The following is a 576,716-nucleotide window of genomic DNA, read 5'->3' as shown; positions in this document are numbered from 1 at the left end:
TGGGTCTGGCTTGTGAATCTTAAAACTTACTTGAAATCATGAAAAAAAATTATCTGTTTACTCTGAAGTTTGGACAGTGTGTGGTCTTTTTGCAATTCAACTCAAAGCACATACCAAATTTATTTTAAAAATCTTGCTGAGGCCTCCTTTGTATGGAGTCTGCATTTAAATCATTGTAAATCACTTCTGTAAGCATGACCTCAACTGCTTCACGCACTTCCCCTTCTTATCTGTTTTTTAACATTTTTTCTCTATGTCCCAAAGAGCTGTAAGTGCTGCAAACTCAAGCCAAACACTAAGGAGGGCCCATCTGAATTGTTCTTCCTCTGTGTTTCAGCCAGCTTTTCATTCTCGCTATCTAAAGTGTTTGCCTCCAAGTAAGCAGTTCATATTCCTCGGCTCATCAAAGTGAGCTGAAGCTACTGGACTGCTCAGAGGCAGCCTTGCCTTATTTATTTTATGCTTCCTTTACGTACACTATTTACCCAAGCCAGTTTTCATTCTAATTGGCCCCCTTGCTTTTTGTGTCTTTCAAATTACAGATATTTTTATTCCCCTTGTTTAAAGAGTACACATTGTGAGGCATTACGCATATGAAAGCATTTGGGGTCAGGATTGTGATTCCGCAGTTCTCAGTAGGATTCAGCGGTGTCTGGAGACAATGGCGTATTTCCCAGCGCAGTACAGAGAGACTTAGCTTAAGAGTAGAGGACCCAGAAGACTCATGACCCCAGACCCGTTCCCTCTGTCGCTCTGTTTAGCAAGGGCAGACTCAGTCCAAGTGTTCCCAAGTGGAATACTGGTCATCCACTGCAATAACTACTCAGACTCCTCCATCTGCCCATCAGCTCCTCACCTGTGGCCAGTCAAATTTCCCTGTGCTGCCTGAACTACCTGGCATGGTGCGTGTTGGCCTGTCAGGTTTGGGGTGCTTTGCATACATCATACATTGCTTGGAACATCAATTCCCCCATCAGATAAATCTTTAAATATTTTCTCCATAGAAGTAAAAGCCTCAGTTTCATTTCTTTGAATGGACTTGCTCTTGCCACATTGTCCACCATGGTGTACGTGAGGCTGCACAGACCCTCCTTTGGGTAGAAGGACTTGTACCTCCAGATGTTGCTCAGCCTAGAAAGCCGAGCCATTTGTGTGGAGGGAGCAAATGCAATTATAGTTTCTTCCTCTGAACATGCTCCTTGGCCATCTCTGTGCTAAGCAGGCAAATATTTCCAGGCTCCTTCTGAGCCCTGTAGGCTGTGGGCTTGTGTGTGGTGGTTTCTCCTCTCCTTCCTGGCTGACCAACACCAGCAGCAAGGGGCCTCCCCAGCTGCCACTTCCTCTCTCCGCTCCACTGTCCTATCTTTCTTGGTTTATTTGAAGCCTTGAGGAGGTTTTCTGGCAACTGCCTTAGTGCTTAGCCCAAGATCTTAGCCTCCTGGGCCCCTGAGAGGAAAGCCATGCCAGGGTCAAGGCTAAGGGTCTGCTCCACAGCAGAAGTGTGGGGAGAATGATGGGCAAGCGTGTTGGCCCAGGAGGAGCATGCCAGAGGCTGAGCTTGGGCTGCTCACTGTAGCTCCATGTCCACCCCCATGTCCTCACCTGTAATGCAAAAGGATTGGACACAGGGACCCTGGCGTGCCTGATAATCAGCTGCAAGCTGCCACTTCCATGCTCCAAAGTGTCAGCTCTCTGATCGATGAAAGTCACCAGGCTGTTTAGGGAACAACATTCCATTACTAATTAGTTGCACCAAATGAACAGATGTAAGGATAATATTCAGCCTAACTAAAAAGACAGAAGACCTGGGCTGATGCTAGGGGAACATTAATACCATACCTTCCTTGTCTACCAGTTAGGTGGTCTGGGAAGGCCTCAACCCTTTTTTAAAGTTTGAAAACAACCTCAAAAATCCATAGAAGAGAGAGAGAACCAAGATGGCGGCATGAGAAGAGCAGCAGAAATCTCCTCCCAAAACCATATATATTTTTGAAAATACAACAATACAACTAATCCTAAAAGAGAGACCAGAAGACACAGGATAACAGCCGGACTACATCCACACCTGCGAGAACCCAGCGCCTCACAAAGGGGGTAAGATACAAGCCGTGGCCCAGTGGGACCCGTTCACCCCTCATCCCAGCTCCCGGAGAGAGGAGAGGAGTCGGAGCGGGGAGGGAGAGGGAGCCCAGGACTGCTAAATAGCCAGCCCCAGCCATTTGCACCAGAGCGCAGACACACAGTGCGTGCATGGGGTGCTGGAAACTAGGGAAACAGGACAGTAAGACCTGTGATCAGGTCCTTGCAGCCGGCGCCCCCAGCACAAAGAAAAGCAAGTGCTTTTTGAAAGTCTTAAAGGGACAGGGACCCCACAGCTAGACAGAAGTGCCCCAGAACACACAGCCCAGCAGCTGGGAATCACGGGGAACTCTGGGCACCCGACCCCCGCAGCACAGTGCAGAGGCCCCTCACCGCGATAAACAGCCTCCTGCCTGTTCCCCCTCCAATGTGGCTCCACTATATTGGAGAAGCAGCCTGAGGCAGGCCACGCCCACAGCAACTGCAGCACTAAACTCCATTAGCAGCCGGGCAAGATCAGCCCAGTCTGCACAAAGCTGCGCAGCACAAGCCGCTAGAGGCCACTGTTCTCCCAGGAGAGGAAGGCCACAAACTGGCAAGAAGGGACTTTCTCTTACCCAACATACACTCCAGCTCCCCACAAATATATCTATCGCCATGAGAAGGCAGAAGAAATTGATACAGACCAAGATCACAGAGGCAAACCCTGAGAAGGAGATAGACCTAACCAGTCTTCCTGAAAAAGAATTCAAAATAAAGCTCATAACCATGATGATGGAGCTGCAGAGAAATATGCAAGAGCTAAGGGATGATGTCCGGAAGGAGATTACAGAAATGAAACAATCTCTGGAAGGATTTATAAACAGAATGGATAAGATGCAAGAGGCCATTCATGGAATAGAAACCAGAGAACAGGAATGCATAGAAGCTGACACAGAGAGAGATAAAAGGATCTCCAGGAATGAAACAATATTAAGAGAACTGTGTGACCAATTCAAAAGGAACAATATCCGTATTATAGGGGTACCAGAAGAAGAAGAAGAGAGAGAAAGGGATAGAATGTGTATTTGAAGAAATAATTGCTGAAAACTTCCCCAAACTGGGGGAGGAAATAATCGATCAGACCATGGAAGTGTACAGAACTCCCAACAGAAAGGACCCAGGGAGGACAACACCAAGACACATAATAATCAAAATGGCAAAGATCAAGGACAAGGACAGAGTTTTAAAGGCAGCTAGAGAGAGGAAAAAGGTCACCTACAAAGGAAAACCCATCAGGCTATCATCAGACTTCTCAACAGAAACCTTAAAGGCCAGAAGAGAATGGCATGATATATTTAATGCAATGAAAGAGAAGGGCCTTAAACCAAGGATACTGTATCCAGCACGACTATCATTTAAATGTGAAGGAGGGATTAAACAATTCCCAGACAAGCAAAAGTTGAGGGAATTTGCCTCCCACAAACCACCTCTACAGGGTATTTTAGAGGGACTGCTCTAGATGGTAGCACTCCTAAGACTAAATAGATGTCACCAGAGAAAATAAAATCACAACAAAGAAAGCAGAACAACCAAATACTAATTAAAGGCAAAAAATAAAATCAACTAGCCACAAAAGCAGTTAAAGGAAGCACAAAAGAGCACAGAATTAAACTACCAACATATAAAGAATGGAGGAGGAATAAGAAGGGGGAAAAATAAAGAATGACCAGACAGTGTTTAAAATAGCTCAATAAGTGAGTTAAGTTATATATTAAGATACTAAAGAAGCTAACCTTGAACCTTTGACAACCACAAATCTAAAGCTTGCAATGGCAATAAGTACATATCTTTCAATAATCACCCTAAATGTAAAAGGACTGAATGCACCAATCAAAAGACACAGAATAATAGAATGGATAAAAAAGCAAGACCCATCTCTATGCTGCTTACAAGAGACTCACCTGAAACTCAAAGACTATAGGAACAAAGAAAGACTGAAGGAACAAAATAGCAGCAGACTTATAGAACCTAAGAATGGACTAACAGTTACCAAAGGGAAAGGGACTGGGGAGAAAGGGAGGGAAGGGAGGGATAAGGGTGGGGAAAAAGAAAGGGGGCATTATGATTAGCATGTATAATGTGGGGGGGGGGGCATGGGGAGGGCTGTGCAACACAGAGAAGACAAGTAGTGATTCTATAACATCTTACTATGCTGATGGACAGTACTGTAATGGGGTTTATGGGGGGATTTGGTGAGGGGGGGACCCTAGTAAACATAATATTCTTCATGTAATTGTAGATTAATGACAACAAAATAAATAAATTTAAAAAAATCCATAGAAGATGCAAGTACAAAATTCAGACTTTTCCTTTCCAAAACACCTGAGAGTGGCTTGCAGACCTGACACCTTACCCACCCCTTCCCTCCCATAGGCACAATCTAGCCAGCATGGTCGGGAAATTGGCCTTGGTGTGTCACCCCCTAACCCTCTGGCCCCATGCAAATGTCCCCAGCTGTCCCTGCAATGTCCATCAAAGCAAAACAGTTCAGATTAGAATTTGCATGACATCAGATTTAGTCACCAGGTAATATTAACTACCTGCAACAACTCCTTGATCTTCTTTGACTAGCATATCTTGACACATCTGAAGAAGTCAGGCCAGTCACACTGCTGAACATACCTCAGTTTGGGTTTGTTTGATGTTTCTTTGGGGTTAGATGAAGACAGGGGCAGTAACATCCCAGAAGGGTGCTGGTTCTTGCTGCATGCTTTAGTGGTGGGTGGTGTTCACTTACCCCAGTGCTGATGGTGTCAGGTTTTGAGGGCCTGGGCTATCCATCCACCCATCCCTCCATCCCAAGCTCCAGGCAGTAATTGCCACTGCCTGTCTGTCACATGTGTGGTGGGACTGTGTGCTTCCTCACTGGGACATATAGGAGGGAATGTAGGAGAAGATTATGTGGTGCTTGGACACTTTCTGTACTTATCTAGCCCAACGACTTTGGGCTTATGAACCACAGCATAAACTCTGTCCACAATTCCCATGATTATAAATAAGCAGGCTTGTATGTTTCATGTTCTGTGAGGGCTAAGTTGCTTCAGTAAGGACAGAATAATTTTAACGCAGAACACACTGCCTGTCAACACTTGGTTCATTCCTCTTGATTCTCATGTGTAGCAAAAATGCAGGTAATCATTGGTTTTTTTGTTAAAAAAGAAATTGTGCCTTGGTTTTAAAATTTAGAGAGTTCTTCCCAGGAGTGAAAAGACTGAATCTAACATGACTCCTGGACTCTGAAGAGGAGGGAAACCAGTGGGAGACTAAACCCAAGAAATGACTTTCAAAGAAAAACATTTCCAACAGATCCAATGAAATATTCATTTATTGTCAAATGATAGTCCCTCAGAAAAATCTGCCATCCAAAGTCTCCTGAAATAAGATTTCTAGGGCCCCTCAGTTTCTGGCATTCAATTATCAAACCAGCAATTTTTTCAGGTATTTGGCTAAGCTGTTGGAAAATTAGACTATTGTACAATTTGAAGTGAGATAATATGATTGATCTGAGGGCCAGAATGAAAAAAACAGAATGAATTGTCCTTTAAAGGTTTGGACCAAAGCAAGTTGTTCTATTACTCGTACTGAAGTGACAAATATTTGTTGAATTCCTTAGGAGAATAGAGATAAAAGCTGCCTTCAGGAGTCATATCAAATGGGTCAGAAATGAATTTGTCTTCTTAAAGTAACCCCTTCGAGCCTACGGCTCAGTCTGTGTACCAAGGAAACAGGGTTCTGGCCTAGACAGTGCCCAGCGCCTAGCAGGCATGCAGTACGACCCTTGATCATCTTCAATTCTGGGGACTCCAAACATCAGGGCAGTAAACCACCAAAGGGTGGGGCTGTTTTTGTACACTCAGAGCGTTTACCTTCCTGTCCCTGTTTGCATGTGGCAGTGATTCAGCCAAGCACACACAGACTCATGTGCTGGCCACGCGTTCGTGGCACAGCTATAGGGGATAATCAGACAAGGTCCTGTGTGTGGGGAGCGTGCAGCAGATGAACACATGACACAGATTACAAGCATTGGTATAAGTGTCTGAGGTGAAGGAAAAATAGTTCCAGGGTGGGGGGTAAGAAGACCGCCAGCAGTGGATTCAGGGATGCACCACATGGAGGAAGTGACATGGAATGTCAACACTGAAACTTTGGGGCCATTTGTCCATGTTCTGCCCTTGTTTCTTGACCATGACCCCCTCCTACCCTGGGAGGGGGGCCCTAGGCCTCCACGATCATTATGTGGACCAGGCAGGGGCTGAAGGAAATGTTACAGTGAAGCCTGGCAGCCTCTCTGTTCAGGCCCAGAGCTGCCCCTCCTGAAGTTGGTTTTCCACGCTGGACTCCATGAGACACCCCAGGACCCTGCCTATAAATCATCCCTGCTGCTGTGCTTAGAGTTGGATTCTGCCTGCTGCAAGCAGGAACCAAACCTTGACTTTATTTATTTACAGCCATGTGACAGGCACTGAAATTTCCATGATTTTATTTACTGCTCTGTGAAGTTGCCATTACTTCCATTTTAAAAATGCAAAAAAACAAAGCTCTGTGTCATTAGAACAATTATAGGTCCTGCCAGGATGAGGGTGCAGTGGCTCTGAGCCAATTGTTGTCATTCCATCACTGTGTCTTCTGGGTGGAAGGTGGGGGAGTGCAGGGACTAAAGTCGTTTACCAAATGCCATTAACTCAAGAAACCCAGATGTGATCCTGGTTTTTTGTACATTTGCCTTAATTTTCCTTTCCACTTCCTTCCTTCTTTTTTCACTATACTAATACCTTTCAGGAGTTCACCCTGTATCAGGCAGTGTGCTGGGCTCTGGGGTTGCATAGTGACCAATATTGTGACCTCAAAGACCTCCCAGTGTCTGGGATGAGACAGTGCGTTAGTAAGATCACTAGGCAGGACAAGCACTCTGAGGAAGGCTGAGTGGGAGCAGGAGACCAGAGCAGGGAGTGGGGGAGGACTGGGGATATGGAGCAGCTGGACACAGGCAAGAGCCTTGTCCCAGCTTCGGCTCTTGGAGTTCCATAGGCACTGGATCTGCAGGCAGACTCATGATTGGACCCAAATGCCCAGCCCTGTCCCTTGGCTATGGGACCCTGTGACCCCCCAGTCCTGCTGCCTGGTACCCCCCAAGCCATGCCCCTTGGCTATGTGGCCCTGTGTATCCCAGTCCTGCTGCCTGGTTCCTCCCAACCCCCAAGCTCTGCCCCTTGGCTGAGCGGCCCTGTGCACTCTGTGGCCAGTGGGAAACAATAAGGCCCAAGTTTACAGATGTGTCAAGGCTGGTGGTGGTCCATGCCATGCTGGGCCCTACAGTATCCCCTGACTCATGCCCACCTTTTGGCTCCCCGGGATTTACCCAGACTACTTCTGGGGCTTCTACTGGCAACCCCAGATTCCTGCTGGGATTCTGGCCTTTGCACTTGGGACTCTGCCTGATTTGTTACTCCTCACAGACTTTTGAACAACAAAATAAATGGAACAAAGTCTCTTGTTTCTTCACCCAGCTTGGCCCAGCGTCCACCTGGGGACCTGCTTCAGTGCAGACAGACACAGCCTGCCCACCTGCCCCTTCCTGAACCAGGTGACCTGGAAGCACTGGCCCTGACAAATGGTCCCTGCTGACTCTGAAGCCACCAGCCCTAGCAACTGACCCCAAGCCTATTTGGAGTGCCCACCAGCAGTCCATCCCCTCTGCTCTGGTGTGGCTCTTTAGGCTTGGAGCCCTCTCACCTCAGCCTGCAGGAGTCCCAACATGTCTTACAACTATGAACACCAGGTCATGCCTCAACTCTGAGCCCACTTCAGAGATGGAGTTGGAATGGGAAATGGGTATAACAGGAAAGGGGTGAGTGGGAGCCTAGGCCTGTGTGGCTGAATCAGTATAGGGCCACCTAAGGAACATCGCCTGCTCCCACACCATCATGTGGTATAGTTCAGCTCTCGCCTTACCAGCCTGTTGGGACCACCTGTCCCAGCCTCACGGTATTCATTAAAGGAATGGGGAATCTGATTCATACTTAAAGCCATTCCTTATTGCTGCTGCATTGAATGACAAGGGTCCACGCTATGCGGTGGCTCTCCTCAGGCAACCACAGTCAATGGGAGAAAGGCTCTGGGTCAGTCATGTTTTGCAGCATAAACCAAGAACCTCAATATCTCAGTGCCCAGAAGGTGCTTGTCCTTTTCTCTCCCTCACAGGCCTGCAGGCTGGCTGGGGTCTGGCCCTCCTTGGCCGGCCTTGGCTGGTCCAGCTGAGCTCACCTGCAGGCTGGATGTGCTCTGCAGGCCAAGCCCAGCATCCCGGGACAGGGAAGAGTATTCCACCCACTCTGCATGACCCCACAGCAGAGGACGCAGGGTGGCATTCCCACACTGCACACACAGACACACTTGCATTGCAAGACCTGAGACTATGATGGGGTGGACAAGAGGCTGTTCCATGTGGCCACTGTTATGCTCTGGACAGTGAGATTGATATGAGCCCACTGCACCTGCCACAGGTGAGTCTGCACAGGAGACCTTCTCCACTGAGTTGTCACATCAGTGACGTCTGAAGGACCCACTAGCTAGTCATTTTGATGGCCAGAGGGAAGGAAGGCTGACTGTAGCTAAGGAAGAATTTTAAAAATCAACAGTGAAGGCTTTTATCACCTTTATTCAATTTTAACTACATCTGATCTGTCAGATTTTCTTTCCATTGAGGAAGAAAAAAGTCTAGCTGAAAGAGGAGCCTCCCAGCCTTTTATGGCCACTTTTCTCAAACATGATGATGCTCCATATCCTGCTCTGAGATCACCTGTAGGCACTGAAAGCTGGCTTCTCCTCCAGTTGGCCACCCCGTAGGCTCTGAGTGAAGAGGGATCCCCTGGGCATCCAGGTGGCTTTGTCAGAATAAATCCAGTTATCAAAAAACAAGTGTGACCACAAAGGGAGTTTCATTGACCCTTCATTTTTATTCCCTCCTTTCAGCCACTCCTTGACCTTTCAGGGATATTGCTGAGTGATTAGGAGTGAGTTAGGAACTCTTTGAAAAGCATGGCTTCTCCCATATAGCTTAGAGCTCCCAGGAGACTCAGCCAATGATGAGATCAATAATAGCAGTAATGTTCTGAGATGTCTGAACAGATCCCATGTTCCTGGTCCCTGCCACATAGTGCTCATGATAAGACTAGTGGGGAGGTACTTTTATTATTTCCATTTTATAGATGAGGAAACTGAGGGCTGGAAGGCCAGGATCATTGTCCCATATTACCATGCTGAGAAGTGGTGAAGACGGCTTTACCTTTATTTCAGCAAACATTCACCCAGGGTTTGACTTGTTCCAGAAATTAGGGGTCAGATGTGAGTAAGCATAACTCCTGTGTATCCACACTCCGGGGTGTAGTGGAGGTCTGGGAAGGGAGGCAGAGCCTGGGTGGTGGGGTTGGGACTATATGGAAGGAGCTTAAACCGAGCCTCTTTGACACTCCCGTGGTGAGTAGAATCATTACTGGTGTTCACATCAGAAATCTAGGTGTGAAACCTAATTTTGCCACCCAGGGCCTATGTGACTCAGGAGAAGCCATTTAATTCCACATAGGCTCAGCTATTTCATTTGTCAAATAAGGATGATGACACTTACCTTACTCACAGGGCTTAATGTTATGAAACAAGAGAATGAGCCCACGTGGGCCTAACACAGGAAGACACTAGAAAATATTAGGGTTTGAATGTGCAAACCCACAAAGTGTGGCTGAGGCCTTACTGTATGTGATGGGAAAGAAGAAACATTTTCACACTCCAGTGCCACTGAACTGGAAAACCTACCATCAGCAATTTATTTCTTCATGTTCCTTTATGCAATCCCAAGTTCTAGGAGATTTTACACTTTCTTTATTTAGCATCTAAGGGTGACAATTTATCAGTCTCTCCCATCAACCAGCACACAATCACTGGGCACTTCAAATGAGCCAGGCACCTGGAGATGGAGAAACGGTTGAAGGGCAGGGCCAGAGCAGGGCAGTGTCACTGGGCACTGTCGTAGAGGCCAGATGGAGTCTCTGGAATCTAATCTCTTCTTGAGATATCCAGCTTTCCTGTCACTCGGTGGTGGGGGGTTGGGAGTGGGCTGAGGAAATCAACTGTGTTTGAACGTCCTGGGCTAAGACTCAAGGTGATGGAAAGAAAGTAAAGTGAGGATCCTGGCCCAAGCTGGAAGTATCCCCATCTGGACAAACCAGGGCAACTGGCAAGGGAAGGGGAACAAGAGTGTGTGTTATACTTGTAAATGCTTTTGGAGGTGAAGAGGACACGGGTGTCTCCAAGCTGAGGATAGCAGAATTCCCCAGCAGCAGACTGCTCTGGGCATGCTTGTGTCACATTTCAGCTGCACAGAAGTCCTCCTGCAATGCATGCCTGAGCCAAGGCACAGAAAAATACTTTCACATGCAGCCTGCATCCAGCCTGCCTGTTCATGGTGGCACTTATGCAGGGTCCTGGAGGTCATAGAAAGCCTTATACACGGGGACAGGAAATTGTTTATGTGGACTGGAATCTGTAAAAGATGACATTTTTGTATGATCCATATGTGACTATGATCTCTAGCTTTAGAGTAATAGAAAGCACAGTCTTCCAGAATCATAGGCCAGGTATCTACATTTGAGGTCTGGAGTTAGAGACGGTGTCATGGTTATTCAGGTCCAGGCAGCAGCAAATGGACATTCACTAGGAGAAGCAGGATCAGGGCTCCAGCTAAAAGTTCACCTCTTGGGAACATCCCCTGACTCCAGGGAGGCATGCCATAGGAGGGCAGGACTGGGTTTTGGAGAGAAGAAGCCGATGGCAAGAATCATGAGCACGCACAAGAATAACCCTGTGTAATCCAGAGACACGCGAAAACTGGCTGAGATGCAGAAGGCCATCTGGTGGGCCAGGCCCACATCAGCAAAGGCAAACATGTTGCAAACGTCCATCCTCTGCCCCCCACCCACTGCCCACCGACCCCATACAGGCATCACTGATGAAGCACAGCACCCTTTCTAGTGCCAGCCGGCCATATCCTCAGAATCCTGCTTAACACGGTGGAGCCTGGGGGAGCTATCCGTGGTGCTGCAGCAGCCCCTGACCTAGATTCTGCCTCATCTCCCTGCTCACTGGAGTCACTTGTGGAGCGGTAACAGTTCTTGCAGCTGGAATCTGCCTTGACCAGGCCTGTCTGTGTGATCTCAGTGACCCTGTGTGGGATTAATGGGCTTAATACATAAATCAAGTAATATAGAAATCAAATGTATGAAGATATGTGACTTGATTGTCTCTCCTACGACCTCTGATGTTTGGTCAAGGACAGAATGATTAAAGCCATAAAAAGTTCCTACAGCTCGTGACTGCCCTCACATGGTTTCAGTGTCCTTGAGGAGTGTCCCGCCCTTGGGCTGGACTCAAGGATAGATAATGGTCATGTGCTGAACCCCCTACTCAGATTTCTTCAGATGTTCATTTACTCAATAAATATGAGGAGTGCCTTCTTGGCATCACTCTTGAGCTGTTACGCCTTGAGTCCCCTGGCTGGTCCGTTCAGGTCTTCAATATCTCATCACATTGCCTCCTTTACCTGCAGGTCGGAAACAGGGAGGAGGCTGACACCCTGTCTTGACACCACCTGGTTGTGAGCATTCCACCTGAGTTGTGCATTCCCATCTAAGCCTGCTCATCATGCCCCTCATCCTAATTCTGCATCTGCCCCACTGTTTTCAGCTGCCTGCTGCATCAGGCCTATGCGAGCGAGTGGCAGTGGCCCTCACCCACAAAAGGCCAGACATCACAAAGCTCTGATGCGAAGTGGTAACCACAGCTCCCTCCAGGACCTCACTGACTGGCTCACCGACTCACCCCAAACCACCCAAAACAGTCAAAGCTGACATCACCAGGCTCTGTCCTATATTCCATAGCCCCTATCCCATTCGAAGCAGCACTTGATGAGGTTGCATGTAGATATCCTCCCTACATGGAGCTGAGTAGCAAACTTTTGGTTTTCTCTCTCTGTCTTAACTTCAACAGACAAGTCTGAATACTTCTTTTCACTGCTAGTCTCTATCGTGGGTCACACTTTGCTCCAAGCACCATATGGGCAAGCAGGAAATTGCCATGAGTCTGTTCAGCTCAGAAAGGAAAGTCTTTTATCCATTCCTATGGGAGCAGTTACAGCTCTACTTAGCTTTACCATTTTTCCCTGCTTCTGAAACTTTCCTCATACTGCCAAAAACTTTCACATTCTAGGGAAACTGGAAGCTTTGACAAGATTCTGGACTCAGACCCCAGAGTCTACAATTATTTGGGGTGAACTTCCATAAAATCAAGCTAACATAGAAGTAGAACATATACAACATGGAAAGAAAACACACTTATTCTAAGAAATAAGCTTAAAAGTAAAGGTATTCTAAGCAGCCCCTGAGTTCAGATTCCATTGTAGAAATCCAGCACTGATATTCATAATGATTCTGATAGTAACATAAATAAAGGCTAAGACAGACACAGCTCCAAGAAATTTATGTGTCCAACTCATTTGAAACCCACGGCTCCGCTGTGAGGCAGGTGCAATAGTGCACCCGTCTGCAGGTGAGAATGATGAACACAGGTGGGTGGGGGCACTCACAGTGCCAGTCAGTCACACAGGAGTGGGAATTGGCAGGCGCAGGGCTGGCCCTGCAGTGACACCTGGGGCCACCATGCTACTCCAGGTAGGAACTGTGGGAAGTTCTGGAACTGAGGAGCCTTGACTACCTTGCCAAGGGGACCAAACATGATGATTTCTGTCCAAGGGCAGATTAAGGATTATTCCTGACTGTTGAGATCACAGGCCCACGTCGAGGGTGACCTGCCCAGATAAAATCCCTCCCAGACATCAAATTAGACCATGAGGCACACTGCTTTCCCATCTCGGGGCCCTGCCTTGACATCAGGGCTGTCAGTGGCCACTTGATTCTTCCCTCCTAACAGATTTGAACATTTGCAGAAATCCTGTTTCTCATGGTCCAGTTTATGATGTCACATAAGGGAGGTTTGTGGGATACATCAGGCTGAACCCCTGATGAGGCTGAACTCCCTTTCCACTGGGAGAGTGCCGTGGTTTTGCTCTGTTTGTATTTAAATCCCACCTGGAGACTGTTCAGTGATGCTGTAGGATTCATAACATAGTCACTCCACACTTCACAAGCCATCTGAACTCCCTTTATCGCAACTCCCATACTCTCACATGAACCAGCTCTGCAATCCCCATGTGATAGGTTTGGCATTGAGGAGGGGCAAGGCCATGGCCTTGTCATAAGGGAAGATCATTCACCAGTTCCTCTGCTCTTTCTCTACTCTCTGAACCACGTCCCTCCTTTCACTTCCCACATACGTGTCTCCTATCTCAAAGCCTTGACCTTCAAATTCACTCACCATCCATGTCCTCAGCCATGTCAAAGATAATGGAACCTTCTGATCTGAAAAATGGGAGGAAGAAATGAACATGTGTGGTTTTCAATGGCTTACAGGTGGTAGGCCCTCTAGTAATGTGGGTGCCTTCTGATCAGCTGAGGAGGGTGAGAAGCATGGTCTCTTTTTCCAGCTTGACCATTTCTCAGTGTTGCCCAAACCAGGGTTTGTATGGAGCACATCAGACTGGCTTTCATCCCAAGCCCCTCTGCCATCTGACACCCTGCAGGCCCCTCCCTCCCTAGTCAGCTGGTGTAGGTTCCAGAGAAACCCAAACAATTCCAAGACTGGGACAAAGGAAGCCACTGAAAACATGAATTACTGGGCTGTAGTGAAATTCAAATCAGAGCAAATACTGAATCGCCAGTGTGCTCTGAGCAGCTGTCAAATTCCTCAGTCCCCATTGAGAGAGCCAGCCAGTCTGCAAAGTCCTTCTGAGGCCAGGATGCTGCTGTGTTCTCCCCTTCCTCTTCCTGTCTCTCTGCTCTTCCTCTTCCTCCTTTTCTCCTCTGCCCTGCCTCCTTATCCTCCCCATTCAGCCCCTGTTTTCCTCCTTGTCTCTCCTGCTCCTCTCTTGAGCCCAGCTCCATGAAGTGAGGAGATTAGGCTGGTCACAGTGCAGCCTCCCGGGGAGCCCACACGTCCTGCTGTCCCTATTAGGAAGCACCTCGTGGCTGGTAGGCCCCGTGAAGTGCGCAAAGGCACTCTCAGGTCTGCATGCTTCTCTCCTGTGGCTGTCAGCCCCATTCCCAGCCACTGCCTTTCCTTCCACACACTGACTTCTTAACTGCTTTCTCAGTTTCCAGTAGGGTCTGTACTAGTCATTCTATTTACAAGCAGGAGTCAACTTGACTTAATGCAGACTGGATCCCTTCCTCCCTTTGCTGAAGTGCTAAAATAAACCCAAACTCCTTTCTGTTTGCAACCTGGTGCCTGCCCCCTTTCAATTTCATAATTGAAGAAACTCAGGGACAAGGAGGCAGTATTAGTTGCACGTTTAATTTATCAATATGAAAACCAATAAACCATTTGATGATGGTTTTAGGCCGTACAAATAAGGAAGAACAGATTTTAAAATAAGGATGAATACAGAGAAATATTCAAAACCCACTGAAATGTCAGAACCCTTGGAAATAAGGCTTATAAATGATGTGAATAAGAAGTTACCTTCCTGGGACAGAAAAAATATTAGAACATTCTCATTAAATGGCACAGATGAAATTGACAATGTTAGTAAAATTGGCTTTAAGGGGGAGAAATGCAAAAGCTGAGAAGAGAATGAATCCTTACTAGTCAGAGGGTATTTTTTAAATCCTGCTTATGAGTTACAGGCAACGTTCATGTGAAGTGTCCCTAAGTACCTCTCCCCACTCATGAGGCAGTCCTTTCCCTTCTTTGAAAATCTGGTGCCAAGGTCTGCAGATCTCAAGCCCAGCTTCTATCAATCTGTGTTTTCCCGGAGGCTGGGTATTCAGAGAGGACAGCTGGAAATCATTAGGCTCTCCAAAGAGAGCTGACTGTGAAATCACAGGCCACCCCCATTGTTGTGAGATTGTTCTAACACTGACTTAGTTGCATGTGAAAGGATATCATTCTTTGCATGTGTTCTTAGGCTCAAATCCTGTTCAGATGAGACAGAATTTCCAAGCAGGCAGAAAATGGACTCTTGGACATGGCAGAAGCCAGTCCCGTGATATGATCCAGAACCGAGTCCCAACACGGTCTCACACTAGCCCTGAGACCTGGCACTCCCTCCTCTCTGGGGAATGAGTGTCCTCATCAATAAGCAGGAGGAGGGGCTCCTTTTATCTTACTGTAAACAAAATAAAAATAAATTAGAAAATGGGTGAGATAGAAAGGATGGAGGGGGAAATAAGCAGCATCTGAAAATGAGACAGCAATGGAATACATTCAACACTTTGTTAGAAGTGAGCCACCAAATTTGGATTTGAGTTCCCCAGCAGCCCATGCAAAGAGAAAAGCAATAAAGGTGAATGGTACCCCAGAGCCCCCTCACTGTGGTCCCTTATCAACAACCACTCTAGAGCTGCTTCTCTCTCCCCTGTGTCATTTCCACACCACCCACCTGCTTAGCTTTAGACAGGACTGTGACCAAGAGCCATGCAGAGAAAATAGAAGTTCCCTGGCCAGGATTCTCACCTGACTCTGGTCTGCTTGCCCACAGCCCACACGAGATGCTCGTGGGTACAGGCTCACACATATGTGGGCAACGGGTGCTCTGTCCAGGGCTCTGGGGCTACAACGAGGTGGGACAGAGGCCCAGAGGCAGAGACAGGCTTGCTGCATGCAGACTTGCCCTGAGGCAGATGGGATTCCAGATCTTGACCTGCCACCATGAGAATAAAGCCTGGTGTAAGACCTTTTATCCCAAGAACTTTCCGTTGTCATTTTCTAGTCTCACCGAATCCTGAGTGAACTTGCCTGGGGCTGAAACCCTTAGGCAAGGCGAGCCAGTTCACTACATTCCCGCTGTAGGCTTGCTTGTGCATTCTATCCTTTAGATCTGGTATTTTAACTCAAAGTGCTGTGGGAAATGGTAACATGTTAATGCCAGAGCTCTTAATAAATCAGGGTACTGGTGGGTCTACTGCACAGCCCCACAGGCTAAGTCAGCATGGCACAAGCATATTGAGCCTGACTCGGCCTTCAGGACCTTGAAAATCCATTTGTGGAGTCAGAACAAGGGATACCAGATTTTGTAATGTCAATACATTGTTTTACTAGAAGTGTGAGCTGTTTGTTTGAGAGATCCCTGGAGGAGGGGAGACTGTCAGGGGAGGAAGCCAAGTAACTGTGAAGTCCAGGATGAGACGGGGGAGGTCATCACAAAGAGTCATAGGCGAAAAGAGCGGAGTACATCCCCTGCACACAGTCTTGTCTGTTACACAGTCAGCCATCCAGTCCTATTATTATTCACATAACCCAAGGTAGAGAGGAGAAAAATCAAAGATAGTATGGTGCCGTGGAGACCACTGAGCAAAATATATGAAGACAAATGAGTTGGTTGTGAATGCTGAATGTGGTAGGATGGTTGAAGAGAACAGATTGTGTGAGTGTCCGCTGGCTGGGGTCCCTAGCTCTCGGCAGCACTTGTGGTAAGTGCCAGGACCCTACTCCCCAGACCTGACTCTCTCAGGCCCTGGACAAGTCAATATTTAAGTAAATTCTTTGTGATTTGTATGCTGAAAGAAATCCTTGTTTTAATTATGCAGGCTAATTTCTTTTTTATCATATCATCAGGAAAGAAAATGGATTTTTATCTCTAAATACTTGGCAAATTTCTTGACAGGATTTTGTAAGTTGCTTTCACTCACTTGTGTCTGTAAGCACACTGTTCTTTGTTCTGATTCCTTGCACGCCAACATCCTTTTTGACTCTGTGCATACATCTCAGATGCTGTGATTTTGAGATGGAGATACCCAGTGGGGAAGGGGCACTATGTTCCCTTAGAGGGAGCATGCAGGACACTTAGAGGGAGCATGCAGACTAATGTTGCAGGCTTGGGTAGGAGCAGTTTGGCTTCAGACTTGGCCATGTTTGCCAGTTTTAGAGCTGGGCGCTCAGTGGCTCAACCTTCCAAAACCTTAGTTTCTCTAACTGAGAAGTGGGAATAAACATCCTCATCCTCAGCCACAGGTTATTTTGGCATTTAAGCCAAGAAACACTTCATTTTGTTATCTGGTACATTATAAGGGCTTGATACATTGGAGTGGCATTCTCATATATACATGAGAATTTTAAAAACATGATTAGTATTAAGTCATCACCTTTGACTATGAATAATCTTGGCTTTTTAATTTAGAGCTAATACAAGAGATACAAAGCATCAGTCAACTGTTATAGTAGAGAAAGGAAAAAAACAAAACCCCAGAACAAGAAAGCTTTGGATGGGTTTTTCACAACAAGCAAAGCTATTTAGCAGCCACTGTTGTGGTCCACCATTGCCTCAGAGCATGCTGTTTCCCTGCACTCAGACCCAGCAGCTTCTTAGTGCAAACTGCTTTCAGTGTTCCCCTGGGAGCTTTTGTCTGCTCCCCAAGCTTGCTTGGTTTCTGAACGGGGGAGGAGAAAAGTTCAGTGCAGTTCTGTCCCAGGAGCATACTTCAGCCAACAGAGTCAGTAGATAAATGTCTCTGCTTCCTCTTCCTTCAGGGTAGGAGAACTCTGAGGTGTGTTCTATTCTTCTCCCCAGGGACTCCCACAGGACTGAACCATTATGACCTCACCCTGTACTGGCTTCCTTCCCTGCCCTATCCCAGATTCCCACACCCCCAACAGGGTAGGGTCCACTGGGACCACCTCCTAAATTAACAGCTTGCACCCAAATCCTTGTCTCAAGGTCTGTTTCTAGGAGAACCCAAACTAAGGCAGAGCTTGTTCAGCAAAAATATTCATGTGACTGCTGGACATCTGGTTGAAAGTAAAGAAATATTTTTTTTTCCGTTCCGGTAGGAAAAAGACTTCCTAGGTCATGGTCTTATATAGGATTAAGATGGTTATTCGTCCATAGCAGAGCCACTCTGTTCAAATGCATGCTATAACATACTATTCTGGGATATTAATGTAATCAACATAAGATACTGGGCAGAGTGCTTGATATAGAGATGATTCATATGGATTTTAAATATCCCCTTTGTTAATATATAATTTGCATACAGTAAAATCATATGTTTTAAGTACACAGTTTGATAAATTTCAGCTAATTAAAGTGTGTAAACATGGCCCCATGGTAAAACATAGTAAAACTGATGTTTCCATAACTTCCAAAAACTCTTTTGCCATTTGTAGTCAACCTTTACCCCATCCCTGGCCCAGATGATCACTGATCTTCTCTCTATCACATAGTTCAATGAACTTGATTTAGAGGCATGATTAAAGGTTGAATTCAGCCAAATTGGTAACAGCACTGTTTTGTAAAAAACGTTTTATTATGCTGTGTCATTTTTCATAAAAAAATGATTTGTATTCATCACTTCTATGAGTGATGAACAGGAAGAAAAAGCCAGTTTCAGAACTGATGGGTTTTCTCCTCACTCTCAGATATGATGGAGTGAGAGGTAGGGTGGGTAGGCAAATAAAAGGTGGAATCAAATTGAAGTGTGGAAGGACTTCTGCTGTGAAATACTGAAACACAAATCTGAGACTCATTCACTACTTTAGAGAAACATTTTCAAGTGCAATTTGATCTTTATTCCAACTTCTTGGAATTTTAATAGTCATATTGAAATAAGTGCAATCTTCAACACTGTATTGGACAAGCCCCAGGAAGCAGAGTCTGTGAGGGATATTGATGAGTTGTACATTGAGTCAATCAATTGTTGAGCAAGTATTTCTAGAGCTATGTACTAATGGCTGTCCTACACCCTGTAACAGACAAGACACATTTTCATGGAGAGCACATCCCCATGCAGACAGATAATAGCAAGTCAGTGCATAACTGAGCAAGGGGGAAGTCAGTGCTGGACAGAGACTGAAGCAGTGGGACATGATGGAGGAGGCCACTTTAGAAGGCCTTTCTGAGAAGGTCATCTTAAAACCAACTCTGAATGGCACAGAATGAGCTAGAGCAGCACAGACTGGGAGGACATGTGACAAGCAGTGGGAGCTATTCATGCAAAGACCTTGCAGCTGAAGGAAGCCTGGCACATTCCAGGCTTGACAGCAGAGCATTGCCAAACCATAGAACCAGAGGTGGGGAGAGTGGTGTGAGATTAGGTGGGGGTCACATACAGGTGCACATCCTCAGAAACATGGGGTTAGGATTTATCTTATGTTCTACAAGAAGCCACTGGTGCATTTTAGGATGATTTCTATTTTCCAAAGTTTACTCTGAGTGTTTCAGAGGAAATTATATTGTGGAAGGTCTAGAAGCAGAAGATGGAATATACCTAGACACCTAAGTGAGAGATGATGATGTATTGGGGGTAAGGATGAGTGGCCAGCTTCACATCTACTTGAAGGTAAAGTCAAGAGGATTTGCTGACATCAAGGACAGCATGGTCCACATTTTGGTATATAAAGTATATGAAGGCCAGGAAGAGCCTATGTCAGTGAGAGATGTTGTAGATTCATCACGGTTTACATGGCATTTAAGCCAATGGATTGGGTGATGTCAACCAGAAAGGATGTTTGGAAGGAAAAGAGAAAGGGACATTCTACATTCAGAAGACAAAGAGAGACAAAGGCCAGTAGAGGACACGGGAGAGAGTGACCAGTGTGGTTGGAGCAACATGAGGAGATAGATCATCATGGAAGGTAAAAAAATAAACCATTTCAAGAAATATTTATTTGGAAAAGTAAAATCCATGAAAAGTGTTTTTGCTTTACTAATGGCTACCATGAACTTGACAAGGGGTGTGGATCAGGCTGGCATAGCATCAGGCAGCCGTAACGGGGGCTTATACTTTGGCGGGTGCTCTTGGTGCTGTCTTGTTCTCAGCCTCATAGATCCTTCAGTTCTGTGCCCACCTAGTAACAGTCTCGTTTCCTGCTTTGCACCACAGAACAAGTGGTTCTACTTCACCTTCGGCTTATTTTCCCCTTTCACTCCACCCTTGTATCTCCAGAGAAATCAGGAGATTTGGCATTATCATCATACAACAAATTTTCAACCGGCTTGTGACCTCACAGTGGAGCACTTGGGTTTGGTTGAAGAAATCGAAGTCTCAGCACATGCACTTGTTGGCAGAAAAATTCCTGGGTTGGCCAATAGTCACTCCTATTTCATTTTACATGTTGGTTCTTAAGAAAACATTTCCATGTGCAGCCCAGAAACAGAAATCCAGGAGTCACAGGAGGGTATTTCTTTGGAGATATCAGTCCGGGCATGGTGTGCAGTGTCATTCCAACCCTGTGTTGTTTTCCCCCTACATTGGCATTTCACTTCTCTAGAGCTGATGCCTTTCAGCATTTTCTTAAAACCCACTTAAGTTACATGGTAAATGCTAGGTAACAACAGAAGTTTTATTTGTTTCTATCCTTTTTTGTTTTTAAGATGTGTCCTGTGTAGCCACAAACTAGATTGTCAAGTTTGCCAAAGAGTCTCCAGATTAGAACCAATTTTGTTTCCCCATACTTCATTATTTTTGAGATGTAAATTTTTCAAAATACATATAGTTAGCATCTTGCTTTATTGATGATCCCTTAACTGGTGACACAAGCCATGTGATGTCAGCACAGAAAAATGTTAACCTCAAGCAAAACTCTCCGCTTCTCTATCTATGTTTTAACAACTTGGAAACAATTTTGCCAATGTGACTCAACTACAAAAAAATTCACAACAAAAACATTCCCAGGGTAGCCTTTGCCCTTGCCTGGGAGTGGGGGAACTGCCGGGTGCCTCCAGGAAGTCAGAGGCAACACAGCTCTTTAAGCCAGACCAAGGCATGAGAGACAGAGTGTTCTCTCACCTCACTCCCTGAATGGTGGTGCACTAGAGGGCTGAGTTTGTTTCTGTAACAGATGCCTGCTTGCTGTTCCCAGGCCTGGATCAGAGGGCAGATCTGAGGACAGACTCTGTTGCTGTGCGCTAATCCTTTTCACAAAGGTCATCACCACTGAAACCAATGGCTCCTCTCAGGTTTGCTGTCACAGTCCTGCCTGCAGCACTGGGATTCTCTGACTCCCCATTCTCCTCCATGGCTCCTGGCTGCCCCCTCACTCTCCTTCTAGTTCTATTCCTCTGCCAGCTCCCTCTGCCCAGGATCTCCTTTCCTTTCTAAACACAGAGCCCCACAGTGAAGCCCTCCCCAGCTTCCCCCATCTGTCATGCCTGCCTGCTCTACATCCATGTTGCATAGAAGTGTCAGCTGATTTATTCACCTGGATGCATCCATTCATTTACTCACTTACTTGCTCATTCATGGGATTAACAGCTGTGAATGCCTGCTTGTTTGGGCACACTTTGTGGCAGAGAAGTGAGCATAGTATCATTACTAACCCCCTGACCTGCTGCACCACAGGCATTCACACACAGACTCATCATCTCAGAACCCAACATCTGGGGCCTAAAGCTGCCCCCTTCCTAAGAATGGCCCCCAATATTCAAGGAAAGGCATGAATCTGACCAATTCATCTCCAAACCCTGGCAATTCTATGCTCAAGCTTTTAAATTGGTCACTTTTCCCCATCCTCATTTCTGCTGATGCCACCCCTAGATTGTTACTCTTAGCTCTTGTCTGAATTATGGTTTATTCCTTTCTCTGATTTTCTGTTTACTCAAGATAAAGTCCCAGGATCTGTCCCTAATCACCTCCCAGCCTCCTGTGCTCACACACCCCCAGTCAGACCCCTAAGTGGGTCTGATGGCTCTGTGCCAGTGTAGGCATGTACCTGGCTCTCCCTAATCCTGGCACATTTGCATATAGTGTCCCCACTTCATCCCTTCCCAGTCCTTATTCGCTTGTGAATTCCTTTCTGTCCTTCAGGGCTCCAGCTCAATATTGCTGTCACTAGGAAGTCCTCAACTGCCCAAGGCTGAATTTGGGGCATCCTCCAATTTGCCCCACCCCTAAAATTTACTTAAATGTGGCACATTGTGATGTCATTACCTGTGGCCCTGACCATGTGATATGCTCTCTTAGTCCCCATTCCAGCACAGTGCCTAGAACAAAGAATGTTGTCAGTAAATACTTGCTGAATCAGAGAAAGATAATTTTTTAAGCCAAGCTTCCTAGCTGGAAACCAAGGGGAAAAAAGGCTGTACACTTCAAGGACAGGGGGAAATTTAGAAGGATGATAATGTTCCCATTGACATGTCTAAGAAGTGGGATAGAGATGATGCAGAATAAGCCCTCCTGATTCTTCATCCCATCCCACCTAGAAAAGGTCAAATTACCCTAAAGTCATTTGGGATATTCCGTATATTAAGTAAAGTAATCTTTAAAAGAGAACTCAAAGAAATTTCAGAAATTTATCCTCCCTGTTAATTCATACATATTCACACAGTGGGCATCTAAAAATTATTTGCTATTATTCCATCAAGTTCTTAAATAATTTGCTGTTAGAAATGCTCAGGTTTTCTAGAAATTTGGTGTCAGAGTAGATTGAACTAAAATTGAATTTAAACTGGAGTAATCTCTGGAACAAACTTAATTTACAAATAATGAAAAGTTGGGAAGAATTAGTATATTTTAAATAAATGTTTGCAAAGTAGTTGTAAAATGCCTTTAAAATACGTGTAACTAAAGGGGCGGAGCGAGGATGGCGGCATGAGTAGAGCAGCAGAACGCTCCTCCCAAAACCACATAGAATTATGAAAATATAACAAAGACAACTCTTCCTAAAATAGAGACCAGAGGACACAGGACAACATCCAGACCACATCCACACCTGCAAGAATCCAGCGCCTTGCGAAGGGGGAGAGAAAGACCACAAACCAACCAGAAGGAAAGCTCTTCCAGCTGTCACTCGTACCAGCTCTGCAAACAATCTCTATCACCATGAAAAAGCAAAACTACAGGCAGACAAAGATCACAGAGAGAACACCTGAGAGGGAGACAGACCTAACAAGTCCTCCTGAAAAAGAATTCAAAATAAAAATCATGAACATGCTGACAGAGATGCAGAGAAAAATGCAAGAGCAATGGGATAAGATGCAGAGGAAAATGCAAGAGCAATGGGATGAAGTCCGGAGGGAGATCACAGATGTCAGGAAGGAGATCACAGAAGTGAAACAATCCCTGGAAGGATTTATAAGCAGAATGGATAAGATGCAAGAGGCCATTGAAGGAATAGAAACCAGAGAACAGGAATGCATAAAAGCTGTCACAGAGAGAGATAAAATGATCTCCAGGAACGTAACAACACTAAGAGAATTATGTGACCAATCCAAAAGGAATAATATTTGTATTACAGGGGTACCAGAAGAAGAAGAAAGAGGAAAAGGGATAGAAAGTCTCTTTGAAGAAATAATTACTGAAAACTTCCCCAAACTGGGGGAGGAAATAATCGAACAGACCACGGAAATACACAGAACCCCCAACAGAAAGGATCCAAGGAGGACAACACCAAGACACATAATCATTAAAATGGCAAGGATCAAGGACAAGGAAAGAGTTTTAAAGGCAGCTAGAGAGAAAAAGGTCACCTATAAAGGAAAACCCATCAGGCTAACATCAGACTTCTCAACAGAAACCCTACAGGCCAGAAGAGAATGGCATGATATACTTAATGCAATGAAACAGAAGGGCCTTGAACCAAGGATACTGTATCCAGCACGACTATCATTTAAACATGATGGTGGGATTAAACAATTCCCAGACATGCAAAAGCTGAGGGAGTTTGCTTCTCACAAACCACGTCTACAGGGAATCTTACAGGGACTGCTCTAGATGGGAGCACTCCTAAAAGAGCACAGAACAAAACATACAACATATGAAGAATGGAGGAGGAGGAATAAGAAGGCAGAGAAGAAAAGAATCTCCAGACAGTGTATATAACAGCTCAATAAGCGAGCTAAGTTAGGCAGTAAGATACTAAAGAAGCTAACCTTGAACATTTGGTAACCACAAATCTAAAGCCTGCAATGGCAATAAGTACATATTTCTCAATAGCCACCCTAAATGTAAATGGAATTAATGCACCAATCAAAAGACACAGAGTAATAGAATGGATAAAAAAGCAAGACCCATCTATATGCTGCTTACAAGAAACCCAAAGACAAGCACAGACTAAAAGTCAAAGGATGGAAAACATATTTCAGGCAAACAACAGTGAGAAGAAAGCAGGGGTTGCAGTACTAATATGAGACAAAATAGACTTCAAAACAAAGAAAGTAACAAGATATAAAGAAGGACACTACATAATGATAAAGGGCTCAGACCAACAAGAGGATATAACCATTCTAAATATATATGCACCCAATACAGGAGCACCAGCATTTGTGAAACAAATACTAACAGAACTAAAGAGGGAAATAGACTGCAATGCATTCATCTTAGGAGACTTCAACACACCACTCACCCCAAAGGATAGATCCACCAGGCAGAAAATAAGTAAGGACACACAGGCACTGAACAACACACTAGAACAGATGGACCTAATAGACATCTATAGAACTCTACATACAAAAGCAACAGGATATACATTCTTCTCAAGTGCACATGGAACATTCTCCAGAATAGACCACATACTAGCTCACAAAAAGACCCTCAGTAAATTCCAAAATATTGAAATTCTACCAACCAATTTTTCAGACCACAAAGGTATAAAAGTAGAAATAAATTCTACAAAGAAAACAAAGAGACTCACAAACACATGGAAACTTAACAACATGCTTCTAAATAATCAATGGATCAATGAACAAATCAAAATGGAGATCAAGGAATACATAGAAACAAATGACAACAACAACACAAGGCCCCAACTTCAGTGGGATGCAGTGAAAGCAGTCTTAAGAGGAAAGTATATAGCGATCCAGGCACACTTGAAGAAGGAAGACCAATCCCAAATGAATAGTCTAACATCATAACTATCGAAACTGGAAAAAGAAGAACAAATGAGGCCTAAAGTCAACAGAAGGAGGGACATAACAAAGATCAGAGAAGAAATAAACAAAATTGAGAAGAATAAAACCATAGCAAAAATCAACGAAACCAAGAGCTGGTTCTTTGAGAAAATAAACAAAATAGATAAGCCTCTAGCCAAACTTATTAAGAGAAAAAGAGAATCAACACAAATCAACATAATCAGAACTGAGAATGTAAAAATCACGACAGACCCCACAGAAATACAAGAATTATTAAAGATTACTATGAAAACCTATATGGCAACAAGCTGGAAAACCTAGAAGAAATGGACAACTTCCTAGAAAAATACAACCTCCCAAGACTGACCAAGGAAGAAACACAAAAGTTAAACAAACCAATTATGAGCAAAGAAATTGAAACGGTAATCAAAAAACTACCCAAGAACAAAACCCCGGGGCCAGATGGATTTACCTGGGAATTTAATCAGACACACAGAGAAGACATAATACCGATTCTCCTTAAAGTGTTCCACAAAATAGAAGAGGAGGGAATGCTCCCAAACTCATTCTATGAAGCCAACCTCACCCTCATACCAAAACCAGGCAAAGACCCCACCAAAAAAGAAAATTACAGACCAATATTCCTGATGAATGTAGATGCAAAAATACTCAATAAAATATTAGCAAACAGAATTCAACAGTATATCAAAAGGATCATACACCATGACCAAGTGGGATTCATCCCAGGGATGCAAGGATGGTACAACATTCGAAAATCCATCAACATCATCCACCACATCAACAAAAAGAAAGAGAAAAAAACCACATGATCAACTCCATAGATGCTGAAAAAGCATTTGACAAAATTTAACATCCATTCATGATAAAAACTCTCAGCAAAATGGAAATAGAGGGCAAGTACCTCAACATAATAAAGGCCATATATGATAAACCCACAGTCAGCATTATACTGAACAGCAAGAAGCTGAAAGCATTTCCTCTGAGATCGGGAACCAGAAAGGGATGTCCACTCTCCCCACTGTTATTTAACTTAGTACTGGAGGTCTTAGCCACAGCAATCAGACAAAACAAAGAAATACAAGGAATCCAGATTGGTAAAGAAGAAGTTAAACTGTCACTATTTGCAGATGATATGATACTGTACATAAAAAACCCTAAACACTCCACTCCAAAACTACTAGAACTGATATCGGAATACAGCAAAGTTGCAGGATACAAAATTAACACACAGAAATCTGTAGCTTTCCTATACACTCACAATGAACCAATAGAAAGAGAAATCAGGAAAACAATTCCATTCACAATTGCATCAAAAAGAATAAAATACCTAGGAATAAACCTAACCAAAGAAGTGAAAGACTTATACTCTGAAAACTACACGTCACTCTTAAGGGAAATTAAAGGGAACACTAACAAATGGGAACTCATCCCCTGCTCATGGCTAGGAAGAATTAATATCGTCAAAATGGCCATCCTCCCTAAAGGAATATACAGATTTGATGCAATCCCTATCAAATTACCAGCAACATTCTTCAATGAATTGGAATAAATAATTCAAAAATTCATATGGAAACACCAAAGACCGCAAATAGCCAAAGCAATCCTGAGAAAGAAGAAAAAAGTAGGGGGGATCTCACTCCCCAACTTCAAGCTCTACTACAAAGCCATAGTAATCAAGACAATTTGGTATTGGCACAGGAACAGAGCTACAGATCAGTGGAACAGATTAGAGACCCCAGAAATTAACCCAAAAATATATGGTCAATTAATATTTGATAAAGGAGCCATGGACATACAATGGCAAAATGACAGTCTCTTCAACAGATGGTGCTGGCAAAACTGGACAGCTATATGAAGGAGAATGAAACTGGACCATTGTCTAACCCCATATACAAAGGTAAACTCAAAATGGATCAAAGACCTGAATGTAAGTCATGAAACCATTAAACTTTTGGAAGAAAATATAGGCAAAAACCTCTTAGACATAAACATGAGTGACCTCTTCTTGAACATATCTACCCGGGCAAGGAAAACAACAGCAAAAATGAGCAAGTGGGACTACATTAAGCTGAAAAGCTTCTGTACAGTGAAAGACACCATCAATAGAACAAAAAGGAACCCTACAGTATGGGAGAATATATTTGAAAATGACAGATCCGATAAAGGCTTGACGTCCAGAATATATAAAGAGCTCACACGCCTCAACAAACAAAAAACAAATAACCCAATTAAAAAATGGGCAGAGGAACTGAACAGACAGTTCTCTAAAACAGAAACACAGATGGCCAACAGACACATGAAAAGATGCTCCACATCGCTAATTATCAGAGAAATGCAAATTAAAACTACAATGAGGTATCACCTCACACAAGTAAGGATAGCTGCCATCCAAAAGACAAGCAACAACAAATGTTGGTGAGGCTGTGGAGAAAGGGAACCCTCCTACACTGCTGGTGGGAATGTAAATTAGTTCAACCATTGTGGAAAGCAGTATGGAGGTTCATCAAAATGCTCAAAACAGACCTACCATTTGACCCAGGAATTCCACTCTTAGGAATTTACCCTAAGAACGCAGCAATCAAGTTTGAGAAAGACAGATGCACCCCATGTTTATCGCAGCACTATTTACAATAGCCAAGAATTGGAAGCAACCTAAATGTCCATCGGTAGATGAATGGATAAAGAAGATGTGGTACATATACACTATGGAATACTACTCAGCCATAAGAAGAGGAAAAATCCTACCATTTGCAGCAACATGGATGGAGCTGGAGAGTATTATGCTCAGTGAAATAAGCCAAGCAGAGAAAGAGAAATTCTGAAAGATTTCACTCATCTGAGGAGTATAAGAGCAAAGAAAAACTGAAGGAACAAAACAGCAGCGGAATTACAGAACCCAAAAATGGACTAACAGGTACCAAAGGGAAAGGAACTGGGGAGAATGGGTGGGCAGGGGGGCATGAAGGGGGAGGAAGAAGAAGGGGTATATTAAGATTAACATGCATAGTGGGGGGAGGGAGAAAGGGGAGGGAGGGGTGTACAACACAAAGAGGACAAGTAGTGATTCTACATTTTGCTATGCTGATGGACAGTGACTGTAATGTGGTTTTTAGGGGGGATCTGATATAGGGGAGAGCATAGTAAACATAGTATTCTTCATGTAAGTGTAGAGTAAAGATTAAAAAAGAAAGAAACAAAAGGGGTATTACTCCTTGATAGGATAAAACAATTGGTAAATCAAAGATTAACTCATACTTTAAATATCCTTAATCTTGATCACTTAAAGCGTGTCAGATGATCAGCTATGGAGGTACTCTTTTCTGATAATATTTCTTTCTCTTAATAAAAATAAATAAATAAATAAATAAATAAATAAATAAATAAATAAATAAATAAAAAGCAGTTCCTGTGTGCTGACCTCCAATGAGTTCTACACAGTGGTATAGAGGGCATGTCAAAGTGTGGGCAAAGGGTCTGTTTGTTTCTATGCAGAAGATCAAGGCCTGGCTTGGCTACCCAGAAAATGAACTAAGATAGGATATGAGGAGGAGCTTCTGGCATTAGCACTCTCTGGAGGACTCGTGCCAGAGGATGATCATCAAAAAGCCTCCACAGGGATCTGGGCGATGCTGCGGTTGTGGCTGCATCCACCCCACTGTTTCCTGGACTTGCCATTGGAATGAGGAGGGAGATGTCTAGGCTGGCATGTGCATACAGTGAGACAACGAATTTGACTGGATCTGTACTGTTGGAACTCAATCAGGAGCTGGGAGGGGTGCAAGTTGCAGCACTCCAAAATCTTACGACTAGAGACTATCTACGGTTAAAAGAACATATGGGATGTGAACAGATCCCAGAAATGGGTTGCTTTAATTTGTCTGATTTCTCTCAGACTGTTCAAGTACAGTTGGACAATATCCATCATATCATAGACTAATTTTCACAAATGCCTAGGGTGCCTAAATGGTTGTCTTGGCTTCACTGGAGATGGCTGGTAATTATAGATTTGCTTTGTTTATGTCACCGTATTCCTATTATGTTAATATGTGTGTGCAAGTTAGTTAGTAGTTTAAAACCTATACATATTTAAGGTACTCAGGTACTCTACAAGAAGATATGTCAAAGAAATAATCAATCCTCCCATGTTTTCTTCCATATGCTACCTCTATAGCTTTTCTTCTTCCTTCCTAATTACAACCCTTAAATAGAATTCGTGCCTCATATCGAGTTTACCGAGTCTCATAATTCCTTCAGGTGGTAAAGATACCTCGAGACAAGTGCTGGGCATAGAAGCCACAGGGCATAAATCTGCAAAGAAGTAAAAAGCTAACCTTTTCAAACAATATGGCTTCTCTCTCACTTACCAACTTTACATTTCCCTGTATGGCCCCGGAAGATGACTGGTTAGCCAGAGACGGGTAAGATTCCTCAAGGGAGGAACAACCTAAGACAGGCACAGTCTCATGGCGGCCATCAGGTGAGAAATTGGGGAACAACAGTGGTGAAGCTTAGAACCTCACCCCCGCCCCCTGTGTTGAGAGAAAGCTTCTGCATCCATGATGTTTTATTGCCCTTGTCTAGCATGGATTAGCACATAGTCTACAGGCACACACCTGATCATCTACAATTGCTCTCTTACAACACTAAACTATGTTTTCTACCTTTATCTTGCATCTACCTACCACTTCAGCAGTTTATTAAAAATAATAATAATAATAATAAAGGGAGAAATGTGGGATCCACATATAAATCAAGTATAAAAATCAAACGAATATTCATATTTGACCTGATTGTTTATTGTTCACAATGCGTGATCAGAACCGAAAATTTCTGTGATGAATGCCCTTGTACTGTTCACCATGTAAGAACTTATTCACTATGTAAGAATTCGTTCACTATGTAAGAACTTGTTCATTATGCTTCAGAAGATTGGAGACTGATGAGAACTAGGCTTGAGATGGATTAATGATTGTGCATTGAGCATTGACCCCCTCTATACAGAATTTTATTGTTGTTAACAACCATTTGATCAATAAATATGAGAGATGCCCTCTCAAAAAAAAAAAAATAAAATAAAATAAAAAAATAGTAAAAAAAATATGTGTAACTATTTTTTTTGGCTGATTTTTGAAACTTGAACTTTTGTGCTATAAGCTCTGCACAAAAACGTTCCCGGGATAGAGAAGTATCAGTTATGCCATCAGAAAAGCTGTTCGTTTTTTTTTTATTTGACCCAAAATCTAGGATAAAAGTGCCAGGGAGGTAGGTCAAAAAGCAGGATTAAGGGAATCCTTGCAGAAAATGTTTACCTCCTCAAATGGCAATTTTGGGAGGGTAATTTAGGATTCTCTAGGATGTGTTTGGCAATTGGTCAGTCAACAAGGAGGGGAGCCCCCCCCCAGTAATTCTGAGCCTGATGCCCAGAGAAGCATGGCTTGCTCCATCCCAGAAAGATGATGTCCTTCGCAGAGCTGTCCAATAGTCATGCCCTGTTGATGGACCCTCCACTTGTGACTGGAATTGCCTACTACATTCAGCTTGCATGCAGAGCTTCCATTTGGTTACTTTTGTGCCTGATTCTGAACTATAGTTATGCTTATTTCAAAGCTTCCAGTTTACATTAATAAAATACTTATGTAGAAAAATCAATGTTCACCAAAAGATGGAACAGTTCTACAGCCCCTGAACTTTACAAAGTGGTTTTTATATAAATCATCAAATTCTAATCTCTAAAATCCTATTAAGTATTCATGTTATGCCCATTTCAAAGATGACAGAAGTGATTCTAAAAGACATTAGACTTGTTCAAGATCATGCAACCGTAAATAAAGCAGTACAGCAAAACAATTAGTTAACAGCATATGGAGCGCTAAATAACAAAAGACAAGGTGTAATAGGAGTAATTCTTTTTCATGGTGCTCCATTCAACATAGAAGATAATGATCCTCTTAGACTCCCCCTCTCCTTCCCCATAATTTCATCTTTCCCAGCTCATATTAGAGTACATATCAACCACAAACACATTTTGCGGAAAGTCCCAATAAGTCCAAGTCCATTAAAATCTTACACTTACCTTCATTCAGCAGTTGGACTTTCATTTGAACCCACCCAGTTCTGAATTCTTTTTTGGGTTCAAAAGTTGATGGTTTTCATATTATGTTGATCCTAGATCTCTATGAAAACATCCTCAAGATGTTGGGTAAGATGCCACTGCTTCCAAGGATTTATATCTTAAATAAGTACAGAATGCCTTGAACTCTTGCTCTGCCAAATATCTGCACTGTAATCATGAAGTTAGAGGATGAATATGGACTTGTATTACTTGGATTTTGAATTGCACTGTGATAGAGAGGCGTTCTATTGGGGAACCCTTCGGTGAGTTACTGAGGGATGGGAGGGTCTGATTTTATCCCTTCATTGTATAATTAAAGAAATGGAGACACAGAGAGGCTAAGCGACCTATTCAGGGTCCACAGTATGTAGGTGGTGAGGCCAGGGTCAGAATTCAGGAGACAGCACATCCCACTTAGTGCTGCTGACAGGCTCTGACTATCATGATTTGGCCTTTTGAGCCTGCATTTTTGTCCTGTGCTTATCAAGGTGTCTTTGTCTTATCAATCTGTCAGATTAGCATTTGTTATGGTTATTAGTAGAATAGTTTTTAATTTTCCCTCTCTGCTGGATCATTCCCACCATCATGTAAACACCCTGCCATTTCTCCATCTGATAAATCTCTGTCTTATCCCTGTATTCCCTGCCCAAGTACCACCTCAATTCTTTTAATCTCCTTTTCTCTTGGGCATGCTCAAATCAGGGGTACATGAGTTCAGGTTAATATTCCCCTGCCATTCATTACAAAGGAGAACCAGGTGCTGGTGAACAAAGAGTCTTGATCTTCTGGGCACCATAGGACTCCTTCTTCATAGTCACTACTTTCTAGACTAGGAGCCATAGCAGATCCATCTAATACAAAGGAAGATACACAGAAACCCTGACAAAATGAGGAGGCAAAGGAATATGTTCCAAACAAAACTACAGGATAAGACACCAGAAAGAGAGCTACAAGAAACAGAGATCACCAATCTCCTTGATAAAAATTTCAAACTAACTAACAGTCATAAATATACTCACTGATCTTCAGAAAAGTATTGATGACCTCAGGGAAGACTTCAACAAAAAGATAAAAGAGGTGAGAAAAAGCCACTTAGAACTGAAGAATATAGCATCTGAAATGAAAAATACAATGCAGGGAATAAATAATGGATTGGTGCAAGTATGGGAGAAAATCACTGAGATGGAAATTGGAGAACAGGAACACAATGAAGCAGAAGAATAGGGAGAAAAACATTTCTTGGAATGAAAGAATGCTAAGAGTTCTGTGAGACAACCCCAAATGAAGCAATATTCACATAATAGGGGTACCAGAGGAGAAGAGAGAAACAAAGGAATAGAGAGTCTCCTTGAAGAAATAATTGTTGAAAACTTCCCCAATTTGGGGAAGAAAACAGACACTCAGTTCCTGGAAGCACAGAGAGCCCTTAACAAAAGGAATCCAGGAAGCAACTACAAGCATAAAATAATTAAAATGGTAAACATTAAGGATAAAAAGAGGGTATTGAAAGCAGCCAGAGAGGGAAAAAATTTCTTATAAGGGAAACTCCATCCAGCTATCAGCAGACTTCTCAGCAGAAACTTTACAGGTAAAAAGGGAGTGGCATGAAATACTTAATGTATTGAAACAGAAAGACCATCAACCAAGAACCCTCTACCCAGCAAGACTACCATTCAAAATTGAAGAAGAGATTTAAAATTTCCCAGATGAATGAAAGCTGAAGGAACTCACCAACACTAAACCAACCTTACAAGATATGGTAGCGGGACTTCTGTAGATGGAAGTGGGTTTTTTTTTTGTATCATTAATCTACAATTACATGAGCAACATTATGGTTACTAGACTCCCCCATCATCAAGTCCCCACCGCATACCCTATTAGAGTTATTGTCCATCAGCATAGTAAGATGCTGTAGAATAACTACTTGTCTCCTTTGTATTGCACAGCCCTCCCTGTGACCCCCACACCCAACATAATGTCTGCTAATCATAATGCCCCTTTCCCCCTTGTCCTTCCCTTCCCACCCATCCTCCGGAGTCCCTTTCCCTATGGTAACTGTTAGTCTATTCTTGGGTTCTGTGAGTCTGCTGCTGCTTTGTTCTCTCAGTTTTTTTCTTTGTTCTTATACTCTACATATGAGTGAAATCATTTGGTACTTGTCTTTTTCCACCTGGCTTATTTCACCGAGCATAATACCCTCTAGTTACATCCATGTTGTTGCAAATGGTAGGATTTGTTTTCTTCTTATGGCTGAAAAATATTCCTTTGTGTATATGTACCACATCTTTAGCCATTCATCTACTGATGGACAGACACTAAGGTTACTTCCATTTCTTGGCTATTATAAATAGTGCTGCAATAAACATAGGGGTGCGTATGTCTTTTTCAAACTGGGCTGCTGCATTCTTAGGGTAAATTCCTAGGAGTGAAATTCCAGGGTCAAATGTTATTTCTATTTTTACATTTTGAGGAACCTCCATACTGCATTCCACAATGGTTGAACTAATTTACATTCCCACCAGCAGTGTAGGAGGGTTCCCCTTTCTCCACATCCTTGCCAATATTTGTTGTTGTTTGCCTTTTGGATGGTGGCCATCCTTACTGGTGCGAGGTGATATCTCACTGTGGTTTTAATTTGATTTTCTTTGATGATTAGTGATGTGGAGCATCTTTTCATATGCCTGTTGGCCATCTGAATTCCTTCTTTGGAGAACTGTCTGTTCAGATTCTGTGCCCATTTTTTAACTGGATTATTTGCTTTCTATTTGTTGAGATGTGTGAGCTCTTCATATATTTTGGATGTCAATCCTTTATCGGATCTGTCATTTATGAATATATTCTCCCATACTATAGGATGTCTTTTTGTTCTATTGACGATGTTCTTTGCTGTACAGAAGGTTTTAAGCTTGATATAGTCCCACTTGTTCATCTTTGCTTTTGTTTCCCTTGCCTGAGGAGATATGTTCATGAAGAAGTTGCTCATAATTATGGCCAAGAGATTTTTGCCTATGTTTTTTTCTAAGAGTGTTATGGTTTCATGACTTACATGCAGGTCTTTGATCCATTTTGAATTTACTTTTGTGTATGGGGTTAGACAATGATCCAGTTTCATTCTCTTACATGTAGCTGTCACGTTTTGCCAACACCAGCTGTTGAAGAGGCTGTCATTTCCCCATTGTATATCCATGGCTCCTTTATCATATATTAATTGACCGTGTATGTTTGGATTAATATCTGGACTCTCTATTCTGTTCTACTGGTCTGTGGGTCTGTTCTTGTGCCAGTACCTAATTGTCTTGATTACTGTGGCTTTATAGTAGAGCTTGAAGTTGGGAAGCAAGATCCCCCCTGATTTATTCTTCCTTCTCAGTATTGCTTTGGCTGCTCAGGGTCTTTTGTGGTTTCATATGAATTTTAGAACTATTTGTTCCAGTTTGTTGAAGAATGCTGTTGGTATTTTCATCGGAATTGCATTGAATCTGTATATTGCTTTATGCAGGATGGCCACTTTGACAATATTAATTCTTCCTAGCCATGAGCATGGGATGAATTTCCATTTGTTAGTGTCTTCTTTAATTTCTCTTAAGAGTGTCTTGTAGTTTTCAGGGTATAGGTCTTTCACTTCCTTGGTTAGGTTTATTCCTAGGTATTTTATTTTTTTTGATGCAATTGTGAATGGAATTGTTTTTTTATTTCTCTTTCTGCTAGCTCATCATTAGTGTATAGGAAAGCAACAGATTTCTGTGTATTAATTTTGTATCCTGCAACTTTGCCAAGTTCTAGTAGTTTTAGTTCTACTAGATATTAGTTCTAGTAGTTTTGGAGTGGAGTCTTTAGGGCTTTTTATGTACAATATCATGTCATCTGCAAATAGTGACAGTTTGACTTCTTTACCAATCTGGATGCCTTGTATTTTTTTGTGTTGTCTGATTGCTGTGGCTAAGACCTCCAGTGTTATATTGAAATACAGTGGGGAGAGTGAGCAACTGCATTTTGTTCCTGATCTTAGGTGAAAAGCTTTCAGTTTCTCACTGTGGGTTTGTCATATATGGCTTTATTGTTGAGGTACTTGCCCTCTATACCCATTTTGTTAAGAGTTTTTATCATGAATGAATGAATGTTGAATTTTGTTGAATGCTTTTTCAACATCTATGGAGATTATCATGTGGCTTTTGTCCTTATTTTTGGTTGATGTGGAGGATGATGTTGATGGATTTTCAAATGTTGTACCATCCTTGCATCCTTGAGATGAATCCCACTTAATCATTGCGTATGATCCTCTTGATGTATTTTCGAATTTGGTTTGCTAATTTTTTGCTGAGTATTTTTGCATATATGTGCATCAGAGATATTGGTCTGTAATTTTCTTTTTTGCTGGGGTCTTTGCATGGTTTTGGTATTAGAGTGATGCTGGCTTCATAGAATGAGATTGGAAGTATTCCCTCCTGTTCTATTTTTGGAAAACTTTAAGGAGAATGGGTATTATGTCTTCTCTATATGTCTGGTAAAATTCAGCAGTGAATACATCTGGCCCAGGAGTTTTGTTCTTTGGTATTTTTTTTGATTACCAATTCAATTTCATTGCTGGTAATTGATCTGTTTAGATTTTCTGTTTCTTCCTTGGTCAGTCTTGGAAGGTTGCATTTTTCTAGGAAGTTGTCCATTTCTTCTAGGTTTTCCAGCTTGTTAGCATATACTTTTTTGTAGTATTCTCTAATATTTCTTTGTATTTCTGTGGGGTCTGTCATAATTTTACTTTCTCATTTCTGATTCCATTTATGTACGTAGATACTCTTTTTTTCTTAATAAGTCTGGCTAGGCATTTATCTATTTTGTTTATTTTCTCAATGAATCAGCTCTTGGTTTCATTGATTTTTTCTACTGTTTTATTTTTCTCAATTTTATTTATTTCTTTTCTGATCTTTATTATGTCCCTCCTTCTGATGTTGGGCCCCATTTGTTCTTCTTTTTCCAATTTCAATAATTGTGAATTTAGACTATTCACTTGGGATTCTTCTTCCTTCTTTAAATAGGCCTGGATTGCAATATATTTTCCTTTTAGAACTGCCTTCACTGCATCCTGCAGAAGTTGGGGCTTTGTGCTGTTGTTATCATTTGTCTCCATATATTGCTTGATCTCTGTTTCAATTTGGTCATTGATCCATTGATTATTTAGAAGTACGTTCTTAAGCCTCCATGTGTTTGTGAGCCTTTTTGTTTTCTTTTTACAATTTATTTCTAGTTTTATACCTTCGTGATTGGAGAAGTTGGTTGGTAGAATTTCAATCTTTTTGAATTTACTGTGGTTCTTTTTGTGGCCTAGTATGTGGTCTATTCTGGAAAATGTTCCATGTGCACTTGAGAAGAATGTGTATTCTACTGTTTTGGGGTGTAGTGTTCTACAGATGTCTATTAGGTCCATCTGTTCTAGTGTGTTGTTCAGTGCCTCTGTGTCCTTACTTATTTTCTGTCTGGTGGATCTGTCCTTTGGAGTGAATTGTGTGTTGAAGTCTCCTAAAATGAATGCATTGCATTCTATTTATTTCCTCCTTTAATTGTGTTAGTATTTGTTTCACATATGTTGATGCTCCTGTGTTGGGTGCATATATATTTATAATGGTTATTTCCTCTTGTTGGACTGATCCCTTTATCATTGTGTAATGTCCTTATTTATCTCTTGTGACTTCCTTTGTTTTGAAGTCTATTTTGTCTGATATAAGTACTGCAACACCTGCTTTTTTCTCCCTGTTGTTTGCATGAAATATGTTTTTCCATCCCTTCACTTTTAGTCTGTGTATATCTTTGGGTTTGTGGTGAGTCTCTTGTAAGCAGCATATAGATGGATCTTGCTTTTTTTTTTATCCATTCTGTTACTCTGTATCTTTTGATTGGTGCATTCAGTCCATTTACATTTAGGGTGATTGTCAATAGACATGTACTTTTTACCATTGCAGGCTTTGGATTCATGGTTATCAAAAGTTCAAGGGTCTTTTCTTTACTATCTAACCATCTAATTTAACTCTCCTATTAAGCTATTATTAACACAGTCTGATGACTTTTTATTTCCCTCCCTTCTTATTCTTCCTCCTCCATTCTTTATATGTTAGGTGTTTTATTCTGTACTCTTTTGTGTTTCCTTTGTTTTTGTGGATAGTTGATTTTATTTTTTGCCTTTAGTTTGTATTTGGTTGGTCTGCTTTCTTCACTGTAATTTTATTTTCTCTGGTGATATCTATTTAGTCTTAGGTGTGCTTCCATCTAGAGCAGTCCCTTTAAAACACCCTGTAGAGGTGGTGTGTAGGAGGCAAATTCTCTCAACTTTTGCGTGTTCGGGAATTGTTTAATCCCTCCTTCAAATTGAAATGATAATCGTGCTGGATACAGTATTCTTGGTTCAAGGCCTTTCTGTTTCATTGCATTAAATATATCATGCCATTCTCTTCTGGCCTGTAAGGTTTCTGTTGAGAAGTCTGATGATAGCCTGATGGATTTTCCTTTGTAGGTAATCTTTTTTCTCTCTCTGGCTGCTTTTAATACTCTGTCCTTGTCTTTAATCTTTGCCATTTTAATTATTATATGTCTTGGTGTTGACTTCCTTGGGTCCTGTGTGTTGGGAGATCTGTGGGCTTCCATGGTCTGAGAGACTGTTTCCCTTCCTTGCTTGAGGAAATTTTCAACAATTATTTCTTCAGAGACACTTTCTATCCCCTTTTCTCTTCTTCTTCTGGTACCCCTATAATGCAAATATTGTTCCGGTTGAATTGGTCATACAGTTCTCTTAATATTCTTTCATTCCTAGAGATCCTTTTATCTCTCTCTGCCTCAGCTTCTCTGTATTCCTGTTCTCTGAATTCTAGTCCATTAATAGTCTCTTACACCTCATCCAGTCTGCTCTTATGTCCTTCCAGAGATTGTTTCATTTCTGTTATCTCCCTCCTGACTTCATCCCTTAGCTCTTGCATATTTCTCTTCAGGTCCATCAGCATGGTTATGACTTTTATTTTGAATTCTTTTTCAGGAAGATTGGTTATATCTATCTCACCAGACCCTCTCTCTGGAGTTAGCTGAGTGATTTTTGACTAGACCAGATTCTTCTGCCTTTTCATGGTGATAGAAGTGGTCACAGGCAGGTGGCACATGTGTCAGCTGGGAGATCAAAGTCCCTTCCTGCTAGTTGGTTGCCTTGCCCTTCTTCACTGCCTGTGCTGGTTATCCACACACTGGGAGCAGACTCTGAGACAATCTCCTGAGTTGCCATGGGCAGTGTCGCCAGGGCTAGCCTAGAGCTAGAACTGTGGGGAGTTGCAGCCATGCCATGTGTGTTCTCCTGTGAGAAAGGCACACCCCTTCATGCCTTCCAGACCTTGCTCCAGCTTCCACTGCCTGTTCTGGTTAGCTGCATGCTGGGAGGAGACAGTGTGGTTACTGTGTGTGGGGTCGCTTTCTGGTCGCTCTGCAGCTGTGGTGGGTCAGCCCATCCGCTTGCAGCACTGGCCAGGGAGAATGAATGGCAGGCTGCTTATTGCCATGAGGGGCTTTGGTGCTGCTTTACCCCCTACAGGATTAGGGGGCCTGAAGTTTCTCAAGATTCCCAGCCTGCTGGGCTGAGTGTGCTGGGATTATTTTGTTCAGCTGTTGAGCCCTTGTCCCTTTAAGACTTTTAAAAAGTGCCCACTTTTATTTTGTTCCAGGGGAGCTGGCTGTGGGGACCCACTCACAGTCTCCATCTCGGACCCTACCCTTCTATTTCGCTAATATCCAGTGCAACATGCAATGTGTTGTCTGTGCTCCCAGTGCAGATTACTGGGACTGGTTATTTAGCAGTCCTGTGCTTCCACTCTCTCCCAACTCTGACTCCTTTCCTCCTGCTGTTGAGCTGGCATTGGGGGAGTGCTCTGGTTCTGCCGGGTCATGGCTTCGTATCTTACCCCCTTCATGAGATGCTGAGTTCTTGCAGATGTAGATGTAGCCTGGCTGTTGTACTGTATCCACTGGTCTCTCTTTTAGGAATAGCTGTATTTGTTGTATTTTGAAACATATGTATGGTTTTGGGAGGAGATTTCTGCCACCCTAGTCATGCTGCCATCTTGAGCTGGAAGTTGCTGATTGAAGTGTTCTTAAGCCTAAATATTTTTCACCAGTGAAAATAAACCCACAGTAAAAGTAGTAGACCAATTACTTACCAAGCAAGTATGATATTAAAAAGAAAAACAAAACAAAAGTGGTAAAGCCAACTATATACAAAATCAGTCAAGGAATACACAATAAATTCAGATTATGACATCTAATACATAAGGTGCAGAGGAGGAAGAAGAATAAAAAGTAAATACCTTCAGACAGCGTTTGAAATAGTGACCATCAACTTAATACTGACTGCTATATAATTAGGAGGCTATCCATGAACCTATGGTAACCACAAACCTGAAGCCTATAATAGATACGCAGAAAGTTTAAAAAAGGAAATACAATCACAGCACTAAAGACAACAATCAAATAATAAGAGAAGAGTATAAGAACAGAAGAAAGGATCAGAGAGGAACTACAAAAACAACCAGAAAACAATTAATAAAATGGCAATAGGTACATACATGTCAATAATTACCTTAAATGTAAATGAACTGAATGTACCAATCAAAGGACATAGGGTGGCAGATTAAAAATTATGAGACCCATCTATATGTTGCCTACAAGAGACTCATTTCAGACCTAAAGACATATCTACACAGAAAGTGAAGGGATATGCAAATAATATTTCATGCAAATAAAAGGGAGAAAATAGCAGGAATAGCAGTACTTATATCAGACAAAATAGGCTTCAAAAAGAAAGTAAAAAGAGACAAGGACATTACACAATGATAAAGGGTTCAGTCCAAGAAGAGGATATCTATGCACCCAATGTAGGATCACCTAAGTATGTAAAACAAATACTGACAGAACTAAAGGGAGAAATAGACTGCAATTCAATAATATTAGGGGATTTAACACACCATTTACATCAATGAACAGATGGGTCAGACAGAAAATAAATAGGGAAACAGAGGCACTGAACAACACATTAGAACAGATGGATGTAATGGACATATACAGAACACTCCACCCAAAAGCAGCAGGATACATATTTTTCTCAAGTACACATGGAACATTCTCCAGAATAAATCACATACTAGGCCACAAAAGATCCTCAGTAAATTCAAAAAAGATTGAAATTGTATTAAGCAACTTCTCAGACCACAATGGTATGAAACTAGAAATAAATTACATGAAGAAAACAAAAAGGCTCACAAACACATGAAGGCTAAACAACATACTTTTAAATAATCAATGGATCAGTGAACAAATCAAAGTAGAAATCAAGCAATACATGGAGACAAATGAGAACAAAAATGCAACAGTTCAAAATTTGTAGGTGGTCACAAAAGCAGTTCTGAAAAGGAAGTACATAGCAATACAGGCCTACCTCAAAAAACAAGAATAATTCCAAATAAATAGTCTAAACTCACAATTAAAGAGACTAAAAAAAATAAAAAATGAAACCCAAAGTTAGTAGAAAGAGGGACATACTAAAGAGCAGAGCAAAAATAGATAAAATACACAATAATCAAACAATAGAAAAAATAATTGAAACCAGTGGTTGGTTCCTTGAGAAGATAAACAGAATAGACAAACTCCTCACCAGACTTATCAAGGAAAAAAGAGAGAGTACACAGATAAACACAATCAGAAACAAAAAAGGAATTGTCACAAATGACATCACAGAAATACAAAGAAATATTAGAGAATTCTATGAAAAATTATATGCCAATGAATTGGACAACCTAGGAGAAATGGAAAAATTCTAGGAAAAGTGTGACCTTCCAAGACTGACCTAGGAAGAAACAGAAAATCTGAACACACCAGTTACCAGTAACAAAATTGAATTGGTAATCAAAAACTCCCAACAAACAAGAGTCCAGGCCCAAATGTCTTCCTTCACAGCTGACTCCTATGAGACATTTAAAGAAGAGCTAATACCCATAATTTTTAAAGTAAAAGTAGAAGAGGTAATACTTCCAAACTCATTCTAGGAGGCCAGCATCATTATAATACCAAACAAGACAAAAGTACTACAAGAAAAGAAAATTAAAGATCAATGTCCCTGGTGAATGTAGATGCAAAGTCCTCAACAAAGTATAAGCAAACTGAATTATAAAATACATAAAAAGAATCATTCATCAAAACCAAGTGGGATTTATTTCAGGGATGCAAGGATGGTACAATACTGTGAATCAATCAACATGATACTCCACATTAACAAAAGAAAAGGATAAAAACTATATGATCATCTCAATACATGCTGAAAAACATTTGACAAAATTCAACATCCATTCATAATAAAAACTCAACAGAATGGTTATAGAGTGAACATACCTCCATAATAAAGGCCATTTATAACAAACCAATAACTAATATCATACTCAATGGCAAAAGCTAAAGCTATTCCTCTAAAATCATAAACACAACAAGGTTGTCCACTCTCACTACTTTTATTCAAGATAGTACTGGAGGTCCTAGCCACAGCAGTCAGACATATAAGAGATAAAAGGCATCCAAATTGGTAAAAAAGAATTTAAACTTTCACTATTTTCAGATGACATGATATTATACATAGAAAACCCTAAGAACTCCACCAAAAAACTATTTAAACTAATAGCTGTATTCAGCAAAGTTGCAGGATACAAAATTAATACACAGAAATCTTTTGTTTTCCTATATACTAACAATGAACTAACAGAAAGAGAAATCAGGAAAACAACTCCATTTACAACTGCATCAAAAAGAATAAAATACCTAGGAATAAGCCTAACCAAGGAGATAGAAGACCTGTACTCTAAAAACTATAGGATACAGGATACTCATGATAGAAATTTTAAAAATACACAATTAAATGGAAATCTATCCCATGTTCATAGATAGGAAGAATTAATACTGTCAAAATGGCCATCCTGCCCAAAGGATTTACAGATTCACTGCAATTACTATCTTTAGGTAAATTCCTACAAGTGGAATTACTGAGTCAATTACTGGGAATTACAAGTGGAACTAGAGCAAATAATCCTAAAATTTCTATAGAACCACAAAACACCGCTAATAGCCAAAGTAATCCTGAAAAAGAAGAATAAAGCTGGGGGGATTACACTCACTAACTTCAAGCTCTACTACAAAGCTACAGTAGTCAAAACAGTATGGTACTGGTACAAGAACACACCCATATATCAATGAAACAGAATAGAGAGCCCAGATATAAGCCCATACATATATGGACAATTAATATATGACAAAGGAACCATGAAAATATAGTGGAGAAATGACAGCCTCTTCAACAATGGTGTTGGCAAAACTGGACAGCTACATGTAAGAGAATGAAGCTGGATTACTGTCTAACTCCATACACAAAGTAAACTTGAAATGGGTCAAAGATCTGAATGTAAGTCATGAAACCATAAAACTCTTAGAAGAAAACATAGGCAAAAATCTCTTGAATATAAATATGAACAACTTTTTCCTGAACACATCACCTTAGGCAAGGGAAACAAAATTTAAAAAATGAACAAGAGCAGAGAGGGCGGAGCCAGGATGGCGGCGTGAGTAGAGCAGTGGAAATCTCATCCCCAAAACACATAGAGCTATGAAAATATAACAAAGAAAAATCTTCCTAAAATAGAGACCACAGGACACAGGACAACATCCAGACCACATCCACACCTGCAAGAACCCAGCGCCTTGCAAAGGGGGTAAGATACAAGCCCTGGCCCGGCAGGACCTGAGCGCCCCTTCCCCCGGCTCCCGGCGGGTGGAAAGAAACCAGAGCGGTTTTTTTTTTTGGCGAGTGCTTTTTGGAAGCCTTAAAGGGACAGGGACCCTGTTGCTAGGGAGGCAGGGTGGCGGGACCGGTGAGCAGGTGCCTGGGACCGGCGCCTGAGGACAAAGAATATCCCGCATTTTTCCCTGCAGGACCGGTGAGCGGGTGCCTGAGACCAGCGCCTGAGGAAGTAGGAAATCACGCGTTTTTCCCCTTTGTTTCTTTTTTCTCTTTTTGGCGAGTGCTTTTTGGAAGCCTTAAAGGGACAGGGACCCCAGTGCTAGGGAGGCAGGGTGGCAGGACTGGTGAGCGGGTGCCTGGGACCGACGCCTGAGGACAAAGATTATCCCGCGTTTTTCCCTGCGGGACCGGTGGGCGGTTGCCTGAGACTGGCACTTGAGGATGGAGGAAATTGCGCGTTTTTCCCCTTTTTTTTTCTCTTTTTGGCGAGCGCTTTTTGGAAGCCTTAAAGGGACAGGGACCCTGGTGCTAGGAAGGCAGAGCAGCAGGACCGGTGAGCGGGTGCCTGGGACCAGTGCCTGAGGACAAAGAATATCACGCGTTTTTCCCTGTGGGACCGGTGGGCGGGTGCCTGAGACCGGCACCTGAGAACGGAGGAAATTGCGTGTTTTTCCCTTTTTTTTTCTCTTTTTGGCGAGTGCTTTTTGGAAGCCTTAAAGGGACAGGGACCCCAGTGCTAGGAAGGCAGGGCGGCGGGACTGGTGAGAGGGTGCCTGGGACCGGCACCTGAGGACAAAGAATATCGCGAGTTTTTCCCTACGGGACCGGTGGGCGGGTGCTTTTTGGAAGCGTTGAAGGGACAGGGACCCTGGTGCTAGGGAGACAGGGCAGCAGGACCAGTGAGCGGGTGCCTGGGACCGACGCCTGAGGACAAAAATAAAAATTGCGTGTTTTTTCCTTTTTTTTTCTTTCTTTTTTTCTGTTCCCTCTCTCATTGTTGCTGTTGTTGTTTTGGTTTGGAGAATGCTTTTTGGAAGTCTTAAAGGGGCAGGACAGGTCACTTAGACCAGAGGCAGGGAATCTGGGGATCTCTGGGCACTCTAACCCCCTGGGCAGCAGGGAGCAAAGAGGCCCCTTACGGAGATAAATAGCCTCCCGGCCACTCCCCCTCCAACAGGGCTCCACCATTTTGGAGGAGCAGCCCCAGCCAGGCCATGCCCACAGCAACAGTGGAGATAAACCCTATAGCAACCAGGCAGGAAGCAGAAGCCCTGTCTGCACACAGCTGCCCAGCACAAGCCACTAGAGGTCGCTATTCTCCCAGGAGAGGAAGGCCACAAACCAACAAGAAGGGAAGCTCTTCCAGCGGTCACTTGTACCAGCTCTGCAACCTATCCCTATCACCATGCAAAGGCAAAACTACAGGCAGACAAAGATCACAGAGACAACACCTGAGAAGGAGACAGACCTAACCAGTCCTCCTGAAAAAGAATTCAAAATAAAAATCATAAACATGCTGACAGAGATGCAGAGAAAAATGCAAGAGCAATGGGATGAGATACAGAGAAAAATGCAAGAGCAGTGGGATGAAGTCCGGAAGGAGATCACAGATGTCAGGAAGGAGATCACAGAAGTGAAACAATCCTTGGAAGGATTTATAAGCAGAATGGATAAGATGCAAGAGGCCACTGAAGGAATAGAAGCCAGAGAACAGGAACGTATAGAAGCTGACATAGAGAGAGACAAAAGGATCTCCAGGAATGAAACAACACTAAGAGAACTATGTGACCAAACCAAAAGGAATAATATTCGTATTATAGGGATGCCAGAAGAAGAAGAAAGAGGAAAAAGGATAGAAAGTCTCTTTGAAGAAATAATTGCTGAAAACTTCACCAAACTGGGGGAGGAAATAATCGAACAGACCATGGAATTACACAGAACCCCCAACAGAAAGGATCCAAGGAGGACAACACCACAACACCAAGAGACATAGTAATTAAAATGGCAAGGATCAAGGACAAGGAAAGAGTTTTAAAGGCAGCTAGAGAGAAAAAGGTCACCTATAAAGGAAAGCCCATCAGGCTAACATCAGACTTCTCGACAGAAACCCTACAGGCCAGAAGAGAATGGCATGATATACTTAATGCAATGAAACAGAAGGGCCTTGAACCAAGGATACTGTATCCAGCACGACTATCATTTAAATATGATGGCAGGATTAAACAATTCCCAGAGAAGCAAAAGCTGAGGGAATTTGCTTCCCACAAACAACCTCTATAGGGCATCTTACAGGGACTGCTCTAGATGGGAGCACCCCTAAAAAGAGCACAGAACAAAACACACAACATATGAAGAATGGAGGAGGAGGAATAAGAAGGGAGAGAAGAAAAGAATCTCCAGACAGTGTATATAACAGCTCAATAAGTGAGCTAAGTTAGGCAGTAAGATACTAAAGAAGCTAACCTTCAACCTTTGGTAACCACAAATCTAAAGCCTGCAATGGCAATAAGTACATATCTCTCAATAGCCACCCTAAATGTAAATGGAATTAATGCACCAATCAAAAGACACAGAGTAATAGAATGGATAAAAAAGCAAGACCCATCTATATGCCGATTACAAGAAACTCACCTTAAACCCAAAGATAAGCATAGACTAAAACTCAAGGGATGGCAAAACATATTTCAGGCAAACAACAGTGAGAAGAAAGCAGGGGTTGCAGTACTAATATCAGACAAAATAGACTTCCAAGCAAAGAAAGTAACAAGAGATAAAGATGGATACTACATAATGATAAAGGGCTCAGTCCAACAGAGGATATAACCATTCTAAATATATATGCACCCAATACAGGAGCACCAGCATATGTGAAGCAAATACTAACAGAACTAAAGAGGAAAATAGACTGCAATGCATTCATTGTAGGAGACTTCAACACACCACTCACCCCAAAGGATAGATCCACCGGGCAGAAAATAAGTAAGGACATACAGGCACTGAACAACACACTAGAACAGATGGACCTAATAGACATCTATAGAACTCTACATACAAAAGCAACAGGATATACATTCTTCTCAAGTGCACATGGAACATTCTCCAGAATAGACCACATACTAGCCCACAAAAAGAGCCTTAGTAAATTCCAAAATATTGAAATTCTACCAACCAATTTTTCAGACCACAAAGGTATAAAAGTAGAAATAAATTCTACAAAGAAAACAAAAAGGGTCACAAACACATGGAGGCTTAACAACATGCTACTAAATAATCAATGGATCAATGAACAAATCAAAATAGAGATCAAGGAATATATAGAAACAAATGACAACAACACTAAGCCCCAACTTCTGTGGGACTCAGCAAAAGCAGTCTTAAAAGGAAAGTATATAGCAATCCAGGCACATTTGAAGAAGGAAGAACAATCCCAAATGAAGAGTCTAACATCACAATTATCAAAACTGGAAAAAGAAGAACAAATGAGGCCTAAAGTCAGCAGAAGGAGGGACATAATAAAGATCAAAGAAATAAACAAAATTGAGAAGAATAAAACAATAGCAAAAATCAACAAAACCAAGAGCTGTTTCTTCGAGAAAATAAACAAAATAGATAAGCCTCTAGCCCAACTTATTAAGAGAAAAAGAGAATCAACACAAATCAACATAATCAGAAATGAGAATGGGAAAACCATGACAGACTCCACAGAAATACAAAGAATTATTAAAGATTACTATGAAAACCTATATGCCAACAAGCTGGAAAACCTAGAAGAAATGGACAACTTCCTAGAAAAATACAACCTGCCAAGACTGACCAACGAAGAAACACAAAAGTTAAACAAACCAATTACAAGCAAAGAAATTGAAACGGTAATCAAAAAATTATCCAAGAACAAAACCCCGAGGCTGGACGGATTTACCTCAGAATTTTATCAGACACACAGAGAAGACATAATACCCATTCTCCTTAAAGTGTTCCACAAAATAGAAGAAGAGGGAATACTCCCAAACTCATTCTATGAAGTCAACATCACCCTAATACCAAAACCAGGCAAAGACCCCACCAAAAAATAAAATTACAGACCAATATCCCTGATGAATGTAGATGCAAAAATACTCAATAAAATATTAGCAAACAGAATTCAACAGTATATCAAAAGGATCATACACCATGACCAAGTGGGGTTCATCCCAGGGATGCAAGGATGGTACAACATTCGAAAATCCATCAACATCATCCACCACATCAACAAAAAGAAAGACAAAAACCACATGATCATCTCCATAGATGCGGAAAAAGCATTTGACAAAATTCAACATCCATTCATGATAAAAACTCTCAGCAAAATGGGAATAGAGGGCAAGTACCTCAACATAATAAAGGCCATATATGATAAACCCACAGCCAGCATTATACTGAACAGTGAGAAGCTGAAAGCATTTCCTCTCAGATCAGGAACCAGACAGGGATGCCTACTCTCCCCACTGTTATTTAACATAGTACTGGAGGTCCTAGCCATGGCAATCAGACAAAACAAAGAAATACAAGGAATCCAGATTGGTAAAGAAGAAGTTAAACTGTCACTATTCGCAGATGATATGATACTGTACATAAAAAACCCTAAACACTCCACTCCAAAACTACTAGAACTGATATCGGAATACAGCAAAGTTGCAGGATACAAAATTAACACACAGAAATCTGTAGCTTTCCTATACACTAACAATGAATCAATAGAAAGAGAAATCAGGAAAACAATTCCATTCACAATTGCATCAAAAAGAATAAAATACCTAGGAATAAACCTAACCAAAGAAGTGAAAGACTTATACTCTGAAAACTACAAGTCACTCTTAAGAGAAATTAAAGGGGACACTAATAAATGGAAACTCATCCCCTGCTCATGGCTAGGAAGAATTAATATCGTCAAAATGGCCATCCTGCCCAAAGCAATATACAGATTTGATGCTATCCCTCTCAAATTACCAGCAACATTCTTCAATGAATTGGAACAAATAATTCAAAAATTCATATGGAAACACCAAAGACCGCGAATAGCCAAAGCAATCCTGAAAAAGAAGAATAAAGTAGGGGGGATCTCACTCCCCAACTTCAAGCTCTACTACAAAGCCATAGTAATCAAGACAATTTGGTACTGGCACAAGAACAGAGCCACAGACCAGTGGAACAGATTAAAGATTCCAGAAATTAACCCAAACAAATATGGTCAATTAATATTTGATAAAAGAGCCATGGACATACAATGGCAAAATGACAGTCTCTTCAACAGATGGTGCTGGCAAAACTGGACTGCTACATGTAGGAGAATGAAACTGGACCATTGTCTAACCCCATATACAAAGGTAAACTCAAAATGGATCAAAGACCTGAATGTAAGTCATGAAACCATTAAACTGTTGGAAAAAAACATAGGCAAAAACCTCTTAGACATAAACATGAGTGACCTCTTCTTGAACATATCTCCCTGGGCAAGGAAAACAACAGCAAAAATGAGCAAGTGGGACTACATTAAGCTGAAAAGCTTCTGTACAGTGAAAGACACCATCAATAGAACAAAAAGGAACCCTACAGTATGGGAGAATATATTTGAAAATGACAGATCTGATAAAGGCTTGACGTCCAGAATATATAAAGAGCTCACACGCCTCAACAAACAAAAAACAAATAACCCAATTAAAAAATGGGCAGAGGAACTGAACAGACAGTTCTCTAAAACAGAAATACAGATGGCCAACAGACACATGAAAAGATGCTCCACATCGCTAATTATCAGAGAAATGCAAATTAAAACTGCAATGAGGTATCACCTCACACCAGTAAGGAGAGCTGCCATCCAAAAGACAAACAACAACAAATGTTGGCGAGGCTGTGGAGAAAGGGGAACCCTCCTACACTGCTGGTGGGAATGTAAATTAGTTCAACCATTGTGGAAAGCAGTATAGAGGTGCATCAAAATGCTCAAAACAGACCTACCATTTGACCCAGGAATTCCACTCCTAGGAATTTTCCCTAAGAACGCAGCAATCAAGTTTGAGAAAGACAGATGCACCTCTATGTTTATTGCAGCACTATTTACAATAGCCAAGAATTGGAAGCAACCTAAATGTCCATCGGTAGATGAATGGATAAAGAAGATGTGGTACATATACACAATGGAATACTACTCAGCCATACCATTTGCAGCAACATGGATGGAGGTGGAGAGTATTATGCTCAGTGAAATAAGCCAAGCGGAGAAAAAGAAATACCAAATGACTTCACTCATCTGAGGAGTATAGGAACAAAGGAAAAACTGAAGGAACAAAACAGCAGTGGAATTACAGAACCCAAAAATGGACTAACAGGTACCAAAGGGAACGGAACTGGGGAGGATGGGTGGGCAGGGAGGGATAAGGGGGGGAATAAGAAAGGGGGCGTTAAGAATAGCATGCATGGGGGGAGGGAGAAAGGGGAGGGTGGGCTGCACAACACAGAGAGGACAAGTAGTGACTCTACAACATTTTGCTAAGCTGATGGACAGTAACCGTAATGTAGTTGTTAGGGGGGACCTGATATAGGGGAGAGCATAGTAAACATAGTATTCTTCATGTAAGTGTAGATTAAAAATTAAAAAAAAAAAAAGAAAGAAAGAAGGAAAGAAAAGGGGGATTACTCCTTGATAGGATAAAACTATTGGTAAATCAAAGATCAACACATGCTTTAAATATCCTTAATGTTAATCACTTAAAGGGTGTCAGATGATCAGCTATGGAGGTACTCTTTTCTGATAATATTCCTTTCTCTTAATAAAAAAAAAAAAAGCAGTTACTTTGTGCTGACCTCCAATGAGTTCTGCACAGTGGTATAGAGGGCATGTCAAAGTGTGGGCAAAGGGTCTGTTTGTTTCTATGCAGAAGATCAAGGCCTAGCTTGGATACCCAGGAAATGAACTAAGATACGATATGAGGAGGAGCTTCCGGCATCAGCACTCTCTGGAGGACTCGTGCCTGGGGATGATCATCAAAAAGCCTCCACAGGGATCCGGACGATGCTGCGGTTGTGGCTGCATCCAGCCCACCGTCTCCTGGACTTGCCATAGGAATGAGGAGGGAGATGTCTAGGCTGGCATGTGCATACAGTGAGACAACGAATTTGACCGGATCTATAATGTTGGAACTCAACCAGGAGTTGGGAGGGGTGCAAGTTGTAGCACTCCAAAATCTCATGGCTATAGACTATCTATGGTTAAAAGAACATATGGGATGTGAACAGATCCCAGAAATGGGCTGCTTTAATTTGTCTGATTTTTCTCAGACTGTTCAAGTACAATTGGACAATATCCATCATATCATAGATAAATTTTCACAAATGCCTAAGGTGCCTAAATGGTTGTCTTGGCTTCACTGGAGATGGATGGTAATTATAGAATTGCTTTGTTTATGTCACCGTATTCCTATTATGTTAATATGTGTGGGCAAATTAGTTAGTAGTTTAAAACCTATACATACTTAAGGTACTATACAAGAAGATATGTCAAAGAAATAATCAATCCTCCCATGTTTCCTTCATATGCTACATCTATAGCTTTTCTTCTTCCTTCCTAATTACAATCCTTAAATAGAATTCATGCCTCATCGAATTTACCGAGTATCATAATTCCTCCAGGTGGTAAAGATACCTGGAGACAAGTGCTGGACATAGAAGCCACAGGGCATAAATCTGCAAAGAAGTAAAAAGCTAACCTTTTCAAACAATATGGCTTCTCTCTCACTTACCAACTTTACATTTCCCTGTATGGCCGAGGAAGATGACTGGTTAGCCAGAGACGGGTAAGATTCCTCAAGGGAGGAACAACCTAAGACAGGCACAGTCGCAGGGGGGCCATCAGGTGAGAATTTGGGGATCAACAGAGGTGAGGCTCAGAACCTCACCCCCCCTGTTTTGAGAGAAATCTTCTGCATCCGTGGATGTCTTGCTGCCCTTGTCTAGCCTGGATTAATACTTAGTCCATAGGCACACGCCTGATCATCTGATCATCTACATTTGCCCTCTTACAGCACTAAACTATGTTTTCTACCTTTATCTTGCATCTACCTACCACTTCAGCATTTTATTAAAAATAAAAATAATAATAATAATAGGAGAAATGTGGGATCAACATATAAATCAAGTACAAAAATCAAACGAATATTCATATTTGACCTGATTGTTTATAGGTCATAATGCATGATCAAAACCGAAAGTTTCTGTGATGAATGCCCTTGTACTGTTCACCATGTAAGAATTTATTCACTATGTAAGAATTCGTTCACCATGTAAGAACTTGTTCATTATGCTTCAGAAGATTGGAGACTGACGAGAATTAGGCTTGAGATGGATTAATGATTGTGCATTGAGCATTGACCCCCCTATACTGAATTTTATTGTTGTTAACAACCATTTGATCAATAAATATGAGAGATGCCCTCTCAAAAAAATTTAAAAAAAAATGAACAAGTGGAACTACATCAAACTAAAAAGCTTCTGTACAGCAAAGGCTACCATCAACAGAAGAAAAAGGCAGCCTACAGTATGGAATAATAAATTTGTAAATGATTTATCTGATAAGGAGTTAACATTCCAAATATATAAAGAACTCATGTGCCTCAACACCCAAAAACAAATAAACCAATTAAAAAATAGGAAGAGGACCTGAACAGACATTTTTCCAAATAAGAAATACAGATGGCTAGCAGGCACATGAAAAGATGCTCCACATCACTAAACATCAGGGAAATGGAAATCAAAACCACAATGAGATATCACCTCATACCAGTTAGGATGGCCATCATCCAAAAGACAAGAGATAACAAGTGTTTGTGAGGATATGGAGAAAAGGGAGGCCTCCTACACTGTTGGTGGGAATGAAATTGTGGAAAGCAGTAGGGAGGTGCCTCAAAAAACTAAAAATAGAAATACCATATGACCTAGTAATTGCACTTGTAGGAATTTACCTGAAGAAAGCAAAACCCCCGATTCAAAAAGACATATGCAACCCTATGTTTTTAGTTACAATAGTCAAGATATGGAAGCATTCAAAGCACCCATCAGTAGATAAATGGATACAGCATATGTGGTACATATACAATGAAATATTACTCAGCCATAAAAAAGAAAAAATCCTGCCATTTGCAACAACATGGATGGACCTAGAGGGCACTATGCTAAGTAGAATAAGCCAGGTGGAGAAAGACAAATACCATGTGATTTCACTTATTTGTGGAATCTAAAAACAAAATAAACAAAATAGCACTAGACTCATAGACACTGAGAAGTGACTGGTGATTAACAAGGGTGAGGGGTTGGGGTGACTGAATAGGAAGGGTGAGGTGGATAAATGGGGCACAAAAATTCTCAATCATAATATAAGTTGGTCACAGGAATTGTAGTGCAGCATGGAGAAAATAGCCAGAAATTCTGTAACATCTCCCTATGTTGACAGATAGTAACCGCACTAATTGGGGTGAGGATTTAATAATATGGGGAACTGTTAAACCACTGTGTTGTATATTTGAAACCAATATAAAATTGTATATCAGATACTCTTTGATAAAAAGAAGATACCCTGCATTCAATCAGTCATGCACACCTCTAGCATTCCAGGTGCCACATTAGGTACTGGAATCCTGAAGCAGCTGAAGACATCCACACAACTGCCGCCATGTCAGAGCCGTATCCTCATGTTTTTGACCAGAAAGTGTCACCAGGTGCAGCTGGTCACACCTTACTCTTTAAGTATTTACTGCATATCTTCCAGCCTCTTGGTTCCCCTCTGGTGTCTTGGTTTTTCCCTTTTCTCACATTATCAGCTTTTCTTTTCTAGCCACACTTACTTTCCAGGTGATCTCATCCAGCCTCATGACTTTGAAAACCACCTATACCCTAACAACTCTCCCCTATTTTCATCTTCAGCCTGTATTTCTCTCTTGAGCTCAAGACACATGTATCTAACTGACTACCCAGACCCCCACTAGAATGTCCACTGGGCATCGACACTTCATCTCTAAAACAGAACTGCTTATCTTTATTTCCCTGTCCATCTCATTCTTTCAGTGGTTCACTTAAAAAAATCTGAGTCCCCTTAACTCTCCTTCTCCTCATACCCCACATCCAATCCAGCAACAAAATCGGTTGAGTTGGTCTTCAAAATGTACCAGATTCAAATCCCTGTGCCTCTGCCCAGGCCTGTCACTCCTGCCTGGTCTCTCTGTCTCCCCATACTTTGGCCATCCTCCACACAGAAACCAGGCATGGACACATTACTGTCAGTGTCTCCTCTGATACCATTTCCCCGCGACATCTGAGGATTCACACCAGAGTTTCCTGTCCTCTTTGCTCATCTCCTCCTCTACTTCCCACTCACTGTGCTCCTGCCTCATCATACATGCTCCCACCTTAGAGCTATGTTTCACTGCCCCTATGTCAAGGATGCTCTTCCCGCAGCTGTCCATAGAGGTCATGCCCTGTCTTCCTCGTGTTCTGGGGAAACCATAATCTTCTTATTGAGACTCTTTGTCATCACTTTATTTTAAATGGTGACTTCTTCTTCCACCCCCATCAGTCCTCCAGATCACTATGCTTTGCTTAATTTTCCTCCATAGCACTTGTCTCTACCTAACAATACAATATATACTAGTTACTTAGTGATGTGTTGGCTATGTCCCAGCCCCTCAACTAGAATGTGAACTCCATGGATTCAGATCTCTGCTTTAAGCCCGGCTGTGTTCCCAGCACCTGGGAGGATGCCTACAATAGATGAGTGTTCAGTAAGCACACATTTAAGGATTAGAAGATATAGGAAAATGAGAAAGAGAACATTAAGGTTACCCTCTATCCCATCTTTAAAGATACTTTAGTAAGTTACTTTGCTTACTATTATTTTGCTAATTGTCTCTCAGGCTGTTTCTAAGCATATATAGATAAACACATTTTATACAATTTTACCATGTTTTATGGCATTAACTTTCTAACTTTGTGTTATATTGTTTGTAGTGGCATGATAATCCAAATGATTTAAAATAATTAAATTTGATATTTTTGTTGCTGTTAGAAACAATGCAGACAACTTTCTACATAAATCTCCCACACTTTTATATTTATGTTCTTAGATGTTTCCAGAAGCAGAATTACTATTACTAGATTGAAAGGTATCAACATTTATTTTCTCAGAAAGAGGAAAAGCCCAATCTACACTATGTGTTGGAAATTTAATTCCAGCTCAAGTCCTCAAAACGGTGTAGATTCACTCTATCTCCATCACCGGCTGTAGCTATGATATGATACCAAGGGAATCCATGTATAATGCAGTCCTGCTTGGATTCAATAAAGTCAAAACAGATTCCATTTTCTTCACTCTGGGTCAAGGCAAGAAAATGAATTCATCCACTTAGAAATCATTACTACCTCACAAGTGAGAACAAATAGGATTTTCTGATATTCCTTGCTAAGGAAACACAAAGTCAGAAGAATGGAATCCAGATCCTTGCTTTGCTATTTACTGGACCCTACAGCCAAGGGAGAGGGTCATGTGACCTCTGTAATCTCAGTTGTCTTTTTCTTAAATGATGAAGTTGGGTGAAATGACCAAGGGATCAAGGTTCCCTTTCACCTCCGAGAGGCCATGAGTCTACCAGAAAGTTCAGTTTTCAAAATTCCATTTCTTAAGCATACATCAACCCAGTAATTCCACTGTTAGACACTTATGCAAGAAAATGAAAGCATAGAGCCACAAGAAGTCATGCACAAGAATGTTCATGTAACATTATTCCCACTAGCCCCAAAGTACGAGTCACACAAACATCCATCAACAGATACATTCATGAACTTCTACGTAACAGTTAAAAGGAAAGTCTACTGATTACTGCAGCAGCATGGATGAATTAACAGACACTCTGAGTGGAACAACCTTAACACATATTGTATGATTGCATTTATATGAAACTTTATATAGAACTGGCAAAATTAATTCACTTGTGCACAATTCAGACTGTGGCTGCCCTGGTCTGTGGGAGAGTGTACTTGACTGGGTGAAGCACAAGAAACCATCAGGAGTGATGTGAATCTACATGCTGTGCCATGTGGTGATTGTACACAGCATATACAACTATTGAAACTCATCCAATCAACACTGAAGAACCATGCAATTTATTGCATGTAAATTATACTCCTCCAGTGTCATATTTTTGGAACCCTACCCATTCCTAAGCAAGGAGTCCAAATGCAGGATTGAAATGTGTGTTGGACATTTCTGGGCATAATGCCTTCATTTGGAAGCTCACACTTGGGACTGTAGGGTGCGCCCTGGCATAGAAGCAGAGCTGCCTGGCCCAGAGGTTGGGCCTGCTTCTGAAGCAGGGCTCAGGCTGTCCCTGTGCTTCAGGCAAGCCTGTTTCCAGCCACCAGGCCTTCTGGCCTCCCTGAATGTGTGGGTGGAAGTAGTCATCACCACAAGGCTGCAAACAGACTGATGGCGTGAGATGCTTTACAAATCCCAGGTGAGCAGTGTGAAGCCTTTTTAGAGGAAATACCAAATCCAACTCCAGAATGGATGTAGCAGGCTAGCCTTGCCAAGGTCCAGTCTGAGCTGTTGGCTCTCAGAAGTCCCAGAACTGCCAGTGCGCTTTATCTGATTTTACCAGTGCTACGTACTGGAATGTAAAGCCAAGAACAATCCTTTCTGAGGAAGAAAAACACGTGTTTCCTGATGGTGGACCTAAAGCTCATGGCCTCTGGGGAGAAGCCTGCACAGCTGCATGATTATGCGGGTAATTCCCTACTGGGAAGGAGATGTGGAGACCAGAGGTACAAGTCCTAAACAAGTAAATACCAATCCGGGTAATTCAAGGAGCACCGAAAATCCATGGTTTGAATTCTTTCGCCAGGGAAACAAGAAGTCCACCTGGAACTAGTGCAGCTGTTCCCCAGTACTGTCCATTGGCTCTCGATCAGAGAAGATGAGAAGTGCCTCAGCTCCCCCTGCAATTACTGAGAGGAGAGATGCTGCCCTTATTACTGCGTAGTGTGCAGTGTGAGAGGGCAGGGCAGGTCCTGGGCGGGAGGCATCTCCCGCGTTGGGGACAGAGCACACCTGCATGGGGCTGCTTCCAGCACCTTCCTCCAGTGGAGGTGGCCAGTGTGGAGGTTTGAAACTCTCTTCTTGAGCTATGTTATGTGGCTTGTGTTTGTTTTACACATGAAATTTCTTACAGTTCTAAGACTAACTCGGTACATTAAACTTGAGTAATAGAATAGTTCAAATTTTTAGAAAAAATAACAAAAATCCCTCAAAAATCTCACTGCTCAGAATGACCTGGGTTCATATTTTGATGCCTGGCTTTCGTATACATGTAAATGCATAACATTACAAAAATGTTGCCATATTATTATACTCCCCTGCAGCTTACTTTTTCTCCACAAATATATAATGAACATTTTTCCCATGTCAATCAATATTCTCTTATAAGATGATTTTTTATGAGTAGCACAGTATTCCATAATTATGTATCACAAGTTACCTAATTAATCACTTACTATTAAATCATAGACCAAGATAAACTCAAAGAGGAGCCTGGACTCAATATTTTGAAATAAATAGTTTTTTTAAAATCACTGATTAAAACCACCTTAGAGAAATACCCCTAACAGTTTACCAGTTAAAAACAAACTTCTGAGTAAAGATGGAGCGTAAGACCAGATTTTAGAATCTTCCTTCCTCTAAAACTTAAATGTCACCATCATCATTAAATGGGTGAAAACCATCACAAAGAACCAGCAGCCTTCAAAATAAGAGAAAAAAGAAAGAAAAGGATCTTTGCTTAGAGCTGTATTATTTGCAAAATATAAGCCAGTGAAAAAGTGCAAAATTTCAAGAGAGTGCATGCTGACGATGGGGTCTGCCCACAGTTAGCACAGCTTCTTACATTCCTCTTTGGGGAAGCCTTCTGGTAGGGAAGAGATTATGGACACAATATTCTAGACAATGAAAAGGGAGAAAATGCTTGGGAACCACCCCTAAAACAGGAGCTCCACCCATCAGACGTGTTGAAAATCTGCCTAAGAACACATTCTTGCTTCTTGCACATTGGGAGGAATGGGGAGAAGGAAACGACAAATAGTCAGAGATAAGAATCTCCAGTCAGCAAACAGCATCAGACAATATCCTCCAAGGGAGCCAGAGCACCCAGGAAGTAAGAACTTACTGGTAACCATCCCATGCCCTGAGCTTTGAGGTGCTTGCTAAAGAGGGGGGTATGGTCCAGGAGGAGCAATCTGAAGCACAAGGGAACCTCCCATGAAATCAAAACATGCATTCCAGAAAGTTGAGAGAACCCTGTTTCAGAGCTTCTAATAAAATGCAGAGAGAAAGCAGAGTCCAGGGCTCCCAAGGAAAGCTGAGCACTCCAGGGGAAGGTTTAACACTTGCAGGGCCCTGGCCACATGGCAGACCACAGGCTATATGCCCACCTGTTGGTAAGATATAAACCAAGGTAGCTAATCATTAACTCGTTAAATATGTTTCATCATCTACCTGGATTAACATGCCTTCATAAGCAAAATCAAAGAAAGGTATCAGTATCCCCTTGACTTTTGCATGACTGGACGTTGGCAGACTCCCAAAGATGTGTGAATGACTGAAGCATGTGAGTTGTCTGCCAGTGAAGTTTAGGTGAGTAGAAAAATTTAGATACATATACTTCATAAATCATTATGGAAGGAGATGCTATTGGCATCTGATGGGTAGGGGCCAGGGATGCCGCCAAGTGTCCCACAGTGTGGAGGGCAGCCCCCAGCAACAACTGTCTGGCCCCAAAGATCTACATACCAAAGTTGAGAAACCCTGATTTAACAGATCACCGATTAAAAAGCCTTGATGGGCCATGTTTTCAATGCTCACGCTGGACAGTTTCAAGCTGCCAATGTGATGTTAAACTGGCTCCCAGTTCCCTTGCTTGTGTGGAAAAAATTCACGTTCACTGCATCAGCATATAGTTTGGGGCCGTACAGGTAACACAGCCTCCCTTATGATGTCTCCTCTGGCCACCCTTGTCCTCAGAAACCATTCTTAACTGGGGTGTTCTCATTCCTCACTTCTACCTTGGGAAGTTGTGTAAGTTCTCTGAGCTTCGTGGCTTTGCTTCTGAACCTGGGGTGAAATCACAGCTACTATGAAATCTTGTGAAAGCACCTGAGAGATGCTCAATATATGATAGTGCTTTTTTTACTCTTGGGGCCTCATATTGTTGGACTGTATTTTAACTTTCTATGTGAATGGCTTGTTTCCCCATGAGAGTCTGAGCTACTTGAAGCCTGGAAGAGTGTGTGATCCTTCTTTTTCTTCTACAAAGGGTTTTGGTGGCTTCTTAATAAACACTTAGCTGCAGATTGAATGAACAAGATACTTTGATCTTCCCTATATCCCTACCTAAAGAAATTTCTGCTCTGCTGGATGAGAGCAATTTCTGTTGTCTGGTGATCTAATACACATCAGAGACCCCTAGAGCCATGTACTCTTGCCACCAGAAGGGCTGCACTTTGGTGTGATAAGACTGTTAAGATGGTCTACGAAGTATCATGCCAGCTGCTACTTACCCCACTCTGGGCTTGGCCCTGTGACTTCCTCCGGCCAGGAGCTACCAGTAGACAGGACACAAGCAAAGGCATGTTAAGTCTGTGCTTGGAGCCTGAGAGTTTGGAAGCGTGGCTACCATCAGCTGGCCTGCCCGACACCTGGCTGAACACAGCCTCTTGAGGGAGTTGACTGAAGTCCACAGATCACCCTGAAGCCACAACAGAACTGAGTCAAGAAGAGAATGCAGATGCTTCAAGCCACTAATTATTGGGGTGACTTGCTCCGTAGCCATGGCTAACTAACCACCTGGCTGCATTTCTCACTGGTGGGCCAAGTGAGTCTAGGTTCCAGAGCTGAATTTTCACTCTTGCAGCTCTGAGGATTGGTAGTTCTTCTCTGTAAACTACCAATAGAAAGATCCTGGGCAAGATCTGGGGTCACTCTTGCTCAGATCTCAAGTGCATTGTCTCTTCTCTGAGGTCAGGGCTGCAGGGTGCTGTGTTTGACTCACCTGGTACTCATTCCTCTCCCTGGGAGTGAAGCTCTCCAGGGAAAGATAAAAAGTGAATTGGAGAGAAACTTGTCAGAGAAAGCCAACATCATCTCCTGGTCTCCATGCCTCTGACTCACCAGTGAATAGTTTCTGTGGAATTCATTAGTTGCACTTCCACTCTGCACAAGATGGACATGTGCACAAACTATTTTATCAGATATTTACATAAATAGCCATTCCTCTTGGAAGAACTCACATCACTGCATGCCCTTCAGGACTTCTAATCCATTTTTCATTTCCCTTTACTCCCAAAGTCTTCATGACCAGTGTTTCTTGGATGTTCATAAGGAAACCTCCCTCTTTGAAGTATCACCTCTGCTTCATCCTGCAAGCTGACCCTGCTGACCAGATCAGAGGCTTAAAGAAGCTTAAACATGCTCACCACTCACCCAAACCTATGAATTATCCCTTTAGTTTCAGTTTGAGAAACTTCCAGCCCATTCCTTCCTCCTTTCCTCCTGGCTTCTGTGTTGAACTGAACACACACACGAGCGAAAACACAGACACTCCCACGCAACTCGGAAGAAGGCGCCCGCTGCCCTCACCCCAGCACTGTGGGTGTTACCGGGACTGCTCGCAGCTGCTGTCAGCTTCCAGTTTGCCTCACTGGCTTTGAGAACCGACATTTCTCCTGCTGACCGACAAGTACATGCTCTTTTTCCAGTAGGTATTGTATCTTATGCTTTCATCGTACTTCACCGCTTCTGAAAAGCTGACACAAATTAGCTCCTCAAATCCAAAATGGCCCTGTAAGGGAGGTCAAAATTCCTCTATTTTTGTGTGAAGAAAACCAGTTTCAGGGCACCAAAGTCTGATATCAGAATGCAGTCAATCTGCCAGTCTTCTGAGCACTTCAAACCCAACACATGCCAAGCTGAGGTGTCTGTGCTGCCCTGACCCGGTGCCCTGCTTCCTGTCCATCCAAGTGCACCCAGCTGCTCCAGCCACAGACTTGGCTGGCAAGTTCCCCTCTGCCCTCAGCCTCCATACCCAATCCAGCCGCAAGCCCCAGGGCCTCCCTTCCCCACCCTTCTCCCACTTGTCCACTATCTTCATCCTGCACCTCCACCCTAGGGCAACCCAAAATCATGTCTTGCTACTGAAGCTGCTTCCTAATTGGCCTCCCCACACTCCTTCCCTCTCCATCATTCTATATACAGCAAACCAAAATGATCTTTTCAAACAAAGCATAAGCTCAGTTTATGAGCCATCTTCCATGACAGCTTCTATGGGACAATAGCACATTGTTTCTGCTCTCCCAAAAGGGCTCATGCTTCCTTATATTCTGTGAGCCCTTTATTGTTGCTGGTGAAGCATTCTATATTATTTCATTCTCCTCTTTGCTTTTATCTTTCAGATTTCTCCATTTTCATTAGAACATTACTGAACAGTTGCCAGGAAATCCTGCTCTGAGTATGACAGCCTCCCAGCCTCAGATAAATGTGGTCAAGTTTATTCCTCAGTTCTCCAAGTCTTCCTGCAATCTTCCTTGGGAAATGAGATCAGACTATATTGCCTTTGTGCCAGCCTTGATTTGTCCCAATCCTCATAAGAGGACATAAAGTTTGGAACATTTTTGCAAATATTTATCAAAGGTTGACTTTGCCTCTGCTTGATGAAAAGACCCCAGCCTTTCTTGAGGCATTTGTGTCTCTCTTCTTAGAGAAAGGTTCTAGCTTCAAGCAGGAGTATAAGGAAACATTTTTTTCTCTTCCATGTTAATTGTGTAAGCTTATCTTAAGCTAAGTATTGTTGAAGTAGAATTTAATATATTATGCTAGAAAATGTAATGCTGTAATAATTGCAGCTTCCCTTCTCATCTGTGGTGGGACACAGCTTCTCACGTGGCTGCCAGGTTATGTGGCGTGACCAGGAAAGGGAGAGGGAATGACAGAAGTGAGCCCTGAGCTCTGTGACCTTCAGCACTGCTGTTAGAGTGACTGAACATGGAGGTCCTTATGCTGGGGTGGCTCTCAGTGCCTCCAGCCTCCAGCTGTAACTAGCCCAAACCTAACCTAGTCAATGTCCTTGAATTTGGGAAAATGAAGCCTAAGAACAATGAATCACAAAAAGCCAACTAGGCTTTCCCAGTTAGAGGTAAATGCCTAAGTTAGAGCCAGATAATTCCGGAGCTTTGGTCCCATGCCTTCTCTGTAAAACCCTTTCCTATAGCTTTCAAATAAACTCTTGGAAATTTTAATGTGCCTCAGCTTATCTTCTAACAGTGCACATACCCTCTAAGCCTGTTTCGTCTAGTAAGTAAAATGCAGCTTAACATAGCCCAGGGCATGGGCTTACCAGATCAAGACAGTGCATGAGAAAGCATAGATGTGATGGAGACCCAACCATGTAGGCAGCTGGTACTGACCACTACATATGTGAGACCCTCCACCAAACAACCAAATGGTGTCTGTGCTTTTCATGTATGTCTTTAGTAAATGCCAGTAAATTATATATTCTTTCTGATAATGACAGAAAACATATTTTATCTCCATAGGTGGTCTGAAAGGTGTAGCATTCTGAAACTCCTTAGAGGACCACATCTACCAAAAAGCAAGACTTGTCGTGGATAAGAGACTGGCCACTCTTTCCAGCTTTCCTCTGTAGCTGCATGTTCCACTAACAATTGTTGGAGGCAAAGTTCTTACTCCCTAGGATCCCCACGACCATGGCTATAGAGGGCATGCTTTTCTGGGAACTTGCCATTTCCCCATCTTTAAGAAGTACCTCTGGAGATGTTTGACCTTCCCACTTGTTATTTTCATTTGCTTTTGTTTGATTTCTGTCCCACCTGTAATTTGGTGTTTGCTGTTTTTCTTGCCCCTTGTTCAGATTCAAGATGAAGGTCTCCCAGTATCTCTTGGTAGCAAAGTCTTCTCCTCCTCCACGCAAGGGTCCAAAGACTTCTTGCCCTTCCAGGGGTGGGGGAAGTGGGGCATTGGGTCACACACCATGGATTTGGCTTTTCTCCTTGGACTCACTTGCTGGAAAGAAATTTCAGTGTCTGACATCCTTATCTTTGGTCATTGCTCATCTTGTCCTGCCTTACCTTAACCACAAGTCACGTCTGCCCCTTGCAGTCACAGCCTGTCATGGTGATGGCTTACTGTAGAATAGCTAGTGTCTGCACACCTGGAGGTGAACTGACCCCACACCTATGTATGTATCCAGCACAGGTGACATCTCCTAGCCCCCGCCCCCAAGTAGAAACTGCCAGTATGATTGTTTGCTCTGTCTGGGCCAGCTGCTTCCTTTCCTGTCTACCCAAATCCCTGGCTCTCAAGTGGAAGTTGCACATCGCCCAGTTGGCTGACGAGGGATCCTGGTCCTATGACTTAGTCCTTAGTACCTGCATCTGTCTCTGCTCCGTGCTGACCCTGGCTGGGGCTCTGTGTATCCTACCTCAAATGTTCTCTTTGGTTTATGAAAAAGACACCCACCAAGTCTGATATCTCTATTTCTGAACCCCTTTTACTCCATACTCTCCAGGCCATTGACTTATCCTGAGGGAAAAAACAAATCTGTAGGACTTGGCTTTGAACTGCTAGGCCCACTGCTGCCCTGACCACCCCCCTCCTTTTTTTTTATTTGAACTGTCCTGATTTGTTCGTCTCCCTAAGATGTGCTAGACTGAATTTTATTCTCAATTTTTCAGTCCCTCTGCATAATAGATTTATACACCCCAGCTCTTTATCTTGTCACTTTGCATATCCTCTGCCAATGTCAGTCTGAGTAACCTGACATGCTTTTATGAATAGAATGTGGACATGAGTGACATTGTGCCAATCCTGAGCTGAGACTTTAAGAGGTATAGGGTGTTTCTACAAGCCATTCTTGTACTTCTCTGGGCTACCATAAGAAGAACATAATGCAGGGAGCCGCTCCCCTCCAGCCTGGGCCCCATCATGAGGACAGAGGCAAATCTGAACTGCATAGAACCCTGAGGGCCAGCCTCCAGCAGTTGACCCTGAGGCCTGTGAGCACAGAAGTGAGTGTTTCTTGTAGAATCATGGAGATTTTCAGGTGGGGTGTTACATGGCTAAGCTGGCCGCTGCAGGAGGGCACCCACATTGCCAGGCGGTAGGTCATGATGGCACCTTTCTAGGGGCAGACGGCACAAGACTGACCCTTGGCACTCCTGGCTCTCATGGTTTCTGAAGAGAGAAACTAATTATGGTCACCTTTTACTGCCTTTTTATTGATTGAATTACCTTCAGTCATCTCCCTTTGCTCCTTCATCCTTACTCTTTCACATTTCTGCTCAGTGGATTGAGAAAATTTCCCCGAAGAGTCTCTCCTCTTCTCTAAACAGTAACATGTGCAGTTTTCAAAGGAACTGGGCCACTTTGATATAGTCCAGCAGTCCCCAGATCTGGCTGCTCACCATAACTAACAGTCTAGGGAGCTTTTATTTTTTTAATTGCGGCAAAATGCAAGTAACTTAGTTTACCATCTTAATCATCTTTCAGTTCAATAGAAGAAACTACATTCTATTGTTGGCAACCGTCTCCAGAATTTTTTTCATTTTGCAAAACTGAAACTTGCACCCATTAAATAACTTTCCACTCCTCCCTGACCCCACCCTCAGCCCCCACATTCTACCTTCTGACTCCATGAAACTGACAACTCTAGGTGCCTCATAAGGGTGGAATCATACAGCACTTGCCCTTTTGTGACTGGCTTATTTCACTTAGCTTAATGTCCTCAGGGCCCATAAATGTTGAAACAGGTGTCAGTTTCCTTCCTTTTTAAGGTAAAATTATGTTCCATATATATGTATATATATATTCCACATTTTGTTAATTTATTCTCTGTCTATGGACACGAGTTGCTGCCGCCTCTTGCCTATTGTGAATAATGCTGCTATGAATGTTGTGTGCAAATATTTCTTAGAGACCATACTTTGAGTTGTTCTTGGCATTACCCAAAGTGGAAGCACTCTACTGTTTTCTATGGCAGCTATACTATTTTACATTTCCCCTAATCATGCACAAGGGTCCCAATTTCTTTACATCTTCACCAAACACTTGCTTTTTTTGTTGTTGCTGTTTAATAGTAGCCAATATGGGTGTGAGGTGGTATCTCATTGTGCCATTGATTTTTATTTCCCTAAAGATTAGTGATGTTGAACATCTTTACATATATTTATTGGCTATTTGTATATCTTATTTTGAGAAATATTTATTCAAGTCTTTTACCCATTTATTAATTGGGTTGTTTGTCTATTCTGGATTTTAATCCTTAATTGTATATGTGACTTGAAAGCATTTTCTCCCATTCAATGGGTTACCTTCCACATTGTTGAATTGTGTCTGTCAATGCAGAGTTTTAAATTTTGATGTAGTCCAACTTACCTATTTTCATTGTGATCTATGCTCTTGGTGTTATGTCCAAGAAATCATTGCCAAATCCAAGGTTATGAAGCTTTTCTGCTATGTTTTCTTCTAAGAGTTTTTATAGTTTCAGTTCTTATGTTTAGGTCTTTGATCCAGTTTAATTTTTTTATATGGTTTAAAGTAAGGATCCAGCTTCATTCTTTTGCATGTAGTTATCCTGTTGTCCCAATACCATTTGTTGAAAAGTAGGGAACATTTTACATTTATGGATTCCTCAGCCCCACCTAAAGCCAAGATTGATATTCAGTAAGTAACCAGGTCATATCTTCTTGTCTGTACCTCTGGTGCCACAGATGACTTCTCTTACTCTGAATACCTGTAACCCTCTGCGTGAGGGCTTCTCTGCCTCGGGAACATACCTGGCTTACATTCAGAGGAACCCAAATGTGCCTACAAAGCAATAATCTAGCTGTAGAACATTCACCAATTACATCTAATTGAAAAGTTGAAAACACATAATGGCCTTTCCTCTTCCTTTGCTTGTCTAGATAAATAGTCTCTGGTACCCAAACAAAATTTAACTTTAAACTTTAACTTGACTTAATTTAAGAAAGCTAGCCTCTGTCCCCATTCCTGATTCCTTGGTTGTTGTTTTTGGTGTGTATTCCTTAGTTTTAGATAATGAGTAAGAAAATAAGATACTATCATCACTTCTTTATTAAATTAGCCTAGTTATTATTCTTATATTTTAAAATGCAGGATGAAGCAAAGGAAAACAAGGAACAGAGTAGAGCATTTTACTGCCAATCTAAAGTGTGTCAGAGCTGGCATGTGTTGGGTCCCCAGAAACACACCAGAGACAGGCAGCCTGTTTGGAGGCAATCCCAGGGAGTGCTGGTAGAGGAGTGGGGAGTGAGATGGGAGGGAACAGCAGGCAACAAAGGATGCGCCAATGGACAGCCGACTACTGTGAGCAATGGGGCACATTCTTCTGGGGACTTCTTGGCAACAGGGCAACACACATACAACCTCAAAGTTGTCCCACCCATAGGGCAAGGAGGTAGAGGATGTATTTGCTAATGCCCATTTGTCCCTGATTAAGGGGAGATCGTGGGAGTATCTTTAATTGCCCTAAGAACACAGCATGCTCCTGTACCCCAAAGAAACCCTCAGGCAGGGAATCTCACTAATGTGCAGTAAAAATGCCTGCAGTGTGTGTACTGAGGAGCACAGGAGGATGCTGGCAGCCTGAGCTCCAGGAATCCTGATTCACTCCTGCTCTCTGTATTCCTATGATGTAGCTTTTTGCTTTCTTTGTCTTTCTTTATTTAATTGTCTCTATGTATGTGTGTATGCATGCCTGCATGTGTTCATGTCTATGTCTGTCTATGCATGTGTGTCTGTCTATATGCATGTGTACGTACATGTGTCTGTCTGTATACATGTGTGTATTCACATTTTTCACCATAGTAGCAATCATGCAAAGCCCAACTGAACAAAATGTTTGGACAATGACAAGGTAAGTGGTGCCAAGATTACTGTGTTTGTGCCTTTCTGTAACAACGATTATTAAATGTTTTGTGTAAGGTGCCAGATAGAGAATATTTTCAGGCTTCCTGGGCCACAGGGTCCTGCTGTAACCTCTTCCCTCTGCCTTTGTAAGAGGAAAGCAGCCAAAGGCAATGTATAAACCAGTGAATGTGGCCAGTTTCAGCCCATGATTTGCCGACTGTGGTCAAGATTGTGAGCTATATATTCAGTTTGTTCCTGATTTCCTTCCCAACACAGTGCCTCTCCATCAGAGCTTTCCCCTGAATGTAACTGTCTCAGGATCTGAACACCAAAATACCAGTTTCTGAAAAGAAAGCCCCATCCATGTCCCACCAGCATCCAATAATAGCCTAGTTCTGTTTACACTTTCTGTGCTTTGCATACAGATGGACTTTATAGTCTTAAAATATTATTTCAAATACGACCAGTTTCTCGCCCTCAACATACAAAATCAATTTTCTCCTTTCCTTTATTTAGTTTTTATTTACAAATGTCACAATTCTCTATCTTTGATATTGTCAAGCCATTTTCTTCTCTGTACAAATGTAAAACAAACCATTCAACTAGCTGAAAAGCCAGGACTGAGTCAAGCTGTCTGACCAGCTCTAACAAGCTCAGTCCAAGCCTGACGAAATCCAGAAACCTAAAAGCCCCTGTTCCCCCTGCAAGGATTTGTCCCTCCTCTTCCTTCCCCCAGCTTCTTGCAGGCCAAGGAAAGGTGTGCCTGCACCCAGGAGAGCATTCCCACACAGAGCAGTAAGGCTGGCTTTCTCGCTCCTCCAGCCAAGGCCTGACTGCCTGACTTTGTTTTTAAAGTCTGGATTCTGACAGAACTTGGATCCAAAAGACAAAATTCTATGCAGGGGGCACCTCCACAGTAAGACACTACTGACCTTTCAGCTGCTGGAAGGCAGGCGAGTTGTACTTCAAGACATTAAGATAAAATTTGAGCAATTATAAGGTTTGGGAAATTTTTGTGTGCGATTTTCAAAACATAAATTGTGCTGAGTTTTAAATCAGATTTATGCTAAACCATGTTTGGGGACAAGCCATGACATATTGAAGTGCATACCCCAATCTATGGACTCTGTTAGTGGTTGGGTAGCTCAGTAAATTGTGAGATTATTTTCAAAAGAGAGAGACCCATTTCTTCCCTTCAGGGACAATGACTAACACGAACCCTGTCCCAGGGGAGCTCAAATCCTGAAACAAGCTGGCGGGCGAAATGAGAAGCGGAGTCCACAATAACAGCAAAATGTCATCCTGCCATTCATGCTTGCACGCATGTATTTGCTTTTCTGCCCTCTATTTTCTCCTCCTGTTGTCCCTGGGTCTTGCATGTTTCAGAAATCCATGTGGACAGCTTCTGAACTCATCTCTGCTCCCGGATCCTGCTATACTTCTTTGTTCTCTCTGAGGTAAGCTTGCCGTTCATCAATTAAAAGTTTGCTTCCAGACTCTCTCCTTGGAAGTTTACTGGTTATGAGTTTGAAACTATTCACCAGGGCACATTTTTGGGAGAAATCCTTGGTCTCTCAGATCAGAACAGGCACGTCTGGCCACCCCTGATGCTTCCTCATCACAGGACACTCCCATGACCTATATGCAGCTCACCTGGACCCAGGTGTTCATAGAAACATCCCTGTGGTTATCTATTGCTATGCAATCAATTTCTCCCAAAGCAGCAATTTGCAACAGTCTTTTTATTTTGTGAACAATTTGAGGGGCAGGCTTCAGGATGGGCTTACCTGGGAAGTCCTGTCTTGGAATCTTTCAAGCAGTTATTATCAGATACCTGCTGGGGTTTGCACCCCTCTCCATGACATTGCTAAGCAAGCACTCCTTCAGGACTGGCCACAGAGCACCAGGGCACCAAGAACATCGGATGCAAAATGTGAGACCAGCCAATCAACGTTTTCGAATCACAAGGACCACTCACATTTGCATCCTCCCAGGCACACACGAGATCCAGTTTCCACTTTAAAACTGATCTGCAGCTGACGTTGAGGAGATCAGTTCTGTTTCCCATGCCTTGTTGTCTTCATCCAGCCCTGACGGCAGGCATCTGTCACCAGCTCTCCTACAACTGGAGGCTTTTCCTTCATCCTGTCAGATCCTGTTGGGAAACTAGCCTTACTTTTCTTTCCCTCTCTTTCCTTTCCTTTTCTTTTTACTTGTGTTAATTCATTGCTGTCCTCACTGAACTGAGCCCCTCTCTACTATCTACTCTGTCCATCACCAGCCCTTTGCTGGCACACCCCCATCTCTGTGCACATGGTGGAGTCCTGGGCGCGGGAGTCAGCCTTGACCAGGAGGGGCCTCCCTGGCCCCTCTCCAGCCAGTGCTGGGCCAGCTGTGCAGACCTCTGGAGGTATGAACAGAGTGCCTATCAAAGAGGAAGGGAGGCCACCAGGGCTCACCTCTGTGCAGCACCCCCCAGAAATTTACGTAATCATGCCTACTTCAAAGATGAGGACATTAAAGCTTAGGGGGCTAAATGGCTTCTCCAAGGACATGTAACTAAGTGGCTACAGGCAGATCCATACCTGTGCCCCACATCTCACTGCCTGGCTGCCAGGCATCCTTGAAGACACCAGGCCTGGCCCCGGGAGTCCTCAGAGCTCCTGTGAGATTGCCCTGGCATCTCTCCCTCACCACCCTCATGGGGGTGGGGGGCGGGCTGTGCTTTTCTAGAGTCTCATGCCATGTGCTTCTCTGGGTCAAGATGCCCCATCCAGCTTGAAGCAGAGCTCTGAGAAGCTCCCTTCAGTCGCTACAACACTGGGGGACTTCAGTGTCTTACAGAAGCCTGGGTACCCATGGTCTTATGGGAAGCCTGGAACCTGGCTAGCATCAGGGACATCAGCCCTGAATGCGTCCTCCTGGGGCCTCCTGCCCCTGCCCATGGCCTGTCATCCGCATACAGGAGACGTGGGGCTGCAGGCAGGAGCTATGAGTAGTGCTGGATCCTGGTCACACCTGTTAGCAGGGTGACCTCATTTACAACTGAGGAAAGAGCTGCTAGGGAGGATGAGTGATCCAGAGTGACACCAGGCCTCACACTATGCAGGTCTGCAAACAGGCAGGGTGGCCTGCCCCCGAGATCAGAGCAATATCCTGGGCATGGCAGGGAAGTGAGCACAGGTACAGAGATGGTGACTGGGACAGGGCCGTGGCTAATGGGGGACCAGGGTCTCAAACAGACCCAGAGGAACAGAGCCTCCTCTCTCCATTGAGTTGCTCTTGCAGGAGCCAGGGACCTAGCCCAGGATCTGGGGGTCCGTGGGCTGCTGGACAGTTGTCAGGACATCACAGTCACAGCCCTGCCCTGCTGACTGCCCTAAATGAGCAGATGGCTTGAGCCTGCTTGGAAACTTCTCTAAAACAATTGTCTAGCTTTTGTTGAGCTGTTTCCCCTCTACACAGCCCTTAAAATAGCAGTGTGGCTTCTCTGAAAGGCCAGTTAGGTTAGCCAGCCTGGAATTTCCTGGAACTTCCTGGTGGGCACTTGCACTCAGGCCCTCTCCCACTGGCCTTCTGGACCCCTGGCCGCCCTTTCCCTGCTATGCATGCGCCACCACCCTTTCATGCTGAATGTGTCCAGGGCAAGGGCATCAGCCCATTCCCTTCCCTGCCCCTAGGGTGTAACAGGGTGGAGAGGTCTCACAGGTCCTCTGACAGGCATGGGGGGCACAGGCGCGGGGCCAGAGCTGGGCCTGGGCATCAGCACGGCAGTCTCTGAGTCAGTGGTTCAGCAGCACACTGTCCATTTCTGGATGTTTTTCTTACATTGCACTTTTTAGTTACAGGATATGATTCAGGAATTCTCTCGAAGTTATGCTTTTCCAGGGAAGTTGCTGCCTTTGGAAGACAAGCATGAAGAGAGCTCCTGGCATTTCCAGAGAACAGAGCCACCCAAGTGAACTCACCTGGGGGAGGCCTCAGCTGGCCAGCCTAAAAAATTCAGTTCTCTTGCTCTCTGCTTTGCTTCTCTTCCAGGCAGGTCTTTCCCACTGGGGAGGATCCTGTTTCGATTAGAAAGGGTCGAGGACAAGACTCTGGTCCTGAGAAAGGTGCTGTCCGAGGGAGAAAGCCATTGGGGACCTCACTGCGAGTAGAGCTGTGGACTAAGAGGTATGTGGGAAAGTCAGCGGTGGCAGCTTAGGTGGTGTGGCAAAGGAAAAACTCTGTCCTCTGAATGGAGCCAGTAATTCTGATGGTTTCATGGTATCTGTTGCCTGCCTTTGGTCCCATTGGAAGGAGCCAGTATTTATTGAGCTTCTTACATAGCATCACCTCATTTAATCCTTACACAAGAATTAGGTGATAGAGCTAAATTGCTGGACTGCATCCCCTTGTCCCATCCCCATCCCCTGTATTTTTTTTATATATAGCCATTGAAGGTGGCTGTCATTGCAGAAATTGTTTGAGGTTCTTCCTAACTAATCCTCCGTGGATGGTCTACCACCTCTCCTTACAGCATGGGAGACACTGGTCAGCTGTCCCAACTTGGACTCTCATGGGCCGCCACTCAGTGTCCTACCATGAGAAGAAAGGACACTAGGGGAGCCCAGCCCCCTACATGATGAGGGACTGCTCGGGGCTCTAGGTCCCAGTCTGTGGTCTGAACTTCATTAGCCATGTGGCCTTAGGAGAGTCACTTACCCTTGCTGACCTTGAATTTCCTCATTTGCAAAAGAGTTGCTAGGACCCATAGTTGAAATAATAAAACTATTTAGCAGTTTATGAACTGCTAAAGGAAAATCTCGCTGAACACTCCCTCCTCATTTTCAGCCAACTCAAAGAGCCAGGATAAGTCACACCCTTTTCCTTTAACTTGGCTTGAATTTTTCTAACACTTCAGGCTCAATTTGTCAAGTGCTTAAATCAGTGGGTCAAACAGAGCCCAGGAAATGAAAATCTCCTGAATCACGTGTTGCAGCCACACCAAGAACTGTGGGTTCCAGTTTCCCCACCTGTCCATAGGGATTTGAGGGCTTCCATGCCCATGGGATTTGACGAAATGAGAGGAATCTGTGTTGTTCTGCTGCATATCACAACCTAGCCACAAGAGGCAGGCACTAGAGCATGCCCAAACCATGAAACTAGTTACATAAGTTACAGACACCAAGCAAAAAATGAGATCTAACACAAAACTTGGGAAAGCAAGGTTATTGTTCCCTTCAACAGAAAGTTGAGTTGAGGAAGCAGGAAAAGTGCATGAGTGTCATCAGAACTGTATGCCGGAGGTGGGGGTACAGGTGGGAGTGTGAGCAGTGAGCCCAGTATTCAGCCACGTGGGGAGCAGGTGGAGCTCTCAATCCCTGGCATGGCCACCTCTGTCCATCCTAACAAAGGAGCAGAGTGGTGGAGGGAGAGAAGAGGTAGGAGCAGCCAGCCACCTGCTCTGGAGCTCAATTTGCAGTCGTGTTGACCTGGTTCTGGAGCCTGGGTTGGCTCAGCTTCTGGGTTCAGTCATCTAAGGTTACTCCTGAGAATTATGGGTGGCTGGGATTTCTTTATTTTCCAGGGCTTCCTGTCTCATTTTGCACCTAGGACTGAGCCACTTTATTGTTTGTTTAGGTTTGGTTTTGATGGCTTTAAAAAGACTTGGAAACTTTTCCACAGAATTTTTCGAACTAAGAATAAGAACGCAATTTCTATTCTTTAATAGAGGATTTTCTAGATCCCAAGACATCTGCCAAGGCCTTCATTATGCATGAGTGAGCTGTAGTAGCTGCAGGCTCAAGGCTCAGCTCTGGCTGCATATGGTATCTGAGAGTCTGGCTCATCCCCTCAAACTGCATCAAAGTGAAAACCAGGGCAGAGAGCAAGCAGGTCTGCTGCCTGCCTGCTGGAAATCCCAGCTCTCCAGAGTCACCTTCATTGTATTTGTGGACTTTCAAGTTGTCTCTATTGGAAGAAAGATGTAGGAAGAAATGAGAATAAAATATTTGGTCCTGGATAGCAGATTTTAATAGCTAGACATAAATGTTGTTGATTTTCTTCTGGACACAGAATGGAGCAGAGCTTGAGCACCCTCTTTGGCACTGGACAAAGGCCATGTGATTTTCTCTGGCCAGTAAACTGTGAGTAGAACATCACCTGTCACTCCCACTCAGCAGCCTTAACAGTGCTACATGTGACACTGAGGCCCTTTCCCAGGCTCTGTGATGTGAAGGTACCAGTTGGGATCCAGCCTCAGTCATCCTGGGAGAGAAGACCTCTGCCATGATGAGCCTGTGATGAGCAGAAAATGCCACCTCATGTGACCCACTGTGGGCACATGATGTGAGCAAGAAAAAAGTCTCCCTGATTTGAATGTCTTAGAGGCTGCCTCACAGCATGACCTTTCCTGCTCTCACCAAAACAAAGAGCACTCACACACATACAGACACATACATAGTGTGTGTGCCCTGGGCTCCCTTGTGGTGGCCTGTCTCTCCTCGCTGAGGTAAGAGGAGGCAACACCATCTGAATCAGCTGTGAACTTGTCTCCAGTCCCTTTGCTGACAATTTTCTGTGGTCTAGAAATGGGAAAGAGAATATTAACCTCCCCAGTTCTAGGCGCTTTTCCCTCCCTGTCTGTGGGTTTTCCATCTCACAAGACTTAGTTACCCTGGTAACAGTGTCCTCAACAAGTGATTTCCAGTTGGTTTTGCTCTCCTCCAATAAACTTAGAAACTGTTTCCAAGTCCATCTCCCACCTCTTGATGCTGATGTCCTTTTCCAGGCGTTTTAGCCAGTATCATCTAGCTTTATCTTTCTGCAGGCTTTGCTTCTTCTGGTTCACAGCCTCTGTGCTCTGCCTCACGTTGTTTACATGCCTTACTCAGTAGTTCACGTGACTGCCTTCCAATGAGGAAGGCAACCTCTGGTTTATTAGCTAGCTGAGTATGCACTTCCTGGTAGCTTTTGGGTCCCTGTCTCTCCCCTAGGCTGTCATAGCTCACTACCTTCCACCTTCTAGCACCGTGTTCCATACATCTTTCAGTGCAGTGAAGAATAGAGAGATCCAGAACTGCTCAGAAGACTAGCTTCAAGATTTATTCCACTCAGCAAAATCAATACACAAAAATCAGTTGCTTTCCTGTAAATTTGCAATGAGCAATCCAAAAATGAAATTGTAAAAAATCCCATTTATACTAATATAAAAAATAAAATATTTAGGGATAAATTTCACAAAAGACATACAAAATTTATATTCTGAAAACTATGAAATATTGTTAAAGGTATTGAAAGTAGATCTAAATAAATGGTAAAACAGCCCATTTATAGATGCAAAGACTTAATATTGCTCCGTTTGCAAAACTCTCCAAACACATCCACAAAATCAAAGCAAATCTAGCTGGTTTCTTTGCAGAAACTGACAAGCTGATCCCAAAACTCATATAGAAGTGCAAGGTGTAGAGGTCCCAGCCGCGGCAGAGGTCGGACCCTAGCCCTTCTAAGATGGTGCTCACATCCGGTAATGGCACATCCCACGCATCCGCTCTGCCAGTAGGAGAATCCCCCTCCCAGACCTTATAAGTAGTTCCGTGCTCGTGCACACTGCATGATTTCCGCCCTGTCGCCAATAGAGTTAAAGGTCACACATGCTCTCCCCTTTGATTGGTCTAGGAAACATATATATAGTGGTAGTTAGTAGTAGGGAGAAGCCAGCAGAACCAGGAGGTAGTGAGCCAGCCTGCAGAGATGAGAGGAATAAGCTAGAGAGAAACTAAAAGAGCTCTGACTCATACTTGCCTGCGTGCAAGCTGCAATCTTTCTGTAACACCGCCTGTGAGAAGAAATTAAAGCTGATTGAAACTGAACCAGGTCTCCTGTGATCTCGTTGACTCGACCCACGGGAAGTGGGTGCGATAGCTGGTGCCAAAACCCGGGAACCTCTCCGAGCTCTGTGCATAAGTCAGAGCTTTCTTTGCGAGACACAACCACCCGGCAGAACTGGCGACTGCAAATGACATAGAGCTTCTTGCCCTGCAACGGTTCCAGTGGACTCCATTCAGAAAGATCGCCAGAGAAGCCACCGGAGAGGAGGAGGGTGAGTGGACCAACGAGCAAAACGAAAGTAGGGTTAGAAAAGGTGAGAGTGAGCAACTGTGGTGGGTGTTCCTGTCTTGTCTGATTGTCATAGTGTTCTTTGTTGTACTGTTTTGTATAGTCATGTATGGAATGAAAGGACGCTGGTGAAAGTTTGTGAGGTAGCGACGAAGCAATAAAAGTTCGCAGGATAGCGACGGATGCAATAAAAGTTTGCGGGATAGCGACAAGAATACCCTTTATCCACTTAAAATTTACCAATCTCCCTGTAAAAAATGGGCTCTGAAGTGTCTAGACTCAGAGGAGGAGCCTTTAAGGGTGCTCGTGAGAGCAAATGGAACCCCATTGAAAACGAAAACAGCAAGAGCCTTCCTACACACAGTAGAGAAGCATGCGCAGTGGTTCTTAGATGAAGGGAAAATCACTGAAAATTTTTAAAATTTGTCACATTGAAAAGACTACTGTTTTGTGCCCTTCTGTGTTTTGTCTTTTCAGGTTGAATATTGTATATGTCACCATGTTATTTAATCATTCAGTAGGCAGATTCCCCATTAGAAAACTTTTAAAATGTAAAGTTAAACATTGAATACAGAGTCACAATTTTGTGTATAAAAGGTAGTATAATCAATTGTTTTGTTTTTTCCCTAACTTGGATTTGTATATATAGCCTTAAAACTAATGTAAAGTTAGGGGAGTAGTGGGAAAAGTAATGTAAATAAAAAAGGAAGTTAAAATATTCCTCTTAAAATTAATGCTGAAATTAGGCTTGGAAGTGAGAGAGTATTAAGTGTGATCTAAGAAGACTAAATCTTTTCCATATGAGTTAGTGTTGCCATACTAGGTACAATTTTTCATTATAAATATACAGGAAGTATACATAATATCAGTGGATTGTGTGTTCTTAATTCCTGGGGGTAATGGTGGGGAACCAACCACATGTTAAAAGGCGCTTTTGTACCTCTATTATGCACTTCATTTTGTACAATCCCCTACAACCCTCAAGGACAGGGTATGGTGGAATACATACACCTCACCCTCAAGAATGCATTATATAAACAAAAAGGGGGAATAGGGGAAGACTTCAGATCTGCAAAACACCAACTAAATCTTATTTTATTCATAAAAAATTTAATATTGGACAAAAACGGCCGCAATGCCGCCGAACGCCATACACAGCAGAATCAGCTAAAAGATTTACCAAAAATCCTATGGAAAGATGTATTAGAAGGGAAATGGAAAGGCCCGGATCCAGTACTAATCTGGACCCGAGGCTCTGTTTGTGTTTTTCCACAGGACCAGAAAAACCCCATCTGGGTACCTGAATGGCTGACACGCAAGCTCGAGAGCCATGAAGTCAGAGAACGGAGCCATGCTGATCCTGATCCTGGCGGGAATCACATCACAAACCATGGCGGAGACGAGGGAATTATGGGGAATGGTGAAAACATGGCCAGTACCACTCCCTCTCATTACCAACGAGAGCGCCATCTTAGAAGGGCTGGGGTCCGACCTCGGCCGCGGCTCAGACCTCTATATCTCCCCCTGCTATCACACCCGCTTCCCATGGGTCGAGTCAACGCGATCACAGGAGACCTGGTTCGGTTTCAATCAGCTTTAATTTCTTCTCACAGGCGTTGTTACAGAAAGATTGCAGCTTGCACGCAGGCAAGTATGAGTTAGAGCTCTTAGTTTCTCTCTAGCTTATTCCTCTCGTCTCTGCAGGCTGGCTCGCTAGCTTCTGGTTCTGCTGGCTTCTCCTTACTACTGACTACCACTAGTATATGTTTCCTAGACCAATCAAAGGGGAGAGCATGCGTGACCTTTAACTCTATTGGCGACAGGGCGGAAATCATGCAGTGTGCACGAGCACGGAACAACTTATTAGGTCTGGGAGGGGGATTCTCCTACTGGGCAGAGCAGATGCATGGGATGTGCCATTACTGGATGTGAGCGCCATCTTAGAAGGGCTGGGGTCCGACCTCGGCCGCGGCTCGGACCTCTACACAAGGGACTGAAAATAACCAAAATAATCTTTAAAAAGAATGAATTTGGATAGCTCACACTTTCTGTTTGGAAACTTATGATAAAGATACAGAAGTTAAGGCAGTGTGGTACAGATACACATCAATGGAATAGAATTGAGAGTTCAAAATAAACCTTCACATTTGGGGGAAAAGACTATTTTCAATAAATGGTACTGGGACAACTGGATATTGACAATGCAAAGGAATGAAGACAGACCCTACTTCATACCATATAGACAAATATAAGTACAAAACTTTTAGAAGCCTAGGGGTCCATCTTTATGACATTGAATTAGGCAATGATTTCTTAGGGCAACAAAAGCACAAGCGACATACAGAATTTGGCCTTTATCAAACTAAAACTTCTGTATTTCAAAGGATACTCTCAAGAAAGTGAAACAGAATGGGAGAAAAAATATTTGCTAATTATATATCTGACAAGGGACATGCGTCTAAAGAACTCTTACAATTCAATCCTAAAAAACAAATAAACCAATTAAAATTGGGCAAAGGATTTGAATAGATATTTCTCCAGAGAAGAAATAGAGTAACCAAGAAGCTCATGAAAAGATGTTCAACATGAGCCAACAGGGAAATGCAAATCAAAACCATGAGGTGTTACCTCACACCCACTAAGATGGCTAAGAGCAAAGCACACTAATATTGGTGAGGATGTGGAGACACTAGAACTTTCACACACTGGTGAAAATGTAAAATGGAACAGCTACTTTTAAGACAGTACAGTATTTTCTCAACAAATCAGAGTTACAATACCCTGCAAAGCTACTCATAGGTTATGTACCTAAGAGAAATTACAGTAAATACCCACACAAAAACATGCATGAGAATGTTTGTAGCAGCATTATAATAGCCAAAAAGTGGAACTGGCCAAAATGACCACCAACCCATAAAAGGATAAATAAAATATGACACATCAATGTGGTGGAATTTAATTAAGAGCAATGAGGCACTACTACTTATTACCACATGGATGGACCTTGAAAGCATTATGTGTAGGATATCTGCATATCCTGTGTGAGCCTAGATCTGAGGGAGAAATCCAAGTTGGAGGGCATGTCTCAATATATCCAGAGGAGCTTGGTGGAGCACCCCCAGACCTGATTCTTACCTCTGAGTTAAGGGCAGGTGTCTGGGCCTGGTAGACTCTTCTGAAATTAGGCCAGTGGTATTGCCCCTATTAAGAGAGAACATTTTTTGAGCCCTATCCAGAATGGTCAGTTTGGTGTTAGTGGTGCTGTAAATCCTATGACATCAAGAAATAATGTCTGAGGTCCTTTAGCACACAGACTTCTCTTATCTGCCTTACGCGGACTCCTGATGGCCAGGCGGTCTGGCATCAGACATGTGTCCTGGTCTTATGGGCATCCTCTGCTCCCTCCTGGCCCATTCACAGCACTCCCTGAGGTCATTGTTGAGGTGCTAGGACTCCCTCTGTTCCCTCAGACACCCAGCTCTTCCTTGCCTCTGTGCTTTCACCGTTTTTGTTTCCTCTCCTGGAACCCACCCCTTTTCTACCACTTGCATTTCTCTCCTTCCCATAGATCTGGGTGAGGTGGAGTTATGCCCAGATTTGCTTTATTCTGCTCTTAGGAATAGTGTTGCCCATCCATTGCTCACCTAGGCACAGCTCAGCGGTTCTTGCATGACCAATGGCTGCCTGGCTGCTGCTTCTCTGCTCCTCTGCCTATGTTCATTTCTCTTTCTTCACTCCTGTTGCCCTGGGATTGCACCTCCTATGAAGCCTGGTTTGTAAGCTTAGCTTAGGTTTCTGAGTGACCAGAGTCCAAGGTGAAGACACTGTGTTTAGTTAATCTGAATGCATCCTGACCACAGAGTGTCCTAGTCAAGGAGCCTGAGAAGTATCCAGTCTCCTATTTCTGCTCCTGAAGCCCATCAGCCACCAAACAGCCTTCTGTCTCAACTCCTAAACGTCTCCAAAGCCCCTTGTCTCCTTTATTGCATCCTCCTTAGATTGGCCCCTTGTGGTTATTAGACTGCCACCAGACTCTCACTGGTCTGACTGCTCTTCACACACATTCACAAGCAGCAGAGAAAGAGTGAGGCAGAGGTCAGATGGCCACTGTAGAGCAGATCAGGCGCCTGGTTGCAACTTCTCATCCAGCCAGGCAGAGGCCTGCGAGGGCAGGAAGGGAGAGGATTCATTTTGTGGGTCCCTTCCATCCCCCTTCTCTCACAAGTTGATTCCTGCTCCACAGGCATCAGCTCTGCCACTCTTTTGGGTTGTCACCTGATTCTTCCAGGCCGCCTCTAGGAAGCTAAGTCCCCAAGCCTGTTAAGCTCAGATATGGTTCAGGAAGAGCCTCAGGGGTCTCAATGACAGAGTAATTACCGTTCTGTGGGAGGGTGTGGAAGTTCAGCCCAGGGGGATAGTTTTAGGAGAGAGGACGAGGGCAGGTGCGGGGGTTCTCCACTCAGCATGCAGGCGAGGACTGGAGGGTGGGGGGAAATCAATACATTCCAGCCCAAAGCCAGCTGGGGCAGCCAGTTTGATGACAGGGACAATTATCTCTGCTCTGAGAGATCTGGGGGACCCCACAGGTCTGTCCTATAAGCCTGGAGCACGGGCAGTCAGGTGGTTTTGGGGGATGTGCTCCTGCGGGTCCTCAGCATACAGGGCCAGGAATGCAGGTGAGCATGACAGCCACCCACGTGGAAGGAAGATAGAGGAATGAAGCAAGAATGCAGCTTCTGCAGGGCAAGAGGCCCTGACATTTAGCACAGGCAAGATTCCATGCACAAAATGGAGAAGGATGCTCAACAAGACACTCCACACCCCCCAGAACAAGAGAAAATAAGGCTCTCACCTCGGAGCTGGAGGAGCAGGTGGTCCACAGGGTGAAGGCTTCAGAAAGGTCAAGGAGGCTGAAGAGGTGGAGAAATTTCTTTGGGGCCTGACACCTAGGAGATGGCTCAGAGACTTTTGTCAGCACTATCAGTTCAAAGAGTAAATGTGATATATTCAAATTAAGGTTTTCCATCAGTAAGTAGAATATGAAATACAGGTGACAGCTCAAATCTGAAGCTATGAAATATGTATTGCCATAGCTACCAAAGTTTGAGAAAGCATATGCTCTGCCCCATCTCAGACATTTTGCCAGTTTGACAAAGAAGCAGCCACAATCTTGAGACAGAAAAATCTTAGAGCCTATGATAAAACAAAGAATGCAGCTGTATCCTTTGGACTTAGTGTCTCTGACAGGGTCAGGGGATTTAAAGAAAGGCCATAGTTTTCAGGAGCAGAACCAAGAAAAACGAAGGAAGACAAGTTTCTGTGGTCTTTGAAAAGCCTGTGAAGCATGATCTAAAACCCATCCCCTGTTCAGAGCTGTCTCCACACCCAAGTTAATGAGTTCCTGGGACTTTGTTTTTAGCAACCTCACAGGCATCTAGAAAATGAAGACTTGCTAGGATTGGCACAAAATTCTTTACCCTTTCATCCATTTGTGCATTTCTAAACAGAGCACTATTTTCCACATGCTTCAAGAGATGGAGGATTCTGGAGGAAAGAGAAAGAAGTGCAGTTGGAGAGAAACTCAGGGAGACAGACAATGGCCCCAATCTGTGGAAGGGGGTGTGCTCAGCAGCACCGTGGGCTGCCTGACTGTTCCTGGAGGGGTTTTGCATTCTAGCATATGATTGCCACTTCTCAGTATCATGTCTTAAATGTGCATCCTGCTTGGGAACCCAGGCTGACATCTGATTCTTCATATTTTAGTCTCAAGGATCAATTTAAAATATTTACAGAGCAATGATTCACACAGATCACAAGTTATAGCCAAGTTCAGTCTTTCACTTCAGCCAATTTCTGTTTATGTAGCAAAGGTCCAGATGGACCCAAACTCTGTTCACACTGGGGTTCAGGAAAGTATAAGCATCTCTGTGCTCTAAGGCACCACCAGTGGCTGTTCACAGAAGGTTAAGAAGCCTCCTTGGGAAAACAACTTTGCTTCAAGGTTGTTTTCATTGTCCACCCCTCAGCTCTTCTCCAGCCCACCTGGTGACTTATTTCTGAGTCTCGGAGTGAGGGAGGCTGAATCAAAGCCAAGCAGTGACACGGAGAGGGGGAGGCCTCCGTGATGAGGACAAGGACCCTGATGACCAGGGGCCTGATCTGACTTGAAGCACAGTGACCCCGCAGCACTGAAGAGTGTTTTCAGTGGGACAGGCACAGCTGCACGTGGGGTATCGGCAGCACTGCGAGCCTGCAGACTTTCCATGGAGTTGCACCAGAGAGAAACACGGCACAAAGTAGTGACTGAAGGGAGTTGAACATATGCACTGCTGGCAAGTGGGAGGACAGAGGGCAGCAAAACCACAAGCCCAACCATGGAGCTAGTTGTTGCCACAGAAAATCTGGTTTCCTTCTCACGCAAATGTCAATCTTATTGTCTGACTGGAAAGCCTGCCGCAGGTATCCAGACTGGGTGAGAAGCAGTGATGATGGTCAGTTCCTGGGTGATAAGCCATTTCTATCTAGAAGAAAATAATGATCATCCTCCTAAATTTCTCAGCAGATTATGTTGGCATTTTGTACTGGTTTTGGTAAACAAGTGGGATTACTGTTTTCTTTCTCCATTCCTCACTCTCCTGTAAGTGTGCACTCTCCCTCTCTCCAGGAAATCTGACTGGCTCACCAGGAACTCCTTCAAGGCCCCACTCCTGCACTTAGCTGGCAGGGTACTTTCTGATTTTGTCCCTGACTTCATGTCTGATGGGTGTTCCCTTGCCAAAGTCATTTACTCTGGGAAAGAAAAATCTGCCAGTGGAGCATCTACAGTGTGGGAAGAGCCTGGCAGTTGCCCAGGAGAAAAGGAATGAATAATGAGTGCACTCCTTTTCCCACATGGTGTTGAAGGTCAAGAGGAAAGAGAGGAGTTCTTTTGGAAAGAGTCTGTAAGATTCTGTGATGGATTGCACACGAGGGGTAAGAGTTTAAAAGCAACTCCTAGAATGTAGTGCTGAAAGTGCCTAATCAAAGGACTGGAGCCCAGCCGAGCAGCAATTCCCATCTCCAGTACATGCTAGGGCAGTTACTGCTGCCTTTGTTCACTCCTGCTGCCTGTCTCTCACCTGCACATCTTACCTGAGTGCTTGTTGAGTTAGGAGTCTGGGCAGCCTAAGAAAAATGAAGTGAATCAAGAAGGAAGCAAACACATCAAAGTCCTCAGCTGAAACGGCATTCCTTAATATTTTATTCTTTACTTTCTATGATTTATCTGACATTAACTAATAGGAATATACCAACATATCAAGATATATATACCTGGCATGTTTAAACCTTAAAAGGAAAAAATTAAAGTTTAATCAAGGAGCTCCAGATTGTATTTCTGGGACAGAGGTGACTGGCTGAACATTGGGTTTTGACAAAATTTTATCCTCTTCTTCTTGGTATGATTTATCTGTGGCTCTGTCTCTACACACACACGCATGGATACACACATGCACAGACACACAGACACACACAGAGCCCAGTGTCTTTCTTTTCTCATCTTCTTTCAGCCTCTTTTCAGGAAGAAACCCAGTGAATAACTTTACACTACAATGTAGACAACAGATAAAGCTACATGCATGACTTCTCCCCAGAATATTTTCAATATAAAAAATGGTCAAAGACAGCTCTAACTAGGAAATCAAGTCAGCAAACAATTGGGTAAGATTGTAGGGAGAGCCACCAAGGATCTTGGCCCTGTGTAGTTTTCCCACATGAATTGGCCAGATTTATCAATGAGATGTGAGGGTCCATCCAGGCCCCTTAGATGCAGGTTGAACTATTAAAACCATGATAGAAAGCACATCCAACTGGAAGCCAGAGAATCTGAAAGTGAGTCCCATCTGTACATTCCTGTGCTATCAGCCATGTGAAATCATGTTCTTATCCTTATTTTCCTCATTGGTAAGGTAGAATAATATACACACATTGAAAATAAAAAGGCATGAAGCTGATGCAGTACATTCTCATTGTCATTACTTCTAAAGTCCTCAAAATTCAGGAAATTTCAGGAAAAAAAAGGGAAATTATCCTTAACTTCATCACTCAAAAACTACTGAAGTCTTCCCACATATACTCTCAAGAAAGAAAGCCTGCTGAGTAAGTATCAGGTCCTGCTTAGGATCAGAGGCGTGTACTCACTGCTGTTCAGAAAGGCTGAAGCATAGTGGGTATTAGAATGTGGGGGAAGGTTCACAGAACATTTTCTTTTGTTTTTACTCTCACTATTATTCAGTGAGATAAAACAATGACAAATCCATCAGCTAAGCATCACCTGATAAGAGGCACTGAACAATTTATGAGAAAAAAAAAAAACATTAACAAACATGTCTAAGGTAACCTAAGCTGACTTCAGCTGTCTGCAGGTTTCCGTGTACACAGTCGCCATTACAGATGGTTGCTGATGCCATGGACACTGACCCCAGAGCTGCGATCAGCACTCCACCGCTGGCATGACTATAGGCTGTTTGGCACCTGTGAGATGTAAGTGGGGCTTTCAGCACTCATGAGCTATGAACACTGTTAAAGTTTCATCTGTGTGCCATAAAGTCCAATGTAATGCACAGAATGAGTCACCTATGGCATCCAGCCAGGGCATGAATTCTTGCCTCAGATGAAGGAAAAACAACGAGCAGGCTATGCTTACCACATGCCTTTCCAAAATCCCAGGTGCCTTTCTAGGGAGGAGAAGAGGGTAGACCTCCAGTTGAGAAGTGCTCAGCATGCTAAGTGGGGGCAGCTCCGGCTCCCAAGTTCACAGCCCGAGAGCTGTGAGCATCTCTCCAATCTGCTTCTTAGACAATGTTGAGAAATTAGTTACTGAAAAAAAAAAACCCGACCATTTGTTCTGCTTAATTGTGGACAAAAGGCACTGAAAGTGTGTAAAAACTAACATTTTTCTGTGGATAAACAGGCTAATAATCAAGGTACAGTGGATTTCTGAAGTGTAGGACCACCTGAACTCTTGATCATTTGCTTGTGGTGGGGTCCTGCTATGTGTAACATCAGCCTGCACCTCCCTTTAACACCCAAATCCACATCTCTGCTTGGACCTGGGCTTGTCGCTGGGTCTGAGGGGCCACGGCGTTCCCATTCTTCCTCTCCTAGGGATAGTGCCGTGGGCTAGGGTCCGAAGTTCTCTTTGTGTTCTGTGACTTCTCTGGGTCATTCATTTACTCATTCAGAAACATTTATTAAGCATTCCCTGTCTAAAGAAGAGAGTGTAGAGAAAAAGCATTCAAGGAGGTAGCAGACAGTATTCTCAGCACCAAAGATAAGAGCAGGGAACAAGACAGACAACCACAATGGAAAAAATGTGTGTGTGTGAGAGAGAGAAGAGAGAATGAAAGACCATCCAGAAACTTTAAATAGAGCAAGGGTAGTGATTTTAAACAGATTGCCTCTCTGATGACTTTACCTTTAAGCTAAGATCTGAACCACATGAAGGCACCTACTTTGCAAAAGTTGGGGGGAAGGCAGCCCTTGGCAAGGAAATAATTGTGTCAAGCTTGAAAGTATGCATAATCTTGTGTCAGAGGCCGAAACATGGGCAACAGGAGACAAGGTCAGAGGGGTGGGAGGGGATGAATTGATTAGGGTGGGTGAGCCTCTGTGAGGTGCTCAGACTGCATTCTAAGGAGTAGAGTTTGCTGTTGGAATGTCTGAAGTGGGAAAGTCACGTCTCCATGCTTTTAAGAAATCACCTTGACTCTATGTAGAGAATAAAATGTTCAGGATAAGGGACCAAAAGCAGAAGACCAGTTAGGCGGCTACAGACAGACTTCCCTACGCAGAACATTTTGAAATCTTGGACAAGGGTGGTGAGAACTCACAGCAGTGGAAGATCCAGGATATTTATGTTTACAGAGTAAGGAAGCCCACTGGTATAAGAGGAGAGAATTCAAAAAGACTGCCTAGAATTTTTTTCTTGAGCCAAGAGGAATAAGGTTGAGCTATTGTTCGCAGAGATGAAAAAGACACTGGGTAGGTTTAGGGAATACATCTGGAGCTCTGTTTGGGCCACTGGACATTCTCCCTGCAGACATACATGGAGAGTTGGGTACATGATTATAGTCAGAGGAATGGGTGTAGATTTTGGAGTCTTTGTATGTAGATCATTTGAAGCATCGACCAAAATATCACTTAGAAAGAATGTGTAGATAAAGGAAAATGAGGTGCCCAGTAGAAGAGCACTAAAATATATAATGCATGAGTAGAAGAGAGTGTAAAGTAAAAGCATTCAAGGAGTTAGGAAGAAACCAAGAGAAGTGTTTCAGGAAGAAAGTAATAGTTGCTGAGACTGTGTGGAATGATGGAGACACATCTATTGAGTTTGGACACTCGATGCTCTTGGTGTCCATGAAAAGTAAAACACATGATGAAGTGGTGGAGTAGGCTGAGACGATAATGTGAGGTGAGTAAGTAACCAGAGAGAACCCTTGAGAATGTATGATGTGGACAGTGAAGGGCCAAGGCTGACTGGGAGGGATAAGGCACCAGAGGAGAGTTTTGGATGAGAGATGCTAGAACATGTTCATCTATTAACCTGAATGATCAATAGGAGAAAAAAAGTCAATGATTCTGGAGAAAATGGACAACTACAGGAAGGAAGTCCTTGGGGACATGAGAATAGATGTGTGGGACCTCCCTCCAACCCCAGGTAACAGCAGGGAAGGCAAAAAAGAAGAGACCCAGATGCCAGTAACTTGGTAGACAGCAGGGCAGGACCTGGAGGATGATCAGCTGATTACCTTGCTCCATAGGCGGTTGTCAGCTAGCACTTACCTTATGCATAAAATGAGGGCTGAGCCACCAATTTTCTTTTCAATAGACTTTATTTAGAGTAATTGACATTAAAACTGAATAGAAAAGTAGAGTTCCTACATGTAATTATCACCTGTACCTACACATGCACAACCTTCCCCAGTGTCAACAATTGATGGACCTACATGGACACATCGTCACCGAAAGTCCATTGTTCATATTGTTCACATCTTGGTGATGCACCATCTCAGGGTTTTGACAAATGTTTAATGATAAGTATCCACCATAGCCCTGAAATCCATCTGTGCTCAACCTATTCATCCCTTCCCCCCTGTAACCCCAGACAACCACTAATTTTCAGTGTCGCCATAGTTTCACCTTTTCTAAAGTGTAATATAGCTGGAAATGTACAGTATGTAGCCTTTTCAGGTTGGCTTCTTTCTCTTAGTAATATATATTTGGTTTTTCTATGTCTTTTCATGGCTTGATAGCTCATTTCCTTTTATCATTGAGTATTATTCTAATGTACCAAAGTTTATCTATAAGGACATTTTGGTTGCTTCCAAGTTTTTGCAATTATGAATAAAACCTGCTATAAATATGCATGTGCAGGTTTTTGTATATACGTAAGTCTTCAGTTCATTCAGGCAAATACAAAGGAATGCAACTGCTGTATCATATGTTAAGAATATGTTTAGTTCTGCCTTCCAAAGGTGGCTGTTTTGGCATTTTCAATTCCCATCAGCAATGGATGAAAGTTCCTGTTTTCCCACAACATCTTCAGCATTTGGTGTTGTCAGTATTTTGGATTTTAGCCATTCTAATATGTGTGTAGTGGTATCTCATTGCACATTTCCCTAATGACACATGGTGTTAAACATCTTTTCATGCTTATTACTCATCTATATATCTTCTCTGATGAGGTATCTGTTCAGATATTTTGCCCACTTTTTAATCAGGCTGTTCATTTTCTTATTGTTTATTTTTAAAAGTTCTTTGTATATTTTGGATAACCATTCTTTATCAGATAGATATGTCTTTTGCAAACATGTTCTCCCAATCTGTAGCCCACCTTCTCATTTTCTTAACCATGTTTTCACAGAGAAGAGTCTTTGATTTTAATGAAGTCCAGTTTACTAATGATTTCTTCTCTGGATCATGTCCTTAGTGCTGTATCTATGAAGTCATTGCCATATTCAAGGTCATCTAGATTTTTCTCTTGTTATCTTCTAGGAGTTTTCTGAGCTTTACATTTAGGTCTATGACTTTGAGTTACTTTTTTAAAGGGTGTAAATTCTGTGTCTATCTAGATTCTTTTTCCTTTGTGTGTGTGTGTGTGTATGTGTGTGTGTGATTGTCCCATTGTTCCAGCACCATTTGTTGAAAAGACTACCTTTGCTTCATCATATTGTCTTTGATCCTTTGTCAAAGGTCACTTGAATATATTTCTGTATGTCTATTTCTGGGCTCTCTATTCTTTTCCATTGGTCTATTTGTTTATTATCACCAATATCACACTGTTTTGATTACTGTAGCTTTAGAGTAAGTTTTAAAGTCAGGTAGTGTCAGTCCTCCAACTTTGTTCTTCTCCTTGAATATTGAGTTGGATATTTTGGGTCTTTTGCCTCTCCACATAAACTTTAGAATCAGTTTGTTGATATCCCTAAAAAAAACTTACTGAAATTTTGATTGGGATTGCACTGAATCTATAGATCAATTTGGAAAGAACTGAAATCTTGACAATATTGAATCTCTTTATACATGAACATGGAATACCTCCATTTATTTAGTTGTTCTTGAATTTCTTTCAACAGTTGTATAGTTTTCTTCAGAGAATCTTGTCCTAAGTATTTCATTTTTTGCATACTAATGTAAATGGTAATGTGTTCTTAACTTCAAGTTCTGCTTCTTTATTTCTGATATATGGGAAAACAGTTGATTTTGTATATTGTATATTGTGATTGTATACTGACCTTGAATCCTGAAACCTTGTTATAATCATGTATTAGTTCCTGGAGGTTTTTTGTCATTCTGATTCCCCTGGATATACTTACATAGGCAATCTTGTTACCTGTGAACAAAGAGTTTATTTCTTCCTTCCCAATCCATATATCTTTTATTTCTGAGCCACTAATTTCTGAGGTTCATTTCAGTGCCAATAAATATGAATATATACAAATAAAGGATTATCTGTTATTCACCCAAAGCACTGACCATGCATTATGTAGAACCCCTGGTGTGCTGCAGGGAGTGCCTCTCAGTTTCTAACCAGTGTGGTGGCCATCCTCCTCACTGCAATGCTGCCTCTCCATCATCACCCCGCTCCTGAAGGCCCCTATGCCTTTGCCACTGTGCAAGCCTGCAAAACACAGTGCCTCCAGTAGAGCTCAGAGATATCACATTGATGGATACTTAGCGAACAATCTTTCCACATGAAGTCCATTCGCAGGAGCCCTGAATCCCTGCCCATGTATTGCATGTTAGGCAAATGTACTTAGTACCATGAGTTGCATTATAGATCAGGGTGAATTTTCCATTGGATCACCCAGCACTAACTAAGTGATGGCTAAGTTACTTCCTGTCTCAGGCTGGGTTACTGCTCTGAGACAGGACTAAATATGGTTTCTTTGAGAGGAGATTCCCAGAACCTCAATTGTTGTGTGGGGAAGTAATGCAGGGGAGGATAGAAAGATAACAGGGTATATTTATTGAGTGGGTTACCACTGAGAGCAGCCAGTTCCACAGAGGAACACTGGTAAGTATGGAGAGTGATCCTTTTCCCAGTGGCAAGGAGTTGGGGTATTTCTCTATCCACCGCAATCTGTTGAGGCTACTTCCCAGGGCATTGGGTTTCCAGCACTTCTGGCCTAACCTGTACCCAGGCCCTGCAGCATCCCAAGGCCAGAAAAAAAGGAAAGCCATTAGGCAGATGTGGGTGAGTGCAGGGAAGTCTACCCTGGAGGAGCAGCACCCATTCTGTAGGCAGCTTTCAGCACAGGTCATGTAGGTCTGAGACTGGAAGGGACACAGGCATGCCATTGACAGTGTCCATTACAGTCACCCTCCTTGGGCCTCTGGGCTCTATCCTCCGCATCTTCCTTTGCAGAATGTGTGTGTGTGTGTGTGTGTGTGTGTGTGTGTGTGTGTGTGTGTGCATAAGGCATTATCACTTTATTGGGGCTGTTGTATGAACTCAATTGGCTAATGGATATAGCTGTATGAACAGCGTATCTGTCAGGATTCTCAGTGGTAGACAGCAGAGATCCACTCCAGTCAGTGTTAACCGATGGGGATTTACTAAAGGCAGAGCTTAAGGGACAAAGTAACAGAAGTGAATGTTATGCAACGAGAAAGAGTCTCCAGGTGCCCTGCTCAGAGCCATGGGTTATTAGCGCCTGCCTCCCCTGCATTCCCCGCATGGCATTTAACAGCCCAACACCCATCCCAGACCCTGGTCCTTCCCTTCCAGGGTGGACTTCCCTGCACCCACCCACAACCCTTTAACAACCTTTTACTTGATTTCTTCAGCCTCCACTTCCAGCCCAGAGCTTGGCTATCATAGGGTCATACCAGGTCATGCTCTTCCATTCTGACCTACTCAGAGGCCGAGTCTCTTAGGGAGAGAGATGGAAGGGCTGCAGGACAAGTTAAATTTGGGTGGGGGGCAACAAGAGAAGAGCTTGGAATGGCCTTCTGGCCAGCTTGGAACCAAGGAGGCCTCCCTGGCTCGGAGTTGAGGAGAGGGGCCTCCTCAGGCAGGGAAGTCCTGAGATGAGCAGGGACTGACTGCAGGAGGTCCCCACTGGCCATGTGTCCTGGCGTAGCATTTCATGACCGAGGTTGCTAGGGCTTCAGAAGAGGAGAGGCTGGGGAGCCTTGGTATCCTTGTGGTGCCTCCCTGTCATTTCACAGGTAATTGATTTTGAAGGTAGGTTGCATGCATCTCCTCTGTGAAAATGACACAGTGAGAGTCACATATTCTGTAAGCCTAGCACATGCCACATGCCACATTACTCAATAAAGAGCAAGTCCATCACACTATCTTTATGCAGGCGAATTCTGGCACACACCTGCTCTGCTAAGAACTGATTGCGATGCTGGCAGCTGCAGTGTGGGTGAACTGCACCCTTGAGGTAGCCCTTGAAGCATGGGGACCAGGGGGACAGGAGCTGGTGAAGGATATCCTTGTCCTCTGTGTCTCTGGCAGAAGGTCTGACCTGGTTCTTGGTGGGGTCCCAGTGGATCTGAACCCATTCCCCCCTTTCCTCTTTTCCTCTTCCCAGTCCTCCTCTGCTCCCAGATCATAGCACCCTTTCCAGAACAGTCTCAGGGTGCACCTTAGGGAGACCTGAGTTCACACAGTGCCCATTACAAGGGTGCTGACTTTAATTCAGAGGCTCTGAAGTTGTCTGGAGGAAATCAATGACACATCACTGTCACAGGGCCACTCACGGCGCCACTCTGGGGATAGATGTTGACTTTCTCATCTGCTGAGCACAGTCAAGAGTCAGACAGGGTGACGGCCACCCACAACACCTAGCTCGCCTCAGGGTGGCCAGTCTTCAGTGTGGTCTCAGGACATGGATGAAGGAAAGTAAATCTGTGGAGAGTGCATTTCACCCTGGGCTTGCGGGAGCACCCAGGGCCTTGTTCATGGCAGGAGGTCAGGAGCTTACTCATGGCTGGTGCTGCAGTTACATGAAGTCTTTCTACTACAAATGAAAATATTCATCCTGGTTTCTGCATCACAGAGTCCAGGACACTAAGGTAAGATAAAGATGTCACACCCTGACTTTCAACCTTAGGCCAGCCCCATCCCACACTGACTAGCAGGTCAGAAGTGACATTCTGGTGCAGATGCTCTATGTTCTCATGAGAGCAATTTGGGGAATGCATTTCTCATCAGGATTGGAGGATGGATAAGAGTCACAGGAAGTGAAGTCCTGCTTACCATGAAGGTGGGAATCAGAAAGTTGATTTGGATCAACCCCTTGCCTTCAAAGATGGGGCTGAGATTTATCCCCACGGCTACAGTTCTGGCTTTGTGTTGTTGCAGGACTGGAATGTTCTAGATTTTCACATTAGCTCAGCTAGCTGGCCTGTCCAGAGCCTCCTTGAAGTGTCACATGCTGGGGGCACAGGATGCCTGACACCCTCCTTGCCTCCCCCAAGAAGGGCTACCACTGAACGTATCACATGCCTCCATGCCTGATGCACATACCCTCAACCTCCCCCTGCAAGACTGCACAGCCCTCACTTCCTGCTTACAGTGTGCCAATGACCAGGCCTGAACACGCTCAGCCTGTGCACAGGCAGGCCCAGGAGAGTGAGGCCTTAGCACCACCAGATAGCAGTGGCCAGGAGTTGATGGATTCATGCTCCTGCCTCCTGTCCTTCCAGCCAACCGTTCTGGTGGCTTTGGTATTCCTCTTGGAAGGTCTTGGCAGAATCGAGCCTGTGGCTCATGGCCCTGTCCTGCTCCCTGGAATAATGAACCACATAAATCCCTGTATACAGCAACTTGCCCAGCTTGCTATTGGAGGACTTCAGTGTAAGACCCTGAGTTAGTGCCACTGGATACCAGACTCAGTGGTTTTCAGTAGAATCAGTACCTCCCTCCAGGGGTCTTTGGAAATTTCTAGATGTGTTTTTGGTTGTAACAGTGGACACAGTACTGGCTTTAGTGAAAGGACCCCATGAACACCAAATGCTTTTCAGTGCACAAGAATGTTTCACATCAGTAAACATCTATGTCAGGTCCCACATAACTTGGAGATGTCCCCCCTGGACATTTCTGTAGGTAAGAAAGTGGTTTGTAATGATTTTATCCAAGGACCTAAATCTGACTTACAAAGAAAAACAAGGTACTTGTCACAGTTTGGTATGCATTGAATTTTCCTGATATCCACTTTTGTGTAAAAGGAGAGATGATGTTTCTTTCAGAGCTCCATCAAGAGTTTCTCAGCATTTTGGAAAAAGCTTACATGAACAGCATGGCCAGTCATGGTGCTTATGAAGCCAAAACAACCTGCCACTGCTGTGTCTGGTGGGGCATATGCTGCTGTGCAGGCTGATTGGGTCTGCCTTCTCATGTGTTTAAGTTGCTGCATGTATGCACTGAACTCATCTTACACATCAAGGTCTTTTTGCTTCTCCCTAATGTTACACTTGGAGCATTATGAAGACCAACAGGTTATATTATCTATTTGTTTCATTTCCTGATAGTAGATGGTACTATAAAATATTTTTTATGAACAGAAGATACTGCATTTTATGGGATGGAAAACTTCCACCCTAAATGAAATTTCCATTTCAATATTAATGAGTCTTAATCATAGAAAGATATTGCCCATTTTTCTACCTATGTGGTTGATATTGGAATCCTTTAGATGAACTCCTTGAATTCAGCACTTGGAAAAAAGTTACTCTTCAGATGAAATCATGTGTGTTGTTTGTGGTAATACTAGTAGAAAAGAAAATTGTCTTTTAACTACCAGGAAACTCAAACTCAGGACTGAGTCAGTGTCTATGACATTTGCTATGTATTTGTGGCAGATAGAGATAACATATACATGCTTATGGGCCTTTATGTAGAGAATTTTGTCAGCAACTTCAAATAATTTGTGGAGATACATGAGGTCGATACCCTGAATAAATGAATGAAGAGGAAATTACACACCAACTGAGAAATCACATAGTCTTCAAAATCTGTATAATTCTCTTATTTGGTTTGTAACATGCACTTCTCAAAACAGATTATCTCTTTAATTCTGCATTTTGTTTTCCCAGAAGGAAATAGCAATTAAAATTGATTATTGGTTATACAAATAATACATGCATACATCCTCCCTGTAAATATTTAAATATTTGACAAAGCTGAATTCCTCTTTGAAATAAACCTAATCTCTCCTCTCCTAACCCAGAGTGAGTATTCTTTTCCATACTTTTCCATGTTTTTACCTGTACTCATACCTGTATCTCCATCTGCATAAAAACAAAGGTTCTGAACAATACAAATTGTATGATTAATTGTTTTCACAAGATGTCTAGACACATAGAATACATATATAGTCGGAGTGCAGAGCACATTACACCATGTGTCTCCACGGTCTTTCTCTGCCTCTGCATCTAAGTTCTCCCCACTCACCTTAACTGCTTTCTAGTGGTGTGCGATATGACACAATTAATTCAGCTTTTCTCCTACTGCTGAGCATCTAGGGTTTCCAGTTTTTCCCCATGAATGTTGCAGGAAAACCCCCTGAGCATAGCTCATCCTAACGGGATGATGTGTCGGTGATGTTCCTACTCAGACCACAGGCTCCTTACCCTCAGAGGAGCACAACACCTGGCCTGCAGGGGTCCTCAATAAGGGTTTGTGAGATAAAACAAGAATGAGCCATGGGCCATGAACTAAGGGACAGTCACTGAGCAATAGAAGGGTCTCAACAGTCTCAACATTGTTTCCTTACTTATATACTCCTTGGAGCAGGGAAAGAATAAGGTGATATTGAATTGAGGAGTATAGCACTTCAGAAACAACATTTAGGAAGAATTACAAAATCAGCCAGGCCAGTTGCACCACTTCATGAATTAAGTGACCAGATATTTTTAAAAGCCAACTTATAAAAACATAAAGGGACTCACTGGTTTCAGCCACAGTTGTTTACCCATTTGCCTTTGTTGACATGAAGACCCTGACAGGGTTCATTTCACTCCAGGGCTTTCCACAGGCTGGCACCCAGCTCCAGGTTGGCAGCTCTGGCCTCATGCCCTGATACCCCTGGCCTGCCAAAGGGGGTGTAAGTGAGTGCATCCTGGGCAAGGTCTGACCTGTGAGTGCGGTTTCCCTAAGAGAGAAAATCCACCATAAGCAAGGTACTGGTGTCATTCTCCAGCTGGTGCTCTAGGGAATGAGCAATCAGCAGTGTCTCCTAGTTATTGAGTGCCTTTTCTAAGTCGCCCATCTGTGTGTGGGCTGCTGAGATTCGTCCTGCAATGATCCTGCATAGCAGCACACCGCACATGGAAGCCGACCTGCACAGATGGTCACTATCATGCTCAGCATCAGGTGGCTCAGCATCAAGAGTCCATCTGACCCTTGAGTCCAACCCTGCCCTGCACCTCCAGGTTCTGTTCCAGCAAATCTCATCAAGGCAGGCATGGACCCAGCATGCCACCACTCACCTCCCAGGCAAGGCAGGTTCCCCCTTGGTCCGAGGACTGGTGCTTATAACACAGCCCTGCCAGTTCTCTCCTCTTCTGGAGACTTTCCTGTCCTGTCCTAAGCCTGTTCTCCTTCCTTTCACCACTTCTCTTCCCTCCACCCTCCAAGCCACTTCCCAGCCCCCAGCACAGGCAGTGAGATGGCTAGAGCAAGTCTGCCAGGCACAACGCCTTCTTCAGGCTCCAAGTCCAAGTGCCTGGGCAGCCCTGAGGTGCCCCTGGTCCCCACTCAGCCATGACCGAATGCGGCTGCGAAGTGGGCCATGCTATGGCTGGCACTGCCTGGGTGCATGTGCACTGACCCACAGGAAGCCTTCCAGGAGCCTCCCCGGCTGGGTGCTCTTTGCAGAAGATGTCCCTGGGCGACGGTAACTCCGGGAGCTCTGAGCACCTCTTGCTTCCCCTTGGGGCGCCTAACTTTTCCTCAGGAAAGGCAAGTCCCCCAAGGCAGGAAGTTCCACACCCAATAGCACCAGCCTTCGGCTGTGTTGCCAGCAGCCAGTCACAGGGCAGGATGGAAGCAGCCGGGTCAGACTGGTAAGACAGTGACCTCAAGGAAGTGGTCACTTACAGCTTATACACAAACAGGCCATCATTGAAGAGAATCATGAGGCCTTCTCTAAATATTTTTTACAAACCTGAATAAGTTAGAATTATTTTATGTCATGTATTTCTGTAAGCCCTATCACAGCATAGAAAGAACAGAACACGTGGTGGTTTTCAAGGAATCAGTTTACATAGAAGCCACAACGTTCCTCTCCAAATTTTAACTCTTCCCACTTACTATCCATTACTATCCATTGGTATAATATTTTTCCAATAATCAACTTTTCCATCTTGCATACAAGTCACTGAATCATTTTGTCTTATTATTTTTACATTCATTTTGTTCCTGAGGAACAGATTTCCTTTGGAAAGCAAGAAATTCCATCTTCCCAAGTCCACTAAAGGAACCGTCACTTTTAGGATTTTGACAGTGTTTAATCTCTATTTTTTCTTAAACTCTCCATTCCTAACCTGCTTCCTTCTTGTCCACTGTGAATTATTTGTTCTACTCATGACATTTTGGGAGAAAAAACTGTTACACATATAGAAATACTTCAGAAACAAACAACCCAACTTTTAAAAATTGGACAAAAGTACCCGAATACTTACTTCACAAAGTAACATATCCAAGTGGCTCATATGATGCTCAGCGTCACTAGTGCCCCAAATCATTAGACACTATGAAAATGTAAATTAAAGCTACAATGAGATAGATACTGATATACATCAAAATTGGATAAAAATAAGTAAAGAACGGTTTATAAGGATGTGGGCCAACTGGAATTTATACACTTTGGAAAATTATTTGGGAATATTATCAAAAGTGAAACCACACCCACCCTATCATCCAGACACTTCATGGAAGTGTGCTTATGTTTCCAAAACCACAGGCAAGGACACTTATAGCAGCATGATTAGTAATAGCCGAAGCAAAGAAACAAACCTGATGAATAAGCCACAGAGTAAACTTCAGCATTCACCAGTGGGTAGCACATGATCACAAACCCAGACCAGCAGTGTCCATGAATCCCACATGCACAACAACAAGCTGAAGGAGCCAGTCACAGAAGAGCACATACTGTGTACTGTTTATGCAAGGTTCAAGAACACATGGATGAACCTGTACTGAGAGAAGCCAGATGAGTGGTTCCTTCCGGGCTAATGGGGAGCTGGGAAGAGTGGGGAGCTGGGAATGCGTACACCTTGCTGGATATAGACATGCAGATAAGACATTCATTAAATTTGGGTAATTATAATCAATTAAAATCAGGGTACTTGATTATATGTGTGTTAAGCATACTTAACATGAAAGAGAAGGACTTAGACATATCAATTGAATATAACATACAGAACTTGTTTGGACCCTGTTTTGAACAAAGTATCTGTAAAAAGGCATTCGTGAAACAATCTGGAATGGCAACTCTGACTTGATATTATTTAATGTTAAGTAATGACATGTTTTATTTACATGGGCTAATGGTATGTCAGGGTGTACTGTTTATGTTAGGGTGTACTTATCTGTTAGAATTCATGCTGAAGGCTGAAATATGATATTTGGACTTTGGTTCAAAATAACCCAGTAGGGTCTGGGAGGAGGGGCATGCGTGGTATGGAAGGTGCAAGTCAGGACCACATGGATGATGGTTACAGGCTTCATTAGACAATTTTCTTTACTTTTGTGTTTGTTAGAAAAATTCTCTTTTCATTAAAAAAATTTTTTTTTCTTAAAATCTGACTCTGGGAAAGGTCCACAAGACGGAAAAAATTAAAATGAAATTTGGTTTTAAAACCAAGTTTAGTTTTGCTTCATGGTGCTGTGAGGTATGCCACGGGTATGTGAAATGATATTTCTGGGTACGTGAAATCACATACTTATGCCGCCACACTCCTTCCAGCACATCTGATCACCTGCAGAGCCAGAAGCAAGTGAGAGCTGCCACCCCTTGCCATAGTTTGCTCTCCGAGGCTGGCAGGAATCATCCTCTCCCTTGGGCCCCAGAAGCTGTCATCCTCCTGGGATTGTTGTATATTCACTTTAACTTATGACAGTCTCCACCTTGGCTTCCCTTGTCCTTGAACAGCAGGTGGCAGGGTATTACTAGCTCACTATCCCTAGATCTCCCCACCCCCTGGGCATCTCTGCTCTATGCTTTTTCCATATGAAGATGGTTGCTTGGCTTCTGTTACGAGCCAGGTAGCTGCAGGTCCTTGTGGGAGGTGAGGCCATGAGCCACACTGCCCCAGCTGGAAGAAAAGTGTTTGGGACACCAGTGCATGATATTAAAGAGAAGATTACCTGGGAATATTAATGTGTGAGAGGCTCTGAAAAGACCTAGTAGTAAAACAACAGGTGAGCACAGAGCAGCTAATGGAGGAGCATCCCTCACCTTCTTCTGAGAAGCCCATTTGGGAGACACTGCCCAGAAGTGTGCCACTTGAAGCAGATGTTCTGAACCAGGATCTATACTTGGGTCTGGGGAAATGGAGAGGAGCCTGAAGTTATGTTTCAGATATGTAGATGTGCCTTCAACAAAGTAGTCCAGAGCCCTGAAAAGAATACGAACCACAGCAGCCTTCATGGGATTTTCCAAGCCATGGTTTAATGTCTTCCTGGTGATTTAAATCAGAATGTGTAATATCGCTGCTGAATACAAGCATCCTTCAGAGTTGTCTGTCACTTTGATGATCTTGACTTACGGATTATGGGACAGGACAGGCTCCCATTTTAAAATCAGAAACAAAGGATTCTTGAGAAGCAAGTGACCAAATTGAGAACACCAGGGGACAGGAGAGGGCGGTCCATCCTCCAGGCCCACGTGCTGACCTGGGGGAACTCCAGAGCGCTGGGAGTCACATTAGCCAAACTTCCCACCTGGCTCTTTTGTCTGCTCAGGATTCTGACGAAGGCTAAACAAACTGTCTGTCTCACTGTGTAGCTCTGTCAAAGGTCTGCTGAGGGCTATAGGCTGCAGTGTCCTGGTATCTGCACAGCCCAAATGAGTGTGTGACCTTTGAAAAGAAGAGCTGAATCTTAGACATCACTGCTTGTGTGTGAGAGCACAGACAGGCTTCCCTTTTGGCTCTGCTCTGAGGTCAAAGTGATGTGCTTGGTGTTTTATAAAAAGAAACTTAGGTTTTCATAGTTTGCCTTTCATTGGTTCTCAGCTTGTTCTAAAATTTTTATTTGATTTTTATTACTGACAATTCATTTTATCAGAACTTTTCTGTGCTGTTTAGCCCACTTTCTAGTTGCCAAATGGGCACACATAGTAATGAAACATGTATTTTTTTCTTATTAAATAGATAATTAATAATTTGTGCCATGATGGAAAATTGGAAACTAAGAATGACCCATAATTCAAACATCTCAGAGGTGACGTTGGTAAACAGAGGTTTGTAAATGCAGCCCTTTATCCTCCCTGGAATCTTAAGGTTTATGTCTCTTCCTTCCCATATTACAGAGACACATACATTCTATATATAGTTCAACAATCCTGCAGCTCCATTGAATTTAATGTACAGCTGTGAAGCTCAAGCAGTCAGATCCTCGGGCCTCGGAAAAATGTAGCAGGAAATGGCCCTTTAACAATACGTTACCAGGAAGCATCCCTGTAATAACTGCGGAAGGGTGGGTAGCCTGGCTATTTTGCACTGCTGTTCTGCACCCACCCACCTTCTGAGTCACTCAGCTCCCTTCTTATCAGCCTCCCCACCCTCCACAGACCCTGCCTCTGACCTTGCCCACAACCACCCCTCCTTCTCTAACTCTGATCTCTTCCTATCCCTTAAATTCACCAACTGCTGACCAACTTGCATCGTCAGAGAAGCAAAAAAGTCAGAGACAGTCTGAGTTAAAGATGGATTTAGGGTACCTCCTTAGCTGGATGGCTCAAGAAAAAGGCAGCTCTAATTTTCAACATCAGGAAGGAAGGGGAGCAATGCTATGGATCCTGCAGACACCAAACGAGAATCATCAGACAAGAATATGGTCAAGATGAGGCCAATAAATTTCACAAGTTGGGGCATATAGACAGATTCCTTGAAAAATATGACTTCAGAAATGTATAAAAAAGGAAAATTTTCTGGGGAGATGAATCATCCCAGTAAAGATTACAGAACTTTAGAAATGAGTCCAACAGCTTTAGGGGAAAATACAAAGAGACTAACACATGACCTGAGATAGAGAGGAAACTTCTCACGGCTTAAAACCATGTCTGGTGGCATTGACAGAATCAAAAAAGCTTATGCTGTGGACCATGTTAAATATTTTAGATTTGGGGAGGGCCTGTTTTCCATTATATCAAATTGAGGAATATTGCATCTGACCTTCATTCATGATGACTAGAAATGGTCTATTTGGATACATGAGAGTTGGTAGGAAGGGGGAGAGTTGGGGAGGTAAAAGCAGAGCAGGAGGCCTGGCGACGGACAGCTGGAGCAGGGGACAGCACCAGCCACCCTCTCTGAGGTCCTGTAATGGCTTGTGGTCACAAACCCAAAAGATTCCCACTCCAAAAAATATTACAAAAGCTATTTACATCTTTTATGTTCTTTATAATTATTTTCCCAAACCTGTCAATTTATTTAAGAATTGGATAATTTTTACATTGATTTTATGGAAATGCAAACTTTTATTTATTCCTTTGTATTCCTCCCATTCTTCAGTGTGTTTCCATGTATGTGGGTTCCAGTATTTCTACTGCTCTAGAGACTTTATTTCAGGGTCCAGGATTCTTTAGATCCCTTCCTTAAGCTTTGCACAAGGTCCCATGAATCCTCAGTGACTGTATGACCCTACTTTTGTCCCCATAATCTTGACAATCTATGCCAGTAAGAGGTTTTAGCTGTGAGAGCAAAGAGTTTGCTTGAAGATACAAATGTTTTTCTATTTTATAGATTAAATATACAAACATAACGAGGGCAATTTAATTTGTAAGGTCCCACAAGGGATCAGGGTCCCACTTTTACACTGAACTGACCTTTGGAGGATCTGCTGAGAAATGCAATCTATTTCACCTTCTCTTTGATATATGCTCAATTTCCAAAACTGGGATTTCTTTTTTGATCCCCAAATTCCTTTACTTAGAAGAGTTTAATTGGAATGGGTATTTCTAAGCTTGGGTGCAGGACTGTGTCCTCTTTGTTGCTTTAGAGAAGGTTTTTTCCAAGGGGAAGATACGACTCTGAGGGTGAATGCATGTTTATGGCAGAAACAGGCACAAAGAGTGAGGTTTTAGAGGAGCTCCTTTATCCATAAGTGGGATAGTCATGTTATTTTCATCCTGTGGGGCATTTACACATTAAAATTTGAAGAAATTTCAAACTTACAGAAAAGTTGTAAGTACAAAAAGTTCTTTTTTCTCCCTGAAACCATTTAAGAGTAAGTTGCTGACATGATGTCCCTTCACTCCTAAATATGTAATGTGTCTTTTCTATAAACAAGGACATTCTCCTAACTAACCACAATAAAGCCATCAAAATCAGGAAGTTAACACTGATACCTTAGCCCATCTAGTCCTTGGCCTCCACTCAGGTTTCACCAATTGTCCCAAAATGTCTGTAATAGAAGCAGGACCCAGTTCAGGATTCCATGCCATGTTTAGTAATAATGGATTTTTAGTTGCCTTAATCTGGAAGATCTCCTTTGTCTCTCCCTCACTTTCATGACTCTGACATTTTGAAGAATACAGGCCCTAGAATATCTCTTACTTTGCATTCATCTAGCACTCTCTCATGATGAAACGCAGGGACACATCTTTGGCAGGAACATCGCATAGTGATGCTGTGCTCTTCTCCTTACATCTTATGGATTGGCCCATGGCTTCAACTTGTCCCATTGTTGGTGATATTAACTTTACTCACCTATTGAGGTGGTGTCCACCAGCCTTCTCCATTGTAAAGTTTGTTATGTTTCCCCTTTGTAATACATATGTATAATAAGCAGAGTATTTTTGACTATGTAAATATAGTGTACCTCATCAAGTTTGAATCAGATTTGCTTGGCCCCAACTGCTGGCTTCTGGGTTGTGTGGCACAAACACTAGAGGGAATGGAGGGGAAGCAAAAGAAGAAAGAAAGAGCTGAGCCAGGACAAATCCACCAGGACACTGATGGGGACTGTCTTGTTGCCTGTGGTCGGCAGACACTAGGATAGCTTCACTCGCGGTCTCATCCCTGTGCAGTAGCCTTCTCTCAGTGTGACTGGACCTAGTGGCTCACTTCTGATGAAGAGAACATGGTTATTTTCAAGAGTAGGTTGTAAAAAGACTGTGACTTCCACCTTCAGTGTCTTGGGCTGCCCACCGTCAGAAGCCAGCTGCCTATGTGGAGGCAGCCCTGCATGGAGGTCCACGGAGCGAGTGGTCACCTGCCAACAGCCAGCAAGTGAGCTTCATCAACACCCACCTCACTACACCTTCAGGGAACACAGCCCTGGCTCATGATCTGACTGCAGCTTCATGAGAGACCCTGAGTCAGAGGCACCCAGTTTAAGTCACACCTCAATTCCTGACTCACAGAGTTAGTAAATGTTTGTTGTTTTAATCAGTTGAGCATTAGAGTAATTTGTATGCAACAATAGATACCTAATAGAGTCATTATATTCAGAAGTTACTTCCCAGTATCATTCAAAGCTGTGCTTAGTTTCGGTGGGCTCTATTCCATACTGACTACATCTCTCCACACTTAAGGTCTCTGGAGGGTCAGAGATCTAAAGAATCCATTTATGAGTTGTGTAACCCCAGGCACTGCATTTAACCTCTAAACTTACTTCTTATTTTTAAAGTGGGGGAAAATAGCTCATCAACTCCAAGGAAAGGTTAAAGGAAAGAAAGTTTCCAGCACAGCCTCTGGCACACGGTGATACTCAGTAAACGCCATCCACCATCCCACATCACACTCATTAAACAAGCCCCAAAGAGCAAATGTGCTTTCAGACAATGAATGACCACAGTCCAAAGTGAAATCACATCCATGCTGCAGATGCAGCTATCTATTCCTGTGGTACCTCTAAGGACTGGCCAGAAAAGGCACGCTGCCCGTGTGTGCCATCAAGTCCAAGATCTGCTTAGGGAGGCACCTCTACCTCTCACCATTGGCCTCGCTGCCATGCTTTCTCAGTTCAGTTAGGTGCTGACTTCCGGCATCCAGTCCAACATGTAAGGAGCTTGGACATTGTGCCTCTGTTTTAACAAGTAAAAATTGGAAGACACTGAAAAATCAACAGCTCTTCTTAGATCCTTCAGAGAGGTAAGGTCACAGGGCAAACTGATGCAGGTGGATACAATAACAGCTTGGAGCAAAAATGTCTACAGGAAGCAGTGTCAGGACAGGGATGTAACTGATGGATTACTGGAGGCTCAGGGCAGACAAACCTGAGAGTCAAACCTCCATGATGGGGGCAGGCGTCGGGGCCCTGCACTGCGGGTTTCACCTCCCAGTGATGATCTCACAGTGAATATTCTAAAAAAGTCCTCTGTGCTTTCAGCAGGGAAGGTGAAAGAATCATCCAAACACACTGGGAAACTCTCTGCTTCTTAAGAAAGTCTGTTCTTGAGAGAAACTATTTTTTCCAGAGCATAAACTATTGAAGTTTTATCAGAGACCAGCAACCCTGGGGGAAGGGAAGCACCCAATCCTATAATGACCTCTAGAGGTCATCCTGAGCAACCTAAGACAGGGAAAGAAAACTGAGAAGCACTGGAGAAGCTCCCAGCCAGGAGGCACAGACTCAGTGAGACTGAGACCCATCGGGCTTTAGAATGGTTCCCCTCCCAGACACCTCACTGCATTAAGAACTGTGGCTTATTTGCCACAAGTCCTTGACCCAGTACAGCGCATGCACCTCTCAACAAAAAAACTAAAAGGTGTACTTGAAGGCAAAATAGGCAGCTTGAAGAAAGTGAACAAGTATGAAAATTGGAATCAGATGTGGTAGGAATGCTGGAATTATAAAACCAACAGTATTAAAAACTGATTAATATGCTAAGTCCTCTTGCATTGAAACTAGAGAACATGGCAAGAACAGATGGGTAATTGTAACTCCAAGAATACACACAAAGCCAGCTTCCAGGCCTTTTCTCCAAGGTACCAGAAGAACCAGTCATCACTGGTCCATATGTTGAAATGTCCAGGGCCAGATCCATTCAACAGTGTCTCCAGGGCTTAACGCAGTAGGGGCTGGCAGCAGGATGTTGTTCTGCTGGCCATATTCTGGCTTCAATAGCTCTTCTTTGGTTTGGATTTAGAATTGCATAGGAGAAGCAGCAAGGTGTGTGAGCATATCCACAGGGCTCAAAGCTCCTTTTATGTGGCTTCTCATTCAAATGTTATGGCACCATCCATAGGTGAACTGACCAACCCCATAGACTTATTGGTGTCTGACTTCAGGCCAGATTTTAACAAACCATTGAACCTCTCTATCATGCCTGCCCCAGTAGGATTATATGGTGCATGAAATTTCCACTTTATTCCTAATTGATGCACCCATTCTTGTAAAACATGTCCAGTAAAGTGGGTGCCTTCATTGCTCTCAGTCACCTGTGGCCAGCCATAGGCTGCACAGAGATGCTCCAGGTCCCTCTTGGTGGTTTGCTGATCTGCACAACATGCAGGAAAAGCAACCAATAGTCCAATAGCTGTGTCCACACAAATCATGGCATACTGATATCCTTCTGATATAGGCAGAGGCCCAGTATTTGCCACCTGACAAGGGGTATTAGCCCCCTTTACTATTGTCCCATGTTGCTGTGGAACTCAATGTAGGTCCCTCTTCGTGCACACAAGGCACTCCTTCCAGGCTCTGCTGACTTCTTCAAAGGTCAATGGCAAGCCCCACCAATGGATTACAGCCACATTATCTTTTGCCTCACGTGCAAAAAACATTGATGTAACCATTGGGCCACATCACAGGCAGGCTTTCCTTCTAGCCAATGCACCTGGACCAATGTGTCTGCTTCATTATTCCCTGGGGATGCCAAAGGCAAATGGCCAGTCACATGATGTATGGTAACTGTTTTAGTGTGACTAGAGGTCCATAGATCTTGCCACAACTCTTGCCCCCAAAGGGGCCAGTGACCAGCCATCCAGTTACATGATACCATGTCAGTAGCCACAGAGTCAAGCCCTGATAGACAGCTGTCAGTGCAGACAACTATAGGGGAGGGCTCCTGAGTGATCACGAACCATACTGCCCTCAACTCAGCCCATTGGCTGCTCTTCCCCTCACTATCTTCCATCCATATTGTCTCAGGGTTAGGATGGAAAGCCACAGCCCTCCACTTTGGGAGCTGCCCATGACTGGAGCCATTTGTGTACCAAGCATCTTCAGCTATAGGGGCTTTTCCCTCCTGATAAGGACTCTCAGCTACCAATGGCTCAAAAGCAAGTTGTTCTTGCTTTGTACTGGTATATGTCACTGGCCCCAATAATCATTGGAGTTCTCCACTTATGGGGCTAGTAGAGAGGTCACTACGCTGCTAAATATGCAACCCATTTAGCCTTTGGGTCCAGTATTACACCCACCCTGTGATGGGTAAGTGGTTATTACCTTGGTCAGAACTGTTTTGGCAATGGCACAGCTGCCAGTTGCTTCTCCATCAAGGTGTACCAGACTTCTGCTACTTTCCATAGTTGTGAACAGAATCCAGTAGGTTGGTGTGTCCATTCAAGTCACTGCCAAAGACTCCATCCATAACCACCTTTAGTTACATGAACATCTAGCTCACAGGGCCCTGATGAGTCCATTACACTTAAGGCCTGTATGGCCTTGACTGCTTGCTTAGCAGCAGTAAAAGCAGCTGCACATGTCTCATCCCAATCTCACCTGATGCCCTTTCATACCAACTGGTATAAGTGCTTCAGAATTTGTGCCAAGTGCAGGATAAGCACTCTCCACTGCCCAAAAGAACCAAAACCTCTTGTAATACTGCCACAGTGGAAGGGTAGGGAAAACTTAGACCTCGTCTATGACTGCTTCAGGAATGACTTTAGTTTTACCCTACCAGACAACCGATAACCCCCAAGAACTTTACAAACAAACCAGGTCCCTGAACCTTGGTGCTGTTCACAGCCCATCCTTTCTCCTGTAGATGTTGCAACAGTCTAAGAACTGCCCCTTCTAAATGTGCAAGAGAATCAGACATGAGCATGATATCATAAATGTAGTGATACAGCCACACTGTTTGCAGTTTCTTCCATGTGGCCAAATCCTGGGCTACAAGTCGGGACAAATGGTGGGACTGTGGAGGTATCCCTGTGGAAGGACAGTAAATGTCCTCTCCCAGCCTTCCCATGTGAAGGCAAATTGTTCCTGACTCTCCTGTACTGTGTCAATAGAGAAGAAAGCATTAGCAAGATCCACAATATAACGATACATTCCTAGTTTATGAATGAGGGTCCTCATAGGGCTTCTATAGAGGGGATAGCAGCATGCAAAGGGGTTGTGACTTATTCAATTCCCTGTAATCCATGGTCATGATCCAGGAGTTATCCAGCTTTTTCACTGGCCGCAATGGGTAATTGAAGGGATTATGAGTGGACTTTATGATGCCCACCTTCTCCAACTCCTTAGAGTTTCTCCAATTTTCTTGTTCCCCCCAGACAATTTATACTGCTTAGTATTTGTCATCCACTGAGGTACAGGCAGAGCTACATGTGGGTGCTTAGCATTTCCCTCAAAACTGTCTTTACCACATGTACCCTCAGTCTGAACTCACCTGCAGTGGTCTGTAACCACAGGCCTGTAGGATATCTACCCTCAAAATACATTCAGGGATGGGAGAAATATACACGGTATACTCCTTTGGGGGTAGATGCCCTATCTCCAGTGGGATGTGGGCTTTCTTCACTCTAATTACCATAATTATCCCCATAGCCATCTATCACAATGGGGGTCTCACGAAAATGCTCAGGGTTGCCATAAATTAGGGAACATTCAGCTCCTGTGTCCACCAGTACCAGGAGATGTTGTACATTTATGTACAATGAATTGTTAATTCTATATGTGGCATTCAGTCCTCACCACATCCCCCAAGGTGGGGGCCTTGACCTCCTCAGTCAAACCATGATGCCAAACCATCCTCCTGTGGGGGTGAGGTCCCAGGCAGATCCTGAGTACTGTCCTCCAGGAAGTCTTACAGATACACAGGCCAGACATGGGGCTTTTCCTCCAGCTTTCGTGTCCTGAACCTCAGCAGCTGGAACTGCTGCTCTGGCTTTAATTGGTGCCACAATTCTAACAAGATCCTATTGGACTTGCCATCAATTTTTTCATTCACTATCCCGACCTTTATAAAATCGACCCACATCTGAGTCCTCAAGACTTCCATGGGCCCTTTGTATGCTCTTATTGTTTCAACCTCCTCCAGATCTACTAAGTATGAGTAGCCTTACTTATGGGTTGCCCTATGTGGGGGGCAAAACTAGTCACTAGGGACCCAAAGAGAGATGGGGGAGCCATATGGAGCACCAGATTTCTCATTCCTACAGTGAACAACTCTTCATCGGGGTCCTTGGGGTCCACATTATAGATGATACTTTTCATACCCAGCTCCCATAAGACCTTCTGGAGCTCTGCATACATTTTCCAGCTGGTGGGTAAGTATGGTAAATCACCCCGATTAGGCCAAACTTCCCTGATGACTGCTTTCAGCCAGAAGCACCTGATTCCCTAAGGTGTGATGGGCACTTTGCAACTGCTGCCAGAGGGAAGGGTGAGTTGTGAGGGAAGCCAGTCTACCCATTTTATAACCCAACATAACAATGTTTTCCACCTCCATATCCCAGAGACACGAAAGCCATGTAGCCAGAGGTTCCGATGGCTTCTGCTGAAACCGGTTGCTCATGTCCTCCATCTCATCCTGGTTATAGGGGATGGGCAACCTGGGGAGGGGCAGCTCCTTCCCCTGAGGAACCCATGGTTGTTGAGTTTTTATTTTTTTATTTACAACCAGGCAGACATTTAATACGGGAGGGGCTGGTTCCTCAGCAGTGGCCTCAGCAACAGTTCTGCCCTTGGCCTGACCCCCTCGTCCTCTCCTGACATCTCCTCTACGATCTCCAGGGCTGAAGGCACTGCTCCTTCCTCCCCCTCCCCAACAGCCTCCTGCAACATGGTTTCTCCTGCTGCCTCCCCGCTCACTGCTGCTTAAGAATCATCCAGGATCATGCCCCATCTTTTCAATAGCTGTCTCTTTTCTTTAAGGACATTCCTTAGGTCATTACCCAGCTCCTCTAAGCAATGTTTAAGGGTGTCCCTCTCCTGCCAAAGTTTCTCTTTCTCCTCAGTAACACTTTATAGTATCCTGAGAAGCATACATTCCACAATCCTGACTGATACATGGCCACTCAGGGCCTCTAAGCAGCTTTCTATCTCACAGAGGGCTAATTTCACAGCTTCCAGTGTCTCCACCCTTCCCCAATTCTGGGGCAGGGTCCACTCCTCTAGGAGGTGCTTTATCCTAGACCAATTCCCCAATAGGGGCTCCCCAAGTGGAAACCCCAGGGATAGGGGGTTCCCAGGTGAAGCTGCCCCCTCCACCACTGCCAGAGGTAAGGGTGAGTCATCACTTCCCACTGCAGCAGCCTCTGGGGCCTCCCTACCATCCACCGGGGAGGTTCCAGGTATCTACTCACCATCTCTAGGGGCAGCCTGCCCAAGTGTCACACCCACAAAGATAAATGTTGGGTTCAGAGGTCCTGACAACTACCTGCAGGTGCAACTCCACAGGGAAAATGAGTTCCCAGCCCAGGGCAAATTACCTTTCAAGCCAAAATCAGTCAAAAGGAAAAATAAAGTGAGAGAAACCCATTTATTGCTAACAAGCAGTCATCTACTTCTGCTCACCCATGTCTTTTATGACTCAGCTGCAGAAAGGAACCCAACCCAACCTCTCTGGTCCAGAAATGCCTTTGTTCCCCCTTATAAATTACCTATTGATATGGAGATGGACGACTTTGAAATACCTATTGATATGGAAATGCACTAAGGCTGGGCAATAGATTCTGGAAATACTGCAATTTTACCCATAGTAATGTAGAGAGAAACTCTAAGGAAGAATCAAAAACAAACACTAAAATCACACTGTAACAGCCTTTGATAGGGTCATTAGATCACAAACACTGTAACACCCTTTGATGGGGTCATTAGTAGACTGGTCTTAGCTGAAGAAAAAGCAATCTCTGAGATTGAGGATGTATTGATAGAAACCTTGAAAACTGAAAATTAGATAAAAAGACCTAAAAAAAAAAGAACAGGATATCAAAAAAAAACCCCACAGTATCCAAACTGGGTACAGCTACAGAAGGTGTAAGTAATGTACACATAATGGGAACACCAGACAGATAGAAGGAGAGACAGCAATAAAGGAAATACTTGAGGCAATAATGACTGAGAATTTTCCCCAATTAACATCAGAAACAAAGCACAGATCCAAGAAGCGAAGAGAACATCAAGCAGGATAAATGCAGAAAACACACATAAAGAAGCCAAGGAAAACTATACCTATACCCATCATATTGAAGCTGCAGAAGAGCAAATATAAAGGAAAATCCTGAAAGAAGCTGGGGGGAGGGATCTTAACTACAGAGGAGCAAAGACAAGATTATATCAATTTCCCCTCAGAAAGCAAGCAAGCAGGAAGAGAATAGAGTGAACTATTTAAAGGACTAGAAAAAAGCACACCAACTGAGAATTCTGTACCCTTTGAGGGTGGCCTTCAAAAGTGAATGAGAAATGAGGACTTTCTCAGACAACAAAAACTGAAGGAATTTGTTGCCAGTAGAACTTCTTTGCAAGAAATGTTAGATGTTCCTCAGAGAAAAGGGAAATGGGGCAATTCAGAAATCCAGATAAACATAAAGAAGGGCACTGGAATATAGATAATTGAAGGAAAAATGAAAACATTTATTTTTCTTATTGTTAATTCATCTAACAAATAAAAGTTTGTTCAAAATAATAATGACAATAGGAGATGGGAAAAAGATGGTGTCATGAGAAGTGAGGCATAAATCTCCTCCCCAAACAACACATATCAGGAAGATACAGAAAATACAACTAATCCTAAAAGAACATCCCAAAGACTGCAGAACAGTCTGCCTACACCTGGGGAAAAGAGAAGACCACACACAGAAAATGATGAAGTAGCAAAGCTGTAATCCACCAGGACCCAAGCCCTACCCCTACTCCAGCTCACAGGCAGGAGGAAGAGAAATAGCAGGGATGGAGTAGAAGCTCAGGACTGCTGAACACCCAGCCCCAGAGATTTGCTCTTGGAGCATGAATGCACATTACATGGTGCTCTGGAGATTAGTGGAGTTGGAAAGCAAAGATGGGCAGAATGCTCAGAGAGACTGAGGTTCCACCTGCTTGTGGAGAACAGGTATGCACAACTAGCCCCTCTGGGAGAAAAGAAAGGCAGGCACTTTGAAAGACTTCCCAACAGTGAAAGGGGTGCTAAAGGGGCAAAGATTGTACACAGCTTGCTGCTCAGGAGAAAGGCAGGTAGACAAAATAATCCCAGCATACTCATCCCAGCAGGATGGGAACTTTCAAGAGCTTTAGAAGCTCCATCCCTGTGGCTGGCAATGCAGCCACAAGGCCCTCCGCGATAATACACAGCCTGCAACTCCATCCTCCTGGCAGACACTGGTCCTTCACACCTGCTGCCCTTGCCATAATGCCAGGACAACCAGAGGGCAGCCCCACCTATGTCAGCCACAGGGGCATAATACAGAGGCTCCTCCCTGCACACTAGGCCCACTGGACCTGGAAGTAGAGGCAGGCACTCCATATGGAAAGCTGGAAAGAGCTCTTTCCTCCCAGCAGGTGCTGGTTCAATTTGTCTGCAACCCCCCACCATTGCTCTAGGTGCTGGGCAGTTCCAGAGAGTAGAGCTTCTGGGCATTAGAGGGTGCTGCCTACATAAAGTTAATATTCTATAGGATATTATTACTACAAAAATGAAATGGCAAAAAAACATTTGTACAAATAAAAATACAGCAGAACTTGCCAGAAAGAGGGATAAGTGAAACTAAAATCACCAATCTTCTTGATAAAGATTTGAACATAAAAATCATAAACATGCTCATGGAACTCCAGAAAAAAATTCAAGATCTCAGGGAGGACCTCAAGAAAGAAATAGAAATTTTGAAAAATACAGTATCTGAAAAAAAGCATACAATGGAGGTATTTAAAAGCATATTAGATGAGGTAGAGGAGATGGTAAATTAAATAGAAATTAGAGGACAGGAAAACAAAGAAACTAAGGCACAGAGAGAAAAAAGGATCCCTAGGAATGAAAAAATAATAAGAGAACCATGTGACCAATTCAAACAGAATAATATTCACATTACAGAGGTACCAGAAGAAGAAGAAAAGAGAAAAAGAAATAGAAAGTCTGTTTGAGGAAATAACTGCTGAACACTTCCCCAACTGGGGGAAGCAAATAGTCTCTCAGGTCATGGAACTGCAGAGATTTCCAAACCCAAGGGACCCTAGGAAGACAACACCAGGATATATAATAATTAAAATGGCAAAGATCCAGGACAAGGAGAGAGTATTGAAAACAGCCAAAGAGAGAAAAAGTCACTTATAAAGTAAACCCCATCAGGCCATCATCAGACTTCTCAGCAGAAACCTTACAGGCCAGAAGGGAGTGGCATGATATACTTAATGCAATGAAACACAAGAGCCTCCAACCAAGAATATTCTACCCAGCAATCGGATCATATAAATTTGAAGCAGGGATTAAACAACTTCCAGATAAGCAAAAGTTGAGGGAATTTACCTCCCATAAACCATCTCTAAGGTGTACTGGGGACTGCTCTAGATGGAAGTGCTCCTAAGGCAAATAGCTGTCACCAGAAAAAATAAAACCACAGTAAAGGAAGTAGACCAATTTCTTACTAAGCAAATGCAAAACTAAATCAACTACCCACAAAGTCAATGAAGGAATACACAAAGAGTACAGAATATGACACCTAATATAGAAAGACTGGAGAAGGAGGAGGAAGAAGGGAAAAAGAAAACTTTTATATTATGTTTGAAATAGTGTAATAAGTGAGTTAAGATAGACTATTAGACAGCAATGAAGCTTCCCTAAGGTAACCAGGAATCTAAAGCCTGTAATGTTACTAAGTACATATCTATCAATAATCACCCTAAATGTAAATGGACTGAATGCACCAATCAAAAGACATAGAATTAGAGAATAGATAAAAAATAAGAACCATCTATAAACTGCCTTCAGGAGACTCACTTCAAACCCAAAGACATACACAGACTAAAAGTTAAGGGATGGAAAATTTTATTTCATGAAAATAATAGGGAGAAAAAAGCAGGAGTTGTAGTACTTGTATCAAAGAGAATAAATTTCAAAACAAAGAAAATAACATGAGACGAAGAAAGACATTACATAATGATGAAGGGGTCCATCCAACAAGAGGATATAAACATTAAAAATACCTGTACACCCAATATAGGAACACCTAAATATGTGAAACAAATAGCAGCAGAATTAAAGGGGGAAATTGAATGCAATGTATTCATTTTAGGAGAGTTCAGCACACTACTCACTCCAAAAGATGGATCAAGGAAGAAAATATGTAAGGAGACAGAGGCACTGAACCACTCATTAGAACAGATGGACCTAACAGACATCTATAAAAAAACTCTACCCAAAAGCAGCAGGATGCACATTCTTCTCAAGTGTACATGGAACATTTTCCAGAATAGATCACATACTAGGCCCAAAAAAGACCCTTAGAAAATTCAAAAAGATTGAAATTGTGCCAACCAGCTTCTCAGAACACAAAGATATGAAATTTGAAATAAATTATGTAAAGAAAACAAAGAAGCCCACAAACACATGGAGGCTTAACAACATGCTCCTAAATAATCAATGGATCAGTGACCAAATAAAAACAGAGATCAAGCAATATATGGAGACAAATGAAAACAACAACTCAACACCCAAAACCTGTGGGTTGCATCAAAGACAGTTGTAAGAGGAAAGTACATTGCAATACAAGCTTACCTCAAGAAAGAAGAACAATCCCAAATGAACAGTCTAAACTCACAATTAATGGAACTAGAAAAAGAAGAACAAATGAGGCCCAAAGTTCACAGAAGGAGGGACATAATAAAAACCAGAGCAGAAATAAATTAAACTGAGAAGAATAAGACAATAGAAAGAATCATGAAATCAGGAGCTAGTTCTTTCAGAAAATAAACAAAATTGATAAACTCCTAGCCAGACTTATCAAGAAAAAAAGAGAATGTACACACATAAACAGAATTAGAAACAGAAAGGAACAATCACTATGGAAACCATGGAAGCACAAAGAATTATTAGAGAATACTATGAAAAATTATATGCCAACAAACTGGATAACCTAGCAGAAAGGGACAACTTTCTAGAAAAATATAACCTTCCAAGACTGACCCAGGAAGAAAGAGAATATCTGAACAGACCAATTACCAGCAACAAAACTGAATTGGTAATCAAAAAATTACTAAGAACAAAATTCCTGGACAAGATGGCTTCACCACTGAGTTTTATCAAACATTTTGAGAACATCTAATACCCATCCTCCTTAAAGTTTTCCAAAAAGTAAAAGAGGAGGGATTACTTCCAAACTGATTCTATAAGGCCAGCATCACTCTTATACCAAAACCAGACAAAGACACCACAAAAAAAAGAAAATTACAGACCAATATCCCTGATGAAAGTAGATGCAAAAATACTCAAACAAAATATTAGCAAACTGAATTCAAAAATACATCAGAAAGATCATCCATCATGATCAAGTGGGATTTATTCCAGGGATGGAAGAATGATACAATATTTGGAAATCCATCAACATCATCTACCATATCAACAAAAACGACAAAAACACAAGATCATCTCCATAGATGCTGAAAAAGCATTCAACAAAATTCAACATCCATTCATGTTAAAAACTCAACAAAATAGGTACAGAGAGGGTGATCACAGGAAGATGGCGGCATGAGTAGTTCAGAGGAAATCTCCTCCCCAAAACATATATATTTATGAAAATACAATAAATACAACTATTCCTAAAAGAGACACCCGTGGATGCAGTACAACAACCAGGATACATTCTACATCTGTGAGAACTCAGCATCACAAGAAGGGGGTAAGATACAAGCTGTGGCCAGGCAGGACCCGAATGCTCCCCCACCCCAAAACCCAGCAGGAAGGAAGGAGTCAGAACAGGGAGGAAGTGAAAGCCCAGGACTCCTAAACAACCAGCTCTAGAAATCAGCACCCAGAACGCAGACACAAGGTGCACAGGGTGCTGGATATTAGAGAAACGGAAAAGCAAAACCTGTGGGTAGGTCCCCACATCTGGCACCTGTGAGACAAAAGAAAAGTGAGTGCTATCTGCAAGTCTTAAAGAGAAAGGGACCCCATAGCTGGACGAAGTTGTCCTGGCAGCTGGGAATACTGAGGAAACTTAGGGGCCCTAAATGGAGGCAGTGCAGCTATGAAGCCCCTCACAGGAATAGGCAGTCTGCCAGTCGTTCCTCCAACTGGCATGGACCCCGACACACGGGCCCATTAGCAGGAGACTGGGAGCACGTGCTGGGGGCAGAAGTGCTAGAAGGAACTGAGAGCAGATCTGTGCGCTGCAGGGCTAGCCCGCAGCGGCACAACCAAACAGGTCGGGAATGGCTCGCACACACTGGCGGCATTGAAGCCAGAGCCCGGTAGAAGCCTGAGCGGAAAAGCCCCGCAGCGGAGCCAGAGGGAGCAAGTGCGCTACCAGGAGCCCACCAGAATCCCAGCCCAATGCACAGCCGCCTGGGCCAGACCCAAAGGCCGCTGCTGCCAAACAGCTGCCTGGCAGGGTCACTGCTAGCATGGAGGGGTGCACCTGGCATGCCTGTCACTCCCTGCAGGGCTCTGCGCTGCTCTGACGGACACCCTGCCTACAGCAGCTTAGGAGATTAACCTGGTGGCTGCTCCAGGAGTGCAGGTAGCCATCACAGCCAGTGGAGAAGGACAAGGCATCCAGCAAGCAGTAATGGACTTTCTTCTCCCAGTTGACACACCCGCAACCTGCCAATATCTACTGCAATCACCATGAAAAGGCAAAAAAATCTGGTTCAGTCCAAGACAGTTACACCTGAGAAAGGATCTCTAGAGGCAGACCTAACCAGTCTCCCTGAAAAAGAATTCAAAATTAAAATCATAAACATGCTGACAGAGCTGCAGAGAAATATGCAAGAGCTAAGGGATGAAGTCCGGAGGTAGATTACAGACGTCTGGAGGGAGATCACAGATGTCCAGAGGGAAATTACAGAAGTGAAACAAACTCTGGAAGGATTTATAAGCAGAATGGATAAGATGTAAGAGGACATTGATGGAATAGAAACCAGAGAAGAGGAACGCATAGAAGCTGATGCAGAGAGAGATTAAAGGATCTCCAGGAATGAAACAATATAAAGAGAACTGTGTGACCAATCCAAAAGGAACAATATCTGCATTATAGGGGTACCAGAGGAAGAAGAGAGAGAAAAAGGGATAGAAAGTATCTTTGAAGTAATAATTGCTGAGAACTTCCACAAACTGGGGGAGGAAATAGTTGCTAAGACTATGGAGGCACACAGAACTCCCAAGAGACGGGATCCAAAGAGGTCAACACCAAGACACATAATAATTAACATGGCAAAGATCAAGAACAGGGACAGAGTATTAAAGGCAGCCAGAGAGAGTAAAAAGGTCACCTACAAAGGAAAACCCATCAGGCTATCATCAGACTTCTCAACAGAAACTGGACAGGCCAAAAGAGAAGGGCATGATATATTTAATGCAATGAAACAGAAGGGCCTTGAACCAAGGATACTGTATCCAGCATGATTAGCATTTAAATATGAAGTGGGTATTAAAAAATTCCCAGACAAGCAAAAGTTGAGGGAAATTGCCTACCACAAATCACCTCTATAGGGTATCTTAGAGGGACTGCTCTAGATGGCAGCACTCCTAAAAAGAGCACAGAACAAAACACCCAGCATATGAAGAATGGAGGAGGAGGAAAAAGAAGGGAAAGAAATAATCATCAGACTGTGTTTATAACAGCTCAATAAGAGAATGAGGTCAGACAGTAAGGTAGTAAAGAAGCGTACCTCGAACCTTTGGTAACCACAAATCTAAAGCCTGCAAAGGCAATAAGTACATACCTTTCAATAATCACCCTAAATGTAAATTGACTGAATGCACCAATCAAAAGACACAGAGTAATAGAATGGATAAAAAAGCAAGACCCATCTATATGCTGGTAACAAGAGACTCACCTCAAACCTAAAGACATGCACAGATTAAAAGTCAAGGGTTGGAGAAAGATATTCATGCAAACAACAGAGAGAAAAAAAGCAGGTGTTGCAATACTAGTATCAGACAAAATAGACTTCAAAATAAAGAAAGCAACAAGAGATAAAGAAAGACAATGATAAAGGGCTCAGTCCAACAAGACGATACAACCATTATAAACATATATGCACCCAATGCAAGAGCATTGATATATGTGAAACAAATACTAACATAATTACAGGAGGAAATGGAATGCAATGCACTCAATTTGGGAGACTTTAACACACCACTCACCCCAAAGGACACATCCACCTGACAGAAAATAAGTAGGGACACAGAGGCACTGAACAACACGCTAGAACAGATGGACCTAATAGACATCTATAGAACTCTACATCCAAAAGCAACAGGTTACACATTCTTCTCAAGTGCACATGGAACATTCTCCAGAATAGACCACATACTAGGCCACAAAAAGAAACTCAGTAAATTCCAAAAGATTGAAATCCTACCAACCAACTTCTCAGACCACAAAGGTATAAAACTAGAAATAAATTGTACAAAGAAAGCAAAAAGGCTCACAACACATGGAGGCTTAACAACATGCTCCAAAATAATCAATGGATCAAAGACCAAATTAAAATGGAGATCCAGCAATATATGGAAACAAATGACAACAATAACAAAAAGCCCCAACTTCTGTAGGATGCATCAAAAGCAGTCTTAAAAGAAAAGTATATAGCAATCCTGGCCTATTTAAAGAAGGAAGAACAATCCCAAATGAATAGTCTCATGTCACAATTATCAAAATTGGTAAAACAAGAACAAATGAGGCCTAAGGTCAGCAGACGGAGGGACATAATAAAGATCAGAGAAGAAACAAATAAAATTGAGAAGAATAAAACAATAGAAAAAATCAATGAAACCAAGAGCTTGTTCTTTGATAGAATAAACACAATAGATAAGCCTCTGGCCAGACTTATTAAGAGAAAAAGAGAGTCAACACACATCAACAGAATTAGAAACGAGAACGGAAAAAGCACAACGGACCCCAGAGAAATACAAGGAATTATTAGAGAATACATGAAAACCTATATGCTAACAAGCTGGAAAACCTAGATGAAATGGAGAAATTCTTAGAAAAATACAACCTTCCAAGACTGACCAAGGAAGAAAAACAAAAGTTAAACAAACCAAATATGAGCAAAGAAATTGAAGCAGTAATCAAAAAACTACCCAGGAACAAAATCCCCGGACCAGGTGGATTTACCTCGGAATTTTATCAGACATACAGAGAAGACATAATACCCATTCTCCTTAAAGTTTTCCAAAAAAAAGAACAGGAGGGAATACTTCCAAACTCATTCCATGAAGCCAACATCACCCTAATACCAAAACCAGAGGCAAAGACCCCACCAAAAAAGAAAATTACAGACCAATATCCCTGATGAATGTAGATGCAAAAATACTCAACAAAATATTAGCAAACCAAATTCAAAAATATATCAAAAGGATCATACACCATGACCAAGTGGGATTCATCAATGGGATGCAAGGATGGTACAACATTCAAAAATCCATCAACATCATCCACCACATCAACAAAAAGAAGGACAAAAACCACATGATCATCTCCACAGATGCTGAAAAAGCATTTGAAAAAATGCAACATCCATTCATGCTAAAAACCCTCAGCAAAATGGGCATGGAGGGCAAGCACCTCAACATAACAAAGGCCATATATGATAAACCCACAGCCAACATCATACTGATCAGTGAGAAGCGGAAGGCTTTTCCTCTGAGATCGGGAACAAGACAGGGATGCCCACACTCCCCACTGTTATTCAACATGTTACTGGAGGTCCTAGCCACGGCAATCAGACTAAACAAAGAAATGCAAGGAATCCAGATTGGTAAAGAAGAAGTCAAACTGTCACTATTTGCACGTGGCATGATATTGTACATAAAACGCCCTAAAGTCTGTACTGCAAAACTACTAGAACTAATATCGGAATTCAGCAAAATTGCAGGATACAAAATTAACACACAGAAATCTTAAGCTTTCCTATATACTAACAATGAACTAATAGAAAGAGAAATCAGGAAAACAATTCCATTCACAATAGCATCAAAAAGAATTAAATACCTAGGAATAAACCTAACCAAGGAAGTGAAAGACCTATACCCTGAAAACTACAAGACACTCTTAAGAGAAATTAAAGAGGTCACTAACAAATGGAAACTCATCCCATGCTCCTGGCTAGAAAGAATTAATATCGTCAAAACAGCCATCCTGCCAAAAGCAATATACAGATACGGTCCAATCCCCATCAAATTACCAACAGCATTCTTCAATGAACTGGAATAAATAGTTCAAAAATTCATATGGAACCATCAAAGACCCCAAATAGCCAAAGAAATCCTGAGAAAGAAAAATAAAGTAGGGGGATCCCACTCCCCAACTTCAAGCTCTACTACAAAGCCACAGTAATCAAGACAATTTGGTACTGGCACAAGAACAGAGCCACAGACCAGTGGAACAGATTAGAGACCCCAGAAATTAACCCAAACATATATGGTCAATTAATATTTGATAAAGGAGCCATGGACATACAATGGCAAAATGACAGTCTCTTCAACAGATGGTGCTGGCAAAACTGGACAGCTACATGTAGGAGAATGAAACTGGACCATTGTCTAACCCCATATACAAAGGTAAACTCAAAATGGATCAAAGACCTGAATGTAAGTTATAAAACCATTAAACTCTTGGAAAAAAACATAGGCAAAAACCTCTTAGACATAAACATGAGTGACTTCTTCATGAACATATCTCCCCAGGAAAGGGAAACAAAGGCAAAAATGAACAAGTGGGACTATATCAAGCTAAAAAGCTTCTGTATAGCAAAGAACACCATCAGTAGAACAAAAAGGTGTCCTACTGTATGGGAGAACACATTCATAAGTGACAGACTGATAAAGGATTGACATCCAAAATATATAAAGAGCTCACGTGCCTCAACAAACAAAAAGCAAATAAGCCAAATAAAAAATGGGCAGAGGAGCTGAATAGACAGTTCTCAAAAGAAGAAATCCAGATGGCCAACAGGTACATGAAAAGATGCTCCACATCACTAATCATCAGAGAAATGCAAATTAAAACCACAATGAGATATCACCTCACACCAGTAAAGATTGCCATCATCAAAAAGACAAACAACAGGGGCGGAGCCAGGATGGCGGCGTGAGTAGAGCAGTGGAAATCTCCTCCCAAAAACACATAGAGCTATGAAAATATAACAAAGAAAAATCTTCCTAAAATACAGACCACAGGACACAGGACAACATCCAGACCACATCCACACCTGCAAGAACCCAGCGCCTTGCGAAAGGGGTAAGATACAAGCCCCGGCCCAGCGGGACCCGAGCGCCCCTCCCGCCGGCTCCCGGCGGGTGGAAAGAAACTGGAGCGGTTTTTTTTTTTTGGTGAGTGCTTTTTGGAAGCCTTAAAGGGACAGGGACCCCGGTGCTAGGGAGGCAGGGTGGCGGGACCGGTGAGCAGGTGCCTGGGACCGGCGCCAGAGGACAAAGAATATCCCGCATTTCTCCCTGCTGGACCGGCGGGCGGGTGCCTGAGACCAGCACCGGAGGACGGAGGAAATCGCGCGTTTTTTCCCCTTTTTTTCTCTTTTTGGCGAGTGCTTTTTGGAAGCCTTAAAGGGACAGGGACCCCGGTGCTAGGGAGGCAGGGGGGCGGGACTGGTGAGCGGGTGCCTGGGACCAGAGCCTGAGGACAAAGAACATCGAGCATTCCTTCCCTGCGGGACCGGTGCGTGGGTGCTTTTTGGAAGCCTTGAAAGGACAGGGACCCTGGTGCTAGGGAGACAGGGCAGCAGGACCAGTGAGCGGGTGCCTGGGACCGGCACCTGAGGACAAAAAAAAAAAAAAAAAAAATCGCGTGTTTTTTCCTCTTTTTTTCTTTCTGTTCCCTCTCTCATTGTTGCTGTTGTTGTTTTGGTTTGGAGAGTGCTTTTTGGAAATCTTAAAGGGGCAGGACAGGTCACTTAGACCAGAGGCAGGGAATCTGGGGATCTCTGGGCACTCTAACACCCTGGGCAGCAGGGAGCACAGAGGCCCCTTACAGAGATAAATAGCCCCCCGGCCGCTCCCCCTCCAACAGGGCTCCACCATTTTGGAGGAACAGCCCCAGCCAGGCCAAGCCCACAGCAACAGCGGAGATAAACCCCAAAGTAACTGGGCAGGAAGCAGAAGCCCTGTCTGCGCACAGCTGCCCAGCACAAGCCACTAGAGGTCGCTATTCTCCCAGGAAAAGGCCACAAACCAACAAGAAGGGAAGCTCTTCCAGCGGTCACTTGTACCAGCTCTGCAAACTATCTCTATCACCATGAAAAGGCAAAACTACAGGCAGACAAAGATCACAGAGACAACACCTGAGAGGGAGACAGACCTAACCAGTCCTCCTGAAAAAGAATTCAAAATAAAAATCATGAACATGCTGACAGAGATGCAGAGAAACATGCAAGAGCAATGGGATGAGATACAGAGAAAAATGCAAGAGCAGTGGGATGAGATGCAGAGAAAAATGCAAGAGCAGTGGGATGAAGTCCAGAAGGAGTTCACAGAGGTCAGGAAGGAGATTACAGAAGTGAAACAATCCCTGGAAGGATTTATAAGCAGAATGGATAAGATGCAAGAGGCCATTGAAGGAATAGAAGCCAGAGAACAGGAACGTATAGAAGCTGACATAGAGAGAGATAAAAGGATCTCCAGGAATGAAACAACACTAAGAGAAATATGTGACCAATACAAAAGGAATAATATTCGTATTATAGGCATACCAGAAGAAGAAGAAAGAGGAAAAGGGATAGAAAGTCTCTTTGAAGAAATAATTGCTGAAAACTTCACCAAACTGGGGGAGGAAATAATCGAACAGACCATGGAATTACACAGAACTCCCAACAGAAAGGATCCAAGGAGGATAACACCAAGACACATAGTAATTAAAATGGCAAGGATCAAGGACAAGGAAAGAGTTTTAAACGCAGCTAGAGAGAAAAAGGTCACCTATAAAGGAAAATCCATCAGGCTAACATCAGACTTCTCGACAGAAACCCTACAGGCCAGAAGAGAATGGCATGATATACTTAATGCAATGAAACAGAAGGGCCTTGAACCAAGGATACTGTATCCAGCACGACTATCATTTAAATATGATGGAGGGATTAAACAATTCCCAGAGAAGCAAAAGCTGAGGGAATTTGCTTCCCACAAACCACCTCTACAGGGCATCCTACAGGGACTGCTCTAGATGGGAGCGCCCCTAAAAAGAGCACAGAACAAAACACACAACATATGAAGAATGGAGGAGGAGGAATAAGAAGGGAGAGAAGAAAAGAATCTCCAGACAGTGTATATAACAGCTCAATAAGTGAGCTAAGTTAGGCAGTAAGATACTAAAGAGGCTAACCTTGAACCTTTGGTAACCACGAATCTAAAGCCTGCAATGGCAATAAGTACATATCTCTCAATAGTCACCCTAAATGTAAATTCTACAAAGAAAACAAAAAGGCTCACAAACACATGGAGGCTTAACAACATGATACTAAATAATCAATGGGTCAATGAACAAATCAAAATAGAGATCAAGGAATATATAGAAACAAATGACAACAACAACACTAAGTCCCAAATTCTGTGGGATGCAGCGAAAGCAGTCTTAAGAGGAAAGTATATAGCAATCCAGGCACACTTGAAGAAGGAAGAACAATCCCAAATGAATAGTCTAACATCACAATTATTAAAACCGGAAAAAGAAGAACAAATGAGGCCTAAAGTCAGCAGAAGGAGGGACATAATAAAGATCAGAGAAGAAATAAACAAAATTGAGAAGAATAAAACAATAGCAAAAATCAACGAAACCAAGAGCTGGTTCTTTGAGAAAATAAACAAAATAGATAAGCCTCTAGCCCAACTTATTAAGAGAAAAAGAGAGTCAACACAAATCAACATAATCAGAAATGAGAATGGAAAAATCACGACAGACTCCACAGAAATACAAAGAATTATTAAAGATTACTATGAAAACCTATATGCCAACAAGCTGGAAAACCTAGAAGAAATGGACAACTTCCTAGAAAAACACAACCTCCCAAGACTGACCTAGGAAGAAACACAAAAGTTAAACAAACCAATTACAAGCAAAGAAATTGAAACAGTAATCAAAAAACTACCCAAGAACAAAACCCCGGGGCCGGACAGATTTACCTCGGAATTTTATCAGACACACAGAGAAGACATAATACCCATTTTCCTTAAAGTGTTCCACAAAATAGAAGAAGAGGGAATACTCCCAAACTCATTCTATGAGGCCAACATCACCCTAATACCAAAACCAGGCAAAGACCCCACCAAAAAAGAAAATTACAGACCAATATCCCTGATGAATGTAGATGCAAAAATACTCAATAAAATATTAGCAAACAGAATTCAACAGTATATTAAAAGGATCATACACCATGACCAAGTGGGGTTCATCCCAGGGATGCAAGGATGGTACAACATTCGAAAACCCATCAACATCATCCACCACATCAACAAAAAGAAAGACAAAAACCACATGATCATCTCCATAGATGCTGAAAAAGCATTTGACAAAATTCAACATCCATTCATGATAAAAACTCTCAGCAAAATGGGAATAGAGGGCAAGTACCTCAACATAATAAAGGCCATATATGATAAACCCACAGCCAGCATTATACTGAACAGCGAGAAGCTGAAAGCATTTCCTCTGAGATCGGGAACCAGACAGGGATGCCCACTCTCCCCACTGTTATTTAACATAGTACTGGAGGTCCTAGCCACGGCAATCAGACAAAACAAAGAAATACAAGGAATCCAGATTGGTAAAGAAGAGGTTAAATTGTCCCTATTTGCAGATGATATGATACTGTAGATAAAAAACCCTAAAGACTCCACTCCAAAACTACTAGAACTGATATCGGAATACAGCAAAGTTGCAGGATACAATATTAACACACAGAAATCTGTAGCTTTCCTATACACTAACAACGAATCAATAGAAAGAGAAATCAGGAAAACAATTCCATTCACCATTGCATCAAAAAGAATAAAATACCTAGGAATAAACCTAACCAAAGAAGTGAAAGACTTATACTCTGAAAACTACAAGTCACTCTTAAGAGAAATTAAAGGGGACACTAATAAATGGAAACTCATCCCATGCTCATGGCTAGGAAGAAATAATATCGTCAAAATGGCCATCCTGCCCAAAGCAATATACAGATTTGATGCAATCCCTCTCAAATTACCAGCAACATTCTTCTATGAATTGGAACAAATAATTCAAAAATTCATATGGAAACACCAAAGACCCCGAATAGCCAAAGCAATCCTGAAAAAGAAGAATAAAGTAGGGGGGATCTCACTCCCCAACTTCAAGCTCTACTACAAAGCCATAATAATCAAGACAATTTGGTACTGGCACAAGAACAGAGCCACAGACCAGTGGAACAGATTAGCGACCCCAGAAATTAACCCAAACATATATGGTCAATTAATATTTGATAAAGGAGCCATGGACATACAATGGCAAAATGACAGTCTCTTCAACAGATGGTGCTGGCAAAACTGGACAGCTACATGTAGGAGAATGAAACTGGACCATTGTCTAACCCCATATACAAAGGTAAACTCAAAATGGATCAAAGACCTGAATGTAAGTCATGAAACCATTAAACTCTTGGAAAAAAACATAGGCAAAAACCTCTTAGACATAAACATGTGTGACCTCTTCTTGAACATATCTCCCCGGGCAAGGAAAACAACAGCAAAAATGAGCAAGTGGGACTACATTAAGCTGAAAAGCTTCTGTACAGTGAAAGACACCATCAATAGAACAAAAAGGAACCCTACAGTATGGGAGAATATATTTGAAAATGACACATCCGATAAAGGCTTGACGTCCAGAATATATAAAGAGCTCACACGCGTCAACAAACAAAAAACAAATAACCCAATTAAAAAATGGGCAGAGGAACTGAACAGACAGTTCTCCAAAAAAGAAATACAGATGGCCAAGAGACACATGAAAAGATGCTCCACATCGCTAATTATCAGAGAAATGCAAATTAAAACTACAATGAGGTATCACCTCACACCAGTAAGGATAGCTGCCATCCAAAAGACAAACAACAACAAATGTTGGCGAGGCTGTGGAGAAAGGGGAACCCTCCTACACTGCTGGTGGGAATGTAAATTAGTTCAACCATTGTGGAAAGCAGTATGGAGGTGCATCAAAATGCTCAAAACAGACCTACCATTTGACCCAGGAATTCCAGTCCTAGGAATTTACCCTAAGAATGCAGAAATCAAGTTTGAGAAAGACAGATGCACTCCTATGTTTATCGCAGCACTATTTACAATAGCCAAGAATTGGAAGCAACCTAAATGTCCATCGGTAGATGAATGGATAAAGAAGATGTGGTACATATACACAATGGAATACTACTCAGCCATAAGAAGTGGAAAAATCCAACCATTTGCAGCAAAATGGATGGAGCTGGAGAGTATTATGCTCAGTGAAATAAGCCAAGCGGAGAAAGAGAAATACCAAATGATTTCACTCATCTGAGGAGTATAGGAACAAAGGAAAAACTGAAGGAACAAAACAGCAGTGGAATTACAGAACCCAAAAATGGACTAACAGGTACCAAAGGGAAAGGAACTGGGGAGGATGGGTGGGCAGGGAGGGATAAGGGGGGGGAATAAGAAGGGGGGTATTAAGATTAGCATGCATGGGGGGGAGGGAGAAAGGGGAGGGTGGGCTGTACAACACAGAGAGGACAAGTAGTGACTCTACAACATTTTGCTAAGCTGATGGACAGTAACCGTAATGTGGTTGTTAGGGGGGACCTGATATAGGGGAGAGCGTAGTAAACATAGTATTCTTCATGTAAGTGTAGATTAAAAAAAAAAAAAGAAAGAAAGAAAGAAAGAAAGATAGAAAAGGGGGATTACTCCTTAACAGGATAAAACTATTGGTAAATCAAAGATCAACGCATGCTTTAAATATCCTTAATGTTAATCACTTAAAGGGTGTCAGATGATCAGCTATGGAGGTACTCTTTTCTGATAATATTCCTTTCTCTTAATTAAAAAAAAAAAAAAAAGCAGTTACTGTGTGCTGACCTCCAATGAGTTCTGCACAGTGGTATAGAGGGCATGTCAAAGTGTGGGCAAAGGGTCTGTTTGTTTCTATGCAGAAGATCAAGGCCTAGCTTGGATACCCAGAAAATGAACTAAGATATGATATGAGGAGGAGCTTCCGGCATCAGCACTCTCTGGAGGACTTGTGCCGGGGGATGATCATCAAAAAGCCTCCACAGGGATCCGGACGATGCTGCGGTTGTGGCTGCATCCAGCCCACCGTCTCCTGGACTTGCCATAGGAATGAGGAGGGAGATGTCTAGGCTGGCATGTGCATACAGTGAGACAACAAATTTGACCGGATCTGTACTGTTGGAACTCAACCAGGAGTTGGGAGGGGTGCAAGTTGTAGCACTCCAAAATCACATGACTCTAGATTATCTATGGTTAAAAGAACATATGGGATGTGAACATATCCCAGAAATGGGCTGCTTTAATTTGTCTGATGGTTCAAGTACAGTTGGACAATATCCATCATATCATAGATAAATTTTCACAAATGCCTAGGGTGCCTAAATGGTTTTCTTGGCTTCACTGGAGATGGATGGTAATTATAGATTTGCTTTGTTTATGTCACCGTATTCCTATTATGTTAATATGTGTGTGAAAATTAGTTAGTAGTTTAAAACCTATACATACTTAAGGTACTATACAAGAAGATATGTCAAAGAAATAATCAATCCTCCCATGTTTCCTTCATATGCTACATCTATAGCTTTTCTTCTTCCTTCCTAATTACAACCCTTAAATAGAATTCGTGCCTCATATCGAATTTACCGAGTATCATAATTCCTCCAGGTGGTAAAGATACCTCGAGACAAGTGCTGGGCATAAAAGCCACAAGGCATAAATCTGCAAAGAAGTAAAAAGCTAACCTTTGCAAACAATATGGCTTCTCTCTCACTTACCAACTTTACATTTCCCTGTATGGCCCCGGAAGATGACTGGTTAGCCAGAGACGGGTAAGATTCCTCAAGGGAGGAACAACCTATGACAGGCACAGTTGCAGGGGGGCCATCAGGTGAGAATTTGGGGATCAACAGAGGTGAGGCTCAGAACCTCACCCCCCCCTGCTTTGAGAGAAATCTTCTGCATCCATGGATGTCTTGCTGCCCTTGTCTAGCCTGGATTAATACTTAGTCCATAGGCACACACCTGATCATCTGATCATCTACATTTGCCTTCTTACAGCACTAAACTATGTTTTCTACCTTTATCTTGCATCTACCTACCACTTCAGCATTTTATTAAAAATAAAAATAATAATAATAATAGGAGAAATGTGGGAGCAACATATAAATCAAGTACAAAAATCAAACGAATATTCATATTTGACCTGATTGTTTATAGGTCATAATGCATGATCAAAACTGAAAGTTTCTGTGATGAATGCCCTTGTACTGTTCACCATGTAAGAATTTATTCACTTTGTAAGAATTCGTTCACCATGTAAGAACTTGTTCGTTATGCTTCAGAAGATTGGAGACTGACGAGAATTAGGCTTGAGATGGATTAATGATTGTACATTGAGCGTTGACCCCCCTATACTGAATTTTATTGTTGTTAACAACCATTTGATCAATAAATATGAGAGATGCCTCTCAAAAAAAAAAAAAAGACAAACAACAACAAATGTTGGCGAGGTTGTGTAGAAAAAGGAAACCTTCTACACTGCTGGTGGGAATGTAAACTAGTTCAACCATTGTGGAAAGCAGTATGGAGGTTCCTCAGAATGCTCAAAATAGAAATGCCATTTGACCCAGGAATTCCACTTCTAGGAATTTACCCTAAAAATGCAGCACTCCAGTTTGAAAAAGACAGATGCACCCCTATGTTTATCGCTGTACTGTTTACAATAGCCAAGATATGGAAGCAACCTAAATGTCCATCAGTAGATGAATGGATAAAGAAGATGTGGTACATATACACAATGGAATATTACGCAGCCTTAAGAAAAAACAGATCCTACCATTCACAACAAAATGGATGGAGCTAGAGGGTATTATGCTCAGTGAAATAAGCCAAGCGGAGAAGGACAAGTACCAAATGATTTCACTCATATGTGGAGTATAAGAACAAAGGAAAACTGAAGGAACAAAACAGCAGCAGAATCACAGAACCCAAGAATGGACTAATAGTTACCAAAGGGAAAAGGACTGGGGATGATGGGTGGGAAGGGAGTGATAAGGGCAGGGAAAAGAAAGAGGGCATTACGATTAACATGTATAGTGCATGGGGGTATGGGGAGGACTTCACAACACAGAGAAGACAAGTAGTGATTTTACAGCATCTTCCTATGCAGATGGACAGTGACTGTGAAGGGGTATGTGGGGGGGGACTTGGTGAAGGGGGTAACCTAGTAAACATAATGTTTTTTCTGTAATTGTAGATTAATGATACCAAAATAAAAAAAATAAAAAAAGAAGTGATGACAAAAAAAAGCAAAATCTCTGTAAAAAAAAAAATAGGTACAAAGGGAGGGCAAGTACCTCAGCATAATAAATGACATATATAACAAACCCACAGCCCACATCATACTTAACAGCAAAAAGCTGAAAACTTTTCCTCTAATGTCACGAACAAGACAAGGATGCCCATTCTCACTACTTTTATTCAACATAGCACTGGAGGTCCTTGCCATGGCAGTCAGGCAACACAAAGAAACAAAATGCATCCAAATCTGTAAGGAAGAAGTTAAATTCTCACTATTTGCAGATGACATGATATTGTACATAAAAAATCCTAGAGAATCTATCCCCAAACTACTAGAACTAAGAACTTAATTCAGCAAAGTTATAGGATACAAAATTAATACACAGTAATCTGTTGCATTCCTATATAGTAATGATGAACTGGCAGAAAGAGAAATCAGGAAAACAACATTTACAATTTCATCAAAAAGAATAAAATGCCTAGGAATAAACCTAACCAAGGAGGTGAAATATATATACCTATACCCTTAAAACTACAAGATACTCATGAGAGATATTAAAGAAGACATCAATAAATGGAAATACACCCTGCGCTCATGGATAGGAAAAATTAATATTGCCAAAATGGCCATCCTGCCTAAAGCAATCTATAGATTCAGTGCAATTCCTATCAAAATACCAACAGCATTCTTCAATGAACTAGAACAAATAGTTCTAAAATTCCATATGGAACCACAAAAGACCTCAAATAGCCAAAGCAATCCTGAGAAAGAAGAATAAAGCTAAGGAGATTACACTTCCTAACTTCAATCTGTACTACAAAGCCACAGTAATCAAAACAATTTGGTATTGGCATGAGAACAGACCCATAGATCAATGGAACAAAATAGAGAGCCCAGATATAAACCTACACATATGACCAATTAATATATGATAAAGGAGCCATTGATATACAGTGGGTAAATGACAGCCTCTTCAACACCTGGTGTTGGCAAAACTGGACAACTACAAGTAAGAGACTGAAACTGGATCACTGTCTAACCCCATACACAAAAGTAAACTGAAAATGGGTCAAAGACCTAAATATAAGTCACAAAACCACAAAATTCTTAGAGTAAAACATAGGCAAAATCTCTTGAATATAAACATGAGCAATTTTTTCCTCAACACATCTCCTCAGACAAGGGAAACAAAAGCAAAAATGAAGAAATGGGACTACATTAAGCTTAAAAGCTTCTGTACAGCAAAATATACCATCACACAAAAAAAACATCCCACAGTATGGGAGAATATATTCTTAAATGTCTCATCTGATAAGGAATTAACATCAAAAATATATAAAGAGCTCACATGCCTCAACACCCAAAAAACAATAATGTAATTAAAAATTGGATGGAGGATCTGAACAGATACTTCTCCAAAGGAGAAATTTGAATAGCCAGTAAGCACATGAAAAGATGCTCCACATTACTAATCATCAAGAAAATGCAAATCAAAACCATATTTATGCAACAATATTAAATGCAATAGGTTATGAATAAGTAAATTAATGACAGAAGTGATGGAAGGGTGGGAAGGTTGAGTTAGTAGTACTTTGTTAGTATGAGATGTTTGTACTACTGGCAAAGTAGCATAGTGTTATTTAAAAATGGATTTGGAATAGTTGTAAATGAAATTGCACACTCTAGGGCAATGACCAAGAAAAGTAAAAGAAAATGAAATATAATTGATATACAAAGGAAGGAGAGAAAATGGAATCATCAAATGTTGGATTAAAACCACAAAAAGAAGGAAAAGAGTGGAAGATGAAAGTCAGAACAAAGAATAGGACAATAAATGGAAAATAGTAACAAACGTGGTCTTTAAACATTAATCTTCTAAATACACCAATTAAAAAACAGATTGTGAGTAGGAGGAGCCAAGATGGTGGCGTGAGTGGTTCAGTGGAAATCTCCTCCCCAAAACATATATATTTTTGAAAATACAACAAATACAACTATTCCTAAAAGAGACACCAGTAGATACAGTACAACAGCCAGGCTACATCTACATCTGTGAGAACTTAGCATCACATGAAGGGGGTAAGATATAAGCCATGGGCCAGCGGGACCCAAATGCCCCCCTACTCCAGACCCCAGCAGGAAGAAAGGAGTTGGAGTGGGGAGGGAGTGAAAGCCCAGGACTGCTAAACAACCAGCTCTAGCAATCCGTACCAGCAGCGCAGACACACGGTGCATGGAGTACTGGATTTTAGAGAAACTGAAAAGCAAAACCTGCGAGCAGGTCCCCGAACCAGCGCCCCTGAGACAAAAGAAAAGCAAGTGCTTTTTGCATGTCTTAAAGGGACAGGGACCTTACCGCTGGATGAAGTCATCCCGACACATGCACCCTAGCTTCTGGGAATCTGGGGAACTCTAGGCGACCTAAACCCCTTTGAGACAGCGCAGCTCTGAAGCCCCTCATGGTGATAAGCAGACTGCCAGTCATTCCCCCAACTGACGCAGACCCAGACACACCAGCCAAGTAGTGGGAGAGCGGCAGCACATGCTGGGGGAGGCAGTGCCAGAGGGGCCCGGGAGTGGCCTGCGTGAGCCCGTGGCAGTGACAGAACGGCCCACATGAGCCGGAGACAGCGGCACCTGAGCAGCCCAGGACCGGCCTGCATGGGCCAGCAGCAGTGGTGATGGATCAGCATGCATGAGCCTGTGGCAGTGACACCAGAGGGGTCCGAGAGCAGCCAGCATGAGCCCACGGCAGTGGTGACTGAGCAGCCTGAGAGTGGCCTGCATGCGCTGGTGGTGGTGGTGCCAGAGGGGCCCAAGAGCAACCCGCGGGACATGGCAGTGGCAGCAGAGGAGCAGCCACACCCTCAGCAGCCACTCAGCCCTGCCCACAGCTGCCTGGGCCAGACACAAAGGCCACTGTTGGCACACAGCTGCCTGGCAGGGGGCTGTTTTTGCAGGAGAGCACATCTGTGTGCCTGCTACTCCCTGCAAGGCTCTGCGCAACTCTGATGGAGAACCCACCCACAGAAGCTTAGGGGATTAACCTGGAAGCTGCTCCAGGAGTGTGGGTAACTGATACAGGCAGTGGAGAAGGGCAAGGCAACCAGCAAGCAGGAAAGGACTTTGTTCTCCCAGCTGACACATGCGCTACCAGCCTACAGCTACCTCTATCACCATGAAAAGGCAGAAGAATTTAGTCCAGTCCAAAATAGTCCAGACAAGCCCTGAGAGAGGGCCGGGGGAGATAGACCTAACAAATCTCCCTGAAAAAGAATTCAAAATAAAGGTTATAACCATGCTTATGGAGCTGCAGAGAAATATGCAAGAGCTAAGGGATGAAGTCCAGAGGGAGATCACAGAAATGAAACATTCTCTGGAAGGACTTAAGAGCAGACTGGATGAGGTGCAAGAGGCCTCTAATGGAATACAAATCAGAAAATAGGAATGCAGAGAAGCTGATGTAGAGAGATAAAAAGATCTTCAGGAATGAAAGAATATTAAGAGAACTGTGTGACCAATTGAAAAGGAATGATATTCACATTATAGAGGTACCAGAAGAAGAAAAGAGAGAGAAAGGGATAGCAAGTGTCTTTGAAGAAATAATTGCTGAAAACTTCCCCAAACTGGGGGAGGAAATAGTTGCTCATACCACATAAGTACAGAGAACTCCCAAAAGAAGGGACCCAAAGAGGACAACACCAAGACACATAATAATTAAACTGGCAAAGATCAAGGACAAGGACAGAGTATTAAAGGCAGCTAGAGAGAGGAAAAAGGTAACCTACAAAGAAAACCTATCAGGATATCATCAGACTTCTCAACAGAAACCTTAAAGGCCAGAGAGAATGGCATGACATATTTAATGCAATGAAACAGAAGGGCCTTGAACCAAGAATACTGTATCCAGCATGATTATCATTTAAATATGAAGGTGGGATTAAACAATTCCCAGACAAGCAAAAGTTGAGGGAATTTGCCTCCCACAAACCAACTCTACAGGGTATTTTAGAGGGACTGCTCTAGATGGGAACACTCCTAATGCTAAAAAGATGTCACCAGAGAAAATAAAATCACAGCAAAGAAAACAGACCAACCAAATACAAACTAAAGACAAAAAATAAAATAAAATAACCACTAAAGCAGTCAAAGGAAACAAAAAAGAGCACAGAACAGAATACACAACATATGAAGAAATAAATAAAATTGAGAAGAATAAAACAATAGAAAAAAATCAATGAAACCAAGAGCTGGTTCTTTGAGAAAATAAACAAAATAGATGAGCCCCTAGCCAGAATTATTAAGAGAAAAAGAGAATCAACGCACATCAACAGAATCAGAAATGAGAAAAGAAAAATCATGACAGACCCAACAGAAATAAAAGGAATTATTAGACAATACTCTGAAAACCTATATTCTAACAAACTGGAAAACCTAGAAGAAATGGACAACTTCCTAGAAAAATGCAACTTTCCAAGACTGACCAAGGAAGAAACAGAAAATCTAAACAAACCAATTACCAGCAACTAAATTGAAGCAGTAATCAAAAAACTACCCAAGAACAAAACCCCCGGGCCAGATGGATTTATCTCAGAATTTTACACAGTAATCAAGACAATTTGGTACTGGGACACACAGAAAAGACATAATACCCATTCTCCTTGAGGTTTTCTAAAAAATAGAAGAGGAGGGAATACTCCCAAACTCAGTCTATGAAGCCAACATCACCCTAATACTAAAACCAGGCAAAGAACCCACCAGAAAAGAAAACTACAGACCAATATCCCTGATGAACATAGATGCAAAAATACTCAACAAAATATTAGCAAACCGAATTCAAAAATACATGAGAAGGATCATACACCATGACCAAGTGGGATTCATCCCAGGGATGCAAGGATGGTACAACATTTGAAAATCCATCAACATCATCCACCATATAAACAAAAAGAAGGACAAAAACTACGTGATCATCTCCATAGATGACGAAAAACCATTTGACAAAATTCAACAACCATTCATGATAAAAACTCTCAACAAAATGGGTATAGACAGCAAGAACCTCAACATAATAAGGGCCATATATGATAAACCCACAGCCAACATAATACTGAACAGTGAGAAGCTGAAAGCTTTTCCTCTGAGATTGGGAACAAGACAGGGATGCCCACTCTCCCCACTGTTAATCAACATAGTACTGGAGGTCCTTGCCAAAGCAATTAGGCAAAACAAATACAAGGAATCCAGACTGGTAAAGAAGAAGTTCAACTATCACTATTTGCAGATGACATGATATTGTACATAAAAAACCCTAAGGACTCCATACCAAAACTATTAGAACAAAAATTGGAATTCAGAAAAGCTGCAGGATACAAAATTAACACACAGAAATCTGTGGCTTTCCTATACACTAACAATGAACGATCAGAAAGAGAAATCAGGAAAACAATTCCATTCACAACAGCATCAAAAAGAATAAAATACCTAGGAATAAACCTAACCAAAGAGTGAAAGACTTATACCCTGAAAACTACAAGTCACTCTTAAAAGAAATTAAAGGGAACACTAAAAAATGGAAACTCATCCCATGCTCCTGACTAGGAAGAATTAATATAATCAAAATGGCCATCCTGCCCAAAGCAATATACAGATACGATCCAATCCCCATCAAATTAGCAACAGCATTCTTCAATGAACTGGAACAAATAGTTCAAAAATTCATATGGAACCGTCAAAGACCCTGAATAGCCAAAGCAATCCTGAGAAGGAAGAATAAAGTGGGGGATGATCTTGCTCCCAAACTTCAAGCTCTACTACAAAGCCACACTAATCAACACAATTTGGTACTGGCACAAGAACAGAGCCACAGACCAGTGGAAGAGAATAGAGACTCCAGACATTAACCCAAACATATATGGTCAATTAATATTCAATAAAGGAGCCACGGACATACAATGGGGAAATGACAGTCTTTTCAACAGATGGTGCTGGCAAAACTGGACAGCTACATATAAGAGAATGAAACTGGATTACTGTCTAACCCCATACACAAAAGTAAACTCCAAATGGATCAAAGACCTGAATGTAAGTCATGAAATCATAAAACTCTTAAAGAAAATATAGACAAAAATCTCTTGGACATAAACATGAGTGACTTCTTCATGAACGTATCCCCCCGGGATAGGGAAACACAGCAAAAATGTACAAGTGGGACTATATCAAGCTGAAAAGCTTCTGTACAGCAAAGGACACCATCAAAATAACAAAAAGGTATCCTACAGTATGGGAGAATATATTCATAAATGACAGATATGATAAAGGGCTGACATGGAAAATATATAAAGAGCTCACACACCTCAACAAAAAAAGCAAATAATCCAATTAAAAACTGGGCAGAGGAGCTGAATAGACAGTTCTCTAAAGAAGAGAAATTCATATGGGCAACAAACACATGGAAAGATGCACCACATTCTTGTCATCAGAGAAATGTAAATTAAAACTACAATGAGATATCAGCTAACACCAATAAGGATTGCCACCATCCAAAAGACAAACAACAACAAATGTTGGCAAGGCTGTGGAGAAAGGAGAACCCTCCTACACTGCTGGTGGGAATGTAAATTAGTTCAACCATTGTGGAAAGCAGTATGGAGATTCCTCAAAATGCTCAAAATAGAAATACCATTTCACCCAGGAATTCCACTCCTAGGAATTTACCCTAAGAATGAAGCAGCCCAGTTTGAAAAAGACAGATGCACCCCTATATTTATCGCAGCACTATTTACAATAGCTGAGAAATGGAAGCAACCTAAGTGTCCATCAGTAGATGAATGGAATATTACTCAGCCATAAGAAGAAGACAAATCCTACCATTTGCAACAACATGGATGGAGTTAGAGGGTATTATGCTCAGTGAAATAAGCCAGGTGGAGAGGGACAAGTACCAAATGATTTCACTCATATGTGGAGTATAAGAACAAAGAAAAACTGAAGGAACAAAACAGCAGCACAATCACAGAACCCAAGAAGGGACTAACTGTTACCAAAGGAAAAGGGACTGAGGAGGATGGGTGGGAAGGGAGGGATAAGAGCGGGGAAAAGGAAAGGGGACATTACAATTACCATGTGTAGTGGGGAGGGGCATGGGGAGGGCTGTACAATGCATAGAAGATGAGTAGTAATTCTCAAGCATCTTACTGCGCTGACGGACAGTGACTGTAATGGTGTCTGTGGGGGGGGGCTGGGTGAAGAGGGGAGCCTAGTAAACATAATGTTCTTCATGTAATTGTAGATTAATGATACAAAGAAACAAAAAACATAGATTGTCAAAGTGAGTCAAAAAATAAGACCCAACTAGACATTGTCTAGAAGAAAGCCACTTTAAATACAAAGACAATTGTATGGTGCACTTGAAAGTTACACAGTGTTATATTTCAATTATACCTCAATAAAACTGAAAAAATAAGTATTATGGCACATATAGATTACAAGTAAAGATATAAAGAAAAATAAATATGTGTATATATTGTGTATGTTAACATATCAAATCCGAAAATGTTAAAAAGAATCAGAAACTGCAATCAAGTTAAATCATCTATGGTATGCAAGGACAGTTCAACATTTGAAAATTGATGTATTCCATCGTATCAACAAGCTAAAAAAGAAAACTGACATGAACAGCATAGAGGATAAAGTCGGTGTCTTTGTAACAGCTCTCTATGTTGGGAGTAACTGCACTAGCTGGAGTGAGGATTTAATGTAGGCAACTATTGAATCACTGTGTTGTACACCTGAAACTAATATAATATTGTACATCAGCTATACCTCAGTAAGAAAAAACATCAATGAAAAAAAAAAGAAATGACATGATCATATCAATAGACACCCAAAAAGCATTTGACAAAATCCCTTCATACATGATAAAAACTCAGAAAATTAGGAACAGAAGGGAAGCCTGATAAAGGACAACTACAAACTAAAGCTAACATACTGCATGATCAGAAACTATTCCCTTCCATGTCAAGGTCAGGAATAAGTCAAAGATCCTGAGTATGGTGATAGCTTGCTTTATCTATCTATCTATCTGTCTGTCTATCTATCTATCTATCTATCTATCTATCTATCTATCTATCTATCTATCTATCTATTTATATTATCTATCTATTTTTACTGTTCTGATTTCAACTTTATTCTCCCAGACTTCAATCTTATCAAAGCTTGTTTTAAAAATAATACTTGCCCCCTTTCCTAAATTTTCTGGTACACAATAATATTCCATCTGTAAGTTTTGGGGATTTGTTCTTGAAAAATGTTGAAGCACAGAATGTAAACACACCTTTTTTTTCTGAGAGGGCATCTCTCATATTTACTGATCAAATGGTTGCTAACAACAATAAAATTCTGTATAGGGGACTCAATGCACAATCATTAATCAACCCCAAACCTAATTCTCAACAGTCTCCAATCTTCTGAAGCATAACGAACAAGTTTTTACATGGTGAACAAGTTCTTACCTAGTGAATAAGTTCTTACATGGTGAACAGTGCAAGGGCAGTCATCACAGAAACTTTCGGTTTTGATCACACATCATGAACTATGAACAATCAGGTCGATTATGATTATTTGTTTGATTTTTATACTTAATTTATATATGAATCTCACATTTCTCCATTATTATTATTATTTTTTTAATAAAATGCTGAAGTGATAGGTAGATGCAAGATTAAGGTAGAAAACATAGTTTAGTGCGATAAGAGGGCAAATGTAGATGATCACGTGTGTGCCTACAGACTAAGTATTAATCCAAGCTAGACAAGGGCAACAAAACATCCACGGATGCAGAAGATTCCTCCCAAAATAGGAGATAGGAGGTTCTAGGCCTCACCTCTGTTGATCCCCAATTTCTCACCTGATGGCCCCTCTGCGACTGTGCCTGTCTTAGGTTGTTCCTCCCTTGAGGAACATTACCCGTCTCTGGCTAACCAGTCATCTTCTGGGGCCATACAGGGAAATGTAAACTTGGTAAGTGAGAGAGAAGCAATATTCTTTGAAAAGGGTAGCTTTTAACTTTTTTGCAGATTTATGCTCTGTGGCTTCTATGCCCAGCATTTGTCTTGAGGTATCTTTACCACTTGAAAGAATTATGATACTCAGTAATTTCGATAAGAGGCACGAATTCTACTTAGGGGTTGTAATTATGAAGGAAGAAGAGAAGCTATAGAACTAGCAGATGGAAGAAAACATGGGAAGATTGATTATTTCTTTGACATACATTCTTGTAGTGTAACATAAGCATGTATAGGTTTTAAATTACTAATTAAATTGCATCTACAGATTAACATAATAGGATACATAACCAAACATAACATAACATAACATAATAGCTACATAACCAAAGCCTACAATTACCTACAATTACCAGTCATATCCAGTGAAACCAAGAAAACCAGTTAGGCACCCTAGGCATTTGTGAAAACTTATCAATGATATGATGGATATTGTCTAACTGAATTTGAATAGTTTGAGAAAGATCAGACAAATTAAAACAACACATTCCTGGGAACTGTTCACATCCCATATGTTCTTTTAACAGTAGATAGTCTACAGTTGCAAGATTTTGGAGCGCTGCAACTTGCACTTCTCCTAATTCTTGGTTGAGTTCCGACAGTATAGATCCAGTCAAATTTGTTGTTTTACTGTATGCACAGGCCAGCTTAGATATCTCCTTCTTCATTCCAATGGCAAGTCCAGGAACCGGTGGGATGAATGCAGCTACAACTGCAATAGCACCAGGATCTTTGCTGAAGTTTTTTGATGATCATCTTCTGGAATGACTCTTCCAGAGAACGTTGATGTTGGAAGTTCTTCTTCATATCGTATCTTAATTTGTTTTCTGGGTAGCCAAATTAGGCTTTGATCCTCTGTATAAACACAAACAAACCCTTTGCCCACACTTTGATATGCCCTTTATACCATTGAGAAGAACTTATTGGAGATCACCACACAGGAACTGCTTTTCTTTTTTTTAAGAGAAAGGAATATTATCAGAAAAATGTACTTCCATAGCTGATCATCTAACACCCTTTAAATGATCAAAATTAAGGATATTTAAAGCATGCATTAATCGGTGATTTGCAGTTAGTTTCTTCCTGTCAGGGAGTAATCCCCCTTTTCGTTCTCCTTTTTTTTTGTTATCATTAATCTACAATTACATGAATAACATTATGTTTACTAGGCTCTCCCCTATACCAGGTCCCCCCCACAAACCCCCTTACAGTCACTGTCCATCAGCATAGCAAAATGTTGTATAATCACTACTTGTCTTCTCTGTGTTGTACAGCCCTCCCCTTTCCCCACCACCCCATTATGCATCCTAATCATAATACCCCCTTTCTTCTTGCCCACCTTATCCCTCCCTACCAACCCATCCCCGCCAGTCCCTTTCCCTTTGGTACCTGTTAGTCCATTCTTGGGTTCTGTGATACTGCTGCTGTTTTGTTCCTTCAGTTTTTCCTTTGTTCTTATACTCCACAGATGAGTGAAATCATTTGGTATTTCTCTTTCTCCACTTGGCTTATTTCACTGAGCATAATACCCTCTAACTCCATCCATGTTGTTGTAAATGGTAGGATTTGTTTTCTTCTTATGGCTGAATAATATTCCATTCTGTATATGTACCAGATCTTCTTTATCCATTCATCTACTGATGGACACTTAGGTTGCTTCCAATTCTTGGCTATTGTAAATAATGCTGCGATAAACATAGGGTGCATCTGTCTTTTTCAAACTGGAGTGCTGCATTCTTAGGGTAAATTCCTAGGAGTGGAATTCCTGGGTCAAATGGTAAGTCTATTTTGAGCGTTTTGAGGAACCTCCATACTGCTTTCCACAATGGTTGAACTAATTTACATTCCCACCAGCAGTGTAGGAGGGTTCCCTTTCTCCACAACCTCGCAAACATTTGTTGTTGTTTGTCTTTTGGATGGTAGCCATCCTTACTGGTGTGAGGTGATATCTCATTGTGGTTTTAATTTGCATTTCTCTGATAATTAGCGATGTGGAGCATCTTTTCATTTGTCTGTTAGCCATCTGTATTTCTTCTTTGGAGAACTGTCTGTTCAGTTCCTCTGCCCAGTTATTAATTGGATGATTTGTTTTTTGTTTGTGGAGGTGGGTGAGCTCTTCATATATTTTGCATGTCAATCCTTTATTGGATCTGTCATTTACAAATATATTCACCCATAGTGTAGGATACCTTTTTGTTCTATTGATGGTGTCTTTTGCTGTACAGAAGCTTTTCAGCTTAATATAGTCCCACTTGTTCATTTTGGCTGTTGTTTCCCTTGCCTGGGGAGATATATTCAAGAAGAGGTCTCTCATGTTTATGTCTAAGAGGTTTTTGCCTATGTTTTTTTCTAAGAGTTTTATGGTTTCATGACTTAGATTCAGGTCTTTGACCCATTTTGAATTTACTTTTTTGTATGGGGTTAGACAATGGTCCAGTTTCATTCTCCTACATGTAGCTATCCAGTTTTGCCAACACCATCTGTTGAAGAGACTGTCATTTCACCATTGTATGTCCATGGCTCCTTTATCAAATATTAATTGACCATATATGTTTGGGTTAATGTCTGGAGTCTCTAATCTGTTCCACTGGTCTGTAGCTCTGTTCTTGTTCCAGTACCAAATTGTCTTGATTACTATGGCTTTGCAGTAGAGCTTGAAGTTGGGCAGCAAGATCCCCCCCCGAATTTATTTTTCTTTCTCAGGATTTCTTTGGCTATTTGGGGTCTTTGGTGTTTCCACATGAATTTTTGAACTAATTGTTCCAGTTCGTTGAAGAATATTGCTGGTAATTTGATAGGGATGGCATCAAATCTGTATATTGCTTTGGGCAGGATGGCCATTTTGATGATATTAATTCTTCCCAGCCACGAGCATGGGATGAGTTTCCATTTGTTAGTGTTCCCTTTAATTTCTCTTAAGAGTGACTTGTAGTTTTCAGGGTATAAGTCTTTCATTTCTTTGGTTAGGTTTATTCCTAGGTATTTTATTCTTTATGATGCAGTTGTGAATGGAGTTGTTTTCCTGATTTCTCTTTTTATTGGTTCATTGTTAGTGTATAGGGAAGCCACAGATTTCTGTGTGTTAATTTTGTATCCTGCAACTTTGCTGTATTCCAATATCAGTTCTAGTAGTTTTGGAGTGGGGTCTTTAGGGTTTTTTGTGTACAATATCATGTCACCTGCAAATAGTGACAGTTTAACTTTTCCTTTACCAATCTGGATTCCTTGTATTTCTTTGTTTTGTCTGAATGCCATGGCTGGGACCTCCAGTACTATGTTAAATAACAGTGGGGAGAGTGGGTATCCCTGTCTTGTTCCCTATCCCAGTGGAAAAGCTTTCAGCTTCTCGCTGTTCAGTGTAATGTTGGTGGTGGGTTTAGCATATATGGCCTTTATTATGCTGGTGAACCTGCCCTCTATACCCATTTTGTTGAGAGTTTTTATCATGAATGGATGTTGAATTTTGTCAAATGCTTTTTCAGCATCTATGGAGGTGATCATGTGGTTTTTTGTCCTTTTTGTTGATGTGGTGGATGATGTTGATGGGTTTTCGAATGTTGTACCATCCTTGCACCCTTGGGATGAATCCCACTTGGTCATGGTGTATGATCCTTTTGGTATATTTTTTAATTCGGTGTGCTAATATTTTGTTGAGTATTTTTGCCTCTACATTCATCAGGGATATTGGTTTGTAATTTTCTTTTTTGGTGAGGTCTTTGCCTGGTTTTGGTATTAGGGTGATGTTGGCTTCATGGAATGAGTTTGGAAGTATTCCCTACTGTTCTATTTTTTGGAAAACTTTAAGGAGAATGGGTATTATGTCTTCTCTGTGTGTCTGATAAAATTCCAAGGGAAATCCGTCCAGCCTGGGGCTTTTGTTCTTGGGTAGTTTTTTGATTATCGTTTCAGTTTCTTTGCTCATAATTGGTTTGTTTAACTTTGTGTTTCTTCCTTGGTCAGTCTTGGGAGCTTGTGTTTTTCTAGGAAGTTGTCCATTTCTTCTAGGTTTTCCAGCTTTTTGGCATATAGGTTTTCATAGTAGTCTTTAATAATTCTTTGTATTTCTGTTGAGTCTGCCTTGATTTTTCCATTCTCATTTCTGATTCTGTTGATGTGTGTTGATTCTCTTTTTCTCTTAATAAGTCTGGCTATAGGCTTATCTATTTTGTTTATTTTCTCAAAGAACCAGCTCCTGGTTTTATTGACTTTTGCTATTGTTTTATTCTTCTCAATTTTATTTATTTCTTCTCTGATCTTTATTATATCCTCGTTCTGCTGACTTTAGGCCTCATTTGTTCTTCTTTTTTCAGTTTTGATAATTGTGATGTTAGACTATTCATTTGGGATTGTTTTCCCTTCTTCAAGTGTGCCTGGATCGCTATATACTTTCCTCTTAAGACTGCTTTCACTGCATCCCACAGAAGTTGGGGCTTTGTGCTCTTGTTTTCATTTATTCTCATATATTGCTGGATCTCCATTTTAATTTGGGCATTGATCCATTGACTATTTAGGAGAGTGTTGTTAAGCCTCCATGTGTTTGTGAGCCTTTTTGCTTTCTTTGTACAATTTATTTTTGTAACTTTGTGGTCTGAAAAGCTGATTGGTAGAATTTCAATCTTTTTGAATTTGCTGAGGCTTTTTTTGTTTCCTAGTATGTGGTCTATTCTGGAGAACATTCCATGTGCACTCAAGAAGAATGTGTATCTTGTTGCTTTTGGGTGTACAGTTCTAAAGATGTCTATTAGGTCCATCTGTTCTAGTGTGTTGTTCAGTCCCTCTGTGTCCTTACTTATTTTCTGTCTGGTGGATCTGTCCTTTGGAGTGATTGGTGTGTTAAAGTCTCCTAAAATGAATGCATTGCATTCTATTTCCTCCTTTAGTTCTGTTAGTATTTATTTCACATATTCTGGTGCTCCTTTGTTGGGTGCATATATATTTATAATGGTTATATCCTCTTGTTGGACCTACCCCTTTACCATTATGAAATGTCCTTCTGTATCTCTTGTGACTTTCTTTGTTTTGAAGTCTATTTTGTCTGTTACTAGTGCTGCAACACCTGCTTTTTTCTCCCTATTGTTTGTGTGAAATATATTTTCCATCCCTTGACTTTTAGTCTGTGCATGTCTTTGGGTATAAGGTGAGTCTCTTGTAAGCAGCATATAGATGGGTCTTGTTTTTTTATCCATTCAGTGACTCTATGTCTTTTGATTGGTGCATTCAGTCCATTTACATTTAGGGTCATTATCGATAGTTATGCACTTCTTACCATTTCAGGCTTTAGATTTGTGGTTACTAAAGGTTCCAGGTCACTTTCCTTACTGTCTAAGAGTCTAACTTAACTCACTTAGTACACTGTTACAAACACAATCTAAAGGTTCTTTTCTATTTCTCCTCCTTTTTCTTCTTCCTTCATTCTTTATATATTAAGTATCAAATTCTGTACTTTATGTCTACACCTTGATTGACTTTGCGGATAGTCTATTTAATTTTGCATTTGCCTCTTAATCAGCTGCTCCAGCCTCCCTACTGTGATTTTACTACCTCTGGTGACAGCTATCCAACCCTAGGAACACTTCCATTTATAGCAGTCCCTCCAAAATAGACTGCAGAGATGGTTTGTGGGAGGTAAACTCTCTCAGCTTTTGCTTATCTGGAAATTGTTTAATCCCTCATTCAAATTTAAATGATAATCTTTCTGGATAAAGTAATCTTGGTTCCAGGCCCTTCTGCTTCATGGCATTAAATACATCATGCCACTCCCTTCTGGCCTGTAAGGTTTCTGCTGAAAAGTCTGATATTAGCCTGATGGGATTTCCTTTGTATATGATCTCATTTTTGTCTCTGGCTCCTTTTAACAGTCTGTCCTTATCCTTCATCTTTCCCATTTTAATTACTATGTGTCTTGGTGTTGTTTTCCTTGGGTTGCTTGTGTTGGGAGATCTGTGGATCTCCATGGCCTGAGAGACTATGTCCTTCCCCAGATTGGGGAAGTTTTCAGCAACTAACTCCTCAAAGACTTTCTACCCCTTTCTCTCTCTCTTCTTCTTCTGTTATTGCTATAACGCGAATATTGTTCCTCTTGGATTGGTCACACAGTTCTCTCAATATTCTTTCATTCTTTGAGATCCTTTTTTCTCTCTGTGCCTCAGCTTCTTTGTATTCCTCTTCTCTAGTTTCTATTTCATTTATTCTCTCCTCCACCGTATCCAACCTGCTTTTAATACCCTCCATCGTGTTCTTCAACTATTGGATCTCTGACCTGAATTCATTCTTGAGGTCTTGGATGTCTTTCTGTACCTCCATTAGAATGTTGAAGATTTTTATTTTGAACTACCTTTCAGAAAGAGTCACGAGGTCCATATCATTTAAATCTTTCTCGGGAGTTGTATTAATAATTTTACTCTTGACAAGGTTCCTTTGGCATTTCATGTTCGTATATGGTGCCCTCTAGTGTCCAGAAGCTCTATTCTGGTGCTGCTCAGCCCCTGAAGCAATGTCAGGGGTTGCTGGGGAGCAGTACTGGTGCTTGGAGGGAGGAAAGAGCTGTTCCCCACTTCCCAGCTGCTGTCCCTGTCTCCACTGCCTGAATCAGTTGGCCTAGCACACAGGTATAAGTTTTTGTCCCAGAGCAGCTGGATATGGATCCCTGCTTTCCACAAGCGGCCAGAATCCCTGTCTCCCCAGGAACTCTGCCTGCATTAACTCTCCAGCCCGATTGTCATGAGAGTCTCATGAAAGTACCATGAAATGTAGGTTTGTACTCTCAGCGCAGAACTCCGGAGCTAAGTATTCAGCAATCCCAAGCTTTCCACTCCCTCCCTGCTCAGTTTCTTTTCCTCCCGCTGGTGAGCTGGGGTGGGGGAGGGTCTCAGGTCCCGCGGAGCTGCTCTGGTACGTTACCCCGTTCACTGAGGTCTGCTCTTTTCTCCAGGTGTGTGCAGTCTGGTGTGGTCCTCTTTTCCTGTTGCTCTCTAAGGATTAGTTTCGCCAATTAAATTTTTTAATTGTATCCAGTTTTTGGAGGAAGCCTCTGTCTCTCCTCTCACACTACCATCTTTAATCCCATCTGTCCGGTGATAGCTTTTTATATGCAACACCAAAGTCATCACACATGATAGAAATCATTGATAAGCTGGACTTCTCTAAGATTAAAAACTTCAGCTCTGCAAAAGAGAATGCTAAGAAAATGAGAAGTCAAGCTACAGGCTGAGAGAAAATATTTGCTTAAGACATATCTGATAAATGACTGCCATCCAAAATATACAAAAAAACCAGTAAGAAAACAAACAACCTGATTTAAAAGAAGGCCAAGACCTGAATAAAGACCTCACCAAAGAAGATAATCACATGAAAAGATGTTCGACTTCCTATGTCACCAGGGAAATGCACATTAAATGAGACACCAATGCGCACTTATTAGAAGGTCCTAAATATAGAACATTGATAACACAGAATGTTTGTAAGGATATGGAGCAACAGGGACTCTCATTCACTGCTTGTGAGAAAACAAAATGGTACAGCCACTTTGGAAACAATGTAGCTGCTTCTTTAAAACTCAGTATACTCAAAATATATCCACACAAAAACTGCATGTGCATGTCTAAAACTTTATCGTAACTAGCAAAACTTGTAAGCGATCAAGATGTCCTTCAGTAGGTGAATGTATAACTAAATTGACAGTGGAATATCATTCAGTGCTAAAAAAGAAATGAACTATCAAGACATGACAAGACTTAGAGGAACTTAAATGCATATCAGTAAGTGAACGAAGCCAGTGTGAAAGGCCATGGCTATATGACATTCTGGGGAAGGGGCACTGGGGAGACAGGTAAGTGTTCAGGGGCTACCAGGGCTTAAGGGAAGGAAGGAAAAAACAGAGCAGAGGACTTTTAGGGCAGGGAAAACATTCTACATGGTAGTCTAATAGTGCATCCCTGTCTGCACGTTGGTCAGACCCATAGACTGCACATTGTAAGCAGCCTTTGTGTAGGTTATGGACTTGGGGTGATGGCGGTGTGTTCATGAGGGCTCATTGACTATAAAAAATGGTCCACATTGGTGGGGAGATTAATAGTGGGTGTCTTAGTCCATCAGGTGGCTATAACAAAAATACCATGGACTGGGTGGCTTACAAACAGCATAAATTTAGTTCTTACAGTTCTGGAGGCTGGGAGTCTGAGATCAGGGTGTCAGAGGGATTGACTGCTGGTGAGGACCCTTTCCTGGGTGGTAGAATCCTAACTTATTGATATCCTCACATGCTGGAGAGTGGAGAGGGAAGCAAGCTCTCCAGTGACTCCAATAAAGGCACCTGCATGAGGCCTCCATTCTTATGACCTCATCTATTCCTAATTGCCTCCTAATACTATCACACTAGGGCATAGGGGGCACAAACCATTTAGCTCATAACAGTGGGATAGGCTGTACATTTGTGGGGGCAAAGGGTGTATGAGAACTCTCTGTACTTTCACTTCAATTTTCCAGTGAAACCTGAAACTGTTCTAAAAAATAGTCTGATTTTTAAAGTTTTTCTGAAAATTAAGCAGTGCTCAGTTGGTGAGGTCATCTTTAGAGTCCTGCCATCCCTGAGAGCTCCTGATGGTTCTATCCTAGCTAGCCTTCTGAAATGCCATAATTTGGGGGAATAGGGGAGAGGAGCACATAAGTTTTATGCCCATGCAGGGGGACTGGGAGTAGCCACTGAGAACAGGTCCTGGACTGGGAGCTGGGATTGGAAGGAATTCAACTCACTCCCACCAACCACTTCCTCCATGGAGAGAGTGAGACATTTTCTGTTACAGGTGCAGGGTTTGGGATGATAAGCAAAGGGTCCAAATAAAAATGATAAGCAACCAGGTTTCAACACAGAGCTGATACTCAGCTGACAGAGACTTGAGGAAGCAGCTCAGAGGAGCCTGAGTGTGAAACGGCATTACCCTGTGGGGATGTTCAAGGGCATCAACTGCGGCACACGATGCAGGGAGTGAGGACAATGAAGCAGGAGACTTGGCAACAAGGACTACAGCATCCTAGGAGACAGAAAGTTAATCTAATGTTGCTTGTGCCAGAATGCCCAGCTCTCCAGCCCTCCTTGCTTCATCCATTCACTTACTTGAAGGTTATTTATTAAGAAACATAAGAACAAGCAAGCAGGATTCTGGCCTCTAGGACATGAATGGGGCAGCAGAGGAGGACACAAGTGTACTTGTGAATAAATAGGACATTAGAGCGCAGTCTGGAAAGTGCAGTAATAAGGGAACTGTCTGAAGGGAAATGTGGCGAAGCCCCTATGCAAGCAGCAGGTGTTCTAGGTTTGAGGGGAGGAGGTTAAGAAGGGCTTCCTGGACAAAGTTATTCTCACCTGGGTTTGAATTAGAGCAGTACTACCAGCTGTCATAACAAACAAGCTACAAATTTTTGAGATTATAATGACTTGAATTGTGTCACCCAGAAAGATAGGCTCTAGTCTTAATTCCTGGTATCTGTGAATGTGATCTTATTTGGGAATAGGTCTTTGCAGATATAATTAAGTTGAGATGAAGTCACACTGGATTAAGGTGGGTTCTAATCCAGGACTGGCATCTTTGTGAAAAGATGGAAATTTGTGTACATAGATAGACACGCAAGGTGAGTACCAAGTGATGACAGGGACAGAGATCAGAGTGCTTCAGTCATAGCCACAGACTGCAACAGACTGCTACAGACTCCCAGCAACCACCAGGAGCTAGAGAGAGGCAAGGAAGGATCCTCTGCCAGAGCCTTCACAGACAATGTGACCTAGAGCAGCTTCCAGCAACATGAGACAGTAAACTTCTGTTCTTTTCAGCAAACCCAGTTTGGTACCTTGTTATGTCTGCCTTAGGAAACTAAAATGAGGCTTAGCACACTAGGAAGAGTTTTCGTTCGCCATCAAATTAGAGAGTTTGGCAGCGGGGGGAGGGGAGGCTCTGCTCCACAAATGTAGGGATCCAGTTACTTTCATCGTGCAGCCCCCTGACTCCAGGACCTCCCAAGCCACCTGCCGTGGCTGAACCATAAGGAGAGAAGGCACAGCGGGCTCACAGGAGACTTGGTGATCAAATGTCAGCACTTGCACCCACATCCCATTGGCCATGTGCCTCAACCACAGGCAGGTAGACATACCATCTCTCTGCACACCTAGGGGGAAAAGGAAGCATTTTTTGGTGAAAATTGCATAGCATTGTCTCTGCCCCCAGACTCAAACACTCTTTTGAACTGAAAGTAAAGAGCTCTTTTGAAACCTCCTGGGATAATTCCCAGTTCTATTATTTCAAGATGTGATGAGAATAACTATTTCCATTATCCATATTATGTACAATTTAGTGCAATTCAACACTCAGCTGTGCAGACCAAAGCGTTCAGACCATTTCAGTTTGCCCTGGGTCCCTGTCCATTCTCCGGGCTGTGGGCAAGCTCCTCCCTGAGTTGACTCAGCTACCTTCCTTCTGGGTAGAGCTGACTCGCTTCTATCCCAGGTCTCCACTTGCTTTGTTTGAAGGTGGGAAACTATTAGCTTTGGTCTCTGTGTTCTTCTAGCTGGAGCCCACAGGGCTGCCCTGCTTTGCTGCAAACGGCTGACACCTTTGGAGAGCTTTCTTTGGGAAAGAAGCTGGACTTCAGCACCCGTGGAGACTGAATGCCAGCAGAATAGAGCTGGCTCTGGGCCCAGCTGGGCCCAGAAGGAGCAAATCAAACAGCCCTATGTGCGTTTCTCCTCCATTATCATTCTATTGTACCTGGAGCCCAGGAGAATATGTAGGTTCCAGCACTTAATCTGGGGCTGAATGACTAAGCCAATCCCATTCCTCTCTCTGTGCTGTGGGGCTATTTCTATTTCCTTTTTATTTTGACAAAAATATTAATCAGCAGAGATGAGTGGTGTTCTTAAAAGCAGCTGCCACCCCTACCCACCCCCCCTCAGTCTCAGTGGCAGTCTCTCCCGGAAAGTGGGGGACTCCTGCCCAGGAACTCAGGTGTAATTACCCTCTTGCTCTTTTCAAATAGCTGAACACACACACACATGCATTCACACACCTACACACATGCCTGCACACAGGCACCCACATGTATATTTGGGTGCACATGTATACAAGCATGAATGTGCCTGTCGGGGCTGCCTGTGTGGACCAGGGTCCCCCTTCCCACTGAGCCTAGCACAGAGGCAGAGCTTCACTCCTGCAGTTGCTCCTTCTCTGTCCTTGTTCAGACACCTTGGACTCCAGCCTTCACCACAGAAAGAAAAAAATTTAAATTCACACTGACCTTCCAGCCTGCCACAGACAACCTCTCCATGCATTAACTACATGGGTATTTAAGTTTGAAGCACTCTAAGCTCCTTCCGGCAAGTGGGGATAAATGAACCCCTAACTCATACAATGGAAAGAGAAACCAGCAAGGAGAACAAGCAGAGAGTCTTTATGGTATAGACATTAGCACAACTGTGGGACATTGTTTTTGGAAGTGTGCATACTTTATATCAAAGCACTGATAGGCCAGAGCTGTCAAATTGTCCACCAGAAGGTCATGAGGTATCTCTCACGTGTGCTGGACCAGCTATGTGCTGGGTCTAGTTGCTACAAGCTTGCCTAAAGAATCTTGTCCCAAGGTGGCTTGCAGCCCCTTGGGGGAAGTATGTGTGCATCCATGGTACTGGGGTGACAGAGACATGATGCCTTTGGACATGCAGGTCTCGCCTGTGAGACACACAGTCATAACATTTGGTGTTCTGCCTGCAGTAATTGAACAAAGATGGGAAATGCTCAGAACATAATGTGTAGCCCAGATCAGGACCCACAACCATATCCTCATTTCCATTAACCACCAAGTGGAAGCTGAACAGAGAGGTAGGAGAATAGGCCTATGCAGGCAAAGCCTAGAGGTAACTGGGTTGGGGCTAATCGACATGACTGCCTCAGAGTCGTAACTAGTGGAGAGGCTGCCCAACTCCATTCCATGGTCCAAAGGGGGGACAACAGGGTGGCCCATCAAGGTGCACCCATCACCTCTTTAGGAACAGCATCCTTGCCATCCTAATGGGAGGCGACATTGGTGATATCTTGGTTCAGAGAAGATGGGACATTGTCATCACTGGTCTTAAACCCAGCCTCTTTAGCATGATGATTTTTAAGGTGCAATGGGGTTCATAGTCCAAAGCCTTTGAAATTTCCTTCTCTTTCTCCTCACCCTGGTACTTTTGTACAGGTCAAATCAGATTAGAATGAATAGCAGAAGACACTATGAAAGATGAAAAAACACAAAACTTGGAGAAGGGAATTAGGAAATTCAATAAACATGTATTTAACAAATATTTAATGAGTATGTACATGTGCTGAGACTGTTTTGCATACTTGGAGACTTCAGTGAACCAAACCAGGTTCTGGCCCCCAGTGAACTTACATTTGAACAAACAAAATAGATGTGGTGGGCAAGTGAGTCCTCTGAAAATGGTAAGGAGCAGAGCAGAGCTGGGGCAGAAAGTTAGATAGAGGGGTCAGGTCACCTCACTGAGCAGGTGGTGTTTGAACGAAGACTTGGAGGAGGTGAAGGAGTGGGCCAGGTGACACAAGGAGCAACAGAGACAGCTCTGCATGGGCCTCAAGTGGAAAGCAGGCCAGGGGTTCAGAGAGCACAGGTACTGGAGCAGCCACACGAGTGGAGGACAGCTAAAGGAGCTGATATCAAGAAGTAACAGGACCCCAGTCAGTGACCCTGGCAGGGTCTGCATCTTTATTCTCAGTAAATGGAGGCTGAAGGCTCTTTGGAAAGGAGTGATGCTGGTGATGTAAATTTTAAAAAGGACTATTTACTCTGGGCAGGGAACCAAGTTCAGAAGACACCAGATGCTGGTGTCTGTACAGGGCTCCAAAGGAGGAGATGGTGAGAACCAGTCCACCTCCAGATGGATTCTGAAGACAGAGCCTATAGGGTTTGTGACAGACTGGATGCGGGATGTGAGAGGAAATGTGGAGTTGAGGATGTCACTAAGGTCTGGCCTGAGTGACTAGGATGGGAGAGGGTCTCTATTACCTAGGATGGGGAAGGCAGCAGGCAGAACAGATCTGAGCTGGAAAGGAGGGGTTCCACTTCAGCATGATGAGCTGGAGATGCTCTTTAGACTTCCAAGTAGAAACATTGAGTAGACATTTGGTATAAGTCTGGAGTTTGGGAGAAAATTCTGGGTTAAAGATATAAACCTGGGGGAGGGGAGGCTACAAAATATGGGTGGTGTTTAAAGCCACAAGAAAGGATGGGGTCATCGAAGGAGAGGGTATTGATAAAGGAAAGGCTGAAGGACTGAGTCTGAGGTCCTCCACATGACAGGATCATGGACAAGAAGAGAAACCAGCCAGTGACTGAGAAGAAAAGGCAAGTCCTGGAAGCCAAGTGCAGAAAATGCTTCAAGGAGAAGGAGGCACTCAATTAAGTCAGATTAAAATTAGGGTCCATCAGGGTGAGAACTGAGAACTGACTTTTGCCTTTAACAACACAGAGGTCACAGCAACCTTGACATGAGTAGTTCCAAGTGTGTGTTGGTGGCTAAAGCCTGATCAAAATGGGATCAGGAGGAAGTGGAACATGAATTGGACAGTGAGTGAAATCTTTCAAAAAGTTTTCTTCAAATGGGGTGTAAATAAATGATGCAGAAGCTGAGGGTGGGGATCAACAGGGTCCTGAGTTATTTTAAGGTGAGAGAAACAATAGCACACTTGTGGAGTAGTGAGAATGATCCACTGGAAAGCAAACATTTGCTGATGTAGGAGAGAGCAGGCAGCATCCCTAAGGCAAAATCTAAATGAGAAGCCTGCGACGTTGTGACGGATGGATACGTGGTGTTAGACCTGAGTGTAGTGTGTCTGGAAGAGGTAGAAGGTAGAGCTGAAGCCCAGGGAGAGCAGGTCAGTACAGATGGCAGGGACTGTCTTGGGGACCTCTCTGCTTCTTTTCAAGTGGTGTTGGAAGCAAGAGAGGGTGGGGAGTGAAGATATAAGGGAGTTACAGAGACAGGAGAAGACATGACATGGCCATTTAGAAGAGTCTGAGAGAGACTGGACCAGAAACATATACTATGATTGTCAGGCAGCATGAGCAGCCCATGGGGTTCATGGCCATGAACTTAAAGACAGACCTGTCACCATAGTGGGTGTTTCTCTGCAGGCTGTCTGCACAGACATAGGCAAGGGAAAGGCCAAGAGGTTAATTTAACCACGTTTATTTGTGATTGTGGTCTGTCAAGCTAAAAGAGCAAGGTAATATTTTTAGTGACTGGCCTTGAATTGCAACTGAGCAAGGAGGGGTGTGAGTAAGAGTGAAAATTAGGATTTCCACTCCTGGCCAAGATAAAGGGATCAGATATAGGTAGACAGACATAGGATGGATAGATGGGTAGGTAGGTAGGTAGATAGACAGACAGACAGATGATAGATAGATAGATGATGATAGGTAGATAGATGATAGATAGATAGATAGATAGATAGATAGATAGATAGATAGATAGATAGATAGATAGATAGATAGATAGATAGATAAATAGATACAGATGACAGATGCAGAGATACAGATATATTTGGGAGGAGGCCCAGTTTTTTAGTTGTCTAAGGTGGGAGGGTAGATTCAGAGCACAGTCCCAGAGAAGAGGCTGCTCAGAGGGAGCTCTAGAGAGTGGCAGTGGGTCCCCTAGACTGGAAAGCCTCATAATGCACAGAGCATCAGTCAGAGACTTAGAAGGGTGTTGCTTCAATTGTGGGGCAAAATTAGGCTTCTCTGATCTCAACTAACAAAGCTGAATAGAAAGACCCTAAAGGATCAGGCTGTCCTTAACTTATTGTATCCCAGAACGAAGCTTCAAGAAGAATGAAAAAGCACAAGGATGTTCAGCACCAATATGGTAAACAGGGGTAGGATCAGTGGAATTCATGTCCCTGTGGGCTGGGAGGATTGCTGTGCTTGGAATTCTTGACAGTATAAGCTAGAGATGCAGGATGTGATGTTAGGAAGTGGGGTATTTGAAAATAAGATGAGAGCAGAGCTATAGTTACTGCTAATCTCAATGACATCCCAAGTGAAACTATGAAAGTTAGTGGAGGGCAAAACCAGTGGAGGGTGGTGGAAAGGATCATGTATGAGCACATGGGAACCATCCAGAATTAAAGCATATGTAATAGCAGAGGAAATTACAGTGAGCTGGGCAGTGACATCCATTGTGGCAGTCATTAGCCATGCATAGCTTTTCCACTGTGATATCTAAACTTAACTACCCATAAATAAAGTTTAAAAATCACTTTCTCAACGACTACATCTCAACTGCTCAAGAGCTTCACATGGCAGATGACAACCATACTATACCCTGAGGATATGGAATTTTTGCACCATGGCAGAAAGTTCTGTAAACAACACTGCCCTAAAGTAAAGGGAAGCACCTGGAGCAGGAGAGTAAAGCACAGTTGAGGGGTATTGCTTTGGGACCAATGTGGGCAAAGACTTGGGTTTAAATGCCAAGAGAGCCTCCCCTTCCTCCTGCTGCCTGCCTGGTCCTGCAGCAGCAAGACATGGAGCTGGAGGTCAGGCGTGGTTGATCCAGAAATAGCTCTTTTTAGTATGTTGTGGATTATCCCAGCCTGAACTTTTCATTTATCCTGCTTGAGACATCTTAGAATGTACCATTTTTTTTGAGAGGGCATCTCTCATATTTATTGATCAAATGGTTGTTAACAACAATAAAATTCTGTATAGGGGACTCAATGCACAATAATTTATCAACCCCAAGCTGAATTCTCAACAGTCTCCAATCTTCTGAAGCATAACGAATGAGTTCTTACATGATGAACGAGTTTCTACATGGTGAATAAGTTCTTACATGGTGAACAGTGCAAGGGCAGTCATATCACAGAAACTTTTGGTTTTGATCATGCATCATGAACTATAAACAATCAAGTGAGATATGATTATTCATTTGATTTTTATACTTGATTTATATGTGAATCCCACATTTCTCCCTTATTACTATTATTATTTTTTTAAATAAAATGCTGAAGTGGTAGGTAGATGCAAGATAAAGGTAGAAGACATAATTTAGTGCTGTAAGGGGGCAAATGTAGATTAACAGGTCTGTGCCTATAGACTAAGTATTAATCCAAGCTAGACAAGGGCAACAAAACATCCACGGATGCAAAAGATTTCTCTCAAAACACGGGGGGTGAGGTTCTAAGCCTCATCTCTGTTGATCCCCAATTTCTCATCTGATGGACCCCCTGCGACTGTGCCTGTCTTAGATTGTTCCTCCCTTGAGGAATCTTACCCATCTTCTAGGGCCATACAGGGAAATGTAAAGTTGGTAAGTGAGAGAAAAGCAATATTCTTTGAAAAGGTTAGCTTTTTACTTCTTTGCAGATTTATGACCTGTGGCTTCTATGCCCAGAATTTGTCTTGAGGTATCTTTACCATTTAGAAGAATTATGATATTCAGTAATTTTTGATATGAGGCATGAATTCTACTAAAGAGTTGTAATTAGGAAGGAAGAAGAAAAGCTATAGAAGTAGCAGATGGAAGAAAACAGGAAGATTGATTATCTCTTTGACATATCTTCTTGTAGAGTAACATAAGCATGTATAGGTTTTAAACTACTAATTCAATTGCGTACACACATTAACATAATAGGAATACAACTACATAACAAAAGCAGACCTACAATTAAAAGCCATATCCAGTGAAACCAAGAAAACCAGTTAGGCACCCTAGGCATTTGTGAAAACTTATCAATGATATGATGGATATTGTCTAACTGAATTTGAATAGTTTGAGAAAAATCAGACAAATTAAAACAACACATTTCTGGGAACTGTTCACATCTCATATGTTCTTTTAACAGTAGATAGTCTATAGTCACACGATTTTGGAGCACTGCAACTTGCACTTCTCCTAATTCTTGGTTGAGTTCCGACAGTATAGATCCAGTCAAATTTGTTGTTTTACTGTATGCACAGGCCAGCTTAGATATCTCCTTCTTCATTCCAATGGCAAGTCCAGGAACCGGTGGGATGAATGCAGCTACAACTGCAACAGCGCCAGGATCTTTGTTGAAGTTTTTTAATGATCATGTTCTGGAATGACTCTTCCAGAGAATGTTGATGTTGGAAGTTCTTCTTCATATCACATCTTAATTCTTTTTCTGGGTAGCCAAATTAGGCTTTGATCCTCTGTATAAACACAAACAAACCCTTTGCCCACACTTTGATGTGACCTTTATACTACTGTGAAGAACCGTTTGGAGATCACCACACAGGAACTGCTTTTTTTTTTAAGAGAAAGGAATATTATCAGAAAAATGTGCTGCCATAGCTGATCATTCGACACCCTTTAAAAGATGAAAATTAAGGATATGCAAAGCATGCATTAATCATTGATTTGCAGTTAGTTTTATCCTATCAGGGAGTAATCCCCCTTTTCTTTCTCCTTTTTTTTGTTATCATTAATCTACAATTACATGAGGAATATTATGTTTACTAGGCTCTCCCCTATACAAAGTTCCCCTCACAAACCCCATTACAGTCAGTGTCCATTAGCATTGCAAAACGTTGTAGAATCTCTACTTGTCTTCTCTGTGCTGTACAGCCCTCCACTTACTCCCACCCCCCACATTATGCATGCTAATCATAATACAACCTTTTTTCTTCCCCCCCGCTTATCCCTCCCTACCCACCCATCCTGCCCAGTCCCTTTCCCTTTGTTACCCGTTAGTCCATTCTTGGGTCCTGTGATTCTGCTGCTGTTTCGTTCCTTCAGTTTTTCCTTTGTTCTTATACTCCACAGATGAGTGAAATCATTTGGTATTTTTCTTTCTCTGCTTGGCTTATTTCACTGAGCATAATACCCTCTAGCTCCATCCATGTTGTTACAAATGGTAGGATTTGTTTTCTTCTTATGGCTGAATAATATCCCATTGTGTATATGTACCACATCTTCTTTATTCATTCATCTACTGATGGACACTTAGGTTGCTTCCAATTCTTGGCTATTGTAAATAATGCTGCGATAAACATAGGGTGCATCTGTCCTTTTCAAACTGGAATTCTGCATTCTTAGGGTAAATTCCTAGGAGTGGAATTCCTGGGTCAAATGGTAAGTCAATTTTGAGCATTTTGAGGAACCTCCATACTGCTTTCCACAATGGTTGAACTAATTTACATTCCCACCAGCAGTGTAGGAGGGTTCCCCTTTCTCCACAACCTCGCAAACATTTGTTGTTGTTTGTCTTTTGGATGGTAGCCATCCTTACTGGTGTGAGGTGATATCTCATTGTGGTTTTAATTTGCATTTCTCTGATAATTAGCGATGTGGAGCATCTTTTCATTTGTCTGTTAGCCATCTGTATTTCTTCTTTGGAGAACTGTCTGTTCAGTTCCTCTGCCCAGTTATTAATTGGATGATTTGTTTTTTGTTTGTGGAGGTGGGTGAGCTCTTCATATATTTTGCATGTCAATCCTTTATTGGATCTGTCATTTACAAATATATTCACCCATAGTGTAGGATACCTTTTTGTTCTATTGATGGTGTCTTTTGCTGTACAGAAGCTTTTCAGCTTAATATAGTCCCACTTGTTCATTTTGGCTGTTGTTTTCCTTGCCTGGGGAGATATATTCAAGAAGAGGTCTCTCATGTTTATGTCTAAGAGGATTTTGCCTATGTTTTTTTCTAAGAGTTTTATGGTTTCATGACTTAGATTCAGGTCTTTGATCCATTTTGAATTTACTTTTTTGTATGGGGTTAGACAATGGTCCAGTTTCATTCTCCTACATGTAGCTATCCAGTTTTGCCAACACCATCTGTTGAAGAGACTGTCATTTCACCATTGTATGTCCATGGCTCCTTTATCAAATATTAATTGACCATATATGTTTGGGTTAATGTCTGGAGTCTCTAATCTGTTCCACTGGTCTGTGGCTCTGTTCTTGTGCCAGTACCAAATTGTCTTGATTACTATGGCTTTGTAGTAGAGCTTGAAGTTGGGGAGTGAGATCCCCCCTACTTTATTCTTCTTTTTCAGGATTGCTTTGGCTATTCGGGGTCTTTGGTGTTTCCATATGAATTTTTGAATTATTTGTTCCAATTCATTGAAGAATGTTGCTGGTAATTTGAGAGGGATTGCATCAAATCTGTATATTGCTTTGGGCAGGATGGCCATTTTGACGATATTAATTCTTCCTAGCCATGAGCATGGGATGAGTTTCCATTTATTAGTGTCCCCTTTAATTTCTCTTAAGAGTGACTTGTAGTTTTCAGAGTATAAGTCTTTCACTTCCTTGGTTAGGTTTATTCCTAGGTATTTTATTCTTTATGATGCAGTTGTGAATGGAGTTGTTTTCCTGATTTCTCTTTTTATTGGTTCATTGTTAGTGGATAGGAAAGCCACAGATTTCTGTGTGTTAATTTTGTATCCTGCAACTTTGCTGTATTCCGATATCAGTTCTAGTAGTTTTGGAGTGGGGTCTTTAGGGTTTTTTGTGTACAATATCATGTCACCTGCAAATAGTGACAGTTTAACTTTTTCTTTACCAATCTGGATTCCTTGTATTTCTTTGTTTTGTCTGAATGCCATGGCTGGGACCTCCAGTACTATGTTAAATAACAGTGGGGAGAGTGGGTATCCCTGTCTTGTTCCCGATCCCAGTGGAAAAGCTTTCAGCTTCTCACTGTTCGGTGTAATGTTGGCGGTGGGTTTATCATATATGGCCTTTATTATGCTGACAAATCTGCCCTCTATATCCATTTTGTTGAGAGTTTTTATCATGAATGGATGTTGAATTTTGTCAAATGCTTTTTCAGCATCTATGGAGATGATCATGTGGTTTTTTGTCCTTTTTATTGATGTGGTGGATGATGTTGATGGATTTTCGAATGTTGTACCATCCTTGCATCCTTGGGATGAATCCCACTTGGTCATGGTGTATGATCTTTTGGTATATTTTTGAATTCGGTGTGCTAATATTTTGTTGAGTATTTTTGCTTCTACATTCATCAGGGATATTGGTTTGTAATTTTCTTTTTTGGTGGGGTCTTTGCCTGGTTTTGGTATTAGGGTGATGTTGGCTTCATGGAATGAGTTTGGAAGTATTCCTTCCTGTTCTATTTTTTGGAAAACTTTAAGGAGAATGGGTATTATGTCTTCTCTGTGTGTCTGATAAAATTCCAAGGGAAATCCGTCCAGCCTGGGGCTTTTGTTCTTGGGTAGTTTTTGATTACCGTTTCAGTTTCTTTGCTCATAATTGGTTTGTTTAACTTTGTGTTTCTTCCTTGGTCAGTCTTGGGAGGTTGTATTTTTCTAGGAAGTTGTCCATTTCTTCTAGGTTTTCCAGCTTTTTGGCATATAGGTTTTCATAGTAGTCTTTAATAATTCTTTGTATTTCTGTTGAGTCTGCCTTGATTTTTCCATTCTCATTTCTGATTCTGTTGATGTGTGTTGATTCTCTTTTTCTCTTAATAAGTTTGGCTAAAGGCTTATCTATTTTTTTAAATTTTCTCGAAGAACCAGCTCTTGTTTTCATTGATTTTTTCTATTGTTTTATTCTTCTCAATTTTGTTTATTTCTCTCTGGTCTTTATTATGTCCCTTCTTCTGCTGACTTTAGGCCTCATTTGTTCTCCTTTTTCCAGTCTCGATAATTGTGATGTTAGACTATTCATTTTGGGATTGTTCTTCCTTCTTTAAGTTTGCCTGGATCGCTATGTACTTTCCTCTTAAGACTGCTTTTGCTGCATCCCACAGAAGTTGGGGCTTTGTGTTGTTGTTGTCTTTTGTTTCCATATATTCCTTGATCTCTATTTTAATTTGTTCATTGATCCATTGATTATTTAGGAGCATGCTGTTAAGCCTCCATGTGTTTGTGACCCTTTTTGTTTTCTTTGTAGAATTTATTTCTAGTTTTATACCTTTGTGGTCTGAAAAATTGGTTGGTAGAATTTCTATATTTTGGAATTTACTGAGGCTCTTTTTGTGGGCTAGTATGTGGTCTATTCTGGAGAATGTTGCATGTGCACTTGAGAAGAATGTATATCCTGTTGCTTTTGGATGTAGAGTTCTATAGATGTCTATTAGGTCCATCTGTTCTACTGTGTTGTTCAGTGCCTCCGTGTCCTTACTTATTTTCTGCCCAATGGATCTATCCTTTGGGGTGAGTGGTGTGTTGAAGTCTCCTAAAATGAATGCATTGCAGTCTATTTCCCCCTTTAGTTCTGTTAGTATTTGTTTCACATATGCTGGTGCTCCTGTCTTGGGTGTATATATATTTAGAATGGTTATGTCCTCTTGTTGGACTGAGTCCTTTATCATTATGTAGTGTCCTTCTTTACCTCTTGTTACTTTCTTTGTTTTGAAGTCTATTTTGTCTGATACTAATACTGCAACCCCTGCTTTCTTCTCACTGTTGTTTGCCTGAAATATGTTTTTCTATCCCTTAACTTTTAGTCTGTGCATGTCTTTGGGTTTGAGGTGAGTTTCTTGTAAGCAGCATATAGATGGGACTTGCTTTTTTATGCATTCTATTAGTCTATGTCTTTTGATTGGTGTATTCTGTCCATTTACATTTAGGCTGACTATTGAAAGATATGTACTTACTGCCATTGCAGGCTTTAGATTCGTGGTTACCAAAGGTTCATGGTTAGCTTCTTTAGTATCTTACTTCCTAACTCAGCTCACTTTTTGAGCTGTTATATACACTGTCTGAAGAATCTTTGCTTCTCTCCCTTCTTATTCCTCCTCCTCCATTCTTTATATGTTGGTTGTTTTATTCTGTGCTCCTTCTTGTTTCCTTTAACTGCTTTTAGTGGGTAGTTGATTTTATTTTTTGCCTTTAGTTAGTATTTGGTTGGTCTGCTTTCTTTGCTATGATTTTATTTTCTCTGGTGACACTGTTTAGTCTTAGGGGTGCTCCTGTCTAGAACAGTCCCTCTAAAATACCCTGTAGAGGTGGTTTGTGGGAGGCAAATTCCCTCAACTTTTGCTTATCTGGGAATTGTTTAATCCCTCCTTCATACTTAAATGATAATCGTACTGGATACAGTATCCTTGGTTCAAGGCCCTTCTGTTTCATTGCATTAAATATATCATGCCATTCTCTTCTGACCTGTAAGGTTTCTGTTGAGAAGTCTGATGATAGCCTGATGGGTTTTCCTTTATAGTCGACCTTTTTCTCTCTAGCTGCCTTTAAAACTCTTTCCTTTTCCTTGATCTTTGCCATTTTAATTATTATGTGTCTTGGTGTTGTCTTCCTTGGGTCCTTTCTGTTGGGAGTTCTGTGTATTTCTGTGGTCTTTTCAATTATTCCCCTGCCCCCCCAGTTTGGGGAAGTTTTCAGCAATTATTTCTTCAAAGACACTTTCTATCCCTTTTTCTCTCTCTTCTTCTTCTGGTACCCCTATAATATGGATATTGTTCCTTTTGGATTGGTCACACAGTTCTCTTAATATTGTTTCATTCCTGGAGATCCTTTTATCTCTCTCTGTGACAGCTTTTATGCATTCCTGTTCTCTGGTTTCTATTCCATCAATGTCCTCTTGCATCTTATCCATTCTGCTTACAAACCCTTCCAGTGTTTGTTTCACTTCTGTAATTCTTCTGGACATCTGTAATCTCCCTCTAGACTTCATCCCTTAGCTCTTCTATATTTCTCTGCATCTCCATCAGCATGTTTATGATTTTTATTTTGAATTCTTTTTCAGGAAGACTGGTTAGGTCTGTCTCCTTTTCAGGTGTTGTCTCTGTTATCTTGGTCTACCTGAAATTTTGCCTTTTCATGGCAATAGAAATAGTTTGCAGAGCTGGCATGAGTGATGGCTGGAAGAACTTCCCTTCTTGTTGGTTTGTGGCCTTCCTCTCCTGGGAGAACAGCAACCTCTAGTGGCTTGTGCTGGGCAGCTGCATGCAGACGGGGCTTCTGATTCTTGCCCAGCTGCTATGGAGTTTATCTCTGCTGTTGCTGTGAGTGTGGCCTGTCTCGGGCTGCTGGTCCGATATGGTGGAGCCGCGTTAGAGGGGGAACGGCTGGAAGGCTATTTATCTCCATGCAGGGCCTCCGTGCTCCCTGCTTCCCAGGGGGTTAGAGTGCTCAGAGTTCCCCAGATTCCCTGCTGCTAGACTAAGTGTCCCAGGATGCTTCCGTCTGGTTTTGGGGTCCCTGTCCCTTTAAGACTTCCAAAAAGCACTTGCTTTTCTTTGTCCACAGGGCACCAGCTGCGGAGACCCATTCACTGGTCTTACTGTCCTGTTTCCCTAGTATCCAGTACCCCACACATGCACTGTGTCTGTGCTCTGGTGTGGATGACTAGGGCTGGGTGTTTAGCAGTCCTGGGCTCCCTTTCCCCCCCTGCTCTGACTCCTCTCCTCCCGCCCGGAGCTGGGGTATGGGGCGCTCAGGTCCTGCCGGGCCGGGGGTTGTATCTTACCCCGTTTGCAAGGTGCTGGGTTCTCGCAGGTGTGGGTGTGGTCTGGATGTTGTCCTGTGTCTTCTGGTCTCTCTTTTAGGAATAGTTGTCTTTATTGTATTTTCAAAAATATATGTGGTTTTGGGAGGAGATTTCCACTGCTCTACTCATGCCGCCATCTTGGCTCCACCCCCAAATGTATAATTTTTAATAGAACATTTCTTAGCCTTTATATCTTTTACGCATCTCAATTGATCTGTATTTCTGGCACACTCCTGAGCCAGCATCAATGCTCCCTGGTGTTTGGGAGGAAGTGAGCATTAGATAATCCTCCATTTGCTGGAGTTGCTGAGACAGTTCTCAGGCTGTATCCTGGGCATTATGACAATGTAGAACCTGCTGAGTAACAGAGGACAGCTTTTGTCCAAGAGTCTTGTGAAAACATGGTTACATAAGGGAATCAAAGATAGAAAATTGAACTGAATAGTTTACCTTAAGAGTTTATTTGCTTGAATGACAGAAGATAGGATGGCCTGGAAGTGAATTAGGAATTATTTTGCAAAGAAAAGATAGACCACTGTGTTGCCAGAGAGATGCATTCAAGTGGGACCTCATTGCTTAAGGCTGCAGGTGGAGGAGGGGGCTAGGATCCCCCACCACCCAGGCCCCCACCAGCATCCTTCTCTCTGCATCTCTGGATTTCCCCAAATGTGATCTCTGTTGAACAGATCTTGGCTCAAGGAAAGTGCTGAGATCCCCAGAAGGAGGAGTTGCTAGTTGTCCTCACAGCAGGCACCCACTTTCTTTCTGTAACTGAAATGACTTGGGGACAGAAAGGTGCCTCCTGGTCCAGGTGTCACCGGGCAGAGCTGGCACCTCAGGCAAGAGGAGGGCTGAGAAGGAAATGGGCTGTAGGGCAGAATGTCCAGCTACTGGAAATGGGTGTGCAAGCCTCTTTGGGCACGAAGACCAGCCAGAAAACTGATATCGAGACCAGCTATGCTCTGAGCCTCTGAGCTTCTGGCGAATGGGATTACAACCTGGGCTCGGGGCAGCCTCAGTGCCTGAGGGTGCCAAGAGGGACAGGAAAGCTGCGGGATGGCAGCTCAGCCACCACAGAGGGTCATGGAGGCAGGGACCAGCAGAGAGGAAGGCTGGGCAAACTGCGCAAGAGTGGCGGCTAGGAAAAAAACTGAGTCTGGAACATAGAAGAAAACAGCTTGGGTTAGTTGTGGTGGTCCTGCTGATGCTTGTGTGCCTCCTGAAGTCATTAGGGATGTTGATACCTAGAGCCACAGGCAGTGGCATGTTCAGAAATGACGAACAGTGAAGCTGTTACTTACAGCAGCCAAGCTGGGAAACAACGTTAAGTGTGCACTATGCATGAGTGGATAAAGACATGAGCTATACATGTACACATGTGTGGATATATATGCATTATATATATGTATGTGTGTGCATATATGTCCATGCACAATGGAATGTAATTTAGCTATGGAAAATAAAGGAAGGAAATCTTGCTGTTTCTGACAACATGGACAAACCTGGAATTACAGTAAGTAATAAGCCAGGCAGAGAAACACAAATATTGTATGATCTTGCTTATATGTGGAATCGTTATTTTTAAGTCGATCTCATAAAAACAGAGAGTAGAATGGTGGCTACCAGGGGTTGGAGACAGGAGAATTGGAGAGATGGTTGTCAAAGGTTAAAACTTCCTCTTATAAAATGAACAGGTTCTGGGGATCGAAGGTACAGCATTGTGATTATAGTTAACAACACTTTTGTATACTTGAAAGTTGAGGAGAGAACAGGAATTTGCTAGGAGAGTAGATGGTCAGTATCCCTACAACAGAACAACCTAACCGTGAGGAGACGACTGCTGACTTGACTGTGCTAATCATTTCACAGTGTGCACATTTACAAGCCTTCACGTTGTACACTTTGAATATACAGTTCTATTTCTCAGTTATAACTCAGTAAAGCTGGAGGTAAAAACTAAGGTTGTTCAAAATACAACTCCCAGTCTTCCCAGACTTCTGTGTACCTTGCCTCCATCTTTTTTCTCTCCCACATTGGGGGTGTTTCCACAGAGCTTATCTCGGCTCTGATAATGAGGGTGGGAGAGGAAGAGGGTCGGTCTGGACACACCCAGTCATCCCGAACGATAAAGGGTGCCCGAGGCACGCTTGCATGCAGTATCTTGAGCTTCCAGGCAAGCAACTTAGAGTCCCAAGAATCAGAAGCTGAGATTCTTCATCTTCAGAAAACAACACGATGTGAGGGCCCAGGGCACTCTCACCGGTTATAGGACGGACAGGGTAGCTCCAGCTGAGGCCGGCAGGCACTGCCCCATTCCCTGGACCAGGAAAGGGAACACCCAGAAATTGTGGCCACCTAGTCAGAGGCTGCTCACACAGCGAGCTTCTCCATCAGCCCTGAGCTGGGGTGGTGGGAGGGTGTGTCACCGGAGACTCTAAACAGCTCAGTGCCCACTGGCCACGGTGAAGGGGTGAGGCTTGCATCTTGGTGGAACCGCCGGCACCAACCTGCCCGCTTTCCTGACAGGTGGGGTGAGGAGCCTGGGCTCAGTCCCCCAGGAACCACAAAACAGCGTCCTCTGCTGCCCTCTGCTGCCCATACTGCCTCATTGCAGACGGCTCGCCGCTGGTTCAGAAGGAAGCTCGCAAAAGCATCCTGTTAAACATGACTTTTCCCTGACATGCTTGGTGTACCTGGAGTCACTTTATTGAAATAGATCGCCTAAGTGACAATATTTTTACATTAATTAAATCTCAGTGATATACCCTAGAAACTGGGGGCTTGCAGACCGATGAGAAGCAAAAGGCAGGTTTACCTTTGACCTGGGGCACGTGAACCTGCCAGGTAAGAGTCAAGTCGGAGGGCTGCAGCAGCAATTTTTGCTGCCTACGCTCTATGAAGATTTTGCTGATGTGTTAGTAAGTAAAGGGCACATGGGCAGGTCTGCATCCACGTGGTACAATAAGAAAATGTGTTAGCACTAACCTGAAAGGTCTTCTCTGAAGACTTTTGCTCTTTGTTCAGGGGCTCTGCGCTGACCATGTGGGGCTGTAAGTAATTAAAGTTTTAGAGCTTTTATCCTCCCTGACAGTATTCTTCCCACAGGCTCTGTCACTCTCTCCCCACTGAGCTATTGGATAGCTCGCGCAGACCTGCCGGCACTATGCTGCAACTGCCGGGTCTGTAGGAGAGAATTAGAACCTTGAATTTTAGCCATGGCTGCTCAGGCTAAAAGTCAAGGTTCATTCCAGACATATAGCAGTCCTACTCAAAACTGAGTATTAAGTCCTACTCAAAGCAGGGCTTCACTCCGAGCACAGAGCATGAGCCAGTATCCAAAAGAGAGAGAAACCCTAGCCCCAGAGGAGTTTGCATTTACATTTCTCCAGCAAGAGGGCAGACAGTAGGATGGTTGCTGTCTCCCAGGTATTCGGAGAGCTGCTCGGGCTTTGCTGTTGGCCAGCCAAGCGCTAGACGAGTCCATGGTAATTGAAAGAGCTTGTCAAACGGCACCGATGCCACTCACACCCATGGGCACGATGCTTCCTGCTCAGTGTGTCATCTTGAGCTGGGAGGGTGAGGCATTCTGGCTGTTTGACCTTTCAGCAGAGAAAGCACCAACCCACCACTGCCAGATGGAGAGGGATGGAGGGACCCAGAATTAACGCCAGGGCCTCATCACATGCCCACTGACCTTCCACAGCAGAGTGAACAGTAGGCCACTCACACCTTTGCACTATTGTTTGTGTTGGAAGAGTTCTTTGGTTTTTTTTTAATCATCCAAAGTGCTACTAAGTTCACAGTAGGTTTCTTTAAATTGCCCTTTTCTGTCAGTGGTTACAAAACATAGTTAAAAAACATTGACTTATAGTTGCTACAAAACATTGTCACAGAAAACTTGCCCATCATTTGCTGTTGGCTGTCAGTCCACCGGGCAGTGTTCCCCTACAAACTATTTTTCAGGCTCTCTCAGCAACCGGCTTCCATCTGGGTTTTGCCAACAAGAAACTGTGCCAAGAGATGAGGTGAAAGGAAGGGACAAGCCAGGGTACTTCTCCTGCCCCAGGGCCCTCACACTTGCTGGGGACCCTGCTGGTGACAGCCCCTCCTCCCTGTCCCTGGCTCCAGCCAGGCAGCCCCACCCTGGCCCAGGTGCCCCTGAGAGCACCTGACTCTGGTTCTGGCTAGCACTCCCTGGCACCATGGATCCTCCAGCTCTGGTCCTGAGAGCAGCTACCACTGGCTTCTGGGATGCTAAATACCCATTGGCTATCCTAACACTTAAGCAACAAGCTCCCTGATTTGAATTCCTCCTGTAGCCCAGTGGGGATGGGCTATCATCCTGACTAAACCCTAACGCATACCCTATGACTGTGGTATAGGTTTTTGGTCATGAAATAGGGTTTGTCCTTATTGCTTGAATACCTTAGAAACCACTAACCCCTAGACCACCCTAGGATCAGATGATTCATATTTTTGAGCTCAGTGATATTCTCATCCCTGAAACTCAGCCTCCACTAACCATCTTTATGACCTTAGCCAAGCATTTTAGTGGAGCTGTGTCTCCCAAAAGAGGTATTGCTGGAGTCACAATCCAGAGTACCTCAGAATGTGACTTTATTTGGAATCAGGGCGATTGCAGATGTAACTGGTAAGATGAGGTCATAATGGAGTGGGGTGAGCCCCTGATTCCCATGTGAAACATGTCTTTATAATAAGAAGGTGGCCTGTGAAGGCTGAGACAGGGAGGATGGTGTGAAGACAGAGGCACAGATTGGTGCCATGGATCTACAAGCCAAGAAATACCAGAGGTTGATAGCAACCACCAGAAGCTGGAGAAACACAGGAAGGATCCTCCCTGTAGGTTTCAGAGGGAGTCTGGCCCTGCTAGCACCTTGATTTTAGACTTGGGCCTCCAGAGTTATGAGACACAATGCACTTCTGCTGTTTGAATACCCCCCAGTTAGTAATGCTATTACGGCTGCCCCATGAAGCTCACAGGGCAAGACTCACCTGACTGACCTGGGGTTTTTTTCTCACTATTAAGTCAGGCATGGTCCTGCCCTATAAATTTCTTGGGGTTGAAAGGAGTTGTAACTCTGAAGCAGGGCACCTGCGCAAGGTGGTTTCATAATTCCAGAAGATCAGAAGGGGTCTCCCTGCTAAGCAGAAGCTGCACCAGGAGGACTTCACTGCTGGATGAGCAGCTGCCCAGCATGAGGCGAGCATCCAGAGAGGCTCTCGGTGTAAGGAGGAGAGGAGAGAGTCATGCCCATCACTGTTGTGAAGATCTCAGTTCAACACAAGACCCAGTTCACCTTCAGCTTTTGAAGAAGTTGTTTGCATGAAGGCGAAGGTCTTCTAATAAGGAAGGGCTGCCCTCAGAGTCAGTATGTCAGGCATGGCTATGTCGTGGGAGAAGGCCAGCCTTGAGTAGGAGCTAGAAGAGCCCGTTCCCAAGCTCAGCAAGATCTTGAGACTGGGTCACATCCAAGAGGATAACACTAGAGAGAAGACAGGCAGCCTTGGCCACCTCCCAGCTGGCTCATCTTCAAACCTGCAAGGTTCTGGAGTGATTTCCACACCCAGTGAGGCTGTGGGCCCCGGGCAGCAGAGCAGAGATATGGAAGCAGCGCCCAGCATAAAGGGCTGGTCCAGAGGGCGCTGGTGACCCTGTGGGACCAAGATGACCCTGGGACTTTAGGAAAGATCCTGGTGGAGAGACACAAGGAGCAGCAGTCCATCTGAGCAGGGTGGGGCTAGAAGCTGGTGAAGGCTTCATCGCCATCCACATGACTCAGTTATACCTGCAGGGGTGAGGTGTGGAGAAAACCCTCACCTGGAGTCACACAAGTTTTGTGGAATACAGAAAATCAGGGAAGTTTGGAACTTCTTACGGTGCCTTATTTGGAGAATTCCCACAAAGATTTACATAAGAGGGATTTACTAGGAAGTGTTCCTGGAACTCAGCAATGAGCAGGGAGACAGGGAAGGGATGGAGGCTGAGCTGGGGGCAGCATCGAGTCAGGTTCCCTGGGGGTGCTGTTGGCTCAGCCTGATCTGGAGGCAGGGGCAGGGCTGCTCACACTGCCAGAGGCCCTGCTGGTGATGTAGGAGTTGGAGGTTTTATGCTGGATGTGCACTGAAGGATAAGCTCACCAAGGAAAGGTTTGGCCCTCACACAGCAACTAGATAGATACATGGAAGCCCTGCAGTGTGCTACTGGTAAGAGTGCCTTTGTTTACTTGGCCTTGAGCCTAAGAGTCTATGCTAACAATGTGATTTATGGTGCTAGCCTTGGGCCACATAATATCAGCTGACCTCTGGGAGGCTAGAGATTAGGGTCACCCTCGGGGACAATCAGCCATGTCTGTCTGACCCACCCCCAGGCAGAAGCCCAACCCTGACCCCAAGGCTCAGAGGAGCATCCCTAGCTGGCACATGCTTTACATGCATGTCACCACACATCATCAGTGGGAAAATAAGTGCTGTCCATACAGTGCCCTCGGGACAGGACAACTGGGTGTCTACACAGAGAGCTCTCCTGCACCCATCTGGGTGCCTTTTCTCCTTGCTGATTTTAATCTATATCATTACTTGTTAATAAAATGTAACTGTCAATATAATGGCTTTTCGGAGTCCTTCCAGCAGCTCACTGATCCTGAGGATGGTCCCAGGACCCTCGTACCCATCCAGCATGGGCTGAGGGCTGTCCTCGCTCCCCAGGGCAGCAGGACAAGCAAAGGACATGCAGCTGCTGGTGTTGGGAGTGATATGCCCGGGAGCAGCGAGCACAGAATGGAAGCAGCCCAGGGCACACAGGCCATCGAAGGAGCTGCCTCTCTTCCCATCAGGTCTGGGTGTCAGCTCGGATGCCTCTGACTCCAAAGGCCCTGTTCCTCCCAACATCTGGCTTATGACACCAGGATCACTTGGGTCAAATAATGTGAAGAGCTTGGTAAGTGTGAGGGCGTCTGTCATAACTGAACAGAGTTGTCATGGGTCGCTACTTCATACCCCTAGTTAGAAGCCATTCGGGAAGCACACATCTGGTTGTGATTAGTTGGCCCCAGAGCAGCTGGGGTTTCCTACAAAGCAAACTAAGCTCAGTCTAGCAGGGGATGTGATGTAACAATCTTGGTTCTCAGGGAACCAGAAAAGTCCCTGCAGGCTCACCATGTAGAGCCCTCCACACCGAGTTTCTGATTTACAGCTCTGGGGTGGGGCCTGAACACAGCATTTCTCACTGGCTCCTGGATAATACACTACAGATCCCCCACACAGGAGAATCATTTCATCAGAGGTCCATATAAGCAAACTTTCCAGAGGCCATTTTACCAAAATCTGAGGGATGGGAAGGTGCAAGCCACCAGGAGGCCAAGGGAATGCTGGAGCAAAGGCCCTGAGCTAAGAAAGAAGCACATGTCTTAGGACATACAGGAAGCTAGGGCATCTGAAACCTAGTAAGAGAGAGGAAGGAGTAGAAATAAATCTGGAAGGGTAGGCAGGATCTCCAAGAAAACAGAAAACACACTGGGCATTTCAAACAGAGAGAATTTAACACAGGGAATTTTTACACAGGGGAAGGGAGTGCTGAGGAGCCAAACAAGAAAGTGACAAATCCCAGTATTAGCAATGCCAGGGAGCTGATACCACACCTCGTGTTGGAGTGGGGAGGAGGGCAGAGCAAGAATGTGGGGTTATCAGAGCCCGAGTCCCTGCCAGGCTGGAGCAGGCACAACAGGGGCAGAGATGGGCCCTGGCTTTTGCAGGAGCTGGAGAAATCACATGAAGCAGAAAGAGGAGTCGTCGTACCTTAGCCTCTGTTCTCCACCCACCAGCCAGTCTGCTACCAGTGCCCGCCATTGGCTGAGCCTGATCAGGAAGGAAGGGAGCCTGGGAAATGCAGCTGTCTGTAGGCAGAGGACATACAGGAAGGGGAGATGCAGCATATGCACCAGATATATGTCATTCCTGCTCAATTCTGTATACCCAGCCCTTGATGCATGCCCACATCAGGTGCTTAATAAATGTTTATTGAATTGTTGACTTTCCACAAAATGAGAAAAACATGAGCAAATGATGTCAAAGACATTAGTCATCCCACCTGAAATCATTAGAAATTTCTACATCCTTAACCAGCCTGTTGACCTAATGAATCAGAAGGTATTTACATCTCTGAAGATGGAGAGCTTTAAGCCCTTCACTTCCTTCCCTTAGCCACTTGTACATGCATGGTGTCCACACTCAGTCCTCTGTGGCGAAAGCTGGAAGGAGTCCCACATGGAAACAGGGCAAGGTAGACTCAGGTCTCCCAGAATCCCCATTGTTAATACAGCAAAAACCAGAGTAGCTTCATGCATAACAGAACCCATCCAGTGCTGAGAAGACAAGCTGATCCATTTCACTGCTAGCTGGTTATCCTACGTTTGGACTCAGTTCTGAAGCTCTTATGTTCTGCATTCCTTTATCCAGGCTTCTCTCTCCATCTCTATGATGGCCTGTACGCTATAGGCAGCTTGGACAGTCTATGGCTTCATTTTCCTTCTGTGATCCCCTTTGTGATTTCAAAAAGGTTAATTCATTACTTGGTAGAAAATGTGAAATTCAACAAAAATATTGCTTTTCCTACTAAGCAAACTAAGCCCAGCCTAGCAAGGGATGTGATGTAGCAATCTTGGATTTCCATCACCCTGACAATGTGGCCACAGAGAACAAGGGGCTAGAATTGCCTCCACAGTGATGTCACAGCTCCCAGACCTGGCTGTGTGCTCCTCAACTGTGCAAGGCCCCTGCCTGCTGGCCTCTGGAACTTTGGTGGAGGGAAGTGAGTTTCTGACTTCTGAGGACCAGGGTGAGAGCAAGCATGCTTGGATGCCCTTAGACACACATGTGTGGACCAGGAGATGCCATGTCTCCTTCTGCCCCCCTGGTTAATGCCCAGGCAGGCTGCAGGGTGGGGCTGGTGCCCAGGAGCAGCCCTCCACCCATGAGGAGGAGAGCTGGAGGATGCATGCCCCGGCTCCCTCCTTCTGGAGGGCACAGTTCAGAGGCCCCCCTGAACTGAGTCCTTGCCCCTCCCTCTCCAGACATGAAGCCTCAGTGGCCCCCCATAACCTGCCCTTCATCATCCCCACCCCACCTGTCCCTCCTCCCATGGGTGTGTCCTGGGATCACCCCACAAATCCTTCTCTCAGGTGGAGAGATCAGACAGGCAGCAGCAGAGGTGAATAGGTGAGCTTCTCTGCACATGGACTGATTCAAAGGAAAAATATGAACTAAGAGAGCAAAGAGGATGGAAGAGCAGTCCAGCAGAAGGAACACTTCGTGCAAAGGCTCTGAGCACACATAGCCTCATGCAGTCCTCCTGCCTGCCCGCATGCCTTCCAGGCCATGAGGAGGGCACAGTCAGGTGTCACTATCAGTGTCTGAGGCCAGATTGCTCTACTTCCCGGGGGCCACCTTGTGCACTGCAGGGTGCTAGCAGAGTCCCTGGCCTTCACCCACTGGATGCCAGGAGCACCCAATCATAATAACCAAATACATCTCCAGACCTTGCCAGATGGCCCACAGAGGCAAAATTGCCTCTGACTGAGCTGGAATCAGAGGCTCTGTAAGGATAAGTCCCTGTCTGAGGAGAGAGGATGGCCGCTGCAAACGTCCTTCTTCCCCATCACAGTCTTGGGCATGTCCACTGCCAGGTAGTGCCATGACCAGTGTCTAGCTGTTCTGCCCTGGTGAGGTGATGGTCAGCGAGAAGAGACAGAGGCCACGAGGATCTGGCATAGTTGCTTTCAGAGGCATAATAATGGGAAACTCAGCCTTTGACCACCAGATGGACCCATTGTAATGCTGGACCCATGAGAGACAGGCAGCCAGGAAGGCTAGGGATTATCCCAGTTAATGCAGATGGAGAATTTGTGCCAGAGGTATTTTTCTAATGCATTCCTCCAGATCTCCTCTGTGCCAGGACCCCAAAGTGCTGCATTTCTCCCAAGTGAGCCCAAAAATTGAACTGTGTGCAAGGTATGAGCTGGGAAGGGCCATTAGCTCACCCCAGACAAGTTAGAGTTCCCGAACGCAGGGCTCTCCATCTATTTCCTTACCTTTAAAACAAGTGTGACCAAAGGTCTCAAGTTACAGGGCAGCTATAAAATGCAGCGTGGAAGGTATGAGCCAGATCTATGCACAGCAATCCCTCCAAAAAGCATTAGCAGCCTCCACCGGGTCCTGATCCCAGGCCTGCTCTTGTGCAAATCGGAGGTGTTACCTGGGAGAAAGTCACCTTCCTTCTTCAGACCCCAGTTCCTCTTCTGATGGGTGGTACTGAATTACAGTGCCCTTTCTGAGGCCCCTCCAGCTCTGGGATTCACTTATCTATGAAATCTCAGTATGTGCCAGGCAAGGTTCCAAGCACTTTACTCTTAAATTCTCATTCCATCTTCCTAAAAACCCTATGGGAGATGCATTTTTCTTATACTCATCTTATACAGAAGGAAACTAAGGCCCAGAGAGGGAGGGTCTGTGAATTGTCCAGGTTTACTCAGCTAGTAACCAGTGCAGGGGATATTGGATCCTGGACCTGCAGCCCTGAAGCTGTGCAGGTGACCACCTCAAGGCCTCTAGGAGAAAGGATTGCTCTCAGAGAGAGCACTCAGCTGCTCTCATTTCTCTTGCAAAGTTTGGAATTACTTAGCAAGGAGAGCTTTGACTGCTCCACAGCCTGGGAGGCAGAGTGGGAATGGAATGTCCTTGTGCACTGCTAGTGTCTTGGGGACCCTCCCCAGGTCTCCTTTCATTCCTGTAATTTAGGACCCAGCAAACTTCTTCTGTAAAGGGCCAGAGAGTAAATACTTTAGGCATTGAGGGGACATCCGTCTCTGTAGCAACTAAACTCCATGACTGCAGAAAGAAAGTAGCCGCAGATGAGCTGAAGGCCAATGGGCATGGCTGTGCACCAATAAGGCTCTTACAAAAGGAGTCAGTGGGCTGCATGTGGTTCGTGGACTGCAGTGTGTCCACCCCTGATCCCATACATGATTTTATCCAGAATTTGTACTTGAGGTTTTAGTTTGACCCACTGTGAAATCACTTAATATATTTTTCTGAAAATGGGCTGTATTCCTGGCCTCATCGGTCCCAAAGCATGGCCCACTAAGTGGACTCAGCTTCCATGTGGGCTCCCTGTGCATCCAAGGACAAGAGGTGCTCAGTGTTTATAACAAGGTGGTTCTAAGGGGGGTAAGTCAGAACAGGGCTGGGGCTGGGGGCCATCCAGAAGCAAGGCTAGGAGGCACACTGACCACTGGTGTCTGACCTCTCCCAGTTCATCCAGATGGAGAATTTATTTCTGTAGACAATCTCAGAGGATTGCAGGTGGCCCACACCAGGGACAGCGCCTCTCTGTCCAACTCTGGAAGGGGAAGCATGTGAAAACACTTTGTCCATTCTCAGAAACTCAACATAAGGGAGCTCCAGCCGCACAGGCCAGCATTTGCCAAGGAGGCCGCTGCTGGTTGCCATCCTGCTGGCACCTGCAGAGACCAGACGGTCTGCCCGGGCTCCTCCTCTGTGGCTTCCCGGGTCCGCATGCGGGCTCCTGCCTATCACCCAGTTGGACACCCAGCCTTGCCCTCTGCTGTGACGTGTACTAACTGCCTGACTCCAGCTACTTCTTGGTATTGGAACCCAGCAGTGAATAAGCCAAGGTGAGTTCTGAGTTGTGATTCTACAATAGTGCTCATCACACACCTGAAGAATGTACCAACCCTTTGTAGAGAAAAAAAAAATCATGGAATTATCATTATATCACATATACAAGTACAAAAATAAAACAGGTATAAACATTAAATGAATATAGCTTCTAAAAAATGTATACATCCTACAAAACTTTAAGATTATTGCATTCACATTTCCAACGTGAATTTCCCATGATAGATGGTGTTCTGGATGAAACTGAACTGTCCATGTTGAATTTAACAGTAGAACAATGTATTGCAAGTTTTCCTGTCTGACTTGCTGTTAAAAGCAATGGACCATCTTTGTTTCATCATCATTATTATTTTAAATATCTTTTTTAGTAATGAATCCATTTTAATGACTTTTCCAGTTCCCTCATGGATCAATCAATTGTAATAGCACAACACAGACTCAAAAGCTGAGTTACTACATAGCGGCAAAAGGTATGCTTCATATTCAATGTGTTACTATTTGGGATCTGTTGTACATTGACACATACAAAGCCACAGCCTGGGAAACCTATAGTCTCTAGCATGAAACTGACTTCTAACTATTTCATTATAAGACTGTTCTGCACAAAGCCTGGCTCCTGACCACGCTGACAGAGACAAAATGACAAGGCTGGCTTCTGTGTTCCATTATCAGGAAAATGGAAGTGAAAAATTGTTAAATTTTCATTTGAACTTGAAGACCCCTAAGAATAAACCACAGACCTCAGTCTGTCCTATAAATATATAGGAAGGTGACTTTCCAGGAAACAGGTTTTCTTAATTAACAATCATTGTTTTCCCTTAGTCGCTTATGTTGACACTGTTAAAAGCTCTACACTATGTTCAGAGTTGGAGAAATGATGACTAATTAACATTCTGATTTTCTACCAACCTTCTTTTATGTTCATTTCTTTCTTAAGCATGATTTTATGACATCTAGAGAGCAAAGTTTTCTGAAGAAACAACTCTGACTTTCCTACGCACGAGAGGGAAATAGCATCCAACACACAGACATTAGATCGTGGGCTGTTTCAGAAAACATATTTTCTCAAAAGTCAACTGTGGCTGTACCTCTTTTATTTACCTTTGGATCATGCAAGAAAGCAATTCTTTAAGGTAAGCAATATGGAGTGATTATTTCTATAGACCAAAAACAGTCAGATAGCAGCAAGCGCATAGGATCCAACTCAGCACAAAGCATTCAGGTCATCAGCTTTGTCAGTGTGACACAAAGGCACTCTTGTTGAAAAAGTTCTGCCAAAACCAGTTCCATATCAAAACTCAAAAGTGACATTTCTTATTTAGCAAACAAACTGCAAATCTGGCAACACGCTGGACACAGAGGCAGAAGTGACATTCACGGCAAGACAGGACCAGGAGCTGGGCGTGCCACCCGCGGCCATTGCACTAGGCCACCATTAGTGCTCTGTGCTCCCGTTTTGCACCTCTTCTTAGGAGACGTATACAGGTGGGCTGCTAGCATGATTTTCTCATTCTCTAGCTTTACCTGTGAGCCTCGGCTGGAGCCTTGGTGAGAAAAGGTGAAGGGGCGTCAGGGGCCCCTGATTAAAGAATGTTGCCTGCCTTACCATTTCCCTCCGTGTAGGACCCTAGGTAGCCTGATGGTCTGTTGTGGAAGACGGCAGCACACAGAGGTAGGTGTGAAGAGAAATGACCTAGTGGGAGAAGAATTAGAAGAATGTCATTCTTGTTTGCTCTGGTTCATTTTTTTTAATACACCAGTCACCTTGACATATCTAAAAGAATGCTTCAAGAGCATAAGTTCAAAAAGTATGCATCTTGTCCAAATAAAATATTCAGCATCACCAGGTGGGCCTAATAAGTGTTGGCTGTGCTAGTCCTCTTTCATCTCAGACCTCATTTAACAACAGGTGGCAATACTCCTGCTCATGAGAAAGTACTGTTCACTTCGGTGGCCTGGAGTCCAGCACAACCAGCCTTTTCAGAACACCAGCACAGCTGGCACTTCTGATGATGGCCCAGTGGCCTTAGATAGGCACTTACACACTTCACCATTCCAGGCTCTTGCCTCTAACACCGGAACAATGGAAGTGGTTGACATTTCCAAACTTGCAAAGAGGACTTCTTCACTGGACAAGAAACATCAGATGTGAACAGCAACTGAACCCTTCTTTGGACTTTCAGTATTGTGTTTGTATGTGTAGAGTTCTGTTTATAACCCATTTGCCTATTGTGAAATCCTATTAGACTGAGCTCCGTTCAAATCCCAACAGTGACAGAGGACACAGTTTACAGCAATAGTCTGTGTCCAAAACATTATTTGATCCAGTGTGCAGACATGACACAATGCTGAATTAAAAAATGGCTCATGGGGAAGCCAACATCTGAGAGGGACTTTTGAAGGAGAGAAAGGATTTTGACATAGATGGGCCTTCAGAATCAAACTTCAGGTTCCAAATCTTGGGCTCAGATCCAGACTCTATCATTTAATAACTGTGGTTTTTAGGGGAGTGTAGAAACCATCAGGAGTCTCATTTCCTCATTTACAGTGCTATGGAAACAGGATTTCCTCTCTCATAGGGCAATGGCAAAATTAATAATGGTTATAACCCAGTAATTCTAGGGGCTGACATATGTAAGTACTTAAAAACATTTGTTACTGCCTCTAGTACTACTGGGGTGGGTTTTTTTGCTATTATTATTATTTATATCACATTATTATTGCATTCTTTGCCCTAAATCTTCACCCCTCAGTATCACACCCTTGCCTCAGTGAGGTAGGGTGAAGGGCCACTTGACTTTGAGCCTGAGCATGCAACTTGGCTTGACCAATAAGCTGAAGGACGAAGGATGGTTTTCCAGTTTGAGCCTTGGCTGAAGGAGCTTTGTGTGTTTCTGCTCCCCCTGTGGTGAAGGGAATTTCCCCCCGGGTTGATGCCACCCCTTCCACCAGAATGAACACATGGGGGGAAGAGCTACACTTGCCCACCCACCACCTGCATGGACTTCCTCAGCCAGGGCAACCTGGAACAAAGCCACCTGAAGCCCAGCCCAGATCCTGAACCTCGGACACCAGGAAGAGACACTGAACAACCACAAATGATGGCTGTATTGATTCAATGGGGACGTTGTTTTGTTTTGCAGCAAGAGCTGATACATCGTTCTTGTAAATTTCATGAGCAGGGGACACTGAACAGCAAAAGCCTAGTAGAGGGGAATGCAGGGTGGAAACGGAAACAATGGGGTTTGTGAAAAAGAACCGTGAGAGAGAAGGATGCTGAGGTCAGTGGAGATCACAGATGGCCTTGGTGCTACAGCTGAATGGGAGGCTGGCATGCCCAAGTAAGGCTTTAGGGCAGGTGGTCAGGCAGAGGCTCCTTCCCAGGTAGGCCGTTTGGGGGCAGGGTGGGCTGCCAGGCACTGTTCCCATACCTTCTCCCACTGCCCACTGGCTGGTGCTGCCTGGTAGGTGGTCTCCCCCCCTTTACCCTTGCCAGGTGGCCATGATTATCTTATTACTTCAACTGGATATTGTTGTTAATGAGGAATTACTGTTCTTTATTTTAGGTATAGTAATAGTATTATGGTTATATTTTTAAAAGAATGCTCATCTTTTAGCAGTACAGAGTGGAAAGGATGGTAAGAGGAGGGATGACATTATGTCTATGAGTCGCTCCTCATTCAAGCAGTGATCCAGGGTTTTCACTGGGGACCCCATCCTACAGATATCAGGACCATGAGAACCCTTCTCAAGGGGGCATTCAGAAGCTCAAGAGAAGAATTCCCCAAGCCCTTGTCTGCAGTGGGTGAAGCAGGTTGGAGGGGGGCTGGCGCCCCACCTGCGGCCTCTCCTGGTGCCCTGCAGCTTGTTAGTTTCCATCTCATGTTGGAAAACCTGAGCCACATGCTGCCTTCCGCTGTGCCTGTGTGTCTAATCAGAGATCCTCTGCTTTCTTCTCTGGACATCAGTCCAGCTGTGGGGAGCAGCCAGCACTCCTTCCAGCAGCTGGCACATCCTGTCATGTGGTCCCCAGATCCTCTGAAGCAAAGACAGGCCCCTTCAGGCCCTTTCCTGTGGACCCTGCTCTCCTGAAATGCCAGAGTTCCCCTCTCCCTGGCCTGCCTTGTGCCCCCACCTTGGGTCCTGACGCCAGGAGGAGCAAACGAGTGTCATGGCTCAGTTCCTGGTAGGACAGTGAGGGAGTCTGTGGTGCTCCCACCCTGGACACCTGGCTCCAGTACACATTTTCACCTGTTTGCTGTGTGGACACAGATGTGTTGGCAGATATGGAAGACAGGCCCCTATTGTCATGGTTTCTGTCCTGGTTAGACAGTGTGAACGTATCGCCTGGTGGAGGACACTTAGAGGCTGGCCTGTGAGGGCTGCCCTCCAACAGACAAGACAAAGGCCAGTGGGTGGCAGTTTGCTCCACACCATGGTGAAGGGTACTTCTGGGACGTTCAGGCAGAACTAACCTACAGTGACAGAAATCAGGTGAAAGGTTGCCCTGGTGGGGCCAGGAAGGGTGTGGGAAGGGGTGCTCTGTAGTGATGGAAATGTGCTATATCTTGGTTTGGGGTAACACTTACATTATCTGTCAAACCTCACCCAAAGAGAGGGAATGACACTTCTCTGCGAGCACCTTTATATAGTTTTGATTTTTGAGATCATGTCAGTAATAGTATTATGGTTATACATATTCATATTTTACATATGAATAAACAAAACTAAATCAAAAGGTGGGGGGAAGCCAGCTGGCTGACACAGGAGAAATCCACATACTCTGTCACATACAATTTGTTGTCTAAACCAGGGGCTCTTGTCCTAGTCTGAGGGTGGGTCATCAGGGACTGCCGGAGCCCCCTAAAATAGGATGCAGTGTGCTGTGTCTATACTGACTTTTCTAGGAAGAGTATCCACTCTTCCTATCAGATTTGTAAAAGGGTCTCTGGTCCAGTGGGTCTAGAAACCACTCTTCTAAAGAATATGGTCCCATGAGCTCCATACAGGAGTGAGCAGGACATATTAAGCCTTATGCCTGTGACCTTGAGGAATCAAATCCTCCCTGAAAGCTTTGGGGAAGCCCAAAGGCTGGCACCAGCTTCTCTTGGTCCTACACCACCCGCCTGCAGAGTGAGAGGAGAGATTTCCAGGCAGTAGGGAGTCTGAGAGGGAGGCCAAAGGCACCAGACAGGAGTCCTTGTTAGCTCCAACTCCTCAAGCTGAGGTTTTAGCTGAACAAACATGAATGTATTAGAACAAATGACTCTTTCTCTATTCAGGAATGCAAAACTTTTGTTTCTGATGTCTCTTCCAGTACAAAATATCACTTTGGTGACTGACAATTATCAGCACATCTCAGGCTGCCCAGAGCTTAGGACCTCCTTACTAAGCTTCCTAATTTCCAAATGGTAAATTGCTCCCCCTCTCCAAGACATTTTACTGCCATTTCAAGGGAATCTAGTCAGAGGGGCCCAAGCAGGAGCTCTGGACTTCAAGTCCAGCTCAGCCCTACAGTTGCTAAATAATCTGACACAAATAACTTAAATAATTGCTAGAGAAGGGGAAAAAATACGTCTTCACAGCAGGATGATGCATTATGCTGGAGTGGTTCTTCAGCTACTCGCTTGAGAGAACTTTAGCTACAAACTTGAGAGAAAAGTAAATTTGATAGGTGTTGATGCACTGACATAAGCCCCAAGGAAATTTTTGACAGCACTCTGAGAACTATCTTTAGTGAGCACCCACTATGTGCCTGGCCCCATTACAGGTCCCAGGTCACAGTGATGGGTGACATAGTGACATGCTGCCCTCAACCAGCTCTGCTAGAAATGTCGTGGTAATAAAGTGTTCATGTATTCTCTGGCTCACAGACTCCCAGATTCTGCCGTGTGCTCTCTAAGTGGTGTTCTGTGGAACCCAGGGCAGTGTGCTGCTGGGAGGGCTTGGGAAACAACTCCTACACCATCACCTTCCCTTGGGAAAAGGCAAAGGCATGCTGTCATGATGCAGGCTTTGACCACTATGCAGGCCCAAAGTTGGTTGGTCACAAAACTCTCCTTAGACATTCTGTGAAACCAAATGACACATAGTTTGGGAAGCTCTGGTCTTCGGGTCACATGCACACATGTGTGATGTTGAGAGCCCAATGAGATGAGCTGCTTTCCTGTATGTTCTCATCTTTCTGCTTTGCTCCTCTCACTCCTTCACACCATCCTTCCCCAAGGGCCCTGAAGGTCCTTTTCCAGGCTTGAGGCTACCTCTTCTCCAGGCCACTCATCTACACTGCCTCTGCCCGGTTGCCTTTCTCCCTTCCTCCCATCCCTCTCTGCTGAAATCCCACCACCCTTTACAGCAGAGCCCACATTCCTCACTGCCCTGCCCCAACCCCCACCCATTCCATGAGCCCATAGCAAGTGTGGCAGATGGTCGCAAAAATGGCCCAGTAATTCCTCCTGGCCCATTATCCATGCCCCATTGCAAACTGACTCTCCTTCCATCAAGGGTGGAGTCTCTTCGCTGCCTCTTGAATCAGGACTGGATCATGTACTTTGGCCAAAGAGATGTTAGACAATGTGATACAAGCAGAGACTTGGAACGTACTTGGGAGGTGGAGTGGTCTTTTCTTTCTAATTGTGGTAAAATACATGCAACACGGACTTTACCATCCCAGTCATTTTTAGGTGCACAATTCAATAGTGTTAAGTATGTTTACATTGTTGAGCATCCAATCTCCTGATTGCTTTCATCTTGCAACATTGAAACTCTATCTCCATTAAACAGCAATTTCCATTTCCCCTTCTGTGTCCATGACCATCACCAATATTTTGGTTTCTGTGACCTTGGCTCATGCAGTATTTTTCTTCTTGTGACTGGCTTATTTCACTTTGCATAATGTCTTGCCAGGTTCCATGTCACAGTATAGTATATATCAGAATTTCATTCCTTTTTTAGGTTGAATAGTATTCCACTATATGGATATACCCATTTTGCTTTATCCTTTCACCTGCTGATTGAGACTGGGACTGCTTCCACCTTTTGGCTACAGTGAATAGCGCTGCTATGAACATGGATATACAAATTTCTTTTTGAGATCCTGCCTTCAATTATTCGTGTATATACCCAGAAGTAGCCTTGCTTCATTATACAGTACTTTGATTTTTAATTTTTCAAAGAACTACCATACTATTTTCCCTCTGTTGACTATGTCATTTTAAGCAGCTTGGCCTCTTTTGATACTCAAAACCTCTCCTTGAGAAAATGCAAAAGGAATGAGGCTAGGTTGACCTATTGGAGAATGAGACACAAGTGGCTATTGTTGCAGGTGAAAGTAAGCCAGATGTGTGAGTGGGGCCATCCCAGACAGCCCAGTTCTAGCTGAGCTGATCCAGTTCAGAAGAACTGCCTAGAACAGGAGATTTGAGAGAACCTGACAAATAAGTCATGCATGTTAAATTAAGCCTCTACATTTAGGCTGGTTTCTTATGCAGCAGAAGCTGTCTGATTACCACATCTAGGCAATCCCTTGTGTGTTTCAGCCTGATCATAGTGCCCCTGAGCCAGAAATCACATTGACTGACATCCTCTGAAGCTCAGCCAGAAATCACATTGACTGACATCCTCTGAAGCTCTCAGGACTGTCTTCTTATTTAAGGTGTTAGGGACATGTTTGTTGATTGACAATTTTATCCAAAGTTTCCACTGCACTTCAAGAATCAGTTAACAGTTTAATTCCTTTAGACTTTAATCAAATCCACAAGCACCAGCTAAAAACAAACCTGCCATATCAAATTCTTCTTGGAGAAATGCCAACAGATCATAAGCTTCGACATCAACTGCAGGGCCAAGGGAAAGGCCCTTTGCTAGAGCTGTGCAGACCAGGGCATTAATAGATCATCCCCTCAGACTCAATTCCTCCTCTGTCTCATCCCTCCCTCAGTTCATGCAAAGAAGTGTGGCTGAGAAGAATGGATAGTTCAAGTGAACTGAGGTGGCAACAGTTAGAAATAGCATCACATGAGCTACAGGTAAGAACATTTCAGTTGTGAAAATTGGGAAGTAAAATCTCTCTCTCTCCCTCTTTCTTTTTGGTAGCCAAAGGAAAGTTGCATAGAAGTAAATGACACTTCCTGTCATTTTTACATGTCACCACCAAAATGTACAGAAGAGTTTCATCTTAAGACTGAAAATGAGGAATTGGAGTATGTGATCAGCAGGAGCCCTTAACTGTAAAATTGTATATGTAGTTCAGACATCCTGAGATGCTGTTCACTAGTTTAAAAAAAAGGCAGGGATTTCTGCAGAGTAATATAGAACAGAAAGGACATTTAAACATTCTAATTCATGTGCAGGAGAGAAGGCTAGGATTTCTGTTGTGGCTGTGCCCTCAGGGTCCCCCAGGTGCTAGCTGAGACAAGTACCAGCTACTGTGACATTGGAAGGGAGCAATGGACACTGTGTGGGGCCAGTGGGGAGCTTCCTGATGAAGTGGTGTTCAGGACGGGCCTGCAGGCTGAACAGGAGATGTTACTAAGGAAATCAGCTTCTGTTTGATTCTCAGATAGGAAGACCTTGCAAATCACAGTGGCAGGATGTAGAAGAGATTTTGTTTTGTTTTTAAGAAGTGTTGCATAGTGAAGGGGAGAAGTAGCAGAGGCAGGAATATTCAACTGCAAATAGGTCCCTAAGGAAGTTAGGAAGTGTACCTCGAATGTCAAGAGCAGCAGTCACTGCTGGTGGAAAAACTCACAAAAGCTTTTAGACACTCCCCTGCCCCCTCCCCAACAAAGCATTGCTTTCCTGGAAGAGACTCAGAGCCTGAGTTCAGCCAACCTCCCTGAAAAGCCAGTGAAGGCTTTTCCTTCTAGAAGAAGCAGGTCCCAGGTGTGAAGCTCTGAAAAGTCTCCAACCAGGGCGGGCTTTGAAATCGGGAAGCTGAGAGGAAATGTGCATCTCTATGCCACATAGAGCAGCACGGAGCCTGGACACTTCCTGAGACTGTGAATACACATCCTGGCCATGTGTCTCTCCCTTCAAATTGACTGTTTGCCCACCTGAGCCCAGCCTGGCCCACCCATTCCCCACTGCTTTACAGGAGGAACTGCGGACAGCTGTGCTCAAAGTGAGGCCAGGAAGCTCCTCTCGGCCCCCCAGGGGGCTTTGCATCACAAGGGGCACATTATTTCCTTGACTAGGAAGGCTGTGTTTGTCTGAGACCCCAGGGAGCTGAGGAGGTGAAAATGTGAGGTCTCACGGTGCCTCTGGGCTCCACTGCAGGGTCACCAGCCTGGGAACAGCTTGCTGGCTGTGAGGCCAGCGCTCGGTGTGGCAAACACGCACCGGACCAGGTCTGGCCCAGGAAAGACGCTGTGAGCCGGGGGTCTGGCTGGTGTGTCATGCTGGTTCCTTGTAAACAGCACCAAAGCCAGAGGCAGTTCATAGGCCAGCAGCTGTTTCCATGGGAAACAATGTCTTTCTTTTCCAAGGAGCCCCGAGGGTTGGGCTTGGTGCTCAGCAGGAATAGGAGATTCTGGTGTGTCCCCATTCTGGTTCTTTGCTCAGGGCTCATTCCTCTGAGATTGGAGGTTACAGGGGAGGAAATGATCAACAACAGAAAAGAAACCAGGATATGTGAGCAGATAATGCAGAGCAGAACAAAATCACCGCCGCCAAAGGCAGGCTGCATTTTATACATTAAAACAGGAAAGCAGCTGAAGCCAGAGGATGTGAGGGTGTTGGACACTGTAAACGTGGGTGTTTCACAGGGAGCACAGCATCATGGGGAAGAGAGGGGGCAGCCAGGCTCCTTCAGCAGGGTCTGGCAGGGCAGCCCCCACGTGGACTCCGGGCACACTCTCCCCTTGCCCTCCCCCTGCACTAACTGGTCACTAGAGAAGTACACCTCCAGTCCCGGCTGAGCTTAAGGGGACCTCAGACCACAGTCCTGGGAGCTGCCATGTGCAAGCCAACATCAGTCACACTTTAAAATGGATCCTGCTGCCCGAATGTGCCAACATCCGTGTTGTGACCTGTTCTCAGCTGGCATCTCAACCCCACAGCCCTGCTTCTGGGAAGTGGGGACGGCATTCATTTTTTTTACACACTGATACTTGTACATGCCAGGAACTCAATAATCGTGTAGTAAACTAGGAAGTTAATGGTGTTCTCTTACTGAGAGCTGAAGTTCATCTTCCACAACAGAAGCAAATGCAAGTGCAGCACACTCCAGGGGTAACCTTCTGTTGGCTCTTGGGTCAGAGCTCCTGGGATACAAGGGCCTCAGCACTTCATCCGAGGCAGCCATGGGGCTCTTTGGCTGATGCTCCGAGGGGCCAAGCAGGTTGGTTCTGATGCTGCTGGAGTGGTTGGGACCAGTTGTCAGGACCAGGTGCCCAACACAGGCTGTATTTGTACCCGGCACTCAGCACTAACTGGATATTAACATTCAGCCTTCTCTCAGGTTTCAGCAGGCGCACTCCACCCAGTGCTAGGGAAAAGTCCTCGGAGTGTGTTACCAGACAGACCACTAGCTTTGCTGAGCCTGACGACTTCTAGCCAAAGGATCCTGAAGCATGCTTATTTATGTCTTGCTTTAATAACGCTTTGTCTTGAAGAATTTCAGTTCAAAAAAACCATAAATCATTTTACCACATATCTTTCTGGCAAGTTTCAAAAAAAAAACCAATCCAGTAAAATTACCTTTCTGGCAAATTCAGGAAAAATCTGATGTCACTGGATGTCAAGAGACCCAAGTCTTACTTCTAATTATCCTGGGGCATTAGAATGAAAAGGGGTGGATGTCTGTCTCTGGAGCCTATTAAAGCCTTTTGAGAAAGTCCAGGGAAACAGACATTTAGAACTGTTTCTAAAGAAAAGCAGGGATAGAATTAGCTATTCCTCCACCTTCTGAAGCCCACTTTTCAGGTGAGGTCCAGAAGGACCTGTCCAAAGATACTCAGCAAATTGTTAGCAGCCACCTCTCCTGATGCCTTGAGTCTATGCCTGACGTTTCTTGTACTTTCTAGTCCAGAGCAGACACAGGGGACGAATCTGGTAAAGTGAATCACAGAGCTGATCTTTTAGGGTTCCAAGCCCCCAGTCCTGTGGAAGAATTCAGGAAGATACTGTAAAGATGCAGGTACCTTCTGAGTTCATACCAGAGAGGCTGTCTCACTGAAGAAGGGAGGCCTTTGCAGGGCAATGGCCTAAATATAGACACAAACTAGGAAGAGGAGATACCAACCATTTTATTTAAGGAGCCAGAATGCACACTGATGAACCAGCACCTTAAGCATCAGTAAATCTGCAGCTTCCATAACATCCTATCAAGTTATCTTGACACTGATATTTTCAAATGTTTATGCCACTGCTGACATGTTGTCTTGCAATTCCTAAATACTTTGACAGTTCATTGTTCATCAGATATTTCAGTATTTACAACTCAGCCCTTCAGACATCAAAAAGTAAGCTGTAAAAATATAAGTCATTGTCATTGAGAATTTTGCATGGCTTCCCAAAGGAGCCCACATGCCCTAAAGACTACAGTGGCCTTCACTCTCACACTGTTTTGGCAAAGCACTTTCCGAATGTCCATCACACACATGAATAGTCATAGAAGCAGACGTCTCCCAAGTGAATTTCCAGGTCAGACTTATGAGTTTAAAATACAATAATGGGTGTGAAGGTGTGCTTTGAAAAAGACCTGAGAAAGACTCATGTGGAAGGAAATATTTTAATATGTGCAGCTTATGTCATTTCTTCCCCTCCCAAATATAACATCTCTTAGTATATTTTGTTGCATTCTGTGATTTTTATGGAAATCATATTCACTTTGGAGCATAAGAAAATAACAGTTGCTGTGACTACAGTTACTAAAAGACTGATCATTCATGGATTACATCTTACTAGCAGCCCCTCTGGGACCCTCTTCTGAATCTTGATCTGCTCCCTGAGAGTTAATGATTTTTCACAGGAATTCACAGAGGAGGCAGGGAGACAGAAACCCTCACTAGCAGTTGCAACATTATTGAGAATGAACATCTTTTTTAAGGTCAAAACACTGAATAGTTGTATTTTTAGAAATCACTGGAAAAGGGGAGATATTTTCACGACTTCTGTAACATTTTAAAACAATTTGAAGTATATAATATGCTTTAACAGTGTGGGAAAAATGGAAGTTCCTAGGGCGAGGATCTTCACCTAAACCTAAACTACTTGATGATGTAACTGGCCTGCTGCTAGGCTACTGCTTCCACACCCTAGGCAATAAGCTATTACTGATTGATTCTCTATATACAGAGTTCGGCCCAGTGCTCTGGGTAGAGGCAGAGACAGGAGGATTACAGGCCTGCAGACTGCTGGGTACAGACGTGATTCTAATGCTTGACCTACTGCCTGGAGAGCAAAGCCAAGTATAAACCCTTTTAACCCAAGAACTTTCCATTGTCATTTCTGGGTCTCACTGAGTCCATAGTGAAGTTGCCTAGGGCTGAAACCCATTGGCAAGACAAACAGGATATCTACTTTAACTAAAGAAATGGTGCATAACCATTTTAAAACCTGCTTTTTGTTTTTTATCTTAATGTCTGTAATATTGGCATGTTTTTTTACAATTGATGACATCTTAGCCACTGTGCCAATATTTTAATGTCAGTGTTCATTTTCTAGTAATACATAAATATGGGTGGGTTTCACAATCCTGGTACCCTAAATTCACTGAAATACATAGTCTTGACTCAGCCCACAGCCCATGCTTGGTATGATTTCCAGGATCTTGGGAATAATTCTGCTTCTCCTCAGACATCTTCTCCCCACTGGCTGGGAAATTACTACTTTGACATATCCTATCATTTTTATGTCTTTGGTATAAAATGTGACAAAGCTAATAGGCCCGTTTTCAAGCTGGGGATGTGTGCGTCTGGCAGGTCTTCGCTCATCACCCCGCTCTGCGGTTCTAGAGAACTTCTGTGTTGCATTAGCGCCAAGCATCTGAACCTTATGAACACTCAACACAACATTGTGTTGACTTCTAGAGTTTCTCCTGATTCCAACAGAGCATGTAAATTACTGTTTGGATGAGTCATTCAATGGCCAGAATGGATATACAACTCTTGGATATACAACTCACTGTATATCTAGCTTAACATCCAAAAAATATAAAAGCTGTTAGTAAACTGTGTTCAAGAATTTACTGTTCATTTGCTGCACAATTGAAGCACTTGGAGGTGAAAGGAATACTTCTCTGTGCAATCCAGCCCAGAGGCACCAGGAATTTCAGAGCAGGTGTGGGTGAGGGGCAGAAAAGAAAACAAACTGAGAACATGAGAGCACGACTGGTGTCCATGGATGCAGCCAAGGCCGCATTAAAAAACAAAATTCTGGCCCCAGCCAATTAGATGTGACTCACAATTTTGCAAACACTGGGTTATTGACCCATCAGCTGTCTTCTGGCCCTTCATGTTTACTCTTATATTCATGACCCCATGGGCTCATTTTGCAGCAGTGACATCTCTCCTGTTGCAGAGCTAATGAATGACCAGGGTCTGGCTGACTCCAGAGTCCATGGTTGTCATGGCCCTACACAGCCCCTCTGATGGACAGGTAGGAGCTCAATAAGTAACAAGAAGGGAGGAATTCAGGAGGGACAAAGGGAAACAAAGTCCCAGTGTGAGGAACACATACCTGCTTAGGCCTGTTTTCAGTGGAGGGATCATGAGGGGCCCAGGGCTTCATCCCACAGACACAGAGCAGGGCATTGCATAGCAGACTATACTGGTAAATGTGTGTTTAGAAGGATGAATACAACACCACTGTGCAAAGTGGACTGTGACACAAGTACAGGTAGTAAGAGTGAGTGGGAGGGTGGCAGTGAGAACACATAGTAGGAAATATTTCACTGAAGAAATGATCATTGGCCCCTCTTGTTGCTGGTCAGGCAGCCTCAAATCAGACTGGGGTTGGAATCCGCAGCTGGCACTTAGTGGCTGTGTTATATTGGGAAAATGAGTTAGCCTCTCTGTGCCTCAGTTTCCTCAGCTGTAAAGTGGAGACAGTATTGATTATCTTGCCATATTCATCAAAATCTTAAATCAGGTCATGAAAAGGAGGCATGGTACTTGGCAATGGTAGCACTTGCAAACACCTACTGTTGTGGTATTTGCTCTAATTAGCCCTTGAGCGGCTTTCCAAAATGCTAGTTGGGAGGTTCGAGAAGGCATCACCCAATTCCCCTTTGCAGTACATCCTCTCATCTTGATAAATCCCTTCTAGTCTATGCTATCATTTGCAGGCATGGTTCTGAGCCAATGAGTACTGAGAAAGCTCAACCAGGAATGTCTCTAAGCATTCCTCAAGCATCACTTTCCTTGTCTGAACCAGTTGTTACTCATTTTGCCATTGTCTCCAGCTGTCCAAGTCCAGGTATGAAATGCAATCCTTCAGAATGAAGTCAGGACTAAAAGCTTTTTAGTTGGAGCTCACAGTCCCTTCTTTCTCATCCGCCAGAAGGATGTAAGCCCCAGAGCTGGCACCCATCATGTAGGCAGTCTGCAGTCTGCACTACTTGTGGAGGGGGTCCTGAGGAGGGGGACAGAGCAGCAAAACACCACCACACAGTCCACTGACCAACGCCAGATGATCCTGAGAGCTGAAGCTTAGGGCAAGACCCTGGAGCAGCCGCCAAGGCCTAGGTCGTGCCCTGTACAGTCAGGCCCCAGCACTTATGCCACGGGAGAGTTTCATGACCCTGCCACTTAATTATTTCAGAAAAGTAATGGGAGATTTAACATTACTTGTTACTGACCAGTGTTTATAAGCTTTGCTTCCATAGGAAATAGGCTGGGTTCCTTTCATGAGAAAGAAATCATCCCTTGTTCCACTAGGACGAGTGTCAATTTGGCTTCAAGTCCCTCTTCCTTTGTCAGCTGGAGGACAACTGAGCTTACAAAATGTGGGCAAGGACCCTCCCCACTCCATCTTACAGGTATGGGAAACCCTTCCCTGGTAGGAAGTCTGGGGTCTCCCTCCTCAAGTAAACAGATCTTAATACTGGCTGTACATTAAAATCACAGGAGGAAGAGCTTCTTAAAAACTCAGGTGCTCAGTCCCACCCCAAAATCAGCTTTACCAAAATTGCTGAGAAAGGGACCAGGCATCCATAATTGTGATGATAATTCTCTGCTGGTAGGATTTCCCAGGGCAGAGATAAAAGACACCCTTCTTTAGGAATCCAGCGAAATGGTTCCCTCTCTCAACCGACTCTGCAGTCAAGGGGATGTCCAGGCAGAAATGCAGCACCAATTGCTTCAGCTGTGGGGGCTTGGCATTCTCCCTCCCAATTCCTAGGAGAGCAGAAAGCTATCTCTTTCCTCTCCCACCAGGGTCTTAAAGAAAGGAATAATGTCTAGAGAGGAGGGTGTGTTTTGCTTTGTGTGTCCCCAAAGATGAATTTATTCCTTATGCTGCCTGCTGGGGGAAGAGAATAGTCAGCATTAATTTTTGCGTGTATTTTAATATTTTCTAAATGCATTTCTTCCCTAATTTAGAATACAAAAAAATAAACAATACAATACAAAAACATAAATAATATGATATCCATATGCAAAAAAGGAAATAGGAAATAAATATTCTCAGTTAGAATGGATCTGACTTCATAAGAACATCATTCATCCAATAGACTCCAGGCAGAACAGTCAACAGCTTTTCAGTTTTCCCAGAGATGAGATACCGTCTAACTCTGATGTTCCTCTATTGTCTTTCAGGAATCTTTTTTGTCTCTCTTTGGAGAAATTGGCCCTTCACTTATACGGGGATGTGTGTGTGTGTGTGTGTGTATGTGTGTGTGTGTGTGTGTGTGTGTGTGTGTGTGTGTGTGTGTCTGCTGAGGGATCCAGTTGGAAAAATTCCTTGGAGAGTTTCTCCTGTTACCCACTGAGAATAGACCCATGGATGTGCCTCTCTGGGGAACCCACCTGGGACACAAATCTAAGAGATGCTCAGGAAAGAGGCTTGCTGTGTCCTCTGGGTCCTGCTGGCGGCTGCTCTGAACTGTCCTTTTGGGTCTCAGACAGAACCTGGTATTGGAATTCTGGGGTACAGGCCCCCATTTACTAACAGTATGACCTTGATGAAGTCACTTTACAGATAGGGAGACTAAATGCTGAAAAACTAAGTGAGGGGCTGTTCAACTAGAAATCTGTAGTTCTCTGGTCTTTCTTTAAAGAAGACTATGGGCACCAGTGCTCACAGCACTATATTCACTACTGCCAAAAGGTGAGAGCAGCCCAGTCTGACCACAGATGACTGAGAAGCACAATGTAGTCTGTGCATGCAATGGAGCATTACTCAGCTTTGAAAGGGTTAGAAATTCTGATGCGCACCACAGCATGGATGAACCTTGAAGGCAATATGTGAAGTGAAATAGCCAGTCACAAAAGAATAAATATTGCATGATTCCACTTCTACAGTCATCTAGAATAGTCAATTCAGAAAGACAGGAAGTCAGGAAGTAGAATCATGGTTGCCAGGAACGGGGGAAGGGGAGGATGGGGAGTTGTTATTTAATGGATGCAGAGTTTCAGTTTTGCAACATGAAAAGGTTCTAGAAATGAATGTTGGTGATGGTTGCACAATAATGTAAATATACTTAATGTCACTAAACTAGACACTTAAAAATGACTAAGATGGTAAATTTCACATTATATGTATTTTATCTTACATGATTCTTGCGATTCTTTCTAATTCCCATCTGCTCTGGTGACATCAAGACTTACATTGAAGGGCATCAGACTGTTCCTAGAGAATGAGTGTTAGGATTCAGGGATTCAGAGGATTTTAATGCAGATTGTTTATCAAACTCTCCAGCTACTTTATTATGAGGACAGAAAGGAATTATGAGAAAATTAAAATGATTTGATTGATTGAAAAACAGGTACTCCTACTTTCTTATTTTAATAAAAAAATATAATATTCTTTGCAGTAACAATACTTTAAATTCCAAAAGTATATTTCATTTCCAGATAACACAGGGAAAGGGCCCTGACCAGCTACTTGTACCCAAAGCTTTGGGGCCAGAGCTCTCAGAGCCAGTCCTCTGCACTGTTTACTGCACTTGGATTTTTAAAGACAGGTCCAGGTTATAGAAAAGCTGATAATTCATTCAGTAAGTTATTTCATATGATATCGTAGCAATCACCTGGAAACACCTGGAAAGAAGGAAAGGGTGCAGAGAGGTGACCAGTTTGCATAAGATAAACTTCAGCTGACAAATACAGGTATTCAAAAAAGAAAATGCAAATTGCTCATTAACTTATGAGTCAATGAACCTAGCCATGAATATTCAACCGGCCACGGAGAATCCACCCTCAGATCCCCAGCTGGCCTCAAAAGTCCCGCAGGAGACATCATCCTGCAGGCCAGGGCATGGGAGGAGAAGAGTAGAAATCTCTTTCTACCCAAACTCAGGCAGGCTCAGCAGCTCACAAGGGCATTGGAGCCCACACTGGCCCCTCGGGGCAGGAGGTACGCGCAGAGCTGGAGGTCAGTCTCCCCACTTTCCCACGGTGTTCAGGAGAGCCAGACACCACACTCGTGTCTGTGAGTGTGAGGGTGCATGCGTGCTGTGTGTTTGCAGAAATGTGGTATGGGAGTGTAGTGCGTGCGAGGGAATGTGTGTATGAATGTCTCCGTGGGTGTGCAAGTGTGTGGGAGTGAGGGTGTGTGAGAACGTGTGTGTTTAAGGCTGTGAGCTCAATGTGGGCATGTGCACGCTGGTGTCCGTGTACTGTCTGTGTGAGTGTGCATGTCAGTATGTGTTTGAGAGAGCATGTTGTGCATGTCAGTGTATGTTTAGATTTGTATGCATGTGTGTGTGTGTTGGTGTATGAATGTATGTGGTTTTGTGTCTATGCGTGGATGTGTGGATCAGTGTGGTGTGTAGGAACATGAGTATGAGCATGTGGGCATGGTTGTGTGTGCATCTGTGTGGGGTGCACATGTGTGGCCCCTTGGGCACCCACCAGCAGGCCATCTCCCAAGGTCACCTCCCCGAGACAGGAATGTGTGGCCAGCCGGCCTCTGCTGGCCTCTGCCTCCATGAGTGTGTCACCCTTTACCTAGCACAGGAAAGACCCTTTGTCTTCTTCATGCTCTGAGTGAAAGCAGCTTCTGAAGTGTGACGGGTTTGTTTGGAGAATGTCCGCCCCTTAGGTGAGCCCTGTTTGTCCTGGTAAGCAGTAGGCCGTGGACAAGATGTACAGCCCCCAGCTTTAAAATAGGCATGCTTATTTTCCTCTGCCCGCCAGACACAAGTCAGGCCCTGTGGCCTCTCAGATTCATTCTCAGGTAAACACCCTGTGACAGGCCGCAAGCAGGAGACCAACCAGCGTGGTCGCAGCTGTGCCACCCTGTGGCGCCCCGACACCAGGCCTGAGCAGGAATGTTTGCCATCACCCCACGCTGTGGGCAGCAAATATTTTCCACCACTCACCAAGGAGAAGGTTTCATAGGGAGTTTCGTATGGATTAGTTCCACTGGAATCTGTGGCTGCCCTGGTTCAGAATTTATAACCCACATGTAAGGATTCTCTTGAAAGCGTTAAATGTAATTCTTAGTACTTGGTCTTACCTAATTTAAACCTATAAACTTTTAAATCTCAACAAATTCCTTCGATCTTAAAAAAGTAAAAGTTGGAAGGCTGAGGCCTTCAGGACAGGGAGCAAACCAGGAGGGGCAGTGGAGGGGTGGCCTCCCCATGTTCTTGCACCACTAGGTACCTGGACAGGGCAGGTCACTTTAGCCTCAGGGAAATGAATTTGCTCTGTAAGCAAAACGCTGAAATGAAGCACTATCTTGAATGTTAACTCAAGTGGTTAGGCCTCCCCTGTAAATGGCAGGTGGTGAAAGGGCAGGAGTGGGCATCTTCGGGCAGGGGCTTCCAACCCAGCAGGGAGCAGACAGGAGTCTGCCAGCATTTCCACCATCTCTACCACTCATCTAGCAGCTTTCTCAGATGCAGGAAGATGGGCTAAATGGGAACTGTGGGCCCACTGTCCAAGAAAACCTGCCTTCCAACCCTCTTACCACCTGAGTGCTTTCAGCAATCAGACCTTGAGTTTCCCATCCATGAAGTGAGGGGACTGCCTCACCTGCGCCAGAGGAGGTCAGCGACAGCAGCAGCTATCCCATGAGTCCCATGAGGATGGACGCCTCTTCTTCCTCTCTCTGCTAATAAGCAATGTTAAAATAAAGTGAGAGCACTGTACTCACTCACTCGAGCACCTTACTAAGCATGTGCTGCCTGCAGCAGGACACCAGTGCTTGGGATGAAGCAATGAGGTAGATGCCTCCAGGAGTACTGTGACTGTCTTCCTGCTGGTTGTGGAGAGCATAGCATGCATGGCAAGGGGACACAGAGATGGTAGCAGCTTTCCCAGATGCAGAGCTGTGCATTTCACCACCCACTGAGATTCCCAGGCTCTGCAGAGGGTGCATTTTCCAGAGACAGCTGCATTCTGCATCTCTCATTCCATACACTGCTCCACCACTTCCGCATCAGAGGTGGGGTCTGCGCCCCCATACTCTAAACCTGGTGCACCTGGGTGATTGTCCTGATAGAATTTTGGGGAGCAATTATGCATGGCTTCTGGGCAAGGTTACAAAGTGGGATAGAATTCCACATGACTCTGTCCCGGCACCTGCACCTTGAAAGCCCAAGCCTCCATGTAGGAAGTCTGCCTCCCTCCAGGCCACCATGCTGGAAAGTCTGGGAGATAGACACACTAAAGAGCTCCTCACTGTGTGCACAGTTGTGTCCATATTTGTACAGACATGAGTGAGGAGCCTTCAACCTTCCATCTGAGGTCTTGACATCATGGAGCAGAGACAGCCATCTCCCTGTGCTCTGTCTGAATCCCTGACCCACAGGGTGTGAGTTTAATCCATGTCAGTGTTTTAAGGCATTCAGTGTGGGAGCAACTCATCACACAGCTGCGGTACCTGCACCAGGCAACAGCATGGGACATTTTCTAAGGGAAGCGTTTCAGCCTGAGCTCTGGACATTCCCATCTGGGTGGCAGATTAGCAAGTTTGTTCTTTTGCATCAGACATTCTCTACAAAAGCAAATCTTATGAACATTTCAGTTCCTGATTGTGATGTGGATCTGAAGAGACAAAGGGGAGGAAAACATAGCTTAAAACCTTAACTTCCTAAGTACATTATACAAAACTTTGGTTCAATATAATATTAGCAGTGGATTTGAAAAGAAGGGGAAGAAAATCCCTAAGGGACTGAGAAGGAAGGGCATGATACAGGCAAATATGAAAAATCCTGAGTGTAAGGGAGATGATGGTACCCACACTCAAGCCCACAGCACTTTTACAGATTGATCTGCTAGAGTTCATTGAGAATCACCAAGGTGGACACTGAGAAGTCAGCGTTTCAGAAACATAGCTGACCATGAAAATCTTATTTCACTGAACACCTCACAGTGTTCCTTTTCCCTGAAACCAGCTTGGAGAAATATTGCCTGGAAGTTATTTGTTAAGTAAGATTTCACTGGCCAAATAGTCCATGTAGAATGAATGATATATTCAATAGCACACTCCCAACTACTTTATGTTCTTTGAAACAGATGAAATTTTCAAATCACACTTGAAATTATGACTGGTTACCTGAACCCCAGGAGATCAGATTGCTATGTATAAACATGGAAGCTGCTAACTCTGTACCAACTTCAATTCTCTTGCCTGGGCCAATATTAAGCCTTATTGCCTCCAAAAAGGGGGAGATTGTGGGTCTCTAAAACACCAAATGGTATGCACTGAAAATGAATTTTAATGTAGTAGTAATATCCAGATTCTTGCTTCTCAAACTCAGGTGTGCATTGGCTCTCCAGGGTCACACAGAAAGTAGCAGAACAACCCAGGAAAAATGACTCCAGAATCATCTTCTTAACAACCTCACTGAAAAAAACTGCAAAAAAATGTTGAGACAAAAGGAGCCACTTTGGATTTCCAACTCTTCTGCATATTTTCCCTTCTGGAAAAGAACTTGTTAAAAGTTTGGCAATCAGTGATCTAAATCTGTAACATCAGAAGAAAGGTCCAGAGAATGAGAGAAATAGACTAAGTTTCACAGTTTAACCAGGATTGTGGTTAAGTAAATCATGTCGCCCTTGCATGTATTAATCATCTGTGCTGTACTTGCTCTCCGTAGTCTCTATCCCAGAGACATAGGATGAGTGGATATAGCTTAGCCTGAGTTGTGATTTTCTTCTGGTTCTTCTCTTGAGACATTTCTTATCCCTAGCTGCTGTCCATGGTCTAGCAAAGACAGGTAGGATAACTGTATGGGAAGCTACTGAAGAGTTGAGGATTCTTAAAAATACAACTTAAGAAAATAAACAAAGCCAAAAGTTAGTTCTTTAAATAGATTAATAAAATGGATAAATCCCTATAAATGTTGACCAAACATAAAAAAGAGAATAAATAAATCCAATGTGAGACATGAAAAGGGGAATGTGGCTTCAGATCCCATGAACATTTTAAAGATATGGTTATTATAAGCAACTCTTACCAATATATATTGGACAACCTAGATGAAGTGAACAAATTTCTCAATAAAGGTAATATTTTAAAAATGACACAAGAAGAAATAGAACATTTGAGCAGTTCTATATCTTTTAAAGAAATTCCATTCATTATTATAAACCTTTCTGTAAAAAAATCTCAGACCCACACTGTTTCTCCAACGAATTCTTCAAAGTTTTAAGGAGAAATAAGACTGATCTTATAGAAATTATTTCAGAGAAAAATATTGTTATTGCTACTCAGTTTCAAAGTAATATAAATATCTAACCTATGCCTTTGACATCTCCCTTCTCTACTTCCACAGAATCAGGAATCCTAGCTTTGGGGGAGCATATTGGGAGGACAGGTGGGGAGGCTTCTGCAACAGTCACATTACTGAACTGAGACCTGGAAGTGGGGACCAGAATCTGGCATGAGAGGTGAGACAGAGAATTTCTCCTAAAACCACATATAATATGAAAATATAATTAATACAAATAATCCTGAGAAAGCAACAGCAAAGAGGACTGCGCCAGACTGCATACACCTGGAGAAAAGAGCAGACCTCACGGAACAGGATAACATACCAAAGCTGTGGCCTGGAGGGACCCAAGCCCTTCCCCCACTCCAGCTCACTGGCAGGAGAAAGAGAAACTGAGCAGGGAGGGAGTGGAGGCCTGGGACTGCTGAATACCTAACTCTGGAGATCTGCTCGGGGAGCACAAACCTACATTTCATGGTGGTTTCATGATACTCTTGTGATTACAGGATTGGAAAGCTAATACAGGCAGAATTCCTGGAGAGACTGAGATCCAGCAGGGATCCATATCTGGCTGCTCTAGGACAAAAGCTTGTACCTGTGTGCTTAGCCCACTGGTTCAGGCAGTGGAGACAGGCATAGCATCTGGGAAGCAGGAAAAAGCTCTTTCCTCCCCCAGGAACCAATCCCACTCCCCTGCGACCCCTAACATTGCTTCAGGGGCTGAGCAGCTCCAGAGAGTAGAGCTTCTGGACACTAGAGGGCATGATACACAAATATGAAATGCCAAAGGAACCTGGTACAGAGTAAAATATAACCCCTGAGAAAGGTAACATGGACCTCATGACTCTTCCTGAAGGGGAGTTCAAAATAAAAATCATTAACATGCTAGTGGAGGTATGGAAAGATATTCAAAAACTCAGGAATGAGTTCCTTTCGGAGATCCAATCATTGAAGAGCACAGTGGAGGATAGTAAAAGCAGATTGGATACAGTGGAGGAGATGATAAATGAAATAGAAACTAGAGAAGAGGAATACAAAGAAGCTGAGGCACAGAGAGAAAAAAGGATCTCTAAGAATGAAAGAATATTGAGAGAACTGTGTGACCTATCTAAATGGAAAAATATTTGCATTATAGGGTACCAGAAGAAGAAGAGAGAGAGAAAGGGATAGAAAGTGTCTCTGAGGAGGTAATTGCTGAAAACTTCCCCAATCTGGGGAAGGAGATAGTCTCTCAGTCCATGGAGATGCACAGATCTCCCAACACAAGGGACCCAAGGAAGACAACACCAAGACATATAGTAATTAAAATGGCAAAGATTAAGGATAAGGACAGACTATTAAAAGCAGCAAGAGAGAGAAATAAGATCACATACAAAGAAAGCCTATCAGGCTACCATCACACTTCTCAGCAGAAACCTTACAGGCCAGAAGGGAGTGGCATGATGTATTTAATGCCATGAAGCAGAAGGGCCTGGAACCAAGATTACTTTATCCATCAAGACTGTCATTTAAATTTGGAGGAGGGATTAAACAATTTCCAGATAAGCAAAAGCTGAGAAGATTTACCTCTCACAAACCATCTCTACAGTCTATTTTGGAGGGACTGCTGTAGATAGAAGAGTTCCTAAGGTTTAATAGCGGTCACCAGAGGTAATAAAACCACAGTGAAGAAAGTAGAACAGCTAATTACTAAGCAAATGCAAAATTAAATTAACTATCCCCAAAGACAATCAAGGGATAGACAAAGAATACAGAATATTATACCTAATATATAAAGAATGGAGGAGGAAGAAAAAGAAGGAGAAAAAGAAGAGAACCCTTAGATTGTGTTTGTAATAGCAAATTAAGTGAGTTAAGTTAGACTCTTAGATAGTAAGGAAGGTAACCATGAACTTTTGGTAACCATGAATCTAAAGTCTGCAATGGCAAGAAGTACATATCTATCAATAATCACCCTAAATGTAAATGGACTGAATGCACCAAGCAAAAGACATAGAGTCACTGAATGGATAAAAAAACAAGACCCATCTATATGCTGCCTACAGGAGACTCACTTTAAACCCAAATACATACACAGACTAAAAGTGAAGGGATGGAAAAAGATATTTCATGCAACCAATAGAGAGAGAAAAACAGGTGTTGCAGTACTTGTATCAGACAAAATAGACTTTAAAACACAGAAAGTAACAAGAGATGAAGAAGGACATTACACAATGATAAAGAGGTCAATCCAACAAGAAGATATAACCATTATAAATATCTATGCTTCTAAAACAGGAGCACCTAAATATGTGAAACAAATTCTAACTGAAATAAAAGGAGAAATAGAATGCAATACATTCATTCTAGGAGACTTCAACACTCCGCTCACTCTTAAGGACAGATCAACCAGACAGAAAATAAGTAAGGACACAGAGGAACTGAACAACACATTAGAACAGATGGACCTAACGGACATCTACAGAACTCTACACCCAAAATCAGCAGAATACACATCCTTCTCAAGAGCACATGGAACATTTTCAAGAGTAGATTATACACTAGGCCACAAAAAGAGCCTTGGTAAATTCAAAAAGATTGAAATTGTACCAACCAGTTTCTCAGATCACAAAGGTATGAAACTAGAAATAAATTATGAAAGAAAATTAAAAATCCCACAAACACACTGAGGCTTCACAACATGCTCCTAAATAACCAATGGATCAGTGACCAAATAAAAACAGAGATCAAGCAATATATGGAGACAAATGATAGCAGTAATGCAACACCACAAAAATCTGTGGGATGCAGCCAAGGTGGTGCCAAGAGGAAAGTATATTGCAATACAGGCCTACCTCAGGAAAGGAGAACAATCCCATATAAGCACTCTAATCTCACAATTAATGAAACTAGAAAAAGAAGAAAAAATGAGGCCAAAAGTCAGTAGAAGGAGGGACATAATAAAGATTAGAGCAAAAATAAATAAAATCGAGAAGAATAAAACAATAGAAAGAATCAATGAAAGCAAGAGTTGGTTCTTTAAGAAAATAAACAAAATACCCCTAGCCAGACTTATCAAGAAAAAAAGAGAGTCTACACACATAAACAGAATCAGAAATGAGAAAGGAAAAATCACTATGGACACCACAGAAATACAAAGAATTATTAGAGAATACTATGAAAAATCATATGCTAACAAACTGGATAACCTAGAAGAAATGGACAACTTTCTAGAAAAATACAACCTTCCAAGGATGACCAAGGAATAAACAGACAATCTGAACAGACCAATAACCAGCAACGAAATTGAACTGGTAATCAAAAAACTACCTAAGAACAAAACTCCTGGACTGGATGGCTTCACCACTGAATTTTATCAAACATTTAGTGAAGACTAATACCCATCCTCTTTAAAGTTTTCCAAAGAGTAGAAAAAGAGGGAATACTTCCAAACTCATTCTATGAGGCCAGCATCAGTCTAATACCAAAACCAGGCAAAGACACCACAAAAAAAGGAAATTACAGACCAACACCCCTGATGAACATAGATGCAAAAATACTCAACAAAATATTAGCAAACCAAATTCAAAAATACATAAAAAAAATCATTCATCATGATCAAGTAGGATTTATTACAGGGGTGCAAGGATGGTACAACATTCAAAAATCCATCAACATCATCCATCACATCAACAAAAAGGACAAAACCACACGATCATCTCCATAGATGCTGAAAAAGCATTTGACAAAATTCAACATCTATTCATGATAAAAACTCTCAACAAGATGGGTACAGAGGGCAAGTACCTCAACATAATAAGGCTATATATGACAAACCCACAGCCAACGTCATACTTAACAGCAAGAAGCTGAAAGGTTTTCCTTTAAGATCGGGAACAAGACAAGCTTGCCCACTTTCCCTACTTCTATTCAACATAGTACTGGAGGTCCTAGCCATGGCAATCAGACAACACAAAGAAATAAAAGATACCCAGATTGGCAAGGAAGAAGTTAAACTGTCCCTGTTTGCAGATGACATGATATTGTACATAAAAAACTCTAAAGACTCCACTCTAAAACTAGTAGATCTAATATCTGAATTCAGCAAAGTTGCAGGATACAAAATTAATACACAGAAATCTGTGGCATTCCTATACACTAACAATGAACTAGCAGAGAGAGAATCAGGGAAACAATCCCATTCATAGTTGCATCAAAAAGAATAAAATACCTAGGAATAAACCTAACCAAGTAAGTGAAAGACCTATACCCTGAAAACTACAAGACACACTTAAGAGAAATTAAAGAAGATACCAATAAATGGAAACTCATCCCATGCTGATGTATAGGAAAAATTAATATTGTCAAAATGGCCATCCTGCCTAAAGCAATCTATAGATTCAATGCAATTCCTATCAAAATACCAACAGCATCTTCAACAAACTAGAGAAAATCGTAGAGAATATATTTGTAAATGACATATCCAACAAGGGGTTAACATCCAAAATATATAAAGAACTTACACGCCTCAACACCCAAAAAGCAAATAACCCAATTAACAAATGGGCAGAGGATATGAAGAGACAGTTCTCAAAGAAGAAATTCAGATGGCCAACAGACACATGAGAAGATGCTCCACATCACTAATCATCAGAGAAATGCAAATTAACCATAATGAGATATCACCTCACACTAGTAAGGATGGCCAGCATAGAAAAGACTAAGAACAACAAATGCTGGTGAGGATGCGGAGAAAGGGGAACCCACCTACCCTGCTGGTGGGAATGTAAGCTAGTTCAACTATTGTGGAAAGCAATATGGAGGTTCCTCAAAAAACTAAAAATAGAAATACCATTTGACCCTGGAATCCCACTCCTTGGAATTTACCCAAAGAATACAACTTCTCAGATTCAAAAAGATATATGCACCCCTATGTTTATTGCAGCACTTTTTACAATAGCAAAGATATGGAAGCAAACTAAGTGTCCATCAGTAGATGAATGGATAAAGATGTGGTACATATACACAATGGAATATTATTCAGCCATAAGAAAGAAACAAATTCTACCATTTGCAACAACATGGCTGGAGCTGGAGGATATTATGCTCAGTGAAATAAGCCAGGCAAAGAAAGACAAGTGCCAAATGATTTCACTCATTTGTGGAGTATAACAATGAAGTAAAACTGAAGGAACAAAATAGCAGCAGACTCAGAGACTCCAAGAAGGGACTAGTGATTACCAAAGGGGAGGGGTGTGGGAGGGTGTGTGGGGAGGGAGGGAGAAAGGGATTGAGGGGTATTATGTTTAGTGCCCATGGTGTGGGGGATCATGGGGAGAACAGTATAGTACAGAGAAGGCACATGGTGGATCTGTGGCATCTTACTACACTAATAGACAGTGACTACACTGGGGTATTGGTGGGGACTTGATAATATGGGTAAATGTAGTAACCACATTGTTTTTTCATGTGAAACCTTCATAAGAGTGTATATCAATCACACCTTAATTTAAAAAAATAAATATTAAAAAAAAAAGAATGAGCTGGAGTGGTATCCAGCAGTAAATATCAAGATAATTGTCCTAAGGTGGGGTGGTGCTTCAAATATTTAAGCAAAAACAAGAAGCCAGAGTTAAAGATAGACATAATTTGTGATTCACAGGGCATACCAAATTTTCAAACCCATGTTTCTTGGAAAGATGAGATTCCTGTTAAGATCCGAGAGAGTAGGGGCATTGAAGTATGGGCTCAGACCCACACATATCACCAAACACCCTCAGTTAGTTTTGTTTCTTACCCTGCAGTAAAATTTGTGATTTATCCCCACACAGATGGCCCTTTACATTGATCTAATTACCATTTAGTCGATACCTTTGTATAGTAAGTTGTAATTAAAAATTCTTGTCACATTCAGAGGTTCATGTGATAGAAACTATCGTTCATTCATTGACCATGTATTATACACCTATTATGCATTGTTCTAAGCAAGTAAAGATACAGAAAAAAACTAAATATACCTAATTACAGAGACAGCACTCTTGTTAGAGAAACTAGTAATAAGAAGGGAAGCTGCATAGCCTGCCTGTGGAGATAAATGTTGTGGAGAAAATAGATTAGGGAATGGATACATGGAAATTGGAAGTCAGAGTGGATTTGCTACTTAGTAATAAGTGCCACTTGAACAAAGATCTAGAGAAGATGGGAAAGGAAGCAGTACAACTCTAGAGCAAGTGTGTTCCAGACAGGACATAGCAGGTGTACAGGCCCTAGGTCAGGAGCCTGGCATGTTTGCGGAACAGCATGGAGTCCAGTGTGTGTACAGATGAGTTAACCAAGGCTAACAATAGATGAGGCCAGGTGGGGAAGAGGTGCAGATCTTCTAGGTCCTTAAGTATTACAAGGACCTAGTAAGCTTTTACCCTGAGTAAGATGGAGAGGCACTGGATAGCTTTGAGCAGAGTGTTAATGTATAGTATAATTACACTTTTATTTAAAAGGCAAAGCATAGGGTGTAGGATGTAGGTAAAAGCTGTGCATATGCAGGTATTCAGTGTTGAGGACAAGCTCAGTAGAGCTTAGGTAAAGAAAAAAAGCCTGAAAAGCTATGAAATTGGTTATGGGCTTCCTCTGAAGACTAAGATAGCGTGAAGCAGGGAGGAAAGGCACAGTTGGCTTTTTATTGAGCATATTCTATGTCATTTGAAAGCTGCTCTGAGCATCTACTATTTTCTGTTCATTACACAGTGTTTGAAGAGCCAAGAGAATGCGTGTGGCTCAACATGAACCTTCCCCACAATGTTCTGCGAGAGGTAGTGAGGACATGCACACCCTCCCTTGGATTTTAATTCCATAAGCAAACTATTTTTCATTTAGTTAAATCATCATACCTCCATCTTAAGTACTAAATTAACAAAGATTTATCACATGGCTTCTCAGAATGAAATATGGGAATAAGAAAGATTTCATGCAAGATTATTATTATTTTCTTTAAATTCATAAAAAGTAACCACTTTAGGACAATTTAGGGCAAAAAAAATCACAAAAGTCACTAATTCCACTGTCCTGATAAATGTTAAAAGCACCTCACACTATAACTAAGAAAATTCAGGCAACGGGAAATCTTGTAACCACATCTAGACCCCATGGATAAGTACAAAGTAGAAATGGCTGTTAGCCAGCTTGAGCCCACCCTGACCTTAGCTTCCCATTGGACCAAGATGGCAGTCAGCCCATCTTCTCACTCTATCATGTGCTTCCCTGCTATTTGTGCTTTGCCTCTCACTCCAAATTTCCCACCAGCAATTCTTAGACTATTCTTTTTCCCACCATTCATGCATTTCTCCAGTGCCAGACTGATCTCCAACTAATGCTTGTGCAAACAAGTCAGAACCTCAGCACTACCACAATCTTATGCTGAATGGAATCATTTATTCTGCACATTGACCACCAACCCATCTTTCCTTTTATTGCAGTATAGCTGATAGACAATTTATACTGGTTTCAAGTGTACAACATACTGATTTGACAATTCTCTATGCTATTAAATGCTCACCCCAATAAAAATAGTTACTATCTATCAACATAGAAAAATATAACATTTTTATTGTCCATATTCTCTATGCTGTTCTTTTACCACCAACCCATCTTGAGAAGCAAATTTTTTAAATATCCCCATGACCGTTAGATGACTTTTTCCCTGTAAGCCTAAATCATTAATTCACAGTCATACAACCACACATATTAGGAAACATTTTTGTTGTTGTTTTGTTTATATTAAATTTTTAATTAAATATTTCAATTTTATTAAGTGAAAATTAAGATTTATTGAGTATGTGTATCCTGAAGTGCTACCCATATTCTATATTAGTCCTCTAAATGATCACAGTCATTCTATAAGATAAGCATTATTATTATCTTAATTTCTGTCAAGAATGAGAACCTTCCAGGTTTACTTATAGGTATTTTGTGTATTTCTTTCCCTAAATGACTTGGTGTTTCTACATGGTAATTGTACATGCTAATTGTGCACTTTCCTCTTCTCTAAGTCTTGCTAATCCTCAGTGACCTGAACAAATAAGCTGGTTTGCCTCTGCTTTACTCACCTTTGCAATTGGCCTCCCCACTAATGAAATATATTTGGATAAAATATAAATGTCTGGCAACATGCACTTAATAAAATGTGTTTATAGAGTAATATCAGTGGGAATGATAGAGCAAGATCTGCTGAAAATCCTCTCCTCCATAAAAGTACCAAGAACACTAGCAAAAATTATCGGACTAAACTTTTTCAAAACTTTGGAAATTAACCAAATGCATGAAACAATTTGAGGGGCATTTATTCAGGTGAAATGGCTGATCTCAGTAAGAACAGAGAGCTTTGAGGCATTTAAAGTTGTCTTTTGCCCATCCTCAACTTGCTAGTTCTTGAAAAACAATAGCCTCATGATCGCAGCAAAAACCCTGGAAAATCATAATGAGGTTGGAGCTCCTGCAAGGCTCCATTCTGTAAAAGTCATCATTATTTGACCTGTCTGGAAGTTCCCAAGGCTTGTCATTCTTCATCCTGCCCCAGAAGTCTTCCAATGCAAAAGCCTTTTCCCTAGAGGCATTTTTCACAAACAGCCAGTGGCAATTTTTTTAAACATTGCAGCTGACTGAGGCAATGAGAAAAGTGGAAACAAAGTGACAAAAAAACTTAAAAAGAAGAGGGTCATGAAATGCCCAGAGAGGGCTTTGGAAATTCCTGCATGTACCTGGGAATCCAGAAGGCATGCACATGCTTAGGTTTAAGCTCATGCCCAGGAAAAACCTGAAAAGGCCCTAGGTCACATATTTGGCTGACTTTGAGGCTCTGTACAAGCTGGAAATGGAGGTTCAGCATGGCTGCAAACCGCTACTCTGAGCAATGAATAATTTTGCTATGAATATTTATGTACAAGCATTTGGGTATTGTTTTCAATTCTTTTCACGTGCTTATTGGCCACTTGCCCATCTTCTTTGGAAAAAAAATGTCCATTCAAATCCTTTGTTCACTTTAGCCTTTTATTACTGAGTTGTAGGAATGCTGCAGAATTAAAACCCATTATCACACATATGATTTGCAAATATTTTCTCCCCTCTGTGGTTGTCTTCCAACTTTCCTGATAGTTCCTTCACAGCACAAAAATTTTACATTTTGATGAAGTCCATTTTTATCTACTTTTTTATTTTGTTGCTTGTGTTTTAAGAAGGTATTGTATTTAAGAAAGTAATATTACCTAATCCAGGGTCATAAAGATTTACACCTGTATTTTCTCCTAGCAGTTTTACATTTAGTGTTTGTATTTAGGCCTTTAATCTATTTTGAGTTAAATTTTTTATATATGCTATAAGTTAAGGATCCAGCTCCATTCTTTTGCATGTGACTATCTGGTTGTCTTCACTATTTGTTGAAAAAACTTTTCTTTCACCATTGTATAATCTTACATTGTTGTTGAAAATCAATTGTACATAGTTATAAAACTTTTTCCTGGACTCTTAATTTGTTCTATTTATCTATTTATCTGTATACCACTACCAGATGATCTTACATACTGTAGTTTTTTAGTAAATTTGAAAATTGGGAAGTGAAAATCCTTCAATTTGTTCCTTTTCAAGATTGTTTTGGCCGTTCTGGGTACCTTGCATTTCCATTATCAATTTGTTTCAGCTTGTCAGTTTTTGAAAACTATCAGAAGATAGAAATAATCAAATGCCCAACAGCTGATAAATGGATAAGCAAAATGCTGTATATCCATACAACATAATATTATTCAGCACAGAAGGAATGAAGTTCTGATATATGATAAAACATATATGTACCTTAAAGAAATTGAAAAGTGAAAGGATCTGGACACAAATGGCAATATATTATTACTCCATTTATATGACATGTTGTCTTGTCAATGGGTTTCAGCCCCAGGCAAGTTCCCTATGGATTCAGTGAGGCCAAGGAATGACAATGGAACATTCTTGGGGTGAAAGAATTTATTACCCAGCTTGTTCTCCCAGCGACAGTTCGAGCACTAGAATTACGTCTGCATCCAACAGTCTGTATCCCTCCTTCATCTCTGTCTCTGCCCAGAGCACTGGGTAGAGCTCTTTATATAGTGACTCAGTCAATAATAGCTCGTTGCCTCTGGTTGTAGAAGCATTAGCCTAACAGCAGGCCAGTTACATCAAGTAGTTTAGTTTCAGGTGAGCATCCTGGCCACCTTCACTTTATCCACACATGTTCAGAGTAGGTGAAGTACATTACTAGTTTCCAGGTGTTGGGGGTGGGGGAAATGGAGAAGGATTGCTAATGGGTAAAGAGGGTTTTTTTGGAGTGATAGAAATGTTTTGGAATTAGTAGTAATGGTCCCACAACTTTGTGAAAATATTAAAGCCACTGAATTTTGTACTTTAAAGGGATAAACTTTATGGTATGTGAATTATATCTCAATAAAAAAGATCATGCTACAAAAACACTTCAGGGTCTTGATATTTCCCAATCTTGACCCTCAGCTGTAATCTTGCATTGAGAGGTAAGGGCTATAGCAACTGTTTCCTCTTTTTTTCCTCCTAAATTCTATCCCAGTGCACACACATGAGGGACAAGTAACTCATTGCTCTTACCCACTGAAAGATCAAAATTAAATTACCGCTGTTCTCTTCTGCACATTCTGCTCAAAGCAACCCAGGATGTTTTCCCTACTACATCACCTTAAAATCAAGCAGTTGGTGTGAACCTTCATGCATGCCACCACTAGAAACTAAAACTTAAAGCAGGCATAACATCCACCAAATCTTGCCTTACTCCACTAGCATAGCCCCTGGGATATCGAGCTCCTCAAACCTGCTTCTTAACTGGCACTGACCTTTAGTGAACAGTTCCCCCATCCTCCTATGAGGTTATACCCTCTCTAGGGGAGTTCACAGGACCTATTAGTTATTCTTCAGGAGTTATCGCAACCCATCCTCATTAGACAGGTAAGGAAGGAAGGTGTAGGATACGAGCTCAGTCACTTTCAGATTACAGAGCTTCAGGATTTGGGAGAACGCCTGGTCCTTTATCTTATGTTCCAGACAAGACAGGCACTTGGAGAAGCTGAGGGCTACATAGGCGATTGTGTGCCCTCCAGTGATTCAGGGTGGGATCCCAGTCCCCACCATGACTCTCCAGATTCTGCACTATCTATGGACACTTGTCCTCTCTCATCCCAACCCCCAATCTGCTCTGGTTCATCTGTTTCAGCCCCACTGCCCTCCTTGCTGGTCTTCAAACATGCCAAGCAGGTTCTCACCTAGAGCATTTGAATGTGCTGTCCCCTGTGCCTTGAATGCTCTCTGCCCAGATAGCACATCGCCTGGTCCTGCTTTCATGTCACCTTCTCAGAGGGACCTTACTCTAGAACTGCTCCTTCAGCCCAGTGTCTCCATCCATTCAGCTTGCTTTTCTCCGTCTGACATGGTACCTGAGATCACACCTTTGATTGGCTCCTTCCCCTTCCTAAGTCCACTTCATTCCCACATGAACTCCTTTCTCTTGAGCCTATTTGTCCAACAAATCCCTGGCATCTGAGTGTCTATCTCTGCCACTCCTTCTGGAGCAAGTAAACACTGCAGGAGGGAGGTAGACAGTGCACTTTTCCCCAATGCCTGGACATGCTCTCTGGATACAGACTCACCTATTGAGATTAAATATTCATGAAATACCCAATGAAACTGTTAAGAAACAATAAGCAAGCATTGAGAGATAAAATCAGAGCCTGAACTGGTCACGTTAGCAATTATTTGAGCTCTGGTTTTTAATGCCAAATGTCTGGTTCCGGAGATGTGTTCAGGCTCATGTTTACCTAACTAAATGTTGGAGGCAATTGTACCAAGCCCAGGGAGATCACATGAGCTACAGCAAACAGTTAACAGATGCATGCTATTTATTTTGTTTTTTAATCTTTTCATATTTTTTCATAAACCACACAGTCATTTTGCTTATAGGATATCCTAAACTAAACTGCACTGGAGCATGTTTCTTCTGTTAGTGGCAATGTTGTCTGCAAAGCAAGGTAATTGTATTATAGGCAAGAGCCTTAACTGTGTCAAACCCTTGGCAGCATGTACCCTGATGTTCACTAAAGCTCTTCCTGCTGCCCATGCTACACTGTATCTTCAGGGCACTGTTTCTGGCTCTCCCTGAAACTTGGAAACATGTTACTGCCACCTTATTCTGAATTCTCTCTGCAAAAGTAACTATTACATTAAAAGGCCACACATGGTTATATTTACAGTGGTCTCAACTTTTTCCCCTTCTTGGTTCAAAAGACTAAGGGTAATACCTAATAAATAATATAGTAAACACAAGACTCAGAATCAGAGACAAGTAATTTAATGAAAATCTCCAAAAGGAAGTTTCTTTCATGAAAGAATTGATTTTCAAAACAGTTGAGAGTTTCTCCACATTCAGAACTTCAGATCCCTACATGAGGATGATCTGCCTTCACACAGACCTGCAGCCCTCTTGATAATAGTGCGAACATACGGCTAACTAGGCAGGAATGCAACTGCTGCAGGTCACCAACATTTCTGTGGAAATCTAGTTCTGGCTGTAAGGAGGACCATTACAGAGTAACAATATGAATATAAAAATAAATTAGAAATACATACATACGTACAAATTTAGAAATTTGAAATACATACAAATCTATTTTCCCCAAAGCATACTCTCTGAAATAGTAGTACTACAGTGCGCTTCAGAAGGGTGGGGTGGGGGTAAAAATTATTTAGACTTGTGTTTCTCTGGTCCCCTTCTGGGTAGTACAAAGCACACTAGCTCATTCCTTGTTCTGAGCAGTCAGTGCAGGAAGAAAGTCCTTTTACTCTTGACACACAAATGTCCAAGCTTACTGGGACCATGGGGCCCATTTTCTAAATAGTAAGTAACATCTCAGGGAATGGTGTGTTCTAAAAGCTATACTTTGAGATTCACAGTCACAGAGGTCTTCAAGATTTCTCAACACATTTAAATAGAAATCGGCTGTGTTAGACAGCAACAACATACAAACTTCTACTGCAAACTGCATCCATTTTCAGAACAGAACAGGACATTTTCAACTTTTATTTATTTTCTGGGAATAAATAATCACATTAAATAAAAACAGAATGGGTTTAAAATTGTCACTTAACTCTCTGTGGATAATCAAGCAAAACCGAAATTATTTGACATTCTTGCAGGGCAGATCTTTCAAATACATTATTTGGACTTTCTCACATTAGATAAAACTCCTACAAAAAGAGGAAAAGAAGTTTTGTTCAAGAGTTGCTCAATGACAAAATAAAAAGAACACTGGGAAATACATCTAACTTTCAAATTTTAACCTTTAAGTACCAAGAATATTGGTGATATTTTTCTCTGCTTAATATTTCTCTAAACTTATGTTGAAAGAGCATAATATTATGTTGATAAAATATACTTTATATAAAAAATAAAGAATTATATAAGCAATATTTGGTATCTAGACGTCAAGAATATACATGGGTTTCTGACTACACACACACATACATTCTCTAAAACAAAGGTCAGGGATTGTCAGTAGGGCCATGGGCCTCACAAGCATGCTCAGATCTGAAGTTCCCTTTGGCTTCCTCTAATCTCAACTTTCAAGTCAGCTGTTAACACGAATCATGTCCAGGAAGCACTGACACCTCATTATCTGGCTGTTAGTTTTAATCCTCTTTGACAATGGCATTTCCAGACAAACTAAAGAGAATGAAGAGATCCATGGCATGGATTTTACTGTGACTAAAAACTGAGCAAGCTTTACAGAAAAGAGGGCACTTTCTGAGGAATCACACACTCAGTATTTTCTGCCACTGCATTTGTTGAACAGATGGTTCCTGTGCAGTATTAGGCAAAACCTACTCCTAGCCTTTTGTTAACTATACATAAAATCATAATGTACCTAAAATTGCAGTTTTTATGGTGGGTTGAAATGAATGTTTGAGGAAGAGAAAATATTCAAGGGTGTATAAAGTCACAAGTGAAATAACAGCCAGGTGGATTCCCAAAGCCTTCACAGTGTCAAAGCATTTTGCCAGTCTTCATTTTCTCTCCAGCTATATCCAGTGCCAGGGTGACCCAGGCAAACACCAGCACTGGGAGTGGCAGGTGGCAGGGCCCAGCTGGCCTCTCAGCCGCATGTGTATTCAGAGCCTAGGACCTGCCAAATGCACCCGCGCTGTATTGGATCCTGCTGTGCCAGCCCTAATGCCAGCATGCAGAGCTGCAGGACAGCAAATCCTTAGGATGGGACTCTGTAGGGAGGAAAGCTGCAGGCACACCAGGCTGCTTTCCAGAGGCCTGTCCTGGAAAGAGGACCCAAGATCAACACATAAAGCCCAACCACAAATGTTAATTTGATTTTATTTTTCTTCTACATCTTCATACATTTATCTACAAATGTACAGGATGAAAGGCCATCTCTTAGATGAGTAAACAAGAAAATCCCAGAACAGGCTGCATTCACCTTTGGTCCACAGCTGTGTCTCAGTAAGCATCCCAGCCTCTTGAAGTGGCTGCTCAGATCATCACATGATGCTGTTTCATTATTTTCTGTGACCTGATAAAATTATTATTTTAGTCCTCCAGACAACGAGCTTAATTCAGTGTAAGGCCTTAAATTATGTAACAGGATGAAAGAAATAATTCTTCATGGCTAGGGGAAAAAACCTGAATTGGCCATCATACTATTTAGCCTAATTTGAGTCTTAAATTACAGCCTATTAATTATAAGCCCATCAATCCTAGAAATCAAAAGATATATAGAGATATAGATATAGAAGATAGATACACACATACATACATGTTATGTGACTAATAGATGTGAGGTGTGTGTGTGTGTGTGTGTGTGTGTGTGTGTGTGTGTGTGTGTGTATGACTGGTAGCTCCTTATCTTGGAGGGAGCTATGAATTGTCTGTGAAGGAGGAGGAAATTTTTCCTGTCTAGCACCATTAACAACTGCATTAGCATAGAAATGCCTCAGGGACACATCTTATAAATGCATAAGAAGTTGGAGAATGATGATGTTTAGGAGGTCAAGACAGAAAAATTGTATCAATTCTGAAAGTGAATCAGTAGAGAGAGTTCCATCCACACAGTGCACTCACAGGTGCCTCATAAAATGAAACAATTAGGAAGGACCAGGAGAAACAAGCTGTGCAGCCAGGCCGCCCCGCACAGGACAGCCTTGCACATACCGCCTCCTTCCTGCTAACCTCTGCCTGGAAAAGAGGGCCCTGCGCCACTTAGTAAAATCCACCCATAGCTAATAATTGCGGCTTAGTCACTTCGCTGTTGCCTCCCCTATCAGAAAGCTTTCTCTCTTTCAGAGGATCTTTTGCTTTAATTAAAACCCATTTCTCTGGCCTCATTTTTTCTTATGATGCACATAAACTCTGCTTCCTCTGCAGTGCATTCAAATGCCAGTACATGCAGCCCAGCACTGATGGAGCAGCTCATGGTGGTTCCTCTGTCCAGCCCCTGGAAAGATAGTAACAAACACAGTGGAGCTCCTGACCTTAGGAAGGTCACTCTCTATGAGAAGGAGGCAATCATTTGTCCAAAATCCCCTGGATTCTTTATTTTTCCCCATAAGAACAAATAGAAATAGGCTTCTAAAAGTTTAAGGGAAATATCTGCCATTATACACTAAAATGATTAGATATAAAAACCTATCTCTTCTGTATTCCTTTATTTTTCTCTGGCAAACCCAATTAAAAGAAAATTATTTGAATTGGTATAACTCTATATCTCTACATCAATAGTCCATAGGGATTTTTTCCCCCAAAATTTTTTGCATCAAGTTAAGTCCATATTACTTAATAGGAAAGAAATATGGAATTTGAAAGCATGGTTCTGATTGTGAGAGGCCAGATGGGTTTTAGGTGACACAAAGCTCCCAGACTCAACCCCCATTAATTTTTGAGGCATCACATATATATTTGAACAACACACTGCACTTCTGCTTTAACCAGATCATTAATCCTCTTAAAATATTTTTCACTAATTAAGAATAGCCATTAGGTGGCAAATCTAATTAGCAAAGATTCATCTATAAAGTTTTTCAAATAGCTGAGTAAATATTATCCATTGGAATTGTGATAATTCCCTATTATGGCTTCTCATACATGATTGGCACAGTGGAGATAATCTCACAGACCAGAGGACTCTCTGTTCAAAACAGAAGAGTGTCATTTCTTTAAATACCGTTTCCTGATGTTAGGCTGTTGGGAGGCTGTCTGCCTGCCTCCTCCTCAAGAACTTTCATTTGAGCTGCTCAGTTTCATACACATAGCACACACTTGATGAAAACCTAAGACTCCCCCAACTTGCTATGCATTTATTTGAAGGTTTATATCCTTCCAAAGGAGATTCAAGGTCATATGTCAATTGCTTTCCTATTTGTTTTATCAAAAACATTTGAAGGAAATTAAGCAAATTTTAGTCCTGTATTGATTTTTGATGAGCCAGTTCTCAAGGTGGAAAAAAGACAACTTTGAAAGGAAATCTACTGGCCATTTGTTGAGGCAAGTCTCATAACAACTCTATGTTTGCGGATTTTAAAATTCGTTAGAATTTTCGAGGCCAATCTCCAGGCGCTGTTCTTCCAGCCTCCCCCACCCACCCGGCCATATGCACCTCCTGCAGCGCTGGGGCAGTGGGCCAGGAAACACACTGAAGAGAAGGCCGGGTTGGTGGGGGCGGGGTGGGGGGTTTCTGCCAAGAGCACACGTCTCTAATGCTTTGTGCCACCCCCACCCACTCTCTGTCGCTGCTTTGCTGGTAAACAAGCCGGCGACAGGCCCCTAGTGGTCTGTTGGGGGCGGGGCAGGGACAGAGGCCCCTCCCCTTTCATGCTGCCCTCAGTCCGCAGAGCACCGGTGTCTCCCGTTGTTCTGCCTCACTGCCAGCCTTCCCTCCCAAAGGCAGAGAAATGCGGCCCCACCATGCGTAGGAGGCAACCAGAGTCTACCACGCAGATGTAGGACCAGAGGACCAAGATTATCTGGAAAAGAGGTTCCAGCTATGAAGACTAATGATACAAATGCATTAAAATTCTTAATATGGCCACAGGAATTAGGAGCATAGACAATTAGACCTAACAGAGCCTAGTTAGCGGCCCAGTCATATATGGAAACTTGACACATGAAACAAGGGCCAGCTCTAATATACTCACCCTGCCATAAGAACAAACCCTAATTTAGGCGCTTACTATATTCCATGTGCTAATCTGATGCTCGCCATAGACGACCTCCCTGATCCTCCAAAAGCCGGTGAGCCCGTGTGGTAGAAGGTCCCCGGGGAGGCTCCTTAGGACCCTGGCTCCATGGTGCTCAGATCCTGTGTGAGCCCCTCTCCTGGCATGGCTGCTGGGCTCACTGCGGTAAAGAAAACGGCCTCAGAGGAATGGAACATGGCAGGAGAAGGGGGGCGCATCGCAAGGTGAGCCCACAGGAGCCCCGCGGCTGCCCCCGCGCGCCCTCTCTCCCACGACCGCTCCCTCGCACTGAAGTGAGCCGCTGTGCATCGTTCTGTGGAGACGCCGCCTGGAAAAGAGCGCAGGGACACTTCTGGCCAACAGTATGCAAGGAGCACAACAAAACAAGATATGTACCCAGAAGATTGGCGAATATTTAAAGTTCTGAGGTTTCTAAGTCCTGGCGATGAAGGAGAGTGGCTCTCTCATATCCTGGCGGTGGGAATGTAAATTGGGGCAACACTTTGGGAGTATGTTAGCCTAGCTCTCCTACACAAAAACCATTTGGAGATGTTCAGGGACGTTCATGCCCTACATGTATTCCAATAAATCCACTCTAAGTTAAATACTTTGGCAGAACTCATTGAAAGATGTTTGTAGTGATATTAGCTATACTATCAGAAAGTACAGAATGCCAAATGTCTATGGAATGTGGAATGGGTAATAGGTTGAGGTGAGTTCATATGGTGTAAGAGTATACAGCCATGGAAATGAACCACAGCGAGGTATATGTGTGGGTGAATTTGGGAAATACCTCTTTATGTTAAAGTAACTTACAGAAAAATATGTATGGTATGAGTCCATAGATAAAGTCAAAAACAGTACAAAAGTGAGCAGCAGTGTGTGAGTTGCACTTCTTGTGGGGCTGTGTGTGTGTGTTGGGGAGCAGTATGACAGCAGCAAAGAGAGGGGTCTCTAAAGTATGGATGACGGTCTGTTTCCTAACCTGTGTGGTGGATAGCTAGGACTCTGTCTTATTATTACTCTCTCAATCATACACTGATATTACTTGTGTTTGTTTGTACATATAACTTATTTGATTAAAAACAAATAAACCATAAAGGAAAAAAAAAGCCATTCTATTTTCCTGCTGGACTTGACCTGAAGAAGAAGTTTGTTGGATGGCACCTTAACATCATAGCGGGGCCAGGAAGGACAGGATGTGGAAGAGAAAGACAAAGGAATGGGGGGAGGAGGAGGGAGGACAGCAGGCAGGGAGGGGCAAGAGCAAGAGGAAGACAGACCTCCTTTAGGTAACTTCTGGATCAAGTCTTGCTTAAAGCCTAATCTACTTTCATGGATGTTCCAGTCGCCTGAGCTATTAATTTCCCTCTTTTGCTTGAACCAATATATGAGGAGAAAGTTTTTTACACAAACACACAAAAACATACACACACAGGGGCTTAACTGATCCAGAATTTCATTTTTCTGTTAAACCAACTGTTACTAACCTTGGTGGCACCAGAGAATCATCTGGGGAGCTTCAACAACCCCAGTGCCCAGACCAGGTCCCAGACCAGTGAAATCAGAAGCTCTGGGGAAAGAGTGTGCTTAAAGCTCACCGGTTCTTATCAAGATGCAGCCAATGTGGACAGTCAAGCTCCAGGCAATGCTGCATTGCTGCACGAGTGAGATGCATGATGTGCAAGGAGCACATAGTCTGTGAGGCGGGATCCCCATGGTATATGGTGTATATATATATCCAGAACGCCTACAGAGGCTGCTGTGAAGTGGGATTACTGGGTCGCTGTCAGGAAGTCTGTATTGTCAACCAGAACCCACTTGCCCTTCTTAGGGCTGCTCTGGGTGCCCAGCCAGATCCATTTCCCAGCCTCCCTTGCTGCTCTGCTTGACCAGTATCTGGAGTGGATTTCGTGGAGGTAGTGATGTGTGCTGCTCTGGGTCTGGGCCTTCAGACGGTGAGCTGTGCCCTCTACTCTCTTTCCCATCATCTAAAACCTGCCAGTGCAGCAGTGGACCTGTGATCACAGAGCTGCTGGCAATGATCTTGTGGATGGCACAGAAGCAAGATGGAAAAAACCTAGACCAATAGCACATGGATGGATCCCATAAGGACTGGTATGTAAAAGAGAAATGCACTTTTGCTCAAGTCTTACATTAGCAGAGCTACCATAACAAATACACCACACAGTCCAAGGTCCAGGGGGGCCCCAGGGAGCCCTGTGACTGTGGCTCACAGGAGCACGAGGCCTAGCCCTCTGACTCCCAGCCCATCTGAGGCCATGCCGGCCCCACCAGTCCCCACGGGCTGGCTGGGCCTGTGCTGCAGCCCCACTGCTCCCTAGCTCCTCCTCTCCCTCCACAGGCAGCGGCCCCCAGGACCCTTTAGTAAGCATGGCTTCTGGTAACACTGTCTCAGATCTGTTCCTGTAGAAGCTGACCCATAGCCCACAGGCAGTGCTTCATAAACACTTGTTTGCTGAATGAATGTGAAAGTAAAAAACAAAGCAAGCCTTGGTTTTCACTGTGCCAAGAAACTTGAATGTAAAGGGAAAAATGCCCGAGGAAAGTTGCTGAGCACGTATTTCCAACAACAAGAGATATTCTAAGGAGATTTTAGTGCATTCAATCCCTGTATAGGTTTGCTTATGAGGAATACAATTCCAAATTATATTAAGACTCCAATTTAAGTATCAAAGATCCCAAACTGGGGAAGCTAGATTAAAGCTAATGAACATCAAAAGCTATCTCTGTGTGTGTTTTATTTGGCAAAACTGTTCCCAAGAGCTTCTTTTTCTCTTGTCATTCTGAAAACCTGAAGAGAGAAGGGAGCTCACAGATACTCAAATTCTTATGCATACAATTTAGGCTTCCATGGCAGGTGTCCTCAGACTATAGCTTGTGGTTCCTCTCCATCCCTGTGATGAATCCTTCCTACTTCATGATCATGGAAAATATTAAGACATCCTGGAGCACCACCACCCTTAGCTATTCTGTTATGGAGGATAGGAAAATAAATGCAGATTGATTAAAATGGGGTCTTAGAATTTTCGGTAGATTTCAATCAGTAATGATTTTTAGAATATGATTATCAGAAAAAGACCAAAATTGAGTGATATTCCAATTCAAAGTTTCTTAAACTTTCGGATCCTCAGTGGAGCTGTCTCTCTAATATCCATTTCCAGGTCTTCCTTAGTAATGGAACCCTGATTTTTATCTGTCTACATGGTTACTCAGTGCAAAGCTGCATGCCCCAAATTCCTTAAGAGCCAGGAGTGACCATGTGATGAATTTCAAGTTAATATAGTATGAACAGAATCATTAGATGAGGGGTGAGGCTTCCTTTCCCCTTCCTGCTGCTTAGAATAACAAAGGGGCACCATTCTGGACCCTGAGGTCGAGGCCACACACTGGCGTTGCTACAGAGGACAGCTGGAGGAAGCCTAGGTCTTGGGAGACTTTATGAGGTTCTCATACCAGTTGTGAACTGTCCAGATATAGGTTTTGCTTTACATGAGAAATGTCCAACATTAAAATCTAGGCCACTGTTTCAGGAGTCTACTACTCGTGGCTTATGGCAATTACTGACCAATGCACTTGAGAACACAAAAATACAGTATTCATTATGGGAAAAAATGAACAAAAATTTACTCATAAAAATAACATAGAAGATAACTTATGCATCTTTCAAAGGAAATATATTTCTATTTTGGCACTCTGCAGTATGTCATAAAACAGTTCTTTTTCAATGTGGTGCTTGAATACTGTTGAGTTAATACTGCTCCAGTGTTTCTCGAAGCACAGTTTTAGAGTTCTAACAGGCATTCTATCCATGTTATATATGGAAAAATACAGAATTTCAAAGGGCTTTCTAAAATTTGACCATTTGCTTCATGTTGAGACATGTATGTAAAATAGCCCTGTTTTGAATAATACAATTTAACTACACAAAGAAACATACAGAGGATAGATAGGTTAAGTGGATGATCATCAAAAAATGAAAATGGATGTCATCCCTGGGTTAGGTGACTGCCACTGGTGCTTTTTTCCCTTTTTTCCTAGCTGTAGTTTCTGATTTTTGGACAATTGTATTTCCCATGGCATGTGAAAAGTTTCACAGCATATATTCCTTCCCCCAGAGCCCTGGCTCTTTGCTGTTTTCTGGGGAGATGTGCAGGGCATTGATCAGTTTGGCCGAAGTCCCCCATCCACTCCAATGAGGCAGGCAAACTGGTTTGGAAAGAACAAATTCTCACCTCTCAGAAAGCTACCTCCTCCTTTTCTTAGGTTAAAAACATTCAGTTAATTTTGTCTGTTGGCTCTTTTTCATTTCTGGGCAACTTTGTGCTTTCTACTTTTAACTACATGGGCAGCTTAAGCAGCCTGAGCCCTGGAGAGGATATTTGTGGCTTATCAGGGCCCAAACAGAATCTGCAGGGGAGAGATCTCCCAAAGTTTGTGAGTAGGGCGGTCTGCTACAGCCCTAAGTAAAGGTTAGCAAATAAAAGCTGATGAGTGAGAATGCGACTGGCCGGGTGCAGCCAGAGCAGACGACGAGCATGTGGGTTCGCCACCGGCCAGGCCCCAAGGCCCGTTTGGTGTGCGCTGGGGAAGGACCTGCCAGAGTCTGACAGTGATTTAACACAGAGCTCTACATGCTAAGAGACTTCAATAAATGTTGTTGACTGACTGCCCAACTGGCTTCAACCTCGCCTGAAAAGGGAGTGGGGGCGCTAAATAAACTCAAGGTATTATCATAATAATACCTGCTGACCAAGAATGTTGTCAAGATGAATGAGTTCCTTTGGGAGGGCAAAATGTGCCTCTCTGAAAAATGACACTAGGTGAATACTAAATTTAGCATCATTCAATAGAACCTGAGATTGCTTCAGCTCTGTCCTGATCACAGTATCAGCTAAAGGTCTCCTGAAAATGCAAACACTTCTGCTGATGGTTTAACCAGAATGTGACCTATCTTGGCACTAGTTTGCTCTGTCTTTTATTATCTTGGAACCCTAGGATGGAATGCATCTTGGAAGACTGAATACTTTGTCATCCACTCGAGGCAAGGCGTACTGAAACCAGCTGGAGGTGAGTCCCCCTCTCTCTACTCCCCACCCCCAAACTGGCCCCAGAAGAGAAATTCTCCAAATCTCCTAGGTAACCTTCGCAGTATTTGCATCATAGCCACTGTCAGGATGACCCCTTTGTGTTGAACCCTAATCCTTTGAGAAATGATTTGTCAACTCTTTATTGTTTTGTCTGGAGTGGAAATAAAGAAAACCTGATAGTCTGTGCTTCTGTTGGGATCCAGACAGACTTAAATGAGACTCTCTCTCCCATTAATTCACCAAGCTGGCTTCAAAAATTGATTTTGTCATTAATTCAAGATAAACTCTAGCTCTTCACTCTGCCTTTATCTTGTTCTAATCTCCCTTGTGTTCCCTGTATACTCTGTTCTCAACTCAAGCCAGAACTTAGCATTTATTGCAAAAAGTTAACATGTAAAAAGTTACATATATCAAAGAACTAATGTCTTTGATGCAGCATTTGGGTCTCTTTCCCCTTTCTGGTTTGGGAGATAGAGTAGCCCCATGCGCCTGCACACACAAAGGGTGATTCTCCAGTTCTGTGATAGTGTTAGTTGTCCCAGGAATAATGGTTCAATGTCTCATGTTTGCTGAAAAGTTAACGACTTTCTGTCTGTCTACAAAGCCCCAGGAAAACAGCTGAAAAGTGAAATTGCGTTAATCACTTATTTAATATAACCAGCAGCCTACTATGTTTTGCTGAATAAAAAATTGATTTTGTATCAGAATTGTTCAGTATGAAGGGAATAAAAGTCCACCCAGCATCAATGATTTTCCATTGATTTCTGTTGCTTTCTATGTGGCTGTCTGTCCTGTGAGGCATTGGTATATTATATATGCAACAGAATCTGCCAGCTGAGTCTCTCTCGGAGCGCCTATAAAATGTAAACTAGACAGAGCCATTGAACACCTGGTAACAAAGACTGCGATAATCTAAAAAGACTTCAACAAAACTGAGTTTACCCCCTCTGTTTTTTCTTTAAATATTTTGGAATGGCTTCCTGGAAGAAGCTTGTCTTAAGGCATGTGTGCTAAATTACAGGAAGGTCTTTCATTTGTATGCTGGATACATTTGGGATTATGTCAGGGAAAGAACAGGTTTTTGAACATCCTCATTCATAGCTCCCAAACATTGACCTGTGGGAGTGATAGACAAGAAGATGGTTTTCTTCTCCCAACCCAATGTGCCACTGAGCAAATGTTCCCAGGAAATTTTAATGGCTAGTTCAGAGAAGTAAAAACAAAAACATATGAACAATTCAATGGCTTCCCTTACTTGCACAAGACTTCCACAGAGTGAAAAGTCCTCATTTATGTGATGTTTTACGAAGTTGTACTGTTAAGCCTTTCTGGAACTTTTCTATTAGTATCTCCTGCTCTCTGTGCTTTTAAATCTTTTCAAAGGAAGAATTTAAAAAGTGTCTTTTGCAGCTCTTGCTTGGGTCTGGCTGTCAAACTCAGGTTCTTTATTGAAAAGTATCTTCTCCAACATGGATTGAGAGGGCTGCCAATCTCAGCTCCAGCAGCAGCTCCTGGAGACCAGGAACTCAGACCATTTGTGTTTCAAATGCATTCTGAACTAAAACAGGGGAAAAAGGAGATAAAAAGGTACATAAGCAATGAAAATGTAAGTGATTTCCATATAACCATACATGTGGTTTTTGGAGACAGTGCAGCCGCCCCAGTACTGAACACAGTGTCAGAGAAGAGACTACCTGGATTCAAATCCAAGCTGGCTCTCACCGATTGTGTGGCCTTGAGCAAGGTGTCTATCCCTTCTGAGCCTGTCTGTCAAATGGGGCTAATACCAGTAGGCCTCAGAATTAAGGGAGTTAATGAATGCAGAACACTTAGAACAGTGCTGGGATTGGAGTAGAAGCCATGAGGGGATTCATGGTTTGTAGAGAATTTAAAAGCAATAACCTTAAAATTATTATCACCATATACTGGCAGTTCTAAATATTGTTTGGGATAAAATACACCTCCCTGAAAAAAAAATTGCTGGTTTAAAAAAAGTTCTAAACAATTGCCGTGGTACCTGTTGGGTTTTAACAGTATCATACATTTGTAAGATTCAGATGAGCCCATTTTTATTACCCATCTTTACTAAGCAATTTATTTTACATGGGAGTTATACAGTCAGTCAATTACACTGTTGACCATGGACATACAGACTCATCTACATGTGCTGTTCCTAGAGTCAGGTTGTACAGGCTCAGAATTGCTCAAGCTCATTTTGGGCATAATTTGAGTCTCTGCCCCATGCATTTTAGCAATAGATTGAGGTGGGGAGGATTAATGTTATCCAGCTGACTGTAAAGCTGAAAAAACAGAACTAAAATTACCTCAGTGTATGCATTAATCAGCCTCTGAAACTTGTAGAAGTCATTCTTCTGTATTTTCCCCAAAAACCATTAACTAAATTTAAAAATATTAACCCATTTATTGTTTCCTTTTTTGTGTTGTATTGTTGTAATTTTTACCATTATGTTTTGCTGGTAATAATTATGTATACAAAGTTCTATTAAAAAGTGTTTGATGCCTGTGTTTCTTTTCTGACCATTAGTATTACATTTTTATTTTAAGGTTATACTGAAAATAATTTTGTCATTGATGTTTTGTTAAAAAAATGACCTACTTGTGGTGTCAGATCCACTGTCTGGAATAGAATAAGTGCTAAATAAATGCTGGTTATTATTATGATTAATGTTGTTAGTGAGTGGCACTGTGTGACGATATCCAGGAAAGATTTTGTTCATAGGTATCAGAAATGTGTTGCTGTCCTCCTCCTTATCAACACCTCACCTTTGGCTCAAACTTCCCAGCAGATACCATTCAGCACGTCCTGTTTGTCAAGTCCATTATCATCAGCTACGAGCTCCACCAACAGGCAGCCCCATGAAGGAAGGCCAACTCGGTGGTGCCCACTGTAGATAAGGAAACAGGGTTCCACAAGGCACAAAGTCAGTGGTCCGCCAGGTGCCAGCTGAGTAGCCATGTTCAGCTTCTTGGTATGAATTATTTGTGCACACTAGGCCTCTGATAACTACGGAACACATCATCATCTCCAGTTTACAACTGGGGAAACAAAGGCACAAAGGATTAATGAATTTAACCTAAAGCAAAAGAAACAGTAGGGCAACAGAGAACCAGTAACTGGCATTACTGGGCTGGACCTCTTCTTAACTAGCTGTTATTAGTGCAGACTTGGGGTAATTGTCTCTCACTATCACCTCATGTCTGTCTTCACAATAAGCCTGCATGTTGAGTCTTCAGTGTTAACTCTATTTCACACAGGAGGAAAGACAGCCTGCTAGGAAGGGAGGGAGCCAAGTATAAAGCCTGCTTTGTCCGACTGCAGCCACGGACCTTTCAGGACCCTCACTAGTATAGACTGCCCCTCAGCCATGGTGCTCACTGTGGTGGCAGGGATCCCCATGCTTTAGTCAGCTACACATTGTGCCTCTAGACAAGGTGTTTCCACAAGATGCAGGGAAAATAAACCACCCTTCAATGCCATGGGACCATGCTGGCTGCTTCTTTCAGTCCTGAGGGTGTGCATCCGTAGTCTTCTTTGTCCAGTCCATCCTACAGGCGAATACATGTGAGATACCTTCTGTCACAAGCATCCCATAGACTCCAAATTTATAAATATTTATAATTTATATTTATTTGTAAATTCCACTTTATGTTTATTGGTAATTCAGTTTATTTGCAGTCTCATTCTTGCATTATCTTCTCTCCTCAGTACTTCTCCTGCCTTCTGTTTGGACCTTATAAGGTGCACAAATCATTGTGATAAGCATGAGGATTACAAAAGGGGACAGTGGAAACAATCACTATTTCAAATTCTAGTGTTTTATTCATGCTGGAATATGAAACACACAACAATGCTGTATCACATCTCAAAATATCTCAGTTATTTTGTTTTTTTCAAAATTATCTGTTCTTTTAACATTTTCAGGAATAAAACACATGCACGTTCTAAAATTTCTGAATTTTTAAAAATTCAGAGCAGCACCAAAAAGGTAAGGGCAATCAATCAAAACTCTAAACTCTCAAACAGCCAGTGCTATAGATTGGTAAATGCCACCCAAGGCATTCATCTCTCATATAGACAGACAGACAGAAGGACTGACAGTCAGAAAGACGGATAGACAAATAGGCAGATAGACAAATAGATAGGTAGACAGAGAGAAGTAGGTGACCTTAGAAAAACTGCATCATATTATTTATGACATTTTAATTGGATTAATTATTTTTAGTTTAACCAAAGAAAATGATGGAGCAGTAAAATTTGAAGAATTGCTAAATTTCAGATAATATTTTCTCACTGTGGGAATTGGTAATGTCAGAACAATCCTTTTAAAAATTAAAGTAAAATGAATATAAAAATCTTTAAGCAATTATAGATATTATTTTTATAATAATAGTTCATCTTTGGATTCCTGCTTTGAAAGTGCTGTTTGTCTCCTGCTATGGAAGATGAAGAAATAAAAAAATGTGTGTATATATATATATATATATATATATATATATATATATGTTTTTATTCTCTATATCTATATTTCTACTAATTTTGAGTTAATTGTGATCATTACAAGCTGCTTTCTATATCACTTATACAGCTTTCAGCCCTACCCCATTCTATCCTTTGTCATTCTAATTTTGTTTATGTCATGAATAGCAGTACTTTATCAATGTTCTAGCTTAAAAATATTTTTGAATGATATGTTCTTAATATGTTATTTGGAATGAATGACCTAATATAATCTTAACTTTAAAAAACCCATCTCATATTATTCTCTCATTTTGAAAGTTTTTTTTCAAGTTTCATTTTGAAACTATCAGACTTCTGAAAAATTACAAAATAGCATGAATAATGTCCATAAACCCTGCACCCTGCTTCTCCAAATGTCAATGTCTTACATAACCATGTAAATGTTCAAAATCGTGAAATTAAAAATATTAACACAGAACCATTAGTGTTAGCACTAGTATCATTACTTTTCTCATGAATACAATTTATTCAGTCTAGAAGCCAATCTAGGAACCACATTGCCTTTAGTTATCGAGTATTTCCTTTTCTTTATCCTTAATTCATGTTCATAATAACTCCTATAACATGAAGCATTCACTTGTGGAACATTTTCTTCTTTTTGGTTCATGTCTTCTCCAGACTGAATTCCTTATGCCCCTTTTTGGTGTGTTGTGCAGACAGGGTGGGTTCCCACCCATTTTGGCAATACCCTCCTTTTACTTGGATTTCTTACAGAAGCCCAACCTTATTTAGATCTTGAGCAGAGATTCTTAATCTAAGACAAGATGTGCCAGGCCAGTGGGCTGGAGTGGTTTTATGACACAGTCCTGGCTAAAGAGACAGGATAAAGTCTGGACTCTGCTGGGAAGATTCTGGGAAGGGATGATACTTTGTAATGAGATGGTAAATGAGGAGAAGAATAATGTCCTTCACTATCCTTCACATCTTGCCTTGGTGTGCACTGTGAGGACATGAGGCCTTGAGCTCCTGCAGTCATTCTGCAATCATGAGGAGAAGCTGAGAGAAATGCAGAGGTTTGACCCTGATATTAATGAGCCCTAAACTAAGCCAAGCAGCTGTCTAAGTCCAGATTTGTTATATGAGGTGAGGAGGTGGGGGGGATCCCTATTTGTTTAAGGAATCACTGGCTATATGTTCTGATAGTTGTAACTGGACCTATCCAAATGGACAGAGCATGTTCTGTCTTTGTTTTTTCTTTTTTATTCAAGTTTATTTGCATAGTTGTTTTGCCATTTTTCATCTTCCTCATGCTTTAGTGAGGGGTTCTGTCCAGATTTTCTACTCTTCTGACCTAATATAACTAAATTCCTTGACTTCTTTTCTACTTTTATTTGAGTCCTGAATGTTCTCTCCCCTTTGTGTTATAATTTAAGAGCTGAGGATTGCAGTGAACCTACATTACTCAGAGATTTTACTTTAAGTTCAATGCAAAGTGATTGGAGGGCTTCAAGGATGGAAAAGATATAACCAGATTTACACATTTAAGGAATTCCTGTTTGCTATGGGTTGGGGACAAGCCTAGAAGGAGAAAGCCCACATAGCAGCTCCTGAAGTAGAGGTGAGGACTGCCTCCACAAGATGGAACTGCTTTAACAGAGAAATCATGATGTGTCGGACCATGGGAGCAACAGTGAGGTGGGTGGAAGTATTTGAAGGGAGAGCCAACAGGTCTTGTTTATGAATTAGAGACAAAGTGTGTGAGAAAGTGAAAAAGCAAGAAGACTTGGGCTGGGGGTCTGAGCACTCACATGAGTGAAGATGACATTCAGTCAAAATTACCATTGAGCATCTATGGAGATGATCATGTGGTTTTTGTCCTTCTTTTTATTTATGTGGTGGATGATGTTGATAGATTTTCAAAATGTACCATCCTTGCAACCCTGAGATGAATCCCACTTGGTCATGGTGTATGATCCTTTTGATGTGTTTTTGAATTCGGTTTGCTAATATTCTGTTGAGTATTTTTGCATCTATGTTCATCAGGGATATTGGTCTGTAATTTTCTTTTTTGGTGGGGTCTTTACCTGGTTTTGGTATTGGGGTGATGTTGGCTTCATAGAATGAGTTTAGGAGTATTCCCTCCTCTTCTATTTTTTGGAAAACTTTAAGAACAATGGGTATTATATCTTCTCTGTATGTCTGATAAAATTCTGAGGTAAATCCATCTGATCCAGGGGTTTTGTTCTTGGGTAGTTTTTTGATTACCGCTTCAATTTCTTTGCTGGTAATTGGTTTGTTTAGATTTTGTGTTTCTTCCTTGGTCAGTCTTGGAAGGATGCATTTTTCTAGGAAGTTGTCCATTTCTTTTAGGTTTTCCAGCTTGTTAGCATACAGGTTTTCATAGTATTCTCTAGTAATTCTTTGCATTTCTGTGGGGTCCATCATGATGTTTCCTTTCTCATTTCTGCTTCTGTTGATGTGTGTTGATTCTCTTTTTCTCTTAATAAGTCTGGATAAAGGTTTATCTATTTTGTTTACTTTCTCAAAGAACCAGCTCTTGGTTTCATTGATTTTTTTCTATTGTTTTACTCAATTTTATTTATTTCTTCTCTGATCTTTATTATGTCCCTCCTTCTGCTGACTTTAGGCCTCATTTGTTCTTCTTTTTACAATTTCGATAATTGTGACGTTAGACTATTCATTTGGGATTGTTATTCCTTCTTTAAATATGCCTGGATTGCTATATACTTTCTCCTTAAGACTGCTTTTGCTGCGGATCTGATAAAGGGCTGACATCCAAAATATATAAAGAGCTCATGCACCTCAACAAACAAAAAGCAAATAATCCAATTAAAAAATGTGCAGAGGAGGGGCGGAGCCAAGATGGCGGCGTGAGTGGAGCAGCAGAAATCACTTCCCAAAACCACATATATTTATGAAAATATAACAAAGATAACTCTTCCTAGAATAGAGACCAGTGGACACAGGACAACATCCAGACCACATCCACACCTGCGAGAACACAGTGCCTCGTGAAGGGGGTAAGATACAAGCCCCAGCCCAGCAGGACCCGAGCGCCCCTCCGCCCAGCTCCCGGTGGGAGGAGAGGAGTTGGAGCAGGGAGGGAGAGGGAGCCCAGGATTGCTGAACAGCCATTCCCAGGCATCCGGATCAGAGCGCAGACACAGTGCATGCGTGGGGTCCTGGATACTAGAGAAACAGGGCAGCAAGACCGGTGAGCGGGTCCTTGAGGCTGGCGCCAGAGAACAAAGAAAAGCAAGTGGCTTTTTTTTTTGGCGAGTGCTTTTTGGAAGACTTAAAGGGACAGGGACCCCAATATTAGGGAAACAGAGGAGCAAGACCGGTGAGCGGGTGCCTGAGGCCGGCGCCTGAGGACAAAGAAAAGTGAGCATTTTTTTTTTTTTTTTGGTGAGTGCTTTTTGGAAGTCTTAAAGGGACAGGGTGGGACACTTAGTCCAGAGGCAGGGAATCTGGGGATCTCTGGGCACTCTAACCCCCTGGGAAGCAGAGAGCACGGAGGACCCTCATGGAGATAAATAGCCTCCCGGCTGTTCCCCATCCAATGCAGCTCCACCATTTTGGAGCAGCAGCCCGAGCCAGGCCACACCCACAGCAACAGCGGAGATAAACTCCGTAGCAGCTGAGCAGGAAGCAGAAGACCTGTCTGCACACAGCTGTAGCAAAAGCCACTAGAGGTCGCTGTTCTCCCAGGAGAGGAAGGCCACAAACCAACAAGAAGGGAAGTTCTTCCAGCTGTCACTTGTCCCAGCTCTGCAAACTATTTCTATCACCATGAAAAGGCAAAATTACAGGCAAACCAAGATCACAGAGATAACACCAGAGAAGGAAACAGAACTAACCAGTCTTCCTGAAAAAGAATTCAAAATAAAAATCATAAACATGCTGACAGAGATGCAGAGAAATATGCAAGAGCAATGGGATGAAGTCTGGAGGGAGATCACAGATGCCAGGAAGGAGATTACGGAAGTGAAACAAACTCTGGAAGGATTTATAAGGAGAATGGATAAGATGAAAGAGGCCATTGATGGAATAGAAACCAGAGAACAGGAATGCATAGAAGCTGACATAGAGACAGATAAAAGGATCTCCAGGAGTGAAACAATATTAAGAGAACTGTGTGACCAATCCACAATGAACAATATCTGTATTATAAGGGTACCAGAAGAAGAAGAGAGAGAAAAAGGGAAAGTGTCTTTGAAGAAATAATTGCTGAAAACGTTCCCAAACTGGGGGAGGAAATAATTGAACAGACCACAGAAATACACAGAACTCTCAACAGAAAGGAACCAAGGAGGACAATACCAAGACACATAATAATTAAAATGGCAAAGATCAAGGACAAGGAAAGAGTTTTAAAGGCAGCTAGAGAGAAAAAGGTCACCTATAAAGGAAAACCCATCAGGATCATCAGACTCCTTGACAGAAACCTTACAAGCCAGAGGAGAATGGCTTAATGCAATGAAACAGAAGGGCCTTGAACCAAGGATACTGTATCCAGCATCATTATCATTTAAATATGATGGAGGGATTAAACAATTCCCAGACAAGCTAAAGCTGAGGGAATTTGCCTCCCACAAACCACCTCTACAGGACATCTTACAGGTACTGCTCTAGATGGGAGCACTCCTATATAGAGCACAGAACAAAACACCCATCATATGAAGAATGGAGGAGGAGGAATAAGAAGGGAGAGAAGAAAAGAATCTCCAGACAGTGTATATAACAGCTCAATAAGCAAGGTAAGTTAGGCAGTAAGACACTAAAGAGGCTAACCTTGAACCTTTGGTAACCACGAATTTAAGGCCTGCAATGGCAATAAGTACATATCTTTCAATAGTCACCCTAAATGTAAATAGACTGAATGCACCAATCAAAAGACACAGAATAATAGAATGGATTCAAAAAAAAGCAAGACCCATCTATATGCTGCTTACAAGAAACTCACCTCTAACCCAAAGACATGCACAGACTAAAAGTCAAGGGATAGAAAAACGTATTTCAGGCAAACAACAGCGAGAAGAAAGCAGGGGTTGCAGTATTAATATCAGACAAAATAGACTTCAAAACAAAGAAAGTAACAAGAGATAAAGAAGGACACTACATAATGATAAAGGGCTCAGTCCAACAAGAGGACATAACCATTCTAAATATATATACACCCAAGACAGGAGCACCAGCATATGTGAAACAAATACTAACAGAACTAAAGGGGGAAATAGACTGCAATGCATTCATTTTAGGAGACTTCAACACACCACTCACCCCAAAGGATAGATCCATTGGGCAGAAAATAAGTAAGGACACGGAGGCACTGAACAACACAGTAGAACATATGGACCTAATAGACATCTATAGAACTCTACATACAAAAGCAACAGGATATACATTCTTCTCAAGTGCACATGGAACATTCTTCAGAATAGACCACATACTAGCCCACAAAAAGAGCCCCAGTAAATTCCAAAATATAGAAATTCTACCAACCAATTTTTCAGACCAGAAAGGTATAAAAGTAGAAATAAATTCTACAAAGAAAAACAAAAGGCTCACAAACACATGGAGGCTTAACAGCATGCTCCTAAATAATCAATGGATCAACGAACAAATTAAAACAGAGATCCAGGAATATATGGAAACAAATGACAGCAACAACACAAAGCCCCAACTTCTCTGGGACTCAGCGAAAGCAGTCTTAAGAGGAAAGTATATAGTGATCCAGGCACCTTGAAGAAGGAAGAACAATCCCAAATGAATAGTCTAACATCACAATTATCGAAACTGGAAAAAGAAAAACAAACGAGGCCTAAAGTCAGCAGAACGAGGGACATGACAAAGATCAGAAAAGAAATAAACAAAATTGAGAAGACTAAAACAATAGCAAAAATCAATGAAACCAAGACCTGGTTCTTTGAGAAAATAAACAAAATAGATAAGCCTCTAGCCAAATTTATTAAGAGAAAAAGATAATCAACACAAATCAACAGAATCAGAAACAAGAATGGAAAAATCATGACAGACTCCACAGAAATACAAAGAATTATTAAAGACTACTATGATAACCTATATGCGAACAAGCTGGAAAACCTAGAAGAAATGGACAACTTCCTAGAAAAATACAACCTTCCAAGACTGACCAAGGAAGAAACACAAAAGTTAAACCAATTACGAGCAAAGAAATTGAAATAGTAATCAAAAAACAACCAAAGAAGAAAATCCCCGGGCTGGACGGATTTACCTCGGAATTTTATCAGACACACAGAGAAGACATAATACCCATTCTCCTTAAAGTTTTCCAAAAAATAGAAGAGGAGGGAATACTCCCAAACTCATTCTATGAAGCCAACATCATCCTAATACCAAAACCAGGCTGAGACCCCACCAAAAAAGAAAATTACAGACCAATATTCCTGATGAATGTAGATGCAAAAATACCCAACAAAATATTAGCAAACCGAATTTAAAAATATATCAAAAGGATCATACACCATGACAAAGTGGGGTTCATCCCAGGGATGCAATGATGGTACAATATTCGAAAATCCATCAACATCTCATCCACCACATCAACAAAAAGAAGGACAAAAACCACATGATCATCTCCGTAGATGCTGAAAAAGCATTTGACAAAATTCAACATCCATTCATGATAAAAACTCTCAACAAAATGGGTACAGAGGGCAGGTTCGTCAGCATAATAAAGGCCATATATGATAAACCCACCACCAAAATTACACTGAACAGCGAGAAGCTGAAAGCTTTTCCACTGGGATCGGGAACAAGACAGGGATGCCCACTCTCCCCACTGTTATTTAACATAGTACTTGGGGTCCCAGCCATGGCAATTGGACAAAACAAAGAAATACAAGGAATCCAAATGGGTAAAGAAGAAGTCAAACTGCCACTATTTGCAGATGACATGATATTGTACATAAAAAACCCTAAAGACTCCACTCCAAAACTACTAGAACTGATATTGGAATACAGTAAAGTTGCAGGATACAAAATTAACACACAGAAACCTGTGGCTTTCCTATATGATAACAATGAACCAATAGAAAGAGATATGAGGAAAACAATTAGATTCACAATTGCATCAAAAAGAATAAAATACCTAGGAATAAACCTAACCAAAGAAGTGAAAGACCTATACCCTGAAAACTACAAGTCACTCTTAAGAGAAATTAAAGGGGACACTAACAAATGGAAACTCATCCCATGCTCGTGGCTAGGAAGAATTAATATAGTCAAAATGGCCATCCTGCCCAAAGCAATTTACAGATTTGATGCAATCCCTATCAAATTACCAGCAACATTCTTCAATGAACTGGAACAAATAATTCAAAAATTCATATGGGAACACCAAAGACCCCAAATAGCCAAAGCAATCCTGAGAAAGAAGAATAAAGTAGGGGGGATCTCACTCCCCAACTTCAAGCTCTACTACCAAGCCATAATAATCAAGACAATTTGGTACTGGCACAAGAACAGAGCCACAGACCAGTGGAACAGATTAGAGACTCCAGACATTAACCCAAACATATATGGTCAATTAATATTTGATAAAGGAGCCATGGACATACAATGGCAAAATGACAGTCTCTTTAACAGATGGTGCTGGCAAAACTGGACAGCTACATGTAGGAGAATGAAACTGGACGATTGTACGATTGTCTAACCCCATACACAAAAGTAAATTCAAAATGGATCAAAGGCCTGAATGTAAGTCATGAAAGCATAAAACTCTTAGAAAAAAACATAGGCAGAAACCTCTTAGACATAAACATGAGAGACCTCTTCTTGAACATATCTCCCCGGGCAAGGAAAACAACAGCAAAAATAAACAAGTGGGACTATATTAAACTGAAAAGCTTCTGTACAGAACAAAAAGGTATCCTACAGTATTGGGAATATATTTGTAAATGACAGATCCGATAAAGGCTTGACGTCCAAAATATATAAAGAGCTAACACACACCTCAACAAACAAAACACAAATAATCCAATTAAAAAATGGGCAGAGGAGCTTAACAGACAGTTCTCCAAAAAGGAAATACAGATGGCCAACAGACACATGAAAAGATGCTCCACATTGCTAATTATGAGAGAAATTCAAATTAAAACCACAATGAGGTATCACCTCACACCAGTAAGGATGGCTGCCATCCAAAAGACAAACAACAACAAATGTTGGCGAGGTTGTGGAGAAAGGGGAACCCTCCTAAACTGCTGGTGGGAATGTAAATTAGTTCAACCATTGTGGAAAGCAGTATGGAGGTTCCTCAAAATGCTCAAAATGGACTTACCATTTGACCCAGGAATACTACTCCTAGGAATTTACCCTAAGAACGCAACAATCAAGTTTGAAAAAGACAGATGCACCCCTATGTTTATCGCAGCACTATTTACAATAGCCAAGAATTGGAAGCAACCTGTGTCCATCAGTAGATGAATGGATAAAGAAGATGTGGTAATTATACACAATGGAATATTACTCAGCCATAAGAAGGAAACAAATCCTACCATTTACAACAACATAGATGGAGCTAGAGGGTATTATGCTCAGTGAAATAAGCCAAGCGGAGAAAGAGAAATACCAAATGATTTCACTCATCTGTGGAGTATAAGAACAAAGGAAAAACTGAAGGAACAAAACAGCAGCAGAATCACAGAACCCAAGAATGGACTAACAGGTACCAAAGGTAAAGGGACTGGGGAGGATGGGTGGGTAGGGAGGGATAAGGGAGGGGAGAAGAAAGGGGACATTATGATTAGCATGCATAATGTGGGGAGTGGAGAAAGGGGAGGGCTGTACAACACAGAGAAGACAAGTAGTGATTCTACAACATTTTGCTATGGTGATGGACAGTGATTGTAAAGGGATTTGTGGGGGGGACCTGGGGACCTGGTATAGGGGAGAGCCTAGTAAACATAATATTCTTCATGTAATTGTAGATTAATGATAACAAAAAAAAAAGGAAAGAAAAGGGGGATTACTCCCTGATAGGATAAAACTAACTGTAAGTCAACGATTAAAGCATGCTTTAAATATCCTTAATTTTGATCATTTAAAGGGTGTCAGATGATCAGCTATGGAAGTACATTTTTCTGATAATATTCCTTTCTCTTAATAAAAAAAAAAAAAGAAAGCAGGTCCTGTGTGGTGATCTCCAATAAGTTCTTCACAATGATATAAAGGGCATATCAATGTGTGGGCAAAGGGTTTGTTTGTGTTTATACAGAGGATCAAAGCCTAATTTGGCTACCCAGAAAGTGAATTAAGATACGATATGAAGAAGAACTTCCAACATCAACATTCTCTGGAAGAGTCATTCCAGAAGATGATCATCAAAAAAGTTCAGCAAAGATCCTGGCGCTGTTGCAGTTGTAGCTGCCCACCGGTTCCTGGACTTGCCATTGGAATGAAGAAGGAGATATCTAAGCTGGCCTGTGCATACAGTAAAACAACAAATTTGACTGGATCTATACTGTTGGAACTCAACCAAGAATTAGGAGAAGTGCAAGTTGCAGCGCTCCAAAATCTTGCGACTGTAGACTATCTACTGTTAAAAGAACATATGGGATGTGAAGAGTTCCCAGGAATGTGCTGTTTTAATTTGTCTGATTTTTCTCAAACTATTCAAATTCAGTTAGACAATATCCATCATATCATTGATAAGTTTTCACAAATGCCTAGGGTGCCTAACTGGTTTTTTTGGTTTCACTGGAGATGGCTAGTAATTGTAGGTCTGCTTTGGTTATGTAGCTGTATTCCTATTATGTTAATGTGTGTACACAATTTAATTAGTAGTTTAAAACCTATACATGCTTATGTTACTCTACAAGAAGATATGTCAAAGAAATAATCAATCTTCCTATGTTTTCTTCCATCTGCTACTTCTATAGCTTTTCTTCTTCCTTCCTAATTACAACCCTTAAGTAGAATTCATGCCTCATAATGAAATTGCCGAGTAACATAATTCTTCCAAGTGGTAAAGATATCTCAAGACAAATGCTGGGCATAAAAGCCACAGGGCATAAATCTGCAAAGAAGTAAAAAACTAACCTTTTCAGACAATATTGCTTCTCTCTCACTTACCAACTTTACATTTCCCTGTATGGCTGGCCCTGGAAGATGACTGTTAAGCCAGAGATGGGTAAGATTCCTCATGGGAGGAACAACCTAAGACAGGCACAGTCGCAGGGGGCCCATCAGGTGAGAAATTGGGGATCAACAGAGGTGAGGCTTAGAACCTCACCCCCCCTGTTTTGAGAGAAATCTTCTGCATCTGTGGATGTTTTGTTGCCCTTGTCTAGCTTGGATTAATACCTAGTCTATAGGCACACACCTGATCATCTACATTTGCCCTCTTACACCACTAAACTATGTTTTCTAACTTTATCTGCATCTACCTACCACTTCAGCATTTTATTCAAAATAAAAATAATAATAATAACAATAATAATAAGGGAGAAATATGGGATTCACATATAAATCAAGTACAAAAATCAAACAAATATTCATATTTGACCTGATTGTTAATAGATCATAATGCGTGATCAAAACCAAAGGTTTCTGTGATGACTGCCCTTGCACTGTTCACCATGTATGAACTTATTCACTATGTAAGAATTTGTTCACCATGTAAGAACTTGTTCATTATGTTTCAGAAGATTGGAGACTTGAGAACGAGGCTTGGGGTTGATTAATGATTGTGCATTGAGTCCCCTATACAGAATTTTATTGTTGTTAACAACCATTTGATCAATAAATATGAGAGGTGCCCTCTCAAAAAACTAAATAAAGTGCAGTAAGTTCACCAAGCTAACAGAAAAATAAATAAATAAATAAATAAATAAATATTTATTTATTTATTTATTTTTAAAAAATGTGCAGAGGAGCTGAATAGACAGTTCTCTAAAGAAGACATTCAGATGGCCAACAGACACATGAAAAATGCTCCACATTGCTAATCATCAGAGAAATGCAAATTAAAACCACAATGATATATCACCTCACACCAGTAAGGATTGCCACCATCCAAAAGACAAACAACAACAAATGTTGACAAGGTTGTGGTGAAAGGGAAACCCTCCTACACTGCTGGTGGGAATGTAAATTAGTTCAACCATTGTGGAAAGCAGTATGGAGATTCTGAGGTTCCTCAAAATGCTGAAAATAGACTTACCATTTGACCCAGGAATTCCACTTCTAGGAATTTACCCTAAGAATGCAGCAGCCCAGTTTGAAAAAGACAGATGCATCCCTATGTTTATCGCAGCACTACTTACAATAGCCAAGAAATGGAAGCAACCTAAGTGTCCATCAGTAGATGAATGGATAAAGAAGATGTGGAACATATACACAATGGAATATTATTTAGCCATAAGAAGAAAACAAATCCTACCATTTGCAACAACATGGATGGAGCTAGAGGGTACTATGCTCAGTGAAATAAGCCAGGCGGAGAGAGACAAGTACCAAATGATTTCACTCATATGTGGAGTATAAGAACAATGAAAAACTGAAGGAATAAAACAGCAGCACAATCACAGAACCCAAGAATGGACTAACAGTTACCAAAGTGAAAGGGACTCAGGAGGATGTGTGGGAAGGGAGGGATAAGGGCAGGGAAAAAGAAATGGGGCATTACAATTAGCACATGAATGAGGGTGGGGCACGGGGAGGCTGTGCAACACAGAGAAGAGGAGTAGGGATTCTGCAGCATCTTACTAACGCTGATGCACAGTGGCTGTAATGGGGTTTGTTGGGGGGGGGGACTTGGTGAAAGGGGGAGCCTAGTAAACATAATATTCTTCATGTAATTGTAGATTAATGATACCAAAATAAAAATAAAACTAAAAAATAAATAAAATAAAATAATAATAAATAATAATAATAATTTTCTAAAAATTACCATTGAGAAAGGAGGAAGATTAAACCTGGGGTGGGTGGACTGGAAAGCAAGTCTTTTTAAATATGAAGGAGGGGGAAGCATCACATAAATGACTCACTATGTTCCTCGGACTAGGTTTTCCCCCAGTCTGGATTCTTCATCTCTTTTGTTTCTGCAAGTGGAGAGACATTGCGGTTGCCCACATATTGGTAATAACCCCAGTCCTCTTTCTTACTAACAGAACCACAACTTTATTCAAGTCACTGAAAGATGGCACTGGTCTATGTTAGACCCTTGTGGGAGGTCATGAAGGCAGGAGGGAAGGAGCACCACTTCATTTCTTATCTTGTGCCAAGGAGTGGCATTACATATGAATTTGCTCTTTAAATATTAAGCCTCCAAAGACCTGTGAGGTTGCCATCTCACTTTTCCCTTGATTTATAGACAGGGAATTTGTGTTCAAAGAAGATGAGAAAGCAGCCCTTTGTGACATGGCCCAGAAATGCAAGCCTCTCTTGTCTCACCCCAGAGTCTGTTGATCTAGCATACATCACTCACTACCTCCAAGACCCCACCACATCCGTGGGAATGCTTCAATCAAGTTACCTGAACCAGAGTATAATTAATCCTTCTATACAACCATTGGGAACATCCCAGTCCAGTGGCAGAAATAGCCTTCCTGTGTATTTGCCATCCCTGCCCCCCAGTGCTCTGGGATAAGTCTCCCTGGGGATGGTGTTGGGCACTGACATTCTCCTCTTCACCAGAAGGACTTCTAATAGACAGGCACTACCAGCCCCTCTGCTATCAATCCCCTGCCCACAAACTGTCCACAGAAGAGACACAAATATTGAAAGAGAGCATTGGTTTTCAGAGACAGAATCTGGAGAAGATGCAATGAGATAATATAATAGAAAAACAGGCCTCAAAATTTGATGTAAAATATCCACTCCTTTCAGTAAGAGAGGAACTGCCACTGACCGAGAGCAAAAAGCACTAACAGCTGAAAGAAAACCCATAGGTGTGGACTTTTTTTGCAAGCCCTAAGCACTCTGAAATGTCTTTGTTTGAAGGTGTCTTCCTGTTACAGTAATGAGAAAGGTGTTGCTTTAATGACTCATATAGTGCAAATTTTAATGGTAAAATTAAATTATGAATAAACACTATGTAAAATCAAATATTAGAAATCCATGCTTCCAATGGTGACTTGTAAAGTAGTGGGTGAGCTTAAGTAAGATCGTTTCTGATTATGTATACAGTGCTGCACTGTTTCAATCTAATAATGGTGTAATTGTGTTTTCATTAAGGCTTCTTCCTAATGCAAGAATGCTATTAAAATTATTTTCATTGATATTCTCCTAATAGACTGGCTTAGAAACAGCATTTCCATCTCAGGCAGTTCAGGTAGTCCCCACGGGAACGAGCCCCACCTCCCATTCTTCACGGGGACCTCAGTGAGGATCAGAGGAGACATTACTGCAGCTGCAGCACAGGGCTGAGAGCCGGAACAGTGCTGTAAAGGTTAACTTTTATTAGTATTGCCACCACCAGGCTCCATCTGCAGCAACCAAGAGCAGATAAGGAAGGGCGGTCGTCAAGCTCCCAGTGTCGCAGCTGCATCTTGGCTACAGCTTGACACTCGGCCACCCCTGGCCAACACAGAGACTGGAGACCAGGAAGCACCTCTCGGACGGGGGCTGAGCAGTCCTCCCAGGGCTCAGTGAGTGGTAGGGAATGCTCAGAAAGTACCAAGGCAAAAGGCCAGGATGTTAGAGTTAGGTTCATGCCCATGTGGAGACCCAGAAAATCACCAAGAGAAATGACCATTATGGCTGGGGCCACAGTGGTGATATCTCCACCAGGTACATAAATCATAAACTCACTAATCCAATTATTCATTCCATACATACTTACTAAAATTCCACATGTGCCAGGAGCCATTCCTGGTCCTGGAGATACTGCCCTGAACAAGGTAAACTAGACCCCTGCATCTCACCCTCTGGGGGAGGTAAGCAGATAATAAGCAAGAAAATGCATGATGCAGCCAGAGAGCTTCAGGTGGTGCTGACTCTTATGAACAGGAGAGAAAGGGGGAGAATGTGATGTGTAGTGAGTAGCAGGGCAGGGCTTGCTGTAAATGGGGGGCAGGAAGATGGCACGCGAGCTGGGAGTGGAGCCCAGAGGAGTGGGGATCCGCTACTGCTTGCTGTGTGCTCTGTTGCCCACTGCTCCCAAGTCACTCTTCCTTAACCCTTAGGATTAGAGGCGTGGGACACAAATGCAGAAAGAATGGGCTTAATCTTTCAAGACAGGTTGACCTCACCAGACATGGGAAATACATGGATGAGCACAGAATGGGTGGAAAGTTGTCTGGAAAGACCCCAGAGAAATGGTAAGTGACTAGAAAGATAAGAAGACTGGTAGGAAGAATTATCTGTTTGTAAGACTTCTCTGAGGGAGCTCCTTTTAGACCACCAGAATGTCAATCATGCAGAGGACCTGAGATAGCCTCCAGCCAATGACCAGCAAGACACTAAGGCCCTCAATCCAACAGGTGATAAGGAACCAAATTCCACCCACAACTTTATAAGCTCAGAAGCGTATCCTTCTCCAGTGAAGCTTGTAGGTAGGTCGCAGCCCCAGCCAACAACTTGAATTCATCCTTGGGAGACATCACACAGCAGAGGATCAGCTAACCATCCTGGACTCCTGATCACAGAAACTATGAGCTAGTAAGTGTGTGTCGTGTGTAGCCACTTAGTTTGTGGTAAGTTATTATGCAGCAATGGAAAACTGATACAAGGACATTCATAAGGATTGACAGCACTACTAAATTATTTAGAGAACCAAGGAGAACATCACTTGGGAATGAAGTAATCAGGAGCACAATCAGCCCTCAGTATTTCACAGAGCATTTATTTAACCACTTTTATGTGACAGGTACGACCTGAGCATGGGAACACTGAGACTTAAGACTTGTCCCCTGTGCTTAAGGAAATCTGTCAAAAGAGACTGTCAGAGAAACTGAGATGAGGGTGAGATTATCAATGGTATAATAAACAGGAAAGAATCTAGATAAATTTAGGAGTTAATTCACTTTAAATAAAGACTAATTTAATAGATTCTTTTTAAATGGCAGTTAATTTAATTACGTTGATTTAATTAATCTGAATTAATTTATATTTGTGGCCACAGCTGAATACTTGCTTACCAAAAAGAAAAATTAAATAAGCTTGATTATAGAAAAATAATACATGCATAATGATTTAGAAAAAAAACAAAGTAATACAAAAGGGTATAAAATAAAAAGTGAATTCTCCCTCCTGTCTCTTTAGATCCCCAGTTTCATACCTAAGAATTACAATTTCTTATTTGTCCTTTCAGAAATGTTCTGCACATGTACAATGCACATAGATACTTTTTAATACAAATGGAAAGCCAAACATGTTATTTTGCCCCTTGCTTTTCTTCAAGCACTATGCATGGAGATTTCTCGACATCTACACATTCCAATCAGGCCATCCCTTTACATGGTCATATAATATTTCTTTACATGACTTTACCTTGGTTTTTGTAAGTAGCTCCTGTTAATTAGCAAATAGGCTGTTTCTGATATCACAACAAATACAATATGTAAATCTTCACTCACTTCTACAGTTGCAGGATAAATAACTAGAAGTGACATTGTGGGGTAGAATGTGCTCCCTGTCTATCCTCAAAGGTGGCACTCATTTCACTCTCATCCCCAACCTAAAAAGCCAAATTTTTAGTCACACTTTGGCCAATGCTACATGTAAGCAAATTAAAAAATCTTTGCCAATTTAATAGATAAAAAATTATATTTAGGTCTTTTTTTGTTATGCTTCATACATCTGAATTTTTACAAGCTCCTCACAGTAGGTTACATCTACTTAAAGGATCCCAGATCCAGGACAGAGGTGAGATATTAGGAGTGACACCCCCAGCATGGAGGGAAAGAAAAAGAATTGTTGTCATATAGGACCTACTAAAGGGCAGTGTACCCAGCACCCCTGAGGTCGTCATGATTTTGGCAGTCCCATCAAAGTTTAGAAATTTCCTCTTTTCCCCTCTAAACTGCCACATACTTTGCTTAGGGTAAGATTAGGATGTTATAAGAGAAGCATATGCAACAGGCACCATTAAAACAGACACTTGAGTATCAAGTGAACTTCAGAAATGACTTGTGACAGGAATGTCCTACAGGAACCTAGGGAAAGGAGAGCTTGTGTTTCTAGGCAATTGTCCTGCATATGTTCATCATTCTTGAAAGTTAAAACAGCTCAATCACTTTCTCTCTACTTTCCAGCTCTTTAAAGCTGAAGCTCCATCTCCAGGAAACTTCATTAACAGGACTCTTTCTGTAAAACAGATGTTATTCAAAGACTAAACCTCATGGATTCATAAAAGAAGAAAAAAAGGAAATGATTGTTAACATGTATTACTATTCTGTTTCAGCTGCACTCGGCAGCTGTGACGCAGCCTGCACATTCACAGCGCCCTGGGCTCAGTGCACCCGGCCACCAGAGAATGTGAAGACACTGCTCAGGTCTCTCCATCTCCAAAGAGACTTTGCCGAAGAGTGGGGGTTTTTTTAAATCTATTTTTGCAGTGAAAGGAAGCCACAGGCATCTGAGTACTGGCTCCCTAGCCCGACACCTAGTTCCTGCCAGGGCATGAAGAGCACCGTCTGAAAGTGAATTTGGGTGGGTTCAAATGAGATTGGAGTGTTTGCATGGCTACTGTGTTTCTTTCCTACCCAGTTCTCCTCTATCCTGGTACTTTTTCCTCCAAAGGACACTGTGTACTGAGCACGCTTACTCCTGGTCATCCCCAAACAAAAATCCAGATCCAGTTTTTCAAGACTGATGACTGAGGGCTTGTCCTGCATTTTTGTTTTCCTCAGCTGTGGACTGCCTGTACCAACAAAAATGAGTGCATTGATTTATTTTTAAATACCTCCTACAAATCTTCAGTGACTCTTTCAGTATGAAATATTCATACCTTGACTCCAAATTACAGTTGGGAGCATAACCACTCAACAAGTACTTTTAGTTCTGATTCATTTTGGATTCATACAAGCAGGAGAAGGAAATGGGAAAAACAAAGCACTCTTTGAAGGAAAGAACTCCTGAATGAAGGAATAGGTGGGAAAATCCTTCCATTTCAGACCAACCTGAATGGGTGTGCCACAGGCTCAGTTATTTAGGGTGGAGGAGTCAGCTTGGTAACTGTGGGAGGTGGCCATGGGGCAAGGACACCTGAGCTGATGAGCTTTTTAATGAAGACTAGTTCAGAGAAGTAAGTAAGGCAATTTAATAGGACTGTGTCACAGCTGCATCCAATTTTGTCACAATAATTCAGTACTCGTAGGAAAGCTATTTTGAGCACTTAGTCCCATCAAGTCCAGACAGCTAGAAAGTTGATTTTACTATGGATTTGGGTGCAAAAAAAAATGACCTAGATATTCAAAACCCACTTCATGATTTCCATGAAGTGCTACCTGGAAGGTCTTGTTGCAAATCATTTTCCAAATGCAAATCACAGTCCTAAAAGTTTCAGGACTTTTTCTTTTTACAAATCTTTTTAACTGTTGTAATCCTGTATAAATATTTCTAGAAGAAAAAATGTTGCTTTGGTGTAAGCATCCCAACCTTCTAGAATGTAGACATTTTGCAAATTGGAAATGGACATTCTTATTTGACAGTGGTTTGTGGGAAATTTACCAGTATTTGTGTGATGTCTGCAGGAGCTGTGAGGTCTTAAAAAGGAGCAGATGTAGCAAAAGGCAGTTCTTTCTGCCAACAAGAATTTTCTACTTTCCTAACAGTGTAGCTAACTGAAGCCCTTGCAGGAGGGAATCCTGGCTCACACCAGAATGAGCTTCATGGACCACACTGCTGGAGGCCCAGATGCGGGGAAGCTTTTGAGTTTGTTGGAATCAGAGCTACAGCAAGAATGTCAAAGCCCTGGGTTCATTCTGCTTCTCTCATCTTTCTTCTGTGTGGGCAGCCTCATACAGGGCTACAAATGCTCCTGAAAATTATCACGATTATAAGCTTCTTCCACCACACCCAAGAGGAAGAGTAGAAACCACTTCTCAGAAGAGCAAAATAGCTTTTTTTTTTAGATACTACCAGTACATATCCCCTGAGGCTCACATGGGGTGTAGAGCACATCCCAGAACTCATATAGTGACCAGTGAGTAAAGTTCAGCTGCTCAAACCCAAGCCTCAAGACTCTTGGCAGAGCTGAAGGTAGACATCAGCATCCCCCAAATGTAAGGACCACATGGAATAGGTTTGGTACCTAAGATATAGAGCTTCCAAGAACTGACCAGGAAATGGGGTCATGGGGCCTGCTTACCTGAAAAGGACAGGCCCAAGTAGTCATAGAATGGACCAGAACTTCTAATAGCTCCCAATCCTGGCAAGTCTTAGAGCAGCCAGCTGACTTCTGGGACTTCTGGGAAGATTATGGCCACTTCAGGGGTCCTTCATGAAGTCCCCACCCACCCACCCACCCACCCTGGCCCTGGATCAACTGCAGAACTGTCCCACCCACCCTGTCTCTGCTTAGACCAAAGCTGCCCCAGGAGCAGAGAAGGCTGATACAGCAGGCTGTGGTTCACAGATCTTCGGCACACGGTCCTCTCCACAGGCCCTCTCCATATGACAGCTCATCTCTTCGAACTAGCAAGGGAGGACCTCTGGCCTCAGTGAGGGCCCAGGCTGTCCTTTAAGAGCTCACTGATGAGGTCAGGCTGGGCTGGGTCATCTCCCTTTGATTAATGCAAAATCAGCTGATGTGGGACTCTAATTATATTTACAAAAGCTCTTCTCCTCTGCCATATTCCTTGGGTAGAGCAGTCCTGCTCACACGCTATAGGGCATAAATGCCATTGTGCAGGTGTCATAGAATTCTGCCTCCCTCAGGCTGCAAACAGCTGATGCTGATCTCTCTCTCCATCTCCCCCTACAGTGTATCGGCAGAATCTGTTGCATGCTCTACTCACATCACCTGCCAGAACTGGGGCTGTGCCACTCTGTGTGCTGAACAACGGGGAACAAGAGGGGACTCAAGTGCCCCTGCTTCCACACCCAAACCTGTACCATTTCAGTGTTCATGTCCCATTGTGGGGGCTCTTGCAATACACTTGCTCACTTATGTTGTAAGGATAGCAGAGCCAACTGGATATTTCTGGCCATGTTCCTCTCTCTTAAAACACACCCCTGAACCAGTAGAAACAGTGATGCTTATTATTAACCGGTGACAGCTTCCGCTTTGCATTTCTAATTGTTCACCGAAAGCCACTTCCTCTCTTGTATTGACTGGCCCTGTAACAGGAGTCACATACAGCCAAAGAGGTAACTTTCTAGTGGCTCAAATTGAATTCATTATATGGCATTAAGAATTGGGGTACTATGTGGGATTTTTGAAAAAGAAAAATGAAATAGGGCACAAAGCTTTTCAAATATTTGTACCCCATGTGCAATGTTATCAATAGTCAAGATAGCCCATAGGTCTACAGGTTTCTGATTTTGTAACCTACAACTAAAAAATAAAAATAATCTTCAATGTCCAGTGAGTCCCAATGACCTAAATATCACTGAGAAGTAGAGTAAGGTCCTACTTGCCCTGCTCTGTCCCTACTGAAGTTCTACACTGTTGGCCTGGACAAGCCCGAGGGAAAGCATGTACAACCATGTGAGTGCCCCGTTCCACAGCAGCTCATAAAGTGAAGGTTCCTGTGGCCAGGAGTCTCACCTGGCCCTGGTCAGCTAGCTCACTATACACAGGTGGGCAATATGTTGTTATTGACTCTATATAAAAAGCACTGCCCAGGGCTCTGGGAGACACAGTGGCATGGCTGCAAGGCTGCCCAGATTCAGGAGAGCAGAGGCTGGAGCAGTGGCAGCACCAAGGACAAAGACTGAGACGGCTGCGGGGGCAGAGAGGCCCAGAGGCAGAGACTGGCTTGCTGCATGCAGACTCGCTCTGAGTGGATGGGATTCTCGTGATTGACCTGCTACCGTGGGAATAAAGTTGGGCATAACCCTTTCACTCCAAGAATTGTACCACTGTCATTCCCCAGTCTCACTGAGTCCGCAGTAAACTTGCTCGGGGCTGAAACCCATTGGCAAGACAGGGCTCAGGGCGGGCAGAGCCTCCTTCTGAATGGACACCAAGGGCAGACTTGAGCTAGAAAATCCAAACAGGTGCACCCATTCCAAGGCCCAGAGGGAGAACAGCAAATTTTAGGAGTCAAACTCAAGCAATGAGGAATTAGAAGTTTCACAGTAAGGGACAGAGAACTTCAGGGCAGCCAGCGAAAATGCCTGGAGGCCCCATGTAAAGGGCACATGTGGGTCCATTGCCAGTGGCTGGCATGGGCAGACTGCCATGAAGGACTTACTCCAGCTAGTTCTTGATATCTTAGTTCCTTTTCCTCATAAAACACACTCATTTTTCAGGAACCATAAGTACAATTGCCGTGTGGTGAAATTTTAGCCAGAGGGAAAAAGAAATATTGCAGTGCAAATTCAGTGAGTCCATCACTACACTCCACCAGGCCAGTGCTAATTGCAACTGGCAGGACAGCAGTCACTCACTACTTTACCTGCTCTGACCCACAGTTTTCCTGCTGGTGATGGTGCTTCTATCTAAAGCCACAAGAGAGCTGCTATCTGAGCTCGAGTTCTGTTATAAATACACTGATGATTCGCAGTCAGCAGAACCAGGGAGGTTCATCCCCACCAACCTCAGGGGAGACACCTCCAGCTTTTCTCACTTCCAGATGTGGCTGGGAGCCACACCAAGCTATGTTAAAGTCTTTCATTTACCAACAAGCAGAAGAGAAGGAAAGAAAGAGCAAGTTGCCTTGAGCCTGGAATGCTGTGATGCCATTTTCCTATTTCTAGTACATCACTTTATATCCTGGATGCTTCTAGATGAGTCATTTCCATCACATGACTTCTCAGCTTAAAAACATGGAAAAGAGGTCCTAGCCATGGCAATCAGACAACACAAAGAAATAAAGGCATCCAGATAGGCAAGGAAGAAGTCAAACTGTCCCTGTTTGCAGATGACATGATATTATACATAAAAAACCCTAAACAATCCACTCCAAAACTACTAGGTTGAATATCTGAATTCAGCTAAGTTGTGGGATACAAAATTAGTACACAAAAATCTGTTACATTCCTATACACTAACGATGAACTAGCAGAAAGAGAAATCAGGAAAACAATTCCATTCGCAATTGCATCAAACAGAATAAAATACCTAGGAATAAACCTAACCAAGGAAGTGAAAGACCTATACCCTGAAAACTATGGGACACTCTTAAAAGAAATTAAATAGGACACTAATAAATGGAAATTCATCCCATGCTCTTGGCTAGGAAGAATTAATATCATTAAAATGGCCATCCTGCCTAAAGCAATCTACAGATTCAATGCAATTCCTATCAAAATACCTACAGCATTCTTCAACAAACTAGAGCAAATAGTTCTAAAATTTATGGAACCACAGAAGGCCCTGAATAGCCAAAGCAATCCTGAAAAGGAAGAATAAAGCTGGGGGCATTACACTTCCCCACTTCAAGCTCTACTACAAAGCCACAGTAATCAAGACAATTTGGTACTGGCACAAGAACAGACCCATAGACCAGTGGAACGGACTAGAGAGTCCAGATATAAACCCAAGCATATATGGTCAATTAATATATGATAAAGGAGCCATGGATATACAATGGGGAAATGACAGCCTCTTCAACAGCTGGTGTTGGCAAAACTGGACAGCTACATGCAAGAGAATGAAGCTGGATCATTGTCTAACCCCATACACAAAAGTAAACTCGAAATGGATTAAATACTTGAATGTCAATCATGAAACCATAAAACTCTTAGAAAAAAATATAGGCAAAAATCTCTTGGACATAAACATAAGCAACATCTTCATGAACATATCTCCCTGGCAAGGGAAACAAAAGCAAAAATGAACAAGTGGGACTATATCAAACTAAAAAGCTTCTGTACAGCAAAGGATACCATCAGTAGAACAAAAAGACATCCTACAGTATGGGAGAATATATTCATAAATGACAGATCCGATAAAGTGTTGACATCCAAAATATACAAAGAGCTCACACACCTCAACAAACAAAAAGCAAATAATCCAATTAAAACATGGGCAGAGGAGCTTAACAGACAGTTCTCCAAAGAAGGAATTCAGATGGCCAACAGACACATGAAAAGATGTTCCACATTGCTAATCATCAGGGAAATGCAAATTAAAACCACAATGAGATATCACCTCACACCAGTTAGGGTGGCCAACCTCCAGAAGACAAACAACAACAGATGTTGGCGAGGATGTGGAGAAAGGGAAACCCTCCTACACTGCTGGTAGGAATGTAAACTAGTTCAACTATTGTGGAAAGCAGTATGGAGGTTCCTCAAAAAACTCAAAATAGAAATACCATTTGACCCAGGAATTCCACTCTTAGGAATTTACCCTAAGAATGCAGCAGCCCAGTTTGAAAAAGACATATGCTCTCCTATGTTTATCGCAGCACTATTTACAATAGCCAAGAAATGGAAGCAACCTAAGTGTCCATCAGTAGATGAATGGATAAAGAAGATGTAGTACGTATACACAATGGAATATTACTCAGTCATAAGAAGAAAACAAATCCTACCATTTGCAACAACATGGATGGAGCTAGAGGGTATTATGCTCAGTGAAATAAGCCAGGCAGAGAAAGACAAGTACCAAATGATTTTACTCATATGTGGAGTATAAGAACAAAGAAAAAACTGAAGGAACAAAACAGCAGCAGACTCACAGAACCCAAGAATGGACTAACAGTTACCAAAGGGAAAGGGACTGGGGAGGATAGGTGGAAAGGGAAGGATAAGGGGGAAAACGGGGCATTATGATTAGCACACATAATGTAGGGAGGTGGGGACATGGGGAAGGCAGTATATACAGAGAAGACAAGTAATGATTCTATAACATCTTACTAAGCTGATGGACAGTGACTGTAATGGGGTGTGTGGGGGGGATTTGATAATGGGGGGGTCTAGTAATCATAATGTTGTTCAAGTAATTGTACATGAATGATATCAAAATAATAATAATAATAATAATTAATAAAAATGTATTTTCCATTCCAGTGGGAATAAAAAAAAAACATGGAAGAAAATATGGGATTCTAGGCCAGGCATTCAGATCCCACTGGCCAACAGCTGACCTTCCTGTCTCACTTCCCCATGGTCTCCCACACCTATCTCAGCACACGGCTGAAATGCCCCCTCCCTGGCCTTCCTTCAGAACCCCTCCAAGCAATTCCTATGCTTCTTGTCTGGCCTCCCAAATTGCCATGTACTGGTGGAATCTACATGTGTGCACAGCCCTTAGGGCAAGGATTGGGTCCCACAACATGGTCACCAAGCATCTGTCCTGCCTTGTATGTAGAAGGCCTGGCGAATTCTTGTGGAAAGAGTGAGCAAGAACAGTTTTCAATTCTGAGTCATTATAACTTACTCGCTTACTACTTGGAGTCACTGTTTACTATAAAAGGAAGATTTACATATATGTCAAATACATATTAGTCCTACATGTGTACTAAAGTCTCTATATACACAAATTTGCCATTTTTCTCCACCAATAGTGGCAAGGCTGAATACATTAAGAAATCTAGGCAAAGCATGTAAATATGTGCAACACAATGTTCAGTCTTAAAGACAGCAAAAGATCAGGTTTACTTTCATTGTTATTAGGTAAAACATGTACAATTAAGGCATAGTCTAGACAAAACACAGGAATTAAGTGATTCTGTGTTGGAGTGGTGAGATCAAGTTTATTGTTAAATCGAGTTAATGATACTGTAGTAGGATTGACATTATACACTACTGTTCCCATATGCCAAGAAAAAAGTAGTTTATTTCCTATCACTGAACTCAACTTCAAAGTCAGGGAGCCTGAGCAAGCCTGCTAATTAAAAGTCACACAGTCTCTAGGATTTAAGCAGCCTCTGTCAGCTAATTATCCCATCCATCCTAAAGCTGCCTTCCCACTAGAGCTGTTTATTCCTCCTCTTCTTCCTCTTCAAATTGCTTCCAGTTTCAAGAAATGCTTCCACACCCTCAGGTGCTGGGAGTGGCCAGTGCAGCCACCCCTCTAGGTTTGACTGACCCCTGGAGGGATGTCTAGACAAGCAGTTACGTTAGACCCTGGGGCCTTGCTTGGTTCTTGCAGTGAACTGTGCAAGTTCCCTGGGCCGGAGTGTCTGCAGAACATGTAGCTGGGTCACAGCCAGATGTTCACACACATGGCTGCCTCTTACCTCCAAGGGCTGCAGACCCTCTGAGTCTCAGATAGACCCTCCTGATAGCCCAGCTGGAACTCCCCACAACACAGACTTTGTCCCAGAGACTCCACAATCCACAACAGGAAGGATGGATCTCATCCCTCAGCAATGGCACATACCCTCCTATGGCTCCTATGAAGTACCTGGCTCCCTTGTTCACCACTGAGGCCAGTGAGGAAAATTCAAACACCAGGTCAGGACCTCCCCCACAAACCTATTTCCTTCCTTGCTATTCCACAACTGCCCTTCCAAGATGGAAAGAGGAGCATGCACCCAGATATCTCTGGAGTCTCAGAAACACCTTCTAGATATTTCCCCACCTCTGCCTCATCCTGGGGTTTGACCCTAAAAAGGAAAAGCCAGGGCCACACATAATACTGCTTTCTCTCTGACCCTCTCAGGAACCAGGGGGATTTCTCTCCCACTTGCTCTTTGCAGCCTCCCTTTGCCACAAGTTATGGGAAAGCTTTAGAGTCTAAATCTGTCCTTCCTCATTCTTGATATGTAAAGGATGATTTGGGAGTTTAAAGTATCTTTTTTCTTTCCTTAAAACTTGGCTCTTGAGATAATTCTTTTGCTATGGACTCAAGAAATAAAACTTTAGGCCTCAAAGAAGGTCAATGGCCAATTTGTTCTTGATTTCTGGTGCACAAAGACAGATCCCTGGAATGGTGGGTTAGCATCACCTGAGAGCATGTCAGAGATGCAGAATTCTGGGCCCTCATGGACCTTCTGAATCAGAATGCATCCCTGAGTAAGGCCCCTGGGACTCACACAAACCGTGAAATATATGCAGCATCAGTCTAGGAAGAACTTCTGAACACCTCCACCCAACATGTACTCCCTTCCGCTGGGGTGGACTGAAAGTGAATGTAATTTACAAGGGACTAAGGAAACGCTGGCTTAATATTTTCAGTAACAGAGATCTGCCCCCAGCCATCATTAATAGATGTGGACCTTGTAAAACAAACCCTTGAGAAGAACTGAACTCCTTCTTTGCCATGAAAAATGGTAATGACTTATGGGAGGAGCTCCAAACCCTTTCATCTTAGGGCTGCCAGCGTCCCTGAGCACCAGGTTCTAGAACACAGCTTCTATCCTTCCACAATCTCATGTCACCTCCTGTCTCTGATGAAGAGTGTGTCCCCTCCCTGTTTCAAAAGTTCAGCTTCTGAGTCTCAGCGGAATTAACAAGCTCCCAAGAGACAGATGGGGACAAAGCTGGGTGATTCAAGTCTATGGCCGATGTCTTTCCCAAGCTGTTGATGAGAGTCCAGTAAAAAGCTTTTTTTCTGGTTTTAGAAATAACACCCAAAAAACAGAAATGCTTGCCTTTAGTCAGACAGTTGGGTTTTCATGTAACCTTTTGTGGGAGAATAGGATTTACCTCTAAGATGTCAACCTCAAATATCAAGATTTTCCTCCTACAGTGAGGATGAGGAGAGGTAGAGAACATAACAGCTACCTAAGTATCCAGTGTTATTTGAGGAAGCATTAATCATCCTCAAAATAAATACATCCTTACCACCCTTTTCTCCTTCTGGAGCAGTTACCTGGATGAACAGGCAGGCTATGTGCAAGATGCAAGGCAAGGCCTGAGCTGCCCTGGGTAACATACCTCCCAGCTACCCAAAGGCAGATCCTGGGGCACATGCAGCCTGTGCTGTAAGCCAGACCACTTTCCAATTCATTGGAAATCCATTCAGCTGTTTCTACAACCTGCAATAACTCCTCTGTAGGGAAATCTTAATGTATTTTTATAGGTCATGAATAATATCTATAGCAGGCTCACGGTGAGCCACAACTGGGTATGTAACAGCCATGCTCTCCATGACCTTGAGAGGAAGGAATAACCATTATCTTCTTAGAAATGAAGAGATGGAGCCTTAGGGAAGATAAGTAACCTGCCCAAGGTTATCCAGCTGACAAGTGGTAGAATCAGAGACCCAAGTCAAGGTCTTCATTGTACTCATGCTCTTTACTACTATGAGTCATCAATTTATCTTCTCAACCAATGGAAACCTTTGCTGTGGGCCACCTGTTAGACTGGGTGTTACCCCGCAGGGAAGAGCAGTTCCCCACAGAGCCCTGAAAGAAAAGCATACCCTGCAGGGGGCTGATGAGGGACCTGTGGGGATAGAGAGGCACAGACATCAAAGGTGGGGTCGTGCCCAACGTGTTGACACAGATGTAGAGAAAAGTGGTGCCTGTGAGCAAGGCTAAGCAAGGCTGAGGTTTTTCCCAGGCCCCCTTTAGAGCTCCTTCTCACACAACCCTTTGAGAAACAGTGGTTCTAATATGTCCTGGTGATGTGCCTTCCCCTTCTCTTGTAAAATTTTAAATAAACTCAACCCTAGCTATTCCACATGCTGGGTACACACCTCAGTTTTAACACAGATTGTGGAACATTTTAACATAGAATTTCCTACAAATACAGCAGCCAAGGATTCCTTTCCCATTCCATTTCTAATAAGAAAACATTTTCCCACAAGAAAAAGAGGTGATCCATGCAATTGGTTATGTAAAATCAATAGAGGGATACCTCTGGGTTTTCAAACCCTAGGAAAGAGGGTGCTTCCTGATAAAGAGATTGCTTAAGGGATGGAAACAATCCCATCACCCACCCCTCAACAGCTGCTTACACACCCTGTCCACCAGTTGGTACAGCCTGCTGGGCACTCAGCTCATCCCTTCCTACCCTCCCAAGTCCAACCAGAATGGAGGCCTGGCTCTGATGCCTTAGCTGGTGCTGATCATTGGTGTCACCCAGAGAACACAGACCCTGCAGCAGACACCAGTGATTGGGATGAATACCAATTCCTCTGTGAAGACCCCTGGAGAATTCATTATGTAGGTTGTTCTCCTGAACAGTCCTTTAAACATGCAAATCCCTTCAGCACTGCTGTACTCATATTGAAAAGAATATGAATCAACAGCTCAGCCCTTTCCTTTATGCTCAGATCATAAAGTCTGAAACAACTCCAGTTTGTGCAGGTGTGTGGATTTTCTATTTTTTATTTTTTTAGCCATTGGAAGTTAAGGCTCAACTTACTATTCAGTACTGTCCAAACCAACATTAAGAAATGGGCAGTAGTCCTTCAGATGTTACCTAGATTTAAAAATTAAAATGATTAATGTCTAGAACATAAAACTCAATTATAGGAAAGACCATTGGGATAGTGATAACAATAAAAAGGGTGGAGTTGCTGGGTAAATTCTGAAGGGTTTTGCGACTGATTTAAGGTCCCATTAGCCTCATGGGGATCTAATCAAAGGCTTTCCGTTAAAAGTAAATCTAAGACTCAGGGAGTGAGAGTTCTTACAAGGACAGGAGAAATTCCATCAGTACTTTGTAGAAATGGCCCTGGAAATGGGATGTTCCTTCTCACACATGGTGGGAATTATCACAGTCCTGGTTTTTGCACAAAAGTGCTTAGGGTCAAATTATAAAAGGTTTCCTCTGTGATCTATACTCTATTTGAGTCCCAGAAGATTGTACTTTCTGACCTGTGAGGTTTGGGGATCAGCTAGAAATCTAGCCTTTACTCTGAGGATTTTCCATGATCATAGAATCTTATCCTGAGTCCCCATTGACTACAAGTGAATCATCTCACCAGGAAACTAGAAACAAGGCAATAGTTTACCTTCTATTTAATAGGGAACAAAGTTCACCATTTACTCAGTACCTCAGCTGACTCTTTTTACCACCGAGTGTTGGAAATGCACTTTTAGTTTTAGAGTGTTTTAGGGTGTTTCTGCTTAATCTCAGCATTTCTACCTGCCTTCCTTTGAGCAATGCAAAGGCCTTCTGGTCTAATGAGTACTGCAGTGAACACATGAGGTTCTAGTTGACATTGACTTCACTGTTTCTAAACATTAACCCTAAAAAGAAGGGAAATAGCATTACTGAATTCTGAGGTGTTTTACAAAGTAGCTAATTTACTAGTTTTGGAGGCTGTTGTCAGAATATAATTTTTGGTGAATGCAAGCGATTTACTATACATGATTCTGAAAATTCCAGCATGGAAGGTTGATTCTATCTTGAAGGAGTTGGAGGGGATTTACGGCCTTTCCACACTTAGAAGTGCAGTTCTGGTAACTATCACAGTGACAATGAGGCACTTATCATCATTACTCTTGTTTTTTCCTTATTTTATCACCTACGAAGCTGAGAATCAGGGAGACTGGGGCCTCTAAGCTCTTGCTGTTAGGAAATAGAGACACTAGAACTTGAACTCATGATGTCAGGGTCCCAAATACATCCCCTAAGCCCAACTTCCATCTGCTGGCACCTGACCTTTTGTGTTGAAGAGTGTTTTCTCACAGCAGAATCCTGCCTTCCCCACCCAGGACTGCAAGTGCCTAGAGAATTAAGACTCCACAGCAGCAGCCATCAAGCAACTACTGCCAGGAGCTGGCACATAAATACTTCATCGTCCTCCACCTTTGTAGGAATACCTTGCTCCTAGAGGTGCCTGTTCTCTGCTTCCCAGAGGCCCCAGTAGGATTAAGCCTCAGTAGTAAATAGCTTGATGGCATGCCCCTTGCTGTATGCCTTCCCTTCCTAGGCTCATTTCCTAACTCCTTTCCAAATATGTCCTGTACCAAATACCCTGCCTGTATGGATCTACTTCTGGGGGAGCTGAAGTTAAGACACAGAACTTTCGACTCCCAGTTCTAGATTTTCATTTCATCTGATGTTTTCCTGTCTATATCAGTGTGGGGTTTTCTGGAGAGACCATCAGAGGCCAGAGTTAGGGCTCTGCTCCTAAAGCTAGGCTGTGTGTGTTACTGCATAGTGGGAACCAGGGCACGCACTGGGTCCCAACCTGACCAGCAGCCTGCTCACTGCATCCATGCTGCAATCCTGCTGGGGGTCATCTCTGCTGGGCTCCTTGAAGGCAGCCTCCAGGTTAGAGTTCAGCATGAGTCATGCTTATGAAGAGCGAGTGGGATATATTCCTGGCAGGGCTGGGGGAGGGCAGAAGAGGAGGCAGGCATAGGCAGAGGGAGAGGTCCAGCATCCACAGATGCCCCGGAGCAGCCTTGGCTGACTCCACCGGAAGCTCCAGAGCTGGTGTGGCCCCTTGAATTGTCTGAAGATGGGCTGAGATGTCTGGGCTTTTGTACCCTTACGCATGGGTATTGTATGTGCGCCACCTTAGGAAGGGCTGTGGCCTTAGGGAATGTGCTCTCTGCAGCCGAGGTAACCATGCAGGGGCTGACAGCCAGCCAAACAACCCTTCCTTGGCAAGGGCCAGCTGAGTAGTGATCCTGGGTCCAACCTCACTTCTCTCCGCACTGCTGAGAGAGCATCATCCCAATGCCGGAGTCACTCCCCATCCTTCAGAAAAGAGGCCAAACTCCTTAGTCTTCAGCTTTCCTGGAAACCCTCCTGTCTCCTGCCAGCTCACTGTCTCCCCCAGGACGCTCCTTCCCCAGCCCACTGCTCAGTCTGAACCACGCCCTTGCACTGGCATTTCCCTTCACTAGAGGAGCCCTCACTCCCTTTCAGCCTGGGGAACTCTTCCCCTTTCCCCTTGGTTTGACCTATATATTGACCCCTGACAGAGACACCCCCACCTTCCCATCCAAGGAAGAGTGTATTTCTTCTACCTTGAGGGTGCATGACCCACTGCTGCATTAACACATTGCATTCTGTTTATTTGGTTTCTGGTCAGCTCCCAACCCTGTGAACTCCTTGAAGACATGATCAGTGAACCCAGAAATCCAGTGAATGTTTTTTGAATGCATATTGGCTAAGCTGTTCCAGGAGCATGGATAAATGTGCCTTTAACTGGGAGCTGAGATGCCCCAGAGATTAATTAACCACCTGTCACAACTGTGGCAGGAATTGAAAAGAATGAAGGCTACATTAAGAGCTTTGGGATCACAGAATTCTTAATTCCTGAGGCTGCTAGCAAGGAAGAATTGGGTCCCATTGCCATTACTACTATCTGTGACCCAGTAGGAAAAGGCTCAGAGCAACAGATGCTTGACTAGTTTCTTGACTAGAATCACTAGTATTTGAATTGATGGGTGCTCTTAGAAAGATTTTAGCATAACTCAAATACAAAACAACATGTGGATACATTCTCCTTGCAAAAAATTAAAATATTATAGAAATTGCCCAAATCCCCTCACCCTAGTGCATGCCCATTCTTCCCTAGAGATACCCGTTACATCATGTTGTAGATCTTTCTAGACCCTCCATGCATTCAAGAAATAGTCACGTGCATACTAAACATGTACAAGAATATTCATTGCAGTGCTCTTTATAATAGCAAACTGTGCAATCCTCCTATAACCTATGCTATCAATATGCCACCAACCTCCCTTCTATGACATTTTTGCCATTTGGTGTGGGGCTTTCCATAAGCTTTTGCACCTGCTGTTCTATCAGAGCCTGCCCTGGGCTCTTAAGCCCCTTGGTATGCTCCCACAGAGAATTTCAAGTGTCGGAAAATGTATGACCCAGCCCCAGAAGAGCCCTTAGTCAATAATGGGCAAGAAGTGAGTCCTCGCTCATTCCAGGGTAAGGCTGCAGCTCCTCTCTGGGGGACTTTTCCAGAGATGGCACCTTGCTTGGCTCCCCCACCTTCCTGCACTCCTTTACTGACTTCTCCTGGGACCACTACCTTAATAAATCACATATACCCAAATCCCCATCCTGTAGGCTCTGCTTCTGGAGAGCTCACCTGAGACATCAGCAGTTGCAGGTTGGCTAAAGCACGCTGGAATATGGATACTTCACCAAAATGAAAAATAAGAGTTCATTCCGTGTGCGTTAACATGGGAAGATCCCATGATATACCTTTATGGGAAGAGCAAATTGAAATATGATATGCATATGTGCACCACAGTACTATTTAAGCAAAAGAATAGCCCTGAGCAATGCTATGGGAAAGTCAAGAGATGCTCTCTTCTCTCCACCCCTGCCCCATGTGTCCCTGCTATCCCTTTACCAGCCTGACTTCTGTTTTTCCAAGCATAAAGCACAGCAGTTGCTGATCATGGGGACCTTGCTCCCACTCACCAACCAACCAAGTCCCAGTGCAAAGGGGAGAGTTTCCCATCATTCAGAGCAAGGTTCCCATTTCCTTATGGAACAGGTGGCTACACTGGCCAGCTTAGGAAAATGAGATTTTCCAAGTTACCTGAAAGAAATCCAAGTGGAGTTGTTTTTGTTGTTCCTGTTTTTAGTTTAATGGGTGAAACTTGGGAAATATCCCATCCCAGAGCAAGTCCCTAGGCTGGTCTGAAGCAGCCAGTGGGAGAAGGGTGTCAGGCTGGTTTGGCAACTGAGGATCCTTCTGGAAAGATGGATGAAGGTGGCTTCTGCCAGATTTGGGTCACCCAGGGAACATCACTTGGATAGAAGCTGACTGTATGGGAGAGAAGGGGAATGGTGAGCAATGTGTTATTGGAGAGGGCAAAGGGGGAGTTTCAAAAACATTTCAGAGTTGAGGCTTTCTGGACCAACTTGACTTCTAGGAAGGGGACAAAAAAGGGAGCATGGTTTTAGCACCTAGTAAAGGGTTTAGAAAGAATTGGCAATAGATGTTGTGGGTTATTATTAGCACAAAAAATGCAATGCTGAAATTCTTCTTCAAAGGGAAGGAAAACCTTGGAATCAAAGTCAGTGGAAGCTTCAGGCAGCTTGTCTGCTGAAGCAGGCTCTTCGGAAGAGTCCCAAGTGGGTCAAATACGTTTGCTAATCCTGGAGCAGCCCTTGGCCAGAGCTCAGCACAGATCTCATGTCAGAATGACCTTCTCAAATACTTGGTCTCATTTTGAGCAAATGCAGTTAGTTGTCTTTTAAGAGGGCTATTTTTGGTTAGAATTGAGAGCACAAATTATAAAATGTGGTATAATGCATCCCTCCATGTAAAACAAGGAGATCTTCCTCCAGTGGAATGTTGAGAAACTGCACAGGATGCAGGGGAGGAACAGCAACATCAGTCAGTTATTCTCAACATGCCAGGCCCCACCTCATTTCATCCTCACCCATCACCCAGTGTGTGTATGTGGCCGCTGCCATTAACCTGATGTTATAGATGAGAAGGCTAAAGGCCTCTGCAGAGACTGCTGATGAGGCAGCAGCCCCCAGGGTACCAGGCTTTCAGGCTTTTTGAATGAGAACCCACAGTAAGGAATGCCTTTTCCATCCTAATGCAGATACATATACATTTAAAATGGAAACAGAGTTTTTCAAAATTACACATGCCTTTACTATGTGAGAAGCACTGAGAGATTCTATTTTATTCCTTTCCTTTATTTAATGATAGTTTCAATGCAGGAAATTGCCATCACAACATATTAACGAGCCATCGATTGAAATTTGAGAGCACTAACCTTGGATTTATTGTAATCTGATTTTATCCTTCCGAAACAAGTCCTCCCAGGTAAATTATGAGCTTTTAAACCAAGTCACACAGCATCTGTCCTCTATTCTTCCATCTACTCATCCATCTATCCATCCATCCAATAAACAGTCATCAGCATGCAGAAGTTGAACCAACCTCTGGATTCCCCAACACAGGCACTGATGCTACCTCTTCAACACTCAGCTCCAAGGTGGAAGAACTCAGGTCATCAAACCATGCAAAGATTCAGTGAATGGTAGATACACAGCCTAGAAACACTCAAGAGAGCAATTACACATGGTTGTAGAGCCAGTATCTTTGGGCATAACCCCCCTCTCTTAAAAGAAGCAAACATTCCTTCAGACACTACATCACAAAGACAAAGAAAGCATGCCATAAAGGTAAGTGCAGCAGTCCCTGTCATGCTGAGATATCAGCGTGGGAGGTCTCAGGCTGCAGGAAACGTGGATCACAGAACCAAAGAAAACCGCAGTGGGGTTGTTCCCACAACGCCCTCACTTCTTGCTCCTGATTTTGTTGTGAGTCCTGCTAACCATGACTGCAGGCTGTTTAAAATTACACTGTTTGCCTTATTTAATTTTCTTCGGTAGTCATAAATATTAATTAAGGTAAGTCACAGAGAGCCTGAATTTCAATCTCTTCACTTCGGAGGACCATAAACAATTAAGACCCATAGCAATTTAAGCACTAGCCGGTTTTTTTACATGGGCCCCCTGACACCCACTTTTTTATTTTTTTAATTAGGTCAGATTTACTAAATCTTAGTGGTTTCCTTTTCCTACCCAACTTTTCCTAGCCTGTGGGTATTCACAATTTGATTGTCTTCTTGCAAATATGATCTATGCTCTCTGCCAGTGAACTTGCTCATTTTCTCTTTAACAAGATGCAGAGAAGTATGTTTCAATTAACAAGGAGTAAACAGTTGGCATTTGATCAACATGGGTTTGAACTGTGTGGGTCCACTTATAGACAGATTTTTTTCAGTAAATATATTGGAAAATTGTTTTGGAAATGTTGACAATTTAAACACTTTTTTCTTCAGCTTACTTTATTGTAAGAATACAGTATATAATACATATACAAAATATGTTAATCAACTGTTAACTATATTGGTAAGACTTCTGGTCAATAGTAGGTTATTGGTAGTTAAGCTTCTGAGGAGTGTAAGATCATACACAAATTTTTGACTGCACAGGGGTCAGTACCCCAACCCCACATAGTTCAAGGGCCACTGTATTTGTGTGCAGCCTAGCAGCTATCCAGTGGCAAAGAGCATGCTTTACAGTGTTTATGTAATGTTATTTAATGACACAAACAGAAGACAATTGTAAAAACTAAGGAATATGTAAAGTGAAAAGTGAGTCTTCTCCCAAAACCTCCAAGCCCCAACCTCTAGAGGTGTCATTGTTAACAGTCTTATGTGTGTGAACTTCAAATCTTTCCTATACATAGACAAAGAGAGTCAGGGTTTATTTTTACAAAAACCAAATTAAATCACCCATATCCTGCAACTATTTGGCTTTCCATCATAAAAATGGATATACTTCTATATGACTCCATAGAGATTTAGACCATTCTTTATAACAGTTACATAATATTTTACAATGAAGTTGGGTAATTGTTTATTTAACCATATTCTTCTAGAATATGATCTCGGGCTTGTAGATAAACTGCTCACACACTATATCAATGACTGAAAATGCTAGCTCTGAGCATTTTCTTTTCTCCCATGCTTCTGATAACTGCTTCAGCTCACTAGAGGAAGGTCTGTTGGGAAAGAAGAGAGCATTATAATGTGACAACTGGTCAAGCCTTGCACCAGAAGGCCTGGTTGGGATGGAAGAGCTGGGTGATCTAAGTAAGGCAGGCACTCAAGATCTCTCATTCCCATTCCTGTGGCCACAAAGTAAGATCCCACCTGAGAAAGGCCTATTTGAGCCATGGAGCCTAATGCAAAGACTAGTGCTAACATCACATATCTTTATTCTCCAAGATCCAAGTCATCTGGGGGTGGGAGTGGGGGGGGTGGACTCAAAGAATGAACATCAAGAAGATATTCTGTATTTCTAAGTGCAACATGTTAAAAGGAAGAGAAGAGTGAAAGAAACAGGGAAGGAGAGATAAACTTTCTCCTTCCAATTTCCAGGGAAATCTAAGGATTAGCAGTGGACCTCAGGGTTGAAACACAGGACTCCCACCAAGACCAGATGTTCCTCATCATTAGCATCTACTTAGCACTTTACGTTGAAGACTTAGAGGAAACCATTCACCAAGTTTCACTCTTTAAGGGAAGAGCTAAACTCTCAGGATTTGGAAAGGTATAGACCTATTTATGTCGCCTACTCGGGAGAATATTGTGCAGCACTTAGAACTTCCCATATGATATAAAACACACGTCCAAAGCCAGCATCAGACATGTCAGTCCTTTGTTCTGACCGGCAACCTATGGAGTGATTTAGTAGCCAGTGTGAGAGAATAACTGCAAAATAAGTGTGTAGTTTATGGCCAGTCCTATCCGGGTTTCTCAAAGCAGCTCATACCATTTCCTCACCAGCTTTATTATCCCCAAGCTACACTACTTGAAAATCAAACATAGATCAAGTACTTGACCTAAAATTTTTACTGTGTTAACATTAATTCTATATGTGCTTTTATAACTCTGATAAAAATATGAAGAATTTGTCCACAGAAAAAATATATTCCCTCCCTTTCAGCAGTTTTTACCTAGAAGGAATGAGGCCCTTTCAGAATGAATGCCTTATTTAAATTCCCATAAGAAAAATATGGTCTTAGTGCTAATCATGAGTGCACATTGTAAATCGAATAAGCATTAAGGAAACATCCTGAATTTTTAAATTATTCTCACCATTGAAACTCAAAGTTTAATTTCTAAACATTTCCTATTTATAATATGTTGGAAAATATCTGGGTGGCAAAGCAAGGAAACTGTGTGTTTCTGAACAGGAGGTCACTTGGGGAGGTGCTGCGGGTTCCGTTTTACTCATTCCTGGTCGTGGTCTTTTCCTTGTGCATTGGCAGCAGTGCCAGGCCAGCCTTGGATCAGACCCTGGGGAAGAAAATTCCCATTCCCAGTTGCCATCACAAGAAGGTCAAGTCCCCATTTTTGATGAGGACATACAACCTCCATTCAAAACAATAAACAGGACTCTTGTCACTTTCTCTTCATTTTGATTTTCCTACTTTTCTTTCACAAATTGCACAGTTGGAATCAGCAAAGAAGTTGGAGATGTTTAGGAAAAGGTCAGTCCTATCCCTTTTCTCTTTCAGGGCAAGCCCAGCACCAGAGGTTTGCAGCAAGGCAAGATTAGCCCAGGTTCCCTGGGAACCTCTCCCTTGAGGAAAAACGTTAAGGGGCCTCAGTGGGCATTTGCTGATGTAGTGTGGCTGCAACTGAAACTTTGCTTAGGCTGTTTTTCCATGCTGGAAAAGGACAGTTTCCATGCTGCAGATGGATGATTGCTGCCATTCACCTCTCCCTCCCAGTCCACCAGGGAGGTCCCCATCTCTGGAAAACATGGGCCAGGAGAGAAGATGCAGGGTGTGTGTGGGGAGCTCACAGTGGGTGAGTGGGTGGGAACTCCACTTGGCTGATTCACCACACTACCTGGCTGCCAGCTGCAGACTGGCTCTGAGTCCTGTAGGCTGGGGAAGAGAATCCTGGCTGTGAGGAACGTGACTGAGGGCTACAGGGAGGGGACCAATGACAGAAGGTGAAGAGGGACACAGGACACCTCTCATTTTAACAAGTCACATCTCACTGCCCAGCTTGGAACAGACTGCATGAGGAGTGAGAGAAGCAGACCTTCAGGAGCCAGGCTATTCCACCTGCCCTGTGGCAGTCAGCATCACCTGGAAGCTTGTTAGAATGCAGATTCTCAAGCCCCTCCCCAGACCTGCTGATCAGAATCTGTGTGTTAATCAGAGCCTCAGCAGGGTCCTATGCACATACAAATTTGAGGGGTGGTCCCAGGCCTGTTTAATTACCTGGGTCCCAGTGGTCCTATTGCCATAATGTGCTACATGCCCTGTGATATAAAATTCCCCTTCCAGAAAGCCCCACAATCCTTCCTCTGCAATTACTTTTGGAAGTCAAATCGGCAGAGTGAATATGAACATATATATTACAAATACCTGTGGCTGAGCAGCCTGTGTGCCAACTTTGCCAACTGCTGTCCTCACAAGTGCAGGGCCCTGTTCTCAAGTCAACAGCCCCACCAGCAGGAGCACCTCCCTGCCACCACTCTCCTTTCCAAGCCACAGCCCCCAGTACCTGGTGGATGGAAAATAGACACTCCACAGAGAGTACCAAGGGTGACAGGACAGGACTGGGTATGTTAGTGCTCCCATCGGCCAGAGAGGTTCAGCTGGCCTCAGCAGCCGGCCACTTTCTGTCAATTCTGAGTTAACACAGGCAGAACACCTCACCTTGGGTTTTAGTCCATCCCTGCCAGCAGACAGACTATCTCTGAATGGTGAAATGCAGACTTCTGCTTTGGAATGAGATTTTGGCATTTGGAAATTCCTGGGTCATTGTTGAAAAGACACTTGAAAACACAGGGGCAACAAATTCTGCTTGAACCTGGGGCAGAATAAGGAGGCAGAGAAGCAGAAGGAAACAAACACATCATCCCTGCAAATATACGCCTCATGCCTGCCTTGCTCAGGATGGGGCTCCCTGCTAGCTGGAATTAGTGAGTACTCATTAAATAGTTTCTAAATGGGCCAAAAATATATAAACTCCTCTCTCTTCTCACTGCTTAATATCAGAGAAAGTTATGTGTAGTTCTTTCACATTTACACAGAGCCCCTGTATCACTTTGAGATGGAATCAAAAAGCAAATACTACTTCATAAGCATAAGACTAAAAAGCTAAACATTTTCTCATCTCTACATCTGTCATATGCTTTACTCTTTCATATTTACTGGAAGTGTGTTTGTGTATCCTAGAAGTAATCAGTAGCTCATAGTCTATGGGGGCTGCTTCTAAATTCTCTCCCAGTGTAATGCAAAGGTTCCTAAGAAGGAATGCCCAGGGTCTGATCTTCAGGCTAACCAACTCTCCAGGACTCCTGTCCTTAATGAAGTTTACTGCTTGTTTTTTGGCAGGAAATAACGAAGATTTCCTCCAAGAATAACATCCAAATGTATGAAATAGCTCACAGGGCCACAAATGCAAAGGCTCCTAATTTAGGCATCCCTCAAAGAGGAGTTTGTTCTCACTCACGTCGACATGTTATTATTGCTACTAAAAGTTGTTTATTTTTATCTCTTCCAATTACTTTAATTACTTGCTATAATTGTCCCACATACCAGAAATGTGCTAAAAACTTAAGAATAGTAGACAAGATGCCAAGTATATACCAGAAATATTTGTCAATCCTGGGCCATGGGCAGAGCACTGCACTTCTCCACAGACCCACAGGTGGAGCAGATGGCTGCTCAGCCCACCCCTGAGAAAGCCTACAGAAGATGAGCAACTAGAACCACATCCAACCTTTCAAGCACTTGTAGAGAGATCTGAGTGCTCCCATCATCCTGGGAATCCCCAAGGGCCTCCTTCCCCTGAGCCATGCTAGCAGGGCACTATCTGTAGATGGCCTGAACATTACTTATCTTCCTAACTCAACTCAAGGAAGAACACAGTCTACCTTCTGACACAGGTGAGGAAAATGATATTGATTTGTTTTTCAGAATTCAAGCCCTTGGTCTGTTTGAATGGTGGCTTTATTGATCACCTTTCAAATGTGGGAAACTGAATAAGTAACCATACATGTTACTTTGCTAGTTTCAATGACAGCTGATCTAATGTTCTTATTATGTATTTCCCCATAAAATGATTTATAAGTATGTAATAATAAAGGAATAATGATATAAAATGTTACAATTATACTGCAGGAAAAATGTAGATTGGAGATATAATTCTACCATCTGAACACAATCAGAGTTATTAGCATCACATTTATTTCATTTTATTTTATCATTATTTATTTCTTATCTGTTCCTGTGGATCTTGCCAAGGAAAGGTAGATTGTATGCAGGCACACTGTGTATTATTGAACTTATAATACTGTATCACGCTCTCCCCCACTTTCATCAACCATTTATTGTTTTTGCAGAAGACTGGGACATGCAGAATCTTTTCCTCAGTCTTTCACAGAGATCTCCTTTGATAAGACATTCTTAGCCAATTACCTTTTCAAGTGCCCTCTCCATAAACACCTACTGTTTTGGCCATCAACTGTGAAAGCTAGCAAAAGAGTATCTGAAGGTGTGCTCAGTGCCAGGAGGACTAGTTTTGATGGCCAGATGTTTTAAAACGAAATTTCAGAAATAACAAACCACCCACAGAAAGTGAAATGTTGATGATAACCTTCGAGGCAGTTAAATCTTTTCTTTATTTAGAACTGGGATTCACTCTAAGAATTCCACTCTGTGACTAAAGAAGGAATGTTGAAAGTAAACTGTGTATTTCCATAAGACTTTGTAAGTCATCTTTCTGACTCCTCTGTCTTAATCTCACCTGCAGACAAGCCTGATAATGTCCCAAAGTAAGGCTTGTCCTGGATATTTATTCTCTGGAGGGATTCAGGAACTGGAGTATTCACCAGCCAAATGTGGCTCTACTCCCTTTGGTATTTTAGGGGTTCTCGCTTAGGAAAGTTGAGGCCTGCTCATTAATGTCCCCTCTCCCATGGGCTAGTTTCATAGGACAGAGAGCTGGGGGAGGAAGGCGCTTTGCTCAGGGATGTAGGCTCTTAGCGCCCTTCCAAGGGAGAGAGGGAGGCCCAGATGTGCGCCCGCGTCAAATCCCCCCGGGCAGCACCAGAATAAAAACTGCGCGCGAACCCCAAGGACAGTCATCGGTTATAAGGCGGTTTTATTCCGAAACAGAGCAGCACCCCACCAAAAGGTAGGAAAAGAGAGGACACGGGCAAAGGAAAGCTCTGTAAGTCTCAGTCCTAGTTGGGATTTAAGCTAAGCCGGGTATCAAGGAAAACATTTTTCATCCCGAGTTACCCGCGCACGTTTTCCTGCAGAGAAGCTCCTGGAGCAATTTACAGCATTCCAGCCTGACGCTTTCGTGCCAGACGCTTTGAATAAACCTTTAGAAACTGAAGCTGCCGGGAAGGACCCGGAGTGTGCAGGGGCCGGCAGAGCTTCCAACGGCCGTCGCTGTAGGGAAGGAACGCGAACCCCAGGCTGGGCGAACTGGCCTGCTTGTCAGTGCCCTGCTCCGCGGGCCAAAGGCGAGCGACAGGCCACCTCGCCAACTCTCCGAGTGGCCGCGCTCGCCGGGCGGGTCCCAGACTGGCTGCACACGCGTCCCGGCCCTACGCCAGCCCTGGGCGCCTTCCGAGGCGGCAGGCGGCGGGTTTAGGTTTGTGCGGAACCTCGGGGACCTACAAAGAAATGCCACCGCCTGGAGTCTTTTTGGGGAGAGGTCGGCAGGGTGTTACTAGCGCGGGGTAAAACGAGGGCGCGGGTCGGTCCTAGGGCCGCGCGGCCGACAGGGGGCGCCGCGTCACTGTAGAAGCGGGCCCCAAAGCTCCCAGTTGTCCGCGGATCCCGACCACCAATGGTGGGGTGATCTTGCAAGGTCCGTTCTTTAGAAAGGTAGAAACCCCTCCTCCTGCGGACCTCCTCTCTCCGCCCTGCTCTCTCCTGTCGCTCGTGGATTAATTTCTACAACCGTATTTTCAACCATGACAGAGAAAGGGGAGTGAACACTCACATACACACACGCTCAGGCTAGGTTAACCAGAATATTCTTCTGAGTTTTCTATTCCATACACACCAGAAAGCTGTCTGTCGTCGTTTCGCGGGTATTTCTGTTTTGGCATCTGTCTTCTACTGAATGTGAGAAGCGCCCTTTGGGGAGTAGATGGGGATTGATGGTACTTTCAGGATGTGTGTATGTGCGCGCGTGTAACTGCATTTTTGCCCTGGGCCTGCGCGCAAAGCTTTGAAAATGAGGCAACTTATCTTTTGAGCGCTACTGCTCACCCCTTTCCGAAGCCCACAGGAGAACTGTGCGACTGTTTACACCCATGCTCAGGGACCAGGTGAGACATGCTGGGGGTCTGGTTCCTCTGGCTCCCTTGAGTGCACCGACATTACGTGTGCGGACACCTTACGGCACACTTCCCAGATTCACCAGGTTGGTTGCCCCTTCTGGGAGCCCTCAGTGCTGTGCACCGCTCGAGGCGACACAGCCTGTGGCTTCGGGGCATCCTTCCATGCACTCGCTTAGTGGGTTCACTAACGCCTTCGCTATGAATTGGGCAAACCATCCGCGCGTTTCAGAGCACAAGGCACTGCCAGCGGCTGCATCTTTGGTTCAAAGCCACGCAGGCGGGAGACCTGGGCTGGAGGAGGAAAGGGGTGAGGAGCTCCCCAGCACGTCGTGCGACCCTTTGCTCGCCTTCTAGTCTAACCCTCACCCAGTCCTTCCGTTCTCCATGCTAGGCTCCGTTCCTGCCTCCGGGCCTCTTTTGCCACCGTTATCCCACAACTCTGGATAGGTGGGCCAGATACCCACTATGTATTTCCTATTTTCTCTCTATCTCTGAGGGAATGACGCAAGGCTGGATCCTTACTGCCCAGCCGGCTTTTCAGAACCCAGGAAGGGTGTTCACATGCAAATACCTGTAATGAATACCCCACCCACAAATCTGGGCTCACGGGGGGGAGGGGACTTGGTGGCTCGTGCAGGACAGATAATAATGTGAACCGAGAAGCTGAATCGAAAATAAAATGGAAAGCTATGATTGCTGGGGTTTCTAATTCTTATAAAATAGCCCCTCAGGAAAGCTGAGAGGGCAGAGACGCTGCGGACGCAGATTCCATGTGCCCCATTATTGATTCCTTTATTCCTCGCTCTCCTCCCGTTTCACCCCTACCTCCTGCCCTGTTTGTTTTAGTTACGAAATACTGTGGGCACCTCGGTTGTGACTGAAAAATAACCTTGACACACGCCGTCCTGAATGTCAGAGACAAATAGCAGTCTCCCAACCGTCGGCTGCAGCTGGAGGAGCCGCGTGCGCCCTGCACCCGGCTCTGTGCTCGGACAGTGCTCCTCCCAGCCAGCCGTGCCCTGTTGGTCTCAGGAGGTCAGGCTCCAAGAAGGCAAAAAATCCCAGGCGGCTGGACCCGGCGCGCCCAGAGTGCCTTCCCGAGCCGCTCCGGGTCGTAACAAACAGGGAGGGGCCTTGCAGGAGCAGCGGCGGGCGAGTTAAAGGTGTGTACACAGTTTTTCTAAATACGACAGCGTTTTGTAAATTAGCTCTGTCACCGTCTTGTTGTTTTGACTGGGAATGAGCACTGAGAGCGAAGAAAACTAGTATGAATAAATGCGGCTTTTATAAAGCGCTGCAGAGGGGAAACGGGGCGCGGAGCCCGGGCGCGCCCTCGGACAGGCGCACAGGCGACTGGCATTATGGACAGGGCAGACGGGGGTCACAGCCCTGGACGGCCCCCAAGGGTGGCTTCCTCCCTTGGGGATTCCCCCGGGACGAGAAAGGGGAGGGGGCTCAACCGGGGAACTCGAGCGCCCGCTCGCCTGTCGCGGCGCTGAGTGTGGGACGCGGCGGCAGCAGGGCGGGCGCGGGGCGCAACCGCGGAGGGGCAGGTGCCGGGCTCCGGCCGAGGCTCCCTCTCACCTAGGTGTGAGCTGATTATTCAAATGGGCTGCCCGGGGTCTGGGGATTGGAGGCCCGCGCTGGCGCGCCGCGCTATATCACCAGCCGCCCACGTCACTGCGGCACTTGTCCTCTTCGCGGTCCACACCTCCTCCTCCGCCTCCTCCTTCTTCTCTCCACCCCCCCACCCGCCCCCGTGCCGCTCGCTTCCCGCCGCCTCTGGGCAGCTCGGCACTGCCAACTTCGGCCTCCACCCGGCAGCCCGCGAGCGCGGCGGCGGCGGGCGGCGGCGGCGGCGGGCGGCCGGCGCTCTCTGCACTCCGGCTCGGCTCTGGGCCTCCTCCCATCCTGGGCCCCCTCCTCCCGCGCCTCGCCTCTCCCGCCCATTTCCAACTACCGCCTCCGGCCGGCCGAGGGAGAGAGAGGGAGTGAAGCCCAGGGAGAGGGAGCGCGAGAGAGGGAGGGAGGGGACCGAGCCTGGGCTGACTTTTTTTTTAAGAGGGTGGGGGTGGGGGTGATTGCTGGTCGTTTGTTGTGGCTGTTAAATTTTAAACTGCCATGCACTCGGCTTCCAGTATGCTGGGAGCAGTGAAGATGGAAGGGCACGAGCCGTCCGACTGGAGCACCTACTACGCCGAGCCGGAGGTAGGCACTCGCCCTTTACAGAAATGGGGTGGGTGCGTTCGCTCTTTTCCCAACCTCAGGACCGCTTCCCTCGCCTGCACCCGCCTCCCACCGCTAGCCGCTCTGAGCAGCCGCCTTTTCCACCCTCCTTCGACTGAAATGGGTCTCTTTTTTATACGACACACTGTTAGCCTTGAGATAATATTAACTTTGTGATCAAATATTGACTTGCGGCGCCTCCAAATCCTCTTCGTGGCCGCGCCACGCACTATCCTAACAGAGTTCTGTTTGGCAGCGCGCGGCTGGGGAGGGGTGAGAGGTCGGCCGGCGAGGGGGTGGGGAGCTGGAGAGCAGAAGGTGGAAGTTGGGGGCTGAGGTAGAGGCACAAAGACAAGGGGACAAAGATAAAGAAAGTTTGTGGCTGCAAAGCCCATCCGCGTGTAGTTTCGTTCGCGGTTCCCTTCCTATTTCTCCATTCAGTGCCAGCGGCTGGCCCCAGGCTCCACGCAGGCACCGCGTTTCGGTTCCCCTGGGGCCAAGGATGTGGTCCCGGGAGGAAGGCTGAACACAGAGAACCCTGGGACAATGTCTGCTTGAGGCCACCCGAGGCACCCTGCGCGATGTCCCCACAAGTTACTCATAGGGTCAAAAGTGGCGTGCGAGGCCGTAGCGCCAAATCGGTATTCTGGGGAGGAGAGATGCATTTTGGGTTCCTGGCTTGGTAGTGCTCCAAGGGACCCCTGTTTTAGAATCTGAGCGAAGCGCAGAAGAGCTAGGAACCGGCTGCATGCACAGAGCCTCCCTAAGGGCGATCGCGGCGCGCTCTGGGTGAAACAGACTTGGTGTCCCGGCTGGGGACTGGCGAGGGAAAGACACCCCAGAGGCCTCCCGGAAGGAGGGGGCCTGGGCTGGTCCGGTGGGTGGGTGGTCATGGCGCGCTCACGCCGCGGTGCTAACGCTGTGCGCCTCCCTCCCCGGGCTCTGTCCGCAGGGCTACTCCTCGGTGAGCAACATGAACGCCGGCCTGGGGATGAACGGCATGAACACGTACATGAGCATGTCGGCGGCCGCCATGGGCAGCGGTTCGGGAAACATGAGCGCCGGCTCCATGAACATGTCCTCGTACGTGGGCGCGGGCATGAGCCCGTCCCTGGCCGGCATGTCCCCCGGGGCGGGCGCCATGGCAAGCATGGGCGGCTCGGCTGGGGCTGCTGGCGTGGCGGGCATGGGGCCCCACCTGAGTCCGAGCCTAAGCCCGTTGGGGGGGCAGGCGGCCGGGGCCATGGGCGGCCTGGCCCCCTACGCTAACATGAACTCCATGAGCCCCATGTATGGGCAGGCGGGCCTGAGTCGCGCACGCGACCCCAAGACGTACCGGCGCAGCTACACACACGCCAAGCCTCCCTACTCCTACATCTCGCTCATTACCATGGCCATCCAGCAGAGCCCCAACAAGATGCTGACGCTGAGCGAGATCTACCAGTGGATCATGGACCTCTTCCCCTTCTACCGACAGAACCAGCAGCGTTGGCAGAACTCTATTCGCCACTCGCTCTCCTTCAACGACTGTTTCCTCAAGGTGCCGCGCTCACCCGACAAGCCCGGAAAGGGCTCCTTCTGGACCCTGCACCCCGACTCAGGCAACATGTTCGAGAACGGCTGCTACTTGCGCCGCCAGAAGCGCTTCAAGTGCGAGAAGCAACTGGCCCTGAAGGAAGCCACGGGCGGCGGCAAGAAGGCGGCCGTCGGGGCCCAGGCCGCTCAGGGTCCGCTCGGGGAGGCCGCCGGGCCGGGCTCCGAGCCTCCGGCAGGCACCGAGTCTCCGCACTCAAGCGCCTCTCCGTGCCAGGAGCACAAGCGCGGGGGCCTGGGCGACCTGAAGGGGACGCCAGCCGCGGCTCTGAGCCCTCCGCAGCCAGCGCCCTCGCCCGGGCGTCAGCAGCAGGCCGCGGCCCACCTGCTGGGCGCGCCGCATCACCCGGGCCTGCCGCCGGAGGCCCACCTCAAGCCCGAGCACCACTACGCCTTCAACCACCCGTTCTCCATCAACAACCTCATGTCTTCGGAACAACAGCACCACTCCCACCACCACCAGCCCCACAAAATGGACCTCAAGGCCTATGAACAGGTGATGCACTACCCCGGCTACGGCTCCCCCATGGCAGGGAGCCTTGCCATGGGTCCGGTCACGAACAAAGGGGGCCTGGACGCCTCGCCCCTGGCCGCAGACACCTCCTACTACCAGGGCGTGTACTCCCGGCCCATCATGAACTCCTCCTAAGGCGCTGCGGCCTTGGGGCCCTGGACAGGGACGGCAGAGGAAGTGGGCTGGAGAGTTTACCGGGAGAAGAAATCCCTTACCCCGCCCCCAGGACAGCGGTCTCCCTAGCTCTCTGCGGCTCCGCCCGCCCAAACAAACGGGCGCCACTGATACCTGTTGTTCTACGTTAGGAGGGAAAGGGGGGAAAGACAGTCAAAAACGGGAGAAAAAGTGACAAGCCTCCGTTTTCCACTGCAGTGTAGACACCTGCTTCTTTAAGCATCGGAGAAATCTGTTTTTGTTGTTGTTGTTCTCCATTTCTGTTGTTACAGGGAAGTCTTACTTTATTAAAAAGGAGCGAAAACAAAAAAAAAAGTCAAAACAAAAAAAGCCACAAACTTTTGTGAGTGACTCAGTGTAAAACCATGTAGTTTTAACAGAGAAACAGAGTTGTACTATTGTTTAAAAAGAAAAAATTGATGTAAGGGTCTGTTGTAAATGACCAAGAGAAAGAAAAAAAATGCATTCCCATTCTTGACACGGTGAAATCCAGCTCTTGGGTCTGATTAATTTATGGTTTCTGTGTGCTTTATTTATGGCTTATAAATGTGTGTTCTGGCTGCAAGGACCAGAATTCCACAAATCTATATTAAAGTGTTATTGCCGGTTTTATCTTTAGACTCTTCAAAATTGTTTTTGCTTTTGCCTGACTTAAAAAATAAACAGGTTTAGAAATTATTTACAAGTGGAGGGAGGAAGAGCCTAGCGGTTGCAGGTTTTTTCTTTTTCAGTAGGAGGGAGTATGGTGGTCGCTGTTCTACCAACGTTTTATTAAAATTTTCAGGCATACTGAAGTTGAATGAATTTTATGGAAAACACACATAATCCCCATTGCCCAGATCCTGCAGTTATCATTTCACTGTACTTGTTATGTTGCATATCTGTCCATCTATTTACACCTCCATTGGTCAATTCATCTTATTTTCTTAAATGCATTTCAAAGTAAATTTCAGACATCAGTGCACCCTCCTCTAAACACTTAAGCAAGCATGTCAGTAAGTTAAACTCAATGTTGTCTGTGGTTAATTTTTGAATTTTGAGTTTATATTTACACACTAGGAAATAACACAGATCCCAGATGGACCATTCAGTGGGTTTGATGCAGGTTTATCTTTGAAGTTTGGAGAAAACCATGTATTTTAATTTTCCACCTGGGCCACTTGAAGGTGCAATGCTGCTGATGTCCCTTGGGCTTTAGGGCTAGTGTCTCTGGGGAGAAGCCTGGATCTTACATTGTTTTCTGTCTTTCCAGAAATATTTCTTAAGCCTCCCTTTCAGTTAGTAGGTCCAGATTGGATCTGCAAATTCCTGGTGCCCTCTTTTCCCCTCTCTGGAATTGGAAGTCTGCCTGGATTCTACAGCTTCAGGCTTCTGTCTACACTCCACCACTCTACCCCATTCACCTCCTGCGCTTGGTGTGCTGCACAACCTTGGAGGATCTAGGTGAAGCCCAGAAGTAGTGAGGCTTCTAGGTACACCCCGTCCTGCCCAGGTCTGGAGAAACAGGCAACTTTCTCCTGGAATTGGTTTTAAAGGGATCACTCAGGGTGATGATTCGAATCTTTTAAAAATAAGGTATATTTGGGGATGAGGAAGACGCATGGGGTCTCTTGCGGGGCTTGCAAAGTGACTGGGGCCAGTGGCGGTACCCCAGAGCTTGCAAATTGGCCGCCTCCCTATCCTGAAACCGAACACCCTCCCACAGAGTTCTGTTAGCCTATGTTGGCAAGTCAGGATTGCAGGGCCAAGGGAATGAGAGTATTTTGTAAACTTTAAAGGAAAATCCAAAGTATAAAGAAGACCTAGAATAAATTCTTACAAATAGTGCTCTCTCCCAGCAGACAGCCTAGCCGCGGAATCTGGCGGCCAACCAAAATGGAAAGCCCAGAGGTGAAGCCTGACCCTGGGCGCAAAGGGGGCCGGCTTTGACTTTGCCTGGGACATTTGATGGCCTGCAAGCTAGCTGGGCGAGGGCAGGAGTCTCGTGGTCTCGGCCCGCAGACTTGGGGCCATCCCGCGCTCCGCACCGCACACCTGCCCGCTTGCGGGTGAGAACTCCCCGCAGGCTTTTAAGACCTGGACTCTCTGCGTCAGGTTTCTAAGCCCAGGCCCCTGTTTTCGGGACTCTTTTTTTTTTTTTTTTTTTGACTTCTCGACTGTACAAACCTAGAGGGTTCCAGCTTCGCCCCAACCCTGAAGACCGCCCCTTCATTCGCCCTCCGCCACCTGTGGGGGTCTTAGCCCCCTCAAACCCTGGCCTTCCCACGCGCTTGAGGGGGTTTGCCCTCGCCTCCGCCCCTGCCTCCAAATCCCTTTTTAACATACCACATTGTCCCGCAGAACACAAGGACGAGAAATTGGGGAGGGGGAGGGGATCCGGAGGCCACAGCCAGCAATCAGGGCCGTCCCTCCGCCCGGCAAGGACACACACGTCGCGAGCCCGGCCTGAAATGTGTTTCATTATCACATAAAAGGCTCCCGTGGCGAAGGAGCCGAGAGGCAGGGCCGGGGGCCGAGTGGGGGACAATGGAGACTGAAAGCGCTGCCCTAACCTGCTATGTTTCGTATCGCAAGCTCATTGTGCGAGGGTCGTTTTAAACTACTTAGCGAGCCCCCCTCCACTGATCCCAGCCGATAAGATATAGTTCTGTCCGAATACATAAGAAGGATGTCGGGGAGCCCGGCGCTTTCGGAGGCTTTTCTGTGCCTCTTGTGCCTTTCACACTCCGCTCCCGCCTCCGCCCCTCCCCCAGCCCGGGCGCCCAGCATGCGGCTCGCACTGCGCCCTCCGCCCGTCGCCAGGACTCTTAAGTATTGTAAGGTGTAGAGATTCTGTTTTCCTCCCTCTCTTTCTCTTCTTCCTTTTCCGCGCGCTCTCCGCGCGCCGGTTTAAGCAACCGTGATCTGTGAATAAACAAAGTCAGTAAACAACCGAAAAAAACATTCTAGATCCGAATTCCAGGAGGGTAAACTTTCCATGCCACGTCACACTTCAGCAAATTTGCACAGATATTATATTGCCTCCCACCTCCCTTCTTTTTTTTGCCAGGATCCCATTGTACTTAACTGAATTTTATAACGCTGATCGATATCTTGGTAAAATATTCATTTTTAAACTAGCGGGCAGTGAAATCTTTGCTTTGTGTGCTAAAGTCAACAGTCGCTCCGTTTGAGCTTGAATAAATGCGCGGATGCCTCGGCTCGGAGCAGTCGGCCACCTCCCTCCGTGCTCAGGATGCTCCGCCACCCGCCGGCCGCAGCGCAGGTAGGGAGCGCGCCCACTCGGGGGCCGCACCCGGGTCCCCTCGGCCGCGGCCGCCCCCCACTCCGGTCCGCGCGCCTCCCCTCCCCGCCGCCAGTCCTTCTCCTCCGAGGGCTCAGACGCCTGGGTCAGGGGGCGGGGAAGAGAGTGAGACACCAAGTCGGTGCAGACCCTGGGATTTGGAAGGTGGCCCCTTTCTTCAGTGATTTCTGAGAACGCATCATGTGCGAGGATGAGAAGCAAAGAGTTACACATTCAGACTGAATCCGGGCTCTGAGCACTGAGAGCTTGATGGGCCCCCAAGCCACGGGAAGCCACCACAGGCCTCTGCAGTCGCTCTGTGCTGGGGATTCGATCCGAGGGCCGCGTGTTTCCCAGAGGCAGTGGAGAGGGGAGTTTGGGGGAACGCCCTTGGTTACAGAGTCTGAGGTGGGGTTCAGCTGGACACGCTTGCAGGTACATGGTGGCTGCGGAGCAGCCCGAGAGTGGCGGCGCACCAGGCTCCTTGCCATTGGCGCGCACGGGTTCGAGTCCAGTCCCGGAGTCCCCCCTGAAGCCCTCAGACCACGCAGCAGCAGGTGAGGGACAGGGCCTTTCTGAGAAGCCAGTGAACTTTCGTCCTCGCTGCAAGTAGCGGCTGGTGGCCTTTGCGCACAGGCGCGCACCGCAGCAGACAGGTTCAGGAGCCCCTGGGTTACAAGCAAGGTCCAAGGGAAAGACAGAAACTGGGCTGGGGGCAATCAATGGATCACCCTATTCTGCCGGGGGCTGGCCGGGCGGGTGCCAGAGGACACAAGTCAGGGGGACCGAACCGAACTTGCCGCGTCTTTCCGTCGCTTGCGGGAAGGCATGGGCCCGAGTAACTCAAATGACACACATGGGTCCCCATGATCGGCAGGGTCGGTTATGTGGACTTCTCTGTGTGTGGGGATCGTGGGCCCAGCTTCCCCTCCTTCCCTGGAGCCACGCGCTTTGTCCACCCCACCCGAAGCCGGCTGGAGAGCAGGCCGGCCGCCCTCCAAGCCCAGGTCCGGCCCGCCTGGCTGGTTATCTTCTCGGAACAGGATGGAACGCCTGCAGGACACACGCTAGGCTAATCGTTTTTAAATAATTAATGACTTCCAGTTCCGCTGGTAATGCGCGGCCTAGAATACGTCAATTACTTGTTATTAGACGAGTGTCGCCCCGCGGCCTTCCCTCGAGCCTTTGATGGCGCCCGGTCACCTCGCCCAGCCCACTCCACGGCCAAATGAAAAGGTGCCGGGCTTTGAGAGCCTGGTGCGGAGTAGCCGCGGCCCTTAATTCAGTGCGAGTTTTGAAAGAAAGACCCTCGCTGAAGAGATGTAATCTTCCAAATGGCCAATTTAAACCCCTGATCTTTATCGCTTGCCTTCTCTCGGCTTTATAAAGAGAAGCCAGTCCTCAGTGCTTTGGGGGCCTTTTAATGTGGGGGTGGGGCGGTGAGAAGCAAGAGATAAGGCTTAATACGGGAGAGAGGGAGGTGTTTGCTTAAGAAGGTAGGTGGGGGTACATCGGAGTAACTGGTTTTCTCGCGGGCAGCTCATCTCTCCACGCAAGTCTAGAGATCCTCTTGGATTCAGGAGTGGGGGCTGAGGATCACCACAACAAAATATTTTGGGAAATGTAGATCAGAACGTTCGGGAGAAAGCAGCAGGGGCCTTCCTGGCTGTGACTGCACCCTGCGAAAGGGAACCTTCTCTACCACCCACCAAGGCCCTGGCTTGCAGAACAGCAGGTGCTGGCTAATGCCCACTGAAGTGTAGGCATCAAGTCCAGCTGCGCAGAACAGACCCCCATACACACACCTTAGCACCACCAGCCCCAATTTGCCTCCCAGGCTGTGGTAGAAGAGCAGTATTTCAGACCTCCTATGACTTTGCTGGGTCAGGGACGCTGTGGAATCAGCACTGGCCACAGTACCATGGCAACCCTGGCCAGCTAAGTGTTGGTGAAGTGAAATGTAAAAAACAAAAATAAAATTGCAAGAAAAAACTCCCCAAAAGTTTGCAACTCAATTCAATTCCATTCTTGCTACTTCCACTGTCAAATGTTCTTTTTACAGTAAATAAATATCTAAGGGTCTCAGGACCTCATATGCCCCTTCTGAGCAAAACAATGGGTTGTGTCTACAACATTCCTGACTGCAAAGCTTGACAGCAGACTTCAGATAGCAATTTTCGTACCCTTTACCCTTTACTCTCAGTACTGTGTTTCCTCTGAAAGGGGAGAAACAAAGACTCGAAGAATGGAGAAAAAGATCTTGAGAAGAGTGAGAGAAATTATTTTTAAAGTGAATGGAGAAAGGCTGTCTGGAACGTGCCTGTGTTCCTGGCAGCGGGGGCTGCACGCTAGGCCTTCCAGCCCAGACTCACATCCTTTATAGGGCATGCCACAATGATTGGGATTTGGGGGAAAAGTCCTTTTTGAAGAGATGCACTGGATATGGGCAGGATGGCACGGGCACCTCTAGAGACAAGCAAACAAAAATTGCATGGGATAAATTCATGTCCCCAGTGGTGCTCAGTGGGGTACCCAGATCCTGGTGGGTTTCCCCCTTTGACAAAATTCCCAGGAGCACCCCACCCCCAAGCACTCCAGGGGGTGCCTTGGAAGCCTAAATCCTGAACATCTTCCCATTCTGCTCACAGTCTTTCTGCCCACTCTTACCCTTTTTCTCTTTTCTTCTTTAAAACAATCATGTGTGTTCCCCCTCACCCCCTCCCACCATTGTATCTGTTGATGACCTAACACACTCAAACCAAAAGCCACACACAGAAAACCAACAACGTGGGATGGGAGGAGAGGCCAATTATAACTGAGGCTAACAAGCAGGGAACACCCAAGTGGAGGCTGGCTGTCTCCTGGGAGACTGATGGAGGCTTATTTTACAAGCTGTCATTCCATCGTGGTCCCTTTTGCCAGACTGGAGGTGATTCCTATTCTCTCCTCCCCCTCAACCCCTGCACACTTGGGGCTCATTCCAAATTCTTTGTATGTCCTCTGCCAGAGAAGCTGCCATCAAAGTCCCTCTCATGCACAGGTAGAGAGGACAGGATTGTTTTACAAGCACATCTTCTAACAGTGTGCTTATTTTTCACATTAGTAGCTTTTCCTCAGAGCTCCCAACTCACTGCCAACAGGACGTAAGCTGATCAGATGTCACTCCCACATGCGCCCCCTCCCCACCAGGTCCCCATTAAAAAGCATTGACTTACTTACCCTTTATACACTCCTCTCTCTCAAAAGAAGGTGGGGTATTCTACTGTCAGGGAATGCTGAAAAAAGCAACACAAATTAAGTTGCATTCATTCATGCAAAACTAGAGGTTTCACATTCTTATTAGGGCAAGTGCCTGGGGTTCACCTCCCTCTTGAGGCTAATCAGAGGCAGCAAAAATCCCTGTGATGTCAGGAGACCATGCCAGCAATGCCGTATTTATTTAACTTGAACACATCAAATTAACTGAGAGAGATAATTTCAGCATCACAAACTTGTATGTGTCAGGGAAAATACTGGAGTATTTTGCACAGTAGAACTCTGGAATGAGAGTTGTTTGCTACTTTTAAATTCCACTTGCCTAAACAGTTCCACTTTTGCTTGCTTAAATAGCTCAGGGATAGACTTTTTCATAGGTAAATCAGCTTTTCCATTGTTTAATTTATTTGGGAAAAAAACCACAAATGGTTCAAGAATAAACAGGAATGGTTTTGGACCAGGGCTAGTAATGACCCTAGCAAATAAAAAGAGTATTGCCTGTTGTATGAATTTTGACTTGCTATTTAATTAGAAATATGATCTCAATTCATTATTGCTTCTTTTTACATGAAGCAGACATAATTATACAATGGATTTTCATGGGGGAATTATTGCTCATGTAAAGAATAACGTGCAGTTTTTAATTTAATTTGAAGACATGAATATTAAAAGTGAATTATTTAAAAGAAGAAAATATTACTGAGAAGTGTTTAGAGGAGAGGGCCTGGAAGAAGCTAAGTCATGAAGTAGGTGGCTGGAGGACTAAGGAGGGCAGATGATGAAATGCCATTTTCTGTGAAGGAATGAGGGGACGTGTCAGCCAGGGTAGGACCTGGGTCAGAGGATTCTCTGCAAGGAGGCCAGAGTCTCTTTAGCAAAGAAATCAGAATATCAACATGTGTACACTCTGGTAGAAATACATGAACTTGTGCTAAACTTTCTGCTTGTCTTATCTTCTAAAACCCAATTTCAGAAATTAAAAATAAAACAAACCAATTTCACTACATATTTTTAATTTAGTCTGTGATTCTGAACTACATTAAACTGAGCTGTTCCTACACACAAAGAAGTTGTAACTTCAATGACTTGCTGGCTGAGAAAATTCACCCTCTAATCAGAAAAAACGTCCATTTCTTGGCAAAACGTTGCCCTTCATTCTACCGTCTCTGTCAGAACCCCCTGTGTTTTCAAAGTGAGCTGTCATTAGTAGAGGGAAAAGTTGAAGGCTAGAAAGAAACAGAGCAGAGTGAGGCTGGAGGCTTCTTGGAAGGACGGATGAGACCCCACTCCCTGTCCTAGGGCAGATTAGGGTGCATGATGTCTGGGATAAGGCTGGATTCTTATTTCTCTTTGGAGCAACACAGTTAGGATTCCCCTGAGATCATGGTCTCTCAAAGCTGGCCAGAGTTTTAGTCAGATTACACCCCATGGAAGCGGCTTGGAGCAGCTGGCTAATGCCGGATGGGAGGAGACAGGGAGAGAATCGGCAGCTAGATGGCTCTTGCAGAGTGATTGGAAAGAGAAAATGTGAGAGAAGAGAAAAATGTCAGGAGCAGAAACAGTGACCTGACAGATGGGCTTAAACCATCCACATAGCCAAATTATTTCTTGAGATGCAGCCTGTCAGCCTTATTCCTTACTGGGGACTCTGGATCAGGGACCAGGGCTGTCCTGAGAGACTCTTGCCTCTGACCTTCCACTGACCCGCACCTGGTGGCCTGACAGTACAGGTGACAGCTTGTGGGGATGCTCCGCCCACTGCGGGGCTCCAGCTGCAAGGGCAGCGAGGCCCCGGCCCCCACAGCACTCATTCCCCAAACGTACAAATGCAGGTCTGGATAAACACCTGCCTCTGAGGTTTGCCCCTGAACAGAGAGACGCTGGCCCAGGTGGACTGGCCTGCTTCCATCATTGAGGGAGGGTGCAGCGCAGCATTCAGAAGGCCTGCAGCCTGGGAGAAGAGCACCAGCTCCCCTTTGAGCATAGGTGCACATGGGTGCGCATGCAAATGATGACTGACATCGATCGCGCCAGGCCCTGGGGACAAGGTGTGGACTGAGCACTGGCCCCCCTGACACCTGGGATTCAGGCTGGGCATGAAGGTCCCCTTTTCTTTTCAACCTACAAGTTCTCTGGACCGTCATGTTCCCGTTTCTAATCCTGTGAGTTTGCCAGCTGACTCAGCATCTTCCATTTAGGGATTTCAGGGGAGGCTCTGGACAACTGTATTCCAAGGCCCGCTCAATACAACGATGTTAGGACCTGGGATATCAGATCTTGGAGGAGAAAGGAGTTCTAGATGAAACTATACTCCCCACTCCAAACTGGATAGTTGAGGTGTTAGGCCAAGGTGGGAAGAATGCATGAAGCATGACAGTTACCTACACTCAGGCTGGGCGCGGAGACTTCTGGAGCCTGCCAGAGAAGAAGAGAAAGCAATCATAGGGCTGTTCATGGGGGAAAGTGGGGGCAGGTATCCAATTTATATTTTATCCACTCTCCATTTTAATTACCGCTCCCCTCCCACCAGCGGACTTTACCAATTAAAGGCCAATATCTCTCGATTCCTTAGCTTTAAAAGTACATTTCCATTCACCCAGGCAGACAATTAAATCCCCCTCCCACCTCTACCCTCACAGAGCTCAGGAACAAGATGCCTCCCTATCTCCTGCCAGCATCAAGCAGTGGGAAGAAGTTGATCGCAGGTGCTAACCTTCAGTTATCAGAATGCCAGACTCATTTAGGGAGCTCAACTCTGGAACCTGAGGCGATCCTTTCATTGATTGTGGAAAGCGCTGTTTAGATTTTACCCTTGCTCAGTAAACAAGTAAAGGTAACTGCGGGATTTCTCCCAGGGCGTCTTGCGCGCGCGCGCGCGCACACACACACACACACACACACACACACACACACACACGGGATTTCTCCCAGGCGGTCTTACACACACACACACACACATACACACACACACACACACACACACACACGGGATTTCTCCCAGGCGGTCTTACACACACACACACACACACACACACACACACACACACACACCTTTACAACGCCCTCAGCTAACTTGCCCCACTCTGCAGCAGCTGGCGCTTTTTAGGGGTGCTATGCCATCCTCGAAGGATTTACTCTCTTCCAAAGGGGGTAACCTCCCAAGTTACTAAATCTGCTGGGAAAACTTAGAAAGGGTTTTCCTCTGGGACTCCTACTTTGCCACTTCTGAAAGTCTCCACCTGATTAAAATACTTGCCAGGTATTTCCCTAAGCCATTCCTCCCTTGCCTCCCTTCCCCCTCTGGTTCCATCTTTGACAAGCCGGTTGCCACTGAGATCCAGCTGAACAAAGTTGGGGTGAGGGATGGATCCCCCGCGGTGGTGTGTGCTGGGCCTCTGGACTGGGCTGCATGGTCCTGGATACAGATTTTTTTGGGGGTAGAAGCAAATTAAATTGTCAAGTTTACACTGATGATCAAACGTTTAAGGTTCTTAGCAAGATCCCCATTACTCCACCTTTACTAATAGAAAAAGAGAAAGATGTTTCCTAATGTCCACAATTTGCAGTTCTCTGAATGGATCATTGTTTTAATTTGTCCCCTTCATTCAGCTCTATCTCTAAGAGTAGTCACTGTTGAACTTCATATTCTGCCATCTATTTATGTAAAATAAATAGAAAGACATAATTGCTAGCCATTCACAGCAACATAGAGGATTAGTACAAATCCTAAATGATGATAATTTAAAATGCAATGATTCTTTTTAAAAAAGGAGATACATGATAAAGAACAGTTTTCCTTAAGGTGTCTGACACCATCAGCCTGCAATGAATGTACTTTCAAAAAATTAAGGAACTTTCTTTTTTAAAATTTGGTACTATTTCAAATGGAATTCTTTTCTTATTTGCTTAAACACCTTTCACATGATATAAAATATTTTTCAAAATACATTGCCTAAACTTAAAATACAGTTCTTCAGTATCAGCCAGCCTCAAACAAAAAGCTCTTTAAAAGTCTCACTAATTTCTGGATCTGTTCTTTCCAAGATGCCAAAACTCTATCTTTTATTGTTATTATTTAAATTGCTAATCTTGTCCATGAACTCTACAATTAAAGAAAATCCTAAAAAAAATAAACATTTTAGTTTGTAAATTCTTAGTGCTTAAGATAGAAATCTCTTTCACAGTATTGACTGTTCTGCTGTAATGGACATTAAACAAATAAATATTTTAAAAAGAGGGATAGTTATTGAAATTAGATTGCTGTTTTCTTAAAGTACTCCTGGAAAAAACAAATAAAGTATGTCATTTATTTGTTCCTTTCCTTTTCTAGCACAATTTCGCAAAGAAGTACAAAATACATTTGGGGTGGAATGTATTTTTATCGTGTGCCAGTCTATCTGCATATATGATGAGGCTTGACCATTTCTTTGCACAATGTGTAAGTCTGTGGTGTGTCTTGAGGAAATGAAAGGAGAACAGATTGCCATCCACTCGTGTAAGTCTTTGATGGAACTGTTCACATTGCAGCCGGGAGAGTCCCAGCTTCATTATTATTGATAATACTATTTTGTTAAATATCAGCTTTATTATGCTTAACTAATTACCCAATTTCACTTATTTTCCTCTAAATTTTAATTGATAAGATAGCTCAATGGTGTTAATTAAACCTCTCCTTACAGAGGCAATTTCTTTGTATTTCTTAATGTTTGTCTTTCTAGCTATGGAATTTACACTAAAAACATTTCTGGGGGAAGTGAATGTATCTATCATTTTTGGATTGTTTAAAACTATTAATAAAATATTAAAACTGTTTCTGGGTAAAGATAGAATAGATTCTATGTAGAGTAGGAACTTGTTTTCTTCACCTCCTTTGTGCAATATTTTCTCGGGTCTCCCCACACCTGGGGAGCAATTTAGACATTTTGTAAAAGATTTCCACCTTCGAAGCTCATGCAAAATCATGCTAATTTTTGAAAAATAATTCAGGAGAAACCTGAAGATATTTTGGGGATGGGAGGTGTAGCCTCCCATGGCACTCTCAGACAAGCAACACTGTTTGGTGCAAGCGGCGAAAACACGACCTGTTTACATGTGTATTCAGCCATGAAATTGAATATTATCAACGTTGAAAAAATGCAAATCAAATTAAAACCAGGGGAAATTGTATTTGGAATTACAGCAGCCTGGACCCACAAAGTATTTGCTTATATTGAAGCTTTTAGAAAATGAATAAACTTCTAAATATTCCCGCTCCCCGCACTGCCTTAGGTACGAAATGTGTTCTTTAATTCTACTGGAAATATATTGGGGCTCAGGCATCAATTATTAGCCCTAGACATCCATCACTTTGGAATATAACTTTTCTTCAACAATTAAATGTCTCCCTTTGTACCTGTTACTAAAGTCAGGCCCGCGTCAAAAACCGAGCGGCACCCGCTTTTCTCATTCCGAAGTCAGGGCCAAGTCTCCGGCGGTCAGACACGTTTGTGCTACCTGCGGGTGGCGGGGGAACCCTCTGCGCAGCTCCGCGAAGCCAGTCGCCCTACGCCCGGGTCAGCTGAGCCCCCGACCCGCTGGGACCCTCCGGGTGCGCGGACCCGGCTGTCGCACGTCCGGGTGCGCAAAGCGCGGAGACGCGGCGGAGCGCGGGGTCTCGCCCGCCCAAGGCTCATTTTGCTAGCACCGGGCTTCCCGGGCCTCGGTGCTGGAGGCCGAGAGAGGAAAGTGCCAGATACATATTTTTTGGAAAACGAAAGAGAATCGGGGCCTAGAAAAGCAATGGCCAGAGGGGCGGTCATTCTTGCCTTCTTCCAGATCCTAAAGGGGAGCGAGGGCAACTCGAGGTGGCCGCTTCCACCCCTGCAGCCAGGGCGCCACGAACTTCATTCCTGTCTGCGGCTTCCGCCTGCTGCCGCAGTCGCCGGCACCGGGAGCTGCGGGCAGGTGCCCGGCGGCCGCGTCCGGACCGAGCGCGGGGTCCGCGCGCACGGTGCACAGGTGCCGCGGTCCCGCCTGCGGTCGGCGTGGGAGCCGCGCAGGCAGCCACGCCCCCGAACCCTAGCTGGGACCGCCGTGGCGGCTGGGGTGTGCTGGCTGGGCCTTGGGAAAGCTTGCATCTCTCTGTGTCCTCTGAGGATTTTAACTGGTCCCGCGGCCCCAGCGCCGGAGCCAGGGTACGGCCGCGAGCGCTCGGGGCGCCCTGGCGTTTTCTCCCCAGGGAGGGTAGGCGGTTGGCGGTCACTCCGGGCTCCCTCCCGGCCTCCTCAGTCCACGAGGAGTTGAGGGGCAGCCCTGTTCCAGACACGGAGGAATCAGTCAGCCGACCGGGTGAGCGCGGCGGGGAGCAGGGGAAGCCGGCTCCTGTTTGAGGCCTGCTGCCGTATTTCGTTTGCGGGCGCCCAGGTTGCCGCTGAGGAAACAGACCCACGTTCCCCAGTTATTAACCTGCCCACCAGCTGCGGTCGCGTTTTGGAGGCTTGGGGCCCAATTTTTAAGGAGAGTTGTGGGGGCACGCTTACGTACATTTTCAAAAGGAAGCAAAGAAAATAGCAACCAGTTAAAAGGAAATATTTTTATTTGCCTCGCACGTCGTCGGTGATTTGCCCCTGGGGATCCACAATTTTCCCAAGCCTGTTAACGGGCGACAATGAATGAGTGCCTCGTGTAATTTAATTTTCCTGTCACACTAAATAGAGCTACATTGTAAACCTTAGATCTACTCGTACTGATAAGATCGCCTTGTTTTGCCATTTGCACTATAAAGACCCCCCAAAAGGGACACTGTATTGTGACCTCTCCTCTTGAATTATTCAAGAACTTAATGACATTTTCCATTTTAAAAAGGGAACTAATTGCCATTGATGTAAAAGCCTGTGACCTTCTCTGGGTACCCAGTATGAGAATGTAATCATCTGTCTGGATACAAGAGCGGCAGAACAGGAGAAAGATGCAAACATAAATGAGCTAAAAATGAATATTGGAATCAAGCATATTGTATCATTCCCCCAAAGTTCTCTTACCTGACCTAAAATCTGTATGAAATCTCACATCAATTCAGGCCTGGTTTTTTGGGGGGGTTGGGGGGGATGGGAGGAGAAGCTTGACATGGCTTTTTAGCTAGGATAGGAACATTTAAAATTTTGAAATCCCACATCTCCTTATTAATGTGAAATTACTCTGTGGGGTGTCAAAAGTCTAATAATCTGCTCCCCCCTTTGGGTGGAGGTTTTCTTAATCTACTTTCTTACTCCATAGGAAAAAGAAAGTCACACCTGTAAAGAAATTGCACCTCAGCATTTGCATTAATCGAGTTTCCATGAAAAGTGGCATTGATATTCTTCAAAAGCAGAATTCTCACTCTTCAAATTACTTCAAAATGGATGCTTATCTTTCCTCAAAGAAAAAGCCTCCCTGTGTACTTCCTGTTGTCTTTTCAGTTTTCTCCTGGCCTCAGGAGGAAAGCAAAAGGAGCAAATGTGGGCTTTTACCAATGTTATTTGGCTCCTTACGTTCACAGATCAGCGTACAAAGATCCTGTCATGGTTTTTCTGATTTACCTAAATCCACAGCCAATATTAACCATTTTAGAAGCAATTGTGAAGTAAAACACTTTCCTGTGCTGGGCTTGCCAATACTTTTGAATTTTTAAGTGATGCTTGGGACAAGGGGTCATCATTTCTGCAGAGAATGGACGGTCCCTTTTTAATAAACACATTCTGGCTTCATTGAGAGTTAATATCGTCTCTGTGTTAGACTCTAAGTCATCTTTATTTTGCAGAATTTCTGGAAAAGAAAATAAAGTACATTTGAACACCTAGGTTGACTCTAAGAAATCCCAAATTCTATCAAAATGTTTGGCAGAATTGCTGCTGTTGTGCCTGGAGTCATATGCAAAACAGAAAGCCTCATACTGCATTGTGGACATATACTAAGTGTTATTTTAGCGGAGTTTATCATAAAACCTTTATTAGCCAAGTTGTGTAATAGAGCAACTAACTGTCTTTGTATTTCTTCAAAAGAAACCTGTTTTCCTTCTTGGTACGATGTGCTCTTTGTGTACAGTAACATGGCAGAAAAAAATTGAATAAGGATACATAGTTCTTATTGTTAAATAATAAGGACACACTTAAGGAATACATTTGAAAACGTTTTCAAATCAAGAAAAGTTGCCCCATGTATGGAATGGGTGGTGACCCACCATCTTGCATATTCCTTGTGATAAAAGGCATACTTTATGGATCAAGTGTTAATTTAGTTTTAGAGATTTTTCATTCCATTCTCCACATTTAAAAATACCTTCACAACTTGATGCACACTAAAAGACAAGGAAGAAATTCTATGTATTTCTCACAGTAGTCCATACTCTCTCTAGCATTCTCCAGTATTATAATCCAGTAATTTCTCCACAGTGATGGTATGCATTTAAATTGAAAACTTCATTCACCTTTCAAACTGTCCTCGTGGGTAAGTTACAGGATTTTTTTTTCCTTTTCATCTTGAAAAAAAAAAGAACTGTCTTGATAAAGGACCACTTGAACAAAATTTTAAATACTGTGGAAAGTTTGTGGCATTTTTAGGGCACAGCCCTCTCCTTATTTTCTTTCTGATCTCATCTTCTGAATGGATTTCTGTGCTGACCATTCAGAGAGCTCGGAGGAGGGAATTTGTCTTTACTGAGCCTGAGCGGTTGGTTCTAGAGAGGTGTACAGGAGACTGATTTAGGGCCGTGTTTCATCCAGCTCCTATCCCTATCTGCCCCTTCCCTCCAAAACAAAAACCAACTTTAAAAAGCTTTCCCATTTGGCCTTTGTAAAGGGTAAATGAAATTCCTGTCCCACACGGTAGCTATGACATTTTACTTGTCACCTGTAAAATGGGTCTTTTATTTCTCCATTAAGCCTGGTATGAAGGAATCACTGGGGCTTTGTGGTCACATCTCTTGGTATTGGAGGAGATCAGGAGCATCCTGCCCTCTGGCTATCTTTAAATACGCTATGCACACATTGGAAGAGGAAAATGAAGCAATTATTGAAGGGAAAATAAGTTAGCTCATGACACCTAGGCAGATAGATTATCAGGCCAGCCTGCCTTTTTTCATATCTAATTTCTTCAGTTTTCCAAGTCCGAGTAGGCATCCAACAGCTGCAGTATGCCTGCAGCCTGGAGGTCTTGTCTTTTTCCATTCTTTTGCCCTCAAGTCAAAAAGAAAAAAAATGTGCATGCTTTCACTCTTACTCCTGAATTTTTTACACCTTTTGTTTCTTCCTTTAAGGATTTTAAATGCTGACATATGATTTGTAAAATGCCAGAGGTAGCAGCCATCTTATTTTATTTATCTGAATGTTTGTACCTACATATATATACTGGACTTCTGACTTCATTTTTCTTCCCCTAAGAAATGACATTAAGATAGCTCAACTCTAACATGATTACTAAAAATACCTTTAGAGAAGTACTCAGTTTCTTCTGTTTAATAAATATTTATAAAAGAAACATGGATTGGAGTCTGGCTCCGTGTCAGGATTCTGCTTATGCATGGAGCCTTGTCCCTGACAAGGAAGATGGCTGCTTTGCCACTCAGCAACGACATTTTCCAGCATGATTAAATGTGGCTGTCGAAGTAGAAATACCCTGTTCTGGTGTGTTCTCTTTCCTCATGGAGCTCAGCAGGCATACAACTCTTAAAGGATTTTCCAAATGATGAGTGAAGTTCACATGTTATCATACCTGTCTATAGGGTGCCGAATAAGTGTTTAAATCATGGAGTAATTAAAGCATGGATAATATATGTCTTGAGTTCACCAAGGCTCTAGGCACATAAGGCATTTTGTTTTGTAATGAGAACAGACTTTTCAAAACATGGCATCAGGATAGAGTTAACTTTTCAACAAAATTCTACTGGCTGCTTAACTCTCCTTGACTGCATTCTTTTTTTCTCTAGATAAGCTTATTCATGGCTACTGGAACAAAAAGATGAGAAGAAGGAAGGACATTTGCTTTCCTAAGCGCCCCGTGTGATGAGAGCCCACGCCCTTCTCCCCACGCTGAACTTGACTATCACAAGAGTGTCCCCAGAAGGCCATAACCCTGCAGTCAGGTTGCTCCTGGAGGCTTTCCTCAGTTTGCAATGAATATCAACTAAGTAACGAGACACAAAAGCAGGCTGTTAATAGAGGGGCGATGGTCCAAGTCCAGATGGGTGTTGTGGATGCATACAGAGCTCGCAGGATCAGGGAAGAGGGAGCATGAAAATCGAGATGGGAACACTTGGGTGGAACCACCAGACCAGCAACCACTAGAATCTGTCAACACAAGGATACTAAAATGTGAAGTGTTAATTTGTTCTGCTTCACAAATTTGGGTTGTGACAGTCAAGTTGACCAAGTGGCGTTTAACCCCCCTGGAAGTTACTAAAGCTTATGTTGAATAAACAATGATGAGCAGCCAATTTTTATGAATCCTTGGCCTAAGAGCAGGTGACTGGCCTGATGTCATTACTTTCTGATGACCAAAAAAAAGTCCACAAACTCAGAGTGACTGCTTGGGGCAGAAGAGGGTCTAATGCCCGTTCCTTTTGGGCCTTTCTTTGCCGGCTGATAAAGCATGGGAAGTAAATTCCAGCCTCAAAGAAAGGAGAGAAGCCGCTGGCGTGTAAACAGGCCTGTGAGCCCCACAGGGCGGGCAGAGCAGGCACACTTTCCCCAGAGCCCTGAACCTAGCAGGTGCTGTTCGTGTGAACATCCCCAGTCACAGATGTCAAAGCCTCTGCTCTCTGTCTGCCATGGCTCACACGTGCCACACTGCCGATGACACAGTTAGAAAGGAAAGGGGTGGCCGGGACTGGGGCATGGCCAGTGTGGACAGAGCTTTCCTGTTCTTCATACCATTTCTATATTGGGATGAAGAAAGGCATAAAAGGGATGGAAGTCAACCTGTTTAAAGTAAAAAAAAAAATGTCAGTTTCAAAGCATACAGAGCACCTCTCCTTCTCTTTTGAAGACTGAATGTCTTTTACAAGCTGGCGATTTGCTGCACGGAGTTTTCAGCCATAATGTGATATTTTAGTGTCCTTTGTCTCTGTGGAGAGGGTTCAGAAGGCCCTTGAAGTCCTCAGCCTTAAATCCATGTTAATAGGGCAAGTTTTTTTTTCTTTTTCTTTTTTGGCAGGTGGGGAGGTTTAGTTGGAAGAAACATTGACCCAGACTGCACTCTGGGTAAACTAGGGCAAAAGGCCTGCTATCATCTGCAGGGTACTTATTAACCATTGCTCATTTGCAGGATCAATATTTCCAGCAAAGGAGTCAACACTCAAGATATACCATGACATCTCGATTTTTTTCCTTGACACACAATTTATTTTATAAATGCATCTGCTGAAGAAGAAAAGGCAGTATGAAGGACTGTGTCTTTTATCTCCGGGATATGCAAAGCACATTTATTTTCAGCTTTTATCTCTAGAATTGTATGTTGATCCCATACATATAGATTGATTTTGTTCAGGTAGATAATGAAAAGTGAGGTGGAAAATTACACAATGGCACTCACGATCCTAGTCTTATATTGGTATATAAATTGGTTTATTATTTCATTCTATTAAAGAGTTTTTTTTTCATATGAGGAAAACTTCAAAATACATCATGCTGTCAACGTCACCAAATTTTCTTTTTGGGGAGGAAGTGGGGGAGAGGGAGCAAAGGGAGGCAATTTCTTCTGGTCCCTTTGCTAATTGCATTGACTAAATAAGCTTTAGTAGAGAACGGTTCTTGAAGCTTTCTCTTGCCCAGCCACTTCAGGGTCACACATGTGGTTTCCGTAACTCTAGGACATTTCTGGGCCATAACAAATATGGCCATCATACTTGTCTTGTTACAAAGGTGGGTATTTTTTTTCACCCAAGGCAATTCTAAATTTTGTCACGATGACTGAAAGAGGCAAGCCCCCACTGAGCTCTGAGGGGCCAGGGGTGAGGGAGTGGCAGCCGGATAAAGGCCACTACCAAGGGACAGCTTGGAGCCAGAATCCTAGAGGAAACGTTATTAATAAACATCTTCTGGACATTTGGTAGCCCATGGAGCTTGCTCCAGCTTAAAGCAATTAATTCAGGACACTGACATAAACTCTCCAGGTCTTTGACAGCTTGGAGTCGAAATAAAAATGCTAGTTCTCCGGGGAAGAGAAGACGATGGCTAGCTCTTTTCTGGACTGTTTGCTTATAGGCCCAGAGAGCAACCTTCCTTGCAGAATGAAATGCAAGGGCACAAACAATGTACCAGGGAGAGAATAGAAGATGGGAATGAACAGTTTGAACTATTTGCTCAGCAGAAGGGCGCCGCAATGCTGGGGCAGTGTTTTTCCCAGGCATCCGCTGCCCCTTCTTTGGGATCTTTTGTTGTTCCTGGTGTCCTGTGGCCAGAGAAGAGCACAGCTGCAGCATTGCAGCTAAGTAAGGCCATGCTTATCCCCCTATATCTTGGGGTACCTCTACTGCCATGGGTTAGGCAGGGCTGCCTTTTATTTTACAAGAGATGGTGAAGGGGGAATGGGAGAATTCAGGGAGGTGGGAGAAGAGAGCACTGCCACATGGCCTGTGTCTCATTAGTGATTTTTCCCCTCTTTAAAATCCAAGCTGTGATCAGAATTAGCCTTTGTAGGACATTTAAACTGAACAGTTCAGAGATTTGTACTGGTCGCCAGGCCAAAATGATGCCTACTGGGGAAAGGAGGGGAAGGAGGTGTGAGTCTGAGGACGGGGGGTGGGTGGGGGTAGGGTTGGGGGTTGAGGCAGAATTTTTGGTTTAAATAGGCCTCTGGCTGTTGGAAAGTTTTGAATTGGCAATTTGAAAACTGCTCAGTGGTGATTTGTCAATTCTGAAAACCATTTTGTACTCCCCTTTCCACACTTACTTTATTCAGAATCCTAGTGAATAGAAGTTTTTAGAATCAGAGGAAAAATAGGATGAGAACTGGAGATGGGACATAACATATACTTTCATAACTGCCACAAATGACTGTCTAATCAGAGTAAATGTCACCTAAAATAAAATCAAAATGTTATTTCATATTTCCTCTTTTAGTGTCAGAGCCTATTTTAAATGCCATTAGAGAAAGTAGATGTGATAATAGTATAAAAATACGTACAAAACATAGTTTACGTAAGTTGATTTTAAAGTAAAAATCGAACCTACGTTTGCACTGTCATGTATGTTCTGACTCAGTGGGTTTTGGCATCGATGTTGGTTTTCGGAGCCAGGCTACAAAGCTTAATTCTATTGAAATAAATTTTATTTAGCCTTAATGGTTTTATAAGGTGAAAAGGCAAAAAGTTTAACACCAAAGAAAATTAATGGTTTACTGTGATTGCCTTAAACATTCACAGGCCAGAGCCCACCTGTGGGAAGAACAAAGTTTCAATGCTGGTTTTTTTTTTTTCCACACTAACAAAACTCGGAGAAAAAAACCCTTCTGTATATTTTTCCTGCTGGGTGGTCAGAAGGAAAGGCCAGGAAGCCAAAGGCCTCCCATTGAGACGGTGCTGCAAAAGAGCAGACCTCACGTGCGGCCGCCCGCTGTGGGGGATGAGCGCACCTGTCGGTGTGGGGCGGGCAGGGTGAACGGCGCGCTGGAATGGCCTTGCGCCCGCCCCGCGCTGACAGGAGCTCCAGCTGGGAGCACCACCCGACGAGGCCCCGCCCGGCTCCATACATCCTACAGAATGTCCGCGTGGCCACTGTCCAGTAGAGGTGCAAACTAGTTTTAATGTCTGTGAGTATTACGTTTGATTAAAAGGGTTTGTGAGTGTGCGCACTTTCCCGCGCACCTGTCTGTAGGGGCGTGTATGTGTGTGTTTTCTGGCCTGTATGTAATACAGGAAGAGGGGATGGAATATGGGGAAGAGTTCTATTTAGACATTGCAAATGTTTGCTAGCACCATGAAATCTTTTTTTAAAAGGGATCCTATAAAACACACCCTTATGTATGATTTTGTGTAAACATGCATGGATGGATAACTGTTTTTCTCTACAAGGGTTGTGATAAACTATCAAGTACAAATGGTTGTGTTTTCTTCTGCAAGCACAAATTTACAAATTTGTATTTAGTACAGAAATATTATCACATAAGAAAGGACAGACATCTTTTTTTTTTCTGATTGGCTGTTTAGACTAAATGCACCCCATCTTTATGAAACCTGAGGCCAAGGTGAGGAAATTGTAGCCTGCCTGAGTAAATGTGTTACCTTCTCTAACTCTTGACATAAAGAAAAGTTATTCCAGGGAATTTTTTCCAGCATGGCATTTACGAATGATATGAAAATCATGTTGAATCGCTGTGGGTAACTCAAAGGAACAGCTTTTCTCTTTCCGAGATAATGAATTTCTATGAGAGGGGAAATTGTTTTTTATTGTTAATTTCAGCAAAGAACTGCATGCAACTGGTATGCAGTACAAAGCTGCACGTGTTGGGAGGCCTCTGAGGGAGGAGGAATGTCCCAGCAGGAGGCCAAATGCACAAATAATGAATCAAGTTTAAAAGACTGGTCAGAGGCAAGGAGTGAGTGATACTGATCTTATATGAGACAGGCTTGGACGTCACACCAGCTGCCAGTTGGTTTGATTAATGAGGCATTAAGCAGATGGAGTGACACTTTCAGCTAGTTACTTATGGTGCTAATTTCAAAACACTTTGCAATAGACAAAGAGACTCTGCTCATGATGCAAAGTAATTTGTGGTGTGTTCCTGGTGAATGCATTTAGCCAAGCAAATATAGTTATGTAGAATTTAAATTAAGGTTGGCACTAATGTAAACAGAGCCCAAGAACCACTGTCCAATAATTTGATGAGGACACAGGTTTTAATCAAGGCTCTTCCACTAAAATAGCAATTTAAATCCCAATCATTTAAACTGGATAAAATGCTTAAGCCATGAAGGGTTGGGGAAAAACAGAAAATTATTAGAAAAGAAACAAGAAACACAATGTCTCTGGGGAAACTCTAAGTCTACATTGACCCAATAGACGGATATCCATATTGGTTTAAATATCAGGTTGATTTCAAGGCCATATATCAAGAAATTGAACGTATTTGCCATGTATCTTTTTTGTTGTTATGAGTTACGATTTAACACATTCTGGTAATAATCTTAGAATAAAAATGATCCTGGTAGTGAGAAAATGGAGACTTAAGCTGATTCAGAGACCCTTGAAGTATTTATTTTATCTATTAAATCAAGAAATACTGCCCCACAACCAATTTCTATTTGAACTGAAAAATTCCCAAATGTCTGGCTGGTGTGGAGACAGGCAGGGTAAGGGAGCTGGGCTAACCATCTTGAGGGTTAGCTTTTCCAGAAGGTAGAAACACACTCATCTATGGCTTTTCCTGGCTTTGCTAGTTTATTTCCCTTACTTCAAATCAATGGGGGCACTATGGGGGGATCACCCCAGGCATTAACATTAATTAAAATGCCAGCAGCTAAGGTTCCAGGGCTTGGGAGGCTTTGTGTATGGGAAACAAAAAACAAAATAGTAACTATTCTGTCACTGCTCTTGGAACAAAAAACGAGTGAAAGTTGGCGGTTTCTCCTAGGATCTCCTGACTTCACTGTAGGCAAGGGGGGTAGGAAGGTGAGGGCATCTTAAATCCCCTGAGTTGTGATCTGACTGTTACAGATCATGTTGATAACACCTTCTGGGGAAAGGAATTTGTATGAAGAGGTGTGTTTTAAACACCTGTTTCAAAGAAAGGGCCAGAAAGGATTTTGGGAAAGTTTTGGGAAAGAATGCATTAAATGTAAAGTGCTCTGAAGATGCTCCCTAGAAATAACATTCATGCGCCCCTACACTGTAGAACTTAGTCATGAGTAACAGCTGTGGGGAATGTCACATCTCAGGAAGAACGACTGTGGATTTGCTTTGATTCTGGCACTGCCCACCGGCAATGTCTTACACACGAAGACACTGAACCCAATGCGGTCAAATCATGTTCCTAAGGTTGCACAGGCAGTAGGGCAGGGCCAGCTTACTCTGATTCCTGGTCCTGTGTCCTCTGCCTTCTGCTTCAGCCCCTCGGGGATACATCCTCTTAGTAAAGAGTGGCTGCTCTTCTCCCTGGACCCTTTCCAGTGGGGGTGGTTCAGGGGACCACCAGCAAGGTAATTCAGTCTCCCTTCCTCCAAGGGGAGAAGGGAGACTTGATAAAACCCATCCCTCTAGAGTCAGAGAAAATGAACTGAGAGTGCATCTGTGTCAATCACGGCTACAAGGACTGCAGTTCCAAAATACTGAGCCCATATTGCTCCCTGTGCCCAAAAAAAGACTCTTCAGTGTCCTAGTGTTGGGCCTCCCATCACAGGTGGGAGGAGGTGGGGCGTTTTTGCAGAGTGATTGGGAGGTGCCCCAGAACCCGCACGGCTGAGGTTTGCATGCTGGGCTGCAGCCTGTGGGCTTGTCTTCCTTCTACAAGGCCAGGGGCAGCGAAGAGATGGTGGGGCAGTGGGGCAGGAGGAGAAATGTGCAGGGCAAAGTTGGCATGTCAGAGTGGCTTCCAGAATGATGTAAGGAAAACAATTTGCTGTGTGATGACTTTGGAGACCTCCCAGGTTTGGGGTTGTATTTGGCTTTGTTTGGTCCCTGACTCACAGCGTCTTCATGCCCTCCGATCCCTGCTGTGACACAGAGAGTGTCCCCAAGGGCTGTGATGAGCTTGGCATTGATGCAGCTTGTTGATTTCTCCCCTTAGGAAACCCCACCCTGCCTGGGCTTGTGTGCAGCCAGCCTGTGGCAAAGCGACCACCCTCAGTGCTTCCCAGGCCCTGGGGACAGGGGTCCCTGCTGCTTCTCTGGGGGTAGTTCTGATGGGCGTTCCACTCGGCTCTCCATGGGTCCCCTGGGCCACAGCCCATGGCGTCCATGGCAGCTATGCCCACTAGAACTTCCCTGAGTCAGTGCTGTCTCCTCCCTGACTCAGCTTCCCTGTCCCTCCCTCCTGTGTCCTGAGGTCCCCCTACTGGGAATCCACACATAGCTACCCTCCCATTTCACCTCAGAGAGCTGTCCTGCATGGACCTCACTTGCTGTTTGGTACTGTCCAGGCAGGCCACGTCTGAGGAGCAACATGAGACCCTCACAGCAACCATGTCCCTGTGTCATTCTGATTGTGATCCTGGGGACCTCGTGCCTCTGAGATCACACATCACATGCTCTGAAAAGCTGCTCCTAATGTGGGTGAAAGGCTTGGAAATGCAACTCATTTCTTTTGGGCTTAGTTTCTCTCTCTCTCAGAGGATAAAACAAAACAAAAGATTTCAAAGACCATTGTGGAAAAAAATTGTTTACTTCTCAGAGTGTCCTGGAAATGAGTGTGCAGGTGATGTGCTGGACTCATTTCTCCTTACGGAAACAAAGCAGACTAGGGTGTGAGTGAAGCCAGCAGGCAGTTCCAGTCAGCTTACCAACAGCTGGAGAAGGTACCGCATTCGTCTCCTGCTCTGGGCGAGGAACCCACACCTGTTTCTCCTGCCCTGCGGCTAGACTCAATCTCAGTGCAAATCCCAGCGTCAACAAGGTTGCTATGGTTTTTATGATTACCTTAAGAATTTGTCTCAAGTGAGGTTCAAGTACTACCAGGGGAAGGTGCTGAGATCCCACTCTGCCAGCCGGCTGCTTTTGGCCCAGCACACATCACCCACTTTTCTTCTTTCCTGTCTCCTGCATTGCAGACTCTCCCTTCTGCCATGCAATATCTTCTTCCTTTCAAGACCAAGCTCTTCTGCCATGTCATTCGGGGCCCAGAGACTCCCACTGCTTGCCTCTTAAACAGAAAAGAGATGGCTAAGTTTGTCTCATCAATTTTAAAGCATTCCCTGGTCACACAAAATATGGATTTTCTCCACACCAAACCATGAGGGACCCCCTGGACAGGGGCCTGTCCCCTCAATAGCGGGCAGCTCCCTGGGAGAGTCTTTTTGTCTTGGGAAGGCACTTTCCCTTCACGAACAGCCAGCCTACACAATCATCCCATTGACACCAATTCTGCACACCAGTATGGGCTGTCCCTTGGCAAATGCCAGTGTCTGTGCTGGGTCTATTCGTAGGGAGGGAGCTGGGGTGGTAAGACCCTGGCCCCAAACCAAGGGGGAGCTGGGGTGGTAAACCCTGGCCCTAAACCAGAGGTAGTTCGACATCTACATGAAAAGCAATGAGTTGGCAGGCAGGTTTGTTCTTGGCCTGAGAATGGCCACTGAGAAGCAGGTGTGGTGACATACTTGGGGGACTCTCCACTGAAAGCCGAAATGGAACATCCTTTATCATGATGTCCTGCTTCTAACAAGCATTTTGGGGCTAGCACAGGACTGATGCTCTCACAGCTTTGTTTCTAGGTCTCCCAGCTCCCCTCTGCTTGCCTTCACCCTTACCTCCAGGGCCCAGATGTGGGCTCCTGTGTGTATGCCCTGCTTCGTCTGTCTGTTCTCACACTTCCAGCCCTCCAGGCTCTGCCCTGCACTGAGTCATTAACAGCACTGACTATACAGAGGAGCTCACATTCTCACTGTTCTGCAGAGCTCTCTATGTGTGCATGGGGGTGAGTGGCTCCCCCACCCCCAGCATATTAATCAATTTAATGCACAGGACTGGAGCATTTGGATATTTTCAGATAAATAGGTGAACATTTTGTTCCCTTAAAATTCTGTTTAGCACATGATTCAGCATTTTAACTATCTCTGATCAGAGGGTCTACTTGTTATTTATTAGTAGTTCCCTAGGAAATATGTAGAGATGAAGGGTGGATTCTGATGGCTTAGGAAAATTTCTGGCATTCTCTGAGCACACCAGTCAGAGCAGTACCAGCTGGGATGTCCATCAGGCCTGAACTGGCAGGGCACTTTTCACACTCCTGTGAAATTTCCAGTTCACATTCTTTTGTTACTTAAGAGTCAGTTGGTCAAGGTTTTGGCAACATCTCAACTCTCCCTTTCTTTAATTATTTACCAAATCCTGTTAATATTTTGTAGTGTTACATTTATCACTACTTTTCCATTCTCTTTGCCAATACCCTTATATAGGTCCTTCATGACAAGGAAAACCAGCTGTGTTGTTACCAGTGGTTGGTTTCTAGAAGTCTGTGTCAGTGGGGGTTGGGGGGCAGTTGCACCAATTGCTTTCTCCCAATTATCACTTTACTTTTAGGAGGCATTCCATACCTCTTACTTCAATGTCAGTGACAGGCCACATTCTGAACACTGCTTTCACCTTAGAAAAACTAACTGTAGTTTGTTGAGGATATGAACATAAAATGTTTTTACTTAAGAAATACTGATTTCATATATATTAATTTACTGTATAGAGAATCTTGAATTTTTGGCTGACCAAAATAGATGAGAAAGTAATCTATTAGGACTGGTAAGAAAGTAAGAATCTGTATTTTCCTGCCAACGTAGTGAAATGTATTGTAAATTCACAGTGGATGGATGGGGCAGATGGCCACTGAACCCACACTTCAATGTGAGTATCACAGAAAGAGAGGCTCAACACTTATACCTATTGATATGCTTTACAGGAAATACATATTTTTAACAAAAATCAAACATGAACCACATCCAACTTCTGGATCTAAGTTCCAGGTGATAGGAAATAAAGGGGATGGGGACCCTGGCACCATGTGGATGTTATCAGTAAAATCCAGATGATGGGAGACAGGTTTCCCTTGTCTCTTCAACAATATTACCTTGTTTCTTCGACAAATAGTCATAATGAAGAGAAGGACAGAAGAGATTTAAAGAGACTAAAAACATATGTTCCCTAAATGCCATGTGTGGATATTGTTTGGATTTGTTTTCAATAAAGTAACCCTCCCTCAATAGTATGAGATAATTGGAGGCATTTAAACACTTACAGCCTATTCAGGAATTACTGTTAACTTTTTAGATGTAGTAATGGCATGTGGCTAAACTTTTTAAAGTCTGTATCTTTTAGAATAGCATTCAAGGAATTATTTAAGGCAGTGTTAACGTGTAGGCCACAGGTTGGTAATTGTGGGAGGGGAGGCATGTGATAGGCTAGTCTCTCTAGTGTTTTTGAAAATTTCCAAAATAAAAAAGTGGAAAAATTGGGGCTCACAATCATTAAGATATTTGCCCCAAATTGCTCAGCGATTTCATGTTAGAGATAGACTGAGTATGGAATGGCCCTCTCGCTGTCCACCCAAGCCACGTGCTCTTCCCTGAACCCCCTGTACTGTTGTTGCTCACAGCAGCTGCTGGCTTGCTGCAGAGGTCCTCTGAATCCCAAACTCAAGGGCCCTCTGTCTGTGCCCACCGCCATGGTGGACGGTGACTACTTCTCCTTCTTCAGTCTCTTTTCTTCAGCTTCCATGGTGATGCAGCTATGGATTTTCTTCTGACGTCGTGATCATGTCCTCAGCTAACTGCTCATCCACCTGCTCCCTTGAGGAGGCCATTCTGTGGGCCCAGGGCTCAACTCCCTGCTCCCTCTCCACTGTTCCCACTGAGTGGCTTTGTGTGTTCTCATTAGCACCGTGGCCTTTGGGTAAAGGACTCTCCCCTTGGCATCTAATGTCACCTCCCTCCTGAGCTTTGCTCTCACCTCTTCAGCTTCTTGACGGAATCCCTACTTGGCATTGTCATCACCTCACACCCAGTGTTTCTCCAATATAAATGCCCTCCCATTCCACATTCCCCAAGGCACCCTGCTTGCAGTCAGCCCTTCTTTTGTTTATCTCCTCTCTCACGTCAATCCCCTTTTCTGTCCTCACCTCCAGCATTCGTTTTCAGGACCCTCTGTCTTCCCTGCTTGCTGGTTTCCCCAGCATATTTCAGTTTGTGGAACTGGCATCCAGAGAACATCCCTGAGCCCCTCTGCTTCTGCACTCACCCCTCCGAGGCCATCAGAGGGTTTCTGTTTCTTGCAAGAAGAAATTCTCAACTTATTTCCCCATCATCCTCTATCTGATCTCAAACTAGTAGGTCAGTCTCATTTCCCGCCACACAAACTCCACACTAAGCACCCCACAGACAACTCCTTCCCCAAAGTTAGGAATCTCCCCACTTCCCCCATCGTGGGGGTGAGGCAAGTCCTTCCTGTGTTTCCAGCCCACTGGAAACCATAGATGGGGACTTCATTATGACATCATTAGCTTGGCACTGGTAGAAAGATGACCTGACTCTGACTAGTCCTTTAAGGTGTGTGTCCACATACCCATGTTCAGCCTGTCTTGTCTTTAGTCCATCCCCTGACCAGGTTCTAGTAACCAGTCCCCACCTTGCCCTTCAGGCCTACGATGGTGATGGCTCCCCCATTGTTGCCCCAGTATTTGTCATTAATACATTCCCTTAAATCCTGCCATAAACACATTTAAAAAACTTTACAAAATTTTCCCTTTTCAGTGTGACATCTGTCTTTCCTGCCAGCCTTGACAGATGAGGATGACTTACAGGTTTACCTTAACAGCCAGTGAATGATGAGGATTGCGGTAATGATAGTAGTTGTGAATCTTCTCTCAGCTTGTGGCCTGAGAATCATTATGAGCAGTTCCATGCAGAGAGGCCAGAGAAGTGAGGCAGTGACCAGGAAGATGCTCACTGTACTAGCTAGCTATTGCTGCATAACAAGCTACCCCAAAACTTAATGACTTAGAACAAATAAGTTATATATTCTTTTTTTTGATATTTTCTTCATTTTATTATCATCAACCTACAATTACATGAAGAACATTATGTTTACTAGATTCCCTCCATCACCAAGTCCCCCCGACAAACCCCATCACATTCACTGTCCATCAGCGTATCAGGGTAGTAAGATGCTTTAGAACTACTACTTGTCTTCTCTGGGTTGCACATCCCACCCTATGCCCCCTGCACATTATACATGCTAATCGTAAGTCCCCCTTTCTTTTTCACTGCTCTTATCCCTCCCTTCCCACACCTCCTGCCCAGTCCCTTACCCTTGGTAACTGTTAGTCCATTCTTGGGTTCTGTGATTCTGCTGCTGTTTTGTTCCTTCAGTTTTTCTTTGTTCTTATACTCCACAGATGAGTGAAATCATTTGGTACTTGTCTTTCTCTGCCTGGCTTATTTCACTGAGCATAATACCCTCTAGCTCCATCCATGTTGTTGCAAATGGTAGGATTTGTTTTCTTCTTATGGCTGAATAATATTCCATTGTGTATATGTACCACATCTTCTTTATCCATTCATCCATTGATGGACACTAAGGTTGCTTCCATTTCTTGGCTATTGTAAATAGTGCTGTGATAAACATAGGGGTGCATCTGTCTTTTTCAAACTGGAGTGCTGCATTCTTAGGGTAAATTCCTAGAAGTGGAATTCCTGGGTCAAATGGTATTTCTATTTTGATCTTTTTAAGGAACCTTCATACTGCTTTCCACAATGGTTGAACTAATTCCCACCAGCAGTGCATTCCCACCAGCAGTGTAGGAGGGTTCCCCTTTCTCCGCAACCTTGCCAACATTTGTTGTTGTTTGTCTTTTGGATGGCGGCCATCCTTACTGGTGTGAGGTGATATCTCACTGTGGTTTTAATTTGCATTTCTCTGATGACAAGCAATATGGAGGATCTTTTCATGTGTCTGTTGGCCATCTGTATTTCTTTTTTGGAGAACTGTCTGTAAAGCTCCTCTGCCCATTTTTTAATTGGATTATTTGTGTTTTGTTTGTTGAGGTGTGTGTTAGCTCTTTATATATTTTGGACGTCAAGCCTTTATCGGATCTGTCATTTACAAATATATTCTCCCATACTGTAGGGTACGTTTTTGTTCTATTGATGGTATCCTTTGCTGTACCAAAGCTTTTCAGCTTGATACAATCCCACTTGTTCATTTTTGCTTTTGTTTCCCTTGGCGGGGAGATATGTTCATGAAGAAGTCCTTCATGTTTATGTCCAAGAGATTTTGCCTCTGTTATTTTCTAAGAGTTTTATGGTTGCATGACTTACATTCAGGTCTTTGATCCATTTCAAATTTACTTTTGTGTGGGGTTAGACAGTGATCCAGTTTCATTCTCTTACATGTAGCTGTCCAGTTTTGCCAGCACCATCTCTTGAAGGGACTGTCATTTCCCCATTGTACGTCCATGGCTCCTTTATCATATATTAATTGACGATATACATTTGAGTTTAAATCTGGGGTCTCTATTCTGTTCACTGGTCTGTGGATCTGTTCTTGTGCCAGTACCAAACTGTCTTGATTACTGTGGCTTTGTAGTAGAGCTTGAAATTGGGGAGTGAGATCCCCCCAACTTTATTCTTCCTTCTCAGGATTGCTTTGGCTATTCGGGGTCCTTGGTGTTTCCATGTGAATTTTTGAACTATTTCTTCCAGTTCATTGAAGAATGTTGTTGGTAATTTGGTAGGAATTGCATCGAATCTGTATATTGCTTTGGTCAGGATGGCCATTTTGATGATATTAATTCTTCCTAGCCAAGAGCACGGGATGAGTTTCCATTTGTTAGTGTCCTCTTTAATTTCTCTTAAGAATGTCTTATAGTTTTCAGGGTATAGGTCTTTTACTTCCTTGGTAAGGTTTATTCCTAAGCATTTTATTCTTTTTGATGCAATTGTGAATGGAATTGTTTTCCTGATTTCTCTTTCTATTGGTTCATTGTTAGTGTACAGGAAAGCCACAAATTTATGTGTGCTAATTTTGTATCCTGCAACTTTGCTGTATTCCCATATCAGTTCTAGTAGTTTTGGAGTGGAGTCTTTAGGGTTTTTTATGTACAATATTATGTCATCTGCAAATAGTGACAGTTTGACTTCTTCTTTACCCATTTGGATTCCTTGTATTTCTTTGTTTTGTCTAATTGCCATGGCTGGGACCCCAAGTACTATGTTAAATAACAGTGGGGAGAGTGGGCATCCCTGTTTTGTTCCCGATCTCAGAGGAAAAGCCGTCAGCTTCTCGCTGTTCAGTATGATGTTGGCTGTGGGTTTATCATATATGGCCTTTATTATGTTGAGGTACTTGCCCTCTATACTCACTTTGCTGAGAGTTTTTATCATGAATGGATGTTGAATTTTGTCAAATGCTTTTTCAGCATCTATGGAGATGATCATGTGGTTTTTGTCCTTTTTATTGATGTGGTGGATGATGTTGATGAATTTTCAGATGTTGAACCATCCTTGCATCCCTGGGATGAATCCCACTTGGTCGTGGTGTATGATCCTTTCGATGTATTTTTGAATTCGGTTTGCTAATACTTTGTTGAGTATTTTTGCATCTACGTTCATCAGGGATATTGGTCTGTAATTTTCTTTTTAGGTGGGGTATTTGCCTGGTTTTGGTATTAGGGTGATGTTGGCTTCATAGAATAAGTTTGGGAGTGTTCCCTCCTCTTCTATTTTTTGGAAAACTTTGAAGAGAATAGGTATTATGCTTTCTCTGTATGTCTGATAAAATTCCAAGGTAAATCCATCTGTCCCGGGGGTTTTGTTCTTGGATAGTTTTTTGATTACTGCTTCAATTTCTTTGCTGGTAATTGGTTTGTTTAGATTTTGTGTTTCTTCCTTGGTCAGTCTTGGAAGGTTGTATTTTTCTAGGAAGTTGTTCATTTCTTCTAGGTTTTCCAGCTTCTTAGTATATAGGTTTTCATAGTAGTCTCTAATAATTCTTTGTATTTCTGTTGGGTCCGTCGTGATGTTTCCTTTCTTGTTTCTGATTCTGTTGATGTGTGTTGATTCTCTTTTTCTCTTAATAAGTCTGGCTAGAGGCTTATTTATTTTGTTTACTTTCTCAAAGAACCAGCTCTTGGTTTCATTGATTTTTTTTAATTATTTTATTCTTCTCAATTTTATTTATATCTTCTCTGATCTTTATTATGTCCCTCCTTCTGCTGACTTTAGGCCTCATTTGTTCTTCTTTTTCCGATTTTGTTAATTGTGATGTACACTATTCATTTGGGTTTGTTCTTCCTTCTTTAAATATGCCCGGGTTCTATATACTTTCCTCTTAAGACTGCTTTCACTGCATCCCACAAAAGTTGGGGCTTTGTGTTGTTGTCATTTATTTCCATATATTGCTGGATCTCCATTTTAATTTGGTCATTGATCTATTGACTATTAAGGAGCATGTTGTTAAGCCTCCATGTGTTTGTGAGCATTTTTGCTTTCTTTGTACTATTTATTTCTAGTTTTATACTTTTGTGGTTGAAAAGTTGGTTGGTAGAATTTCAATCTTTTTGAATTTATTGAGGCTCTTTTTGTGGCGTAGTACATGGTCTATTCTGGAGAATGTTCCATGTGCACTTGAGAAGAATGTGTATCCTGTTGCCTTTGGGTGTAGAGTTCTATAGATGTCCATTAGGTCCATCTATTCTAGTGTGTTGTTCAGCGCCTCTGTGTCCTCAATTATTTTCTGTCTGGTGGGTCTGTCCTTTGGAGTGAATGGTGTGTTGAAGTCTCCTAAAAGGAATGCATTGCATTCTATTTCCTCCTTTAGTTCTGTTAGTATTTGTTTCACATATGCTGGTGCTCCTGTGTTGGGTGCATATACACTTATAATGGTTATATCCTCTTGTTTGACTGAGCCCTTTATCATTATGGAATGTCCTTTATCTCTTGTTACTTTCTTTGTTTTGAAGTCTATTTTGTCTGATACTAGTACTGCAACACCTGCTTTATTCTCTCTATTTTTTGCACGAAATATCTTTTTTCATCCCTTGACTTTTAGTCTGTGCATGTCTTTGGGTTTGAGGTGAGTCTTTTGTAAGCAGCATATAGATGGGTCTTGTTTTTTTATCCATTCAGTGACTCTATGTCTTTTGCTTGGTGCATTCAGTCCATTTACATTTAGGGTGATTATCGATAGGTATGTACTTCTTGCCATTTCAGGCTTTAGATTCATGGTTACCAGAGTTTCCAGGTTACTTTCCTTTCTAACTAAGAGTCTAACTTAACTCACTTAGTGTGCTGTTACAAACACAATCTAAAGTTCTTTTCTATTTCTCCTCCTTTTTCTTCCTCCTTCATTCTTTATATATTAGGTACCAAATTCTGTAATTTTTGTGTATCCCTTATTCACTTTGAAGATAGTTAATTTAATTTTGCATTTGCTTCATAATTAGCTGTTCAACTTTCTTTACTGTGGTTTTATTACCTCTGGTGAAAGCTATTCAGCCTTAGGAACACTTCTATCTATAGCAGTCCCTCCAAAATAGACTGTAGAGATGGTTTGTGAGAGGTAAACTCTCTCAGCTTTTGCTTATCTGGAAATTGTTTAATCCCTCCTTCAAATTTAAATGATAATCTTGCTGGATAAAGTTGCTGGATAATCTTGGTTCCAGGCCCTTCTGCTTCATGGCATTTAATACATCATGCCACTCCCTTCTGGCCTGTAAGGTTTCTGCTGAGAAGTCTGATGTTAGCCTGATGGGCTTTCCTTTGTAAGAGATCTTATTTCTCTCTCCTGCTGCTTTTAATAGTCTGTCCTTATCCTTTGTGTTTCCCATTTTAATTACTATGTGTCTTGGTGTTGTCTTCCTTGGGTCCCTAGCGTTGGGGGATCTGTGGATCTCCATTGCCTGAAAGACTATGTCCTTCCCCAGATTGGGGAAGTTTTCAGCAACTACCTCCTCAAAGACACTTTTTATACCTTTCTCTCTCTCTTCTTCTTCTGGTATCCCTATAATGCGAATATTGTTCTGCTTGGATTGGTCACACAGTTCTCCCAATATTCTTTCCTTCTTAGAGATCCTTTTGTCTCTCTGTGCCTCAGCTTCTTTGTATTCCTCTTCTCTAGTTTCTATTTCATTTATTGTCTCCTCCACCATATCCAACCTGCTTTTAATACCCTCCATCATGCTCTTCAATGATTGGATCTCCGACCTAATTCATTCCTGAGTTCTTGGATGGCTTTCCTCACCTCCATTAGAGTATTGATGATTTTTATTTTGAACTCCCTTTCCGGAAGAGTCACGAGGTCCATATCATTTAAATCTTTCTCGGAAGTTGTATTAATACTTTTACTCTGGACAAGGTTCCTTTGGCATTTCCTGTTTGTATATGGCACCCTCTAGTGTTCAAAAGCTCTATTCTGGAGTTGCTCAGCCTCTGAAGCAATGTCGGGGTCGCAGGGGAGCGGTACTGGTGCCTGGGGTTAGGAAAGAGCTGTTCCCCGCCTCCTGGCTCTGGCCTGTCTCCACTGCCTGAGTCAGTGGGCCGGGCACACAGGTATACGTTTTTGTCCCAGAGCAGCCATATATGGATCCCTGCTTTACACCAGCGGCCAGAATCCCAGTCTCCCCAGCAACTCTGCGTGTATTAACTTTCCAACCCAGTAGTCATGTGAGTCTCATGAAAGCACCATGAAATGTAGGTTTGTGCTCCCAGAGCAGATCTCTGGAGCCAGGTATTCAGTAGTCCCAAGCCTCCCTGCTCCCTCCCTGCTCTGTTTCTCTTCCTCCCACTGGTGAGCTGGGGTGGGGGAAGGGCTCAGGTCCTGCGGAGCCACAGCTCTGGTACGTTACCCTGTTCAGTGAGGTTGGCTCTTTTCTCCAGATGTATGCAGTCTGATGCTGTCCTCTTTCCTGTTGCTCTCTCAGGATTAGTTGCACCAAGTATATTTCCTAATTGTATCCAGTTTTAGGAGGATGCCTCTGTCTCTCCTCTCATGCTGCCATCTTTAATCCGAATCAATGGTTATTTATTCTTATCACTATTTCAAGACAGTGACTCACCTGGGTGCAGCAGGATGCTGGTTTCTGCTCCATCATGTTTAGCACCAACTTTAAAAAGCTGAATGCTCATTCACTTATAGATCTAGTGTTGATCCTGGCTGTTGACTGGGAAGCTGTTTGGGACTGTCAGCTGGACCATACATACATGGTCTCTCCATGTAGCCTGGGATTCTCTCAATATGGTAGCTGGAGCCCAGGGGTGAGCATTCAAAGACAGAGAGAGCAAGTCATGCTGAAGCCATATTGCCCTTTACAGCTAGCCTTGGGAGTCATGCATGTCACTTCTATCATGTTCTACCAGTGGAGGGAGTTTGAAATGTCTGTGTAGGCTCATCGGGAGGGGATGGAAGCCCTGCTCTTGGCAGAGGACTGTCAATGTCTGTCATTGATTGTCGCTTGTGGGATGTGGACTACAGTGGTGCAAGCTGCTTTGTAGCTGTGCAGAAATCTCCATGTGCCGCCCATGCTTTCAATGCAGGGGCAGCTGTTCAGGATGCATGTGGAAGATAGCAGTGATATAGAAGTCAAGGAGAATGACTCAATCCATAGCAACCTGTGTGAATCAGACTCTCTGTTAATCCTCTGATGTTTGATGATTGCTACAGAATCTTACCCGTATCACCAAACTTCATCTGAGGCAGTGTATTCCTCTTCCTGTCATAACTGCACATCTATCAGGACTACATCTCTGTGCTGAGAGCAAGGAGCTTGGGTTAATTTATCCTCCCTCCTTATTAACTGTGCCCCTGCCCCACCCCAGGTGGCACAGAGCAGGAAAACGGCTGTTGGAAGGGGAAGAGGGAAGCCACGGGACTCGACTGTGTCACTGACCAGCAGAATCTTCGTGTGTGTTCAAAAAGATCTTGGCCAACCCAAACAGTGAAAAAGGGAAAATGTTAACATGAATGCAGTAAATATCCAGTCCTTTTTTGGAGAGTCTTGAAAAAAAAGGAGATTTTGTGTTGGAAATGATTGGCAGGTGGGTGTCTTCAGGTGCCATACCACACCACAGAGAACATTGAAGGAGAAAGTGTGCCCGATGTTCATCCCAATAAAAAGCCTGGGAAAAACATCTGTCAAGTGATATTTAGACTGACATTTTCATAAGGATCCAGCCTGTGGAGGGTTTGCACAGGGAAAACTGTGCCTTCCATCCTTCCTCCTCCACCTGCCTGTAATGGAACAGTGCTCACAGTGTCAGCTGTATGTTTAAAATGATATGCTTTCAGGACTACATTTAAGAAAGTTTTTTATTTGGGAATAATTTTGACAATAGTAATGATAATTTCAATGATAAAAATTTAATAATAACAATGATAATAATTTTGAGAACTAATATTTCTTTCCTGAACCATTCAAGAGTAAACTGCACACATTATGGCTCTTTACTACTAAATATTTCCAATTTACTCCTAAATATAGCCCAGCTGGGGTCTTAGCACTGCATCTGGTGCCAAGCTTTGGGAGATGAAAGTGCAGACTCTGCAATGATTGTCCATCAACTAGGGAATTCCTGAAGGAGAATGTTGGCTGGAAGATGTCCCACAGATGGACGTAGAAATATGTCCAATGTGTCCTCTTTCACAAAGGGTGCCGTTCTGTCTAATAATTTCATATTCTGCCTTGGTGAAGAAATAAAAGGGACATTTACCCCACTTTCAAGGATACTGACTGAAAAAGGGTGGCTAACACATTGTTTCAGGGTCAGAAAATACCTAGATAAACTGATAAAATAAAATTTACAAGATTAAGTAGAAAGTACACATCATGTAATCACAATATTGCCTACTGTATTCCCTTGATTCTAAGAGGCTTTCCTCCACCTTATTGTTTTTGAACTTCAGATGCCTCCTAAAATTTATATCAAAGGCAACTAGTTATTTAATAGGCAGAATAGTGGTAATTGGGAAGTTTACCTGTATGTAGGTAAAGGTTCAACTAATTGTCACCCAACTTTTCCTCTGCCATTGGTTGCACTGTACAAGAATACATTTCTTACTGAGGGATAACTTACACTAAAACATGTCCTTTCTATTGTACATTTTCAGCACTTCTGACAGGCATACAATCATGTAACCAACACCAAAATCAAAATACAGAAGAGTTCCACCCCCCAAACAGTGCCCTTGTCCCCTTTTATACTCATACCCTCCCCCAGCCCCCAGCTCCTGACAATGTTTTATATCCCAATAGCTTTGCCTTTTCCAGAATGTCATATAAATGGAATCATATTTAGGTAGCCTTTCAGTGTCTGGCTTTGTGAATGCATTTGAATTTAATTCATTTTATTATCATTAATCTACAATAACATGAAGAACATTATGGTTATTAGACTTCCCCCTTCACCAGGTCCCCCCAACAAACCACATTACAGTCACTGTCCATCAGAGTAGTAAGATGCTGTAGACTCACTACTTGTCTTCTCTGTGTTGCACATCACTCCCTATGTCTCCCCACATTATACATGCTAATCATAAGGCCCCCTTTCTTTTTCCCTGCCCTTATCCCTCCCTTCCCACCCATCCTGCCCAGTCCCCTTCCCTTTGGTAACCGTTAGTCCATTCTTGGGTTCTGTGATTCTGCTGCTGTTTTGTCCCTTCAGTTTTTCTTTGTTCTTATACTCCACAGATGAGTGAAATCATTTGGTACTTGTCTTTCTCTGCCTGGCTTATTTCACTGAGGATAATACCCTCTAGTTCCATCCATGTTGTTGCAAAAGGTAGGATCTGTTTTTTTCTTATGGCTGAAAAATATTCCATTGTGTACATGTACCACATCTTCTTTATCCATTCATCTACTGATGGACACATAGGTTGCTTCCATTTCTTGGCTATTGTAAATAGTGCTGTGATAAACATAGGGGTGCATCTGTCTTTTTCAAACTGGAGTGCTGCATTCTTAGGGTAAATACCTAGAAGTGGAATTCCTGGGTCAAATGGTATTTCTATTTTGAGCTTTTTAAGGAACCTCCATACTGCTTTCCACAATGGTTGAACTAACTTGCATTCCCACCAGCAGTGTAGGAGGGTTCCCCTTTCTCTGCAACCTCACCAACATTTGTTGTTGTTTGTCTTTTGGATGGTGGCGATCCTTATGGTGTGAGGTGATATCTCATTGTGGTTTTAATTTGCATTTCTCTGATGACAAGCAATATGGAGGATCTTTTCATGTGTCTGTTGGCTATCTGAATTTCTTCCTTGGAGATCTGTGTGTTAAGCTCCTCTGCCCATGTTTTAATTGGATTATTTGCTTTTTGTTTGTTAAGGTGTGTGAGCTCTTTATATATTTTGGATTCAACTCTTTATCGGATCTGTCATTTATGATTATATTCTCCCACATTGCAGGGTACCTTTTTGTTCTATTGATGGTGTCCTTTGCTCTACAGAAGCTTTTCAGCTTAATATAGTCCCACATGATCATTTTTGCTTTTGTTTCCCTTGCCTGGGGATATATGTTCATGAAGAAGTCGTTCATGTTTATGTCCAAGAGATTTTTGCCTATGTTTTTTTCTGAGAGTTTTATGGTTTCAAGACTTACATTCAGGTCTTTGATCCATTTCGAATTTACTTTTGTGTATGGGGTTAGACAGTGATCCAGTTCCATTCTCTTACATGTAGCTATCCAGTTTTGCCAGCACCATCTGTTGAAAAGACTGTTATTTCCCCATTGTATGTCCATGGTTCCTTTATCATATATTAATTGACCATAAATGTTTGGGTTAATATTTGGGGTCTCTATTCTGTTTCACTGGTCTGTGGCTCTGTTCTTGTGCCAGTACTGTGGCTTTGTAGTAGAGCTTGAAGTTGGGGAGCGAGATCCCCCCCACGTTATTCTTCCTTCTCAGGATTGCTTTGGCTATTCAGGGTCTTTGGTGTTTCCATATGAATTTTTGAACTATTTGTTCTAGTTTGTTGAAGAATGTTGTTGGTAATTTGATAGGGATTACATCAATTCTGTATATTGCTTTGGGCAGGATGACCATTTTGACGATATTAATACTTTCTAGCCAAGAGCATGAGATGAATTTCCATTTGTTAGTGTCCTCTTTAATTTCTCCTAAGAGTGTCTTATAGTTTTCAGGGTATATGTCTTTCACTTCATTGGTAAGGTTTATTCCTAAGTATTTTATTCTTTTTGATGCAATTGTGAATGGAATTGTTTTCCTGATTTCTCTTTCTATTGGTTCATTGTTAGTGTATAGGAAAGCCACAGATTTCTGTGTGTTAATTTTGTATCCTGCAACTTTGTTGTATTCCCATATCAGTTCTAGTAGTTTTGGAGTGGAGTCTTAAGGGTTTTTTATGTACAGTATCATGTCATCAGCAAATAGTGACAATTTAAATTCTTCTTTACCAATCTGGTATCCTTGTCTTTCTTTGTTTTGTCTAATTGCCATGACTGGGATCCCAAGTACTATGTTAAATAACAGTGGGGAGAGTGGGCATCCCTGTCTTGTTCCCGATCTTGGAGGAAAAGCTTTCAGGTTTTCACTGTTCAGTATGATGTTGGCTGTGGGTTTATCATATATGGCCTTTATTATGTTGAGGTGCTTGCCCTCTATACCCATTTTGCTGAGAGTTTTTATCATGAATGGATGTTGAATTTTGTCAAATGCTTTTTCAGCATCTATGGAGATCATCATGTGGTTTTTTTCTTTCTTTTTGTTGATGTGGTTGATGATGTTGATAGATTTTCAGATGTTGTACGATCCTTGCATCCCTGGGATGAATCCCACTTGGTCATGGTGTATGATCTTTTTGATGTATTTTTGAATTCGGTTTGCTAATATTTTGTTGAGTATTTTTGCATCTACGTTCATCAGGGATATTGGTCTGTAATTTTCTTTTTTGATGGGGTCTTTGCCTGGTTTTGGTGTTAGGGTGATGTTGGCTTCATAGAATGAGTTTGGGAGTATTCACCCCTCTTCTGTTTTTCGGAAAACTTTAAGAAGAATGGAAAACTTTAAGAAAATTTAAGAAGAATATATCTTCTTTGTATGTCTGATAACATTCTGAGGTATATGCATCTGTCCCAGGCATTTTGTTCTTGGATAGTTTTTTGATTACCGCTTCAATTTCTTTGCTGGTAGTTGGTTTGTTTAGATTTTGAGTTTCTTCCTTAGTCAGTTTTGGAAGGTTGTATTTTTCTAGGAAGTTGTCCATCTCTTCTAGGTTTTCCAGCTTCTTAGTATATAGGTTTTCATAGTAGTCTTTAATAATTCTTTGTATTTCTGTTGGGTCCATCGTGATGTTTCCTTTCTTGTTTCTGATTCTGTTTATGTGTGTTGATTCTCTTTTTCTCTTAATAAGTCTGGCTAAAGGCTTATCTATTTTGTTTATTTTCTCAAAGGACCAGCTCCTGGTTTCATTAATTTTTTCTATTGTTTTATTCTTCTCAATTTTGTTTATATCTTCTCTGATCTTTATTATGTCCCTCCTTCTGCTGACTTCAGGCCTCATTTGTTCTTCTTTTTCCAGTTTTGATAATTGTGATGTTAGACTATTCATTTGGGATTGTTCTTCCTTCTTTAAGTGTCCCTGGATTGCTATATACTTTCCTTTTAAGACTGCTTTTGCTGTGTCCCACAGAAGTTGGGGCTTTGTGTTGTTGTTGTAATTTGTTTCCATATATTCCTTGATCTCTATTTTAATTTGTTCGTGGATCCATTGATTATTTAGGAGCATGTTGTTAAGCCTCCATGTGTTTGTGAGCCTTTTTGTTTTCTTTGTAGAATTTATTTCTAGTTTTATTCCTTTGTGTTCTGAAAAGTTGGTTGGTAGAATTTCAATCTTTTGGAATTTACTGAGGCTCTTTTTGTGATGTAATATTTTGTCTATTCTGGGGAATGTTCCATGTGCACTTGAGAAGAAGGTGTATCCTGTTGCCTTTGGGTGTAGAGTTCTACAGATGTCTATTAGGTCCATCTGTTCTAGTGTGTTGTTCAGTGCCTCCGTGTCCTTACTTATTTTCTGTGCAGTGGATCTATCCTTTGGGGTGAGTGGCATGTTGAAGTCTCCTAAAATGAATACATTGCATTCTATTTCCTCCTTTAGTTCTGTTAGTATTTGTTTCACATATGCTGGTGCTCCTGTGTTGGGTGCATATATATTTATAATGGTTATATCCTCTTGTTGGACTGAGCCCTTTATCATTATGTAATGTCCTTCTTTATCTCTTGTTACTTTCTTTGTTTTGAAGTCTATTTTGTCTGATACTAATACTGCAACCCCTGCTTTCTTCTCTCTGTTGTTTGCTTGAAATATGTTTTTCCATCCCTTGACTTTTAGTCTTTGTATGTCTTTGGGTTTAAGGTGAGTTTCTTGTAAGCAGCATATAGATGGGTCTTGCTTTTTTATCCATTCTATTACTCTGTGGCTTTTGATTGGTGCATTCAGTCCATTTACATTTAGACTGACTATTGAAAGACATGTGCTTATTGCCATTGCAGGCTTTAGATTCATGGTTACCAAAGGTCAAGGTTAGCTTCTTTAGTATCTTACTGCCTAACTTAGCTTGCTTATTGAGCTGTTATGTACACTGTCTGGAGATTCTGTTATTCTCTCCCTTCTTATTCCTTCTCCTCCATTCTTTATATGTTTGTTGTTTTATTCTTTGCTCTTTCTTGTTTCCTTTAGCTGCTTTTAGTGGATAGTTGATTTCATTTTCTGCATTTAGTTATTATTTGGATGGTCTGCTTTCTTTGGTGTGATTTTATTTTCTCTGGTGACATCTGTTTAGTCTTAGGAGTGCTCCCATCTAGAATAGTCCCTCTAGAATACCCTGTAGAGGTGGTTTGTGGGAGGCAAATTTCCTCAAATTTTGCTTGTCTGGGAATTGTTTAATCCCTCCTTGATATTTAAATGGGAATCATGCTGGATACAGTATTCTTGGTTCAAGACCCTTCTGTTTCTTTGCATTAAATATATCATGCCATTCTTTTCTGGCCTGTAAGGTTTCTGTTGAGAAGTCTGATGATAGCCTGATGGGTTTTCCTTTATAGGTGACCTTTTTCTTCTCTCTAGCTGCCTTTAAATCTCTGTCCTTGTCCTTGATCTTTGCCATTTTAATTATTATGTGTCTTGGTGTTGTCATCCTTTGGTCTGTTTGATTATTTCCTCCCCCAGTTTGGGGAAGTTTTCAACAATTATTTCTTCAAAGACACTTGCTATCCCTTTTTCCTTCTCTTCTTCTTCTGGGACCCCTATAATGCAGATATTGTTCCTTTTGGATTGGTCACACAGTTCTCTTAATAGTGTTTCATTCCTGGAGTCCTTTTATCTCTCTCTGCATCAGCTTCTATGTATTCCTGTTCTCTGGTTTCTATTCCATTAATGGCCTCTTGCATCTTATCCATTCTGCTTATAAGTCCTTCCATAGTTTCTTTCACTTCTGTAATCTCCCTCCGGACATCTGTTATCTTCCTCCAGACTTCATCCCTTAGCTCTTGTATATTTCTCTGCATCTGCATCAGCATGTTTATGATTTTTATTTTGTATTCTTTTTCAGGAAGACTGGTTAGGTCTGTCTCCTTCTCAGGTGTTGTCTCTGTGAACCTTGTCTGCCTCAAATTTTGCCTTTTCATGGCGATAGAGACAGTTTGCCATGTTGTCTCTGTGAACCTTGTCTGCCTCAAATTGTGCCTTTTCATGGCGATAGAGATAGTTTGCAGAGCTGGCTCGAGTGATGGCTGGGAGAATGTCCCTTCTTGTTGGTTTGTGGCCTTCTTCTCCTAGGAGAACAGCTACTTCTAGTGGCTTGTGCTGCGCAGCTGCTCTCAGATGGGGCTTCTGATTCTTGCCTGGAAGCAATGGAGTTTATGTCTGCTGTTGCTGTGGCCGTGGCCTGCCTCGAGCCACTGCTCCGATATGGCGGAGTTGTGTCAGAGGGGAAATGGCCAGGGGGCTGTTTATCTCCATAAGGGGCCTCTGAGCTGCCCTGCTATCCAGGGGTTTAGGGTGCCTGGAGTTCCCTGCTGCTGGGCTACTTGTCCTGGAATGTTTCCCACCAGCTGTGGGGTCTCTGTCCCTTTAAGACTTCCAAAAAGCACTCGCTTTTCTTTGTCTCCAGGGCGCTGGCTGCGGGGACCCGCTCACAGGTCTTACTGACCTGTTTCCCTAGTTTTCAGCACCCTCCACATGCACTGTTTCTGCGGTCTGGTGCAGATGGCTAGGGCTGGCTATTTAGCAGTCCTGGGCTCCCTCTTCCTCCCCGCTCTGACACCTCTCCTCCCGCCGGGAGCTGGGGTATGGGGTGCTTGGGTCCCGCCGGGCCGCGGCTTGTATGGTGCTGGGTTCTCGCAGGTGTGGATGTAGTCTGGCTGTTGTCTTGTGTCTTCTGGTCTCTCTTTTAGGAAGAGTGGTCTTTGTTGTATTTTCAAAAACATATGTGGTTTTGGGAGGGGATTTCCGCTGCTCTACTCACGCCGCCATCTTGGCTCTGCCCTCAGATGTTCTACTCTCTTTACTGTGGTTTTATTACCTCTGGTGACAGCTATTCAACCTTAGGAACACTTCCATCTATAGCAGTCCCTCCAAAGTAGACTGTAGAGATGGTTTGTGAGAGGTAAACTCTCTCAGCTTTTGCTTATCTGGAAATTGTTTAATCCCTCCTTCAAATTTAAATGATAATCTTGCTGGATAAAGTTGCTGGATAATCTTGGTTCCAGGCCCTTCTGCTTCATGGCATTAAATACATCATGCCTCTCCCTTCTGGCCTGTAAAGTTTCTGCTGAGAAGTCTGATGTTAGCCTGATGAGCTTTCCTTTGTAAGAGATCTTATTTCTCTCTCTGGCTGCTTTTAACAGTCTGTCCTTGTCCTTGATCTTTCCCATTTTAATTCTATGTGTCTTGTTGTTGTCTCCATGGCCTGAGAGACTATCTCCTTACCCAGATTGGGGAAGTTTTCAGCAACTACCTCCTCAAAGACACTTTTTATACCTTTCTCTCTCTCTTCTTCTTCTGGTATCCCTATAATGCGAATATTGTTCTGCTTGGATTGGTCACACAGTTCTCCCAATATTCTTTCCTTCTTAGAGATCCTTTTGTCTCTCTGTGCCTCAGCTTCTTTGTATTCCTCTTCTCTAGTTTCTATTTCATTTATTGTCTCCTCCACCATATCCAACCTGCTTTTAATACCCTCCATCATGCTCTTCAACGATTGGATCTCCGACCTAATTCATTCCTGAGTTCTTGGATGGCTTTCCTCACCTCCATTAGAGTATTGATGATTTTTATTTTGAACTCCCTTTCCGGAAGAGTCACGAGGTCCATATCATTTAAATCTTTCTCGGAAGTTGTATTAATAATTTTACTCTGGACAAGGTTCCTTTGGCATTTTCTGTTTTTATATGGTGCCCTCTAGTGCCCAGAAGCTGTAATCTCTGGAGCTGCTCAGCCCCTGAAGCAATGTCATGGGTCACAGGGGAGCGGTACTGGTGCCTGGGGGTAGTAAAGAGTTGTTCCCCACCTCCCAGTTGCTGTGCCTGTCTCCACTGCCTGAGCCAGTGGGCCAGGCACACAGGTATAAGTTTTTGTCCTACAGCAGCCATATATGGATCCCTGCTTTCCACAAGCAGTCAGAATCCCAGTCTCCCCAGGAACTCTGCCTGTTTTAACTTTCCAACCCAGTAGTCATGCGAGTCTCATGAAAGCACCATGAAATGTAGGTTTGTGCTCCCAGCATAGATCTCTGGAGCCAGGTATTCAGCAGTCCCAAGCCTTCTACTCCCTCCCTGCTTCATTTCTCTTCCTCCTGCTGGTGAGCTGGGGTGGGGGAAGAGCTCGGGTCCCACAGAGCCACAGCTCTAGTACGTTACCCCGTTCAGTGAGGTCTGCTCTTTTCTCCAGATGTGTGCAGTCTGATGCTGTCCTGTTTCTTGTTGCTCTCTCAGGATTTGTTGCACCAACTATATTTTCTAATTGTATCCAGTTTTAGGAGGAAGCCTCTGTCTCTCCTCTCACGCTGCCATCTTTAATCCAATCCCCGCCCTGTGCCTTTTGAACTGCACCCTGCCTTTAACCCGCTCCCAGTGCTACCCAACCACTGCTCAGCTCGGGTCGCAGAGCAGAAACAGGATGGACCTCGCAGTGGACATGGAAACAGCGCCACTCACACTACTGATTGCCGGCCCCAGGGCTCCCAGCCCCCAGATCAGAGCTTCTGCTTTCTGCATTTGGAATTTAACTATGGTGTTGCATGTCTGTTCCTTTCTACTGCTGATCAGTTTCTAATGCCACATTTCATTACATGGATGTCCCATGCAGCATTTACCTATTCATCATTTAAAGGACTTCTGTATCTGAAAAGTTTTGGCTACCATGAATAAAGCCATTATAAACATTCATTCACAGGTATTTGCATGAAAACATGTTTTCATTTCTCCTGGGTAAGTAGTTAGGGGTAAGATTTCTGAGTCATATGGTAAGTGTATGTTTCATGATGGAGGAAATTGCCCAGCTGCTTTCCAGAGTCACTGTACCTGTTTGCCCTCCCAGCAACAGGGCCCGAGAGCTCCTTGTCTCAGTACTGTCAGCATGTTTTTAGAAATTCTAATATGGGCATATCTCATGGCAACTTAAACTTACATTTCCCTAGTGACAAATGTTGATCAGCTTTCACATACTTATTTTTTCATATATCTCCTTTGGTCAAGTGTCTGTTCAAATTTTTGTTATTAGATTGCTTTCTTTTTTTTGAATTTGAAATCTTTTTTATTTTTTTAAGATATATCTTGGGTGAGTTCTTTATCTGGTAAGTGCTTTGAAAATATTGTTCCCCTGGTCTATAGATTATCTTTTCCATTTTTTTAACAGTGTCTTTTTAAGAACAGTTTGTTTTCATTAGTGAATTTATCAATCTTTTCTCTCACGTATTTTGTATTTTTGGCATCCTATTTGTCATATTTAAGAAATATTTGTCCAAACCAAGGTCACAAAAATTTTCTGCTAGTTTTCTCCTTGGAGTTTTATAATTTTACATTTGTGGCTATGATCCATTTTGAGTTTATTTTTTATACAGCATGAGGCATGGATTGACGTGTGTATTTACTTACCCTAGGGACTTTTTTTGCTTGTTTTCCTGTGAGGGTAATGTTAAGTCAAAGATGCATCTTAGAATGATAGTCTTCTCTAAATGAGAAGTACAAGCAATACAAGACCATTGCAGACTGGCTTAATTTTTGTGAGAAAGATCTAGAAGTTAAGGTGAACCACAAGCTCACCTAATACCGACAGTGTGTCACAATGTGTCATTAAAATAGGTTGAACTCATGACATCAAGACTCAAAGGGGGTGCTAATCCTACTGTTTTTGATGTTGGACAAGCTATGTTTGAAGTGCTGTTCAGTTTTACAGGTTTTTTAGAGAGATGCTGATGAAAGAAGGGTGAGAATGAGCTTGGTGAGTCTGGCGTGGTGTGAGGGACAGGAAGGGACAGAGGTATATAGAGCCAAACATTGTTCTTGAGGAACACAACAGAGTTCCCCTTTCTTTGGAAAGGCAGCCTGGGGTTAAGAATTCAAATTCTGATATCAGCTCCACTGCTCTAAAATCCCTATCCTTTATCACTCTTAACTGTGGGACTTTAAGTGACTTGCTTTCCCTGTCTGATTTTTTTTGTTTGTTTCTGCATCCACAAAATATAGATAAGAAAATTCCTTATGTCATAGATTTAATTATGAGTAATTAAAATGACCCATGCCAAATGCCTAGCTCAGTGCCTGGCATATGTGATGAGGAAAATACTAGCTATTTTTTTTTGCTATTTATTATTTTATCTACTCAAGTTTTATTTACTGACTTTCTACTATGTATCAAGAAGTATCAAAAAGTATGAAAAGGGGTATCGAAATGAAGTAACAATCCCTCAAGAGGCTTAGCCTAGTAGAATAAAAAATTGGACCAATGTAGTCAGGCTAGTAGAGAGTGAATGAATTCAGTTGTTGGCTTAGGAGTTATTGTGTGTTTGGGTGTTTTGTGTGTGTGTGTGTGTGTGTGTGCATGTGTTTGTGAGTTATGATTGAGGATGTGTATGTTTACCATCATGGAACTTTTGTTTACTTGCAGAGATAATATTAAACCAGGCATGGATCCTACAAATGACAGGATCTTCAGCTGAAGGAAGTATGACAAATAAGCACAATGAACAGCTGAATCAGCCTGGAGACCAGGGGCCAACCACAGATTTCCAGAGGACTGATCCTTGAAAGTTTGCATGAATCAACCAACTTGCACTCAGGCAGGAAAGGACATAGAAGGTGGTCTACACATAGCAGCTAGCTGGTTTGTTAGAGATGGTGTCAAAGAACATGGATTTTGAAGCTAGATAGACCTAGCTTTGAAAATTCTGGCCAACTGCCTTGGACTCCAGTTGTCTTAGTTGTGAGGCATTAATTATTTCTTCATCCCAGGTATTGTAAGGGTGAAAGGAGATATTTGCATAGCCCCTAGTGGGCACTCAATGATCTTCATTGTTTTTATAGTTATAAGTTAAAGCATACAGTTAGTCTGGAGCAGAGGGTGAAGCAGATGATAGCTAGGAGGAGATTTGGGAGGCAGCAGGAATGATGAATGGGCTGGGATCTCATGCTGAGGAATTTGGATGTTATCTCTAAGGTAATGATTAGCCAGGGAATGGCCTTAAGTAAGGAATACAGTATTTTAGAAAAAGCATTTTGGCACTGGATAGGATAACAGATTGCAGGAGATCTCACTGGGGGCAGGAGACTTGCAAAAGTCCAGGCAAGAAATGAAAGCTACCGGAAGTGAGGCAATGGCAGAGAGATAATGGGCAGAGGGCAGGAGTGAGGATCATTAAGAGACAGCTCTTGAGAGGTGGAGGTGCAGATGACTCTCAGGTGTCTGACTTGGTGAAACAGGAAAAGACATGATGGAACAGGTTTGCAGGGGAAGAACATGAGTTCACATCCATTTTGAGGTCACTGTGGTTCATCAAGTGGAAATGCCCTATGGCTAGTTAACACTTAGATCTAGAGCCTAAAGGAAGGGTCTCCCCTTGAGATGCCCACATGGTGGATTGGCAGATAGATCCTTCAGTGGAGACGAAATCACTGAGACAGACTGGTTAAGCGATATATGCACTCAGCCCATGTTTATGTGTCTTCTCTGACTGACTGACTTTAGGCATATTACTTAACCACTCTGACCCTCAGCTTCTTCATTTCTAAAATGAAAGTCAAAGCACTTGTGGCCTTATTTCAGAATGAAATTGATACATATACGGAAAGTGCTTATAACAGTGCCCGGCCCCAAGTAAGTGTTCTATAATCTTCATTGCCACCATTTACAAGAGGAAGGGCAGAGGACTGAGGGAAGGGGTCAAGAGCATCCACAGGTGATGCAGGAAGAGAGGCCATGACAGATCCTGAGAAATGTCTTCCAGAAAGGAGAGGAGCTTCAGAGCATGGTGGTGCAAGAGCCATGTGAAGAGACTCTTGGAAGAAAGACAAGGTGCTCAACTGCTTGCCGATGTTCAGAGAGAAGCGGAGATTGGACAGTCCATCTAACCCTGGATCAGACAGCCAGGGGGCCACTGGTAGCTCTGGTGGGATTAGGAGGCTGGTGGTAGAGGCTGGAGGGGGGATGAGACTGTGAACATGGTCCAGTGAATGCTTAGCTTAAGAAAGAAAGAGAAAATATCTGTACTAATTGTGTAAGCAGTCATGAGGGGCAAAGCAGTTTATCTCATGTGATACCACACATCCAGGCAGGTATTATCATTCACATTTTACAGCTGAGCAAATGGGCTCAGGGAGGTTGAAAGACAGCTGATAAGGAGCCTGATCTCAGGTTGACTTGGGCTTAAACACTAAATCCAACAGGTGGAGGTAGAAGGGAGGAGACATGGACTCAAAATTAGACAGAACATTTTAGCAATTACAGACACCTGATGTTGGACTGAACCATTCACTTAGTACTGTGCATATATGTTTATGTGCTTTGTATCCCTCACTGGAGGATAAGCTTCATGAAGTTTTACCAAGGTTTTAATCTGCCAACTTCCTACAGTGCCTGGTACTGAGCTTAGTATGGTGTGCTGGGCAGCTGGCTTTAGAGGGGACTCTTGTTACAAGAGGTTAGACACAGTGTCTGTGCCCTAAAACTCTTCCCTGGTTTGAGTCTCTGAATTCTCTGAGCCACAGTTGTGAAATCTCCAGTGGGGGGTGGCTCAGAACACCAGAGGCTGGAAATGGAAGCCACACAGTCCCCAGCAAGACAAGGAGCAGGGTGGAAATCAACACCAGAGATAAGCCATTGAGTTAGAATCAAGGCAGCCTTTATATTGCTGGAGAATTCCTTTGGAGGGGAAGAAATATTTTGTTTATTGGATTGTGTTCTATGCTTCCAGATCCAAGACGAATAACCCCACCACACCTCTGGATGTGATTGTAATTACTCCTTGAACTCAGAGCAAGGTTTGGACTCATTGAGGGGAAAGCATGTGAAAATAGCAGAAGAGTGGTGATGGTAACGTGTGCGGTTCACATGAGTGTGTTGTGCTTGTGTTACTCTCAGAGGCTGCTGTGGAGAGCTCATACTGGGATGAGTTTGGAGAGCATTGTATGCAGGCTCCATGGAGCCTGGATTCCAGTTCTTCAGACTGCAGGTGCCTCTCTGGTTCGCCTTCTGAGATCAGGTTTTCAGACTGCATGCCAATCGCCCAGAATGCTTTTTTCTTCACTCCCTGCACCCACTGGGCTTTGTTCCTGGTGGAACTAATTTGGCTTAGTGGCTAATTAGCAGGCTCCGAAGTTCAGGAAAACAATGGCAGTACCAGTGGTTTCTTCCAACTGGCATTTCATTTTTAAGGAGGTGGGTAATTGTGGCTGGGGAGTACTACATTCCCATACCTCTTCCAAGCTGTTTCCTCAGTTGCACAATGTGCTGTCCTTTATAAACCCACCTGTTAGCACTGTGATGGCCTTAGTAAGGCTGTCCCTATGAACACCAACATCCATTCATGAGGGACTGAAATGTCCTTTTTCCTTTTTCCTGGGAGGTAAACTGCCACTCCATAAGGGAGAAGGAGGCAAGGAGACCACCAGGGCCTATCAGATATCCCACGATAACATAGTTTATCTTATAATGTCTCAAAAGCTCGTGTGGTAGGAGCCCCGGGAAACTCAGGAGTGTGCACATGTGTTGTCAGGGTTCCAGGCTTTGTGCTATACTCACAAACCATCAGTCTGTAGAAAGGCCCATTGTGATCCCTGCCAGTGGGGCATAGCTCCTTCCCCAACTCTGCTTGGAAGGTCACCCAGGTCATTTACTTGTGGACTCTTGATCATAGAAAAAGCTCTTAGAAATTTTTTAATTTATCTTATTTTTTCATGTTGAGGTTCAGAAAGGCCAAAAAATTCATCTGAGGTCACAGAAAGGTAACTAGGACCCTGATCCCGCTATAATTTTCAGCCTTGGACAACTGACACCTACAGATCTGCAGAATGGAGATGAGGACTTTAGGCAAACCCATATGGGAGTGCATTTGTCTGTTGCCCTCCCACCTCTCATTCTTCCCCATCTCAAATCTCTAGTGTTTATCTGGAGCCTGGTTTCTCCTCAATAAACTTACACTGAGTGACCAGAGACAATGCACCCTCACTCTGAAAAGGACAAAAATGGGAGACGTTAGGATGAAGGTGTGGGGACACACAGCTGGTGGGGATCTCCAGTTTACCACTCAATCCCAGGTGTTTGGCCTGGTCCTGTGACCATTCTGTGCCTCAGTTTCCTCATCTGTAAATGGGGAGGATAGAACTGAATTCAAAAAGTTCTGAGGATTAAATGAGTTACTATGTGTAAATGCTTAAAATAGTGAATTATCATTATCTTTGCCCTTCAAAAAAAGAGGTGGCTTGTGGTGTAATGACAATAACTTTGGTCCCTGAAGTAAAGCCTATGGGGCAGCAGCTTTTTGGGTCCCTCATGGTCTAAGCTTATTCAGGGTGTGGCGTGCCACAGCCAACCACTGAAGAATCTTGTATTCTGTTATTTTTTTCCTTCCCCCGCTGGCATATTTTCTAGATGTGCTGTCTCTCAAAGGTGATAATCAGCAAATATTAATAATTAATCAGTTTTAACAGAAATTGTTAAAGAGTGGAGAATAACAAGCATTATATAGGAATTTACAATATAAACATGCTCTTTGTGGTGTGCAGCCTCTGAGATGTTCCCCTGTGGCTCCCACCCCTGGTATTCCAGGATCTCCTCCCCTTGAGTGACTTGCTTCTGACAAACAGAATATGGGCCTTGTGAGAGGATGTCTTGTCCATGACTCAGCCTCAAAAGACTGTGACTCTGTCTTGCTGGAGGGTCTTGCTGTCTTGCCTCTTGGTGGGGCCGCATGTGGGAAAGAACTGAGGGTGGCCTTAGGCCAAAAGCCCTCGAGAAACCCAATCCAACCAACAACATGTTTGTGAGCTCGGAAGCAGATCCTCTACAGTCGAGCCTTCAGATGATACCCCAGCTCTGGCCAACACATGAGAGAGCCTGAAGCAGAGAATCCAACTAAGCTGTGCCTGGTTTCCTACCAACTGAAACTGATAATTAACATGTATGGATAAGCTGCTGTTTGGGGTATGCAGCAGAAGATAACTAATAGCACACACTAGATTATCTGATTTCATCTTTGGATCATTTCTCAGAGAGGTTAAGTAACTCCTGCCAGATCACACAGCTAGGAAGTCATAGACCTGGTACTTGAATCTGCATCTTAGCTGCTTCTCAGAAGAGGCTGCAGAATGGAGGGTGCCAGGCTGCCTCCTAAGATTTCCTTTATGCATTTTAACTTCAGTTCTTGAGAATGACTCCCTTGCTGTCATTGCCTGATTTGGAGAAGGAACAAAGCTCCCTGGTCACCAGCTTTGCCAGGGACTCCCAGCTTGGTAAGGTGAATGCCCTTGCGCCCAGTGTACTGGCTTTCCCTAAGTGGGTTTTGCAGTCACTGTTCCTCCAGGTGCTCTGTGAAAAGTGTTCCATGGCCCAATGTTTTGGAAACACTGTACCCCTCTCTTAGAAACTCACTGTGCCTATGAGTCCATTAAAGGTTCAAGAGGACTTGCAGCAAGAAAACCTGCTTGACAGAATATGGGCCTCGCAGGGGGGTGTCTGGTCTGTGGCAGTGTATATTCTGATTCTACCAGACCACGAGTGCTCTTGTCTACCTCACAGCTCACACTCCAAGGAATATTCCACAAAACACACTTTGGGGAGTGCTGGCTTACTGGGAATTTCACCTGGTGGTGCTTTTTTTCCTTTTTTTCAACCATACCTTACAACTCTGTAATGACAGAGAAGCATTTTCTATTTCACAAATGAGAAGACTAGAGTCAGGGGTTTGTGAAATCATCATCGAATAGTGTTTGCCCTTGGGGCGATGGCTGACCTCTGCAATATTTCATGGGGTTAATGCCTTCTAGCCTTCCTCCCTCCCTCCCTTCCTTGCTTTTTTTATTTCTCCTATGGGCACAAAAGAGATGCTTTAAAAAATTAAAAAATAAACACTTAAAAATTATTAAATTGTTATTATAGAATTATTTTAAAAATTAAAAGTAATTATCCTGAGACCTGACTGCATCATGTCATGTTCTCTTCCCATTTTCCAGACCACTCCTCATCTTCCTTTTCTGAGTCCTTGCCATCATCTTGTCCCTGAATGTCTGCATCGTCTCTCCCAGTCTGCTCCCTTCTGCCCATTTGGGCACCTCTCCCTGGGTGATCACGTCACTTACAAAGTTTCAACTTCTCCCTGAATGATGGTGAGGTTCAAGTCCTGCCTGCTTCCCCAGGCCCCTCCCTGGAGTTCAGACCTTCAAGTGAAATCCTCCAAGGCCCTCCTTGGAGCTCTACCAGTGCTTCAAGGCCAAACTACATGAACCCCCTCCGCCCACACCTTCTCCAAGCCTCCCCTTTCTTTCTTCTGTGTGTCCTTCTCAAGTTGGCTGATAAGTGACTCTGGGAACCTGGGAGACATCTAAATTCCTCTGTCCTAATCATATCTATCAGAGTCTTCACAGTCCTACATCAGGACTGTCTCCATCCTGAGGACACTAATTCATCTGCTCTCCTGTCTTCCTCCCCTAAGCTCTGCCTTTCTCTTCACCACCCGTCTGGTCCTTCCCCAGAGCTGCTTCCTTCTGTGGATCTTCACACCTGCAAATCTGACCTTACAAGCTCTGTTTAGCACTTTGGAGGTATCCCCATGAGCCCCAGAATCAAGTCCATGATCTTCAACACTGAGTGTGAGCAAGTCATTTCACTTATCTCTGTCCCCCTCCTGCCTCTCCTGGGCCATCCTGAGTGTCTCCCCATGGTTCCAACAAACTTTAACATCTCCCTCCTTTCAGCTTGTCCATCCATACACATAATTCATTCTTCAAAATCCTGATTGACAAGTTATCAAATGTTGATAAGTCAAATATTCAGCTTTTAGTACAATTTGGGGGAGAATATATAGTATGTATCAAAAATTGCTTAAAATGTTCCCACCTTTTTGCCTAAATGGTTTTCTTGACTTCACTGGAGATGGATGGTAATTATAGATTTGCTTTGTTTATGTCACCGTATTCCTATTATGTTAATATGTGTGTGCAAATTAGTTAGTAGTTTAAAACCTATACATACTTAAGGTACTATACAAGAAGATATGTCAAATAAATAATCAATCCTCCCATGTTTCCTTCATATGCTACATCTATAGCTTTTCTTCTTCCTTCCTAATTACAACCCTTAAATAGAATTTGTGCCTCATATCGAATTTACCGAGTGTCATAATTCCTCCAGGTGGTAAAGATACCTCGAGACAAGTGCTGGGCATAGAAGCCACAGGGCATAAATCTGCAAAGAAGTAAAAAGCTAACCTTTGCAAACAATATGGCTTCTCTCTCACTCACCAACTTTACATTTCCCTGTATAGCCCCGGAAGATGACTGGTTAGCCAGAGACGGGTAAGATTCCTCAAGGGAGGAACAACCTAAGACAGGCACAGTCGCAGGGGGGCCATCAGGTGAGAATTTGGGGATCAACAGAGGTGAGGCTCAGAACCTCACCCCCCCTGCTTTGAGAGAAATCTTCTGCATCCGTGGATGTCTTGCTGTCCTTGTCTAGCCTGGATTAATACTTAGTCCATAGGCACACACCTGATCATCTGATCATCTACATTTGCCCTCTTACAGCACTAAACTATGTTTTCTACCTTTATCTTGCATCTACCTACCACTTCAGCATTTTATTAAAAATAAAAATAATAATAATAATGATAGGAGAAATGTGGGATCAACATATAAATCAAGTACAAAAATCAAACGAATATTCATATTTGACCTGATTGTTTATAGGTCATAATGCATGATCAAAACCGAAAGTTTCTGTGATGAATGCCCTTGTACTGTTCACCATGTAAGAATTTAATCACTATGTAAGAATTCGTTCACCATGTAAGAACTTGTTCGTTATGCTTCAGAAGATTGGAGACTGACGAGAATTAGGCTTGAGATGGATTAATGATTGTACATTGAGCGTTGACACCCCTATACTGAATTTTATTGTTCTTAACCATTTGATCAATAAATATGAGAGATGCCCTCTCAAAAAAAAAAAAATGTTCCCACCTTTTGATTCTATAAATCCACCTCTGAGAATTCAGACTGGGAAATAATATAATACATGAGACATGCCTTAGACATAGGTCCATCACAATGTTATTTGAAATAAAGAATGTCCTCAAAAATAGATTGATGGTCAAGTTAATTATTGAATATTTGCCCAAAGGAATACATTAAAAAGATGAGTATAAACATGGTACAGTAACTCTGTACCTGTTGTAAATTTATGTGACACAAACAAAAAGGAAGCAAATTGTTATTGTACCTGTTAAATATGTGGGAAAAGGTGAAGAAAAGCACTAGAACATCCCTGCGAGTGGGTAGAGGGCATCCAAGTTATAGGAGTAAGAAAAATTTTGCTTCCAGATATAGCAAAAAATACCTATTTATATATTTAATATAAAAATATATTTAATCTGAAACTTTGAAGTAAGAAAATAAGCAATCACTTTTATTCTCTGAACCCTTAATCTGGCAATGATGAAAAACCCACACTGAAGTACCAAACTTCCAAAACATTTGGAAAAGTTCCCTTGCCTCCCTGTCCCAAATTAATGACACCTGTTTACCTGTCATTACAGGAGAGACAGCCTTTTGGGGAGGGGTGGTAAGGACCCCAGGCTCTGGTGCCAGGCAGCCTGTCCTTGCCTTCCTGGGACCCAGTTTCCCTCTCTATAAAATGTACATTCTAGTTAATACACACGTTATAGGGCTGTTGTAGAGATGAAATGAGTTAATTCAGGGACAGTTCATAGAAGAGTATTTGCCAAACTAGTAAGGCCCAATAGTTATTAGCTATTATTATTGCATGTTCTATGCCTTTGTGAATTCCTTGAGGGCCAGAATGAATCCTATTCCTATTACCACTTTTGATCCTTATACATAGAAGAGGTCCTGAGGAAATATTGTTGCAGACTCATTAAGCTAAGTAGCCCTGAAAGAATCTAAGGTTCTCCAAAACAAAATGGCACCCAGGATCTTTCCCCCACATCCAGAAGGGGATGTGAGGCCACTGACAGCCTGGGAGCTGGGCAGGTCAGAAACCTTGACAAAACGCACAGCGCTCTGCTGCCCTTGAGTTATGACCTCTTTGCCCTGCTCAGCCCTGGTTGGGAAACCAGGAGCTTTAGATGTGATCTTTGGAGATGTGACCCTGACTCTTGCTGCCTAAGAACAAAGGGCAATTATGGCTCCTTTGTGAAAGGCAGTTTAAGTGGACAGAGAGGTCTGGTTCACCAAGGGCTGGCCTGACCACCGGCTTTGCAGTGAAGACCCTGTCTGTGCCCAGTCTCTTTGCTGGTAACATCTCAGCCTTAACTGGTGGTGTCTGGCTCTTCCTGATGGTCCAGCTCCTGTATCTCAGGGAACCATGTTGATTTTTAGGGTCATTTTGGAACATCTCATCCTCCACCCCCAAGTCTGATCTTCAACATAAATTTCAAGCCCTTGAAAAAACAGGCTCTGTGAACCTGACTTCAAAGCTTGGCAGCATGGACTCCTTGCAGAAGTACTGGGAGCAACAATGGGCTGGATCTGGGGCTGGGTAACCTGCCCTGCCTGGCTGCCACTGCGGTCAAAGGCCCTGCTGCAGCCGTGGGGCACCACCTCCAGCAACCCGCGAGATGGCTTTCAAAGCAAAGTTACTGTTGCCAGCAAGTGCAAGGCCTTCGCATACAAACCTCCACTTACGGTTTCTCAAAAACAAAGAATTGCACTAAATGAAAATAATACAAATCTTTCTTTTTTTCTCTTTTCAAATAAATGTAGTACAACCACATCAAAGAAAAAAAATTATATAAAAGAAAGACAAAGTCTTCCTGCCATCCTGCCCCCTTAATCCAATTGCCACCATCTTTTGGGTGCTTCTCCTTCTAGTCTTTCATTGTCTTTTTTTATTTAACATGGTTGTATGAGCACCTAAGAATTTTTCTCTGTTGCTTGTTTTACTTAGCATTATAATGGGCATAAAGTTGCTATCTCATTTTTTATTGTTTTATGGGCGTAGAGCATTCCCTCTAAGTAACGTGCCACGTCAAACCCAAATGTCCTTCTCTTCTGGAGGACGATGTCATTGTGAAGGAGACTGGACAGGTCTCCCGTATACTGGAAAGGTCCCAGCTATTCCTGGGCTATACTGTGTTTTGCTGGGTCAGAATCATTCTGCATTTTGACAATGCTGCCATTTTGCTTTTATTTTTTCTTTTTTCCAAAATGGAGACTCTAAATTCCTTGCATTTAGGTATGTGTGGGACTGTAGCATTCATTTAAGATGTTGTTTGTTTAACCTTTCAATGTTTTATTATGACAAATTTCAAACATACAGAAAAGTTGGAAGAATTTTATAATGGACACTCTATACTGATTCAGGGTGACCTTTGAGCACAAATCTGTGTCTTTGAAGGTGGTTAAGTGGGAATTAAACAGTAGATTGAGAAATGTGTTTCATCTTCTAGCTAATGGTCCTTAAACATAACAATCATGGCAATTTATTATTCTGATACTTTATAGCCTTTAATATTTTTCAAAATAACTAAAGGTCTTGCTGGATACTCAACATTCTCAAGGTGTAGCCAAGGTAGGTATTGCCACATGTGTATTTATAGATGAGGAAACCCATGATCAGAGAGGTTAGGGGGACTGTCCAACATCACACAGCAAGAGGTGCCACTCTGAAGTACCAGAGCTGAGTTCTCAGTTGTACCCCACTTCGGAAATGTAACCTTAGACCCTTTCAGGATAGGCAGGCAGGGCATGTGTCATCAGCAGTCGCCCCACCATTGATGCCAGTGTGAGGATACAGAGAGTTCAAAGCTCCATCTAACCCAGCACATTTCTGAAGACAAAATCTTTGTAAAAGTAAGACTAATTTGGACAACAGTTAGAACTGAAAAGAAAGTGTATGCCTGTGCTTTGTTCTCCTTTGAGAGAAGAATCCAGGAAGAATCTGGGTAGTTTGGAGGCAAAGGCTTCCATCTGGCGAGGTAACTGCCAGCACCATCCTGGCCAAGTCTCGTGCTGGGGACTAGTAAAGGCAAGTCCTCCCATAGCTTAAGTGCAGGTTTTCACCATTGGTGGTGGTTTCTCCAGAAGAGCTCTGGGTTTCAGCTTCCCTGAGTGAGGACGTGGGCTTCAGGGCTTAAGAACGTAACCAGAGGTTGGGCCCTGTACTGCACCTGACATCACAAAGCACCCTTGGGCTCTGGGGCAAGAAGAATCCTCACCAGACCTCACGTTGCCAACTTCCTTTACTTTATTCCTCCACAGGAGCAAGTCAACTGCCTCCATCCTTGCTCTGATAATACATTTCACACACAGGGAGAGCCCACTGCCAACAGAGGCACCATTAGCCTATTTTATAGATGAAGAAACTGAGCCTGGGAAAGATTAAGTGGCAGGAGCATCTCAGAAGAGCCCAGTTCACCTCGGAAGTGATCCACTCAGGGCAGGAACCCACTCCTGCTAACTCTGAAGCCCTTTCCTTTTCACCAGTCACAGTTCCCACTTCATGCATCCGAGGAGATGCTTAGGCAGTTCAGCTCCCCTACAGTCTTGTGTTAGTTGGACTCTGGAGCCACTCTCATTTTGCGTGGGCAGTGTCCTGTCACAGCAGCCCTTTGCTGGTGTGGAAACGCATAGCAGAAGCCAGAGCTGGCCCCCCAGACATGGGAACTCATGGAGATGAGCTTTGGGAGATAGCTTTCTATAGCCTGTCAGCTTTTTCTACAGAAAAATGCCCTCTGTCCTCCATATAGTCCACAGTAGGCAAAACTAGGTGTTTTTTCATCCCTAGAAGAGTATCTGTTCAGCATGAAGAGTAAAGAGTGCTGGAAAACCAGCAGGAAGACCTTTTTTAATGGGGCCACCTGCTTGTACTTGCCCTTTGGAAAAATCAATGAATTTGATTTTTGGACAGTCAGTTCCTTAAGCCTGAAAATATTCATTGAAATGCTGTGGACGAACGAAGTCCACCCTTCTGGCCCTCATTGATTTTTCTGCCGTTGGCCAGATGTTGTCATGATTTCCCCATAACAGGTCCAGGGAAGTTCTGTGGTGAGAAGAAAGCCCAGGAGCTGTCATGGACTACAGCATATGGCTGCAGAAGGAACAGTTATTCCAAGAAGAGAATGTTTTTTAAAGAAATGTCTCTTTTCAGAAACAAATGTACATCCTGTAACAAAATCCATCAGGCCAGTAGAAATCCAGTGGAGGTGTCTATATAACTTGGAACTTCCTATCTTGTCCCAAGTGAACTGATGGAAAAGCTCCCCATTAGGGGCTGTCATGGACTTTGCCAAGTCGGCCTCCATCTGGATCTGGTGGGCAGGGAAGTGCAGTGATGGGTTAAAGGGGACCCCACGAAATGAATCTGGAATGCTGGAGCTTGGGGAGAATTTTGTCTAAAGCAAGTGTCTTGAAGGCCTCCAGAAGTTCAGCATTCCCCCAGAGCGCTGAGCTGCAATTTTGCTTTTCACTGAGAAGGAGGCAGGTTCTCCAAGTGATGGCCTCTCTGTTCACATGTGACTGGTCAGCCTCTTCCTTCAGCCAATAGCCTCAACTTTATTTTCACCACATTATTATTTCTGTGGCCCAGACATTCCAATGGGACATTACCATTATTTTGATGAAAATTTGATTTCATCATGAGGTTTACAGGCAAATGACATAACAACCTTCCTTTAACCAAGGCATCTCTGGCAGAGGGGAATAAAACCAGATAATCAGGTGGGGGAAGGGCCCTGGCTTTTATTACACTCCTCCTAAAACCCAGGTGCTTTACATAGATTATCTCAGATAAGTTCATCCTAGGCAACAGTCCTATGAGGATTTTCATTCAACAGACAAAGAATGGGAGACTTAGTGGGGTTGAAAAGTCACCCAAGACCTCAAGACCAGAGTTTAACGGCAGGCAGATGCAGGGCCAAAGTTCACACTCTTTCCACTTCCAGAGCACCAGCTTTAAAGGCAGACCCCCTGGAGCTCAGAGCCACTCCTGAGGCCTGCAGACCAGCTGGGGAAGGAGGGCTGGCAGCCACCTAGTGTATTGGGGCCAAGAGGAGCGTCACATGGGAGCCCGGGATGAACCAGAATGCATCCCCCGTTCAGTGAGAGATGGCTGGCTGACCGTGCATGCGGGACACGCCTTGCCTTTGTTTCAGGGCTGCGGCTTCAGGTTCCCTTCCATGACCCCAGCCTTCACCTAGGTATCCAGGTCTGTGGGGCTGACCACATGGCTTTCAGGCTGATTTGGCATTTCCGGCTGACAGACTTCCCCAGGTCCAAGATTAAACAGAGATCTTAGGAACACTCTATTTCCCTGACTCACCATGCCTGGGGGAATCACCAGCCTTCTACATGGCATATGCTTTCCTGGACCAAGGTGGGTCGGAGAAAACTTGTCTTCAAGTTGAAGGCAGAATGATTAACACTGTAAAGATGTATATAGGGAAGTGTGTGCCTGGTAGTCATACCCCGAAGGATGTATATTTTAAAAGTGTGCTTTGTTTTACTGGATAGTGTTCGGCTCCATTCACTCCTAGTAATTAGCATAGCACTTGCCATCATCACAGACCCTCCAGGATGTGAACTAAATTGAAGGGTTGCATTCTAGTTCATTTTCATTGTTTACCAGTCTGGAACTTCATGGGGTACTAAATCCTAAATTGAAAGTGCAGCTGACCTTTGTTCAGTTTTGAAAAAAGGTTGATGAGATTGGAAAGTGGCATCCCTCAAGGTGCCCATTTTATCAAATCCCTTCAGAACCCCCTAAGCAGGAGAATCTAAGGGGGAAGGTTGGGGGTGAGGTCTTAGAGTCAGCTGTGCAGAGGCTGAGAAAATTGAAATGCTTCTAAGGCTGGCCATTTAGCACTTACTAGGAAGACAATAGCTCATGAAGCTTCCACCACCCCTATTTCTTAGTCACCCAGACTGATGGGCAAAAGGCTTAGTCAAGGCCAGATTCTGAAGCCTATGTCATAGAAGCATTGAGCTAGAGGAGGCTGATCAGTTCAATTCACTCCCTTCCCACACACACAGGGATAAAGTAACCCATCGAGAGTCATATGGTTGTGAGAGATATGTGTGTACATCTAGAGGTCAATATGGTCCAGTGCTTTTCTGGAAAGACAGTGTCCATTGGGGCCTCTAGTGTTTGAGTGGCTCAGCCATGTGCCATGGGAGTGAGGAATGGATGTTGCCTTACATGCTGCAGGCCTTCAGGCCATGCCTACACTTTGCAACCAGAGCGACAGGAAAATAAATGTGATCCAGAATTGTGAGAGCAGTGAAGGGCATTCTAGACCAAATCTTTAATACTACCAAGAGCCTTTCAGCATTCATGGATGTTTCCCATTCTCTACCCCATCCAGCCCTAAAAAAGTGTGTGAAGTGGATCATATCACCACTCCACAAGTAAGGAAGTTGTGACTTTTAAAGGCCAAATATCCAAGGGCCCACTAGTAACTGGACCGAGGTGGAATTTGAACTTAGCCCAGAGACTAAGGTTTCCAAGGCTCAGTTTATAATCTTTCCAAGACAGTTTTTAGATACATGGTATCTTATGGACACAGAAGACAGACTGGGAATTTAATATGGATGCTTAAAATACTTTGAAAGCTTCCTGCTCCAGGTCAGCAGCTAAAGGGGGCTGAGCAGGGATGGCCCAGAGGGAAATACAGGAGTGCGCACTTCTACTCAACCCTCCAGTTCCCAATTGCCTGTCCCCCTGTCCCTGCGATAAAGGATCCGGGAGCTTCCCAGTTGTCTTCATTCCTTGTTTTTTCTATAATGAAGTCTGTAGCATTTCTTCTAAAGCTAAAATTCCACCTCAAAATTCAAGAATGCTTCTAACACTGGTCCATGATTCATTTATTGTTTACTGTTCAGGAAGCTGGATTCAATCACCAGAGCACATACTTGTTTGATTGAGTGAAGTTGCCTTTAAGAATGAATCTTAGAAAAATATTCCTCTCAGAAGAGGTAGGAATAAAATCCCATGGCTTGTCCAACAGACTTTACTGCGGGAGGAGAGCTGGCTCACGAGGTCAGTCCAGCCTCCCCAGGTCACTGCTGGGGAGAGGCAGGCAGGGCACACACCACCTTACAAATGGAGGTGTCTTCACAGCAGGCAACATTTGGAAGAAAAACCACTTTGAAAAGACTTACACTAATATTAGCCACTATGTTGAAGTCCCCAGATCACTGTCTTCTGCTTGACTTCTCACGGGAGCTGCGTTTTGTGTTCTTGTGGCCTATGTCAGCATCTCCACATGCAGGTCTGTCTCTGTGGGCACCTTTCAGTTCATGCAGTGTCCTGCACGCGCACCTTGACACTTGCCTTTCCATTCACCTGCACTAGGCCTGCAGAGCCTCCTGCTGGGAGGACCTTCCTTTCTGCCTCAGGGCTTTCTCAGGGCACCTGCCTCAGAGGACCTTGGAATCAATGGTTCCCTGAGAACTGGTGAACAGATACCCCAGCTCCCTCTCCCCAGGTGGAGCAATTCTGATGAACACTCTTTGCTTCTCCCTGAGGGCCCAGCAGCACAGAGTCTCACGGCTGCATCAGGAACCTACAATTCCTGTATTAGTGCCCTGCCTTCCCTTCCTTGTCATGCCTCCCATTCCCTGCAATTTCTCACAAGGTCACCTTCCAAGTACACTATTTACAGGTGAATCCTTCTGTCAGGGTCAGCTTCCCAGGGAGCCCAAACTAAGGCACACCTCTGACTAAAGTACACTTGGAGTCTGATCTCTTCCTGTGCTCATCCCATGTCAGTTAGTAGCAACAGCCCAAGAGCTCCAAGGCAGAAACCAGGGATCACTTATTATTCTCATTCTTCCTTATTGGAAAGCCTGTCTTTTACCTGGTAACCATTTCCTATGAGGTAAACCTCCAAAACTCTCTCCAGTCAGTCTCTGCTTTACTCCAGATTCTCTCAGGTTAAAACCCTCAACAGGACCTTGGGTACTTTTAGTAGTTTCTTAACTCCTCTCTGTATCTTCAGTTTATCTTCTCTGATCTGTTCCTCATAGTTATCTGACATATTCTTTGAAAACACAAATTTGACCATGCACTATCCTGCCCCAAAGCTTCTGAGCCCACACCTCTGCCTGTAGGGTGTCCGGGCCTCTTGTTCCGCAGCCTCATTAGCAGGCCACTGTTCTGCTCTCAAGCTGGGCCTCCATCCACGGGTGCCCCACCATCCATTCTCTGCTTGCAAGTCCCCAAATAACCCACCTTCTTTGTCAACAGTGGGCTTTTTTTTTTTCTTCACCTTGGAATGCCTTTCACTTTTTTGGTCTGATGAACTTTTTTACATTCTCAAATAACCTAGTTGAAACCTTAAATGCCTGGCCTGGCAGTCAAGGTAGAGAGGTGATCCCCCTGTCCTCTCACACATGTCTAGCATATTAGCTGCAATTATTCTCCACACATATGTCTTTCTTTCCATTTTGCTGTGGGCTCCTTCCATGCAGTGAGCATTTGAGTTTCTGTATTTCCTGCATAAATGCTGCCGGGCACAAAAGGTGGGTGGTCAAGAGTTGTATCCTTCTAGATACTTAGGTCAAAAACTGTGATCCTTGACTCTTCTTTTTATACTCCTCTTATTCAATCCATAAAGGCATCCTGTTGAGTCTACCTCAAAAATACATCTAGACTCCTGCCCCTTCCCACCACTCTCACTGTTACTGATGGCTGTACGGCCATCTTGCTCCTGGCTTGTTATAGGAAGTCCTCACCAGGTCCACCCTCACCTGTCTACAGTCTATTTTTAACAAAGCAGGTAAAATCATCCTATGAACAGATAAGGTGGTTTAAGCCACACCCACCTCCATGCTCACCAGCGGCCTCCCCAACCCACTGAGATCAAAGTACAAATTCCTGCATGCTCAGTCCCACTTCCCTACCGAGTGTCCACTCCCCTCCCCTTTGCTCATGAGCTGCAGTCCCACAGGCTTCTAGCCCATCTACGTGTTCTCCCAGTGTAATTATACACTCACCTCCATGTTTTTGCTCTGTATCACTTTTCACTAAATTTACAATGGCAACCCCACATTTCCCTCAGTCCTTGTCTTTATTTTTCCCATAGCATTCACTGGATTTGAGTGTGCTCTAAGATTCAGTTATTTCTTATTTTTATTGCTTCTTGGCTGCCTTTGCTCATGAAATGATAAGCCTCACGTAGCAGGGAACTAAGCGCCCGGAGCAGTGTCCCATGTGCAGAAGGTGGTCAGTAGCTTTTACCAATTGAATAAATCAATTAATGGGTACAATTTCTTTGAAATAACTTGAGTGTCACCTCAGATGTCTAGAACCTTTTACAAATGGCATGCCTCAGAAACATGTCCCCTTGTTAAAATCCTGATTAAAATGAGCTTTTCATTGAAGAAATAGCACTTGTTAATATTATTAATGCATAATATTTGATTGATATAGAGTGATTTATACAACCAAACTCTAAAAATAATTAACCTTAAGAAAAGAAAAAGAAACAGGTAAAATTAATTATAATAGTATTTTATTTAACAATGTATCCAAATAGTATATCAGTATGTAATCAGTATAAAACATACTAATGAGGTATTTCACATTATTTTTTATAAATTAAGTCATTGAAATCTAGTGAATGTTTTATACTCACAGCACTTCTCAATTTGGACCAGTACCTGTCAAGTGCTTAATAAACACATGTGGCTCATGGCCACCATACTGGACACTGTAGAGATAAACAATTCCCACTCTAGGAACAGGGCTTGTCTGAAAGATAAATTTTGTTTGCTTGTCTTTGTAATAAATAAGTGACTGGAAATATACCTTAAATTCTAGTTCCGTAAATCAGTTACTTTTTAGGGCAGCCCATATAAATCCTATTAATGACTCATAAATCTGACAGTTAATTCTCAGCCACATATAACCACTACTGTAAATTTGATGCCTCTTGGATCTGTCACTAGAGTCCAGGCCTTTAGCAGGCCTGAGTCCACAGAGTTGAGGCTCTTTTATTGTTTTTGCATAAGAACTCATCTGTCTAGGTCAGATTCCCTGCTCCCCTGGCACCAGGATCTTTCTAAAGTTGAGAAGCAGTGTATGAGAAGGGTTTTCCCTAATGACTCTTTCCTCCACCCATCTAGACATGTGCATGATTCATTGATCAAAGACTGCTGGTATGAACCCAGAACATTTTCTGATAGTCTTGGGTCAAACAATTGTACCACTTTTCCATATTTCCACATCACACTGTCAAATTATGAGCAACAGAGCTGAACTTTGAGAGGTCATGTTGTCATGGGTTTAAGAACTTGACACAATGATTACCTGAGATTTTTTTTCAGGGAAGCCTTTACTGAACTGGGCATGGAGCTGGGAATTGAGTCCTTGCAACAAGTCAGGGGGTGAAAGGAATCTGAGGCCTAGAGGCTTGAGACTCTTTTTTCCTTGTGTAATGAGGACTAGGATGTGCTGTGCCCCAGACCCAAAGAGGGAGATTCTGTTAATTTCCCTATTCCACTGATGAGATTTGGAAAAGTTAAAGAACTTAGCAAAGTCTCTCTGATTCTGATTTCAAGTTGCCAGAATTTGTTGAAAAATTATGATGAAAGGAAATCTGGCAAAATGAGATAGTAATATAAAGTTCAGCATTTTTGCCAACACTTTTTGTGTATTTTAAAAATGTCATTTTCTGAGATGCACTTTTCTTGGCCAGATAGAGAACTAACAAAATGGAGATGGACCCTTTTATTTAAGCCAGACATGATGAGCCACAGACAGGAGGTAGAAGGTTGTTAGTTCTCTCAGTGAGTCAGAGAAACAGCCAACCTAGGGACACAGGGCCAGGTTCCAAAGGGGAGACTCTGAAGCAGAGTTTTCATAGGTGATCCCTGTGGTAGGGCTTTCAGTACATCTTTAAGATGAAAACTGTCCAATCAAGCAGACAAATGTGGGCAAAGGTTTGGAATATTTGAAAAATGATTGTAAGCATGATTTAGTGCTGAGCTGTCCAATATGGTCCAAGCTGGCTGGGGCTCCCCATTATGTGCTTTCCTTGGAAGGAAGTACTGCTTGCTCCATTGCTTTGGCAGGGAACCAGGCCCTTCAGCCTGGTGTTAGCACAGGACCAGCTGGGCTGCAGAGGTGATAACAGGCCACCCCTGTGCACACCCTCCTCTCCAGCTCCTACCTAGGCCATATAGATGACAATTTCACAGGAGGCAGCTGTGGAGAAAGCTTAGGGCCAGGGAGCTCTCCTGAGAGGCTCCATCAGCTGGCATGGGATGGGTCACTCTGGGAGGGTTCCAGCCAACTGTAAGCACCAAAGTTCCCCACTCTAACACCATCCCCAATTCATGTCCTCACCTGGAGGCAGGGAAAGCCTGGGCCTGGGCCTTTGCTCCTTCTTCCAGGCACGCCTGACCTGCCAAGGCATTTTGCTCTCCCAAGTGCATGTGGGCTCTCCTGGAAAAGAAAAAATTTATCAGGAGCAAGCCCAATAACTGAACAGCCTGCACCAAGTAACATGGCTCTGGTACATCAGGCATGGCATGAATAAAAGAAGCTTAATACACATTGTCAAAGAGATTAGGAACACACAGCCACAAACGAACTCCACTTGCTGAAATGAAGAGCTCAGTAGAGGGACTGCTTAGCAGGATAGATACAGTGGAAAACGAATGGGTGAGCAGAGAGTCGGGTTAAGAACATCTGAAGACCTCAGAAACATAGAGTTGGAAAATACAGGAGAAAAACTAAGAATATGGAGAGCAAAAGTGTCACTATGCACATAACAGGAGTTCCAGAAAGAGAGTAATAAATAGGGGTGAAAACTGACAACCTCCAAAACAGAGTCCTCATAGGTGATCCCTGTGGGAGGGCTTTCAGTGCATTTTTAAGATGAAAACTGTCCAATCAAGCAGACAAATGTTAGCAAAGGTTTGGAATATTTGAAAAATGATTGTAAGCATGATTTAGTGCTGAGCTGTCCAATATGGTCCCAAAGCCACATGTGTCTCTTTGGCCCTTAAAATGTGGCTAATGTAAGTGAAGCACTGAGTTTTAATTTTATTTTATGTAATTAAAATTCAGATTCAAAAAATCCCAAATACTTGACTTGGGTATTGGAAAAGTTTTAAGTATGTTTGAAACAACTTGGGTATGTGAATCTACTTTTTCAATTGTAAATTAAAGTCAAATAATCAAGTGTCCAGTGTGAATTTAGCATTTATATTAAGATGCATTCTAAGCATAAAATTCATCCCAGATTTCTAATATGTAATATAGGAAAATGTTATGCTAAAATTATGCTATTTTGGATATACTAGGTTAAATAAAGTATTTACGATGAATTTCCCCTATGTTTTTTTACTTTGTTAATAAATAAATATATATGATTTTTTAGAGATGATATATGGAGATGGATCTTTTTATATATATGGCTTGCATTATATTTCTAATGGACAGCATTGATCTAATATACACTGAACATACACCCATAAAGTATTCATTTTAAATTCTCAAAGAACAAAGGAAGCTTCATATACCAAGTAAATCATATATGCAGCTTGTGCTCTCTGATCATAATGTAATAAAATAAAAAATCAGTAGCAACAAAAATGCTTCAAACATCTCTCCTTGATCCATAAAAAATTATATCATATATGACATAGTCATTGGGGTTAAGAGGGATTTTTTTTATAACAATCTTTTTCTTTTTTGGTGTCATTAATATACAATTACATGAGCAACATTGTGGTTATTAGATTCCCCCCCTTATCAAGTCCCCACCACATACCCCATTACAGTCACTGTCCATCAGCATAGTAAGATGCTACAGAGCCACTATTTGTCTTCTCTCTGCTATACTGCCTTCCCTCTGTCCCCCCTTTGTTATATGTGCTAATTGTAATGCCCCTTATTCCTCTTCTCCCTCCCTTCCTACCCACCCTCCCCAGTCCTTTTCCTTTGGGCAACTGTTAGTCCATTCTTGGGTTCTGTGAGTCTGGTTCTGTTTTGCTCCTTCAGTTTTTTCTTTGTTCTTATGCTCCACAGATGAGTGAAATCATTTGGTATTTGTCTTTCTCTGCCTGGCTTATTTCACTGAGCATAATACCCTCTAGCTCCATCCATGTTGTTGCTTGAAATGGTAGGATTTGTTTTCTTCTTACAGCTGAATAATATTCCATTGTGTATATGTACCACATCTTCTTTATCCATTCATCTACTGATGGACACTTAGGTTGATTCCATATCTTGGCTATTGTTGTAAATAGTGCTCGATAAACATAGGAGTGCATATGTTTTTTGAAACTGGGCTCCTGCAATCTTAGGGTAAATTGCTAGGAATGGAATTCCTGGGTCAAATGGTATTTCTATTTTGAGTTTTTTGAGGAACCTCCATACTGCTTTCCACGATGGTTGAACTAATTTACATTCCCACCAGCAGTGCAGGAGGCTTCCCCTTCCTCTGCATCCTCACCAGCATTTGTTGTTCCTAGTCTTTACTATGTTGGCCATCCTAACTGATGTGAGGTGATATCTCATTGTGGTTTTAATTTGCATTTCCCTGATAATTAGCGATGTGAAGCATCTTTCCATGTGCCTATTGGCCATCTGAATTTCTTCTTTGAAGAAGTGTCTGTTCATACAGTCTGTTAATTTTACAGCTGAAAATGATATAATTTAGGCAACGGAGGCTGCCTAAAGTAAATACAGCATTTGTTCAGTGAGGTGGGGTAGCCATGCATCTCCTATAAAAGATGATAAAGATATCTTAACTGTTGGAAATACCCAACAGATCAAGGCATCACTTTTCCCTGACACACCCCAATAATGGCCATAGGCCCCTTTGCTTTGGGCTGGCAGGGACGACAACAGGGCCAGCCAGCTCTGAACTAGCCACATGCCCTCTCCCTTTGTCTGCAAACGGTGGAGGGAAGCAGCAGGTTGGAGTCCCAGCCTCGCCAGCTGACCTGGCCAGGTGTGTTTCCACTGACTGTGGGGGCCAGGTTGAGCTCTATTTTCCTCTGTACATAAAGATAAGAAGCCAAGGGCCCCCTTCCGAAAGCAAACACGTTTAATTTGAACCACCACCTCCCCATGATTCACCGGATGGAATTTACAACAGTGTTTACCCTTTTCCACAAAAGTAGCAAGTGAATCAGTCCTAATAGGAAATATAAATCCATAGCAGATGCTGAAGCCCACAGGGGAGATTTCACTGAGAAGGGCACCACTACTCCAGAGTGTCCCCCAGAAGAAAGAGCACAGAGTAGCCCAGATCTTTTGAGGGCAAGCGACTCCACCTCAAACAGAACAAGTCTTTGCATGTGCCAAGTTCTGTTCAGCCCCTGTCAGTGGCAGGAATTCAGACAAAACTTCAGGAATGCTTTGCTGGGCAGCTGTGGTGCATTCAAAGCAGAAAAACAGCCTTAATCTTTGCAAAACCAACAAAGATAAGCAATAGCTTTAGCTGGGTTGAAATTAGCCAACGCGCTGCTACACAACCTCCTTGTGACCATTATCCAGGCTTTGACCGCAGAATGGCACTGCTCAAGCATGCTGGCAATGTTTAACAAACCATCTGTCTTGTACCTGTTCCCACTGCACAGGAGCCTTTGTTTGGACCCTGGCCTCATCCAGCATGTTTGCTGTCTGCTCACCAGCAAGGGACACTGCAACCCTTCGCTGCATTATATTAATTTCAGAACCCCCTTGATTGCAGTTTGTCCTTTTTCAGAGTGGCTGCTGCCAGGAAACAGTTTTGAAAGGGGGATATAAATTCATGTCTGTCCATCCATTACTTAACATATCACTATGAGTGCCAAGCTTTGCTTGCTTTGATTTTTTCGTGATTTTTCTTCTTTTAAGAGGAATTTCCTTATTCTTTCAAATGTCACTATTGCTGACTTTATTTTCTTTCTTGGTTAAATGTTCTTAAAAAACACCCTCTGCTTCCAAATACATTGTTTATACCTAAGTAAAAGATTTTCTGCCTAAATATTACACTTCCTGGAGTTTACTGATTATGTTATGGAAGGGTTCGTTTGAACCATTTGAACTTCATTTGGTCACAGGTCTAGAACAGTCAGATACTGGATTTTCATATAGTTCAACACATATATTTGCTTGTAAAATTACCCACTTTGTTTTAGAGATGTGTGACAGACAACATGACTAAACTGATGCATGGATTTCATCTTGTAAAAAAAAATTTCATCAAGCGAAATTCTCTTTTCATGATATATTTCTCCTGCCTTGCCCTGCTCAGAAGTAACATGTCCTCATCTTCTTTTTCCAGATGTCCTAATGTCAATACAATCATGACTGTCTTGGGCACATCTTCACAATGGCAATCGTGGGAATCAGCTTCACCTTCAAGGGAACCCTTGAGACTCGCCCTGCCAGCCTCACACTGGCCATCAAGCTGAGGCCTGAGGGCTGGACGCCAGCGGCCATCTGATGCCTTATCTCCAACCCTTACTTGGACTCACTGGCCACAGTTTCTTATCTACCAAAGGGGATGGATTTGATAAGAGGCAAACACTGGGCCAGATGCATGGTGGTGGAGGCTGGGGGGAACGCCATGAAGCTTAGTGTGTAAAGTTGAAAACATCTCTGTCTTTAGAGGTCTTCAAACACAGGTGTGTACAGTTATGTCCTAGGGCCAGAGTCCTGACTTGGTCTGCTTTACTTCACTTTTCTCATGAGCATGTCCTCAATACAGTTTTTCTTTAGAGCTGACAGACCTAATTGAAGGAATTCAAAAGCCCATGCATCTTTCCAGAGGAAATTTGGAAAGCAGAACAGTCACCTTAAAAACAGCAGCACAACAAATTCTGCCCTTAAATCTAAATTTTCGCTAAAGCTAGGCAGAGATAGAGGGTTGAGAATCTTTTTAGATTTCAATTCTTGAAATTTTGGGGCAAAGATACGATATGGGAATTTTCTAGCAGATTGATGGTCACCACTGGGTGTTCAAGAAGAAAGGAATTCCTTCATACTTTTAATCTCATCCTTTAATTTCAAGTTTAGTGTACATTGCATGTTTTGTAATATTAATTTGTTATATGTTTTATAAATTAATCTAACACTGCATACTGTTATTAATGTATTTTATTATGTGTATTCATTAAACAATAGTATATATTTATATGATATACAATCATTTATATGATTACACATATAAATGTGTGTGTGTGTAACTCATGCACGAATGTATCCATCCATCCGACACCCAGGCTCCTTGCCCCAGACATGGCGAGTAATGTTTGCTGTGGACGTGAGTGTGTGGGATTTCAGTTCCTTCAGGCAGAGACCTCCGAGGGACATTGTGCAGTCAGATGGTGACTCTACAATGAATTTTTTGAGGAGCTACCAAACTACTCTCCCAATGGTGATCTCATTTTACTCTCCCAGCAGCCATGTACAAGAGTTCCAATTTCTCCACATCCTCACTGACACTAGTGGATGTGCTCCTAGGAAAGCCCTGCTAGTGGTTGGGATGTGTGCACATTCTTGGAGTCCTCATTGTCCTCACAACCTTTGGAATGAACTTCAAGGACAAGGGTATGTACCTCTGGTGTTTGTCGGGCCCCCCACAGGCCCTTCTGAAAACACTGTATGGCTGCAAGTGCTGATAACCTCAGTAGGGTCCCCTCCGCAGGGGATGTCACTGCCCCTGGGAGTGGGAGTGGTGTGTGCCTGATGGCAGTAGTAAGGAGGTCTTAACTCCAGGCTGAGAGGGAGGGAGGTCCTGGATTCCCGGCAGGGGAGACCAGGCATTTGGAAGTCAGAAGAAAGAGCATATTGGGAGACAGATGACCCCTGGTGGTCCTAAAGCCCTAACAGAGCACAGAAGTGTGGTCTGAGTCCCTAGGCAAAGGGGACATCCTGATGCAAGAGCAGACAGGGAGGCCTGGAGGTCAGTGAGATCCTAGGTACAGGGGAGCAGGTGAGAAATGTGAGGTCAGGACAGGGAGAGCAAAGATCTGGGCTCCAAAATACATGGGCAAAGAGACAAACCCAAGAGCAATCCTGCTCAAGAGCCCACAGTTTTCTTCTCCGTCTTCAGTTTGAACAGTGGTTCTCGACTTGGCCACTCATGAGGATCACCTGGGGAGGTTTGAGATGCCTGGGTCGATGAAATCAGCTCACTGAAATAGACTTATTAGATTGTTGTTTTCATTATGAAAGAGATGTGGGTATGCTAAAGAAGTCTGGCTGGGATGCACACACTGACAGAAGATGCCACCTATTTAGCCTTGGGCCTCTGGCTGCTGGAGATGGTGCAGCCTGGGCCCTGTTTGGGGCTCCATTCCTGAAAGGGCAGATGAGGGGCTGCAGCCAGGGCAGGGCTGGGCTGCTGAGGACACACAAGATGAGATGTATTTTCTGTGTCCCCAGCACTGTGGCAGGCACAGTGAGGGCTACACTCAATAAATGTTTGTAGGATGAGTGAATGGAAGCAGCAAGGCATGAATTCATGAAAAGCAGCCCAAGACATGGTCCCTGCCCTCTAGGAACTTACAAAGGGGTGGTTGAAAGGCATTACAATGACAATATTCAGATGGCAATCATTGCTCCTGCATCAGTGGCTCTGTGTGTCTGTGCATGCAGTCCTGCAGCCAGGGAAACCAGGGGAGAGGTTTTGAAAACTCTGTTTGGTCGCTATGGCTTCTCTTATCTTTATTAATGCTCTGCAAGGCACCGACACACTCCCCTTTTCTTGATGAAACACATAAACAGGGGCAGAAGAGAAGCCAATGAAGTAGGTTGCCAGTGGTACCCAGAGCCCATGTGGTGGTTACAGAGAGGCCAGTGAGAGTGGAGAAGGCCCTGTCTCTCAGAGGTGATGCTATTCTTTTGATGGCTTCTTTGCTTGTTTGGAAAAAGTTTCCCAAGCTGCCTAGTCCACAGATAAATTAAGTTAGTTGATAAGCCTGGAGCTCCTTGTCAGTTAAGGCTTCTTCCTTCAAAATGGTAGTTGTGATGGAAAAACATTCACAGCATGTGGGAGAGCTGGACACTTGTTGTGTTCTGCTGTCAACTCTCTGCATGACATTAGGGAAGTTTCGTAACTTCTTTGACCTGGAAAGCAGGCAGTTGTTTCTGTTCTGCTTCCCTTGACTTGTGGCTGGACAAATTCAGCGGGATAGAGTTATTTTTAATTTCTTTTAATACCTAGTTATACTTAAGTGTTTTTAGCCTCCTGTTAACTTACAGTGTTGGGTGTCCTCAGGTACCTCAAGCGCAGAGCCAGCCCATAAGCCAGGTGTACTGCCTCTGGCTGGCTGTGTTCTCACCACCTGCCACCTCTCACATGCAGCTGCCAGAAGCCAGTAGGTACTAGAGCTCTACAAGGATACCAAAGGACCATTTTTTTTCTGTGGGCATGGCCGACCATCCAGTGTCAATGTGACCATTACTGACATGTCCTCTTCCTTGTCTAAGGCTTTTTCCAACATTTATGTTATAATTATTTGCTAGTGTTTTGTTTATTTTTATTTTTATTTATTTTCATAGCTTGCTAGTATTTTAACAGGTTTGTGTGTCTTAAAGTTGTCTGTCTTCTAACATAACATTATATCGTGAACATTTCTCATGTCCCCGAATGTCCACCTCCACGCCCGCCTTCAGTCCCCCACCGCGCTGTGCTGCTCTCAGGGGTAACTCGGGGGGGCGGGTTGCCCCGTTCGTGGGCACCATGATGACCATCTCCTTACACGTATACAGATTCCTGCAGTTGTCCAATGCTTTCTTTAGGACGTACCTGTAGAATGGAAATTTCTGGGTCAAGGGAATGGCTCTTTGCAGACAAGGAGAGTCAAAGGTCACCAAAGCCCCAGCTCACCTGCCCATAGGCAGGCCCTGTGGTCTCTTCTAAGCCATTAATCTCGGGGAAGGCTCCATTCTACATCCCATTCCTCCTACTTCTAATTAATAATACCTCATTTCATATGGCTATGCACTCCACCTTAAAACTCTTTTAATACAAAATAACTGGGAAAGTAAGGGAGGGAGGGGAAAAAGCAAGGGGGAGAGGTGATGGACCTGGAGGAAAAATGCAGACACCGGTGTGGCCTTCCTCTGTGTTAGGCATTGCTCTGAGCGCTTTATAAAATCTAATGGATTTGATTTGATTGACTTCATGACTACCCTACAAAGAATATCCAATTAATATGCCCATCTTTATAAGCACTATAAAGAGTTATGGACAGTTATCTAGAAAATGCCCATTTTATAGATAAGAAAGCAGGCTCAGAGAGGAGAAGTAAAGGGTGAATTAATGTTTTGGCTCCAGGGGTTGTATTTTTTAGCCACTGCCCAGTATGGCCTCTCAAAGCAGAAAGGTGGCAGGGGTGTAGGAAGACAGTTATTTTTACACATAGAATGGAAACTCTTGTGAAGGGAACTGATAAACCCCTCTGGAAGTCTTCTCTTGAGAATAGGTTTGTGATATTATGGACAATGTTATTAATGGGACTAAGCATGTATTCCTATTTACTTGGCTGCTAGGAAGCTCAGCTACAATTGTACATTCTCACCATGCAGCCTGTACCACACTAACTACCTCTTGCTATATTACTCTGCCTTTTCCTTGATTTTTTATTTATTTATTTTTTATTTTGATATCATTAATCTACAATTACATGAAGGACATTATGTTTACTAGGCTCCCCCCTTCACCAAGTCCCCCTCCACATACCCCTTCACAGTCACTGTCCATCAGCATAGTAAGATACTGTAAAATCACTACTTGTCTTCTCTGTGCTGCATAGCCCTCCCTGTGCCCCCCCACCACACTATATATGCTAATCGTAATGCCCCTTTTCTTTTTTCCCGCCCTTATCCCTCTCTTCCCACCCATCCTCCTCAGTCCCTTTCCCTTTGGTAACTGGTAGTCCATTCTTGGGTCCTGTGACTCTGCTGCTGTTTTGTTCCTTCAGTTTTCCTTTGTTCTTATACTCTACATATGACTGAAATTATTTGGTACTTCTCTTTCTCTGCCTGGCTTATTTCACTGAGCATAATACCCTCTAGCTCCATCCATGTTGTTGCAAATGGTAGGATTTGTTTTCTTCTTATGGCTGAATAATATTCCATTGTGTATATGTACCACATCTTTATCCATTCATCTACTGATGGACATTTAGGTTGCTTCCATATCTTGGCTATTGTAAATAGTGCAGCGATAAACATAGGGGTGCATCTGTCTTTTTCAAACTGGACTGCTGCATTCTTAGGGTAAATTCCTAGAAGTGGAATTCCTGGGTCAAATGGTATTTCTATTTTAAGCTTTTTGAGGAACCTCCATACTGTTTTCCACAATGGTTGAACTAATTTACATTCCCACGAGCAGTGTAGAAGGGTTCCCCTTTCTCTACAACCTCACCAACATTTGTGGTTGTTTGTCTTTTGGATGCTGGCGATCCTTACTGGTGTGAGGTGATATCTCACTGTGGTTTTAATTTGCATTTTTCTGATGACAAGAGATGTGGAGCATCTTTTCATGTGTCTGTTGGCCATCTGAATTTCTTCTTTAGAGAACTGTCTATTCAGCTCCTCTGCTCATTTTTTAATTGGGTTATTTGCTTTTTGTTTGTTGAGGTGTGTGAGCTCTTTATATATTTTGGATGTCAACCCTTTATCTGATCCATCATTTACGAATATATTCTCCCATACTGTAGGATACCTTTTTGTTTTATTGATAGTGTCCTTTACTGTACAGAAGCTTTTTAGCTTGATATAGTCCCACCTGTTCATTTTTGCTTTTGTTTTCCTTGCCCGGGGAGATGTGTTCATGAAGAAATCACTCATGTTTATGTCTAAGAGATTTTTGCTATGTTTTTTTCTAAGAGTTTTATGGTTTTATGACTTACATTCAGGTCTTTGATCCATTTCAAATTTACTTTTGTGTATGGGGTTAGACAGTGATCCAGTTCCATTCTCTTACATGTAGCTGTCCAGTTTTGCCAGCACCATCTCTTGAAGAGACTGTCATTTCCTCATTGTATGTCCATGGCTCCTTTATCATATATTAATTGGCCATATATGTTTGGGTTAATGTTTGGAGTCTCTAATCTGTTCCACTGGTCTGTGGCTCTGTTCTTGTGCCAGTACCAAATTGTCTTGATTACTGTGGCTTTGTAGTAGAGCTTGAAGTTGGGGAGAGAGATTCCCCCCACTTTATTCTTCCTTCTCAGGATTGCTTTGGCTATTCGGGGTCTTTGGTGGTACCAAAGGACCATTTTTTTTTGAGAGGACATCTCTCATATTTATTGATCAAATGGTTGTGAACAACAATAAAATTCTGTATAGGGGACTCAATGCTCAATGTACAATCATTAATCCACCCCAAGCCTAATTCTCATCAGTCTCCAATCTTCTGAAGCATAACGAACAAGTTCTTACATGGTGAACAAGTTCTTACATAGTGAATAAGTTCTTACATGGTGAATAGTACAAGGGCATTCATCACAGAAACTTTCAGTTTTGATCACACATTATGAACGATAAACAATCAGGTCAAATATGAATATTTGTTTGATTTTTATACTTGATTTATATGTGAATCCCACTTTTCTCCCTTATTATTATTATTATTATTATTATTATTATTATTATTAGTAGTAGTAGTAGTAGTAGTAGTAGTAGTATTTTTTAATAAAATGCTGAAGTGGTAGGTAGATGCAAGATTAAGGTAGAAAACATAGTTTAGTGCTGTAAGAGAGAAAATTTAGATGATCAGGTGTGTGCCTGTAGACTAAGTGTTAATCCAAGCTAGACAAGGGCAATAAAACATCCACGGATGCAGCAGATTTCTCTCAGAACAGGGGGGGAGAGGTTCTAAGCCTCACCTCTGTTGATCCCCAATTTCTCACCTGATGGCCCCCCTGCAACTGTGCCTGTCTTAGGTTGTTCCTCCCTTGAGGAATCTTACCCGTCTCTGGCTAACCAGTCATCATCCGGGGCTATACAGGGAAATGTAAAGTTGGTAAGTGAGAGAGAAGCCTTATTGTTTGAAAAGGTTAGTTTTTTACTTCTTTGCATATTTATGCCCTGTGGCTTCTATGCCCAGCATTTGTCTTGAGATATCTTTACCACTTGAAAGAATTATGATACTCGGTAATTTCGATATGAGGCATGAATTCTACTTAGGGGTTGTAATTAGGAAGGAAGAAGAAAAGCTATAGAAGTAGCAGACAGAAGAAAACATGGGAAGATTGATTATTTCTTTGACATATCTTCTTGTAGAGTAACTTCAGCATGTATAGGTTTTAAAATACTAATTAAATTGCGCACACACATTAACATAATAGGAGTACAGTTACATAACCAAAGCATACCTATACTTACCAGCCATCTCCAGTGAAACCAAGGAAACCAGTTAGGCACCCTAGGCATTGTGCCTAGGCATCTATGATATGGTGGATATTGTCCAACTGAACTTGAAGAGTCTGAGAGAAATCAGACAAATTAAAACAACCTATTCCTGGGGACTGTTCACATCCCATATGTTCTTTTAACAGTAGATAGTCTGTAGTCGTAAGATTTTGGAGCACTGCAACTTGTACTTCTCCTAATTCTTGGTTGAGTTCCAACAGTATAGATCCAGTCAAATTTGTTGTTTTACTGTATGCACAGGCCAGCTTAGATATCTCCTTCTTCATTCCAATGGCAAGTCCAGGAACTGGTGGGATGAATGGAGCTACAACTGGAGCATCGCCTGGATCTTTGTTGAGGTTTTTTGATGATTATCTTCTGGTATGACTCTTCCAGAGAGTGCTGATGTTGGAAGTTCTTCTTCATATTGTATCTTAGTTCATTTTCTGGGTAGCCAAATTAGGCTTTGATCCTCTGTATAAACACAAACAGACCCTTTGACCACACTTTGATATGCCCTTTATACCATTGTGTAGAACTTATTGGAGGTCACCACACAGGAACTGCCTTTTTTTTTTTTAAGAGAAAGGAATATTATCAGAAAAATGTACCTCCATAGGCAATCATCTGACACACTTTAAGTGATCAAAATTAAGGATATTTAAAGCATGCATTAATCATTGATTTACAGTTAATTTTATCCTATCAGGGAGTAATCCCCCTTTTCTTTCTTTCTTTTTTTTGTTATCATTAATCTACACTTACATGAAGAATATTATGTTTACTAGGCTCTCCCCTATACCAGGTCCCCCCTATAAACCACTTTACAGTCACTGTCCATCAGCAGCAAAATGTTGTAGAATCACTACTTGTCTTCTCTGTGTTGTACAGCCCTCCCCTTTCTCCCTCCCTCCCATGCATGCTAATCTTAATACCCCCCTTCTTCACCCCCCCTTATCCCTCTATACCCACCCACCCTCCCCAGTCCCTTTCCCTTTGGTACCTGTTAGTCCATTTTTGGGTTCTGTGATTCCGCTGCTGTTTTGTTTCTTCAGTTTTTCCTTTGTTCTTATACTCCACAGATGAGTGAAATCATTTGGTATTTCTCTTTCTCCACTTGGCTTATTTCACTGAGCATAATACCCTCCAGCTCCATCCATGTTGCTGCAAATGGTAGGATTTGCCCTCTTCTTATGGCTGACTAGTATTTCATTGTGTATATGTACTACATCTTCTTTATCCATTCATCTATCGATGGACATTTAGGTTGCTTCCAATTCTTGGCTATTGTAAATAGTGCTGCGATAAACATAGGGGTGCATCTGTCTTTCTCAAACTTGCTTGCTGCATTCTTGGGGTAAATTCCTAGAGGTGGAATTCCTGGATCAAATGGTAAGTCTGTTTTGAGCATTTTGATGTACCTCCATACTGCTTTCCACAATGGTTGAACTAATTTACATTCCCACCAGCAATGTAGGAGTGTTCCCCTTTCTCTACAGCCTCACCAACATTTGTTGTTGTTTGTCTTTTGGATGGCAGCCATCCTTACTGGTGTGAGGTGATACCTCATTGTAGTTTTAATTTGCATTTCTCTGATGACAAGCAATGTGGAGCATCTTTTCATGTGTCTGTTGGCCATCTGTATTTCTTTTTTGGAGAACTGTCTGTTCAGTTCCTCTGCCCATTTTTTAATTGGATTATTTGTTTTTTGTTTGTTGAGGTGTGTGAGTTCTTTATATATTTTGGACGTCAAGCCCAAAGGACCATTTTTATACACAGCTTTATTAGCCACTGATGCTAGTTTAATTTCTCTTTGTATTTCTCTGTCACTTACAGGCACCCTTGTATCTATCCAGAGAGAGAATAGTCTTTTCCCTCATGGGCCATTCTGTCTTTTGTTTTGTTTTGATTTTTTACTAAATCTAGATCAAACCATGTTTTGGTGGTCTCAGATAGCCAGTGAATCAGTGATGACACTGGGGTGAGGACCTTACCCCTGACTGCCAGCCTTGTACCCTTCCATCAGCAAGCACTGCAGATGGTTTTCTCTGAGCCTGCAGGGTGGCTGCCCATGGCCGTTCATGCATGACAGGGCTGGCAGCAGCTGGACCATAGGCAGCTTGGCTACAAGCCATTTGAACAGCTGGAATCTCAACTAGCATTTCCATTTTAAAATTTATTTTATTTTAAGATTTTATTTATTTGTGGTTAGTCATAACAGAGTTTTTCTGTGTGTTTTTATTTTAAACATGAATTTGAAATCTCAAGTCATTTCTGAGCTTCTTGAGGGGAGAGAAGCATAGACTAAAATATAAATCTTATTGGACCTAGATATCACACTGTCTCAGCTCTGCTAATAAACTGGTCTATGACTCACTGATTCTTCTCCCTGGGCCTCATTTCTCTCATCTGATGGGGGAGTCAGACTATTCCTGTGGTTCTCAGAATTAAAAAAAATAAAACTAGTCCTATTTTCAAATGAATTCTTGTTCTCAGGCTTTGATCTATACAACCCAAAATGAGATATTTTATTAGATAAATAACTAGCTGGAATACTAGTTCTTAGTTTAAATTGGTAACACTTACTTATCCTGAAGTCAAATATAATGATTGTGTGATCTTCATATAAACATATAGCTTTCATTTTATAAATAATTATATTAAATTCAGCATACTGTTTTTATAAACAATTTTTTGATTGTGCAGCCTGTATAAAAATTTTATTTGCAGCACTAAGCAGTTGCAAGTGATAACTTTTAAGGAATAAACTATTTGAAATCTCCAGCTCTTTCTCAGTGACAAGAAAGGATACATGAAGCTAGAGTCTGAGGATGGTGCCAAAATGTCTTCATGTTGGGGGGCCTCCAGTGTGTTCCAACTCAATGGAGTCTGCATGCTGTTTGTAATTCCAACCTCAAAATCATTTCTAGAATATAAAACTAAGAATATAAAAATTAATTCAAGCAAATGCTTTCTGGCTACTAAAATATGTGCTAGGAAAGCAAAATGGACAGTAAATTATTAAACCCCAGAGCTGTCCTCAATAGTTGGTCTAGACAGCAAACATCTGGATGGAAATATGAAAGTATTTTGACATTGGTACTTTATCTTCACATTAAGTGTGAAGCATTAAGACATTCAACTGTTTTGTTTTTTAATCCTGTGTTGGTTAGGATCATGTAATATAGCCTGTGAATCCATTTCAGATAAGAGACCCCCATGGTTTGCAACAAATCAGTGCAGAAACAATTACATTCTCCATCACTTCCCTCTGGAGCCTCACTCTTCTCTCTCATGCTGCCAGAACATTTTTCACCAAATAGCTTAGTTGGACATTCTCCCCGACGGATGCTCAGAGCTGGGTGCCTGATCCCAGCATGCTGGGTTTGGGGCTGTTGCCCCTCTCCTTCCTCCTTGCTCCCTGCAATATCTACATGATAACATTTCTATTTTTAGTTACTTGGGACAAAGGGAATTGCCTTATGCTCAGACTGTGAGTAGCACTGCCCACTTTGTCACGTAGGGACACTCTCTCTAGCTGGCAAGCAGAGGGGCAGGGACTGGAAGGAGTTATTGGGCAGGCTGTACCTCTGTAGTGCAAATGTTGCCCATATGTACAGCCCAATAGTCTGGATGCTGGAAATCCAGCCCAGTGGCCTGGCAGGAGTTTGGCTCTGTGGGGCAGGGCTGTGTACTGTGGGGATGCTTGTCCTCATGTGTGAGTGGCTGGCGCAGCACGGGGGTACCACATCATGTGTAGTCTTCATGCCCATGAATCCTTCTCTGCAGGCTGAGATGGACCTGGCAAGTCCTACCTGTGCTTAGCTGCCTATCCATGGGTGATAGTGGCTCCCTGCAGACTCAGCGGCTCCCTGGGCTGGGATCTCCAGCTATTTCTCCCAGCATGGGCATCTTGCTGCACCTAGTGTTCAGATTCTTGTTTCAGAGACATGAATACTGGAACTCCAGCCAGTACTTCACCAGCTGCTTGGGTGAAGAAATAACCTGTTTTCTGATGCTGGAGGAGAAAGGAGAAGGGCTGCTCATACCAAGACACAATCTGGCATCACTTTGCAGGCTCATTACAGAGATTTTTGAAGGGTTATTTTTCACCATACTTGTTAACCATAACCTCCACACCTGCTTTTGAATTCACAAATTGTGACTCTACTGCACTCAAAACAGATGAGCCTGGAGATGCCCCAGGAGAATCACAGGTACACTCCATGCCACGCAGTCTAGAAGGCTCTTTCATCTCCTCACAGGAGGTTATGAGAGTGTTCGGCCTATTTAATGGCACTGGTTGAGTTCCACCTAGGGCGCAGCATGAAACACAACACAGCCTTACTGCATGCCAGCACACATACGTGAACACACATGCACACTTAAGACACATGTATAAACCATTAGCACACAGATATGAACCAGGTAAGAAAAAGAGATTGAAAGGGGCCAAATGAAAGAGGTTCTCCAGAACCACTAACCACATTTAGCTATTGAGCCCTTGACAAGTGGCTAGAGGGCAAGTCTAGGGGCCTCAACTACAGTAGGTTCTGCAGTGGGATTTTATAATCATCGATATCTGAGATGTCCGATGTTCTCTGGCTTACACCAGTACTCTGAGTCATGCTTACATACTTACGTGGCTTTGAACCTGAAAACTCCAGTTCTCTGGCTGGGGCCAGTCTCCCAGCCCTCTTCTACGCTGGACCCTTGGGAAGGTGTTCCATGCATTTGTGAGGACAATACCTCAGCTTTCAAGCAAATTCTAAAGAGGAATGATGCTTTGAGGATGGAGGTTTTCAGGTATAATTTAGTGCTTTAAAATCTGGGGATGAAATGTCTGTGTATTGCCCATGAGCATACCTGCCTCCCAAAGACAAGTCTGATGGTGATGGTATGAAGGGTGTGAGCTGCTGCTAGACAGAGCCCAGGGCCCTGAGGACCAAGTCTGACCTCCCTACATGGCCTGTGTGCCCCTTAGCAAGTGGCCCCTGCCTCCCAAATTGGTGTTCAATCCCCACCTCTCCTGCCTGGGCCAGGCAAACCCAACTGCTGCCTCACCAGCCTCGTGGAGCCCCTCTTCTCATGGTGCCTTCGCTGGTGTCACCCCTGTGGTGGGGATCCCTTCCCGGCCTTGGTGCCTTGTCTCTGCCCCCAGGTTGCATCTACTCTGCCCCCTCAGAAATCCCCATGGGCATCCCATGCCCCTGTCCTACCAGCGGAGGCCTGCGGGGGGCTCCCTGTCTCCCTCACTGCCACACCAAGCACAACCAGACAAGATTGGTTGTTAAATTCAAAATGGGAATTTCAGAGACTACCTTAGTTTCCTCAGAGTACAAGTTTCCTGGCTCTGACCCCATCCCCACCCCACTGCACCACAAAGGGAAAGAATGACTTCTTTGTTCCTCTGGGGGAAAACTTTTTAAAAAACCTTGCTCAGCCTGCTCCCTATAAAAGGCTTATCTTTGCTGCTGGTAGGAGTCGTTTTAATTCCTTCCTGTTTGCTGGTCCTTGCTCCTCAAGGCCGGCTCAGCGCAGGTCCCTCCCTCCGCACTATGAGGTCTCCTCAGGAGGAGTGTTGGAGCCCTCTGTCACCTGACATGCTCTCTGTAGCCTGGGAGAGCAGCACCTCAAGGGGGGGTGACCATCTCTCTGTAGCCCTCCTCCTCACCCACAGGGCAGGTGTCTTCTTGATCATTTGATTTTGCCACTCCTATTTCTTCATTTCTCATCAGATATCTCTTTTCCTGATCTTTCATGTTTAGGGTGAATGTAATTATCATTTTAGAATTTTGCTGCATGGCTTGACATTTATGGAGACCCACGCAGGTGTCAGAAATCCATAACCCCTGCAGGGAGTTACTGATTGAGGCTTGGCCATCAGTTTGTGTTGCCATGGTCAATCACCTCGAACGTTTCAGAAAACAAACTGCTAAGAAATGTTTCTGCTGGGCTTGGGAAAGGATTTGTGCATTTAAAAAAAATCAGTGACAAATAACTCAAGATGAAGCTTTCTATTATAAAAATGATGTCACAGAACAAAATGATCTTTGGTGCCTATGATTTTTTCTACTTTTAGCCCATTTTGAGGTCCTGGGAAGCCTGAGGTGTGTGTGCCTTTGGGATACTGCCTTGGGCAGGAAGCAATGCTGCAAGGAATGTTCACAGAGAAGGGCTTTATGCAAAGAATTGGACTTGTACCCTACTGGGAGTAGCCAGGGGAGTAGAGGTTTGGAAGGGGAGTTGGAAGAGCAGAGAAGTGTCTCCAGTCAATCTGAAGACAAGCACAACACAACCCACTACAGAAGAGAGACCGTGATGGAGGGGTCCATTTCCTCTGTGCAGCCACCACTTGGGGTGTCTGGTTAAGTTCTTCATCAGCTGGGCCAAAAGTCTGGAAGATGAGCTGGGCACATAGCAGAGGGAAACCAGAGCAGCTGTGCTCCACCAGGCACTTCTGCCTCTGTCCCCTCTGTAGAACCCTGTCTTCCCAGAGTCATGGTCTGTGCTTTGTTTTTGCAGCCCACAGCCACAGCATAGTCACTCCGTGCAGACAGTATGATTTTGGACTTGGTTTTCCATGTTGAGAAGGGATTATTGTGCTCTCATCTGTATTTTTCTCATAATGCTCTTTGTAAATTGGCCAGTGATAGTATTCATGTCTGTGCCAGAAATTCTCTGTGGGCTGAGTTAGTTATGAGCAAGCTGTCAACCCTAAGACTGTAGCCCAGCTCTTGGACTGACCGAGCCCAGGAGGAGAGCACCAAGCCCCCACGTGTGATAGATGGTGACGGAGAGGAGCAACAAGGACTCAGAGAGACATGGAGGGTGGTCTTGTTTGTCGTGCTAGAGGATGATGGTGGCCATTTCAAGGAGGGCACAAGAAGAGTTATGGTTTGGGACCTATCACCGTCATTTCTGCACACCTTCTCAACCTCTCTACAGTCCCTCTTTTCTGAAATATTCCCTATCTGTGTATCCTGTGCCCTCTTGCTCTACTGATCTTTCTGATCACAAAGGAAACATTTTTTACACCAAGGTCTTAGAGACAGGCAAAATTTCTGTGCATAGAAAAGACACTGTAAGTATAGGACAGAGATGTTACGCTGAGATAACTGAAGTTCCCTGGAATTAATCTGTTTCCTTCGGCGGCAAAGGTGGCCCTTTCAGGCGATACGAGAGGAAGGGAGGGGCTCCCCACACTGGGCTTGCCGGACCTCCCTGAAGGTGTCTGAGCTGTGGGAGGCTGCAGAACTTGGTCATCACCAAATGCATCTTCAGCTTTACTTTCTCTGGTGTCTTCCCGGGGAGACTCTTGGCCAGTGGAGAAGCTGGGGATGGGCACTGAGGAATGGTATCAGGTCTGAGGGCAGTTCCAAATGCAAGCTGTTGTTTGCAGAGGAAATGTTTTCTGAGAGACAAGCACTCTATTGGACAGCTGTTTGGGAGCCCTTGACAGTAAAAAAGAGGAAAAGGAAAAGCTTTACCTGTGAAAACAGCGCTGGTAGGCAGCTGCTGGGCACACAGGCACCTGGTCCCTGGCAGAGGCGGCAGATGAGGTCTGCCAACAGACCTGAAGCAGGTATGCCTCAAGCACTCATGCTGTCCCTTGTCTCTCCTCACACCAACCCACATCTTACATGAGGACAGGGGAGCACATGGGAAGGGCAGCTGCTGCAGCCGAGAGGGTGAGGGGCCCATCAGATCAGCCAAGCACAGTGCCTGTGGCCTTGCTCTGAAGACGAGCAAGGCCATATTCATGGGAGCGTCCTGCAGCTGAGGGGCGGACACCGTGAGGGATCTGCTCAGGGCCTCTGTTTGCGGGCCGGTGTTTCTTGTAGGTCCTCACAGCGTTTCCTCACTAGGGCCATTTGCTTGTAAAATCATTGCTCATGCCAGTGAGAGTCTGAAGCTTTAACTTCACTCGTGTGACCAACAGCATTGTTTACCCTTTAGTGCAAAGAGACTTCTAGTGGGTCATGTTTGGGATGCTCTCTCAGCTGGTGAAAGAGCAGCCTCTCTCCTCTGGAACAAATAAGGACAACAACTACAACAGTGTTTGATATTTATAGAGAGATTTTATTTCCAAAACATGCTCATATCCATTACCCCACTTCATGGAACCTTCCCAGCACCCCTACTCAGCAACCATCATTAACACCAAGCAGATGGGAACTGGAAGTTCAGAGGCATATGCTGAGTGCCTGTGCTGCATGTGTGGCCCTTGTGGCCCATGTGGCCCATGTGGCTCGTGGATGGGCCCAGAGTTAGAGCTCCACTGGACTCCCAGGGCAGCTACAAGACACTCAGCAGGACTTACCTCTGAGTTCCAGTTTCCTTGTTTGTTGACTGGAGGTGATGATCACAAAGCTTTTGTGGGCTTTCAGAATTAAGTGTAAAGTTCTTAGAGTAGCACTTGGCACCAATATAATATTGCTCAATAAATAGTAGCAGTTTTCCAACCAGTACTTCATTCTTTCCTATTGAGCTTTGCCAGAACACCAAGGTTCCTACTGTGTTTTCTCCACCGCTTCTCACAGAGAGCTGTGTCTAAGGCACCCTGAGCTCTGGTCTTCCTCCACGATCATGTGCTACAGCCAGAGACCCTTGGAAATTACTCGTAGAGCCTTTCTGGAAACCTGCCCACCACCATCACCTCCACAACACTGGACTTGACTCCTTTTGTCCCTCCCCTCTCTTTGCTCCTGGGCCCTGTCCTATTCGTGGTAAATGCCACCTTGGGGCATGAGTTCACACCACCACCTTATAGAACCAGAGACTGGATATAGGGAGTGACTTACCAGTGGGGCTACACAGAGAGAAACTTTTAAGCCATTCAGTGAAAGCTGGTCTTTAGAATCATCACAAATCTTGGCAGTTTATTCAGAACAATGAAGTGTCAGTCTGCTTGGGCTGCTGTAACAAAATAGCATAGACTGGATAGATCACCAACAGATGAATTTCTCACAGTCCTAGAGGCTGGCAACTCCAAGATCAAGGATCTGGCAGATTCTGTGTCTGGTAAAATCTCTCTTCCTGGTTTATATCCTCAAAATGGCAAAGAAACAGAAAGACAGAGAGAGAAAGCAAGCTCTCTGGTCTCTTCTTTTAAGGGCACTAATCCTGTTGTGAAAGCCCCACCCTTATGGCCTTATCTAAACCTAACTACCTCCCAAAGGGCCCACCTCCAAATACCATCATATTAGGGTTAGCAATTCAACATAAGAATTTTGGGGAACACAAACATTTGGTCCATAAGAAATGAGATTTACAGCCCATGAGCTTCCTCCACTGAGCATCCTCATCACTGAAGGCAGATAGATGTGGATCCTGCTCATGCCCACAGGTTAAGGAAGGACCTCCCTATCTGTATCAGGGCTCAAACTGATTGAGCTTGAAAAGCAAGCTAGTGCAGTTTGAACAGACACAAAACTTTTTTCTGGTACAAACCAAACAGTGCTATTTAACAATATACTTTCAAAGAATTCTTAAAATTCTCTTTTTACTCATACAAAAGCCCCCAAAGAATCTTATGTACAAGAAAAGGGTTTTTGCCCTCATGGCAAAGGGATTGTAATCACCAAGCTGGAGTGTAGATTCAGGAATGGAAGAGGGATAAATATTTTTTGATGATTTTTCCACAGGATTACATAATGAAAAATTTCAAACACAAAAGAAAAAGTTGAATAAATTGTTTAGGGAACACCATGTGCCCACCACCCACGTCCTGAAATCATTAATTTGGAGATATGCTCAGCACAGTGGGAAGCTTTGACCTTCCCCTTTCCTTACTTTCTCACACACCTCTCTACCTCTTCATCATTGTTTTTGATATATTTCAAAGTAAGTGGCACACATCCATGCATTTCACCCCCGAACATGTCAGCATGCATTTTATTATTAACTAGAGTAAAATATTTGTTTACAGTTTTTTAAGGTAAAAATTTACATATAGTGCAATGCAGTAACCTTTTCACATACCATTCACAGAATTTTGGTAAATGTTGACACATGTGTAATCCAAGTCCCTGGCAAAATAAAATATTTCTATCACCCCAAAAGTTCTCTCCTACCTCTACCCAGTCTACTTGGACCTCCTCCCTGAGGCTATTGCTGTTCATTAAGTTTTTACTATAGGTTAATTTTTCCTGTTTTAAAACTTTATGTACATCAAAGCATATGTTATATAGTATTTTGAGCCTGGTTTCTTTTACCCAGGATAATGTTTTTGAAGTTCATTTTTGGGGCTCCATGTGTCAAAAGGCCATTCTTTTTCATTGGTGAGTGATATTCCACTCTTTGAAGGTTAGCCATTCATCCCTTCACCTGCTAATGGACATTTGGGCTGTTTCCAATTTGGTACTGTGAATGGGTTAACCATTTTAGGTTTATTGTAAGCGCCATAAATGGGTCACAAATGCCCCTCATGCCCATCATAGGTAAACTGTCAAACCTGGATGTGGTATGAAATTTTCCAGAATGTATGTTAATATGTTTGAAATCTTACTCTAGGGACTGAGGGATATAGGGAATGAGAAGTTAACCCCCACTAGACTACTGAGGGAGAAATTAGTGCTGCTAAAAGAGAACTCCTTTTGTAGGGAAGGTAATCATAACAACAAAAGGCACAAAGCTTACTTTTCAAAAATGAAGTCCTACTTCTTGGCTGATGTTATTTTGCAGTAAGGATACAAAATTAGGTGATTTTCGAATAGCTCATCCAAAACCATACACAGAGAGCAGAAGAGCGCAGGGCCCCTCTCTGCAAGGGTCAGTCCAAGGCCAATCAGTGAGGTGAGCCCCACTGTGCACACTGGGGCATATCACACAACCAGGGCTGCAGCTCGTTTCCAGGGGCTGGACACTGCCTGGCTTGACACTGTGCCCCTTTCCAGGGGCATCGCCTGCCTGGAGTCTGATTGACACTCAGACCAAGGCACAGCCTCCTTGCCCAAGTGGAACTCATCCTGAAGGCCAGGTCAGCTCCAGAACTCCCTATGGGGACAGCTAAAGCTTTGGGGGATTCCCGCTGCCCAATTTGCTTCCTTTTTCTCCTAAGCAAAGATCTCATTTCCTAATAAACATCCTCTTAGATTCCATTTCAGTGTCTGCTTCCCACAGAACCCAATTTGCAACATCTGTGTAGTTGAATTTATTCTTAAAGATTCCATCAGAAGGGTAGACTAACATTGTTCCTTGCAGTGTGTCCAAGGGGCTGGTGCCTCTTCAGCCAGGATAGATAATGGGGTATTGAGTTGAACTGGAACTCAATTGGAGAAACATTGGATTTGCATCTGGGGCCATCGTATAGTCAGAAGCCCAGGAGTGAGACACTGACATCCGGAGAGGCGCATGCGTCTGGGGAGGGCAGGGGGGAAAGAGACACCCATCCTTTCCTGTCCCCACCCCCCACCCTCACTGGGAACACAGGGTGGGGTGTGGTAGGTGACGTAGAAGGGCAGGGTGGGCATTTGCAGCTTTGACCTTCCCACTGTGCTGAGCATATCTCCAAATTAATTTGAATTTCATGCTGCTTCATGCAAAGAACAATTTTTTTCAACTGTTCTTCTAGGTGCTCAAGATTGGTCCAGGGAGGGAAGAAAATGCCATTCTGTGAGACACAGGCCCTGGGAAAAACACTGTTTCAAAAGCCTTGAGGTTGTTAGAGTCAGATGTGGGCACCCCAAATGCCTGTGTTTCCCGTGCATATATTTCAGATTTTCATGCTGCTTTTTCTTTACATTTGGGATGTATACAAATATAATCAGGATAATCTCTCCTCCTTCTGGAAAGCTGCTATTAACTTGATATTTTATCATAAAATGAATCCCACTTAAAGCTGAAGAATATGGAAGGAAAGACAAAACAGAATGGGGGGCAGGACAGGGTGCAAGGTTCTCAAAAGCTTCACCTGGGGTAGGCCTACCAGCGGATTCTGCGCTTCAGTACCACAGGAGCTCCCAGAGGTTTTGTAAACAGATTTCCTGGGCCTCACTGCAAGGGTTTATGAATGAGTAAGTCTGAGATTGTGTATTTTTAAGAAGTTCCTTGGTCAGACTGATGTTGCTAGTCCAGGGACCACACTTTGAGAATCACTGATCTAAGGCATGAGTTGCTGTAAGAGTATGATTTAATTGAATGGAACATATAAAATGACTGAAAAGAGAGTGCTGCTGGGACTTTAAGCATGCTAAATACTATAAACCTGAGTACATACATGCATTTACTTCACTGTCTGGTTCTCCATTCCAACAGGCCACTGCTAACCCGCTGAGCTCCCCAGGCTATTGGGAAGGTGAGTTGCAGCATGGGCTATGTGGCCCATGTGAAGCACATGCAGACTCGTTACAGTGGGACCTTCCAGGACTGACAATGGCTTTCTTATGCCTTAAAAATAAACCCACTGGACACCTGCAGCCTCTGGGTCTTTTGGAGCCTGTTTCTCTAAGCTAGAACGTTTTTGTATTTCAAACAGAAAGCAGTGGAGAGAACTGTGGTTGTCTAAGAAGCAGCATCTTATTATCCTAAGTGTAGGGGTTTCCATGACTAGGCCTCTCCTTATAAGCTGTGTTGACCTCAGCTGGCCTCAAGTTCTGGCTCTCTTGCTCTTCCTTCCACTTCTGCCTCAGTGTGGTCTGTCATGTCTGAGCTGAAGCTGCCCTGTCCATAACCTGTTGGTCATGTGAAGATGGTTCCTCTACATACCAAATGCTTCCTCTTCATGAAGGCATTTTCTGAACAAAGAAATGTGTTTCTTAGTGGGTGGGGGTGGTCAGAGTACAGTTTACACCCTCAGTAGGGGCCTTCAACCAACAAAGTACAGGAGCTGGTGAGCAGGTAACCCAAATTCCCTAGTGTGACAGTGGTGGCACGGGGTCTGTCACAGTGTCACTTTGGGGTTAAGCTCCCACCATGCCAGTGAAAACCTGATAGGTAAAACACCCATGGTTGGCTGGCCTCCCTTCTCTGTCTCACTTCTCCTCTCCCTCACCCTGTTTTCTGGGATCACATTCCAAATAAACAATCTGCCCTCAAATTCTTGACTTAGGGGCTGCATTTGGGGCATCCCAAACTAGGCCTTCTGTCCTCCCTCCTGGAAATGAGACTGTACAGCACAGACTCATTTTTCTCTTTGATTCAATTCACTTTAATGATTATAGAAGAATGTCATTATCAATTAGTGTCAATGCATCATTATTAATACACCAATTTGACCAATTATCTACCCAAATGGACATTTAATTGCTGGATAAATCTTAAGGAGTAATTCAGATCATTTTGGCCACCAAATAACAATATTCTTCTCTTCTCTCCCTTGGTTACATTAGAATATATTTGTTTGAATGAATGTTTCATCAACAGCTTTGCTGCCTGTCAAAGCCAAAGCTCGTGTTCTAGACCAGCTTCCTATGGCAAGAATGGATTTTACAGTAGGTCAACTTTAACCTGATACACAAATCTGTGCTTGATGAACCTGTGATGAAACAGATTATAGTGGGTATAAATTTTACTCAAGCTCCCTGTATGAAGAGTGTTTCAAAAAGTAGAGGCTGATTATAACATGGATCCTGCTCATTATGTTAAACCTGATAATGTTATTTGAATTGGATGCTTTCCACATCTCACATCCAAGTGTTCTGAAATTACCAGCTTTTCCTTCCTCTGGAGAGTTTTCAGATCTGGGGCAAAGCTCAACCAGGATGTAAGGACTTAGGTATTTCTTTGTGGGGCAGTTAAATGCTGCACACATTTTCTTTGGCTGCTGCATTTATTCATGGTTCTAGTCTTATCTCCTGAACAGCTTCTTGAGGATGGAAATCAAGTTGTCTCCATCTTTACTCCTTCCAAGGCCAAGTGCCCTGTACTACACAGTAGGTGACCAATAAACTTGACGGAGACTGAGTAATTTCCTTAAGAATAAAACGAGGCTGCAAGTCCATCCTAAGGCACCAGTCACACAATCTAATCCTTCTGGGACTCTGATCTTCTGTCTGTTGATACAGCTGTAGATGACAAAGCAAGGCAATCAGCTTTCACTTCCTCACCTGGTTAAAAAGAAGAAAAAGATGGCAATAACATGTGTCATCAAGAATGCCTTAGATGTTTTAAAGGTCAATTGGATAAAATCTTTAAAGGCAATTTGACTCTGGTCAAGGAGAGATATATGAATATATGTAATACCATGTTTTGAGTGTGTTATTTTTACTGACAATGTATTCATACATGACCAATAGCCATCTGCAAAATTTTAGCACTGAATTTCTAGAAAAAAGCTCTGCTTTTTAACGGCCCAAAACTTTAAAATCTCTGTCCTTTATAAGCCAGGTTTCAGAGATGTACCTTTTATGTGCTTGTTTTCAACTACTCTTAAAGGAGAATGGGACATTCATGGTCTCTAACTTGACAGCCAGTGTGTGTGTTCAAAGGGGGTGGCAGTAAGAAGGCAGAGCAAATTCAAAGAGCATTTTCGGCCAGCCGGAGCAAAGGCACAAATTCAGGTGTTTGGGTATCTTGCTCCTGTGAGCAGGGCAGCTCCATAGAGTTGGATAAAGGAGCAGGCAGCAAGGGGGTTTCAGTTTGGATACCATTCCCCCTAAGTTCAGTCTGTCAGCACACAAGCTACAGCCTGGCTAACAATAACCTAAGTATGGTAAGGTTACCTTAAGGCTAGTCAGGTGGGTTTTCCATTAAAAACCAAACAAGCAATCAGGGACATCTGCATCTCAGTTGCTGGGGTGGAAGCATCAGAATATGGCAATGGGTGAAGCGCTAAGGTAAGTTTGGGGATGAAATACTCCACTGATGTTATAGCAAGAGGTTCCATCACTGGTCCACCTTAAAAAGAACACAAAAATACTGTTTAGTTTCTTTTTTTCTGGTTGGAGGAAAGATAACACATGGGGAAGGGAGGATCAGGGCTTTCCTAATCACACATCTCCTGCCTTGCTATGCTGCAATCTGGCTGATAATAGGCAGAAACAGGCTGGACTCAGGCTGGGCTGGTGTTCAGTAACAAGCCCCCAAGGGCTGGCGGTGCCCCTGGGGTGAGGGGCTGTGTTCAGGGCCATACTCGGGCAGAGGGCAGGGTCCAGGTGCAGATCAGGCTTGGTGGGCACTGCAAGGGGCCCGGAGCCAATGGGCCCATTAGTACCTGGCTGTGGCTGCAGCCCCTGGCGAGTGTAGCTATCAAAGCCCTGTCAGCACTCCTGAGCGAGACAAAGAAAAGGCGCATTAATGATTAACTCTGCTAAAAGCTCCGGCTTTTGTATTCCCATGGTGCCTGGCCTATCTAGCTGCCATGTGACTGGCCCGGGCCATTTTCTCGCAGATTGGGGAAAGCTAGTGAGCAAACACAGGTGGTTCCGAGTCGCCCGCTGTCAGGGACAACGGCGGACAACACCAGCTATGCCTGGAGAGAGAGAGGCTGCTCTGTTTGCCTCCACTGTGCTTCCTGGTGCTTTTACTTTTTAAGTCAAATGTCATTTTGCACTCATTCCAGCTATTCACAAGAGGTGCGGAAAAGGGGGGAAGCCTCCCAAAAATGGGGAAGGGAGTAACACACAGCATCATGTTCTGGGAACCCCACAATAAGGTCTGGTGGCCACAGGCAAAGGCTGGGGAACTAATTAAAATCTCTCAGGTCTTTAATTCCCAGCAAAAGCAAATTTATTCTTCTCAGAGGGAATTATTTTAGGGATCCTGACCACAGATGTGAGCCACAGCACTGATGTCATGAGCCTGCTGAGTGGACCCCGCTGGGCGCCCTCCACCCCTGGGACCTGGGATGACCTGGCTCTTTGAAACCAGCCAAGGCACTTATACCCTTCCTCAAGGAGTGCAAGGGTAGGGTGACCTTGCTTAGTCCTAGTTTAGAGTCAAGGTCCCTCTAGTGGCATTATTTGTTTAAATGCATTTCTTCCTTGGCGTACATCAGACTTTTTCCTATTCAAATATTTATATGTGTGTGTTATTGCCCACTGCTGCTTCAGCTGCTCCCAATCACACCAGCAGTCATAAAGCACGGATTATCAGTGTAAAGTGATAAAAGTCCCTTTGAGTCAACACCAGAAATGAACAGAAAATGAAATAAAGTTATAAGAAGAGGACAGCCTACATGTCTACAAAGAGTATATCAGCTCGCAGATATTCAAACAATTAGCTACAATAGGAAAGACATTTTATCCAAACTAACAGTACTGCTGAAATGATTATTTAAATATATTTAAATATAGCATTCTGCTGGAGTCCCAGTTAAAGAGAGGGAAAAAAACCAATCTTGCAAGGCCTTTCTGCTTGAATGAAGTTCAGGGCTGGTGAATGTCAGCTCAGACACGGCTGCGTGTGTGGGGGCCATTTCCCCCTGGATGATGCTGGCCAAAGAATAGAGGTGACAGCCCCCGGCCCCAGTAGCCTAAGGAGGCTGCTGTGATCTCTCACTGGTGTTTGCTGGAAGTCTGTAGAAGTGTGCATGCAGCATGCTTCCCCACTGTTCCCAAGCTGATCTTCCAGAAGAAGGTGGTAGGGCTGCAGGCTGAGCTCAGGGGTACCTGCCCCCAACTCAGGACAGCACCCAGTGCACATTTCAGTGTCAGCAAACAGTTTTAGCAGATGATTCATTTTTTTCAGCTGATAAATAATTGGTTATCCTTGCAAAGGCTTGCAGACAGGTAACTCACTGTTGCTTGAGTTACTTAGAACAGAAAATCACAGTTAAAACCTAGAATCCAAACCTTCTGGAATCATGAGGAACATGATTGTGAAACTGGCATAGAAGAACATTCTTTGGGGGCTGAACTGGAAAAATCAGCCATTGAAATATTCCCAAATACCTTTCCTCCCTTTTATGTTATTTAACAATCTCAAAAGATATAACTTCATTCCTCAAATTCTTTAAAGTGTGGGTACAGATAAAGCACCCTATGCCACCCACTGATAAAATGAAACTGTGGCCTAAATAATAACTCTGGATCAATTTTTGTCAAAAAGCTTCTTCATGTGTCCATGGAAGTTTTCAAGTTATTCATTTTTTTGAGAACAATTAAATACATAAACATGGCATAAATTTCAAAATAACCAAAAGAAAAAAAATACAGTGATAATAATAATAAGAATACCTAGCCTTTATATGATGCCTGCTCTGTGCCAGACACTGTTTTCAGCCTTCTTCATTTCCTACGATCCCACAATGAATTTTGGAATATGTGCTGTCATTGTGCATAGTTTGCAGAGAAGTTCAGTAACTTGTCCAAGGTCACACAGCCAGTTGTAAGGTTGGGATTGAAATCAAGGCAATCTAGTTCCACAAAAAGATAAAAGTTTGTATTTTACTAACTTAAGGGAACTCCCATGTTTGTGCCCCCATTCCTAAGTGTTGACCAGGATATTTTTCTAGTTTTAATAATATATGCATGTATATATATGTACATATATATATGTTATTTTAAAATACATATGTGGGCAATTTGGGTTAAAATCAACTGGGAGTTTCTGAAAGACTGTGTAGAACATGCCTCAGGAATTATCCTACCAAGAGAAAGAAGCTGGGTATTGCTCCATTAATTCCCTGCCCTGTTTGATCAGTGGTGACTTCTATCATGTTAGCCACTCAGAGCTTCCGCTTGCCCCAAATGTGCCCAGAGAATTCCTTCAGGCAGAGAGAGGGAGGGAGGCCTTGTGGTATTTTTGGGACCTCTGGCAAGTGAGCTCTGGGGCATGCTGCATGTTCCTAAACCCTCTGGCCATAAGTAGAGGAGTTCAGCCTTTCAAAGTGATGACTGTTCTGCAGGATTCTCCACTCACTTAAGTGGATGTGTTCTGGTTAGTTTCTTAAAAAATAAAAAGACTCCCATTTTCATTCCCTGAAGTCCAGGTAACCTTAAGCATATGGTACACATGGCTGAAGACAAACATATCAAAGGCATGTGGGACAATCCTGTGTTCCTGTGATTGGCTCCTGAGTGGTATATGGGGCACTCATGGACAAAGAGTTTCTCAAGGTTAAGATTCAGGTTATTTCACAGGACGTGCTTATAGTGGGCACTTTATAAGTTTGGTTCAGTGAGTGAGTGAATGAACAAATAAAGAATGATGACTAGTAGGTACTGGGAAGAAAAGGACAAGAGAAGCACGGGGCATGTGGAAGAAAATGGAAATCCAAGACCAAGTAGTGTAGTGCCTTCCCCTACACACGTGAGAGATCCCATCATTCTTGAAAGGGACCATTTTTAGAAGGCAGACTGCAATTTCACATAAAAGAAATAGAACTTCCCCTTCTTGACACTCCAATTATATTTAAATCTATAATTAATTAGGCAAAAGCATGAACATCATTTATGTCTTGTTAGACAAATGCATGGGCATTATTTCTTGCTTCAGCAACTGAAATGGACTACTGGTTTACATATTTAGAGACAACTGGGCTGTAAGGGAGATATGAAATCTCAGGTCACGGGGTGAAATGTATTTGTACATTATCCTTTCTTTTTTCCTTTAAATTTTGAATGATTTGGTAAAAATGAAAAGTCAGTGTCTGCCTATGTGAAAAATGGAGGAAGACTTTAAATAAAAAAAATAGCAAATTAAGTCTAAAACGATCAGAAGGAAGGAAACAATAAGGATTACAGTGAATAAACAGAGAATAGAGAAAAGAAAGAACCTGAAGTTGGTTCTATGAAAAGATCAGCAAAACTGGCAAGCCTTTTAGCCAGACTGATCAAGGAGAACAAGAGACTGAACGGTGCCACCAACTAACAGGAGCTCTTCGACATGTACAGAATGCTGCCCAACAGCAGCAGAGGACACTTTATTTTCACCTGTCCACGAAATGTATCAATTTTGACTATGTCCTTGACCATAAAACAAATCTCCAAAGTTTTATAAGAACTGATATCATACAGTGTGTTCTCTGGCCATGGTGCAATAAAAGTACAAATCAGTAACAGAAAGATAACAGGGACATCTCCGAACACTTGGAAACTGAACACAATCCTAAATAACACATGGGTCAAAGACAAATCTCAAGTCCCCCCCAAAAAACTAGTGAAACTGTGATACTGGAGATTTCTTTCTGAGGAAGTCGTTCAATTACCAAGTCAGTTTCCTTCATGGTGATAGGGTCCCTCAAATTTTCTATTTCATATGGAGTGAATTGTACTAGTTATTTTTTTTCAAGAAATTTGTCCATTTCATTTAAGTTGTAGAATTTATGGGCATTGAGCTGTTTGTGGTATTTCCTTATCATGCTTTTGTTGACTGCACCGTCAGTAGTGATATTGCCTGTTTCAGTCCGGACATTAGTATTTGTGTCTCCTTATTTTCTTTGTGGCTTTGCTAGAGGCTTATCAATTTTATTGATCTTTTCAAAATACCAAGTCTTTATTTCATTGATTTTCTCTATTGTTTTAAATTTCATTGATTTCTTATCTTTATTAGCTTTTTTCCCCCTACCTTCTGCTTGTTCTAGATTCATTTTTCTCTTCTTTTTCTAGCTTTTTGAGGTAGGAGCTTATATATTTCTGATATGATAATATAACTCCTTTAACGTGAACATTTAATGCTATGAATTTCCCTCTCAACACTGTTTTACACAAATGTTGATAAGCAAAGAAGAATTAACACCAATTCTACACAATATCTTGCAGAAAATGGAAGAGACCTTTTCTAGTTCATTTTATTAAGCTATTATTACCCTGATTATACCAGAAAAGGACATGCTAAAAAGAAAACTACAGACCAATATCCCTTCTGGATATAGACCACGCCCCTAAGAAACTTCCTTGAAATGCAAGTCTGGTTAAAGATTTGAAAATCCATCAATGTAATTCAGCACATTAACAATCTAAAGTTGAAAAATCACATGATCATATCAATCTACACAGAAAAAGTACTTGAGAAAATTAACTCATTCATGATAAGAACTCTCAGAAAAATAGGAACGGAGGAGCACTCCCTCAACTTAACAAAGATCATTTACAGAAACCCACATCTAACATTATACTTAATGGTGAAGGACTGAATGCTTTCCCCTGAGACTGGGAAAAAGTCAAGGATGTTCACTTTCACCACTCTTATTTAACAAAGTTCTGGAATTTCTACCACATTCAATTCAAAAGAAAAATAAATAAAAGGCATAGATATTAAAAAGAAAGAAGTAAGACCATCTCTACTTGCAGATGACATGCTGGTCTACAGAGAAAATCCCAAGGAATCTTCAAAAAAACCTCCTAGAACTAACAACTGAGTTCAGCAAGTTTGCAGGATAAAAGAGAAACATAGAAGTTAATTGTATTTTTATATAGTAGCAATGAACACATGGATAACAAAATTAAAATGCAGTACCATTGATAATTGTTCAGAAAAAGAGAAATGCTTAGGTACAAATTTAACAAAATTTATAAAGGACTTCTATGCTGCCAACTACATAATGCTACTGAAAGAAGCCAATGACGAGCTATATAAATGGAGAACATATACGATGTTCAGGGATTGGGAGAACCATCATGGTAAAGCTATCAGTTCTCCCCAGATTCACACACAGGTTTAATGAAATTCCTATAAAACTCCAGCAAGATTGTTTATAGATATAAGCAGATTATTCTAAAATTTATGTGGAAAGACAAGGGGAATAAATAGCGTAAATGATTTTTAAATAGGAGAAGAAAGTGGGAGGAATTAGTTTATTGGTTTTAAGACTTATTTGTAGCTATAGTAATCAAGATTGTGTGAAACTGGCAGGACAGATACATAGATAAGTTAAATTGAAAACAGAACCTAAACATAGGTCCACACAAATATACCCCAAAAGAGTTTAGAAAAAGTTGCAGAAGTCATTCAGTGGAACAAGATAGACTTTTCAACAAATGGTACTGAAGTAATTGGATATCCATAGACAAAATATGAACCTTGACCTATGTCTCAAACCTTAGACAAAAATTAACTCAGAAAGGATTATGGGCTTAAATGTAAATGTAAAATTGTAAAAGTTAGAAGAAAACATACAATAAAATCTTAGAGATTTAGGACAAAGCAAAGACTTCTTGCACTTGGCACCAAAAGCATGATGCATAAAAGAAAAAAGTTATCAATTTAAAATTTGCCAAAATTAAAACCTTTTAGTCTGTGAAAGACCCTGTTGAGGGGAGGAAATGTCAAACTACAGACTAGGAGAAAATACTTGCAAACCACTTACCCAGAGAGGCTAAGATGTAGCATATGTAAAGAATTTTCAAAACCCAACAGTAAAAAAAGGTCCTATTTAAACATGGGCACGAAGAGACATTTCATGGAAGAGGATATACAGCTTGCAAATAACCATGTGGAAATTAATTAGGGATTTGGGAAATCATTAGCTATTAGAGAAATGGACATTAAAACCAGGATAAGGAATAGTGATAATACCAAAACACTGGCTGAGGTGCAGAGAAACTGAATTACTCTTACATTTCAGGTGGAAAGGTGAAATGCTAGAGTCACTTTAAAAATGAAATATGCTACTACCATATACCCTAAAAACTGCACTCCTGGACATTTATCCCAGAGCAGGGGAGACATGTTCACATGAAAATCTGTGCACAGTATTGATGGCAGCCACAAACTGAAATGGCTCGGATGTGCTTTGGTGAGCAAACTGTTAACACAGCAAGTGATTCATCCATATTGTGGAATACTACTCAGAGATAAAAAGCAGCAAGAAATTGACACATACAATAGCTGATGTGAGTTGCAGAGGGAAAAATTCAGTCTCTAGAGTTTACATATTGTGTCTTTCAACTTATAAAACATTCTTGACATGACAAAATTGTAGAAGTGAAGGGCAAATGAGTGGTTTCCAGGTTTAAAGGAGAGGGTAAGATGGAAGTGACACAGGTTCAGTGATAAAAGGGCAACATAAAGGACCTTGTGGTGATAGAAATGTTTTACATCTGGACTCTGTTGATGTCAATATCCTGGTTGTGATATTGTGCAATAATTCTACTGGGTTACACCAGCTAAGGGGTTCATGGAATGTCTTTGTATTATTTCTTACAGCTGCATATGAATCTACAATTATCTCAGAAGCAAAGGTTGAAAACAATAATAAAAGCATTTTCTAGGTTTTTAAGAGAGCAACTTTTAAGTTAAGCCAGAAAATACCTGCAGAAAAACATGAAGAAGCAATTGCAGCCAATGATCCTAATGCCACTCACTGGCTCTCTATGGACCTGGAGGAACAGCCTAATGCCTCTCTTCCACATTAGGTCCAAAAGACAGATAACCAGGGTTCTCTCAGAACCAAACCAGATAGCTAGCTAAGAAACTGTTCAATTTAATGTCACAATAACCTATTTGGAAAATGATAGGTAAGGTTAGTCACAGTGAATTAACCCCTTTAAATTATGTTTAACTAATAATAAGAAAACCCTTCTCAGGATGCATAATCATGATTTTCAAATATAGATAATTTAATTCACCATCTGTATAGAATAAAAAGCCACATTATTAACTAAAGAAATGGTTATCAACAAAAACTGAAAGACCAGAGAAAGAGTGGATGTTGAATCAATACATATTTATCAATTTTTTTATAATTCATCCTGAGGCAGCCTCGAATATTAAAGCACAGACCATAGTTACTCCTTAATATGCCTTTTGTAAATTACAAATCAAGCCAATATTTTTGGTTTCTCTCTAGCCCTGCCTTCCCACATTGGCAAATACAGAAAAACAAAATGAAAATATAAAAACAAAGCAAAATTTCAAAAATGGAAGGTTTATTTGCAGCCTGTTTTTCAAGCCATGCCATGGATAATGTAGACATTTTAAGTAGGGTTTCTGCAACTGGGCACTTTCTTAAGCCTGTGAGCACCCTACCTTGGCCTCCACATCTCACTCCATAGCAATCATTTGGCTCCCTGATTGGGTCCTTTAGGAAGAGCATCCCCTAATACTCAAACCAGCTGTAGGGTATGGTGACTGGCCTCTCTTGGCAGAGGGGGTCCCACATCATTTTGTAGCTTACTGGACTTCATGGCCACAGGAGCCTGGAGTGTCTTGGGACCCACACAGGTTTGAGTTCCTGAGGGAAATCTGCTCCCTTTGTGAAAGTGTAAGGAGGGAAGTGATATGGTGTTAATCAATACACACAGTGATAAATGTTTATCTTGAGCAGAAAGCAAACACAGGCAGGTGAGCCAGCCCTTTATTGCTTGTAGTGTGGTCAGATCACCGTCAGCAGCTGGAGTCTTTTCTGGGTCATGTGGCTTAAAAGTTTAACAACCATTTTTTTTTTTTTTTGTGGAGTGTTGAGGACAGGTAGGAAAAGATTTGCCAAGTCTAGCATTTATTTACTCTAAAATTTTCATGAATGTATAATTTTTTTTTCAAAAGCATAGGACCAACATTAGAAAACCTTTATGTGTTAAGGTGAGTCCCCTAAAACTGGCTGCATATTGGGGCAGGGGATGTAAGACCAGGGCAGGATTCGCAAGGAGAGTGCTCCTGTCTGTATCCCTCAGGGCCTTCTCAAGCAGTGATTCTCAAACCCGACAGGACTCCTCTTGAGCGCTGATCAAAACACAGATGGTTGAGTTCCATTTCCAGGTTTCTGATTCAGTAAATTTGGGTTGGGGTCCAAGAATTCACATCTCTGGCAAGCTTCCAGCTGATGCTCACGCTCCTGGTTAAGGGACCTACTTTGAAAACCACTGCCCTCACCTGCTCTTCCCGGTTATTTAGTGAGCACATTTTACATCAGTGGTTCAGTTGATGTTCTCAGAATGTGCACATTAAACCTTTTTTTTAATTTTCTGACCTGAGCAGAATTTCTGGGCCTGGAAAAAAAGGTGGGAGAATGATCCAGCATTTGGCAGCAATTGGAGTAGTTGTACAAGGTCAGAAATTAAACTACAACAGATATAAACTGCTGGCAAAGTGGCCGTGAACTACAGGAAACGGCTGACCACCACAGGAAAACTAAGAGGTCCCAGTGTAGTGCGGGTGATTTTGAATATTCCTTTTGAGAACCTCCTGACCTTTTCAAGGTTCAAAAGCCATGCTCTTGACCATTTGGGCAAGTTTAGTTCTACCTTACTGTTGGGTAATCTAAGAAGTGGGCAGTAGGGCATTGAAAAACTGTTTAAACTCTCTTAGTTTACATAATAACCCTTTGAGGCAGGGGTTGTTATCCTCACACTGGGGATGAGGAAGTCAGCTGGCACCATGGTGCCCAGGCTGCAGAGCAGGGATGGAGTCCAGGTGGCCAGGTTCCCCCTCTGCTTACCAGTGCACATTCTCCCTAAACATCACATTCATCTGCTGGGCATCTGCTCCCACAAATAATGATCCTGGAGGATACACAGGGACTCCCAGGACAGGAAAGGAAAGTTAAGAAGAGCCAGCCTCCATCAGAAAGCAGAGAGATGCTCTCTGCCTGGGCCAAGGGCCACACTGTCCAGATAGTCCAGGCGTGCAGGAGATGTGGCTGAGGGTGCTCTGGGGGCTTCAGCGGGTCACTGGGCTGGCTCCTCTGGCCAGAAGGCAGCCTCTGAGGTGGAGGCCAGGGTGCAGGTTTACTATGAAGAGCTCTTGGAGGGGAAAGGGTGGGGATGAGGCCGGGCTGAGCAGAGGGGTCACTGACGTGCCATGCAGGCCCATGGAAGCCTCTGATGACCCCCGAGAGCTCTGAAGGTGGGCCGTCCCTGCAGCACTGCCCCTCGTTGGTAAGAAGGCAGGGTAAGTCACTGCATGTGGGGCTCCTGGGAAGAGAAGGTATGGCTTTGGGTGAGGAGGTTTCCTGCCTCTGAAGCAATAAAATTATGCATCACAGAATCGGTCCTGCTAATGGATTGCTGCCACAGAGTGATTTCACAGTTCCAAAAGGATTCATTCGATGTTACAATTAGAGCTGACTTCAGGTGAATTCTCACCCTGGGCTTAAACAAATTCCCTCTGACTTAAACTAAGAGACAGGAATAGTTCTTCTTGAAATTAGCTGTATTGACATCATTAGAAATTATTGAAAATGCTTGTGGCAAAGGCTGTTTTAATCCCCTGAGATCCATTCTCCCCTTGTCCATAGTGATACATCCCCAGCTTTTAGAAGGATCCTTGGCTACTCATGAAAAAAACCATGTGCCAGCCTCCCTTGGGGCTGGGTATGGCCATGTGGCAGAGGTCAGGCCAATAAGCCACAAGCAGAAGTGTATGTGTCCACTGTGTGGATCCTTTCTTCAGAGACACTTGATCCAGCTTTCTGCCTGAAAAGGGTTTGCTGTCTTGGATCATGGAGAACAAGGCCATAGCTTAGAGATCACTGATAATGAGCCATAAGGACTTTACAGAGCAAAATCCAGATTTTATGTCTGAGAGAATAAACTTTCTTGTTTCAGTCATCCATTGTGGATCTCTTTACCTGCAATCAAACCTAGTCCTACGTAATGCAAATGCATAAATGTTTGACAGGTTTGAACAAAGATTTTTTGTGTTTGTTTATTTATATGGCTTATTCCAAATATACAGAGGACATGTACACACACATAATGACAAGAAAGCTTGTTCATTCTTAAACATCATTTGGAGACCCATTTCTTTCAGACCATTTGATGCCTATATTAAGTAGTTTTTTTCTCGCTATGTCTACCACAAAATTTGGAAACAGCAATTTATCATCATTTATATGCTAATTTCATTTAAGTAAATGACACTATGAACAAAGTACATCTCTGCAGTGCATGGAAAACATATGGGTGTCAGCCTACAAGGGGTTATTAACTTTATACTTCCCATCTGGAGCCCATAGAGAATCTGTTCTCCAAGATAGTAAAGAGCCAAGGTCACACTACAACATCACATTTGCAGTGAATATGAAGGCCTTCTGATTTAAAATGATCAGTTACCCTTCCTATAATAATTCTGAAAAGACACAATACTGCCTCCTAGTCTCCCATTTTCACAAAGGCACTGGCATAATTACAACCTGTGTGTGTATAGAAATTCTAAGATGGGTTATGAAACCTATAGCCATTTAAAAAAAATGACCATGATCCAGAGAGTTGTATTTAATCTTCTTCATCTTATCAGTGACATGCTAATTAGCTCTGTGTTATTAGCAAGTCAGGTGTCAGAAGGAACTAGTGAATTCCCTATGGGCCAGGATGGTACATGGACTATTGATTCTGAATGGCAGCACACTTTGAGTTTTAATATTTGTGTCAAGAATCTTGGTAGGATAAGAAGTATACATGTAAAAAATAAATTCTAAGAAAAACACCATAAATCTATGTTTCAAGAAAATTTATAAGAATGTGAAAGTGGGTGGAATGGAAGAGAAGTTGAGCACCCTTACCTTGGAACCAGCTAGTTTGGGTTCACAGTCTGCCTTTCCACTCGCTAGCTGAGGTGGGTGTTGCTCGTACGCCACTCAGACCACCTTGGCTGCCTTCTCTGTTTCTGTCTCCTCTCTCTCACCAGCCTTTGTGGCCTTCTGCTTTCAACAGTCCACACCTGTGACTCTTGCTTGACAGCCAGTCCTTGAGTCAGAGCCCTTTGTTCACACAGCAGAGAGAGCCAGAAGTCCCTGGTAATTCGACATGCCCCTAGAGTGGCCCACAGCCAGCCAACTATGTGTGTGAGAGGATGCACCCCAACTTCCTGTGGGAGAAATGGAGGAGTGATTTACATCCTGCGGTTCCCTTGTCAGAACAGGATATAGAAGCCCTCTAAAGAACTTTTCCTGAATCTCATCCTTGCTGTTTTCCCATTTCTTATTCAACTTCCCCCACTGACTTACAGGTTTCTCCTGGGACTATTTCCTTAATAAACTGCTTGCTCATGATTTTCTGTGTCAGAGTCTGCATCTGCAGAACCTAACCTGTGATGGTAGTTCTGTGATGCTGGGCAAGTTATTGCTCTCTGTCCATTTCCTCCTCTGCAAACTGCACGTGAGAACTGTGTTCACTTCATGTGGCTGGCGTGAGGTTTAAACAGGACATGTATATGTCACAGCCTGAGTCTGGAAAGGATTTGGAGCACAATCCACGTTAACCAAAAGGGATATTTGTGGGGGAAAGGAGGCCACCTGTTTTGTTCATTTACATCTCAGCGCTTTTTCTTTCCCCTTCAAAGCACATATACCAACTTGTAAGTCTTCCTCACTGCTTTTGTTCATGTTCCCCCTTGTAGCAGAGAAGCATCTAGAACATGACCAAAGACCCCAGTTTGCTGGGACTGTCCCGGTTTTCACACTAAAATTGTGTCCCAGGAAACTCCTGTCTGGGAAGATCAGGATGGCTCTCATCCTACTCCTCTGTGGTTTATAACTGTGCCATACCATCTGAGCACACTGACGGGCATAAAATAGACACTCAATAAATACTTCATGAATGTAAAGTATCAATGGAGTATTGATGAGTGGGTACACATGACATTTTATGAAATGCTTTTGGTCTTTTTGCTTTAAGGGATTGTCTGTGGGGACCCAATATAGTCACCAGGGTCCTTAAAAGTGAAAGAGGGAGACAGAAAAGGAGAGTTCAGCAGACAGGCATGGAGGAAGGGCTCAAACACTTGCACTTTGGCTGGCTTGGAGCACCGATGAAGAGGGCCACAAGCCAAGGAGCCCAGGCTACCTCTAGAAGCTGGATATGGGCAAGGAATAAATTCTCCTTACAAAATGGCCCCTTACAGCCTCCAGAAAGGGGAACAACTCTGCCCACATCTTGATGTTAGCCCCATGAGATCAATGTCAGAAATGTCAGAAAAGATATTTGTGCTTTAAGACACTAAGTATGTGGTTATTTATTATAGCAGCAGTAGAAACTAATGCAGACCCCTTTCTGAATCTACTGAAAGTTATATATACTTCCTGCAAAAAAAATGCTTTCAACAGTAGGATGGATTCTTAAAGTGAAGAATCTTAGTTCTGATATCTTGAGACCTATGTTCTAGATGGAAAACCAGACTCAGTGAACTCCAAGGAAAGCCTCAGAATCCATGACTACCACATATACAGAGCAGTCTTGTAAAGCAAGGATCCGGGGTGAATGCTGTCTGCTGCGTGTTGGGGTCCTGTGGTCCAGCGTGAGAGCTCTGGCTGGAGGGGAGCACCGGGCTGGTGGGCTCTGGGTCCTCTCAGTTGAAATGCGGGGGCGGTCCTTTTCAATTCTGAATTTCAAGTTTTAAGAACACAGTGCTGGGCACTGTGGGGCTAACAAGGATGTAATAGATAGGGTTTTCTCATGGTCCCACACTTTGATAGTGACTGGTGCCCCAGGCACTGCATTCTGTCTAAATCAGGCAAGGGAGAGATTGATCCATACTGGAGGGCTCTGTGAGGTCTCGAAGAGGGCCGTGGGGTACTGTAGGCAAGGAATGTGATTGGAGCAGAAGCCCAGAATAGGAAACAAATGAAAATCTAAATTTTATTCTGTGATATATTCTGGAAGTAATGAGACCACTTTTTAAAAAATGAATATGACAAAATGTAAATATAAATCCATGTAGTTGACATCCTTTCATGCTAGTGTGTGTTGATCACCCTCTCACCTGGTGTGTGGCCCTTCCACAAACACGGCCCCACCCCCGCTGGTAGGCAGCGCAAATGACCTCATTCCCTTCATGTCACATTTTAAATTTGACTACAGATGCTTTTAACCGTTTCTCTCTCTGTCTTCCCAAACAGTTGACTCTGATTGACTATAAACTTTTAACCAAATGTAGAGCCCTCTCATTTTTGTGTTTTTAAAGAAGTATTATAGGCTGTTGGGTAAATTTCACAACCAATTTGTTTTGATCAATACTGACTCTGTCCGAACAGAGAGAAGTCCCATAAAGTTATTGGCTTCAGGAACTAACACCCATGTTTATGTTAAAGTTCTCCCTGTTTAGTTAATAACAGAACAAATCAGTGTACCTGTGAAAGACAGTAAATAAAATAAAATTACTTTGTAAATTAGTTAATAGCCTCACAAATGCTAACTCAGTGGTTAGCCCTTACAATGATATGAAAACCAATTTCAAAGTTGACTATACTTTTAATAGTTAAATTTACACATATGTGTTTAAAAGTTTGAAAGGGTATATCAAAATGTTAGTAGCAGTCATTCTCGGTTTCTTTGGAAAATATTTTTATCCATCTAAAACTGTTTCCAAAAATCCCCTCCAGAGATTGGTGGCTCCCTGTAATTTCATCTCAAGCTTCCTCCTGGGTAGATTTGGAAGCATCTTTGGCGGTTTTGTGTCAGCTGATGAAGCAACATTCTTTCTAGGGCCCCGTTTATTGGGCAGACAATGTTTGTCTTCACCAAAGGAAGGTGCTCATCCAGCTGGTAGATCTGTTCCCGCTGCTTCAGCCCCTCCAGTCCCTTGTTCTCTAGGGCATAGACTTGGACACTCACACTTGGGAGAAGAGGTCAAGCAGAACAGGTTGGGCCTCCTCTACAAAGACAAAACAGGGGAGGTTTTCTGTCTCCAAGATGAGTATCAAGTGCAAGGGATAATGTATTAAGAAGGTTTCCTCAGGGATGGTGAGGAGGTGGGAGAAACTGGGCAGAAAGGGAAGAAGCCAAGCAGGTGTGGGATTTCAAAATCTTGCAGAAGTCAGCTTCAGTGTGACCCTGGGGGACTATGGAGCTTAACGTGCTCCTCAGAATTTTCCCACCCTCAGGCAAGGTGTCTGCTTTAACACTGCCAATCATGGCCTGCCCTGGTAGGGTGGTAGCTCCCAGGCACTTCAGCTGGCATGAGAGGGGTGAAGAGTTCTGGTAGCCAAAGCATTCAAAGGAAGCTTTGATGCTGCCATTCCTCCTTGAAAATAAGGCCTCTGATACTCTTCAGTTCCCTGTACCGTCTGTCCCAGATGATGTCCTCAGGCCTGTGTGCACACACAGTATCAGCTCTAGGGGAGTAAAATTGATGCAGACTTTGAGCCTCTCATCTTCTTAACTTGATTGTAAACAGCAATGCAGAATAAAATAACAAGATAATATTCAAATAAGATGGTGTGCTCATCTCATTTTGTCTAATCATTCTCCTTGTTATAACACAGTATCACAGACTTCAAATAAGGATGCTCTGAGCCTCTTGCAAACAGAAACATCAGGAAGTTTAAACTACAACTTATACTGCTCAGTTGCACTGCTCTGTAGCTAAGAAGGCCAACTGAATTCAGAGGGCAAAATGGGTGTGGTCAGTTAGCAATGTCTGCACTAGCTGTGAGTTCATGGAGGATGGGTGCGATACATTAGTGATGTCTGCCAGGTGTGAATCACAGATGATAGGTGTGATTGATTAGCAATGTCTGCCAGGAGCCTGAGAGGTGGGCACTGGCCTAGACAGGTTCCTTCCCTGCTTGCTCTGGCAAAGCTCTTCAGGGCAGATACACCTTAGAGTCCACACCTTTAGCTTAATCATTGGTCAAGAAGACATTTCCTTTTCCTTTTGGTAAAAAAATCTCTTTCTGTTTCTCTCCCTCCTCCCTTTTTTATCTCACTTTGGCGCTTATAGGTTTTTATTCTATAAACACTTTGCAGTCTTTGTGACATGGACTCATTCAGGACATGTTTACAGTACTTAATGACATCTCCCTGAGAAATAATGAGAATGCCTTTAAAGGTTGTCTCTTTCCGTGCGAGCAGAGGGATGGCTCACCAGGCCTGTGAGATGAGAGCTGAGGGTCTGGCAGGGGGAAAATTGACTTAATTTCTTTTCACCACATGAAATGGAGTGTCTGGGTGATCCAACCTAAATGCATGGCCTAAAAACCAATTAATTCTGAATTGTGAATTTGTGAGCACATCAAGCTGTGTGTGGAATTCCCAATGAGGCAGACGATGCATACCTGGCTTATTTGCAAGATGTGAAGACTTTTCCACATAAATACATCTAATGGTCCATTATTAAAGTGTGGCCTCAGCCATATTGTACCTCAGCTCCAAGACCTGTAGCCGCTCCCTGCAACCTTCTGATTGAAATTCCAGCTTTAGTCCTGCCTGCCCAGCCTTCAGCAGACCCAGCCTTGTCTCCATGAGGTTGAACTTCTTCTCTAGGTCCTTTTGTGCTGCCGTCTGAGGGGAGCTTTGAGTCACTGGACCCAGCACCACATGTTCATTTCCCACGTAATGACTCTGAAGGTGGGCAGAAACTCAATGTGGGTATACAGTCAGTAAGATGACAGGTCTTTGCCATCATGGAGTTAAGAAAATGCCCAGTTCACCTTTCCTGAAGGGCCTGTGGCGTTCTAGTTCCCACTGCTGTTCATTTACTCATCCTATGTCCTCTGCCTCTCAAATTAACTCCAGTTTTACAGTATTCAGTTTAGTTCACCTAATGCTCTGAGGCCAACATGCATATGACACTGACTTGTTTGTAGGGAACAAAATTCAACCACACATGGAACCTACTTCTATGCACCAAATGAGAAAAGTTGGTTGGGAATAGAAATAAGTATAACCCAGAGTCAAACATGGTGGCCAACAATAGAGCCACAACTAAAGCATGTGAACACACAGGAGGGGCTGCAGCGTGTGTGCATGTGTGCAGCATGTTAACTATGCACACAGGTCATGGTGGTGATGGGGGCAGTGATTTGTGATATGCACATGGTACGTATCATGTGTGTATTGCATGTATTGTGTGTGTTCTATGTAGGGTGTGTGTTGTATGTGTGATATGTATGTATTACATATGTGTGGTGTGTGTGGTATGATACATGTGTGTATTTGTGGTTTGTGTGTATTTTGTATGTGTGTGTGGTGTGTTTTGGTGGGGGCAGGTGGGCTCACAAAAGGCTTTATAGGAGAGGTGGTCTGAAACCTGGTGGGATGTCTCTGAAGGAGGAGGTGGGGAAGAGCTGTGAGGATGTTTTGGGAGCCTCCAAGCTGGCCTCTGCAGGGAGGCATGGGAGGAGCTGGGTCTCCAAGATGAAGGGCTTTAGCAGACTGGCAGGAATTGGACCATCCTGTGGAAAGCAAGGGCTTATGGGACATCTGAGACCCTGGGTAGGGGTGGCTGTGGGCCCAGGTGAGGAGAGGGACTGGAGGGCAAGAGAGGGCACAGAGAACTGGATGAGGTGGCCTAGCCATTCCCAGAGGTGTGCAGTCTTGGCCCAGTGCTACAGGGATGTATAGGAGACCTTGTCTCCTGGAGTGGGGCGCCAACCCCCAGGGCACCCCTCTCCAGTGGGCAAGGGATCCCACTGTAGGAATGATCTGGGGCACATTGCACAGGCCTCCTGGGAGGGTTCCCAAGGGGATGGACCCCAGCTACCCCCAGCGGTGCCTTCTCAGCAGTGTGCCCTTGCTTTTTCTCCTTTTCCATTTCACTGTCCTTACTTCCATGCTCCAGCTTCCTGGCATCACCTCTCCAATAATTATAGGCACTAAGTCCTCATCTCAGGCTCAGATTTGGGAAAGTGTCCCCTGGATGCACAGTCTGGAAGAGGAGAGGTGATAACTAATGCATGTGTAGTGGATGAGGGTGGGGAAAGGCCAGCTCCTGCCCTTGGCAGCAGAGGCATGTGCTATGCTGCACTTTTGAGGGATCTGGGGGTCTGAGCCTCAGTTGAGTACAGAGAGAGTTTAAACCCAGCTTCTCTAACTCTAGGGCTCAAGGTGTTCAAGACCTGGGTCCATTAGTTTCCAGTATTCTTAGTGAGTTTGTGAATGTCTTCACTCATCTATTCATTCCCCTGCTCATTCATGATAAGTCTCAACACCTATAAATCTTTCATAGTTCTCCCCTACCCTTTAACTCCAAGGCCATCCTTGTCTCTGCACAACTCTTTTATAACTATTTCTATGTACAATTTATATAATTTTCAATGTATTTTTCTAAATTCTTCTATGTATGGTTCTATGACCCACTCTGTATAACTGAAAAAAGCCTTTCTTTACTTTAACATGTTTATAAGTCCTGTATAGTTCTCTAACTTGATATACAACCTGAAATAACTTTAAATTAATAAAAGTCTATATGTACCTTCCTCTATATTGTCTATACACTCTCCTAGATCACTCTATAAATCTTTGACTCTCTTTAAATGTGATTCATTTTTTTCAAAGTTATAACTCTTTAAAAAGAAAAGAAAGTTCTTTATCACTGTCTCTTAAACTTCCTAATAAAGAATACTTGTGTTTACTGGTTTATTTGAGAAGCTTAAGAAGGCCAGGAACACTAATCATGCCAGGGCACATATATGGGTTGTGTCCTGTGGAAGGGACTGCCACAGACACACATCCCACCCCTCCAAGCCCCTCCAAAATGGCGTCAAGATGCCTCTAAAGCACTGAGAATCTGTAAGTCTTTCTCTAACCACAGATCTGGTTTGACAGTAGAATTGTGAACATGGTGTGAATTACTGATTTTTATGAATGGTTTTTGTTACAAGCCTGTTTCCCCACTAGGGTGCCCAGCTCATCCTGGTTTGTCTGGGACTTCCATAGTTTTAGCACTCAAAGTTTCACATCCCAGGAGCCCTCTTGGCCTTGGGCAATACAGGGTGGCTGCTCACCCCACCACACATCCCACACACTGTTCACCATCACACACATAATGCCTGTGATTGGCTTTCTGATAAGGGAGCTTGAGTTGAAGTGCACACACGTAAACACACAGACATACCCACTGTTATGCGCTGCCGGATTGAACTGTGTTCCCCCAAAATTCGTATGTTGAAGTTCTAACTTTCCATTCCTCAGAATGTGACCTTATGTGGAAGCAGGGTGATTGCCAATGTGCTTAGTGAAGCGGGGGTCATACAACAGTAGGGTGGACCCCTGATCCAACATAACACACAGAAGGGCCCTGTGAAATTTTCCAGAAAAAACTGTAATTCTGGGTCCTGGGAGTTGAGATTAAGACCTTTTTCATATATTTTAAACATTGAAGTTTCACCTTTCTTGTTAAAACAACTCAAGTAAAACCATCACAGTTCCAACCACCTTCTGCAGATGTTGTGTGAAATCTTCTCATGGAGCTGGAAATGCAGCTGTGGGGACAAGGCCATGAACAGGCCTAGTGGGGCAGGGAATGGAAATGGGAGCAAGAACAACAACAGCCTGTGCTTCTGACAAACTCTGTCTGCCTCCCAGCCACTCACAAAGCATGTGCTTGTTCTCAGCTGCTTGCAAGTGAGAGAAGAGGTGGCTGGATCTCTGTTCATGAGCTGACCTTGTGGGACCCGCCAGGCTGTGAGGTGGCCTTGACTGAGGTGTTGTAGAAAGGACAAAAAGAACCAGAGCACAACCGTGAGGCTTAACCTGGTCTTGGAGTTTGTTTTATTTGCTGTTGCTGTTGAAATCCTGAACACCTTCCTATGCAACTGCTAAGCTGTCCTTCTGCCCCCACCTGACCTGAGGGACATTCACCTAGGCCCCAGGGCTAAGCTGGCTAAAGGTCAGCTGGACTCTTCCCCTGTGCCAGGAAAGCACGTATTTTTTTGGAGGGGAAGGGCATCAGTTTTCTGACTTAAGCCTCACTGACCCTTCTCTGCCTCCTCCCTGCTCTATTTCTTTTTTGGAGGAAAACCATTTCAGAGCTTTGCTGAATTTACCCATGAAGACTGAACCAATAAATTCCTAACTCAAAAGATTAAAGACATTTATGTACAACATACAAAAAGAAAAGTCTTCCTTACATCAGAGTCCTAGTGTTTATATAGCTTAACCAAACAGAGAATAATGTTTGAAAGACAAGGACTGACACAGACATTTCTTGTTTTCTAAACCAAGGCTCAATTACTCAAAAAAAATGTTGCATGCTTTGTTGTTTTTAAATGCTTTTATCTCATCTGATTTATGGCAGTTCCTTGTATAGAAATAGATCTCTCTTTAGCCACTTTAGGCGGTTGTCTCCTTAAGCACAGTCCCCAGTTGCTGGGAGTAGCCCATCAGCTGCACACCCTTGGAACTAGAAGTGCTCACCATCGTTTTCCTCTGTGGCCAAATCAGTGGGCCTATTTCATTACAACTATCCAAATCTTTCTGACTTCTAAGCACAGAAAAAGAAAAAAAGGGAAATTTGGTGGAAGATGACTGGGATCTGAACTCAGAGAAAAGGGAAAGAGAATAATCTTCATTAAATATTTATTTGGGAACTAGTAGTGAGGGACACACTTTCCAATATTTTCTTTATTCTTGAAAAAATATAATTGCAACTTTGGACAAATTACTGAATCTCCTTTTTAAAAGTCTTCTGAAAAGGTGGATGTAGTAAAAAAAAACTAGCTACCTCATATAACATCATTTTATATTTATTAAGTAATTGGACTGTACTATTTTCTGTCATATTTCCTAGTATTTTCATTTTGTAATATTTCTTCAAATTTTTCAACCCCATTACTTAGAAGAGACTTTGCATTTTTTTGGAATACATAACTGCATGACTAAATTACCAAAGACAAAATATGATGAGTGAAGCCTTGTGGTAACCCCAAGATAAAATTGGACAAATAGGCTTTCTGTGCTTAGAAGTCTTCTCATGAGGAATAGAAATGTTTTTTTTTTAATTTTGTTGTTTTCCTTTAACATCAGCAAATTAGTTGCATCATTTTACATGCAATGTAACTGCCTTATAAATATGCAAGACTGAATATAATAAAACAACATGTGGATAGTAGTATGCAGGCTTTGGCTGAGAATAAAAGTAGCAAACTCTTAAGTATTCTGCAAAAGAGAATGAAGAGTATTCTGCAGAAATTCTAAGAGAAGGTGGTGACCCTCTTCTACTTGGGACAGTCTTTTTTAGCTATTTTCCAGGTGAATTTCTGAAGTGAGACTGCCTGAGGGAAGTGGTTTCTTGGCATCACCAAGTTTGAGGAATAAACTGCTTGGTCTTGGTGAAGTTGACAGACTCCAGCCATTGACGCTGCTGCACTTTAGGTTGTAATTATAGCACTGGTTAAGGCACTTGTAACTTTGAGCATCTCTTCTAGAACTGGGGCCCTCACAAGAGCCTCTGATATCTACACTAGATGTAGAAAATTATATCTAGAAAACTTTCTCTTACTCCAGGAAACAGCAGCAATGGGTCTAGAAGATGACAGATGGATTGAGAGCGCTGATCCTTTCATAACTTAAGAATCAGTGGAAGAATCCATGTTGGGATCACTCTAGCCTTTTAGATGAGCAAACAGATTGGTTGCTCCTTCTTGCAGAGCCAGACAGTGTGGTGCATGGGGCATCCTGCCAGCACATCCTTCAGCTTTATTCACTGACCTCAAGGAATCCAAACAGATTCAGGAAGTGTCAAAGAGGCAACATCTGCCACAGTTTCATTTCTTCACTTGAGAGCAGGGATGGGGTCTGTTTCACTTGCTTTGTCTCTGCTCCATTGTACAGCTTTTATCTATATATGTTGTTAGAGAAATCCTGTCTGAGGAGGCAGACTACATAGGAAGAAAGTCCTTTTGACTTAACATGTGCCTGCCCCTCCTTGGTGCAATCACCTAATATTAGAAATTCCTTCCTTGAAAAGAGAAGGGGATGCTTAGGAGAAGGATTAGTAAGACTAAGCCTTTGCCTCACTGTACGGACTTGGCTGAGCCCATGGAAGAACTTCTAGTCAAGAGACTAAGCCTGGAGCTTGACTGACAGACTGGTGTGGAAACCTGAATTTCTCAAAGATTCCTACAAGATCTTTTTTCGTGATTCTAATTGACAAATATATCTTGATAAACCAAAGGTTCTACCTTGTATTATAAAGTTAAGTTGGTTAAGAACTTAGATATCAATGGTTCTCAAACATTTTTATATTGGAGACTCTTTACAGTCTTCAAGATTACTGAAGATCCCAAAGAGCTTTTGTTTGTGTGGGCTGCACCTATTTATATTGACATTTACATATGAGACCTTGAAACTGAGAAAATATAAGAATATTCATTTAATAGCTCATCTTGAAATAACAATAATAAGCCTATTAAATGGTAACAAGAATAACATATTTTCAATTAAAAACTATTTTCCAAAACAAAAGTATATGGGATAGAGTGATAATTTTTTACATTTTTTGCAGATCCTTTTAATGTCAGGCCTAATAAAGACAATTGGATTCTTACATTTTCTACATTCAATCTGCTGTATTATGCTATTTGGGTTAAAGAATATGAAGGAAAACTGTCTTTTTACAGGTTGTTGTCTTCTCAGGTATTTTTGGATTTCCTTTTTAATGCCACACTAAAGCCCAATAAAAGGTAGTTGCTTAAAGTTTAGTTACAATGTAACTTCCAAAAAATTTATTATATTTTTATACTTATAACATTTCTTATTAAGTAAAGGAACATGGTTTATTCCACTGTGATTATTTTTAAGGGTAAGAGTTAGTCACTTAGATCTTTTCTAACTGCTTTGCTCAGTTTCTCCCTCTCTCCTACCAAACTTGAATTCTGTTAAGTGCTTTATTGTCTAAAATGAAATATGGGATCAGATTGGAAAGACTCCAAGTTTTGTTACCCTTCTCACCTCAATTACCCAGCAGTTTACAAAATGTCAGGGCAAAGTCTTTCAGAAGTTGTCCCAGTAAATGTACCATTTTCCTAATTCTGAAGGAGTTTATTGATGCTCAGCAGAGACAGAGTGAAGAATCAACTCCTCATATGTAAAATAAAATGTTCACTGGGCAATAATGGAGCATGTACATTGTGCCCAGAAGACCTGAAAAGTAAATACTTTTCATGTCTGGGTACAGTAAATACAGTGACTTGAATATGAGCTTTCTTTTTGTGCAGGACAGCTGTTCTCTGAGCACCTGCCCAGAACTCTCATTTACTACAGTCCCCAGCTTTTGCTGGCACCCTGCTTCACACAATGGCAACAGGCACTGTATTTCCATTACCCATTTTACATTTCCTCTCCCTCCTGTCTTTGGACCATTGCTTCCCAACATTTGTGACTATGTGCAGATGTCTGTGCTCACCAGGGCTGAGAGCTCAGTTACCAGCCCCACCATTGAGCTTTGTCTGAAGCAATATCATGACGGTAAAGGAGAAAGAAATTCATGAGCAGTCCATCTAGAACACATGTTGTTCTAAGAACACTGGTATTTCGTGCATCCACACACCATGGAGAAGTGCACCGCAGCACACCAAGGCTCTAGTTGGCCTGATCTAACTTCTTCAGTGGGAAGCTCATTATAGAGTCACTGCTCATTGGGAGGATTTGTAAATGGCTTTTCCAGTTTATTTCCCACCTAGAGTGTCTGAACCCCCCTACAACATTTAGTAGAGCCCTGATAGTGCATTTTTCAATGGTCTTGAGCAAGACGGCTGTCAGGGAATCTTTCTTTTTCCAAACATCCCAGAAGGTATACTTCAGATTTTCACTGTGGAATAGATTTTTCTTGTTCTGATTTGTTTCCAGGATATAGATATCTCTATTCTATGGTTTTAGTTCCTGGAGGACATGCTTGCATTGCTCAGTAGACGGACCTCCTGGTAGAGATGCCTTCTGAAAATGACTAATGTATCCCTGAAGGGCTTATTAGTTGTTTGCTACACTGAGCTAGTGCAGGTTTGCCAGAGACACACTTACTTTAAAATACAATGAACACAAAGTCCATTTACTTTGGGTTCCAGCCAAGAAATTAATCTGACTTACTTGCAGGTGAAATAACTTCAAGTTGAGACCAATGAAGATCTGTGTTAAGTACTTTTGTGTTTTGAATTGTGGAGATGTGACTTAGTGCCCCTTTACTTGGACACTTTGACTTGGGGTGGCCACATTGCAGGCAGAGGCCCCTGAGGGGAAGGAAGTATCTTCCTCATGGACAGAACCAAATGCTGAAACACAAGGTTTGGTTCTTAAAGGTTGGAGTTCACTGTCCATTGTGTGCTGCAGTCCATATGTCCACAACTGCTTGGGAAATGATCCCTACTGGTAGTTAACATCCCCTCCCCAACAGTTATTTCCAGGAAAAACAGTTAATATTAAGCATTGGAGGCTGGCTTAAGTCTGAAAGGATGTTTTTGCTGTGATTTTTCTGAGAAGAGCCAAATTGTCAATATAACTGTCCCCAGAGAACACTAATCAATATGTCCTCCAAAGAAGGGACAGTCCTGACCAGGCCAGGGCAGATGGGAGCTGGAAAGATGCTTGTGCAGGAGACCCTGGGGGATGCAGGGTGGCCTCGGGTCCTGCTCCCTGCATCTAGAGATGCATCATACTAATTTGTTAACAAGCTACATTGAGCATCTTCTATTTGTTCACAGAGCCTGTTAAAAGGACCTCTGACCCAAACTTGCATGTTGTGGGGAGGGGGGCATTGGTGAGGAGATCTAGGAAGATTTTGGGAAGAGGTAACTTCTAAGTTGAGTCTTGATGAATGAATCAGTGTCTGGGGCTTGGCTTCCCTAAAGCAGACTGTGAAACAAGGAAATGAGGACAAGATGTTTACTTGGGAGGTGATCCTGAGAAGCACCAAGAGGGGTAGGGAGTGAGACGGGGTAGGGAAGGCAGCCAACATTGGGTGAGGAGGACAGTGGGTAACCCTGTCTCTATTCTGCTGAGCCTCTGGGAGGGTGTGTGGAACATGCCTTAGAGTTGTCCCACCTGCAGAGATGAAGGTGGGTATTTATCCATAACCAGCCACCAGCCACCATTGAGATTATTCTCTGAGGTACTAATTTCCTGGAACTCAGCCAGCCTAATGGGTGGACCTGAGCTCTGAAGGCCTGAGTCTCTAGGCTGACAGCATTGGCAGATATCACCTAAGCACACATAGGAATCGCCACTTGCTGGCCAAGGACACATGGACACCTCCTGGAGGGACGCAGGGGTCACATGCCACAAACCATTCCCAGCAGAAGAGCAGAGAGATCATGGTGGTCAGCTAAGAGGGCAACAATCAAGCTGGCTAAAACCTGACTTGGAGAGTAGAGCACCATGGGGTAGTGTCCATGCAGACACTTCATGCTAATAGCTCTCCAGGCCCCTGGGGAGACTCTGTGACCAAATTCAGTTAAGACCTCAGCCAGAAGTCCTTTAGCACAGCTGCCACCAGCACGTGCAGCCACATCAGGGCATACATGTAGTAATGTCTGTTAAATCCATGGAAAAAGTGATGGGATTTTTAGGAGCAACAGGGGCTTGGCTTAGAAACCAGCTGTCTTTTGATTTAGAGCAAAAGAGTGCTACTCTGGCTTCAGATGAAGGGTTGGCATCCCTGAACACTGGGTGCTCATTGTCATGCGCAGAACGCCATGTGAAGACCAGTCTGCAGGTCTCCCACTTGCCCCTCAAATGCACCAAGTGGAAGTCCACTGCAGGGCTTTCCCACCTGTGGCTCCTTCCTCTGGTGCTCCCAGCCTCAGGTCATTCAGGGATGGTCCCTGCTTCCAGGTCTCAGCTCCAGAGCCTTCTGCTCAGAGATACCTCCTCTGATGTGCTGGCCTGAAACAATCTTGGACCACTTCCTGGGTTTTATTTTCTCTACAGCATGCATTTTTCTGGGAAATGTTATATTTGTGTGCTTGCTTTTTATTTTCTGACTCCTTCTGTTAGCAGGGGCTTCTCCTGTTCGTCACTGTATCCCTAGCACATGGAATACATTGTTGAATGAATGAATGAATGACTGAGTGGAAAAATCAATGAATGATGTGTTCAACACAATCGTTGCCACAGAGAAAGCTCAGTAAAGTGGAGCATTTTATTAGATTGGTTTAAAAGGAGAGCCCATTGTAAAGTCTGCCACAAAAACCTCTCTCCTGATTTTGGATTTATCTTCCCACTGATAACTGCTTCCCTCCGTTTAATTTCCTTCTTGAGCTTTCAATGCAAAGATTTTCTTTCCTGCTGCCATTTTCCTTTCTTTTGCTGTGTGCTTTTGTTTGGAGTGCTCCCTCTCTACAGTAAGCTGTCAAGATGAGAAACACTTGGGCAGCGATGATTGATGCCAGGTGAACGACTCCCAGTGATTTGTTTGGGCCTGTGTTTATTTAGCAGGTTTAAGTTTCATTTAATCCTGAGGAAAGGTCCCCAATTTGGACTGAGGCGCCCCAGCCCTGAAAAGGGCCTGGAGGTGTGGTCTGCTTTGATAAGCACTGGGATGTGGGGTTCTTATTTAAACGGGGAGGGGAGGAGAGAGAAGGGGAGGAGAAGGGGAGGGGAGGGGAGGGGGCCCTCCCGGGAAGGGAGGGGATGGGGGGGTCCTCCCACCCGGGCCCACCCACCCCAACCCACTCCACCCCCATCCACCAGGCCTGCTCCTTTCTGTCCCCAGTGAGTTGGTAAACTCCTTTATCATCTGCTTACTGCTTCCTGGTCCAGCGGCTCCTCCTCCCTGGCAAACAGCCTCTTTCCCACTTGAAAACAAGGTGACTGGGCTGGTTTCCCCTCACTTCTCCCTGGGGTTGTCTTGCAGGGTGGCATGGTCCCCTGACCTAAGAAAGGGGCTGATCAAATCTTCTCCCCACCCTGTGTTAAAAGCTGAACTGTTCCCATTCCAAGTGAAAGTACAAACCACACAGAGGACCTAGGCCTGGCCAGGACTCAGATACCTGAGCCATGTTGAAAGACCTCACAGGAGATTTCAAGAGAAGCAGGCATGTTGGCTACATGGGCAAAATATATTATTGACTGCTAAATGCAACAACTGATTCAATGCTTAAAAATCATATGTAGGATGTTAAAGGAGCCAAGATGGTGGTGTGAGTAGAGCAGCGGAAATCTCCTCCCAAAACCATATATATTTTTGAAAATACAACAAATACAACTCTTCCTAAAAGAGAGACCAGAAGACAACAGGACCAAATACTAACTAAAGGCAAAAATAAAATCAACTACCCACAAAAGCAGTTAAAGGAAACACAAAAGAGCACAGAATAAAACAAACAATGTATAAAGAATGGAGGAGGAGGAATAAGAAGGGAGAGAAATAAAGAATCACCAGACAGTGTTTATAACAGCTCAGTGAGTTAAGTTAGACAGTAAGATATTAAAGAAGCTAACCTTGAACCTTTGGTAACCACAAATCTAAAGCCTGCAATAGCAATAAGTACATACTTTCAGTAGTCAACCTAAATGTAAATGGACTAAATGCACCAATCAAAAGACACAGAAGCCAGACTACATCCACACCTGCAAGAACCCAGCACCTCATGAAGGGGGTAAGATACAAGCCGTGGCCCAGCGGGACCTGAGCGCCCCTCACCCCAGCTCCTGGTAGGAGGAGAGGAGTCAGAGTGGGGAGGGAGAGGGAGCCCAGGACTGCTAAATAGCCAGCCCTAGCCATCTGCACCGGAGTGCAGACATGCAGTGAGTGCATGGGGTGCTGGAAACTAGGGAAACAGGACAATAAGACCTGTGAGCGCGTCCCCGCAGCTGGCACCCCTGGGACAAAGAAAAGTGAGTGCTTTTTGAAAGTCTTAAAGGGACAGTGACCCCAGAGCTGGACGGAAGCGTCCCAGGACACTTAGCCCAGCAGCTGGGAATCCCAGGGAACTCCAGGCACCCTAAACCCCTCATGGAGATAAACAACCTCCTGGCCATTTTCCTTCCGACATGGTTCCGCCATATTGGAGTAGCAGCCTGAGGCAAGCCATGCCCACAGCAACCGTGGAGCTAAACTCCATAGTGGCCTGGCAAGAAACAGAAGCCCCATCTGCGCACAGCTGCCCAGCACAAGCCACTAGAGGTCACTGTTCTCCAAGGAGAGGAAGGCCACAAACCAGCAAGAAGGGACATTCTCCCAGCCATCACATGCGCCAGCTCCACAAACTATCTCTATCGCCATGAAAAGGCAGAAGAATTTGATACAGACCAAAATCATAGTCAATCCCTGAGAAGGAGATAGACCTACCCAGTCTTCCTGAAAAAGAACTCAAAATAAAGGTCATGACCATGCTGATGGAGCTGCAGAAAAATATACAAGAGCTAAGGGATGATGTCCAGAGGGAGATTACAGAAATGAAACAATCTCTGGAAGGATTTATAAGCAGAATGGATAAGATACAAGAGGCCGTTGATGGAATAGAAACCAAAGAACAGGAATGCATAGAAGCTGATGCAGAGAGAGGTAAAAGAATCTCCAGGAATGAAACAATATTAAGAGAACTGGGTGACCAATCCAAAGAGAACAATATCTGCATTATAGGGGTACCAGAAGAAGAAGAAGAGAGAGAAAAAGGGATAGAAAGTATCTATGAAGAAATAATTCCTGAAAACTTCCCAAACTGGGGGAGGAAATAATCAATCAGACCACAGAAGTACACACAACTCCCAACAGAAGGGACCCAAGGAGGACAACACCAAGACACATAATAATTAAAATGGCAAAGATCAAGGACAAGGACAGAGTTTTAAAGGCAGCTAGAGAGAGAAAAAAGGTTACCTACAAAGGAAAACCCATCAGGCTATCATCAGACTTCACAAGAGAAACCTTACAGGCCAGAAGAGAATGGCATGATATATTTAATGCAAAGAAAAAGAAGGGCCTTGAACCAAGAATACTGTATCCAGCACGATTATCATTTAAATATGAAGGAGGGATTAAACAATTCCCAGACAAGCAAAGTTGAGGGAATTTGCCTCCCACAAATCACCTCTACAGGATATTTTAGAGGGAGTGTTCTAGACAGGAGAACTCCTAAGACTAAACAGATGTCACCAGAGAAAATAAAATCACAGCAAAGAAAGCAGACCAACCAAATACTAACTAAAGGCAAAAATAAAATCAACTACCCACAAAAGCAGTTAAAGGAAACACAAAAGAGCACAGAATAAAACAAACAATGTATAAAGAATGGAGGAGGAGGAATAAGAAGGGAGAGAAATAAAGAATCACCAGACAGTGTTTATAACAGCTCAGTGAGTTAAGTTAGACAGTAAGATATTAAAGAAGTTAACCTTGAACCTTTGGTAACCACAAATCTAAAGCCTGCAATAGCAATAAGTACATACTTTCAGTAGTCAACCTAAATGTAAATGGACTGAATGCACCAGTCAAAAGACACAGAGTAAGAATAGATAAAAAAGCAAGACCCATCTGTATGCTGCTTACAAGAAACTCACCTCAAACCCAAAGACATACACAGACTAAAAATCAAGGGATGGGAAAAGATACTTCATGCAAACAACAGGGAGAAAAAAGCAGGTGTTGCAGTACTAGTATCAGTCCAAATAGACTTCAAAACAAAGAAAGTAACAAGAGATAAAGAAGGACATTACATAATGATAAAGGGCTCAGTCCAAGAAGAGGACATAACCATTAAAAATATATATGCACCCAACACAGGAGCATCAGCATATGTGAAACAAACACTAACAGAACTAAAGGAGGAATTAGAATGCAATGCATTCATTTTAGGAGACTTCAACATGCCACTCACCACAAAGGATAGATCCACTGGAAAGAAAATAAGTAAGGACATGGAGGCACTGAACAACACACTAGAACACATGGACCTAATAAAAATGTATAGAACTCTACATCCAAAAGCAACATTATACACATTCCTCTCAAGTGCACATGGGACATTCTCCAGAATAGACCACATACTAGGCCACAAAAAGAACCTCAGTAAATTCAAAAAGATTGAAATTCTACCAACCAACTTTTCAGACCACAAAGGTATAAAACTAGAAATAAATTGTATAAAGAAAACAAAAAGGCTCAGAAACACATGGAGGCTTAACAACATGCTCTTAAATAATCAATGGATCAAAGAACAAATTAAAATAGATATCAAGGAATATATGGAGAAAGCCCCAACTTCTGTGGGATGCAGTGAAAGCAGTCTTAAGAGGAAAGTATATGGCAATCCAGGCATATTTAAAGAAGGAGGAACAATCCCAAATGAATAGTCTAACATCACAATTATCAAAATTGGAAAAAGAAGCACAAATGAGGCCTAAAATCAGCAGAAGGAGGGACATAATAAACATCAGAGAAGAAATAAACAAAATTGAGAAGAATAAAACAATAGAAAAAAATCAATGAAACCAAGAGCTGGTTCTTTGAGAAAATAAACAAAATAGATAAGCCTCTAGCCAAACTTATTAAGAGAAAAAGAGAATCAACACACATCAACAGAATCAGAAACAAGAATGGAAAAATCATGACAGACTCCACAGAAATACAAAGAATTATTAAAGACTACTATGAGAACCTATATGCTAATAAGCTGGAAAACCTAGAAGAAATGGACAACTTTCTAGAAAAATACAACCTTCCCAGACTGACCAAGGAAGGAACACAGAAGTTAAACAAACCAATTAGAGGAAAGAAATTGAAGCGGTAATCAAAAAACTACCCAAGAACAAAACCCCCGGGCCAGATGGATTTACCTCGGAATTTTATCAGACATACAGAGAAGACATAATACCCATTCTCCTTAAAGTTTTCCAAAAAGTACAAGAGGAGGGAATACTCCCAAACTTATTCTATGAAGCCAACATCATCCTAAAACCTAAACCAGGCAAAGACCCCACCAAAAAAGAAAATTACAGACCAATATCCCTGATGAACATAGATGCAAAAATACTCAACAAAATATTAGCAAACCGAATTCAAAAATACATCAAAAGGATCATACACCATGACCAAGAGGGATTCAGCCCAGTGATGCAAGAATGGTGTAACATTCGAAAATCCATCAGCATCATCCACTCCATCAACAAAAAGAAGGGCAAAAACCACATGATCATCTCCATAGATGCTGAAAAAGCATTTGATAAAATTCAACATCCATTCATGTTAAAAACTCTCAGCAAAATGGGTGTAGAGGGCAAGTACCTCAACATAATAAAGGCCATCTATGATAAACCCACAGCCAACATCATACTGAACAGCGAGAAGCTGAAGGCTTTTCCTCTGAGATCGGGAACAAGACAGGGATGCCCACTCTCCCCACTGTTATTTAACAAAATACTGGAGGTCCTAGACATGGCAATTAGACAAAACAAAGAAATACAAGGAATCCAGATTGGTAAAGAAGAAGTTAAACTGTCACTGTTTGCAGATGACATGATATTGTACATAAAAAACCCTAAAGATTCCACTCCAAAACTACTAGAACTGATATTGGAATACAGCAAAGTTGCAGGATACAAAATTAACACAAGGAAACCTGTGGCTTTCCTATACACCAACAATGAACCAATAGAAAGAGAAATCAGGAAAACAATTTCATTCACAATTGCATCAAAAAGAATAAAATACTTAGGAATAAACCTAACCAAAGAAGTGAAAGACCTATACCCTGAAAACTATAAGACACTCTTAAGAGAAATTAAAGAGGTCACTAACAAATGGAAACTCATCCCATGATCGTGGCTAGGAAGAATTAATATTGTCAAAATGGCCATCCTGCCCAAAGCAATATACAGATTCGATGCAATCCCTATCAAATTATCAACAGCATTCTTCAATGAACTGGAACAAACAGTTCAAAAATTCATATGGAAACACCAAAGACCCTGAATAGCCAAAGCAATCCTGAGAAGGAAGAATAACGTGGGGGGGATCTCACTCCCCAACTTCAAGCTCTACTACAAAGCCACAGTAATCAAGACAATATGGTACTGGCACAAGAACAGAGACACAGACCAGTGGAACAGATTAGAGACTCCAGACATTAACCCAAACATATATGGTCAATTAATGTTCGATAAAGGAGCCATGGACATACAGTGGGAAATAACAGTCTCTTCAACAGATGGTGCTGTCAAAACTGGACAGCTGCATGTAAGAGAATGGAACTGGATCACTGTCTAACCCCCCACACAAAAGTCAATTCGAAATGGATCAAAGACCTGAATGCAAGTCATGAAACCATGAAACTCTTAGAAAAAAACATAGGCAAAAATCTCTTGGACATAAACATTAGCCACTTCTTCATGAACATATCTTCCCGGGCAAGGGAAACAAAAGCAAAAATGAACAAGTGGGACTACATCAAGCTGAAAAGCTTCTGTAGAGCAAAGGACGCCATCAATAGAACAAAAGGTACCCTACAGTATGGGAGAATATATTCATAAATGACAGATCTGAAAAAGGCTTGACATCCAAAATATATAAAGAGCCCAAGCACCTCAACAAACAAAACACAAATAATCCAATTAAAATATGAGCAGAGGAGCTGAACAGACAGTTCCCCAAAGAAGAAATTCAGATGGCCAACAGACACATGAAAAGATGTTCCAAATCGCTAGTTATCAGAGAAATGCAAATTAAAACCACAATGAGATATCACCTCACACCAGTAAGGATGGCTACCATCCAAAAAACAAACAACAACAAATGTTGGCGAGGTTGTAGAGGAAGGGGAACACTCCTGCCCTGCTGGTAGGAATGTAATTTAGTTCAACCATTGTGGAAAGCAGTGTGGAGGTTCCTTAAAAAGCTCAAAGTATAAATAACATTTGACCCAGGAATTCCACTTCTAGGAATTTACCCTAAGAATGCAGGAGCCCAGTTTGGAAAAGACATATGCACCCCTATGTTTATCACAGCACTATTTACAATAGCCAAGAAATGGAAGCAACCTAAGTGTCCATCAGTAGATGAATGGATAAAGAAGATGTGGTACATATACACAATGGAATATTATTCAGCCATAAGAAGATAACAAATTCTACCATTTGCAACAACATGGATGGAGCTAGAGGGTATTATGCTTAGTGAAATAAGCCACGTGGATAAAGACAAGTACCAAATGATTTCACTCATCCTTGGAGTATAATAACAAAGAAAAACTGAAGGAACAAAACAGGAGCAGAATCACAGAACCCAAGAAGGAACTAACAGTTATCAAAGGGAATGGGACTGGGGAGAATGGTAGGGTAGGTAGGGATAAGGGTGGGGAAGAAGAAAGGGGGTATTATTATTAGCATGTGTAATGTGTGGGGGGCCATGGAGAGGGCTCTACAACACAGAAAAGGCAAGTAAAGTAGTGATTCTACAACATCTTACTACGCTGATGGACAGTGACTGTAATGGGGTTTGTCGGGGGACTTGGTGAAGGGAAGAGCCTAATAAACATAATGTTCTTCATGTAATTGTAGATTAATGATAACAAAACAAAAAAAATCATATGTAGGCTAACAGAGTCAGCAGGCATCCAGCCCCTGACCTTGGACAGCCTTCCATGTGCCCATCAGTGGAGTCTCACTTCAATTATAACTTATCGTTTCATTTTATTTTTGATTAAGAAGAGAGTTATTCTCTTCTAGGAATTTGCTTTGTTGCTATACTCCACAAATGAGTGAAATCATTTGGTACTTGTCTTTCTCCACCTTCTAGAAAATACAAATAGAAAAGTGGAATTAAACAAAGAATCCCCACAAATCTCCCACTTACAGAGGGAAATTATAACCATCTTAGACTCTGAGGCTCCAATATTATATCGGCTCTTCTTGTAAATTCTCCTTTGACTGCTGTAGAAAGTGTTGATTAAAAGTGAATCAATTAAAAGTGAAACATGCTCCTCCTCGATATTGAAGCCAATGTCTGTGTGTCACCCAAACTGGAGGACAGAGACAGGCTTTGGTGGTGTACACTTGCAGAAGAAATTGCACTATGCTGTGTTAGGGTAGATGGCAAAGATACAAAGGTTCCAGAAGGACAGGGAAGCTTCAGAGGGAAAGAGAAAGAAGCAGGTGAGCAGGGTCCCTGTGTGTGTGTCTGTGTGTGTCTGTGTGTGTGGAGGTGGTGGGTGGACAGGACACACGTGAGCAGAGAGGAGCTGCTGGACTTCACTCATGTCCTTCCTGCTCATGAGCATTCTGTAATCACGGACTCCATCAGGCCTTTGGCCCTGGGAGTATGAAGGTGGGTGTATGTAAATCCAAAGAGCCCCTTGTGTAATAGCACAAAGGTACCCAACTCCCACCCCAGAACCAGGAAAGCCTCTACAGCTGCTTTTAAACACTATCAAATTTCTTTTTCTTTTTTTTAATGTTGGTATTCTTTCATGGCTAATACCTAAGCACACAATGAATTTTCATATTGACTCACTTGGCTTGAGGGTGGTGTAGGATGGGGTATATTCCAGGGTGAGGAGAGCATTCAAGTCACATAGTGTTAGTATCTATGTTACACACCCACATAATAAGAAAAATGGTCATTTATCCCAAAACTGCCTTTCTTTTTTCGAAGTATTTCTTTTTTTTATTAAGGTATCACTGATATACAATCTTATAAAGGTTTCACATGAGCAACATTGTGGTTACTATATTCACCCATATTATTAAGTCCCCCACACTCCATTGCAGTCACTGTCCATCGGTGCAGTAAGATGCTATAGAGTCACTACTTGTCTTCTCTGTGCTATACTGCCTTACCCATGACCCCCCTACATTATGTGTTAATCGTAACACCCTTTAATCCCCTTCTACCTCCCTCCCTCCCTCCCTCCCTACCCACCTACCCTCTCCACTCCCTTCCCTTTGGTAACCACTAGTCCCTTCTTGGAGTCTGTGAGTCTGCTGCTGTTTTGTTCCTTCAGTTTTGCTTTGTTGTTATACTCCACAAATGAGGGAAATCATTTGGTACTTGTCTTTCTCCACCTGGCTTATTTCACTAAGCATAATTCCCTCTACCTCCATCTGTGTTGTTGCAAATGGTAGGATTTGTTTTCTTCTTATGACACAATGGTAGGATTGTGTATATGTACTATTACTTCTTTATATATTTATCTACTGATGGAAACTTAGGTTGCTTCCATATCTTGGCTATAGTAAATAGTGCTGTGAAAAACATAGGGGTGCATATGTTGTTTTGAATCTGGGATCTTGTTTTCTTTGGGTAAATTCCTAGGAGTGGAATTCCTGGGTCAAATGGTATTTCTTTTTTAGTTTCTGAGGAACCTTGATACTGCTTTCCATATTGGTTGAAGTAATTTACATTCCCACCAGTAGTGTAGGATGGTTCCCCTTTCTCTACATCCTCACCAGCATTTGTTGTTCCTTGTCTTTTGGATGTTGGCCATCCTGACTGGTGTGAGGTTTTATCTCATTGTGGTTTTAATTTGCATTTTCCTGATGATTAGCAATGTGGAGCATCTTATTATGTGCCTGTTGACCATCTGAATTTCTTTGGAGAAGTGTCTGTTCAGATCCTCCGCCCATTTTTTAATCAGGTTATTTGCTTTTTGGGTGTTGAGGCATGTGAGTTCCTTATATGTTTTGGATGTTAAGCCCTTGTTGGAGATGTCATTTATGAATATATTCTCCCATACTATAGGATGCTTTTTGTTCTGCTGATGGTGTCCTTTGCTCTACAGAAGCCTTTTAGTTTGATGTAGTCCTGTTTGTTCATTTTTGCTTTTCTTTCCCTTGCCTGAGGAGATATGTTCAGGAAAAAGTTGCTTATGTTTATATTCAAGAGATTTTTGCCAATGTTTTCTTTTAAGAGTTTTATGGTTTCATGACTTACATTCAGGTCTTTGATCCATTTTGAGTTTACTTTTGTGTATGGAGTTAGACAATAAATAATCCAGTTTCATTCTCTAACATGTAGCTGTCCAGTTTTTCCAACACGATTTGTTAATGAGGCTGTCATTTCCCCATTGTATACCTGTGGCTCCTTTATCATATATTAATTGACCATGTATGTGTGGGTTTATATCTGGGCTCCCATAGATCTTCTGTTCCATTGATCTATGAATCTGTCCTTATACCAGTACCAAATGTCTTGATTACTGTGGCTTTGTAGTAGAGCTTGAAATTAGGGAGTATAATCCCCTCAACTTTATTCTTATCAGGATTGCTTTGCTATTCAGGGTCTTTTATGGTTCCATATGAATTTTAGAACTATTTGTTCTAGTTTGCTGAAGAATGCTGCTGGTATTTTGATAGGGATTGAATTGAATCTGTAGATTGCTTTAGGCAGGATGGCCATTTTGACAATATTTTTAATTTTTCCTATCCATGAGCATGGGATGAATTCCCATTTATTGGTGTCTTTTTAAATTTCTCTCATGAGTGTCTTGTAGTTTTTAGGGTATAAGTCTTTCACCACCTTGATTAGGTTTATTCCTAGGTATTTTATTCTTTTTGATGCAATTCTAAATGGAATTGTTTTCCTGATTTCTCTTTCTGTTAGTTCATTGTTAGTATGTAGGAATGCAACTGATTTCTGTGTATTAATTTTGTATCCTGCAACTTTGCTGAATTCAGTTTTTAGTTCTAGTAGTTTTGGGGTGGATTCTTTGTTTTTTTATGTACAATATCATGTTATATGCAGACAGTGATATATAACTGCCTTCTTTTAAAGTCATCGGATTAAATGCAAATCCTACTGTTTTGGTTCTGCCAAATTTGATGGTGTGTGTGCAGGTTCAGAGCTGGAAACTACTGAATTTCCTTATCAAATAGAGTGAGGGGAATATGGATTGCCAAGACAATGTATGAGAGAAGAAGGAATGAGCTAATAAGATGACAGCTGGCTACCATGTGGGGGATAGACCTGTGAGAGTCAGAGATGCTAGAAGAGGAATGGAGAAAATACCATTTTGTTTAATGTTGGGTACAGTATGACCCCTGCTCCCCATTTGATGTCAAAATATTCCTTGAAGTCTATTTCATTATCAAGTATTCTAATCAGTGGGTTTAAAAAATGGATATAGACCAAAGAGCATGTCACCATATAAGGGCAAAATTTGGAAACAAATATGAGGAGTTGGATCTGGGGCCTGGAGACAGAGCTGCCCTTATAGAAATGCAGGAGAATCTGGATTTCCCCTGGGTATGAGACAAGGATTTAATGTGATTTGACCTGTGCTACAGCACCCAGGAGACACTACGAGCCATTCACCAAGGTTATCACTGCATTTCAGTGCGTGGATAGCAGCAGTGCGTGGCACACATTCCAGAATGACAAAGTCGATTCAAAGTGCTTCTCCTGCCTCAATATTGAAGCCGGTGTCCACGCCTCATCCAAACTAGTGTATGTGTGAAGAGATGAAGAGAAACCCAAATGCACACAGAGCCAAACCCAAGTTGGCTTTGATTATATCAAGCTGGCAATTTAAAACTAGTCTTGCATTTCTCAAGCAGCAGCACTATTTGCTTCCTTTCAACGTTCAAGTTTGAGAATCACTGAGTTTGTACATGAGAGAGTGATGAAAATTTGTATCTGGATAAGGTCTTCTGACTAGTGATTGTTTCAAATGGTTTTTGGCCAAGTGCCCTATTCGTTACAAAAAAAACATGTACCCCAACACATACAAATGTATTTATTTACCTGTTATATATACTATATACATATACACGTATATTACTATATCATGGTTACTATAAAACAAATGCAAATTTGATTTTTAAGTGCTGAATAAACATACATATGACTAAAACTTTAATATTTCCTCCCTGCACCAGTGGGCCTGCTGTGAGCTCCCTAGGGTACATGCACCTGCTGGAATACTCTAAACACCACAAGATATGTTTTTGGAAAAGACACGTAGATTGTAATATCCGGGCTGGGACAGCAGGACACAAGTAGGGTTGAGGGGATACGTGGGCACTGAGGAGTTGGGGATTTCTCTTTGGTGCCATTCACATATTGTCACTGAATGTTCCAGGATAGTGCCTTGAGGTTTGGATAGCAATGTGCTGAAAACATTTGGTGAGTACTTCCTCTTCAGAAGGGAGGCTACCAGCTGGGTATTTACTTGCTCTTCAGCCAGGCTAGCCATAGAGATGTGTGAGCCTTTCTCTGCTGGGTGGGGGACCAGAGCGCCATCTGCACCCTCTCTGTCAACGGAGGAGCACAGGGATGCTCTCCAGCCATCTAGCTCCAGGGGCATCTGGATGTGGTCTCCATGGCACGCAGCTGAGTTGTTTAGAGAAGGGACATCCTCTGTGGCATGACTATACTGATGTTAACTTTGCTGTTAAGAAGAGCAAACTACTACTACTACTACAACTTATTCTTGTTTCCATAAAACATCTCTCTGTGGTGGATGAAACAAAAAAGTTCACCACAAGTTCAAAAATCATGCAGAATAAAGAGATCATGGATACTCTCCATCAAAAACTAAGCTGACATTCCCTGTAGTTCTCGGACTCCTGGAGGGCAGTGCAAAAAGGAAATGTGTACAATGGATTGTTATTCTCATATGGTAAAGAAGAATCATGACACGTTTTTAAGAGTTCATCAGATTCATCTGATCCAATTCTTACAAGCAAAAAAAAAAAATGTTATTGTATATTGCACATCTGTATGCTTAGAATGGTGAGAACATGATAATGGATCAAGTCCTTAGCAGAAGTTCTCTTCCAGAGTGTTGGTCTGTGAGCGCTAAGGGGTAATGGTGGAGAAGGGGGCCTGTCAGTGCAGCAGACAGAGAGGCATGACTTCATGGCCCCTGTGAGGAAAGGTTCTCAGGCCAACTACAGGGATTGGGGTTAGCTTCCAGCCTCTGGACAAAGCTCAGCTCTTGAGCTCTTCTAGGGTGGCCCTTGGCCAACACCAGAGCAGGACAGTGGTACAAAGGACTGACACTTGCTGCTCCCTGTGCCTTTCTTCCAGTGGGCACAGACTCTGCCAGGCCTGCATGTGGTCTGATGTCCCTGCTCACCCTGCTTCCTGCCCTTTCCCTTTTATGTTGTTATCCCCCAACAAATATCTTGCATCATTATTTCCTTTTAGTGTCTGCCTCCCAGAGAACCCGATCTTCAAGAGGGACACTAATTCCTGATATTATTCATGAGGAGCGGTTGGAAGGTGGACCTTTCCATGACCTTATACTGGTTTTAGAGACTTACCTATTTATAAACTGCACTAATGCCAGCACTTTAATTTGGTCAGAGTGAGATTCTCAGAGACTCCCTAAAGAGACTCAATAAAACTTCTGGGGAAAATGGCTTGGGTGCTTTTTACCTTGTTCCTTCTGTTGACCAAGCATTTTTCTTTAAGTTCTTTCTGGTTACATAACGTATTTGATAGCCCGTCTCCTTTCCTAGATATCATATCTTCATGTTTTTCTTCCTGAACTTGAAAATTTATCATTTCCTTTCACCCCAATTAGCTCACTGACAGTGGCTGCAGCCTGATAAGAGGTTTCAAGGAGATTCATGGTACCCCAGTGACTTGTCCAAGCCCTTGCTCATAGGCATTTGAAGACTAGGATCTGAACCTATTCTTTCAACACCAAATCCTGAACCCTGAAGTCCTTGTCCAAGATGAGTCCTGTGGACCTTTCTCTGTATATTGTGAAGTCGAGCAGAGGCCTGATGACCACATACAGCTGCTCTAGCCATGGAAAATATGTTCCAGCCCACAAGGAAGGTCACTGTCAGGAAAGAGTCAGTACCTGTTAAGGGCCTGAGTTCCCACATTCACCCTGGAGATGGCTGTTGGGTGTTACTTAGGGTGACTCACGCACCTTGCTCCTGTCCCTCATCTCTGTCTCATCCTAGGCCATTCGGACCCTTTTCATTCTCTGGTAGGGGGGTTGACATGCTCCACAGAGTAACCATTTCTTTGCCAGATATACTTCTATGTGAAGATAGTATAAAATTCAAACCAGTCTAGTTCCAAAGTGAAAAGCCCCATGGAGAGACACACACATTCCCACAAAAACCATGGCCAGCATGGCCGGGACAAGGCTGGGACTCCTTTGGCCTTCTAATGCAGTGAGGGGTTCACGGGAGGCCCCTCAAGGGTTCTCAAAGAGAGGGACACTCCTTAAGCTGACAGGCCACCAGGTGGGCATTGCATTTAATTTAACCTGACATTGTCCTCATTACGAGCCTCCTCTGATTTGCTTGTCTGCAGAAACAAAGGAAAATTCTCCCTCCAAGAATGTCTCCCTGCGTCCATGCTTTCCTAAGCAAAAGGAATAGACACATGGATTCTTCATGCACAAAGACTGGGAATAAGGTGGCTGGATGAAGTGAATTCTTTTTCCACTGAGAAGAAAATTGCAAACTCCTTCCTGTAGCTTGAACCAAAGCAAAATGCAATATGGCTTTTAGAAGTTTTGTTCAAGTTACAAAAAACCTCATACACACGCATATTCATATGCATACAGAAAGGTTCTATTTCTTATGCTTATTCCTTACTTCACAATAATTGATCAAGCAAAAAATCTGAGCCTTGTGTCAGTTATAGTACTCTTGGGCCATGTGTTTTTCTCCAAGTATCTGATTTGGCTTTAACTAAGGAGTTGGAGGGCTGCACAACCATGTGGGAATAATTGCCCCTAAACCCCAAGCATTTATTACCATGACCACAGGTCGCAGCGGCTGACAGCGCCCTTGGTCTGGCCCCCACTCTTCCGGACAATGGTTGGATGGGGCGGGGGCGGGGGCGGGGTGGGGGTTGGGACTGTTTACTACTCCAAGGCATTTTAAGAGGTAATGAATGTACAAACAGCACAGAAAAAAGAGCCCTCTGTAAGGTGGCTTAGAATCGGGATAGAAAATTCAAACAATTTTAGCTTCAGAAAGTCAACATTAGACACCCTTCTACTAAGGACCTACAAACAGACAGAGACACTCTGTACACACATTAACAAACGCAGCTCCGTGCGTGACTTTCACCTTGCGGCGTCTTGGGGTCCTGCACAGTCTTGCACAGGGCTCAGCAGGTTTCAGAACCCAGGGCCCTGGTCTCCTGAGAGCTTTCAGGTCTAGAACTTTTGCACCCGAGGGCAGAGAAGAAACACCACAATCAGGCAGTGGCTGGGTGCATTTGGCCCCTAGACCAAACCTTACATGCAAGTGTGGATCATTTGTCTTTCCCTCTTTTCGCAGCTCATCAAAACAGTGTTACAGACAGGCGCCTCCTGTGCCCAGACGTCCCACATCCCACATAATTAAAAGTCAAAGGGTTACCCTTTTAAAAAGTAAATAATTAATAATGGGAGAGGAATCCACCATCTTATCCTCTTATTCACACAGGCCTCGGAAAGTCAGTTATTTGCCTTCTGTCCAAGCACCGACTAATAACCTCAGATTGAGAAAATAAGTGCTCATAGTTTCATTTTTTTTTCTGTTTTGTGAAAGATTTAGTTCTCTGCTACTTAAAGATTGCCTTATTTAATCAGCCAGGTATTTGCTTATTATAAATGAGGCTGCCAGTCACCCAGACAAGTAGCTAGCATCAAGAGGTGGGATGGTTTCAAAGAATATTCTTCTCTCGGACATTAGGAGTCATCCACACATGGGCGTGTCTAAGAATTTATTACTCCCTCTAATCCCTTCCAAATGGAATCTAATGAGGGCTACACCTAAGAAAAATGGCTAAAAAGATGTGCTTGAAAAACGTGTGCTGCCCCCCAGCCATATTTCATGTGCTCATCCCACACACCTTCTAATTCTAACAGTGTTAACTCTGAGTTTGCACAGTTTTGAAAAATGAAGTTTGTTTTTGCCATAACATGTCAACAGGAAGTAACACATGAAATAAAAAAAGATATTCTTCCAAAATATTGTATGTTTTCATTTATACATCGAATCTAAAAAAACAAACCACAAACAAAACAGAAATCAACTCAGACACAGAAAACAGACTGGCTGGTGCCATAGGAGAAGGGGTAGGAGGATGGTCAAAATAGGGCATGGGGGAAAAATTACTGAGAATGTTTGGTATCTTGATCTAGGTGATGGTTGTATGAATGGATATACATGTCAAAATTCATTGAGCTGTACACTAAGGTTTGTGCATTTTACTGTATATATTACAATATAAGAAAATTAATAATTAAAAAAATTAAATCAATAAAATGCAGTTACCTGGGGTGGGGAGGGGGAATATATCCAATTTCAAACATATGTATAATGGCATATGCTCAGTAAAAATGAGGTAAAAATTTTACTTTGTAAAAACCTTTTCCTAAGTAAATTGCCCACAGAATTCTTTCTAGCCCACTCCTTTAAATGCAGTTATGCAAAAAGAAAAAATTTAATATTGTAATCAATAGAGTCCCACCCTCTTATAATACTGGGTCTTGGATCCCATTGATTTTTTTTAGCTAGCTACACAAACTTAGCTATGCACATAAGAATTTTATAACACTAAGAACAGAAAATGACTTCCAGCCGCCAACAATAAGAGCGTAATTGTGAATGCACAAAATAGAAGGTTCATTCCCAGCTGTGAAAACCACACAAAAGGAAAGTAGTATACATCTTTAGATTATTATAATGGATTTAAAAACAGAGACAACTTGTTAAATGTGGAGAGAAAAACATGGTGTCTTAGTTTTTTACAGTGAACACATGGCATGTTCAGGGTTACCGGAAGGATGCTTTTCAAAGACGTTTTTTACACAGTTCCCCAGAAAATTATTTCTGGAGAAAAAAATGCCTCCAAAACAAAACAAAAGCTTAACTGTGGTTGGCTTGACACCTCTTGGAGCAAATCAATAGCATGCCCAGTGCAGGTGGCCTTGGGCTGCTCCCTTCCTAGTGTCTGATAAAGTTAGCTGCTTCCCCAGATCAAGGTATTAAGGTGTGGGTTATTTGTATTGATTTTATGTGCTGCTATGCTGCACCAGTCATGCTCATGTCTGTGGTTCACAAATTCCTCTTTAAAATGTCACCGCAGCTTCATCTCCTCTGCCATCCATTAATACTGCAATGAGAGGGACTGGTAATTAACCCTGAGGGCTGTGGTCTTGTCCAGTGCACTCTAGGGGCCACTGCAGATTCCCAGTTTTCAAGGATATCAACAGTGGGGGTGAGTGGTCAGTAAGGGTCTACACAGACACAAAAAAAAAAAAAAGGAAAAGAATCTTCCTAAGATTTTTCTCTGATACTCAGAAGGATTTTTCCTCCTTGTTCAGAAAGTCCTTGCACATGGATAGGCCCTCTAGTGGTTCACAGGGTGCTCAGACACAAGGGGTGGTCTCATCAGACATCACCTGACATGGTTTGAATGCACAACCACACCCACAAACGAGTGTATGCATGGGAATTTCAATACCTGAACACAGCCATGTCTGGCTACACCGCACACACCTTCACTGCTACTTGAGGTAAATCTTTGCTTAGATGCTGAGAATTGAGGGACAATAAAGATTTTCCCTGGAAGTTCTACAGTCGTTCTCAGCAAAATACATGAACTAAGCCATTGAATAACTGTAAACACATACTGTTCCTTTATAGAGTGGAATAAAACTAGCCTTCCCTGGAAGTCAAACAAGAATCTACACACAGGCACACGTGACTATGACCATATTTATCAGTCTACAGTGATCCTTTAACAAATACACAATGGCATAAAAATAAAATACATGTTTTCCCTTATTTCTCTGCAAGAGCTTACTTAAGGTTTTATTATATTTGGCCATGGGACATTCAGTAAACTTACTGATGATATCAAAGAATGATTTTACAAACAGTAAAAGTTACACTATTGACACCTCCAAATTCTGGAGTATTTACATTGTGTTAGGTGCACACTTGCTCAGGGAGATTAACAAACATTACTAGAAAGGCTGTGGCCAAATCCACCCTGGTTGTTTATAAAACCTTTACAACCCATCAGCCCCCACTAACACGCTGGCACTGTTCAATTACCATCAGTTTTAGAGAGCCTTAGCGGGACAGCCAGTGCCCGTGTAAATAGACAAATCTGAAAACGAGCTGCTCTGTTGGCTTACATACTGTAGGCAATGTTTTCTTTTGCTCAAATTTGTTCTGGAAACTAATCATGCTCTGATAAAGCCATCTGCAAATATGAGAAAGATTGACACCCACATGTCAAAGTTTACACAGCCTGACCAAGTGTACATATAGTACAGATGATGTAAGGCTCTGCTGTGCAGTTTCTCTGGGGCCATGTTGGAATGGAACTCACTGGATAACCACTACCCATGCTAAAGCAAAACTTGCCTGTTTCCTTGCCAAGCTAAAATTCTTGCAAAAGGGGTGGGTGCTTTCCTCAATGTTCATCATGGAATTTTAACTTGATTCTCCTGGCAGTATCAGTCTAAGACTATAGGATAATCATCACTTAGTTAATTCCAAACACAATTACCTTTCTAAAAGTCACTAAAGCTCTACTTTTATCCAGAAAATGACAGTAACTTATTGTCCATTTGCTAGAAAGGATAGATTAAATATAATGAGTAATGATATGAAATGGCATCAGTCTAACAATCCACAGTATAGCAGCTCCTTCCTGTGCATTAGCTAATTTTCAAGAAGGACTTGTACGTAATTTGTCCACCCACATTCAAAGAATATCCAGGATGACAACCTGAATCTAAAACAGATGGACTGCCTGAATGTGACTGAACACAAAGAAGAATTCATCTTCATTTTATATCATTCATGAACCTTTCTGACTTAGAGGTATGAGGCAGATTTTTATTTGAGTAGGTGATTGTCCATGACTCTGGGATACAAACCTAGTGGCTCTCTCATGTGGTTCTGACCTCCCTCTTCAGTAATGCAGTAAGCAACAAAATCAACAGCCATGTGAAAGTACTTGTGTGTAGTGAACTTACTCTGGCTCCTGATGCTCACTCCATATTAAGAACTCAGAAATCACATTTAAATTTTCATTCTAGAATTTTTCTATGGATCAACCCTAGAAAACAACAGAGTTCTTTCAACAAAGTCCCTTGTTTATAATTTCTATAATACAAACCAACGTCTTTGAAAAATACAGAAACATTTGCATCCCTCTAGCCTTCTGACAATTCTCATGGTTGGTGTGTGGGTTTTTTTGTTTCATTTTGTTTTGTTTAAATCACCAAGGATAGCTCTGTGATTTTATTTGCCAGTACTTTCAGTTCCCATTTTAAAGTCCAGATAACTAATTTCTTAGCACTTCTTCAATTCTGGATTTTGATTCTCTCTTTCAAATTCCCAATTGTAAGATCATTCTTCTTGACAGATTATTAAATCTATACCCAGCAATGGGCTCATCATTTCCTTATTCTTCTGAACAGAAATATAGCAAAATAAAACCTTCTGGAGATCCTTAGCATTTTTGTTTCTGAAAGCATCAGTAATAATTGGTCTTCTGGTCTTCTTGACCCTCTTTGATGATGACATGGTTCTATGTTCGTCTCTGTCCATCTTTTGTACATTTTAAAGATATGAGCTCAACAGAAATCTCTTTGTTCAGCCACACTGAATTGTTTAGATGCCTTTATCTTTAGAAATCTCTATATTTCAACATTTTCTAAGATAATGTCCTATAATCAACAACTCATATGACTTAAGTAATTTCAAAATTTCATGAACAATAGCTATACCTACATGATTGCACTTATTCTTTAAAATGGGCATTCTATTTAACAAACATGGATTTAACCAACTTGGCAAGAAGTTTTCAAGGATACATGCCCTATATTTATGAAGGCATATCTCTTCCCCTCTTGCCCAACCATTTGAGCTGTCTTTGATCATATAATATGACTTCTAGAATCCCATAATCTCTTTTGTGTCTCACCACAAACATTTATATGAAATGTGTAAGAATTTTATGATGATCCTTGTCTCACAGAAGCCTTTCCTATGTTAGCTCATAAAACTTAATTCCCAATTTCCTCCTCTCAAAGAATAAATGATCTTCGCCCCCATGTGGATAATTGAATCATGGAGCTAGTTGCCAGCTTAACAGTTACCAGGTAATATTGCCTTAGAGGAGGTGGTTAAGAACAGGGTAATAACTCTTGTTTCTGAGGGGAAGCAGATAAGGCAGAAGGGAAGAATTTTTATTTGTTGAGTGCCTGTGCTGTGCCAGACCCTAGTCTAGACACCTTGTGTCCTTACCTCTTATCTCATCCATTCCCTGCCTGCCCTTTAATTTATTCTCATAACTCCTTTCCTTGCTTAACACCCTTTAATGTTTTCCAAAGCTCTTTGCACAAAGAGCAAGCTCCTTATCACAGCTTTTGATGCCTGGTGTGGTTTATCTCATGCCAACATTTTTTCTATCTATCTTTTGGTTTTTGCTGTTTCATTGCCACTGACCTTCTTTTCATTGGCCATCACTGTTTTGTTCACCTGCATATTCCCAAGCCCAGCTCAATTCTAGCACACAGTAGATGCTCAAGAAATCGTTTGAAGGAACAAAGGAGTGAATAAGATGAGGAAACAGAGGCCCAGACAGATTGAGTCACATGCCTGTCTCACCTAATAACAAGTAGAAGTTAGCATCTTAGCAATGTTTATAGGACTCTTTAAGATCCTGTGTGACTGCTGTGTTACAAGTCCTGCAGTAGATGAAGAAGCACACATTGATGAACTCTGCTGCCCAAATGCAATCTAGAGATAAATGGGGAAAATGCCTGCCAACTGCACCCCAAAGCGACTTCTTTCCCCTTTCACATGTTTGCTACCATGGCGTTCCTTTAGAGGTTTTATTTATCTGTGGATTTTCTTTGAAGGAAGGCAGCCAGAGGATGTTTTTTAGAAGCCAAGGTGAGAATTAGTAAGATGCTTTGACATGGCACCTTCTATAACATTGAAAAATGATCATTAGCCTGGCTCTCAAGGATAAGAGATTTGCATTTGGCTTGCGTTGTGCAAACAGGGCTTTTGTTGATTTATCAACAAGACTTCGCTTGGGGTTTGGATTGGATTCCAGAGGTTGGCACCTACACTCTAAAAAATCTAAACAGAAGGAGAAAATAAATCACCAACTGGCACTTTAAAGTCAAAGATTTATACCAAATTTAATGAACTTCCTGTCTTGCAGAGCATGAGGAAAATGTCATGTTTACCCCAATGCTCTCTGCTCCTGGCAGTGGATATGCCAAGTTGGAGAGGATGCAGAAGTGGGTCACATTCCCCCAACTGGAATTCAGAAAACTAATCAGTGAGAGAACACTGGGCGAGAACTCTGGCCCTCATGGTGTGACCCCACCCCTTGCTATTAGTCCTACTCAGAATGATGAATCTAAAGAGAAATATGTCAGGTTGCATTGTCTGATCTATGCTCCCCTAGAAGTAGACCAAAAATGAAGGATTCAAGTGCAAGCGGTTTATTTAGGGAGTGGTCCCAAAATGGGTCAGGGATGGAGGAAAGTGAGACAGAAAGGCAGTCAGTAAAGGGTGTGTCATCAAGCCAGTCACCACTTGGGCAGGAGCAGCTTCATCCTGTTGGGGACCTCTAGGAAACTGCAGAAAATCTATCTCGGAGTCATCCCATCCACGGGGCTAGGGAGCGGGGCCATTCACCCAATAATGCTCTCAGTCATGTTCAAGGATTACTCCTAGGAGTAAGAACTTCCCAGATACTCCAGGCAGGACACTTCCAGGAAGAGCAGACTCTGGCAACCAAAGTCCTTAGGCAGGAAAGCAGGATTAGAGGGGAGCAGAGGGACAGCCACTGAACAGGGAATGGTCTGGGTGAGTGGGGCAGCAGGAAAGACCTGATACTAATCAAGCTCGTTATGTTCTTATTTCTTCTGTGACTTTTCTTTGCAATTTTTACATGGTTCATACATGTTGCCTGGAGATACAAACATAACCATACTTCCCATTATATACAGTAGAAGGACTTTCTTTGGCTCAGTCACATTTATCCGAAAATCATTTTATCCCCACCATTGGCATTATAAACAGTTATAAAACTGCAACTATAGCTCTGTGTGACTAGGAGTGTGCATTTTCTATCTCTATGTCAACAAGTGAGGAACACCTAGGTTCAAATCTATGCAAACAATCTATCTGCTGTTGGAATTTCGAGTCTCTTAAATGTATCTGACTTATCTCCAGGTTGGGAACAAATCCTTTTGCCAAAATAAATATATAGTCAGGTACTGAAAAAGGAATGAGAAACACGTTCGTGGTAAACTAGCTCAATTAGCTGAAAAAATGATTAGACATCTGTGAGCCTGGTGGCATCATGGAGGCCTAGTTGCCATCCAGGATATCTACCTCCTTGGGGCATGTGCTTCGCTGGGCTCACACCCTTTCCCTTTGCTCCTGGCCACATCTTATGAGCCTTCTAGTCACTTATCCCCCTCTTTTATCCTCGAGGGTGTCTTTAGAGTCAGATTCACTGCTTTATCTTGATACCAAAGCCTTTCTTTCTGAACTAGGATCACCTTCACGCAAACTGCTAAGGAGGAAGATCTTTGCATGGTAACCACACTGGGCTAAAAATTAGGATATATGGGTCCCAGTCCCAGGAATGCCTCTTGCTACCTGTGTTTGCTCTTGTCTTCTGTCCCCTCATCTCTAAAGTGGAAGTTGTAGGAGATGACTCCAAATTTCTGGATCATTTATTTTAGTATTCTCATTCATATTAACTAGCTCTTTTTAATCTAACTATGTCTTTACTACTGTGATAGAAAGTAGTTCCGACTATGCTGGAGTGTTTCTGCCCACTTATTTCATTAGGGAATCGTTTCCCTTTCTCTGTTATAGGCTTTTCTCCAGAGACAGATACAGTCATGAGCCTCAGTGAGTTTGCAGGGACATCTTGTAAGAAATTCGTTTGTGTCTATTCATGGAACGATTGATTAATGATTAATTCTTTCATTTTAGAAAGCAACATGAGTAAAATTATGACCTTCTCTTTCAATCAGCCATGATTAATAAAGTCATGGCTAGTCCTTATCTATATCTCATTCATGTTGATAAAAGTGCTTCCCAGATGTGTTAGGTATTCAAGAAAAAAATGTTTACTGGTCACAAGAAATTCTGGGTGAAAATAAGCAAAACACATTTGGGAAATGCCATAACCTATAACTCTAAATACCAGAGAAACAAAGGAACAGCAGTTTTGAGTTTTGTTTTTAGGAGCTGAAAAGTCCTACAGATATAAATGACCAGTACAGGTAATTCTGGTGCATCTGATCTTAACAAAACATAGAGAAACATTGCTGTATAAATCTCGTATCCAGGAGGTGTACAAGGTAAGTTCAAGAAACAATATAACACCCATAAATACCTCCTCAGGCCAAAGAAGAGAGCCATGCTAGTAGAGTTGTGGCAACTGGTCAACTCTTTCTCTGGGACTGTATGACACTCTGGACTATGTGGTATGTCACTAAGAATTGCAACATCCAATTTTTAGTGTCGTCAAAATACAAATTAAAGTAGAAACAGAGTATTGTGTAATTAATGCTCCTTGAGTAAAGAGAGGGAAAGAAAATTCATTAGTGATAGTAAAACAAATTTCTCCAGCTGAGATGTGAGAGGAGGGGCATTGAAGGGAGGTTAATCAGGGCTCACCATTTCCATGTCCATCTGTACCATCACACAAGTCACAGTAACAGTCACAATGCTGGGATCTTGATCTCTGGTCAGTATTTCCTTATCTTGCTATTGAAATACCCAAAAGTTGAAGAACAAAGGTCATTATATTAGACACATTATGAAATCACATTGGTACTTCTTGACTAGAACTTTATTTGGAATTGTTGAATTAATAAATTTTAAAGTTGGTACTCACATTGTGTAAGCATGGCTTTTTGGCATATTTCTCAGAAATATGTAATGAATAATTACTGAAGGGAAATGACAATCAATTTTAGTTTCATTCATCCAGTTATTAGAGCAAAAGGAAATTAAGTAGTTTCCCAGATAGATGTTTTGCATAAGATCTGTAAAAATGCAACATATTCATTAAAAATATTCATTTAATAATTCTTCTTAGCTAAAAAAGAATAGAAATTAATATGCACTGGTGTTCAGTTCAGTAAAGGTTGAATACCTGTATGCTTGAACATCCCTGATAGCATGTTTTTTGCAGCATGCTCTTTGCAAATGTTGGTATTTTAATATTATTAACAGATGACTGGGCTTAAATGGCTGACTCATTTATGTGTCTTTAAGTCAGAGCCCAGATGGGTTGTTCTTTTTCTGACCCAGCAGCTTGCCTAATCCTCTATTCATTATTCTACAACCCCCCAACAATTCTTTGTAAAGTCGTCTTTATTTTTATAACCATTGTTTGTGAACAATAAGGCAATTCTACTCCACTTAATGTCCCACCCTACACACTTCACCCTCAATAAATTGAATTTATTACCACTGTGCCTCAAGCAGCAAGTGGAAATATTGTAGCAAGTTAATAAGGTTTATTATCAGTAATGATTTCACAGCTCTTGTTCTGACTGTTGTTAATCTATTACTTTCAACTCATCTTCTGTGGGACTAGCCCACCATTTGGGGCTGGGTCCAGTCCTTCAGGAATATACAGCTTCATCAAGAGAGACATTTTTTCTCCATTCTTTCTGATGTTTTATTCTTTGGGTGGTGCCCTTATCACACCTTTACTCACGTCAAAAATCTGGGAGTCCTCACAGATACGTTCACCTTCCTGGCCCTGTCCCCCACCGTTCAACCACTCAATATGGTCTTCTACCTTCTACTTTATCATTTCTCCTGACACTGTCCTCTTTTCTCTACCACTGCCTTGACCTTGGTTTTGAGTCTCACTTTTGAGTCCCTTAGGCTATTGCAAAAGCCCCTGTCCTCATCTCCAAGCCTACCCTAGTAGCACCCTTCTCCAAGACATCCTTCAAAAATGCCAGTCGGATTATTTCTCCGCCTGCCAATGTCTTCTTTGCTCCTACCAGCCACCAGTCAAGTTCAAACCACTCCAAGGAGCTTCGTCTTCCATCCCTTTTTCCTTATTTTAGTCAATGGCACCACCACCAATGCAGGTGCTCAAGCCTAAACCCAGAGCCATCTTTGGTTCCTCCTTTTTTCTCACTTATTTATCTTGTCCATTGGCAAGATCTGAGGCTGTACCTCCAAACCTGTGACCGTTTGCTCATCTTCATCTCCTGACTGGTCTCCCTGCTTCTGTTTTCTTCCACCCTCAATACCTTCTCCCGAGTCCCAGAGTAAACTTTAAGAAACATCAGATTCCATCTCTCATTTCAAAGTTCTCAGGCATTTTCCCAGCTTTCTTAGTCAACTCCAACCTTTTCAAAATGGCCCTTTTGATCCTGTCCTGGTCTTGCCCCATTCTACTTTTGGAACTTCACTTCTACCCTGCTCTGGACAAGTGAGGGTACTGTGCAAACCCTGACATGTTGTAATATGATACACCCTGCCCAGTTCACAATGATCTGGACACACTGGTGTCTTACTCCACTGAAGTTGCAGACTCATTCCAGCCATTGGAAATATGCTTAGCTCTTTCTGGAAAGATCTGCCCATCCCACCCCCACCCGAACACCATTCCCACCTCCAGAGGCCCACGTATCCAGTATCATCTTAGTCACCCACCTTTCATTCTGTGAGGCCCTCCCTATACAGTTCATTCCCTTCTCAACCCCTATCTACTAAGTGATGCTGTTTATTTAACTGTAAAGATTTCATTATCTGAAATTAAGTTGTCCTTATATTTATTTACTGGCTATTGTACTTAGTAATGCAAGTTTCATAATGATAAGATGCCTACTTTGTTCTCAGCTATGTCTAGAATTAGGCTTGGAGAAGTTTTGGAAAGCAAAAATACTGAATAAATGAATGTTGATTAAATGAATAAAATGTTGAATAAATGAATGAGTGATTATTGTAAAACAACTAAAATTTACCAATATGATAGGTAATATTTGACCTACCTTATTTTAATTTGCTCCCTGATAATTACTGAAATTGAGCCCCTTTCATGCTATTGATAATCATCTTTTCTTTATCTCGGAATATCCTGTTGGGATCTTTTGCTTACTTTTCTTTTAGTTGTTAGTCATTAGCTGTGTTTCTTTCTTTGCAGTTATTTATGTCTTCAATAACTAGTTTCTTCTATATTTTGAAAATGTTTTCTCCCAGTATGTCATTTGTCTTAATTTTATTTAGGGGGCTATATGTCATTGCAAAGTTTTAAAAGTTGATGTGGAAAAATTAATCGTTCTAAAAATTTAAGAACTTTCTTAAAAGTACATTAAGTATAAAAACAACAAAGGCCTCCCACACCTCCAAACAAACTCATTTGAACATACTGATCAATATTAGCATCTGTGAGAGTATCACAAATGGACATTATATAAGTTTTGGCATGATATAATATGAAGCACACTACACCATGTATGATGTATTCTTGTAAAAAAAATTGACAGACATTTAATGAGGTCTTTGCATTCACTCTCCAGCCCAGGGGTTGTATGGGGGATGGAGAAGCAGACTAAAGGACATCAAGAGAACACAGTCAGGTAAATGCAAAATGTGACAATCTATAGGCCTAGTGACTTCAGCAAAACAATAGCATGAGAGGAAAGAGGATGATTTCAGATGATAAGAGACTTAAGAGATTTAATAAATACGTACAATTAATAGATTTTTAAAAATTCTTATTCAAACAAACTTTAAAATGGTCTATATGGATAATTAAAGACATTGGAAAATGATCTTGATATCAGATGTTCTGAGGAAACATTTTTTATTTTATAATTTAAAAAAATTTATTTTATTAAAGATGATATGACATGGTGATTCTATCAAAATAATTCACTTTTTTTTATATGTCTATTATATATTCAGCAGTAGATACACCCAGGATTTTCTTTAAAACAGCCTCTCTTCCCAACTAAAAGAATATGTGCTTTGGGACTGAAAGCAGATGGACAAGAATGATGAAATGCTGAATGCAGTACTCAGTTTTGCTCAAGAAAGAGGTGGCAATAGTCCTGGGCTTGGAGGGATGGAGGAGAGGCAGTTTTCAGGTCCCAGAAGTGGAAAGCTCTGTGAGAAGGCAGCATGACAGGAGCTGCCCATCAGGGCCTGGGGATGAATCCATGACCTCTCACCTCCCTCCTGAGGTCTCCTGTTGGGTCTCTCCATGCACAGACCCATCCAGAAGCCAGCGGGCAGAAAGCCATGGTCCATGAAGATCCCCTCACAGAGTGGAGACCTTCCGGAGGAACAAACAGCTGGAGTTGGGGCAGACCCAGTGGGCCTTGTATGTTGCTTTTTATGTATGTTTGGTGACTTTTACAATTCATAGTTTGATTAAGAAAAAGGAATGTGCTTTTGGGTGAGAAAATCAATACATAGTTTTTAGAACAAGTGTATATACTGCATTATTCAAATCTCCTCTACTTTTACTAATTCTGTGTATTTGGTATGTTGAATTCCAAGAAAAATATGTTAAAACCTCTTACCTATATTTTTTAAATCATAAATTTCTTTTTATTCTTCATAGTTTTGGTTTTATATTACTTGGACCTGTAAAGTTTCATAGCTAATGTATCATCTTGACACATTTTTATTTCTATCAATATGAAACATTTGCTCTTTCAAGGCTTTTTTCTTGAATTCTGTTTGACATTAGCTATACCTGCTATTTTTGTTAGTACATGTTTTGCACATCTTCTCTGTTTATTTGTTTTCAACATTTCTCTTCATTTTGTGTGTGTGAGAGTGTATGTGTGTATTTGTCTTAGGGCATAGCCTGACGTTTTTGGTTATTTGTTTTTCTTTAAGTCCAGTTTGAACATCTCTTGTCTTGTAATAGATGAATCTCATCATTTCATATTAGTTGTGATTATTGACTTATTTGGGCATATTCATGCCATGCCATGTCACTTTTAAATTTCCCATTTGCAATGCTTATTTACTATGTGCATTCAGGCTTCTTTTAAAGTTATCAATTTTTCTTTGTTTTATATTTTCCACAATGTTTTGGAAAGTATAAATTTTATTTCTGTTCTTTAATGATCATTTTATATAATCACTTATACTGTGTCTAAATGTATTACAATCTTATTTTTAATTAACACCTAAAATTTAGTTTTTGTTCCCAACTTTACTTGGTACTAAGTCTTATTTGGACATTATTTCATTTTGTTCTCCTTCCTATGCCCCTCCCATGGTGAGGTCATCTGGGACTGCTGACCTCTAAAGTAGCCAATGGCCAATGAACCCTTGAAATACACCTACTCTGAATGGAGAGATGCTGAAAGTGTGAAATACTGCCAAATTTCAATGGCTTAGACAAAAAAATGTAAAATATCTAATTAATATATTTTAACATCAATTACATGTTAAGATGGTAAAAATTTAGACATATTGCTTTAAAGAAAATATATTGTTAAATTTATTTTCCTTTTTTTAAACATGGCTACTAGCAAATTTGCAATAGAAGTGTAGCCCACAACATGCTCCCATCATATTTGTATTGAACAGAGCTGCTATAGGATTTTAGTTCTGGATTGTTATTTTTAAAGAGCAAACAGGTTTTTATCCTTATTTTTTCCCTTTTTCTCACTAACTTATAGATTCACTGCCCAGCCTTGAATTATAGTGTCTGGTAGGTATAGGATTCTAGGACTAGGATGCAATTGCTCTACTGTCTTCAGTTTCTTGCTCTCACTGAGGCAGTCTGTTCCTCTTTCTTGAAGATTTTAGCAATTCTTCTTTGCAGTTAGTGTCTCCAAATTCACTTCAAGTTAGTGTCCCTCCATTTCTATTTCTTATGCTCAGATTCATGAAACTGAAAAGTCGTGTCTTTTCTTTTTTGTCTTTTTTAAGCTATGGAAAAACTCCTTGCATTATTTCTTTGCCTATCTTGTTCCACAATGTCTGTCCCTTTTTTTGTGTGTCTCTTCCTTAAAGGAATGTGCACCTTTTGGATCCATTTTCCACATTTAAACTTTCTCTCATGCCTTTCATTTGCATATCTTTTTCCTCCTCATTCTCGCTTCTAACTCACTTATTTGTTTTGGGGCAAGGGTTTGTTGTTTGTTTTTGTGTTTTCTTGTATCTGCCCCTCTTTCAGCCTGGTCAGTGTGCAGAGAACTGGATTCTCTTTTCAAAGGTCTCTACTTGGTTCTTTCCTATTATAGCCCACTCTTGTGTCAGAAGTGACCTCCTCATTTGTCCTGTGAGGATTTTAATTTCACTTCTTGTAAACAAGTCAGCTTTCTGTTATGGGTTCTCTTTGCTGAATTTGGTGTCTCTTTCAGAAAAACGAGACTGAAAACACCATGACTCTCAAAATGGATAAACTGTGCTGTGCATGTCCCGCAACACAAACTCTCGGGGAGTGTGGCCCACCCTGTCAGGCACATAACCTCCTAAAACCACAGGCCAATGACTTTTGCTCATAATGCCCCTGGGACTTGTGCATTCAGACTGCTTACTTTGCAATTTACTTAGTCTACATATTCTTACCAGTCTTTGCCTAGACTACCATGACTAATGCCAACCACCAATCCCCTTAATTTCTTCCCCTAACTTTTCCCTTTTAGACAATACTGGAATTGCTTTTTTAAGTGGTGTGCAAGGGTTGTAGGGTCAACACATTTCCCTCAGTGTATTTTTATGGGATTTTCACATTTATCCTAATGTTGACCCTCACATACTAGATTACTCTTGGTTGCCTGTTTTTCTCATATTTGGAATTCCCTATTAACCCATGTTTTAATGAACTGCCCGTTTCATCTTCCAGCACTTGAGAGGGTTGGGTGGGGCATTCAGCCAGCCAGACTGTGGGATGGGGCTGTCCTCAGGGGGGCGTATCAGGCCCCTCCTTGCAGCAGCAGCTTCCCAGACCTTGCTCATGTCTTGAGCCAGGGCTCCCCTCACTGCTCCCAACTCTGCTGGCTGCTGTGGGACACAGCAGGACTACAATGGGTGGGGCTGCTCTGACTCAGTTTCCCACACTATCACCCTTGGGTTGCCTTAGGATGTCCTTGATCCCCCTGTCAGCTGCCTCAGAAAAGCTTGGTCTCTGATTTACAATGTGCTCCTTCTGCCTTTGCTGGGGGTAGTATTCTGGCCTTTTTTAATCCAGTTTTTTTGATCTTGCATCTTCCTATGATTCCTCAAAATTTCAGTTCAACTGAGACTTACCTCTTGCTTTCAGCACTACTATGGGTTCTCCAAAACACTATGCATCCTGTCACTCTTAGATTTGCGAGCAGGACTTGGATTCTGAAGTGTTGGCATATTGATACAGTCTCAACATTGCACTGCTGTTTTGCATATACTGTTCCCTCAATCTGAAATGCTCTTCCCCACCCTCTTAATTTGCCAACAGCTTTTATTCTCCAAAATTCATCTCAGGAGAAACTGTCTAGGAAACCTTATCCAGTTTCTCCAGGTAGATTCAACCTCTCAACTGTGCTATTTTGATACAAAATACAAATTTCTTTTTTTTTTTTTTTACATTTCCTCTACTTAATCCCATTTTATTTTAACACATTTATTTGCATATATGTTTGGTTTACTTTTCCTACCAGAATGTGTGTTTATAGAGTAAAAGTATAATGTCCTAACCATCTTTGTCTTCATGCTAGCACAATATCTGGCTCAGAGGGAGATAATCATTGAATCTAAGTCTGGAGGGTTGGACATGCCCTATTCTTGTCTCCTACTCTGGGGCAGGGGGACAGCAGGCATTTTCCTCTTGGCATGAGGGGCCCCATCTGGAAACTGCTTCATTGTCTGACATCATGGGAATTTGTTACTCTATTCTGAGTCTACAGTCTCTCCCTATATTCTCTCTCTGCTATCACATTCCTACTATTTGAAAAAAAGACCATAATGCTTCACTCTCTTTTAAGAAAAAATCTATATTCTACTTATGTAATAACCAGCTTCCTTTTAAGGGTAGGAATATCTGCTGAACATTTAAATAACACAGCCCCCTGCCTTTGCCTCTCCTCTCTGCTTCCCTCCCAATCATGGAAATATTGAGAAATAAGAGATCATCTAAAGAGAAAGCATTGTGAGTAGTATCCTGATTTGTCCTTATCTGCAATATATACGCAAGCCGGACTGAGTTGATAAACACAGACAGCCCACCTGACTTCAAAAAACAAACAAATAAATATCCAAGCAGACGCTGATTTCCCCATGGAAATTTTACACGGAGTTAAGTTATGGAGTGTACACAGACCTGAAATTGTCATGCAGAGTGGGTTGGCAGGGACTTCAGTGTCTATACGTGGATTGAGTAAACCAGTTCAAATAAGGAGACCCTGGGACTTTGGCTAGATATTTGAAGGAAAGCAGCTGGAAAGTTAGAGTTGAGGCTCCAGCATCACTGTATCCATATGCATTCACCATTTTTATCCTGTTTTTGCTCTAAACAGGATAGATTTACAAGCCACTATGAAATGACCACTTAGGGTGTCCAAACCTGTCTGGAGAGAATGTCCTGAGATGATAATTGCAGATAGGCAGTTCATCTTGGGGCTGCGTGGGGAAGGAAGAACAGTCAGAGCACTGAGAGTTAGCTGCAAATTACCACAGTGGGCCACTGGGGCCTGATTCTGCTGGGGACTTGAGGGACACCATGGAGCACACTGCCTGCGGAGCTGGGCTATCTATCCACCAACTCCTGCAGTCATTGGCTGAGAGCTGCTCCAAAGGGTGTCACACCCCAGAAATTTGGGTCTGCTATGCCTGCTGGCCAAGTGGGTTCCCAGCCCAGGGAAAAACCTCAGGCACAGTGATGGGGGCTGTCCCCAAAGCCAGGCCAGTATAAAAGGGTTACGGGAATGGCAGTAACTTCATATGTCTTTTTTTCATCTTGAGTAATTTTTATCATTTGGAGAATGCTAGGAAAACAATAACCCCTCAATCACCCATCAATTACAGATTCGTCTGAAGTGTTCATGCCCAGCTGCAAGAAGTAGTGACCTGTTTCAGTGCTTCAGTGTGAACCAGCCTTCCACTCAGGCAATGAATTCTATGACTGTTCAGAAAATTCTCTGAAAAAATGAGGTTGTTTGAAGTATGAGAAACTGGGAAAGGTTGGAAAGTAGAGGAGAATGGCGTGAGAGCTGAGTGTGCTGTCCCAAGTTACTGTGGGGAAGCCCTCCGCCCTCACGTGTAAAGTGAAGGTGGACACTGATGCTTTGACCTCTTAGCTTTCCTCCAGCTTGGACTGTCTGTAAATTCCACACCAAAGACAGCAGCACTGGGGAAGAAGGGAGAAATACAAACATGGCCCTGAGGCATCCCTCTTATATTTCAAAGCTTTTCCTCCAAAGCTATTATAGGAGTGTTTATCAGCATTCCTCCGTAGTTAATGCTCTGTTCACATGTATGTTTTGCCACCTGACCATGGGCTTATCCTGAGGGTCTAGCATATAGTGGGTACTTAGTAAATGCTGGTTTACAAAATTTTTTTTAGAAACATGAGTGGTTTTCTCCAACTTTAAGCATCCCTCCTGCTGTTTTCTGCCTTACAGCCCTTCCCATTGTCTTAGTGACATCTTGGGCAGATTCCATAACTTTTCAGCTGCTTTTTAAAATGTTAAATTGTGGCAAAATACACATAACATGAAATTTATCATCTTTGCCAGCTTTTAGTGTACAGTCCAGTGATGTTAAGTGCATTCACATTGCTGTCCATCCACCTTCAGAATTTTTTCATCCTGTGAAACTGAAAATCTGTGCCCATTAAACAAGTTTCCATTTTCCTTGTTCCCAGATCCCGACAAACATCATTCTATTTTCTGTCTCCATGAGTTTCACTATTCTAGGCACCTTGTGCAAGTGGAATCATACAGTATTTGTCCTTTTGTGTCTGGCTTCTTTCACTAAGCATAATGTCCTCAGAGTCCATCCATGTTGTAGCAGGTTTCATTATATCCTTCCTTTTTAAGCCTGAATAATATTCTGTTGTATATATAAGCTGCATATTGTCTATCCATTCACCCATTTCTGGACACTTGTCTTGCAAATATCAGTATTTTTTAAATGAATCAAAAAAAGTGAGTGAAAATAGAATCTCATTAATGACTGACTTTCAACCTATGTATTAGGATATGCAAACAAATATTGCTCAGTATACGTGACTCTTTTTTAGACTTGAAACTTTGCAAAGTTAGAAGGGGATTTCCCCTCTCAAATGAAGAGTCAGAAAAGGAGTTAACTGTTATTGTTAACTCTGGGCCATGCAGCTTTTACAAGTGAGGAAAGAGCGCTATCACAATTTGATCAGTGACATTATTAGTGCTATCAAGAGGCTGACACATGTGCCAGGCATCATGTGAAGCTGTGAAGGAAGAAATCCCATCCATGGAACACCACTTCACATCAGGGACATCTTCTTATTTTGATTTTTTCCCTTTTTCTATCATAATACTGTTGGTTCCCAGGACAGGTGAGTTATATATCTGTAATAAAAATTTTCCAGCAGATAGCAACAATATGTCATGGTCTAATGAAGTTAGAATATTATAACAGTTCTGACAAAGGAAGTAAAATTATTCTTTTTAACTTCAGGAATTAGTACAGTAATCATATGATCTTATTAATTTAACATCTAAAATTACCTGTGCTCCTAAAGAAGGATTTTGTGAGTAATGTGTTCATGGGTGACTATGATTAAATGTAAAAGTTGTAAAAACCTTCTCATTAATGGCATAGTGTCTACATTTAATATTCTTACTGAAGTTCATATCATCTGTTCTTTTTAATGGTCCCAAGATGATATTGCTGGTTCTTCAGTTTAAATTGACAGTTTACCTTCATTATAACATGAATCATTATGCAATACCTCAGATCTGTTTATCATTAAAAATTAACAAAGTAAGTACTACATGAATGTATGATAACAATTGTGTATGCTCCTATGGAAAAGTCATTTGGCAGAAAAATAATTGATGTTGAAATTTAGTGAATGTAAATTTAGATATTATTTCAAAATATTAAAAATTCCAAGATAAAAAGTTAAGCTATTACAAAATTTATCCCAAGATGTGAAAAAAAATTTTTTTAATTATTAGAATCAGACAAAGAAAATGAAAGCTACTAGAGGTGGAAATGAAAGAAAATCATTAACTTGTTGAATTAAGTTTTGGAGAAGTTAGAATTTCAGAAAGGAAGAGAAAGGCCTCAGAGCTACTGTCTGGGGTCAGATCCAGCCTGTGCCATTCATCTGTAGAGCAGAGTATGCTTTTCTTCCATTGTCATGCTAGCCAAGCTGATGAATTTCTAGAAAAATCAGCAGAGAAAGACCAAGGAATTTATTAAGCCAAATGTACTATGTGCTAAATCAGGTAGTGGACGTGTGATCCAAATATCCAACAGAGGGGTGCCTCAGTCTTGTCAGAAATGTCCTGCCTCAGGACGACTTACTGGCTTTCCCAAAGACCGTGCAGGGAGGGAGCACTCTCCGAACTTCATTGCATATAAGTTGTTTCAAGGGGTAGGAAAGGAAATCACTGCAAGTTGGGTTCTTCATCATCCTCAAAGGATATACATATTTTATTTATTTTGCGAATAATGGGGGAAGGAAAAAGTAACTGAAGAGCATGAACATGGACAAAGACTGAGAACAGCCAGGTGCCTCTCTGCAGCTGGGGCTGGGGTCTCCTAGGGTTGCCTAGAGCCCCAGGGACCATCAGGCTCTGGCCACCTGGCAACTTCTGCCCTCATCTGGGGAGGTGGGCAGGCTCTTACCTGTGGTTGGAGCTCTGTGTCCTTGGGGAGCCTTCCCAGCAGGGAGGGGAGGGCAGTGAGCCACAGCGTCCTTGTAGGCTGTCTTCGCATCACAACCTGAGCTGATGGAGCTGACAGTGGAGCCAGAACTCATAGGGGATTTTTCCCAAAAGAGGCCTGGTTTTCCCTAGAGGTAAGAGAGGCCAGAGTGGGAAGAAAAATGAAGCCAGTGGGGGTAGCTGACAATCCATGGAAGTGTCTGTATTTAGGAGGCTACTTGAGTTTTTAATCTGAAATGGCTATTATAATTTGCATTTTCATTTAGCAACAGGTTTTCTTTTTCTTCTTTAACAAAAAGGCAATTACCTGAAATTGGGCTAGTTGATTTTTAAATATATGAATGATAACAATCTTATCTAATTTCAAATAAGTTTTATCTAAATTAAGTTAGTGTCTTTGCTTCTTCCGTGGGAGGTGAAAACCAGCTGCCCTGACAGGAGGGTGTAGTAGCGGAGGAAGCTGCTCTGTAATCAGCAGACTCAGCATCACCCTTACCTGAAAGGCCAGGCTTCTCTGGGGAGCCAGGTATATGGCACTCGGTGCTTTTGGAAGACAACTTTGCGCCATTTTAATTTCATTTCTCTAACTTCATGGGTCGCACTGGGGATGAGGAGATGTTGCTAAGGTCACGATGACAGTTTGGCAGAAGAGATGCCTCAACTCTCCAGGCAGAAGTGGCCAAATAACCGAAATCAGTTTGCACCCCCTTGACTCTTACGGGTCCCTGGGAAGCCTGACACTTTAGCTGACAAATTCTCTTGAAGACATGTCACAGAGAAAAGTCTTGAATGCAGGCATGTTTTTTCCCTGAGATGAGTGAGCATCCACAGATGATTCCCACCCCTGTGACATGGCATCTCACTGCCTTTCCAGGTGCTTCCGCCTCCCTCCTTCCCAGGGCAGCTCCTAAGGCAGATGTGAGAGTGTCCAGGAGGCCTCCAAGCATCAGCCCAGGCACCTAAAAATCCTCCCCTCAATGCCTGGTTCCTAGCTCAGGGCATGGAAAGAAGCTCAGCTAGAGCTGGGGTCCTGCCTATGTAGGGCAGGATGTGGAGGCATCTCTAAATTCCTTTTAACCAATCCACATATCTTGAGTACCACTGATGTCAACAACAGTGTGCTACTTAACAGTCTCAGATGTTGGCCTAGGTGAAGATAACAGGGGAGCTCTCAGCAGCCTTCTCTGGCAGAGCCTGGTGTGGCTGTGGCTTAATGGGTAGAGGCCTGGCTCAGCATCCTAGGAGTGGAAAGTTCAGATCAGGGCAGCAGACTGAATGGGGGGCAGTACAAGTGCTGCAAAGCCCTGGCATGTGATTACAATGCCCAAGCTCAGGTACAGCCAGTTCTTCTTAGTCGTGGTAGTTATGTTCTATGAAATTGCAGCAAATACTGAATTAGAGAATATTGACACTAGTGGCTCCTGGGGAAACACAGGGCTGGGCTCCTGCCAGCCTCTGGTCATAATATTCCCAACAACCATCAACACATAGTTTCATTTTATGAATATTTCTGTTTAATTAAATAAGAAAGTATCTTATTTTATATATGCATTGTTGACTCACTTACATTGAACTCATGGCAATAGTACCGTAACTCATGGGATGATAGCAATCTTTCTAGAAATGAGATTAGTTTCTGCTATTTCTCAGAATAAACTCTGCTGCTTCATGGGACCCAGCTCAGGGCATGAAAAGAAGCTCAGCTAGAGCTGCGGGCCTGCCTACATAGGGCAGGATGTGGAGGCATCTCTAAATTCCTTTTAACCAATTCACATATCTTGAGTACCTGGGAAGAACCTGGCTTCCGGGAAAGGCTTTGGAATATTTATTTTCTAAATACAATTTGCAGGAGTCAGTGCTTCTCTTACCCATCTCTTTCTTTCTCATGGGCAGCTGCTGAGCCAGCTCTGTCTCCTTTGTTTGGTATTCAAAGCACAAGAACAGTGGCCATGAATATCACCTCAGACAGAATGAAGGGATTCTAGGTGGAATATCTTACACCCAGGAGTGTGGCCCCCTCCAGGCTGGTCATACTGTTTGTTTACTAGGTTGGCTGGAGATCGGAAACCAGGGATGAAAAAGCCTGGATTTGAGGGATTGAAAATATTTTCATGTTTGATTCAAGCTCAGGAAAATTACCATTTCCCTTACATATCGTCTCATCTGTTTGGTCAAGTGGGGTTAGGAATCAGGATATACTGGAAAGATTACTTTTCTGCATAGATTCAGCATGTCCTGTGGCAGTCTGGCTGCATGAAAGGCATCTGCCTAATGGGGATTGCTCCTTAGCACCCTGCCTTTCTCTCTAGGTTTTATTTTATTCACCAAGATAGATAGATGATAGATGATGATGATAGATAGATGATAGACAAATAGATAAAGTAGAAACATTTTAGAAGCTTTAAAAAATGGTTCCTTATTGACAAGAACAAGATACCTTTTATTTCTGTAATATTAGAATGGGCAGAGTATTTGTTTTCAAATGGAAAAATGGAGCTGAAGAACTCATGTGCGGTAATGTACTGTGGGTAGTAACACCTATAGCTACTTTTTAAAGCATAGTAGTAGGATGAAAAAATTCGTAATAAGATATTTGGAGAGCATTTTTAAACACTGAGGTTTTTTTTTCTGTATAACTCAAACATGGTTTCCTGGGCGGTCCCACGGATGCCACTCCAGCCGGGTCCCCCACGGGAAGCGGACCAGTGCAAGCTCCCTCCCTGCCTGCCAGCATCCGCCCGGAAAAGACCAAGTTCCAGGCAGCCTCTGCCACAAGAGGAGCCGGGGTGGGGAGCGCAGCTCTCAAATGTGGCAACCGCTCTTGGCCCATACTAAATCCAGCCGAGGTGCAAATGCGTGACCCTGTAATCGGGCGACTTCCGCTGCGTCCAGACCACCAGAGAGACGGGTGCGATCTTCCTGGTCGCGGTTCACCAGGGGTCAGCTTCTTGCTGTGAGAACAAAGTCCATCTGAGCCCGGGGTCCCAGCTGCAGGGCTGTGCTGTGTAAACACAGCCCAGACAACCAGGACGGCCACATGTTAGGGTTCCCGTATGATCCATGGTTGGAATACAGACCCGTTTTCAACTGCTCCCTCCACCTCTCCCTCTTTGTCTCCTGCCTCCCCTACCTCCTGGTTAGTAGTAGTCCAACAGCCTCTTACAGAACAAATCTCTAGTGGTTTGCCTTTCCTGTTTTCCAAGCAGGGGCTCCCCCTGCACCCGAAATGAGCCAAATACTTCCCGTGGGCACGTCCTCTGCAGAGGCGGCCCCGCCGTGCCCTGCTTGGTCGCCCGACCCGGTTTCCTCCTCGTCTCCGGGGACAGAGACTGCGTAAAATCCGGTGAGAATGGAGAGCTGAGGGAACGGCCTATCTCCTCTCCCTCTTAATCGCCGAACCCATTTTTGACCCCTGCCATTCACCTCCTCTCTGAGAACCTCTGGTTAATAGAAACTCAGAGTGCAGGTTCATAGCCCTGCTCTTAGGTGTCCGAGGGTGCGCGCGGAGAGAAGCTGCTGCATCAATCATTGTCCTCGGCTGCTTGAGAAGCGCGGTGATGGACGGGCTGGCCAAGCCGCTCAGTGCCCGGCGAGCTGCAATTCAATTAGTCGTGGTCACAGGGAGGCATTATTATTCATACATCACCGATTGTTCCCAAAGTAAACAGAGCTGGGATGAGGTCTCTGATCCTCCCAGTGCCTTTAGCTGGAACACAAAAGAAAAAACCTCTGAGACACCAGGGTGGGACATTTGGTCTGAATTCTGATCTTTGCTAGCTTCTCCATTAGAGCTGAGTTCTTTCTTTTCTTCTCCCTCCCTCCCTCCCTCTGTCTCTCTGTCTCTCTGTCTCTCTGTCTCTCTGTCTCTCTGTCTCTGTCTCTCTCTCTCTCTCTCTCTCTCTCTCCCTCATTTTCCTCCATAACCCTTATGGATAAGTGTCCTGTATGATGTGCACATGCAAACCCAGCATGGGTATTTTATTCCTTTATTGCCGACAATGTCAGAAAGTCCCTCTCCGTTCAGGGCAGCACCCAGCCTCCTTCTCCCTTCACCGCACACACACACTTTATAATGGATAGCGCCTCACAAAAATTGGGAAGTAGATTCTTTAAATGGTGTGAATGGTCCTGTTAGAAAATAACAGACCGGTAACTTCCAAGTTAGCAATAAATAATCCGGGCAGAAATAAAGGGTGACATCTGTATTTTGTAAAGCACTAACTGAATTGGCCGTGGCCTCGCCGGCCCCAGTCTGTTTATCAGTTTTGCTGGGTGTAAGTGAACCCAAGATAAATGCTTTTTCCTTGGATAAATTTTACAGCCATGTGAAAACCGCCAAAGCACATAGGGGAAGTAAGAGCAGAGCTGTGTTCCCACTGACAGAAACGTCAGCTTTGCAGCACAGACTTGGGCAAGAGGCTGGAACTCTTCCTCTTGTTCCCAGCTTACTTTTTCTATGTTTATAATAGTGCTATTTTTTCTGGTTGTGGGGTAAGCCAACTCAGTGAGCTAAAACTTCAGTTCAGCAGGCTCTCCTTGAGAATGACCAGGCTGGCTGGGACGTGCCCTCTGCGAGAGGCAAACGGGATGCTCTGCCAACCCTGTTCAGTGGGATGTGTGTCTCAGGCACATGTCCTGGCTACAACAATTCACTGATGAACTTGGGGGACTCTGGAGAATCAGGGTGCTGACTCTCTTGCTGCATGTGACTTTCTGACGCTCATTGCACTCTAACACTCAGCCCAGGAAGCACCTTCAGACAGCATCCTGGCATTTCTATCAGCCTGGGGAGGCCTCAGAGCCATCCAGATAGTATACTGGAAAACCTGGCTATGAATAAGAATTGACAGCAAGGCTTTAGAAACAGGATTCCCAGGCTCTATCCACACCTACTGAGACAGAACATTGGGTGTCAGGGGGCCTTGTCATTCACAACAAATCACTGTGATAGGCTGCCTGACCCCCTGTGAGGAAGGAACCCCAGCTCCTGGGTTATCACTGGTAGACAGCCTTTACTGCAGAACATCCAGAGCCCAGATGCCACCCCTTTCAGGCAGAGCATTGAATGACCAGTGACCAGCTTCTGACTACAAGGCTTGACTGTTGGGCCCCACCCAGGACTACTCTGGAGAGGCACTCCATGCCAGAAGGCCTGGCAGACCCACTGTGCTCCCTTCTGCAGGTCTTATCCCGGAGCTTCTCCTTAGTAAGCATCCTACATGCTGATCTCCATCTCAGAGGGGCAGCCCCCATGCACACTAGCTGGTTGGGGGAATGATGGATGGCCTGGGAACCACTTGTCCCCTCCAACACTCTACCTACCCATAAACTCACCATAATGTCACAAACAAGTGGCATCTAGTCTCCGTTAGCCACAGCAGAGGTAGGGAGCCTGGCAGTTCCAGACTCAGGCCCTCTAAACAACTCTGGGAGTAGCGGCAGGAGTCACTATTGCCTTGTTTCCCACTCAGGATTGAAGAACTCTGGGTTCTGCTGCAGGTTTTGCTGAAAGATGGTTGAACGACTTTAACAACTTGCCTTAGGGTTTCCTCAGTGAAAATGCAGCAGTGTTGGGAGGCATTTTATTGACTGAGTGAGAGAACAGTGATCTGCTAGGCTTTTTCTGGCTCTGCCCTCAGGGACCCATGAAAATAAGGAGGCAGAGAAGACTGAGACGTGTGTGATGGTTTAAACATGTCCTCACATCCTTTGAAACTCCTCCCATCATGAGGTGTGGTGGGAATCCCCACTCTGTGAAACAGGCTGGCCTTAGTGGCTCACTTCTGATGAACAGGCTGCAGCAGAAGGGATGCTGTGTGCTGTCCAGGCTAATTGAAAATATGGTACAAATTCCACCTGGCGCTCTTTCTCAGGACACACACTTCGGAAGCCCAGAGCCCCACAGGGAAACACTGTGTGGGAGACCCCACAGACAGAGATGGAGAGAAGCCCAGGACCTCCAAGTGTCTGAGTCTCCCAGGAGCTGACTGAGGCTCCAGAAGCTGTCAGTTACTACACAGGAGAATCCGGGCAGAGCAGCCCAGCTGAGCACAGTCAACTTGCAGAATCGTTTGAGATAATAACAACAGTGTGTGTGGTTAAACACTAAGTTTGGGGTGATGGTTACAGAGCAGTAGATAACAGAGCAGTAGGTGAATAGGGATCTTAAAGCAGAGACTCATCCTCATTCATGTCTGATACTAACTTGATAAATACAAGTCATTTAGAAGAAGACAAAACTAGTCCTAAAACTACTCAAAGAAAGCAAAGCCCAGTGGTATTCGTGAGATTTCCCTTGTGAACCCCACTCACGCCAAGCAAGTATCTAAGAAGCAGGGACCAGGCCTTAGACATGGTGCCCTTGGCAACCTGCCTCAGCTGCCAGAGGACATTTGGGAGCTGCAGCCACATGCAGAAGGCTCCTTGAAGCCTAGAAGATGGCACATAGACTCAGCATATGCTCTCAACTCAGAAGGTGCTGAAAGGGACTCATGGGATCCTGCCCTCTCTATTCTACACGTAATTGTCCCAATTCAGGTGGCTTAGTTTTCAGGGTTCTTTGCAAATAGCAAATTTCCAAGTGTAGGCAGAGATTGCTGCATGTAAGCACTGGAAAGTGTTCACTGACACCCTGTCTCAGCTTGCTCAGGTTGCTCTAACAGACTGCCTTAGGCGTGGCAGCGTAAACAGCATTTATGTCTCAGTCCTGGGGACTAGAAGTCTAAGACCAGGGTGCTTTCCCACTGTGTCCCACATGTGGCAGAGAGAGGAAGCTCAGGTCTCCCTCTTCTTATAAGGGCACTAATCCCACATAGGGGCCCCACCCTCAGGCCCTCATCTAAACCTACCTGCCTCCCAAAGGTACTATCACACTGTGGATTAGGTCTTCATAATAGAGGTTTTAGGCAGACAGAAATAGTCCATAACACACACCAAAAGAATAATAATAAAATTCTTATGAAAGTGTTCTTGAAGCATCATTAAAAATTAATCCAGATTTGAGATAGTTGAGATATATTTTAAAAGGAAGAGCAGCAATTCCACCCAAAGTCATCATGATTTATTAATATCCTACAGCCTAGCAGGGAGAGACTTTTCCATTGTCTTGCAATTAGTTCTCCAGGCTGACACCTCCAGGGGGAAATTAGGGTAGAGCAGTGGGAGTTCTTGCCACCATGTGCATTGGAGTCCAACATGCACTTAGCATATTTACCTGTACAATGCGATGCTTCTCCTAGGCTTCAAGGAAGGGATGTGGAAATGCATTCATTTATTCAGTCAATAAGTCTACTTGGTTTGCCTACCATATACCAGGCACCAAGAAAAGACAGTTGAATTAGTTGAGTTTCTGGCCCTACCTCAGGGAGCACACCGTATCCTGGGAGAAGCAGAGAGGTGTAGATAAATAGCTACCCCACCTTTACCACATGCTGCCATAGAAGCCAGGTATTCCTCAGGAGCAGGAAGGAGAGAGTGGTTAGTTGGCCTGGCATGGTCGTGAGGGCTGCTGAAGGCATGGTATCAGGCTGAGACCTATGGGATGAGAAGGCTGTGTCCACACAGGTGGATGTCAAGGCCCAGGGTGGGAAGCCATGTGGGCTTGCAAAGGTCCCATGCACAGTGTGAGGCAGTGATTTGGTGCTCTCGGTGCACACAGGGGTGAGCACTGGGGAGCAGCTGAGATGCTCAGATGCTCAGCCCTGACAGGCTTCCTCATGCTCTGTGAAGTAAAGAGCTCAGACATTCTCCCTGGCAGACATAAAGGAAGGGCCTTCTAATGTTCCAAGCAAGAGTAGCCTGTGGTAAGATGAGCTGTGAATTTCAGAAGGATAACCAGTGGTGATGTGAGGAAGAATGGAGCAGGACTGAGGAAATGGAATCACTTCACAGTGTGGGGATGGCATGGGGCAATAACCTGAAGAAGGAGGAACAAGGACTGCATCTGGGATACTTTCGAGACCTAAGTGTTAGGGTTTGTTGATGAGGAAGAGAAATCCCCAAAGCCACTCATGTTTCCAACCTAGCAATTTGTCAGCGGTGGTACAAAAACTGAGAAAAACATTGGGTCAAGATGGTGGGGACATCAGATAAGGGTGATTCAAACATTTGTCTTTAAGAGGTATGTGGTATATCCTGGTGGAAACACTCAAATTTTCCTGGCATCGTCTCTGTGAATTGGAAGAGCATTAGAACAGGACAAGAATCTGTTAGGAAATCTGGGACTAAATTTTACTGTGGAATAGGAGTAGACTTTTTTGAAATATGTACTTAAAAATGACATTTGTGTGTTTGTATATGTATGTATGTTAGATCTCCCTGCATCTGTATACAGTTGGGCTCTTGTTTTCCTGGACTAATGTTCAGCTTGAACAGTTCCCCCTTCTGATATTGAATTATGTAAATGTGCATATATACATATGTGTGTGGTGTGCTTGTATGTGAGGGTGTCTACACAAGTATGTGGTCCACTGAGGCTCGTCTTCCAGAGTTATGCTGTTTTACATATTCGTGGTTCAGAAGTTCTTTATTTGAGGCCCAAGTACTATAGAACACAAGGTTTTCCCAAATTCTCTGAATTTGTAGCCATATCTGGTGAATATAAGCATATTCATACTGTCCTTGAGGAGAAAGTTCAAAGCTTTCTTAACTTCTGAAAGGAGAAGTTGAAATATAAAGAAACATGAGAAAAATGAAAAATAGTCCTTTTTCCTAGTCCTTTATTATTTTCTAGTATTATTGAGGTATATTCAACAAATAAATATTTGTTTAACTTACTCTGAAAACCACTTTATACACACTAGCAAAAGTAATTAGTTTTAATGTATTACTAAATGCTCACCATAATAAGTTTAGTTAGCATCTGTCAACATACAAGGATATTATAATATTACTGATGATATTCCCTATGTTGTGCTTTCATTACCATGGCTAATTTACTGTATAATTGAAAGTTTGTACCTCTTTATGCCTTTCATCTATTTTGCCCATCCCTCCAACCCCCTCCTCTCTGGCAACTACCACTCTGTTCCCTGTGTTTAGGAGCCTATTTAACCTGTTTGTTCTCTGTGTTTAGGAGCCTGTTTCTGTTTGGTTTGCTTTGCTTTTTAGATTCCACATATAAGTGAAATTATATGGTATTTGTTTTTCTCTGACTGACTTATTTCACTCAGCACAATACCCTCTCAGTCTATCCATGTTGTTGCAAATGGCAGGGCTTCATTCTTTTTCATGGCTGGATAATATTTCATTACATATAAGTACCACATCTTCTTTATCCATCAACAGACAAATTTCAGCTATTTCCATATCTTGGTTGTTGTAAATAATGCTGTGATAAACATACATATGCATGTATCTTTTCAAATTAGTGATTTTGTTTTCCTTGGGTAAATTCCCAAAAGTGGGATTACTGGGTTGTATGGTATTTCTATTTATAGTTTTTTGAGAAATCTCCATACTTCTTTCCATAGTGGCTGCACTAGTTTACATTCCCACCAACAGTATAGGAGGGTTCCTTTTTCTCCACATCCTTGCCAGCAGTGGCTATTTCTTTTCTTTTCTTTCTTCCCTTTCCCCTTCCCCTTCCCCTTCCCCTTCCCCTTCCCTTTCCCCTTCCCCTTCTTCTTTTTCTTGATACTTGCCATTCTGACTGGTGTGAGGTGAAATTTCATTGAGGTTTTCATTTTTGTTTCCCTGGTGATAAGTGACATTGAGCAAATTGATAAACTTTTAGCTAGATTCATCAAGAAAAAAAAGAAAAGACTCAAGTAAATAAAATCAGAAATGGAAGAGAAGTTACAACTGACACCACAGAAATACAAATGATTATAAGAGATTATTATGAAAAATTACATGCCAACAAATTGGGCCACACAGAGGAATTGAATAAATTCCTTGAAAGACTGAACCAGGAAAAATAGCAATAAAAAGTTCTAGAGACATTGTCTTAAATTGCTTTGTTCAGTTCACCCTTCAATCTATGGGAGAATATGACATACTTGCTTCTAACAGGTTCTACGTTATTTATTACAAATATGTGGTAGAAATAATTCTGTAATAAGGTTCAAGTAGACTTTATTTCCATAATAGCTCAATGTATTTATAGAATAGAATCTGCTTTTATTCATGTGTTTCCTTCCTAGTGTTCAAGAAATAGTAGGATCTTCAAACCTAAAAATTTAGAATTTGCTTGACAAAATTAATGACCTGTGGCAAGTGAGTTTGGACAACTGAGTAAAAATTATGTTTGGCTTCTGCTTTAGTAATTCAGGGTCCTGAAAGGCACACCCAACCATGTAGAAAGCATAAGAAAGGTATGGGGAGCCCAGAGGGATGGTGCAGGGCCACAGGGCCAGCCAAGGCAGGGAGCCATTGTTGATCCTGGCCTGGCAGGCGAGGGGAGGGTGCAGTCACCAAGCCCTGAGCAGGTACTGCCCACTGGTAAGTGCTGAGGCTTCAGTAGAGAGACAGTGCCAACCACAGGGCTCAGTGTGGAGGGAACTAGGGGGAATACCTCCCAATCTCACTTCTACCCTTCAGTCTCCTGATAGTGATTTCTGTTGGTGTGAGCCCAGCTGGAACCAGCAGGGAAGAGAGCAGATGATGCAGTCTATGAAAACTAGGCTCCTGAGCAGAGTAGGGTGGAGAAAAGTGGGTATTGCATCCAGATGCAAAATAAACGTATCCAGTACAACTTTTTCTCTTAGGAAAGTGAACTGTATGCCTTTGGGCATGAACATAGTGTGAAATTAAAAGCCAGTAGGTTTTTTATCTGCTTTTTTGTTAGTTGTATTCATCCTTATCTGCTCCCCATCATGGCCCTGCTGATGGGGACTGAATGTTGGGTCCTCCAGGAGTCAGATGCTGAGAGATGGTTCAGGAGCAAGAGATTTATTGTGGTTAATGTCCATTAGAGGCAAAGTGGAGAAGTAGGTGTTGACAGTGACAGCCTTCAAACTGTCATCTAACTCTGACACCCGAGAGGTGAGAAGGAGAGAGGACTGGGAAGGAAGACCCTCACCCTGCGGTTGAGCTGGGACATGTCCTCAGACCAACAAGGAACTCTGGCACAGAGACTGCCCACAGAACAGTCCCTTGCTGGTCCCTGGAAGCCTGTCCAGTCACTGTCGGGGCTGCCCCCAGGAGGCGTGGGGTGGCTAGACAGCAATGGCAGGCCTAACAACAGCCTGAGGCTGTCAACTAACCTCTTTCCTTGAAGTGGAGCAACCAGTTCTTTTTTGAAGGGTTTGTCTGAGTGGTGCATCTCTGTTTGCTGCAGATACCATGGATCTCACCATGCCACCTCAGGAGAAGGTGACTGTAATACAGGGAAGTTTCAGGCAGTCAGGGAAGGGAAAGAGTTTTCTGTCTCAGAGTGAAGGTCAGTGAGGATGAGGAAGTGAGTGGTCTGTGACCTTCCCAGGCCAGCCTGAGATCTCAGGAAGGGTGAGGTGTCAAGTTGAGCAAACCAAAAAGTGGAAACCCCCACGGGAGAATACTCAGAGGGTAGCCGTAAGTTCACAGAAAGACAGTGACACAATGGCCTGATCAGGCAGAAAAAGAATTAAATTCACCTCCAGATCCTACCTGAGTTGTGTAGTGCAGGAAGGAAGCAAAAGTCCTCATATACCTTGGAGCATTTGTGAAGGTGTTGGCAGCAGGATCAATAGGGCACTGCAGTGCAGACAAAATGCCCTCTAGCTGGAGTTAATACCTCGACTGAAGACCAAATTGGTGGTCAAAGTCAGAACTCAAGGAAATCTGTAGGGCTGGAGGGAGAACAGCCTAGCCCACTTAACAGGAGAACAGACAATGTCTGTGAGCTGCACACTTTGTTAAGGACACAAGCATGGAAAATCAAAGCTCTTCCCTCCTCTGCTAAGAACCCAAGGCCAGGACCACCCAGGGCTTCCATTTTGGGCAGGAGAAGAAGGAGGTTAAAAACTGCCATGATAGGAGCTGAAATTTTTTATTTATTTGTTTATTTATTTACTTACCTATTTATTTATTTATTTATTTATTTTTATTTTGGTATCATGAATCTACAATTACATGAGGAACATTATGTTTACTAAACTACCCATCCCCAAGTCCCCCCCACAAACCCCATTACAGTCATTGTCCATCAGCATAGTAAAATGCTGTACAATCACTACTTGTCTTCTTTGTGTTGCACAGCCCTCCCCATGCCCCCCCATTATACATTCTAATTATAATGCCCCCTCTCTGCCCCCACACCCCTTATCCCTCACATCTCACCCATCCTCCCCAGTCCCTTTCCCTTTGGTAACTGTTAGTCCATTCTTGGGTTCTGTGAGTCTGCTGCTGTTTTGTTCCTTCAGTTTTTCTTTGTTCTTATACTCTGCATATGAGTGAAATCATTTGGTACTTGTCTTTCTCCACCTGGCTTATTTCACTGAGCATAATACCCTCTAATTCCATCCATGTTGTTGCAAATTGTAGGATTTGTTTTCTTCTTATGGCTGAATAATATTCCATTGTGTATGTGTACCACATCTTCTTTATCCATTCATCTACTGATGGACACTTAGGTTGCTTCCATTTCTTGGCTATTGTAAATAGTGCTGCAATAAACATAAGGGTGAATCTGTCTTTTTCAACTGGGCTGCTGCATTCTTAGGGTAAATTCCTAGAAGTGAAATTCCTGGGTCAAATGGTAAGCCTATTTTGAGCATTTTGAGGAACCTCCATACTGCTTTCCACAATGGTTGAACTAATTCACATTTCCACCAGCAGTGTAGGAGGGTTCCCCTTTCTCCACAACCTCGCCAACATTTGTTGTTGTTTGTCTTTTGGATGCTGGCGATCCTTACTGGTGTGAGCTGATATCTCATTGTGGTTTTAATTTGCATTTCTCTGATGACTAGTGATGTGGAGCATCTTTTCATGTGTCTGTTGACCATCTGAATTTCTTCTTTGGAGAACGGTCTGTTCAGCAGCTCTGTCCATTTTTTAATTGGATTATTTGCTTTTTGTTTGTTGAGGTGTGTGAGCTCTTTATATATTTTGGATGTCAACCCTTTATTGGATCTGTCATTTATAAATATATTCTCCCATACTGTAGGATGCCTTTTTGTTCTATTGATGGTGTTCTTTGCTGTACAGAAGCTTTTCAGCTTGATATAGTCCCACCTGTTCATTTTTGCATCTGTTTTCCTTGCCCAGGGAGATATGTTCATGAAGAAGTCGGTCATGTTCATGTCCAAAAGATTTTTGCCTATGTTTTTTTCTAAGAGTTTTATGTTTCATGACTTACATTCAGGTCTTTGATCCATTTCGAATTTACTTTTGTGTATGGGGTTAGACAATGATCCAGTTTCATTCTCTAACATGCAGCTGTCCAATTTTGCCAACACCAGCTGTTGAAGAGGCTGTCACTTCCCCATTGTATGTCCATGGCTCCTTTATCATATATTAATTGACCATATATGTTTGGGTTAATATCTGGAGAGTCTATTCTGTTCCACTAATCTGTGGCTCTGTTCTTGTGCCAGTACCAAATTGTCTTGATTACTGTGGCTTTGTAGTAGAGCTTGAAGTTGGGGAGCGAGTTCCCCCCCACTTTATTTTTCCTTCTCAGGATTGCTTTGGCTCTTTGGGGTCTTTGGTGGTTCCATATGTATTTTAGAACTATTTGTTCTAGTTCGTTGAAGAATGCTGTTGGTATTTTGATAGGGATTGCTTTGAACCTGTAGATTGCTTTAGGCAGGATGGTCATTTTGACAATATTAATTCTTCTTAACAAAGAGCATGGGATGAGTTTCCATTTGTTAGTGTCCTCTTTAATTTCTCTTAAGCATGTCTTGTAGATTTCAGGGTATAGTTCTTTTACTTCCTTGGTTAGGATTATTCCTACATATTTTATTCTTTTTGATGTAATTGTGAAATGAATTGTTTTCCTGATTTCTCTTTCTGCTAGTTCATTGTTAGTGTGTAGGAAAGCAACACATTTCTGTGTTTTAATTTGATATCCTACAACTTTGCTGAATTCTGATATTAGTTCTAGTAGTTTTGGAGTGGAGTCTTTAGGGTTTTTTATGTACAATATCATGTCATCTGCAAATAGTGACAGTTTAACTTCTTCTTTACCAATCTGGATTCCTTGTATTTCTTTGTTTTGTCTGATTGCCATGGCTAGAACCTCCAGTGCTATGTTGAATAACAGTGGGGAGAGTGGGCATCACTGTCTTGTTCCCGATCTTACAGGAAAATCTTTCAGCTTCTCGCTGTTTGGTATAATGTTGGCTGTGGGTTTGTCATATATAGCCTTTATTATGTTGAGGTACTTGCCTTCTATACCCATTTTGTTGAGAGTTTTTATCATGAATGGATGTTGAATTTTGTCGAATGCTTTTTCAGTGTCTATGGAGATGATCATGTGGTTTTTGTCTTTCTTTTTGTTGATGTGGTGGATGATGTTGATGGATTTTCAAATGTTGTACCATCCTTCCATCCCTGAAATGAGCCGGCACTTGGTTTCATTGATTTTTTCTATTGTTTTATTCTTCTGAATTTTATTTATTTCTGCTCTAATCTCTATTATGTCCCTCCTTCTGGTGACTTTGGGCCTCATTTGTTCTTCTTTTTCCAATTTCAATAATTGTGACTTTAGACTGTTCATTTGGGATTGTTCTTCCTTCTTTAAATATGCCTGGATTGCTATTTACTGTTCTCTTAGAACTGCTTTTGCTGCATCGCATAGAAGTTGGGGATTTGTACTGTTGTTGTCATTTGTTTCCATATATTGTTTGATCTCTATTTTAATTTGATCATTGATCTATTGATTATTTAGGAGCATGTTTTTTAAGCCTCCATGTGTTTGTGAGCCTTTTTGCTTTCTTTGTATAATTTGTCTCTAGTTTTATACCCTTGTGATCTGAGAAGTTGGTTGGTAGAATTTCAATCTTTTTGAATTTACTGAGGCTCTTTTTGTGGCCTAGTATGTGGTCTATTCTGGAAAATGTTCCATGTGCACTTGAGAAGAATGTGTATCTTTCTGCTTTTGGGTGTAGAGTTCTGTAGATGTCTATTAGGTCCATCTGTTCTAGTGTGTTGTTCAGTGCCTCTGTGTCCTTACTTATTTTCTGTATGGTGGATCTGTCCTTCAGAGTGAGTGGAGTGTTGAAGTCTCCTAGAATGAATGTATTGCATTCTCTTTCATCTTTTAATTCTGTTAGTATTTGTTTCACATATGTTGGTGCTCCTGTATTGAGTGCATATATATTTATAATGGTTATATACTCTTGTTGGACTGAGTCCTTTATCATTATGTAATGTCCTTCTTTATCTCTTGTTACTTTCTTTGTTTTGAAGTCTACTTTGTCTGATACAAGTACTGCAACACCTCCTTTTTTCTCCCTATTGTTTGCATGAAATACTTTTTTCCATCCCTTGACTTTTAGTTTGTGTGTGTCTTTGGGCAGCATGTAGATGGGTCTTGCTTTTTTATCCATTCTATTACTCTGTGTCTTTTGATTGGTGCATTCAGTCCATTTACATTTAGGGTGATTATTGAAAGATATGTACTTATTGCCATTGCAGTCTTTAGATTCATGGTTACCAAAGGTTCAAGGGTAGCTTCTTTACTATCTATCTAACTTAACTAGCTTAATAAGGTATTATAAAGACAGTCCTATGATTCTTTATTTCTCTCCCTTCTTATTCTTCCTCCTCTATTCTTTATATGTTAGGTATTTTATTCTGTGCCCTTTTGTGTTTCCTTTGACTGCTTTTCTGAGTGGTTGATTTTATTTTTTGCCTTTAGTTAGTATTTGGTTGGTCTGCTTTCTTTGTTGTGATTTTATTTTCTCTGGTGATATCTATTTTGCCTTAGGAGTGCTTCCATCTAGAGCAGTCCCTGTAAAATATACTGTAGAGGTGGTTTGTGGGAGGCAAATTTCCTCAACTTTTGCTTGTCTGGGAATTGTTTAATCCCTCCTTCATATTTAAATGATAATAGTGCTGGATACAGTATTCTTGGTTCAAGGCCCTTCTCTTTCATTGCATTAAATATATCATGCCATTCTCTTCTGGCTTGTAAGGTTTCTGGTGAGAAATCTGATGATAGCCTGATGGGTTTTCCTTTGTAGGTGGCCTTTTTTTTCTCTCTGGCTGCCTTTAATACTCTGTCTTTGACCTTGATCTTTGCCATTTTAATTATTATGTTTCTTGGTGTTGTCCTCCTTGGGTCCCTTGTGTTGAGAGTTCTGTGGGCTTCCTTGGTCTGAGAGACTATGCCAGCTGTGTGCCCCTGTCCCTTTAAGAGTTTCAAAAAGCACTTGCTTTTCTTTTGTTCCAGGTGTGCTGGCTGTGGGGACCCACTCACAGGTTTTACTGTTCTGTTTCCCTAATATCCAGAACACCACACAATGTGTGTCTGCACTCCCAGTGCAGATGACTAGGGCTGGGTATTTAGCAGTCCTGGGCTTCCACTCCCTCTGCACTCCAACTCCTTTCCTCCCACTGGGGAGCTGGGGTTGGGGCAGTGCTCAGGTCTTGCCAGACTGTGGCTTTTATCTTATCCTCTTTGTGAGGCACTGAGTTCTCACAGATGTAGGTGTAGCCTGGCTTTTGTACTATATCTTCTGGTCTCTCTTTTAAGAATAGTTGTATTTGTTGTATTTTTGAAAATATATATGGTTTTGGGAGGAGATTTCCGCTGCCCTACTCATGCAGCCATCTTGGCTCCTCCCCTCCAGGAGCTGAACTTTAATTCAACTGAATACTTACCTGAAATGCGAGTATGCTCAAGTTGAAGATTCTTAGACACTCTTAAACATAGTCAGGTTCTCTTCCCACCTATTTTACTGTTGACTGTCAACTTCCCAGAAGTCCCCAGGAAGGCCTGGATGGAACAAACTGAGCTGCTAAACTCTCCCATGGTAGGAGAGGCAGCCACCCTGAGGGTCTTCGTGGTGTCTCAGAATGCGGAAGTCAGGGTCTGCACGGCATGAATTCTAAGGAAGATTTTGCAAAGTGAGGAGCAGGTTGGAATTAGACATCATTTGTGACTTAACAGCTTTGTATGGGTGAGCCCTGTAACATGAGGTTCCTAAGGCAAATCTCGATGCGTAAGCTACTGGTTTTGATATTTAGCTGATTCACAGTCTCATTTTTGAGGACAGAGTGTTCCTGGAGCAAGCAGTAACATGCTGTAAGCAATGCTTAGCCCAAGGCCAGGCAAGAATGACCTGTGCTCTTCTGCAACAGCACCTGGGAAAGGGTGCTGGCCTCAGTCCTCACTATGCAAACAGATGGAGAATCGTGAGAAGGATCATTCAAACTGGAAAAATATATACATACCTTTTTTTGTCTTTCTAATAATTTTAGTAATTAATACATTATTATTAACTAAAGTCCATACTTGGACTTCCATAGTTTTTTACCTGATGTCCTTTTTCTGATTCAGAATCCCATCCAGGATATCACATTCAATTACCTGTCATGCCTTCTTAGGTGCCTTTTGGCTGTGACAGTTTCTCTGACTTCCCTTGTTTTTGATAACTTTGACTATTTAGAGAAGCACTAATCAGCACATTTGTCATGAAATGTCCCTTACCTGGGATTTTCCAAATGTTTTACTTGCAGTTCTACTGGGGTTATGAGTTTTGGGGAGGAAGAACACAGAGATAAAGTGCCATTTCCATCCCATGATATCAAGGGTACATACTATTGAAATGATGTCATTGTTAATATTAATCTTGGTCACCTGGATTAGGTTGTACTTGTCAGTTTACTCCACTCTTAAGTTACTCTTTTTCTCCCCTTTCCATACTGCATTCTTCGGAAGTCAGTCACTGTGTGCAGCTCATACTTAAGGAGTGGGGGTCTATGCTCCACCTTCTTGTGGGCTGAGCACGTACAGAAACTATTTGGCATTTTTATGTATGGGAGATTTGTCCATCCTACTTCATCAATTGATTTATTATTTTTATATCAATATAGAGTCATTTTTTGTGTACTTCAGTTTATTGTTTTGTACTGCTTTATGTATTTCATTGCTCATATCTTTCCAGCTTTGCCAACTGGGGGCCCTTTCCATTGGCTCCTGTGTCCCTCCTGTGTCCTCCATCATTCCATGGTTCTTTTTTTAAGCACTTCTTTGCTGCCATGCACTACAAGTTTCTCCAAGCTTATCTTGTGTATTCCCTGTCCCAGTCTGAGGGCCAGCCATTTCTCCAAGGAGCACTGGCCCCTTTTACTGGAGCGTAGTGTTAGAAACCGAGATCTGGGTGCTACATGTGCTCATTGCTACTGGGTGTCATTAGTTCTAGAGGCATTTCTTCTTAGATCTGAGTACTATATATGTACCCCTCTTACATGTGAATTTGCTCTATCCTCCCCATAACAGTGTCCTTTAGGAAGTTATAGAATTCAGCTATGGAAAGAGTGACCTGAGAACGTGGTCAATCACAATGAGGAGTTTTCTGTGTGTAGTACCTCCAAACACTTAAAAATGGCCTTCATGTGTTACATATGGAAAAACACAGAGAAGTTTCCACTTTTTCAGTGTTGAGTTTTGAACAACGTAAATTAGAGGTCTGGGAGATGAAGGCCCCATCTCGATGTGACAGAAGACTGCTTGTAGCAGTGTGATGAATGAATCTGTAAACCAAACCCATCAATACCTGGTGGGCGTGGGAAGGACAGTGCTTGTTACCTTCAATGAGGTTAAACCTTTTCTCTCAGGCATCATGTTAAACCAGGTTCCATAGTTACAATTTGATCCCAAGACAAAGAAATAAAAGTCAATGACTGAAGGCAATTCTTTACCATCAAATTAAGATGTGACGAATTTGTCTATTCTTCACTGACAATATTTTGCTTCTTCTGCAAAACAAGATTAAAGTGAAAGGGGAAAAAAAAAAGAAAGACTAAGTTTTCAAAAACTTCTATTTCCCTTCCCGGTTGTTTCCATCTGTTAATTCATTGACATATTCTCTCTAATCGTTTTGAATCTAATAATATATTGTGTCTAAGAAACAATATTTTTTGCTAACAATATTGTTTGCTAAGTAACTTTAGCAAAGAGAGCTAAGTTTGACCCTAGGGAAGATTTAGGTCTCAACTAATGGAGTGGAGCTTGATAAGACTTTATCTGTAAAGAAAAAAATGCATACAACTGAAGTATCTTCTATGACTAAATTTTACTATTTTGTGATCCTATCCATTAGTATATATTCACCCAGGGTCTTTGATGCCTACCACGGAAGAGGCTTTGAAAGCACAGATGCTTCAGGTAACTTCTTATACATATTGTTATATAACCTGTTTCAAGAGCCACAGTTAATTGAGCTAAGACTCAGCCATTATCCAGTGACAATTGGATCCTAGCACCCATCTAGGAACACCATTGAGCTGGTCGATGAGTTGGCCTGGTATAAAAATATGAGGAAATAGTGGTATGACATCCTGGATTGTGACTAATCAACCAAGCACTCCTCTCCTCCAGAAAATGAGATGGGACCTCCTGGGTGGCTACAGGATCATCAGAGCACCTACACTGCAGTCAAAAGGGTTTCTGCTCTCCTTGGGGGCTGGCTTTGTGGCTGCTCAGAGAATTTCTTGTGCTTTCTAATTTCCTGGAGCGATTTTATGGAAAAAATGCTCATCTGTGTTTACCTGAGCATGCCCTGGCTACATGCAACTTAAAAGAGTCTAACAAAATAGTAGCACATGGAAAGGACCCAAGAGTATTTGTTGCGGGTTCCTTGAGGGCAGGTATTAGGTCTTAGCTTTGTATCCTAAGTGCATTCATTCAGCCAATTCTCAATATATGATTAGTGAAAGGGTGAATGAATTAATGAATAAAAGGAAAAACAAGGCCCTAAGAGATTAAATTTAAGAAGGCCATTAAGGATAGAAACAAACATAATTTATGGACCCCATGTTAAACAATACTAAAACTAGTCATTCTGTCCCTATGTTACATAATGCTGAAACCAAGCAAAAGTAGTTTAGCTGCTTATTCCAGGAATCCCTGTTTCTGGAAGATCAGACCATAAACCAACTAAACAATTTACTTATAAAGACTAACAGATTCCTTAGCGAGACTCTCTTCAAGATGCTCCCTTTGTTGTGTTCGTGGATCCAAAGCTGTAACAAACTCTGCCCAATGCAAGCCAGTTCCCCACCTGGCAACAACCACATTAAAAATCACCTCATCTGGATCCTAAACATGCTAGTGATTCCTTACCCTAGTTTTCATTTTAATTCACAATGCAGGCCCCTCAAGGTGATGTTTCTCCTACTAAAGGTGTGGCAAACTTGTCTATTGTTCTCTGACAATGTTATGCTTCATCTGCAAAGCCAAGTGGGCCTTATAAACATAGTTTTGCTGGATAAATAGTTTTTTCTGGTGCTCTTTGAGGGAACTGGCAGTCAATGCAACCCAACCAGTTTTTTTTCTTCTTTTTAAAACATGGTTCATGTGTTTTTGAATGTACAAAAGTCTACAAAGTTCAGAGGAGTATGTATGTCATGCTTTCCTCTGAGAACTTGGAGTGAAAAAAAAACACACCATTGTCTTTGCTACTTTAAGTAATAAAGTAACTAGACTAGATATTACTTTATGTAATAAAATAACTAGACTAGACGTTATTTAGAAAATCCTTCCCCCTATAGGACAGAAGTGCTCATCAGGTTTGATTTTGAGTAAATGCCCTAACTGCTTGGGAGTGTGTTGAATGCATGAGGAATCTAACATCATCCCGGTTCCTATGGCACATGGCAAACTGTACAAAGGCCCTATGACCCATTAAACACTGAATTAAATTTCTCAAATATATACAAAAATGCACAGCTCTGGACTTCCTGTAAAGTATCTGTCATGAGGGTCGTTTTAGCCCAAATGACTCTAAAAAATGGCTGTCAATTCCAGGCGTTTCCAGCTGGATGGGACAACAGCCACCACATGTCATACAATACAGCACACACAGTGTAAACATACCATTCACGTCCACAACTGAGATATTTATGGCATTTTCCATAGTTGCCATGTCAACCCGTGGAGCCACCAGGCCATTAAATCACACTGTCAGCAGACCAAGACAGTAACACCACAAAACAATTCCAGTTGCTGACATGAAACATTACATTTATCATTTCAAGGCTTGTTTTTTTCCAGCCTCTTCTTGCTATATATGTTCTTCACTGCTTTTGAGCTGGTCCTTTTGGGTATGAGGAGAATATGAATAAACTATTTAAAATGCAGTTGAAATCCCAGCCAATTCTTGATCACTTTTATTTTCATAGAACTTGTTTTCTCAAGGTAATAATCTTGAGGTCACATGCCAAGAGAAGGGTTATGTTGAGAGCTGACATATTGGTGGCCACTTTAAACTTTCTAATTTGGATTCATTCTAACTTCTTGGATGAAATTGTTTCAGCACATCTCCTGGATTCACTCTGGTGTCTTCTGAACCCTGTTTGAGAGCCTTTTGTTGAAATTCTTTTCCAAGATCACAGAGAAAGTCTAATTAGTAGATATGGGGTGAGCTTTACAATCAGTAAAAAAAGACCAAGATTACATTTTTCTGGGCAACCCTGATTTACATGATCATATTAATTACAGAAAAGATGATTCATTGAATGAAAAATTATATATAATTTAAATTTTCTACCATAATAAGACTTGTCACATAAATTCACAAGTCAGAAAAAGGTTTTTTTGTCATGCTAAGTGTTTGGGGTGTCAGATAAAAAAATAAAATAACTGACATTTCAGTGTATATAATTGTCCCGACCCGTGGGACGAACGTGGGGTGTAGCCGGAGACGCCTGCAGAAATGAAACAAGCAAGGGACACAAAGAACGACCAGCAAGACAGGATGTCTGATCAAGCTGGCACAGTTTATTGTTTACAGGCTCAATTTATACAGGTTAGGAAGGAAGGGGCGGGTCAAAAACAATTGGCTTTCAGATGGTGCCGGTGGGAAGGTGTAGAGAGGTGATTGGGCCTTGGTTGGCGCCGGCGGGAGCAAAGGACCCGGAAGAGAAGCAGGAAATTCGCCATTTTGTGGGTGGGGGCCTTTTGGTCTCCGGCATATAATGGCAACATTTTCAGACTAGGACTATTAGTGGAGCAATGATGATATTGGCCTTCTCTGCTTTGCTTCATAACTCTCTCTTCTCCACTTCCTTTTGGTCACCCAAGCACATTAAGCATGAAGGATTTTGATGGAACTTTCAGAATTTTAGTTGCTCATGTTCATACTGTTCTAGTCTTCATTCTTCCTGGAGAGCAACCCTAAGTACAGTCAGTGAGAGTTTCCAGAGAAAATCCTGGATATGAATCTTCTCTAACTGGTCATCAAAATAGCTCTCCACACCTCCTCATCTCAGTATGAACCACAGCCCTCGAAAAAATCTCACCAGCCCATGGGTATTGCTCTGGAACAGAGATATGGGAGTAGGGGAGGACCCCAGTGGCACAACATCCAGGCTGTGGCCTTGAGCAGAGCCTTGGATAAAGGTGGGAACCTGGAAGGGAATCTGAGGATCTCAGCCACCCACAAGTTCACAGTCAAGCAGGAGAGGCTTCGATACAAGGCAACCAGGGGACCAGGGCTGGGAATAAAATGGGATGGACTTTCAAGGACAAGTTAGTAGTTTCTGATAGTTGTCTAAGTGACTTCCAGGTGGAAGAAATACATGAGCCATGCCCAGAGGCAGAAAAATGCTGATGGAGTCCCAGAAGGGGAACAATACTCATGCTTTCCCAGAAAGGATAAGGCATTGAAAGCTAAGGATGCCAGGCTAAGGACATGGTGGCAGCAAACGCCCTGAGTGGAAAGGGATGCGGCCAGCTCAGTGCTCCTCAGGGATGCTTTTAAGGTGCATCTTGTAGGAAGGAGGGTGAAGCCACAGAATCATTAAAATTTATTAGAGTAATTGGATTTGGGAGGGAGAGAAGGAAATAAAAAGAGGATTCAAAAATGGTGATTCAAAGTCTGAATGGGTTAGGGGTAAAAATTCCTCTCCCAGATATTTTGAAGGTAAAAAAATGATGCATTTAGAATAAGCCATGATGTGTTTGTTCACATGGTGGGCTAGCATACAGCCACAAGATGATCCTCATAAGCACAAAAGTATGGTTGAATCTTATAAAGGTAAGGTTGAGTGAAAGGACCCAGGTAAAAGGAGTAAATATGGTGTGATTCTATTTATTTAGAGTTCAAAAACCAGTCTATGCTGCTGGAAAGACAGCGGGGACTCTTGGGGACAGTGACCTGACTGGAAAAGGCTGAAATGGCCTTTCCGAGGAGCTGGTCATGCTGTTTGCTGGTCTGGGTATTAGTTATGGGACTGTTTGGTTTCTGAATTTCATTGTGTGATATGTTTGTCATGTGGTGGTACATTTCTTTATGTTACACCTCGTTTTGGAGATTTCAGTTTAAGAAGGCAGACTACTCAACAGGCGGTCTTTAAAAGTTCAGCCCCTGAATCTGGATATAAATGGGGTAATCCAGGTCATGTTTCCTGCGTTCCAGGAAAATCAGAATTATGATTCAGCAAATTAAGCCATTGCATCATGCAGTGGAACCTGACATCTCCCAGCTCCGCCCTCCCCACTCCTCAGCCAAAGACTAGGAAGGTCAAATCCAAACCCACAGGCCTGGAAGTAATCACTGCGAGTAACACTAGGAAACAAACAACGGAGTCATTGTCTCATCAATTCAAAGGAAGCCGAAGAATGAAAATTGATAAGGGGTGGGACCTGGGGGCTATCTCTTAGCAGCTTCAGAATAAAACCAGTAGAGCTTGGTTCCTGTGCCAAGTATTAGGTAGGAATCCATCACTGCTCGCCTGCCCTGGTAGTCAGCCTCATTGCAGTGATTAGCAAGGAAACCTGTAATGATTAACCAGCCTGGTACATACAATGGGAACCCACAGACACAGACTTCTTATCATCCAGGAGCTCAGTTCTGTAATACTGAGTCATGCCAGACAAGCTGGTTTATAATATTAATATGCTTCAGAATCTGAACTCAGTGTTAATTTCTGTAGTTCACTGTAACTCTTTCCAACTTCTCCCCACCTGGAGGAAAAGGCAGCTAAGAATTAAAAAAAAAAAAGCTCCAAATTGCTCCTAGATGGATTCCTATGAAACATTTCTTAAATTAGGAGTCTCCACAAATGCATTTAATAGATTGTTAACTCCTTGGAAAGGGTGCAGTGACAAAGAATGAAGATAGTGTTGGAATGACAGTACAAAATATAAGTATCCAAGAAAAATGTTACACAGGTTCAAAAAACTCTTGTTATCCATCCATATCACTTTAATAACATACATACAGTTCCTATAAAAATTGTGGATTGCAATCAATACTTTTAACTTATCAGAACTGTTTTAATCAGACAATATCTTTGCTTACCTACTTTGAAAAAGAATGTGTCCATTTATATAAAACTTGACGTTACAATTTCATAGATATGAACACACCGAGATCTCTCCCCCTCACCTCCTGCTTTCCATTTCAGCTGTTCATTTGCTAGTGAATGTTGTTGACCACCTTCTGGGTGCCAGGCCCTGAGCTGGTTTTTGGAGACATAGATGGCGATAAGGCAGGGCTGATCCAGGCAGACTGGAATCAACATCTTGTTGCAATGATCTGGTGCGGAGTCTCATTCCCACTGGCACTGGCTTTTGTAAGTTCCTCCTAACTCTCCCCAACTCCAGTGAGCCAGCTCCCAACCCTTCCAGGACCCTGGCTATCAGGGTGAAGCCCTTAACGATCAGATTAAATCATGTTACACTCTGCTCCTTGTTCCCTTCTGGACTCCATCCTACAAAATGATAAACCAAAACAATACAAACATGCAAACTATCCCCTACCAAGCAACACCCCCCCCCCCAAAAAAAAAAACCTTTAATGAGATAAATGGATATAGTCCTTAGGATAAGAGGATCATTCATTCAGAGTACTTCCAAGTCTGACTTTAGATTTCCTTCCCATAACCTTCCCTGGCCTTAGTATCCTCTTTAGGCCTTTCCATGCTTCTGTGTTAACAGGGTTGCCCTATTTGCCTTTATTTAAGGTGTATCTTCTGCCTGCAGTGCCCCTCCCTCTACTTCTTTCTATTAAAATGTATCCATTCTTCAAATCTCAACTTCAAATGCTAACTCCTCCACAAAACCTGTAGGTGATGGTATACAATTGACATCTTCTCCCAAATCTGTGTTCTGTGACATCAGTCTGGTGGCCTGAAATCCACCCTGATGACAGTATTTACACTGTGGAAATTGACAAATATTATAAATTAGAGCTTCATTTATTGTTTTGTTGACAAGACTTAAGAAAGTTGTTGAAAAAATTTAAATAAAGCAGATTAAACTTAAAAGTATGCTGTGTTTATAGACTTATGAAAGCACATATATCTGAGGAAGTATTTTTCTAATATTTGAAAATGATCCTCCAACTTAGTAAAGATGCCATTGAAGCTGCTGGGGAACAAATGAAGTTCCAACACGTGTACATATTTTCATTGCTTCTTTTTTATTTCAGCGGTTAACATCACCAAAAGTATAACCAACATTCATGTTGGAACTACACTTGCTCATCAATGCCACGGGAAGTTTCTTAGCTGAATCTAATGTAATCAATAATCAATTTATAGTCTGATTTTTTAAAAATAGGTCACACCCATAGTTTGAGTAACTGTGAATACAAAAGGTGAACAATAAGTCAACAAAAGCATTCTTCTGGAACCAAATGGCTCTATGGAATTTAAAATTAAGAATCTCTTATATTTCACTGCTTGTAAATCGTGTGCTACTCAGTCATTATATCAGTAAAATCTAACAATAGGCAACTAAACACACACACACACACACACACACACACACACACACACACACACACACACACACACACACACACACACACACTATTTCCAGAGAGCCAGTTGTTAGATACTTACCAGAACACCATGACCTGTGGGCAGATGCCCCATACAGGGAGGGGGAGGAGGGAGGAACTGAATAGTTTACCTGTCAGCAGCCCATCAGGTGGTCTCTTTCCACGTGTTTCTCTGTTTCAAAGAAAACAGTAAAGCCTGTGCAGCTCTTGCCACGCAGACAGAGTGACCCCCCGAGCAGGAAGCCTCATAGTCGTAAACGCGGCGAGTGCCGGCTGAGTGCTCACTAAGGTGGGATGTGGTCCAGGCTCTGCTGATTCTCCACGGTGAGCCTCTGTAGTGGGTTCTGTGCTGTTCGCACTTCACAGATGAAGAAACTGTAGCGTACATAGATTAAGAAACCTGTCCAGGGCCCCACAGTTGTGAGTATTAAGTGAGCTACTCACAAAGAGTTGGATAACATTAAAACCTGTTTTTCTCTCCCTTTTATTCCATCCATTTGCCCTTTGTTTTTCTGTACTTTCCTACTTATTGTCATGTTTCTCTTTCCTCCCTTCTGCTTCAGCCACTTGAAAGAAGAGGAAGAGGAAACATCAAACAAGAGCTTCTGTTTTCTCTTTCTTTGCTGTTCTCTTTGAGGTTTTATTGGCTTTTTAAAAAGTTATTTTGATTTAGCTTTGAGCTTATGAAAATTTTGCAATAATAGTGCAAAGAAATACCATCAGCCTTTATTCAGACTGCACATTCGTTTCCATTTTGTCCTACTTGCTTTCTCATCCTTTCTCCTTCTCTCTTCTCCACCTTACTGTGTGTGAGACACCAAGAAGGTGCTGTCAGCTGCCCAGGCCAAATCCACCATTCTATCGATGATTCATTTCCTCAATTCCTCTCTATATTCTTGTTCTATGTTTTACATATGAACATAGTGACACCTTCCTTTTCTAATTATTATGTCTCTTCCTGTCTGTTTCCAGCAGAGCACCATGAGCCACAAGTTATAATGGTTTGCATGAGTGGTACCTTGCTTCCTATGGAATTGCATGGAACACATCTTCGACAGGTATGTGCTAGGCTATCCAAAACCCTGGGGTCCAAATGTGTTTCAACATCTAGCAATTGCAGGACTTTGAAAGGTAAGATGGGGAATACTGCATGCTTTAATAATATCCATAGTGATGTCCAGGGCTGCAATCCCATAACCAAACACAAATATTTCTGCAGCAAACACATGCAGAGTAACACAGACACCACATACTCTCAGCTTGGTGTGCGTCACTTTTAGTCACCAGCTGAGTTTTGTTATAAAAATTTTGGTATTCAGAGCATTTTGATTTCTGGAATTGTACATAAAAGGTGTAGGAGTATAGGTTTTTATACATTAAGAGATAGATGCTAGATACATTGTTTAGTGACTGATCAGCTGTATAGCATCTACACTGCATGGAAAATTTTACTAACTAGTTCAGTTTTGTTTTGATTAACAATATTAAAATTATAATAATACAAATAGTACTTTAATTAGCGGGGTGTTGACAACACCATACTGAATGAACTCCCTTCACAGACACACCAGAGTAGAATTTACACATTAAAAATGATAAGCAAAGACTGAAGCTTTCTTTCTTAACAAGAAGGGCTTCTTTGAAGTCATAAGGAATCGAGGACCCAGTTGCAAGGAATGTAGCAGCTTCAAGACACATAACCACTGGGACAACAGACCACTAATGAAATTCTGGATTAAAACACAGACAGGTCTGTGTATCAGATCACACTCCTTACAACAAATTAGTTCACATAATAGTAAATAATATAATCTATTTTACAATAGCATAATAGTTATCACTTAGAACAACCAGCTTTTCAAGTGCATTATATGCTTCTTACATTTACTGAATATACAGCATGAGAGGGTGCCATTTGGCAGCCTCTACTGAAACCTCTACTTTTCTCTGAAACTATTTTTGTTGTATTTTACCACATTCCATCCAACATGAGATTGGACACTATCTCAAACTCCTCTTAAATTACTTCATGCATCTTATTCATTTGGCATATCTACTAGAATTTTTGTTTCTTAATCTAAGAATTGGTACTAAACAGATATTTGAGGCTGGTTGTAGTGGACTTGAAGCAAGAATTGCAAATTTGAATTAGGATGGACCTAAATACTTGTTCTAGGTGTGTAAAAGCTTTTGAGATTCACTTCTTGTTACATGTAATTTATTCTCAGTATTTGTTTATTGAGGTGAGTAAACACTATGCCCATTTTAAGGACTGAGAAAATAAGAGTTTAGACAAATTGCCACAGACATAAATCAAATCAGAGTGCATCAGCCAACGACACTGTACTTTCAAGGTTCTTACTTAGGTAATGAATTGCATAAGTTAGGGCAATGATACCTGGGATCTGACTCACTGGACCCAAAGACCAGCAATCACAGGTTTTCTGAAAGATCACTCTTTCCCAAAGAAGGCAGCAAATCCCCTCTTAGAAAAGAAGTCTCTGGGTTTGATGCCCTTACAACACACAAGGAAGCACAGAGTCGAGTGGATCCTGGAATGGGGAGCATCAGACAGCGCGATGGCCAGAACCAGATGCAGTGAGGCATGCAGCCAGGCTGCTGCCTACTTTATTTTTTAAGGATGCACTGCACCCTCCAAGCAGTGTGTCAGTGACTGCAGCTGCCTGCCCGCCGCCAGACAGCTGGTCTGATGTGAATTGTTAGTACACAGTCCTGCGACCTCCACGAACAATAGGGGAGGCTTCCAGATTTGTGGGTGACATGTTGGCAGGCTGGCACCAGGCTACCTGGGGAAGAGATGGGACTTGGGGGAATTGGCTAGCTCAGGAGCTGCAGTGGCCAGGGGACCAGGAGTGGGAATGCCACTATGTGCCTCAAAGGCGGCACCTTCCAAGGACTAAACTAGAAGAGGGAAGGCCAAGTGCTGGCATGATGTAGCTGCAAACTAGAATTCTTACATTTTTAAAGAATTGCTTCCTAGCTCAGACGTGAATTATATTTAAATTTGCTGCCTCTGTGCAATCCAAAGGAGCCATCTGAAAGAAAGGCGCACTTCAAGGCTTTAAATCTGAAACTTCCTAATCCCCGAAAGTCCACACTAGACTTCTTGCCTCCATGGAAACAACAAAGCATTCAGCCAACTGATTTGCCTCCAATGAATTTTAGATAAGACAGCTTGGAAGGGAATGGATGTGATTTTAATGCAGAAGAAAGCGCTGGAAGGGAGGTCCACTTGGTTCATATTTGAATAAAGCAAACAAGGCAGACGAAAGGCTGACAGCTGTAAATGACATTGTCAGTACAAAAATTATCAGCCAGTTTACAATCTGTTTGCTTATGTTGAACAAACAGACTGTGTGTGGCATCCTTCCGCCTCGTGAATGGCAGAAATACTTGCGGGCTTCAGAAAAGCTATCTGCTCTCCTGCAGCCCAGCCACAATTAGATCGCCATTTGACAGCCACACTGAAAAGAAAACTGTGTCCCCCGCCTTTCCCCACACCCCTTGCCTCTTTGCTTTTCCTTTTCCTTTCTTTTTCTCCGTCTTCTTCATAAGACAAGCACTGAAGTTGGGCAGAGACACTCATCTTGTATCGATGGCGTGAGTTATGTTAGTTCTGTTGCTGGATCAAGCTGTTTGCTGATATGTCTGACATTCCAAATGGGAGATCTTCAGTAACCTAGCAAGCCTCAGCTCCAGCAGTCTTCATTTTTTATTCCTTACAGGAAGCAGAATCCGGGAGCCCCCGAAAGAATGTCACTTTTTCTTCTTTGTGCAGCCTGTCTAGGAGGCCCTGTGCTTTGAACTTGTTAACATTGCATTTGGTGCTGAAACAAAACGCTGTGCGGCTAGCATCCAGCCCTGTTCCTCTCTGGACGGCCCAACCTCCTGAGCCCCCGCAGGGAACAGCACCCCAGTGGGATCTGGCTCCTCTTGGGGGCTGGGCTGGAGCCTTTAACCCAATCCCCCTCCCGAAGGGGTGAGTTGTGTGGTCCCGCTGCTTAATCCCCTCTGTGTTCTGCAAACTCATAACACAGAAATAGCTCCTTTTGTTCAGAAAGAATGGAGAGCAAACACAGGTACTAATTTTATCCCTCACGCTCTCAGAGGCTCTCCCTTGTTTAACTGCATCAGAGAGATTCGAGCCTTTGGTGGTGGCTTTTCATGGAGCCAGAGGCTATTTGGATCCTCTTGGCTTCTACATTTGAGATTCCTGCTCACCTTGGAGTAAGCGATTAACACTCCCTCCTGCCCAGGGGGTTCGTTCACCTTTGTAGAACATGCTGGAAACAGAATAACCTCATAGGAAGACAACACTCGCCTTTGAAACCCAGAGTCTGATCTTCATCAACCACTTTGCCTGCTGTCCTCTTTCCTGCTAACATTAGCTGAGCAGTATTCACTTTGAGAACGGGACCAAGTCTTCCCTTCACGCGCCTTTCTTTCCCCACCTTTTTAATACAAAGAATCTGTTCAAAGGTACTTGCTTTATTTGATCAGAAAAAAAACTGCTGATGATAGGTGAATGTGGTGTGTTTGTAGCAGATAACGAGGGGCAGAACAGGCTCACACAGAGCCGAAAGACTGTGGTAATTACTGTTAAGCAGCGAAGCATCAAAATACCTCTTCTATGGAAAGTTCACCCAATTACCACTGGCCTAGAGAGGAGAGCTGTGTTGTGCTGTGCTTTTCATTTTAATCTAAATTGCTGTTTCTTTTTCTCTGATATGGCCATGGTCATAAAGAGTGGACCATCATTAAAACTGTTTGATTTGGAGGCCTGTAGTGTTTGGCTAAGAGGGCAAATGCAAATTTGATGAAAGAATAAGGATAAATTTACATATCAGCCTCAGCTCACACGGAGAGAGTAAACATTCTGTTTATCTCAAGTGTCACTTTATGATTTCAGTAGAATATAAAACTGACCTTGGCTCAGTCATTGCAAAGGGCCTAAATGAAATATATGGTTGTCTAAATACAATTTACTCAAGTAGAACTTGTGGGTGAAGCCTGTGAACTCAGCAAAAAGGGCTGCAGAGAGAGCAGTGCTGAGAAGGCAGTTGTTCTGATAAATTCCAAAATGAAATTCTGGAATAAAGGGTTGATGAATAAGAAGGGATGAAAAATGATTCTACTTCATGGATCTAATTCGGTCATCGTGAACTAAAACATTCTATTTAGTTAGCAGCTTTAGACTTTAGTTATCTAAAAATTTAAAAATGTAATGTCTTGAAAACCAGTGTTAACCCTTTAATGTAAACTGTGCTTTCATCAAACCTTTGTTTTTCTAGCTGGGGACAAGAGTAAGGTCATCATTTGTTTGGTTTCTAGAAACTTCAGTTGATTCGAGAAACTTCAACACTCGATAGGTAGTTTATTATTACAGGAGGATAATTCCTTTTGGTTATTTGAATCAACCATGTTTGCATTTTCCACAACATTTTAAATTAGTTATTTTCTCAAGTTAAGTCAACATTCATCAGTATAGGAAGGAACATCAGAATTCTGTTCAAAAAGCAGGCTTCTGAGTGTGCAGAAAAATATTGCACGCATCTGTGTTTACATTTTACCTCTACTTTCTCAAACCCAAAAGTTCACTGTAGGAAAAGGAGAAAAATAAGATTACTTTCTTTTGGCATAATGTATAGTAAGGTGATGGTGGATTTTATATATACACACACACACACAATTTTATTTAAATATAAATATATATATATGTACATACATATATATTTAAATTTGAGCTATTCTGGAAATTTTGGCAGCTGTAGAGCAGAAAAATATCCCAATTAAGAGAAAAGTGAGAAATATTTGGCAGATATAAACAGTTTGAATTCAAAAATCAACGATATTCTTGAAGGACATATTTATGCATTTACTTTGATAGCCAGTAAAATAATTATTTTTCAAATAAATAGTATACCCATATAGAATAACACGAAGCTTTAACCTAAGATCCATAGGAACTTCATATCTGAGTACAGTTTGCATCTTAATTACAAATAATTAAGCATATTTAGCAACTTAGTCAGGGTTAAGCTGAGCTTTTGTGTTTCTTAGAGGCTAAATGTTGGGGAGTTGGAGAAACTAATATAAATAAGGAGAAAGCACCTCATCACTACCAAAACTGTGGCCAAATTTTCCAAATGGTTTTTGAAAGGAGACTGACATGTCTACGCTGGAAGGAGAGTAAAAAAGTTGTGTGTGTGTCGGCGGGGTGGAGGAAGGGTAGTAATATCTGAGGATACAATTGAGAATCTTCTTCAATGCCCTGTGTTCACACACTTATGAACCTAAAGTATTGCTTCTGGTCTGGAGTGGTTGTAAAACACCAAAAAAATAGCTCCAAGACTGAGTAACAGTTTCCAGAAAGCAAAGTGTGTCCATAGCACAAAGACTATCAATGCTTCATGAATCAGAATAAATGAATAAACAAATAAGAAAGGAAGGAATGAGTGCCAAAGGACAGGGATCTGAGTTCCCAGCTGAGGACATGGGCAAGGCACAAGGAGGTGGGGCACTCGTGCGGATCGTGGGCCCTTTCTGACCTAAATGCACCTGCAAGCACCTCTTCCTGAGTATGAAAGTCATCCTCCACTTGTCTTTCCATGAGCCTCATTATAGATCCACATAGCATTAAAAGTGATAGCTAGAAAAAGTGGAAACCACCCAATGCTCATCAGCTGATGAATGGATAAAGAAATGTGGCAGATCTGTACAAGGAATTATTACCTGGGGAAAAAAGTTTAAAAAGTAATAAAGTGCTGATATACTTTATAACATGATTAATCTTGAAAACATGTTAGGTGAAAGAAGTCACAAAGGGCCACATACTGTGTGATTCCATTTCTGTGAAATGTCCAGAACAGGCAAATCCAGTGGCTGCCAGGGTCTTATGGGGGTGGGAATGAGGAATGGCTGCCACTGGATTTGGGGTTTCTTCTAAAATCAGATTGTTATGATGGCTGCTCGAGTCTTTGAATATAGTTAAACCACAGGATAGTACATTTTAAAGGGGTAATTTTTATAGTGCATTAATTATATCTCAATAAAAAATTATATATAAATAATATATATTATATCTAAAAAATTATATCTGGAAAAAAAGAAGAAAAAAGCAAAAACTGACAGCTGGGACAGAGTCAAGGACAAACTTTCAAAGAGAATTGTGTAGGACTCCCAAGGACAAATGGTAAACAGGTAACCATTAACTCAAAGCAGGTCATTCCCCATCTCAGACTGTCTCCACCTCATAAAGGGAACCAGGGTCAGAATATCAAAGCTGAACCTAAACATGATAAATAGGTGCAGGTTTTCTGTGATATGCCATGCATGGTGGCCCATGAGAAAGAAAAGGACTCCTTGGGGGACACACAGTCTAGGGCAGAGGCACATATATACAATTTGTTCAACATGCAGGGCAACTGTGCATGCTATTAAACAGTAGACTGGGAAGGACACACAAGACCCAGATATCTCTAGGTATCCTCGCTATTGGCATACAGACATGAGATGACAAGGCTCCCAAATTTGAACTTGTTCTAAAGGTAATGGGGAATATTTGAAGGGTTTTCAGCAGGGAAGTAGCAAAATACTTAATATCACTCAATGCCAAGCTCTGGACCAAGCCCCAGCCATGCAGGCCTGAGGAGTCATGAAGGGTAAAGCTGAGGTGTAAGTGCAGCTCCTGGACACTTCCTCCTCTGTAAGTGCTTTATAAGTTGAAGGTATCATGGGTTTCTCCAAACACCCAGTAAGATCCTTAATTGAATGAATAATAGTGAATCTTGTATGCACATTGTGGTGAGTTTACCACTCTGAGATGTGGATGGGGATATCTAAAGTCTAGACACCTCAGTTCAGAAGGAACATGTTTAGAAGAATGTGGTCAGGACTTGGGAGGATCTGCCAAGCATATAGATAGAGAGAGGTTGAAGAAAATGGGAGGAATCCACCTGGGGGAGGAGAGGCTGTGCATAATGGTAAGATCTTGATGCACCGCATCCTTGCTGTGGGTATGGCCTCATTTGATCCTCAGAACCCTCAAAGGGAGGTGATAGGCAATGATGTTTCTCCATTTAACATATGAGGACGCTAAGGGATACAGAAATTAAGGTATTTATCTAAAGTCATTTAGTCAGTAGCAAAACCACTCTGACATACCTGTTGATATCCAACCTTGGATATCAACAGATGTGATAACTAGCCTTAAACAACTACCCTATACTTGCTTGTTCCAAATGGTCTCAAAATATGACAAATTTACATACTAGAAGTTTCAAAATAATAGTAATTGATAGCTTCTAAATAATAAAAACAGAAGCTTCAAAAGGCATCAAGCTCATTTTCTGTACTCAATAAAGAACACAGAAATACTTTCAGAAATAGTTTGTTCCCAGTCACTGGAGATGTTCATATAGGGTCCAAAAAACTGCTGCTGTGGGGAAAATGAAAGTTCCTATGGCAGGATCCTCACCTGACCCTAAACTACTTGATGGTGTAATTGGCCCACTGCTAGACTTCTGCTTCCACTCCTGTAGACAGTGAGCTATTACTGACTGAGTCACTATATACAGAGATCTGCCCAGCACTCTGGGTGGAGGCAGAGACCGAGGAGGATTACAGACCTGCAGACTGTTGGATGCAGACATAATTCTAGTGCTTGACCTGCCACTGGAAGAACAAGTTGGGTAATAAACCCTTCTACCCCAAGAACATTCCATTGTCATTTTTTGGTCTCACGGAATCCACAGGAATCTTGAGGCTGAAACCCTTAAGCAAGACACGGGAAAGCTTGATGGTCTGAAGTATTGGAATCAAATAACCTCTATGTGTTCTTTCAACCTAAGTCTTCTTATGTGGTGACTTTGGGATTATGGACAAAATGGGAGCCATGCATATGGTTGTGTGGGCTAGACACTGCACAGTTCCAGGGAGGGGGACATGATTCACATACACGGGCATCATGGATTAGGGGAGGCCGGGAGGGGGATTAATTAGTGGATTTGAATATTTGTTAAGGCAGTTTTTCTGAAGATGTTAGTACAGAGTTTTAAGGGAGAGTATCTATTCCCTACATGCCTAATGTTTCTATTTGGTCCTTTAGGGCTGCTGACCATCCCTGAGTTAGAAAGCCAGAGGAGGGGAACAGAGGCCAGACACAGGGTAGCAAGTTAAGGGTTATGGCAATTGCTTCAATGATAGAAGGTCAGGATGGGTGATGGGTCAGGATAAAATTGTAGGGCAGGGGAACTATTAAAAAATTCCTATCTGTTCAGGAGACAGATGAGTTAGAGACCCACATTTTGAAACCATGTATCTGAGAAGATCACTGACCCTCTGAGAACCAGTAGGTTTACATGAGAAAGAACAAGGAACAAGAAGACAGGTGTTGTGACATAACCCTGAGTAGGACACAAATTTCTAGAGCTGGTAAGGAAACAGAGATTTTATGCAGCTGACTGATAATCACCAGAGCGCATGTTTCATAGAAGAAATGTGGATGGAGGATGGAGAATTGATGGGCCTCACAGTTGTAGACAGTTACTGATCTTCAGGAGACCACTTTCAATGGATTATTGGTTGAGAACAGGACAGAAGCCAGACTGATAGGTTATGGGGCAATGGCTGATCAGAAAGTAGAGACAGTGAGTTTAGAAGTTTAAACTGGCTCAGTGCAATTAATTAAAAAAACCAAAAAAGAGTTGGAACTATTTCATCATCATTATAGCCTTATTATTAAGCTTTTAATGGAAGAAATTTTATAAACTATAAAAAACAAAACATGTAATAATTTAGAAGAAAAGAATGATGTTAAAGCATACTAAATTAAAATGGCATGACTTTTATTTTTTAAAGCATGACATTTTAAAGCATGGCACCTTATAACTTCATTATGACTGATTTAAAAGTACTAATGTTTATTGCAGTGAACAATACTGAGATTATGAATGATTCATTTCTTATTTATAATTTTTAACACTTAAAGGTAACCATTGTTGTTATTCTTATATCTTCTCTGTATTTTCTTTACTTCCAAACACAAATGATCATTATTTATATAATTAACTCCAGCATTCAATATGTTAGGTAAATGAAAGAATATATATTCTTTCAATTTTTCCTTTAGAAATACATTGCAAATTGTCCCCACAGTTAAATATGTTTGTTGGCTATGTGATTTTTATTATCTTCATATTATTTCAGTGTCTTGCCAATGGGTTTCAGCCCCGGGCAAGTTCGCTATGGACTCAATGTAACCGAAGAAATTGACAGCAAAACGTTCTTGAGGTGAAAGGGTTATATCCAACTCTTTTTCCAGGTGGCAGATCAGTCACTAAAATCCCATTCACTCAGAGCAAGTCTGCATGCAGCAAGCTGGTCTCTACTTCTGGCCCCTCTGTCTGCACAGCTGTTCTCTGGGCCCCTCTGTCTGCACAGCCGTCTCCTGGGCCTCTCTGCCTGCACAGCCATCTTCTGGGCCTCTCTGCACAGTCATCCTGCACAGCTGTACTCTGGGCCTCTGTCCTCTGTGCTACCACCACTCCAGCCTCTGCTCTGCCTTGCAGCCATGCCACCCTGTCCTGCCCAGAGCAATGGGTGGAGCTCTTTATATAGAGTCAACAGCAATGTATTGCCCACAGGTGTGCAGTGAGCTAGTCAACAAGGGCCAGGTGAGAATCCTGGCCACAGGAACTCTCATTTTATCCACATCCAGTCTCATGCACATATACCATGATTGGCTTACACATTTTTACTATTGGATATTTAGAGTGTTTCCCCTGCTTTTTAAAAAAATGATTATAAGTAATGCTACAGTGAACATCTTTTTTCCAACCTCTTATAATCCTTAGGATAATCTGATATCCTAACATTATATGTCCTACTACATAGAAATAGCTTTTTTTTTTAGTGGTTTAAAGCAACACACATGTATTTGCTTCCAGCTCTGTCGGTCAGAGTTCTAAAATCAAGGTATCAGCAGGGCTGCCTTCTCTCTGGAGGCCCTAGGAGAGCTATTTTCAAGCCTTTTCTAGTTTCTAGAGGTCACCAGCATTGCTTGGCTTGTGGCCTGTCCTCCCCCTTCAAATCTCTCTTATCCATCTTCACATTTCCTCTAACATAACTCTTCTGCCTCACTCTTATAAGGACCTTAGTGATTACATTAGGCCCATCTGGGTAATCCAGAATAATAGAGAAATTACCACTGTACATGATTATTTCAGTTTACATTTCCATGAGCTGATATGAATGCTCTTCTTTTTTTACACTTCTACTAAGGGCTGGGCATATTCATTAAAAAGAAAAAAGTTGGTCAATTTTATAGGATAAATGTTGAATATACGTGTGGGGAAAATAAAGTTCCTATGGCCAGGATCCTCACCTGGCCCTAAACTACTTGATGATGTGACTGGCCTGTTGCTAGGCTACTGCTTCCACACCTATAGGCAATAAGCTATTACTGACTGAGCCGCTGTATAAAAAGCTCTGCCGTGTGCTCTGGGCAAAGGCAGAGACAGAGGTGGATTACAGACCTGCAGATGGGATTCTAGTGCTTGACCTATCACTGGGAAGATAAAGCCAGGTGTGAACCCTTTTACCCCAACATTGTATTGTCATTCCTCAGTCTCACTGAATCCATAGTGAATTTGCCTAGGACTGAAACCCTCAGGCAAGACAATATGCATGTATATATGCTAAATTTGTTGAAATTATTGAAATTTGATTACAAATAAGATAAAAATTCTTTCATTTATTTACCACCTATTTCTATCTCTTCTTCAGTGTATTGCCTACTCACATCTTTTGCCAAATTTTCTACTGATCTATTTTTCTAATTTATTATAAAATACAGCAAAGATATTAGTCTTCTGTCTGCCATATATTGTGGTATGCTTGTGTATTGAAATGTGATATTATAGCACTCATTTACTCAGTATTCTGCTATTACACTTGCACAGAAATTTCTTGTCCTGAAATTATCTATTTCTCAGTGCCCCAGATTTTTATTCTAATTCTGTTATGTGGCAATGTGTATCTTTTAACTTCTAAGAAATCAAAATTCTTCATTTGAGTGTATATCAGAGTCTAATTTTGATTTTTACCCCAAAAATGTAACTAATTATCTCATTAGCTTTTATTATTTTCTTTTCCTATTACTTTGAAAGCTACTCTTATCACATCCTGAAGTTCTATGCATGCTGGACTCTTCTGTTCCATTAACCTGTCTATCATATTGATATCATATTGATATCACGTGTAATGACATATTAACTTTACCCAGCAGTAACCTTCAATGGAGAAGAATAGCAGGGCAATAACTAGACACTTAATATGGCCTGGAAAATGACCTCAGAACTAAACAACAAAAGACCACATTCTAATTTAGGCAGTGCCACCACTTTGCGGTGATGAGGCATGTCCTAAATTTTTAATGTTTCTTCGTTTAAAAACATATTTTCTGCAAATCTAAAATCAGGGTTGCAAAACCTTTGGCAATTTCATGACTTTCCCAGATTCAAGTGAGTGAAATTATATAAAAGATTAAAATTCCATTTCAAATGTTTCCGTTAATGAAATAATTTTTCTTTCCTATGGCAGAGTAAGGAAGACCTCAGATTCTGTGCCATTGTTTTTTAAAATGCATATCCCTGGTTTGAAAGAAGGGAGAGGAAAAGTTATAGGTTTAGTTTTCAATCCTAAAAGTGTAGAAGAATCATCACTGGGATTCTCCATGTAATCATAGGACCTGCTTCTTGGAAAAGGAAAGGCTTTATAAAAGGAAAAAAGGAAAAGGAAAAGGACCTGGAAGCCTGTTTATTTTTTGGTCTCAGGAGGAAATTCCTATTTCAGACATGCCTCGTACATTTGGCGTGCTCACAGGAGATCCCGCCGCCACTGATTTGGTACATCCATTAGCTGCTAAGTTATTTGAGGAAAAGCCTGTATTTTCCAAAACTACTTAATAAATAATAGTAGCAATAAAAACTTGTCTAAATGAGTACTTCCCCCGTGTTCATGACCTGATAAAAACCTCAGCCACACGGGCAACGGGGAGAAAGCTCCCAACGGCAGAGGGCGTCCTGCGCAGGGAGCGGAGCGCGGGGCGGAAGCCAGCGCGGTATCCCGAGGCAGGACCTCACTCTGCAGCCTTGAACTCCCTCGCCCTGGGCTTCATTTTCCAGGTGCCACGTAGGAGCATCTGCTCGCACTGATTCTGGGAATCACAGCCCAGGAAAAGAGACCCAGTTGGAGCGGGCCACGGCTGACTAACCTTGGAAGTGGAGTGGGAACTCCCTGAGGGCAGAGGTACCGCTGTTATGTTGCCCCCGCATTTAGCGCTGTTCCCCAAGCGCTCAGTGACAGCTGGCTGAAAGATAAATGGGAAGGCACACAGATGGTCTGCCACCAGGAGAGGAGCCTGAAAGCGGTTGACCCTTACAAGAATCTGACTTCGCTGCAGTTTCGTCTTCCACCCCACCCAAGATAAAAGGGGATGGGGGCCCTTCCACACGCAGACCTCAGGCTGGGCTGCATTTCTCCACACAAGCAGCCCCTCCCTGTTTATTCTGCCAGCAGGGTATGCGCCTGAGAGGAGGCATTTCAAGGCCAACACCTGCACCTCAGGAGCAGTCGTGGAGCTGAGGGGCAGCCTCACCTCACCCGCAGCCCCAGTGAGCCTTTTCCCTTGAACCAGGATGGGGAACCTCCCTCAGGAGCTGGAGGCATTGTCTCTCCCACCTCTGCTTGGCGGAAACGTTGCATTTAGACAGGTGTCTGGGCTTTCTTTCCATCCACACGGGTTTCCTTCCCGTTTGTCTTGGGACTCCATCCTCGCCCCAGCTTAGGTCTGGGGCAGGGTGGCAGAGCAGGAGAGCCCATTTAGGAGAGCTGCCCTTGGATGGGATAGGATTATTCTGCCTTCAATCAGCAAGAAATGGAAGCCAGGAGATTGGATACTCGTGCACTGATCAGTCATCCCCAAGGCCAGCCCAGACCTCCAGTGACGCACTGTGGCATCGAACTGCATGGGTTCTGCAAAGTTTAACAGCCGAATTGGGAGAAGTCTTGGAAGTCAACGAAAGAAGGGGCGATTGCGTGTAAAATGTAGTTATTTCCTTCAAGTTAGACCTCTGCATAGGTAACAATTTTCAGGGAAAAAAGTACATTTATTTGCTATCCATATAATGTAGTCATTTATCATGAGCCCTTCACATCTGATAGAAATGTTCCCCGAGAGGGTTACATCCCTAAATTTGAAAAGACCTCCATAATAAATAATGTCCCTCAATTCGTCACAATCAAGCACTATGTATTCAAAAGGTCAAGTGATTCCCATCAATTCTTTAACAATTTTCTGTAACCAGAGACCTCTGTTTCCTAGCCTAATGAGGACAACACCCCATTTCTGGGAAGTTTGCAAATGAGCACTTAGAAGATTATACTAAAGGCCAGGCAGGTGGGAGTATTAGGTACATGACTTGTTTGATACAATAGTTTGGGTGTTTGCTTCTGTACACCAGCCTCTTAATTTGTCTGATTCAAATTTGTCCTCCTGCAAAATGAACAATTAATGTGCGGCCACTTGTAAATGTTAAATCTGCAAATAGTAGGCCAATTGTACAAAATGTTTCCATAGGTTGTAGGCCTCTTGTCCTGTTATCCACATTTCTCTTGGGAAGGAGAGAGGCTCAGGATAACCACTTTGCATATAAGTAAGTAAAGTCACAGAAAACGCATGCATCTACATAAGTGTGAACTCATTTGATAGAACGGATGCAGGAATCGTTATCACAAATCCCTGAGAGAGTAAAAGGGGGGAAAATCTCATGAACCTTTTCAGCCATAAGTAAATTCTTATGCAAACATATTTCAAAATGTGAACGAGAGTGTGCACCCATTCGAATGAGGTTTTATTCACCAGGGGAAGGTTGAATTTCCATACATAGGATTCAGTGTCAGGGGTAGATGAAACCATTTTCCATAGAAATGGGGTCATGTAGGTTATAGCTCCTGGAAGTTTTGTTAAAAAAGAAATAATTCCTATTTCTCATTCATAGGAAAACTGGACTACTCTCAACAAGAATTCCAACTTTTAAATATTGTAGCATGACTTACTTTATGGACAGACTGTATTCATGATTTTATAGAACTGACATGCATCTGATGCATCTGAATTTTTTATATTGCTGTTTTTCTTCCTTGATAAACCAAACAGTTTCTTATTTACAAATCCCTTCTGAAATTTCACATTCTGAATGAAACTTGGGGAAAGACTATATTATAAAATTCCCTGAAATGTCTAACATTCCATTAATTTTACTCTCGTAGTTTGTGCCAGTGATCTCATCATATACCTGGATTTGTTGAAACAAATTTTTTTAACGTTAAACACAGGCAGAATTTCTAATACTTTAGGAAATCAAATATTCACAATTGGACATTGTTTTTCAAATGAACATTAGAGTCTTTAATATAAGCAGAGCTTCAGAAAGTTCCATGTCTTAATTTTGTTTACAGCACCTTAAAATTGGGAAATGCTGTTTTTCTTGATTTTTGCCATTTACACAAGTAATATGTGGTAATTTGTAAATATTGCTTAGATGTCACCATTGTTAGCATTTTGATACATAAATACATACCTATACATTTATACAGACTCAGAGTCATATTGTATGTAGGCTTCTGCTTTTTTTTCCTCCTCTTTCCCTTATTAAGATGTTGTGAGCACTTCCCCATGCCATTACATATTTTTTTGAAATATGCCCTTGAATGCTTTATGATGTAAATTGTCTAGAGGACCACATATATGATACATTAATATATTTTATAGTGCACAACAGTGTCTAATCAATTTGCTAAAAAGAGGTATATTTCATGAAATCTATCAGTTTTGTGGGAAAAAAAACATATTCAGTATAGTATTGAATTAATAATTATGTAATTTGATTAACAGTTTGGCTTTTCAACTGCTGTTATAATTGATACTTTCAGCACATTTGATGTCCATCTTCCAGGAGTCAGTTGATCACCATATTTCATTTTAGGTAGAGATCACATGCAAAGAGGTGAAGAGCTTAGATTAAGGACAAGAGGGTCATGCGTTGGGGCAGTCTGACCACTGGATTTCTCAGGAGTTTCCTGCAGGATATGAAATGTTAGGCTATGAGAGGGAACACCCTAGATAAAAAGGAAGTAGCTCCTCAGTGGGACTGGTGGATAAAAATATTTTTCTAAAGAAACCATTGTTTTATAGTTTTCAACTCATTTATTTCCTAGTTTTATTTTAACTAGTTTTATTTTCCTAAGTAGTCCAGTTCCAACCTTGTCATCCAATACCAGGTATAGTTGTACCAAGATTCAATGTTATAGCTGAGTCTCATGTTTTTTCTTGAATTGGCCAATTAATTACTCTCACCTTTAAAGTATCTCCCACCAAAATGATTCTTGCATATTTTAGGATGAAGAAATGTGGAATTTCAAATGAGGGGTTAAGCATTATTTCATAGGTAGAACTTCAATATGAGGCCCAGAATCCTTGTCGCATCTTACTCTAACTCTTTGCAGGGTCTTGGAACTTTAATGATACCAGGTGTCATAGATTATCATGGATATTTAAGAGGAGAATGAAAAGGGGTGGAAAACAGAATGTGGATTTATATTTGAACTTCAACCATGAAGCTTTATTCTTGACAATCTCCCAGTATGTTTTCTCTGCCTCATTGAAACTAGCCTATGATTTACTATTTTTCATGCATTGATCTTTTGCTCCCTTTTTGAGAAAGAGTTGTACAGTTCCTCCTCACTTAGAAGAGGTGGCATTGCATTTTCTTCCACATAGAAGTAGGCCATTACTGCCTGTGCAGCAGAAACGAAAAGGGAGCTAGTTTCATACAATAACAAGTAAAACATAAAGGAGGGTTGGGAAAACATGTTACAAAAGAATGAAGTAAAAAGTTTGGCTCTTTCAGATCTGAGAGCATATCACTCCTTTGGAGAAACTCCTATGAAATCCATCTCAGTGATTCTAGCTACACACTTCCCTTTTCCTTCTCACAGCCTGAGGCTGAGCAGCTCAGGTGTGTGCCAGGTAACTGTGCCAGGCCAACCCTCTAGTCTTGTCAGAGAGCCCATTGTTACCCAACGGAAGCTCATGATTCAGCAGGTACTTGACGTGTGGTCTCCTAGGAGGCAGCTGCCAGGCATCTGAACAATTCACTGCCAACTGACCACGTCTCTAGCCACCAAATGCTTCCCATAAGTGAGCAGTCATCTTACTTCATGGGTAGCAGAGTTGGCTTGGATCATGGGGCTGATGATGGAATGAAATCCTAAACCAGGTTGATCCCCTCACCTAAGACATTTTAGGCATTCATTCTGGAGCACAGGCGGGCTTCTGGGAAACTCTTCAAACTAAGCTACTGTGTGGAAACAGGCCCAGAATGTCTGCAGCAGCCACAGTGAGACCTCCTGGCTTTTTGCCAGTGATTTCTCCATAGCCACTCAGGCATCAAGGACTAACTGTGAGGCACAGCCTTCCAGCATCCCCGCATGTATCCATCCATCTCTTAGCCAACATCTAGTTATGTTATCTAGTCTTAAGGTAAGGCTCATACCAACCACTGAGGATAGAAAGGTGAATAAAATCTGATCCTGAAGAGTTCAGTCTAGCAGAAAGAATGGCTTTTCAATGTAGTGAGTACCCCACAGTAGTACATTTCACATGGAAGGAAGATGAACAGAAAACTATGGAAGAAAGTTTGAGTATAAGGGGAAAACTGAACAGATTTTTTCAGAATGAGTGGGTCATGTGGAGTTGGGGTTTGAAGGATGACTAGGAGTTTGTCTGGCAGAGAAAGGGGTCAAGACCTTTTCGGGCTTAGAGAACTACATGCTTTTTTGTTACTACTCCTTGGGACCACTCCTCCACTGTGAAGTTGGGTATAATCCTTCTTTTTTTTTTTTAATCCTCAAGCAATTTAAGGATACAGGTAAATTTAATTATACACACTGTTCTGCTATAAGATCACTTTGTTACAGTCTTCAACAGTGGCTCCACTTTTTCACATCAATGTTTCCAGGTAAAAATTACCCTTTTGGGAACCACTTAAACTCTGAAATATCAGTAGGTCTCCAGTTTCTGTTCCAACTTGCTTCACTGAATAATCGGAGTTTGCTCCAAACACTTCTTAGCAATACGTTTTTCTCTCACAGGATTTCCCTATCTGTCTGTCGGTGGCAGCTGTTGTGCTCTTCTGGCCACTCACTGCACAGCAGCCACCTAAACTTTTCATATACATCCTTTTTCATATTCCCAACCACCCTACTCTTTCCTGGACATCTCTGCCACTACAACACTGCCCCTGCTCTACCTCCACCTTCTGTTACCCAGCTGAACCTTGCGCTGATCCATCTTGACTTTCAATTAACTTAGCATTTCAAAATCCTTTTTTATAACATTGGGAAATAGGGGGTGTGGTCTGAAGCCAACACTAAAGAGAGAAGAGAGTTGTTTTCCATATTTGTGTCAGTTACATGAAAGTAATTGTACTCTCATTCTTATGACTCAACTGTGAATTTTTCTAAAGGCATTAACATAATTACAGGGAGTAGCAGAGACGACAAATCATGTATGTGTGGCTCTTCTCCCTGCCCTCACGTCCTTGGCTTTGCTCATTTGTACACCTGCCAGGAGGTGCTCAGGAGGAAGACGGTCAATCGCTCTGGCTTACAGCAGGCACTGCCAGAGGTCTGGGTTCAATGTACTGTGCTCTCCAGAAGTTGGACTCATTCACTGATCCTGGTGTCTGAGTATCTTGGAAAACTGAGTCAGTCAGACACACCTATTGGCTTGAGACTGAGGATCTTGTGGCAGATCACTATCCTGTGGTTACAGCAGGGTGTATAAAAGTCTAGCCCTTCCTCAAATAAGGCCACATAACCACAGGACTCCTCCCCATGCATCTTAGGGAGCCTCCCACTGTGGGACTTTGGGGTTTCCTTGCCATTCAGAATAGCTGCTTCTACACCTCAGCATTGTCCATGTCTTTCTCTGGGCCATCTGCAGTTCAAACCCAGGCCAAACTTTGAGATTCAAAACTTAAAAAGCAAATACAAACTTATTATTTGACAAGAAGTGAAAATATAAAAGGCGAACTAAGCTTGGGACAGCCCCTCATGACAGACAGGAAGCATGAAGCTTTGTCCACACACTCAGGGTCTCTGTCAGCTTCATGCAAATTTCCCAGTGACTCTGCCTTTTCTGTGTCTGGTCTTGGCTCCAACTCCAGGATGCATGGCCAATCTGGGAACACACAGGGCTCTCCAGAGGCACAAACTCTAAAATACAGCATCTTCTTATAACTGTGAGCTGCGTGGGTGCTAATGCTAAGTGTTAGCTCTTCCGTCAAGCATATTGTTGTCATTAATACAGGTAGGGAGACAGGGAGATTGGGAATGAGCATTCAAATGTCACTCTTGCACATGAATCAGTCCAAATGTGTACCTGAACATCTTATTCTGATCACACAACTGGGTAGAGCAGAGAAACTTAATCAATGATTAAAACCTATGACTTTGCTTTCATGTTAATTCACAAATTCCCATTTTAATGATCTCACAAAGAGTTACATAGAAAACATTTAAAACTGTCCCTCCTCAATAATTTTAAAGGGACGAGCATCTGAACAGATAATAGAAAGCTACCCTTGGTTTGAAATTTTATGTTGGGTAACCTAGGTAGGGGCAGGTTGTGAAATGTGCAGGCAGTTTTCAGTGGACTGGAAGCCTGCTCTGGCCTCGTATTTTCCCAACTAGATATTTATTATGGTCATAAGATAGGGTGCTTGATTTGCTGTAATGCCTGATAACAGGACAGAATATTTGGAATGTAGACTGCTCGAATACAGCCAGAGTTTTGCCTTGGGTACAGGCTGAGTATGGTTTCCAGACGCTGTTCCCGTGTCTGGGGTGGCTGAGAGCCTGTGACTGTGGACTCTCCAGCTGTGCCCTAATTCTGTGGCCACATTCCTACTGGAAAAGTGCAACAAGGAAATGACATGACTATTTAGGCAATTCTTAAAGGAATGTACTTTGGATGAAGTTCTAAATGTCTCAAAAGTCAGCTTTATCTTCACTGTGTTGGTTTGACCAGAGACAAAAAAAAAGGAGACAGTCATAGAAACAACAATAAAACACACATCATAGTGAAAACAAATCTCAAAATTCAGAAGATTCTATTCCTCTTAGTTTTCTACTGAAGCATCTTTCATATCTTGCATTTTATTTTAATGTATGCTGATACCATGCTGAAATTGCCAAAATCCTAGAAATAGTCCTAATTCCCTTTTTGGTCACCTGGAGAAAAAAAATTATTGAACTAGACTTGACATGTATAATTAGGAAGAGGACAGAACCTCTAAAAGCTAAATGCAATGTTTATTTTAAAATGTCCTAAGGTTAAGACCTTGCTAGCAAGCTTTTATTGCTGAGCAACAACCCTATGTGAGAAACGGGGTTTATAATGGAAATGCTGATGCACCATCTTAATTATCAGATTGCCACGGGCACTGATGTAATGAAGGAATTTTCTTATTTTTGCACCATGAATACTAATTGAAGTGGGAGAAAAGCAAACTTGTGTGGCTGCATTGCAGTAAAATGGTGCCATCTAAAGGAGAGGAGAGCAAAGCCACATGGGTGGCATTTGTAAAGGCAGCAAGCAGGATGATGACCTCCTTTAGTCCCTAGACAACTGGATTTTTGCACTTGGATTTTTAACTCAAAAAACACAGTTGAATTCTACTGTGTCACTAATACAGTTGGTTACACAGCAGTATTAAGGATGGGACTGATGCTACCAGTTTGTTGGAAACCCTCTCCATAGAGTGTACTTCCCACCTGACAGGCTACAGGGAGGGGCCATTTATTGGATATGCCACAACAGAGGGAGGCAGGGGAGCCAGTAGGAGAGCAAGAGGGCAGGGGAGAGGTGGGTAATGGGTGAGAGAGAATGGAGAGGAAGAGAGGAAAAAGGGAGAAAGAGCAAAAGAGGTGTGAAAGGTGATTTTGTGTTGATGTATTGCTTTTCAGATATGCAATATGACATTTAATACTCAGTCTTCACAGCCATCTCATGGCACATATAGGAGAGGAAGCAGAAAGGAATGAAAAGTTACCCCCAGCCAGTATAGTCTATCTGCCTCCAGGACCACGGTGTTCCTACAGCTTGAGCTCATGTATATAATCATGGGGTGGCTATCCTCAGAAAGGGGGCTGCATACTGTTTATGTGGCCACTCTCATGTAAGGTCAGAATCCAAGGGAGGCCCAAGAGCGTCTTTCTCTTCCCCAGGTAAATTCCCCCAGTAAACAGACGTGGAGAAACAGAACACACGCTTCCTCATGTGCGTACACCCTCACACACAGAGTTCCAGTCAAAATTCTCACTTCAACTGCTTTCTTGTCTTAAAAATGTGATTTCCTAGTGCATCAAAAATTCATGTGAAGACAGCAGGACTTAGAGCCCCATTGGATTTTAACTTAAACTTTGACAAACAGTCTCAGAAGAATGAGCCCCTTTTCAAGAGCCAGAGAAAACTTGGCCCTTGCTGTTATATTTCATGGAAATATATGGGAAACAAATGCCACTTGGTGACCAAGTAGTATTAATAGATCTGAAAATGCGCTGAACTCTCACCTATACTCTGGAGACCTGGTTAGCAGCACTGAATGAATGTGAGGCTCAAGGCTAAATGTATCAGCTCCAAAGTGGCTGAGAATCCCAAACGGCGAGCCGCACAGTCTGTTCCTTGAATGGAAGTCACTTTTATGCAACCAGGACAGGGGCTGCTGAATAATTTTAGCCATGCTAACAACCAAATTGATGACTGTGAAAGCTCAGGTGGAGGAATGCACTGCTACTTTGCTAAGGTGGTCTGAAGTGCTGACTTGTTTATTCCCCAGGTGGATCTGGTGTATCATCTAGACAGAGTCAGCCGGAGTCTTCACTTCAATCTGTGCAATGGTGTTAGACAGTGGTGAGGGGGACTCATTGGTTTAATAAGTGGAAGAAAAGGATACAGATCCAAGATGGAAGTGATTCAAGTCAAAAGCAAAGGGGTCTTTGAAAAATGTGGTTTGACATGTCATAGACTCTTAACAAGGCTTGAGCTTTTTCTTCAAGATTAAAAAAGCTGTTTGGAGCCTTTCCCTTTAAATTACAAGCAACCAGAGTGAGATTTCTATTTCTTCCACTGATTTTTTAAGGGAGGTTTTAGCTTTAAAAGTTTGCCTCTATCCGTGTGATTCAACTACGATCCGCTAACTTTGCATTATACAAAGTTAATCAGAGTGGAAGAAGAGAAGAGAACAAGGACAGAGTTAGGCATACATTTTTTATTTGTGGAAAAGGCCCAACACACCTGGGGTTTTGGGGCACATGTGAGGGAGGAGCCTCTGTCTCCTTTGAGGAGTCTGACCTTAGGCCAGAGCTTTTCAGCATACTTACAGGGGTCCTTTGAAAGAGCTTGGCAGTGAGTGAATTTGGGAGATATTGGTTTAAACAATGCTACACAGGCTACTTTACTGCAAGACTTTTAGAGCTTTAATCTGCTGCATGCCTATCATTTGGATGGGGTGTCAGTAAAGGTTGTTTCCTGCAGGTGGTGAGTCCCAAGAAGGCAAGATGAGACTAAAGGGCTGATGTGGGCAGACAGGGCCTCATGAGCTCGAGCTATGATGGTACAGCATTTCCCCAATCAACCACAAAATGCTTTTTTGTGTAACTATTGATAACATAAATAGACAGCATGGGACACCCCCACACAAGTGAAGAATGAAAAGCATGTTCTCCCAACAGGCAGTATGGCAAAGCGAGGCCAGCCAGCCACCATGCCCTGGGGCAAAGGAGGAAAGCAGCATTCTGAGCAATGTTTAAGCACCACACTAGCTCCTGACAGCCATTATAAGGTTTAAACATGAAGGACATGTAAAGTCCAATACTTGGCTTCATGGAGGGAGAGTGACCCCAAGTATGTCAGTGGCTTGGGCACACAGGAAACCAGGGTTTCCCTGGGCTGTGCTGTGTAAGGGTCACTACAAGAGGTCCGTGAATCCATATGTGCTCCGATCATCATCTATAGCCTGGGTATGTAATGTGTCTTGTGCTAACATACATAGCTCTGTTTCAGACATCTGTAAATGCTGCTATCATTGGTAAAATACAATGAATGTAAATATTTTGCTGAATTCATAGGAACTGTCTCTTTTTAGGTGTTTTCTCAGTCGATGGATAAGTCTAGAGCTGGTATTATGTGTAGGTCTTCAAACTTTTTAAATTTTTGAATAAGCAATAAAAATTACATGGATCAAACCTCAGTAAATGTCAAAAGATACAGAGTAAAAATATCTCCCTTCCATCCCTGTCTATCCATCTGCCAAGACCTCATACTTCCAAGTAGGTAATCTTTGTTCTTAGTTTCTTACATAAACTTCCAAGTTTTTCAGCACACAAAAGCACATTAAAATCTAGTTTTATTCCCCCCCATTCTTACAGAGTAGAGCGCATATTTTACATGCTGTTTCCATTTAAGTCTGGTACAACTGCAACTGCACTATTTCCTCTCTGTTAAAAGAGACCCTTACACAGACCCTAAAGCCAGGAACTCCCTGAGCCTCACACTGTCAACAGAGTATTTGATCTTATGTCCCATACCTCACTTGTTTCCCTCCCCTCCTTCATGGATGCCTGTAGAATGTGTCTAGTGATGCATGGCATTTCCATCTGCCTCCAAGGGTAAGCTACTCCCTTGTGTCTCCTGTGAAATGACAAGACATCTTATCATCCTGAATGTCAGAACCTACAGAGGAGCCCACCTCTTAATTTTCAATTCCACCAGGGCGGAGGGTCACCCATGGGGTCAGAGTTAATGTTTTAAACTGGTTCAGTTGAGTTGGACTAAAATGTTACATTGAGAACACATGGTGAATAATATTAGTCATCATGCCTGAGGCTCTGGGCTTGTCATGGCTCTGTCTGGAGTCATTCTCTGGCTGATTTAAGATGAACATCAAGCCATTCCCCTGCATGGCATGTAGGTTGGCCCTGGCCAATGGAGAATTTAAGCAGCATTAGCACAAATCCTGTGGGTCACCAAAATACCAGGGATTGCAAAGCTTTTGAAAAATACAGATTCTTGCATTCTAGTGAGACTCATGTGATTCTGACCCTCAGAATTGCTGGGAGTCATGACAAGGAATACTTATTTCTAAGTTCCTTGGGTGATTTCAATGATTCTCCAAGAAGGAAGGTGGTCAGGTAGGCCTTGAAGTCTCCATGGATAATGTGATCAATAGGAAGGACATGGTGAGTAGCCAGCCCTTCTCCATATGTGGACAGTTGCTGTAGCTTCAGGAGGAAGGGTATTCCCAGCTCTGGGTTATACCGCAGTGAAACTGGTAAAACTGAAATAAGTCAAGGGAAAGGAAGGGTTGGGAGAAACCATTTTTTATTGTTCACAGCTTGCTCAAATTCACTGGGTAGGCCCAACCCATTCAGCCATCACTCTCTTGCTCTGCTGCCTCCGTTCTCTCTCTGCTTCCTGCCCACCTCTTCCAGGAGGAACTCCACTGGCCGGTCCTTGGTGACTAACAGATGCCAAACCAATCAGGAAAGGAGGGGAGGAGAGAATAGCTGTTATCTCTCCACCTCTTGCCCCAGAGGCTGAGGGAGACTGCGGCAGTAAATACCTACTGATATGTACACAGACTAAGGTCAGGCGGAAGATTCAGGAAATCCTGCAATTTACCCCACAGTTGCATGTTACCCCATCTTAGTGCAACCTTGAAGAACATAGTCTCCGTTTGTAATTTTGTTTAGTTTGCAAATGTGGATCTGTCATAAGCCAGGAGTCATATAGAAATGGAGGAGAAATAAATTAAAATAATAGAGAGGCAGAGGGTTCGTCAACCAAAGGAAAACACCCCAATTTTTCCCTAAGGGTCAATGAATGTGACAGACAAAGTGATTGACTTATGCTATAGCAATTAGGGTGAAATTACAAAGAAAATTCAATTTGAGTGAAGCTGAACCCTGATCAGTCATACGGCTCTGCTGGACACCTTCAAGATGCCTATCTCATTGTGTTTGCACCTCACATTGTTTGACAACCTTAGAACCTGCTGTGGTGCATGGCTATCAAATGAAAATCAATGGATGGCAGGGTCAAGAGAAAATTACCATGGAGGGGTATGGGAGAGGCTGAGGTCTTTATCAGAAGATACACAAGAATGAAATAAGTTGGATAGAGAAAGACGAACACTGTACGATCTCACTTAGACGCAGAATTTTAAAACACTGAGCTCAGAGATACAAAGAACAGACTGGTGGTGGCTGTGGACGGGGGGCATGGATGAGGTGGGGGAAGTGGGGAAGGCAACCAAGAAGTACAAACCTCCAGGTATAAGATACATAAGTAAGTCCGGGGGATGTAACATACTGCAAGGTGACTATAGTTAATTATGCTGTATTGTGTATTTGTCAAGAGAACAGAATTTAAAAATTGTTATTATAATAAAAAATGTGTAATTATGAATATGATGGATGTTAACTAACTTTATTGTGATTGTTTCACAGGGAATATCTAAGACACCAAGGTACTCCTCACAGACAGCCAGCAAGACAAGAGGAAACCCACAAAACATGCTGCTGGAGAGGCAGGAGCAGGGACCTGTCATGGTGATTGTGTCTGACTGCCTTGGCTGCTGTTGAAAGCTCAAAAATAGTGAAGACAGAAGTGTCCATTGGGTTCAGTGTCATAGAGGTTGTCTTGACAAGCATTGGAAACCTTGACAAGATGTGTCTCATTCTTAGTGATCTGATAGGACAGAAGCCAGCGTGGAGCTGTTTCCAGAATGAATGAGGAGAAAACCATGAACCTTGCCTTTTGAGGAGGCTGTGCTGATAGGCTTTTTTGATGAAACAGTGTAACAATGTGGTGTCAAGAACCATCACCAGAGGGGCAGACAATGTTGGTGTAGGGATGACTACATGGCCAGGGGACAGAAACTTGAAAACAAGCATTTGGGAGCCACATGGACAGATGTCTAAACTCAGACCTGCTCACTGCTGACTCTCAAGTGTTATATGTCAAAGCTCATTGTGGTCTGTACAGAGATGTGTAAAAATTTATGTGTAAATTTGTTTACATTTGTTTCTATTGACTCTTTAATTCTGGACAATGTACATCTTCAGTAATAATCAATAGAGTTATGTGGAAACTGACTTTATGGGAACTAACCTGGCAGACAATCTCTTAACCATATGATCTGAGTTAACATCACCAGTAATTGGACTAACCAACATATGTACTTCTTGGTATAATGCACTGAGCATCACTTCTGCTAATTTTCCTGGCAAAATGCATCGGTCAAATCTAATTATGAGGAAATATCAGACAACTCCCTCATGCAGGACATTCTACAAAACAACTGGGATGCTCTTTTCAAAAGTGTCAAGGTCATTAAAAGAAAATACAAACTAGAACTATTCCAGATAAAAGGATGCTAAAAAATCGTAACAACTAAATGCAGTACATGGATTGTATCTTGGACCAGATTTTTTTCCCTTTTTTAAAATTAAAGGGCAATTTGGGGACAATTTGCAATATATGAATAAGTTCTCTAAAACAGATAACTATATCAATTTTAATAAATACATTATAGCTTATAAGAAAATTATCCTTCATTACAGAATATGCATTCTCAAATACTTAGGGGTGATAAGCCATGGTGTCTGTGTCTTACTCTTAAGTAGTTCAGGGAAACAAAATAAATATATGGCAGAATTCTAAGATAGTTCCCAAGATTTTTACTTCCTGGTATACATGCCTGAATAACCTCCTCTCTTTAAGCGTGGTCAGAGCCTTTGAATATGATAGGGCATTACTCCATGATTAGATTACTCATTACTTGACTTTGTGTTCATCAAAAGGGGGATTATCCTGGGAAGGCCTGACCTCATCACATGAACCTTTTAAACGTAAGCATCAGAGAGAAGCTCTCCTCTTGGACAGGAGAGGATGTGCTATGGGAAGGGTCGCACAGTGGGAAACAACAGGGTCCTCTAGGAGCTGAGCACATTCCCTAGCTGGTGTCTAGTCAGAAAGACGGACTTCAGTCCTACAACCCCAGGGAATTGCATTCTCCCAACAACCAGCAACCTTGGGAGAGGATGGGATCACAGGCCCCTCTGACACCTTGATCTCAACCTGGGGACACCCTGAGCAATGGACCCACTACACCTGTGTCTGGACTATCAACCTCTGGAAACTGTGAGGCAATTAAGGCATATTCACTAAAATTGCTAAATTTGTGGTAGGTGGTTACATAACAATAGAAAACTAGAACAATATCTGAACATATATGACAAAGTATTAATGTAGAGAACAATTTACAGAAGTTCTCTGTACATTTTTGCAACTTTTCTGAAAATCTGAAATTATCTCAAAATAAAATTTTACCCAAGATATAACATATATAGGGCTTACTATGTGCCAGGTACTGTTCAAAGTACTTTAAAACATATTAATAAAGTCACTTTTCATTAAAAATCAGACAACCTCTCCCCCCATGACTTAGGTAATATTATGATTCTTGTTTTTCAGATAAGGAAATGGAGTCAGAGTTCAAGAAATATGCCTGAGTTCACACAGCTAGTAAATGGCAGAGATGGAATTTGCATCCAGTTTTGAAGTTCATATTCCTTTATCCTGTGGTGGTGTGCTCAGTGATACTGAAATAGTAAAATACTGATTGATACCAGTTGACAAGGTGAACGTGATTGAGCATGATCCTGCAATGTCCTGAGCGCCATAGGGAATCATTTTTGCTGCCCTATGTTTTCCACTGAACATACAATTGTTTGTAGTTATGGTATGCATATCACATCAAAAAGATTCACAACACTAGACTTTAAGCAATAGTACATTTGGCCAGTATTGATGATTGTAAATATAATCAAAGTTTCTCCTATACCGTAACTCACCTCATTCCCCTGATATCTTCAATATATGAAGCTTACAAATTGTAAGTGGATGAGAAATATGACTAGAAGGGAGAACAAATTATAAACTGGAACTAGGAAGGAAGAACATAAAAATGAAAGTGTGAAGTTCAATACACTTAACGAAAGTCTGTTGAAATGTACTTCCAACCTTATAGCATATTGATTTCCCATATTTCAGGATTTGGAGTAAATGAAGTCACCCAAACTCCACTGTGAAATCTAGTCTCTTCAAAATCCATCTGATCTCAGAGAAGCAAACAGTGAGTGATTCAAAATATTTTTGAATGAAAGTGTCAGTTTAAGATCCTCCACATAAAACATACCTACAAAGCCTATTTGCAAAGTAAATTTACTCTGGATTCTTGATACCTATGAAAGTTTTTTCTATTGTATTTATTTAAAATTACAACAGTTTACATTAGAAACAAGCTCAAACAATTAAGGTAAAAGATAAATAACTGCATACAGTTTAATTTTACAAAATGCAAACACACATCTTTCATTGTTCCATTATCTGAGTATTAAGCGCCACATAATTGCACAAGGCATTTTCAAATGTCTTAGAGGCTCTAAAATTACAGAGTTGACTTTGGTGAAGTAGTCTTTATTTTCCTCCATTATTATACAAATAATTGACCACACAGATTAAATTTAAATCAGGACTGGATATGTCCCCTGCAGAGTTCATTTCTCTTCTGCAGCTAAAGGTTGTTAGCTTATGATGGCTCATGGAGCTTACTCAGGCTCTTGGGGTACAGAATAAAGGCTTAAATTTCCATAATTTAGGATGTTTCAGCTGGGAGGGACCTTAGAGTCCCCTGGGACCATAGTGGCACCACAGTAAAGTTTACCCAAGACAATCCAGCTTCTAGGGGGCTGAGGGTAATTTTAACAGTGCCCTTGTAATAACTATCAGAATTTTTTTTTGGAGGTGGTACTGAAGAAATAGAGGCCTGGGTGTATAGATCCCCTCTGATCCACATTCCTGCAGCAGGGACTTGCTATCTGCCCCTGGGGATTCGGAACCCCGACTCCAACCTGCTGTCACAGAGGCACTGCACCCTCCATTGTGGGGCAGAAGGTGGCAAAACCAAGGGGTGAGGGTTTCCCATCCTCTCCATAGAATGAACAGTCATTCAGTACCACTATTACTCACCATATCTGAGAGGAAAACAGAAAAGAACAGTTCTGCATTACATTTTTAAATTAAAAACAACACGGGTTTTTTCCAATTCATTGGAAAACACAGATGGAAAACAGTTCAAATAGTCACCTCCCCTAGAAACAGTTAATAGATACAAACTGTAAAGTCGCATGGGAGTTACAGGAAGTGTGTCTAATTCTCTGTGGGCATAATAATATTTTCAAGGTATGTTCAACTTTCAGAAACCTGATCTGGTGACTCAGAATTAATTCTGAAACATTATCCTCCAGCTCAATTTCTTCTCAGCATAACTCTCTGAGATACTGACGCGCTACAATTACGGGCAGGGAAGGGGGAGGGAAAGGGGAAGCAAGAGGAATAAAGTCCCATTGTTAACATGCGGAAGGTGGGTGGGTGGACTCGGGTTTCTTCTCTGGCACTGCAGACGCCTGGCACACCGCGTCCAGGCCCGTGCGGGAAGGCAGCCATCGGCGCAGGGAAGGAATGGAGCCTTCGGGATGGACAGCACTGCTCAATTCCTTAAACCTAACCTGGGCTGGGAAAGAAATATGTGATTTCACCATTGTTCCTCTGGTGCCTAGCATGATGCCAGGTGTGTAACAGCCACTCAGCATATTCACGACTTTGCCATTGTTGTTGGCCCCATTTTAGTCCAACTTGAACTACAGATCAAAGTGTATTAAGGTGGTTTGAAAAAAATTTTTTTCCTCTCCCAAAGGATGCTGGCGAATGGGTGAATAGGAAAGGGCTGCCAGAGTCACATAAATAACGAGATGCTGAGAGGCAGCATGATAGGCTTGGCCAAGTCCTTGGGTGTGAATCCCAACTCTGAGCTCACTAGTTCTGTGACCTTGGGTAAGTTACTTATTATTATTAATAATATCCCCTTAGCAGGGCCAATAATATTATTAAGTCATGGGCTGTTGGAGGATTAACTGTGTTAATTAATGAAAGTTGCTGGAAGGCTGCCCTGCACATGGCGATCCTTCACTTAATAGCAACTGCTTTTATTTAACAGCCGTGCAAGCTTGGGCAGAGGGAACTTGCTGAGTCTGTTCATGTAATTCAAAAATGGTGTAGCAATATAATGATTCATAATGGTTTTTACCCCACAAGCATTGTTCATTGTTTACAAGACCTACGAGGCTCAGACCCCATCACAGCTCCATCTCAGAGGCTGACCGGGGTGTCCCCTTGGTCAGAATCCAAGGCTTCCGATGGGGCAGAAGGCTTGAATGTGGATGTTGAGCCCCTGGGCCAATGTTGCAGTGGACACTTGGTCCTGGTGCCTGGCCAGAGTCCATTGGAACCCTTTTACCAGCACTGTAATGTCCTTGGGAAAACAGGGAGAGATGATCCCTGACCTCCTCTGCCACTCTGAAGTGTGGTTTACAATCCAGAGCTCCCAGGACATTAGGCTGTGGGGGATTTCACCTGAAAGTGCCCCTAGTGTGCCTTCCTTCCCTTCCCTATCCTACTCTCCCTACCCTTTGCCAGACTGGGGAGTTGGTCCTTGGTAAATTGCCCCCACCGGACCCTTGGGTTAGGATCTGCTACAGAGAGAGCCTGAACTAAGGCTGCACCTGGATGGAGCTGGTGAAAGATTCCAACCCATTCTTGGTGCTTGGCTGTTCGTCTGTGATTTCAAGATGCCTGAGAAGTGGTGCTGATGCAAAAGCCGGGGATCCCTACGTCAGCCCACTTTCATTTCCCTTCCCACAGCCACGAGCACATACTACCTGCTAAAGCATATGCCCATGAGGACTTGGGGTGTCTTACAGACTCCCTGTAGCCGCAGCTTGTCCTAGAGCTCCTGGACAATGAACATATTCTGAACGAATGTCCAAGTGCTATAACTGTTGCTAGCTCACATTATCCTCAGAATAAGTATGAGAAGTGGGCATTATCCTCTCTACTTTGCTGATGAAGAAACAGTGAGAGAGATTAAGTTACTTGCCCAAAGTCAGCCAGCTAGCCAGGATCAGCTGGAACTTTATAAAGCTGGGCTTGATCAGAAACATACTTTCGCCTTGATTGTGTTCCTCCCATGAGCTCCCTCACCTGGGAACAGTAAAATATACAGATTCCTGGGCCCCATTCCAGACCCACTAATCAGATCCCTGACAATGGACTCTGGAACTGACAAGTGATTTTTCTTCTCAGCAACATTTAAGAATCAGGGAGTAAAGTTAGGGAATGTAGGATGACATCCTAACTGCTGCTTTGTTGACATAAAACTATGTGAATTTTAAATATAAAATGCACACACCAGCTTGACTCCATGGCCATGACTTGGCAACCTAGTGTTAACTGTACAAAAAATGTCTCATGGAAGATGTGCATAGGGGGGAAATAATCCAAAGGAAGCTGCAGCAGGCAGCCACCACAAGATGATCTCCCGCTTCTTTCATCATGAATTTCTACAGAGGGACTGTTACCTAGTACTAGTGAAGCCACCTTAGGAAAAACTAAATTCGGAACTTAGGACTCGCTAGCTCTGTAGTGACTCTCCCTTTTGCAACTACAGTCTTGGAAACACCCAAAGGTGTGGTCACTGCCACCTGCTTACAAACCGTCCCCTAACCAGCTCAGTGTCAGTGTGCTGCGAGAGTGTAACAAGGCAGATGGTTTTAGGTGGCTGAGGTGGGTGTGCTTTACTTCTCTTGCTGATTGTTTGGTTTGCCATGAAGGTGTTGTCTTTCGGTCCATGACTTTCCCTTTCTCCTTCTCTCCTTTGATCACGGCCTTCTGTACTGAAGTGACTGTTACAGAGGGCTGGGCCACCTCCTGACTTACTGCAGGGAAGAGGATGGTCTATTTTCACTCCCTAGAAGGCGTCTGAAAAATCTGTCAACCAAGCAAAACTGAGGTCATTGCACTGAGACTGTCAAAGAAATGAGTCCCAGAAAAGTCTTAGAATGGGGAAGTCACAGGAGGATATCTGCAGGGCTTTAGGTCTGGGAGGTTTATGATGTCACAGCTTTGAATTAGTGGGCACAACAAGGAGAGGGTCTTGAAAATGAGTCTTGATAAGCAAGCATCAGTCTTAATTAATTAATAAACTGTTTCATTGGTTTAGGATCTTCTCATCCAGGAGCAGAAAATTGCCAGAGCAAGCAGCTGGTTTTGCCTGCTCCCTGAACTTTTCAACAGGGAAAAGCACACCAGCTTGGTATCATTTAACAGACGTCAGGAAATTGTTTTGGTTTCAGTTACCAAGAAGGATTATATGCACCAGGATATAAATTAATATAAATTGTACATGCCAGGATAAAAACATAGAATGTAACCTCTGAGACTGACTTGCAGGAGTATGTGTTCAACAACCATAAACTGTAATTGTGATGCATGCACCTTCACAGAACCCAATACCTATTGCTGTCAATGCACGCACATCTGGTGTGGGGCAGTGGAATATACCCCAGAAACCCAAGAGCAGTACAGACATGGCACCCTGAGCCAGTGGACCTAAGAACAAGATAAAGATGCCCAAGAATGAACCTCTGCAGACCTAGGGGAGAAAGAAAGCTTCAGTACATGGCCTTTATAAAAGATGGCAATGACCAGCATCCCCCAGACCCTGTAGCTGGGGCCAGAGACTCCCAAACTACATACACTCTTGGGGAAGCATTGCTGGGGTTGCTGAGTCAACCCCAGTTTCCTCAAGACACCAAATGGAATGGGGGCTGGAAATATTAAAGTTGTCATTAAAAATAAAGACAATTGTATTTTTTACATATCTGCTCTTGTGTTCTTAATTTGTTCAAAATGTACATGTGTGTGCATGTATGTGAGATCTTAGTTCTAGCTGCCCCAGAAATGAACCTGTGATGAGGATGTGATTCCAGATAAGTAACTTATCTGGAAGATGATCCCAGAAGCACCAGGATGGGGGGAAGCACAGGAAGGAGACAGTCCAGCTGCGGCATCAGATCTGAAGAAAGCGATGCCCCGAGAGGACATCCGACTGGGCCCTGTTCTCAGGAGGTTTGCACTCACAGAAACTAAAACAACAGGAAAAGTGCACTGAGTAATTTCAAACAAGTAGAATCTTCTGTGGCCAAGAGACATCAATCAAATACCACACCTGCCCTTTTTTCTCAGCCAGGCTTTGGAAACTATTTGCAAAGGTTCAGGTTTAGGTCACATTATTGACTTTTGAAAGCTTCTTACATATTAAGCAAAAATGTAAATATTTGTGGGGGGTGCCCAACCAACTATTTCTCTTTTCCTCATTCAGCAAGAATCATGCTCCACCAGGCAGACAGTGGTACTTTCTCCTGCATCACTGTTGGGTCATCTGCAAGAAGGACAGAAAAGAGCAGGAGCCTCTGGCTACATGGGTTGCCACGGTCAGGGAGGGAAGCATGTGTCCAAAATGATTGTCCCATATTCATTCCCCATTTTTCTCTCCCAGCTGGGCTTTTACAAAAATATGGACAATTCTTTGTTGTCCAAAAATCAGGTGTTAGAAAACATGACATTTATATAGATTGTTGCCTCTGTTGCCAAGAAATTGCAAATGATAAAGGGAAGACTTCTCACATTTAGAGAAAAAGCCCATTTCTCTCCCCCTCTTCTGTAAAAGGTGGAAGGTGTCCACCCCAGCCTGTGCATTCTGGGTTTCCTTGCCTCAGGAAAAGTGGTATTAGGCACACTGATGTGGGCTGTCAGTAGAGTTTTTTAAAGATTTACTTTAATGACTGATGAAGCCAGCCCTGTCTCCATCTTCTTTCATTTATCCCAGGGAGGACTCAGAGACACTGACGTTCTCAACATGTAAAAGAAGTTGCCAGAAGGGTCAGGAAATAAAATTACCAGGGAGAGAATGAAAACAGTCCTAGAACAAAGGTTTGTATTTAAAAAGTATCTTGTAGTTAGATGCTATTTAATCAGAAAAGTAAATTCTCTGGAAAATTTTGTGCAAAGTACAAACTTGCAGGTACTAGAGGTGTCTGGTTCCTCATCCCTTTATCAGTGATGCTGGGCCTTCCTTCAGATTTCTGGACCACAGGAATTTGACCACAATATCACTTGTTTACACTCACTTCTATTTAGCTTTTCATTGTATTGCAGCAGTCCTGGATATTCTCATAAGAAATTGCTATGTTTTATTTTCCAAAGCCTGAGATGATGGAGGGCCATCAGTGAGCTGGAACAAACACAGGGTCCAGGAAGAGCAGGAAAGGGTTCTTGCTGGCCGTGTCCATTGGTAGAGCACAGGCTAAGGGACAGTACCAGAGAAACCACATATACAGTGGCTGGTGTGAGATGGAAGCTTATTTCTCCCTCACTTAATGATCTCGGGTAAGACATGAAGTTGGTAGGCAGTTTTCCATCCTCAAAGCCTGGCTTCCATCTCTGGGCAAACAGTGGCTGCTTTCACCTCTTTACTTCTAAGTCAGTGGAAATCAGGAAAAGGACTGTCTTACTGTTTCCCTAGGAGAGCCCTCCCTTTCCACTCATGTACTATTGAACAGACTTAAGTTTTGCAGCCTCAGTACCTACAAGATATGCTGGGGCCAAATCTGCATCTTTTAAGAAGGAGCAAATAGATCTCAACAAACTACTAGCAGCATCTGCCACTTGGCACCTCCCCATTGCTGGTAGTTTTAACAAACTGGCAGAAGGTAAGTGTGTCACAGTTTTCACCACCTGGGGAACTCTGAGATCTTGATAGTAACCACCTAGGGCCATTTCATTATGGGACCAGTTCTGGCTTAGTAACAAGGCCATGAGTCTGTGATGGGGCCAGGGGGAATATGCACTGTGTATGGTAGATAGCTAGATAGCTGTACACAGGTTAGAGATTGGTGTATTAGAGCATCTTGCTTCACAGGGAACCTGATAGACATGGTCACTTTTTATATGTTAGTGTTCTCCTATTTTTATATCCCTAGTTTCCTTTCCTTGATATAATCCATCAATTTCCAAAGAATACAAAAGTCTTTGAAGAATAAAGTCTGTAACTCTCAGGAAAATGCAGTCATCTCAAGTAAGATACCCACTTCAAGTCAGTAGAAATTCAAAGCACTCTCTGATAATATAATTCATTAGTTACATTAAAAATGAAAGCAATGTGGCCAAACTTTGGTCCACAACCACAGAATGCGGTATAATTTCAATACCTGCAGGTGTTTGGCTGTTATCCTAAGTGGCCCTGCCTCCTTTTCCATAGCGGCTCTTGGGAGATTTTCCTTTAAGTGATAAGGAGCAAGGAAAGGTTGTCTCAGCTTAGCTTTCCACAGCTGTTGTATAGTACCTCTCTCTGCCAACACACACATTGTTCCCTTGTATTCTTTCTAGGCAAAGAGAGACCACAGTTTAGGCTTCAGAAAGCTTTGTGTCTTCCTGTTTTTAAATTTAGGAACAGCTGTTATCTCTCACTGGTTGTTATGAAGGTGCTACAAGCTACTGCTGAGGTACATTTTAAAAAGGCAAGCATTGTGTATAGAGAGCTAAAGAAATCCAGGTGGCGTCTTTTTATCCAGGTGAATTTCCTAACCCACCCAACTCTAGCAGAACCTAGCCAATGCTCTGCATCAAGTGGAGGGGGCTGATCCTAAGCAGATCGGGGACATTCATCTCTATGAAAGAAATGGCAGACACATAAATCATCTGAAGGTTGACTGCACAAAGCATTGTGTTGATAAATTCATCCCTTCCCTGGTTTTCTGCTGTTTACTCTGGAGAGACTTTAATTTTCAAAGATTTTATCCCCCTTTATAAGAATGACTCATGTTCAGTGTAGAAGAATAAGATACCACATAAAAGAAAAACAAATAAAAAAAAACATCATTCATACATTTATCCAAAGTCATCCAAACTCACAGGCACATAATTGTTTCATTCCATTAGAATAAAGTGTGTTAGCATAAATGTGTCTTTTTCATTTAACACCTTAATGTAGCCATTGTCCATGTTATTACATTCCTGCATGAACATCACTCAACGTGTCCCCTATCTCTGACCCTTGATATGTCTCACCCTCCACTAATGCCCTTTCCCTGCTCTGGGTGGGATGGTGTCTGCTCTGACTGGAATGTCCTGTATTATTCTAGAAAGCTCCCCTCCCATTCTTCCTCCTGTATCCTTGGAGGGAGGCTGAGGCCCTCTCACAGTGATGGGGAGGAGCCCTGGCAGGGTGGGAGACATTCACACACCTGGTATAGTTTTGCCACCAAATGACCTGTGACAAGCCACTTAACACCCTCACTAATTTACTGTTTTGCTATAGTGTCTTCTGATTCCAATGTCAGACATTACTAAGAAATACATTTTGGTCTCTGGTGATCTTCATGGTGTGGCCCCATGTCAGTCAGCACCCTTTGGTCACATGCTGCAGAAATATCTGTGTAACTTCACTGTAAAAGGGATCCTCACAAATTCCATGGGAAGGGTGGGGACTCAGACAGAGAAAGAGGGAAGGAGTGGCCTGGGTGTGGTAGCATGGCCACAGGGCGGGAGCAAACATCAGTCATTGCTTCTCCTTGAGTCCTGGAAGCAACCCATTCAATATTCAAAGTCCTGAGGATTAGTCCCACAGGCCAAAAACAGGTGACCAGCTGACCCTTCAGTGTCACCCTTTGGGTGAGTGCACACAACTCCGGAGACCCACACTCTGGGATTCTGTCAGGGAAAAGCAGGGATCTTTTCTTACAGCCTAACAAATAGGGAAAAAGTACTTTCTAAAGCAATTTGAAGTGCCATTAGAAAGGGAGAATGACAGATGTCTGCATGGGCTTCTCCCACACCCCTCCATCCCTGATGCTGTGTTTAGCCAAAGGAAATCCAAGTTGCAGTGCCCTCTCTCTCACTTTCTCTGTTTTCTGTCTCCTAGTTTGCCTACCATTCCAGTTTCTCCCTGCTCTCACCTGCTGTTATGAGTCTGTACTTGTGCAAGGCTTATCGTCAGCACCATTTGCTGCATTTCACTCAAGTTATGAGAATTGTCTGGATGGAATAGATTATCACTCACACTTTTTACTGCCTTCTTCCCCATAGTGCCCCATTCCTGGTGATGTACGGGCCTTCATCTGCAGTGCATGCATCACTGCCACGTGGTTTGGGGCTCATCCACCCGGCGAGCTTGGTCAGTGAGATGTGAATCAATGACGTGGTGTATTCTGTGTTCAAGCGCAGGTTTTGAGATGAATTTGGGGATTGCTCCAGCTCTTTTGCTTCTGCCTTTTGTCCAGAGAATGCCATATTCTAAATGGTAAGCTCTCCTTCAGCCTGAGTTCTGGAGTGGGAGGGTACACAGAGCAGAGCCACAGTCCATAGCAAGAAATGCTGTAAACCCCTGAAATGTTGGATTTGTTGCTGCAACAAAGTGGTTAATAGAGGGGATGATGCACAAATCTGTGAGCAAGGCTTTTCTCCCTCAGAAACAAAATCCATACAGGAAGACGGATCCCACACACATTTCTTCCACCTTCCTCCAGTGCTCTGGTGGCATCTAATACTGACTGCTCCAGTAATTAAATATTTATCTCCCTCATCATACCTCCAGCCCCATATTAAGATTCTAAGAAACAAAACAAAATAAAACAGCAAAATACAACATGGTAAAGAAACAGGTAAATGTGAGAAAGCAACATTCCTTCCTTTGCAGAAGTAAATCATGATGTATGTAATTTTAAATCTGCATCTCAGTATGTGCATTGTGTGGAAATAAAAACAGGTCACAGAGGAAGGTCTCAATAATCATAACTCAATATGCAGTCTTTCTGTCCTAAAAAGCTGCAGCATGGCAAAAGATGAATGCCTCACCCACAATGGCAAGTCACAAGTGAGGAGGGCAGAGGTTGAAAGTTATTTGTGCTAGTCACTGTGCTTTTGGGAGTCATACACACTGGCCTGAAACAAAACGTTAAAGGTCAGATTTGTCTTCTCTCTGGCTCCCTGCTTGCACCTGCCCTTATGACCCTCTGCAGACAAAGGAGGGGCCAGACGCCTTGGAAAAACCAATACCAAACAGGCTGTTTCCTGCTGTAAAATGAAGCCAAAAGCTGACTTTTTGTGGAATTCATTACAAAAAAGAGGCATTCTTCATAGATCTGGTTCCAAAACAAGATCTCTTTTTTCTTTTTTTTATTCTGGAAAGTTCCAGCAGGTGAATTTTCAAGAAGCTTGACTTCTAGAGAGCACATTATTTGCAGTGACCCTTTGAATGGACACTGGAGTCCAAGGTTGCCTTTCTCCCCATGCAGGAAGTCTGAGTAACATCACTAGTAAATCCCAAAAGGAAAAGCAAACAAGCAAAGCAAAATAAAACCAACACTAAAGCTGTGGAAACCAGACTTCTATTACTTTTGGTTCAGTGGAGCTCTACTTTAATGGTGGCCTCAGGTGCCAGGATCATGTTCAGTGGAAGAATCAGGTGTGGCCATTGATTCATCTTCTGAGCTCCTCACTAGCAAAGTGAGGATGACAATCAGGCATACAATGTGTGCCAAGATGGCTGTAGAAATGTGAGTACAAGGAAACATGTACATTATGAGGTTATTACATGGATTTTGTGAGTGACTTGAGGATTTAGTTTGATTATTTCACAGTAGGACACTTAGACATCTGATCGATCTATTTTGTGTCACTGGGGTTTACACACATGAGAGCCAAGTAACAGATACAAATAGGTAAAGGAGGGAACCCCCAGGGATGTAGAGCAAAGGCGGGAGGCAAAGGGAAGAAGAGGAGCCAGCTGATAAGAGTAAATAATATGTATTATTTAAACTCTATATTCACTCAGTATTTTTATTGTGTGGAAAAAACAATGGGAAGGTGGTACATTCAAAAGTTTCTAGAACTTTAAGGACTTCTAGCTAATCGTGATTTGCCTCACACTTTCATCTCAAACATTCTCTAAGAGTATATTGTTTAATCTCCACATATTTATGAATTTTCCAGTTTTCCTTCTACTACTGATTTCTAATTTCATTCCACTGTGATTGAAAAATCTCTTTAACTTTATTAAAGTTTGTTTTGTAGCCTAGCATGTAGTCTATCCTGGAGAACATTCAATGAGCATTTGAGAAAAATGTGTCTTTTGCTGTTGTTGGGTGAACTATTCTGTATATGTGTGTGTCAGGTCCACTGGGTCTTTAGCGCAGTTCAAGTCTTTTGTTTATTCTCTCTTCTTGTCCTTTCCATTACTGAAAGTGTGGCATGGAAGTCTATTGTTGTAGAGCTATGTATTTCTCTTTTCAATTTTGTTTGCTTCATACATTTTGGAGAGATGATGTTTGGTGCATATGTGTTTATAATTGTTTTATCTTCTTCACAGTTGACACTTCTACCACTATATAAAGTCCTTCTTTGTCTTTTTTTTTTTTTTAGATAATTATTTTTTATTGAAGGGTAGTTGACACACAGTATTACATTAGTTCCAGGTGTACAACACAGTGATTGAACATTTATATACATGATAATTCTAGGTACCAGCTATCACCATACCAAGTTGTTACAATATTTTGACTATATTCCTTATGCTATATATTACATCGCAGTTACTTATTTATTTTACAATTGGAAGTGTGTACTTTTTTTTTTTGTGAGGGCATCTCTCCTATTTATTGATCAAATGGTTGTTAACAATAAAATTCTGTATATGGGAGTCAATGCTCAATGCACAATCATTAATCCACCCCAAGCCTAATTTTCGTCAGTCTCCAATCTTCTGAAGCATAACAAACAAGTTCTTACATGGAGAACAAATTCTTACATAGTGAATAAGTTACATGGTGAACAGTACAAGGGCAGTCATCACAGAAACTTTCGGTTTTGATCATGCATTATGAACTATAAACAATCAGTTCAAATATGAATATTCGTTTGATTTTTATACTTGATTTATATGTGGATACCACATTTCTCTCTTTATTATTATTTTTAATAAAATGCTGAAGTGGTAGGTAGATGCAAGATAAAGGTAGAAAACATAGTTTAGTGTTGTAAGAGAGCAAATGTAGATGATCAGGTGTGTGCCTGTAGACTATGTGTTAATCCAAGCTAGACAAGGGCAATAAAACATCCACGGATGCAGCAGATTTCTCTCAGAACAGGGGGGGGAGAGGTTCTAAACCTCACCTCTGTTGATCCCCAATTTCTCACCTGATGGCCCCCCTGCAGCTGTGCCTGTCTTAGGTTGTTCCTCCCTTGAGGAATCTTACCCGTCTCTGGCTAACCAGTCATCATCCGGGGCTATACAGGGAAATGTAAAGTTGGTAAGTGAGAGAGAAGCCTTATTGTTTGAAAAGGTTAGTTTTTTACTTCTTTGCATATTTATGCCCTGTGGCTTCTATGCCCAGCATTTGTCTTGAGGTATCTTTATCACTTGGAAGAATTGTGATACACGGTAAATTCGATATGAGGCATGAATTCTATTTAGGGGTTGTAATTAGGAAGGAAGAAGAAAAGCTATAGAAGTAGCAGGCGGAAGAAAACATGGGAAGATTGATTATTTCTTTAACATATCTTCTTGTAGAGTAACTTCAGCATGTATAGGTTTTAAAATACTAATCAAATTGCGCACACACATTAACATAATAGGAGTATAGTTACATAACCAAAGCATACCTATAATTACCAGCCATCTCCAGTGAAACCAAGGAAACCAGTTAGGCACCTTTGGCATTTGTGAAAACTTATCTATGATATGGTGGATATTGTCCAACTGAACTTGAACAGTCTGAGAGAAATCAGAAAAATTAAAACAACCCATTCCTGGGGACTGTTCACATCCCATATGTTCTTTTAACAGTAAATAGTCTGTAGTTGTAAGATTTTGGAGCTCTACAATTTGCACTTCTCCTAATTCTTGGTTGAGTTCCAACAGTATAGATCCAGTCAAATTTGTTGTTTTACTCTATGCACAGGCCAGCTTAGATATCTCCTTCTTCATTCCCATGGCAAGTCCAGGAACTGGTGGGATGAGTGCATCTACACCTGTAGCAGCACATGGATCTTTGTTGGGGTTTTTTGATGATCATCTTCTGGCATGAGTCTTCCAGAGAGTGCTGATGTTGGAAGTTCTTTTTCATATCGTATCTTAGTTCATTTTCGGGGTAGCCAAATTAGGCTTTGATCCTCTGTATAAACACAAACAAACCCTTTGCCTACACTTTTATATGCCCTTTATACCATTGTGTTGAACTCATTGGAGGTCACCACACAGGAATTGCTTTTTTTTTGATATCATTAATCTACACTTACATGATGAATATTATGTTTACTAGGCTCTACCCTATACCAGGTCACCCTATAAACCCCTTTACAATCACTGCCCATCAGCATAGCAAAGTGTTGTAGAATCACTACTTGTCTTCTATGTGTTGTACAGCCCTCCCCTTTCTCCCACACCCCCATGCATGCTAATCTTAATACCCCCCTTTTTCTCCCCCCCCCTTATGCCTCCCTACCCACCCATCCTCCCCAGTCCCTTTCCCTTTGGTACCTGTTAGTCCATTCTTGAGTTCTGTGATTCTGCTGCTGTTTTGTTTCTTCAGTTTTTCCTTTGTTCTTATACTCCACAGATGAGTGAAATCATTTGGTATTTCTCTTTCTCTGCTTGGCTTATTTTGCTGAGCATAATACCCTCCAGCTCCATCCATGTTGCTGCAAATGGTAGGATTTGCCCTTTTCTTATGGCTGAGTAGTATTCCATTGTGTATATGTACCGCATCTTCTTTATCCATTCATCTATCAATGGACATTTAGGTTGCTTCCAATTCTTGGCTATTGTAAATAGTGCTGCGATAAACATAGGGGTGCATCTGTCTTTCTCAAACTTGCTTGCTGCATTCTTAGGGTAAATTCCTAGGAGTGGAATTCCTGGGTCAAATGGTAAGTTTGTTTTGAGCATTTTGATGTACCTCCATACTGCTTTCCACAATGGTTGAACTAATTTACATTCCCACCAGCAATGTAGGAGGATTCCCCTTTCTCCACAGCCTCGCCAACATTTGTTGTTGTTTGTCTTTTGGATGGCAGCCATCCTTATTGGTGTGAGGTGATACCTCATTGTAGTTTTAATTTGCATTTCTCTGATAATTAGCAATGTGGAGCATATTTTCATGTGTCTGTTGGCCATCTGTATTTCTTTTTTAGAGAACTGTCTGTTCAGTTCCTCTGCCCATTTTTTAATTGGATTATTTGTTTTAAGTTTGTTGAGGCGTGTGAGCTCTTTATATATTCTGGACGTCAAGCCTTTATCGGATCTGTCATTTTCAAATATATTCTCCCATTCTGTAGGGTTCCTTTTTGTTCTATTGATGGTGTCTTTTGCTGTACAGAAGCTTTTCAGCTTAATGTAGTCCCACTTGTTCATTTTTCCTGTTGTTTTCCTTGCCCGGGGAGATATGTTCAAGAAGAGGTCACTCATGTTTATGTCTAAGAGGTTTTCCCTATGTTTTTTTCCAAGAGTTTAATGGTTTCATGACTTACATTCAGGTCTTTGATCCATTTTGAGTTTACTTTTGTATATGGGGTTAGGCAATGGTCCAGTTTCATTCTCCTACATGTAGCTGTCCAGATTTGCCAGCACCATCTGTTGAAGAGACTGTCATTTCACCATTGTATGTCCATGGCTCCTTTATCAAATATTAATTGACCATATATGTCTTGGTTAATGTCTGGATTCTCTAGTCTGTTCCATTGGTCTGTGGCTCTGTTTTTGTGCCAGTACCAAATTGTCTCAATTACTATGGCTTTATATTAGAGCTTGAAGTTGGGGAGTGAGATCCCCCTTACTTTACTCTTCTTTCTCAGGATTGCTTTGGCTATTCGGGGTCTTTGGTGGTTCCATATGAATTTTTGAATTATTTGTTCCAGTTCATTGAAGAATGTTGCTGGTAGTTTCATAGGGATTGCATCAAATCTGTATATTGCTTTGGACAGGATGGCCATTTTGACAATATTAATTCTTCTTAGCAAAGGGCGTGGGATGAGTTTCCATCTGTTTGTGTCCCCTTTAATTTCTCTTAAGAGTGACTTGTAGTTTTCAGAGTATAAGTCTTTCATTTCTTTTGTTAGGTTTATTCCTATGTATTTTATTTTTTTTGATGCAATTGTGAATGGAATTGTTTTCCTGATTTCTCTTTCTGTTGGTTCATTGTTAGCGTATAGGAAAGCCACAGATTTCTGTGTGTTAATTTTGTATCCTGCAACTTCGCTGTATTCCGATATCAGTTCTAGTAGTTTTGGGGTGGAGTCTTTAGGGTTTTTTATGTATAGTATCATGTCATCTGCAAATAGTGACAGTTTAACTTCTTCTTTACCAATCTGGATTCCTTGTATTTCTTTGTTTTGTCTGATTGCCGTGGCTAAGACCTCCAGTACTATGTTAAATAACAGTGGGGAGAGTGGGCATCCCTGTCTAGTTCCCAATCTTAGAGGAAAAGCTTTCAGCTTCTCGCTGTTCAATATAATGTTGGCTGTGGGTTTATCATAGATGGCCTTTATTATGTTGAGGTACTTGCCCTCTATTCCCATTTTGCTGAGAGTTTTTATCATGAATGGATGTTGAACTTTGTCAAATGCTTTTTTCAGCATCTATGGAGATGATCATGTGGTTTTTGTCTTTCTTTTTGTTGATGTGGTGGATGATGTTGATGGACTTTTGAATGTTGTACCATCCTTGCATCCCTGGGATGAATCCCACTTGGTCATGGTGTACGATCCTTTTGATGTATTTTTGAATTCGGTTTGCTAATATTTGTTGAGTATTTTTGCATCTACGTTCATCAGGGATATTGTTCTGTAGTTTTCTTTTTTGGTGGGGTCTTTGCCTGGTTTTGTTATTAGGGTGATGTTAGCTTCATAGAATGAGTTTGGGAGTATCCCCTCCTCTTCTATTTTTTGGAAAACTTTAAGGAGAATGGGTATTATGTCTTCCCTGTATGTTTGAATCCATCTGGCCCGGGGGTTTTGTTCTTGGGTAGTTTTTTGATTACTGCTTCAATTTCATTGCTGGTAATTGGTCTGTTTAGATTTTCTGTTTCTTTCTGGGTCAGTCTTGGAAGGTTGTATTTTTCTAGGAAGTTGTCCATTTCTCCTAGGTTTCCCAGCTTGTTAGCATATAGATTTTCATAGTACTCACTAATAATTCTTTGTATTTCTGTGGGGTCCATTGTGATTTTTCCTTTCATGTTTCTGATACTGTTGATTTGTGTTGACTCTCTTTTCCTCTTAATAATTCTGGCTAGAGGCTTATCTATTTTGTTTATTTTCTCAAAAAACCATTTCAAGTTATGAATTCAGCTATTAAAATAGATGATGGAGAAAATGAATGAGAATCATAATAAATAAAGCAGACTTCACCACTTCTTAAAAGAAATCACATAATCTCCTGAACTTGGTATAACTCCAATGGAACACCTTTCTTCCAGATCTTAGTTAGGAATAAGGCTTAGAACCGTAGAATGTTCATGCTAGAAGACCTAGCAATGTTAAGCACTCATGTGACAGGGAAAGAACCTCTGCCTCAAGGAGATTGAGTGACTTGTCTAGTTTTACAAAGTTTAGGGTGATAGATGTAGGCTCAGAAGTAGCACTATACTGCTTTTCCTACTGATATGACTGGAAGTGGAGTTTGGTTTACTAAGGTGTAAAAGTGTCATCTTAGGAGCTGGTAAATTTCTGGCCACAAGCCAAAGCTCAGCCTTACAGAGAAATTCTAGGTCATCATCAGCTTATGTACTGTTTCGCAAGACTTTAAATTCCATAGCTATTAATTCATCTATGGATTTGATATCATCATGGACAAGGAAAGACAAAGTAAACATCTACAAATGGATAGAATTCTGGGGAAGAAGGTGGACAGCAGAAAAGAAGAAGGAACAGCTGGGAAGACAGGCTATTTGGGCTTTTATCCATTTTTCATTACCAAAAAAGAAAAAAAAGAAGAAGAAAATAAGACCAACCCCATTAAATAAAGAAGAAAAGGAAAAAAACAACTCTCATTATATTATCAAAGAAGCTACTCTTCATCCAATCAGTGTATTGGGGACAGTTTTTCTCTAACAAAATAATGATTATTCTTTGTTCTCTAGGCTTGTAAGTAGGAGGCACTGGCCCTGTGGTTTCCTCGCTTTGTATGGGCATCACAGATGGGTGGTATTTTGCGTTCTATTTGCCATTGCCCTTGGGTTGCATCTGGCCCAGATGTCTCCTCATGGGTTGATTGTTAAAAGAATAAGATCAGTCCCAATAGGTGACCACTATTTTAATAAATATTTTCCTACTCATAGAAATACTCATCAATGCTTCTCTAACATTGAAAAGAGATTTACATTTTTAAATGTTGCATTTTGAATTGAGTTAGAGAAATAATACGTTGACCAATTTTCCACTTGCCGTTGGTTATTTGACTACTAATTTGATTGTAGAATTGTTCTTATGGTGTAGTTGTTGTTTAGATTCAAGTAGGCATTCAAGTGAGTTTTAAATTGCTGCTTTCAAACTGGCAGAACATACAGAAAATATGTTGTACAGGTACAAATCAGGTTCAGTAGTTGTTTCTTATTTCCCTTGATTCTGTTTGAAAAATAAGTTAATTATGGACATAGAAAGAAATAGCTTGTACTTTCTCCAAGTGAAAAATGTAAAATTTAAATGATATAGAAAAAAGCATGTAAAAAAAGAAATAGTAAATACTCTGACTTTATAATTTTTTCCCTTATAAAATGTACCTCTGGTGAAACATGGGACAATTCAATGAAGAACTACAATTTTTCACATTTCATTAGAATTAAAAAGCAACTTGATTCTACATCATAACCATTCCATTGTATTTTTTGATATTTTTATTAAAGCATAGTTGATACACAATATTATTAATTTCAAGTATACAACATAGTGATTCAATAGTTATATACATTATTAAATGCTCACGCCCATTAGTGCAATTATCTGTCAACATAGGAAGATGTTACAAAATCATTGGCTATATTTGCCATGCTGTACTACCATCCCCATGACTAATTAGTACTTGGGTGGGAGTCCATTATGGTAAGCAAATACTTAAATGGAAATCAAAAACTCAAAGTTTGGATATCTTCTGATTTCTCATACCCAAAGCATATCTTAACTCCAGTCAAAAATAGAATATAGAATAAACTATTCTGTAGGGTAAAGGCAATTAATGAAAGCAAGAATTAGCTTTGACTTTGGAAATAGAGCTTATTATTTTCCCCCAGTCTGAAATTCTGTTTATCATTGAGAGTAGGCAGAACAATGTATGGGGTCAACAGTTCCTACATATTTTATCTCTGAAACTTCTGAGATTGCTGGGCAGATTCAAGACTATTCACCCTCTTCTGAAGAAGCAGGTCCTCAAGGGGAGTTTTCAAGCAGGCTTCATGGAGATGGGTCCCAAATGCCAGGAAGTCAGCTGGAGCTCTTGCTCCTTTTCCCCTCATTTTGGTGGCATGTGAACTCAGGAACCTAAGACCTGCATCTGCGTAGGACATGTATGTCTTCTCTGAAGACCTAGGAACAAAATTGATTAGATTTTTGATGCTTATTCATCCTTTCAATCAATATCCCAGCCCTTTTGTGGGCTGTACATAGAGACAGAAATATCAGTGGATGGTGAAAAACAACTTTTCCAACTGCTCTCTGTGTCCCTGAGCCTTATGATGGATATGCCAAGGTCAATGAGGTAGTCCTTGACCCACCCCTCATGAAGCTTACAGAAGCAACAACTGTTTTCCCAGCTCACTTTTTGGTGTGCTCAGAGTAACTATGAGCTTTTGTGGAAACTGAGCCATTTAATCCTTTTGACCTTGAGACAGAAGTCCCTGCCAACAAATCCTTTAGAATTCCTTAAGAGAATCTCTGTGTGCAACTAGTCCAATAAATTATCAATAAGCCAGTCATGGAATCATGAAATTGCTCAGGCGTCCAGCTTTCCCCTTTGCAGAGTGGAAGAAGGTCTCCTTGTGCGTGTCCCTACCTCAAAAAGCCCAGCTTCTAGCGACCTGGCAATCCATTGCTAGCCCAAGCCAACACACAGAGCATGGCAAGACTTCCAGTCCTTCAGAACATAAGCCCCTCTGTTCAGCAGCAGCTTCTGGCTCCTGAGTCTTTTTATTTCTCCAGAATGCCATCTCTGGTTGGATGAAATAGAATTTTAACACTTTTGAATTTTCTGTTTAAGGTATATTTTCAGACACAGAGTAGAGAAAATACTCCCCCGCCCAAGATATTTTCCTGGGAGTCATTTCTAAGATAGGAAGACAGTTTATTTTTCATGGCAGAAGTCATCTCTTCCTATAAATTTTCTTGGACTGGATTTCAGAAATTTAATAGCTTTCTTTGGATGCTTTGCATTTAGAAATTTTCAAGTTATTTTTAAAATGTATCAGTTAAGGCCAGAGTAGGAAAACTATAGCCCCTGGGCCAAATCCTGCTTTATCACTTGTTTTTGTAAATAAAGTTTTATTGGAATATAGCCATACACTTTTAATTACAGACTGTCTGTGGCTGTTTTCTTGCTGCAACAGCAGAGTTGGGTAGCTGGGCAGAAATTGTATGGCCCACAAAGCCTAATGTATTTACTATCTGGCCCTTTACAGAAGGCATTTGTTGACCCCTGATGTAAAACATAAAAGCCAACTTCCTGTTGCCTATCAATGTTCTGTTCTCATTTTCACTCTAAGTTCCACACACATATTTACTGTTCTTTCCAGCTTTTCTTTCTCATTCATCCTCAAGCTTTGGTCCATGATATTCTAAACACATAGCACCTGCCTCTCCAAAATTATTATTGACATTGTGCTCCAGACTTCAAATTCAACTTCATGATGAATCTGTGCTAACAGAGGTAGTATGACTCACCTGTAGTTCCAATCTATGCTTCACACTTTCCATATTCTCTTTCCCAAAGAAGATTTTTAAAATGTGCATATCCATGTACTGGAATAATATCCATGTCTTGGAAAATCTTCTCAAACTGATTTATTCTTTCATTTTTATCTCGTGGATTTACCTTTTTTTCTTGTCATGTGCCAGATTCACTTCTGGGAGCTCTATGCTCTAAACAGGTTACCAGAATATGCTTTCAACAGCACTCTGTACTAAGCTCACTCTACAAAGGCCAGAATGAGATTCAGAGAAGGTAGGTTTCTTGCTCAAGATTACAAAGCTAGTAAGTGGAAGAATGAGAATTTAAAGCCCAGTCAGCCTTGCTACCAATCGCCTGTAAGAGGATTTCTTTGACAGTGCAGCACCATGGAATAATAACAAATAACCTATGTTAAGCATTCTCATGGAAATATTTCTAAAATATTTTACACATTTCTCAGTCATCTCAATTAGCTCACCTCTCAGACTGACTCCTTAATGTATTAATTATTAATATGAAATTTATTGTTGTGTAGAAGAATTTGACCTAAAATATTTCTATAAGTCATTCTCAACTGTGTTTGAGATCTTGGGTCCACCTTATGCTGGTGAAGTAGAGGAATTAGTTGTACTTTGCTACTAATTCATCCTTTACCTCGTCCCTCCACCCTGACAGACAGGCATGTGTGTTAGGTAAACAATTGACTGAGTGCACTATTACACTGCAGTTAAGAAGACTGACTTGAGAACAGCTCTAACTTCCAATCCTGGCCCTGCCACTGAGAAGCTGTGGAATGAATCAAGTATGTAAGAAGCATCTACTAGGTGGTAGTTATTATTATTAGATTATTAAGGAAGCTGGCTGCCTGCAGGTCATTTAGACTTACTTTCTCTGTCCTTAAAGGTACTGCCAAGCATGGCAAACAAGCTTAAACAATAAACTGATATTCGCAGGCTATGGTCTATCGCCCAGGAAGATTGGACCTCATTGGAGAGCAGCACCCATGCTCTGTTTTGTATGTTTTCTGTTGTAGCTGGCACCTCTAGTATCATTTCATAAGAACATATTGTGGCTGTTGATCAAGACTTGAACTCTTGTCTTTAGTCCTGCCTGTCACATTGATGCCTGTCTTCATGTGCTAACAGCAGAGACACAATAACCATGCCAGGGTGAGCTCGCCACAGCTCTCCACCCAACTGCCCAGGGAACATGCAGATAACCACAACTTAGTAATGCACACTAGTGTGTCAGAAAAATGAAGGGACCCACATGTCATCCTGCTGACATGGCTTCAAGTGGCCCTGAGAGTAGAGGTGTGTCCAGGGTACTGTTCCTTCAGGGAGGGTTTCTGTTCAGGTACCAGGCAGAGTTCTTTAGGAAAAAACTAGATGTGGGATCAAATATGAATTCTTAGCATTCTGAAGTTCTTCACAAGAAAAGGGAGGCAATCTTTTCTCTGGGTGGCTCTGTAATGTAAACAATGGGCCAGTTCATGGTGTTTCTTGGGGAGCAAGTCCCAGCTTGCTTTGGGAAGCACTTTTGAAAAGCTCTTCCTAGAGGGCAGCCCTCCCAGCACACAGTGGGTTTCCCCCAGGTGGAGCTGCTCAGAGGGTAATGGATTCATGCACTAACTGACGGAGGATCTTTCAACTCTGAAATCCTCTAATTCAAAGACTTTGGGGGAAGTTATCCTGTAACTTCCATTGAACAACTGAAAGTCTTGACACTTGTGGTGTACAGTACTGTGCTCCTGGTAAGGCTTCCGAGGCCCAGCTGTCCAACTTGAGGGCACGCATGGGTCACCCAGCATCGTGGCAAAGGCAGATTTGCATTCCTAGCTTTAGTAGTTGAGGCCTGAGATTCTGTGTTTATGGCAGCTTTTCAAGTGAGACGAAGTTGCTGGTCTAGGACCATACCTCAAGCAGCAGGGTTTTGAAGGGCATGTGAGTTAGGAAGGGTTAGTGAGCAAGACCCCCATCCCCACGGAGAAGTCAAAGTTCTGCACTAGCTCCCATTTCTCGTCTTTGCCTTACTCTACCTAAGGGAAGTATTCTGCTTCTCAGTGGGGTTACTATATAATTTCCTATCCAATCCAGGATAACTTTGGAGAAAAAAGGGGCATTATTGTGTTGAACACAAATTGTAGTTGAGATTTTTTCATGTAAGGCCCTCTATGGCTTTTTTTCTCACATAAAATTCATGGTCTTATATCTTCCTTTACTTCTAAAACTGTATTTTTTGTTTTGCTTTTGTTTTTGTGGTCCAAGGAAGCATCCTGGGTTATCTTTCCTAGAGGAAATGGCACAAGAAGCAAAAACTGCTCAAATGGTAAATAAACTATTTAGAGCTTGATGTGTATGCATGAGTCACCCGGGTAGGAGAAGGAGCTGAACTGCACCATGTCGGTCAGCCACAAACCCTCTGAATCAATAGTATGCAGTTTACTGTTCTAATAATGGCAAACACCAAGATGTACCAGAATGGGTGTGAGGGGTTTCCTACATTATTTTTTTTAACATGATGTTTGAACACAGTGTTAGTTTCATTCAGAGGAGGCAGGAGTTCTGCTTCACTGTCCTCTGCCTGGGGTTTGGGAGACAGATGGCAGTGTCACTTGCAGGGTGCCCTCCATCCTTCTGTTGGCCTCCCGCAGAATGGGGAGGTGGGTGTTTGTGTTTCATTTAATCCTCAAAAGGTCCAGGGGATGGGCTGCACTCCACTGCAACCTGGGGGAAGCAGGGCTTCCAAAAGAATGGACTACCATGGGATGAAGCTGAGCTCTGGGTTCCAAAGCCTTTGCTCACATTTGTCAAAGAACATGCTGCAGTCCCCAGAGGCTGCAGTCACCTTCCATGCCTTCATCCCCCCGGTGAGAAAACCCAGGCCAGGGATTAAGGATTTTGCAATGAACATAATTTGCCAAAGAGCAACCCAGTGCCCTAAGAGCCAGGGTATTTTATTTCTGCATTCATGTTCTTTCTATTCCACAGAGCTGTCTCTAAAGCACACATGTACGCTAGTACAAGAGGCTACCACCGATTTGTCTTCACCCTTGGTGTATGCAAGTATTCATGCATGTGAGCACAGTGACTGCTTGAGTGTGATTGTCTGTGTGTGCACAAGCATGTTTTCTATGTGAGTGTGTGAGTGTGCATGTTTCTGCACATGCATGATTGTATGTGTGTTTTGGGTGTGAAAAGAAAAAATAATAATAATTTCTGAGACCCAGCTCTGAGCCAGGAACTTTTTTAAATACTTGCACTTAATCAGCACATGCCTGAGGCAGATATTACCATCACCCACACTTGTCAGATGATACAACCTGAAGCACAGAAGGCAAGTATGTGAAAATCCACCGACCTGATACCAGAAAATGGGATTGTGCTTTTTATTTTTTATTTTTTCATTTTTTTAAATTTTGGTATCATTAATATACAATTACATGAGCAACATTGTGGTTACTAGATTCCCCCCATTATCCAGTCCCCACCACATACCCTATTACAGTCATTGTCCATCAGCATAGTAAGATGCTATAGAATCACGACTTGTCTTCTCTGTGCTATACTGCCTTCCCTTTGCCCACCCCCTGCTACATTATGTGTGTTAATCATAATGCCCCTTATAACCCTGCTCCCTCCCTTCCCACCCCCCACCAAGTCCCTTTCCATTTGGCAACTCTTAGTCCATTCTTGAGTTCTGTGAGTCTGCTGCTGTTTTGGCCTTCAGGTTTGTCTTTGTTCTTATGCTCCACAGATGAGTGAAATCATTTGGTACTGGTCTTTATCCACTTGGCTTATTTCACTGAGCATAATACCCTCTAGCTCCATTCATGTTGTTGCAAATGGTAGAATTTATTTTCTTCTTATGGCTGAATAATATTCCATTGTGTATATGTACCACATCTTCTTTATCCATTCATCTACTGATGGACACTTAGGTTGCTTCCATTTCTTGGCTATTGTAAATAGTGCTGCGATAAACATAGGGGTACATATGTCTTTTTGAGACTGGGCTCCTGCATTCTTAGGGTAAATTCCTAGGAGTGGAATTCCTGGGTCAAATGGTATTTCTATTTTTAGTTTTTCAGGGGACCTCCATACTGTTTTCCACAATGGTTGAACTAGTTTGCATTCCCACCAGGAGTGTAGGAGGGTTCCTCTTTCTCCGCATCCTCGCCAGCATTTGTTGTTCCTATTCTTTTCTATGTTGGCCATCCTAACTGGTGTGGGGTGATATCTTGTTGTGGTTTTAATTTCCATTACCCTGATAATTAGCGATGTGAAGCATCTTTCCATGTGCCTGTTGGCCATCTGAATTTCTTCTTTGAAGAATTGTTCAGATCCTCCACCCATTTTTTAGTGGGGTTATTTACTTTTTGGGTGTTGAGGCATATGAGTTCTTTATATATTTTGGATGTTAACCCTTTGTCAGATATGTCATTTACAAATATATTCTCCCATACTGTAGGATGCCTTTTTGTTCTGCTGATAGTATTCATTGCTGTACAGAAGCTTTTGAGCATAATATAGTCCCATTTGTTCATTTTTTATTTTGTTTCCCTTGCCCAAGGAGATGAGTTCAGGAAAAAGTTGCTCATGTTTATATTCAAGAGATTTTTGCCTACGTTTTCTTTTAAGAGTTTTATTGTTTCATGACTTACATTCAGGTCTTTGATCCATTTTAAGTTTACTTTTTTGTATGGGGTTAGACAATAATCCAGTTTCATTCTCTTGCATATAGCTGTCCAGTTTTGGCAACACCAGCTATTGAAGAGGCTGTCATTTCCCCATTGTATATCCATGGCTCTTTTATCATACATTAATTGACAATATATGCTTGGGTTTATATCTGAGCTCTCTAGTCTGTTCCATTGATCTATGGGTCTGTTCTTGTGCCAGTACCAAATTGTCTTGATTACTGTGGCTTTGTAGTAGAGCTTGAAGTCAGGGAGCATAATTCCTCCTGCTTTATTCTTCCTACTCAGGATTGCTTTAGCTATTCAGGGTCTTTTGTGGTTCCAAACGAATTTTAGAATTATTTGCTCTAGTTCATTGAAGAATGCTGTTGGTATTTTGATAGGGATTGCTTTGAACCTGTAGATTGCTTTAGGCAGGATGGCCATTTTGACAATATTAATTCTTCCTATCCATGAGCACAGGATGTGTTTCCATTTATTGGTATCTTCTTTAATTTATCTCGTGAGTGTCTTGTAGTTTTCAGGGTATAGGTCTTTCACTTCCTTGGTTAAGTTTATTCCTAGGTATTTTATTCTTTTTGATGCAATTGTGAATGGAATTGTGTTCCTGATTTCTCTTTCTGCTACTTCATCATTAGTGTATAGGAATACAACAGATTTCTGTGTATTACTTTAGTGTCCTGCAACTTTGCTGAATTCAGATATTAGTTCTAGTAGTTTTGGAGTGGATACTTTAGGGTTTTTTTATGTACAGTGTCATGTCATCTGCAAACAGGGACAGTTTTACTTCTTCCGTGCCAGTCTGGATGCCTTTTATTTCCTTGTGTTGTCTAATTGCTGTGGCTAGAACCTCCAGAACTATGTTGAATAAAAGTGGGGAGAGTGGACATCCTTGTCTTGTTACCAATCTTAAAGGAGAAGCTTTCAGCTTCTTGCTGTTCAGTATGATGTTGGCTGTGGGTTTGTCATAGATGGACTTTTACATGTTGAGGTACTTGCCCTCTACGCCCATTTAGTTAAGAGTTTTTATCATGAATGGATGTTGAATTTTGTCGAATGCTGAAGGGAGCCCTGTGGAAGGAGGGGACAGAGCGAGGGACCTGCCTGTTGCTCTTTACCTCACTGTCTACCTCCTTCGCTTCACCTTCATTTGAGGTCTGCGAGTCAAAGTCGGGGGGTGGGCTGACTTACGGCCAATCCCAGCTCTGCCAGGTTCTAGGAAATTGCTCAGCCTTTTGTAATTTTCAGTTGTCTCATCCTGAAAAGGGGCTAATGATGACCAGCTGTAAGAACACGTAGACTGTCAATCACGGTCCTGCTTATAACCCTTCCTAACGAGCATTTGCTCATATTTTCCTATGATGAAGTCAAAAGAGACTTCCTAGGGTGTAAGTATATTTCTAAAATATTCCTATGATTAAGATTCTATTTCTTAGACTTTGAAGTTAATAACTTGAATGGACTTAAAAGAATATGTAATTTCTTCAAAGCTCAAGTTTGTAACTTCAGATGGTTTAGCTTTACTCCTGCCACCGTTTACTACTGTGACATGAAACAACAACAAAGAGAACAACTCACGTACTCAAACCACATTTAACCAGCCGTTTATCACCTTCCTTGCAAGCTGATAGAGATGGAGAAACCAAAGCTGGGGCTGCAGGATGCTGAGGTGTCACGTTCACCTTTTTTGCACCGTCTATGTTGGTGGGGCAGCACTAGACTCTTAAAAAAAATGTTATTTTGCCATCACAGTCCTCAGCTCTTAGGCCAGCACCACGGGAAGGAGACCTCCGTCACATGGCCAGAGATGCGCTTCAGTGCACTGAGCCAGAGGGGATCTTAGGTGTCACTTCTCCACTCCTGCATTTTGTCGAGTGGAGACCAAGTCCCCTCAAGGTCAGATGATGAGTCATAATGCAGGTGAGCAGAGGGCCTCGGACAGGAACTCCTGATCCCCCCATCAGAGCTCCTTCCTCTACACCCTCCAGCCTGCACCCTCCAGTGTGCAGGTGTGTGAGAGTGTAAGGGGCTCTGTGGGTGCTGATGCATGTGTTTATGTGCACACGTGAACCACTGGAAAGTAGATTGGAGGTAACATGACTCCAACTGCTAATACTTGTCCACTGAATACATGTGTGTGTATTTCCTAAGGGAAAAGATATTCCTTTACATAATAGCACAGCTCCCCACTCAGCAAATTTAACATCAACACAATACTATTGTTCAGTCCACAGACGAGTTTTCAATATCATCGGTCCCTCCGCGGAGTAATGCCCTTTATGGCTATCCTGTGTCTCTCTGGTTTTGTTTGATTTTGGACATCTCAGGCCTTTCTTTGGGACTTGACTTTGGCACTTTTGAGTGCTAGAGGCCAGTTTACTTGATAAAACATCTGTCCACTGGGATTTGAACCTTTAAGTATCTAAATAAATAGTGAATCTTCTGGTCCTAGGTGGGCTCACTCCACTCCATCTCTCCCACGGAAGTGGCCTGGACAGGTGTACAGTTGGTTACCCGAGGACTCTGAGATATGAGTGTGGAGGGCCAGAACGTGCAGCCCGGGGCTGGGAGGACCTCACCGTCATTTCCTATCTCAGTTCCTGCCCTGTCCCGGCTGTGGGCACGGTTGCAGACGTGCATGTCAGAGCAGGGCCACTAAAGTCCCAGCTTTGTCATCACAAGGCTAAAACAGGATGCCCCAGGGGACTGGAAAATGCTGGAGATGGTGGAGAGGGAGGAGCTCAGGAAAGTGACCCATACACTGACGTGAACCTCAGGTAGTCAGTCAGCAAACTGAGAGGCTGGGAACTGGCCTGGGAGACAGAGCAGTGCCCAAGAGCTGGGCCACCACAGGGGTATCTATGTGTGTGGAGCATAGCCAAGTTTTGCTGGTGTTTTTAATTTTTTTTTTAAATCATAGGATTTATTTTTTGTAGAGCAGTTATAGGCTAAAGAAAATTGAGCTGAAAGTACAGGGAGTTACCACATGGCCCTCTCCACCCTAACCTCACAATTTCCCTATTATTAACATTCTGTATTAGGGTGGTACATTTGTTACAATTGATGAACCAATTTTGATTCATTATTATTAACTAAAATCCATAGTTCATGTTGGGATTCACTTTTGGTGTACATTTTGTGGGTTTGGAAAACGTATAATGTCATATCCCCACCATGATCACACAGAATAATTTCACTGCCTTAAAAATCCTCTGTGCTCCACCTGTTCTCCCTCATCTCCCTTCCATAACCCTGGCAACCAACTGTTCCTAGACTTTTGCCTTTTCCAGAATGTCATGCAGTTGAAATCACACAGCATGTAGCTTTTTCATATTGACTTCTCTCTTTAACAATATCTATTTAAGGTTTCCCCATGTCTTTTCAGGCTTGATCATGTATTTCTTTTTATCACCAAGTAATAGTTCCGTTGTATGGATGCAGCATCGTCTGTTTATTCATTCACTATCAGAGGACATCTTGGTGGCTTCCAAATTTTGACAATTGTGGATAAAGCTGCTGTAAACATCCACCTGTGGATTTTTTCATAGACAGGTTTTCAACTCACTGGATGAATGTCAAGGAGCATAATCGCTGGGTCATGTGGCAAAGTGTGTTTAGTTTTGTAAGAAACTTCCAAACTCCTTTTCAACGCAACTCTTATCATTTTGCATTCTCACCAGCAGTGAATGAGACTCCTGTTGCTCCATGTCTTCAGCAGTATTTGGTATTGTCAGTGTTTGGATTTCAGTCAAAGAGGTAATTTTTAAAATGCGAGTTTCCCTATGATGCATCCAAGTTTAGCAGTCATTTACTTTTAGTGTGAATGTGACTGAAGGATTCTTTTCCAAGGAGTTTCCATGAGGGGAAGAGAACAGACTAATCCCGAGGAAGAGCAAGGCGCAGAAAGGGAACGCTGCGGCGTGAGAAGCAGCGCTGGGCCGGCCTGGGAAGGAGGCGGGTTCGCTCAGTGGGGGGCCGGAGCTGCGGGGAAGTTGCTTCTGGCGCTCAAGTCTTCTGCCCCCTTGCTGACTCTGACAGAGCCCTGCCTCCCCATTTCCGACCCTGGCCTCTTACATTTCCTCACACCTGAAGCCCAGATCACCTACAGTATTGATGAGCCGTCAGGCTCTGGGTAGAAAGTGTATTGGTCAGAGAAAGAGACCACCACAGTTATTGTAACTCAGAGAATTTAACGTAAACAGTTGTTACTAACACTGAAGAGGTGACAGGGCCCAAGAGTAAACAGTTGTTACCCTGACAGATGACGAGGGCGGCACAGGAGCTGCCGTGGGGGTGGAAGGAGGGGCCCGGGGGCCAGGGAGCCACCCTGCTGGAGGCGCTCTGGGGGCTCCGTGCGGCTGCTCCGAGGACTGGGAAACAGCAGATGGGATTCAGTTGCTGCTATGGGAAGGAATTGCTGGTGACCGGGGGGCAACATAGATGGAGACAGAGGACGACGCCTTGTAGGGAATGCGCAGGGCCTTCTCTGGCACGCCCTCTGGGCAGACCCCAGCAGGGAGCACCTGGGGTTTGCAGGGACACAGCATCACTAGGCAGGGTGTGATTAGTAATGGGGTCACTTCAGCCTCCGATGTGACAAACCCCAACTCCTGTCAGAGCTGCGCGGCCCTCCTGGAGTCAGCAGCTTAGGCCTGGAACGGGTCTCTCAGGTCTAAGAGTTCTTTCCGCTGGCCTCAAACTGGGCAAAAAAGAGGGAAACTTTTGAACTTGTCCCCTACTCCAGTCTAGAACTTGTAATTGTTCTAAGGCTGAGCCTTAAGAAAGCTGCAGTCCTGGAAGCAGAGATCGGCGGCAGGAGGCGAGCAGCTCCGCACAAACCACAGCCCTGTGTCATTTCCCTTTTAAGTCATTGCCCCCTTCTGGTATTGGAAGGGCAGGGAGAACCAAGGCTGCCTCATAAACTTTGGGGTGAACGCCCAACCTTCAGCCTCTGGTGGATAGAGGGTGGTGGAGGGAACGGGCGACGAAGCCACCGCCTGGCCAGGGCGGAAATGAACGGAAGATCTCCTCTCGTCTCCCGTCTTCCTGCAGCCGCATCTCATCGTGTCGCTCCTGTTTTCGTTAGCCCTCAGCCCGTCCGAAAGCGAAGCCCCGGTCCTCGCTGACTTGCTGGGGGCAGCAGCGCGAGTCAGTTTGCGGGGCTAATGCGCCCCCTGGTGACCGAACTGTTCAAGGTCTTCTTAAAAGAATCCCACAGCTGAGGTCCACGGACTTCAACAATAAAAAAACCAAAAAAGAAAAGGAAAGAAAAAAAAATATAAAGCCAAAATACGAAAATATGACTAAAAAAATAAAATGACACCATTTCTAGGGAGAAAAATGTCTGTGTTTAAAAGGGAAGAACAGATCCTGTCACTTCAGTTTTCGATTAGATTTTCACCTATTTATGGTTGTTTTTGTTAACAGGTCAGCTGCCAAGCTCTGTATTTTAATATTCTGCTAGTACCTTACAGTTTGGGTTGGCTGTACAGTCTGAGATAATCAGAAGGAAAGCCAATGAGGGGTCATGTCTGAACAGAAAGGGATAAAGCCACGGATGCTAGGGTCCTATAGTTTGATATAAAATGAATGTTTCTTATTGTTCAATGGGCTCCATTTATCCCCCCACCCACCCATGCCTGGGATATTTTATTTTGAAGGATTAAAGTTCAGTAATTATAAACTCTGTTAAAATACCTACAGGTCTGAAGAACTTGAGAGATAAGCCGGGTGACAGGGGGCCTCAAGTTATTCTACGAAACAGTATTTTTCTGGAATGGTCTGGGAAGATTCCTGAGGGGCATTTTCTTCCCTCTCTGCTGACCCTGCCCTGTGTATATCAGTGTCCTGAAGTGGAGAAGTATTCCAGAGGTTGGGAGGTCAAAGAGCTGAAAGTCCTGATTTGAATCCCAGCCCAGCCCTCACCCACGTGTGAACTGGAATATCATTATTAACTTCCCTGGACCTTGTTTCCCCAGCTGCCCAATGAGGACAGTGGCTGCTTCAGAGAGGGTGCAGCTCCTTGAGAGCAGAAATTTTATCTGCTTGTTGTCACCCTTCTGTCCTTAGTGCTTAAGAACTAAAAGCAACTTGCTCTGTGAAACAGTACTGAGAACAAGAAAAAGATAATTCAACTGTGTGCTCCAGGAAATTTCTGCTCCTGAAAAATAAAGCTTGAAACCAACTAAATAGCTTACTTATCAAGACGGACACCAGCCCATCCAGGCACATGTCATGCCCTCCATCCTTCTGTGTCCACCACACAGCTCTGCTGAATCCTGAAGGCTCCCCACCTCCAGCTCCCCACCTTGAGCAGCACTCTGGCCCCAAACCTGGTAAATACCTTTCCTCATGACCCCCTTTTCAGAGCCCACTGTTGGCACCATCCTCCTTTACTATGGTAAGTGTAATCAACTTAGCTTTGCAAGATCAACAGGCTTATTTCCTGGTGGTGTTTCCAGGCTGTCAGCAGTAAACAGACTTAATGTGTGGTAAGCCCTGGCAAGCAGTGGTTTTTCTGCCTCCCCAGACATTTCTTATAAAATGGGTGCCCTGCACTTAACAGATCATGAGGCAGAGACCTTCTCATGGACTCCGCTATGACTTGCTAGCGGGAAAATTTACCTGACTTCCCAAGGCTTAGCTCCTTCTCTGTGAAGTGGGGATCCACAAGGGTTACCACCTTATATATTTCTTGTAAGGACTGAATGAGCAAAGTCACATAATACATTCTTAGTTATGGTTGTGAATGCTCAAAATTAATGTTCTGCTTTGGAATATATCTCACCCACTGGGCTTCAAAAGAAGGGCAACCATATCAGTGGCCTTTGGCTATCTTAGTTCTCTCTGAAGTTTCACTATGAAGGGACGTCAAAGACCCGTATTATAATCCAGGTTAATTTATAGCAACCTGGAGACAAGCAGATACTGGGGCCTTTGCCTTGCCCAGGGAGTGAGCAGCAGATGTGAATAACTTCAAATAGGTGGAAACACTCTAAGGCCTAAGGAAGAAAGGGACACTTACAAGTCAGAATTTCCCAGGAAAATTAGCCTATGGGGTGGATTTATATGACTTGGCCAACAGAGCCCTTGGCAATCATGTTTAATTCTCCCTCAGCACAGAGGTGTGAGAAACAGTGTGAAGCCACCTGTGTACAGAAGAATCTCAGGGCCTACGAAACAGCTGGATTTGTCTTAAAAAAAAAAAACAAAAAAACAACACCAAGTCCTAGAAGATGTTTGTTTTCCTCAGCAAGCCTTGCAATTTAGAATTCTGGTCCCTCCTCCCTTATTCTTTAGGCATAGTTTATGGGCAACTGGTCTTGGCTTGAGGTTATGAGGTCTAAGTTTAATGCAGATTCTCAGAACCAACTGCCAAGTGGCAAGTTAGAAAATTCAAACCAAACTGGCAGAGCATATGAGAATTTTGCTCAAGATCCAACAGTTTCAGTGGGGCCACTATAACCCTGATGTCCTCCCCTGGGAACTGAGAAGCCAGGCCCAGGTCTCTAAATCCCCCAGGCAGCAGAGCGCCCCCTTGACAGCCACTTTCTAGGGGCTTACCAGAAGTCTGTTAAACAACGGAATAAAATAAAGAAACAGGAAAGAAAGTGGGGTGGCGGGGAGGGAGGAAGGAAGCTGGGGATTTATGAAAGGCTGTCTTAGAGTTCCTCACTAGGTATATCCTATTTTTACAAGGAACTGGCCTTCACTAAAGGAAAGGCTACTTTTGCAATAGAAACTCTGTTAAAAACAGGCTTGCTGGTAGAAGCAAAAAGTCCTCCCAAAGCCCCTTTCAAGTAGACCCATTTAGTGAATCTGGCATTGAGGATTTCAGATTCCCCATGAAACCCCAAAGCAATTATCTGGGATTAGCAGGAGATCAGAAACGGGTTACTTCAAGTATTGTTTTCTTAACCCAGAGAGCTGGTGAAATTATTATCTGGTAATAATTCCAGAAGCCCTGAAACTGGTAACATTTGTTCAAACTGGAGAGGACAAATAAAAGCCCATGACAGAGCACACGTACCTTTAATAGCATGATATATTCCAAATGGAGTTGTAATATTTGTTTTCATTTCAGAAAAATGCATGAGGACCCCAGTGAGATGGCTCTGCCTTAGCTCTTAGGTAACTTCTCAGAACCAGGTGCATCAGGGAAAGGTTTTTACAAACTTAGGTACTGAATGACTGATGGCTCAGAACAGTTAGATAAACCTGTTTACGTCACATGGTTATGCTTCATGCATTTCAGAAAGACAGTGCTGTTGAAATGAAGGCATACAGATGTTTAAAGTAAACTCAGCCTTGTGAAAGAAAGTCAAGAATCAGTAAGTACTGGATCAGATATAAAAGTCTGTCATTTAGTTTGGACATTCATCTCAGTCAAACACTAATCCATGTATGTTTTATGAGATAAAATGAGATATGCAGGGGAAAGTCCATAAAAAATGATAAAGAGCTGTAAAAAAATTAAGGTAATAATCATTACTACATGTTTTCAGGTCATAAAGAGTCCCAATGACATAGTTTTCTTATCAAAACAATATCATTTGCATGTTAATGCCAGGGAAATTAGGGCCACTCAGAATGTTTTCTTACTTTAAAACTGGCATTTATGTGGCTTAGAAGTTGGATTTTTTGACAGTGCTAGTCTTGTATGAAATGTTTAGTTTCTGGTGCTGGGTGCTCGCAGAGACAGTGTTCCTTTCAGAGACTGCAAGGTGGTGGCTCCTGAGCACCCAGCTGATTTTTCAAGTCAGGTGGTTATCCATCTCCCAAACACCATATCTGAGTGGGGAGTGTTTAAATCTACCTCCTGAATTACTTCTCTGGCTAGAAAATCTCACCTAAAGCCCTTTCATCTAAATAACAAAAATATCAGATAATTTTATTATCATGTTTTCAAAAAATAGTGAAGTTGAGCAGGTGATGCAGGCAGGTGCCATGTTTGGCCCAAATCTGCACCTGAGATGTAGGCTCTTTTCCGGTTCACTCCACCACAGACTTTGTTCCATGGAGCCCCCAAGTGGACATGCGTGGATGTGTCCACTCTGCACACCACCTTGGGGCTATGGAGACCCGGGTCTTTAAGTCTGTGTCTGAGGTCAGCCTATGCAACCGTCAAGAAGAAACACGTATCACACATGGATGGAAAGGATTGTTGTGCTTAAAAGCAAAATCTAAAGGGGTCCTGTTAATGTAAGTGGGTGAAAATGGGCTGAAACAAACTCAAGTTGGCATTTTCACCTACAGATTTTCAGGACTGAGCACACTCTTCTGTGGCCAATCCCCTTATACAGCCCCACAGCCCTAACTGGCTGTACTCTGACTGGTGAACCTCCTTCCTGATCCAGGCCAGCTTGTTCATATCATGTGGTAGACAGCCTACTCTTCAACTAGACTCTTTCTTGTAGAATTAACAGTTCCTTCTGGCAAAGTGAGCTCTGCCCAGGCTCCTTTCCTCCTGGGCACTTTTAATCTTCTGAACAACAGCAAACAACATGAGCTTGCTGTTTTTTAAGATTTTTGGAAGATACTTAAAATTTCCCCTATATCAGGGGTTGGCAAACTTTCAGTAAAGAACTTGAGAGTAAATATTTTAGATTTTAAGAGGGAAAATTAAAAAAATATTGCATAGGTGCTTATATAGTCATTTAAAATGTTATCATTTAAAAACATAAAACTGTTCTTAGCTCCTGAGATGTAAGAAAGCAGGTGGCTGGCTAGATTAGGCCCATGGGTCATAGTTTTCTGATCCTTGCCCTCTATTATGATCACTTTACACACTAATGTATCAGTGATTCAATGTTGCTGAGAACACGGCAGCTTTTTGTTTCCATCTTAGCACTGGGCAAAGATGCAGACTATCTTTCACTCCCTAGACCACAGAATTGGGTCTCCTGGACCACAGGAAGGGGCCGCCTGTCAGCCTCACCTATATCCCAAGTGCTTGCTGGTCAGTAGTGAAGTTGGGTGTCAAAGGCCACATCTCTGGAAGCACTTAGCATCTAACTGGTAAGAAGTGGATCTCACCTGAGGAGATGATGCACAGATGTTAGCCCAGGGGCTGAGCAGAGGTAGAAGGTGGACCTAGCAACATGCTCCAGATGCAGCAGCCAGGACAGGAAGTTTATCTGGCACACGGTGACCAAGAATAATTGCATTCATGCCTTAGCTCATTACACTAATATTGGCTGAAATGCTACTGTGTGTTTGTGCTGTGCTAGGAGCTGGGGTGAGCAAGGCAGAAGAAATTCTGGATCGCAGGGAGCCTACATTTAAGTAGAGAAGATAACCTGTAGACAATCAAGATGACTTCAAATAGTGCTGTGCACTGAAAGACAGTAAAACAAGGTCATGTAATAGTGTCACTGGGTTGGAAGTGAAAATTTAGAGGGAGCAGGTTGGAGAAACCACTAGGAAGATTGAAGCAAAGCAAATGCAAAGGCCCTGGGGCAGGAGCCAGCAAATAAATGGTATGACTTTGGATCAGAAGTGCTCCAAGGGCAGGTGTGGTGGGTACAGTGACCTGTGATGGGACACTGAAAGAGGAAAGACTGAGAATTGCTGACTGGAGAGTAAAGATTTCTAAATCTTAAGGAATGGTTCAGGCAAAGACACAGGATGCTGGAGAAGTTAATTAACAGACCAGTTTGGGAGGTACCAGAGGTTTGTGGGGTATATTCATGTGCAGAAATAACTGCAATATGGTTCAGAGGAGAACAGTGGACATTTGGCCAAGAGTTTGGATTTTGTCCTGTAGTTGATTTTGTCCTGGGGAACTAGCAAAAAGATGGTTAAGCAGTAAGTTTTAGAGGATTCACTTTGCAGCGTGGTTCAGGATGGGTTGGAAGAGACAGAAAACAGAAGATTCCTTTTTCTAATTTTGCAATTCCAAAACTCAGTCAAAGGTCTGTGTCTGAAGACACAAAGCATCAAGAATTCCCAGTACAGAAGAATACATTGATAAATTATTTATACAATAAGGGGTTAACATCCATAATATATAAAGAATTCATACGCCTCAAAACCACAAAAACAAATAACTCCATTAAAAAATGGGTGGGCATGAATAAACTTTTTTTTCAAAGAAGAAATGCAGATGACCAGTAGGCACATGTAAAGATGGTTCATATCGCTAATCACCAGGGAAATGCAAATCAAAACCACAATGAGCTATCACCTCACACCAGTCAGAGTGGCTATTATCCAAAAGGCAAGAGATAACAAGTGTTGGCGAGGATGTGGAGAGAAGGGAGCCGCTCTACACTGTTGGTGGGAATGTAAGTTGGTAATGTATGGAAAGCAGTAAGGAGGTTCTTCAGAAAACTAAAATTATAAATATTATATGACCCAGTAATTCCACTTCTAAGAATTTACCTGAAGAAAACAAAGTCTTTGATAAAAAAGATTTATGCACCCCTATGTTTATCACCACATTATTTACAATAGCCAAGAAATGGAAGCAACCAAAGTGTCCACTAACAGATGAATGGGTAAGGAAGAGGTGGGACATATACTTAATGAAATATTATTCAGCCATGCAAAAGAAAGAAATCCTGCTGCTTGGAACAACATGGATGGAGCTGGAGGGTATTATGCTCAGTGAAATAAACCAGGTGGAGAAAGACAAAAACCAAATTATTTCACTTATATATGGAGCCTAAAATCAAAACAAAGCAAAATGAACAAAATAGAAGTGGACTCATAGACACTGAGAAATGACTGTTAGTTACCATAGGGGAGGGGTTGGGATGGGTGGGTGAAAAAGGTGGAGGGTATAAAGAGGCACAAAATCTCCATCACATAAATTAGTCACAAGGATACAAGGATGAAGTGCAGCACAGAAAATACAAGCAATGGCTCTGTCACACCTATGTTGACAGACAGTAACTACACCAGTTGGGGTTTAATAATGTGTAAAACTATTGAATCACTATGTTGTATACTTGAAACCAATATAATATTGTATAATAACAGCTATACTTCAATAAAAAAATATGAAAAATTCTTCCCTGTGGCATTGTTTTAGGTGCTTCAGCACAATGGGCAATGTGACACATAGCCAGTGATGACAAACACAGGCCAAGAACCTTGGTCTTGACTCTGTGGAATTGAAATTCTAGCATGTGGTTGAGGGACCTCAAAGGGTTCACCCTCGACCCATCAGCCTCCCCAGCTGACAACAGCAGGAAAAAGGAGAGAAGAGGCGCAGAGGGAGCCACCATAGCAGCTGGGTGAGGAGCCAGTGTCCAAGTTGCCCGAACTGACTCAGGGACTAGTTAAGCTGTGTGACCTCTGGATAAATGACTTAACCTCTCTGGGCCTCAGTCCCCTCTTCACTTAGCCTCCCCCAACTCTGATTCTGGGAATACAGAACAAGGGTTGGCACTGGTGTATGCCCACTAAAATCATCTAGGGAGCCTCAAACAAACACCAATTCCTGCCCAACAGCAGAGCAGCTGCCCAGAGCCTTGGTGGGACAGGCAGCACCTGCACTGGGTAAGAGCTCCTCAGGCAAGGCTGATGCTCAGGCAGGGCTGAGAGGCTCTGGCATTAAGCAAAAGTGCCAAGGGGGCAGGCGGTAGCCTGGATACCTGAGGAGGGCAGGTAAGGATGGGTCATCTCTGCTCTAGAGGTTGAGGCTGTCACCAGCTTTGGGTCACTCACAGCACACGCTACGGTGTCAGGCAGTTGTCACACATGGCTGCCCCCTGGCCATGTTTCCCAGCTAAATGCACTGTTTCCCCCTTCTGCCTTCTCATGCTTTGCTCCCTCACTGCCCCTTAGCTTGCTCCCTGAGGGTGAGACCATGAGGCTGAGTGTGTCTGGGTCTGAGGCCACATGTAGAACAGAAGATCCTTCACTAGTCACCTGTATTTCACATCCAGCAGCAACTTATTTGATTTGAGTTTCTTTCCTTGCAAGCTTAGCCTGACTGGGCTTTCCCTTGCTGTTTGCCTCCAAGAACCACTGTGCAGGTAGGAAGTGAAGTTATTGCCGGCCAGGGGACAGGAGCAGAGACTCAGAAACAGGCCAAGATGGCCAGGGTCTGGAGGCAGCACTCAAGTGCACAGCACAGCAACTGGGTGAAGGACAACTTAGAAGCAGACAGAAGTTGCCTAGGAGAAGGGTCTGTGGAGTAGAGAAGGTGCCAGCCCCACCGCAGTGGCCCCAGTACACATCCCACGTTAGCTTTGGCCACCCAGATTCAAATTGCAGTAAAGCAGTAAGAAAAGAGTCTCAGAGCAAAGAGGCTTGGTCTGGGCTGCCAAGACCAGCTGCTCCAGGGCAAGTCCGAAGTGGGAGGGAGTGGGAGGTGAGCATCACAGTGGGGTGGGGGTTGGCTGGGGATGCTGTACCTGGCCCTCTGCCAGGGCCCGCAGGCAGCCCCGCCCACCTCCTGTCCTGACCAGTCCTTTTGTGTCCCTCTGTTCTGCACACTGAAGTCAGGGCAACTTCTTTTCAACACCCTCACTCAGATTCTGAACCCTAAAATAGTTTCATTTGTGTCTTAGGGAGCCCAGCTTTCACATTTCAAACTCACAGATAGATCCTTCCTCTCTACCTTTTACCTAACTTCTAGGAGTCCCAGTATGTTATCTTTAACATTAGTGAGAGAGACATACAGGGACAAAAAGCTTGTGCTCACTTTTTAAATCAATTGCACCGAGGCACGATCCACATGGAACAAGGCATACTCCACCTCAGGCACAGCTTGATGTGCTTTGACAAATGTGTCCCTTGTGGAGATGTTGGCCTGATGGCATCTCCCACCCAACTGAAAATATAATATAAAACTATTCTGCCCATGCATGAAACAGGAAAGGTAAAAAAAGTCTAAACTTGGTCATAAATAATGAGAACTTCTGACACTTTTTATTATCATTATTAATGCATTCTTTAAAGGGTATCCAGATGTAAAGAAGTTTCAACATTTATTTTGGGCACAATAAATTAATACATTTCTAACAAGGAGGAAATATTCTATCATAGGACAACCAAGAATGTAAATAAGGGTTTATTGCACATCATGCCAATTATGTGTGTCCCTGGGCTCGATTCTATGGTTGCAGAGATAAGGAAGATGCTTAGATAAAATTTGAATAAATTGGTTGAAAAATACTATTTTTATTATGCAAAAGGATTCCATAATATCCAAACAAAAATACCATGATACCAAAAATTTCAAGACAAAAAGTTGGATATCATTTTGCAAAATCTCCACTTAAATCACATAGATTTGTATAATTTTAAAACAAGCATCAACAGATACAACCCTGGATTCACTACTTACTTTTTCTTACAAGTTTTCATATTTCTTCACTGTTTTCAGCTGTAATTATACAACAATATCCTGAACCTTATTAACTAAAGTTCCTTGCCACATATTTTTTTCACTGTCGGTTTCAATAGCTCGGAGATTGCTTTGAGGTTAAATCAAATACCTAAACCTTGTCATTGGTGTTTTGTTTCCCCTTGGGGGGAAATGCAGTTGGCTTGGCTCAGTCCTGACAAGGCAATGAAAGTCATTCTAATTTTTATTTAAGAAAAAGCAATTTTCATAAATGGTGTACCACTAATGGATCGTGATCATCTATAAACCCCATAGCAAATTACTCTTAATCCAGTTTGCTGTGTTGCCTTACCTGAGGGAAATAATACCCACCCTTCCTCTGGGCCAGCATACTGTTCACAGAGACTTCTTCAATATATATTAATCCCATCACTTATCTTTGTCAACTGAGAACAAAAATAATTTTCAGAAGAGTAAACAGAAGCACATAGAAAAAAGGAGCTCAGCATTATTAAACGGCGGAAAGCAGGTGCTCGCAAAGCCAAACTTATTTTTATTGCAAAACTTGAGTAATTCTCCTTCTGCATCTGTGCATAGTAAATATGAGCGATGGAAAAATCTAATATTTTAGAGGAAACTGAAATTGCTTCAGCTGAGGAATGAGGGCAGACACTGGAATTGTGTCTTGCTTTTTTAATCAATCTGAAAACAGGAGATTAATGGCCTCCAAAGGGCAGAAAAAGAGAATGGAAGAGATGAAAGTCAAAGGAAACTTACATTTGATTTGAAAAATGCAAAATAATAAAATATACTTCTGGTATTCATTTTTCAGGACCAGGTTTGAGTCTTGACTGAATGTTCTCTCTTACTCACCCTTTCTTGATTATTAAAACTGATATTATTATAACATTATTAAAGCTAATAATCATATATTAACTAGTATTAAATTTAATAGTAATCATACTAGTAATGCTACTTAGATTACTAATAATACATTTTTCCTTAGTGCCACCTGCTGACAGACCCCCCTTGTGACCATTTGAGGCTGTCCTCACAACACTGTGCAGGTGAGGTGAAGGGGGTTTGGAGAGAATAGGTGAGGGGCTGAGAAGTTAACTGACTTTTCATAGGGTTAAACATGACTACGGCCTTCATGAACACACGCTGTGCTCAGATCCTGGACTACCAGACCTTCTGAGGGGTTGTGCCACTTGCCTCTACAGATCAGGAATCTGAGGACTGGAATGGCTTGGAAACATACCCAAGCTCGCAAAACAATTTAAGAGGTTGAGCTGGAATTCTACAGGCTTCACCATCTTCTAGCCACTCCACCAGTTTGCTGTTAAGTTGGGAGTGATTTTCACATTCAGATTCATGAACAGAGAAACCCGTGGCCTCCCCACTGCTCTATGGTGTCTCATTTAAGAAAACATAAAACAAAACAAATACTCCAGTTATTAAAAGAAAAACCCATGTCCCCTCCATCCTTGAGCATCACCTCCCTGTTCTTGTTTGAATTGTGGTTTGCGCCTAATGTTGCAATGGTCTTTATGAGCAGTGACTCCCGACTGATCTCTAAGAAATTTCAACTAAGAGATGATGTAGCAGTGAGAAATGAAGAGTTTGTACCTTTTCTAGCAAAGTCCTGGCCATCAAAAATGAAACAATAGATCAATAAGTCCTGTTTAGCAGAAATAGAGCATCTTAACTGCCCCAACAATGAGCATGGGGTACAAAGCTGCTAGCTAAATGTGAGGCATCTTATTTTAAGACAAATCAATCTAAACTAGAAGAATATAAAACTTTTTTTCCCCAAGTAGTCTCTATAGAGTTGGGTTGTGTGATGAGGTCTCAGGCACATTGCTATCTTGGTAATATATTCATTCATTAATTCATTCAATTAACAACAGTTTATTGAAGGCCAAACATTGAGGGAAACCACGTGAAATAAAACAAGATCATTCTCTCAAGGAACTTGGAGTTTATTTTCTTCCATGTCTAATTAGCATAAGCCAGTTGGCTTGAACACAAAATTAAGTGTGCACAAACAACTGGCCTACCTCTTTTGTCAATCAGGTTGACTGACAAGTCAATAGGCTTTGGGATCATGAGGACTACAGTGTGCCTGGTAACATCAGTAGTATAAAGCAGAAGTAGACCTTTTCTAGGTCACAATCTTTGTGAGAAATAGGATACTTGAGGCTCTAGTTGAAAGAAACTCAGCTAACACAACAACTGACCTCTGTGGGAAAAGGTCTTTTTGGAATTGTCAAGTTTGGCAACACAGATGCTATTATGGCCCACCTATCCTTAAATATCTGCACCACCAGATAACTTCCCCAGTGCATCATACTCACATATCACATATAATGCAGAATATCCCAGCAAAGCTTCAGATGTGTTTTTGATAACAGAGATATAAACATAGGTTTCCTTACACAACCCTTACGTGAATAGCTTGGGGGTGTCTATTCCTCCGGGGGTGCCCTAGTCTGCAGGTTGCTGCTGTGGAGTGCATGGCACCATGGTTCCAGGCTTTGTGCTTTGGAAGACCAGTGTACCACATTTCTCATGCTTTCATTATGTTTTAGTTCCAGTTCATTCTTCCAAGTAGCATTTATTTAGCACCGACTTGCTTCTAGGTTTGTTCCTAGGCACTGGGGCTGAGCCAGAACAAGACAGCACAGCACCCAGCAACAGCACAGACATTTCAGTGGGGTGTTGCTAATACTAGAAATGAAGTTTATTAGAGGAGGGAACATAGCTTCACCAGGTTCCAATGAATGGTCAAAATACCATAAAATATCCAGTTTGACTTCAGAATTTCATTATATAACAAAATGAAAGATTGGCTTTTGGAGAAAGAAACATGTGGAGAGCTTGTTTCTGGACAAATGGCTTATACTGCCTAAAGTCTTATACTTCTGGTATCTTATCCTAGTAGAACACCTGTATTTTCCTCAATATGGAAAATTTGACCATAACAAAAACATTTAAAAATATTAATTATTAAAATCTATAGTTACACAAATATTACATTTATTATATTTCTCTACCATGTACATTCCATAATTACCATTTTAACTTTCTGGCATTATTATGTATCCATTCTTCTGTCAATCCATACTTTTTGTGTGCATTCAAAGCAATTTGCTGACATCAGCGTGCACATCATTAACTGAAGCTCATTTGTTTAGAGGTCTCCTTCCTCCCTGCCTTTTCCTCCTCCTCCTTTCTCTTCTCTTCCTTCTTCTTTGAGGCACAGTTTACATGGAAAAAAAACCACAAATCCTAAGTGGACCACTTGTTGAATTTTGACAAATGTACACACCTGAGAACACATGTGTGTGTTTAGGCCCATCCCAGTTCTGGGCCTAAATAAAATTGTAGACAGCCAGGGAATTGGTTGATCAAGCCTTCCTGCCTCCTCTGTCAGAGAGGGGTTTCCTCCTGTCCTGTTTCACCTTTCTGCATCTTCCAGATGGCTATTTCTGGTTTGCTGTTAGCTCATCACGAAGCTGGTGACTGAGGTATGTAGAGGGGTGGTTGGAGATCATAGTCTAAAGGAGACATTTAAGATGCAAAGGGCTGGAAGCATAGAGTGCTAATGGCAGAATGGTGGCCATCAATGGTCAAGATACTTGACAAAAGCCTTATCAAAACCCCTCCCAAACGGTGCTGTGACAACAGCCTCGGGAGTCTGGTTTTCTTCATTCCTGGGCTTTAAGTTGCATTTTAGGAAGCTGCCTAGGGGATGAGTGGATGAGCTACACAGCTGAGCTGGAAGAAATCCTCATCTCTCTGATGAGATTCTGCACATTAAAATTTTACTTCTCTGAAAATTCATTCCAGTCAGAGATCAGAACAGGGTGGAAATATTCATAGAGCTGCGGAACATCACTGCACCCACTCTGAAGGCCTTAGTGGTTGAGGCTGTATCATAGGAGTCCTTAGATCAGTGCGATTTTCATGAGGCCAGGTTTGCAGTACATACAATTAATTTTTGTCCAATGTTTTGACTTCCCAAACTGGAAAGGGTAGAGTATTTCAAACCAGCCTGTGAGATTCTGGGTGGTGAAACTGAGGCAAGTATGGAAATAGATGTCGGATTCCTATATGCGCCTTCCATCTGACCAAGGAGGAGGATTGGGAAGCCTAGATAGAGATAAGTCATCACAATTCCTGTCCCCATTTTGCATTTTTCAGCTCTGTGACTCTAAGTCACTCCACCTCTTTGCACTCAAGTTTCTTTTAAAATAAATTGGCATAATTTCAAATTTATGAACTGTTGCAAGAACAGTACAGAGAACTCTCATATATCCTTTAGTCAAATCAAGTAATAGTTTACATTTTGTTCCATTTACATTCTCTCTCTCTCTCTCTCTCATTTATCTGTCCATCTATCCATACATCTATTTACACACAGGCATTTTATTCCAAGTCATCTGAGAGTAAGTTACAGACATTGTTTCTTTTTATCCCTAAATACTCTGATGTGTATTTCCTAAGAACAAGGGCATTTCTTACATGACTACAATAGAATTATTAAAATTAGGAGATTCAATTTTCCTATAACACTGTTATCTTACCCATAGTCCACATTCAAATTTTATCAGCTTGCTCAACATCCTTTACAGCATGTGTGTGCGTGTGCATGCATGCACACTTACTGGCCCAGAATCCAATTGGGAGCACACATTGCCATCAGGTGTCATGCCTTTTTAAGTATGGAATAGTTTCTCAGCCTAAGCCTTTGTCCTTCATTATCCTGTCACTGCAGAAGTGTCCAGGCCTGTTGTTTTGTAGAATGTTGTTCACTTTGGGTTTGTCTGATGTTTACTTGTGGTGAGATTAAAGTTACACATTTAGACAGGAATATCCCAGAAATGATGTCTTGTTTTCACCTGTATCAGTTAGCTTTAATTGCTGACTTAAGGGGTTTTTCCACTGCAAAGTACTGTTTTCCCCTTTGTAAAGTACAGATATCTTTGGCAAGATTCTTTCAGATCATGTCAATATTCTGTTTTTCAAAATATTTTTCACAACTTTTATCATCCATTGGCAATTTTTGCCTGACTTACATATCACTAAGACAATTGCTAAATGGTGGCTGTGATTGTTTAATTCGATTATTCCTTATACATTTATTAACTGGTTTTCTACTGCAAGGAAGAGCTCTCTATTTCCCCAGTTTTTATGTATTCATTGATTTGGTTATGTCCACATGGGAACATGGGATTTTATTTTCTTCAAAGTCATACTCTTTTGCTATCATTATTTATTTTGATACTTGGGCTGCCTCTTATTCGGCCAGAGGGCACCCCTTCCTGCTGGCTCCTGTACTCCATGGGCAGAACTGTGTCCTTGCAAAAGTCCTGCATCAAAGCCCCAGCCCCAGAGCAACTGTATTTGGAAACAGGCCTTTAAGGAGGTGATTAATGTTAAGTGAGTTTGTAAGGGGGAGGAAGAAAGATCAGCAGAGCTCCCTCTCCATGCGTGTGCAGAGAGATGGCTGTGTACAGAGGCAGCCTACTGTACCCCAAGAAGATAGAGCCCACCAGAAACCAGCTCTGCAGGCCCCTTGATCCTTGGCCTGGGACCTCTAGCTCCACAATTGTGAGAAAATTAATTTCTGTTGTTTAAGCCACCCAGTCTGTAGCGTCTTGCATGGCTGCCTGAGCAGGCAAAATGTCATTCATTGTTCTTGGAGTACTTCCTCATTTTACAGTTCATGTCCAGGTTCATGTGGGCCTTTCCTTGCCCTAGCCATTCCTCCAAATATCCTGGATTCCTTTTCATGGAGAATGGTGTTTAGTGACTGAGAAGTGGGTGTGAGAGGTGCTTATCAGTACTGGGTGTCCATGGCCTCAGTAGGCGGAGCCAGGACGGATCTAAGGTGCTTTCAAATGAAGATCTCACACTCAGTTGAATCTTCTCAATTCTAGTCTCTTGCAGTAAAGTACAAGGTATCAATCCCTCAGACGGTGGGTTCTGCTGATTTCCCATTTATTAGGCCATGTAGAGTTCAAACCTTATTTTCAGTGTATGCAGAAATCATCTCTCAACACATATACACACCATGCACTTACAGACACACTCAATTTTGTTTGACACAACTACACAAATCCACTTGGAGAGGTGGTGGGGGATTTATTTATTTACTTTTTAGTCAAATATCCCTTCTACATTTGAAAGTACAAATACCACAAACTGGCAGAGAGCATAGTCAGATGCTGACAGATTTAAATGTTGTTGACGTAGGTGAAACAACAGAGAAGGACCTTAAGAGAATATGAACACAGGAATCTCAGCCCTGGCGTGGAGAAGGAGGGCAGTACTAAAATGCCCCAGGTCTGCACATAGGAAGGCTCAGCTAGCAAGGAACAACCCACAGGCCTGGGCTTCATCTGGAGGAAAAGATACCATGTACAGGGAAGGCCACCCAGAGCTCGAGCTGTCAACTCCTAGGCCCCCTGTCAGGTGCTGGAACACACCTGAAGTTACCTGCTGGTCTCCAGCCAAGAATATCGAGAGCCAGCTCTGGGAAACATTACCTGGGGATTGATGACAGAAGATGATGCAAAGAACTGGTGACTTATCTTTATCATTCTTCTATTAAAGAGAAAGAGCACTTGGGAAAATGTACCACTCCTTCCAAAACCATGTAGATGCAAACACACTGGCATACACAGCCTTTCTACCTGACCTTTGAGCATGGCCCCTGCTCTCACCAATGTCCGACAGTCACACACTGATCCTCAGAATACCCATATCACAGAAAACATTGAATAAAAACCAGAAACCATTATGAACATCCCATTTATTTTGATGATACTTATATTTTTGTTGCCAATGTTCTGAGCATTTGTCAGTTTGGCAGAGATGACTGGAACCTCACAGCCATTACGCTCCACCTCTAAGGTGGAGTCTTGAGCACCTGCACCCCCCTAACTCCTGAACTCTGTCCTGGCTCAGGTTGGCACTTGGCTGTGGTTAGAGGTTGCACCACCAGAACATTCCTACAGCATTTTGCTTTTTTTTCTCATTGACAGATTAACTCAAATGAGGTCGGTTTTTTCACCCTAATATTTTTTTCCTGAACACATGTGATACTGCTATTTGGAAGCCCATTGTATGGAAAATAAAATGCAGCCTCTCACTACATGAGTGAGTCTCCTACCTCCTCAGACTCTAGGAGTCCAGAGGCTGAGTCAGGTTTTATCTGGTGCACAAGCCTCTGGTACGCGGCCTAGGCTGTGGCCTGGGCTGACCCAAGAGTTGAGGCCCACTATGGGGCAAAATGTAGGAGATCTTGGCTCTGAACTTGCTTTCCCTAGATTTCTTCCCTTGAGGTAAACTGCAAATGGAGTTTTACCCATTCTTCCCCAGACTGCTAGTTTCCATGCCTGCATTTGGGACACAAACTGAACTTATATTTGTGTAGTATTCTTTAACAGGGTGAACCCTCCACTTTTCTCTGACCCAAACAAGTGGAAAGGCCCAATGGACATCTTTTACCTTTGTGATTGCTGAATTCTTCAAAGATCTGCCCCACAAATTCCTCTGGCATATTCCTATGTCGATTAGACAAGCTGACCCAGGCTGGGTTTCTAACCCAACCTGGACCAAACAAGACCACCTTTCTCAAAACCTAGCAATGGTGATAGAATGGCCGATCAGTGATTTGCAACTCCAGCTGTAATGGAACCCTCTGTGAGCTGTTAACAATTGCAAAAAAGTCCAGCTTCAGAGGTTCAGCTTCAGTTTGTCTGATGTGGGCCTTTAGGCACTTCCCCCTGGGTATTGTTTTACTGTTTTATTTTTTAATTATGAAATATTCCAAACATGTAGAGATACACAGTTAATGTTTATTACACCTTCATGAACCCACCATCTAGATTTAGCAACATATTCTTTTTCTTTGGGATAGGAAAAGAAGGAAGGAACGGGGAAAATGAAAAGAGGGAGGGAAAGGCAGGTGCAAGATTTAGAGACAGGAAAGGAATGAAAAGAGACACAGAAGTGACATCTCTTCATATTTAACGTGCATCAAGTTCTGCGATCTGTGTTTTCTGTTCTGTTTCATTTGAATACATAAACAATGGGGACAAGTGAGGAAATTGCTTCTTGGTTTGTGTAACAACATTCTAAGGTCACAGGACTACTAGGAGAATCCTGGATCCGAGCCCTGCTTGCACTCTGAAGCCCCTGAGCTCTTGCTACCTCCTGCACCATACGTCGCTGAGAGGCAGAGGAGACCAGGGAATGTGCAAAACCACCAGCTCAGATGTACCCCATAGGGTCTGACTGGTCCCTCCCAACTCATCCAGGACTTCGAGCTGTGGAAGGTGGATGAAACCATCTCAGTTGAGCTTTCCAACAAGAGTCAGTTCAAGCAGGAATTGAGAGCAAATGATGCTATTTAGTCAGACGAGGCTTTAGGCTGCATGTGCTCCTGCAGGTTATTATAACAGCAGCAAAATAGGGCAGCGCTCAGACCTCCACGTCAGTCACGGCCTTCCAGCACAGGGGGCCAGGAACACTGCCAGAATTGTTATCCCTTCCACTTTGGCTGAGAATTCAGTCAAGGCCAAGATTAGCCAGGAAAGAAAAAGAAATACAATAAAATGTTTGGGAGGCACCCACTGGGATCTAAAAATGAGTTGAGACAGAAAGACAGGGAATAGATGCTTCCCCTTTGTAGCCACAGGCATTAGAAATGACCTGCTGAACAACACTCATATGAATGGACCTTCCAGAATATTTTCCATCACATGAACAAAGTGCAGGGAGCAGAACCTTCAGGTGTAGGTGATCACAGTTCGAATCCTTCTTGAGTGTGGTCATTGACTGTGCTAGGAAGTGAGGACGATGGCCTGGGACATGCCTTCCCTCCTGCCCCTCCACCATTTCTTCCACCCCCTCTCTCCTCTGCACATTACTTCATTAAATGATAAACTATTAAAAATATTCCACAGAAAATTGTTGTTCTCTTTGAACTAAATTCAATACAGCAGTTTAGAAATCAAAACCATGATGCTCACTGGAAAGATTAAGTTGTAAATGATGCACTCTATAGAAAACATTTACATAATTAAATATACACAAGAAGGGGCTGTTGGGCGCTGGTAATGTTCATTTTCATGATCTAGGTGGTTGGCTGTATACTTGGGACATGGCACTTTTCCACATTTACATTATAACTCCATACAGTTACAATAAATATTAATGAATAAATACACTAAACAATGCTATGTATCATTTATGGACATGCATATGTGGTTAGAAGCATAAATCTCTGAAGAAACTGGAGCTTGGAAAGGTAAAACACCTCAGGTTGGAGTCTGTACACTAAGGAAGTGGTGGAGACGAGATGCCAATCCACGTTGGAAGTATTTCAAAGTTACCACCTTTCTGCAAACTGCAGAGCCAATGCTAAGTGATTTTTGCATGTATCAAACCAAAGAGCAGCGAGTGTCCTTGAGACAACTGGGGCCTATTAACTCACACCAACTTTGCCCAGGACTAGCTCGTCAAAAAAACCTGAGATATTCCTACAAAATCCCTAACTCATAAAAAAGAAAACAAGTTATCCCTATTCACATATAAGCCCTGTTTTCACCACTAACTAAATAGCACTGTAATATCTCACCATGTGGTTGGCAAAGTCATGTGCAAGTCTGGTGCTAGAATGTAGAGGGAAACCGAGAAACCATTGTAAGCATATGATATCAATGACTGGAAATCTGCTCTGCTGTGTCATTTGGCTTCACTTCGCGAAGACAGGTAGACATGTTCTCTGTCCCAGCTCCTCCTACCCTCCCCAGCACGGAGTATGCTGTATTCCTCTCTCCATGCAGGGGTCTCACACATTCTTAACAAACTTGGAGACTATTTTGTTTGCTCTTCAGGGTATTCCTAGGAGAGAGGTTATGAAACAGATTGAAGACAATCTGTCTCTCTTATACAGATGTGGAAGTCAAGGCAGAAAGGATTCCAGCCCCCAGCCAGGCAGCCCCAGACAATGGCAGGGAGCAGGAGCCACAGAGGCAGGAGCCCCGGTCCCGCAATGCAAGAGCAGTCAGAGCAAACTCACCTCAGTGCTCTGGGTCTGCACGTTGATTCAGATCTTGCAGGTTTTCTGAAGGTGTATATTTCCTATGACCATGGAAATTTTCTTGCATAACCATAGTATTACTATCAAAGTAAGAAAATTTAACATTGACACACGCACAATGATACACTGTGTCATTTAATACTGATACATTGCATCCTTTTAACATTTGACCAAAGTTACTATCTCATCCAGAGCACACTTTCAAATGTCCTCATTTCTCCAAGCATTGTCCTTTTGAGCCATTTCCCCGTCCAGGATCCAGCTGCAGTTGGACTCACTTGTCATGTCTCATGAGACTCCTGAATGTAGAGCAGTCCCTCAGCCTTCTTTTGCATTTCTTGACCTTTATATTTTTGAAGATCAGACACTCAATCTGTATTTTTCGAATGTCTTTCATTTGGGGCAGGAAAATCCCAAAAGTGAGGTTGTGTCATAGTCAGCACATCTTTCAAGACCTACATCATATCTGTTTGTCCCTGTAGTAATGATGTTAACTTTGAGTTCATTTTATGAGTTCATGTTTATATTGAGTTCAATAACCTCCATAGCCTACACATTTGGGAGGCCAATTCTGAATCACCTGAGGACTTACTTTCCTTAAGGGGTAGAAATATTACTGGATAATGCCCTTTTACCTGTGCTTTCAAACATTTATTAGTGATATATACCTTTCAAACATTTGCTAGTAGCTAAAGAAGAAACAGCAATGAATGATAAACCAGATCCCCTTGGTATTTCTCACATTCGATGGTTTAATGAAGGTCAGGGTTTGAAGGCTGTAGATAAAATACTTTTTTCTTAAAAAGTGAGTTACCATTTAGGATAATCAGCAAATTTTAATATTCTACGTGAATTTAACCTGACTCAGATTAGTACCTTTGCTAAAGGAATTTCCAGGCTTCTTTAGGGGGTGGGGCGGGGCGGTTTTTCCTATTAACTTGCAATGTATAGAAAAACCATTAGGTGGCACACTGGTTCCAGGAGTTTCATCAGCAAGTCCGCTGGGACATTCTCTTGCTCCTGGAAAATGCTAGCTGCTTAAGAAGTCAACTCAGCTCTCTGAATCGAAAGAAAATAATTGGCTTGTGAAAAGCTGTCATTGCATATGTTTTGAGCTTCAACTGGATTCTTTTCCAGGAGAATGCTTCCCTCTTCCTCATTTTCTGGCTCCAACTTTAGGAAACAAATATTCTGGTGCACAATTAAAAGAGGAGGGAGGAAGAGTATCAGTAACTTAATAAAACTACTCGCGTTTAAGTCTTCTAGAGTTTTTTTATAGTATTTCCTGGAGGAGAAGAAATGGTAGAGCAAAGAAACCCACAAATCCTTGACACTCCTGTTTCACAGGTGTCACTAGGGTGTGTGTGTGTGTGTGTGTGTGTGTTGTGTGTGTGTGCTTTTGGGGGACAGAAGAGAGGAACAAAGAATGGCTTTACAAAATCCCTTTCCCATTCATACTAAATGGTCATCTAAGTTTTGTACTTTTAACCTCTAATAATTTGAATTGTCAATATGAAAAAATCTACAACCAATATTAATATGTTAAAAGGCAAACTAAATTTTTTTCTTCCAATATAAACTGCAGGACACTCTCTTCCCTGCAGCAACCTATTTAAATTTTTTTTAACAGACTGAGAAATTTTTAAGTCAAGTATGAATCTATTCATAGTTAACAAGTTGGTAGTTAACAAGTTGGCTTTTAAATGCTGTTTAATGCTTGCTCAGAGTTCAAAAGTACTAGAAACTGCTGATACAGGACTAATCTACAAAGTAAGGTCTGGTCCAAGCTATGATGTATCTGCTGAGTGTTGTTCACATCCATGATTCATGCTAATGATGTCCTGAATCACTTAAATAAGTAAATAAGTGGTCCTCAAAATGTTATGACATGGTGCTGCACCCCTAAATGTCAGAGGAGGGAGCTAGAAGCAATGGAACAACCCAGATTAATCTCTGCACCATGACCACATGGTCAGGCAAGTCTGGATGGAGGGATGAGCACCTTGGAAGGCCAGTCACAGCACTTGAGTTGGATTTCCCTGCTCAAGCACCTCAGGGCAACTGTTCTGGGTTATGTCAGAAGTTCTGCCCTAGCTGATAGTTCATGCTTACCAGTGACACTAACTATCTCCTGAATTAGAAAAAGAAAAGGATAAAGTCCTTTTTTTACCCTCCAATCCTCATATAATTATAACCGAACCAAATAATTTTTGGTTCTACTACTTTAAGTGCAATGCAAACTTTAATAATGTTTTTAGATGAAAAACAACAAAATCCTTTTTACACTTGACAAATTAAAGTACACATATGTGCACATCAAAGGATCAGTTAGGACCCATGCACAAATGGATCTGCAATTCCATCACTAACTCTTTGCTTCACCAGGAACACTGAGGACTAGGAAATGACATTTTTTTCACTTGAGCTAAATAATAATAATAAGTCGACACTCATTATTTCCAGACATGCAAGCCACAGAACTTACTCTTTGTTATGGGATATAGACCTGTGCAAGTATCTCTTGTCAGCTTCCAAATTTCCTGTTCCACAGACATCATGGTTCTCAAAGTTTGGGGCATTTAAGAATGATACAAGGAACCTGCTCCAAAGGTAGAGTCTGGTAGAGTTCATTCAGGGTGGACAGGCTTAGGAGTCTGCATTTCTATAAGCATCCAAGGAGATGCAAACCCCATTGTAGTAAGAATGCTTTATAAATAGCAGCTGCTTCTCATAATTGATTATGCTTCATGTGTATGCCACTTTCAAGTTTACAAAGTGTTTTCAAGTATACCCTTGAGCTTTAAGGAGAGCAAGCATTTTCAGCAGCTTCCCAGGAGATCTGCCCTTGGACGCTCACGCACTATCCAACAAGAACATCTCTGCCTTCTTGAATTTCACATATAACCCGTATGAAAACCAGCCACCAAAGGCCCAGCTCTGGAAGAGAATCACAAAGAAAGATAATCCAATTATAATGACAAGGCAATATAACCCTCTACTTTTATTTTCTCAAGTAATATCTAAGGGAGTACAGACCTTCCTCAACTTCTGTTCTGATAAACTCATTGTAAGTTGAAAATACCTTAAGTGGAAAATGCATTAAATCCACCCAACCCACAGAATACCAGCCTTCCTTAACCATGCTCAGAAAACTTACATTGCCTACAGTCAGGCAAAATTAGTTAACACAAAACCTATTTGATAATTAAGTGTTAAACAGCTCATATAACTTATTGAATACTATATAAAAAATGAAAAATAGAATGGTTTTAAGTGTATCAGTTGCTTACTTTCCTGACTGCATGCCTGACTGGGAGCTGTGATCATTACTGCTGCCCAGCATCAAAAGAGGATCATACCTCATAGCAGAAGCCCAGGAAAAGACACACATTCAAAATTCAAAACAGGGTTTCTGCTGCATACTATTGTGAAGTTGAAAAATCATAAGTTGAACCATCATAAATTGGGGACCATAGTATTTATAAATACTTCTATGTACTTAAAATCTATTTTTAATGGTTAAAGCAAACCAAAAAGGTAAATTAAAGACTTAAATGGGAAATGCAAACCATAGTACTTTTAGCAGATAATATAAGACAATATCTCTGTTACCTTGGGGTAGGTAGGAATTCTTAAACATTTCATGAGAAGCACAAACTATAAGGAAAGAGATAAACAAATTCTACTATATTTTAATTGAGAAGTAATATTTAAAAAGTAGGAATAAAGAGGATGAAAAGATGGAGTGGCAAAAGGTCCTTGCAGCACACATAAAAGATAAAAGGTTTGCAAGTAGAATATCTAAAGTATGCCCAAAAATGCTAGAAATAAAACAGCCCAAAAAAATGAGTGGACTAATATCTGAAGAGGAACTTTACAGAAGAGAAAACTCAAATAGGTAAAAATCATATGCAAGATGTTCAACCTAATTAGGAGCAAGGGAACTTCAAATAAAAAAATCAGATGAAATACCGTTTTACAGAACTAAAAAAATGCCAAGGCTTGGCAGGGTCAAGGGCTTGCAAAGGTGTGCAGAAATGCAAACAATTTGATGAAATACTGTTTGTTTGGGAAATTACTACAACCTCCCTAGAAACACTTTGGTATCCAGGAACGTTAAAGATGTGAGCCCTGTGGCCTAGCAAGCCTGCCCTCTGCATATACTCTATGGAAACACACTTGCTTTCCTGCTTTTACAAGAAACTTCATAGCATCTTTGGTTGTGATTGTGCATGTGCGTGTGTGTGTGTGCATATGTACACAACAGCATGGACAGGAAGCAACACAAGTGCCTGTGAAAGGAAAAGGAGAGAAATATAAATTGTGGGGAGACCAGAAGGGAAAGTCACCCATTAGCCTCAATGGACAGCTGCACAAGATCCTGGGTAAACCTCAGAGACATAACCTCAGGGAAAAAAAGCAAATGGCAGCAAGGACAGACAGTGCAGTTTTATTTATGTATAAAGTTCAGTAATACACACCACCAAATACTGAATTTTAGGGGTACTTTTACATGCAGTCAAGTGATCAAGAAACTCCTGGAATGGGAGGAATGAGATGAGGTGAGAGGGGCACAGGCGACCTCCATGTTAACAATGGCATCACTCCTCATCCTGCAGGAGTGGGCCACTATGTTACCGCTCATCATGCCTTAGGTAAACTTTATTTTTTTTACACATATTTTATAAATTTTATTGAATATGCTTAGTAGTTAATTAAGACAATCCTAAAAGGAAAGACTACAGATGGAATAGGAATCTAAAGTGTGAAAAAGAGCCTTTTCAACTTAAAGAGCTCTCTGCTTTTCTATGTTCACTCCCCAGGATGGTTTTCATCACAACAGATAAGTGTTATTGAATCTCGCCTCCTCAGTGATTTCTTTGATGCTCATTTCTTCCCCTCCCAATGCAGCACCCATACCTCTCCAGGCAAAGCTACCTGACACACAGGTGTCCTTACTTTAGGTGTCCTTGACCATGGACAAGGAGCTCTGGTTCCATTGGCTCCATGATGTGGTCCACCTTATAAGACGAGGTCTTGAATGAGACACAGGGTGGCCACTCCCTGTGGAGTCATGCATTGTTAACTCCATGGTGGATAAGTAAAGCCCTTCCCACCTCTCTTTTACTCCAGGCTTGCTTGCAGACACTTTCGTGGGCAAGCACTGGCAGCCTCCTCAGAGCATGGAAAAATCCAGCAGGCAGGGAATGGGCAAGGGCATGGCCCAGTGGGTAACAGTGGTGATGTGGGCAGAAACGTGGTGAGCAAATGTGCATCCAAAGCAGAACACAGCAAAACAGTGAGACAGGAATCGTAAATGTGGGAATTCGATTCGCAGGTGATTGACAGGTGTGGACAATTTGCAAGGATGTGGGAAAGTTAGGAGAAAGTTGATGGGATGTGTTTCTACAATAGGTATCCATATGCTAAGCAGAAGAAAATGGCCTCTTAAATGTGTGGAATAAGCTAGAGATGAATCCAAGGAATGAGAATTTAACTTCCAAGCAGAGCTCAGGAAATAATATGAGCCATCCCAAGAGGCTGGGTCGCTTAAGCATGGCATGAGAATGTGTACATGACACATGGCCTGTGGCCATGTGGTGGATAATGTCCCCAGGTGTGCAGAAACTTAGACCAAATTCTGACATCATGTGCTCTCTTGACATTTTTCTTTTATGCTTCAGGAGTGCTTCCAGCAGCCCATATTCCCATCCCAGCCCCTCACCCATTCCTGGGGTTACTGATGACAGGTGTGAATGCTAGTCCTAAACACAAGAAGTTCCTTAAAAAGACATTTTTGAATGCTATTGCTTATATTGGTTCTTGAAGTCCTGCAATTAATTAGGAATTGATTAAAACATTTTGATTTTAAATGATAATTGGTTAACAAAAATAATTAACTTTCTGGCAGTTCTGAATTGCCGTGTGCCATCACCCTCTTGCTATAAGAATGCCCTCAACATATTCTCCTAACACCTTAAGAGCCCACAAATCAAACATTTACAGCTTGCTGAGGGAGAATCCTAGCATTTTTCCATTGGTACTTCTTTCTGTGTGTGTAGTAAAGATACAGAGTGGGACTTGACATTTCTGGTTTACGTCCCGGCCTTGTTTTTGCATCTCTTCCACTCTCAGTCTAGTGAGATGGGCCAGCCCATTTAAGGCAAGCCCCATTACACAGGGTCTATTCTAAAGGGCCATCCCATAAAAGAATGTGTGACAGGCTTAGAACACCTGCCTTTAAAAGCACTTCCTCCTTCCCTGTCATGTAAGACCTTATTTAGCACTGGAGCACACAGCCTGAGCATCTTATGAGGCCCACATACAGGTGCAAAACAGATCTCTCCAAGACTGAGCTGGTCTTTGAGCAGAGTAAAATGAAGTTTCATGGACTGTGGCCATTCCCAGTGGATAAATCACTGGGGAGGGGGAAGGATGGACCAGTGTGGCCAAATTTTCAGGGCTGAGTGCAAGTTTCCCTCATTTTTACAACACCAAATAAATATCTGTCTCATCAAAGAATGTGAATGTATATACAGGTGTCTACTTGGCGATTCCTTATTTTATTTGTGTACTTGAAGGGGCGGCTGTGTGGAAACACAGATGTGTCTTTGGGCCCACTGGCCATACTTAGTGTTAAAAGTGCAGGTCTCACATCTCTGTGGAAGTGGAGAGAGGGGAAGATCTCCTTGGACTCCAGGAGTTTTAACCACAGGCCTGTAGATGGACTCCTGAGAGGACCAGCCTCCTAGGCTTATATCACATGGACCTGGGTGATCTTTCTGAAACTAGCCCCTGCGTGAAAACCCAGAATTACAGCAGAACAAATTTTTAATGGTGTCCTTCAAAGTTACTTGGTTCCTAGGATTGGTGAGCTAAAATTTAGACTCAGAGCCTGCATGGTGTGGACTTTGAGATCAAATTTACTTGACTCCATCATTCTGTACAACCTGCTTACCACACATATTTAGGGAGGCCATGTAACTTCTCTGAGCCTCACTTTCTTAATCTTTAAAACGGAGGTTATGCTACCCAACTTATTTTTGTGAGGATTAAATGAGATGCTATCTGTAAGCAAGAGTTTGTCCCATAGTAACTATTTGACAATTAGCAGGGCTAATAGAATCATACTGTTATGACCAGGCTGGCATTGTAAGAATTGGCCAAGTTTGTTGTATGAAAGTGGAAAAAGTCTCATTCTAGTGAAGCTGGTGAGGGAGGGGCAAATAGTGGCATCTTCTCCTCTAAGGGCCAGTTTGTACTGTATTGCTCTCAACTAAGTGCCTATAGACTCATGAAATGTAGTAGCAGGAAGGCCTTTTGAGGCTAATTAGACTAGCTGCCCTCAAACTGAAATGGTGGTAATTCCAGCAGGTACCCGAGGGATTTTGGTGAAGCACATGGAAGCGGTGGGTTGGGCGGGTGGCTAACATAACCAGTTTCAAATCCCTGACTTACATGTGACTTCATAGCTAAAAAACGTCAATGCACCTAAGAACAACTCAGCTGGTAAGATAGGCTTGCTGGGTCTCCACCCCCACCCCCCCTCACAGCTTCCTTCCTCCACATGATTCATCCAATATTCACCAGGGAGTCCCCTCTATGGCCCCAGGCTCTGTTCTCAATACTCAGGATACCACAGTGGAACAGACAAAATTCTCTGTATTCATGGGTGTAGAGACAATAAACAGAATAAAACTAGTAGAATCAAGAGCATTTTCCATGGCAACAAGTTCTAAGGAGGAAAAGCAAAGCAGGGAAGGTGAGTCAGAAGAGTTGGGGTGGAAGCAGCTGCAGATTTAGACATGAAGCATTCAGGAAAGATTTCACTGAGAAGGAGACATTTGAGTAAAGAGCCACATGAAGTGGGGGAGCCCATCTGCAGATTCCTGGGGGAGAATGTCCCCAGGAGGAAGAACAGAACCTCTGTGTGTTCAGGGACAAGCAAGGGTCTAACTGAGCAGCTCCTCAGAACCAGGTGGATGTCCTCCAGGGAAGCAACGGTCACTCTCACAGAGAATCTTTTTTTTGTCAAGCTCTTGTCCAATGCGGTCAATTCGGGGGCCACCGCGTGTTGCACCAAGACTGCTGTTGCCCAAACAGCACAGTGGGAAGGCCATCCCACAGGTCTAATGGGTAGCTGTGCTTGTCACTGGCAGGTATCAGGTGGGGACCATCAGCCTTTTGCAGCTGCTTGCTTTCAGGAGTGTGAGACTTCAGCCTTTTGCAGCTGCTTGCTTTCAGGAGTGTGAGACTTCAGCCTTTTGCAGCTGCTTGCTTTCAGGAGTGTGAGACTCCTGAGAATGTGCAGAGATAAGCTAGGGCCCATGGAGCTTCTTCTGGCAATGGGATGTTTCTGCCACTGAGACAGTGACTAGGAATAGAAGGAAGCTTCTTGGGAGGGTGAAGTGGGTTTGCAACTCCAAACAAACAGAGGACCATGATGCATGCTAAACAAATAAGGCACCTTGAGGACGTAATGGAAGCAAAAGTGTGACCAAGCATTGCTCAGGAATGCTGATGTGAAGTTGGTGGACAGCATGTAGAAAAGAGAATTCTTCAAGTTTTATTTTACTTCAGAGTGCACATTGGTTAGGTGAGCAGACAGCTAAAATGTCTGTTGCATGCAAGATTCTGGAATAGATTACTCATTCTGCTTCCCTTTAAAAGGAATCTAATCACAAGAGTTCACTGAGAAATAGCAATTTCACACTAAACCTTATTTCTTTATTTAAAAGGAATACTGGATGAAACCATATAGAGGGAATTACATTTTAGGGAAATTTGTGACCAAAGATCAGAAAGGACCCTTCTCTTTTTTGCTAGAACCTTAATTAACCAATAGGTTCTATCTATGAGGCAGTGAGTAGCCAAAAAAAAAAATCATAATCCTAATAGTAAATAGACAAAAATTAATGACCTTTGCAAGAAAACCTAAAGATAGCATTAATAAACAACCCTCTGCTAGAAAGAGTTCCCGACTTGAACAGTCTCAGAGGTGTAAGCAGAACTGGGGATCCACTTCACCTCCTGCTTTTATTCCGTAGCATCTTAAGAGTGTCAAAAAAAAAAAGAAAAGAAGTTTATGCTGTGAGTCTTAAAATGTGGCTTCCAGACTCAGCGTCACCTGAGAATTTGTTAGAAATGCAAATTCTCGGGCCCCACTCAGGACTGAACAGAAACTCTGGGGCTGAGGCTCTGCTGTTAGTCAACAAGCCATCCTGTGGATTCTGATGGCCCCGTGCTGGAGAACCGTTGCTCAATGGTAAAGAGCAGGGACACCAAGTGATACTTACATAAATTACCTCGTGCTGTGAAGTGGCCTGGTCCCGCTGCCTTCTGCTGTTAGCAGCGGCTCACCGCCGCCCTTTGCCCACTGCTGCAAATGACATTTTCACCAGACAAACAGCCTAGAGGTCTCTGCAGCCTACTAGACCTGTTAGACATGGTGGACAGCATGTATTTTGACAGGGTGTTTCACGATGCATTTTAAAAACTTAAAGGAAATACAGAGAGAATCCTGTGGCAATTATTTAGATCAATAACTGTTTGAAAGACTGTACCCCAAATACCCTACTGATGTAGCAGCATCAGCACACAGTCCCTCCAGCAGTGACTCATGGCCCTGAGCTCTGCCCTACTGACATATCTTAATAATAACTTATATGAAAACGCCCATGGGTATGTCCCTCAGATTACCTAACAATGCAATAGGTCACTGATGGCATTTTCTAACAAATTATGGGTCAAAAACTGATAAACTGCTTTAAATAATTGGACAGTATATGTGATTTTTTTAAACGTTTGGTGCTTAAATGTTAATGGCACTAAGTGCCACTAACATTGGCAAAGAAATGGCAAAGAAACTATATTTGCAAAGAACTCTTGATGGTACTTGTTATCATAAGATGTTTAGGAGGAATCATGAGACATGGCAGCCACACAATTGTGACTTCAGTATTTGGTGACCATGAGAGAACTATTGCTCTACTTTCTCCTGGGCCAGTTACACTCACAGAACTATACTCAGTATAAACATCCATGGGAGCACATGCAGAGGAGGCTGACCAGGAAATGCAAAATACTCAAAACCACATTTTAGGCAGTATTGAGAAAGGCTGTGGGGTATTTAACCTGGGGAAGAGAAGGTTCGGAGAACTTACCAGTCATTTGAAGTACTTGAAACACTACTGTGGAAGTTAAGACCAGCCATATTTGGTGTGGCCATCAGCAATGGAACCCAAACAAAGAGGAAACTATAAAGACATAGGTTTCCACTGAACATGCAGAAGATTTTTCCAAGAAACATAAAGGTTTCCCCACGTTGTAGTAAACTCTCTGTTGCTCTCTATCTGCTCCTGTTAAAATCTGGAAGACCACTTAAGGGATAAAATTGAGGGGATTAAAACAGTGTAAAAATAAACTGTCTGTAAAGTCTGCTCACTCCCCCTGCTTACATCCATACCCAAAGTGTCCTAGCCTGAGGAGAGCACCACAGGCACAGCTCAGCCTTACAGTAGGCTTCCTGTCCTCAGCACTTTGCATGCATTCACTCAGATAGTCACTGTGAGAGCCCTATCAGAGAGGTGCTACCATTATTCCCATTTTACACATGAGAAAATCAAGGCACAGAGAAAATGAGTAATTTACCCACTTAATTTACCCAATTCATCAGAGCAGGACTTCAACACAGGCAGTCCTTCTCTGAGCCATGTTGTGCCATTATGCTCTCTTCTCCAGAGGGAGCTCTGGCTGGTCCACAGTAGTATATGGATCAAAGAGGCCAAGCAAGTTACATCACGGGAAAGACGTGTATGTATACACATGCACATGCACTAACAGATATGTGTAAACATGTATGTATATGTAAGCATGAGACCCTTCACTGGATATGGCCCAAGATCCTGGTGATCAAAAATGCCCTAAACAAGAACATCCTGGTAAAAAGCCCTAAATCCGGAAATTCAAGCTAAACAGCATTTTTGCCTCCTTGCAACTTTTGCATTGACTGTTCCCTCTCCTGGGACACTTTCTCTTGTGTTCTTCCCAAGTCAGACTCCTCATCAGGGAGGTGTGTCCTGACTGCCTAATTAAAAATATACCCTAATAGGGACACTAACAAATAGAAACTCATCCCATGATCTTGGCTAGGAAGAATTAATATAATCAAAATGGCCATCCTGCCCAAAGCAATATACAGATTTGATGCAATCCCTATCAAACTACCAGCAACATTCTTCAAAGAACTGGAAAAAATAGTTCAAAAATTCATATGGAAACACCAAAGACCCCGAATAGCCAAAGCAATCTGGAGAAAGAAGAATAAAGTTGGGGGGATCTCACTCCTCAACTTCAAGCTCTACTACAAAGCCAGCCATAGTAATCAAGACAATTTGGTACTGGCACAAGAACAGAGCCACAGACCAGTGGAACAGATTAGAGACTCCAGACATTAACCCAAACATATATGGTCAATTAATATTTGATAAAGGAGCCATGGACATACAATGATGAAATGACAGTCTCTTCAACAGATGGTGCTGGCAAAACTGGACAGCTACATGTAGGAGAATGAAACTGGACCATTGTCTAACCCCATACACAAAAGTAAATTCAAAATGGATCAAAGACTTGAATGTAAGTCATGAAACCATAAAAGTCTTAGAAAAAAACATAGGCAAAAATCTCTTAGACACAAACATGAATGACCTCTTCTTGAGCATATCTTCCCAGGCAAGGAAAACAAAAGCAAAAAGTAACAAGTGGAACTATATTAAGCTGAAAAGCTTCTGTACAGCAAAAGACACCATCAATAGAACAAAAAGGTACCCTACAGTATGGGAGAATATATTTGTAAATGAGAGGTCTGATAAAGGCTTCACATCCAAAATATATAAAAAGCTCACCCACCTCAACAAACAAAAAACAAATAATCCAGTTAAAAAATGGGCAGAGGACCTGAACAGACAGTTCTCCAAAAAAGAAATTCAGATGGCCAACAGACACATGAAAAGATGCTCCACATCTCTAGTTATCAGAGAAATGCAAATTAAAATCACAATGAGATATCACCTCACACCAGTAAGGATTGCCACCATCCAAAAGATGAACAACAACAAATGTTGGTGAGGTTGTGGAGAAAGGGGAACCCTCCTACACTGCTGGTGGGAATGTAAATTAGTTCAACCATTGTGGAAAGCAGTGTGGAGGTTCCTTAAAAAGCTCAAAGTATAAGTAACATTTGAACCAGGAATTCCACTTCTAGAAATTTTCCCAAAGAATGCAGCAGCACAGTTTGAAAAAGACATATGCACCCCTATGTTTATCGAAGCACTATTTACAATAGCCAAGAATTGGAAGCGACCTAAGTGTCCATCAGTAGATGAATGGATAAAGAAGATGTGGTACATATACACAATGGAATATTATTCAGCAATAAGAAGAAAACAAATCCTACCATTTGCAACAACATGGATGGAGCTAGAGGGTATTATGCTCAGTGAAATAATCCAAGTGAAGAAAGAAAAATACCAAATGATTTCACTCATCTGTGGAGTATAAGAACAAAGGAAAAAGTGAAGGAACAAAACAGCAGCAGAATCACAGAACCCAAGAATGGACTAACAGGGTGTCAGATGATCAGCTATGGAAGTACATTTTTCTGATAATATTCCTTTCTCTTAAAAAAAAAAAGCAGTTCCTGTATGGTGATCTCCAATAGGTTCTTCACAATGGTATAAAGATCATATCAAAGTGTGAGCAAAGGATTTATTTGTGTCTATACAGAGGATCAAAGCCTAATTTGGCTACCCAGAAAACAAATTAAGATACGATATGAAGAAGAAGTTCCAACATCAACATCCTCTGGAAGAGTCATTCCAGAAGATGATCATCAAAAACTTCAACAAAGATCCTGGCGCTGTTGCAGTTGTAGCTGCATTCATCCCACCGGTTCCTGGACTTGCCATTGAAATGAAGAAGGAGATATCTAAGCTGGCCTGTGCATAGAGTAAAACAACAAATTTGACTGGATCTATACTGTCAGAACTCAACCAAGAATTAGGAGAAGTGCAAGTTGCAGTGCTCCAAAATCATGCAACTATAGACTATCTATTGTTAAAAGAACATATGGGATGTGAACAGTTCCCAGGAATGTGTTGTTTTAATTTGTCTGATTTTTCTCAAACTATTCCAAATCGGTTAGACAATATCCATCATATCATTGATAAGTTTTCACAAATGCCTAGGGTACCTAACTGGTTTTCTTGGTTTCACTGGATATGGCTGGTAATTGTAGGTCTGCTTTTGTTATGTAGCTGTATTCCTATTATGTAAATGTATGTACGCAATTTAATTAGCTTGTAGAGCTTATGTTACTCTACAAGAAGATATGTCAAAGAAATCATCAATCTTCCCATGTTTTCTTCCGTCTGCTATTTCTATAGCTTTTCTTCTTCCTTCCTAATTACAACCCTTTAGTAGAATTCATGCCTCATATAGAAAATTACCAAGTATCATAATTCTTCTAAGTGGTAAAGACACCTCAAGACAAATGCTGGGCATAGAAGCCACAGGGCATAAATCTGCCAGGAAGTAAACAGCTAACCTTTTCAAAGAATATTGCTTCTTTCTCACTTACCAACTTTACATTTCCCTGTATGGCCCCAGAGGATGACTGGTTAGCCAGAGATGGGTAAGATTCCTCAAGGGAGGAACAACCTAAGACAGGCACAGTCACAGGGGGCCCATCAGGTGAGAAATTGGGGATCAACAGAGGTGAGGCTTAGAACCTCACCCCCCCTGTTTTGAGAGAAATCTTCTGCATCTGTGGATGTTTTGTTGCCCTTGTCTAGCTTGTATTAATACTTAGTCTATAGGCAAAGACCTGATCATCTACATTTGCCCTCTTACAACACTAAATTATGTTTTCTACCTTTATCTTGCATCTACCTACCACTTCAGCATTTTATTATAATAATAATAATAATAATAATAATAATAATAATAATAATAATAAGGGAGAAATGTGGGATTCACATATAAATCAACTATAAAAATCAAACAAATAATCATATCTGACTTGATTGTTTATAGTTCATGATGCGTGATCAAAACTGGAAGGTTCTGTGATATGACTGCCCTTGCATTGTTCACCATGTAAGAACTTATTCACTATGTAAGAACTTGTTCACCATGTAAGAACTTGTTTGTTATGCTTCAGAAGATTGGAGACTATTGAGAATTAGGCTTGGGGTTGATTAATGACTGTGCATTGAGTCCCCTGTTCAGAATTTTATTGTTGTTAACAACCATTTGATCAATAAATATGAGAGATGCCCTCTCAAAAAAAAATCCCCTTATTTTCTCCCTCTCAGTGATGTCATCCTGATCTATTTCTTAGCTGTTCTTATGTCCATCAGATAGCATCTTATTTACTTTTTATTTTCTGTGTTCTCTATCTAGAATGTATCTGAATGCACAAAACCTAGGCACTATTTGAATTAGTAACTGATCAAAAAGCTGTAACTCACAGAAGGAACCCTAAAATAAATATATGGTTTAGTATATGGAACAATGAATGAAGGAATGAATGAAGCAAGCTCTGAAAGTTCCATATGATTAAAGATATTACCTTCACACTGCTTCATATCCATTAGTATAGCTGCTATTAAAAGTAAATTAAGTTAAACTAAACCAAACCAGAAGATAGCAAGTGTTGCTGAGGATGTGGAGTAACTGGCTCCCTTATGTGCTGGTGGTAGGAATGTAAAAATAGGGCAGTTGCTGCAAAAACAGTATGAAAGGTCCTCAAAAAATTATAAATAGAATTATCATATGATCCAGCCATTAATTCCATTTCTGGGTTTGCAAAGTCTTGAGGAGATATTTGTACACCAATGTTCATAGAAGCATTCATCACAGTAGCCAAGAGGTGGAAGCAACCACAGTGTCCATGGATGGACGAGCAGATAAACAAAATGTGGTACATATGTATAATGGATATTGTTCAGCCTACATCGAAGGAAATCCTGACACTTGCTACAACATGCATGTACCTTGAAGATATATGCTAAATGAATCCTCTAAATCAGACAAGTGGTGAATGATTCCACTTTCATGAAGTACCTAGAGAAGTCAAACGCATGGAGACAGAAGGCAGAATGGTGGTTTCCAAGGGCTGGAGGGAAGGGGACGGTGGAATTGTTTAATGGGTAGGAAGTTGCAGTTTTGCAAGATGAAGACTTCTGAAGGTGGAGAGTGATGATGGCAGCATTCACAACCTGTGAATATACTTAACGTCACTGAACCCTACATTTAAAATAGTTAAGATGGTAAATTTTATGTGTATTATATCACAATTAAAAAATAATAATAAAAAGAGACCTCCTTTATGAGCCAGTAAAGGCTTTCCAGCTTCAATTGGGTGAAGTTACCATTTTCTTCTTCAGCTAGGCACCACGTGCAGTGTCTGGGGAGACACACTCCTCTGTTAGAATGTTAGTACCTAATACTCGCCTCTTTCAAAATTCTGCACAAGGCTGTCCTTGGACTCAACTGCGCAAGTTCTTGAAAGCTTCCTTGCTTAGAAGAATAATGCTGAAAACCCCAGGAAAACTATTTTCCCATCACCTTTTCTTACTTGAGGAACACATTTTTCAAGAATGAATTATGACCAATTAGTTTGTCAACATCAAGATCTTACATCACTTCTGAATACCTTTCAGCCTGCTAATTGGATTTATTTTGGGATCACATGACTTCTGCTGCCTATGCACATAATCATTCATATTCTTTTGTCTGAGTAATTCAGGCAGAATCTCATGTGGGGGTTGATTTCTTCTTGGTTTGTTCAGGGACAGTGAATGCTGTTGGAGTCACATGAGATCCATCAGTGGCATCAGTGGGGCTCTTGTGACATCATACCGCCTGCAGGCCTCTGTACCTTCAGCTTGCACACACCACAGACTGAACTGCCAAATGCCCCCAGAGGCCTTGACCTCTGAGCTTCCTCCTATGCGTACCTGAGCTTTCTTCCCACAGATGTTGTTGGTGTCCTGTACCTGGGAGTGCATCCCTGCGATGCCTCTAGAAGCACAGTTCCCTCCAGCTCAGCTTTCCAGATCTTCCCTTGCTTCCAATCTGTTCATTATTGTCTTTGGTGAGTTGCTTTCCCTGACCTTGCTCCTGGCCCTGTCCTCACATATTCTATGCAGATATCATGGATATTTTTAGATGGAGCTACTCTTTGGTTATTTTCCATGAATGTGTATTCAAGACTGGATAGCAGGGACATTTGGCACACAGCTACTGGGCAAGGGTCTGCGTCACTGGCCCTCTCCTCAGCACCTCTTAGCTCCCCTCTTTTCCATATGTTTCCCTCTCCCTTATTCCACCTAGGACACTGCTGTTGCCTGAGTTTTAGAGTGTGTTGACCTTTAGGAAGAGGTTGGGCAACAAGGACAGCTTCCATCCCTTTAAACCCCAAATCTTCTCACTTGAACTTCTTCATGATACATAGGATGGGCCACCACCCAGCAGATTTCACCATATACACCTCACCCTGCAAACAACCTTGGGTGCACTCTCCATTGTTGATGAATATATAATTGAGACCCCTGCAAAGAGCAAAATTCCTTGCAAATAATTCTCCCTGGCAAACCTGCTTCAGAGGGCTAGTCCCATTCTCTCTCAATTCTGTACATTTCCAGAAGAAACTGGGAGTCAGGCACAGTAGCCTCCACAGTTCTCTCACACTTGCTCATTTTCCTTTGTGTCCATCCCCACGCAAGCCTTTTACTGTTTTGCAAGGGGCACACTTGCCTTTGCAGAAACAATTGGCAAAATTTCCTTCTAGAATCTACCTCCACTAGTCAAAAAGATAATACTGTGTTAGTTCGTTAGGTTGCTTACTTTTTGATTGGTTGCTCTTCCCAGAAATTATCAGTCCCAAGTTAAAGTCAAATTCATTGTCAGAAGTATCAAACACAGCTGAGGAAGTCATCCTGAATCTGTGACTCTACCCCTTTTCCCTGCTAACAAAGAAACTTTCCCTAGCATCCACTTGGCAGATACACACCCAAACCATCTAGCTGGCTGTCTGCCTTTGTGCACCGTCACCCAGGTCACTGCCCGGACTCCGCAGAGCACATGCATATTTTCTCAAACTTGCACTCCTTTGCCTTTTGTTGATTAAATTTGGGAAGAGTCATAATTACTGTGACCTAAATGTGTTCAACTGTGGAAATCCTGTCCTTAGAAGAATCTGGCATAGCCTCCTGTAGTCAATCAAGGGCTTCAAAGAAAGCAACTAGGGTGTCTAAAGTGACAACAGTTGCCTGACAAATTGCCATTTCAAATCCCTTTGAACTAGAAGAGTGAACTTAATAGCTTTCAGCCACTGATTGTTACTCTTTAAATGGGCTTTTCTTCTCATCTTTTGGGTCATCTGCTGAGCCCTGCTTCTGCAGCCTTGGAGACTGCTCTTGCTCCCAATTTAGCTTAAAATTGAGATATTTCATACTGTTTAGTGGCTGTTATTTGAATTTTGTCCTCAGCTGGACTGGCCAAGTCAATCATGCTGCTGGCAGAATGCCAGGACAGTCCTCACTACCAGAGGGGGTTACTGGCAGCAGCCCTATAGGGCCAAGCACACTTGTGTTCGAGGCAATTTTAAATTAGCATCATATACAGGACTTGGCTTACAAGACCAGGATCTCACCTCAGACAGAGTGACCAGGATGGAGGGAGCATTTTTCTGTGCCAGATGCTTCAGATAGAAGGATGAGTTTCATTTAATTACTGAAACCGTGCTCTACAGCACCACTACCAACTACAGCTGCAACTGGTTACTTGCGCCTATTTTTAAATTAACTAAAATTAGATAAAATGTAAAATTCAGCTTCTCAGTCTCAGCAGACAGATTTCACACACTCAGTGGCCACAGGTAGGCCATGGCCACTCCACTGGACAGCACAGGCATAGGACATTTTCGTCATGCCAGAAGTTTGTATCAGACAGTGCTGCTCTGACATAGCTTTCTTTTTCATTGTTCAGATGCAGAAGGTGAGATGCAGGTAAGCTAGACAACTTGGCCAAGGTCGTATTGCTAATACATGTCACTGTGGGACTCTGAATCAAAACTCCTGGAGTCAGTTTTCATGCTGGTTTCCTTCCACATTCCCTCCTGCCATGGGGCTTCTCACACTATGATCTTTTTCCCCTTAGGATGTGTATGGCTCCCTGCCCCTCCACCCTCTATCCTTCTCCTAGTTAGTTACCACACATCCCTTAGTGCCCAAGCCAATGCCACTTCCTCAGATGGTGCCCGTTTGCACAGGGCACGATGTGCCATCTCACCCTTGGCCGTCTTCTCAGGGGACTCATCTACTGAAATAATTCTGGGCAGCTTGACTGATCTCTTGGTTAAACTTCCACAAGGAGCTTGAGCTAATTGGCTTGTTATATGGCTGTATACACAACTAAACACATCTATTTATGTACTTTCATACTCTGTGCTATATACTATATGTACTTAAGTGAACTAGGCTTTTAAAGAAGTCCTCCAGCTATATTTAAGTAGGACTTTGGTACAGGACTGAGACTCTTCCATCTCTTTTCAGCAAAGCAGTCCGCAGTAACCCTCAGCATTAAAGGTCAATATTACACTCAGACTTTATTTTAAAGCCAGTCATGATCATAAACTGTTTTCCTCAGCCAAAGGCACTTGCAGCAGATGAGGCCAGTGCCTGAGCATTTCCTTCTGGCCTCACCACTTTATAGGAGAATTTCAAGCACTTGGTAGCAGCATCTTTTTCCTTGGGGTTTCCTCTGGGGCCTTGAAAGGTGGCAGTGTGTGAGAGCAGAGCCAGCCAGAAGGGCCCTGGGACAGCCTTTACCCAATAACAATGGGGGTTCATGCACTAATGCCCGAGGCCCCTAGCCCCTCAAGCTGAGTTACCAGAGACACACGATTCACATCACTTCCTGGAATTTCTTCTGATGTTAAGCACCCATTACTGCAGTGGCAACTGGCAACTTGCTTGATGTAAACTTTCCCCACTCCCCTCCTGGGGCTTTCTGGGATCACCTCTCAGATAGATGACTTGTATTTAGATCTCCTTCTCATAAGTAGCTTGCAATACAGTTAAAACTACCGCACTTCTATCCCCATATACAAGATAATGAGCCAGTCATGATCAAACTGGGGAGGAAAACTATGTATTGAGACCACTCTGTTGGGCTCCAAGATAGTGCTTCACATAATCCTACACACAGCCCCGTAAAATACCAAGGTCATGAATCGTAGTATATCCTGGATGGCCAGGTTCAGAACAAGCTCTGAGAAGCTCTCCCAGCCCCACATGCCTTCTTTATGAGATATTATTGAATAGCAAATATGCTATGTAATTTGTGGGTGATTAGAAAAGGAGGGAATGCTTGGAGTAGGTGGTGTTTGACCAGATGGCATTTCTTAAAGCTTTGACATGGAGGGGCACTTTGGGGAAGGGGTGGATGGACATCCTAGGGAGCAGGCTCAGGCTTGCAGGCTGAGTGTACATTTTGGTTTCAGATATTTTCATTCATTTCCAGGCATATTTTGACTTTTGCTTCTCAGATCTTAATTTAAAAATAACGTATATCAAAATACTTACCTCTTCTGCTGTTGGTGTTGAGGATCTGAATTAACTCAGTAAAAGGGGATGCCTCCTTGGGAATTTGTGGGCCAGTTTTTAATAAAACATAAAAGGAGATAGTTGTTATTTTTAAAATTATAGAAGGAAAACAAAGCTAATTAGTGTCATTTTTTTTGGTGCTGGTCAGGCATCTTTAACCATGGAAGGGAAAATAGTCTACATCCATTGGAAGTGGAAGAAAGGCCACATCGGTGAGCATTCTGTGACCAGGGCCAGCTGGCAAATACCAGTGAGCACATGCCACTGAGCAGCCACCTGTCATGACACCCATGAACACAGGAAACACAGTTGTGTGTGAAAAGCTGTGGGAATGGTGTAATCCCAAGAATAAAGAAAAAATGTCTTGTGTTAGCTTTGCAGCCCCACTGCATCAGATGAGAATCCATTTTAATCAGTGGGTCACAGATCCCATTTATGACTACACTAAAGTGCAGTTAAAGGGGTCAAAACTGCATGGCCGAATGCAGGGCTCTTAGTTACATAATCCCAGCATCCTCCAGACTGTGGTGTCCTTCTAGGAGCTTCCCGTGTCAGGGCACAAGTGGGAGGTCTGGTTCCCTCACTTTTCATGTCAGTTCTCCTCCCGATTCCCCCTCAGCGTGGCCGCCTCTCCTGCCACGCCTGGACTCCCACATGCTGTCCCCAACACCACCTGCCAGGCAGAAACAGGCTGGTGCCCATTTTGCACCACACTGTGGGGAGGACAAGGTGGCACAGACTACCTCCCACCTTTTAGCCACAGACCATTATGATGAGCACATCCAGACCAGGTGATTCTTTAGACTTAGAGTGATTTCACCATTACTGTCAGAGGGATGGAGGGGCCCATCTACAAGTCTCCGGGGGAAAGGCAGCCCTCCATCTGGGGAACTTGTCCCAAGTCTCTCTCCCTGGAAGGAGGATGTGCAGTGGGGACTCCTGACTGCAGGATGAGGGGCTCCCATAGAGATGCTTGCAAGGGAGTGAGGAGAGGAGCAAGAAGGGGGAACCAAGCGGTTCTCTGACTGATCCCTTGGGGAGCCACTGTCCATGCCAGGCCAGGGATACTGGGCTCTCAACCAACACGTCTGCCCACCACCGCTCCAGGTCGCTCCTGGTGGTGACGCCCAGCTCAGAGGTCCTCTTGCGGAGCTGGCCCAAGAGCAGATGGCGGGAAAGCTGTGCTGACAGCCTTTCCAGCAGCAGCCACAGCAGCAGCAAAACATACCCCAGGGGCTCCAGGGAGCTGCCAGCACCTACGCCAGGGCCTTCTCAGACGTCCCCTGGCTCCCTGGCTCGGCAGCCTTGCGTTTGCGGCAGGAGGCGGGGGTCAGGACGTGGGAAGTCAGAGCACGAGCACTCTCTGCATCCCTTACTATTGAAGCGTCTCTCTAATTTTAACAGGAATATAGTTGTTATATGCTACAATCTTGGAATCAGGTGTACACGTAGTAACTGGATAACTGTATACATCATTAAATGCTCATCACAGCAGGTGTAGTTATTCCCTGCTAACCAAGATACCACAATACTATTGGTTATACTCTCTTCTCTTGAAATCTACTCTCTGCCTCAGGAAACCTGACCCTCAGCCAGGAAGTGCTTCGTTATTCTCAAAATCTCAGTCACAGGGTGTTAAAGTGCTGCCAGGCCCAGCATGAGTGGCACTGCCACCCCTCTCCACTCACCATCATGGGGTGGCCCTTGTTCAGGTGCCTGGGGTCCTTGCACTTCCTCTGGCTGACTCTGCATTTTCTCTATCCCACTGAGAAGAACTACAGGCCTGAAGGCCCTCCTCCATCAGCAGTGAGGAGAGCGCACCTCCTAAGGATAAATATTGCTAATTATGTTCAGAGGGCAGAGCCTAAATCTATAATGAGGAACAGTGAGTATTGGAATCGTTGGCCTCCACCCTCTCCTGCACTCAGAGCAGGATCGCCATGGCTGATTTCTCCCTGGCTCTGCTGGGGCTTCCTGCAGCCCTGAGGCCACCCTGGCCCCAGGGGCAGCTCAGCTCTGTTTTTCCCTGGAAAGGTGCTGCTCTTGAGATTCATAGTGACTGTGCCACCCATTTCCCACCATGTTACAATAATAATAACAACCAGACATCTGTATAGTAAAGGACATTGTTTCTGTTCTTCTTAGATGGCCTAGTAAGGCTGATATTTTGAAACTCTGTTCACTCAACAAACAAGCATGAACTACGTCTTAAGTGTGTTTCTGGGCCAGAAAGCAGAGAGGGTAGAAAAAAAAGGAAGAGAAAAAGTCACAGACCAAAGGTTGGTGTTGGAGAGTGGAATGTGAGGTTCCACAGCACCTTGAGGGAATTTCTGTATATTATTGAGAAGTGTGCCTATGGGTAATGAGTATCATTTCCTTAAATGGTAAAATTGCCGACATAAACAATCCCTCTACTGTACTGGACTGAGGTTCCTGGCGTTTATCTCATGTAGAGAGTGGGTTACATGGGGTCATGGATTATTTTCATTTGCACAAAAACATACCTATGTGTATGATAGATATATGTATACATATATGTATATAAATGCATAGGCATGTGTACAGGTATCTAAATATATATGTATATATGTTGCCTTATTTAATCTCCAACTAACCCTATGATGTGGACATTCCACTTTCCAGAAAACTGGAACTTCTTGATATTAAATAGCTATGCACTTTATATCAAATCCATGCTTTTCTCATCACATTCTTCAGGAACTTTCAGGAAGTCTCTTAATCACTTTCCTCGAGAACTTTCATCCAAACTGAGAATATATCTAAGCCTTCCAACAGCAAGGGATGAAAGTCCCAACCCAAATGGACGGCTTGGGCAAAGAGAGGAATGTGCTGTCCCAGTGCAATGGGATGGCCATGATGGGTCCTCAGCAGGACCCAAGCTCTCCAATGAGGCTGTTGTAGTATGTCCCTCCATCATTTGGCCCTGATTTCCTTTGTGTTGACCTTGTCCCTAGGCAGTCTCTTTGCAAAGGCGGGTTAGAGCAGATGAGATAATTTGGATGTTTTACCACCTGATTTAGTGGTCTTGGTAGGCACTATCCAGGTGGGAGAAATCAGAATCATATGCTGTACCCAGAAGCTCACCAGCCTATAAGACTCATTCCCGTCTTATGGAAAACCCAAATGATTGTTCCTCATTATCTCATATTTGCTCTAATGTTCCTTCTTGCACAAATCTCTGGACTTTCCCTCAAAGCAAGAGCAAGGTTTGTCTAGCCCCCAAGTGACTCTTCACTCCATCTACATGTGTTTTTCTGATTGTAACCAGGGGACAAGTATCAGAGTAATCAGGGGTGCAGTCAGTGAAGCTTATCTTTGACAAGCCTTAATCCTACTCAGTAAAATATGGGGTACTTGGCTCTTCTAATAGGGTTGTAGGAAGGTGAAACAGTTCCTAAGTCTACCAGCTTCTTCACCAAAGAGTGACTGTCATCCCCAGTGTCTGCTTTACCCACATGCTCTTATCTTAGCACATTTTTTTCTAGCAACCGTTCTTCCCATTTTTCTTTTCTTCAACACAGTGGATTCCCCACTTGACTCATAGTGAGTGTCCACTCAACAAAATCCACTGTGGTTCAGGGAAGGAAGGAGAGAGGCTTTGGGCAGACCAGAACTGTGGGTAAGTTCTGAAACATGAACAACAGATAGGAATGTATTGAGAGAATCCATAGAACCAGGTGACTTGCAACCTTGGACAGGGAAAGGAGTATACTTTCAAAGTGATTTTTTACAGGCAACCTTCCAGAGTAACCTCAAGGTCAGAGGCAGAGGGGCCAGGTGGTATGGACTGAGTAGCCAAGCAATAGGTCAAGCTATTCTAGAGTCTGCTTCTCAGAGGGACTGGGGCAATGGAGAATATGCATGAGCATGTTGAATAAACTGGCCCGTGTCACTCACCTCTCAAAGAAACAACTTGCACTAGAATCTTTCTCTCATGATCTCTTTTTGTGAGGGAGCCCAACCACAGATAGTACCTCCATAGTGCAGGCACCAAAGACTTGGGAGCAAAGAGGAGACAGTGAATCCCACCAGGAGGGGGGCTCTAGGGAAAACTTCCATAGGCAGTCACATCAAGGCGGAGGGAAGAATGGTCACAGGAGGTTGCAGCAATGAGAAAAGGCTGGCGTTTGAAGCAGAGAGGCAGCTCTGTGAGCTTCCTCTTTACAAATACTATACATACACATATACATATATAATATGTCTGTATATATGTGCATGAATATTATATATGCATGTATATGTGCAAATATATGTACATATGTACATGTGTATATATATATGTGAGGGGTGGGTATGTGTGTGTATATCTGATAATATTTAAACTACTAATTCCATCTGTTAATGTTTGCTTTTAACTTATATTAATAACATTCAAACCTGAAAGTGAAATATCAGATGTTTATGGTAAATGAAAATGAATTCAGAGTTTTCTTCTCCTGGTTCTGCCTTTGGTCACAGGGAATACATGAAGAAAAAGTGGTAGTATTTATAACCCCTCAATTCTTTCTACCTGTGGTCGCAGTTCCCTTGGGGCTTAATCAAGCAGGTATACAGGGTGTGGGGACTGATATGTGACCAGGGCTACAGGGTAAACCAAGCCTGTGGCAGGGGAGGAGCAGAGTGGGAAGTTCAGACAGGGAAGAAGGAAGCAGGAGAGCTTGGCACTGAACTGGGGGGAGAGAAATGTTGAAAAGCGGTCTACCCCCTTCATGGCCAAGAAGAGAGACCTGGGAAAGGCTGTTCTACGGAGACATGCACCAGCTTCAATTCCTCGCCTCCAGAGAATCCTCCGTGGAATCTGTGTCACCAGCATTGCTTTGATGTCAGAGCGCCCTGTGCGTGGGGAAGGTGGCATCAGGCAGGGTGGAGATTGCATGTGGGCAGACAGGAGCAGCCTGAGTGTGGGATGGAGGCTCGAGGCCCCACCAAACACATCCAGTACTTCTGAAAAGATGCATTTCCTATCTCACTCCTTGCACACCTATTCCTCCCTCTCCTCACTTTGCACTACCTAGATTCTGAGTGCTTGGATGGTAGTATTTATGGCGTCAGGTTTATGGGGTCAGATTTGTATACAAAGTGAAGCAGAAAGCAGCAGCTTAGCCAATACATCAGTTAGCACTCCCCTTACCAACATGGAGCCCAAGGCTGAAGGTGGGAGGCTCTTAATGTCCTGGGAGGCCAAGTTCATAGGAGCTTGTGCAGTTCCTACATGAAGGTGTTGTGACACTTACCCTGGGGATGGCATGGACCAGGAGAAACATAAAGCCCAGGTAAGGCCATAGAAAATTATCCCAGAACACTGATTTCTCACAAAAAAAGTACAAAAAATAGTTAACAATTTTAACTTAAATATTTAATTTAAATGTTTCAAAATATTAAATGTTTCAAAGATCTTAAAAGAAATGCAGACATGCTATGGAGCAGAATGTAATTCACCAAAACATAAGAAGCACACTTTAAAGAAATGCTTTGCTGGTGACAAATTCCTTGGGACCAGGTGCTGAGAGACACCAGGGAATATACATCCAAGTTCCTCTGATGTCAGAAGAGAGATGATTTAGCTGAAAATTCTGAGAACTGCTTTGGGAAGATACTGAGTTAAGAGCCAGCTTCGGTGTCTCTTAGATATGTGAGATTATTAATTAATTTTCAAGTTCAATTAAAATTAGCAGCATGCATGCTATGGGCCATATCTTGAGGCTGAGATAAATACAATCTAGGCTCTGCTTCTCCAGGGACACAGACAAATGAGTGTCTTGGAAGACACTGTTGTCCCCTTGGCCCAAGCAGAGGTCTCCAGCAGAAGGTCCAGGTGTCTCTGTCAAAGAACTTCCTCTGGCTGAGGGTGTACTTCATTCAAAATTTGAAGGGAGCCATAAATACCAGGAATTTCGCATTCCAGGAGCAACCTCCTAAAAACGAGGCCCTAGCGTTGGTAGGTCAGTGCACCAACTCCCTTGCTCTAGTGGGATGACCATCAGGCGTGTTCTTCACTGTCCCCAGGCAGAATCTGTCCGTACCTCACCCTTCTAGGTTTTCCTCACTCCCCATCTCCCACTGGTGGCCCCCCAAGTTGCCTTCCAAGTCAAATATCGGCATCAGAATCCTTGTCTCAGGGCCTGCTTTTTGGGGGGTGCAGGGGTTAAGCAAAGACAGCATCTCTTGTACACTGTGAGAAGCTATAATGGAAGTGCTTTATGACACCAGGAAACCCTAAGAGAAAACAGTGGATTCTCTAGCACAGGGGTGATGTAGGGGAAGGAGAGTAAAATACGTTTCTCAGAGGGATGCCCTACAGCTTAGTGAAGCCAGGTGAATTGAAGTTTTCCAGGAGATTGTAGCCATAAGAAGGTGTTCATAAAAGTAGAGAGACATGCAAGGCCCTGAGGCCCGAGGACCTCTGGCTCGCCTGGGGAGCAGCAGGACCCTCTCGGGGGATGTTTTGTCTCATCTGCACAGTGAGGGTGTAGGACTTGCGAACTCCAATAATTTGCAATTCCAGTTTTAATTCTCCTTCAAGTAACTTGAGGTCAGGATTGTGGATGATGAACTCTTCTGTTCAGCCGCACAAGGTGGGAGCAAAGGAGACGAAGGGAGAGCACGCAGCGGCGCTCTCCAGAGGGCCTGCTTTTAATTTAAGCCACATGGAGTGATGAGTCCTGGTTGACAGGAGTGACCAAGGAGGGTGACCAAGGAGCTCTGCCTTCTGAGGTGAAATTGAGTCTGGAAGAACGCGAAAGGGGCCTGGGGGCCAGAGAGAGTAAGAGAGGTTCCGTCTCTAAAGAAGTGAGCCCGTTAAAGGAAATTCTCAGGGGGGAGTTTCTCGGGGTGGAGGGGGGAGGATGAGGATCTGGGGCCCAGGGGAGCCGCGGTGCTCACTGCAGCGCGCGGGGAGACCCCCACCTACAAGCAGGCGGCCACCGGGAGGAGCAGGCGGCCGTGGGCTCTGATGGGACGGGCTGCGCTTGCCATCGGCGGCCCCGAGCGCCTCGGAGCGGGGAGCTCGCGCTGGCGCACCTCGGTCCAAGGCCGGTCTGTCGCCCCCAGCACCGCCTGCGGGGAGCCCGTCGTGACCCGCGCCTGGAAGAACGAAGGGCGCTGGGGACGCGGTGCAGGAGGAGGCCAGGCGAGGGCGGCCAGCAAGCAGGTCACGGGGGCCGCTGCGGGGACAACATGCCATGACCCGCGCGGCGGGAGGACCCCGCCTCACCCGGCCCTCGGGGAGGACGGCTGCGCGCCCCGGGGCGAGCACGCGCTGGAGCCGCGGAGCTCCGGGACCGCCTTCTGGCGGCTTCCCCGCCGCTTCCAGCGGACGGGCTCGGAGCGGAGACGCAGCTGGTCCAGGAGGCGCTGCTGAGAAAGGGGGGCTCCAGCGACAGGCCCTGGGCACCGTGGCTTTGCCCCAGGAGAAGCGGAAGGTCCAGAAAACTCCGAACATCCGTTCAGTGCGGCGGCAAGAGCATGAACGCCAACACCCTCACCAAGGTGAGGCCATCCCCTCCCCAACTTTAATATTAAATAAAGTTCTGTCCTTACTTAAAAAACAAAAGAAAGTTATCAGAAGGTAGATGTCAGCCTTCTCCGAGGCTTTTGGGGGCAGGGTGGGCGGGGACAGCTTCCCAGCAGCTCTTCTTGGAGGGAACACGGCTGCGCCTGCTGGTATCTTAGCACGTTAGGTTTAACAGCCATGAGTGAAGGTGCAGAGTTCATACAATGTTGAAAAGGAAACTTCTTGCATTTATTCAGGTGCACACCAGATGTGGTGGCATTGCCCCTGCAAGGAGCGACTTGCAGATCAGCTGCAGGCCCTGGAATCCGCACTCCTTTCCCAGTTAACCCTTAGGACGTCACAGCTGCCAGTCCCGAGACCATCCGCGGTCGGAGGGCTACCCACCGTCACAAGCCGGCAAACAACCACAGTTGTTTCATGTTGCAGGGCACAGAGCTGTGCCCAAGCACAATCGGCGATACATGAGGAGTGTTGTAAAGGGTCTCTGTGTGGTAGGAAATCTATTTAGTTAGTTTAGGAGGCTCTACATATAGGGTAGATGGTTGGTGATAAAATTGCATGTTGAAATTCCTTTAACTAGTTGTAAGGTCCAGCATTAGGGGAAAAACGTTGAATCTGTCTGCATTCTCAGTGCTTTCATGTATGTGGTTGGGGACCTGAGCCTGAAAGCTCACAGGGGAAGGGGACCGACTGTGCTTTAGGCCTCCTTACACTTCTACCCAAAGGCCCAGTGGTGCGCACGGCACGTGTCCAATAGCTGTTGCCTTTTGTGAACATTGAGTACGCTGTTTGTGGACGGCACAGCTTTGACCACGTCATGGGACATCTCTGGGCTGCAGTGTCCACATTTATAAAATGACAGACTTTAATGAAAAAACGTTCCCTTTTCCATTCACAAAATACCATTAAATCTAAATCTGTCTGAGGAAGACAAAGCAACTTAAACTGAGACAGGAGAAAGCTGTGAATTCAGCAGCAGAGCTGGAAATTGTTATGAAAATATGTCTCCTTGTACAGCCTAAGGGTGTCCCTTCAGTGTTTTCCTCCATCTGTTTGGATGTGAGTCCTGCAGCATGGCTCCTGTAACAGGGCAAGGAAGCACTTGGAAATTGGTTTCAATGACCATAAAAGAGGACAGGACACCAGCATCAGCAAAGCCCTTGGATGTTAATGTTTCGGGTGATGTTTGGATTAAGGAGGGTCCTAGGCCAAGGCAAGGCCAGAACACATTCAGTTATAAATGACAAAAAAGTGATCGTTGGAATTGAAGACTAAAAAGGATTCTATAATGGAACAAAATTATTTTCTATGCAGCACTGATCAAGGTAAAGCTACCTGAGTCTGGAAAGCTCTGGCATATTCTGGCATAAATCCCTGGTGGCAAGATCAGGATGCATCACTGTGAGCAGTGGGCATATGATTTTGCCTTTTATACTTTCCTCCTGGTGAAATGTTTATTTCTCCTGTTCAGCTATGGGCTCTGTTCAGGACTAGTGATCATGAGTCTCTGATGCCCTGGATGCTGGCGGGCTGATTCACCCAGACTGAACCAATCAGAGCTGGCTATGAGGATTCTTTTAACTGGAATTGATGTGCAAGGTCCTATTTCCTCTGTGGCCCCAGTCTTGAATGGAGGCAAGTCCCAGAGTTCCAGAAGAAGCCACAGCTCCAGCTTCTCTCTGACAGTGAGCCAGAGATGAAGAGGCAAGTGCACAGAGAGAATAAGGATGGGAGACAGAGCTCCATTCCAGCCCCAGCTTCTATTCTGCAATAATGGCCTTCTTGAAGTTTTGGCTGCTTCTTTCCCCTTTCCCATCTGAAACTGTCTTTCTTTCATTTGCAGATGTAAGAATCCACAATGAAAGACTTTGCACATGGAAGTCCCGCCTTCCTGTGTATATACACACCTCAGAGATGCTGGAGTTGATATTTAGTGCCATCCTTGAGGGTCTGGATTGTTCTGCCTCTGGCATGAGCTGTAACTATAACCTGTGAAGGCTGGAAGTAAGGGGGTTTGCCTATTGAGAAATGGGTGCTGAATATTTCTTCTAAGCAAACACTATGCCTACAGTACTCCAGGGAAGATGAGCCAGTGCAGGCATCCAGAAGTTGTGATTTCATTCCTGTTCAAATAGCCTCCTTCTAGGTGGCTATCAGAAGATAGGGCAGAGTGCAACTTCAGAAGGTTAGATCCGTTTTTGCCCAGAACAGTGAGTGGCCTTTGGGATAAAAAGGAAGAAATGATGACAAGAGAGACCAAGAAAATGTTCTCTGAATTGTATCAAGTTAATCAAACCCATTAGCATTAGAACTTGGGGGATCATTCACCATTTTAAGCAAATTTTAGTGTCCATTGGTGGCTTTCCTGTGGATCTAAAGGTTCCGTACATGGTCTTTTCCACTGTGTATGTAGTATTTCTTAAAAGATTTCCAAGTGATGGATGATGGGGGAAGAGAAGATCAGCAAATTATGTCCTAGTAACCAGGCAGCACAGAGTCTACAAACACCTGCCTCTCAGCATTCTCAAGGTCTGGATCAATAGATATGTAAGGCTGTGGCCAGTTTCCAGGGCTCTGGCTTTCCATTTAATGACCAAGAAAGAAGCAAAGAGAACATTTCACCTATTAGCCAGAGCACACGTCAAGGATTTTGAAGGCTTTCCATTGCTTACAGGGTAAAATAAGAACTCTCCAGGGAGCCTGAAAAGCTTCCATGATGGGGTTTATTACATATCTCCAGCTGAATCTTCCTTGTTTATTGTTCATTTTTTGTTTCTTGTTAATTTTCCTCCCTCATTTTGACGATTTTTTTTAGGATACAGAGAAACGGGAAATTTCTCTGCCAGTGGTTAAGTATAAAATCTGGAGTGGAATAGCATTCAGCTCTCCTTCCGCATTACCATCTTTCTCTTTTTATTATTATTTTCCCATTAAAAAACAGAAGAGAACAACACAACAGCAATGCCATCCTTGTGGTAATTATATATCATCTTTAAAATGCCTTACTTGGAAGAGGCGGAGCCAACATGGCGGCGTGAGTAGGACAGTGGGAATCTCCTCCCAAAAACATATATATTTTTGAAAATACAACAAATACAACTAATCCTAAAAGAGAGACCAGAAGACACAGGACAACAGCCAGACTACATCGACACGTGTGAGAGCCCAGTGCCTGGTGAAAGGGGTAAGATACAAGCCCTGGCTGGCGGGACCCCAGCACACCTCCCCCCAGCTCCCGGCGGGAGGGAGAGGGAGCCCAGGACTGCTAAACACCCAGCCCCAGCCACCCGCACCAGAGCGCAGACACAGTACATGCGTGGAGGGCTGGAAACTAGGGAAATAGGGCAGCAAGACCTCTGAACAGGTGCTGAAGCTGATGCACCTGTGACAAAGAAAAGCCAGTGCTCTTTGAAAGTCTTAAAGGGACAGGGATTTAACAGCTAGATGGAAACAACACAGGTCACAGCCCAGTGGCTGGAAATTACAGGGAAAACCGGGCACACTAACCCCCGGGGCAACAGCTCTGAGACCCCTCACGGAGGTAAACAGCCAAACAGCCCCCGCCTCCATTACCCCTCCCGGCGCTGCAAAAGCAGAGAAACAGCCTAAGGCAAAACACACCCACAGAAAGGCAGAAAGAAAAATTCCTACACTTCAGTGGCCAAGACACAAAGACCCAGCCTACACGAAATTACCCAACACAAGCCACTAGGGGTTGCAGTTTTCCCAGTAAAGAAAGGCCAGTAGCAACTGAAAAGTTTGGCCCTCCCAGCTGACAGTCAATACCACCTGACATCATGAAAAGGCAAAAAAATATGATCCAGACAAGACTAACCCAGACAGCTTAGGCATCTGCTACATCATCCCCTGAGAAGGAACCTGGGGAGATAGATTTAGCCAGTCTTCCTGAAAAAGAATTCAAAACAAAAGTCATAACAATGCTGATGGACTTTCAGAGAAATATGCAAGAACTAAGGAAGGAGAATACAGAAATAAAACAAGCTCTGGAAGGACTTCAAAACAGAATGGACGAGATGCAAGAGACCATTAATGGTCTAGAAAACAGGGAACAGGAACGCAGAGAAGCTGATGCAGAGAGAGATAAAAGGATCTCCAGGAATGAAAGAATTCTAAGAGAGCTGAGTGACCAATCAAAAAGGAACAATATATGCATTATAGGAATACCAGAAGAAGAAGAGAGAGAAAAAGGGATAGAAAGTGTCATTGAAGAAATAATTGCCAAAAACTTCCCCAAACTAGGGGAATAAATGGCCTCTCAGACCACAGAGGTACACAGAACTCCCATGACAAGGGATCCAAGGCAACACCAAGATACATAATAATTAAAATGGCAAAGATCAAAGACAAGGACAAGGGATTAAAGGCAGCCAGAGAGAAAAAAAAGGTTACCTACAACGGAAAACCCATCAGGATATCATCAGACTTCTCAACAGAAACCCTACAGGCCAGAAGAGAATGGCATGATATACTTAATGCAATGAAACATAAGGGCCTCGAACCAAGACTACTGTATCCAGCACGAATATCATTTAAATATGAAGGAGGGATTAAACAATTCCCAGACAAGCAAAAGTTGAGGGAATTTGCCTCCCACAAACCACCTCTTCAGGGCATCATACAGGGACTGCTCTAGATGGGAGCACTCCTAAAAAGAGCACAGACCAAAACACCCAACATATGAAGAAGGGAGGAGGAGGAATAAGAAGGGAGAGAAATAAAGAATCATCAGACCACTTTTATAATAGCTCAACAAGTGAGTTGTTAGACAATAAGATAGTAAAGAAGCGAACCCTGAACCTTTGGTAACCACAAACTTATAGCTTGCAATGGCAATAAGTTCATACCTTTCAATAATCACCCTAAATGTAAAGGGACTAAATGCACCAATCAAAAGACACAGAGTAATAGAATGGATAAAAAAGCAAGATCCATCCATATGCTGCTTACAAGAGACTCACCTCAAACCCAAAGACATGAACAGACTTAAAGTCAAGGGATGGAAAAAGATATTTCAGGCAAACAACAAAGAGAAGAAAGCAGGTGTTGCAATTCTGGTATCAGACAAAACAGACTTCAAAATAAAGAAAGTAACAAAAGACAAAGAAGGACATTACATAATGATAAAGGGCTCAGTCCAACAAGAGGATATAACCATTATAAATATATACGCACCCAATACAGGAGCACCAACATACCTGAAACAAATACTAACAGAACTAAAGGAGGAAATAGAATGCAATGCATTCATTCTAGGAGACTTTAACACACCACTCACTCCAAAGGACAGATCCACCAGACAGAAAATAAGTAAGGACACAGAGGCACTGAACAACACACTAGAACAGATGGACCTAATAGACATCTACAGAACTCTACATCCAAAAGCAACAGGATACACATTCTTCTCAAGTGCACATGGAACACTCTCCAGAATAGACCACATACTGGGCTACAAAAAGAACCTCAGTAAATTCCAAAAGATTGAAATCCTACCAACCAACTTTTCAGACCACAAAGGCATAAAACTAGAAACAAATTGTACAAAGAAAGCAAAAAGGCTCACAAACACATGGAGGCTTAACAACACGCTCTTAAATAATCAATGGATCAATGACCAAATCAAAATGGAGATCCAGAAATATATGGAAACAAACGACAACAACAACACTAAGCCCCAACTTCTGAGGGACACAGCAAAGCAGTCTTAAGAGGAAAGTATATAGCAATCCAAGCATATTTAAAAAAGGAAGAACAATCCCAAATGAAAGGTCTAATGTCACAATTATCGAAATTGGAAAAAGAAGAACAAATGAGGCCTAAGGTCAGCAGAAGGAGGGACATAATAAAGATCAGAGAAGAAATAAATAAAATTGAGAAGAATGAAACAATAGCAAAGATCAATGAAACCAAGAGCTGGTTCTTCGAGAAAATAAAAAAAAATAGACAAGCCTCTAGCCAGAATTATTAAGAGGAAAAGAGAGTCAACACAAATCAACAGTATCAGAAACGAGAAAGGAAAAATCACGACGGACCCCACAGAAATACAAAGAATTATTAGAGAATACTATGAAAACCTATATGCTAACAAGCTGGGAAACCTAGGAGAAATGGACAACTTCCTAGAAAAATACAACCTTCCAAGACTGACCCAGAAGGAAACAGAAAATCTAAACAGACCAATTACCAGCAATGAAATTGAAGCGGTAATCAAAAAGCTACCAAAGAACAAAACCCCCGGCCAGATGGATTTACCTCGGAATTTTATCAGACATACAGGGAAGACATAATACCCATTCTCCTTAAAGCTTTCCAAAAAATAGAAGAGGAGGGGATACTCCCAAACTCATTCTATGAAGCTAACATCATCCTAATAACAAAACCAGGCAAAGACCCCACCAAAAAAGAAAACTACAGACCAATATCCCTGATGAACGTAGATGCAAAAATACTCAACAAAATATTAGCAAACCGAATTCAAAAATACATCAAAAGGATTGTACACCATGACCAAGTGGGATTCATCCCAGGGATGCGAGGATGGCACAACATTCGAAAGTCCATCAACATCATCCACCACATCAACAAAAAGAAAGACAAAAACCACATGATCATCTCCATAGATGCTGAAAAAGCATTTGACAAAGTTCAACATCCATTCATGATAAAAACTCTCAGCAAAATGGGAATAGAGGGCAAGTACCTCAACATAATAAAGGCCATCTATGAAAAACCCACAGCCAACATTATATTGAACAGCAAGAAGCTGAAAGCTTTTCCTCTGAGATCGGGAACTAGACAGGGATTCCCACTCTCTCCACTGTTATTTAACATAGTACTGGAGGTCCTAGCCATGGCAATCAGACAAAACAAAGAAATACAAGGAATCCAGATTGGTAAAGAAGAAGTTAAACTGTCACTATTTGAGATGACATGATACTGTACATAAAAAACCCTAAAGACTCCACCCCAAAACTACTAGAACTGATATCAGAATACAGCAAAGTTGCAGGATACAAAATCAACACACAGAAATCTGTGGCTTTCCTATACACTAACAATGAACCAACAGAAAGAGAAATCAGGAAAATCACAATTGCATCAAAAAAATAAAATACCTAGGAATAAACCTAACCAAAGAAGTGAAAGACTTATACTCTGAAAACTACAAGTCACTCTTAAGAGAAATTAAAGGTGACACTAACAGATGGAAACTCATCCCATGCTCGTGGCTAGGAAGAATGAATATCATCAAAATGGCCATCCTGCCCAAAGCAATATACAGATTTGATGCAATCCTTGTGAAACTACCAGCAACATTATTCAATGAACTGGAACAAATAGTTCAAAAATTCATATGGAAATACCAAAGACCCCAAATAGCCAAAGCAATCCTGAAAAAGAAGAATAAAGTAGGGGGGATCTCACTCCCCAACTTCAAGCTCTATTATAAAGTCATAGTAATCAAGACAATTTGGTACTGGCACAAGAACAGAGCCACAGACCAATGGAACAGACTAGAAAATCCAGACATTAACCCAAACATATATGGTCAATTAATATTTGATAAAGGAGCCATGGACATACAATGGTGAAATGACAGTCTCTTCAACAGATGGTGCTGGCAAAACTGGACAGCTACATGTAAGAGAATGAAACTGGACCATTGTCTAACCCCATATACAAAAGTAAACTCAAAATGAATCAAAGACCTGAATGTAAGTCATGAAACCATTAAACTCTTGGAAAAAAACATAGGCAAAAACCTCTTAGACATAAACATGAGTGACCTCTTCTTGAACATATCTCCCCGGGCAAGGAAAACAACAGAAAAAATTATCAAGTGGGACTATATTAAGCTGAAAAGCTTCTGTACAGCAAAAGACACCATCAATAGAACAAAAAGGAACCCTAGAGTATGGGAGAATATATTTGAAAATGACACATCCGATAAAGGCTTGACGTCCAGAATATATAAAGAGCTCACACGCCTCAACAAACAAAAAACAAATCACCCAATTAAAAAATGGGCAGAGGAACTGAACAGACGGTTCTCCAAAAAAGAAATACAGATGGCCAACAGACACATGAAAAGATGCTCCACATCGGTAATTATCAGAGAAATGCAAATTAAAACTACAATGAGGTATCACCTCACACCAGTAAGGATGGCTGCCATGCAAAAGACAAACAACAACAAATATTGGTGAGGCTGTGGAGAAAAGGGAACCCTCCTACACTGCTGGTGGGAACGTAAATTAGTTCAACCATTGTGGAAAGCAGTATGGAGGTACATCAAAATGCTCAAAATACACTTACCATTTGACCCAGGAATTGCACTCCTAGGAATTTACCCTAAGAATGCAGCAATCAAGTATGAGAAAGACAAATGCACCCCTATGTTTATCACAGCACTATTTACAATAGCCAAGAATTGGAAGCAACCTAAATGTCCATCGATAGATATATGGATAAATATGTGGTACATATACACAATGGAATGCTACTCAACCATAAGAAAAGGGCAAATCCTACCATTTGCAGCAACATGGATGGAGCTGGAGGGTATTATGCTCAGTGAAACAAGCCAAGCGGAGAAAGAGAAATACCAAATGATTTCACTCATCTGTAGAGTGAGTATAAGAACAAAGGAAAAACTGAAGGGACAAAATAGCAGCAGAATCACAGAACTCAGGAATGGACTAACAGGTACCAAAGGGAAAGGGACTGGGGAGGATGGGTGGTATTCTCTGGGGAGAAAAAGGGGGGTATTAAGATTAGCATGCATGGGGGAGTGGGAGAAAGGGGAGGGTTGTACAACAAAGAGAAGACAAGTAGTGACTCTACAACATTTTGCTACGCTGATGGACAGTGACTGTAAAGGGGTATATAGGGGGGACCTGACATAGGGGAGAGCCTAGTAAACAAAATATACGTCATGTAAGTGTAGATTAATGATAAAAAAAAAAGCAGTTACTATGTGGTGACCTCCAATGAGTTCTACACAATGATATAAACGGCATATAAAAGTGTAGGCAAAGGGTCTGTTTGTGTTTATACAGAGGATCAAAGCCTAATTTGGCTACCCCGAAAATGAACTAAGATACGATATGAAAAAGAACTTCCAACATCAGCACACTCTGGAAGACTCATGCCAGAAGATGACCATCAAAAAACCCCAACAAAGATCCGTGCACTGCTACAGGTGTAGATGCACTCTTCCCACCAGTTCCTGGACTTGCCATGGGAATGAAGAAGGAGATATCTAAGCTGGCCTGTGCATACAGCAAAACAACAAATTTGACTGGATCTAAACTGTTGGAACTCAACCAAGAATTAGGAGAAGTGCAAATTGTAGAGCTCCAAAATCTTACAACTACAGACTATTTACTGTTAAAAGAACATATGGGATGTGAACAGTCCCCAGGAATGGATTGTTTTAATTTGTCCGATTTCTCTCAGACTGCTCAAGTTCAGTTTGACAATATCCACCAAATTATAGATAAGTTTTCACAAATGCCTAAGGTGCCTAACTGGTTTTCTTGGTTTCATTGGAGATGGCTGGTAATTACAGGTATGCTTTGGGTACGTAACTGTACTCTTATTATGTTAATGTGTGTGTGCAATTTAATTAGTAGTTTAAAACCATACATGCTGAAGTTACTCTACAAGAGGATATGTCAAAGAAATAATCAATATTCCCAGGTTTTCTTCCACCTGCTACTTCTATAGCTTTTCTTCTTCCTTCCTAATTATAACCCTTAAGTAGAATTCGTGCCTCATATCGAATTTACCGAGTATCATAATTCTTCCAAGTGGTAAAGACACCTCAAGACAAATGCTGGGCATAGAAGCCACAGGGCATAAAATATGCAAAGAAGTAAAAAGCTAACCTTTTCAAACAATAAGGCTTCTCTCTCACTTACCAACTTAACATTTCCCTGTATGGCCCTGGAAGATGACTGGTTAGCCAGAGACGGGTAAGATTCCTCAAGGGAAGAACAACCTAAGACAGACACAGTTGCAGGGGGGCCATCATGTGAGAAAATGGGGATCAACAGAGGTGAGGCTTAGAACCTCCCCCTCCACTATTCTGAGAGAAATCTGCTGCATCCGTGTATGTTTTATTGCCCTTGTCTAGCTTGGATTAACACATAGTCTACAGGCACACACCTGATCATCTACATTTGCTCTCTTACAACACTAAACTGTGTTTTCTACCTTTATCTTGTATCTACCTACCATTTCAGCATTTTATTAAAAATAATAATAATAAAGAGAGAAATGTGGTATCCACATATAAATCAAGTATAAAAATCAAATGAATATTCATATTTGAACTGACTGTTTATAGTTCATAATGCATGATCAAAACCAAAAGCTTCTGTGATGACTGCCCTTGTAATGTTCACCATGTAACTTATTCACTATGTAAGAATTTGTTCTCCATGTAGGAACTTGTTCGTTATGCTTTAGAAGATTGGAGACTGACGACAATTAGGCTTGGGGTGGATTAATGTTTGTGCATTGAGCATTGACCCCCCTATACAGAATTTTATTGTGGTTAACAACCATTTGATCAATAAATATGAGAGATGCCCTCTCAAAAAAAAAAGTACACACTTCCAATTGTAAAATAAATAAGTAACCGGGATGTAATGTATAGGATAAGGAATATAGTCAAAATATTGTAACAACTTGGTATGGTGATAGCTGGTACCTAGAATTATCATGTATATAAATGTTGAATCACTGTGTTGTACACCTGAAACTAATGTAATACTGTGTGTCAACTACCCTTCAATAAAAAATACTTATCTAAAAAAAAATAAAAAATAAAAATAAAATGCCTTACTTCAAAAAAAAATCTGGAGTGAAATTTGGCAATTTTCTAGTATAGTTGAATTTCACTAGATGTCCCATGACCTAACCATTTCTCTTCCTAGAGAAACCCCCCTCCTGCACAAGGAAGAATATTCATTGAAGCACCTTTTATTCTTAAAATACTCTGAAATTGAAACAATCTAACTATCCATTCGTTGGTAATGACTACTTTGATTAGGATTGTATTTCAATTACTACACAGTTGTTAAAATGAATAAACTCAACATACTTATTTCAGCATAGATGAATTTCCAAAATATGATGTTGAGAAATAAATTTGGAAAATATTATGTAAAAAATAAAACCCTGTTTATGTAAATTTAAAAGAAAACCCACAAACACCATTAATTTTTATGGTTGCATGTGCATATGTTATAATTTTAAAACATAGATCAGAGGGATGTGAACCACTTTCAGAACAGAGTTGTGTTTGGTAAAAGAAGCCAGTGGGAGAGGGAACATTTATTATATCAAACAACACTATATTTCTATTTTAAAGAATGTCCTAAGCAAATAAGGAATCGTTTTCTTTTATATTAAAAAAATGTGGAGGTGGATGATGAATTTGTAATATTCACCAATGAACTCTGAAATATTTGGTAGTTTTGAAAAGTTGTAAAAGAACTAAAGTCTTGGATGCCTTATTAGTTTATACATGGCCTCATTCTATAAAGGATTTAATGTGGTATATGAAAACACAATATAATAAATAGTATTAATAAAATCCTAAATAGGGAAGATATACAATCAAATAGGAAATAAAAACAAGTAGAACTTTTGCTCCACTTAGTATTTTACCACTTAATTCTATAGTATTTTACATTAATATTGCATCCATTGCTATTCTCTTTGCTGTTGTATCAAATCTACTTAGTTACAAACATTTAGGAAGCGATCAGTAAAGCATTTCTTTAAAGGTCCAGACAGTAACTATTTCAGGCTTTACTTGCCAGTGGTCTCTGTTGCAGCTACTCGATGCTGCACTGTAGTGGGAAAGCAGCCATTCACAAAATGTGGAGGAACAGGGGTGGTTAAGTGCCAATAAAACTTTACTCACAAAAGCAAGCAGCAGGCTGGGTTTGGCCAAGGGCCATCAGTTTACCCCTCTGATTTAGGATACAGGACTCTCCTAAGGGATTTTACAAGTTTTCCTGAGGAGCATTTCAGGTCCTGTTCTGAAATGAATGGCTTCTTCAAGGAAGGCACAAGCTAAATCATACATCACCTCTGTGCTTTATATGGACAAGAGATTTGACTTTCAAAACTGGATGGGATGAGGTATTTTCTTTTGTATTTCTTTTCAGCAGCTTTTTATTTGTATAATTTAAATTTTTCCCTTCAGTGCAAGTGTGTTATAATTTCCAAAGACTTCAGGCTTTTTCTTGAGTCTTTAAAACTGTGACTTGGATTTGTCTCAGGGAAGTCTGTCCAAGAACCTGTGTAGACTTCAGTGGAGATGAGCAGACTCAGCAATGATTTCCCAAGGAGGGGTCCATGCACCACACACCAGCTGCCAGTCTCCACTCCATGTGGACACCCATGCAACAGGCAGATTTTTGCTAACAATGTGGCCAGCTTAAGGCTGATAGAACCCTCTGGATTCCTGGCTGGACACAGAACCAGAAAAAGATCAAGACTTGGGTAGATCACTCAAGATCATGCACCCTCTGGTTGTTTATTCCTGTTGGTGTAGGGTAATGTTTCCACAATACCTTAGGCAACCTGCATACATTGATTATCTTCAGTTTCACCAGTGAGAACCCATTTTCATTGTCTATCACCTTATAAAAGGCCCCAAACTTCACTCCAAATACACATGCTAATTATCCAAGCCTCAGAGAGTAATGGCAATATGAGTAATAGAAGCTCTTGCAATCCCTGCCTCAATAAAGAGGCTGCCCTTTGATGACAGGCAAGTGTGGCTGCCTGGCTGGAATGCCATGCATATACTCAAGGTGCAGCTCAACCCCAGTAATAGGCATGTGATCTCACACCATCTTCGCTCAAATATTTTAAAGTAAATTACAGTGGATACAACAATCATGGAAGCATATAAATACATGAATCTCACTATCTGTGTTTTCAACAATTCATTCACATAGTTACTGAGAATTTGGGGGAAGTGAGAAGGTAGAACACAGTAATAACCAAATCCAAGGAAGTAACCAGTAAGAAGCACCCCCCACATACACACACACAGAAGGGTGATATAGATGGAGATAGAGATAGATGATAGATAGATAGATAGATAGATAGATAGATAGATAGATAGATAGATAGATAGATAGATAGATAGGAGGTAGAGAGATAGAGGATAGATAGCATAGACAGAGACCTTTCTGAATAAATTTAGGCTTTAGGTGGAGCAGGCAGCAAAGATTGCATCTAAGAGGTGCAAAGCACAGACTTAGTAAAGGCACCATCTTCATAGAGTACTGAACATCAGCAACTGTGAATGTGAAGCTATGTGCTAGTGGTCCATCACCTGCTTTATGGCAAAATCTGGAAAGGCACAAAGAAGTATTGCAGTGAGTGCTTATTTTGCACTAAATGCTTCATCCCTACCACCACTTCAGTCTTCCCCACAAGCCCATGGGGAAGCACTGATGTTCTTCAAGGAGGTGGGCAGATTCTCTGCCACTGTCTTCCAGATGGATGGCTGAGCTGCATTCTAACCTGGTCTGGGTGATGCCAAGTGGTGATCTTTCCACTACTATACTGAGCTTCTGGTTCCCTGAAAGTAAGAGCACACCGAGTTCACCCAGCCCTTCTGAATCCTGTGTGGATGTGGGCCATATGTGCCTGCTTCTATAACAGACTTTGTTCCTTTTGATTGTCCTGGGAGTGTCTGTAAGCCCTTTCATCATGTGAGCTGGCCCCAAGGCTAACCCAGCTGAAGGCCACTCAGAGCCATAAATATTTTAACTTATGAAATTTGTAAATGCTTAATATTTTGTGTGACCATTAATAAAATCAATTAATAAGTTTGCAATGGATCATATTTTCCATTTCCCTTGAGTCCCCATTTCTAAGCCCTTTTTCACCAAGGATGAATTCTTTGTTTCTAAGAAGATTGGAATGTATTTATTTTTATTATGAACTTTCTCAAGTTTCCTTATATCCATTTCAGTTTAAAATACAATCATTTTGGTGGAGCCAAGATGGTGGCATGAGTAGTTCAGTGGAAATCTCCTCCCAAAAACATATATATTTATGAAAATACAATAAATACAACTATTCCTAAAAGAGACACTAGTGGATACAGTACAACAGCAGGCTACATCTACATCTGTGAGAACTCAACATCACACAAAGGGGGTAAGATACAAGCCATGGCCCAGTGGGACCAGAATGCCCCTGCACCCCAGAACCCAGCAGGAAGAAAGGAGTCAGAACGGGGAGGGAGTGAAAGCCCAGGACTGCTAAACAACCAGCTCTAGAAATCCGCACCTGGAGCACAGACACATGGTGCACAGGGTGCTAGATATTAGAGAAATAGAAAAGAAAACCTGTGGCAGGTTCCTGCAACCAGCGCCCCTGAGACAAAAGAAAAACGAGTTCTTTTGGCAAGTCTTAAAGAGACAGGGACCCCACAGCTGGAGGAAGTAGTCCCGGCACACTTAGCAAGCAGCTGGGAATCCCGGGGAACTCTAGGCGACCTAAAACCCTGGGCAGCAGCACAGCTCTGAAGCCCCTCACGGCACTAAGCAGCCTGCCAGTCAGTCCCCAACTGGCACGGACCCCGAAACACCAGCCCAGTAGTGGGAGAGCGGCAGCATGCGCCAGGGGCGGTGGTGCCAGAGGGGACTGGGAGCAGCTCATGCGAACCCGCCGCGGTGGTGACTGAGCAGCATGAGAGCAGCGTGTGAGCGCTGGCGACCGCGGTGCCAGAGAGGCCCAGGAGAGGCCCATGTGAGCCCGCGGCGATGGCACCAGAGGGGCACAGGAGAGGCCCGTGCACTCCTGCAGTGGCACCAGAGGGGCCCAAGTGTGGCCTGCGTGTGCCGGTGGAGGCAACACCAGAGGGGCACAGGAGCAGCCTGTGGGAGCTGGCAGCAGCAGCGGAGGAGCAGCCCGGGAGCAGCCGTGCTCCCAGCAGCCGACTGGAATCCCAGCCCAATGCGCAGCCACCCAGGCCAGACCCAAATGCTGCTGCCCACACACAGCTGCCCAGCAGGGGCGCCGCTATCACAGAGGAGTGCACCTGGTGTGCCTGACACTCCCTGCAGGGCTCTGTGCTGCTCTGATGGAGACCCCACCCACAGCAGCTTAGGGGACTAACCCTGTGAATGCTCCAGGAGTGCGGGTAACCGACACAGGCAGCACAGAAAGGCAAGGCATCCAGCAAGCAGTAAAAGACTTTGTTCTCTCAGGTGACACACCCACAACTGCTTACATCCACCGCTATCATCATGAAAAGGCAGAAAAATTTAGTCCAGTCCAAAATAGTCCGGACAGCCCCTGAGGGAGGATCTGCAGAGATAGACATAACCAGTCTCCCTGAAAAAGAATTCAAAATAAAAATCATAAACATGCTGATGGATCTGCAGAAAAATATGCAAGAGCTAAAAGAGCAAGTACAGAGGGAGACTACAGAAATAAAACAATCTCTGGAAGGACTTAAAAGCAGAATGGACAGGATGCAAGAGGCCATTAACGGAATAGAAACCAGAGAAGAGGAATGCATAGAAGCTGATGCAGAGAGAGATAAAAGGATCTCCAGAAATGAAACAATATTAAGAGAACTGTGTGACCAAACCAAAAGGAACAATATCCACATTATAGGGGTACCAGAAGAAGAAGAGAGAGAAAAAGGGATAGAAAGTGTCTTTGAAGAAATAATTGCTGAAAACTTCCCCAAACTGGGGGAGGAAATAGTTGCTCAGACCACAGAAGTACACAGAACTCCCAACAGAAGGGACCCAAAGAGGACAACACCAAGACACATAATAATTAAAATGGCAAAGATCACGGACAAGGACAGAGTATTAAAGGCAGCCAGAGAGAGAAAAAAGCTCACCTACAAAGGAAAACACATCAGGCTATCATCAGACTTCTCAACAGAAACCTTACAGGCCAGAAGATAATGGGATGATATATTTAATGTAATGAAACAGAAGGGCCTTGAACCAAGGATACTGTATCCAGCACGATTATCATTTAAATGTGAAGGAAGGATTAAACAATTCTCAGATAAGCAAAAGTTGAGGGAATTTGCCTCCCACAAACCACCTTTACAGGGTATTTTAGAGGGACTGCTCTAGATGGGAGCACTCCTAAAAAGAGCACAGACCAAAACACCCAACATATGAAGAATGGAGGAAGAGGAATAAGAAGGGAGAGAAATAACAAATCATCAGACCGCATTTATAATAGCTCAACAAGTGAGTTAAGTTAGACAATAAGATAGTAAAGAAGCGAACCCTGAACCTTTGGTAACCACAAACTTAACGCCTGCAATGGCAATAAGAACATATCTTTCAATAGTCACCCTAAATGTAAATGGACTGAATGCACCAATCAAAAGACACAGAGTAATTGAATGGATAAAAAAGCAAAACCCATCTATACGCTGCTTACAAGAGACTCACCTCAAACCCAAAGACATGCACAGACTAAAAGTCAAGGGATGGAAAAAGATATTCAATGCAGACAACAGGGAAAAAAAGCAGGTGTCCCAGTACTAGTATCAGACAAAAAGACTTCAAAACAAAGAAAGTAACAAGAGATGGAATACATTATGTAATGATAAAGGGCTCAGTCCAACAAGGGGATATAACCATTATAAATATATATGCACCCAACACAGGAGGACCAGCATATGTGAAACAAATACTAGCAGAACTAAAGGAGGAAATAGAATGTAATACGTTCATTTTGGGAGACTTCAACACACCACTCACTCCAAAGGACAGATCCACCAGACAGAGAATAAGTAAGGACACAGAGGTACTGAACACCACACTAGAACAGATAGACCTAATAGACATCTATAGAACTCTACATTATATTCTTCTCAAGTGTACAGGGAACATTCTCCAGAATAGACCACATACTAGGCCACAAAAAGAGCCTCAGTAAATTCAAAAAGATTGAAATCCTACCAACCAACTTTTCAGACCACAAAGGTATAAAACTAGAAATAAATTGTACAAAGAAAGCAAAAAGGCTCACAAACACATGGAAGCTTAAAACATGCTCCTAAATAATCAATGGATCAATGACCAAATTAAAATGGAGATCCAGCAATACATGGAAACAAATGACAACAACAACACAAAGTCCCAACTTCTGTGGGATGCAGCAAAAGCAGTCTTAAGAGGAAAGTATATACCAATCCAGGCATATTTAAAGAAGGAAGAACAATCCCAAATGAATAGTCTAATATCACAATTATCAAAATTGGAAAAAGAAGAACAAATGAGGCCTAAGGTTAGCAGACAGAGGGACATAATAAAGAACAGAGAAGAAATAAATAAAATTGAGAAGAATAAAACAATAGAAAAAATCGATGAAACCAAGAGCTGGTTCTTCGAGAAAATAAACAAAATAGATAAGTCTCTAGCCAGACTTATTAAGAGAAAAAGAGAGTCAACACACATCAACAGAATCAGAAACAAGAAAGGAAAAATCATGACAGACCCCACAGAAATACAAAGAACTATTAGAGAGTACTATGAAAACCTATATGCTAATAAGCTAGAAAACCTAGAAGAAATGGACAACTTCCTAGAAAAATACAACCTTCCAAGACTGACCAAAGAAGAAACACAAAAGTGAAACAAACCAATTATGAACAAAGAAATTGATGGGGTAATCAAAAAACTACCCAAGAACAAAAACCCCGGGCCAGACGGATTTACCATGGAATTTTATCAGACATACAGAGAAGACATAACACCCATTCTCCTTAAAGTTTTCCACAAAATAGAGGAGGAGGGAATACTCCCAAACTCATTCTATGAAGCCAACATCACCCTAATACCAAAACCAGGCAAAGACCCCACCAAAAAAGAAAACTACAGACCAATATCCCTGATGAACGAAGATGCAAAAATACTCAACAAAATATTAGCAAACTCAATTCAAAGCTACATCAAGAGGATCATACACCACGACTAAGTGGGATTTATCCCAGGGATGCAAGGATCGTACAACATTTGAAAATCCATCAACATCATCCACCACATCAACAAAAAAGAAGGACAAAAACCACATGATGATCTCCATAGATGCTGAAAAAGCATTCGACAAAATTCAACATCCATTCATGATAAAAACCCTCAATAAAATGGGTTAGAGGGCAAGTACCTCAACATAATAAAGGCGATATATGATAAACCCACAGCTAACATCATACTGAACAGCGAGAGGCTGAAAGCTTTTTCTCTGAGATCGAGAACAAGACAGGGATGCCCACTCTCCCCACTGTTATTCAACATAGTACTGGAGGTCCTAGCCATGGCAATCAGACAAAACAAAGAAACACTAGGAATCCAGAGTGGTAAAGAAGAAGTCAAACTGTCACTATTTGCAGATGACATGATATTGTACATAAAAAACCCTAAAGACTCCATTGCAAAACTACTAGACCTAATATTGGATTCAGCAAAGTTGCAGGATACAAAATTAACACACAGAAATCTGTAGCTTTCCTGTACACTAACAATGAACTAATTGAAAGAGAAATCAGGAAAATAATTCCATTCACAATAGCATCAAAAAGAATAAAATACCTAGGAATAAACCTAACTAAAGAAGTGAAAGACCTATACCCTCAAAACTACAAGACACTCTTAAGAGAAATTAAAGAGGTCACTAACAAATGGAAACTCATCCCATGCTCCTGGCTAGGAAGAATTAATATCATCAAAATGGCCATCCTGCCCAAAGCAATATACAGATTTGATACAATCCCTATCAAATTACCAATAGCATTCTTCAATGAACTGGAACAAATATTTCAAAAATTCATATGGAACCACCAAAGACCCCAAATAGCCAAAGCAATCCTCAGAAGGAAGAATAAAGTGGGGGGGATCTCGCTCCCAACTTCAAGCTCTACTAAAAAGCCACAGTAATCAAGACAATTTGGTACTTGTGCAAGAGCAGAGCCACAGACCAGTGGAACAGAATAGAGACTCCAGACATTAACCCAAACATATATGGCCAATTAATATCCAATAAAGGAGCCATGGACATACAATGGGGAAATGACAGTCTCTTCAACAGATGGTGCTGGCAAAACTGGACAGCTACATGTAAGAGAATGAAACTGGACGATTGTCTAACCCCATACAGAAAAGTAAATTTGAAATGGATCAAAGACCTGAATGTAAGTCATGAAACCATAAAACCCTTAGAAAAAAACATAGGCAAAAATCTCTTGGACATAAACCTGAGTGACTTCTTCATGAACATATCTTCCTGGGCAAGGGATACAAAAGCAAAAATGAACACGTGGGACTATATCAAACTGAAAAGCTTCTGTACAGCAAAGGACACCATCAATAGAACAAAAAGGTATCCTACAGTATGGGAGAATATATTAATAAATGACAGATCTGATAAAGGGTTGACACACAAAATATGTAAAGAGCTCACACACCTCAACAAACAATCCAATTAAAAATGGGCAGAGAAGCTGAATAGACAGTTCTCTAAAGAAGAAATTCAGATGGACAACAGACACATGAAAAGATGCTCCACATTGCTTGTCATCAGAGAAATGCAAATTTAAACCACAATGAGATATCACCTCACACCAGTAAGGATCGCCACCATTCAAAAGACAAACAACAAATGTTGGCAAGGTTGTGGAGAAAGGGGAACCCTCCTACACTGCTGGTGGGAATGTAAATTAGTTCAACCATTGTGGAAAGCAGTATGGAGGTTCCTCAAAATGCTTTAATAGAAATACCATTTGACCCAGGAATTCCACTTCTAGAAATTTACCCTAAGAATGCAACAGTCCAGTTTGAAAAAGACAGATGCACCCCTATGCTTATCACAGCACTATTTACAATAGCCAAGAAATGGGAGCAACCTAAATGTCCATCAGTAGATGAATGGATAAAGAAAATGTGGTACATATACACAATGGAATATTATTCAGCCATAAGAAGAACACAGATCGTACCATTTGCAACAACATGGATGGAGCTAGAGGGTATTATGCTCAGTGAAATAAGCCAGGTGGAGAGTGACAAGTACCAAATGATTTCACTCATATGTGAAGTATAAGAACAAAGGAAAACTGAAGGAACAAAACAGCAGCAGAATCACAGAACCCAAGAATGGAGTAACAGTTACCAAAGGGAAAGCGACTGGGGAGGATGGGTGGGAAGGGAGGGGTAAGAGCATGGAAAAAGAAAGGGGGCATTACAATTAGCATGTATAATGTGGGTGGGGGTATGGGGAAGGCTCTACAATACAGAGAAGACAAGTAGTGATTCTACAGCATCTTACTACGCTGGACAGTGTCTGTGAAGGGGTATGTGGGGAGACTGGTGAAGGGGGGAGCCTAGTAAATATAATGTTCTTCGTGTAATTGTGGATTAATGATACCAAAAAAACCCCACAATCATTTTGATTCCTTCCTCCTCTGCCATATTCAAGGAGTAATCTCTTTTCTTGTTAAACAGATCCTTTGCCCTTTGACTCAGCTTTCTTTCCTCCTTAAGACCATAATCCATTCTTGATCAGAATTTTGTCCTTCAATCTCTTTTTTCTTTTGGATTTATTCCTTGACCAGCAAAAATGTTGCCCCCTGACATCAGAGAGCAAGATTCTTTCTACCTTGTAACTTCTTTTCCATGCTTTATTCTCTCCTAATTTTTCTGTCCCAGTATGTTTTGTGACTCAGTCTTCCTCAGGTCTTATACTGTATCTTACTCCTTCATGTATCTCCCAAACTTCCTCACCTCCTATACACCTCAGTTCATCTCATCTAGACTTAAAACACCATTTAGGAATCTAGGAGATACTTGCTTTTGTGCTTGCCTGGATTTTGCTTGTGTGATGTATTAACATTTAAAATTTGGTTTGGATAGCTCCTGAGGATAGAAGATATGTTATAACTTATTCACTGCTATAGATTCAGCATATAGTGAATATGTGATAAACATTTGTTGAATGAAAGACTGGATAAGAAGTGAAAGGAAAAGTCATCAATATAAAATGTAAAAAACCCTACTAAAATGTTACCCAATTTTAACTATTTTGTATTGTGAAAACTATATTTTCTGGTTGTATTTCCCAATTCATTTGGCTGTTAATGATGATGAACACACAGCCCTACAGTGGTTTCCTTGGCATTCCTGGAGTCAGGAGTATATAAGTGCCAACACCTGGCACTGTGTTTGACCTGTGGTTGGCACTCAGTAAGTATTTTTGCAATTAGTGAAGTAACAAAGGAGGATAATAAGGAAGTTTGTTTCCCCCTCTCACCTTCTCCAGTCCTAGACCAACTCCAAGATTCACAAAGCAGAGACAGTCAGACTGTATGAATCTAAACAGCAGCTGCCTGCTCTCCCTGTGGCCAGCTCAGGCTGTGATGGCAATCCTAACACATGGAGCCCCAGGACCTATGTGGCTGTGTGCCGTGGCTCTGCCTACTGGGGAGCTTGATATAAAATTAAAAATAGAAATAAAAATAGAAAATGGTAAGTGTATCATAAGTTTAAAACTAGAATGAAAACAATCTCTATTATAGGATGTGTGGACAGGAGAAATCTGTATGTTTGGTGTATAGTATATGTGGGTATTGAATCTGTGTGTGTTGTGGGTATTTGTAGACAGGAGGAGAGAAACAGGTTGATCCCAGCAATGGGGCCTGGTGCACAGCAGAGGTATGGAGGCACACAGGTGCACACATACACACATGGATGCACACACATACTGAATCAATGGTTGATCAAAGGGCGGGTGGGCAGGTGGCGTCCAAATAGAAAGAGAAGGAGAACTGATACAGTCTTCATTGTCAACGAGCAGTTAGTTTTCATGTTCAGTGCCTTGCAGCCCTCCTTCAAAAGAAGTCAAACATTGCACCACTAGTCTGAATCAGAAAATGAAGACTGAAACTTTGGTGGTGGCACTTCTACTCCAACCACCACCAGCCATCACCAGACACGTTCACAGCCACACTACTGAAGATCTGCCCATGCTCTCCTGCACAGCGAGACCAGGGAGGAGGGGATGACTGCCACCCCTCCAGCCCCGCCCGGATCCAGTTGCTCCTTGGGGATCTGGCTAGAGCCTTCTTGCTGCCACTGCACTTGGCAGCCCCACTGGATGCCCTGATGCTGAGCAGACAGGAGAGCAGTGGGGCCACCACTTGGTCTCACAGGCATGGCCCTGGGGGACTGGAGGCTGACTCCTGCCATGAGCTGCCCTCCCACTATGGATGATGGTTATTCTGTGGCACTGTTTGAGAAGCAAGGGCCTTTTATCTCTCACTTTAATTGCATAGTCTTTCAGGCCCTGTTATTGAGCTAATGGGGCATCTCAGAGCCTCAGAGGGATGTTTTAGCTGTGGGGCAAGATCACAGACCCGAACCTCAGGCACTAGGGCCATGTTTGTGTTTCTCATCTGGCACTGTTCTGGGCTCCTGCTGTCAGAATGGAGTGCATTTCACATGGGGGTGTCAACCATGGGCTGGAACAGAAGAGAAAAGGAAACAGACCATACCTTCTTCCTGACAAATAGGCAGACACTTCACACTGCTGCTTAATTTTGGTTCTCTTTTCAAATTACATAACCAAATAAAATACTCAATTTAAATCTCCCAAAGCATGTTGGAAAAGGTTGCAGAGAAATCTGTGCTGGAAAGAGTCTTGAATTGAGTTAGAAACAGGAAAATATGTCCCAGGTCCCCCAAGCCTACTTAAATCAGTGGATTTAAAAGGCATTCCAGAAGTGAACCTTTGGAAAAGCTCTCGGCTCCACAACCAATGCTCCTGCTCGCAGCCCCTGATTGGTGGCCCTGCAGATTGGCAGAACACCCAACTCAGTAAAGAACAGATCCTGGAGTTGGTGGGGAGTCCCCTCTGTGAATGGCTGAAAGGGGAGTGAGGCGGCCATGATGGAGGAGACCAGGGGATGGAGACAGGTGTCTGACTGCGGCTGACCAAGGAGCTCAGCATGCAGCGGGGTAGTCAGGAACATAGAGCAGGATGTGGAAGACTTGAGTCATATGAGAAAGGGAGTCATGGAATTAGCTTAGGAGTGGAGCAGGCTTCTGGAAAATGCCATCTGTGATGTTGGTGGTGAAGGCTGATGAAGAACCCGCAAGCTTCCAGTGGAGAGGGGCCTTTCAGATCTGTGAAGTCTGTCCTGGGAAAACCCTGTTCTAGGTCACTGTATGCACCACTCCAGGAGTTTCTACCAAGGGATGGGAAAGGCCTCAAGGGCAGTATTTGGTCACCATCCCTTGTCTCTACAGTGACAATAATAATAACCATACACCTGTGAGATAACTGAGGTGCAATACCTGCCTTGTGATGTCTTCCAGCAATTTACATGCACTGTGTCTAAGGATCCACTCATTCATTTATTTACTCAGGAAGTAGGTGCCAGTCACTGGGGCAAAGAAGAATTAGCAGTGAGTGACAAAAGTAAAGAAACACCCAGTTCCTATTTACATCCCAGCAAGGAAAAGGACAATAAATAAAACATACATGGTGGAATGTAAAATATGCTGTGAATCAAAGTAAAGCCAGGGATGGGAAAGGGAGGGGGCATCCCCAGGAAGGGTTAACAATGCGATGAGCAGAGGCCTGAATAAAGCAAGGGATGGAATCAGAAAGACATCTGGGGACAGTGCACTAGGGCAGAGGAAGCAGCAGGTGCAAAGACCCTGTGGGAGCATGTGCTTGATGTCCAACAGCAGCATCAGGAAGGGCAGGGCCCCTAAGGGGCTAGATTACTTAGGGATGTGGAGGCCACCGTAAGGAGGTTGCATTTTGTTCTCTAGTGAGATCAGGCATCATTGAGAGGTTTGGAAAGCAACATCACATATCCTGACCTGTGCTCAGAAGCGGCACTTTGGCTGCCGCGTGACCACCAGAGCTGCTCATGGTGACCCAGGCAGGAGAGGGTAGCAGGAGCAGAGGTGGTGAGAAGTGATTGAATTTAGGTGGAACAGGCAGAATTTTCAGCTGAATTTTGAATGTAGGGTGTGAGTTACAAGTGAAAGATGACTGTAAGGAGTCGAAGCATCTTTTACTGTGATGAGTAAGCCCAAGGGTGTGACAGGGTTAGTGCTTGGCAATAACACTCTTAAGCTAACAGTTAAACACTTGAATGGAACACTTCTTTCCAAGGGGTTCTTTGTGTTACTCCAGAGCTGGACATGGTGAGAGGTGGCGGCTGACTGCTTCCTTCACTCTGTGACTCTGTAATTAGAGCTCTGGTTCCCAAACATTATTGTATATTTGGCTTTTCCAGAAAAAAATCACTAAAAATACAGACTCCAGAGAGCAGCAGAAATTCAGCAGACTAGAGAGAGATTAAAACATGAAGTGTTTTTCAGCAACCAACCCAGGGGATACCAAGAACAGGGACAATGTAGGCCACACTCTGAAAACCCTGTGTGGAGGAATTGACGGTTTTGTCATCACCAAAAGCTGGGAAGAATACATCTGTCATACGTGTGACCCAGTGACATGACCAGTCCATCTCTTCTGGATCACAAGTCACATTCTTGGCCCAGATGATGCAAAAACCATGAGCAAAGGCCCCAGACTCCATGCAGAAGGAAGGGCAATAGAGCCACAGAGCCCGTGTGGGAGGAAAGGTGATAGAGCTGCAGAGCTTGTGCAGGATGGAGGGTGATACAGCCACAGAGCCAGTGTGGCAGGGAGGGTGATAGAGCCACAGGGCCTATGCGGGAGGAAGGGCGATAGAGCTGCAGAGCTTATGTGAGATGGAGGGTGATACAGCCACAGAGCCCCTGTGACAGGGAGGGTGATAGAGCTGCAGAGCCCGTGGGGAGGGAGGATGATAGAGCAAGCAGGGCTGCCATCTGGAGCACACCCTTTCTAAGCCTCATCCACATTTGACGGTTTGGTTGAAGAAGCTTCAAGACATCCACAACCCCTTTGTCACCTGGCCAGAGGAGGGCTTGATTGTGATGCCAGAGTGACAGGCTGAGAAATGAGCAACCTGGCAGGGGCTTGTTCAGGATTGACACTGAGGTTTTCTCTTAGGGTTTCTTAGGTAACTGATCTAACGTTTCTGGTTAGCATTTATTTGAGGGTGATGGTGAATAATGAAAGAAGTTCTAATATGGCTCTTCTTGTGACTCTTACGTCAGCTGTGCAACAATGACCATATCTGGTGAACTCTGTGTGCTTGGTGACTGCCCAGGGTGGTGATAAACACTACAGCTCTTTCAGCTCTGACAGGTGTGGGGCTTTGCATCATTCATGGAAGCCCCATTCTGCCTTCCTCCTCTAGTTTGGTGCTATGTACTATAAGGTCACACGTGTTCAGTATGATTCCATAGTGATGCACAAGCAATTCTGGTTAAAAACACATATCTTCTGGCTCTGAGCTGGGTTTTTTAAATTGGAAACTCCAGAGGCTCTGTATTTCTAAACAAGATTCCCCCTGTGATTCTGACTGACAGGCCAGCTTAGGCATCAACGATGAAGACAGTTCCTCCAGGAAGACCTACCCCAGATGTTCTGCTTGATGTATGACTTAGAAAGCATAGCCGCTGGATTCAGAAACACAAGCATAATTGTTTCATCTTTTACAAGCAGGTGACTTATGTTGGGGGATGATCTGAAGTCACCCAGGGATTCCTCCACTAGATAGCTAACTGGTGACTCAGACTGAGAAGGTACCTGCTAGATAGAAACATACTGACTCAGACTGAGAAGGTACCTGCTAGAATTTCTAGAATGTGAACCTCCTGATGTCAACCTCCAAAGCCTCTACTTACCTCTTCTGGGGAGTTTGGAAATATGATTGAAATGTGTGCTGCTTCTGGAAGTGAAATGTGATTTGAAGCTCTCAATTTGCATTCTGGAGGTGACCAAGCATGAGATGGAAAAACTCTACCCTTAAGCTCAAGCAATGGAAGTAACATTAGGCTTTCAAAATTCACATTTTTCTCCCAACCTCACCTCCACACACTCAGTATCTGATGCTGGACTCACTGAAGTCTCCATGAAGTTCTTGATCCATTGATCCATTCGACATGGTGCACATGTGGCATTCTAGAGCTGTTTGGATTGCTGTATTTCACTTCATGTTAAGACAGAGGCCAACATGGAATGATGTGTAGTTTATTTTTCAATTTAATCCTCAGAAAGAAGTAAATAAACACAGGCATCATTAAAGAAGTCTTCAGTGATAGTAGCAGAGTGTGGCATAGAACCTCCAGACCTGGGGCCAGTGGACATCAGCTTCAGGATGAATTCCAACCTTGGGGATGGTGTGGCTCATAGACCGTGTCATAGAGGCCAGCACTGAATTACCTGCTGCGGTATGAGAGGCCACTGCCTCAGAAGGGGTGGGGCTCCAGTTGTGAGTAAATGGAGGCAAAATAGCTTTGGAACATCATTAACTGTGGATATGAAGTAATCACTTAGCCAATCTGTGAAAACTCCTTTCTTCTTCTTTTTTGGTACATGATTTTAGAATAAAAAGCCACTGTGACTCAGAGGCACCTGGCATTTAATAGACAAACACAGTCACAGAATGTGGAATTGCCATGGTAAAGAGACTGTGATTTATGCTCTTGGAAACATACAGACTCATACTGAGAAGGTACCTGCTAGAATTTCTAGAATGTGAACCTCTTGATGTTAACCTCCAAAGCCTCTACTTACCTCTTCTGGGGAGTTTGGAAATATGATTGAAATGTGTGCTGCTTCTGCAAGTGAATTGTGATTTGAAGCTCTCAATTTGCATTCTGGAGGTGACCAAGCATGAGATGGAAAGACTACCCTCAAGCTCAAGCAATGGAAGTAACATTTGGCTTTCAAAATTCACATTTTTCTCCCAACCTCACCTCCACACACTCAGTATCTGATGCTGGACTCACTGAGGTCTCTCTGAAGTTCTTGATCTATTGATCCATTCGACATGGTGCACATGTGGCATTCTAGAGCTGTTTGGATTGCTGTATTTCATTCATGGGTAAACCAGCTTCTTGTACTCTAAATGAGGGAGACCCTTGCAACTCAGTCCTGGGTTGCCTTCTCTCTTTCTGGGTTCTCTTTCTAGGTGACATCATCCATGCTCATAGTTTCAGTTGTCAGCTATGCACATCTTCCCAAAATTCTATTCTAACTGCCAACCTTAGCATTTCCATTTTTTCCAGGCTCCTTAAATTTAACACATCTCTATAAGGACTGCCAGATATTCTTCTGCAGAGAAGTTGTGGTTCATAGCAACATTCCTAGGCAGTTTTTGTCCTAATGAGAAGTAACAAAATCTTGGGAGAAAAAGTGTAGGTGTCAATGCTGCTGCTGACAGATATTCTGATCATGCAAATGCCACCCCAGAGCTCACATTCCATCCTCCAGTTAGCTGGGTTTTGGTGCCTGTGGAAATACTAGAGCATCTTGAGGCACTTCCTACTAAAAATCTCCATACTTCTTTTATCTTTAACATAATCAACAGAAATGGCAATAAAAGTCAAAGCATGGATATATAAAGAGAAAAAAAATCTGGTCAGTGTGCCAGGTACCTTGTGTGGAAACAGCTGAATAAGCAGTGATTTTGAGGTATTAGCACATCTCATTTTGGGCAGCAGTGGGAGTTTTGAAAGCATTCATATTCTGCACCCAGAGTGAAGCCAGATATAACATTGGGTAAAGAGCAGAAGTACAGTGTTGTAGATGCATTCTGCCTTGCCCAAATTTCCATGCAGGACTAAATGTGTGCTCTGCTGTTTCTTGACCAACATTTCAAGGAATCTTCAACAATTTTTCAACTTGTTGAATATGAATGAAAAAGCATTCTTTTGTTCTGGAAAAGCCTTTCTTTCCAGATATTTAGCATCAGGAAACATAAATTTCATATTTAAATGTCCTAATCAGTTTCATATTCCAATCCCCTGATCTCATTCTTGGGAAAGAGTTAAAATCAACACATTCATACATCATTGACAAACATGATTCTTCAAAACATACCTTAGAGCTTGGGATTCTCACCCAGAGTTCTAGGGGCTCATATGTTTTCAATTAGCAAATTATCACAAAAGTGCAGTTTTATTAGCACTGCCTTGGGGAAGGTGATGGTCATTCTGGGGAAGAGTGATGTGGACAGGAAGGGAGGGGAGGAAGGCTGGGGTGGGGCTGTGGAGAGTTTTATTTGGAAATGAATTTCAGCCAGATGACAGGGCTCTGAACTATTTGAAGATCAGTCTTTCCTTCATCCTCCATTCAAATTAAACAAACAACATTTTTCTGTCCTTCTCTTTTAGGCTTTTTGTATGCAGCAAAGCTGTACACAGTGCCTCCAGTTTTAACTCTTTTACCAAAAATATGAATATGTTCATTTTCTTTCTCATCAGTTTCCATTAAGACCTGGAGACATGGCATGATTTTGAGACACGAAGGCAGATGAAGACATGTGATTCATATTTCTCTCCTCCCTTTCTTGAAATGGACAGTCCTTTCCATCCAGATCCTTCCCACCACGTAGTACTGAGCTAAAATCACACCTTTCCCCTGAGTGAGCTTTTCTTCACTGTTCCTCAATGCTGTAATCATGGTGACAATGGACACCTGCCGTGTGTGTCACAGAATGCCAGCGTGCCAAACACAGCAGTCATCACGCTTGAGGCTCACTGTGAGCTGTGAGGCAGGTCCCGTGTTTTCTTCATCCTCAGATGTGTAAACCAAAGCTGAGAGGTTCCAGAAGTTGCCCATTGTGTGTGGCCATGCAGTTAGAAAGGACAAAGTCAGGGTTTGAAGCTCTTCAACTCTATCTGTGCCTTTGTTCTTCATGGCAACCTTGCTCACTGTTTCTTTAACACTTACTCTTTCATCTCCAACTAGGTTATGAGCCCTTGATGATGGTTCTTGTCTTGGGCTTTCTTTGTATCCAGGATGCCACACCACGAAAGGATATGTGAAGAAAGGTATCAGAAATGCCAGCTGATTGAGATTAAAGGCCATACAGGGATATAAAAAACTGGAGACTCAAAAAATTAGCAAGTATGTCTTATTAGTATTAGTTTATATTAATGGTTGTTAAAATCATGTTGATTCCAAGCAAGTATCAAAACAAGAAAACAATACAGTAACACACATTAGCTTTGATTAATATATTGGGATTAGTATTTTTATGACCGCACTATAGTAGGCTATGGGACGAGGGTTGTCCAGACATGCCAGCACAAGTACTGTCAAAACACAGCCCCATCTCCGCCCTGAGTTTCTGCCTTGGATCTTACCCAGCAACAACTGTGAATGCCCCAGCAGCTGAGGACATGAGATGCTCTTTTTCCAGAACCCACCTGTCCCAGTGAAGTCTTTTGGTCTCTCACAGTTCTGCCAATCTGCACAACATGGTCCTCTCCCAGGATGGGCAATGTGGGCTTAAAGATGAGGAGGAGAGCTTGGCCATTATTTGTATACATGGAATAGGCCACCATCCATCTGGAAAAATTCTGGAAGGGTCAGGAACAGCTTCTCTGATCCAATTTACTACCCTCTAGTCATGCAAGCAAAACTGGCCTTAGAATTCACTGTATACCTACATGCCACAAAGAAGGATCAGAGGAGAGGCACAGAGAGGAAGGGGGCTTTGTCTGGCCCAATGGATGAGAAGGCAGAGTGACCTCACAGTGGGCGGGTAGGGTGGGGAGGCAAAGTGGGAGGGCCCGGATGTGAGGTGATGCCAGGACAGACCACACTATCCACTGGACCCCCGGGGGGGGTGGGGGGGGCACAGCCTGAGGAGGGCTCTGTGGCCGTGGGAGACAGTGTATCTGGGCTTTTAGGAAAACTGCCTTGACAGGTAGGGAATGTCAGCTTTCCATAGAGTAACACTGTTCACCACTTGTCCAAATAGTAATAAATCACGAGTAAATTCCTGGTGCTGTTGGAAAGGTTTGGACTTCAAAGTCTAAAATTCACAAACAGGAACCTTTCATTAACTCTGGGAAAAGAATTTCATTTTATTTCAATTTGTGTATTTTGGTCATTTAGTGGAAGCATATATTGCTGACCAACATGACATACTGTTTGAATCAAATGCCTTTTATTATATAACCATCAGACACTGAACTTTTTTGCTTACAGCCTTCATCTGAACCTAATGTTTGACCTTGCTTTCTTAAAAATATGAGACAACTTTGCTTTTTAGCTTAAAAAATAAGTTTTATTCACTAGATATCATGAGACTAAAAGATAGAAAAACCTCAAGCTGTAACATTTTGATTTTCCTGGAGTTCAAAGTAATGCGTTTCTCCATTAAGTAATTTAAAGCGTCTTTCTTTAGAGAAGAGAATAAAAGCAAGATAGAAGCGAGAATTAAATGCCTTATGGCACTTGTTTGCTGAGGTGAATGGCTTGGCTAGCCCTTCATTTCTCCTCTTTCTCTCCCATCTCTGTTGTGCTTAGATACTCAAGGTCAGATTTTTTTTCTTTAATCACACACATGCAAATAGAAGAATATGCTCTCCACCACACATCACTGCTGCCCAGACCTTTTAAAGTTCAGGGCAAGCATCTCTTTTGTTTTTATTAAGAGACACTGCCTCACACAAAGAAGTATTAAACATTGATCATGAACAAGGGCATTAAAAAGCAAATTGGGATCTAGCCTATTTTCCAGCTGGAACAACCATTTCCTCCAGGCTTGACCTGAGTATCAGATGTTTGACTCTTCCAGGAATCAAGGTGAAGAAGGATAAACATGCAAGTTTGGGGGAAAAAAAAAAGCAGTCCAACTGACTTTCTGTAAGCCAGTGGCAGAACATTTAACTGCCAGCCACTGACAGGGTTTGGAAAACTCATCAGTGGGAAAGTAGCCAAAACGCTGCTCAAGCCTGGGTGGTCACCAACAGTGAGAGAGAGAGTGAGTCTTCATGCTAATGCTTTCACACGATGTCCTAGCTATCTGCTTTCCGATGTGGCTAAGATAACATAACCGTCAACATCCTGC

The 576,716-nt window shown here is 42.7% G+C and overlaps 1 protein-coding gene and 2 long non-coding RNA genes across 5 annotated transcripts; 2 read left to right on the top strand and 1 right to left on the bottom strand.

The window, feature by feature from the left end:
* The first annotated feature begins 260,337 nt into the window (after window positions 1-260,337).
* FOXA2 (forkhead box A2) lies at window positions 260,338-280,918 on the top strand. 3 transcript variants are annotated; one of them, XM_037022450.2, is made up of 4 exons: window positions 260,338-260,589; window positions 261,565-261,634; window positions 262,605-267,198; window positions 280,412-280,918. In XM_037022450.2, the coding sequence occupies exons 2-3, from the start codon at window positions 261,566-261,568 to the stop codon at window positions 263,892-263,894; spliced, it is 1,359 nt and encodes a 452-aa protein (XP_036878345.2). In that variant the 5' UTR covers window positions 260,338-260,589; window position 261,565; the 3' UTR covers window positions 263,895-267,198; window positions 280,412-280,918. The 3 variants fall into 3 exon arrangements, with proteins under 3 accessions (XP_036878345.2, XP_036878346.2, XP_036878344.2); XM_037022451.2 differs by lacking the exon at window positions 261,565-261,634 and having other exon boundaries at window positions 260,339-260,589; XM_037022449.2 differs by lacking the exon at window positions 260,338-260,589 and having other exon boundaries at window positions 261,219-261,634.
* On the bottom strand, window positions 267,878-276,793 carry LOC140849542 (uncharacterized). The gene is made up of 4 exons (XR_012131546.1): window positions 276,276-276,793; window positions 272,853-272,886; window positions 270,436-270,491; window positions 267,878-269,682 (listed from the first exon to the last, which is right to left on the bottom strand). It is a non-coding gene; the product is annotated as an uncharacterized lncRNA (long non-coding RNA).
* Window positions 280,919-470,956: 190,038 nt separating the features above from the next.
* LOC140849772 (uncharacterized) lies at window positions 470,957-474,084 on the top strand. The gene is made up of 3 exons (XR_012131960.1): window positions 470,957-471,109; window positions 471,236-471,372; window positions 473,597-474,084. It is a non-coding gene; the product is annotated as an uncharacterized lncRNA (long non-coding RNA).
* The last annotated feature ends 102,632 nt before the right edge of the window (window positions 474,085-576,716 follow it).

The sequence above is a fragment of the Manis javanica genome, chromosome 5, assembly GCF_040802235.1.
Source record: "Manis javanica isolate MJ-LG chromosome 5, MJ_LKY, whole genome shotgun sequence".
Classification (NCBI taxonomy): Eukaryota; Metazoa; Chordata; class Mammalia; order Pholidota; family Manidae; genus Manis; species Manis javanica.
The sequence above is the reverse complement of the archived record's forward strand: the minus strand, read 5'-3'. Positions and strand labels throughout refer to the sequence as shown.

Excerpts from the sequence above, each read along its gene's own strand:
- FOXA2 (XM_037022449.2), top strand. The coding sequence starts at position 261,548 with ATGCACTCGGCTTCCAGTATGCTGGGAGCAGTGAAGATGGAAGGGCAC. Across the intron at positions 261,635-262,604 it reads CCTACTACGCCGAGCCGGAG|GGCTACTCCTCGGTGAGCAA; the intron begins GTAGGCACTCGC and ends CTCTGTCCGCAG.